Source organism: Phalacrocorax aristotelis, chromosome 5 (genome assembly GCF_949628215.1).
Source record: "Phalacrocorax aristotelis chromosome 5, bGulAri2.1, whole genome shotgun sequence".
NCBI lineage: Eukaryota > Metazoa > Chordata > Aves > Suliformes > Phalacrocoracidae > Phalacrocorax > Phalacrocorax aristotelis.
The window spans coordinates 53,631,502-54,114,225 of record NC_134280.1 but is presented as its reverse complement, the minus strand read 5'-3'; the positions used below and the strand labels follow the sequence as shown (position 1 = coordinate 54,114,225).

Here is a 482,724-nt window from a genome sequence, read left to right as displayed (position 1 = left end):
TGACTACTGCTGGAGTTCATCAGTGTGAGGGGTGCACACGCCATCATACTCTGAATTCAGCCCATTTTTAAATGATTTACTTATTTTTTTAACCCTTTCCTGTTTTTCCTTACCGAAGCTGTATGTGACCCCCCCTTGTTGAGGACCTGGCTGTGCTGGGGCAGCCCCCCCTGCACCTCACTTAGCCTGGGGGGGGGGTTGACTGGTGTGTGCAAACCACAGCCCCACAGTTCCTTTGGTGGGGTCAGCACTGGGGGGGCCCCCTGCCCTGCGAGGGCATGCAAAGGCCCCCACCCCCAGCTGTGGGCCCTCAGACCCTGACCCAGAGCTTGAAGCTGTGGCTACGGCAGGGAAACGCTTCCTGGTACCTCTTGCCCAAGCCCGGCAATGATTTACAGGGCAAAAGCACAGCAGTGCTGGGAAACCACAGCTCACCATAAAAGAAGGGGGAAAAAAGAAACAACAGACAAAATAAACCCTCCCACCAGACAAAATAACCCGCATTTCCACATAAATGCTTCAGCGGCGGTGCTGTCGCACACACCCTCTGGGTGGTTTGCAGGGGGGCACCCCATCCCCTTGGCCCAGGAGCAGGTTAAAACCATGGGATCAGAGCACGTGCCCTGCTTGGTGTCCTCAATCCTGTGCTGCTCAGGGAGGGCGGGACAGACCAGGTCTGGTCCCAGGTGCAGGTGGCACAAGGACTGGGGTGCTGGAGAGCACAGATATGGAGCAGGGATGTGGGAGGCATATGGGGCTCCTAAAGGCCCAGGGGACCAGTTGGACACATTTGTCCCTCTCAGACCCCCCCTCCCTGCCATGTCACCTCCCTGGACTGCTGCACCCCCATGCTGGACCCTATGGGGTGGTGGACGAGGGCATCGCTCCCCAGCCCTGTGAGCTCCACAAAGATGCTCTGTCATGGGGTGGGGGGGGGGTGGGGAGCTGAGAGAATAAGGCTCAGGGTGAATAAGGCTCAGGGTTTATCCTCATCGTCTTCCCCCAGCCCCTGCAGCGCTCATCTCTGCCCCCCATCACGGCCGCCAAACACTCCTGGCTGTAAAAGTAACATTGATTACCTCCAGCTCCGTGATCGCTTAATCAGAACAGGATTATTTTACGCGCCCGCATCAGTGGCCGCTGACTCAATACGATTTTCCCCCCCTTTGAAAAGAAAAATAGCTTTTCCCTTTCCTTATGAAAGCCAACAATACCCGGAGTGAGGCAGCTGGATCCTCCAGGATTTATGGGCTTTTCTCTCGCTTTCATGAAAGCAGGTGCCTTTGGGACCTCCATTGTCCCAGCCTCAACTAATAATAGGACTTTCTGCAATGAAAGATCCCTGCTCCAAGCTCCTAAATACCTCGGCCAGAGAAGCTGCTGCCAGCTGAGGTGTGCCGAGCCCATCCCGGGAGGAAAGCTCTCACCCCAGGGAGAGTTTAGACAGGGTGCTCTTTATTAAAGTAAATCATTCCAGCTCTTGGGTATCACCCAAGAGGACCCAGCGGGTTTCCAGCCTGCCACAGGGAGGGACGTGTCCTGCAGCCCCCCGGACTCTGCTCTCCTGGAGGGCCTGGGGTGCGGGAAGGTGTGCGGCTGCCCACCCGCCCGCCGCCCCCCGCGCCCTGCCCCACCCAGCCTGGCCGGCCCTCCTCGCCCCGGCACAAAGCACACTGCCCCTATTCTTTCGGCCTTTGTAGCCATATGGCAAATCCATGTAGACACAGCCAACATCCATTTATTCAGGCACATAATGTCCCGCAACAGGGAACAATTGGAACTTTGTTTGCTTCTATTATTGATGCGAATGGGCGACAGAGAGAGAGAGAGAGAGAAAAAAAATCATTTAACTATAAGAGATATCCAGCTAATTATGAACCATATGTGCCTATAGTTTCAAAGCAATCCAATGAAGTTCATTTTAAATCTAGACTACTTTATTAGTACGGAAGACAGATGTCTCAACAGTACATGCATCAGAGGAAACCATGTAAAGAAGTTCTTGAAATATTTAACTAGGACTCATTCATTGTCAGAGGGGCTTTAAAGTGCCGTTTATCATGAGAATGCATAGGCAGAAGTTGAGGGAGGCTGCCTGTTGTTACCGCCAACCCACTTACCCCTTAGCAGTTTATCCCAAATTCCACTTTGGATTTGAGGACAGGAATATTTTTGGAAAGCATTCAAAATATCGGAGGTCTTGAAGGGCTGAGCTTGCCACTCATTACGGCTACAAAAAGCCAGGTCGTTATTTGAGCCACCTTAATCCCAGGCTGAAGGCAGCTACGCAATTAGAGGAATGATCCACCCAAATCACCCCTGTTCCCTCTCCCGAGAAGCAGAGCCATGCATTTGGAGGATGGCTACTGCAGTCCCTCCCATGACCCGGGAGAGACCAAGACAGGAGTACTAATGTTGCTGGACCTCCAGAGATTTGTTTCATACGAGCATCTCTTGATACAAATCCTGCAGTGGGTACCTGAAGGGAAAGGGCACTGCTGGAAGACTGGAAGGGAAGCTTGTTGGGAAAAAGCCTTTCCGTTTTGTTTTTTTTTTTAGGAACTGCAATTATCAGCGAACAATCTTAGCAAAAAGCTTAGCACTATCTTTATGAGTGCGGCAATATCTACCAGTAATTAAGCCACTTCAGTTAGATGAATGCAACATACGGTTGACACTTGAAATCATTCTCCTTCCTAGCTGCAACTTTTCTTTCCAGGGCAAAACTTGTTCTGTTATCTCTTAAAATAAACAAAAAGCTGCTTTCCAATTCTTGAGCAAATATTTGTCGCTAACAAGCGGGAGCTGTAGGTAACAGGATGGGGAAAACCCCCATCATTTTTAAAGAATAATTTTCTACATTTGGGTACAGAAATAAAATAGATTCACTAAATGCCCAATTCACTTGCAATGAGATGCAATTGCTTGGTAGGGTGGCTACACAAGGAGATCTGAGCAAAGGATGCATGTGGAGAGATGGAAATTGAATTGACCATGTTTAAGCAGAGAAACAGATAGGAAAAGAAAGAGTGCATGCATATATACAAACACGCACATATGTATACATGAAATAACTAGTCAGGGAGTATAAAATAATTGATCAGGGAGCTAGATGGGTTTTTTAGCCACCTTGTCATCCATTGCTGCAGAATAAACTCTCAATGGTTTTCCAGTGCCCTCCCCTCCACTAGCCTGTACCCTCTCAGAAATGTTCTTCTTGACAAGCATTTTTGGAACAAAGCAGGCCAAAACACAAACCAAAAGTCTTTTCATAAGGTGAAAGGATGGGATTATATCTGTTATTCTGACTCACAGAGAAAGGAGGAGAATCAAGTATCTCCTCTCCTGTCACACAGTATCTAAGTACTGAAGACCACACAATATCTTTTGGTGTCAGTGGTGAAATTCCCAACAAAAAGAACTCAATGTTTTTGTTTGTTTTTTTTTTAAACCAAGGGGGATTTTTAGCCATATATTTCCAATAAACTTTTGTTGGGACAGATTTGGAGGGGAAAAGGGAGAAAGAAAGATGATAAACAGTTAGATGAGCTATACAGACCATAAAAGCCCTGAAGCAGGTCCTGCTATGAGATAAAAAAATAGCTCAAACTCTTTTAAACACAGGACAAATTTAATTTTGGAGCCACTTTCCCCAATCTACATGGCCAAGTCTCTGCTCCAGGAAAATCAGTGGCCAGTGGTCATTGTGCAGCATCACATCTGCATACATGGTGTCATGGGGTCCCAATCTGTAGGATGGAGATGGGGAGGCAGGGAGACAGAACAGGAGGCAGGGATGGTGGGGCAGCACTAGAAAACACCTAGGATGGGGATAACAGGGCTCAAGTGGAGCAGAAGCACAGCTGAGGCTGGGGTACACTGGAAGAGGCTGGGCAGAGGGCACCAAACTCTGCCTGTGTGTGTAAGGGGAGGGAGAGAAGGGAACAGGCCACAACGTTTATATTCTGCATTCATTTGTATGAATATTCTGCCCATTCCTTCAGAGGCTGCCTGGCCCCAACACACCTCTGCTGCCAGCAAACACCCATGAAACTCATCTGGTAACGTGTCGTCCCTCCCCTCAACTCACATACAGATGGGTGCTAACAATAATCTGCTAATATTTTTATCCCTGTGGCTTAGGTCAGTGTGGGATCTAAAATGCCCCAGCCCTTCTGAGGAGTCACTAGGCTTCACATCACCCCGGGGTTACTCACTCTCCCCTACCAGATTCGCTTTAGCATACTCGATGCTCTTTCTTGCACGTGCACTACACTTGCATCACATACTGAATGAGGACTGGGAAGGAAACACTCAAGTTTCAGAGGTGCCTGAGCTGTCTGTATGATTTCAGCCCAGATCCTTTGCTCGTGGTGCATTTTCACAGGCATGCACACCATTTCTTCCCCCAGTACAGGCGCTACCCACTTCACGCAGCACTTTCCCTTGCAGGATGAATCTGGGCTGTACAAAGGGGAAATTGCTGGGTAAACCCCTGCCAGTGAACCTGAGAAAGTAAAGCAAGGGACTGCAGGATGCTTTCATGCTTAATTCAATGCCAATGGTTGGTTGCAGTTTTTTATTCTTTGCAGAACAGTTGGCTCCTCCCAACCTGTTCCTGCAAGGGGGGCTCTGCAGTCCTGGGCAAGGTGCTTGAAGTTTTCATGAGCAGCCACTAATTATGCCCACCTCTGTTGGGCATCTGATAGGAGCCACTGGTGTCTGACTTGCACTGAGCATCCACAGCTGCAGCTGGGGTCACCGAGAACCAGGCTCTGCACACATTTTTGGCCAGACAAAGCCCAGAACTGGGAAGGGGTCAGCTATGGGGTACCTTAGACCAGCACTCCAAGTTAATTATTAGCTCCCATCTCTTTTTATGTTGGCTGCTCATCATTAAACAGGGATAATAACACTCACCATTTATATTTTAATCCATTAATGTTTGGAAAGCACTTGGATACTACTGTAAGCAGCACCTTATAAATCCAGCGGGGAAATTAATAACGTCTTTGAGCAGGGTTTGAATAGTGCGCAGTTAATAAGACATAGCACTGTCCATTGAACAGGGAGAAAAACAAAATTGAGCAACTGCTCATTAAGCAAGCACTGTTCACTCTGTGCACTCAATGTGATCATTTAATTAAAAGATTTTATCATCATGCACAGACACAAGGGGGCAGAGCCAAGGCCCCGTCTTCCCTCATCCTCACCCGCTCCACATCAAACACACCGGAGTATTTCTTGGATGTAAGCTGTAACAGGAACCTAAAAAACATTAAATACTGATTTTCAAGACCCTGCACTAACATAAATCACCACCTGAGCTTTGACAAGTCTTTTCACCTCGCCACACCTTTATTCCCCTGCCTGCCACCCCTCGGTCCCACCCTCACCCTGCTGCCTCTCCAGGAGGGGGGAGACAGGGCGATTTCCCAAACTCCTGCAGGCACAGCACCTTGACCCCAGACCATGGTCTCCACCACCCTTGCCATCGCAGCAAGCCTAGGAAATCACCACTGTGCCTGCCTACAAGGTGGGGGGGAGGGAGTAGAGTTTTACAGAGCTGGAAGGTGCTTTGATGGGGGCCATTTTTCGAGTGACATTGGATTAGAAGGACAATAGCACCTAGCTCCGCTCCCTGTGAGGGCTGGTGACAATACACATGGAAACCATCCACCTTAAAAACAAACAAATGAAACCAAAACCACCCTCCCCCAAGAATACAGCACCACCATCCCATCTGATTTTACATTAAAATACTGAAGAAAAGTCACTGTTTGGGTCACATTAAGCAGACTGAGACATACTGGGACCTGAAGTCTACAGCAGTTTGCTCTGGAAAACAATGGGCACGAATTTGGTTGTTTTTATATATTCAAGGGTAATTGGTTTAGCAAAACCTGCTTTTCCTGGGACTTTCATTCAAGAAGTTTTAAACATGGCTCTAGTTAACATAGCTTCAGTTTTGCTACGGCTGTACAACATCCCATCTGCTGGCTGGTGGTCCCAAAAGCTTTGGATTTTTTTTTTTTTTCTAATTTTCTTAAGGTTTTGCCCTTACCCAGAAGAGTAAGCACCTGCCACCTGGCTCTCCATTGTTCTGCACATCTTTAGGCCAAACCTGTTTCTTCATCCTGCTAGACATAGGAGTCCACACGGATACCCCTCCAGGGAAGGAAGCCTGCCTTTCGTGCCAAGACCAAATATTTTGGAGCTGTTATGAGCAGGCTTTTCTGCCCAGGGAGCTGCTGGAGAGGGTGTGGTGTACCTGAAACGCACCTCTGCACTTTCAGACTCTCATCCCTCCTCTCCATCAGCCACCATGCAGGACTGCTGTCCCACACCATGTGAGCCCAGGGAGCACAGCAGGTCACTGGGTGTTACAGGGCAGCACTGGGGAACACGCGTGTTTAATCTGCACTACCTCCCTGACACAAAGTTCACCCCCTGCCAAACTGCACATTCCCCCTCCGGCACCCAGGGGCACAGCAAGTGAGGCAGCAAGGCATGGCCAGGGGAGATGAGGGAACCCCTTCTCCCTGTCAGCACAACTCCTGAGCCGGGGTGCTCCTCTGAGAAATGGCCAGGCACAGCCTTTCTACAGTGCAAATAAAATAAAAGCAGCAGTTTACGTTTGCTACTGGGCGTGCGGCACAGGACAGCACAGCTCCAAGCAGCAGCAACCACCACCTCTGCAGGGGGATACAGCAGGAGATTTGGAGATAATTTCCATAATAATCACTATTACCAAACACCCATAAAACACAGTGTGCAAAAACACCTTATCAGATGGAATTAGCTGCAAATTAAAAGATGTGCTTGTTGGTTTTAGTTTTGTGCCTGCTCACAGGATTTCAAGGACTTAGTGTAAAAATTCTCTTTAACCATATTAAATAAAAAAACCTCCTACTTTTATTTGAGAGCTATTAACAAGCAGAAAGAAAATGCAGAATTTATGTTTGATCTGTGTTCACTGAACATTTCTGTCAAAGGAAGGACAACAGCAGGGATGAAAGAATAGGAAGAGAATAAAACTTTCCCAATTATCATATTTCCCTTAAATTCAGCTATACAGAACCAGGATAATTACAGACCGAGGAGAAATATTGCAAAACATCAGCGCAGAAAGGATTTTTTTCTTGACCCTGCGGACTATAATGAGAGATAAAGAGATTGACCATTTTGGGAGGAGGATGCCTTCATTTCTTGATGTGACTGTAGATTATTTCGGCTTCAGGAGACAAGAATGTCCCTTTAACATCTGACCTGGCCTTTATTTAAGAGCAGCACTTCACGGTTCAGGAAAGACAGACAATTTTCTAATTCCCAGCTCTGCTGGAGGCTGAGGCAGCAACTTCCAGACAGGACACCTGCTAACACTAGAGAAATGGCATTATTATGTCTACAAGTTTACAAATCTGAGGATCAAAAAGCCTTTGCTTCTGCTGCTACTCCACAGGCCAAGGACGACAACTTCTTCAAAACAGAGTTTCACAGAGGTTTTTCTTCCCCCCTCCAAGAAATGGTTTCTTTTCACTTTCAGCAGATCGGTTTCCACGTGAAAAAGTCAATAGTCAAAGAGTTTCCTAAGTTTCATTGGTGTGTAGCAGAAAGGGGATTAGACCTGGGGCCTTTTTACTGGCAAGCTTTTAAGCAAATAAATGTTCTTGAATTCTTCAAGAAACAAATCTAACTGAAACAAAAATCCAGAATATATGGGATTTGCCCCTCCCTAACCCAAATAAAAAAAAAAAAAGATAAATAATTACTAATGTTTTAAGGGATACTAGGGTTAAATCTTTGTCTACTATAATTTTGCTTTTATTTTTGCTATTTATCCCAAAGAGAATGGCTGTTTCCACATTAGATCATATTCACAAAAAGCTATTAAGACCTAATATCCACTGTAATGCAATTGTTCATTTTTAACAGGTAAATTCAATCCAGAGCTGTGATTCCCCAGCAGTGAGAGGGGCAAAAAACAGATGGCATGCACACCCCACCTCTCCCCACCCAGTTCAGAGTCCTACCTGGTAGGCAAAGGCATCACTTAATTCCTTCCCACCCACAAGTCCCAAAGCTAAAGCCTCTAGTTTCTCTCTTAGGGCACAACCAAATCACAATGGATGATGAATTTTTTTTAATGGATGCTTTTCTTCAGCTCTAAAAATTAAAATAGACACATAATTCAAACACAAAAGTTTAAAAATATGTGTGTGCATATAGATATACATACACACACATATAAAAATATATATTAAAAAACCCTTTGGACTACCTGACAGCCAGCCATTGCTCCAGAGCTGCTCCCCCAGCTGGCAGACACAGATCCAGGTGTCTGTGCCAGCAATTTGCCATCATGCATAACACCTGGACCAGCACTTGCAGGCTGGCTTTAATTAAGCCGGAAAACTAAGGAGAACTCAGGCAAAGCAGTTGGCTAATATACTCCTAAGTCAGCAAGAAAATATGCATCTTGCTCTAACAAAACAACCCATACGGGAAAAATATAGATTTGTGACTGAACACCAAACGATAAGCTGTCTGATAAGTTTGTCTCTCTCCACTGTTAAATCCTTTTAAAGACTTTTCTAACATTAATACGCTTTTTCCACTTCCCTTCCATCACGGGAGCAGGCTTGTAGCATTTTTAAGAGGCCCGTCTACCTCTGTAAGCCCAGTCTGGAACTCTCTCCTGCCAAGCTGCTACTGCTCTGTGAAGGTGCCACCTGTTTTCACTATGAGCCATCCTACATCTCTGCCTCTGCGTGCCCCCAGCCTTGGTCTACCTGAAAAGCTCGGGGGTGCCTAAACCATATCCAGCCCCACCTGCAACTGGGGCAGATCCCCTGGCCTTTCTTACTGCCGAGGGATTTGCTGTAGAACACAATTCCAAACCGAGTGCCACACAAAATGCAGAAGTGCTTTAAAAATATGCCTGAGGGTGAAGGACCTGGGGGCTTTGCTTGCTGTGTTAGCAGCACAGCAGTTGGAATGGTTACCTGTCTGATGTGCCTCAAATAACCCTCCTAGCTGAAAATCCAGGAGCCAAACCCATACCTCCTACCCAGGGGTAAAACCATCCTGCTGCTGAGTGAAGAGGAGGAGCACAGCCTCCTTTCCTTCTCCCTAAGTTACAAAGCCTTGAGTGGGAGGCTTAAATACCCATGAGAAGGGGCAGCCCCAGCCCATAGCTCTGCCCTGAGTTACCTCTGTGCAGCTGAGCTACAGCAGCCCATTGCTAGTGTGCAGCGAGACACATTAACTTGCACCCCAATAAAAAAGGAGGCAGGAAGGAGCCTGGGTTTTATCCCCTGCAATTGCTGCAAGCACTGTCTAACTGTCTTCAAAGAAAGGAAACCTCCCACTTTTGCCCTTTTTGCACTTTTTTCCTTGTTGAGAGCAAACGTTGAGGTGTGACCACATTTAAGGCATTTCAAAGGCCACGTTTGGGGACAAGCTCATCCCACTAAAACTGAGTGAGACCCTGCAGACCCCCGAGAAGGAGGGCACACTGCTCTTCCCGACTCATTTCGGTGGCTGTCCCTTCTGCACCACTCGTTTGGAGGTGGCCAGGTCCCCCTGGAGGGGTTTTCACGCCATGGTGCCGGCAGCTGCCCACGGCTGCCCTGCTGTACGCCCTGGTGCCATCCCCACCCTCAGACACCCAGACCTACAGTGGCACCCGCTCCCCTCTTCCCATCAACAGCAACACTTGCCTTTTTGAAAGGAAGTTTTAAGAGAGAAAACACTTATTTTCACACCAAATCCAGCTTTATGACCCTACTGATGGCAAGATGCTAGCTAAGGGAAGCTTCCATTGCCCTAAGAAGATTTATCTTCCCTGGATTCAGGGAAAATCTACCCCAAGTCTCTTGTCCCAGCTCAGGAAAGAGAAGAGTTTGCCTTTTTCCTGGGAGGGAAGCGGTGGGCAAAGTGGGGAAGGAGGAGAGCTTTAAAGGGAGGGAGCGAGGAGGCCGAGCTCATGCACGGATTTTAATCTGATCACTTCCCTGTCAAACTAATCCCTGCCTGACTCAGATCGGACTTTTAGAAACGTGCCTGGAAACCAAAAAGCAAACCCCATTTGAATGAAGCACACACTCCACAGCCCCCATCTGCAAAGGGCCGCAATTAAATGCCAAAAAAAAAAAAAAAAAAAAGGGGGGGGTAGAGAGAGAAAATTAGCATTTTCCGCGGCCATCTGGCATGAGGAGCAGGCGATGGGGAACAAAAGGAGATTTAGGCAAAGGGGAGAGGCGAGTGTGCCATGGCATTGACCTGCAAATGAGCCTTTGTGAGCGAATTAAAGCTTCCCGGACCCCCCGGGACACCCCAAAACAGGCACCATTACAAACCATCCGGACAAAAACCCACTCATCAAAATTGTCTGCTTTTGGCGGGGGGGGGGGGGGGGGGGAGACACACCATTTAAATCTGCACCTTCCCTGCCCCCACCTCCTGTAATAGGCGGTTAATAGGGTCTTGGCGGAGCGGGGGGAGGAGCGGGGGACTCCGCTGCACCCCCGGCCCAACACCCCGCTCTGACGGTATAACGGGGGGGACACCTTAGAAACGTGTCTCGTCCATAAAACCCTACCAAAACGTTATTTATAGCCCTAAACAATAGGGAAGGAAAAAATAAAAGGAGGGGGCATTTGGTGATATATTAGCTTCCAGATGCTGTTTATTTAATTCCGGGGGGAGGGGGGGGCAGGGGGGGAAGGATTGTTTGAAAATATATTTCTAAAGCAAATATTAATCACTCTTTTCCCTGGGGACGGTAGAGAGGAAAGGGATAATCAGGGATGCCATGGCTCGAAAAGAAATGGAGAACCGTGAGGGTTAGAGCTTTTGTCTCCTACCCCCGCCTTCCCCCATGACTCTTGCCTTTAAACTGGGAAACCCTGAGTATTTTGAAGTGAAAGCAAAGATTTTGGCCTGGGGTAGATACATGAAAAGGGAAGGGGGGAGGCCATCTCCCCCCATCCCCTCTCCAGAAAGGGAATAGGGACTAAAGTCGGGGGCCAGCTGGGGGAAACTTGTAAATGAAACGTGTTTCTTTTATGGTCCTCCCCCCCGGGGGACAGCCCCATTATAACCCACCAGCTAGATAGACTCAGCTGCCGCCCCCCCGGCCTGCGGCAGGTACGCGGGGGAGGGCCGGGGGGCTGCAGCCGGCCGGAGCCCTCCGCCCGGGCCGGGGCTGCACGACCCCCCCCGCCTCGGCAAAGCTGCGCTTTGCAAAGCCGAGCGGAGAGCCTTGCTCGGCGAGAGGGGGATATGCATGTGCGTGCACGGATGTGTGCGTGTTAGCGCCTGCCTTCGTGCATGCATGCGTGCGTGTCCGTGTGGGCATGTAAGTGCACGCGTGTGCCCCCGCGCCTTGCAGCAGGTGAGGGCTCCCCCGCCCCGCCGTGCCCCGCGGGCTGGGGGGGGGCCGCCGCTCGCAGCCCCCCAGGTGCCGCTCCCCCGGGGTTTGTTTGCAGTCAATATTCATGTGTTTCTGTCACCGGGGCGGCTCTTTTCACAGTGATCAGCCGGGCAGAAGGCTGAATGACAGGAGACTCGTGGCTCGGCTGCTTTCGGGGAGGGGGGAGGGATGGATTCAAGCCGCCCAACCCAAGCTGCCTTTGCTTTTTTGGGGGGGGGGCTCTCGGCCCCTGGGGGAGGGGTTGCCCTGCTGGGGGCAGGCACCCTGCCTTAGGTGGGGACCAGGGAGCGGTGCTGGACACCAGGCACCACGCACCTCCCCCTGCGAGCAAACAGCTGGGGCTTTGGGGGGACCCCCACCCTAAATGCACACACATACGTGGATCTTCTGGGCTGCAAGGGCTGTGGGCCTGGTCGGTCACCCCCCATACCCTGTGGCGTGGTTGACCCATGGGTGCCCAGCGATGGGGCCCTCCACCGTGGCCGCTGTGGGGTGGCTGGAGGCTGGCGGGGGCCTGCAGACACACAGTGCAGAGGGGAGCCCCAGGATGGCCACAAGTCGGGCTGGCCCATGCAGGTAGGGTGACACAAGGGCTAGTGGGTGGGCTACCAAAACCTTTTGGGTTTTTCTGGGCACTGAGCACCAGAAGATCAGCAGCAGCCTGCAACTCGCACCCCTGTTGCTCAGGGCACTTCAGTGCCATGGGGTGGCAATGCTCCTCTGGGGTGCACGGCTCTCCTCCCTATTTCCAGGCTGTGCCGGCATCAGGGGCAAGGGAAGAAACGGCTCCCAGCTTGGCGTGGCAGGGGCTGCCCGCCACAGCGGTGTGCATGAGCCCTGCGATGGAGGAACCGTGTTTTGTTCCTTCCCACTTGCCCAGGCGCCTTCTGCTCGCCTCACAGTGCTGCCCTGTGTGTGTGTTTTGTTTGGTTTTGTTTTTTTAAGTCCACAAACTTGTGATTTTCTGTGCAACTAGCGGGGGGCGAATCAGTATGAGGGAGCACCCTTCTCATTGAAACCGGAGGTGAATAAATTATGAACAGGCGAAAATTGGAACAATGTCTCCGAGCGAGTGTTTTCTAGAGAGTTACTATTCCAGGCTTTGAAATCAATTGATACATAATTAGATTCCTCAAGAGAGGACAAACAAGGGCTGCCATTCACCCCCTCCTTCTCCCACATGCATCCCAAAGAGAGACTGGAGGCTTTAGCAGAAACCAGACAGCCAGCATTCTCCAGCACTAAAAACATATTCTGGCTTTGGGTGTTCATTTAACAAACAGATCCTTGAACCTTGCTTCTGTTTTCAGTTTATTTCGACCATGTTTCTTTGTGTTCAGTTCATTAAAACATGTCTCTTTTGAGATCTATTTTTACATTTCAAGAATCCAGTATTGTACTTTTGTGGTGGCAGATGGCCCTAGACATCCAAGCATAAGCTCTTTCCTGCTTTTTTCCCCTCCTTTCTTAGGTTCTTTCTGCGCTGCACTTGAAACTGTTAGCAGCAACCATTCCTTTTTGCAATGTCTGGGCCTGGCGTGCGCTTCAGGACTGGGTTACAAGTCCCCACTGTACCCTCAAGGTGTATTTTAAGCGGAGCGGATGCTACTTGCTGTAAGATGAGAGTGCCCCACAGCTGGATAGATCCTGGCTATGCGGGTGGCATGCTAACTAACTTTGCATCTTCACCTCATGTTTATCTTGTATTAATGTTCTGTCCCCCCCCCAATGACTTTATGCACTATTAAGGTTGAGTTTCATTCTTGAGGGAGAGAAAAGCTAGGAACAATAGCAAGGGCACACAATAGGATGCCTGAAAATAAAGATTTGGGTTTATGAGAGTGCTCTGAAGGAATGGGAAAAGCATATAGTGATTAGAAAAGACATTTTAAGGGTTATTGAACAAAACAGCGGCACCCCGGCCAAGTGGGCCACCTAATTGAAGGCATTGACTTAGCTCCTCCGTCTACCCTCATGACTGATGTACTAGCAACAACCACTTCAAAACCTGGTATCAAACATGGATTGGAGTGCTGCAGCCATTAGCATAATTTATGTCAGGTAAGAATGGGATTAAAAAACCCCCACATGTACCAGCAACGAGAAAAAAAACCAAAAAGCTGCCTGAACTGCCACAGACCCATTTCTTAGGTAAGGTGCCAGTACTAGAGCCTACAATAAGTCAGGTGTCCTAAAGACATTACAAACACAATGACAAATTCCTACACCATATTAAATAGCGGGATCTTTAGGAGGCGGTAAGGTAAAGCTGACATAGGTGTTTGTAAACTTAAGCAGATGTAAACCTGTGTCCTCTGTAGTAAAAAGAAAAAAAAGGCTGAGAAGTTTTCCAACAAATATGTTTAGTTGGATAATAACCAAAGCAGAAGTGCTCAAATATATACAAGAGGAGACTATTTTGTTTATGTTTGGTGCATAGGTGGTATATATTTATATCTGCATGAGTATATTTCGGTATCTGATTTTGTGTGGTTTGATGTTTTGCCTGGGTTAAGCAACAGGCTACAGGACCAGCCTATTTCAGGTTTGCCTTGTGTCAGCCTGCAGAGTCCCAGGTTTCTGGGAGAGCACAGGAGGGGAAGCAGGAACACGAGCTCCTTCCTTTCCTCTCCATGTGGCTTCCCTCAAACTTCTTTTGATGGAAGAAGTGAGAAGTGGCAGAAGAAATCTCTGTGTTAAAAGCTATTTTCCCCTCACAAAACACTTTGGATTTCTGCAGGTCAGAAACCATTCTTTTTACCTCCTTCAGCTGCCCCCTCACTCTACCCTCCAAGCTCAGGAGAAGTGTGCAGGCAGAGACCATTTGGGAATGGAATGGTCCACAGACCTGGAGGGGACCTTGGCAGTTGAGAGTCTGAGGTCAGAGAAAGGCAGTAAGAAGACAAATAGTGAGTAGGAAGCACTCACGGGGCAGGGAGTGTTCTGGGCTTGTCAGGAGAGGGGAAAAAAAAACCCTCTGCAGAGCCAAGCTTGATTACCCTTAATCCTTCTCAAAAATATCTAGGCCCTTCAAACATTTGTTTTCCTTCCTCATCATCTTTGTTATTGCTTGTCTTGATGATTTGCTTAAAGCGTACTAGACAACCCTAGATCTTTTACTGGTAGAAGCATCAAAATAGAGGATAGGTAGTATATATCCACTACAAACCCTCCCACAGTTAGCACAGTCCTCCAGAGAGACCTGCCAGATAATGGCTTTTGAGAGGAGCTTAGAGACATCTGGAGTGGTCATTTTCCCCATTGTACATAGAAAATAAAGATTAGCCAGGGCATGAGGATGTGCTAGGAATATAATAAAGGGCAACGGACAGACTAATGTCACATCGCTCATGTGTGTTGCTGACTTCAGGTCTACTGCTGCAAAATGGTTTGTGCGGACTCCCCAGAGTCAGTGGGTTTCTCGTAGGTGGAGGAGTTCCCCATCAAGCATGAGTCTGTGAGCCTGGGGTCTCAGATCACAGGCTCTTTGTGGTGTTTTTGTTTTTTTTTTTTTTTTTTGTCTACAAAGCAGCTGGTCCTTTCTGACTGCTAGATACAGAAATCATTTTTTTCGATGCCTTGGTCTTTTAACGAGTCTTTTCTTTGTATGGCCTGGGTTTCTTTTTAAATTTTGTTCATTTTCGTGCAAAAGATGTATTCAAACCAGCCCTGCATCAAGGACCACTAGAGTTTGGGACTGAGGACTGTTGTTATCACCGTTTGGGCCCTGTCCCCCATTGGAGTGTGACAGCTCCAGCACCTGTAGAGGTGATGGTCACCACATTTCAAGCATCAACAGTGTATTGGAGATGGCATTCCCAGAACCAACGTCTGCTTAAAAAGGAAAGTGGCTATTTGTGGATTCTTTTAGTACGGTTAAAGGGATGCTCTGACAGACAAAGGACAGCCTTACAATTCCTAGCGTGACATTACAGCCCCGCAGCAGGAACTGCCCAAATCACGTAAAATGATGGGGGACCACATTCGTGCAGAGTACAGCCGGGGTGGGGAAAAGCCCAAACGTGGCGGTTTCGGAAACACAGTCATTTTGCAAAGGCACCCAACTCCCGCCGGCAGCGGGGCCGCAACAGCACCGCGTCGTGTGCGCTCCCTCTGCTGGCCCCGCCGCGGCGGCGCCACCCTCCCTCCGCGCCCCTCCGCGCCCCTCCGCGCCCCCGAGCGGAGGGAAAGGATGAATGACCCTCCCAAAGGGCCCCCCACCGCTCTGCTGGCCGGTGGAGCGGCTTAGGGCAAACACCGCAATAAATAAAATTTAAAAAAAAAAAAAAAATTTAAAAAAAAGCACACAGCAAATTTCTTCTGGGGAGCGATTAAAATCCCCAGCGCGGCCCTCAGCCTTGCTGGGGTGCTGCCGTGGGTGGGAGCATGGCACACAGAGGTGGGAGAGGACGGGCGGCTCTGAGTGTCCCCTGCACCTAAGCATTCTAGATAAAAAGTAGTAGTAAAAAAAAAAGTGGTAAAAAGTTTGAGCCATTTTCCAAAATCTACATTGCAATTGACTCACACAAATGCACCACCACCCCCCCACCAGGCTGCTGAGCATCCACATTGAAAAGGGGAGCAGAGGAAAAAAACATGTTACGCTCACACCACACCTTGCTGTAATCTCACCCCCCCACCTTGGGTGAGTAAGCCCAAAGGGACCGAGGGGAAGACAAGTGGAGGCACTGCAGTACATTTTCCCACATGCTGCCATATTTCTGGGTGGAGAGAGGTGTGTGGAGCCCTGCTTTCGCTCCTGTTGTGGAGGCCTTAACACTGAGCAAGAAATGAAGCTGCAACTCCAGACTAGCTAAGGTGGGCTATGGAGACAACCTGAGCTGCCTCTGGTTACAAGGGAAGCAAGAGAGTAAGAGATGAAAAGGGGCAACAAAAAAGCCAGTCTATTTTGGGAGTAAGACACATGTCCAAAGCCACCCACCAGGAATTAAAGTCACTTGCTCAACTCCAGTCAGCTACAACTCCAGTGTCAGTGCTGAGCTTAACACAGCTGATTTTAATAACACCTACAGGATGCTAATGATACTGGAGTGGGAAAATTTAAGTGTTCACACTTCTGTTCTCATGGGCACTGGACTCTTCAACTAAGATGTTTGGCACTGGAACAGTTCGTATCTAATATTACCTTTTCAATGCAGCACTTCAGAATTACCCTGTCTTTGACATAAAGGGGGCAAAGGGCATCAGCTTGAGAACTACCAGTGCAGATCCTCAGGCGCACTTTCAAAACCTTCACAGTTTTACCTGTCTTCTCAGACTAAAGGCAGCAATCAAAAACCCTTCTGACTCACTTGACATTTTAAGAAATTTATCCACACAACAGGGCTAGAAGTTTTGGTTTCTTACAATTTCATTTGTATTTACTGAAATATGTTCTTGTATTTCATGCAGAAATAAGCAGAGAAATTTTTGCCCTTGCTACCATCCCACTTCCCACCCGCTCCACCCATCCCAAACCCCTCCAAACCCAGACTCCAATCTGGTGCTGCAATTTGAATAGAAATCACAGAGCAGTAAGTGTTTTAATTGGCCACAGAGTACATGATACGTTTGAATCTCTAGCGATAACACAGAGAACATAACAAAAAAAAAAAAAAAATCAAAGTTACTCATTAAGATGAGTATGTACAGTTTTAATTTTATTGCACAAAGAAAACACCTGAAGTGATTTTAAAATAAGGATAATGCTTTTTCACAATAGCCAGATTAGTGATGGTAAAATTACAGCATTTAAATGTTGATTTTTGGATAGATTTTAAATACTGTGTCATGTTAGATAATGTTTCATTAATAAGAACTGATGTACATGTAATTTGGCCAAAGAGAGGTGGCAGAGTTGTTCTAGGAGCAAAGTCTACCATTGTACAAAACCAAATGCATTATTTTTGAGAGGAGCATCTAGTAACAGGAAGAGGTAACAAAACAGAGAATCCCAGGCAGAAAAATGGGGAAAAAAGGGATAGGAGGAAGGCTCAAACAGGGGAGATAAAGCTCAAATTGTAACAAAAGCTCCTTCAATAAACATATTAAAGATCTAAAAAATTAATCAGACAACTAGTGAGGCCAACACTAGGAATGTAAGGAAAAAAGTTTTAAAGTAGGGAAGAACTGAGGGGTGGGATTGTGCCAGTATTTGGAAAATTTGGGTGTCTAATGAGGGGGAATCACAACTGGTCCTAATTTTCAGCTGGCTGGTGCTTCATTCTTGCCAAAATCCATCTTCAAGAGGGTTCAAGCTAGGTTCACTGAAACACAGGGACCTAACATTACTGAATGCATATAGAAAACTAGCCTTAACTTGGTTTTGTGCTGTTGAATATGGAAAGGGAGGAAAAATAAGCAAATGGAATTGCAGTGAATGGGGCTGTGGAAGAGGCAGCAGCCCCAGGGGAGCAGGGAGCCCTGAGCTGGAGAAGGAGCACACAAGTTATAAATGGATAGATTGGGGATCAAGTCATAGCATTGTGAAGAAGATGCTCTAAAAATTGGCCCAGTCGGATCTGCCTTGGCTCTTTTCTAGAAGACAGCCACCCTCTGCCGAGCAACTGCTGAGACCCTAACGTGTGAAATATTTCTCCATCAGTAGCAGCTGGCAGCATTCGTATCTCAGCCAAATAGCATATTGCATGATGCCCCTATATAGTATACCTGGTTAAAACCTAGATGTATATCCGTGGATAACGTCAGAGATTATGGTGTCTTTTTTCCACAGCTCAGTACGTCTTCTGCTCTTGATCTTTGCCTCATAAACCAGCATGGAGTAGGTTTCTCAGCTAGGGGCAAACGTACTTAGCTAACAACTCCAAAATACACCATCAGAAAAAGGAGCTGATGAGGTGCTTTGTAGACTCTACAGAGGCAAATCCAGAAAGATTAAAACAATAACACCACCCCCCCAGACAGATGTCCCTCCATCCTCCTTGGGAATAGCTTAGTAGTGCTACTACTCATCTAGAACATGGTCTTTTCCAAGCATCCCTGCAGAGGGAATTAGGTAAGCAGGGTCAGCAAAGGATCAACAGGGAGAAGGGGACCTTTATTCACAGGGCTATGCCTCCTTCTCAGATTTCTGGCCATCTCACACCTGTGAGCATCCTGGATCTAGCAAAGGGCACAGAAGCACTCAGAGGCTGCAAGCTGAAGTCAGTTATGTGCCAGGTGCATACAAATCAGGTTTTGCTGGCTTTCAGGGTGCTTTGCAATCCGATTGCACTTCCTAGCTCCCCCCTCGCCTCCCCAGTAGAGAGCTAAGAAGCTACTTTTTGTAACAAAAGATCTAAGACTTTCTCATGCCTCTATGGCTTCAGAAGCTGTGACTTTCAGAGAACAAGTCAACAGATGATCACTGGTCACAAGTAATGGCAATGCTGCCATTTTAAGCAGCTATGTTTTCCATGTTCACAGCCTAAATACCATTCATTTCAAGCCATAGTGTAATACCTAGTAGTGAATTGGTGTGGCAGGCTGTCTTCCTGGGAGATATCGACCTTTATCTTACAATTTGTGTAAGCAGAAGATGCTAGGCCTGGCTCAGCTCCCACTGCATCCTTTTACAGTATTTTCTCCAACTCCAGCAGCAGGTACATCAGGCCTGGGCAAACAGTGCATTTGTGCAATCTCAGTGAATCCTCATTGTGACAAGAGTAGAAATTGCCTTTTTGTTTTACCTGTGAGCTGTTTTGCAGACAGCACATTATCTAACAGGAGCCACCAACATGTTCATGACCTTTAAGGCAAGATAAAGCTGGAAGTGCCACCCTATACTCTCAAAATAAGTCCAGAGGAAACTACCATCTGGATAGTCCTTGTATTTGGCATTTTCTTAGTATGCTCAGCAAAGGGCTATACATTTTGCCTTTTGTATAACATTTTGAAGAAATACAAATCATTCTCCTGATAAACCTGCATTTTCCCTTGTACAACTGGTTTTGAAGGAATCCTACGCTTATCAGTTGATTACTCACAACTTCTTGAGAACCCAAGAGAGTGTAAGTCCATAAAACAATTTCTTGTGCTCTTTTTTTCTGATGACAAGAGTTTAGAGGAGGGAGGACCAGACACATGTATTTTAAGTTACAGTTCAGTAAGCAGATAATTCTTCTAGACATGTGAAAGGGCATTACCCAACACAGAAATGAGAAAATCTTATGGAGACATTATTCTCCAGTGAGAAACTGTAGGGTTTTGCATGATTTTGTTTCCTAAATATAAGCCATTGTCTACTGCAGACACAGTGGATGATGGACAAAAGTCTGACACCTCCTGGCAATTCCTGTTTTGCTGTAGAGAGGTTTTTGCCGGCTGAAGCCTGATCCATCGGCTGCTGGATTTTACACTGCATTAAATGTTCTCTTTTGCAGAGCTGTTACTTACACAAGATTCACTGGCACAGTGAAACTGTTGCCCTAAAATTCAGATTAAAAACAGTTCCCAGGAATCATGTCTTCAACTAATTTCACTGCTAGAACGATCTTGTATAGCTCTCCCCTACAAAACACAGAGCCAAATTCATGTCGATGTAAACTGTCCAAATGCATGCTGCATTTCCAGTGGGTTTATCTCACTGTACACGTGATGTGCATCTGCTCACTTCATAAAACTCCTTTTCATTCCTGGAATCATGAAGCAAACTCCATCCTTTCCTGGAATACCTGTATTGGTAGGCTTATCCAACAACTTTAAATAAATACCTTCATTTTGGTTACTAGGCGACTTACTCCTCAACAACAGAGTAAACCCCATCCTTTTTCCAGTTGTTTTTCTTATTTGAGTATATGGGTTACCTTGTCGTAATTTGTTGGTTATGACAGCTAGCTACAACCAGAGCAAAACTGTCATTTTCATTTTTTGGGTATATTAATTAAAGCCAAGCTTTTGACCAGTGTTTTAGACAGAACAAGGACTTAACAGCCTCTGCAGGCCAAGGGCAGGAGGATGCAGGGCACAGGCAGTGGGAGGAGGACTGCTGCTGCTGCGGTAGGGACCCAAACTCCTCCTGCAGGTAAAATGTCTCCCAAACTTTATCTGAAATGGCACTGGTAAACATAGCTACATTAAATACAAAAATCTAAGTTAAAACAATGTGAAGGCTTCTAAATTCAGAACAGGTTTTTTCCTTACTGTATAACTTACAGGTTTGGCTGCACGCTTCCTAAAGCAATTGAAGACACCAGCTCTGCACAACTCACTTTCTGCTCATTTGCCTCTTTGCCTGGATTGTACACCTACAGTGCCATGACCCATATTTCTGCTTTGACCCTTAAAGAGTTATTTTTAAGTGAATGCCCTGCCTTGGCCCTGTTTCCACACCAGCCAGTGGCTGTTTCCGGACACGTTGTAATCAAGGCCCCACTTACGCTGTGACAAGTTGGTCTCAATGCTGTACCAGGCTTCCTGGATTTCTTTTGCTCTGGCAGAAAAAAATGTCTGCAAGAAGATTTCTGCAAGCTCAAGGTGAAAAGAAAGAATAAAATAGTTTACAATCTCTGTCTGTGGTTTTGATACAAAATTCAGTGACTTACTCTGCCTACTCTCCTCCAGTTTCCTGGAGAACTGCACAGTTTTGCTGTATCAGCGCCCAGGTGTGCAGCAGGAAGAGGTCCAGGAGGTTGAGCAGGGACTGTTGGGGCATGCAGCACACAGCGAGGTGTTACGAGCACATTAGTTGGGTAATCCTGGTATTATGATTGGCCTCAGAATCATTAATGTTGGTATTATCGTGGGCTCACAGTACCGCTGGGAGATGCTATGTATGAGCACTTGGAATGGCATGTTGTGGAGACCACTCAACACCCAATGAGCAAAAAAATCCCAATGGATGCACCAGACTATTTACAAATGACACATTTTAGCTTCTGTGCTTTTCCTCTACCTTATAATTCTGTGTTATACAGTGTTGACACCAAAAGTACTGTAGTCCAACAGCAGAAGCACACATAGTCATGAAGAATTATTTACTAGTTATCAAAGATTTCCTCCCCTTGCCTCCCTTTTCCCCCATTTGCTGCTTATTTTCTTACCCAGCCTGGCTTGCATCTTGCAAACGGTGTCTCATTTGGAGGGACAGCCGCTCAGAGTGAATCCAGACATGTTTGCCCAGTCACACGGATGTCAGACTTTACAAGAGCATCCATAGTAATGCAAGAATATAGTAATTAAATATAATAACGATTAAAAGCCCAAACCAAACCTCCCTCGATGTGAGGGGAGCTGTATCAAGTCCAAGAGCACTTCCCAGTGCCAACAGTCTGCATGAGATGATGTGTAATTAAAGAGTAAGAGGATGCTGGTTGCAGCTGTGGAGGTGACAAGGCTGATGTAGTTCAGGCTGTTGGAGTTTTCTTTCCACAAACGTAATGTCGTGGTTTAGCGGCAGCTCAGCCCCACACAGCCGCTCGCTCACTCCCCCACCGGTAGATGGGGGAGAGAATCAGAAGGGTAACGCTCGTGGGGTGGGATAAGAACAGTTTAATAATTAAAATTAAAAGAAACAACAGTAGAAATGCAATGTAAAGGAGAACAACGAGAGGCGCAAAGCCCCGGGGGAGGGGGAAGGGAGGGGAGAGGGGGAACGAACCGCCGAAACAAACTGCACGCGCCGCAGCCGCCCGCCGACCCGACGCCGCGCCGCCCCCGCGCTGCCACTGCCCCCCCGCCCCGGTCACGGTGTCACGTGGTATGGAATGAACCTGCCATTGGCCAGTCGGGGTCAGTCGCCCCCACCATGGCCCTGCCCCTCCCAGCCCCCCCCCGGCCACGCGGCAGAGCGCGGGAAGCTGGAAAGGCAGCTGACCCCCCACGGTGAGGAGAATTAACCCCTTCTCAGCCAAAACCAGCACACCTAAACACAGGGCTTGGAAGAAACTATCAAATTTTGGAGCATTCTCTCAGCATCTGCAGAAACATCCTTTAGTAACTGCCACAAAGATGTCACCCGCAGCTCCCCTCTTACAGGTTAGTGTTGCACACGGGTTGTGATAGTATCTGTCAGAGCTTTGTAGGACCTAAGCATGTCAGCTGGCACACTGCTAGCATTGGCTAGAGAGAGATGAAAGATGGTGGGAACTGGAGAATGGACCCCAGCCTGGAGTGTAGCTGGAAATGGTGCTAGTTGCATTGCTGTGCAATTTTGCATACTATAGATGCTGTTCTGCTGCAGATGCTGGCTGCAGTAAAACACAAACAAATTGTACGTTACAAATGTTGCTAGATTTTAAAGTTTCCCGGAGAGGTAATGGAATTTTGCAACTCTGGAAAGAATATTGTTGGGACTTGTTGAAGTGCTTAATATGAACTGTATCATGCAAGCCATTAAAATGAAGATATTTGGCATTCACAGTCATACATATGGGCCTTTCAAAACCATTCTTCTGGTTTGGCAGCTCCTACAGTCCTTGAATGATGCACAACCTCCTTTTATATGTTCCTGTAAGATACTTCTGAAAAGTTGGCATTTTTTTAAAAACTTGTGGAGAAGAAATCTGATGAAGAAACACAGATCTGGTCTAAGGGAAATGTGGGGAACCCACTTCATTTGCATTATTACTTTTGCAAATCCTAGTCGATATCTGTGCTTTGTGTTTGGTTTTTCATTTGGTTGCTTCTAGATGTGAAAATCTGGAAGCACACTTGTTCGAAGCAGCCCTAAGGCAGGCTTTGCAAACAAAATGTCAGCACTGACCAAGGCCGGGGACACTTTCTGTGCTGATAAGCAGCAACTCTGAGTGCCAAACTGATCCATCTCCCACTCTGACAGTGCCATTGTGTAACCTGACTGTTCAGAGAGGCTTTAAGGCTAAGCAGAGGATAAAACCCTACAATTGACCATGTCCAATGACTGCCTCCATCATGTGACATTTCCTCCACCTACATAAAGGCCTAATTGACACTTTGGACCTTGCAGATGTTTTGCAATTCATTTGGTTCCCACAAAGATACCAGAAGGTAAGTCTTGCGAACTGGCAATACTATTTTCCTCTGAACAAGTTCTTATCTTTAAAATTTATTTAGATGCAACTTGCATCATGTCTCATGGCCCCACTTGTTTTGTTTTGCTTTTTCCTCTAAACAGACTGTACCATAATTTTTTTAAAGTATAAAAATATTCAGCTGTTCCTGAAAAAACTGAGTACATTTGACTTCTTAACAAGTGAGCTGCTTCACACGTGAACAGCAGTATATTCTTCTGCCCTCTGCTCATGGTACTCTGCTTTATGCTTCCTAATTTAATTTGCCTTTCTGACTCTTCAGTGATCCTTTCCAAAGAGAAAGCTCTTTGCTAAGAAGCCATTTCCTGTGCTCTCAACAGAAGCAGATGTTAGGAACCACTGGTTGCTTTCATCTGGGTCTTGGAGGTCTGGACAAAGGCATAGCAGCATGGTCAAGTGCGGCCCTCATACAGTACAGAGATGTCTTAGTAAAAACATAGCAAAATGATCACATCTTCATGAACTGAGCAAAGCTTTATCCTCTGGCTTGCTCTTTCTCTCTGTAAAATGTGAAAGATGTTAATTCCCTCCTGATTCAGTTAAATTTTTTCCTATAAGCAGCCTTTGCTTTCACAGATGGAGACCTCTTGCACTTAGCCTTACAGTCACAACACTTTTAGGCCCTATTTGCTACTAATCAGCTGCCCTGAAGTGACAGGGCAGTAAAGGCGGGATGTTGCTAGATGCAGCATCTGCTTGGTTTACCTTCCTCACTCTGGATTTATCACAGGCGAGAAAATGGCTGCTCCTTCTTTCCACAAAGGAAATAAAGTTAGCTCCTTTGGACAAACTGTTCTAAGCTGAGCTGTGGTAACTGAGGTCCTCTGGTCACTGGCCGCAGATACCCTGGGCAGCTGGCATGCTAGAGATACTGCAGTTTCTCCTACTTTTTTACCTGCGCCTCCATTTCCTCTGCCCCCACAACACACATGAAGAATATCTAAAGATCCCAAAGCCTTACCACTGAATTGTGCAAAACCCACAGTCACCAAGGCAAATCTGGGTGATTCTGCTGCAACATGGCACTAAGGCAATTTTATCACTTTCAAACAAGCTTTTAAAATACCAAGGTACAACATCAGAAGGCTGACTAAACATGGAAGGTACAGCATGGAATGAATGGCTAAAACCCATAATTTTTCTGGGTCAGTTAGTGTATTTACCCTAGTCTTCACTCACCAGACAAGTCTTATTGTAATCTTTGCTAAGGCAGAATCGTTTCACAGAATCACAGAATCACAGGTTGGAAGGGACCTCAGGGATCATCTAGTCCAACCTTTCTGGGAAGAGCACAGTCTAGACAAGATGGCCCAGCACCCTGTCCAGCCGAATCTTCAAAGTGTCAACGTGGCCGAGTCAACCACTTCCCTGGGGAGATCATTCCAATGGTTGACTGTCCTCACTGTGAAAAATTTTCTTCTCATGTCCAATTGGAATCTCCCCAAGAGCAACTTGTGTCCATTCCCCCTTGTCCTCTCCATGGGACTCCATGTAAAAAGGGAGTCTCAGTCTTCTTTGTAGCTGCCCCTTAAGTACTGGTACATGGTGATGAGATCCCCTCTGAGCCTCCTTTTCTCACGGCTGAACAAACCCAGTTCTCCCAGCCTATCCTCATATGGCAGCTTCCCAGTCCTTTGATCATCTTGGTGGCCCTTCTCTGGACCCCTTCCAGCCTGTCCACATCCTGTTTTGTAGAGCAGGGACCAGAACTGTACACAGCGCTCCAGGTGTGGCCTGACACGCGCTGAGTAGAGCAGGATAATGACTTCTTTCTCTCTGCTGGCGATGCCCTTTTTGATGCAACCCAGCATCCTGTTGGCCTTCCCGGCCGCAGCAGCACACTGTTAGCTCATGTTGAGCTTCCTGTCCACCAGGACCCCCAAAATTTATAAAGAAATACCTCACCTGGTACTATTCTCAGACCAAGAGTACCTTTTGCAGGAAGGGACTGCCTGCTTTGGTTCACTTTCAGTTGTTCTCATGTTCTGAAGCTGGAGAGATGCTGAGGGACCTCAGGGCTGCAGCACCCCATCTCTGAGGTTGGAAGAGGGGAGGTGGAGAGAGCTGCAAGATGGGGAGAAGGGTTGGCACAACTGAGACCCAGTTTCCAATCTATATGGTATCAACGTATGGACCTTTCTTGCACACTCACAAATACCACAATCCCAGGTACTTTGCCTGTACCTCCCCAGCTGGCCCTGCTGTGTTGGCCAGGATGAAGGGCTTTGCACCTATGAAGATAAGGCAGAGACCCTGGTGGAGCAAACTGATGATAACTTTCAGTAGTTAGACAGAAAACTAGGAACTCTGTCCAAAGCTATAACAAAGCGAGGGTACATCCAGCTCCTCCTCCTCACCATTGAAAGCTGCCAAGCAAAACCCGGCTAAGCAAGCCTTGCTCACAATCAGCTTTATCTCCTCTTGCAGACCACTCTAGAGTGGTCTATACTTTTATGATCACATGCCTTCTCAAGCATGTGATGAAGTAAATACACTTAGTGCCATGGCACACCTAATGAACAGGTCAGGGCGAAACATGGTGCAAACCAAAATTGAATTTCATGAGAATATTCAAGAACAGTCTTCTGGCTCAGGGTTACATCTCATTGTCATTTTGTGCCACTAGCTCTGAGGTCTACAAAACAAAAGTTGTTTCATGCTGGGAAAACCCTAAAGTTTGTTTTCTTTTTTCCTCATAGTAGGTTTGAAACATTTTAGGCAAATCTTTTTAAAAATTGCCTTTAGGTCATATATATATTTTAAAATTTTTTCTTTGAAAGTAAAATCTCCAGGAAGTTATAAATGAGTGAAAATAATGAATCAGATTTGACATTGTAACAAACTTTCCACAATATCACCATAGATATATACGTTATTATTATTTGATACATAGATACAGGACCTCTTTTAACTGTTACTGCTGGTTTTCTAATACTTGACCTTAACCTGAGATACAATGCAGTATTTTAAAGTTACTCCTACCTTGACTGAGGGAAGCACTGAGACCTGCAGTTCAGCATGTTTGTGCTTAGACATGACTGGTATTTCCTTAATTGTGTGTTTTTAATACTTATTTAAACCTCATGCTTGAGGTTTTAATTTTTAAACACATATTTTCAAGTCCATTGAATGAACAGTCTACTCCATGCAGATATAAGATGAAGCTTGGGGGATTTTGGCTAGCTGCGACAACTACAGATATCTGAGGAAGGTAATGCTACTAATATTATTGTTCTGCAACAGAGTAAAGGAGTTGGTGGGGCATATGTCTTTCACTGATGGAGAAAACATCTATCTACTACTTCTTTTTGCTGATGAAACCATCTGACTTACATTGCTAAAACTGAATTTTAGAGTACTAGAAGTAGTCCCTTGCTTGCTCATGGTTATAGTCCAGACCTTGGCTCTTTAAATAAATGGAGAATATAGGCACTCAAAAATAAGTAACTTGAGAAGAAACCCCTTAGAAATCCAAAAGGAAGGTGAAACCCATTATTTTTTCCAAATAGCTCCCAGCAAGGAAAAATCCAGAGACCTCCAGTCAATGAGCAGACCTACTTCTTCAACGGTGACTTATCTATAGAGGCTTTAAGATGTTTTTTTTTTTGGTTTGAATTATAACATGTGAGCACCTAAAAAAACTGAAGCAGACAAATAAATAAAGTCACCTCAGTGCTTCACAGATACCCTGGCTTTTGCAAAGGCTTGGCCAACCACAACCTAAATAATTCAAACCATCGTTGTCAGGCAGCAGCGCCGTCCTCCTCAATAGGCACTTGCCTTATCACTCTACAGCAGATGCTTCAGCCAACCATTGGATATTGAAAACGTAAATAATGAAACAAAATTTGGAGACAATGGTTTCTGGGCTGGGGACAAAATACTGATGGATATTGTCAGTCTCAGAGTAACCAAGCAGCAAAAGCTCAAGTGACAACAATAGGGAGGAGAAGAATAGGGACAAGTGAGGAGCCCTGAATCTCAATAAGGCCTGGAGCTGCACATGCTGCTGTTACCCTAGAAACTAACCTCTCCCCTGACGAGGTTTGCCGGGGCATTGTCCGGGGGACACAAGATGTGTCATACACCAGATGGTCGTGTGCTGTATAACTCAGTTATCTGAGCGGCGGAGTGGAGGAATGCACGCTGCAGAGTGCTCCGGAGGGCCGCCCAGGGCACCATCTGTTCTTTCAGACCCAAGGCACTGCTTTGGCTTTGGCTTTTTTTTTCTTCTTCCAAGAAAGGAGGGGAAAACAAAATTAAAATGATTCACCATTCAGCGGGGGGGTGGGGGGTGGGGGGGGAGCTTAATACAGTTACCATATCTAGCTTTCATTTAGCTAATTTTATCCCTGGGTTTTATGTCAGGTGAATTGCTTTTTTACGCCTGGGAGAGCAGCAATTATTTCTCTCTCAGGAGTCTATCATTTATAAATAAAACCCCTTTGAGACCTCATCGGTCATTTACCATCTGAAAACCCCCAAATGCTTTTAGCCATATGTTCTCCAAAGTCTCCTCGCTCCTCCCTGAAGCTCCCTGCAAAGGTTTCAGCAATGTGGGGGAAAGAGCATTTTTCTTTTCCAGGAATTGTTCTCCCCTTCAGCCGGGGAAGGGGGGAAGGAGGACAACAAAAAGTCAGAGTCGAAGTGGTGGTCTGAAGGACTGGCGTAGGAAGGAAATGTTAATCACAGGCAGTGCAATGCCAAGGACCAGTGACTAACGTGCCTGAGAGGCGCAGGCACAAGGAAACATCCCGGGGGCCCATCCCAAGTGCCACCAGAGGCAGCCAAAAGCCTTGCTGCCTTCCGCCAGCTTTGGATCAAGGCCTGAATCGACTAGTGGGAGTGGGAGACCCAGATGGAAATTAAGGTTCAGGACACTTCAGGGTACTTCAAAGGTGTATTAAGGCTTAGCACTTGGGTGCAAGAGGTCAAAACAGGGTAGTACAAGAGATGCTCAATTTGCAAGAAACAGACTGAAATGTGTGTGCCTGGGGCAGTACTTTTTGCTTAATGACAGGTCCTGTCTTCTGGTGCACCTTTCTGCTCCCTTGCTTCTGGTTTCTGTCCTGTGGCTGCTGAGGATCCCCCGCCTTGCAGCACAGGAGAGAAAATAAATGGGAAATGAAATGCTTACTTGATTGCCGACTGAAATAACAGAGAAACATTTGCAACCATTTAAGAAAACGTGTTATTTAAAATCCACTCTATAAGGGCTGCAAGCAAGCATATGTCGTACTGGCTGTGAGTCCGCAGCTCCTGCAGCACAGGCAGAGGAGGGCTTCAGCAGGGTAAGCACATCTTCTGTCATTCAGATTTTAAAAGACAAACTATGATTTAAAAGATGTTGTGGCTTGCAGAAATCTCCCTTGTGCAGTTGTGATCAGTCCTCCTGTGGGTAACTCTTACCTGATGGCTCCCAAAAGTGATCTGAAGGGCATGTATCCCTCTGCCCATCAAACCCACATCCAGTGTTTCAATTAACACTTAGACGGAAATCCCTAGGGAAATCAAGGAAAAGGGACAGAATCAAAGCAGATGATTTACATGCAGAATACGGGCCAAGGATGCAAAAGCAGTAAAATCTGAATCACATTTACATTTAGGTTCCATTTATAGACAGCTTAGTTAATAACGCCATTAGTGAATCATTAAGACTAACAAATTATGAGGCAATGCAGTTGCAGATGATAGCATCTCACAAGCTGCTAGTAATCCTAATGCGATTATCATTCTTACAGCACTGGTAGTGCTTGTAACAACTCTGTCTAACATATTAACCTTTACAAATTAATGATCAATATACTCCTGAGGATATAACATACAGCAGAACAGAAATTTGCATTTATTTTCCTCCTTGGCTTCTTATTTTTCTTTATAAGATTGCCAGCACAGAAAGCAGCAGCAATGCATTTCAGCACAGCTGGCTTTAAAGATTGTGTGAAATGTAAAGACTCCAGGGGCTTGAAGCGTGATGCTCCCAGGCTTGGGAAATTATGGTAAGAAAATCTCTAAAGATTTGTCTGCTCACCCCCACCAGGGATTTGCCCCTCTCTGAATCCAGAGAGCTTGCTGAAGGCTGCCTAACCCACTTTCTGCACCTGGCTGAGTTATTGACCAGCAAGTTGACGGGGTCGTGGAAGCTTTATTTCCTTTGTTCCATGGGTGTCTGCCATGGAGAGCCAAGCTTGGATTAACAGAGCCTAAATCCCTGGGCAGCTCGCCAGAGCAATGCTAGCTCTGAAGCAAACGCAGCTCCAAGATGGTTTCAAGACCGGCTTCATAGATCTGTTCTTCTTAGGCGCAAATCCACAGGCAGAGAGCATAATGCCTCATGTCAGACCCCCGGGAAGCCTCTCCCCACAGGCAGCGGTTCCCAGCCCATGTGGGAGCGATGTGAACTTGGACAATGCCATCTCTTTCAGGCCAGCCCTTCCTCAGCAGCGCTCCCTCGCCAGTGATGTAGACGTCTTTTCACCGGACACCACACTGTATTACAATAACGCGCATGGACATGTTTCATAATACGCCTATCCAACACCTGCATTTTCTTTGTTGTGGTGCCAAGCATTTTGTCGTATTCACTTTTAGGTCGCTGTCATTGGGCGAAATATAAGAAAAACGCTATTTTTGCAGGATCTTTCAATAGCTGATCCAAAGGCAAGGTGCACCAAGCCTTGCAGGAGCCACCAACTCCCAAGAACGTGTCTCCTGCAAGTCTCCTCCTCATGCCAGGAGTTAGAGGTTGTCTTCTGTATCACAGTGTGGAGTCACATCTCTTCCAGACCTCTCGGTTTGGGTGGGGAGACAGGACTTTTAGCCTAGTTCCTGTGGAAACAAGGTTAATGCACTCATGCTGTGTTTGTTTTGCCTTCTCCTAATAACTTTTGAACCCATCGACCTTGTTCAACTAAACTTGACAGAAGGGTAGAGGTCTACAAAATAATTAAGTTCTTATAAGTTGAGTAAAAATAGGCACTGAAGTAGAAGAGAGAGGGCCCTGGTATCAAGATCCTTGCTGAGGAAAGGCTGAGCGTGTATGCACATCTCATTGGGCACCAGGGGAATGACACAGAAAACAAACCGACTCTACATTGCAACTGCAAAAAACCCCCCAAAATTTCATCTGAAATTTACACCCCTTAGATATCAAAGCCAGCCCATGGACAAGACAGAAAAAAGCCAGTGTTCACAGAATTACTTGCTATTTTCAATTTGAACTTAAAAACTTTTGGTTATTGCATGGGAGTGAATCCTTCTTGGGACGTAGCTAAATGTCACCTCCACATCGCACCGATGTAAGAACCCGCTGCCTTTCATGCACCTTCATCACAGCTGCCACTGCTGTGGCAGCCCAGGATGTAAAACGTTACACAAGCTGTTCTAAATGACGTTGGAGGGCATTTAAAAAGCCTTTGCACTATATGCACAAACATTGCGTTGCGTGTGTTCGAGTGTGGTAGGTAAGGAAATTCATATTGGTGAAGTGGAAAGGAATGACTCTAATTGTTTTTGCATGCAAGAGTGTTATAAACTGATGATTTGAAAACAGCAGTCGGAAACAGAAATTTGTGAATTCACATGGCTCTGTGACCATGAGGAAAGCAATGCCGCACACGCAGCTGAGCCCAGCTTCCACTAAAAGGCCACGGAAAGGTGTCTTTACTGCACATTTTGAACTTGCAAAGGCTTACCTTTGCAAGTAAGCAAAGCAAGTCCATGCATTGACCTGCACGGACTAAGTAGTGCATAGATGAAGCACACAGTATGTTTTCACAGGAGTAGGACATAAATGGAAGTTGCATCAGACCTTTAATCTTTTCCTTTTCTTCTCAAAGCCCCTCCTTTTCCCAAGCCACCATCCCATCAGTAAAATGAGAACAGTAATACCCATCTCAGCAGGGTACATGAGGATTAGCTTAAAACTGTTTTTATCTTTTCTCCTTTAAACTCCCAGAAAAAAAAAATCTTATTGTATTTTACTTTTTTATATTTCAAAAAGCAATTTGTTTCTTGCCCAGACCTTTTCAGCTCAGTGCCCTGGAATATTTCTACCTTCCTCAGAAGTGATGGGTGATAAATCAGCCCAGAGGTGTCTGCTAGCAACAACAGCCCTTAACTTGCTGCATTTAAATGGGTATTTAATCTGCTGACATTCAAAGATTTCTGCCTCAGCTAATCTCGCATAGCGCTGCCCCATTGCATTATTTGAAATGAACCTGCTTTAAAATACAAGAGTGAAAGTGAGTGATGGCCAGACTCCTAATCTTATTTTGTAAAGTACTATGCCAAAAGGGATCTAAAACCCAACATCCTCTAATTGTCAGTTTGGCAGCAGGCACTTCCAACTCTGAAACTCCGTGAGCTCAGAATAATAAAGGCTTTGCATATAACAGGGCTTGAGGGTGGCTTTTACCTCCCGAGTAATTATTTCTATGAGAGTGGTACCTCAGGTCTCCAGAGTGCAGGTCCCTTTGTGCTAGGTACTGAGCAAACATACAGAAAGGGGCCGTCCCTGTCCTGAAGAATTTGTGGTCTAAATATGCAAATGGGCTGAGCGGAGGACAGAGGGCAACAGATGTGGCCCGACAGGTGAAATGACGCTCCCTGAGGTCACACTGTAGATTACTGCTGATGCCAGACATAGTGCTTCTGTCTCTTGAATCCCAACACAGCCCCCTAACCAGGAGCCCATGCTTTTGCTCATCTTCCAAACCTCCTCCCTTGCACACACGCTCTCCCTCCCCACATTAATCTTTCTTTTTGCAAACTTGCACAGTTGTCTGCCTCTGTTGTGGACTGAGACAGGGTGAGCTTCCAGGCACCCCATCTTTCTCCTCCTGTCCTATTCACTGGCTTCCTTCCTTCTGTATCTGGCATAGCACCCAGACCCTGGGAGGCTGGGGAAGCTGAGCCAACTCACATTTTTTTAAGATGACTTTTTTTTAGCTGACCTTTATTTTTTTAGGCAGGGATGGAGGTCCAGACCTAGCTTACATGAGTCTTGAAATGCAAACTGCTATTGTGCTGCTCTAACAGACTCCTTTCTGCAGCCTCAGATGCTTTTACTTTAACACAGTTTACAAAAACGGGCTAGAAAATTATAAAGCCAAGGATTTGCCTACCTTACAGTTTCCTTTGCTCCCCTTCAAACTATTTCCAAACTTTTCCTACCCACTTAAAAAAACCCACTCTGGACAGTTTGGATGAACAGCAGACACCAGCAGATAAGGTTTCAGCAGAACACGTACTCACTGCATGCTGGTTCCTTCAGGCTGGTCCAGTGTTGAACTGTTCAGTTCATCTTCCTGCTGCTGACGTTCCACAATGCTCTGTGAAAGAAAAATGATGAGGTACCTACTTCCAGGAGAAGTCGTTGAGGTATGAAGCCCCAGCAGGTGAGAAAAATCCAGTCCAGTCCTCCGAGCAGAGAGGTCAGACCTATCTCCGGTGAGCACTTGGGGATGGCTAGCTCCAGGCAGCTGCACAGCAAATTTGGATGGCTCATTTTACGACATCCATCTTCAGCTGGGAAAATGGATATTCTTCTTTTTCTTAGGGCAAGGTGGATTATCAGATTTGAAGTAGCAGGTCTCAGAGCTGTTGCTCTTTCTGAAAGGATCAGCTGGACCCAGGTGAGGAATCACCGACCTCACAACAACTTGCCACCAGCCTTGAGAATCTGTAAAACCCGGTTATTCCCAGTATCCTGGTAACAGTGATTTTTGGATGGATGTAGACCAACTGATACATCAAGAAGGAGAAATTATCTTTCGCATGAAATGTTTGCTATGCCAAACTGTTATCACCAAGATTAGCTGCCAAACAGAAAATGTAGGTATGGTCTTGGGAATAAACAGGTAGGACTGGATGCTTTTTCTGGTTAACGCAATGCCCCTAGAAATGCATAGACCTGGCTCTTTCAGCAAGGGCTACAGGACGTGCATTTTCCCCCAAGGCCACCCCAGCCGATTAAGTCCTGCTTTCTTTTATTTTCTAGTAAAGAATCAGCAGAAGGTTTCCAGTCCTGCATTGCAAATAAAGCATCGGCATACTGTACAGTGGGCTAAGAGAAAAAAGCAAAGCCAACAGCTTTCCTGTGTGTATCAAGTGTCTGGATTTTAGAATAACCAAAAGACATGGCACTCTTGTCCTGTATTTTATTAGGAAATTAACAGGCTGATTGATAACCTGAAATTACATAGTGAATCTCATTTTAAAAAATGTTCAAAATCATGACAATAATTTTGATTTCTATAAAACATAATGCCCAGATACAATTCCTGTTTATGCCTGTAGATTTCTACACCCTTAACATTTTTCTACTGTACGTCAGTGAGGCTGGATAATTCTAACACAATCTGTAAAGTTAAATACAGCATACTTTTCTCTGCAGTCCAAGTGAAAGAGATGAAATGTTGAAAAGAAAGCCCAGAATATAAGCAGCATTATGAGAAGGTTCCCTGCAATCTCAGTTCATTACACATCAGTATTTCAGACTGCTCAAAGATATTAAAGACTGGTGACATTAACTGCTGTGCAAAGTTATGAGGCTTTAGGGCACTGGTTTTCCAGGAGAGGGAGAGAGACCACCGTGGGGTGCAGGCTCTGCAGTGAGGGGAAGAGGATGCACTGGATGTGCATGATGCTCAAAGTGCAAGAGCTGATAAATCTGACTACATCTCCCTCTTTTGCCAGTGGTATGGGCTACCACCACCACCACCACATTGGACTAAATAGCTTTTCCTGACACGCTGTCATCTTTAAAGATGTTCCACATTCAAAGCAGGGCTATTGTGGTACAGGTGCTGACTATCTGAAAGGGTTGAGTTTCAACCTTATTAATCAAAGCCCAAATCCTTCTCATGTTGTGTATGTGAAAAATCACACCGAGCCAAACAGTGCTGGCTTTATTGCAACTGTCATGTGGGGTAATGTGGTTCAATGCTGTGGGTTGTAGCTGAGGCCCTCGGTCCTCTGAATGAGACCTGGCACTTTTCAATACCAAATGACTCTTGTTGGGAGTTGAATTTCTCAATACATTATTCAGGAAACTATTCAAATTGTCATATATGCTGTCTGGATGAGAGATGCTTTCCTGAACTGGGGCCTCGATTTCTGTGAGGATTATGAATGCTCAGTAAGTGGCCAGCTCAAGCACTCGACCAGCAAGTCCAGTCACTTCAGCCTCTTGTACTATTCTTGGTGCCTGTAAGTTAAAACCCAGTAGATTTAAGAAGTAGTGGGCCTTCTTTTTAAAAAGCTATTTCAGGACAAGTACGTTCAGACCACTGTATTTTCTATTGATACATAAAGTCTTTGGCAACAATTTTCTAGAAAGCAGAATAATTTTTTTCTATGTAATAGTTTATTGTCTCCCCATGAAAAACTGATATCTTAAAAAAAATCTATAGCACTTTCCACTATAAATAGTATTGTTCCAGATTAAGGATTAGTTCCTCCCTGAAGAAAAACAGATTTTAAAAACCTGGTCATTATCTGATAACTGTTTATGTAGCAACATTAAAATAAAACAGAAAATGAAAATCATTCCGTATGTGGTTTGTCATTCTCTAGAATGTTAGTGTATGTTTATACAATAAAACCAACATAAGTTATCCTGGTTTGTTTTAAAAACCTTAGTAGTAGAAATATATTGCTATCTGCAGATTCACAAACAGAATGCACTTTTTCCATCTAAGTTCAAGTATTATTAGAATATTATTATTACTATTATTATTATTGAAGGAGCTCCAAACCCTTGCCATTTTGCCTGTCTTTGCATCATTTTGGTCTTTTGGAGAAATAACGAGTTGTGATATTTTGTTCATGAACGAAATCAATGTGGAGCTTCACTAAGTTTTGCCTGGGACAAGGCAGCCTGGCAATCCTTTGGCTATTAACGAGTGGCTTTAGAAGAGCGTATTTGAGACTAGTGGTATAGATACAGTAGTTGCATGTTTTCTTGGACGGCTGATGAACTTAATTCCTTCCTGGTTCTCAATATTCAGTCCCATTCAAAGGAGGAAGGTGGGAAGAACCCAACCAGGACTTATACCACATCAGGATATATCATCTTCGTTTCCTCTTGGTACTGTCAGTTGCTCATATGTCGGCAGGGTGTTATTAGGGAGGAAAAGATCTGAATTGACATTGCTGCCTCTTTGAGATGACCTGTTGTTCCCTTGATCCCCCTGCTGACGGGAAACCAGATGATGTAGCATATCTGTAATGAGGTTCAGTTTCTGGTCCATTTGTGTAACCTATGAAGGCAAAGGGAAGGTTTGTTTAGTAGTGGCACATGAGAAAATTGCAACAAACTATGTGATACAAGTGTAAAATTAAAATTACAGTTTTCTTCATTAGGATCACCACAACCTCTATGAAGACACCACAGACTCACAGTCTATCAAAGAGAGCATTAGAAACTTAATGCAATAGGTCAGTTGGATGAGGACAGGCCTGATAATACCTCTGGTATGTGCTCTGATGCTCATTTTATACCTGGATGAACATATGACAAATGGGCTTTAATGATACGTGCTGGGATAGAGAACTAAGTCCCAAAACTGAGCTTCCGTGGTTTTTTGTTATTATTATGTCCATATTTTTTTTTAAAACATGCTAAACTACTAACACACTTATATGCCTTAATAATATCAATATGCTGTAGTAAGTATCTGCTGTACTTGCAGTGATCTAATCAACTCTAAACTAGAACTGCCTGATGCTCATTGTTACATTTGGGCCCAATTACCAGCTCAGGCCACAAAATGCCCCACAGATATTTCTGCTGATGCAAGTGTATAGCAGCTGGGGTCTGTGGCAAGGGCTGGGAGTGGGATATGATTCAGTTTTATGTTCTCACCCCCCCAATGATGCAGTGTTCACTAGGATTGCCATTTGAATGACATGATTCACAGCAAGCCAGAAACTCTTCTCGGGTGAAAGCTAATTTTTCAACTGAGGGGGCTGCAGGGGAAAGTTCAGCCTGGATCCATAATGCAAAATTTTCTGCCTTTAGACAAAAGCCCCTTAAATTATTTAATTATTTTTTTCCCCTCTTTCTGCTCTTTCTTCTAATCTTTAAGAGAAATATAATGAAAAACCAGGATAGTCAATAGAGACTAGATTATGGATCTGTCCAAAATTTAGAATCTATTTCGTGTACAGTTGTGGTGATCAGAGAAAAATCAAGAGCGAAACATTTCTCGGAACACCACAGATTCAGTCTCTGGTTTCTTGCATTTTCCAGTCAAGAAGTAATCTGTACCACCCCTTTTATCTGGCACGGGAATCCTCCTCTCTGTGCTGCCTCCAATGTACAGACATCCAGAGGCAAAGATGGGCACTTCCAGCTCTGAAGTCATGCCCGCTCTCTGCCCTTTGGCATGGCAAGCATTGAAATTGGGCAATAAGAGTCTTTCTTATGGCCTCCTACTCCCTTCTACAAGCCTAAAGAGAAAGCCACGATTTTGCCATTGTAGTCTCTGACCCATTGATCCACAGGGATCCTAAAATTCTAAGTAAATTCTAGGCAAAAAGATATCATAGGTTTTAAAAAAGAAAAAGAAAATAAGCAGAAAAAAATGTGATAGGAATAAATTGCTGCCTAAAATATCTGCTAGAAAGTAGTGAAAGGCACATAAAACTGCCAGAGAGAGCATGAGTGGGAGCAATTTATATGTGCCTGGCTATTGTCCAAGTATCACACAGGATAGTAAAAGACAGTAAGGCTGAGCAGAACATCAACAAACCTGAAGGATTTCAGCAGAGACTAAAATGTTTTTCCACTGTAGAGAAAATGCTGGGCTTTTTTCAAACACTTTGTACAATTGGTAGGGAAGCAGATACAGTGATTTTAAAATATGAAGTGCCAGAGATTTATACTTTGCAGCTGGTTTTGAAAACATTAGGCAAAGCACCCTAGATGGTACACGAAATGCTAGTAATTCTGGATGGAAATGGCTGTTGAAAGATGAGATTCTTCAAATGAGGAAGCTGAAGGACACATAAGTTCAAGATTTCTAGAAGAAAATACAGATGGAAAATCGAGCAGATCATCAGGTTTTCATTTCATCACTATTTGTTCACTCCCTTAAAAAAAGACACACTTTGCCCAAATGGTGCCCATCACAGATGGCAAACTCATGATGCTCCAAGTGTGACGGTACAAATCAGTGCTAGTGAAGCCTGCAAAAACACCTCATTCCTCCATCCCCCACTGCCCACATATCTCTTGCTTTGTGAGACAGCTGCACTGGAAGGACTATAGTGGAAGACTTGCAGACAAACAGCTATCTTCAGACTCCAGAGGACCACTTTTCCCCTAACAAGAAATGCCTTTTTGCTAATTATTCTAAACCAACTAGGGGGTTTTAATAGATATATTTCTTAATTTGTGATTCCAGGCAGGGATTACCAGAGGAAACACAGACTGAAGATATATCTGGAAAATGTGCATTTATGAAACTTTTGCAGTGATGAGCTATTGAACATGACAGTAGATTGGACTGAGATCTGGATAGTCCTTCAAGAGCTGTCCTTCTTAGTGATGAAGTACTGGAGAGAAGTGAGATGTGAATATTCTTGCTGGGAAATAAATTCCCAGAGATAATTGCCTAATTTTTTCTAGGGAACAAGGTTTGGCTGCTGCAGCTGTGCAGTGCAGGAGGCCCACAGAAGCAGAGGCAGAAGCTAATTACTATTGAGCTGAGCCATATGAGATAAAAAGGAAAGACCTTCGTCTTCCTCATTCCTGCTTCTAGGGGTAGGGCTGTAAAGCCACAAAGCTTTTGTGGAGGGAGGTCCAGATAGCTGGTTGTGTTTAATTGTTGTTTAATCAGTTTTGCTTTCCAATAAAGCAAGCCATTTCCCAGGGAGTTCTGTGCCCATGAAGGGCTTACTCCAAGACATGCTGAAGTTGTTGGTAGCTTTTGGCAACCACAGACTTCCAGTGACTTCAGCAGGCTCTGGATCAATCTTGGACTGAATTGCCAATCCCAAATAGTAACATATTCTTTGGATATTACAAGACAAGGAGCAGTCGGGATTTCTGTACATTGCTCTGCTCATGCTTCTTGGGGCTGGATCAGAAAAGATGGTGTTTGCAAATGAGATGGCAATGGGACAAAGGACCCCCATCCTCGGTTCTGCCAAAGGGGTTGTCTACTTCAAGTATTAGAAATTTTAAAGAGAGAATTAAAAGCCACCAGAAGACAATTTCTACTGCCTTCACAGGCCTCTGATGTACAAGAATAAGAGGCTTGCTGGTGAACAGCCTTGCTTATTAGCATGCCCAATCTGCCCGTCGTCATCCAAACACACATCCTGAAATACATCATTCACTTGTTCGCTGCAGAGACAATTATGCCCACTAGGAAAATGCCATTGTGTGCAATAGCCTTTTTGTTAAACTAGCTTTATGCACTTAGCATGGAGAAGTGTATAATCTCCCCTGAATCATACTTTCAAACACACTTACTTGATTAGAAATTAGTGATGATGCCAGAATGAATAAAAGTAAAGCAAACAGAGAAACTGCTGATGTTGCTATAATCTTAACTGCTTTGGGCAACTCTGATCCCTTTACTTGAAACAGCAAACAGTGTTAATTACATAGAAAAATAACTCAGACTGATTTGTTTCTTTTAGGAAAAACTAAGTAAGCTCTTTCTAGCTGATTTATGTTTCATTAGAAGCATGATGTTTAGATGATCAAATTCTTTATATGCAAATAATTTCCTTTGTGTTTTATAGTTGTTGGGGAGAGGAAGCAGGTTTGAAACTCTTCAGAAATTACACACCACAGTTATTCCTAAGTCTTACTGAAATATTGTATGAGACCAAGATTTTTTCATCCTCCAAGATAATTTTTTTAAAACCAGATCCAAGGATCATAGATTGAGCACAGATGGAGAGAAGCAGATTTAAACAAGTTTTGAACCTAGTTCTTAGAAATTAATTTAAAAAATCCCATCCATGCAGCGCACTGAGAGAAAAAAAACCAAACCCAAATAGTTCTTCACAAAGGGTGAAAGATTAGAACACAAATCTTACATGGCACATCATGAAGAAATGTAGCTATGTTACAGAACAGATTTTTGCTCTCCCTAAAAAGTCAGAGGCACATGACTGATCTGACACCCAACAAAATAGACTAGCAGCAATGACATAGTTCTTATGAACCACAAGGTCCTCTTAGGTCACGCTTTCAGAAGCAGTAGTGCTCTACAACTGGATATAAAGTGACACGCCAAGTTTTATAAAGGTATCAAAGGCATTCCAGGAGGTGCTAGTGAACAAGACAGAGACTGTTCTTGTGATGAGAGGAGACAACAGAATAATGAGCAATTAATCTATTAAAATTCTCCAGATCTTCACATTATATTTGCCCTGTAATGCCCTGTAATTTTAAGCACTTACAACAAATTCATGGTACGATTCAGAACATAAAAGGTAACAATGAATGTCTTTCCTTGGGTTTTTTTTTTTTTTCCTTAAGAAGCCTGAGTGGCTTCAGGGACATCTGGAGGAGAGTCTCCTTCGTGCACCCTTGTAATGGAAAACTAAAGAGCAGCACTCTGGAGTCCTACTCCCAAAACTAATTGTAGGGATTTACCAGGAAGGGGCTAGGACAGGTGGAATTACAGAGCTGAGGGGAATGGTATTTTCAGCCATGAATATTCAGGATTGTGGGGAAGCTGAAGGACAAAATTAGGAGCTTGGCATAATTTAGGCCACAAAGACTGCAAATTACTAGTAAGTTACACCAAACACTGCTCCATGATCCGGAGAGATCAAGGTTGATTAACAGTGTCGATAAAAGCTGTCTCATCTGCGCTTCATTGTCATTCACAGAGATGTCAAAAGTAAATATTATTAAGGGTAAAAATAATAGTCCCTTTGGACAGAATGGTGGCTTATAACTACCTATGTTCTTAATATGGTTGACTGATTAAACAAATAATTTGTGCTTAATGAAGTGATTTTATATCAGCACTGCACTCACTCAGTGGGCTCAGGGGGACTGTGCTTGTTCTTAACACAGAAAGCTGAGCGTGAAACTGCTAAAGGAGAAGAGGAAAACCAGAACTTGGCTGAACAAAAATGTGATAAAGGAAAATTTCAGCCACTTTTCCAACCTTTGACTCCCAAGTCTGCTATCCTGACTTGCCTTGCGTAGCATTCATTCCTGAAGGTGCAGCTTTTTAACTGAAAGGGAACCAACTCCTTAAGGCACTTTTTCCAAATAACTGAAGACCACTGGGAAGATCTTAATGTATTTATCACTCCTGGTGGCCTCTTAATAAGGAGGACCCTAATGCTCTATAGTGTAGCAAACTTCTAGGGAAAGAAAAGTATGCTTTCTTCATCTGTGCATCCTTGTAAGCAGTGTTGTATAGAAATGCTAACATGTTTGCTATTCAATACTCTACTCAGTAATGAGCTAGCTTTATGTTTCAGAAAAAAAAACACACAAAATTGTCCTTTACATTAACAAAATAATCTTCAGGCACACTAATGACTCAGCTGAAGAAAATATAAGAGGCGAAAAATATTCCAGCACTTATGATACCTGTTAGTGGCAACAAAATGAAGGAAGGTATCAGTATCAAGCTTAAGAAAACTGTGAGAGTGTTCTGCAAGTGAAAGTGTGGTTACAAGTCATGTTTTTTTTTGGTGGGATCCATCCTACTTAAGTACTGTTCTTGAACATATTTGAGGAAGCTCCAGAGAGGAGCTTCCCTCACTCCTTTTCTTGCTAAGTCCCTGCACATTTTGGTATCTCAACATTTCTAAAAGTTGTGCTTTAGCTTTGAGGGCCCTGTGGACTGGAACAAATACAATGTTAGGGGTGGTTCTAAATAAGCTCAGGGATAGGTATGGGAATCTTCACAGTGGATTTGTTTTGAGCATTTCTCTGTAACTACAATAGTGGCAGGAGAGGTCAATAATTTCAGCATTATTAAAGAAAGTTTCTTTCTTCAGGTACATGATTCTTCAAAAATCATGGAAAGAGTCTTCCTCCCATTTACAGTACCCAAGATCCCAGATTCTTGTGAATCCCCTTATCAGAGCTTCTGGTTTCAATTTGTTTATTTTGTTGCCAGAGATTAAGCAGCAGTCTTGCTGGAGGTTACATACCCGTCGCTGAGGTGTTTATAGGAGAATATAATCTGCACGAAGGAAGATTTGTTCTCCAGAGTGTCTGTACTTTCTCTTGACAGTTGGCCAAAGAAGGGAGTATGTGTGCAGTGTCTGGGGGAAGGATAGAGGAAGTGAAGCCAGTGGCGAAACACTCTCTTCTAATATAAGATTACTCATCGCTAGAAAAATAAAAAGGCTGAACTTCTGGAGGAACAAAATTAACAGGTTTTGAGGGTTGCATGTGACAAGTCACTTTGTAGTCAATGAAAATATTATATGAACACTGTAACCACTGCCTTAACTGGAAAATAAAACTGATAATTTTGAGAGAAAATGCATCTTTGGAAAGAAAGGTACTTGCTACACACTGTGTCCTAAAATCAGCTCTCTTGCGTAAAGCTATCAGTGCCAATCTCTTCTTTGCGTTGAGGTACTAAAAATTGTGCTGTTTTTTTCAGTAAACTGAGCCTGAAGTTGATCATATTTTACTCTGTATTTCTTATTAGTGAAATATTTCTCCTACACTTCTCAAAAGTGTAAAAACCCTTATTTTTTGTAGTAGTAACCATTAAATGGCTGCTGAAAATTTACCATTAATCAGGGTCTGCCACTTGCGCTTTCAACAGAGGGTGATGACCTGGGACTAGGAAGAAACTTCTGAGTCATTGAGTCAGGGTCAGAGCTCAGAAACAACCAGGATTTATAAGCCAGTCACTGGCTCCAATCCTCCAGAACGTACCTTGATATCAGTACACTACTATTAAAAAAGGCTTGACTTGGCATAGTAAATTCCTAATGCACCGTATAGGAACTCAGTTTTGTCACATATTTTTCTTAATTATGTTGGGATGTAAACCAAACTGGTAACACCAGCACCTTGTAGCATTTTAAAGTGGTTTTTGTTTGTTTGAAGAATTTTGGCCTGATTGTGCAGCACAAGCTCTACTTCCTATATTTCCTATTTCCCGTATTTCCTATAGTTCAAGCTATAGAAAATGGGAGAAATGACAAGATTCAACTGCTGCTCCACCTGGACACTCACAAGTCTACGGGGCCGGATGGGATCTACCTGAGAGTACTGAGGAAGCTGGCAGATGAGCTCGCCAAGCCACTCTCCATCATCTACCAGCAGCCCTGGTTAACAGGGGAGGTCCCAGATGACTGGAGGCTTGTCGATGTGATGCCCGCCTACAAGAAGGGCCGGAAGGAGGGTCTGGGGAACTACAGGCCTGTCAGCCTGACCTCGGTACCGGGGAAGGTTATGGAGCAGTTAATCTTGAGTGAGCTCACCAAGCATGTGCAGGAAAAGTAGGGGATCAGGCCCAGTCAGCATGGCTTCATGAAAGGCAGGTCCTGCCTGACCAACCTGATCTCCTTCTATGACAGGGTGACCTGCCTGATGGATGAGGGAAAGGCTGTGGATGTTGTCTACCTGGACTTTAGTAAAGCCTTTGACACTGTTTCCCACAGTATTCTCCTAGAGAAGCTGGCAGCTCATGGCTTGGACAGGTGTACTCCTTGCTGGGTAAAAAACTGGCTGGATGGCTGAGCCCAGAGAGTGGTGGTGTACAGAGTTAAATCCAGTTGGCAGCTGGTCATGAGCTGGGCCAGTCTTGTTTAATATCTTTATCAATGATCTAGACAAGGAATTGAGTGCACCCTCAGTGAGTTTGCAGATGACAGCAACTTGGGCAGGAGTGTCGATCTGCTCAAGGGTAGGAAGGGTCTGCAGAGGGATCTGGACAAGCTGGATCGATGGGCTGAGGCCGATTGTATGAGGTTTAACAAGGCCAAGTGCTGGGTCTTGCACTTGGGTCACAACAACCCCATGCAACGCTACAGGCTTGGGGAGGAGTGGCTGGAGAGCTGCACAGCGGAGAAGGACCTGGTGCTGCTGGTCGGCAGCTGACTGAACATGAGCCAGCAGTGTGCCCAGGTGGCCAAGAAGGCCAACAGCATCCTGGCTTGTATCAGGAATAGTGTGGCCAGCAGGAGCAGGGAAGTAATTGTGCCCCTGTACTGGTGAGGCCACACCTTGAATATTGTGTTCAGTTTTGGGCCCCTCACTACAAGAAGGACATTGAGGTGCTGGAGCGTGTCCAGAGAAGGGCAACGAAGCTGGTGAAGGGTCTAGAGAACAAGTCTTATAAGGAGCGGCTGAGGGAGCTGGGGTTGTTTATCCTGGAGAAGAGGAGGCTGAGGGGAGACCTTATCGCTCTCTACAACTACCTGAAAGGACGTTGCAATGAGGTGGGTGTTGGTCTCTTCTCCCAGGTCACTAGTGATAGGACAAGATGAAATGGCTTCAAGCTGCATCAGAGGAGGTTTAGATTGGATATTAGGAAAAAATTCTTTACTGAAAGAGTGGTCAGGCATTGGAACAGGCTGCCCAGAGAGATGGTAGAGTCGCCATCCCTGGAGGTATTTAAAAGACATGTAGACATGGCACTTCAGGGCATGGTTTAGGAGACATGGTAGTGTTGCGTTGATGGTTGGACTTGATGATCTAGAGGTATTTTCCAACCTTAATGATTCTATGATTCTATAATTCTTTCTTTCCATTAGAATTGGGAAAGCAATTTTGATAAGCAAGTGACTATACTGTAGAGAATTGTTTTTCCTTTACAAATGTCCTTTTCCCCAAAGAAAAACCTCTTTTCTAAAAGCTTCCTCAAAGTTTCTGGAAGTATGACATCTCTGGTTAACCATTCACTCAGCTCCATTTCTTTCATGTGGATTTTCATGATTCTTATATGACTGTAGATTACAACCATAATGTCATTTTTCAGATTAGACGTTTCCCTTGAATGAATTCTAGTTGAAACTGACAATAGTAAGAGGCATGCTCTAACAGGTCAAAAACCAAAAACTGATATGAAAAAGCCACTTCAGTAATATGTGATTAAATAAATAATGTAATATAAAATACAACACAGTATATGGGCAGCATGTTTTTTATAACTGCCTCTTTTATGATACTGTCATTTTTCCCCAAATGAAAATGAAGATGCAGCCTTCAGGAATAGCAGTAGCTGAAGATGTTAACACAATAAAACAGAAACCCTCACAGCTATCTTTGACTATTTCCAGCCACTTATACAATACTTATGTACATAATCCTTATGCAAATAAATGCTGCAGATCAGCACCAGGCAAAACTTCAGGTACAAAAGGAACTGTTAAATATGACCTACAAAGAAACAAGACGGAACAACAGATTCTGTGCTTATATAAGAGAGCAATTGCTTTAAGATCTTAAAAATTATGAGAAATAAATAGAAAATCAAAAGTTACAAACGCACAAGTTGGTTTGGTTTTTACTTGTCAGCTTCATAAAACTATCTGGCTACAACTTGCTGCTTGACTAAAGGAAGCAAGGTAAGATGAATATATACCTCTCCTTCTAACAAGGAGGTTGGCAGGACACTGGCAAAAGGAAGAATTAAGTTACATGAGAGTGAAATACACTGGACTGTCCATGGACTGTTGTAGAGTACAAGACCTCAAAGGTGGAAGGCTTTTGGGACAGTGCTCATTTTAGAAGGCAAACGGATTCAGAAAGGCTTGATGGTAAAAGATTTGGAAAGGGATGTCTTAAAATACTGTTAGGCAAGACAGAAATGAGGACCATGATGGAAGTGGCTGGGGGAGGTGGCAAGAAGTAGAGACTGGATACAGCTGCTACTTGAGAAGAGAGCACCAACGGTTCAGCGCTTTTGTTGCTGCTATTAACAACTTCTTGCAAAAATATTTGGCTTCTTTAAAACACCCAAACTGTTGGAAATCAGCTCTTCCTGAGAATCTTTCTTTAGCTGTAGGTGTAGATTTGGGCCACAAAGCTCCTCTGCTTGCTCATCATTCCTCAAGCTCCCAGGCCAGTCCTGCTGGCCTCACAGTACTGAGTGTATGCCCAGATGTGCGCAACACTCGCAGATCTATCTGGCATCCAGAGGGCTATAGCTGAGCAATTAAAATTTGTGGTTGACTCTTGTTGTAGATAAATGAGACAAGACTTAAAACACATGGAAATTTTCAAGTTAGGACAGTGTCCAAAATCTACAATCTTTGGCCCAGCACTGCCTCAGGATACAGCATTTTTTTCTCTTAAATATTACAAAGGTCAGATATTTATTTTTTTAACCCTTTCCTCTAAACTAACAGAGTATCAACAGATGAACAAGAGAGCTTGGAATGTTTTTCTCTCCTTGCATGAAGCCAGGAAAGTGACGTTTAGGGCCCTGTCTCTAAATATGACTTTTATCAGAAGCTACTAAAGAAGATAAAATCCCCCTATCCTATTAACTGAATACACTGTATTTTTCAAGAATTTGCTTATCTTCATTTACTGCAGCCCCACCCTCAGGAAATAATCTCTCTTTGACTAGACACAACTGTCTTCCATTTTCTTTTAAAAATAAGACACAAATTGGCAAGGAGAGAGGGATTCTTTCCTTACAAGTGAATCAATGATACCAGAAGTATGAGACGTTTATGTATCCACAAAAGTCACTGGACATCCATCTAGTACCATCATCATAAACAGTTTCTCAGATTATGCTTAAATTGAAATCCAGCCTTATGGAGGATGTCAAACAGTCTTGAGATAACAAGAAATATACGGGAAATATTGATCAAAGAAAACAGGAAAAAAAGCCCCTTATCTTTATGCAATAGTTTGGATATAGTTATACGATAAAAAGCAGTCATTACTGCATCTTGTATCCAAAGCACTCACTGAACCTTTGTGTACCTATACAGTAGAATACTGCAGTAGGTATGTACTGTTATTGCTAGCACAAAGTGAGAAAATCTGAGGCAGTAAAGTTTGGCCCACCTTCAGATACTCTAAACATCTTTAACGTCAACTTGGAAGGAGGAACGCTAACAAAACCTTAAAAATCTTTTCCACTGTCCTGGGAAGATCTTCAGATCTCAAGGAAAACTTCAAAGCAATTTTCTGGTTTTTTAATGAGACAGAAGGTTGGAAAACTGGTTGCATGCTCATTCTCAATCACATTCTTGTTCAGCAAAACATTCCTAGGGTCCTTCTGGTTGAGCACCCCAGTACCTATCTGCAGAGGAAAGGAAGACTCTGTTTAGCTAACAGGCACTTATAATTCAGATGCTTCAGTTCCACAGATGTGAAGAAAACTCCCTGTGGTACTTGCCTCTGGAGGACTCTTTCTGCTGGTTTAATCATGGCAGTACAGCCTCTGAATATCACTCCATATTTTTGTTGTCAGAAGTTTGGCTATCAGACAACAGCTTTCTCCTAGCTGTAGATTCCCATTTCCAGTCTGGAACAGTGGCATATTTACAACACTTTAGGGTTAAAAAAAAAAAGTAAAAGACCCAACTAGCATAAAAATATGTCCCAAACTCTTCTCCACAACAAAATAACCCCCAACCCAACCTCCCCCCCACCACCCTCACCAATTAAAGAAAATAAAAGTGACTAATCTTGACCTCTCTCCAAAGGGGAATGTTTTGCTTCTTGAATCCTTGGCTCTGGCTCTAGTATGATACTGGGACTATGACTAATAACCTCTTGCTGGAGTACTGCTGATAATTTCACCATTGAGTAGCTGTTCTTATTCTGGATCATCACAGTATGCACTTAAGTTGCCAAGATTTTATTTTTAAAAAAAACAAAGAATAAGATATACACTCATAATCCCCAGTGTTAGAAATACATTTTTCAACTTTAACTGTTAGGTTTTGCCTGACAATTTTTCCTCCTTCCTCCAAACTGTTATTTTTCAGATGCCTGCTATGAAATGGTTCCCTTTTTCCTTTCTTTCTCTCAAACACTTTTCCTAATTCAAAACAGATTTGAGACTGCTGCTCTTTTTAAAGCAAATATGCCATGTATCGCTTTGAGTTAGGTCAGCATCGCTTATGTTATGTTTCACACTTCACCCAAATGAGGCATCCATACTGCTTTTCAAAGGGAATAAAGCCAGACTAGGTGCACTGGGTTTTCTGGTTGTAATAGAAAGTGCGACATATCCACAGGTTATGGATCTGATCTTATGGCATGGCATGGCACGAGTGGGGAAGGGCACCACTATCTCCTTTTTGCTTAAAGTGTTAAAAAACAAGATTACTTCAACTGTTTTTTCAAAAAAAGGTTTTTGGCCAGTTCCTTTCTCAGTATCCATAATCTACTCATTATTTATGATTGGATAGTTACTAGATAGGCAAAAAAGGACATAAACTCTTTTGTACCTAAAACGACCTAAAAAAAAGAATAATCGTATGATGACTTCTGCAGCAATCAAAAATGGAAGGCGAAAAGGAGTGGGGGAGAGAAAGGGAGAGAAGCAATTATAACAACAGTGAGTTTTGAGATTCCCTGAGGGCTGCTGGTAATTAAACCAACGGCAACATGAATCTCTGTTTGATGTGGTCATGAATTTGTTTTCAAAAGAAAAATCTTTAAAATGATGCTTTCAAGAGAAATTTTTAGAGAACAAGCTCAGCATGAATAATTAGACCAGAAATACTTTGATAAATATTATTATGGAGAAGTCATTTATGGGCCATGGCATGTGAAGGTTAGAAATCCTGGTGATAAATAAGGTAGCAAGTTTGCACCCATTCTGAACACACAAAACCAGGGCTGTATTCTTGTATGCTTGCGTCTGCTCCTCAGAAAGGAGGCAGCCTCTTGTTTTGCCATTGCATTAGGCTTTACAAAGACACAGATGCAAGACAGAAAATTTCAGTGGGAAAGCGCAGTGGAACGAAAGAAAACCACACACAATTCCAAAGGCACTTTTCATTCCCAGGGGCTGCACAGAGATCAGAGGTGAAATTTATTGGTGATAAAAAGCCTGCGAGCCCACTCTACTCCCCCAGCCTTTTTCAACTGCCATTCACTTCTGCTGAAATCACATCCTCAGAAATACCTCCCTCAGAATACTCTAAAAATAAAAATGCCTTAATTTTGTAGAAATGTAAGCACCCAGCAAAAACACTGAAATCCACAGAAGATGCAGATGCTTTGCACCCTCTAAAATCAAGCATCTTGGACAGCCCAAAACTGCATTTCATTCATTTACTGACTGCTTCAGAAAGTAGAGGCAGATACAATCAATCACAAGCCAACAAAAAACCAACGAGTGAACTAGAACGTAATATATTTACCAGTGAAAACCCATGTTTAAAAGGAAAAGAAACTGCTTGTTGGCTGTCATGGTATTATTCATAAAGGCAAACTAGTAGATCTTATGGATACCAGGAGCAAAACGACAACAAAGGCAACCAACTGCTAATGAAGAAGGGTTTTCAGTCAAATTTCATGGGTCATACAAAGTCATTACCATGCCTGCAGGAGTTCAGCAGCTCTGCCAGTTGAATCTGGGGGGGAATGAAGTGATTATTTTGTTATGCATTTTGTAGTTTTAGACATTTTTCTTTAAATTCCGAGTTCTGAAGCCAACAAGCCATGCGACAATACCAGCTTCAATTTCTAGAGTTAGCTTCTAACCAACATTATTGCAGATGAAACCTTGAAAGCAGGTCTTCTGTGTGCACCAAGGTCTCAGAAACTAGATTTTAAGGAATGATATCGGTTTCCTTTTTTTATTTTTTCCCCTTAAATACAACCTTATGTCTTTAAGCCAATTTCCTAACACTTTGGGGGCTTGACTCATTTTGAAAACTAAGAGACAGATCATTTGGCTGCTGCCGGTAACAAGTTCTGCATGGGTTAACTTTCCAAATTGGTTCCACTGCAGGTTTCCCTCTGGTTTTGAGTCAGTTAAAATATTAAGGCTCTTCCCCATAACATTTTAAGCTACAGTGACTTCAAGAGTAAACAAATGCTTCTGATAAAATAACATGTTTGGAAAATTAATGGATGACAAAGATAACAAAAATTCCTTAATGCTTTTCTTTGTCAATAACTTCTTCTAGGAATATAGCCAGGCTGGGCATTTATTCGGACTGGTAAACTGTGACTCCAAAAGTGGATCTACTGGCAGTGTAAGGAACTATTCGGTGGTGGAAGCATCTGCTCAGTGGTGGAAGCAAAAGGCTTACAGTCTTTCCTAGCTGATTAATCATCATGACAGGCTTGAAGACTAAATGATCTGCCCAGCTCCAGATTTTAGGTGCCCATCCACCTCTTGCTATTCTTCTGGTTCATAGGCAGTAGCCTGGATTGTTCATTCTTAAGATAATGATGATCATTACTGCTCAATACAAAAAGGATTTGGGCTTTGTAATTTTATCCTATGACAGAGGAGGCTTCTACACAAGATAACACAGTACATATAGTCTAGACATGATGGAATACTGGAAGATCCTTCAGGCAGAGGTGGTGACAGTCTTGCACATATAGCTTTTTGATGTTTCCCTTCTCCACTCCCACCTCCTACCAGAAATGTTATCAACTGTACAAAGAAGGAGCATGAATATGTAGCTGGATCTCTCCCCTCAAGCCCCTGCCATTAAGGGCTGCACTAGCCCCTGTTAAAGCAAGAACAAAATTTAGGTTCTCTGTGATGGGAGGCAGCACCTGCTTCACAGCACACAGTAACACTCCACAGCATTTACAGACGGGAACAAAGAGTAGCAATATGATGAAAGCACAGGAGAACTTCATGGTGGCAGAAAGAAGTGACCCAATCCTAAGACAGAGTGCTACAGGATCTTCAGTGTTTGCAGGTGATGAGAGACATCACTTTCATTGTCATCTAAAGGATGGTTCTCCACAGAGGGACCAAGTTTGTCCTGGGCATCAGTCAGGAAGGACTTCATTGACAGTGGCACTCTGGGAAGGGAACACCAGAGAATCATCTGAAGCAAGCTGCAGCCTGCTTCTCCTGGAGGTTGATCATTTGTGTTCACAGAAGCAAGGCTGTGCTTTACTTGGAAGACCTGAGCATCACTACACAAACTGGTTTAGCTGCAGGCATTTCTGATTTTCCCTTTACATATTTTCCTTGAAACAGTGAAAGAGGTAACTATGGAGTTATTTGTTTTCTTTCTTCTGCTAATCTCTCTTCCTAAGTAGTATCTTCCCTTCCCCCCCCCCCCCCCCCGCCCCCTCAACAGAGAGAGTAATCTGCTACTCAGTGGTGAAATTCAGTCACCTCTAATCACACAAACTTTGAAAAAAGTTTGTCAGATAGCACCTACTAAGGACTTTACAGATTAAAATGCTAACATCATTCTGAATTAATTAAGACATTTTCATCCATTTTCATGGATGGCTTTATGTGATTCAGCTAACAATTTTAGCTCTGACACATCTGCTCTGAAATGTGAAAGGAGTTTAATTCAGTCTCAAGCATCAGAGTTCCTTTCAGGAATAAGGTGCTCCTTTTTACTTTATAGTACCTGCATTATTGATTTATATATTCAAGTGACAGTCTTTTCAAATTAAGAAACGGTCTTCTCAAATTATATCTAAGTTTTAAGATAGATGCTGAGCAACAGCGGGAATAATAAAAAGGATAAAAATACCAAGTGCTTCTGTTTTCATTTTCGACCTCCAAGCCTCAGAATGCTTTGTGATACCCAGTATTCGCGGCTGGGGAAATGGAAACAACAGAAGGCGAAATGACTCACCTTAAGTCCTGCATAAAATGACAGCTGAGTCAGGAACAGCACCGACATCACCTGAAAACCCCACAAAAACCACACCAACGCATCTTTCTAGATGGGACATGGCCTGTTGTGGCAACACAAGTGCCTGACACTGCCTTTTAAAAGCTGATCTACAGAGAAGGCAGAGGAGGTCTGGTTACATTTATTTCTGTCTGGCTCAGACAGTACTCGCAGTGTACATGTGCAAGTGACACGACCCTGTGTGACCAGCTCTGATATGCATTATTTATATAACAGTTCTACTGACTGAAAAACTAATAAATCCACAGCCTGCAGATGATGTGCAGACATAGAGACATATAATCACAAATATCACTTCATCTTGATTCTTTGTCTTTTTTTTCCCCTCTGCTGCAGCACAACCTAGTGCATCTAGTACAAGAGCAAAATAAGCCCCCGGCTAAAGAAGCAGCTTGTTTAAATCACAGCATTTCTCCACATACAACTGACACACAGAAATAAGTGTCATTTTCCAGGGAAACATTTCTATATGAATATTTCACATAGGTCAAACTTTGTCAAACCTGTTTGCAATAGCGTTGCAAGGTGCTCTACACTTCCCTTACTCTCTGAGTGCCCTCCACTCCCAGTGAACTTTTCAAGGAGGAAGATCCATGCATTTGGGAAGAAGTGTATGTGAAACACACAGTCTATAACTTTCCGTAACAGTGATTGCAAAGTACAGAGGTCAAAACGAGGTTTCTCTCCTTACACGTTGTAACTATGGTCTATTTGTAATTCCACAGTTAATTTAGGGCTTGTATACCCATGCTGGACAAAGAAGCTTGCCGTGTGTAGAAAATGACATGAACTTGATCTTTGCAGACGGTCCCAGAGCCTAAAAATTCTTTTGTTAGTACAGTGAACACCTGTACTAATTATACACTTCACTCACTTGGGGGTCATTACTCATGGCAAAGGTTTTAAATCAGCCACCCCAGGAGACAGACATCATTGTATTTCTAGACCAGTCATTCTGATACTGCAAAACTAGGCAACCCTGGAAATACACTCACACTCTGATGTCTCTAAAGGTGAAAGACTGTAATACCCCATTGCTGGGCACAAGAAGACAGTCCAGAACATTTGAATGAACAGAGAAAATTAAGAGCGTTATCAGATACGGTTGTTGAAATCTGAAATTTAGCATTATTTTTAGATTTAAGCATACGTTCTTCTGACTTTCATGTAAATGGAATTTTTTTCCATCTCTGATTGTATATCAATACCTGATCCAGCAAAACTCTTAAGCCTATGAGAAATGTCAAATAATTTCATTGTATTCACTCGGTAATTCATAGGTGCTATTTATATACCTAAAATTATGCTGGCCCTCAAATGCCCAGGTCAGCATTTATTATTTGCCATTGATGACTTCAACTCCACAGTTGAAGTCATCTGCAGCTCTTCCCAGACAGTTCCTGCTTACACTTCAGTGCTGGTATGTCCCTTAGCTCAGTATGCAAAACTCAAAGAATCAATGGTATATCTAACTGGTCAGAGGGGGCAAAGGTACCTGCATTTCCCATTCCTCTTCTCCTAATCTGTCAGACTGCACATAAAACCCATCGGCAGATTTCTCACTGAGAAACCACAGAGCAGAAACTTATTTAGGTAGGTGCTTCCTTCAATGAAATACACTTCAAGGTTTCATGCTGTCCTCAATATAAAAGTAACACCATTTCTACCAAAGGAAAGGAGCACTGATGACATGGGCAGGGTTCTCCACCCAGCTGTTTACAGCCACTCTGCACTGCAGCACCATGCAGCTGGGTAAGTAAAAGGGGAGCAGGGGTAGAATTTGTTCAGAAACATCAAAGAAGACGAGCAAGGGCAGAAAAATAATGAAGGAAGGGGAGAGAAGGGATCTTTGAAGTGTTCAGGATTTTCACGACTACCTCCTATGTGAACTCCTAAAAGGTTTTTGAGGATGCAAATGACCAAACACACAAATTCTTCATAAGGTGCCTAGGGACTCTAACATTCAAGCTAAAGGCAATTAATTGTTTAATTTTTCTATCAAATTATTTCCAAACTCTTTAGCCTGTACTTCATCTTGTAGTTTACAAGCACACAGTATAAATTTTTTATGGACAAGTAGATGCAACTTTTTCTACCATTTGTGTGACCCTTTTCAGTTAGATTCATTAGGCAACATTAGGAAAAAAAACAAACCCTTGAGCTCTGTGTACCCCACGAACCTTCCTCTCTCCCTCCACTGTGACTCAGGAACAGGACATGTTTTGCAACGATGTCTCCTAAATATACAATAGGCCCGATTCGCTTCTTTTTCACCCCAGAGTAAATGAGGAGTAAACTTATTGTTGTCAATGGGATTAAGGTAATATAAATGGCCTGAAAACACAGATCACTGTTAGCACTCAGAAAAGTACACTCCAAAGGGTTGGCCACTTGCACACAACATATCCCCTATAGTAATAGTATATAGTAAATAGCACATATCACTGCAAAGAACTCATATGACTAAATGGTGCATTGTTAAAAGCAGATCTTTTTTCAGTGCACGAACAGAGACAGAGTATTCTTTTACTTTTTTAAAAACTAAGCCTGTCATACAAATGCTAGCCATGTCTTTATTCTTCTTTATTTTAAATTTCCTAAAACTTCACAATGTCATAGAAAACATACTATAAAAGAAAAAGGGTGGGGGGAACCAAACAGAAAACACCAAACTTGGTAGGGTGTATTCAGAGAAACTATAGCTTTGGAAAAGAAACTGCAAGTTTTTTAGCACACGCTGTAAAAGTAGTGATAACCAAAAGGTTATCTGAAGTGTAATTTAAAGAAATGTGTTTGCATTGTTTTCAGATAAAACAATCCTGAGGCCATGTGCAAAAGTCCCAAACTGCAGGACAGTAATGAGTTTGTGAATCAGGACTGTAAATTCCCTGTGCTGCGAATGTGGGAGCCATCAGGAGCACACATGATTGAGTCAGCAGTTACCAAGACACATACATACAGTACAGGCCACTCAAGTCTCCAAACTGCCATCTATCATTTCCTGAGAGAACAGTTTCTTGGCAAGCCTCCTTTAAAAACATTTTTTTTCCAAAACAACCAACCATTCCAGCAGGCTATGAATACCACTATAATTTGGCCTATTTTTCATATCAAGTAGACTATGGGCCCCGGTTTTCAGTTAATTAAAGAAACCTTCTTTTCAGGTTTCCAAACATTGTTTGCAGCCGGGTAGATCCCACAACGAGCCAGCTCTGAAACATGCCAGTCGCAGACCAAACCATATGGAGATGGAGAAAAAAAACCAACAAATAAAACCACGGTTTGAAGTTGCAAAGCCCAGCTTACATAACGCCAAATTCGGACGCCCTGCCAAACTGTTAACTTTTGTCTCTAATGAAAATAGCTGTCTTGGGCTCGACTGTATTTCATACTCCCAAATGTGTAATGGCTCAGAACCGTCTGTCAGAATCTGAACTCCATCTGTTGTTATTATTATTATTGTTGTTATTATTACTACTACACACTAATACCATTTAGGGCCTTCATCCGAGATCAGAGCCCTGATGGGCTACAAGTTGTCTGCATGCACAGAGAGAAACAGCCCTTGCCTTGAAAAATGCATGATCTAAATAGATGAGATTAAAAAAAAGGGGTGGGACAAAGATTGTATTTTCATTCCTGCTTTATACATATGGAACTCAGATACGGAGGGATTAAATGTCTTGCCTGTGCTCACACAAAAAATATCTGGGGCAAAAGCTATGAATTGATCCAAAGTGTCAAATCAACTTCGCCTTCCTTCATTAACCCTATGCTTACTAACTACAAGACTGTACTCAAATCTGTATCTCAAAGCTGAGATGTGTTCAGCCTTTGGGCATACAGGGCCTAAGCACAGAAGAGGAACAACATGCCTCTAAACTCTTGCAAGAATATATAAGTTTGCAAAGCAGCAATAGTCACTTGTGGCTTTGCTTCTTGAAGCTTTAGAAAAATCAAACTTAGAAAATAAAGTTCCATATTTTTGTTTCCTCTTTGGTGAAGGAAGTCTGGATTCTGCTATTTCTCTGCAGAGTCCTCTGTGCAAGCAGCCACAGAAACAACAAACTGTGCCATGCTTCAGGAAAAAAGTAAATAATCACTTAATGGGTTTCTCTAAACATCTGACCTGCAGTTCACACATTCTTACTAAAAAAAGAAAAGGAAAAAAAGAGTAGTTATACATGCTTTAGTAAAGAACCATTATATTACTTTGTCTTCAGAAGACACTTGTCTTCTGAAAAAAAACAAGTAGTTTTCTACTTCAGAAGTAGTTTCCTTCTGAAAATCAAGCAGTCTTATTTATTTTTTAAATTGTTATTTAGAATCATAGAATATCTGAAGCTGGAAGGGACCCATAAGGATCATCGAGTCCAACTCCCTGCTCCTCACAGGACTACCCAAAACTAGACCATATGACTAAAAGCATCATCCAGATGTGCCTTGAACTTTGACAGGCTTGGTGCCACGATCACTCCCCTGAGAAGCCTGTTCCAGGGATTGACCACCCTCTCAGTGAAGAACCTTTTCCTATTGACCAACTTGAACTTCCCCTGATGCAGCTTCATACCATTTCCTTGTGTCCTATAGCTGGTCACCAGAGAGAGGAGATCAGCACCTCCCCCTCCGCTGTCCCCCTCTACCCTAAGAATGTATGATTTTAGAGGCTCTTACTTTGCCCAAATAAAAAGTCAAGGTTTTGTTTTGTTGTTGGTTGGTTTGGTTGGCTTTTAAGAGAAAGAATAAATGTATCTGAAATTAGGACAATTTCCACACAAATTTCAAGTCTTCATTCCAAAGTACAGATGTAGGAGAGCATCTCAAAACACAAGATTTAAAAATAATCACAATAATATCAGCAAAATTACATGTCTCTTCCTAACTTTCTTCTTGGAATGGCTGAAGCTTTTCAACTGAAACATTCCCAAACATTTTAGTCTGAGATGTCCAAAGTGGAAAACTTCAGGTCAGATAAAGTTGCATACAACTAAACCAAAACCTTAGAGTGAGAAATGTCTTATAATGTCTTGGTAAGGCTCTGAAACATTCCCAATGCCCAAGAACAAGCAGGTGAGTACACATAATAAACCCCAAAATACGTTTACATGGGATACAAACTGTGCTTCGTCTCTTGGTTTCAAAACTGCACTTTTGATTACTTTTACAGAAAAGAGGACTGTCATTACTTGCCTTGGTGAGTAAATAGAGTTTCTGCTGTATGGGAAATTATGGCATATCACAATTTTTTAACCTCTCAAAATATTGAGATATTTCAATGAGTGGAAATTGCAAATTATTTTAATTTGGAAACACATGAATGGCTTTAGCTTCATAATGAATGTTGATAGTACTGAAACATTTAATTAAAAGAGGAGAAACCCTATCACTATCCCAAAGTGCCTAAAAGGAACAAAAAGACAACAAAACAGACTAAGCGCAGCACTTCAATGTCCTTGGATTAAAATGCTGATCACATTGAAAAAGTCTAAACTAATGATTCCAAGAATGTCTGACTGAAAATGTTATCCAAGTAGCCTTGTTCACATGTGACAACACAGGTTTCCAATGGGACTTCCACTATTTTTCTCCAAAAGGCTAATTTTTGCCAGTTCTATCTAAAATAAGGCATTTAGGACTTCTTACTTTTTGAATAACGTCCCCTCTCCCTGACAAAACCCGAGCATTTCTTGGTCTTTACTTGCCATTAGCTTGCCCTCCTGAGATGTTGACACAAGTGCCTGCTCAATGGGGAAGCGCTTTGGAGCGGGCCTCTGAAGAAATGCCGGTCATAGGGGCTATCAGTTTTAAAATCATTTACAAAACTGCAGAATTTCCTGTTTCTGTAAGTGGCTCTCACTGGCTCTTTCCAGCAGAAATCCTCAGAGAGGCAAACTGTTTTCCCCTGTACAGAACTGCAACTGCTAATGCTGCAAAGTAACAGGACTGCCAAAACCTATGTATAGTCCTTGGACGGTTGAAGTACACCTCTCTATCTCCAGAGCTTTGCCCAAGGTGAGCAGGTAGCAAGTCCTGCCTGGGAGACTACCAAAGCGGACTGTGTTTTGGGATCACTGTGTGAAAATACAATAGGATGGGTGTCCTTTAAAGCCAGTGAGACCTTTGCCATTGATTTTAAAAGGAGAAGAAGCTCAGTTGAGAATAACTATTTTTTATCAACAACATAGTTACTTTAGGATTAGCCCCAGGAGCATTCAGGCGAGGGCTGGCCCTGGAGGTGCTTCAATCTGAACACTCAATTAGTGTCAATGCTAGTCTACTTTTTCAAGTTTTGATAAAAATGTCCCTCCAAGACTTTAGTTGTGGAAATGGATGGAAAAATATAAATCCATCCAATTACTAGAGGTGAAAATTTTCCATTAAACTATGGTGTTGTTCAGTTTCAGTGATACAAGAAACCATCTTGATCCTATAGCCCAATTTGTTAAGCCAGTCTTGTACACATTGATCTGATTACCAGGCAAAATAGAGGGGAAAGAAAATAGTAAGAGCTGGTCATGTGGTTTTATGAGACACAGGTCAAAAATCTTAGCCCTGATTGTCTCTTGAGGACTGTATCAAACTTGAGTTTACCAAGAATATCCCCGCTCAAGAAGAAATGCAGCAAGATCTTTAAGCTGCACAGGCTAACACAGCTCCGTGATGCAACCAGCAATACCAATGGAGACTCACAATCACACCTGATGGGACTAACATACTACCAGAAACACGGTGTAGAGGGAATTTAACATAGAAAAGGAAGATGCTGAGGATTGCTGTGTGGAAAATCCATCACACAGGGCAGCTCTGGAAAACATGGGGGGCATCACTGTTTGAAGGAAACTTGCTTGGGGACTCCAGCACGTTGTCCACTTCCCAGGAATGCTTGCACCTTGCTTTCTGTTCAAGTTAATAAGGATAACACTTATTTCCTGAAAATCAGGGTGTGCCTGCTGACTGTCTGAAACGCTTTCTTAATGAAACCTTTTCCTCTGCTTCCAATAGGACTCTCGTACCAGGCCGCCAACTCAGCTGCTGGAGACCCTTCTCCATCATCCATAGGGATCTTCCTCTTTGGCTATAGAGTTTTCTACATAATTTTTAAAATCCTGTTCTCTAGACAGGCTCTCTACTCTCTGTAATTATGACATTGTTTCTGATATAAATGGCTCTCCTTGCCACCAACCTCCACCCTGCCTTTCGCCCAAAATAAAAAATCCTGGTTGAAAACCAAAACAAATAGTAGATTTTTATCACATAGAATTTGTTAATAATACTTTCCCTGAAATAGTTCCCAGGCCTTTTTTAATGCTCAAATAAAGGCCCAAACATTTACAGCCAGCACTCTAAGCCAACTAATAATTTATTTGAGCCATACTGAAAAGCTCAAGAGGGATTTTGAATGAAAAATCTAGTGAATAAACTGATAGCCAAATACTGCCTTGGAGTCCTGCCACTGTAATACACTGGATGCATGGAGCTCTGCTGGTGACCAAGGCATACACTGACAAAGTCAATCAGATGATAGTTAAGTCTTGTCAATCTACAGCAGAAAGATAATGTCTTCAAGTAAACCGTGAGCCTTAATATTTCCTAACTTCAGTAGCACACAGATGACTGCATGTTAAACTCCTACTGCTTTAAATTTTTTTTTTTAAAGAAAGATATTTAATCACTTGACAATAAGATAAGAAAGGCAAAACTCTGCTTTCAGAACTTCATGGGAAACTTACTACATGGAGAATTCCCAAAGATTTTACTGAGTGTTAAAGAATATGCGTGTACAGACCAGGATTAAATCTCATAGTATTAGATCAGAAAAGATAGATCTTTTTAACACCACTTCCGAACTTTAAAATTGTTCTGAGGTAGCTAAAACAAGATGAATTTCAGGGCTCAGGTTGCCATCTTGCCAAATGTAAAATAAAATACATGTCAAGAAGTAAAGAATTTTAGGGCATGTAAAGAAACAATCTTCTCAACTTAGTAGCTTGCTTAAATTTTCTTTAAATTCACTATTTTGCAGCATCATGAACTTAAGACCATGAAAAAGGTAATTCTGTAACTGAAAAGATATTTTTCTTCCTCTTTTTGTTTTGTCTCAGATTTTTCACCCGATTTTGTAGCTGAAAGAAAATGAATTCATATAAGAGCAGCAACATGAAAAAATAGTCTTTACAATTTACAGCACAGTAGTTTGTTTCCCATATTGCAATGGATTGGAGTTTCGAGCACCCTGTGGCTTTGGCTGGATCGAGAGGACTGGTTTAGCCCTGATTTGAACCTGCTGTTTACAACATGATGTAAGCCCTTCCCGTACGGCAGACTTAGTGAGGACTGTGTGAAAAAAACCTCACTGCTAACCAAAACCAGGAAAAAGTAAAACATTTTGCATGTGTATATTTCTTTTTACAATTAGTTTTGAGTGCAAAATGAAAGAATTTATATTCTGAGAAAATGCACATTTTACTCTGACGAACTAGTTGTGCTGCTTTTCCCTTGCTTTTTGGCTTGCATGTAACATACAAAAGATGTGAGAAATTTCAGATGCAGCCTGTGAAGAGAGACTGGATGTACAAACCGTTGTGGTCTTTGCAGCTTTACCGAACAGGGCTCCTGGTGCCTTTCAAACAGTCTGACCCATTAACCACCTCAGGGATATTCTGTGCATGTGTGTATGCACATGAGTGTATTTAATTGATTGTTTCACCTTCTGAACTACTCAGAGATCTGGAAATTACTTACAATGAGCAAACAAACCATTGGAATAATCTCTGGGACTTATCTCAACCTCTGGAGACTCCAATATTGAGCTAAATACAGCAGGAAGCCTGGATTTGTATTTCAGCACTTCTGTTTCTGACTACAGCCCAGAACCAGAGATTAAAATTAACACGAAAAACAATTTATAGCTAGAAATAATTCAAAGATAATTTAGCAAGGCTAAATTATATAGCATTTCATGTGTCCCAACTGTCCCTTTGCTGTGTATGCTTAAGCCCTAACCAAGTCTTATGGATGCAAACAGCTATGTGCACTGAAAATATTCCTCACCCACTTCAGTGGTATTTCTCAGGGTGCAGAGGGATAAGCGCAAAGGTGATGCCTGGGTTCTAGACCACACTCCACCTGAGAGCTGCAAAACAACCCAAAGAAGAAAGGTGCTGTCGTAATTAGAAGTGTACAGCGTGGGCTCATGAGATTTGGGTTAGTAGGATCTTGAGTGGGTTGTTTTAGAGAGAGATCTCTGAAGTATGTAAAGAATGTAACTACCGGTCCCATGGTTTCGCTTCAATTTTTCATCCTCAACTGTGCACGCTTTTCTCTGTTGCCACAGTTCCCAAAGTGTAACATACTTCTTTGACTCATAATGACACTGTCACGGACGTAAATGCATCTCGTCTGCTGACTGTTCACACTAGGCCAGTAGATGCCTACCAGCTACAGAGGTGAGAGGAGAACATGTTTAAAACTGCAAAGGTGCAGTTGAGCCTCCCAAATAGAAATGAACTGGAAGCAAACTTCTGAACTTTGGGAAAGTTTAAATCTGTCTTTTCTCAACTCGCAGCACTCTGACTCAATACTCATCTCAATGGCTCACCGCAGTTTGGGGAGACAGGGAATAATATTTTTATTATTCCCATTCTACAGATGGTCGAACTGAAGCACTGCAAGGTTTATTGACTTACTCAGAGTTGCACAGCATGCTTGAATGGAAGCAGAACCCCAGCTGGCCTGATTCCCACTCCTGGGCTTTTAGCTGTTACACTGCATTTGCTCCTTTTAACATCTGATTATTTTACTGCTCTAATCAGCTCCCCATTTTATACTCAACTTATTTCTTTAAGTTACATTTAACCCTTCTGTCATGATACCCAGACAAAACTATAGACACTTTTTTCCAGCAATGCACAGGCAGAAATTTAGTTACTTTTGTTTAAATGCAAACATGCATAAGGTCAGTGAGAGGATCCAGCCACTGAGAAATGAATTCTCTCTTCATTTTCATGCTCACAACACAAATTAAATTAAGAGCAGAAATTATTAGTATCTTCCCTGTATTTACTTCAAAATTAATAAAATATCAAAATTTAAATGCTTGTTACTGCATATTTTTGTTAGCATATCACCTCTCCTAGTACCAATGACCAAACAACTAACATAGCACAGTAATGTTTTCCCTGTATGTCTCTCTTGCTTAAGCAAATATGAAATAGCTGCATCTTGGCTGAGGCTGTTATATAACAGCAGGAACACTGGTGAGGCATCTTCCAAAAGTGAGTTATTTCTCTGGCCAGGGAGCTTTCTTCCCCCCCTCTCCCCCCCTTCTCTTTCTTTCTGTGCGCGCTCATGAACCTGACCCAACTTGTTTCCAGAAGAGACTGCGGTTGTTGTTGCCAGACAATGCCTGCAATCATTTTTCTCCAGCCATACATCCAAACTGGGGGGAGGGCGAGGGGGAAGGAAGAGAGAAAAGCTCTTTTGTTTGGAAGTGTGAAGAGCTCTGTCGAAACACTTCTCTTCAGGGTAGTTTAAAGTTGCAGAACTGATAAGAAAACAACAACATAATGATTTCCTTCTGCTTGCTGTGCCTACCCTCTGAGCACTCTCCTCTGCTCCTGGTGCCCATCAGGAATGAGATAACTCTTGAAGAAAAGACCCTCAGCAGAGATTAATACATTCACTACACACATTGTTTTTTAGGTTTTCTAATGCTTGACAAAAATCTTGTTCCTATAATTCTCCCCCACATCGGCACCAGGTACTTCCCAGAAGGGCTTCTGTCTCCATATTAAATTGATGGAGTGTCCCAAAGTATTGACAAGCTCTGCTGACCAGGCTGTTGTGTTCAAAACTGATGGACTGTGCGGCTTCCAGAGGGGAGGCCCAGTGCTTATTTGGAGGCTCTTTTCCATCCAGAGTCATAAACTTATGAGCTGGGGAAACTGCTGCTGGCCAGAAACCAGCCCAGAGAAGTTTTAATTGAATGGCTTAGCAATAAGACCATGGGAGCTGCTGGAGCATCTGAGAGTCAGAGTTAGCTTGCTGTTGATTCAACTTGGTTTACAAAATTGAAGGAAAAGCATCATGCATAAGCAAAAAGGGAGTAGGTTGCAAAAGTGGTAGGTAAGAAGTGATGGAGCATCCAACAGGCAAAAGTTCTTGACTGTAAGGAGACCAGGAAAGCAAGCCAAATGGTTCTTTCCACACTACTTAATTAAATAATTAATATTCCTGCCAAAAAGTTGCCAACCACCTTCAAGCTGAAGAATAACGTGTTCACACTGGATCAGCCTAGGAACGTAGCAGTTCCTGTCTATTCCTGTTTACTAATGTGGGTTTTTTTTGTTAATTGAATAAAAAAAGTGCCTTTGCTTTTGAAAGAATTTTCTAGCATGTGAATACTGTAATACTGTAAATCAGTCGGCTTAATCTTTTTATGAAAGATGAACAAAATAGACCCGTTTTTGTTCAAGTTTGTTCTAGAAAAAAGCTGGACCTAATCCTTTCGTAACAAGCCCTGAATTTGTTCATACAGTACTTTAGCCATTTCTCAGAGAAAAAAAAATGTACCTAAACTCTAAGGTACCCAAACTGCTAATCTGGATCCTGCTATGCTAGGCTAATTTGTTAGACCAGATTTCTTTTCTCTTTAAGAACATACAAGAAGAAACAAATGGGAATGAACAATCAGAAATAAAAATACAGTTACCTTGGGGAAAGGGTATTTTCTGGTTTAAATGGATGTGCAGCCACTAATAAGCATAAGCTGTTTATGCAATGACCATCATCATTTTACTAAGCCTCTGCCAGGTTGCACTATCGGACTGTTTAAAATGAAAATTCACTGCATATGTGTTAGTCTATCTCTCTGGTCCAGGTGAATAACGTCCTTCAGAAAGGCAGGATGTCTTGTTTCCTAAAGGCTGTGGAAACCTTTTCACCTTCGGAGTGCTTGTCTGAACCCAATGCTAGTATTTACCCAAGTATTCTTCCCTTACAAGCCTTAACACATATAGGAGTTTGGAGTCTCGGTGCAGTTGTCCCTGGCTCAGGTGTCAGCAGTGGAGCTTATGTTCAGCTGAACCGTGGACATGTAGTTCTGGATTAATGGATTCCGCTAAAATACATGGGAGAGGCTTGAATTGACTGGAGTTTATCTCCAGTGCAGTCCAACCTGCCTGTATTAACTCCGAAAAGAGAAGGAAAATGTTTAGACTTTCCCTCCTCTCTACCTCAAGGACAGAGTTTTGCCTTTCTACATAGGTAAAAACAGGTATGAGGTAGTCTTCAGCTTTCCTCATGAGGTAGGGAGGAAAATGTGCCTAGAGGACACCTCTCCCATCAATCCTAATCAAATTAATCAGTTACTTCTATGGATTAACAATTTAAGTTAAAATAGGCAGGCTGAGATAGGGGCTCATGTAGACGAAAGTATCTACCACATCCTGAAGAAACTTGATATATTCTTCCTTTACAAAGTATGTCTCAATAGTCTGGGGAGATCTGGAAGCTCACATGTTCCTTTTGAAAAGGTTTTACTTTCATTTTCTTCAAAAATACTAACAATTTTAATGTGCTTTTTTTTCCCCAACTCAGAAAAAAAACCACCCAAAACCCCCCAAAATTTTCATGGCCTTAAGGAATAGCCACAAACAAGTTTGGGGGCTTTTTTTTTTTGATATCTGATGCACACAGACTTTCCTCCACAAACACAGACGGTAATGATAACATGAACCTTTGGCACTGATGGAGGCAGAGGAATGCGTAAGGCTGTACTGCTGCTGATACCGGCTTTCTCCTCACAACTTCTGTAAAGGACATGGGAGAGGAATAATGTCCCCATCCCTTAACGCTGATTCAACGAGCAGGTCAGACAGTATGCAGCTGACAAACATTTCTGGAGGGCAGGGAAGACTGCTTTTGTTTCCACACACAGCCCGGTGTCCTGGCTTCAGACCAGACCTCCCTTCTGTGACATCTCTTGGGCCAGCAGACTTCTCTCCTACCTAGATGTGATTCAGAGGCCAGCAGAGCTCAACTAGAGATCAATATTTTTTTATTCTTAAGTTTTCTGGGGCAAATGGTACAGCAGCTTCATATATTGAGCTCTGCAGATGTGTCAGCACACTGCTGTTTTTGCACAACATGCAATGATAAATCACTGATCCCAAACTAGCTTCTGTCCTTCACAGAAGTTTCCTGCTCTGAAAGCCCTCCTGTGCCTGATAGGTTCATCAGCTGCCGAAGAGATTGTGAATAAACTGTTCTTTATTTATGACATGCTGTTCACTCCTCTGGACATGTGTTCTGCTTAATTTTACAGCTGTAGAAATCCTTCAGTAAACAGATTCCTGTTAATCACAGCATAGGACAGAGCGTTGAAAACGCTGTTACTCCAGGAGCAGAGGAGGGACTGTTACAGGAGCCGAGTCCTGAGGCTTATATGCTATACACTACCCCAAACAATGCTCATGTATTTCACACCAAATACTACCTTTGACATACATACATGTCATGAACAAGCCACTTTGTAAACCAGCACTTGGAGAGTGTAAATTTTTGCATTAACTAAATACAACAGCGGGAAGTAACACCGTAAGTTCCCTGCTCACATAGCTAACGGCTAGACTTTATGAAGGGAGTTATTCAGATATGAAGGGAGTTATTCAGATAAGTAATAGCCTCCAGTTAATCTTTTCCTGAAACCATACAGAAGGCAATAACCTTGTACAAGCCTGAGCCAGCTGTCCCTTCCACTTACATCTTCAACTTGCCTGACAGTAAATTTATTTTTCCTTTTATCAGAGAACCCTTAACTGATTGTTTTATAGGGTCTGATCCAGCTTCCAATGAAATCAATGGCAACTGAATTGTGTCCTTAAAATACTTAGAGAAGAAAATGAAAATTATCTGAAACCATTATGTAGGCAGAAAACGTCGCAGTGGGTATGGGTATATACACTAAGCAAGGTAACAGGCACATACAACAGTGTATGTCATTTCTAAAAGACACAGAGGCAAGTTCAGAAATTGTTCTGGTTCTACATGATAGCTCAAACCAAAGGTAGATTTACTTTCATCTTAGTTAAAAGACGCAGAGGAAAATCCCTTCTCAATCATAAGTGGATAATTACAAGATGCTTACAGTGACAAACATTTTCCATTTCAAATCCTTTCTTAAAAATTAATTTCACTAGTATGAAGTCTATGTGTCAATGACTAACCTAGGCCTCTTTTGAACTTCATTTCCTATTAATGCAATGACCCCCAGTCTTCCTCAGGAGTTAGCAGGTCTGTTCCCAACAACAGTAAACCTGGAGCAGTTTAAGAAGCCACAGAAAAAGTGCTGTGCAGAAATGTGGTGTACGCTGGAGGAGTCCTTTACAGACTTATACCACATGTATGACCAATAACAACCATTATGATAATTTTTATTACGCATTTATTATCATAGGTCCAGGAAAACTAATCTGATCAGGACTTCAGGTGTGCTAGACTCCATAGTAAAAAAAGAAAGAGAACAAGGGGAAGGACAGTTCCTGCTTTATGTGTCTCCTAGTCCAAGTGTCATGCAGTGACAGCAAATAGGTGGGGGACAACAAGGACATAATAGGCAACACGATAGGCAGTTTATACTGGCGTGAGTTTTACAGAAGGGTCTGAAAAAGCAGAATACCTTTAAGGTATTTACGGAGACCGGCTCCGAGCAGATACATATACACACACATATATAGATATCTCTATGTAAGACAAAGTACAAATGGGCTTCTCTAATGATCTAGGAAGTCGGGGACGCAAGCTGGTGTAAGAGATGAACCGAAGGCAAGGTGACAGACAGGAAGGAGACAGATCATGAAAGGTCTTGAAAATGAATATAAGTGCCAGATGCTTAGTATTGATGGTGAAAGAGTTTGAAGGATGCACAGAGGAGGACGAAATATCAAAGGTTTGGACTTGGAAACTTGTAAACAGCAACAGATACTTTCATGAATTAAGACAAGGTGAATTTGTTTCTTTTAACATCAGATAAAATAATGTTGCAATAACTGAATTTTCAATGGCAACAGCCTAAACAATTCTTAATATTAATTAACAACAATAATATGGTGCAACCCAACTGGAAAAAAAATGTTATAGAATTTAGGCTGGATTTTTGTCTGGGAACAATTACTATTTCCACTGAGTAAATGGTGTTACAGTAGCTTGCACTAGGTAAATACCTATGTCCTCATAATTCAACAAAATCAAAACATTTTTAAAAATGTATCAAGTTTTTGAAGAAGTTACTTTCTCTTACATGGAATGGGATAAGTTGAGTATGTTTTTAACATCACTGAAGAAAAGTCACATGAGTTTCTAAGCTGTTACGCAGTTTTGCAGTATTAAGTTCTGTACTATAAAAATATACTCTTTAAAGATAACGAATTCTGGCATCCCATGTCCATAACTCATCTTACGAATGTTTACAGTTACAGCTGTTATTTACTTTTCTTCTGGTTTGTTTTTGTGAGGTTTTTTTTTTCCTTACAGTGAAGCTGATTTATGTTAGCACTGACAATAAGAAGTGGGAAGAAAAATAAAATTTTCATCATCTTTAGTTTATCCAGTTTGTGATGGCTATTACAAAGACGGATAAAGCATGAAAGAGTCACCCATGGATTCTTCACAGGGAATTGGATTTTAATAGGAAATGGCATAGGTACTCTCTGGCAACTTGGAAGCTCAGTTGAAAAAGATTTCACCACCTTCATCATGGTTTGTGCTTTGTGTCAGGTGAAGTACAGACTTTGGAGTCATCCGTACTTATGTCTCAGAACAGCATATTCCCTAAGACAGACTGGATTTAATGCATGACAGTGAATTAGTATTAACCTTTAAAGGCACATTTTAGCAAATATTTGTGTCAGCATACAAGTATATGTTTTAAGAAATATCTCTTTTACATTAAAAAATTACAAAATGTATAATCGCCATACTTAGAAACCCCCAATAATCAAAACTATTTACTTGAGAAAGCTGCGCGGATGAAATAGGCATTAAAAAACCCAAACATGATGCTTTCGAAATGCAGAACAAACTTATCCATCCAAACTTTACAAACTAGCAAATAAGTTAGGAAGACTCACACATCCCATAAAGTCTTCCTTTTCATTTCTAAAAGACACTTTCAACAGTATGTTCAACAGTATGTTCAACTACTCAAAAGCTTAACAAAAACTTCCACAGAGATCTTGCATATCTTCATTTCAGATGTATTAATAAGTATTACGTATGTTAAACTTGGATTAACAAATCTACACTTCCAAATGTTACACAGTCCATGCATTTGGGTAATTATTTTGTCTTCACACTGCTGAGGACACTGAAGGATTCATCATCAAATAAAAGTGTCATAGCGTCTGCTTGGTACAGTATGAATTTGCTCTGGATATAAGACAACTCAGCACCTCTGCAGCAATGCTATATGAGTGGTCTAGATTACTGGCAAAGGTTTATAAAGAAAAGTGAATGATTTCCCAAGACAAATTGGAGAATAAGCTATTTCTCAATGATTCAACTTTCAAGAGTGTAAAGGTGTGTCATGAGTAAACGCAATTTAAACTTTAAAAAGTGAATATTATCACATATAATAAAAGCTATGCAACTTCTTGCTGGGTGGAACTTTTTTAACATGGAGATTACCTTGAAGTAACCTCTGTTGCTTTTACAAGATCACATTTCCAGCCACGTCAGCTACTATTGCTGTCATGGAAAATTATCACTAGAATAGTAGATGATGCCCTGAAACTCTGCATGACTATTTACATGGTAAGACCACCAGTGGGAAACACACCATAGTTTGACTAGGCTATACTAATTTTACATGCCTTGTATAACAATAGTTGGCCATTCATATGGACAATTTGCATAATTATATACTTTGTTAACTGAGAAATCCAACCTACAGACAGTTTGTGTTTCTATCCCTTTTTCACCTAAAAGAAATTGACTGTGATACAGCCTTCAAATTCCTACTGTAAAATTAGGACTTAGCACTGTAAAATCTCACATATTTTTACACCAGAGACTCTAAACCAAACTCCGGGGCTGAGCAACACAGGAATTTCTTGATGTTAGGGCTATAGAGTCAAACTTTACTCATAGCTCTTAACTACATCATATCCCTCTGTTTCCCAAATTCTGAGAGAGTTTGAACCCAACTATTGGCATATCATCAATTAATATTTTTAAAATAGCTTTTATTAAAATAATTTAAGATCTTTCCTTGACTTCCGTGAATTCTGAGTCAGACCCATAATCCATCAATCTCTGGTCTTCCCTCTAATCACAAAATTACCTGCAGGAGTATATTTTTGCAATACAGGCCTCTGTTTAGCAGAACACTGGCACGGCTCCACAAAGCTGACTTCAGAGACGACACAAATTCTTACCTCTTTCCATCCTCTTATGTTAAAAAGAGAAACAATTGCTGAGTTCATGGCCCTCAGATTAAGAGCTATGAGATGCACAAACTAAAAAGATACTTGTTTTTGGTATTGTAGGCTCCTTGAATGTTAGGCTATGAGAAAGACTGGGGAGTGGGAGAGGGGAGGGGACACAAAAACCTCCAATGGCCTGAAAGACATAAAGAAATAAAATTTTACGAGTGGGCTCTGAAAGTTAGTGTCTACTCATTGCTGAAAAGTCTTAAGGTTATGTAATCAAAGGGATTTTTAAAAAATGGGTTCCCTTTTCATGCTTCGTTTTACTTTTGGAATCTGCAGAAAGCTGGATTTGGCAATCGATCAATCAATTAAGTTTCTGTTGTCAAATAGCCCATGTCAGTACCGAATCATCTTTAAGTAACAAAACCACTACAAAACCCATCACATTAGATGTCACAAACCAAAAGCCAAAGCAAACCCTTGGAGAAAACTGACTTTCCTTCAGTCATGTTTTGTGCTAGGCTTCTCCTCCTTGCTTGGAAGTTCAGTTAAGCCTTATAAACATACCAGGGCAGAAATAGCTGCCATTAATTATGGGACAATGGGGATCTACATCATTAATTCTTTTATTGGCAAAAACATACCAAATGCTTTTCTATACCTCATATGCATATATAGCAACAGTCAATTACACTACAAATGACAGGCACTATACTTATTTTGGAGAATTTATTTCCTGCTTAGCTGTCTCTCAAGATTCCTGCTTTGGGGCTGAAGAAACAGTGTTCTGTTAACTTTACATTACTTGACAAGTTACTTTTCATTTCACCTATTTCTTCCTGGAGGTACAGCTACAGGCTCACAAAATTGCCTAAGCTTGGAGAGATAAAAATCAAAATAAAAACCGAAACAAACAACCCCCAACCCCCAATCTTTGCCTCATCCTGAAATATCTCAGTTTGATAATAATGCAAATAAAGGGAGATACATCTCTCCCATGAATAAATTTTTTTCTTTCCTCTCCCTGCAAATCTTTGCAGTAGTGGCAAGTTTTATTAAACTGCATCTTGCAAGATTCAGCAGCTAAAGTGACTTGGGCATCACTGGAGCCCAAGGTTTCTAAGTCTTTTGTCAAACAGTTAATAAGCGTGCTTTCCTCTAGGCAAGAAAGAACAGATACAAAATCCTCTTCCTTCTGCTTCTGAAGAAATGACAGATCCAAGCTAGGAAATGAGCTCACTTCTGCACCGGCATGATCTACCTCACTCCAGACACTAGTCCCCTTTGTGACTGCAACACCTGAAGTCTAAGAGTTGCATTTCAACCACAGTAGTCATTCCAGTTGTCATAAAATTCAGGGCACTGACTCATTCAAGCAACCGATGGCAGTTCCATGTGGCAACATATGGCCCTTAGTTTTGGAAAGGAAACTTTAACATTATAACCCTCACGAGGGAAATCAGTCTGGCAGTTGAGAGTACCATTTCCCATCATTATGGGGTTAAGGACATACTAAGTGGGTCTCATGATCTATAGAAATCTCATTAAGTGGATGTAGACATAAACATACTGGTAATGAAATACTCTTGGTGGAAATGTAACAGCTCCAAGCTACCCTATGTTTCTTCACTGATTATGATCTTGGAAAGCAACACCTGCTTGTCAAGGAAGCCTCTTCCAAGAATAGTAGAATAAAAACATAGAAATAATTTAGTAATTCAATGGCTTGATTAACACAAGCATCATCACCCGTCATTGCCTCATCCAGTATGTCAGACAGAAGCTCAAACAAGGTAGTTCTATGGCTAAATTAGACTCCCCATGAGCTATTTAAGTCCTCTGGATGACATAATTTCCAACAAATAACAGGGAATTACTAAAAAGAAGCCAAGAACAATTTGGCTTGAAGCAGGGTATATTTAAAAATTTCCAGTGCAAAGAATTAATCAAATTCATAAGATTTAAGAATATTTCACCCTGACAGAGCTAAATCCTGGAGCAGCAGCACATGCTTGCTTCTTGCATTCCCTGCCCAGATGGAGGATCCCCTTTCTCCAGGAGAGTCCTGGGTGGTGGAGAAAGATGGCATAGCTGATTATATCATTATAGAGAAGTGCTGTGTGGAAGAAGCATGACCAAAATCTAATGACGACTAGTGGAGCAAAAAGCTCCTTAGCTGATGCTGCAGCTGAGGTTAGATGACAACTGCCTGAAGCCTGCTCCATGGCCCAAGCTCTAGGGCACAGACCACCTATGCAGACCTGCTTTTCCACACTTCTAGCCAGATTAGATGAAGTACCAGCCCCAAAGGAGAAGTGATAATGCTGGTCAAAAATCACAAAATGTGTTACAGAAGTTATTTAAAAGCACCAGTGTACCCACTTCCTAGAGGACACATGGATACAATAAGAGCTGGGTAGAAATCATCTTCCCTGTCCGTTCAAAACATAAAATATTTTTTATTTTCCCCTTTCCACTGGGGACAACCTCAAAACCTTGCAAATCTGTGAGCATAAAGCCACAGAGACAATCTCAACTCTTCCTCCCTGGGACAGCAGAGTCTAGTGGTGCGGAAGTTATCGGGAAGGGAGGAAAGCTAGGCCCACATCAGTGCTCTGTGCAATTGAAACCAAGAACCAGCCTGGGTACAAAGCACCCCAGGTGATGGCCCCAGTCATCATGACGTTACCAAGTCCCACAACCTCCTCTTCATGGAAAACATTTGCTGGAGCAGAGATTTTGACCACAGCCTCCTCCAGTGCATTTGAACACTACTGGCTCCTCTAGAAGAGGTGAGAGGAGGAGGTTGCTCACTTTCTGGTTTTCCAGGAATTCCAACCTGGGCCCCTGAATCATCTTCCCATTAAGCTTTGTTGAAACTGGCATGCTCTTGGTTTTTTTTTTCTCCCTATTTTCAGTTTTTACTAATTTGACACTCTCTAAGGAAGAAAAACCAACAGCATGTTGCTGGAAAATTTTTAAACAGCTCTTGTTACAAAGCATGGGGGTGCCAAACCCAGGAGCAGAACCTAGGGAGTCTAGCGAACGGTCACAGCTCTAATCACTCAGCTGCGTGCTTTCATACTACTAATTTGTCATAGAAAAACAGATGGTGATGGTGGTGAGCTGGGCCAGATTCTTACACCTCTTTAACATTTATGACTTGTATTGCAACAGCATCTTTGGGACTTCAGGAAGCCTGGGGCCCTGTTATGTTAGGCACTGTACAGAGAGTAGGATACAGTCTCTGCTCTTAAGAGCTTCCTGAGAGACTAAATAGACATGACAGATAAAGGAGGGAGGAAAAGCCGAGAAGTGATTTGCCCAAGGTCACATAGGAAGAGCTTGCAGAGCTAGGAGTAAGTCTCAGATTGCAGGTCAGTATATTTCCACTTGTCCAAACCCCCTCTGCAAACAAACACCTGTGACCATTAAATCACTTGCTGTGCCTCCAGGAACTTTTAACACAACTCACTGCTCCATAACTACCCTGCGTATTTTTTCCTACAAAGACAGTAGGAGAATTTCACCATCATGGCAAAGATAGGTGTCGTTGTTGCTGTACTCCCCAAGGTCACAATCGATCCCAGAAGACAGGGTGTACAGTAGCAAAGTGCTGTGCAAAGGGGGATTTTCACATCAGAGCGGCCTTATGCAGAAAGTTACATTAAAATACACTGACACCATTGACTCTAGAAAATACCTGCCTCCAGTAGACCCCAAATACTGTAACAACTCAGCTGGCCAAAGGCTGAGGCTCCCTTTGCCCTCCAGTGTTTTGCTTTTGTACCAGGTTCACTGGAGAGGCCAAGTGCACTTTAACCGCTTTTTGTATCATGTGTTCATAAAAATACTCAGCAGACACAGGAGCATATGCATAAAGTTTCCATTTTTTAAAGGTTAAAAGAACAGTCTTACAATGAAGGCATAATTTTTCATGTGTAATAACTGAAATGTAATCTGATGGGAGGCCACAACTACTGAATTGCAAGGATGTCCATTGCATGCCATGATACATACATTCTACTCAGGCTGAGAAAAAACATTATTTTTCACAAGAATTTTAGCAGAGGCCAATTAACAACTGCTTTCCAAGAACCTCATGAGAATTTACATATATTCTAATAAGCACAAATGTAGTTCAAATGTTTCACTGTAGGCTCGCTCTGTTTCATGCTGTTCACTGCTGTGGGCAGGACAGTCAGATTTCCCTTCTGATCAGTTCACCCTCTCTCATGTCTCATGATAAAGAGGGACCTAAGGCAATGTGGCACCAAAGGCCTGGACTCGTCCTACCCAGAAGTGCTTTATGTCAGAAATGGAATTGATTTAGATTCCCAGTGTGGCCGATGCAACACACTCTGGAGGTCCCTACTGCTAGAGGACTATAGGTGTTAGGAGGGTAAACTTGTATGGAATGAGTCCAGGCTGTATGACTGTATAGCTTTGCCTAAAATAATGCAGAAAAATATATCAGATTAGAATCTGAATCTAGGCCACCTGAGTCCAAGGGCTTCTAGCCACAGACCTACCTTTGTTAGCCAAGAACAATAACTGAATAAAGCATAACCACAAAACAAGTCACGGTGTGTACTCCCTCTTACCCTTCAGACTGGGCATTGTCATTTGCTGCAGAACAAAAGGTAAGGGGAGAGAGTTTTCTAAGTTTGGCAACCTGCAGCTGTGTCTGCATCAGCAAGTGAGGCAGTGCAGGTGAGCGAGATCTCTGCAGCAGATGAGCTGGTGTGGCACAGCTGTTGTCACCACCACACGCCTCTGGAGGTGGGTTTGCTCCGGACTCACCCTAGTCTGGACCCAGGGAGGGAATGCCCCTCAGGGGTGGGAGTGCACTAAGTGTATTCCCGAAGCATATGTACAGTTTGATTTAATTCATAACTCACGTTTTGAGACTGCTCTCAACAAAACCAAAACCGTAATAAATGGGGATTGTCAGATGATTGCTTCAAAAGTGCATTCCTGCTCTGAGCTAAAGCACCAAGGCAACCAGTGAGGCCTACACTGCAGTATTACAGCTGATTTTTTAAAACCAAACAATATCAAGTAGTTTTGCATTCAGAATGACATTAGGTTTTGCTAAAAATAAAAAGCAAACAAAATCCACACTCTTAATATCCTTAGGAGTGTTTTCATCGCTCATTTAATTGACTTTCCCCCCAGAGGTTTTGCAATCCCACTGCACTAAATTGTGAAGCAGGAAAGAGGATCTTCACTATAATAAAGTCTGACAAGTTACATTTTCCCAAATTGAGCAAGCAGAACAAATTTAAACAAGATTTAGAACAAGTGTATTAACCCAGAATATGATAAGCAAACAAAAAAGCAAGCACTTTAAAAGAAAACCTTGATAATCATTATTGGAGTAAACAGTGATAGGTACTGGTAGCAGCTCTCACTGGGAAGTTTGTGTCTCTTGAACTGCCCATCCTAACATCCCACTGAGCATGGCAAAAGCAACAGCAAGAGTTTACAGAGGAATCTTTGGCTTTCTCAGTTAACAGCATTTTTTTCTTCTACTCTTTGCTAGCTAGTGTTGCAATCCTTGCAGCATGTTAGGCTATCACTAGACATTCCTGAAGCAGAAGGATCAAAAAGGACTGTTTTTGGCGCTTGGCTAGAAGGCAGCAATTCCCTTCTCTTTGCATGAGGACACTGCCACATGTGTAGTGCAACTACTGCCCTTTCAGGCCGGGTATTCACCCTGTGCTCCACTTGGGATGCACTTTTAAAGCGCCTAGATTACTCTAGTAACACAGAAAATGACTGGTTGTGCATTGAACAGTATTTCAAGGACTGAAACATTAAAGATACAGATTTTTATCTATAAATTGCTATACAGCTAAGAGAAAAAGGGGAGGAACTACCATATTCCATAATTGCCTGCAGCCCTAAAGGCAGATGGGATCTGAATCCTAGCAAGAAATGTTGAGCAGATTGAGGGTGCTGGCTTTGGGGAGCGGTTTCTTGCTGGCATGGGAGCTGGGTGTTGATTCAGTGCTGGCAAAAGCTTTCCTCTGCATCCACAGAAGTTAAATCCTCTATCACCTCTCAGTGACTACATAAAGATGGCAGAAGACTTTTTTCCCTAGCTGATGACAAGGAAGCCTGTGAGGCTTTTTGAGGATCAGAGGGAAAAAACCACAACCTGATAATGCCTTCTGTTTCTCTAAGGTAATCCTCAGCTTCACGTGATCTTGTTTGGGGAATGAACAAGATACCATGGTGAGCTGGCAGGGAGTTGTACAGAGCTCCTCTGAGTGGGAGCAGGGAGAGGATGGGTGGGCAGGATGTCAGATGGGAGGTACCAGTCCATGTCCGAGTGACTCTACTTCCATCCTGTGCCACTGAAACAAGGCAGCCGCCAGTACGGATTTTATATTTTCGGATTTTATATTTTCAGGTTTTATGACCTGCATTTTAAATTTAAGGAGGCAACAAAGAAATAACGAACAACCATTCTTCGTGATAAAGCATGGCAAGTCTCTCCAACAGCAGTCACCTTGTGCTGCCTTAGAGAATACCTGGGGGACTAGCTGATGTTTACATTATAGCACATAAAAAGTGACCGGAGGGTTGTATTTGTTATATGCACACATACCACTCCAGGAGCTGTGCTTGTGTCCACTGCTGTTGGGACGCAGGGAAATTACTTTCTGAAGTGTATGGTTATACTCAATAACCAGAAAGACAAACTCGTGCAGGGGCAGAGCTGGACCCAAGAGAAGGATCAGGTGGCAAAATGCTGCCTAAAGGAGCAAATAAGCCAACAGAAGATGAGATTAGTTTTAGTTTCTTCTACTACGGTACAACTTTTTCACCATATGTCTTTGGATGAGGTAAGAGAGATTAACTGTATCTCAGGTACAAAATATCAGTAAATTTTCAGACGAAAAGTTAATAATCAGATTTTTATAATTAAAAATTGATGCTAAAAGGGAAAGCTATTAGCAATCTGTCAAATTCAGCTCTGTGCACACAGCCTTTGTGTAAATCTTTTGCTTTGGTTTGTGGGCTGAGGGTTAGGTGTCCCTCGGTTTCAGTTCGAGGTTTTGACCCACAAACCACGTGGGAGTTGCATTTTCCTCATGTTGCCATGTGAAACCAGAAATAAGCTCCAGTCTGAGTGCAAAAGAGCCCAGTTTTGCTGAGCAGTCTGGAGAACAGTCGCAAAATTTTCCACACACCTGGACTGAGCTTTGAGTCTGTAACAAAGCTGAAAGCTGGCCAAGTTTCTCCTGGCTTTGTTACCAGGCTTTTTGCACAGATCTATTATTCACTGCATTAATTTTTTTCTTCTTCTTTTAAAACTGAACCATTGGGGGGAAAAAAGGGTGGGGGGAGGGCGAGGAGAGAATGTAAAAGAAACAGGATCGTGTGTTTGCCTGCGGCAGGGAGATGCAACACTGCAGCACTTGGTACCACTGCACGCACCAGCAGCTATAAAGAGGCTGATAGCTTCGAATGTAGGACAGTTCGGGGGAAGGAGAAAAAAAAAAAGAAAAAAGATAGAAGACGGCATGAGCGCTGTTTGTCTTGGCTGGTTAGCACATAATCCCCACCTGCATTTGATTCTGCTCAGTCTCTGGACTCCTCCCTCACTTTGGAGCCATGGCAATACAGGAAGGCAGGAGGGGAAGGGAGACAGAACACTTTGTACTAGCAGCCAGACCACTGTTTAACTTCTTCAGCCAAAAAACAAATATGAATATGGAAAGATTTTATCGTGAGATACATCAACATACTGAAGCGGTTCTGAAAGTCCTTCTACAGTTGCTCATTCAAGGTTTTCAACCTGCAGACTTTTCTTATGATTAATCCCAGTGTTTTGTAGTAATAGTACTAAGTATTTACCAAGTGAGGTGAACCATCAGTTCTGCCATATAGAGCTCTATCTGCTGGGATTATTTTCTGGTCTTCGTAATTTGCACTCATATCCAGTCCTTGTTGCTTTTTCAGTTTCACTATGGTTTGAAAATGAAACCCAGAATGTAATCTCTGTGTTTACCAGCCGTGAAGCCTGGGTGCAGTGTACTAGAAATACAGCAGCCTTGAGCTTTTGAAAATGCACAGGGTAAGCAAAAAATCTGTTGCAAACTATACTTTCGTATGCATGGTGAAAATTAAATCATTCCTTTATTTACTTTAAAAAATTCTTTTATGTCAGCCTGCTTTTGCAGATATTCTCCCTTTTAGCAGCACAACTGCTGTGCACAGGCCTTAAGTATACTGAATCTGGTGATATCTCCCCAAATGATGCCATGAAGAGCAGACAGAACAACAGGCGTCTTCCTCCCTCATGCCATAAGAGATCTCGAAATTAAAAGTTCATTTTTCTAATGGAGATGCCTCACATAAAGAGACATCAGAGCAGTTAGAGTCAAAACTTGCAGGACACCTGATGGTGCTGTGACAAGCACTTCTTGTGAACAGTCTCAGAAACTGGAGACAGCTAGGTAACAATAGTGTGTCTCTGCATCCACAGGCATCACATCACTGAAATATCCTGATCTCTTCTACAACCTTGGGGATGGTAAACTAGTATCAACTTTTCACCTCACATACAGAAAAAACAGAGTTATTAAAAAGTTGAGTAAAACCGAATTAGAAATGTGAAAACCACTATTTTAATGAGTCCTGAGATTTTGTACAGAAGCCCGTCACTGTAAAAACATGGCACCTAAAAGCAATTGCTTAAAAACTGTTGAAAGTGAATGTCCAAATAGAGATTCTAGCACCACTTTACAGCTATCCCACACATTACATATAGATTATGGATTTTTTCATTCATTTATTTTGAATTGAAGGAGGGAATGGGACTCTTTAGTGGAAACTGCAATGTTAAATTACAAATATTTGAAAATGGAGAAACAGAAAATTAAGGTAAGTGCTCAGTGAAAACAAACAGCTAAAAAGGAAGAAGGGTAAAGACCAATTCAACAGGCCTTCCTCCTTCCCATCTCCTCCCCCTCACAGGCACAGGGGAGTGTGCAAATGGAGGAGTTAGGAACCACAAACAAACAGTCCTGACCCCTGAGTCACTCCTGAGTCTCGCAGAGAGAAACGTTCCCAAATATCGCTATACGTACTACATTGTTGTCCATAATGTACCAACGCTGATAGGGTGACTTCCCAGATAAATACCATGGTGGGACTTTTTTCATGCCATTTCAGTCCTCTCCAGCAAATGATCTTTCTGTAGGTATCGACACAGATGTGTGTTTTGGAGCTAGTCATATTGATGCTTTTTATAGCCAGCAGACAGAAATGGGCCACTAGGTTGTAGTCCATGCAACTTATTTCAGATGTCTATTTTCGGATGAGATGCATCATGCTCTAGATATGCCTTTTTCCCTCCCCTGACCACAGAGTCTAGACTTAAAGATCAGAGGTCAACACTTAGAATAAAATACTGAGAGATTCAAGATGAATCACCCTCCCTCTGGGTTGAAACCTTTGCCTCGCTGCAGGGAATGAGGTTCTGCCACTGACTCTGATGAAACCAGAAGCTCACTTATCATTCCTCTGTCTCCGTTTCAGCCGCACTGCCTTACCATGCCACACCAGAGTCAACAGACCAAGAGTCAACAACCTTTTGAGGCTGTGGGCATAGCCTTTTCCAGTTTAGAAGCTAAGCATGTTGTCTAAAACTCAGCAGGAACAGGGATAAGCTACTAGCAATAATTTGCCTCAGCTAAGGCAGTGGCTCCTACAGACCTGGAACTCAAAGAGATGTGAGAATAGGAAGTCAGTGCCTAGGTTCCCAACAGCAATAATCCAAAACTTTACAACACCTCAGCTGGAACTGCACAGCCAGGAAGCTTGCAGTGCTCATCCTTTTCCTTCCCCAGTACAGGAACATTCACCAACACAACTTTAGACTATCTAGAGGAGTCTGGCTTTTGGTAGTTCTTTAACTGGAGCATCTTAAACCCAGCAGGGGAAGGTACAAATGTACACTTCCAAAGCAGAGCCATTTTTGTCACAGCCTTCCAAATACTGTGAAGACATACTCAATTTTCTCAAATCAAAAATATCTTTTCTTATTCTCACCAAATTTCATTACCAAAGCTTAAGTGGATGAGGTTGAACATAAGACATTTTTGAAGACTGGTGTCTAAGGGAAAAAACCTGAAGGGAGTCAGAAGAAGAAAAAATAGTTTTCTAATAAAAAAGTTTGATGCACTATTCACGAAAGAGGAGCTATGGGATCACAATAACAGGCCATTTTCAAACAAAATCTTATTGCCTTTCACTGTGTTAATTATGCTTCAAATTGCCCTAGATGGTGCCAGAAGCAGTCTTAGAAGAAGAATAAATGATGATAATAACACCAGTTTGATTTTGTGGAGCCTCCATAACTGGGTGGCACCTATATAAAAGCATCTAAAGTGCCAGAAGCCAATTTGCGGTTTGGTTTTGGATTCATTTACAATTTGGTTTGGCTTTCAAACAGATCTAAGTATGATTGGTGTAGGGTAGGAGAACACAGAGCCCTCTTATTTCTGTGGGGTGGGCAAGGTTTATATTTCACCATCACTGATTTGTGGTTAGCCTCTTCTTTTGACTATTAAATTTAATCAAGATTATAGAACTGTTGGTTGCTCAAAGCACTGCTAGAGTTAATGGTGCTTTGCATATGTATACAGCTAGGCTTGTGCAGATGTGACCGCAGAATTTGGGCCCAGAATTTGGGGTAGCCTTTAGGTACATAGAGAACACAATATGGTGACATCTGCTAAAATACAAGATGGGTAGCTTAAGTAAGTGCTGACTGTCTTAACAAGGTGACCCAGGAGAAGTCATCCAAAATACCATTTTAAGTCTTCCACAACACAGAAGTTTCAGGGCACAGCTTTCTATCAAGGACTTGCAGGTAATGAAATCAGGGGAAAGTACTGACTGCTATATGAGCATTTAAGCCATATGCATTTATAAGAGGCTTAAAAAAGGAAAACTAAAACTAGAATGGCATAACAGACAGAGTTTAGTGTTTTTGACAATGTTTAAAATATTAATAAGATCCTTATGGTTTATGAAATCCCGTATGACTGGAGTATGAAAAGTGACATGATAACAACATGCCTGGTTCTAGGGTTTCTTTATGCTGGAAGCCATACATGTAGGGGCGCATACCAAGTTTCTAAAAATGTAACTAGGTCAGGTTACACAATTCTCAGAAGAGAAGAGGAGGTGGTTATTGTTTATTGTATTTAGACCTACTTTGATTGTCTTTGTGCTGCATCTTCCATCTTGCTACTTAAATGGAGAAAATGGGGACTCCAATAAGTCTGTCCAGTCTAAGTGTAGGGGTAAGAGCTTGGCGTGACCTTGAACCGTGATACTTTTTTTTTCATTTTAAAATATATGTGTAGATATATGTGAGTGCATCATTTATGTTTTAACACATGACTTACTGAACATTCGTGGTCTCAAGCTTCCCAGATACCCTTTTTCTCAATATCTTAAGGATGATCACAGAATTTTAGAAGAAACCATATTTCAAAGAAGGATCACAGACATTATTAAGGGAGAGAAAATCTATCCTGTGACAGGAAAATAGAAGAAGTTGGCTTGTTCAGCCTCATAAAGCAAAGGCAGAGAAAAGATACCATGGCCCTATATGACTATGTCCGTAGAGCACAAGATCAAATTGCAATAAACTGGTCACGAATAAATGTAGCTAAAACTAGAAAAAGGTTTTTAGCTGTCTGAAGACTGAAATTCTGTAAGCTGCTTCCACGTGAGGCTTATAGTGATAGGATGCCTAAATGGCTTTCAGATGGATTTTGAGGGGATTAGGGAAGGGACTGATAAAAAATCCCTAGAAAATACATTTCTGATGCACATCGTAGGTGTCCAGTGTATTGCTACATAGAAGGGAGCTTGAAAGGGGAACGCCTCTCTGTTTGTAGTGTATACGAAATTAACTTTAATCTTTCATACCTTGTGGTCGTAAGGAAGAATTATTCACCCTCCTGTCCTTATTTCTGATATTTTCCTCCCTCCACTGAATGACTAGAGACTGGCACTAAGAAATGCAGGCACACTCATGCTTCATAGTATTACATCCCCTTCAGTGTCTGGTTGGCATGTCCCATCAGCACTCACGAAAAAGCATAGATTTTTCCTTCAGGTCATGCTGGCAGGTACTCTACTGGGTTTCTCTCTTTCCTCAGAAGCAAAGGTTATTAGTCAGCTTTTTTTGTCACCTGGGAGTCGTACTTCGCATATAATTTCATTTTGCGATGCCCTTGATCTTTTCTGTTACGTTCCCATGGCACATTATAGCATGGCTTTTGACCTTCTACTATAAATCTGTATTTTTACAGGCTGATAAAAAATATTTTGTGTGGTATGATTACAGGAACAGAAGGTCTGTGCACTCCTGAACTGGGCATCTCTCTCATGACTGCAACTGTGGGAGATTAACCTCAAAGGCAGAAGCTAGTTCTTTCCAGCCTTCCAGTTCCTGAATACCATGACAAACTATTATACAAGACCTTCATATCCATGAACACAGGGATTGGAAAAAAATCAACAGACAAGTCTTTTTGGCTTGGGTGGCATTCAATAATTGCATTTGAGAGAACAGCTGAAAACAGGTTTAGCATGGATTCATCTGAATTAAGTAGAACATCCAGTTCCTTCCTCACTTTGGCCCCTCTGAGGGCAATTTTCATCCCAGACATTTCAAAGGCCTCAGCTTTGAAATACACGTAAAGGGAGATAAAACAGAGAGCTATCTGGCAGGCAAGAAATAAAATAAGTGGAACAGTGATAGGAAGAAAAAGGGAATAGAAGCATGCCTTGGGAAGAGAAGACAATGAGGTTGGAACTGCAACACCCTGAGGCACGGAAAGGCCAGGAGGACCTCTACTACAAAAATACACCTTCTGGATCTTCAAAGAACCAGAGAAGCTGCAGCTAGTTTGTAGTCAGAGATATGCTTTGAAAAAGGTATGTTTCATTTTAGTGTTAGAAGAAAACAACAGAGAGATTTTCCTACTGAGACATGAAAAATCACCCCAAGCAAAGATCAGAACTCAGGACCTTTTTCTCTCTGTCCCATATTTACTCCTCTAGAGGACACTGTTGTATAAGACCAGATGCACCGTAAATGCTAAAAAACACCTTTTCTTTTTTTTCTTTTAAGAGACAAGACCCATGAGTGTCTCGTGTTCGAGGAAGGTATCACTCCTGAATGATTTCTGCACCGCACATATGTTTCTTGGGAATGAGAACTTGCTGAAGCTCTGGGTAAGCAATACAAGGGCTTAGCTCTCTGTAACAGCACGCTGTCATTGCCATCACTAAACTTTCCATGGAGCTGCCATATATACAATGGTGCCTTCTCCTTCAAAGCACCACCTCGCCATCCTGGTCTTTAGTTGACGGGGATTGGGTTGGGTGCAGTAGTCAGTGCTTCCTCTGTGCTCTTCTTTCTAACTTGAAAACCAGCACAATGACCACATAATTGCACCATGGAAAGAAACGTTTAGAATTGTTAATGGGGAAATAAAAAGGAAAGAAAATGCCTGTAGCTTCCTCAGGTATTAGGGTGGAAATACGATAGATGCTAACTTGGGTACAGCTCTTTAATGACTGAATAAATAGCAGCAACGGGGCAGTTCCAAAGTTTATCAGATGACTGTATTCATTTGCTCTAAATATCATATTTAGTGATTTGTGCTGATTCTTCAGTTTGTGGGATTAGTTACAGTTCATTGTAAGTTCTAACTGTATTTCCATGTATTGTGTTAAGACCTGATTCAAGACTAGCTTTACTTGATAAAAACCAGATGTTCTTAAAAGAGACTCTCTCCTTCACAGTACAAAACATTATTCTTAGCAATTGTATGTACCTTACAAAATTAATAAGCACAGCATCTCCCTGCATGACATATGACATTATTATATTTTTCCCTGTTGAGGGACTTTTAAGCCGTTGGGGTCACGACCTCTGTGCCTTATGAGAAATGGAGAAGCACATGGTTCTAATTCTATCTTCAACCCTGCCCTCCTGCTGACATCTATGTTTACAATACGGTTCATCTGTTGACCCTTCACTCACTTCTAAAATATTAGCTAACATTTTTTGGTCCCAATCACAATGGTGCATGGTGATTAGCTTTTAAGACCAGTTGTTTTCTTTATTGCCTTTTGACATGCACATCTTATCCAAAAACCCTTGACTGTTTTTCTAATTTGAAGACAGCAACAGCCACAAAACCAAGTTTGCCTGGACACTTCTGCTCTCGTTATGACACAGGGCATTTCAGATCTTTAAATGCATGATATCGCCCCACTCTCAGAGGAGACAGGAAATGTCCTGCAGTGGTTAGAGATATCCCCAAGGAGCCGCCCAGCTCAAACCCTGCTCTTGGCTGCCCTTCAGTCCTGAGCTGAGGCAGATCGGGGTGAGCTCAGCTTGACGCGTGCCCTGGGGAACACAGTCTGCCCCCCAAATCCCCCCCAACAAGGCTCCCTGGAGAGAGTGGCTGGATCCTGCTACAGGCGAGTCAGGAAGAAAATCCTTCCAGAGAAACTAGCCTTTTCCCTGGTCTGTGTTGGGTGCTGACAGAACACACGTTCACTTTTCAGCATGAAGTAAAAGAAAGTGCAACCAGATAAGGCTGACTTTTTGAAAAGGGGGCCCTAAAAAATAAGAGAACTGTTTATTCTCCACTCTCTTTTCCCTTACATCAGAAGGAAAGTGAAGGAAAAAGGAAAGGGGGGGGGGGAGAGAAATAATATAATTTTATTTTCTTTTTGAAAAGGGGAAAATTTTAACAGTAAAAAGAACAAGTACTTTCCTTTTAAATTAAATAACAAAGAAAATTTAGAAAGATACCTTTAGCACTTTAATATCTTCAAGTTTTTTTTAATTTTAAATTATATTTTAAAAATTTAATTATTTACATCAAGAACGTATAATGTGCTCTGGTAACATGACTGTGAAGAGCATAGAGCACTTCCACTTATATAAAGCGAAATTATTTACTTTGTTATTTTCACCATACTGTATTAAATGATACCATATTAAATGAGCTCATATAAACGTATGCCTTAGCTTAAACTGCATATTAGGGCATTACATTCATCATTTGCTTCGTTCAAAATATTTTCATAATTCTGAAGCTTAGCACCCTCAGTTTCCCTATAATCCACCTTCCCGCTAGGTATTTTCAATGTGTTTATCGATGTATGTGGCTTCCCATAAAAATTCTGTGAATAATTTCTAGGCCTGAAATGTACAAAGCTTATTACACTAATAAGAGACCTTCAGAAGTGTTAATGCCTATTTTTAGGGAGTGAGAGCAGGGTGTCTTTTCAGTGGTTGTTATGGGAAGACATTTCAATGAAAACTGGGCAGATTCAGGATTACCCTGTTTCTTGGAGGCAGGGATATGGATATTGCAGCTGTAAATCAGGCTCTAAAAACACCTGGCTCCTGCAGGTTTCAGACATCACATATATGTCATCTAAAACCTTGAGAATGGCTGAATAACGAGGTGGGGGAAGGACAGAGTGAAAAAAGCTTCAGACAGCTGCAGGCTAGAGCCATTGCTTTGTACTGTGGAGAGAACCAGCAGAGAAAACTGAAGAAAGATGCTATCTTCACCTTAATGAGCACAGTACACTTAGACACCATGGAGACATTGTTGTGTACAGCTATAATCTCATGATAACTGCAGAGAGATTTCCTATTTTATATATTCAGTTAATCCCATACATCCCTGGGTTGTAATTTGGCTACATATACATACAAACATCTATATGTGTATTTGTTTAATAGCAACCGATGTAATCTCTAACTATCTTGTAAGGGTCCAATCCATAAATAATCCTGTTGCAGTGTTGAAGTCATTGCTGTTCACAGTGAGTTGATATTAGCTGGAGAACCAGACCCTAAAATTGTCTTACTTTGTCACTCCTATAATTCCTTTAACCTTCCCCAACACCGCTCCTGCTTCTTGATGGCTCCAATTGCCAGAACAGCAGATATTAGCCAAAGACTTGGCAACCCTGTGTCTCAGGAGCTGATGCCAATGGCGGTTGGGGGCGCAGCACTGGCGTTCAGCATATCTGGCTTTTTTCCTTTGAGCAATGAAGACATCATACTGTTTCTGCGCTCCCATCCCCATAACCTCTGATCCTGGATGTGGAGTCTCTGGGCATGAAACATGGAGCCTCTCACTGCTGCATAAAATCAATCAAAGCCAATGCCACCAGGGAGGCTGTTACTTGCCATGTTGGCAATTCACTAATTGCTTCCATTATCACTCTGGCAAGGAAGGCAGATGGATGTAGCACTCCTGAGTCAGCTGCAAACTGTGATCAGTTTCCACATATAACTATTTCCAAAAACTTCTAACATAACCCATCTTGTCTTGCTTGCATCTTTGGCTTATGCAGAATTTAAACTGCATCATTAGCATGTTGGATCTGTGCCAGTTAGACAGGCATGACAAAGCCACATTTTTCCCTTCAATAGTTGGGTGCAACTCAGTTTTTTAATAGAAAAAAACAATCCATAAATTCACCAGCTCAAAATTATACTGTAATTAATTAATCTGTCACTGTAGGAGGTTGGATTTCCTGCTTTCGTTTCCACCGGTACCTAGCAAAGCAACTATGGAACTTGAAGATTTCTTAATGCCTGCCTGCTCACAATTCCTATAATCTCCTGATAACGAAGAGCAGATAGATTTGTGGCATAATACTGTCAATAATGGTCAAATAATTAAAACATGGCCATACAAGTATTCTTTACATGTGTAAAGAAAAGGATCAGTAGCAGTAAGGCATAGCAATCACACAGCACTTCGCATCAAAGCTTTTTGTACTGTACCTTTTCCATGACTTATGGCTCACCGTGGAACTACTCATGTTTTATCAATAAGGAAAAAGACAGAAATTTTTCCAACATGACAATGAATGACTTAGTACAAGAAAGAAATTCTAGTATGTCTCAGCTCTCAGTCCTCTGCTCTTTGCCTTCCGTTCTGTCACTCCAGTCCCACAGCCATAGCTTAATGGACGTTTTAGTCTTCATGCAATTGTTTACGGTGCTGAAGCTATTTCCTAGAGTAGTTCATGGGAACATACAGCTTTAAGCTATGAAAAACAGGTAGGAAAACCACACCAACAGCTACTTCTACTAAGGCCTACCTTTATGCCACAAAATGTCTTTGACTGGTCTGGTTCTGATACAAATCTGTATTTTTGGTATGTGGAAGAAGAACAAGTTCTTACCCTTCTCATAACAACATGAGCATGAAAGTCATCACATAGGACCCTGCAAAATGACGAAGCGCTTTCGTGGATGGCTAAGATACAGAAGGAGAGGCTGATGTACATGAACACGAACACTTCTCTTCCGTGAACAAGGCTACCACAATTAGCACAGTTTGCAAAATGTCAAAGAGAAATGCCTGCATAAACTGAATAAAAACATTACACAATATAAATTCCGATATAAAATAAACTCCTTCTCATATGTAAAGATTTGCTACTCTTGAAATACCATTAAGAAAATCCTATGTTTTTGCTTTAGAAGAATGCACTTGCCTATATCCACCAACCCTTCAGAAGATGGAGTCTTTCTAGCTCTGTAGTCATGTGAACCAACTCCTAGAAAAAAAGATGCTCATACAGAATATGTCTCCACCCAAACCTTTACTTCCCTGATGCTGAAGTGCACCACTAAGCATCATGTATCACTGCTGATCCACAAGTTAATTTCTGTTTCATTGTAACACATATATTTATGTTATTAGGAAACATGATTAGTAAAGCACATGAGAAGCCACATTTTGCTCACTGTTTATGTCAGCCTCATGGTTTCAGGGCTTCTGTGGACCAAGTATACTGGGAAGACACTGTAAATGGTAGAGCTGTAGCAAGCAAAGCGATCTGCAAGAACATGGTCTGCAGTCGCATTGGCTAAGGCCCAGTATATCCAGAAATAAAAACTCAGGTGGGGCTGTTTCATCTTATGTCTTTATGCTGGTTGCATTTCCTTGTTGTCTGCCTCTGGTGTACAAATCAAAACTAACTTACAGTCACTCACACAGATTTATTTGCATGTAGTATACCCCCAATTACATCTGATTTGAATTTGACACGGCATGCTTCAAGCCTGAGGCTTAATTCATTAAACCAGTCCTTTTTGATTTCAGGTTGGTAAACCCAAACCAGACCTGCAGGGGCTTCTTTGAATAAGCCCTCAAAACAGAGTCCGTCCAAGGAGAGTTGAAGGAAGTCAGGTGCAAGGGCAGGTTGCTGGGTGCTACAGGGAGTCCTGCCAGCAGGGAGGGGAGATGGGCTGGAGCAGGGACCTCGGGGCTGGAGTGGGGAAGGAGTTTCAATGTCAGCAACACAGCAGCAGGCTCTGGCTGGGAAGAGTGCACTTGTCTTCTGTACTTGTAAAGGCATTACTCAAGAGTTCAGTGTCAGTTACTGCAGTAAGGCATACATTAATCCCTGCTGAAGATCTGATCTTGTAACTCCATGTTAAGCCAGTATATAAGGGGTTAAGACCCATCCTTCTGTTTTTCATGCACTTTTGACAGCTTCTTATTGCTATAAACCTTCTCTCTGTTCCCACCGCCAGTGAAGAAGAGGATGTGCAGGACTCCTAAAAGCTGCTGACCTACTTAATTGCTTTTTGGCTGTGGCTGAAAAGCCTGAGGTACTGAGCTGAGGTCAACACAAGTAATGGAGGTGCAGCCGCATTGCTACAATACATGCAAGAGCATTTAAATGTATGTGACTCTACAAATCAATCAAACTCGATTATTTCTCATTCCTCTGACACATGTGGCATCATCACTATCTGTTTAGCTCTTCTGATCTGTTGCAGCTCACTGTTCCTCCTCTCCATGCCTGGTCTCCAACTGATCTTTTGCCTGGGACAAAAGTTTTTGTCAAAACTTAGTGAGAAGAGGGCTGGGCCTTGAGGTACTACCATAACTCAATTATTATGGTTACTATTAATAATAACAAGAGCAACAAGAATAGGCATATATGTCACATTAATATTAGAAGCGCTGTGTTGACAGCTTCACTTATGCAGAGGTAAACACTGATGTTTAAAACCATAAAAAGCAGGGGAACATTAAGGGTATGCTGTCTTAAAAGGAGCTTGCTTGAACTGTTACAGCACTGTGGAAGACATAACAAGAAACGCTCCAGATACTACATACACAGAGATTTATGCACACGTATACTTTATCCATTTTTGCGTGATGGATTTCCACGCAAACCTTTTGCTGAAATTCAGAAAACCATCACGTTTTCCATTCACTCAAATAAAACAGTTACAAAACATTAACTCTATCAAAGGTGATTTGAGCAGAGAAAGGAACTCAACACAGTGAAAAAGTACTTTCAAATTCTAACTGTAGCAGATGTTGTTTTGGTCATTTCTAGCTGGCTGTGAAGTTAAAGCCTCAGAACTGTGGTTTTATATGTGGTTCAAGTGTTGGCTGCATTTATGCTGGGGGAAAAAAAGAAGGACGCTTGCATGCAGGACCTGGCATGCATTGTTTAAAAAAAACCAAAACAAAATCCCAAACTGTGGCTGTCTTCAATTATTTTCCATTACAGCATTGTCTGCATATAATTGCTCCGTGTTTTCCATTAAGGAGTGCCAAATGAATGAGTATGTTAGGATGTTCAAATTCCACTGGTAATGCTGTCCTATATCAGTAAATAACATGAAACACAATCTCCCTTGACCTGTATGATGTTTTCATACAAGTAATCTATGTTTTTCAAGTGTCCAACATTATTTACCATATCTTCCATAAACAGCTGGGGACTCAGGGAAAATCCAGGCAATAGGAAGTTAGACAGAGATTTCAAAGAGATCTCAACTGGGGCTAAACGGTCAAATGCTTTGTAAATGGGCTGTTGCCAGAACATGCAGACAGGGTTTTGTGATTTGTCTTTTTTTGTCTTGTTTTTAAAATCTAAGAGAGCTACACATCACATAGGTCTTTTCTGTGCATGAAAGTAAAGGAATTCCACAGGTTTGCACAGATTTGAAGATCAGGCCCCTCATGCCATTTTGGTTGCTTCCCAAAATGATGCAGGGTAATTTCTATGATGGAAGAATCCAGGAGACATATTGTCATTTGTCAGCTGTTAATGTCCTCTTGCACAGAGCTGAGCCTGGACTCAGCTCAGCTACAGAAAAGGTTTGCTTTTTAATATCAATACTTATTAACACCTATAACCAGAAAATATAGTACACAGCCCAGAGTAATTACATTGTAAAGCATAAGTTAATACACCTGACCTATAATAACACATGCGTGACTACTTCTGCCAAAGGGGTCTCAATAAGCAAATTGTTTAGGTTTGGCAGCTCATAAATAAGTTGTAATTACACACTACAAACGGCATAATTACACCTTAACTGCAACATAGCAATACCCTTCCTTTATTACTCTGACCAAGCTATTGAGATATATACATCTAAACAAAATAAACTATGATCTTCACATTATAAAGATTGCCTTCCTTTTTCCTCATCTGTGCACTACCCCCCTCAGCAATGTTAGCTGTAAACTCGAGACTGCACACTCCTGGGTATAGCCAGCTGTGCTGTGAGATGGGAAATTTGAGCGTATGCACACTCTAAAATGATACTCAAATGACAGCAGAGAAAATGAAACAAAGCATCTCATGTAAAAGAAGACACAGTCATACTATTTTACATTAATGAGGGAATGATGCCTAAATGCAGACTGATACTCCATCATACAAACATCTGCAGAAAAAGTTTTCAGAAGGTGAAAAAGTTATTATTTGCTATGGAAAAACACTCAACTGATATCTGAGCTATTCTTAATTGAACTTGACAGAAGACGTGTGCACTGACACTACTAGGACATTCAGAAACTGAAGCTGGATCAGCTTCCTAATGGAGCAAGAGAGAAATATATCAACGGTTAAAGAGGCTGAATTTTCACTGCAATGGTTATCTTTCTTTTAAAAAAAACTTGATGTGATGGGGAGCAACAGCAATTACAGCACACATTGAACAGAATACAGTTGAAGCACAGCCACTAATTTCTACTTATTTTGAGGGGAAAAATTAAACATACAAAATATACACAGTTTTTAACCTAGTGGTATGATGGTAGCTGAATATTTGGTTAAAAAAAGTAATTGGTTATTTGTTCAGACTGCTTCCAAAAAAAAAGTGCTTACTCTGAAAGCAATAAGCCATTGTGTTAACAGAGCTGACCTATTCTTCTACAGGTACAACAGCTTTCTGTGTGCTATGGGCTTTCAGCTTCTTCAGGCAGGATAGCTGCCTTCTGTGCCTTTAAGTAACTCCTAATACAATGGGGTTGTGATGCTGACTGGATCCTAGAGAAAAGAGAAACAACCCCTCCTGCCCCCTCCCAAAGGAAAAGGAAAAGAAAAATAAAGACTATATATCTGAATCTATTTGATTACAAGGATCTGCTTGAAAAACACACTGTCCTGCAAAATGGAACCAAGTCCTATTCTCATGCCCATTTCACACACAGCTTGTATCTAGTTAGCAGCTAAAAACACATTCCTTAAATATTTTCCTTTCCAGAAAGACACCTCCAGTGCTAACTTTCTCTAGCCCATACCATGGCAAAGTCGCCTTTCCCAGAGCTTTTTAATTCTACCTCAAACACCTTATTCTGTGAGCAGTCTCACAGACTACAGAGGAAAACTGCTTGTACTGCTCAGCATGTTGGGATGCATGCAAGGATACAGTTTTAGACAGCCAACTTTGAAACAGGCCAGCTGGCTGCATTTGTTTGATGGGAATCATTAGAATGTTTCCTCAGATGCGCATGCATAAAACCAGAACCCTTCCTATGGAAGGAAACAGTGAGGGGTGGTACATGGTCTCAGTTGGGTGGGGACCAGAAAACCCCTTTCAGCTCTTTGGGAATATGTCACTGTCTGCAAGTGCTTTCTAGCATTGGGCCTTTGGTGGTAGATGCTAATCCTTGTGCAACCTTGCCATCATTTCTTTTGAGTAAGGGGTAAGGGTAAAATCCTCGTTTAACTGAAGTTAAAGGAATTCTTTCGTCAACTTAATTGACTTACATTTTGATCTCCCAGTCTGTGCTTTGCAGTTTTTCACAACATGGGAGTAACAGAAATCAAAGGCGTGGAAGTGTGACCGGCACATTTTGCAAAACAGCATGTGGAAATAAGTCTGATCGAAATGCAGAAGCTGGTTCCATGTGCAGTGTTCCCTGCCACACCTGAGCCCAAACCTACGCTTCAGAATAGGGGATAGGAAAGCAAGAAATAAGGAACTCTGTAATCCATAGTGACCTACAGAAGAACAAGAATAAAAGCCCCAAGTTTCTCATGGTAGGTGAGAAATGAGGCAAGCGAAACACATGCTTCCTTTTACCTCTAACTGTACCAGTGCCTTTCCATGTCTTTTCTACATGTAGGAATGGCACGTGCAACTGTCAAGTAATCATTTTCTACAGCGTGCCTTTTCAACAGCTGTTAGGACATCTGGATAGAAATCCATCTGGTGCTTAGCATAGCAAACGTCACCATAAACTTTCAGAGTCCCCTTCCTTTTGCACAGTTATATGAACATGAAACAGCAGCAGAGCTCTGAAGTAAGTTCTGCTTCCAGGACAGGAGGCGGGGAGCTGTGAAAAGAGGGCAGCTTTCAACATGGAGCTTCAGATACTAACAGCAAAAGTCCTGATTCCCTACAGAGTCTCAGGGACAAGCTTTTGACTAGGTACTCCTTCCACCCCAGGCCCTCCCCAAAGGCAGCAGCACCTCCAAAGAACTGTAGAGAGTTTGATTTCATCTCATCCCATCCTTTCCTGGGTATTTTTCCATTAGGGTTTTGCCTACAGTCTGCAGGATTAGGGAAGGGCCAGATCTGAGTCTGTCAAGTTGTGGTTCTGTTTTCAATGGTTATACATATTGTGCTCTGTGTTGAATTAAAACTACAATAAAAGTCCTCTCACTTGTTACTGTATTTGTGTAATGTTCAAATTAGATGGGAACAGTTATTTGAGAGAAACTAATCCAACACATATCCAAAATCACATCAGGTTTTAATATAGAAGCTATCTGCTAACATATTACATGGCTGAGTAGGGAGATTCAGCCAAATCTGTATTACTCAATGTCAAAGACCAGCAAAACTGGCCCATCTGACTATCATCTCCCCCACTGCCTGGGACGACAACAGGAGTTCATATAAATGCACAGTGTGAAAATCTAGGCAGGATGATAGCTTAACATGATTTTGCACTTCGGATGATCAGTTGTCTGCCTTCACGTTCACAGTGGAAGTCCTGGCACCCAAGAGGTAAAATATTAGGAGGTGGCTGGGCTACACAAGAGATACAGATGCGTGTTACAAGAAGCAGAAACATCTGAAATCTGGAAGGAGGATCCCAGTTCAGGTTCCAGAGCAGTGTCATATTAATGGATATGGGACTGAGTTGTGAAAGAGCCATGGTTAGAAGATATGCAGAAGAGTTTATAGGCTTCTTGAAATATTTTGGCCCTTCATTTTCTGTATATGTGTAGCCTGGCCTATATAATTTGGGTAGGGTCCAGAGTCCCAGGTAGCCAGTTGCTACAAGGGATGCTGATAACACAGGATCTGTTAATGAGGTTCTGAGTTCAGCTACATTAAACAACTTACTATTTTAAGCCAAAAAACGATTTGCTACTTTTTTCAAGAGCAATATGGATTGCCTTGTGTACACACGCTGGATTTGCACTGCACATGCAGAAGTCATGTATGTGGTTTTAAAAATTATCCCTCATATTTACATAATATCGATTACAACAGTTTTTTATGTTTAAATTGGTACTAAATCATCTTTCATTAACAAGCTGTTCACTCCTAGCAGTAAAGATCAGAAATACTAATTACAATCTTAAGTTAACGATGACATGGGAAAAGTCCATAAAGCTTAAAATTGGAACTGAACTGCAAAAAATTAGGAACATATATGAACTGGAGCTTTTGTTCAACCATTCAGAAAATAGACAAAGAATGGAGGGTGTTTGCATTGGCAGTTATGAGTTAAGGACTTCTGGGGACTGGTACGCTTGTAAAGTCGGATCAGAACTTCAATACATTACCAACATATATATATATTTTTTTTTTCAGTTTAAACAGTAACATCTCCAACCTGAACAAGCCTTTTGGCAGATCAACACTGGCATGGTTTTGTTTTCAGAAAGAGACAATTAAAACAAGCGCTGCCCAGGACTACATTCTGCCCTGAAGCTCCGACTGAATTAATTTCTCATGTTATGTGGTTTATCAGGATCTTACCCATGCAATAGGTTGCTAAATTAACAGCTCAAACAGAACAGATTGCATTAAAATGTTGTGGGTCAAGGGAAAATTAACTTCAAAGTATTACACTCCTGAGCCCAAATCCTACACTTACGTTACTGTGGATTTACGCCAGTGTAAATGGGAGTAGAATTTGGCCCCTGACCTTCTCCAAGCAGGTCATTGTAGTTGAAATAGTAACTGATCTTAGAAAAACATTTTTGCTGCGAGGTATTTATTTCTGTGTAAGGTTTATGGAACATCATATTCTTTGCCCTTTAAGACTGATACTGACATATGTAAACACCACTGGGCTTGGTGTGCCATAGCTTAATCCAGCCTCTCTAAATCTGGCTAAAACAATGGAAATATCTTCTGAAACCATTGTGGGTTATATCCAATATAGTTAAAAACATCTGACTGCAACCGCAAATATGCTGGTATTTGGTTGTGCTATAAAAACATTTTTATGTCAAATACAACTGGGACTAATACAGTAAACTACAAGTACAGTTAACCCTTGGAATGAACCACATTTAGATGCTTGAAGGTTAAGGTAGTCTGCACTGGTTGCATTTTCTCATGAAGAGCATAAAATGAATGTAGGGTATAAAACCTAATTACTAGTACTAATAGAGTAATTGATATTTTTATAGCACCTTCCACACTGTACTATAAAAACACCAGCAATGTTACAAACTCCTGTAGCTACTAGCCATGGACCGGATAATGTCCTGGGTGCTTGAAGAAAATCCCCAGGAGTGTCCTCATGCTGCTTCTGTTAAGAGAATAAATTTGTGCCCCCTTTCCCCTCCACACCTACAAGTACTCACGTGCACACACAGCTATGGCCCATCAACCCTCACCAAAACAGGGTGCTGCCAGAGGGCTAACCAACGCTTAGAAAAGCACAAATGAGGAGAGGAAGGGAAAGCAGAACTAGGTGGAGTTGCAAGGGGAGTGTTTAGCTGGCAGAGAGGTAATACACAAAAAGGCAGGTAGGACACCAGGGTCTCTTGGTTACATCTAAACAGAAAATTCAATTTTTACAGAAGTTACTGAGAAACTTTGCCAAGAAAAATGTTTTCCAAGTAAGAGGTGTTCCAGCATGAGACAAGGGATAGTGCTGAGCGTACTGCAGGATCTCAGTTTGCTGCTTGGCCGTTCAAGGCCCCTGGCAGCACCGTACTGGGCACTGGCTCAGTAAGAGCATCTCTTGTGACAGTTCAGCCCACCGTCATCTGTTCAATACACAAATGATGGAAATGTATGTGGTGCACAAATACTTTAATGTATAGTTTTAGACTGGTATCTAAACTGGTATCTAAAAGTTAAACTCACATAAATGCATAATCTTCAATAACACGTTAAGTAAGACATGCTCAGGAGCCCATGTACCATTACTTAAATGGACTCAAGCACTGCAAATCCCGCATCTCATCAAAAGCCCTTTTTGACAGAGGTTGCTGAAAAGTCTTGTTATGGTGATATAAGAAGATACTACCCCTGCCCCCTCTAGGTGAAGTTGCTGGTTCTTACGACAAAGTAGGTAGAAGGGAGCACTGTGCCACTCTAGGGACACTTCCCAGCCAGTACAAGCATCGTGGCTCAAAGCCCTGATTTGTCTCCAGTACAGATACTCAAAACACTTGATAAAGCTGGGCTTGCGCCCTTGTGCCACGGCAATGCTTTGGAAATACACATTTGTTCTGTATTATATTAGTAAGATATTTATTATGTTAAAATGTGTGTTTCATTCTTTGTGCCATTCCTAATTCTTCTCTGTACAGCATTTAGGGAGGTGAATGGATGCTTTCGTTGACAGGGGCTCCTCATCTCTTCCCTGAGTGGTAACAGCTAATTCAGAGCAAGCCTTGTATATAGTAAGAATGGTTCTCTCTGCATACATTGCTTTGTATTTATTTACACAGAATTTCATCTGCCAGTCACTCAGTATCATGCAACTCTACACAATTAGTTTTAATTGCCGTTAGCTGGAATAATCTTGGATGACTAGCAAACCTGTCAGCTCACTGTTGTGCAGATCATTTATGAATACATTGAACAGCTCAAGCTCTAGGCCAGATCCCTGTGGGAATACAGCACTACCTCTCTAACCATTTACTTACAGCCATTGCTTCCCCTCTTTCAGATCTGTGGGTGATCCATGAGACCATTCTGAGATGATTTAAGAGTTCTTTAGCAGGGATCTTGTCAAACCCCTCTGGCAATCCATACACAGCAATTCGAACAGGTCACTCTTGTCCATGTGAGTGGTGGCTCCTATATGTGCTCTTACACTACTCCCTGGCTGGGAAGTCATTAAAATATTGTTTCCTACTGTAATATAAATGTCGGTTTTACACTTTTAAAATAAATAAACAGGGCTGCTATGGACTTCAGCAGTATTCATTTTACAGTTATGTGCAGAAACAGTGCAAATAAGATAACCTTCTCCAGCTGCCTGCAAATCCAAACCTGCCCACGTTTTCTTGACCTTCACTACGAAGTCATAAGTAACTTATTTCAATTAACTTACAAATATTAGTGCCATCTGTTTTTGTATCAGGAAGCAGCCAGTGGTCTTTATTTGCACATTCACTACAAACTTCTTCATCCTCATAGTCTAACCACTTGCATAACTTTAATAGGATCGTATATACGGCTGAAGACACTGAATAGCCCGATATCAGTTCATCAAAGCAGGTACATTAGCAGGTTCCTCACTTAACTGCTCTCCCCATCCAGCCACACACTGAATCTCCCTGACCTTCTCACATGTCTTTGCCTGTGAAGAACATGAATGACACCTGAACCTAGTCCTGATCCTACTCCATTAAAGTCAAAGGCAGTTTTTCCAGCAATGCTAACGAACTACAAATGTGGTACTACGAAAGTTGTCAGTTGCTCAGCTAAAGCCCTCAGCACCTTCCAGAGTCAAGCCAACATCTCCGTAACAGTTACACAATGAACCTGGATGCTACCAACTCACATTGCCATGCCTGAAAATATCACTAGGAAACACAGTTAACTGTTACTGAGTTTAACTCAACCACTCAGCCTTTTCCTTCCATAACAACTTTGTAATCAGATGGCGAGTACTGAGCTCCTGTCTTAGATCAATGGTCAATATCTACCACAGCAAGAAGAAAATGACATCCCTTAATGCACTTCATCATTAGGCATCCTTTGTAAATGAGCTGTCAGCATTGTTAAATGCTGACATTTGAATTGCAGATTGGTTGATCCTTATTTTCCAGGTGGATAAAGCTGAACACATCCAAATGTCAAAGGTTCTATTATCAATCCACATCATGGTTTATCAATAACTTCAACTGCATTTTGTTAGTCAAGAATATGAGTCTCTGTTTTAATACCCAATACAGAAGAACTAAAGTTATCCTCTACAGAATGAACAACAAAGTTTTAGTAGCTTATCACAGTGATGTGTTTACTTACTTCATGTTTTGATTTGAGTATTTAAACTCCTATTTATACGTTCCAGTATAGAAAAGCTTTGTGAACTAGGTAAGAAAGCATAACATGTATTTTACTTTTTGATATCAATGAAATAGAGAAGCAGGCTTAATTGTGTAACTCCTCTGATCTTCATAATTGAAACCATCCCATTTGTACTGTATCTCATATGTAACTGATGAACACAAATGAGTGGGGGATTAATTTATTTGATTTTCAGAGCTAAAACAGCAGCTGGTCAGCAGGCTCAGTCCAGTCCTCTCTAGTAAAAGTAGTTCAGGAGCAGTGAGGTTTAGATCTTTTATCAGAAGAGGTTTGCGAGGAAATGCAAATTATTATTCAGAACCAGACAGCTGGAGGGCAGGAAAAGTGGGAAGCAACCATGAAGCATTAATATGTACTTGCTATGCTAATTAGTCTGCCAGTAAGAAAAGAGTGGGATATGTTGTGTCTATTACCCTCTACCTACTTATGTTTTAGTAGGGTATTTATATACAGCCCACTATACCTATATATATTTTAACTTGTTTCTTTTAAGCAAGGATCAAATTATACCCAAATAAAAATCCTGCCAAATTCTGCTGAGAAGTCCATCCCCTTCCTGCTTCTCTTCCTTCCCTCGAATGGATACTGCCAGCACACTAGTACTGAGCAACAGCTGAAAGACGGACAAAGAAAGCATAAAACAGTCTTAATGTAACAGCAGTCAAGCACTCTGATACAAGAGTGAGTGCCCCAAATAAATATCCTCCTGGCTTCCATAGAAGAAATTAGAAGGATGAGTTAGCACAGCTGAGCTCATGTATATGGAGGACAACACCTCGTATCTCTGTAGGAAAGAGCATAGCAAATGCTTCCTTCTGCATCTATATGATTGCCAACTGTCTTAGATGTGTGTGGGCACCTTTGTTTTTTCCCCAGGTGGAGGGTAGGAAGCCCACAGCCTTCTGCTGGGCCTGGAGAGAACTTAAAAACGGACTGTGATTTTCCAAACTGAAGGTAACTTGTCTTGTATTATCTCCAGGCTGCCGTCTTGGAGAACACGTACAGAAAATAAACTGCACAGTGGAGGAATACTTTTCATGCCTTCCATACTGGAGCACACAAAGACTCCAAAGATTTTATTAATTCAGTTCATCCGCACTCTCAAACCTTTAGGCAGTAGGGAGTAAGCTATTTATCTTTTGGTTTCTTGTAAGGAATTCACACTAGACTTGCTGCTAAATCATTTTCCCTGTACTACTAGTACAGGAAATTAACTATAAATGAACTATGAAAACAAATCATTCTGCTACAATTTTCCACTGATATTACTTCACAGTTTTAGTACATTTAGGTAAAGCAATATAGATTCAAAAAAAGAGTTACAACTTATTTATATACTGATCCTTAAATTATGCTCTTTCCTCTTTTAACAGGCCCTACTTATAAGATATTTCTTTCTTGTTCTGCAGTGCAATACTGAGGTTGGAAGCATTCTTATGACTATGGTATCATAGTGTGGTTTCATAGTTAATGCCAAAGACGATTTCATTAGAGACTACTATTTACTGAAATCTGTGGGGGAGGAGATAAAAGTCAGTTCCTTGTATTCTTTACTATAAAGCAAACAGCTCCTGACTGTTTATATAAACGGTGATATTGAGATATTCTGCATTTTTTTAGCAGTCAGTTTTTTCATAATTTCCTCCCTGCACAAACACTACTGCATTTCTTTAGAAAGTTTAAATACCAAGGATTTATGCCTTCATTAAAGTCTATGTTTTTCACCTGTTTGAAGAAATAAGAGATGGCATACTCTAAATATGGAATATGCAATTTTTAAGCAACACATAGGAGTAATTGTGGAGAAGTTCTGCAGTTCTGGAGGGGTGGATGGACTCCACATTGTTTGAAACTTTCTTGATAAAGTCTTACGCCAACAGACAGTCTATTTAACGTAGAATATCTGCTGAGAGATATTTATTGAAATTTAGTGTTAAACTGTGAGTATGCTACAAGTTGGGATTTTTTAATGCATATTTACAGGACAAAGAAATCAGAAATGACAATGCTCTGATCTGAACACAACCGAATATAAATTCTGCCCCACTGAAATGCAGTCATTTCAGGAAATATAGAGTATTTAGGTTACACATTTGTGTATCCGCATCTGGGCTGCATGCTCTGAAGCGCTAAGTGCTAGCTGGAGCGAAAGCAGTGGGCAGCACAGTGAGTGCCCTTGAGTTGGTGGCAAGGCTAAGTGTCCCCTGCTGCAGAAAACAGGCAATAAACAACTTGTTCTCCACACTTTACAGTAGATGAGTAGATGAGAGTAGATGAGTAGATGAGGGGTGGTGGCTACAGTTGTGCCCATACATTTTAATGTAGTTTACCATTTAAATAGCTAGTGTCAAATTCTACAGTGAGAATTTGGACTTAAAGTCTTTACAGGGGTGAGTGGGAGCAAAATGTGCTCCTGGTTTTTTCTAGCAGTATGGTGGTAGCTGTTAGAACTGGTGGAGAAACCAATTTTTTTAATACGAAAAAAAAGTAATTTTGCAAATTGAAACCTGCAATTCAAAAAGCAGTTTTCTGTGAGAAATCCCGAGGCAGATATTTTTGTGTGAAATGTCAGCTCCACTGAACTCACTGGAAAACCCTCACTTCCCTCACTTTGTGCACCATTTCACCTTGTGTCAGAATTTCTTTCAAATTAACGTTTCCCTGCAGAAAATGTTTAAACTAACTTTCTCCCCCCAAGTAGGAACTGCTTTTTTGCCCGAAGCATTTTGGTCAGACCTACAAAGGAGCTGTAGACAGAAGCCATGAACAGATGTACTCTTCAGGACCCTGCTGTGAGCTGGAAGAGGTTACTACTCTCAGCTGCTCAGCGCCATTCCCTGCTCCCCTCATTAGGGATCACCCCCACTGATGTGCTCATTGAACAGTTTGTATGAACACTTCCTACAAGGCCCAGCTTCAGGCTGAGCCAGTTGTCTTGGTGCAGACCAACAACGAGCAAAACAAATGGAGTTGATTTTGCATAAAACAAACGAGGGAGCTCCTACACAACATGCTGTGTGAGTCGATGGAGAAGGCAGCAGCCTGTGACAGGGGAAGAACAGTGAGTAGGTATAGGCAGTAACTTCCGGTAAAATGGCTGGATTTGGAGAAGCCTGCCCACGGCTTATGTAACGCATGTAAAGTTAGCTTGACTTCAGGAGGAACGTGGCTGCGAGACATTCAACTAAAAGAGCATTTGTCCCAAAAGGGATACTACAGACATTAAAAGTTACTAATGAATACTAGAAAGCAGCTACCCAACCTGTAGTTCAACAAGAATCAGAAGTAAACTGATGGTGTAAATTACCACTGAAAGACATATTCTTGTAGATTCCTGAACATCAGCATCCTCCAACTACTTTGCAACTCTTGGGTGTATTTTGGCCCATGAAATCTGCCCGATGTAAACCCTGTGCTGGAACCCAACTGCCCTCACCAGACGAGCAAACAAGCAAACCTCCACAGCCGTGCATTCCTTTCAGGAATCCAGAAACTTTCATAGGGGTTCTCACATCTTCCTGACCACAACAAATGGTTAGTCAGTTACCTTTGTTAAGCAAAGCAATTTTCATTGCTTTCATTCAAACAGCCTTAAAACAGAATTCTTGCCTGCTTTATTTTGTCAGATGTAAAGAAAACTGAGAAACTGTATCCATTGTTCCTTAAAAGAGCTTATTAGTGAAACAAAGACCTTTTTTTCCAGTGAGAGCTGTTTTTGCAGTTACTTCATGACATTTATTTGGATTCGGTCCCAGGGGAAAAAGGCCAAATTCAGTTTCAGCATTTGCCTACTACAGCATAAACACAGTCATTAGTTAACAGATCTTTTTTGTCGGTCTTTATGTAGCCTCCAACATCAAAGCACGTGATATTCGTGAAATAATCAAAGCAACATATGTACACTGAAGCACTGTATGTACATTATTTTTCAGTAGCCTAGCAATCCTCAGAAATTTGAAGAGGTTCTCCTAGGCCTTGAGCCAAAGCCCTTGGAAGTTGATGGAAATTTTCTTTTTTTTCCTTTGACTTCAATGGATGCTGAGTCTGGCCCTCAGATAATCACTGCCATGTTAATGGCAAACTACTTTCCATTTTTGTATTAATTTCCTGCTTGAGGAAGACACAGGGCCAAAAGCACTGGAGAATGAAATAATTTGCCCTGTTTCTACACAGGGCAGAGAAAGCCTGGGTAAACGGCAGTCAAATCTCCCCCTTAGGGCTTCACTGATTCGTCCTAACCAGGAGATAGGAGAGCAAGTGGACACTTCCTTTGCCACAGCTCTTCCCATTACTAAGGACACCATTAGCAGTACAAATAACTCAAACCATCATGGTGATTTTTGTGCTGTGTCCTCTAGAATTGGCAACAAGGCCAATTTCTTTTCTCCTCTAACACTAAGCTGCCGGTGGTCATTTTTCCTCTAGGTGCAAGTTCTTAGGGAGATCCTAGCTATCTCATACGTGACTTTGCCTCCTATTTTTCTACATCCTGCCATGGTACTGGCACTGCCTGTACTTTCAGCTCCTGTGTAACATCACAGCCCCTTTCCAGGTCCTTCGAAGGAGAGGAAAAAAAAACCCAAAACAACCAAAACCAATAAAGTAATGCATTTGCCAATCCCTTCTAACACAAATGAGTGACATTTGACAAGAGTCAGGTAGGGGAATAACCCTTCCCTGCTGTTAGCATCAGAGGGTGCATCTGTCCCTCTGCTCTTGCTCTGCATCTGCTCTTGGGCACTGCTGAGAAGGCCTGGCTTTTGAACAGCGCAGAAGTATATCTGTATAACCTGGGTGTATTTCCCTTTAATGAGATTCTGAACTAACAAATTCCTTTTCAACTATTTAGCAGAAAACCAAACAAACAAGAAGGTTTGTTAAAGCTGCTGAAAGGAGGACCTTGAAAGAACAGTTTTTACAGAAATTAACTGTGTTGATTAGGTTCTGCTTTAATAACCATTAACTAGACTTGAGTCCAAGAAAATTGCTAAGACAGCAGAAAAATTGCAGATGTGAAAATTAGAGGATAATGGGTCGCAGAAGGATTTAGGAGGGACATTTGCAAAGGCACCGGTATGACTGACCTCTTTTAATACCACTGCGGTACATGAAGAGAGGTGATTTTTATACTGGTCGGAGTCTAGTTCGGAAGACTGAACGCACATTCAATCAGAAAAAACCTACATGCTAGCACTGAGAGGTCGTAAGTGATAGCAGCCTTTAGGCTTCAGATTTGAGATGTTACATTCAGTTTTGCAATACTAGAAAAGAAAGCCAATGCCTTCGGTTTAAAAAAACCTCACCAAAACCTCAAACGCACAGATGGGGAGCCACACACACACACACACTTTAACGTGGAAAAGGAAGGTGGACTGGTAAAGATTTTATTTTGAACTGCTGGCCAGTCACTTCAGCTGTTTGAGAAGGAACCTTACTTTTGCCCTCTCACTGTGTCTGCCCTGTCTGCTTCAACACTGCAACAGGGGCTGCTCCCTCCTTGTGTGTGCACATCAGTCCAATGCAACCAAGCACAGATCTTGGTTGTAGCCCCTCCTGCACTGCAGTGTTACAACTAATAAGTGAGGTGATGATTAAGCAAGCTGAGGAAAACAAGGTTAATATTTAATAAGGCTCTCAAATTCACTGTCTGAAATGATTGTGAATACATGGCCTGATTGGATTAAATGAAATCTATTTTAATGAAAAAAATTTGCAATGCTTACTAGCAAAGAGGCACAGTAGACAAGATTTGCTGAAATTGAAAGAGGTGGCAGAGTTGGCTTGGGAGGGACATGTATCCTTACGGAGAGTTAAACCTAAAACTAAACCCCCGTAAGGACCAATGATAAGTAGTTTATTGTTAGCTGAGTGAAAACAGAGTTCTGAAAAAGAGAGAGAGAGCGGGAGAGTGAGCGCATGGGCAAAGGACTGCAACAAGGTTTGAATTTTACAAGGAGCAACTGATGGAATATAAAGACTGTATTCAAAAATATATAAAATCCATGAAGGTCAAATGCCAAATCATAACGAATTTTAAAACAAAATAACTTTGAGACGTACTTGAATGTTGAAAAGAAAATGAATTTAGTGGAACTATTAAAGACAAGATCCAAATCCCAACGAAGTTGGTGGAAAGACAATCACCGACTCCTACAGAGTTGGACAGGGACCAAAAAGAACAACAAAGAAATTTCCAATGACTGAAAAAGAATCAAGAAAATCTCAGTGGTTTCTTCACATCTGTGTTTGATAACAAAGAACACTGGCGACGTTCATGGACGTTCATGAAGGATGTGTTTGTGGGTACTAATCAGGACAAAGTAAAGTAATCTGTGAAGTAACCATGTCAGGAACAAAATAAAGACAGATAATAAGTAGCAATGGATTACACCCAGAGATGAAGCACAGCTTTTTGTGAGTGCACACTGTAATATTTGTCCTGCTCTGTTGAGAAAAGTCCTAGAATTAGATACTATATAGTGTTTCTGAGCACACTGTGCACCTAATAATTAAATGTCAGTAGCTAAAAATCAAATAGAAGGCTAATATTTTTAAATACTTTGTGTTTTTAAAAGATTAATATATAATTTGGCAGGAAATTAGTAAATTATATCATAATTTTTAGCTATTACTTTCAGAAATACTTCCTTCACAAAAAACAAGCCATGACGTGATTTGTGATGAAAAAGAAAGGACTTGGACTGAAGGTCTGGACTCCCACTTGTTTCTGGTGACTTTTTTTAAACAATGATAAAAAAAAGTCATATCAACAACATGCAAGCTAAAACATTTCCAACTATGAAATACCATGTGTGATATAGACATATCACTAGCACAGTCGTTAGATTTAAATATGTCATTATCAGGAGGAGCTTAGGCATGTCTCAACAAAATTCTCTGTATCTTTGTGTATGAACATGCCCACTGGCAATCCATGGTTCTTTGTCTCAACACACCTTTAGGAATTGCAGTGAATTGAAGAAGTATAATTTCCTAGGCTATCACCTTAATCATCCATTCCTGCATGCTGCGCTGTTCCTTTGTTCCTGCAGGACACTGCCACAGCTGAAAGCAAAAGTCTGGACTGGCAAATACTGTGGGTTAACTGCAAACTGCTAAATACACTTTGCCTTGTACTTTGCTGTTAATCGTCCTTTACCTGCTATGTCTGTTCCAGCTGAACTTGGGAAGACAGGACAGACCTCAGTAAAGCATGCATATGCAGTGTAGAGGGAGAAATAAAGTGGTACTTGCAAAGTCAGATGCTGACACTCTTTAAGAGAAAACCATCAGGATGTTACTCCTTTGGGTAAAACAGAAAAGAACAGACCATTCAGAGACATAAACGTGCAGTGCTACTCCACTTGCCCAAACTGCCTGCAATTCTTCCATCAGTCAGTCCCTGTGAAACTGTTATAATCTCATGACCCAGCTGTGAACTGTTCCCTTCAAAAGCAATTCCTCTGGGCATTGGGCTTCTGATTATCCAAGAGAGCCAGATGCAAACAGAAGACCTGCACCACATATTTTAGGTGCTATTGAAATGCAAATACATATAAGGTATACTACTTCTCCTGGAGACACATATTTCAAGTCACTTCATCTGCAATGCAAATTTATTATGAGAAAATGTTGTGCTCTAAAGTCACAAAGTGGTAGCTTACTCTTAAAGGTCTACAGACATTATCCTGACTTCTGCCTTCCAAGAACCAGGAAGACTTTAGACCTCTGTGGTTTCATAGGCAGGATTGCAAAAATGCCCTGCGGTACAAGCTCCTACAGTTCAGTTTGAGCTGTTTTAGATGTCCAAAAAGATGTAGCCTCTGGCTCTCCACTGTTTCCTCTGGGAGACGAGTTCTACTGTCAGAGCATTTCTCCCTGTACTGTAACACATAGCCCCTACTGATATTTAATGATATAAACCACAACAGATGGCTGGCAGAGCACTGTGCTAAACTAATAGCAACTCTTCTAGACATTTAGAAGCTTGAAAAATCTTGGAAGAATTCTTGAGTATGGATTGTAACTAACATAAAAGGTTATTATACTATAGATATTTTTGTCCTACTTGAAATCTAGGACCTGTCACTGCTACCAAAAGAACAAGAAAGATTTTATTTATGAACTGAAAGGGAGTCAAAGAAAAAGTTTTCTTTGTGCATGTAGTAACATTTAGGCCTGCTTTCACAAAAAACCATTTTGTACATGCTGCTTATTCAAGGAAAGGCGAAGCAGCGGGTGATGGTGTTTCATGGTGTTACATGTCCTGACTGCAAATTCCTGAGGGAACATCCCAGTCTGGGATCCCAACAGGGAGAACCAGCCCAGTGTCCACTCCCAACTAGATTTGGCAGGTGTCAGGTACAGGTTTGGAGCTGGATACCTGAATGAATGAAGAGGTACATCACTAAATCTGGCTTTGAGACAAAAGCCTCCAACATATTTGCTCTATCAAGGTAAGGTGAAGTTCAGTATCTCTAAAATCCCTCTCCTGAACCCTAACACTAACCTCTGAAAGATATTTAAATGCTCCACTCCCACTGACTTCAACAGCATTTAGGTACCTAAATACCTCTCAGTACCTGCCTGATAACAAGAGCTACTTGCTTGAATAATTTAAAATCTGAATCAAGAGCCATTTTTGCCTCTTTGTCCTCCCAGTCCTTCCAAAACTCAGACATTTTACTTTTAGACCAGAGCTACCAAAAACCAAGTACAGCATTTTAAAATCCTTTCCCTTTTGCTCCTCACGTTTCACTGGCTGTGAAAGAGGACAGTGATGTATTATGTGCTTTGGCTAACGATGCTCCAGCCTGCACTGCTGCGGCACTGCACAGCTCAGCCAATAACCTGTCACTGTGCCGCCCTGGCTCAATCCGTTTTATGAAATGCTACTGTATTTTCTTATATGGAAAAAAAAAATGCCCCCCAGCTGCGCCCCGATCCCCAGCAGCGATGCTGGGCAAACTAATAACGCCAAAGCTCAAGCTACAGGAGCGTGAGGCTGAGTTTTTGTAATAACTTGCATAGTATAATGGGGTCTGGAGACTTGCTGATTTCTGAGAAAGAGTGCATTAAATAGACTTTTACAGCTTGAAGGGCGGAGGGGACGACAATGACTTCTGTGAGATTTTAATGAACAGACATTAAGGCTCAGACTATAAATAAGTCACTTGGAGGACTGCTATGCACACACACTTGTGTAACATTCCTGTTGATTTTATTTCCTGTGATTATGGCCCCTGGGTGGAATGACAGCTCACAGTTACAGGGCAGGGGCTGTCTTGGCCAAGCACCCCCTCCAAGGTGGGAAATCCTCCACGCAGGCTTAGTGTGAAGAAAGGGATGGGCTGAACTCGAGCAAATAGAAGTTTAAAAAATAAACAATATTTCAGTACTTTCAAAACTTCACAGCGTTTATAAAAAGGAATATGAAATGCTTGTCTACGTATAGGTCACTTACGTAGGGCTGCATTTACTTTGTAAATCTGCCACCTGTCTTTTTTCCCCCACTCCTCTCCATTCAAGCCAGGTGCCTTTCATTTTTCCTTTATATACTTAAAAGTACTGGTTTGGTGTCCAACACAGTTTTCTGGCACTCCATCCTACCTTAAACTTTTGGTAGGGCAAGCTGGAAGGATTTGCAGGTCAAGAGTGAGAAAGTTCCTTTCTATTAAAATCCCCTTTTAAATTCAAAATTTCAGAAAAAGTAGCAAAACTTGTTATATGAGGATTTTGTTCCCACCAGATGCTGGAGGGCCACTGGGTCTGGGCCTTCTCCTTGGAGCCTTTCCTGTCCCAAGCCACCAGCTGGGCTAGAACATTCATGAGATGAGTGGGTAAAGCTGGTGTATCTTCATACTTTCACTCCTTTTTAGTGTTTGCTGAACCAGAAAATCCAGGTCATGGAGAAATACCCAAATCAAATAGCAAACTGCATTGGCAAGGGAATCCAGAAATGACTGTGCCAGGGGAAAAAGGTGCAGCTTTATCATATTTATCAGTTGGTTTTATGATTTTTCTTGTTTCTGGGGACACCAAGGTGTGGAAAAAACAGGGAGGCAGAGATTTGAAAGAAAAACAGTGATACAGTTACTACTTTATATTAAGTACTTTTCATAGTGCTTTTCCAAAATATGCCAAAATTTTTAAGCTCAAAGATACATTTTTGGTAGTTGAATTAAACAGGGATTTTGCCAGTGATGTCTGATCGACTAGGGCCTGACCATGGCTTTGTCATGCATTATTAAAGTCCAAGTTTCTAAAGCATGATTCTTTGCACGACAGAAAATCTACATAGCCTGACATAGTTTCCTTGTATTGCCATTCTATTGCTTTTTGCCACTGACTTCTTAATCTTACCTGTTTATCTAAAAATTTTTAGAGAACACATAGTATCTCTGAATATTCCTAGAACTCTGACTGCCAGATCTTCAGAGAAGTCTAAAACCAGCCTGGACTAGATGAGAGTTACACACCAGCTGGGAAGTTTCTTTTTGGCTTGCTATTGCCAAATGTAGGTGCAGTGCTACAAAATATTTAGCCTCTTTCATTTTTATGTTCTCAGTAAACATTAACAGATGTCAGCACCCATCTACACTTAATCTAAAAATAAAACTCATTCACACACTACAAAAACACTCTTCACTATTACCATAATGTAACCCAGCCTTGCCTTCAAAAGCTCTGATCTGCTGATGAATGTAGTGGCATGGTTTTAAGGCTAGCTTAAAAAAATGAACACCAGTGAGTATTTAGGGGGTTTTTTTTGGTAGCTCTTTCCACTTGCTGATCCAGAAGTGCTTTAAAAAGCAAAGAAAGTGTCATCATCTTGGTTGAACAGACAGGTAAACTGAAAAAAAGGGAGGTTATTCTCTTAGAGACTACCCCACAAATACAACCTCATGGACGACACCCAGTCTTATGCCCTCCCTGGTTCAAGCAAGCCTCAGGGTGGTAAGGTGAATCTCAGCTGCCTGCTACCAAAACAAACATTTGCCTAGGACTTTGTGCCTGTGCATCTTCTATGCATATCTATACTGACTATTTACAATCCCAAGTTAATGATGGGACCAACTCCCCCGTTCCTGCAGATTTCAGTAGAACCTGAAGACCCTTCAAGACACACTTGGCAGGCTGCACAGGAGGGCTTTTCTTTTAGAAGAGAAAACAAGGATGCTAAAAGTACAGAATATTGTGCCTTTTTTCTATTTTAAACACGAAAGTGAACTGAGTCAAGGTAGGATATCAGTGAATAAAAAACCCCCTTTCTTCAGTAACATGCAAGAATCACTCAGGTAAATAAAATATCTTTCAGAACTAAAGATTATTCTGGTCAGAGAAGTTGTGAGCTGAAGGATCCTCCCTGGAGCAAACTCAGCACCATTAACTGCAGCTAGATTTAACAGACACACAACCTCTCCTTGCAGTTGGTAGGGCTAGCCTTTGTTTCTTGAGTGGTCGCTTTGATGTTACTAACTGTGCACTATATTTAAGAATTCAAAATAAAATCGTAGGCAGTTGGCTCGTTGGTGAGCTGTTATTCATAAGCAAATGTGGAGGTCACTGTGAGGACATGCTGGGTGTGGCTGAGGTTAACACACCAAAACAACCGTTCTGATTTCTAATTTGAGCAACACAGCAATTACTTCTCCCTGACCTACCTGGAAACCAAACAGAAGAGTTCACCCCCTCCTTTTATTGACCACACAAGTTTAGTCACACATTTTACTTATGCTATCATCACCACATAATTGCTTACAAATCTTCAAAATTAATCTGACAGACGTATGGATATGGCAACAAAAATACATTAAAGAGTTGCTGTCTTCATCCAAACCAAACTAAACGTAACCTCATTTTAGGGTCTTCATTTTTCCTTAATGTTAATGCAAAATTCCTTTTCAAATCATTAGACTTTTACTCAATTGACTGCAATATCCTACGAGTGGAGGATGAGCAGGAACAGCACAGGAAGCAGGTGACCCTACACTCAGAACATGATCTAGGGGCTGATGACTGTATGCTGCAGATAGGTAGGATGCCAAAGAAACTACAGGCTTTACAATTCACTTATTCCAGAGCCCTGAAAAATCTCATTTGCTAAGAAAATGTAAGAGTGTGAACACTACGGACTAGTATGGAGGACAAAGAGGTCAGAAATTAAAGAACCAAAGCATACCCTTGGGTGAGACGAGCACAACAACCCCTGCCTGTTCACTGGGTCTTGCTCATTCATTTTGCGGCCTTCTGGTTCAGTCAACCCATACTACCTCTGGTTTTTACTCCTGCTGTGATGATAAATACTGAGCCCATTATTGTGGATGGTTTTATGAATGCACTGCCCACATATATATGTCAGCTGTCAGGCACAGGTAGTTTTTGGCCCATTTTGCAACACTTGCTGCTAAATGCAGAAAAGGTGTTGGTTTAACTCAGTTTCTAGCATACCCATTGCCTGTCTACTCCTGAAGTAAACAATGCTGAATATCAAGGTATACAACTCTGATGTCCTAACCCAGGAGCTTCAAAAGGACCCAGAGATATTGAAGGACCTCTTTTCAAGATACTCTTCCCTCAGAAAGCAGGCTGACATGGTTTCTAGCATTCCTACTTACTAGTCACTTCAAGTTCAAGCCCTTGCTACAAGCAACATCACTCCAGAAAGCAAGCAGCAGATTGACCTGATGTGCCACACGGGTTCTGTGATATTGCTACTGGGGCAAATATGATCCCTTCAAACTCCAGTTATCAGTTTGCTAGGGCCCACCTGAACAAGCAGAGCTTTCTCTTCTGCAACCTGCCCAGGCTTGCCCAACATGGACGTGTGCCAGAGGCTTTCTGTCCAGTGCTAGGGGAGTTTGAATTTTGTGGAGGCCAGTGCTTCATTTTGAACTTAGAGGTTGCACTTCCTATGCAAAACGGAGATACCCATCACAGCCCATGAGGTGGTGCTCAGGCCCCTATCCTTCCTACACACTCCCACTTTCAGTGGCCATTAAGAAGCTAAGCCCCTTAGACTTGTTTGGAAATCCAAGCCATAATGCACAGAAGAGACATTTACTGCCTTTTTGTTTCTGACCCAACATATTTTCTGCCATTGTATGACTTGCTTCCAGCCTAACAGGACCTATGTTAACATCCCATCCACTCTAGAGCTCACACACTATATGTGAATGGATAGTGTCCAAAGACCTCTGCATAAAATGCACTCTCCCCAGTGCATCTTACTGGTAAAAATAGTTAAATGTTTTACCATCTGACCAATTGCTGATGTGTGTATTTGATTTTCCTGGCATTAAGCGAATTTAAACATTCTGGGCACAGAACCAACGCTCTGGTAATTTTCTTATACTTTGGCTTTCCCAAGGGCAAAGGCAGAAGAACACAGAAACCATTCCGTAGGCAGAGTCACTCTGGATTCAATTCAGCAGGTTCAAGTGGTATTAATGCAACCAAAAATCCACAAAATCTTTTCATATAGGTCTTGCAATACATGATTTTCTTTTCTGTAATGTTATTTTCATCCTGTATCGGACAAAAAATCACTGCAAATCTGAAATACTGAAAATATTTTCAGAGAATGTGATTAAACAGAAAAAAGGCAAACAGAAAATAAAATCCCCCTGAAGATGAATAATACAGCATTCCTCACGCCATGAGGTGAAAGCCCAGTTTACCTAGGCATGTAGAACTGAAGCTTTACAAACTAAGGGAATGCCTCCATCTTTTAATGCCTGTCTTATAAACATCCTTTTCTAATACTGTCAAAACACAAAACAGACCCCAATCTTTAAATTAACTTGTCAGCATTTGTGAGATGTTAAGCTAAAGAGAAAAATACAGAAGCTGTATGTGGCGACATATGCAGATTTTGCATATTCTTGATGTTCTCTTTTGCTATGTTGACAACCTTAGTCCTTCATTCCCATGAAGACCACAAGAGAGATGCACCTGTAGCAACTCAGAGCCTGGAAATCAAGCCTTTAAAAATCAACTTCAATTAGCATGCCTCTGTGTCACCTGATGCACCTCTGAGGCAAAAAAAGTGGATATGAAAGCGTGTTTGTTTTCCTTTGCCATGCCTTGCAATAAGAAATTTCATTCAATATTTATCTAAGGATTTCAGTAGTAAGTAGAGAGTTTGTGGCAGTTCAGTGAATGTTTTCACAGCGCTGTTGTTACTGCAGTTGTAAAGTTTCACTTATGATTGAGTGTTCAGGGCTGGTAAAACCCTGTGTCTCTTTACTGCTCACAGATGTGTCAGAAAAAAATTTACTAAATGCCTGGTTTTTATTACTGCTCCACTGATCCTTTTTCTGTGGACATTCCAAAATGCAAGTTAAATCCGATGGTGAATGTATCTTCCAGATATTCACATTAAAGGACGTAATTCATGTAACATAAAACATACTACCATAACAAAGCTGTAAGATTTAAAAACAGATTTTTTGGAAGCAAGATTTAATTTCATCTCTCACAAATGTTCTCAATTCAATTCTTGAAATAAATATATAAGGTTTAGATATATACCTACTTTATAAAAATATATGCAGATAAACGTAGCTATCTGCAGAATGTACCCACAGGTTCTGCCAGTTAGATGTAGATGTAACTACCTGACTCTGAGGGAGGGTTTTATAAATTCCTACATAGACGTTAAAGTCTACTTTGGCATTTTATTAATTTACTTCACTGACTTTATATTTATATAATTTACGGAGCAACTCCTGATATTTCACAGTATGACAGCCGAATCCCAGAACTCATCATACATCCAGTGTAAATAGTCCTTTCGTTGGACAAGGCTGCCAGGAATTTTCTGCAAGTCAAAGGTCAAACACACACTGACTGTTCAAGGCCCTATTTGATAAACATTAATGATCGATGAATACTGCAGATTTCCTCTTTTAGGCCAATAACACACCTTTTTAAATAATAAGTTTTAGAAGGATGTCAGGAGCCTGCTGTCCCCTCCCAGATAATATCAGAGTCTATTCCACGAGTGACAAATGGCTATCTTCATGGCTCACGTGTTGGGATTTGTAATCCCATTACCACTTCTGTGGCCAATTGCACAGAAGTGCACTGGAAAAAGATTAAGCAGGGAAAAATAACCCACTTTTTGATAATCAGAGAGAAAAAATTTGATGATCAGAGGACTGGGAAGCCTGCCATACGAGGATAGGCTGGGAGAACTGGGTTTGTTCAGCCGTGAGAAAAGGAGGCTCAGAGGGGATCTCATCACCACGTACCAGTACTTAAGGGGCAGCTACAAAGAAGACGGAGACTCCTTTTTTACAAGGGGTCACATGGAGAGGACAAGGGGGAATGGACACAAGGTGCTCTTGGGGAGATTCCGACTGGACATGAGAAGAAAATTTTTCACAGTGAGGACAGTCAACCATTGGAATGATCTCCCCAGGGAAGTGGTTGACTCGGCCACGTTGGGCACCTTCAAGATTCATCTGGACAGGGTGCTGGGCCATCTTGTCTAGACTGTGCTCTTCCCAGAAAGGTTGGACTAGATGATCCCTGAGGTCCCTTCCAACCTGTGATTCTGCGAGATTACTGGCATCCTGCAAGACCAATTCATTTAGTGTACTGTATTTGCCTGTAACAAAGATACTGGTAGAAAAATACAGCAGCCCAATAAAACTCTACAGGTTCTTGATCTTTTATGTAATTGAGTTGATGTAAATTTGCACAAAAACCTGTAACATGCTTCGTCTAATAAAGTACAGATTAAGACTGAAACTAAAAATCTTCCATACCATCATCCAGACTGGATGTTAGATGTACCACAGAGCAATACTACAATCAACATCTTGATTTAATAATTTTACTCTGCTTTTGTGAACATAAAATCAGTTATTTACGTTACCAAAACAGATTTTCCTGTGCTATATGACTAATAAACACTGATGCTCAAGCACCTGCAAAAGAAACGCTGCTGCTTTGTAGTGCCTGCCATGAACATTTCACCTTCATCATCTGAAATTATCTTAAATTCTTCTCATTAAAGTATATGTTACTGAGGCAAGGGACCTACTTTAGTACATTAAACACATGTTATAACATCCACTCTCTTTAATCTTCCTGCTTTTTCTCTCTGAAAAGTATGCTGTCGTGTATGAATATACTGTTCCTTTATGCAACTTTTGCCACAAAGCCGACCACATATTCCACGCAAGCTTTTGCCTTTGTTGTGGTTCACTGTCTTGTAAAATTATCTTTTCAGCTGCATTGGAATTGGTTGTCATCCATCATGCTGCAGACCCAGATAATAAATTTAATGAAAACAAAGCTTAATTTCATAGATTCTGTTCAATGGAAACAAATCTCTTTTATGCCTGTGCTGTTGCTAACCAGATGACAATGCTGATACTGAACATCTACTGATGTGCCAGAGAGGGAGAGAAGTAGCATCTCCTTCCATCTCTCAGGAAAATGATCCATGTAGGTATTACAGAAAGAAATTAATGTTAACCATACTGAGGTAAACGCCATTTGTACACTGGTAGCGTGAGGTAGAGCTGTCTTATCAGATTGAGTCTCTGTGACCGAGTATCTGCCTCTTTCGCTCAGGGAGCACTTACTGTCCTTTAACCAAAACAGCTGTGAAATAGATCAACTATTACGAGATGAGATACACCATATATAAAAAAAAAAATGCTGCAGCAGGTCAGTATTAACTAGTTTTGACACCAATTACATGTGGCATACACCATCTGGCTTCCTCAAAAAAAAAGCAGATGACAAGGAAGAGGCTGGGAGGCTCCACCGCCTTTCATGACTGAGTGCGATCAGAGGAAAGCAAGCTCGAGCAGCAGAGATTTGCTGCAGGTAATGGTATCAGGGTATAAAAAATGGCAGCTGTCAGAGGGATCCTGAACTTGTTTCAAAAGGCACAGTAACAGAAGGACCTTTGCTAATTAAATATTCTCTAAAGCAAAGGAAAAGTACAGGACAAACAATAAATCACACAGTTCCTTAGAAGTTGTTGCACTTTGAAAAAAAACCCGGTGATTTTTATGTGAGGAAAAATATTTCAAAGTGAGTATTCTGTGTGAAGCCATACGCAGAAAGTGTTTCTGTGTCGTGTAAACTTGATAGAGTTGTTCTGTTCTCTGCGCTGCACCTCTGGGACCCAGTCTGGCACCGTTTGACCTCCAAGGAGCTTTAATGAAAAGCACATCAAGCCCAAGCAAGGGACTTTTTTATGTTAGCACTGCACATCACTAAAGAAACCAATACTTTTCAAGTGGTGTTGCACCTCCTGTGGTAAAAGCAGCTTGTACTCAAGACAGCAGCATAAGGGTTTGAAAATGCAGCCACTAACTCTTGCAGCTCTCTCGCTTGCACAGAAATGCCCATGAGTCCACTCACAAGAATTCCTATTGGGAAAAAGACTATCAATGCATTTATCAAAGTATACCTCAGTACAAAAAACAAAGTGCCACAGTGTTTGTTGCACATGCATACAAACTCCTTTTTGAATGAGTAAAATAGACATTGTCAAAATATTATTTCTGAGATTGGCAAGACATTACATGACGCCCACCTGCAGCAGCAGAGCTGTCCCATGGCTAATGCCGTTCAGATGCTCAACTGCCCCCATCCTTCCAGATGGACCAGGCTCTTTAGCTGAAATGCATTCCCTGTAACACACCTGACCAACATCACAGAAATCTCTATGCACAGAACTTTATAGGGTCTTAATCCAGTAGGGAACCTGATGGGATGGGAGCATGAAGATGTGTCTTCCAAGCTACAGTTAGATAATGCAGTAGCTCACCTGCACGCACCGGTTGACCTCCAGAGACATTTTAAACAGCACTTAAGCAGCAGGCAGTGTTGCCTGGTCATCACAAGCTTAGACCGATTCCTCAAACGAAACTTAAGCATTTTAGTCAAAATGTACTTTTACAAATATAAAATATACATTGCAAAAATGTATTTTTACAAAAATATTTTTTCTGATAAAGTACCACACTAAAATCTTCTTGCACAAAATTCTCAAATAGCTGTTGAAAACAAAGGTAAAAATAATTTGAAATTATGAAACATGTAATGAGATTTCTCCCAAGCATAATTACATACATATTTATAATCAGTGTTCAGTTCCCCTCAGAGCAGAATACAGCTCACTGAAATTTACTGGCTCTCTAGGTGCTACTGTCCTGAACGTAACACTGACCAACTTGCTACTTGTGATCCTACTTCTGATCTTAGAAGCAAGGTCATGATCCTACAGCCTTAAAGTTAATTGGCAGTTTTTCCACACACTTTGATGTGAAATGAACTGGGGCTCAAGGCAATCCTGGATATACTTAAGTTCCTTTAAATCAAAGTGACTGCAGGAAGGGAAGACGGCGGAAGCACTGCTCTTAGGATCCACCCTGTAAAAATGGAAATTTTCCCTTCCTAAAGCAACTCCCATTCCGTGCATATCTGGAGCCTTTGCCAGCAGTTAGTAAATTAGTTATACTTTCTCTCCAATTTTTCTCTCTTGACTGTAAAACATCTACAAAAGTTCAGAGGTTGTGCTATGAAAACGTACATGTAATAATATTCATTGGAAAATGTTCAGTGTCGTAGCTCCTTCTCGGTATTTATTTAACAAACTATTCTTGATGGACAAGTAGTTACTCCATTTAGAAAAAAACCCAACACATTATCCAGAGAACAGCTGGGAGAAATGCCAGATTATGTACAAGAACACAGATGAGTGCTTTCATTGGAAAACAATGGAAAGAGATGTCATATTTGGCTTAGGAAGAAGTAACAGCTATTGATATAATCACATTAAACACATAATTTCCCACTTCATATCAGTAATTATTATTTTAGTCTTTCGAGGCTTTCTGGATTGTATCTTTTTGAAGAAGCTGCTGAAAGAATCTAATATTTTCAGTAAAATAGCAATTTCATTCTAAAATAATGAATTTTGGGCTTCAAATGGATTTTTTTTTGCCATAACCTCTGTAAAGTTACACTGATTGCATGTAACTAATGACTTAATTCCACAATAGTGCGATGAATTTGATACAGTTGTTGTGTCTCTGAGCAACTGGCATTTAATTCAGAGACCAGGGGGCAATAAGAATGAAGTGAGACAGGAAAACAGAAACAAAAATACCAAATGCTCAAAATGCTAAATGTCAAAACATGGGGAAGCCCTCTGGAGAATATGAAATTTTGGCTGGTTATGTGTCAATTAACACATTTTAAAGAAATATTATGACACAAAGTCTTTCCTGGACTGTGTGCGCTTCCCTGCAATGTCAACACCCTCTCCCATTCCAGCTCCTTCCCTGTTGTCTCAGCCAGCCTGGGTTCCCATACTCTGAGCGCATCCCGTTTCAACCCGCCTTTTGGGGATGCTTGCCAAGTAACACTTCATGCCTTACACTGCTTCTCAGACCTCTGCACAAGTCAGCCAGCAGATTCAAATCACTAAACAGTGGGAGCATGGAAATGATTTATTTAGATTTTTGGCCTCTCCCAATTTGCTATTTATTATCAGCTACACTGACAGTAGAGCAAAGAGGGTTATCAGCCATGACCTGAATGCTGTTGAGCCATCTGCACAGAACATTTCGGTTCTTTGAAAGAAGCAATAAGCAGAAGGAAGGAAATATCCCATCACCCATTACATAGATAGGGATTTGATGCACCCATATAAAAGGGACTAGATCTGCAGGTAGACTAGTGCCTTGCCAAACCTAGTGTCAGAACCTCCAACCTTTACATAGGTGGCCTGAGATTTGAGTTTGGTATTTAGGCTCCCTATGCAATGCGTGGTGAGAGACAGGTGACTCAGACTGGGGATGCTACAGGCCACGTTTTGAGCTGTTCTAACCAGCCAAATGTAGCAGCGGTGAGAGGAGTGCGTGCCACATCCCACCCCTCTGCGGCTGTAGGCATCTAGCAGGCTGCTGGGAAACATCCAACTAATCTCAAGGTTGACTGCCCAAGGCACACTGGGAGTTGTCAACATTTGGCTCTGAATTTATTTACTGTGAAAAATATCGTGGGGAAGGAGCTCCCATGCAAGTTTTGTGAGCTTTACTGATGCCTAAAACTCATGCCTGTTCCTCCTTGCACACACAAGAGGCAGCAACTTGCTTATTTTTGTAACCAATTTCTTTCTAAACAGCCTCACAGTTATTTTCACTATGAGGGATCCTTTCTTCGACTAAGATGCGATAAGACTTTTTCATTGCAGAAAACAAGAGAGAAATCACACACGGACCTACCTTGCAGATGTCTCAAAAGCACTTCTAGCTCTAATCATACCCTGTTTCCACTAATCTGTACTGCCATGTGAGATTTATCAGTGACTTCCTAAATACTATACAACAGTGCTGACTGCTGGAAAGGAGTAAAGGGCTGGAAGGAAATCTCATGAGTCCCACATAAATGAATGGGACACATGGGACTCTGTTGCTTTTCAGCAGTCAACACTGTAATATGTAACTTATTGGCACATCAAGTGAGCTTCTGAAGTTATTTAGCCCTGATTTCACTGCAGTGATCTGATCTTTGGGAATCTGAAGTTTTGTCCTGGCAAATTGTCTAGTCCTTATCCCCAGAGATAAGGAAGTTAAAAATTTCTAGCCATATGTGGATTTTAGGACATGTGGTTAGAGTCCTCTGCTTTCACACACTAAGCAGGATTTATACATACAGAGACAAAAGGCCATGGCAGTCGTGATTCAACTCTTCTTGTAAAAGCTGGAAGCTCCTTAAAAACAGTAAAGTCGCAGTTGTTTTTAAAGTTAGGGGAAAAAAAGAAACCTAACTACAAATAAGGACCTTTGTTCAACAAGTTACTTAAGCGGAATATAAATCTGAAGCAATAGTACTTCCAAGTGAAGTGGACAGTAATCATTTATGCTTACACATGGCATGTACTTAAGTACCTTGCTGAATTAAAGCCAAGTGTGCAACATTAAATTTGGGAACAGTCTTTTTCAAACAAAATGTTTTTACAATTAACAAATAACCTCAAAATGTGCTACAGCTTAAACTAGTGCTTCCAGAGAATGCAACCTGCTACAGTGAAGGTCGGCAGGGTCAGGTGGGTTAAAGCAGTGTTATTAAACCAGTCTGTAAGTGTTCACTTGTAGCTTGGTGGGACTCATAAGCAAATACCAAGCAATTCTGTATTATCCTGATATCTACTCTCTATCTGTTATAAGCTTTATCATTCACATGCATTTTATTTTTTCATGTTTCAGGGAAGAATTTGAAGGAGAGGATCTCTCCCTTACATTAAGGGTTAAATACAGCTATTGCTGTTCAGTTCACGGTGCTTTTCAGAGCCATCTCTAGAAACATACTGCCCTTTTCTCTTGCTTGCTTGTAGCCCTAATGACATTAAAGAGACACAGGAAGGTAGAGTGAAAACAATCTTTGAAATGGCTGACTGATTTTAAAGCGCCTTTGTTGCAAGTGGATTTTAACATCAAAATAAATACTGAGGAAAGAGCCTGGCAATTTTACTGAGATGGATTGTTGTAAAGGTACCCACAACGGTAGCGCACAGCAAGTTTGCCTTTACCTCTTTTATCTCCTGGCTTCCCCTTTGCTTTTTAATTCCACTTCAGCTCACCCTCCTGTGAAGATGCTATCTGGCTGGTTACAAGCAGGCACAGGGACCAGGAGTCCACCTGCGTATGGTTGGCTGCGCTTACTACAGAGATGTGCTGCCTGACATAGTCCAAGACAGTGACAGATTTGAGGCACTTACAGCATAGATATTTGTTTATTTATTTTTACTACAGCTGATGTTTCAAAATCATCTACAAAAAACAAAGTAACCCTTAGGTAGACATGTATACGTATGCATGCACACACACACTTTCAGCACAGAACTATTTTTCATTTCACTAAAACTTCCTATTTTTCAGCTTTCCTGGAACTATAGCCCTATTTACCCTGTGCAGTGAATTGCTTGCTCACCTGTCAGTCTGACCTTGGTGCCGGGAAAGGTCATGGAGCAGATCATCTTGAATGCCATTACATAGCATGTGCAGGACACCCAGGGGATTGGGCTTATGGGCATGGGTTTATGAAAGGGAGGTCCTGCCTCACTAACCTGGTCTCCTTCTGTGATAAGATGACCCGCTCAGTGGATGAGGGGAAGGCTGTGGACGTTGTCTACTTAGACTTTAGTAAGGCCTTTGACACTGTCTCCCACAGCATTCTCCTGGAGAAGCTGGCTGCTCACGGCTTGGACAAGTGCACTCTGTGCTGGGTTAAAAACTGGCTGGACGGCCGAGCCCAGAGAGTGGTGGTGGATGGAGTCAAATCCCGTCGGTGGCCAGTCACGAGTGGTGTTCCCCAGGGCTCAGTATTGGGGCCAGTTCTGTTAAATATCTTCATTGATGATCTGGATGAGGGGATTGAGTGCACCCTCAGTAAATTTGCAGATGACACCAAACTGGGTGGAAGTGACGATCTGCTGGAGGGTAGGAAAGGTCTGCAGAGGGATCTGGGCAGACTGGATCGATGGGCCAAGGCCAATTGTATGAGATTCAACAAGGCCAAGTGCCGGGTCCTGCACTTGGGTCACAACAACCCCATGCAACGCTACAGGCTTGGGGAGGAGTGGCTGGAGAGCTGCCTGGCAGAGAAGGACCTGGGGGTGCTGGTCGACAGCTGACTGAACATGAGCCAGCAGTGTGCCCAGGTGGCCAAGAAGGCCAATGGCATCCTGGCTTGTATCAGGAATAGTGCGGCCAGCAGGAGCAGGGAGGCGATTGTGCCCCTGTACTCGGCACTGGTGAGGCCACACCTCGAGTACTGTGTTCAGTTTTGGGCCCCTCACTACAAGAAGGACATCGAGGTGCTGGAGCGTGTCCAGAGAAGGGCAATGATGCTGGTGAAGGGTCTAGAGAACAAGTCTTATGAGGAGCGGCTGAAGGAGCTGGGGTTGTTTATCCTGGAGAAGAGGAGGCTGAGGGGAGACCTTATCGCTCTCCACAACTACCTGAAAGGAGGTTGTAGCGAGGCAGGGGTCGGTCTCTTCCCCCTAGTAAAAAGCAATAGGATGAGAGGAAATGGCCTCAAGCTGCGCCAGGGGAAGTTTAGGTTGGATGTTAGGAAAAACTTCTTCACCGAAAGGGTTGTGTCAAGCATTGGATCAGGCTGCCCAGGGTGGTGTTGGAGTCTCCATCACTAGAGGTATTTAAAAGAAGGGTAGATGTGGTGCTTGAGGATATGGTTTAGTGGTAGTCTTGGCAGTGATAGGTTAGCGGTTGGACTCGATGATCGTAAGGGTCTTTTCCAGCCTTAACAATTCTGTGATTCTATGATAAATAATACTGGCTCACCAATACTATTTTTTTGGTAGAAGCAAATACTAAAGGCTTGAGAAGACTGACAAGAAAACTCACTTTCTACAGTCATAAAACCAAATCCTCAAGAGGGCATTACATTTCCTCCTTCAGTTAGCATTTGACATGCCCAATCATAAAAGGTTTTATAATCATCAAAAAACCGTATATGTAGAATTGTAAAATGGGTCAGACATTTACTCAGGTAATAAGAATGGTTGTAAATGAATACATTCGCAGTTATGTAGTCTATCCCATGCTTCCTGTTAGATGATAACTCTTCAGTAATTCTGCCAAAGTACAACTCTTGGGCCCAGTTTTGTTCATCTGAATATCTGCCTCAAAGTCTTTAGGAAATCTCAGAAAAATTAATTGCCTTTTCTAAGAGCAATGCTGACGAAAAATTAATTTAAGTTAAAAAAAAAAAAACAAACAACAGAAAAGACTTTTTAGGAAAGCTCTGGCCCTCCATCTTCTGAAGCAGAATCCTCACTTTTGATAAGGCAACGTTTAGGACAAAGGATGTGCTTTCTTGTTAATCATGTGAAAACCACACTATTTCTGTCTGAAAAATGGCAGGTTTTACCTTCCTGGTACAGAGGTGCCATCATCAAATATCCCTTAGCAGTCTGTTAGCCCATGCCCCCAAGCAGCAAAAACCCATGACTTTTTCACTTTGCCCAATATTCAGGTCTGGTGTGGGTTATGCCAAGACTGATATCACCACAAGTGAGTGCAGGAGACTAACCCATCATTGCCAGTTAATCCTGTTTGACCCAAGACAACACAGAAAAAAACTCTGATTCAAATTCAACCAAGAGAAAAAAATACATATAAGGATGCAGTAGGATGCAGCTGGAAAAAAGTTATGGCAGAGATGAGCCTGGGTACAGTGGGGAAATGAGATGATAAACATGCGTGAAGACTGGAGAGAATAAAGGAAATCAACTTCCAGGCCTCAGGGCTTCAGAAGAAAAAAAATCTGGGAAAAAAAAAAATTGAGGAGTACACAGTAGAAGACATCAAATCTGGCAGAAAGCAGAAAGAAAATCTGCACCCATCAAAACTTTGCTGCCTGCCGTAGCCTTGAATGGAAATCACAGTCACTGAGGCTTGTCAGTCCCTGATGGCTGCAAGCAACAGCAAACACTTGCGTTGTGTGTCTGACACCGGGGCTGGTCTGTGCAGTAGATAATAAACTACTACGGTTTATTAAAGCGCTTTATTCATGTTGGCAATAGAAGTTTCTGTGATTGGTAGAAGAGTCTCCAGCCTAGTTGACAAGACACCACATAACCGTACAGTTGCATTTAATAAACCTTCTCCTTCGTTCTGTTAAATTTCTGAAAAGTAACAATTCCACTGCATGCCTGTGTTTTATTTTTTGTTCCACAAGCTTTCTCCCTCTCACTACCACCCAGGATGGACAACATTCAGGGAATTAAATAGCAGGGACTAACAAAGAACATGTTACTTGTCAGATCCTGCTTTATCCACTACAAAAATTGTAAGTGCAACTTTAATTGTTTTGGTTTTTTTTTTCCTTTACCCTATTTAAGGATATGCATAGCCATATTATCTTGCAAATGTATTGATTCTGTAAATGAGATGGTCCAGTTCTTAAACACAACCTTTACTGCAGGAATGTTCCTCATTCCCTGTATTCCCTGTAGCTTACATCTGCTGCCCTTGTATTCCAAGAGAGGTATGTCACAGAAATATCTAAGAATGTTATTGTATTCTCATTACTGAAGATATTAAATTGCATTTAATGTATTAGAGATCAAGAGCATTTCCACAACATGAGAGAACTCAGTAGCTCTTTTCCCAAATCCTACTGTGTCACGCAGGCAGAATGATAATCCACCTATTCAAGCAAAACAATTTTGTTATACACTCATAGGCTGTAAGAGTTTCCTTAGGAAAAACAGAGAACCCCAAACCTAGGTACTTCTGGATATCAACTGCAATCCCCCTTGCAAAATTAAGACGAAAACATTTCTTCTATAGGCACTATTTCCTTGAAAAGTCTATTGAGGTTCTGGGCAACATCATAGCAAAAAGTGACATAATAGCAGGTTTGTGGTGCCTGCATATGATACACTGTGGCACATGCACCCAAAGGAAGAATTTGGACCTAAACACAGTATAGTCTGGGTATTCCCATACATCTCTCTCAAAAGCAGGAACGCCTCACAAATGCTTTCCATCCCACTTGTGATCATGTGCATTGTACCCCTCCTGTTGGCCACCATTTATCATTAACCTTGTGACTCTGTACCAACTGCTTACGAGAGACAATAAAATACCGATATAATAATAAAAAAGCAGCTTATGTGTTTTGACTTATTTTTATTTATTTATGCTGTCACAAGCTGGAAGAAATTAATAAAAGCCTGAACTATGTGTCTGTCCAGATCTCAACTAGACCTGCGCAGACAGCCCGCAGGCTGTCTTCTAGAAATTGTTATATTACAGTATGTAGCACAATATCGTCAAAACTTCAATAGCTCAAGGGCTAGGATTATGTGATGCTACTGCCTCAGAACAGACAAAACTGTAGCTTGACCTAGACAAACCAAAGCGTGGGGGACCTACCAGAATTAGTCAGAAAAAAAAGGAAAACCAAAAACCTTCTGCTAGAGGTTGAAGAAACAAATCTCTTGAGTTCCACAATTGTGTAGTTTTTCTCAGGATTTTTGCCCAACAAGAGAACATGAATAAGAAATAGATGAAGCACAAACTATATACAAGTCAAGGCAGGGCAGAGCTTCTTTAATTCCTGGGGATCTGAGAGAAAGGTAGAAAGAAGGGATCAAGAATGATACTACAAGACACTAACACTAAAATGTAAATTCTGCTCTACGCAGATGAAAAGCTTTTCTTTGCTTTGTTTTTTTTTTTTTTTTTTAATTTGGAAAAGATATATCTTTCAAACATATCAGAAACACCGTTCTGATGACAAATTATATTTTTAATTGTATTATAATTATTGTGTATGTGAATTCAGGGCTGCTTCTCTGATAACATTTTATATGTTTTATTGAGACAAGTTATATCATCCCAGAAACTGAATTACTTGCCTCTTCCCCTCTCAGGAATTGTCCTAGCAAGTCACTTGCAACACAAGATCAATATAATTCATTTCCCAGGGCTGTTCTGACTAGCGTAGTTTTGTAATTGGTATAGACATTAGCAACCAGAGATGTAGGTAGATACATTATTGCTGAATAAACATCACTTAAGTGCAAATTCAAACAGGATGAATACTAGAATATGTATATTAGGAGTAAGAGTGTGTGTGTGCGCGCGCGTGTGTGTGTAAGAAACTGCTGACACAGCACTGTGGAAAGCACTGCTAGAGTGCTTTCAGCTGTTGCCAGCAATGTCATCATAAATCAGAAGGATTCTCAGGAGGAACTCTGTGGTTAACCTGTGTGGGGATACTGAACAACGGCCCATTGTTACCAGAAGAGGACTACTTGGCACCGCTTGGCATCATCTCGCACACTTAGATAATTAGACTTCATACCTATTTCATATTTCTTGCTTAGTTTAAGCAGAGAACAAAAAAATTATTAGTATTTCATAACAATCAAAACAAAATAGGGACCAGTCAGTACCAGGAAAAACACAACACTCTCCCCTGATGGCTAGCACTTCTCTAACCCATTTATCTAACAACAGTCATTCAAACACCTTTGGATCAGATGTACTTTTAGGAAACCAGGAATTGAGAGAAAAAGACAAGAAATTATTACTTTTGGAAAGTTTTTTTTGCAAGACCTACTATCTCTGGGTATCCTTGCAAAAATCCAGGTCAGAATGGACCAGCTTGTAATATGAGCAAAAGCAAGAGGTTGCCAGGACCAACTCACAAAGCCACCTGGCAATGGCAGCTCAGCACTGCACACTGAAGCAGCCTTGGGTTCACCCCACCTACTCTGCAGAAGCTGTCTTGAAGATAAAGTCTTTCTCAGCTGCCTCGAAAGGGATGTTAGTGCTACGGTTCCACGTGTCTAAACTTACATGAAATTACTTCTGGCCTTAACCTCATGGTTTTACCAAAATCAAGGCCCCAGAAATACTCCAAAAATACTGGGGCTTTCATGAGTTTGTTAAATAAACCATCATTAATTTGGTGATGTTTTCTGCGTACCAACTGATAACAGAAGAGATGTATCATGCTCAGGAACAGTGAAACATCAAGTTTTCTAGCATTTTAAAGACACATACTGTAAATGGCAAAGTTTAGACAACTGTGCCGACCGAGTTAACTTGTGGATGTTCAAGGATGAGCTTACACACATAAAGACAATTTGCAAACTTCTCCAAACCATGTGGAAAGATGGCCAAAATCAGATTCCTAGCATTTTATTTCCTTCTTGATGGAATTTATTCTGCAAATTACTGCAAAGAAAGAATCAAATTGCATGCAACCGGAAATTTACTGAAAGGCTACAATGTGCCAATGGATAAATGAGCAAACAAAGCAGGAGATGCATTTCCTCACTAATTTGATGAAATCAGGAAAATGAGATAACAAAAACACAAAGCTTCACTACTGCATCTCTCCTAATGCAGCTATAAGTTGTTATTTGAATGTAATGTTTCTAAGAGCATGTTTCTTTTCTTCCTGTCTTTTATTCTGCCTGAGGCAAAGCTTCTGCACCCTGGAGTAACATATGAATATGATTTAGTAATCGGAGAGTGACACCTTCAGTTTCAGGAAGATGGGATCAAGGTGAATCCTCTTTTGCAGTAATAACTATTTAAAAGACTTAATACTCAGACTCAAGGTGCATCAGTGTGTTTGCTCCCAGAACAATAGTGCATCAAGACAGTTTGCATGAGATACCATTCCTCATGTGTATGCATCTGAACAACCAAAGCACACAGGACTCACTGGGAAGGAAATGAAGATGTGGGTAGGCCTCACCTCTTCTGATCCCCTGACAGCCAAGGTACTTTATAAGGATCATCAGATTTGCAGGAAATTTCTTCCTGTTTAGGATTTTCTGAAGTTTTGTTTTGTTCAAGGGGGGTTATTTTGCCCCCTGAAGTTTTTAAGAATTTTGCCTGCTCACCACTGCCTTGAGACAAGGCACTGCTGGGATCTTAAAGGCCCTGAACTGATTTCATTGTTGAAAGAGCCATTCATCCTGCAGCCTTCATGTACCTTGCCTAGTTACCTTCTGACCGAATACAGATCTCTCTTTATACAGGAAACTTGAGACTCCCTGGCACTGTTCCAGAGGCCAAACAAAAAAAGGTTGTAAACTTTAACCAATCTGCCTCCCTACAACTAGCTACAGAGACTAATTTTCTGAAACCAAATCCTCTTGTCTGGAAACAGAGCGCAATTTTGGAAGGGCTTTAGGTCTACAGACTACCATGAACCAAAACCAAGCTATCCTCCTCTTGCCTCTGGTAAACAAGGAAAATGTCAGAAAGTCTTTGACAGAAGCAGTCAAATCTGAACACTTAGGGAAAGCATCACCACCAGCAGTCATAGGGAACGGACAAACCTCAGCTGAACAGAAAGATGAGGAAAAAAAGGGTGCAACATACTGTCCCCCATTGTGGGGAAAAGCCCTCAGAGTGGAGAAAAAAAAAAAATCACTGAGGAAAATACGGAAACTTCTGATCACAGCAATCTCTCTCAATAATGTGTTTTAGAGTAGTTGATTATCGATGCATAGGAAATACAGATGGCCAAATAACGCATGCACAAGAAGTTCTCATTTGTAATACTCTAATACTACACAGATGGATCTCTAGCAAAAATATGCAAATAAAAACTCATTAGTCAATTCCCCCTCACCTGCTTTTTTTTCTTCATATTCAGGCTTGAGCAGTTTCCTGTACCTATATAGGAAAAGCAAAGCATGCTAGCAGGAGATACTCTTCCTCAGCCTCATCCCTAATAGCATTTACCCATTTCATACAATGAATAGAAAACAGGAACAGAAAGGTCCCTCTTAGTTACTTCCCAGCTGAAACTGGGTCTCCTGTTTGTACTTGAATGGAGCTTGATAGGGCTATCCATGCTTATCCATTTCATGCTATTGTGATAAGGTTAATTACACCATTATCCCAAATTACAGACAGTATGAGAACCTGTTGAACTCCACTCTTCCTGTTTGCATAGAGATTAGCAAGGGTGGGTTTAGCTCTTCTGATGCTCAGTGTCCTCAGTGTCAAAACCAGCTGTGTCTCCAACTGTGCGCAAGCAAGATGGCATTATATTCATTTCCAGGAGAGTTAGGGGCTGATTTTTCAAGTGATGCTGAGCACCCACAGTGCCTGCCACCACTTCTGAAAACCATGCTACTGGGAGATGAAACGGGGAGCAACAGAACTAGATCCTCCTATCTTGACTTTACTTCCTTTTGCAGCACAAACAATGGAAATCAACACAGAATAAACTGCATCCATCAGACAGTTCTTCGAGAGTAAGTCAGTGCAGCTGACTACTATTACAGCACATACATGGCTTTTCAGGTGTTTCATGAAAGGTTATCACTTATTTCTAGCTGTCTTGAGTAACCTAGTCACTGTAAGGATACTAGCAGAGGACCAAAATCATGGTAGAAAAATTCATTAACAAACCACCCGAACAGTCTTGCCAAAAAAATCTCCCCCACAATCATGTTTATTTTTCCTTTTTTTCCCCCGTAACCTTTTTTGTTCTTAAACATCTATAGCTGTTAAAGAAGTATTATAAATGTAAAAGCAAAAAGTGTGTTTGTTGTTGTGTTTTTCTTTTTAAAAAATTCTTATATATCCCACGGAGCTTTTTGATTCTATGCCCAGCTACGTACATAACAAAATATAAGACAAAATTATAGGTACATAGTGTGCCAAGAAAATCAACCCAGTGTGGCTTGTGCAGGCTTTTTGAAAGAAAGCATGCATACTGTGTCACCATTATGATTTAAAATAGCTGGGCCTCCAAAGCCATAACACTACTGTACTATAGTACAAGGTGCCTGCAGATGCCTGTAGCAGCAAGCCAACCCATTAGCTTCAGGACTGCGATGAAAGCATGACTTTGATTTCTGTTCAATGTGCGTATCTCACAGCTTCATTTTGGTACAACACAAACCTATGATGAAATGAAAGAAAGTTTAGGAGGAAGGTAGAAATAACCTGAGTCTTTTACAATAATCCTCATTATTATTTATTATGGAGTGCAAACTCCTCAGTTTCAATGGAGAGGGGGATTTTCTATGGTAAAGCAGAAGAAAATAGGGTTTTGCATTGTAAAAGGACTTCTGCTTCTTTTGGGTTTAAACCAGAGGTCAGAAAAGCTTGCAATTCTCTGAGCTTAAGGCCTGTGAGAGGTAATCAGGAGTCTGTATGTAGTGCACACACATTGTCCTGCCAGAGAGCGCCCACTTAAACGCTTCCAACATTGCCTTCTACCTTCTGCATTGCTGAGAATCAGGACAATACCCAAGGAGCGTTTGGATGCGCTCTGACACTTTACCAGACAATTTTTTTGGAACTGGAAAGGAATTTTTATTTGTTGTCACTGTTTGGGTTTTTGTTGTTGGTGGTTTTTTTTAGTTTAGTTTTTTTTTTTTTTTTTACAATGCCCTCCAGCTGCTCTGGGATCTAGGTTAGAAGCAAGGTTCAAGCTGCTACAAGTTCACAGATGTCACAGGATTTAATACAAGTCAAGTACTCACTAGCACAGTGAGGAGACAAGCTTTGGCCCCACCTACCTCAGCCTCATGCAAGGGAGACAGACCTATTCAGCAGAGGATGATATAGGAATGATAGAGGAAGGAGGGAAGATCCCTATTCCATGAGCTATTGCCTGATAATTGCCAGCTGAGCTTAGCTAATAAAATTTCATCCTTAATTAAACCTCTAATTAAACCAGTCTCTGCCCTTACCTTCATTCCACCTTCAATTTGTGTTAGCTTTCTTAGATAATTGAAAAAAGATATCTAGCTGTCTCTTATACTGATGCATACCATATTCTTCCAAAGGCTTCCTGGATGTATTGCTGACTAAAATATTGGTACTGTTCCTATGCTTTTCCACCTGTGGCCTAAAAAGAAAGCATATCTGAATGTAACCAGTATGTACCCTACTCTGCAGACATCAATTTACTCTGAAGAAATACTTATATGTCAGTTAAGGAAGTCACCTGACTTACTCAAAATAGTCACTTTTATTGTGAATTAATAATAGACTTGTAAGAGTTTTAGCACCCGAAAGAATCTCAGTTTAAAGTTACCATGCCTGCCTTTTCCAAGGTTAGCAATAACCTCCTCCAGAAGAAACAGTGATCAATATATCACACAAAAATTTTGAAAAGTATTACATATGAAGCAATTGCATTCATCTGGACTTCCATTTAACCCAATTCACCTGTAATAATTCATCTCGGTAATTAGTTTCCTCCTCTTATTTTTTTTACTTACTACAATCATACTACAAAAATGTGTGAATCCACATTTTTCTATGACAATTTCTGAAGTTCTTCACTGTTTTTAGAGTACTAATAGCTATCTACTACTTATTTATCTAGCATACAAAATACCTATGTTTTGATTTGTTACTGCTGTATTTACATTGTTTTGTTTTATGTTTAAAAGGCTAGGCATCTATAATGCACAAATCTTCTGGGCTAAAATATTGTTTTACCGTTTGGCACTGATAATACCCAAATTCTAGCACCACTGGAAAACAGAAGAGTCCCATCTAAATATATGGCAAGGCTGGAGCTCAGAAAGCTTACAGGCTAGATGAGCACCCTGGGCTTCACTCAGGAGCAGAAGCTAAGAGGGTTGAAGATGCCTATTCAAGGTTACAATACAGGTCAAGGCTGTGGAGAAATAGAGGGCAGCTGGAGAGAAAAAGGAACTTAAATTATTATCAAGTGGGGGTTGGACTAATTCCTTTACAATATAATGTTTCTGCACTACAAAGAGCCCATAGAGCCCAAAGACTTCAACTCCCCGAGTGCATCACTCTGTCTCTGAAAACAGAACAATTAATTTTTCTCTAAGTTTTTCTTCTGCACTTACCAGTTACAAATTAGCATAAGCCTCTCTCAGGAAGGCTGTGAGGAGTGTACAGATAAGGAACTTCAGTGCAGAAAAATTAAGGTCAATTGTTTTTAGGGCTTTGTTTCACAATAAAATTCACACCTCTCTAACCACGTAGCTCTGAATAAAACCATAAATATAGCAGTCATGGATGTATCTAATGAATTTGCTTGTGTCTTAATTTAATTAGACCTTCAGATATGCCATACAATAAAAACAAAGTTGTAAAGGCTGCTGCTTTCCTCCTCTTGTCTCACAGCCTTTCCACCAGCAGTAGAAAGAAAAGATGCCATCCTGTAGTCATCAAAATCAGTGAAGCATTTGTAAACAATTGCTATGCATGTGCACTGTGCTTTTTCAGGTTTATACTACCGCAGCCATCTCAGGAATGTGTGCTCACTGATAACAAACACCAAAGGGACAAGAGAGAAAAAGTAAATTATTTGCTTGGACTTAGCACCAACTAATATATATTAAGCTGGGCTCTCTGGCTTTACAACAAATAACATAACCAAAAAATCCACTCCAAACCAACAACAAAGTAGTTCTCATTCTGTTTCAGGTCTGATATGATGATCCATAACTGATTTTTCACTAAAGTTGTGCAGCCAGTGCACAGAAAACAAAATGAAGGTGACCTTGTTTGCAGGACACTCACTGCCTTTTTGGTTCCCAAGTGGAGCACCGTTAACTGATCGTACTCCTCCTCCCCTTTCTCTGTGCAAAGGAAATTACTTTCTACTGCCTTTTTTTTCTAACTGCCATGAGATTCAGAAATTCCTTTGCACAGAGATTTAGAGGGCTCAGATTCAAAACCAGATTTGTCAACCACTATCTTGGAGCAGCCTATGAACGACCCATTCATTCTGAGCATCGTGTCAAGTTGGCTACAATCAAAAGTGTGCTGCAAAGATAGCTGAACCAGTTCTGCCCGTGCTTAAACCAGAAACAGCTGGACCTTTGCAAAGTATCACGCCCAAGCTGAAAAGCCATGAATGGATGCAGTGCCTCCGAAAAGCTGCTAGATGAATCTATTGGCCCCAGGCCAGCGTGCCTGCAATGCATTGTGTTAGATGGAAGAGTATGGGGTTAGTGCTATAGCAGAAACTGCTGCTCCTTTGCTTCAGTGAACAGGAACTGTGTTCCTCCCCAGCCACTTCTGCTACCAAAATTCTGCTGAGAGTTTTTAGCAGCATCTCTGTGGGACTGATTATTTGACCTCAAAGCTTGGCCAGAACTCCCTTATGTAGCATGAGGCAAACACAGAGGTAGAGGACTTGTGATTATGGCTCAGCCAGTCTCTTTTTGAGAAGCAGCAAAAATTATCCTTGCCTGTTTCCTTTCTAAGGTGTTCTCCTGTAAAACTCCTCTGGTTGAAACTCTCTAGAAACTTGGGTATAGCAGAATAAAGGCTTCCTTCAGTACCCTGACGACCACAGCATGCAACCACTGACACCGGTGCGCAACCGGAAAGTCTCTAGAAAACTTCAGCTATGATGAAGCAAGGACCCCATCTCCATTCAAGCTGACATTTTGAATATGTTTGGCTTTGGGGTTGTTTTTTTTTGACTGCCTCATTTGGCATGTTTATCATACATGATAATCAAGCCAAGTCAGATGCCTTTGTTGCTAATGTTAACTAGAGTGGCACAACTGATATTCCCCTATCCAACTACCCTGGGACAGATAAGCTATGACAACCAGAGACAAAGAATCGTCAAAGAATCTGCACAAAGCTCGAGTGAACAGGAGGAAAAATGCACACAAATGGTGGCTCCATCATGAAATGATAAAACAGAATAAGGACAGCCCAGAGAGGGCAAAGAGCCAACCCACACTTGGAATGGTAGACATGTACAAACACAGACTTATATGTAGATGTAACTTCTATTGTCAACACATTTTTTTTAAATAGGGATAATTTTAGACTATTTATAAGGCTGTAAACATTTTCAGTTTGGAAACAATGTATTTATTCACTCTTTTTCTGTGGCTGGACAAAGGGCAGTATTTATTAGGTGTAGGGTCTGACAAAGCCTTTAGTGCTGTTAATCACACCAGCTTCCTTGATATATTAAGGCTATTAGGACATAACTAGATAAAGATGCACATGTTACTAAGTGAAACACCTTCTATCTGTCTAATGGAAACCAAGTGTTGATTTAAGTGGAGTCATCTGTTTAAAACAGAGAGAGAAAGAAATTGAAATAAACCCAAGATTAACAGATGTCGGAGAAGGGTCAATGGCGAGCAATGTTGGATCCAAGACTTTTAAAATAGAAACGTACATGAATATTTGAACTCATTTGAATATTTCTCTCTGCTTGACTGTGCAAATATAGCATTTAATACCATTCATTTAGATTTAAATAATACATGCATAATCATCTATACGTAAGACAGTTTCTGTGCCATGTAGGCATGTTCAGTCCTCTCCACCCCTAGGTTCCCGGGCTGCAAAATGATGTTGGGAGATTAATTTCTAGACGATTTAAAATCTACTGTCTAAAATAGTCCCAGTACATTTATATTGGCTGGGTTGGTGTGGTTTATGTGTTTATATATGCTGTTCTCAAGTACTGTATGGTTTTATATTAATGGGCTATGATTATGTTGAACACTGCACTGGCCAATATAACTATTCAAAACTAGAGGGGCTTTTAAACACAATAACAAAAAGGAATGTTGATTTGTGGTTAAGTCCCAGACACAGCTTAAGCTAAATTCCTGGCTGTGCCACAGATGCCACTGTGATACCTCGGGCAAGTCACTTCCTGCACCTTAGCTGCAAAAGAGGGAAATAAAATTTTCTTTTTCCTTTCCTTTCTCTATTTTTGTGTGTTTAGTCTGTCAGAGCAGGAGCCCTCATGCTATGATGAACCTAATGAAGCTACCACAAAGAAGGCCCATCCTAAAGGGAGGCAGCAAATCAGAGTATGACACCACGGCATACAAGGGCAATCACACTCTGCCGGGTTGGGCTGCTGGCTGATTGCTGGAGATACCAAGTGTAGCATCAGTTACCTGGGGATAGAAAGAGAACCTGTGGCACAGGTTCACAGCCCTGTGCTAACTGCTGAAACAGTGGGATACTTTAAAGACGTGTAAAAAGTTGTCATAATCATATTTGTTCTGGATTTTTATAGAAGTAATGCAAATCTTTATTTTCTTATTGAAAGATGAATTGTGATTTTTTCACAACCCCAGCAGGTAGGATACAGGAACAGAGAAGGACTTGAGGAAACTACATTTGCCACCTTGGTTTCCTGAGCTCTAGGAGGGGTAGGTATACTTTGAACCAGGTGTTCATATTCTACTTTTTATTGCCTGCCTACTTTTCTTCTTTTCCCTTTGACTCCCATAGCTCTAAGCAGGAGTCAGACAGCAAAGGCTCCGTCTCCTATTTCTCCTCCTGCAATCTAAGCAGCACAGGACCATTTCTGTTTTGCAATTTTTATTTGGGGGTGGTGGTGGGGGGAAGGGGGAGCAGATAGGGTGACAGAAGGTATGGACTTTGCATAAGAAAGGGAGGATACCTTCCTTTATTCTGAACCTTTTCCAAGAGCTGAACAGATTCCAACCTGAAAAGACTGCAGCCTGAATAGAGTCCTTTCAACTCCATGCACTTTTCCTCCCTGATACTCAACTGCAAATGAAAATAAAATATTTTAATTCCAGCGAGATCACTCTAAAAACAGATCTTTGACAAGCAACAATTTCAACTTTGATGCGTCTAACTTCAATGGAGGTTCATCCTAGTGTATCAAAACCAACATTTGCCATTTATGTTAGAACGCTTTTTGGTCGCTCATCTGCAACACACACACACAAAATAAAATGCAGAGGTGATCTTATGGTCATTTCTTTTCCTTTAACCTGTAAGACAGACAGATAGAAGTCTTCTTTGTAGCACTCTGAACACATGTTGTTCACTTACATCCCTTTTCTCTGATCCGCTCTACAGGGTATTTAGCCCATACAACTGCTCCACATTCTCTCGGCACATTCACCATGCATTTCCATTCCACATCAAATGTAAACAGTCTATGCACAAGAATGATGGAGGCTATGTTTCAAATCTTGCTTGGGTTTACCTTTGAATGCCAGACAAAACAGGCTTTATGAGGTTTAGTAAAAGATGGAGTTATCTCAATTTGCAGACCTTACATCCACTTGCATACCTCCCATTATAAACACAACAGCTGATCCCCAAACCAGCAACCAGTCTGAAGATTATTTAAAAGATCATCAGCTGGTGATGCATTACGTCATTCCTTCATTTCCCCCCCCCCAATTCCTAGATTTTATAGGATACATTGCATGTTACCTGAAATTCTTCTGGGATTTCTGCTCTTAATTATCACGGAGGCAGCTATGCAGATCAGAAGCATGCAGCTGTGGCCAGTGTTAAGAATTCAAAAGTCATTAATCAGATCCCAAACAGGGAAGAAATAAATAAGATTAAAAATATATATATATAACACTTTGTATTTGTAAAGGTTTACACTCTGCCTTCAGCACCATGCAAACTATTGTCTGCACCCAGAAGTGTTAGAAATCTGGGGTAAAATCTATAGCAATTCACTTAAGCAGGAAGTCTTTTCTTTATGAATATTTCACTTTTGCTGTTTTAATAAAATATGTAGAGGAGTATCACAGATGACTGCATGTGACTGAATGACCAGAGCTTAATTAGACATTGCTTTTGAACACTAGCACAGCAACTGTGTGCTAACTTGAACTACCTTCCATCACTATTCTTTAGAATACAGTAATATTTCGTTTTGCTTAACTCTCTCACAGGATTGAGAGAGCATATACTCTCAATTCCTGCAAATAAGCTAATGAGTTGCAGCACCCTCACCGTCTGTGGCTATTTATGTTCAGAAGATAGGTTTTTGTGTGCTGTTTTTTTTTTTTTTTTTATGTTATCGCATTTCCTGTGATCCAAGAGCTGACACTACAGAAACAGACCAGAAAACATCATGATTGCTTGTAACACTGCTCGCTCGGTAGGCCAGGTCTGTAACTATATCGAAGCTACTGCGCCTAGATAATAGCCTACAGGTTACAGATAGTACTTAACACAGAGTATATCAAGCAATTTCAATATTAATGCAAAAACTGATTGTTTTTTATTTGTGCTGCAGTAGGATTTAATCATCTTCAAACAGATAAAATTAGTGCTAGCAAATGGATGAAAGTGAAGGCTATTCCAAAGACCTTCAAGGCACAGTGCTGCAAAAACTCACATGAATGCCCTCTAGACAGGCACAGTGGTCTGCTTGCACAGCCTTCATAAACAGATCAGGTCTTAAACAATGTACAGCAACCTTCAGCTGCATGGGGCTGTGCGGGTGACAAATCCAGTGGCAAGTAGCTGTGTATAACAACCTACTATAAAAAGGGCTATATCAAACAAGACTAAAGTTTATCCCACTCCATTATCTTGTCTCTGGTGCAAGGCTTGTAACAGAGCCTTAACAAAAAGAGTGTAAGAAAGTACATATACATAAAATCATGCTTTTCCTCTTTTTACCAACTCATCACTGACTGCTGTTTAAAGTACTTGCTGAACTGGAGGGTACATACAGACATCCCATTTAATAATCCTCAGCTGAACCCTTCTCCATGACTTTGCCTAAACTGTCTCTCAGTTTGTTTCTATTCTGGATACCAAAGCTTCTGACAGCAGTGAATCCTACATGTAATTATTTTTTGTTTTCATTTTCAACATGTATGTCTGATAATTTTATGTCACTGCAGCTAGGGAGATGGAAAGCAGAGGTTACTGGGAATGGAAATCTGCAGTTTTTCTTTGTTTACCCACTGAAATATTATCGGATTGGTGAGAGAAAAGCTATTAAAATTTTAAGGCTGCCTAACAATCTAGATGGATGAAAGATGTGCTTAGTTGTAGTCCAATTTATAGAAAATGGGCATCCTCCATCACAAAGTTCAGGACCAAAATTGCTTCCTTATGCTTATACTTCAGCATCTGGAAAAAGACTAAGGATTGAATTAATAGGGGTACTTAATCTTCCACATGCCTTTTAATATTCATCCACATGCCCCAGATTACTACTTCTGCATTATTGCAAATTCTGTATACAAAATGAATAACCGCTTGGTGGTGGTTGTTTTGATTTTTATTGATTTTGCATATATTTTAACATTTCCATAAAACCCACAATTTTTTGTTCTGTTCCTAGATATCAGGAAGGCAAATCCTCACACACCTATTGCAGGAGCTGCAAATATTTAAAACCTGAACTGCCTCCCATATGTTCAGCCTGCAAAGTGCTAAATATTTCCACACCAGACACTTTCTGAAGCCGTCTCTTCCAGCTGATGACTCATGGCTCTAACCATGATTTCCAGCGCTGACCAGAAATTCAGAAGATGGTTGGCTGTCAGTTTTTTATCATCAATTTTCAGCATCATTATTCAGTTAAAAATAAAGCCAAAATGTCCCTATCCATTACACACTGATGTGCAAGGCCATCGTCGGTCAAGGCCTTTTTTGAAGTTTGCACTAATTGCTGTTACAGCTGGAAGGAGAGTAACTGCTCCCACAGGCTACAGAACACCATAAAAAACAGACAAAAAAACCCACCAAGGTTTAATCCTGTGTTAGATAAGGCAGATATTTCACATAAAATTGGAAGACTGGCCACACACAAAGAATTCTTTTAGGTGAACAAGCTGTCAGCATGAAACTTGGTATTTGTGAACCCAGGCAGAGGTAGATGAGATAATACTTTTCCAAGTAAAATGTTAAACTACCTAATATATGCTCTTAGGATTGTAAATATGGAGCATCCAATAATGACAGACATATATACATATTTATACCTCCATTTATGACAGAAATGTTGTCATGTAAGTAACACGTGTTACTGAGCAAAACTGTGTCACATTAATCAAAATAAAAAATCATCTCAAAGGCATAAACTTTGATAAAGCTTAATGCTTCTGTCTAGCTTGATGAAGGAAGGCTGAAATATTGGCTCATCGAGGCTACCATATGTTTTGATTAAAAGGCCTGCTTCGCAGCCTGCCAGGTCAAAGGAAAGAATCCAATACCTTTTACAGGCTCTGGAGCATGTCCTAAATCTTTCTGTGTTGGATGGGCTGGGAGTTCATTATTAGAAATGGCATTATTACAATTTACCTTATGATACAATGAAACATCAAATTTATTAATGTTACAGAGAAATTCCTCTGCAATATATAACTTAGGTTCATACATTTTTGAGCAAATCAACAAGAGAAATAAGTTAGATATGAAACCTTTTGCAATGGGGAACTATTAGTTGATCAGAAAGCAGGAGCAGGAAAGAGCAAGAGTAAAATTAGTAGCTGGACCTAGACTTATCAATGGTCATTCTGTTCAGCTGCACCATGTTTAACAGGGTTCCAGCCAAACTGGTTTCTTATACATGTATGGATAGAATCAACACTCTGGTGAAACAGTTACAGAAAATTATTTAGGCAGAACAAAATGTCACGCCACATATATAAATGTTGCAACATACAGGTTTCCACCACTTTTTAAATGTCACCTCAAATAAAGTCTTTACATGTACTTCTCTTTAATGGTTTCATACTCGGCACTCGCAGTGAAAAATGTATCAAATATATACTATATCCTTATGGTTTTACTGAACATGGGATCTGTACATTTAACAATCAAAGACATTGTAGGTGGAAGACAGAAAACCAAATCACCATAACCAGAACCCAAAAGAACTGTGCAAAGAAGAGAACTTCCTTTCAGTTTTGGTTTCCAAGAGCAGTTCAGATTTCCAGTAGGCAACTCAAGCAGCAGAGTAGCATCTGTCTCAGGGTTGATGTTTTCACAGTGATATCATGGTGATAGATTTGTTTTCAATTGATTCAAAAAGTGGTGCAATCTGCTTATAAAGTAAATCTGAAAAAGTGAAATGATTCTCTTTTCAGTGCTGTGCTGCATGATTGAAGCTCTGCATGCTGCTTTCTGGGTTGGTACTAGTCAGAATACAGGGGTTCACTTTTTCAGCTGTGAGCATGCAAAATGTGCGTATGCTTGGAATGAATATTGTCTTGCAGGACTGTTGGATTCACATTAGTAGGTGTCACATGTCTCACTACCACATACCTTCTCTAATAACTGAAATCTCCATTTAACCTCTACAACTTAAAATTTATCAGTAGATAGCACTATTCCTAATGTTCCATATAATTGAAAAAAACTATTATGTTAGTAGTGACCTTGGCAGTACTGATATTAATACTTCCTGTCAAGTACAGCAATGGTTCTGAGTACATGGAAGGGACGCCCAGAAAATTGCTTTGGATTGCTATAACTATTCCTTAAAGGCAAATTTTGAAGTGTGCAAATCATTGCAGACAGTTATTTTTGTAACAACTTAACAGAGAATGGAGCGTAATGTCTACTGCTCAGAATGGTTTTATAATTTTTTTGTAAATCTGGGCTCTGTTATTCTGCTCTGGGAGGTCCACAGGCAGGACCTATTGACATTTGGGGGAGTTTGGTATGTAGGCACAACAGACTGGCAAGAGCCCAGGGACTGCCAATTTTAGCCCTTGCTGTATATTCTAGATTATTTTGTGCAGTGCCCATGTTTAAGACTGAATTGTCTTAGGGCAGCCAAGCAACAAGCCCAGCTAATTACCCGAAAAGTGCAAGTTGCGCCTGTTATATATAAACTAATGGTCGGCAAAAGGTTGACAAAGAACAGATTAATTTGTTCTAAAAAGTTAGCATTACAGTAATTTATAGCCAAGCTACAATTAAAGCAGTGAAAAGAAAAGAGGAGATGTAGCATACAGAAGTTCCTGAGCGCACTGTGGGCTTGTTCCTGGACGGACCTGCTGGGCACACCCAGAATTAAACCACTGGCACGCAGTGTGCTCTGCGTGAGGATTAACAGCGCTGCGTACACACAGCTGTGCCTATCTGGAAAAACTGTTTTTGATTTTGATTTTGGTAGCAAGCCAGCAGTGGCCAGGTTCCTTGAGGGTAGGCTGAACAGTCATTCACAGATGTTTCAGGATAAAAAGAAAAAGGCTGGTCACCGCAAATAAATTGATTTGCTGCTGTAATCCCGCTCAGTAACATTCTCTCTGGGACCAGATCGGTGCATCTACATGCACACACTTGGACCAATGCTACCGAGGGGGTTTCATGAGCTCAGTCTAGGCACTGCACCACTGCAGCTACATGCCTTCTAGACCAAAGCTGGCTGGTGTCCCGACAGATCAGGGTGTGGGCACGGTGGGTGCCTGCAACTGCCTGCACTCAGCCATGGCAATACACTTTGAGAAGAACGTAGCATTTGCTACCCTCAGCTTTCTAAGCAACAGAGAACAATGGCAAAGTCAAAATGCACCGCGATTACATGTTGGATTGCGATTTCTTTTCACGAAGGCCTATCAGGTTATGCAGTTTCTAGATACGTTTACGAAACTGCCTTTTCAGTTGCTTGCCAAAATAAAAAAATTCTAGGGGAAGGAATCTGCAGGAGGGTTCCTGCAAGTGTGATTCATCCTCCTGGCTTTTGCATATTAGGAAACAGTCTTTAGTTACATTATCACAAACTGTATATATTACAAGGTCAAAATTTCACTTGGCGCACAAGATGAACAGCCTTTACTGACAGTGCCCCCCCCTTGCCAAATAAACGTGTTCCTAAATTTAAAAGAAGAAAACATGATTTTTTTTTTTGCTGATTTCAATCCTTTGAAATTCAGGTTTGTGTCATAAAGTATTCCTGTCAATATACTGCTGTTTGGCTCTAAGCATTTTATTTTAAAATGTCCCTTTCGGGTGCTGTGCCCCCCATACTGCCAGGCACACAAGTGCCTCTAGAGTATGTATGCTTGTGGCACAAGCACAAAAGCTTTGTGAGAGTGACATGATGTCCCAGAAACACAATTAAATACTCTTGAAGACAGAATTAGCTTTATTTGTAAAAGCTTCTTGAGTTAAAATCCACCTCCACAAAAGCCTATTGGAATATACATAAAATTGGATTCTGCCTCTGTGACATGCAAGTAGCAGATCCTGTGCTGACACCAGACACCCATAAGCAGAAGCACCCACAAATTTAAAAAATGAAGGTTCAGGGTTTCTCCTCTGACTTTCTGCTTTAACACAGACTTTCTGACAACTGTATACCAGCCTTCTGCTGCAACGAGCATACTAACTATCACTGAGAAAGATCTATTAGAAGAACTCAGCTTATTCCTGTGGCATGGGAAATACCATGTGATTTCTTGCTGTAGCAGGAGCGTCCAAATAATTTCAGAAGGTTATGGCTCATTTTAAAATACTTAAAGGAGATTTTTCAGATGCACGAAAGGTGGTTAGGTGCTACCACTAGCCTGTGCCCCTGAAAATCTCTCCTTGAGAAGTCCAGGATTCAAAACTAATTCACAAACCAAATGGGATGTAACTGTTTAAAATATGTAGTCACCTTAAAAACAAGCTGATATAAATATCCTTTATATAGTGCTCAGCTCAGGAAGGATTTAACTGTATGTTGAAAGCATACCATGTACCATGTACTTTATGGGAAAGAGAAGGCCAATTTAGAAGAGTAAGAAAACCAAAAAACTTGCTTTGGCCACCATCTGCAGCTGCAGCACAAATGTGATCTCAGCATTGCCAGTGTGTTCTCATGTATAACACTGTTTGCCGAGTCCAACTGAAATCCTCTATTATTAGCCTTTCAGCTACTTTCAGATAAAATTCCTGCAGATAGGACTAGCTGTATAGGGTAGATAACATACAACTCTGAAACCACAGATGACCTCATGCAACTGCAAAGAAAGAAGGGTCTGTTGCTTTAAACAAGGCCAAAATTTAACCCGGCTATACTAAAATTAAACAGGGAGTGTTTTACAGTCCCATTACAAGACATAAAACGACAGTCACTATAAATTCACGGTGCACTTATTTGTAAGGATGTAAAAAGAGCAATTAATAATTCCAAAACAGCTTATCTCTGCACCAGTACAACACCAAAGCTTTCCCAGGCTTGTTGGAAATTTTACAAATAGCACTGAGAAGCTATTTTAGCTGTCATTTGAGAATTATTTGTCCAAACTAAAGTCATTGCCCTTTGTCACAAGTCACAAGACATTTTTTTAGTGTTCCACGCTTTTAGTTGACATTACAGAGAGAAAATAAATAAATGTAATCCAAACTTTCTGGAAAGGCCTTCCATGTGTAAGAACACTTACCAGCCACAGATCAGAGTGAGCACTGCACAGTGATTCTTAGAATTACAGAATCATAGAACCATTTAGGTTGGAAAAGACCTTTAAGACCATTAAGTCCAACCGTTAACCTATTACTGCCAAGTTTATCACTAAACCATGTTCCTAAGCACCACATCTACAAGTCTTTTAAATACCTCCAGGGATGGTGACTCAACCACTTCCCTGGGCAGCCTGTTCCAATGCTTGACACAACCCTTTCGGTGAAGAAGTTTTTCCTAATATCCAACCTAAACTTCCCCTGGCACAATTTGAGGCCATTTCCTCTCGTCCTATTGCTTTTTAATTGGGAGAAGAGACCAACACCCACCTCACTACAACTTCTTTTCAGGTAGTTGTAGAGAGTGATAAGGTCTCCCCTCAGCCTCCTCTTCTCCAGGATAAACAATCCCAGCTCCCTCAACCTCTTCTCATAAGACTTGTTCTCTAGACCCTTCACAAGCTTTGTTGCCCTTCTCTGGACACGCTCCAGCACCTCAATGTCCTACTTGTAGTGAGCGGCCCAAAACTGAACACAGTACTCGAGGTGCGGCCTCACCAGTGCCGAGTACAGGGGCACGATCACCTCCCTGCTCCTGCTGGCCACACTATTCCTGATACAAGCCAGGATGCCATTGGCCTTCTTGGCCACCTGGGCACACTGCTGGCTCATGTTCAGTCAGCTGTCGACCAGCACCCCCAGGTCCTTCTCTGCCAGGCAGCTCTCCAGCCACTCCTCCCCAAGCCTGTAGCGTTGCATGGGGTTGTTGTGACCCAAGTGCAGGACCCGGCCCTTGGCCTTGTTAAACCTCATACAGTTGGCCTCAGCCCATCGATCCAGTCTGTCCAGGTCCCTCTATACAGCCTTTCCACCCTCCAGCAGATCGACACTCTTGCCCAAGTTGCTGTCATCTGCAAACTGATGGAGGGTGCACTCGATCACCTAATCTAGATCATTGATAAAGATATTTAACAGAACTGGTCCCAACACTGAGCCCTGGGCAACCCAGCTTGTGATCGACCACCAACTGGAGTTAACTCCATTCACCACAACTCTCTGGGCTCAGTCATCCAGCCAGTTTTTAACCCAGTGAAGAGTATGCCCGTCCAAGCCACGAGCAGCCAGTTTCTCCAGAAGAACGCTGTGGGAAACCGTGTCAAAGGCTTTACCAAATTCTAGGCAGACAATATCCACAGTCTTTCCCTCATCCCCTAAGCAGGTCACCTCATTACAGAAGGAGATCAGGTTAGTCAAGCAGGACCTGCCTTTCATAAATCCATGCTGACCGGGCCTGATCACCTGGTTGTCCTGCATGATGGCACTCAAGGTGATCTGCTCAATAACCTTCCTCTGCAGGGGAGGTCAGACTGACAGGCCTGTTGTTCCCCAGATCCTCCTTCAGGCCCTTCTTGTAGAGGGGTGTCACATTTGCCACCTTGCAGTCAACTGGGACCTCCCTGATTAGCCAGGACTGCTGACAAATGATGGAAAATGGCTCGGTGAGCACTTCCACCAGCTCCCTCAGTACCTTTGGGTGGATCCCATCTGGCCCCATAAACCTGTGTGTGTCTAAGTGGTGTAGCAGGTCACTATTTTCACTTGGATTATGGGGGCTTCACTCTGCTCCCTGTCGCTGTCTTCCAGCTCAGGGGGCTGAGTACCTGGAGAACAAGTGGTCCTACTATTAAAGACTAAGGCAAAAAAGGAATTAAATACCTCAGCCTTCTCCTCATCTTTTGTCACTTTGTTTCCCCCCTGCATGCAATAAACGATGGAGATTCTCCTTAGCCCTCTTTTTGTTGCTAATGTATTTATAGAAATATTTTAAATTGTCTTTCACAGCAGTAGCCAGATTCAGTTCTAGTTGGGCTTTGGCCCTTCTAATTTCCTCCCTGCATAATCTCACGACATCCTTGTAGTCCTCCTGGGTTGCCTGCCCCTTCTTCCAAAGGCCATCAACTCTACTATTTTTCCTAAATTCCAGCCAAAGCTCTCTGTTTAGCCAGGCCAGTCTTCTTCCCCGCCAGCTCTTCTTTTGGCACATGGGGATGGCCTGCTCCTGCAACTTTAAGATTTCCTTCTTGAAGAATGTCCAGCCTTCCTGGACCCCTATGCCCTTCAGGACTACCTCCCAAGGGACTCTGTCAACCAGTCTCCTAAACAAGCCAAAGTCTGCCCTCCTGAAGTCCAAGGTGGCAGTTCTGCTGGCCCCCTCCTTATTTCTCCAAGAATCAAAAAAATCTATCATTTTGTGATCTCTGTGCCCAAGAGAGCCTCCAGCCATCACATCACCCACAAGTCCTTCTCTGTTCACAAACAACAGGTCCAGCAGGACGCCTTCCCTAGTTGGCTCACTCACAGCTGTGTCAGGAAGTTATCTTCAACAGACTCCAAGAACCTCCTAGACTGTGTCCTCTCCGCTGTATTGTATTTCCAGAAGACATCTGCTAAATTGAAGCTCCCCATGAAAGCAAAGGCTAGCAGTTGTGAGACTTCTCCCAGCTGCTTATAGAATATTTTGTCTGCCTCTTCATCCTGGTTGGGTGGTCTGTAACAGACTCCCACCACAACACCTGCTTTGTTGGCCTTCTCCCTGATTTTTACCCATAAACATTCAACCCTACTGTCACCATCATTAAGCTGTAGATAATCAAAACATTCCCTAATGTACAGGGCTACCCCATCACCCCTCCTTCCTTGCCTATCCCTTCTGAAGAGTTTATAGCCATCCATTACAGCACTCCAGTTGTGCGTGTCATCCCACCACGTTTCTGTGACAGTAACTATATAATAGTTTTCCTGCTGTACAATGGCTTCTAGCTCCTCCTGTTTGTTGCCCATGCCGTTTGCATTGGCATAGATGCGCTTCAGTTGGGTTATTGATCCCACCACCTTTCTGGGGAGAGAAACCCTAATTCCTACGTGATCATTCTCAGGTGCTTCCGTGGTTTCTAACACATCTATAACCCTTGCGTCCTTGCTGTCACATGGATCACCATCCCATACCTCCACTGAGGCAGCAGACTGAAGGACTTTGCTAGCACTCTGTCCCTGAAACATTGGTGTGCCGCCCCTAGGCTTACCTCTAGCGAGCCTGGTTTTATCCCTTTCCCCATTCAAATCTAATTTAAAGCTCTTTCAATGAGCCCTGTAACTCCTGTGCAAAGATCCTTTTCCCACTTTGAGACAGGTGTACCCTGTCTGTCACCAGCAGTGCAAAATGTACTGTACCTTCCTATCTTCTACTTCACCCTTTTTGTGTGTCACCCTATATACCAAAAGACACCTGTTTCCTTTAAAATGCCATTTATTTCCAATAGATTGAAGTACAGTTCTGAGTACTATTATTCAAGTTTATCTTAAATATTTAAGTAGAAATGTGTAAGGAATGGATATGTCACAAGTGAATCAATACAGATCAGGGTCCTCAGTCTGCATCCTTTGGGATGTGCTGCTCACACCTCATTTGGTTTGCAGAATATTTGCTGGATATTTCTTCAGAACAAATCCCTCATGAGGTTATCACATACTTCCAATTGTGGAAGAAACATTCTGAAAGCTCTTTTCCTCAAGAAAAATTTTCACTCCTTAATACTGAATGAACAGTTGATACACAAGTGAAATAAACCTAAGGTAAAGAAATTCTTTTACCCCCACACCAAATCACCGTAACAGATCAGTAAAGCATCCAAACCATTTCTTTTAACTCTCCCTTTCTTTCCTTAATACCAACATAGGCAAACCTATATTTTTTAACAATGACATAGCCTCTACCTGTCATCTAATTTTTCAAGCACAGCCAGCATTGAAATAAAGGGTTACAAAGCACTTAACTGTTAATTTGAGATTATAGTACAAGTCTGATTTTTTCTGGCTTCATGTCACTTGAAAGGAGAAACTCCATTTGTCATAAGGAATGAAAACCAGGACAGAACAAGGTTTGCTATCGCACTCTCTAAGGAATTGTAGGTGGAGTTATATAAACAACAGAGGAACGATCAAAGGGAAATCTTAGGGACCGTAATATACTGAGGTATTAAAGGAACAGAGCCTTTTATCTATTGTGGAGGAAGGAAGTAGAGCATTGAGACATGTGTAATATATACAATTAAAAATAAAAAACCCAAGCAAGTCCCAAAACAGACTGAAATAAATTAAAGTCTGTTTTTTTCTTGTTCTGTTACAATGACAAGAAAGAACCAAAAATGCAATCTGCCACAAAAATCATGCTCCATCACCTGGAAAAGCTAAGCATTCAACTCTATTTTAAGCTGAATTTTTCCCCACATCCTATGAAACAAGCACTGTTCGATCACAGACCATGTCCTCATTCACTGCCAGCCTAACTGAGGCTTACCTTGTCCTCTACTCTGTTCAGCCTGGCACCAATCGTGTTATTCCCTCGATCTTTGCTTTTTTCTGTAGAACAAGAAACATTTTCAAATTAATATATGGTGGTATAACAAAATAGCAGCAAGCCACAACAGGGTGTGTTTAACTAGCCCACCAACGCAGTGTAACTGAACACCTTTGCCAGGCTGGTAGCTCTGTACCTTAAAAGCAGCTTTTTGTTTCTTTTTATAGCATTAGCCCACGCCATGGCTTTTAATAGCCCTTAAGTTTTAGGCACTTTCAACCTTAGTTTTATGCTTTAACCTGGGAGAACAAAACTGTGCCAAATTTAGTTAATGTTTTGATTGCCATTTAAAAACAAGCTGCCACCATGCAAAAGAATCTACAGCCAACCTGAGCAATGCATTTGGTAACATTTTATCTTCTTTTTCCCCTATAAACTATATAGAAACATGAGTCTGAAAATTACATTAACAGAGAGTTTTCATTAGCCAGACTTGTCGGAAACAAACTTAGTACTTTGTGCTCCTCTTCCAGCCTCTTTTCAAAGCTATCAAAGCTCTGTGTGAATATTCCTGATTTCATAGGAACTCTGTAATCAGAGCACACCATTTTGTAGAAAATATGGTGAATTTCAGAGACATTAGAGCCAACATTTTGAAAACTTCAGTGAAAGTTAGTGCTTTATATATGTAAATAAGAGCAACTGTGTTTTAAAAGTGTTGGTGACTAGATATCATTGTGGATGTCTAAACATCAGACCACAACTGGTTGGCACTGTTTAAAAGTTTGGCAACAAAACAGAAAGTATTTTAACAAGTTTTTTCCATTAATTGTATCTTCATCAGATTAACTTTAGACAGCTCCTTCATGTTAACTTACCTGAGACAGAGATAAAAAGAGATGGCTTCCCTATGGATTGGTCCAACCTATAAAACAAAAAGAATAATTTTTAGTTTTTATCAGCCTGAACAAGCACCTTCACTTTCTCTAGCTGGAGCAGGGAGACCTCTTTACAAACAAGCAAGGTGAAGTTAAAATCCTTCTGGTTTGTACTGTAAGTGAAGCAGTTGCTTTGGGCTAAGAATACCTTGAAATTAAAAAAATAATAACAAAATGGGATTAGACTTAGATTGGTCTTTAGCTTCTTTAACCACTGTAAAGTTTTACCATGCGCATCGCTTTTCCACGTGAACAGCACTGCCTCCTCTTTTCCTTGTTCTTCTGTGGCTTACTTGTTGCATCCATCTGTTGCCTCTTAGTTTACTCTTAAGTGAAATTCTAGCAGAGTAGGCAACAATATTTCATTCTGTATGTATGATACAGCTCCTAACATATAGGGATTACAGTGTATTGTCAAAGCTAGCAGGGACTGAGGCAATACATGTAAGTATAATGAAAATTATAAGTCCCAATCATCAGATTTTTAAGTTTTTTGCTTTTCCTTCCTGTGTAAAGAGAAAACTTTACTTGAATGCCATTTTATATTTATATATTTTATATTTTGCACAGTCCTACCAATATGGCACCTGTAACCCTGACTGTTTTTGATCCCCCACCCCCATCACTGACTTGTTTACAAACATCCCTCTGATGGTGTTTATGGATACAGACACTGAACTCTGTTGACATACCTGCGCTGTAACTCCTTGATTCGCACCATCAGGTTGAGGTGACCCTGCGAATACTGCTCAATAACATCTCGGACATCATAGGGCTTTCTAGCTTGCTGTAAAATAAAAGACAAAAAACATGCTTTTAAGCCACATGATGTAGGAATGGTCTCTGGTAATGTAGATTTTTTTCAAGAGCAAACAGTAAATTCTTTAAACCCCTTTTAACACTGTGTAAACATTTGAGATACGTTGATTGTTGCCATGGTCATACTTTTTTTGTGTAATGATTATGACAGTTCTGATTTCATCCACCTTTTTTGTTACTGCAAGTCTACTTGCCTTTCAAAACATTATCTACTGAGCTTGAGGCCAAAAGAACTTGGAGCCAAAAAAGTATATCTGGCTCTTTGCTCAGAAGTTTGTGGCGACTCTAGTTTCTTCTGGAAATAAGGTTCATACTCCTCAGCCAGCAAACAGTAAAGAGGTCCTTCACATGCTCAGTCAGCAGCAAGTTCAGCTCTTACCACGGGAAGGTTAAAGTCCTGGCTGAAGTTGCATGACTGACTTCCTCTTCCAGAAACACTGTCTGGGCTTTCAAATCTACTGGGAAATACTGGGAAAATATTGGTGCAAGGAATGACCAGGGAGAAAGCCCTGTGTCTGTAATTTGCACTTCATGCAGTGGCAAGCCTTAATCTGACCTATTAGTAATAAAAACACATTTGTGTATTATTAAAGACTGTAATTTTAACCAATAAACACCAAGGCTAACTGGAAAGCAAGTGAACGAACTTGTGAAATTGCAGTGACAAATTAAAAATATCTTAATCCTACATCTAGAAACTGGAGCCCAATCAGTGCCAGAGCTACATATGAGAAGCAGCAATGAAGCTCCAACACAACAGAGAAGAGGAAAGAGGAGAGAGAAGAGTAGGGTGTAAAGTTTATACATTAGACTGAACAGTAACACCTGAACTTATGATTTGGTAGAAAACTTTTTCTTAAAGGTGCCAATCAAATCAGTCAAACAATACAGTAACAATAAATGACATGCCAGCAGTCAAGGGAGGTGATTCTGTCCCTCTACTCCACTCTGATGACACCCCACCTGGAGTGCTGCGTCCAGCTCTGCAGTCCTCAGCACAGGAGTGACATGGACCTGTTGGAGCAGGTCCAGAGGAGGGTCACAAAAAAAGTCAGAGGGCTGGAGCACCTCTCCTATGAGGATGGGCTGAGAGAGTTGGGGTTGTTCAGCTTGGAGAAGAGAAGGCTCTGGGGAGACCTTACAGCAGCCTTCCAGTACTAAAAGGAGGCTTATAAGAAAGATGGGGATAGACTTTTTAGTAGGGCCTGTTGTGATAGGACAGGGGGCAACAGTTTTAAACTAAAAGAGGGTAGATTTAGACTATATATAAGGAAGAAATTTTTTGCAGTGAGGGTGGTGAAACACTGGAACAGGTTGCCCAGAGAGGAGGTAGATGCCCCACCTCTGGAAACGGTCAAGGTCAGGTTGGATGGGGCTCTGAGCAACCTGATCTAGTTGACGATGTCCCTGCTCGCTGTGGGGGCGGGGGGCGGGCAGATGGACTAGCTAACCTTTATAGATCTCTTCTACCTCAAACTATTCTATTGGTCTGTGTTTCTGATTCATTCATTATGCTCTCTATAGATACTCAGCAGATAATTTTCAAGGTTTGGTAAAAACCTCGGTAAGACTGAGTTACAATTTTTCCTTTCTTGCGCCTTTTGAGAAGAAGGAAAAGAGTTTACAGTGGTAGCTTCTAACATAGCAGAATTTGTATCTCATTTGAGGTCTCAGAAATATTTTGTCATCTGTACTTCAAAAGCAGGAGCTGTCTCTGCACTGCTTAAACCTTACTTCACATGCAGTAGGTTTTCCTCAATTCCATGCCACAAATGCCTTCTTTTTTAAGCCAAAGGAAAGTGGGATACAATATAAAAATCCAGGCTGTGGCACCTTCATACAGTCCCCTGCACCTGCCTGGGAGGTGGCTCCCACATTTCAGGAATCATTACTTCAATAATCACTACTTTCATAATATCACTTCATCAAACAAATTATATTTCAGTCTGCCATATTCCTCAAAGTCAACTGCAAACCTTGGGTGAAATGTGAGATACTCTCTAGTGGAAGGCTAAGCAGGAATGGGAATTGCTTTAATCCAACCAAAAAGCACAAAGGATTCCCAAGAACCCTGACTGCTTACACACATATAAATCATAACTAACGTCCATAAAGAAAGAAATATTATTCAATTATGGCATAAGCCCATAAGTCTTTCCATGGACTAATACTGTAAACATGATGATATAAAAAGGAATGCTTGGATTATTTTTGTACTATAAATAAGCAAGAGAGAAATCTGCAAGATCAGCTTGAAAACTCCAGGTTCAGAAAAGCTGTTCAGTAAGAATAAAGATGCAGAGCTTTCTTCTGCCATCCTCATACTCTGATGCAGGTGTCTGGCAGTAGAAAGAATAGGTATGCCCCTGCTCGTTTTTCATTTACTGGGCTGCTTCTTTCTCTTTAAAATGAGAACTGAAAACCTGGAGTAAATAGAATTTATGAATGAAGCACAATTTCTGAGTAGGACAGGGTATTTAACAGTCAGTACTGATTATTCTGTAATTGCTTCATATTGAAAGCTGATCTTTCAGGAGAAAATACTCTTGATGTTGATGTTAGTTTTGTAAAAGGAAAAAAACCGGCAGCAGGCAATGGAGGAGTACTGATGAAACAAAAGTAGAAGCTAGCCCTGCAGCTTTCCTTAACTTCTTCTCTTCTTTACTTTCATTCCTCTGCTAATTAAAGAGTACTCATGGCAAAAATATTCTTAAATGAATTAGAATTTCCCCCATCATATAAGAAATTTTGCAAAAGGCACAAAAGCGAATGCCAAATATTAAATGTGCACCCCTGGCCATTGCTGTTCCCTAGTAACTGCATGTGCAGGAAGGTAGAGCTGGGAAAGGGAGAGCAGAATCTGTGCAAGGGGAATTTCTGGAAAAGGTAGTCAAATAACAGACAAATAAAATGGGTAGAACATCCTTTGAAGCACAGGGCACTCTGAACTACGTTGTTTCATACAGCCCAGTATGGAGATTAGAAAAGATTACACACACAATTTATGATTCATACCATGACAAATGAATTACATAAGATGACAAATTATAAGACTATAAATGCAAGATTTTCCAGTGAAATTGTAACAAACCAGGCAACAGTCACTCACGTCATCAGTGGAACTCCAACCTGTATTTTTAATTTATGCTATGTATGGAATATTTGCCATGGTGAAAAACATAACACAAATTAAAAACATGTTTTAAAAGGAAACTGATTTACTCAACAGGAAGAATTTCAATGGAAAGAGAAAAAAAATATTTCAAAATGACAATGGGAAATCGGATCAAATCCCTGGTCTCTGGATCTGTGATGGATATCACAGTTGTATCCATGTGCGTAAGTCTTAAGACATTTAGAAACTTTCCTAATTGGAAGACAAAGGTTATTTACTTATGAATCCCGCTAATGGAATAACTGAGTAGGCTGATTTTCTTTCTGAAATTCAGTTGTAAGGTTAGACTGTGCTGAAGACATCTGATTTATAACTAATATATGAAATTCATTTTTGGTAGGTAGAGTGAACAAAGCCTACAAAACTATTAATTTCTAAGTCCTGTTTTTCCTATAATCTACAGACTCTTTCCTTAACCATCAGCCATTCACCTTAACTGATGCACAGGACTTGTGCTGACTACTAGCAGAATGCAATCTTTCTTACACAGTTTCAAACAGTCCTACAGACTTTACAAGAGCATAAACACATCCATTAAAAAGGTATTAATTCTTTATAATATTATGCTGGGTTCTTACATGGACATCATCATATGGGCTGTATTCAAACCTGGAATTTAAAAATAAAGCATAAACTTCTCTTCTTCTTTTAAACAGGAAATGACGCCCAAGCGCAATGCTTCACAAAGAATTGCCTTTCATGTCCTTTGAAATTTCTTTGTATCCCTGTTTAGCTTCTCTTTATTTATTTTATTGAACTTTTTTTAAACAGTAAGTCTCTGCTTTCTAACTGACTTTTGTCTTTGTGGTGCCATCACCCCCTGCTATTAATTGAGCTCTTAAAAAAACAAAAAATCTATCTACACAAATTTAGGCATACAGGTGTATCCTGCAAACAGCTGGTATAGTTTAAGAACCATGTTGGGTTCATGCTGGGACCTATTTTGCAAAATTTTCCTCTTCCTCTCCTTCCTCCTATGCTTCCCCTCCCCTGAAGCTTCGGAGACATCTCTAAAATACTCCTTTAAGTGCTGGCCTTGCAATTACTTATGTTCCAGCTAATTTTAAGCATGAATAGTCCCATGGACTTCAGCTGGGCTTTTTCAATAGTTATAGAAAAAAGGTCTGACCTTTCTTTTAGGAAGATACATTTCACATAAACGCAAGAAGCTTAGAAGGCAAATATCTACCAGAAAACAGCTATGTGGACCTCTTAAATGCTGAAAGATAATTTTTTAAAATGTGTCTTCTGCTTTACCCTAATTTCAGATACTGCATTGGACTGGTTATTAGAAACTGTATAGTCATTACTTGGCACATGTGCATATAATAGAACAAAGCAGATTTACAACATACTTTTGAGGAAAGAGTAATAACAGTGGTTATCTCTTGATTACAGGAGAGATTTCCAAAAGCACCTTGTGGCTTGAATTTCAAGGTGACTTTGTGCATTAATTTACTTAGGTGCTTTTGAAAACTGTATCTTTGGTGCTCTCCAAATTTTTAAACTCGATCATAACCTTGTATTCAGAAATTGTGGAGAAGTATCAGATATCCCCTGTATGTTCCTATTGGGAGATTCTGCTTCTGACAGGAACAGCAGCGTGTCACTTGTACGCAGGAGTGACTTGAGATACTTTTCACTTCAGCTTACCTGATATTTTTACTTCTTTAGTAACAGCTAATATTGATAGCTCAGGAAGAAGAAAGCCTACTAAAGAAGGATGAGAGACAACCTTGTTGAGGGATTTTGTAGATGGCCAGGATGAGGTCTTTTGCAGATGTGAAAGTGAGAGTACAACTGAGAAGCCAGATTAGCAACTGGGATACTGAGTACAAACAAGTTCTAAGTATGAACTGAATAGTCCCATTCTATTCAGTCAAATGCTTTTTCAGCTTCTATCAAGTCATCTGCCGCAGGGGAGTTTAGTTTATTTGCCAGGTGGATAATGTTGCACACAGCGTTCAGGCATTTTCAAAATCTGTTTTTGACAAATACCACTTGGGAAGTAGATATATAATGTGTAGATTTCTTGTTTCTAAGCAGTTTAGTTAATACCATGGCAAATATTTTATGATCTAAATTTATGAGAGCAATGATTCAGTAATTACTACGGAGCAAAGGATCACAATCAGGTTTTAGAATGAAAATAAATCAAAGTTTAATGTAACTGGTCACATTTAGGCAGTTTTTCACAGAACAGCAGTGGACACGTCACTGGAATGGGCCATATTCCTTGCCAAGTTACAAGTGCTGACCAGAAAGTGTTAAGAAGCTTCTCAACAAAATGACTATAAAAATTTTTTTCAAGTAGTCCAGACATTGTGCTTTTCTTAATTTTAGTCTAATAAAAAGACATGTGAAATGTGCTAGCAGAAACTTTCTGAAAGAGTGCTCCCTCCGTGACCCCAGACACGGGAGATTTCAGCCTATATGGTGACAGTCTGAATACAAATCTCTGAAAAGCTCAGGCAACCTTAGCCATAAATTAGCTCATGAATTTTAGTAAAAATAAAAATTTTCAAAGAAGGAAACTGCTAAAGAATTCAAGCAGTTCTACTTCTCAATAAGGAATTCAGAATCACAGTTTTGAAGCAGCAGCAAGCATTGCCTTACAGAAATGATGCTCTCTTGTACTGTTAGTCAACATCAGCATCTTTTTGATCCTAAACTTTTGCACCCTTCAAATATTTGAAGGAAAAAGGACACGCACACACCCCCCCCCCCCCCTTTTTGGGGATAGATTAACAGCAGGAAAGCTTTTTAGACTACTGTAAGCAGTAGTGCCACAGTCATATATATGAAAATGGATGTGGGCAGTTAAGCCCCTCTTGTTTCTTTGTGTTTTCAGTTGTGAAGCCTGTTCTCCAGGGATTGTCCCTTATTCATTAATTTTAAGTAATATATTTCTTCATATATATATATATGTTCATCTGGTTTAAATCAAGCTGAAGGCTGTTGACACGTGGGTGTTTACTGGTCTAATGAAATTGATTTAGAAATCACATTCTTAGAAAGTCTGCAGTCAGAATTTTTTATTCAGACCAGGCAACAAGCTTAATTAGCTACCGTTAAATGCTTACGATATGGCAATATCACAGCAAGTGAAGTGGCAGACAGGAAACGTATGCCACTGAGGGCTGGAGGAATAAAGAGCACTGACATCTCACAAACTTGGAAGGAGGTCTCTTACCTATGCAGAGGGGTGAAGGGAAAAGGAAGGAGAAACCTTCTAATATGCTAACAAATTTCCACCCCAGTTTCTTACCGGGACTTCATTATCATTGAGACAGCAACAAGGCTGAGGTATTATTTTAATCTCTAATCCTACTGACTCAGCATGACAGTAACATACAGCTCAGATTTAATGGAGACATATGAGAATGTTCGCACTGTGAGAAAGAGGCAGCGATAACAGAGGGTTAAGGGTCAAGTCCATTAGCAGAAAATAACATTTTAATTCAGACTGCATTTCAGGAGTTTAGCCTATTTCCCCTGTGTCCAGCTGACTAACCTGCCACTAAACAACCACCCTATTGAAGAAGGGAGAGAATAGTGGGTGTAGCTCGCCACTACCGAAATGAATTGATAGTTTCTCTTAAGTTTCTAAAAGAAGCAATGAATCAAGAGAATAAAAGCGTTTATTTAGAAAAGGAGCTTTCTATTCACAACTCACCTGAAACTTTTTCTTGGCCACAAAATACTGCATCCTACGAATCACCTTAATTGCAGCACGGTGGTGTTCTCGAAGCCTGTGGGAAAAAGGAGGAAGGTGAGTGGGGGGGGAAAAGGGCATCTCCATCCAGACAATAAAAACAACAGCCTGCAGTAAATGCTTCACTAACATGTGAATGTGTAATGCAAGCAGTTGAGATTCAGCCTGGGAGCACAAGACACTATTATGTTGACCTTCCCCACCTTCCAAGGAGGCTATAAAAATGCAGGATTTTATCTGACCTATGCTAGGTTTGCATACATTTGACAGCAAAAAGTGGTGTCCACATAAACTCCTCCTATGTCTAAGCAAACCTCCTCCCATCTTTCCCAATTTCTTCTGTGAAGAAACCTGAGCTATCAAGTTCTTGCATATTCAGCCATACAAAGCTTTTCTACACGGTCACTCTAGAATTCCAGCTTCTGTTTTTTTGATTAGGTTTCTGTTGGGTTTTTGGTTGGCATGGGGTTTTTTGGTGTGTGTCCGCCCCCCCCCCCCCCCCCCCAAGTCTTGTACAATATGTTTCTTCACTGACATGAATTTGTGTTTCAAAATTTCTTAAAAAAAAAAAAACCACTTCGAAGATTTTTGAGTCGACTGCTAAACAGTCCAAACGATCTTGTGGTAGCTGAATGCAACATCTACATACACATGTATCCCAAAACCAAACTGTAAGTGTATATAAAGACAAAATAATCTGGAAGGTCTTTAAACAAACACATCTCCCTTTTCAAGTACATACATATGAACTGAAAACAGAATTAAAAACAGTAATTTGCTCTTTGTACTTTAAAATACCAGATTTTCATAGTATCTGACATCAGTTTTGAAACAATTCATTAAGAGCAACAGATAGTTTACATTTTTCAAAGTTTGCAAAAACGATGGATTTTTCTTCTTAACATTAAAATATCAAATAAAACATTTAAACTATGCTGACGATTTATTCTGCTTGCTCATTCTATTACTTTTATCAAGATGCCCTTGTATGACATTATTGCACAATCTTCCTTCCCTTTATATATGCAGGAACATCTAGTTTGGCTAACTCTCATCCCAAACAGACTTCTAGTGATGGCTTTGGGGAAGCAGCAGTAAAAGCGGAGCTAGATATTCTAGATGTTTTATCTTTACAAAATTATTATTAGCAATGATGATAGACAGGCATATTGACATGTGACTAGGCAGTCACATGGGATGGAAAAATCATATTTAAGTTCTGCACAGGTTTGGGTCTTTGGTACGATATAGCATGGTATCACCCAAGCCTCTCCAGTTGAATATAACCTGGAATTTTAGTAAGTATTCACATATTTCCTCAGGACAAATTTCTCCCTGCAAACAGAAGGTCTGCATGTACAAATGGTGGATGTCTGTCCTCTGAACAGCATATCAAGTGTAGCTGGGGCATCCCCTTTCTGAAAACACACACTTTCTAGTGGGAAAATAGCTTTCTGCAAAGCCAAAACCATTTTCTACTCATAGACACTGCCTCTCAGGTGTTTTCCTTTTGTTACAGAAATTGTTCAGATTTAGCAATGACGTCAAGAAAAGATTGCTTTCTCCAGATACCATATAAAATACAGTTGCTTTTCAAACTAATAACGTACAGCTTTTCACCACAGGTCTATAGATTGCTGAGACTGTAAGTGCATTTAGATAAAGTGACTGTGCCTCAATAATTATGCACTGATCTGTGAATCTGCAGATGGAACTGTATAGGAAGGCCCTTCCCTCTTAATACCTTACTGAGGTGCCTCAGTGAGATTCTCTCTAGGACCCTGCTCTCGCAGATCTAACTGCAAGATCATGGTTCACATTATAAAAATGGAAATTTGCTCCTCCTAACCGGGATGGCTGCCTGCTTGGATCGGGTCCCAGTGAACGGAGATAGCCTGATGCTAGTTCATGGTATTCCCGTTCTGTGAGCCCTTGCTGCATCATTCTGCTGCTAGGGACAAGGACAACTTCCCCAAAACCCAAAGGAAATAAAGTGTTTGGGGGTTTTAAGTTCTGCTTCACAGAGACAGGAGCCAAAAAGATAAACACTGCTTAATTTGCTATTAAGTATCAAAGGTGTGAAAGCGTAACTGTCATGCAGCTGTACATCCGCTACATAAACGCACACAAAAACATCTTATGACAAATAGAAATAAATTTCAATTGCAATAAAACTGCTTGTAGTATTTTGGTTTATGCCTCATTTCCTCTGGGGTGTTCTTCACAGTCAATTATTTCTGAGTAAAGTATTTTTCTTTGGGACAGACAAACACTAGTAAAGTACACCAAATCCCTCATTCTCTATCTAGATGACAAGTCTCATCTATAAGCAAGACAGCCGGATAATAAAAATTATATTAGCCATATAGTGAAATAACAAAACTATACGGCCAAAATGGTTTTCCAATGCAGCTATTTTACATTAATCATTGTTCAGTGCTAACATGAACTTCCATGCCAGGAGGGAAAGTTAATATTCTCATTTTATTCCCTCCCATTTCCAGCTCCAGTAGGAAACCTTACAGTAAACTTCTTTCTGCTTGTACTGTAAAATCTAATTCTGCACAACATGCTGTCCTGATTCCCTAAGATTAAATGCTTCTCTGATGAGGGAAGGGAATAAAGGATTTAATTAGTAGCCAAGGTTATGATTCACGGTTGTTTGATCTCTCTCACAAACTGGTAACAAATACTTTAGTAAATTCAGGGTTTAACCATTAACTGGCGATATTTGTTTGTTCAGCCACTTGTGACATCTCTGAGTTCTGGTTACAGAATGTCTGTCTGCAGCCTCTGGGGACATACAGCATGCTTAGAAGCCAGACAGCCACTCAATATAACATTACTGTCCTCAGAGCAAGAGCTTCATGAACACTTTTGTTTTTTTTAAGGAGTGTGGTGGGAAATGACATCATCTGAGAGTGCTTAGAGACAGCAGCAACGTACCTCCCCTGTGCATACATCCCCCCAGCAAGCGGGAGATGCCCTTTGGAGAAGTACTGCTGCGCGAAGCAAGTCTCCGATGGCAGAGTTGCCCTCCCTCAGCCCCTACAGACAGAGTTTTCAGGGACTGCTGGGATACTCCGGAGAGTCCGCCTGCTTCAGTGTAGCTGTGGGAGCTAAGCTTTCTTGTGACTGAAATCCCTCTTTTTTTTTTTTTTACACATTTGGTTTTGCCTAACTTTAGAATAAAGCTTGTTTGATAAGTGCATTAGCAACAGGGTCAGCAGACAAAATTTTTGCCTTTTTGTTAACGAAGACGTTTTCCTCTCCTGAGCATTTATCAGGTTTTACAGTCTCACCCTCACCATACCCATTAGTCTCACGATAACCAACATCCAAAGGGACTTGCAAATCACAGTTTGAATGATACCAATAACCATCAGCATATTACCTTCAAAAATAAACTGAAGTAGTTTGCATGCCCATAAAATCAAGCTCAGGATTACTGCTTCCAATACTAGACAATATCTCAGCCTGTGCCTTTCTGAAGAAAAATTGCCAATAGCTTTCACTGGCTACCAGTAATTTTCTTTCTCAATATAAACATGACATCGAGATCACCTTGAACACAGCACATACTATGTGACATTTCCTGTGGACTTAAACACATAAACTTCAGTCTCGAAGCCACCAATGAAGCTGTAACATTGTCAGAAAGACAGATGCCAGAAAGATGAAGAAGGATGTAACAACTCATCAACAACAGAAAACCATCAATAGATTCATACAAACCTACACTATTTGTAGGTACAAACTAGGTTTGCTTTATTTGTGCACTGATAAAGTAACCTGTTGTGGATGCAGGTGCTCCTCAAAGTATAAGAAATGAGGATAAAAAAAACCCCGGCAATAAAATACAATGGATTGCGCACCCGCATTACAAAAGAAAGCCTGAAAGAATAAAATGACTAGAAATCATCAGTTTTTTCTGCCTCCTTTTGTTGTTAGGATACTTAACATACAATAGGTCATTTGGAGGAAACCTGGTCTCTTCATTAGTCCATCAGAAACCTGGACTGGAATTTCATGTAATTTGGAAAGCAAGCATGCTGAAGAACTTCAGGTAATTTTATAGATGTTAGCATTTGGTTGGAAAGTTGTTATACATTTATAAATGCCGCAAACTATTGTAATGGAGCCATTTGTACATTTGACTGCAATATTATTCATTTTTCACAATACAGCCAGCCAAAACCTCAGTAGGTTTCCCAAGGTATGGCTCATTCCCCAGTCCCACACTCACCCACAGCCACAGTGAATGTCATCGGCTTCAGCCAGCACCCACCTGCCTCCTTCCTGCAAGGGGACCTGCAGGGCCACCCCAGAGGAACACTTTCTGGGATCAAGGCTAAGATTTTTGGTTACAAAAAACAGATGGCTTTACAAAAAAGGAAGCAAGCAGATGCATGGTTTGGTTGTTTTATGTTGCAAGAAAAGCTTTTTTTTTTAAATGACATTTTACAAGATCAATCACTATTCTGAAATACACAGTTCTTTCATTAAAGAAAAAGAAAGGAAAAACGATGACTAATTAGAAATGTTTTATGTCTTTACAAAGCTGCTGAATTTTCTATCAAACACTTAGTAATGTCATTAGAAGTTTGTTACCCTTTTCATCTCAGGAAGGTGTTCTACATATTGGTTTAGCGTTAACAGAAATATTAAAGCAACAAGACAGAGGAAAGGTGGTGCTAATTTCCTATTTATAACACTTGCCTTTTTGTTCATTTGTAGAACATTTTATTATCTGGACCATAATGTCTGGCACAGACCTCCCAACGTACACAGACTCTGATGTTATCAGAGTTAAAAGGTCAACACTGTCTATTCAGAATGGGTTTAGCAAGAACGAAAACTCAGTAGAAGAGAGCCACAGAGTTCTAATATCTGTTACAGAATGCCCATTTCTCAGTAAACCTAACACTGATTTGAAGTCAAACTCAGTTTTCAAACGTATTTAAATCCTCTGCAGTGGTCTTAAATTTCTGACTTAGGACAGAACTAAAGTATTAAGAAAGAATGCTGAAGTTGGTTGGCCTGAAGTTTTTGGCACTAATCATTATTTAGACTTGAACTTTATCTTTAACACATCAGATTTTAATAATATGTTGTGCATGTGAACTGAAATATTTTTTCCATTCAGGCACTGACAAGTGTTCCTTGCCACAGAATCTGGTGGATGAGATTCAGAGTAACTACATTAAGACATTTCATTAGTGCATTTCTGTCTAATGAAACCTTTCATCGTTAGTCCTCCAGGGGCTTTTGGTATAGAATTTGCTGTGGCTCAAGGTTATTCTTGTCTTTTCACACGTTCTGTCATTCCCTGCCCATTACAATTGATGGGAGTCTCTCAGTACCGGGCAACATTTTACACGTGATAAGTTGGAAAGGATTAGGTTTCATTGCTGTGTAGTCTGTAACAGGAAATGCTTGATCATCGCACTGAGGAACAAAATCAGAATCACTGAGTATTTCAAATAATCTAGGCTACCCAGCTTTTCCTTTCATTTGTTGCTAGAGCTTGGCAACTGTTTTTTGCCATCTTTATGATGTTTATTGGGGGCTCTCAAAATATACCCTCACCCGTAAATGATTCACAAAACCGTCTTAAGGACAAACCAGCAAAAGCTGCCCAGAAGTGTCAGACAAGTATGATGACGTTTGAAGAGCAAAGCAGTTACAAAACCAAAGTTTTATTAAATAGGCTTCAGCCAAGCTTAGTGTTTACATAAATGCTCCCATAACATTTTCAATGTATGAATGTGTTTATTTTTAATGGCCCAACATTCTTTACTAGACTTTGCCCTCTGGACTTCCCATCCATTCGTGAATGTAAAATTAGAAACTACTGACAAGACAAATGAAATTAATTAAGCTGCCTCCGCAGTCCTCATCGCCAGGGTCTTCACAGGTTTAAATGCAAGAGGAATACAGAAATAATAGACATATGCAGAACAAGGAGAATCACAAATAGCAGGTAAGCTAGATTTTTAAAACTTCTTTGGTCTTAGCAGTCAAAGGCACTCTAGTAATTATCGGCAAACAAGTAATCTGGTTGCATAAGATCTATGTCTACTGAACTCTTATTCATGCTTGCAAATTGGTCATGAACAGGTAAGATTTCACCAAAAGCATTTGTTCATCTAAGCACTGAATAATTCAATGTCAGCAGCAAATAATTTCTATGATGACATTTTATTAATAATTTCTATGGAATAGTACGTTTCAAGTGTTTAAGTTTAAATATACAAGCTGCTTTGACTTAAATGCATGTGTCTCAGGCATTTCTGTTCCCTACCTAGGGGAATGCAGGGGCTGACTTCCCACAGGAGTATTAGTTATTATAAATTTAAAAATCGCTCTGCAAGAATACTCTGTAAAAGTAACACCAAATTCACTCTTTTGGTGAACCCTTCAGCCAGTAAACATCTTGGTTATTATTTTCTGAATGTGAACATAGCCCCAGGGGAATTAGCTTAAGCTGAATTAACATTTGTAAGCTCCTCCCCCCACTATGTACTCTCCCAACTATTTGTGGTTGGTCTTTTTTAAATTTAATTTAATTTAAAATATGTGATTTTAAATCACAGCCATCTTTTAATGGATTGTATTTTATTTTACAGCAGCTTTCATGTCTCCTTTCTCAAAAGTCATGGGCTTAACTGAGAAATCCTTTCATGCAGTTATAGCAATCCTCTTTTCTCTACAGATAGTCTGGTTTAGCTCAGTTTGTGGATTTTTAATAGACATGCAAAAAAGAACAAGTTTAAAAAATAACATTGCTTTTGGAGGATTTTGATGGTTTAATATCTTCAGTTACTAATAAAAATAGCCTACTATTATAGGAAATGTTTTAAAAAGAAAAAAATGTGTAGGTTTTTCATAGTCATGCCATCGGATCATGGCATATAAATGGAGGAAGCTGTCGGAAATATGCAGCCTCCCCATGGGACAGGCACCTCAGCAACCCCAACTTGGAGCATGATGCAATCTCCCCAGCTCTCAGCTGCATCTCAGCAGAGATGTAACACTGGCATACAGCTGGAGAAGGGCACACGCAATGGCTTCAGCACAGCACTGGGGATTTTCTCCTGCTTTGGGAGGCTTTGCGCAGCTGGTGGGAAACCTGATCAGCTGCATTTGTCAGGTCATGAAGAATGCAGAACTCTGCACCAGTTGCCTGGGAGAGGTGTCCAAGGGGCAGTGGGGAAGCAGGAGGTGGGGGTTTGTATGGAAAGGGGGAAAAACAAGCTCAAGTGACTTGACTTGTTTCAGGCATTACTAGCAATTTGAGACTCAACGACTCCCAGAATTAGCTGGAAAATACAGCTAATCAGTCTAGCCTTTTAAAATATACTCATATCAAGGCAATCTGAAATGAATATTTAAATGCACGCCTGAGAAGGGAAAGAACCATTGCTCTCCCCACCTGGAGTTAACATCGGGAAAAATAATATCTGCCATGCGGATCAGCAAGAGATGGCACAAAGCACGAGTTTTTGGAAACCTTTTTTCTGATAGGGAAGAATACAAGTCTCACAAGGGGCTTGGCTTCATAACTCACCCAAAGTACAAACTCTCTAATACCTATACTGCTGCACAATGATTGTATCGCTGTAACTCAGGGTGGATCATTTTACAACTGAATTTTCAAAAACAGGTTTCTGCAAAGCTTTCATGTGATACTGGGAGACTTGACAGAGGATGAAAAAAGATAAACGCACCATTAAGAGAAAAGTTTTCAAGCACCCTGACCCTCTGCTCGATCCCTGGTTGTCCCTCTATTCCCCAGCATATCCTGACAAACAAAACAAAAACTGGTGTCCAGCTAAAGAGAATAGAATCCAGAATAGCTAGACAGCACAGGATTTTGGAGTGCAATGCTCAAATTGATTCAACTTCGCTTGAGGGAAATGGTCCAACTCGCAGGACATCTAGAACCAAGACAAATTGCTGTAGCTAGAATAAAGATCATGCATACAGTTTCAGAACTAATGGTACGCTGGAGCAAGCAGATGTAGCATCAGAGATTTCCTTTGCGGTCTGCCCACAATGAGGCTAGCTAAGAACATAACCCCTTACTATAAAAGTTTGTGCTGAAATCAGGCAAAAGCATGAGATTTCTTGTACACCCTAAATTGCCTTTGCTGTATATTTTCACAATTCTGTTTTTACTTACGACTGTTACCTGGGTATGAAGAGCTGCACAAAGGACGCGGGGGAAAAAAAAAGAAGACAAAATAATTTTTGGAAGGGACTGAAATGCCCTGTAGATAAAGCAGGACAAATATAAAAACCAGTTCCCGTTTTGTCAGAATTGGCTGTTCCCCCCCAGATCTGGTGATACCATTATCAAATAACAATTGATATTGATACCCATATCAAATCACAGTGAACTACTATTCAGCTCTTCACTGTCTGCATCTGGTTGAGTCAGAAGGCAATTGCTTTTTTGGACGGTTTCAAGGCCAAGCAATTTGAAAGTAACTAGACGCAAATGAGATCACAGATAAGCTAATAATAATGTATGCCATTGTCTTACAGACATAGTCTGACATGTTAAACTCCTTTTCTAAAGAAGCTGAAGACAGAACACAACAGAACTGTAGTTCAGTGCACACAGAAAGACATGGATATTACTATTTTGCAGCATCTGGTTAAGAGCAATCTTTTCAGATTAAAAAAACATTTTTTTTGCAGAGCTTGTCAATCACGGGTCTGAATTATACAAGGATATGCAGGGCTACAATCAGTGATATTAGGAAGAAATAACCATATTGCTCATGGTTACTTGCTTCTCTATTGTTGGCCTATTAAACTTACAGTAACCTCGGATATTAAACCGTCTGTTGTTACACTACTTCATTATGCTCAACGAGCTGTTAACACTTCACTGTAGCTCTTTGCTGTATTTGTCATAGGGAGTTACGAGGCCGAGGCAAACTCAAGGCTGAGTTTGGTTTCTCTATTTGGCTTAAATTGCACTGTCCAGACTACACACCAGATACAACCTGTACACAAAAATATCTAATGCCAAGTATGAGATGTAAAAGCATAAAAATTATGATCAACTCAAGAATTCTCAATTATTTGTTTCCACTCCCCATAATACTTTAACATGGTAATCTAATATACACTGTATCCTACATGTTAATTAAGACTCATCACATACTACTACTACTAACATCCCATTTAACCTTTTGTTTTGAGACAAAAGAGATAAGCTTTTATTAGGTCAACTACTGTTGCAGTTCATAGGGGATGCATGGAACGTCAAAACAAAATTGCATTGCTACTTCTTTAATCTCACACAATTACTTTAGTCAGAACCACCTTCAGTGTTTTCCCTCATAACTGTTTTTAAATCATGGTGAATAGAGAAAAAAAGTTGTTTTTTTTCTTTGTAAAGTCAATCATAGGCAAGAGGTTAGATTTACTCATACACCCTCATAAGTTCAGGCTATTCTACCAACGCAAAGTAGGTAAATCAAGAGAGTATCTCAGACGTTCAACACAAATGAAGGTCATTACACAGCTCTGACTGACAAAATAAAGCAGCTCTCCCATTGCAGAGACAGGAATTACAGCAGGAAAAAATATCTGAAAGGAAAAGGCCACTGACCTGAATAGCAATATTTGCATTACCAAAATCAGTGATAACACTATCTCAGAAATCCTAACATTTTCCATGCTGTTTTCTACTAGAGATGACTGGCAAATTCTCCTGCCATTTAATAATGAAAAAGATGGAAGTCACTGCTGTGAAGCTGTTTCTAAGCAATATATTCTGAAATCATACCATATCAAAAAATACCCCATCATTGCCACAGAAATCAACTGAAAAACATGAGGCCCAATTCTGCACTGATTTACACCAGGAGACACTAGAAGGGACTGGAAGCTGATGGACCATTAGGTCACCGTGGCTCCTGGCCTGCCATCTCTGTAGGGGCTCTGGATGTAACTTATGTAGAATGATATAAGTGCATGCTCACAGCTGCACTTTTTAGTGGGTGTATCCTCCAAAAATAAAGTGAGGGAAGACTATAAACATAAGGGTGTTGCTACAGTTCATGTAAGCTGCAATGAAAAGCATGGCAAACCTTGAACAGATAGCATTAGGACAAGGAAACTTCACTTCCCATGCCAATGCCATCACTTCAAAAAAAAAAAAAAAAAGGCAGTTACAAATGTAGTTCAAAACTGCAATTTTTGCAACTGGAAGCATTCTCAAGGATTTGTTATTTTACAATGGTGGAGAAACACATGGGATTTCAACTTGTGGAGAACAGCCTTTTCCTATAAATCACAGAGCGTAATCTGAAACCTGGAAACAGCACAGGGGCTCACATTCATGGATTTAAAACAGATGAAGAGCAAGCATGCTCTTAACCCTTTCCCCATAATTTCTTCCCAGTACAAAATGAAAATGAATATGCAAGCACTGAACAGAAATTAACTTGGTAAAAATCAAGATGAATACAATTCTGTAAACACTTTAAACTTCAGCTCTTCAACTGACTTCCCTAAGGACGCAAGCACAGAATTGTCCTAAAGCAAAGCACTGTAAAACAGTTCGAGCATAATCCACTATTCGGACTGTTCTTTCATCAACTTCTATTTAAGCAGTTTATCTTGTTGAGATTGGGATCTCTCTTATAGAGCAAGAGCTGGCAAACACAGGCCTATGGTTTTGAATATCAGGCTATATTTCACTGAGAATGAAGTAACTAGCAGCCTCTCGTCTCACTGTAAGGCTATAAACTCCTTAATCAGGCAATAGGAGAACTAATACTAACACATTAGCTGTAATTTCTCTTCAGAAATATGTAAGAGCATTAAGATGATATAAAGAGTGTTTATTTATTGTCTTTTAAGATCCCCAGCCATTTCCCTATCATTTCAGCCTTTCTTATGGCTCACTGGACAGAAAAACCCCAAACCCAGCATACTGTTCAAACTTGAACCCTAAGGTCCAGCTTTTTTTTTTTTTTTTTTTAAATAAAAAACCACAGTGTAAAAGAATGGATTGGAATATCAGCATTGCAAAGAAGCATTAGTCTATACCTTGTCAGGGTCAGAGTTCCAGTACTTCCAGAAATTCACTCACATATGTGACACAATGCTATGATTAACACCAGAAACGGGCTCAGATTGAAATAAAGTATGGTAGTACGTCATGTTAAATCTCTACACCAACATAATATTTTAGAGCAAATCCTAAACCAACCAACCCTGAAGAGTTGAATGGAGATGAGGAGAGATAATTTTAAGCTTACTGCGACATCACTCATCTGCACACACGGTATTTGCCCATGGTAATCCAACCTCTGTCCCATTATTGGCTGCAGTTCAGTGAAGTGGTACTTTTGTCCATGTCTCCTGATGAAAAGCTAGGGTGGTTCTATACTTCAGTGAAAAGCTTGCAGTTCATAGGAAAAATCTATCTAAAGTGGCAATGATGGGCAGCTGAATATTTTTCAAGTGAAGAAGTAGTTACCTGAGAACATTAGAAAAGTGCATCATGAAAATGAATTCAGTCTTAGCTACTGGGCATGTTGTGGGAGCATCCAAAAATGCAGTCATGGCTAAAATTTTGTGCTACATTTTTGTCAGAGAGACAATCTAAAAAAATCTGAGTCCTTCTTTTAAATGGCTTGCTAAAACTGTTTTATGTAATTGTACTTGCAAAGAAAGATTTGGGAGAAACAGAGAGCGTAAGAAAGAATTTCTATTATTGGGACAATTATCTCTTATGGCCAACATTTGATATGTCAAATTGTGTGTTAGCAAATCTCAATAAGCAGAACAGTTGCCACAACTTTTTTTTGGAAATCGTTTCAAACCAAAGAGTGACTTTTTCACAAACTCATACTTTGTTGAAACTTTAAGATTAGGCCCTCAGCTGCTTCACCTTCATCCTGTTATTGCTACAAGTTTTTAAAGCCACAGTTCAATTTCAAATACAGTCTCCCTTGCTTCACTTCAGTCCTGCAGATGCTCAGATCCAGATCTCATCTTTGTCTCTTATGAACCCAAGATGATATTTGTATACAGACACTTATAGATGTCCCCATTAGGATTTCCAAAGGTGTCTATCAGCCCATCTAATTAGGTTGGAACACGTAGTTCTGAAAAATCTCATGAGGTACCTAAATAATTGTGGCAATCTGACCTATTCCATACATAACCAGATGTGCAAATTGTATGTGTATGAAGGAAGGGGCATTTCGCAGCTTGAAAGCCACTGAAAATATGGACTGTATCACATTTACTGAATTATGCATTCCAAATGGCTAGCTAGATAACCCTTCTTTAAAGCACATCCTATGCAAAAGTTCCTGCCTAAAGGTACCAAGTTGCTTTGAAGCCCCCTATCTCACCAAAGCGGGTGTAGGACTTGGTGTGCCTGAGTAGCTTTATTGAAGCTAAGGGGAGAACATGTGCTTGAACTTACACGCTTGCTTAGCATTTCAAGAAATCAGTAGAAACTTGAAAAATTTGTACATATAAGAAAACTCTTAAGATAGCAAATATAGGTTACATATTGAGGAGAATTCTAGATACACACTCACTAACTAGGTTTATATCTTTTGTGTGGAAAACCTGACCTCAAATATCTGATTTCTCCTGTTCTATCTAATAGTTAAAGAATATGCTGTGGTATTACTATTTCAAAAAGACAGGAGAAATTTTATGAGCTGATATGCTGGAGACAGAAACTGGCTGGGACTAACTACTCTGGTATGTGAACTCTGTTTGTTTCTGTGGCTTCAAAGCACAAGCACAGCTCAACAACACATTTTTTTGGCCTAGAATTATTCTCTAGTAAGTTAGATATGGAAAACTGCATATGTTTTAATGACTCTCTCACTCTCAGTTCAGAAGCTGCTAACAAGCCTGCTGTACCTTTCAACTTCAGTCCTGATACACAGAAGAAAATATTTTGCTTAATATTCCTATGTCATTGTCTCAATATATGATCATGTTCATAGAATGATTTACAGTCAAGTACTTTGTTATAAATATCATCCCACTTCATAACTTTACAGTTTTGTAACACACGTTTTTGCAAAGCAACATTTCTTTGATAAGCGTTGAGCATCAGCTCAACTACACTCAGCATAGCGGACAGGAATCTCTTGATCCTGGCCAGTTTTAGGTGGGCTCTTTTTATTCTAGAAATCTTTTTTCAGTGTTATCGACAGAGTCAAGGAATCCAATACTCAAAGAACTAATACAATGCATTTCTCTTGGCAGTACCATTACAGAGAGTGTTAAATGGAAATGAAAACTAAACTACCAATGTCCAGAAGAGTGACTACAGTCCAGGACAGTCATCTGAAGGAACATACTAGTAGTGGAATTAAGGGGGGCTCGGCATTGCCACCATCTGTGTTATACCTGTCCGAGGATCAGGGGATTCCCACTTTAACATTGTACATCATACCACAAAACACATGGCAAATGTTACCTAGGGAAGTGGAGAGATACCTTGCTTGGCTGTGATACTGTGATAATTTACTTTTTCTGGGGTGTGAGATAAGACAAATAAAACATGTGCATATATATACATATATATACAAACACACAACTCGCAAATGTCTTACCTGCAAAAGGGTAGAATCAGAAGCAATTAGCCAAACCCTCAGCTGGTTCAAATCAGAGCTTCACTGATTAGTTAGATAAGCAATCCTGAAAGTCTTATTTAAAAAACCACTGCATCAGGCTCTCACCAACTTTTTTCCCCTCTGTGCCACTGTGGGCCTAGCTGCCTTCCTCCACATTAGCTCTTGAGCGCTTTCCTCTTCTGAGCTTCCTAGACTTTCCAATTACCTTTTTCTCCCCTTTACCTTTATGTTTTTTGCATCTGTCCTGTGGTTCCTCCTCTCTGTTGTATCAGTCGTAACTTACTTATCTCCATTTTCACAGCCCTTCATAGCCTACTGTGACTCTGGCTATTAAATCTCATATCTTCACTCTGTGTGCCATCGCTCAGTAATCATGCAGGCACGTTTCCACATTTTGTTCCTTGCCACCCTTGTACCAAACAATGCTGCAGTATAACTTTTTTTTTAATGTCTCCTTACTCTTTGGCTGCATGGCATCTCTTCAAAATGCAACACAGCTCAGAAAATACACCCCTCATATTTTGAGGCCCACAAACACTAAATAGAAACACAGCAAAATTAGGCTTTCAATGTATTTATTAGCTTTGCAAGTGTACTTTCTCCATTAGGGATGGCCTAAAACCAAGCAAATTCTTGTTCATTCAAACTTCTATGAGATCCCAGATCAGGGGGTTTTTTGAGGAAAAGGGGGCTGACCAAACCACACTAGCACTTCCTAGTAAACACTTTACAGATACACTGGTAGTATAAGACCATAAATTATTTCCAGCTTTGAATGGTTATTTCATTAAAATATCCATTTATATAAGCTAACATACATAGTAATAAATGTACATGAAAGCATTCATTTAATACAAGGCAAGTAAGTTAAAGCAAGCTGCAGCCAAGAACTGGAGAGAAAAGGAGTAAATTTTGATTTTTGAAAAAAGTATTTTAAGGTGATGAGAACTCAAAATCATAGTTAACAGGATGACTTTCAATAGGCATCAGCAGTGATTCCTCATTGACAATCTTCTGAGAAGGTGGGGAAAATCAATAGTACTTTTCTACCAGCTACTTCTAGATCTGTATATGCCTCTGTGTCCATGAGTTCTGCACAGGCCAACAGCAGAGAGGAGAGCAGGCTAAGCATACGCAGGAACATTGAAACAAAATTCTTCTCATTTGTATTCTAGCGCATCACAGAGCTTCTACCAGCACTGAAGGTGCTAATGTACGATGCCACCCTCAAATGAAGAGCGGAGAGTTGACTGCATGGTTTATATTATTCAGGTCTTTAATTTCAGTCTTTATTATTACAACTCTGCTCACTTTGGGGATTGAAAAAAACAATTAGGAATTTTGAAATGATGCTGAAGAGCATGGGAGTAGGCATGGCCTTACCGAGTCCACCTGAGCAGCTCCCTGTACAGGTTTAATACCACTTTCCTCCCTGGCATATATGGAAAGAAAACGCAAGCCAAATGTATTCTGTCCGTGGATGGTGCTGTTTCAGCTAAGCCAGGCTTTGAGGCTGTATTTGCTCTTCCCCCTCATATGCCCTTTTTATTCATATTCTTTTCCTCTCCTTACAGTTTATGAAAGCATACTCTCACTGGATTAACCTACTGAGACCTTAACTAGAGCCTGAGCAACACCACAGGTATTTGTGCAAATAGGTAATCACGAAGATCTAGGCTTTTCCACATTCAAAAGCAGAGGTGCATGGGAAATTCTCTCCCTTTCTCTTCCTCTACATATTTTTATTACTCAACTTTTGCAAGGCTTTTAAAATACAGAAGAGAGAACAAACATTAGAAGAAAATTAAAGTTGCCTTTTCTCCCAGCACTTCTGAGTTTATGAATTTTCCTGGAGATTTGCTGATGAACAATTCATGCTCATCAGCAAATCTGAATTCCACTTAAAAATCCTATTAAATGTCTTATACTAAGCAACTACTTCATCACCATTATGCCACATCATTAATGCTGTTTTAAATATGAACTGACATCCTGGTCAGAATGCAAAGGAAAACAAGCTGATAAATTGCTTAAAATTCAACCAAAACCAGACAAATTGCAAACAAGTTTGGGTAATGGAGTAGGTGACTACAGGCGCAGGCTCCACCCTGGAGTGCTGTAACGGTAAGCTGTTAAAAATCAACATTTGTTTGCTGGCTTACGCAAAAAGGCAGAGCCAGGCACAGCCAGCTCCTCGTGGGCAGAAAATGCTGGATGACAGTGTGCATGACACGGTGACTCCATTGTGCGTTTCAAAGGTCAGGGACTTGGTGATGACTTTTTCCAAGCCAGGCCTGATGTCTGTTGGCAAGCAGCTCTGTGGACCTGTGACTGCTGCTTGTCCTGTGGGCAATTTACCCCTGTAGCAATGCCAGTGTGAGACCTATGAAAAGTTACAACTCTTAAGAATAGCAGGACCTAACGCACAAGGCAAACATGGTTTTCGCAAGTAACTGAGAATTTCAGCCTCTAGCACTTCTTAGTATCAGTGGATTTTTTTTAAACTTACGAAATAAATTCCTAAAGATGCAGACACACAACTAACTACAAAACACTTAGGCAAATACTATTGATTACCCATCTGTCGCAGAGTTGTGTTATACCTTTAAAAGTCTGGTCTTTAACTCAAACAGAAATAATTTCACTTAATCTCAAGACCAAACCAGAAACAAATGGTTTGGTCTTTGGAAGAGTCTTGGAATTTTCACATTTAAAAAGGTTTAAGTATCTTTTCTTCATACTATTTTTTCTGTTTGTAAGCCAAGACCTAAAGCAGCAATGATGAAATGCCACAATAAAGAACATTTTCACAGAATTTCCAGTCTGAATTGGAAGGAGGAAAAACCAATCAAAACAAAAGATCAGCTCAAACCCGTTTCCCACACGACTTTCACTACCCAGTTTGAAAACTCATGAGATTTGGATGAGTCTGACAGGCTCCACATGAGGCAATCTTTACTCAAATGTCCAAATGTTTATCCACTGCTAATTTTATTGAGAAGACTAAGACGACACTGCTTTCTAGAACAGATTATCAAATTGGTATTGTTTGTGCTGTAACCAGATGGCCTCTGCCTGGGTTTCAATGGAAGTGTAAATATACCTAAGTACACTTTCCTCCCTATTTTCTAAGTTTAAATATTATTCTCTTGAACATTATTTACATGTGTTGTCTGTGTGTACATGTACATAAGCCAACTAAATTAGGACAACAACAAACAAATTTTTTATATTTTTATAATTAGGTGACTAAATTGAATTTGTGCTGGGTTTTTTTCATGTAGTTCCTTTTTTCTCCAGCGGTGTGGAATGCCCTGAAATGTTTTATCCTACATAGCAGCCTGTACTGACACCTCTAGCTGCTGCTTTCCAAGGACACAACAGCAAGCTGTTAGGGCAATTACTTCGTTGCAGTCAGGCCTAAAATAAAGGCCACATAAAATGTTTTTTCATATTAGAATGTTTTCCTGGATCTGGGTGGAAGCAAATCCTGTTATGATGTATATTACTGAAGAACAACTGAGGGTCCTTAAGCAATACTTGCTGCTTAAGATTCACGTTCAGATAAAATTAAAGTGCTAATGGGCTAAAGACATTTCTTTATAGTACAAAGAGCTGTCCCAAAGCTTGTTTTTATTCTAATATTTGAGCTTATTAGAGCAAAGCAAAGCACCGTAAAAGTTCACCTTAATTTACAATAATGGGCATTTCTTAAATAATTATAGCTGCATCACAAATTAAACTATGTCCAAACTATATGTGGACAGTCCTTTACCATACTGACTTCTTAAAAAATAGGTATATCTAATAAGGCTAAAAAACCCTGTCTAGTTTTCAAAAGATAGTTTTTAATTATTTTGAATTTCGTAACTTCTAGATAAAAAATGGAATCTCACTTCCTTTCACATTAAACTGTACATCACAAAATTATTTATCAGTAACATTATCACAATCCTCACAGTTTTAACAGAAAAATAGCTTTATTTTCTTCCCCTGTGTGCCCACATAAATATATATCTATTTGCTTGATTATTGTTGGAGTGCTTCTACTGAGCTACAGGCTCAGTTCACTTCTTTTTCAGGTAAGGAGAATATTAAAACAGTTGGTTTGAAGGAAAAAAGGAGTGCAATACAAAATGGAGGAAATGTTGTATCCTGTAGAAGATGTCAGGCCCTTTCAAGTTTGTTGATTCTTGCAAGGATTTTATATACAGGACCAATGTGTAAGCTTTAAGGTGCTTTTCCACTTAAAAACAAAGCATATATACATATAATTCAAAGGCCCAAAAGACAGAAGTCCAGACAGAATCCTGTTCAGTCAGCGGCAATTCAGAGAATTTAAGTGCGACAGCTAAAATAACTGGTATGAATACACTGGATTAAAAAATCTGCCCTATTATGTATTACTCATATATGTTGCTGAGTTACTAAGACAGCCTTAACTAAAAACATGTGGATTATATAATAACATATAGTTAGTTAGTTTTTGTAACGTACTCTCACCTAAGTAGATAGTTGGCAATGAGGACTGAGCGAGAACTTTTGACCTGAAAGCACATAGGTTTTTTCCTGAATTCAACAAGAACATACTCTCTTTTCTCAAGACTTCAAACAATTTACAATGGTAATGAATTTTTTATAAAACAAACGTGCTTAGAGGAGATTGAAAGGTACTCGGAAGCTCAGGAAGGGTATCCAGCACGGTGGTATCAATCTTTAAACAGGAAAAATGACAACATAAATGCTGGCATTGCCAGTCGTCAAAGAAGTGTTCAGGATGTTTCAAATGTATGATCACCTGTTAGTGAAAAAGAACCAAGGGATGGTCAAGAAGAACATTTATGCTTTGTTTTTATCACACATCCTGAATTTAAGTGTTCAACTATGCATTCACACCAGTTATTAAACAGAACATAAATGGCAGAGGTCATAATACAAGAGGATGTGCTCTAAAATTTCTCATCTTTATCTGTTTGTGGAGAGCTGTTCTTTCACAAAGGTTAACGCAGATCTGTGACGGGGTAAAATCTTGGCCTGCTGAAGTCAATAAAAGTTTTGCGATTGACATCAGTGGGTTGGAATTCTTTCTATTATCTTTAGATACCTGGATAGCTGCCTGAATATCTGCTGAGGTTGTCTCTAAGAAGTCAAAGTACAGTTTCTTAGAAATACTCAGATCTGCTGGTGAGCGTAATTTAATCACATTAAAAAACACTTATAAATTAAGGATTCATTAGAAGTTGCTGTGCCTGACTTATTTGGTAGATTTATTATGGGGTTCTCTCATTTGAGAAAACATAATCAAATACTTTCTTCCTTCACATAACCACCTTTTTCCAGACCCCTGTCAAAATGTGGTATATTAAGCAACATGTCCAAGGTTACACAGGAAGCTTGTGGCAAAGCCAAAAATTCTGAGTCCCATGAAATTATTTGAACACCTCCCTTTTTTTTTTTTTCTTTTTTTTTTTTTTTTTATAAATACCGATCAAGAATAAGAACACGAGGAAGAAAAGAGAGAGGTATATACTGGTGAACTAACATTTTTCTTGTCCAACATTTCTTACAAGCACAATGCATTAAAGTGCAAAGAAAACATCGTAAGCGCGCACATGCACAAATATAAAACAGGTAATTCCCCAATTTATGACCAGATACATATCAATATTCAGCCATAACATAATCAGACATCTCTGCTTATAAAGGCACAAAGAACATGGAGTGGTCTGCACAGGAAGAAAGCCCAGGTTTATGCAAAAGCCGAGCGCACCACTGCGCCTGCTCTCAAACCTGCCTGTACCAGAGATTTCCTAAGTCCCCAGCTCTCCTACCTTTTTCTGTGGCTATAAAATGGCAACATTTGTGTGACCATTTATAGCACAGTGACAAAACAAGAATGCAAAATCTGTATTGGAACAAAAAAGAGAGTTTATATAGATTTCTCTATAGCTGTTAATTTTCTCTCCTATTAACACCTCTATTCACGTTTCACTTCCATTGCTCACCTTTTGTGTTTAATGTAGCTTTCTTAACTAAGCTTTGCAGTTATACAGATTTCCCTTTAAATTTGCTGTTCCATGCAAGAAATCAATACATTTTCTAAAAATGTCTGTTTTTATAAAAACAGGGTCATTGGCAGGAACACAGCCTCCCTATGCTCTCTGATGTTAAAAATAAATGAATGGTATAGTCTAAGTTCATTAGTCCAAAACAGAATTGACTGATGTATAGGTGACATTAAACACTGTGTGGCCACACGCTCTTGCTATGTTGATGTTAATGCAGACTTAACAGTACCTGCCTGGCTCAAGGGTATGTGTCCTGAAGAATATTTTCATTCTTTTAGTGTTTCATTTTATCTCCAATCACTTCAAGTGACTTGTATTCAGCTGAGCTAATACAAGACTAGTAACTTGACAAAGCATTTCAGAAATATAGCAGGAAACATCCAGCCTTGCTACAAGACTGTTCAATGCTTAGCAGGACACAGAGCCCCTCCACCTCCCTTCACACCCCTAAAATCTCCTTTCCCCAGACTGTGCAATACACTTGCTTAAGGGGCATAAGGCTTCACAACAGCAACAAAACACACAATAGTATTTAATCTCTGACATTAAGCTCAACCAAGTATTTTCAGGGATTCAAGAAAAATCTTGGCTGAGGAAAAAAAAAAATTGGTCGGTAGACCGAGGATCATAAAATTAAAAACTTTTGTAAATGACCATACTGTCAGCATGTTGGAAACAGACATATATGGGGCTCCAAACTATGTGATTTATTCTCTCTTAAGAAAAAAAAAAATTAAAAAAACCCCAGAAGCATTTCCGGCATTTAAAGCATTAGGGCAAACTCAATGTTTTCTTTCAACTACTTCTTCATGGGAAATTACAAATCAATTGTCTTGAGGAGCTGGGACTTGAACTGATAAAATGACCCAAAAATAGACATGAAGAGACTGGTCATAAAATGTCATGAGAGCTGACCAACGTTAAAGATGGGAAAACTATCTTTTAGCTATGCACAGGGTACTGGCTGAGGAAAAGCAGGATTAAAGCTGGGGGGTTGGATACAGGTGACTTCCCCACTTTCTCCATTAAAACATGGCTCCCAGTATGAAGAGCAAGATGTTAATACTTGTTCCGTACAATGTTGCATATGTATGTTGAATTTTTAAATTCAACTCATTTGGACTGCTTTGTACCCAAATATCAAGTCATTCAAATTTTCCAAGGAGTTTGCACACACAAAAACTTCATGCGTTTATATGAGAAAGAGTCTCCCCAGGAGTCAGAAACAAACAATATTCTGATTTAACTAAAAAGATCTTGCGGTTACAATTCCATGTTGCATGAATATACGAACGCTTCCACTGAGCGCCCACTGGGCAATACCTCATGGAGGTAAAGCACCCTAGTAAGATTTTGCAAGGATGAGGCCTAAGGTTTTTTGCCCTCTTGTAAAAAGGAAACAGCTCGCCGAAAGATTGTTTCTGGAAAAAACAGATTAAACAGGGGACTAGCATGTTAATTTTGCAGAACTTGATGTTAACCAAAAGACTGTTGACTGTGCTGAGGTACAAATATTCAGCGTGATAATACTTATATGGTGAAGTTAATACTTACAAATATAGTGATAAAATACAAAATACACAAAGCCCATGCAAGAAGACCCTCCAGATAAAGAAGCCATGTGAGACGGCATGTTTCTACCTGAGGCGATTTGTCACCTACTTTCAAATTTAAGATTCCACTGATACACCTTCTACCCCAAGTACTGAGGTCTTTTAATGTCCAAAGCACTTCAAGCCAAAATTTACAGCTTCTTGGGAAATGCTGGTGGGAGTAAAAACTTCATAGTGGAAACGTTAATACAGCGAAGGGAAATACCCTTGGCCATTTTAAATTCAGATCAAACCTTTGTTTCAAGCTCATTTTCAAAGTGTATAATGTCACTAGCAATTTTCTATTATGATACCATGCCATTAAGTTTAAAGTGGTTTACCAGATTTATGTAAATTGACGTATTGAAAAAATATTAATAAGAACCCACTGTTCTTGCAACGAGTAATAATCCTGTTTTTTCAGCTTTCCCTTCAGTTTATAGCTGTCACTGGTAGGAAGGTAGGATTCAAGCAAGAGAAAGAGAGATTTTACTTTTGTCCTGCTTAATTTGCCAAGCAATTCCGTTTCTTGTGAATTTTGTAACATACTACAGCCTTTAGTGAACGGCAATCATTGGAAGTATTAGGAAACAGAAGCTAAGGATTAACCTTGCATTAAAACTACTGTTGACCTTGTAAGAGTGATTATTTATTAGTCTGTGAAAATCATGACATAACCTCACAGCTCATATAACCATTCAGGTGTATTATAAAAGTAAATAAATACCATCCTTCTCCCACCACCAACAGTATTACACTTGAAATCACTTGCACTTAAATCACTTGAAGTTTTAATATCAATGTTTAACAGGTCAACACAAATACAGCATTCAGATGATCGCTAAGATTAAAAAGAAAGTTAATCAGTAAATTTAATAATTGTTGCGTGATTTAAAAACTGTCCACAAAAATGAAAGACTCAAGCCTGCTTTGTATTTAAGATGTGTAAGGAATTTTGCTTAGAATATATAGAGTTAAAAAGCAACTACTTGGTCGTACTCAGTTGTTTGTGCAGCACCAAATTTAAATCCAAGAGAGATTATGAGAAAATTTGCTGCAGGCTGTCAGACCTCATTAAGTTAATGGAACTGGTAAATTGGCACATTTCCAGCACATTGTAGAAAGAAAAGCGCTTTCAGCTCAAGAGTGAAGGAGATCTAGTTTCAGTTTGGCAGCTAAAGGAGATTATTAGCTATAAATAATGGCTGCACTGAGATGACTTATAAGGGACTGCTTGACCAAAATGAGGGCAAAGAGACAAAAAACATCAACATTTTGAAATGAATGATACAGTCTCTTTGTTGGAAGGAATCTAGAACAGCTTTGTAGACATTTTCCTTTTAAAGCCTTACTATTTACAAAATGATCTGAAAGTCTTCATAACAAGCTTAGCTACCACTAAACTCATTAATGGAGAGAAAATGCTTCTCTTTGTTGGGTCTTTGAATCTCTTTAAAAGATGTTATGAAACCAATGGTTCAGTGTGAGGTGGTGATGTGCTGTGATATACTCGCTAATATAGAAGTACTATGTTATTTTGGTCTGAACTACTGTGGAGTGTTTTCAGAGCCAGGACAGCAGAAGGGTATCAGTACCCAGGCATGGCAGGGAGCAGAAATCAGTAGACTCAGATGATGCTAGTTTCCCGAGTGACCAGAAAAGACAAAAAAATGTGACAGACGAAATTTCTCTTCAGACAATGAGAGGTGCCTGTTAAGATATTTTTCTTACCTCAGATTTCAAAATGGTAAATACACTTTGAACTAAAGAAAATCAGATTATCCTATGAATTCATACCAAAAAACCAAAAATTGTATATGCAAAAATTAACAGTAGAACATGCGTCTGGTTGCAAACACTTCAAAATTCTTGGGCTTACTTAGATACTGAGATCTGCAAAGCTCGAGTCGATATTTCAAACATCTCTATGGCCAGGAACTGGATCTACTTATTTATTTATAGTTAGGTGTACCTCTGCTTTGAAGTCGACTGGGTATTCTTCCATCCTTCAGTGGTGAAGTTTTTGAAAGAGGTGTTGGTTAACAGCAATAAAGAAAGCACAAGCCCTATTTCTTCTGCATAAAATGAGAACCGGAATTCTACTGTTCACTTAATTCATTCTTTGTCCTCTTATTGCTTCTCAGGAAGGCATTTTAAGGAAAAATTAGACCAGTTTCTATGTGTATTTTGGGCTCAGCTTCTCTGTCAATCAGTTGGTGCAGGGGTGTGTATGCTCCCGTAAGCTAGTAGGTAAGAGCACCTGTCACCTTGCAAACTGGATTAACATCATATAGATCCCCTGTCAGCATTGCACAGGAGGGACTTTTATTTCTGGGAAACTCAGTCCAAATGGAAGCCAACTACCTTCACTTATGATATGACCAGTTTCCCCAGGCACCCAGTCACAGTGGGTAGAGGAGGCACTTCAATATCTGTACGTGTCTGCTTTTACTTTAGATTTACTGGTGAGTGATTGGTGAACTCTGCCAAAAAAAAGTAAACTTCAGGTTCCCTCCTTATGAATGAAAGCTTTATTATGCTCTAAAAATTTCTGCACAGAAAAGGCTGCCTCCAACAAACAACCAGCTAAGCTACACGTGAAAAAAAAATAATACTACATTAATGCAGTAACACACACCTCTTTCACTAGGGATCTAGGAGAGGAATATACCACACTATAGGAACACCAGTCAGGTTCTGATGCTGTGGTGCCAATTTGAAGAGTTAGGCATACTAAAAAGAAAAAAAAAGTAATCCACTGCATCTCTTACACACAGGGTGGAAAATCTGCATCTAACACTATTACTCCCACTGCCCCACCAACCCCAACCTGAAACCACTTTTTATTTTTAATACTCTGCAAGAATAGCTTACCTCCTGTAGACAATAAAATGCAGTGTGTGAATGTTTCTGGAGGAATACTCACCAGGAAAATTTAGTACTCAGCTAGTCTAAAACATGATACCAATTTACCTACATTAAGAACAGCATTCCTCCATAAAGTTTTCTCTACCCTTTAGGAAAGGATACATTAAGATCATAGCTAAATAGTTTACCCAAGTGTTCCGTTTGAATAGAAAACAAAATTGATTGTTTCTTTTCTAAGCACCCTGCATGACAGAAGCCAGAGAGAAGGCATATGGAGTTGACAGCTATCATCATGAAGACTAAAGACCACACGTTCAAAAAAGCTACTCTAGCTTTGAAATAGTTTTAACCTTTCCCCACGCCTTACACACAATGAAGTGAAGACAGACTGACCACAGTTTCAATTTTGTGTTAAATATCCATTTAATACTTAAATAACTAAGAAATAGAACCCCAAGCAAATATAAACAGTTTCTCCTACTCATCTCAACAAATAATGCAAGAAAACAATTTTTAACCTTGCAACTTTTCATGTACTTAGGTAGACTTAATTCTCTCCCATTGCAAGATTATACACATTATGTACTACAGATTTATAACAAAATATCTCATTAATATATCCAAGTAATGCAGACAGGATCCTAGTCAGCAAACACACCCCCAGAGACTTGAAGCCCTAAGTACTTTCAGATATTCTTCTCTGAACATCTAAAGTAAATGAAGTAAAACATATATCTGTATGCTGGACTGCATCAAAAGCAGCGTGACCAGCAGGTCGAGGGAGGTGATTCTCCTCCTCTTCTCTGCTCTGCTGAGACCCCACCTGGAATGCTGCATCCAGCTCTAGGGCCCCCAACATAAGAAGGACATACACCTGTTGAAGTAGATCCACAGGAGGACAACAAAGATGATCAGAAGACTGGAGCATCTCCCACGTGAAGACAGGCTGAGATGGGTGGGGTTGTTCAGCCTGGAGAAGAGAAGGCTCTGGGATGACCTTATTGTGGCCTTCCAGTACCTGAAAGGGGCCTACCAGAAAGCTGGAGAGGGACTTTTTACAAGGGCATGTAGTGATAGGACAAGGGGTAATGGCTTTAAACTGAAAGAGGGTAGACTTAGATTAGATATTAGGAAGAAATTCTTCCCTATGAGGGTGGTGAGGCACTGGAACAGGTTGCCCAGAGAGGCTGTGGATTCCCCCTCCCTGGAAGTGTTCAAGGCCAGGTTGGACGGGGCTTTGAGCAACCTGATCTAGTGGAAGGTGTCCCTGCCAATGGCAGGGGGGTTGGAAGTAGGTGATCTTTAAGGTCCCTTCCAACCCAAACCATTCTATGATTCTGTATTTGACAAGGTTCTCCAAACCTAGCAGCATTTGAGATTTTGCAGTCTAGTCAACCTTACAACTGAACTTTTTTGGACACTTACAGATTAGACATTAAATGTAGGCAAATCTTCTAACCAGCTGAACATTATAAACCTTGATAGGAGTGAGGACTGTTCATGTTTCTCATTATAAAGTTACATCACTGTTTTATATGGATACCATAAGCCAGAAAAAGTAAACAGATGCCTGAAGGCAGGAGTGTCCTAATGAAGATAAAGAGTAAAAATGGGTATTGAGTCACCTCAAGGAGAGAGGGATGGACATGATGCCGTCCCATCCGCAGGTGGGGCAAGAGCCCAATGCCCAGGCACAAGGAATGAAAGGCAGGGACACAGGACGATAAAGGAAAGAGCAGAGAAAGAAAACTGAGAGCTGCTTGAGCCAAGGCAAAACAATTCAGAAAGATATTTAAGCACATGAATAGACTTACTTGATAGAGACTTGGTTATATAGTTTATTTCTTTGAGGAAACAAGTTAAAACAGCCTGCATAAAATGTCCTATTTTGCGTGCAAAATATTCCAGAAAAAACAATATTCAGAGACCTGTAATATTGCTGCTTTGATAGGCACTGGGGTTTTTTTTTGTAGCTGAAAGTCTCATTTTACTGAATTTTATTGACTTTGTAGGTCAAACTATAACTTTGTATACAGCAGCTTTACACACTCCATTGTATCAACTGCCTTCCTACTTGGACATATTAATGGGGTATTTTTGGACCACTTGTCTACTGTAATTACATTGTTTTCCATAGAGGTTTCACCCACTTCCAACTGTTAATCATGAAGTTTCCTGTCCTTAATGTATTCCTAACAAAACAGAATCCAAAACTAATTGCTTGCTAGTCATCATCTGTCTTTTGGGTGCCTATCAAGACAGATACCCCTAAGATATAGTCACTAAAGTACACATTCTTGTTCATTATGACACTGACAAATAAACAAACAAGATTCTTCTGGTAAACTTAGTAAAAGAAAAAAGTCTTCTTCAGTCACAGATTGCTAATCAATATACAGATCAGCAATAGGAAAACAATAGGACATTACAGCAATCACACAACCTGGTGACTCAGAAATACTCATCTGGCTGTGTAAAATATGAGTGAGTGGTACCTGAACACCAGCTTCCATGAAATATCTCAGTGGTTCAAGGCTAATAGAATTTATCAATGTAAATAAGCTGAAATAGTTCATTCAGCTCTTCCTCAAACACGGAAATGTTCTAAAAATCTTACACCTGCTAAAAATTTCCCAGACGAAAAAAGCATCAATTTTGCACACCCTAAATTTTAATCTGAAGTTATTCCAGTCACTTCCATACAACCACTTCTTGGTGACATTTAGTTTAATTTTCTGCCTTCATATAGCCAAAGATAGCTACTCATAAATAGTATGGAGTGAAAAATACTTTATAAATAATATATATACATATAAGTAGCCTCAGTTTGAAAGATTCAAACTATTTACAAAAAGGAATACAACTGAAAAAATAAATTACAGCCGAACGTGTGCTTTCAAAGTACTGCTTGTATTGCCTTGCAGAAGTCTGGAGTTGTGCAGGGGAGTTTTTATAAAAACTATAAATGAGGAACTATAAATTCCAGGAATGAATTATTAAGAGTATGTACTTAGAGACACTTGAAATTAAACTGAGAATAGAAAATCATACCACATACATCTTATCCTAGCCATTTCTTTAACAAAAAATAAATATATCTGGCACTGATTGAAGACCAATGTCTGCATACACAGATCTAGGACATAGAGCATACAGATATTCTACCCTCCACACATAGTCAGGTATGTTTGAAGCAATGTATCACTTATGCTCAAAGTAAGATAGGATGGAACAAATAGGCCTACATTCCTTCACAGAACTTAATTTTCACCATTGAAATTAATTTTTTAGAACTATTCAGGATTAAAGAGAGGTCAATAAACCAATTACTTTGGGCAATGGTGCAAAGTAAGTACTAGTAAAGTAATTAACGCCCTTTTCATTGTTTCCACATCATGGAGTGTTAATAAATTGGGCTTTTGTCACTATCCAGTATTTTCTTTACAACAAATTTCTTCATTCCAATCCATCTTTTTATGGCTCCCTGTTAATACTTTAAAATACCAGACTAATTAGATTTGCATTTCGACTGTTAAGTCACAAGCTCCATTTTCATCTCTGTTCAGACCCTCTATTTTCTGATATTCCTAATGAGGCAATACTTTTATTTGAATGGTGTGATCCCGTAAAGAATTTCTAGTGGCTTATTAGTTATGTGAAGAGCATCTTTCAGGAGTTCCCACGTATATCGCTTAAGCACAGCGCAGCCGCACACACATAGCGATGAACGCTAGCACACCATTAAATCCAAGACCTCCTATAACCTAGAGCTCATCTTTTTACGGGATCAGACTATTTGTAACTGCATCACTTTAATTACTCCCCTCCCTCATATGATATTTTGATTAATTTAATGCATTTGAAATGTGTTTGTTTGACCACGGCACTATTTCAACATCTTATTTACCTCCAGAAAAGGTGAAGAGAAAAAGCAGGACTGGGCAGCGTCATGACCTATGAAGACTGCTGGGCAGAAGAGAGTGTCTTCCTGGTATTTCAACTGAGTTCTGTATCTTCCAGGGGAACCATCAATAAATACAGAACTCAGTGAGGAGGCCAGTGTCACAGACAGCAATCCACCCAAGTATTTTATGGAGCCACCCACGTAAAAAAAGACTCATTTTCTGTAAAACACAACTTATCTCTTTCCTGTCAGGAACAGGAAAATGGGAAAGACAGTAATTTCTCTTCTGCAACATGGACTGATGTGAATTTTTACTCTGAAAGGAACAGAAGTAAATACCTTAGGCATCTGCCTTTGAAAAGGAAATTGCAACAGTAGGAGGAGCCCTTTTGCTGAAAACACTGTAAACTGAAAAACTTTTAAGGAGTTTTTATTCCTGGGGAGGGAGGGAATCAGAAGAATGCTAGACTCTCCTATCTAGCTGCTACTACTGAGATTTACAGAGAGAAAACCAAGGTCACACCAATAGCAAGGCTTGGACCTTGTCATATATATGGATGAATGAGGAACCTCGCACCAAGCAGGAAGCCAACCAAACTACAGAACAGCTGGGCTTCCTCTAGTCCTTGAAGAAAACTCAAGGATCTCTGCAATCCAGGCCTGCTGTATGGTAAAATACTCCACATGGCAGCATCGTAAGTTAAATCAATGGTCAGTATCACTGTACCCCAAATGCTTCTCATGCCTCAGAAACATGTTTGGAATTAGCCCTCCATGATCGGATGCCGAGATCCTACATGTTGACATAAATGCTGTGATGAGTTAATATATAGGCAGCACTGAGATCTGAGCACATATGTCAAACGTTCCTGAAGCGAACAAGGATTATGCCTGTATCTTAAATGTAACTTTGGCCTGTGTGCATTTCTGGTCCTTCTCCTGTTTCTGAGTGGCTTGTAGTGAAGAGAAGGAAGGAATAAGAGCCAAGCATGCCAAATGCAGCCTACATCACCACCTCTCCTTCGCTCAGTGGTGAATGAAGTCATTAGCTTGAAAATCTGGAGCTGGAAGAGTCTTTGAAACCACTTTCAGCCTCCAGAATTCCACCTGGGAGATAATTTGCCAAGGTGCTAAGTGGAGACAGAGCCAAAGTTCCTGGTTCAGCCAACCCAGCTGCATGGCAAGAGCCTCCTGCCAAGAACATGGAGGTACAGAATTGCAAAGTCAGATATAAGACTGTGCAATTCCCACAGTCATACACCCAATTTAAATCCCTGCACTGATGTATGTAAAAGGCCTTGAAGATGAAAAGTACTATGCACAATAAGCCCTAAGTAAAATTATTAAAACCAACACTTCATGAAAAGAGATTAATTATGCTATTACTGTTTGCACATGTGAGTTTTCCATAAAAATAGAAATCTGGGCCCCAGTTCAACCAAGCATTTTAACATATGTCTAACTTAGAAGTACATGAGTAGTCCCATTTAAGTTACTGAGACTACTCCTGCTCAGAAGTTAGGCATGTGCTTCACTACTTGGGACCTTGGGATTCGAGACACAGGCTCAAAGAGGCAGGTACCTAACACCTCTTTAAGCATCTTGATCTCAAACAGTGATGTGCTTTCTAACCTCAGAGGAACATAACTACCTAGACACCAAAGTTTCTGCCCATAAATGACACCTACACGCCTAAAAGTCTGCCATATGGAATGTGCCAGTATGTCCTGATATTGACCCACAGGTAGGCATCTACAGATTCTCAGGCAGACCACTCCAAAGGTGGCTGGTGTTAAGGACATAACTACTGGATGAAACCTTGCCCAGACCTTCATTTTGAAAAGGTAGTATCAACTCCTCGGGAAGAGCAAAATCAGATTTCCCTCTTCCTTTTCCCAACTTTGCTCAGTACAAATGAAATTGAATGGAGATGACTCCAGTTCTACAACTGCCCATAAAACTTTTAGCAACTGTATTGAGTTTAAAGGATGTAGAGCTACCTTTAAGGGATAGGGTTAAATACCATTAAAATTCAGGAGAGAAATTAAAACAATGGTGAAAAAATTGTTAAAGTCTTCAAATAAAAGGTGCTAGTATATCTGATTCTGAGTCAATACTGACTGCCCTTTAGGGAAACTGAAGGAAACACAAAATTCTCTAGACAATATTTTTCAGTAGTTCCCATCGCAGATACTGTTCTTGCAGTTCCTTTATCATATATACATTTTACTGACTTGAAAGCACAGTTAATAGTATCTGCACTTACCTCACTTGTTTAGACTGAGGATGAAATATAAGAGCAACAAGAACTTTATGGTCTATCCTACAGTTTATATTTCTGAAGATATTTATTACTTTTATGCTCTTCATTTTTTAAAGGGTTGCTTGGGCTCCTCTTAAACTGTTTTCTTTAAAAGTTAAATTCAAGGTGGAAAACAAAGCAAAAAGCGCTCAAGCCTTTTCATATTTTTACTCTGAACAATGCACAATAACTGCACTTTCCTGTAGCCACAATAATTGCAGAGAGACCATGAGGAGGTTCTTTTCATTGATTTATATGCAATTGCCATCCTGAGAAAGAGACCCTCCAACTGAATTTTCCTTCCTGGAATGGCTTATGGGTTATGCACTGGCACATGGATTCATTAAAAGATAATCAAAAGAAATTTCTCATAAAAACAAACCCCTCTCTTCCTTGTTTTAGTGATACATGTTATTTCATGACACAGAAAATCTGTCAGACACTTATTAGTTCTTCTAGTGAAGTATACACTCTACTCCAAGAGATCAAATACTTTCTATATTTTCAGATCAATATAGCAGGAATTTTTTCAATGTCCAAATAACCTGCAAATTAAACCTACACAAATATTGACATTTGGCAGCCACAGCTCTCTTTACAGCTTGAGGAATATCTGTTTTGCTTTGCAAGCGTCCTTCAAGTGACGCTTGCAAAAAGCCCCCAAAAGCCTTCAAGAAATAGTAATGGGAGAAAGAAGTCAGTTCTGGCAGACAGAGAATATCATTTTAGGTAAAGAAACTTTGCACCTGGTACCCTCTTTGTAAAAGAAAAAAGTAATTTATCTGAAAATAAGCCCCACTTTGAAAGAAAAATCTGGATAAAGTGAATACTAGAGAGAAAGTAAATCACTTATCTTTTTGGAATAAGAACAATAGGGCTTTTTAATTACAGATATTTTATATAGAAGTAATTCAAATGCTATGTAATGAAAACAAGAATGAAGTACAGAAACTAGCAGAGAACTTGTGAATGCTGCATTTAACAGCCACATAAAATACCTTTATTACTTGACATCCTCTTGTGTAAAAGCCATTGATAAGTTTTTCTCCCTACATTTAATAATATCCACTTGCTATTTTCCTCTGATTTGACATTCTCTTACACACACACACACGTGTAGATACACTCCTTATAGCCAGCTCTGTGAGAACTCTCCATCTGGTCTGCAAACTGTAGAATTTCCTTTCCCATCTATCTCAGAAATATAGTCCCATGACCCACGGGTCACCATCTGCTCAGTTACACTGGCACAATGCCTAGTATGCTTGAGGTAATGCCACCATCCTTTCCTCCAATTGTAAACTCCCAACAAGGCAGACATCTACCAGAGTGTTTGCACACAATGAGGCAGCTCCCAGTGAGATTATAGTTAAGACACCACAGAAATTCCCTTCATCTACAGTAGCCTAGGATGTGGGAATGACCAAAGACACATGCGGTCTCTCTTGATCAAAGGTCATTCTAAGGAACAAAGCAGTCAGTGCTGATGTGTCCAAGATAGCATAATATAACACACACACATAATTGTGTCCAGCATGTGTGGTTCCCCCCCAGTTCCTCTCTTAATGATCTTTGCTTCACTCAGTATTCATTTGCGTACAATCTCCTATTCTCAGGATGCCCTAGAGCAGAACAAATTATACCAAACATAAGTGAAATCAAACAAAGTTTTCATTGAGTACCATTCATAACATTTACAAACAAGCCTCTTGTGTTAAGTTTCTTAGAAATAATTGGCAGGTTCAGTTTTATACAACCAGATTTTAGATTTTCTTTTCTTTTTTTTTTTTTAGGTGTACCTATGCAATACAGTAACAAAAAATCTCACGTGACTTCTTTATTAAGAATAAAGGTAGTAGAAAATTGAGACAAATTTTATATCCTAAAAAACAGCAGATAGGAATAAATATAAAATTTAACCAAATCAGACAGTGTGTGTGAAGATACTTTTCACCTTTTTTTGCAAGCTTTATTAAATATAGAAAAAGAAACCTATGAGGGATTACTGCAGGTTGATGTACTGACTCACTAAAAGACCTCAAAAAATTAGAATACAGTGTTCTGTACTTGAGATAAACACTATATTTCTCCTTTTGCACCAGCTTCAGCTTTTAGTTTCAAAAAAAGCCTTTGCTTTTCTATATGCACTGGGCTTGGGCTACAGAGGTATGTCTGTTGATGAACAGAGAAGTCATCTGCAATTCACCTCTCTATTGTACTTCCTTTTTCTGTCCCACTACTCAGAAACACTCCGTGCAATTTTTGTTATGCACTTATCTGTGGCTCGCTAGCTAGCAAGTGTTTTGAAAGAGCAATAAGTCAAAAGCCCACTGGCAGAACAAAAAACTGAAACAGGCCTTTTTCTAAAACATTTGCATTTGTAGCATGTGCTTTTTCCTAAGCCATCATTTCAGCTTCATTACTCAACTACGTAACACTTTGTTCAGGTAACATTACACTGGCAGAGAAATTTCAGTAACATTATGCTTATTAACCCTCAAGAATACCAGAGCTAAAAATAAAATCCAAACAGTGTGAGAATCCAGGCAGGGTTACGACAGCATTTCTCAAGGGATCAAAATGTCATTACGGTTACTCCTTAGAGGGAATTTTCTTCTCAGCCCTTAAATCTTGCAAGAGGAGAGGTCAGACCTTTAACCGGCTGTGCATGCATGTGCACACATGCCAACATAGGTGTTTTCATCAGTATAGCTAAGCACATTGATAGGGATGATGCAAAGCTTCAAGGACTGTAGCCTGAATTCAACCCATACAACTAAAGTGGGTTTGGGTGAAAAATAATACACGCCAAGGAGGCTGCCAGCAACTCACTCCCTTTCTAACTGTAGGAAAAGGATCTTGTCATCAAAATAACACAGAAACTCAGGTCCTTCTTGGAGCATTCCTTGACAGCACTAAAAGCGTCAGTGATTTAACCCAACGCCCATCTATGTTTTTCATGGGAGAACACTGTTTTCTTTCCGTGATTTCAGCATTGCAAGCCACTTAAACTGCACTGTCGGACGAGGCTGCTGGGACTCGTGGCATGTTGGCCTCCAGGAGGTAGATTCCAGCTTGTGGGGACAGGGGATGAAGGTGCCCACAATGACCTGTTTCTAAGAAAGCACAGTAGCTAAACAGATTGACTATTTTTGCTAATCCAACTAAATATGCACTTACTTTGGTGCATTAATACCTTTGAAATGGTCTAAATCCAGAAGAAGCAGATTATTAGAGACAGAGGGAGAGCTGGAGTTGTTAGTGGGGAGAATGTCTGTGTCATTTCCACATACACACGTATGAGAATCATCAAACACCAAGGAATGAGGAACAGCTTGCTTAGCTGGAAAACAGCTGTAAGAGAAATCACTTGACTCCTAGAACCTTTTCCTTGTTACATATTTGGAGTTAACTGTTGATCTTGCTAGTTAAGATCCATATTCTTTCTTAACCTCTACTAGTGTTTCCTCCTGTGACTGGACCTCATTTTCTTTTCATTATGCGGATTTGCTAAATTGCCTAAGTTTTAAATTAAGGGGCATTTATGGCAAGTGACTGGCTATAATCTACCTAATTATTTCCTGCATTGTTACTTAATATTCAACATCCAGGCAGGAAAAACGGTCTGAGTAGATATAACCAAGAACTTCACATGGGCTATAAAACATTGTTGGAGAAGCTTCTGTGTCTTTCAGATAAAAGCGTACTGTAAGCATATTAACATTAAGCAAGTATTTGCAGCAATTACTGTAGGAAAATAACTTTGAAAAAATCAAATTGCATGGAAAGGTAATGACAAACCCTCTGAGCAGAATTTGGAAGGAACCAGACATTTACTTCAGAGCGTGACATGGATCCACATTCTCACATATGTGCTGGTTCCACTCCACCCTCCCTGCCCCAGGGGACAGCATGACTTGTCCTTGCTACGCATTTATGTGAAACAAGTTTGTTACAGAATTAACTGGTTAAAAGAAGGGTGACCATAGACAGGAGAAAGATGGCTGAGAGAAGAAATTTATTTTTTCCTGGCTCAGTGTGTTTATTTTTTTGCCTTGCTTAGACCATTCCAGTCATGTCATTGGAACATAAATGTAATCCACAAGTATGAGACTAGACTGAATGCTGATTAATATAAGTGTCTTAGATCCACAGCTTCGTGTATGAGCTAAGCTTGGGTCAGAAATGCCAAGTTAAATAGTGGCACAACTCCTAAGAAATGACTTGTGACTTGGACAATCCATAAGGAATCAATAGCAAATTAAAACCAGTCGGTAGCAGTGAACTGAATAAATGAATCATTCTTCCCAAAACAAACCTAATAGTAAAGTTCATTTGTCTATCAGGAAATTAGTGCTGTATTTTTGAAAGGTGCTAAATTACTTTTTAAAGATACCATAAAGCTGATATCGAAAACCAGAACAGTTAAAAGACACCTTTCCAAATTGCTTCACTTTTACTTAATAGGTGAAAGTACCATGTTTATGCTTAGTATTTAATGCTTTAAAAATGGGTAGAAAATTCTTTTGTTTCACTTTTGAAATGTTTACACAGCACAGCTTTCCCAAGAAGCGTTTCTGGAAAAGTTTCCAAAGGATTTGGGAAAGATTATAAAATAATGTAATTGTGGATTAGCTCTGAAGCAGTAACTGAACCCAGAACACCGCCGGAAAATGGGCAAAAAGAGATTCCTTATGCAGTGTTAGCAGAAAATCTAGTTTGATAAGAATCAGAGCTAACAATTTTGAAATTTTTCCAGGAATTCAAGGTATTGCGACTAAATATGAAATTGTTGTTTGGATTTAAAGGAGGACAATATTGGGCTATTCCACAGCAAAATAACATTTAACTCATTTTAAACGCATGCGTATTCAAAACATTGATAGAAGGCAAAAAAAAGGGAAGACTTGGATTCAAGGCTTTTAAAAGCAAAGTTGTTCTAATAAACTGCACCTTAATTGAGATTAATTGTATCCTCCCTTTGCAAAAAATTCTGAACGATACAACTAAAATCATATTTAGCAATTAAACAACTCTGTTTTGCTGACAGTGAGGTCACCAGGAGTTTTTCAATGAGCTTTGAATCAGTTCCTAACTCCTGATTATATTTCAAGTATGGTAATGGATTGAGCAAAATATTTTCTTAGTCTGTCGAAAGACCAGTTCATGTAAAACTGGCCAAGAACTTCTTTTCTTTTGGCTGTTTGAGTATTTCCTCATATCCTTTCACGTTATGACACCTAGAGAGCAACCTCTTAGCTGAGGTAGCTCTACCACAATTTACAAGAACTGTTAGAGCTGGGCAGATCCGTGCAACCAAAGATCCAGCCCCAGTGCTGAACCCACAGTATAAAAATGCAATGCTATTCAGCAATAAGCACCATGAAATATACTGCAAAGTATACAATTATGCAACTGCTGGCTTTTTCCTCCAACACCGCAGTCTATTTCTTCTTACTACTGTGGGGAAAATTCTAAATATGTTTACACGAAAGAATTTACTCAGTAGAAAACAGGGATTTTCCAATGTATTTTTTTTCTCCCAATACTCCATTGAAAACTTTCTAAAAATAATCTTTTTCTCCAATTAACATGTGTTATAGGAGCAGCAGAAAGATCATAAATTATTGTAGCTGTAGGCTTTTCAGTGTAATTTATTACTGAAAAGTCACGAGCACCGCTTTGGAAATGCCAGCCTGTGAATCTGTAAACCTAGGAAATTATGAACTAAGCTGGTCTCTTTTCCCTGAGGTCAATTAGAAATGACACCAGCAGACTTTTCGGTGACCTGGGGAGATTTATAGTTTACCATGTTAGACCTAAGGTTCAGCCAGAAGATTAAGATCAGCACAGCACCTGGAAGACTGTCATCAGTTAAGACAGGCTGGACCAATGGCTCCAGGCTAAAATGTGCACAGGAAAAGAGGTCATGTCACGTAGTCTTTGTTTTTACCAGGGCTAAGGCACATGTGGAAGGTACCCATTTGAGAAAGAACTGGGCTAACAAAGGTCTAATAGACGGGCATTGGACTGTCCTGTAACAGGAACAAAGGCAGCAAGTTGTCAAGGCACTCCGACTCCTCTCATTACTAAAAGTTGCCTCCAAAGATATTTGCTACTTGATGAGGCCTCATGTGATTTGCAAATCTTGTTCTTCGTTGCTTTTTCTTTGTTGCTTTTACAAGTGCAACCATTAGCTGCAGAATGCCTCACGTCATAAAACCTCATGACTTAGGATAAAAATTTGATCACTTCACTCTGCTGTGAGAATCTTATAAGAAAACAAAAAAGGCTGTGTCTTTTAGCCACTCATAAATATTTTATAATTTGGTAAGAACAATTGCCTACAAGGTTAAAGTTCAGGTCTGTAGTAGTCAACAAGATCCTTGCAAGACAATAAAAGGGAAAGCTACCCTTTGTTTTATAACAACTTTAGAAACAACTTCATGGAGGCGGTGGAAGCTTACAGACTTTCCATTGTATTCAAGTCATCTGTGCAAGTTGCCCTTACTATAGCTTTGATAAATGATGTTTGCAGCAGAAACGCTGTTTAGTGTTTGTGAGCATCGTGAGTATTTAGATCCATGTCAGGTACTCAACAGGGATGTACAGAATAGTGTGCAGCTTAGAAAACAAATGTCATTTTCTCAAGTGACCGCCATTCAGGCTTAAAGAAATATTTGCTTAATTTCTTCTACTGTATGTAGGCTCAGATAGGAGGACAATTATAGAAGAGGAGAGCAGCTCATAATGTTTGGGTTCTCTGTGTCTCGCTGTCTTTAAAATGGGGATAGAATGAGATACCTGACTCACAGTGCTGCGAGGCTTAATTAATGCTCAGAAAGCTATTTACAAGCTGGATAACTGAAAACACTGGACAAGTAATTACTAAATTTTGTTACTTTTGCGAAGTCGGTACAACAGGTAAATTCTTTGTCTCTAAATGCCTGATAACAATCCTGGGTTACCCGACAGATACAAGCAGAGAGCATAGGGCTTCTCTTGCTGTTAATTTGCATCAGTTGTGAACATCACAAGTCTCTACTTCCCATCTTTACAATGATCTGTTCAATATGGACTTACACTACACTTAGGATATTACTTTTTCCTCAAAACTCGATGTTCCTCACCGGGTATTAAATCTCTCCACAGTAACCACAGTCAGTATAAAACTTAAATGGTTTTAAACATTTCAAGCTGTCACATCTATGTCCTCCATGAGATTGGAGAAGGAATGAAGTCAAAAAGCTCTTCTCCTGAGGCAACTTTTCCCAAGTGATGTAGTCCAGAAACTAGCTTGTTGGCATTTGTTATTATAATCAACTTTCCATAGCTTTTACCAAGGCATAATCCTTAGTTTATGTTTAACCAATGCAGATAGATTTTCAAGTCATACAACATAAAACAAGTGCGCAGGGTGTTATGCATCATCAAGAACACAGTGGATAATGTTCAGTCATCCACTTCTTTTCTACTCCAATTCCATCCCCTTGGATGCTCTCAACTCTTATTTGAATGACCCCAGTGTTTTAGTCTTAATAACCTTCACAGCAGCCCATTCCAAACATTTATTACTCCTGGGTTAAAAAGTATTGCTCAGATACATCTGTTCTTAATTTGCTTTTGTAAAAGTTGGTTTGGGCTTGGGTGTTTGTTTTTTTTTTTTTTTTTAAATCCACTATTTTCAATGGAAGAAACATACCTAAAAGCTCTACTTAGGGAAAAAATTACACAGGGCGATGCATGTAAAAGGGTGTGGCGAGCATGCCTTTTGTCAGAAAGCCTAATTAATGGGCACTGGCTGATATTAAGAGCTTGTGGGCTTTCTTGCCAGAGGAATGCCTGTCATTTCTACAGACGTCCTTCACTCATAAGTTGAAATATATAAACACAAAGGAAAAGGTTCATGCTGGGAATCCTACTGTTGCTCTTATTTAGGTATGTGATGAACAAGATATCTTGGGCAGATTCAGCTCTTTTCCCTTGCATGCATACCACAGTCAGCATGTGGCAGGCAGGTCTGGTGCTGCACAGATACCAGGATAGGTAGGGATCCTGCCGCTCCAACTGCTGTGGGCTTGGGCAGCTATTCAGACCATAAGCAATGCTGGGGAATCTGATGAAAAGTGAATTCTCTGAAGCTGTATTAATAAAGCTATCCTGTACTGTGATAGCCCAGAGTGTGATTTATATATTGCCAGCTTTGCTCCTACTTGCTCACCCTGGTTCAATGCACAAGCTGTGCTCATTGCTACACTGGGGACTGGACAAGCCTCTCATCAGCTTGAGAGGCCTGTGAAGGTGGGACATCTGCAATTAGGTTTTTTTCCGTCATAGGCACGGCTGCCTCAAAGATAACCTGTGGGCACTGTCACACATTGACAAATGCTGCAAGTTAACCGAGTTTCTCCTAGCATGGGCTGCATGGGATAAGCTTTAATATGGGGAGGGGGTGAAAACCAAACAAATTCAAATACCAAGTTCCTGCTAAGCTACCAAGCAAAACCAAAAAGAGTCCCACAGACACATTTTCTATTCCATTTCACATATCATGATTAGTAACGGCTTCTGCTTTCCTCTGAGTCATTCTTTGAAAGAGCACTTTTTAATGCTTCATGGAGCAAAAAGGACTCTCTGCCCACTGAGAGGGAACTTTATGAAAGTTCACATCAATCGACAGCAGCAGCAGCAAAGCAAACCATGCTCCATCTTGCTTCAGTGCCCTTCTGGCACTGCTCTGATTGCAGCGCAGACAGTAAACAGTAGTGTGTTTGTGTGCAAATAGCATTCTCCTGAATGATGTCTGCACCTGTGTAAACTGACATCAGTATCTTTTTTTAAAATTCAGTTTATTTAAGGAGTTCACAAGAGACACCTGTTCCATGTACAGGCACAAATGACATTCAATGAGCTGGAAAAAAAGTATGCTGGGGGCAGGGGGGAGGGCAAAAGCGACTTGCAGGGCTCTATATGCAGGCATGTTTGTATCTCCTGGTTCTACAGCAGACAGCTGCTGTTGCTTCAATTTCTTGTCTTCCTGGTCTAAGCTGGTATTTGCAAAATAAAATACAACTACACTGAGTTTTAAATACTGGCATGTTAAAGTGAATACCTAGATAAATACTGGGGTGAAATGGAAAAGAAAGGCTGGAGCAGGCAGAAAACAGCCTGGCCCTGGCCATCATATCTGAGAACAGCAGCTCCCCCCACTCCTGGCTCCCAAACATCATAAAATAAAGCCTCAGCCTGACGGCTTATACAGGAGCTGCTATGGCAGGTGTTCCTGCTTCACTCTCAGTGTTCTTTTCTATGTCCTTTCACAGCTGGCACACTACCTGGTTTTGTGGTTTTGGTGTGGGTTGTTTTTGGTTTGTTTTTTTTTTTGAGAAAGGGCACAGTAGGCTCTGAAGGTTTGGTCTCTAGAGCAGTTGTGCTGTTCTGTGAGGACACCACTCCCATTCGGGACACCTGCCTCGATATAATAAGCAGGAAAAGACTATTTCTACTCTGGAGGGAAAGGAGAGGCAGAAGCTGCTCACACCCCATCTGATTGAAGGCATTTTTAAATACTGGATGTTGACATTTGCAATTGCTAGCCACCTGGTTGGGTCTCGTTTACTGAACTGATAGCTTTAAAAGTGTTAGAAATGTCTTTTTCAAACTCACTGTTCTAAGTTTTTCAAACGCAGTATACTGAAAATGACTGAAAGGAGGGATAATTACCTCTGGCATGTTGGGTGCAGAGGAGAAAATTTCCACATTCATTAACAAGTGGCAGACCCTCTGTGGATACTCTCTGTCCACTATTCCCCACCCTGCCCAGAGGGAGCAGTAGGCATTAAGCCCATGCCCCCAGTATGCAATACTTTTTAATAGAGGGTCAATGAGACAAGATGATTTACAGAAACGGAATCCATTAGTAGCCAAAACTGGGGAAGAAATCTATCTGGAAAGACAAGGATTTGATGTAAAGAAAGGTATTTTGAGGAAAGTCAGGCAGCAAGGACAAAGACTTCCCAATGACAGTGGTGGGGAGTGAGGAATTAATCCCCACCTCCTCTTATCTCTGTGGGATAAGAGGCAGGGCCCACCGCTGCAGGAGTACGGTGAACATGCAGTGGAGAAACCGGAAGGGTCAGACAGGTACTCACAGAAGCACTCTGGCAGGAAAATTAGGTAAAACGGATACAGCAAGGTGGACCGAAACAACAGAATGTGTTTAAAAGGAGGAAATCAGTGACTTTGAAATGCATCACAATTTTGGAAATGAGTAACATCCACCAAGTAGCAGAGGTTGAGCTACTGCATACAGCCTTTGTAATATACCTGTCAAAACAGTCAAATTTGAAGGAAAAAAAGAATTTGTGCCTTCAGACAAAAGCAGCATTCCCACCAAAAGAACAGCCTGGTCATTTCAGTGAAATAAAGATCAGGTTTGTACCATATCAGGGCTATGTGTCCTCAAAACACCAAAACTTTTTGCCTCCTTCCTCTACCAACAAATAGCACTTCTCACGTCAACACTTCAGACTTTTCAAAAACTAATGTAGAGTGCCCTCCCTGAAGTAGGGCAAATGCAACGAAAGATAACCAAAAGCTTATTTTAAAGGCTATTAAATGTACCCGTTTTTATCAGAAAAGCACACAAACCTCATACCTCATTCACTATCTACTATGTCCCTTCTTTACCGACAAAAAGCATTTTCCTAAGCAAAACATCACTAATGTTTAAACACTGAATTTTACTCCAACAGAATTTGAATGTTTTCATTTTACAAGTAATTTTGGCCATAGTACTGGATTAACACCTCACATCCTCTTGATGTTTCAGTGCCATTCCAGTGTCACAACTTAGTCCTGAGCACTTCCTTTAAACCTCAGTGCTGTCTCAGTCCCAATAAGCCAGTCCTGTCTCTCCATGACAGTTATGATGAGAGGCAGACACACAACTACTACTTAATCACTAGGAAGACCATGTCATAAAAATAGTGATACAGAATCAACAGAGGTTTAATAGTGAAGATCTCAACTAACTTCACAGTATATAGAGGTGCTAAAAGGAAATGCTTGAGAAATGAAGTCTGTAGTATACTTTTTCACAGAATCCCAGAATAGCTAAAGTTGGACGGGACCTGTGGAGATTTTCTAGTCCAACCCCGCTGCTCAAAGTAGGGGCAACTGGAGCAGGTTGCTCAGGGTTGTGCCTAGTCAGGTTTTGAGTATCTCCAAGAAGGGAGACTCCACAACCAGCCTGGGCAACCTCTGCCAGTGTTTGAACATCCCCACAAGAGAAAGTGCTTTTTCTTGTGTTTTCATAGAATTTCCTGTCCTTCTTGACAATTATTTATGGCCATAAAAATACAAAAAAAATACAGTAGAGTGGGGCAACTGTTCCCTGTGAAAAATAACACCTTGTAATTTGTCTATAGGTCTGCACCCTGCCATCATTTAACCGCAACACTATTGTGCTTCCTAAGTGAGAGCCCAGGACCAACAATCCATTCATATCTTGTACGTTAGCAACAAGTTTATAGCACGAAAAAAGACAAAAGCAGATTAATTGCTTTTTAATCTAGGCCTACATTCACAATGACACAGCGCTCTGCACAGATTCAGCATGCTGTAGATGCTCATGGAAATTGAGGACAAAGTTCCTTTCTTTTGTCTTGTGCCAGAGTCAAGGCTTTGACATTTTTGCAGTGATTAGATTTTATTTAGATTTTTTGTTTTTAAACATGCAGAGTTGCTGAAGTCAAGTCCAGTTCTACGGAAAGAGCCCATCTCCCTCTTGAGGATATATTCATTCTTTGAGATGACAGTCTGGAGAACACCATGCGTCTTAAAGCTCTTGTCTCAGAGTTTCACATACAAACCCTTTTGTGCCCTGTCAATTTTAACACAGTTTATTGGGAAGCTCAATCTAACCCAGATGTTTGCTGACAGAAATCTTACAGGTGACGACAAGATTCCATTAACTCAATGTGCATGATGTTAGTTAATGTGAGTTTCTGAGAAAGCTTATTCTATGTTCCTGGCCCTGTGTCCTAATCTACTGCTGTGCAAAGCCTTTTTACTGAAGCAAAAGACAAAAACAATGTTTACATGAGTTAGAGATTTACTTACCCATATATTTCTTCTTAAAGTGTGAAATAGACATGTTATGTGATGGTTTGTGAAATAAATTGCTAGTCTGACAGCCAGATTAAAAATAAGAGTAATTGCATGCTTATAGATGCAGAATTAGACAGCCGGATAGGATTTACAAAACCACTTAAGCAAGCCGGGTTCCTAAGTTTTCTCTGGTATTTCCCAGATGCAATCAGCTTTACAGTGACTCTGCGTGATGGTTTGGTCTTCCATTTTGTTTTCTGACTATAATACTCAGGCTAAACAAGGTAGTGAGCTGCCAGTATGAAAATCCATGACCTGGGGCTGGATCAGCCTCCCAGTATCTGCTCTGCTCAAAGGTTTGCGCTGCGAGAAGCACGCAGCGCTTCTGAAAACAAAAGCCTCCTTTCTTAACTGTCTTAACTCAGCTTGATAAATCAAAAATGGATATCGTTAAACTTTCTGAACTATTATGGGCTATTTTTGTCCGATGTGAGGAACATATGCCTAATTCCAAAACCAAAACAGTTCCTTCTCTTTAGGGCACATCATCTCGCTCACTGTATGTTCCTATTCCTCCTCCTTCCTCACCCTCTGAAATTTCCTTATCACTGCAATGAGATACGGCAACTTATATATTAGGATCGAGTAATGACACTTTCATTGCTCATGGCACAAGGCCAGACAGCTCCTAAGGCAAGTCATTATTAGACTGCAATACACACCAAGTCAAATTTCACTGTTGAAATGGATGACGGAAAGGAACACAGTAAAATGAAAGCAGAGGCACTAATTTAAAACTGTCATTTAAAGCAGCTAGGAATCCTGCAGTGCACAAGAGAACATGCTTCTCACTGTATCTTGAAGCCCTTAAACATATGGAAGGCAGAGCAGAAGGGATATTGAGGAACTACCCTTACCTCCTTAAAAATATAAGGTATCTATCAACTACACATGCACATCTCTTCACATGGAAGTGGAGCACACGAAATACATCACCTTAAAGAGTTTTGATTCACAGAGTACCGATTCTCAAAAGAAAACAACAACACCCCCCCCCCCCCAAACGAAACAAACAAACCCCAACAAAAAAAAAAAAAGCAGGAAATTCAGATTCTGATGAAGGTAAATCTGATATTTAAAACAATCACTAGAGCACACCTGGCTAATGGTTTAGGTTTAATTGTCACTGACAATTTCCTTGATTTAACATTACTTCATTGTCATTTATTTTAGATTTCATTCTATTATCCCAAGGGTGCAATGTAAGTCTCATTTCTTGACCATTATTCTTTTGCGTAAAGACAGTTGTTCTTCAATATTCACAATCTCAGAGAAATGGATTATCTCACAACTCTTTCTTCCACAATCCCATAAATTACATGGCAGTTATATGGAAAAAAATGCTTCAGATGCATGGAAAAGTTCAAACAAATAATTTGCTATCACACCAAGCTGTTTTACCTCTAGTCACTGCAAATTCAGTAAGTCAAGGTTGAGGGAAAACTCTTAGAAGAAGAAATCCTAATTTTTTAAGCCTCAGTTTTGATAGTGATTTGACAGATGAAACCTGGCAACTTGCACTCATTTTCTGAACTTCCTCCAAGCTATCTTTAGTGAGAAGTTTTTAATGAAACAAACACTACAATATTCCTAGTGAACTGTGGCTTCAGAATTAGATCTTGAGGGAAGAAAAAAATAAAGAATCAAGTGTTGTGAAAATTGTCAATAAAATCATAAGAACTGGAAGGCCTGAGCAGAAGCTGGGATTTAATTTTCTGCCCCAGACAGACAATAGAAATTAAAGGCTGTGAAACCTGTATGTGTGTTAACAGAGCTGGTCAATGATAACAGAAGGCTCCAGTATTGTTTGTTGTGAGACTACTGTTTCCTGAATTTAAACTTTCTATGTGCAGTGTAAAGACACCTTAAGAGTACAAACACGGGGTGGGAGAAAAAAGAAAAGCAAGCAACAAATGATGCATGACTGTGAAGCAATACACAGGATGCATCTCCAGCCTCCAGTGATCTTTAACTTTTGGTAGGAATTCTTCCCCTTCTTCTAATTCCCTTATTCCAAGGAACGCCAAGAAGGTAAAGAAGAGAAGCAGAAATTTGAGGAATGTTAAGAAGTGATTTCAGACTCAGGTTTTTACCTTAAGCCAAATAAGACATTAGTTTTCAATGATGAGAGAATTTGAGCCATTTAAATAGAAAAAAAACTGCCTTACTTTCTTCTTAAAAGGCTGAGCAAAGTTTTCAGCAGACAACAATTTCAAAGTTTCTAAACATGTGCAGGTGGCTTTTTGGATCTAACTGTTGAGAATATAAACATGCAACATGTGAGAATTTACTTGGTAAGGAAGACTTCACGTATCAATTAACAATTTTGCACCTCTTAAGCAGTAAACATAGTGGTCATTTCACAATTCATAACTCACTATGGCTGCCCCATTTAAATTAAATATATCCCCAAATCCTGCCTCAGGAAATAAGCTGTGAGTTCAGTTAGTTTCTGAACAGCTTAAGTATATCATTAGTACGAAAATGATCCCTTTTTATGAGGTGCCGTTATTTCATAGGATATACTTAATGTTTAGGAATGTGTACATCATATACTGAAATTATGTACAACATATAATGAAACACATACAAAAGTGCAGGAGCACTAGGAGCACCACTGCAGTTAAGACTCTGACAGACTCTCCTTTGTAAACTTGTATTTTAATAATACAGAATTCCAAGATGAGATCTGAAAAAAACAAAACCCCAAACCAAACCCAAAACATTTGGAGGATACAGGCTACAATTTGTGCTTACTTCATACAGAAGCAAAGAAATGCAAACAAAATTTCTGTCCTTACTCTGTGGTACATTTTCTTGTTTGAGGGCCAAAAAAAGGGGCTTTGCAGATTACAAGGTTTCCAGTTTCTGGATTTGAAAGAAAAAATATATTTTTATTTAGTATATTTCCTCCCCTCCCTCTTTTTTTTTTTCCCCGGTGAAACTCCGCAAATTTAGCATCTACCATAAATAAAAGACTGTTTGTTGCTGTGCTTCCTTGAGAAAATACCTTGTAGGTAAGTCTGGCTATAATTCCCTATAATACGAAAAGCAAATGTTTCTGCTTTTCATTAGATTAGCAGAGATAAGCAATTGAATCAACAAAAAGAATGTTTATGAATATACTTAAATTATAACATTGGTGGTGTGTGTGCATGAGTGTAAAAAATAACACAGCACACATACACTTGAAAATCAAATAGTTTGAATAACTATGATTAATTCTACTAATTTCTAAATGCATATTTTTATGACGAAAAGCAGGATGCTAAGTACATAATCTAAGGTGGTGAAGGTCAAAGAATGTTTAGAAGCTGTCTGCGTGCCTACAGGTATAGATATTTCTCATTTCATGGGATCATTGAACACACACCTTTGTTACTTCCAAAGGCATGGCTCAAGCCACCTTAACCAATATAGAAGTTGCATCTTCTAGTGCCCAGACAAAAGTTAATTCAGAAAATAACCAACTACCTTGGAATAATGATAGATAATCTCCTGGGAAAAGATCGGTGAAAAATAACTGTAAAGCAGATTTTTATGCAATTACTTTAATAAATGCATTTGCTCCAGAAACGCGTAACATGAAAAAAACCTTGCACCTCTGATGTCAAAACCAAGACTATTTATCCCTTAGTACATTGGAGAAATTGTTCATGCCCACATAAAGATTGCCCCCATGGTGTTTCCAAGGTCAGGAATTTGCATGGAATTTGCATCGAACTCAACAATGCCTGTGGAAAGAAGAGACTACTTTCTCCCTATTTTATGATAAAGCTCAATACTCAAAATATTTTTTTCAAGTTATATTTTCAAGTACAGATCACCTCTAAGAGCCAAAGAGATTTTACACTGTCTTGTTCCAGATAACGCTTCTGTTAATTTTATAGAAAACTGTTTATGTACCACTGATGTGGGCATTTGTCTAATGAACTCCAAGGCTTCACTTCATCCTTCGGTAAGAAGTTAGGTGGCAGAATCACGTTCCACCTAGTCATATCTTTTTCAAGAACCAGTTTTTCTGTCCTTTACTCAGCCAGAAATCAGCCATCAAGGACAAAGGCCCTCAATTAAGAAACCTCTTAAAGTCCAACTGTGTATACAAAAGCAAGTGCATGCTTAAAATTTTGCTGAATCAGCTGAGTGAAGCAGGCTACACTGCATCTACAGAGGGAGAACATTCCTAAAAGCAAGCCCTATATTGTTCATTTTCTCCAGATTTTTACTAAAATATATCTACCCATATGAACTATGAAGTGAAATACTTAACATACTTTCTAATTGAAAATAGGATACAGGAGTGATCTACAAGTCTCTTAAAATTTGGGGAAGGAGAGGAGTCTAGCCTTGTACATTGTAAACCATTCGATCACTTTCAGAAAAAGAGTATTTTTCAAAATTAGCCATAGGTTATCACTTTTCCTCAGTAACAATCCTAATTTTAATAATTCATTCATTCTTACAAAATGTTCTACACAGAATCTTCAAATTTCAAAACATAAAGTCCCACTTGTCTTGCCTATTTATAAGGTAAATTTCAGAGACTTGAAATGGAAAGTGCTAGGTAAATAATCATATACCATCTAGAAAAGTATTTGAAGTGTTATAGTAAACCATGTTATACTTGAATGTAAAGTTGCTTACAAGACTCAGAAGGTTTCCAGAATCTAATACTGGAAGTTAGTGTTTTGTTCCAACTGTTTCTCTTTTGATTATAATACTTACACAGCACTCACCAGTAGGCAAAAACAAACTCTGTGTTTAATGTTCTCCGCAGCTTTTGAAGGAGGGAAAAGCATGTTTCTCACATTATAAATGGATCAAAAGAGCCTACATTAAACCAGTTCTAGCTAACTGAAATGGAGATGGCATTACCTCCAGGCAGGTCAGGCAGGCTCCCTGCGTTACAGGTGGGGAAGGAGCAGCCACACTCCCCAGCTAATCTAGTGGAACAGTCCGAATGTCTGCTGGACAGAATGAGCATGTTTTCCTATGGTCCACAAAGAGAAATGGTCTTGCTCCCGGCTCAGTGTTAACAGTAAAAGCAGAAAGTAATTGCTGGGCCATTGATTTAACAAGGGAAAGCCTTAGACTTTCTAATGTCCAAAAATATTATTGCATGACAAATTTTGCCAAAATTCAAACACTCTAAGAAACTGGAGAGCCCAACAGGTAATTATCTTTCTCAAGCTCTTAATATTAAAGATATTCTTACAAGTTACATCATTGGTGACTTTCAGCCCTTAAATGCATGCTCATGCTGTATTTCACAAGAAGGGGACCAGACTCTGTGCCAGAATACAAAGCAAAGAACTCTAAAAAATCAATTGTGGACAAGCTGAAAACATAGCCAAAAATGCCAGGGGAAAAAACAAAGAACAAATCAAAGCATGCCTTAGGTACTAATAAGTCAACAATGCCTCAAAGGTATCATATCAAAAATATGATACCACCCTACAAATGTAAAAACAGGTCTAATATTTCACTTTCACAGTGAAAACTAATGCAACAGGTTGTATGCTATACAGTTTCAAGACAAATTTGTTTTCCATTTTCTGGCTACTGGACAAAGCTATTTCTATGTCCAAATGTAAAATCCAATAGTCTATCACAAAATTTTTTCCTACTCTTTTTCGTTGTGGTCTACAAAACGCCCTGGAAGAGCCCCAAAAGCAATGTTTGCTCTTACTGCTCTATGTCTTTACGTTGTGCACTCTGCAATTATTTAGATGGTTTAAAAAAGGAGAGGGAGAACAACTGTGAAACGCATTGTGCAACCGCAGATGACTTCATGTTAACCCCTGTTACTGGGTTCCACCCTCGGGTCAAATGCCTATGAGTCAGTGTCTAGCACAGATGAATGATGTCATCCTCACACCACCTCTTTAGCAAGAAAATGTGGTGGAGCCTTTCATTGTCTGATCGTAAGAGACCCTGGGTTACTAAATGAAGTTCCCAAGATAAAAAAGAATGAGCCTAAACTTAAAAAGACAGGAAATGAATACATCACCTCAACACGTTTGAAATATGTTCTAAGAAAAAGACGGTGATGGATCATATACAGCAAAAATGACCAACAGGAAGCATGTGTTAAAAGTCAAAAGAAGATTTTCATACTCCACCCCTCAAGAGTGAACATACAAGGGCCAGAAGTATCTCACCTATCCGTTCTAACGCAGGCAAACAGCCTAAAATAAAATAAAATGGATGCAATCTCTCTTTCAGGCACCTGAGCGATGATCAGATATGCAAGGAACAACTTGAATGCACCCAAATACAGTACACCTGTGTGGATTTAAGGAGATAGTTCCATATTGTTTTAATACTCTGCAATGTGCAAATAATTGGTTTGATTGCAGCACAGTTCTTAGTTCAAAAAAAATCTTTGAGAAGAGAATCTTCAAATGCAGAATTACTGCATCTGAAACCGTCAACTAATTAAGCACTTTTTAAAATCCAGGAAAGTACAGAAATGGGAAGGAAGTGAAAGGGGTAAGGATACAATAAAATGTACTCCTGGATGAAGAATGCATAAATTGACTCAGAAAATAATTAAGGTGTTGTTAGGTGGAACTCGATGCAACTTTAAACACGTTCCACAGTGCCTTCCTGGCTATGAAAGATCTGCAAGAAGGGCATCCTAATCTCAACTCCAAAAGTGGAGTTTCATAAGGGAAAGAGGAAGATGCACCAAGTAAAGCCATGAAGGGGAGCCTTTGCATCATGACTTCATAAAGCCTGACCGAGACTTCAGAAGTATGGATTTAACAAAGTTATTAAGCAGATCCAAGGTGATCCATGGAAAGAAATAGCAGCATCTACTGCTTTCTGTAAAGTTGTGGTAGTAGGACAGGAGTTTCAGTTTTTTCCTAAATATAAAAATCTGTACTTTTAAATCATGTGACAGTTTGTATAGGTACTGACAGACTGGTGTCTCCCTGAGGCTCTAGCAATCATTAATGCAACATTGCTTAGGGATACTGTTAGGACACTTGTCTTCTTTCACTCTATGCTCTGCTTTCTGAAAACAAACAATCATTAAACCAGACCAACATTCAAACAAACTGTCTTTCAGAGGAATTCCAGTAGGAGTGAAATATGTATAATTAGGAATATAAAGTACCAAATTCCATTTCTGTTTGACAATGTTGGCAGCTAATAAATTCAAATATATACATACATAAAGGTCTGATCTTATTTACATTTTCTTTTCTTTTTTGTCCAACTACCATTTTTTGGAATATAGAAAACAATCCTCTTTTGAGTTAGATTCCACTGTTACAATGCGCTTTCTTGGTAGTCCCCCCTCTCACCCTACACCCACAGATCACGATACAAAGCAGCTCAAAAATCAATCTACGCTTGAGCAAACACAAGCCTGTTGTCTTTTTTCATTCTTGTCTCTATTCATACTAGGTTTTTTTCCCTCAAAAACCCAATCGTTTCCTTCAAAGCAGAAAATCCATGCAATTTGCCTGGATTTGCAGCTTTGCCTTCCTATTTATTCTTGTATTTATGCTAGACCCTATTTTTCATATTCCTTGAGCTCACTGTGCTCAATAAGCCTTGGTAGCAACCAAAATTATAGGCCTTGATAGCTCCAGAACCTCTCGTGTATCTTCTCCAAACAGAAAGCTTCTTCCAGTCCATAAGGATAATTTCCTTCCTTCTCTCTGCAGAGTCTTTTAAAACATGAGCTGTACTAATAAACAGAAAAAGGCCATTTAGAACCTTTACTTTAAAAATGAGTTGGACACAGCTCAACCTCTCCACAGTACAGAGAGCTTGGCATGTGCGCTGTATGTAAAGAAAAAGATAACTATTGTCGTTACTGCACCACATTATTGTAATTTTAAAGTGACTAGTACTAGATGAAAAATGTTGAGTTTACATAATGCAAATCATTAGTCTAAATCACTCAGACCATTTAATTTTTATGTCTATTCTTTACACAGCATGAAGAATCATCTTTCCTCCCTCCAGTGGTGTACCTCTGGGCAAAGATGAGTTCAACACTGTACTAAGTCCATGGGCTATTTAAAGACATAATTGTGCGCTCATGCCTAATTTTAATATAATGCCAGGTGATCTGAGTATGCAAAAATTCATTACTAATTAAATGACACTATCATCAATAATATTTCTTTTGTTTATATATCAGCTTACACAAGTGTGTTAACAAATCAAAATGTAGTAGTTCCAGATTTGGCTTAAAAAGATTATTAATAATTTATTATGCTTAGGCAAATGAACACCACTTTAGTTAAGAGGAAAAGATCTCTATTTCCAGAACTAAATGCCAAGATCTGAGGTAGCAGAGTTTTGGGTGTAGGTTTCTGCATCATCCCTGTGGTAATTTTATCTTTCTCCCCAACTCTATGGGTAGATCACACATCCACATCTTGAAAATCAGTTTTGCTAAATTATAATCATTGACATGGCAGCTGGGGAAGGAAGGGTTTCAGGCTCACTTCTTTATTCTTAAATTGAAGAAGCATAAACATAGTAAGATAAATCTATGCTCTGCTCATTCAGCATTTAAGTATTTCCATAACCTGCAAGCCCTTCAATGTACAGCTCAATTTAAAAACCTTAAAATAGCTTAATAACAATAATATAAAGTTGCTATACCAAACTTCTGGCTTCCAGGACCAAACAGGTCACATTTGAGAGGAGCAGATGCTCTAGTTATTTTGAAGTCTAGTAAATTTTATTATCTTGGATGATTTTGGTATTGGTAAGAAATCTGGTGCACCTGGTGCTCTTACCCTTGGCAACAGTATGAAACTGAAAGAGGGCTTCTGCAGCCTGGCTCAAAAAGAAGGAGGGTTTAGCCTATGATGTCTCATATCTTAGTACACCTCTCAGATGAATTGCAGAATACAGCTAGCAGTTCTAGGGCTCAGATTTTTTTACTGTAAACTTCAGGTGACAGTCAGGCTGAAAAGTTCCACTTGCTTTTTTCTGCACCTTGGTATAGAACTGAACTTCTCAAGCACTAAAAATGTTAATGGGCACTTTCAACTTAATAGGAAGCCAGAAACTGTAATGCTGGTTTAGAGGCAGACAGGGATGTATAAATAAGACTATTGTTTCTACCGAGTAAAGCTTAAATATTGTTATACGGTAGTTAAAGTAGAGTATAATAGTCTATTGTTTCTATGAATAGGTTCTCCCAAGCACCAATCAACACCTTAACATTAATCACTGGGATATCTTCTCCAAGATCAAACAAACACTTCTTGAGAGTTCAAACTTTGACTTCAGAAAAGTTTCGGTGTAATAACAGATTAGATTTAAATATCAGCAATTATATCCTTATTCAATGAATCTTATTTTAGTGATTAACTGTTACATAAAGCTATTTGAAAAGGTTTAGGAAGACTGTAATTAAATGTACATAAAAGAAAAAATTCCAGCAACCAGAAGTCTATGCTAGCCAAAGTACCTTTGGTTCTGCTCTTAACATCTGGCATATGGAACCGCAATCCCATTGCTACAACATAAGATTTTTAGAACTGCTCTGATTAACAGTATCAGCAGCTAACAATGTTATTTTATCAATATACCAAGTTATTTCATTTTACTCTATTTGTAAATATGTTTTAATTTTCTCTTGTTGTTAGCAACGAACAGGCTCTTACTTTTAGAAAGCGGAATGTTATTCTGGATCAAACTAGTCCACAGGGTAGCCAGGGCCAGATGTTTCAAAGAAATAAATCTGATTTCCAGGCAGTTTTGACCAGACTTTTCACAAGAGCTCATATACTCCAAGGCTCCACAGTTGTCTGCAAATTGGTATTCCTTAAAGCATGAGCATTTATGCTCCTGGGATTTTTTAAAATATTGATTCTGTAATTCCAAGTTCTTTTCATTGATATACTTTTCCAATTCAGCTCAATACTCAGATGCTACAGTCTTCTATTCTTCTGAAAGTACAAGTCAACCTCTTCTACAGAATGCAAAATTTGATAATACTTCAAATAAGCATGTAATTTACAGTTTCTGTAACGTCCACTCGAAAATTCTCTACTTAATTTTTCTTACTTATTTATGTTGCAAATGTTGCACTTCGATTTTTCCCTAAAGGGAACGTTGGTGTAATACTGCTTCCATCCACAACTTTTTCTGTAGACCTGAGTGGGATGACACGAAGGTCAATGCCAAGTACTTCCAAAGAGTTATTTTTATAAGTAATATTTTTGTTCTTTTGTCTTTTCATTATTCTGCACTGAGGATCTTTTTTTACATTCAGTGCAATGCAAAATTAGTAGCAAAGAATACCTCTGTATTAGTAAGGGTTGCATCAATTTGCAGAGGTAGAATACCTACTCCCAAACTAGTCCATTCTTCCTATTACTTTTGTTCATCTCCACCAGACAAAACTATGTGGTTTTTAACACGTAAAGGGATATTTCCTATTAATGCTGGCTTCAGTACTGTCCTTGAGGCTACGAGCAGCTGACATATATTAAGAGAGCAGCCCAGCTCTGCCCCCCACTGTGTTAAAAGCACCTCACCTCATATAAAAGATACCAACTGCCCCGGCTGGTCATCAGCGCACTTTGAAGAATACAGGTCGCAGCGGGACAGAACACAAAAGGCTGCGTTGCAAACAGCCCTGCTTAGCTCCCGGGCGTAAGCAAGGGGCTAACCCAAAGACAGCACCAGCACAACTTTCTCCTCTCAAGCCAACTTTTGCAAAAGTCACAGAGTGCATGCTTTAGCGCTCTAATCTTGCGTGAAAAGGGGAGGATATAATTAATTATTCCCTAACGTCTTTCCAAGGACGTACTTCAAACACATGCAAAACAGTGAAGATAGTTGTAAATCCCATTTTATTACAGTAAAATCCAGATACCTCGATTTCACTGAGATCTCTTCTTGAAAAGTTTCTCTACCTCAGTAACCCTTGGGTAACAGCCCCCCACAACTTCACGTATTTTTTTCTGTGCCCCAGGGTACCTGGAGGTCAATTGTACAAAAAATGACTTAGCCTTCTTTCAGAAATATCTTTACCTGAATTAACAGTAGCAAAATTCCTTTAATATTTAGTCCATCCACCTGTAGCGGAATGTTAAAAATTGTTTGCAGTTCCTCCCACTTTGCAACAGAAATGAAATAATTTGAGAAATTCTTGAAGACCACAATGATACCAAGGTTTAAGCCAGGGAAGAACAAACTTTCTATTAGAAAACAGTTCATATAGTTCTCCGTTTCTGCAATATGTCCTGTATGCTTAGGAATGAACATTTTTATGCAACTGAAAGACAAGCTTATTTAATGTTTTTGTGCTACTACCCAAATTAGCAACCAAATCCTTATCTTGCAGTGGTTCAGCAGACTCCACAGAGTGGGCTGACTAGGACTGAAGCCTGCCCAGTTAGTTTTCTTTCCAAAGGGCGGTTTTGGGATTCAGCTTTTTTGAGTTTATCAACCTGACCACATATACTGTAGGCATGAAAAATAAGCAGCATTTTCAGATCTGCTCCACATAGTATACTGATCAAAATGTAAAGACAAAAAAAGAGAGGGTGAGTTGCAAAGTGAAAATGAAGGTGAGTTGCTTAGAAAACAAATGACATAAACAAGCATAAAATAGTGCAGGCAAACAAGACAAGACACAAAGCTGATAACAATCAACAATAATTCTGTTTTGTTGACAGTGGTTTTCATTGATGAAAACAAGATACAGTGATGGCCTGGAACCAACAGGAGGTAAGCTCTGTTAGATAAATCTCGAAGACAAGGTGCTGCTACGGTAAGGAAAAATAAGGTGTGGAAATGGAGTATTCTGTAAAAGAAAGGAACCTGTTAAGAACACACCATCTCACTTCTGGTTTAAGCAGCTTCTGCATTTGATTTTGGCTAATAGAAGGAACAGCTCAACAGGACACAACTATTTCTTTAGAAGTTGCTTTAAACTTTTAAAGCTCTCTAAATTTTAAAAAAGAAAACAACAAAAAAAGTCCTGTCCTTCCCACATTCACAGTTCACAAGACAGCCTACAGTCCCGACTCCATCAGTTTCTTGCTAATCTTTCTTCTGTGCCTTAGAAAATTGTGCGAGGTGATAGCAGCCTTCCAGCTAAAAGTTGGCCAGTATCCTTTTGGGAACCCACCAAACAAGACATGGCAAACTCCCTCCTTCACGGGAAAGACTATAATATTGACATGAAAATCCAGTAGTTTCCTATCATGAAATGTCTTGGTTTTCTTCTTCTGAAGGATGGAGAAGGAAATGAGTGCTGTGGGTCAGAAAAATACTGTACAAAAGTAAAGAACTATCCAATCTAAAAGGCCCTCATGTAGGATGGGAGACCCATCCCATATAGAATACTACGTTTTCAGACAGGAAAACCCTTAATCTTATCACAATTTCACATGAAGTTTCGCTTTTGCTGAGAGTGCATTTTCCACTGATGGAAATTTAGCTGGAAGTTTCCAACAGGATCATTTTTAGGATGTATGCCAGCACAATTTGATTTCCATGATGTCATTTGGGTTGATTAATTCAAATGTGTCAAACAAAACTGAAAGTGAATCCAATCTTCAGGAAGAAGTATCAGTGGGCTCCTGTAGCCAAGCCAAACCAATGTTTATAACAAAACAAAACCACCATACGCCTCATGTAGTTGAGAAAGTGAAAAAGGGCACTTGGAGCTCTGAAGCTTTCTCACTGGCTTCTTCATATCCTTACACATACATTACACTGCCCTGCTGAGAACTTAGTACACTGTTTTTCTTTTTTGAGCCCTCATTCCCAAACCTTAGAAACTTTTTTCTTATCTACTACCTGTTATCCACATAAAATCGAGCATAAAAAAATTTAACAGAGCTGTTCCCTCTGAGTCTGGTCTGAGGATCCTTGGTTTTTTACCAGTATCTCTGTATGGAAATATCTGCCTCAGCCAGCCACTAAACCCAGCAAGATTTTAAGTAAAGAACCTCATTGAAAAGACATCATATCATCCAGCTCCCATGATAGCAATGAGGTCTTTATGTTTGTTTCAATCCCTCCTCAACAGCTGAGAAGAAATATTTTGCTCTGAAAGTTCACAGAAACTAATGTGTTGCTGCTAGAGAAGTTCAAAACTGCATGACAGTGAATCCATCGAGACACACCTTGCATGCAAACTTGCTTGACACTTTGTGCTGTGAACAAACACGATTTGAGGTAATCGGCTACTTTCCTCACCAGGCTTCTCTAGATTGTAAGGAACAAGCTATTAGAGACACATACCTCTAGATCACTGAATGAGTTTCTATTTTTAGAATGGCCAAGTGAACAGACTTATCTCAAGAAAGATAAAAGAAACAATGCCAATAGTTTTGGGATAAATTCAGATCAAGCTGGCCACAGGCAGGTAAAGCAGCAACGATTTAGTTGTTGTTTCATTGTCTGAACTTAAAGAAAATGGTGGTTTCTGAGTTCCAGCCATGCACTGGATGCTAAAGGCATGGCTGGGGCGATACATCAAGCAGTTGTACAGATGGCAGCCTCTCACAGGAAGGATCATTTTTGTACTACCAAATCACCATTACAAGTATTTTATAACTACTAACTTCATTTATCCATGCATATGAAGATATTCCGAACATTGAGAACACTTGCTGATTGAAATAGGACCTGCTGCTGAAGCAAGGAAGCTAACAGATTAAAATCTTACAGAAAGAACTTGTTGACCAAAGGAATGATTTAAGGTGATACCTTTAAGTTGAAATACCAGACACAGCATTTAGCATTGCCTCTGTTGAAAACCACCTCTGACATTTATAAGGCTTGTAAACTGTCAAAATTTCACTTAATGCTTCACCCAATAATGAGACATGAAATAGCATAGTGCCTTTTCCTACAAATCAGACCAGGAGCTTAAACAACATGGAATTTAGATGTAAGCACAGAGGCATGTAGTGCTATTTTAGGCACTTGTGTAGCATGCAAGACACCTGCATGGGGTTGGCAGATACGACATCAGACCCACACTCTTCTGGAGAGATAGTTGTAGGTCAGGCAGTATCACTAGGTGTTGACACTTGAATCCTTCCCAGTACAGTCACCTCTACAAAGCCACCGAGACTGCTATTAAATTCTCTAAAGTGTAAATCCTAATTTAAGTTTTGCTTTTAAAATCTGAAGAGATTTCCATGAGAATGATTGGCTGCTGCTCATAGAAAGCTTGCCGCACCTATTTGTTGGTTTAAATGAGATACCTGCTTTGAAAATGTTTTGCTAGTGCCTGAAAGGTTAATCCCTGCATTTGAAGGGCAGCTTGCTAGAATTCTATATTCCTTGCTGTTTTCTGTAGGGACATTGTTAAATATAGTTCTTAAAGTACTGAGTCTTGAGTTTATAAAAATAGTGGGCTTGCCACTTGCCTAAATTGGGAGGCATTAGTGTTGTGTGCAAATGGATTGTCATACAGTCCTCTCTTTATGAAGCAGCGGGGGGAAAAGGGGGGAAAAGGGGGGAGACGGGCTGAAGCAGAGAATGCATTGAAATGAGCCTCACCCAGAAGGAAGCTGAAAGATACTGGCAGCAGTGGGAGTAAGGGGCTTCCTTCATTTTGGAGGAATTAAAGTAGCAGGGTATGAAAAATAGGCAACAAAGTTTATTCTTAAGGGAAAACAGCACACATGCTTTATTCACAAAGCATACATGCTTTATGCACGATGCCAAGTCACTCATTAGCATCAGTATATTCACATGAAAGGGTCAAAGCCCACACATTTTACTGTGACTGAACGCTTCTCGGTTTCTCCTCTTTGGGAAATGATTACAGGACACCGGCTGCCAAGAAAGGGGGTCTCTTGAAACAGTGGGTAAACAGACGCTCCAGGTAAGGAATGACCATATCAGAGGGCGGTCGGAGCTATCCTGAGGGAAGGTAGGGAGGTTTAAGAGAAAGGGTGTAGCAGCACTGAAAAATACGAAGGGTGCCTGCTGACAGCATATGTCGTATATAGGCCTGCCCTTTCCTTACACAAGCTATTGGCAGGTTATCTGCTTACCTTTCATCTTGCAAAGTCCTAGCTGAGGTTTGTTTGAGGTGCCCTCCCTTTTGCCTAGTTAAGAAACCAAGCAGCTTTTCTGAGGTGCTCTGTAACCCTTCTCCTCCCTGATGGCTTATTTCACACAGCATATGAATTTCCCTCCATTCCAGGGGCTTTGTTGAGGTGTGACTAGACTATCCAAGATCTCCAATCAGAAAAGAAGGTTTGGGTTTAAAACTGTGAAGGTAAGAGGCTGTGTCAGCTTGTAGGCTTGCTGCAGGCTTCTACAACTTTAAACCACATCAGAATGGTTGCATAAGCCTGTCAAAACATCATTTGTCAACCTTACCTAAACTTTCTGCTACTGTCTGGTCATGGATTTTTTTTTCCCTCAGGTTAGTTTCGCCCTTTTTCTGTGAGCACTGTTTTGAAGGCATAAACAGTTATATCAATTTTACATCCGCAGTTATTCTTGGGTTGAAACAGTTTCATAGCAAACAATTCTTGTCAGAAATACTACTCCAGAAATAGAGCCACACAACAGAGAGACAGATATCTAAGTAACATCACTTACATCTACTGGAATGCCAATTTCTGGGAGGAAAAAAAAAGTTCTCTTAATAACAACAAATTCTAAGTGCTCTTAAATGTGTTGGGTTTTTCCCATTTTGCATGAATAAACTGAAACTTGGAAAATTGCTTTTCTGATATTTGACAGCATTTCTCACTGAATGCACCTTAAATAGGAGACAGATACGGAGAGAAAGGACTGTATGACGGTCTGTTTCTTCACAGCACTAATCACACTTGACATGTTTGTTTAGAGATCTATACTTCAGAGCTTGGATATACACATTTTTAAAAGCCTTAAGAATAATCATTTATCCGTGGCACCACAGCTATATGTGTGAAGTTGCAGTCTGACCTGGTAAGATATGGATATATTTTGTTCCTCTGTATTTGTTCCAAGCGAGGCTACTCTTTGCTAGAATGCTTCGAATGAGGACATACCCTTTCATATCCTTTTAGTTACACAAGCAGGAGTTTCTATTTCCCTGTTTATCCTCAATGAAAGGGTGAGCAGTCAAGTCAAGCATTGGGCAATGCAGCAGATGTGCACAAAGCACCCATCTGACAATGGCCAGGGTTCCCACTGAGACTTTTGAGTAAAGAATAATTGTACTTTCTTTTGGCAGGAACCAAGGGTACAAAATCACATTTACGTGTGCAAGCCTTTGCCCTCTCAACATGTGTTCTCAGCTGCATTAGAGTAGCTGCTGAAGGTCAATTTGATTTTCCTAAAAGCAAAGACTGATGGTAGGAATGTGGCTGGTAGTAACATTTTAAAAGACAATATTTCCTCTCCCTCCAACTACAGTTAGGTTTTCTTAATTAGGAAAAAATCTTTTAGAAATATTACTCAATAATAAACAAGCTCAGTTTTTTCCAAACCCAGAAAGAAGAAAAAAAAAAAAAAAAAGTGATATTGCACAGAATTACATCTTTTATGCTATCACTTTCAAAAAATCTCTCAAATTGACATAAAAAAATCAGTATTTAGTTTCAGGCTATTTAGTTTTCATATTATGACTCCTCCTGTGAGTTTTTTTCAATGTTATTTCCCTTTCTGCATCTCAATTCTTTCTAAGCATAAAGGACTCTCAATCTAATCTTCCATCTGTTATGTTGTCTGCCCTCTTTTTCCTTCCATTTCTCCCTCCCTTGATCTAGCTTTTTTTGTCTCATCTCCTTTTCCCAACCCCTGAACTCTCTACCACCCCTTTCCATTTGGACCTCCAGTTCTTGGAGTATGTAGCTTTTTTCCATCCATTAGCAGCTCAACAAATTTTACCCGAATCTCACCTCTTGAAATGGAACTGAAGTACATTTTGATTTCCAACATTTTGGATAAGAATTAAGCTGTAAAACAAGAACTGAAAAAATCCAAACCCCATTCTGCAGACAACCATACACGCAACACTCTGGAAATAACAATTCCTAACACATTTATGACACAGCAAAGAGTTCATCCTTCAAGGTAAATGTGTGCGCTAGTTCCAAATCTCTGTAGCTACAGATTCGAAAGCAGTACTCAGTCAGAAACAAATTGAAATTTGTGTGACTAAGTTCTCCAACACCTAGTGTAAGAGACTAGTTCACTTACCTTAAAATTAATAGCAAGAAATAACCTGCTTTTCATACCTTTATAAAGACACAGAATTTCTGACTTCCAACTGTACGCTTAATTATCATGCTGTTTTCATTTTTTACAGATATAATTTTGAGAAGACAGTAGCACATATCCATCAGACTCCCAACTTTTTAACTTGGCAAGACCTAATCACATATAATATTATCAGAACAGAAACCCGTAGAGTGCTAGTAGGTTCATACAACCCATCAAACCCAAGAGAAATAAAATAGATATCTTTCTTCAAAAGTAGATGAGAAAACCAATCTAGGTGAAACACCTTGACTATCCGGCTTCTCTGCCCTCCCTGCAAACTTCTTAAAATGTCAAAAACTACATATTTGAGACCAATATACCAATTTTCTGTCCTTTCAGTGAGGAATGCCCAGCCTTTTAATAATAGAATTTTGCCTCAGCTCATTAGTAAATTGATGGTACTTTGTCTAGCTTAACTTTCTCTTGCACAAGACCTTTCCCTTGTTCTCTAAGTAACATGCTACCCCATAACACCTTCACCTACTTCTCTCCTGTGTTGTTAACGCCCAAAAAGCACCTGCACAAATGCAACCAATGCTCAGTGAAACATGCAGCACCACCACTTCACTTCAAATTACTTCTAACAGAAACTGCAACGATTTTAAGCTCAGCTGAAAGGGGTGTGACTTGCAGGGGCATTTAAACGATTAGGCGAGTGTTTGGAGTAAAACACCAAACAAAGCAAGTTTTGTGGAACCTTGCTTTGTTTTTTAAATTTTATTTTAAGAGCTCTCTCTGGCTCTAGACACGATCATACCAGTATTTGTCAGGACAGCTGTTCTGAAGTCAAGGTGCATTGACTGCGCATGTCCACTACTCCCAGATCACTCAGTGCCGGCCATCCTATGAGAGTGGCAGTTTAAGGGTTAAGCAGCAGAAGGCACAGACCTCCACCACCTCGACTACTGAGCCCTGAAACAGAGCTGCCCACATGGACCGAAGCCTGGCAGCAGTGCTGCCTGCCCAGCACTGACCACCATCACAGGCATGTGATTGTTTCCCACCAGAAGGCGGGAGATCCCCCTTCTTCCCCCCTCCCCCCGCAATCATTCTCCAAGCTCTTTCTAGGTACAAAGGCTGTAAACAGTACCTTGCTGGGCTGTCAGGGCTGGAACCAGCCCATTGAAACTGCTCTCCCAGTGTCAGACCTCATGGATCACAAAACTAACTAAATGTTCCCCCAAACTATCTGCTGCCAAATCCGTAATTTGCCAAGTGCAAATTACTTGGCATTTACAAGTCCAGGTACTGTATTTTGGTTTCATCTGGAAAAGCAGGGGCAGAAACAATAGGCAGACAAACATGTTACTAAATGATCAGTCACATAATTGGGAGCTCTGGGGAAAAAACAAACCAGCCAAACCCCAACTGCACAGAATAATGTGTCCTCATGAACAGTCCAGAAGAGCTGACCCAGATTCATATGGGTAAACGTATCCTCGCATCTGTAAGATGCTTTCAGAGGGAGAGAGACATGAACTCAGAGACAGGAAGAGAGCAGTAACCATCAAAACTCTCAGCTACTGAAATGCTTCTGGTGATTTCTGTGCTTTGACAAAAATTGCCAAGCAGGGTGTTATGAAGCTGGTACATTTATAAATTCAGGCAATGAATGAAAAAGCTCAAATGCGAGTTAGATACACCATGTATTTAAGAAAAAAACAACTCACAAAGACAGGGAAACCAAAGCTGATGGAAGCTGAACTGAAGTTGAATTAAGAGTGAACTCAAAGCTTCACAGCATGGGATGGTTTATTAGCAGCCTGAAGACAAAGGCCACAATGCAGTTTTACTCCCTTAGAGAGAGAAGCCCTATTATGAAGCCTTTCAACTCCCCAAGAATTGCCTTTTAACTCTCCCTCCACAGTAGGACAAACAGGGGAAAGAAATTAGTCTTGGATGATGTTAGCTGTTCTGTGGCTTGTAGTGCTAGTCCCACTGGAGCTCTCCTGACTGCTGTCAGATTTATCCTCTTGACATTCAAAATGGATTAACCTAAGGTATCTTTTTATAAATTAAAAAAAAAACACCAAAACAAACCAAAACCAAACCCATAGCATTTTCTCCCTCTGCCTCCAAAAATACGGGGATTAGTTAGATGGCCAAGTGATATCTCCTGGATTTAGTAGTAATCTGTCCTTGACTGAAGTGCTACTATTAAAGGAAATGCTATATGCTAACACAGAATCTGCCCAAACAAGTACGTCATGCTGTCACCTACCTACAGTGTAAAAACATAGAAATAGCAAAAAACTCCTTGTGCTTTCAGAAATCTCTAAGTCATTGGGCCTGAAACACTATCTGTAGCAAAATGCATTCAATACATCAGTATACCCCACTCAGCTTAAATTAGCGCGTTCTTACCAAGAAGAGAGAAAGCTATTACTTTTCAAACAATTTAAGAACTAAGACAAATTACTCAACCTCATTCTGGCTATCTCGTGCTGCTTACTGAAGAGAATTTTCTTTGGATGTGCTAAATTCTGTCTTCCTGAAAACATCTCATCCTTAGGTCTTTTGCTGTAATGACTAACATACAGCTAAGTCATATGGCCTGTGGTCTTAAATTATTTTGTTACTGTAGGATTGTTTGGAGAAAAAAAAAAAAAAGCAACGTGCTCAAGCATCAGTTCAGCGCAAAAGTAATAAATATATATAACTTTGCTCCTGTAAGAAATGGATATGCCTTAAAAAGTGGTGTAATTTGGGAATGAATTTGCTTCATCTAGGCAGGTAGAGCTCAAAGCAGAACTTGGCCCACACCATATGGAAAGATACATTTACTGTTGTGGAAAATAAAGCTGTGTGTTAGAGGAAAAAGAAAATCTGCATGACCTATGGTGGACTCAGCTGCAGCATAATGATCATGTAAAGAACTTGAATCTGCTCTCACAAGACAAATTTCATGATCTTGAGTCGCTGGTCCCGGGCTGTAATGCCCCACATGCAGTGCCACATTGCTTTAGGAGTATTTGCCATAAATGCCTCTAATAGTATAACACATTTTTCACCTGTAGGGCACCAACTGAACATCTCAAAACAATTAGCTTTTTTGCATTGTCACAATAGATTCTCATGCAGCTGACATGCTGAAAAAATAATCTGACACCATGAAACGCCTTCAGAGGCAGGGCTATCTGATCTACTTTCCAACTTTTATCACGCTCCTGTTTTTATAGCACGCCCAGCACCATAGCATCTGCAAATAACAACTCTGAAAATGGTCAATGTGAATTTTTCCATGAGATCAGCAACGATTGGATTCATGTAACTAAACCACTGCACAATGCCCTAAATACCTAAGGTATCAAGATAGGTTCTAGCAAGACATAGTATCTTTCTTATTCAAAAGAGGAGCATAAATATTCAAGCGCTGAGTAAATATAGAGCGGATCTGTAGTTTAATAAGAAATGCCCAGTATTTCAAATGTCCAAAGTTGAGGTATCTGTTGCAAGAGACATCTTGAACTGCTAAACTTTCAGCTAGAATAAGGTGGTCTAGTCCGTGGGTCTTGTCAGTAGTCTTAGAAGAGGGATTGATGAAGAACACAAATTGACACAGCACAGAAAGATGTGAATAAGGGGAGAATAGAGAAAAGAAAACTGGCACTGGCAAGCGTTGTTTCACATTTAAACAGTATTGTGTTAAAGAAAGAGCTAATATGAACTTGTCATCACAACTGTTCATATGAAAAAGAGTATAAGCAAAAAGTAAAAAAAATTACGCAGTCAGTGTAAATAAAAGCTTATTATGCTTTTTACGCAAATGCATGTCCATCCCTATATACATCCATACACAGGGAGGACAGGCAGTCAAACGGGTCTGTTGCTTAGTCAACATTTCTTTAAAGATAGAGATGCTACTTTCTGAACCTCCAAAGCCCATGTTGCAACTGTATTGAACCAGTGAGGGTTTAGGTGAAGAATACACACCAGCAAGGACTCCTTCAGGATTATGGCATGATAAGATGAATGGGTTAAACAAGTCCTATGCAGTAGTCCATGGGAGTACTTAGGGCTCCACAGCTGGCAGGACACGAAATTTGTTTTCCAACAGCATCTCCGCTCAGTGTCTGATTTGTTGTCCCTGACAAAACATCTGGTCACACAGTTGTGTTCCAGCAACACCACAAATAAAGAGCATCAGTTTTGCTAATTTGAATACTGTTTATGCTAACCTCAAAATTTACATTAACAATTACTGTTCGAGTCTGACACTCATAGTTCACAACAGCATTTATGCATTACTTTGATGAAACATTTTTCACAGGCATCCTTCCTGTTATTTCAAAGCACACAGTATAATCTCTTTAACAGTCTCTGCTAAACAGCTAAGCATGTACTTCATGTTTTGATCAGGATTCTTTATGCAGAAGTATAGCAAAACACTGAAAAGTGTGCTATTCATTTGGTCATGTACAAAACCACCCTCCAAATCATCTGTATGAGAAGTGGAGAGTTTTTAAACTGGATTTAACTTCTTAAAATGTGGGGTCTTCCATTTTTATGACTTACTATAATTGCTTCTCTCTTCAAACTGGTGATTTTGTCTAGTAATGTAGCAGTGGAACCGATCAGTTAAATGAAGCATGAACTGCAGCCTGCAGAGAGCTGGATTAAAAACTGCTGAGTTTTCAACATGATCCTTAGTCAGAAAGGGTTTCTTTTAGAGGAAAGAAAATGTAAAACATCGGGGGCAGGGAGAAAAGAGGTAGGGATGGGATAGCTCTTTTAAAAATAGCAATGCAATTTAATTTTTATATAACACATAAACCCACAGCACCACTATTCATAAACATTTACTTCCATTAATAATTATTAAAGACTACAGTCATGGCTTAACTCTGGCTTTTTGTATGTTCATACTGCAACTTGTCACACAGGGCTGCCCACAAGACTTATGGAAGAATAATCATTTAACCGCAGTAGTGGCCTGAGCCTCTTTTCTCCCATTCTAGCTGTAGTCTTCATATACATTCACAGACAACCCCAAGACACTAAACTCACAACGCGTATTTTAGTTTTGCATTGCCCAGGAATGAACCACCTTAAAGGATCAGGAGACATCTGTAAACTGTGCCTTTTGTGCAGATGAATAAAGTCCATTTCTCGAATAGCTGGCAGAGTGAAAAGAATGAGACAAGCAATGAAATGAAGAAAAAAAGAGAGAGGAAACATCACGTTGCTTGCCCGCAAGTGCTGCCAAATGGACATACTTGGAGAGCAACCCATTTCCCCAGTTAATGTTGAGGCCGTTTTCACTACTCCTGAGCTCCTTTTTCTTTTTGTTAATCCTGTGCCTTGCAAGGTTCATTAACCCTGTTTACACAGATAGGTTGGGTCAGTCTGACACGCTAACAAAATGAATGTATATCTGCACATACACACATATACTTCAGTTTCTTTTTAACAAGCTTTCCAAACTAAAAAAAAATCCTGGAATGTATGCAAGATTTTTCCTCACTTCATTAAAAAAAAAAATATAGCAAATGCAGCACTTACTTTTACAGAGAGAACTAAGCAAGAAGTATGAACCCACAAGAAACTTTTCACTGATACTTGGTCGCTGCCTTCTCCACAGTTTTAGAGAAAGAGCATGTTACTCCAACAGAACGGCAGCTCAGATGGACCAGGACACTACCTCATCCAAAGGGGCCCCGGAGCACAGTACTAAATCCAAAGACCAGTCCAACCCCAAAGCAAACAGTGAACTGCAATTTGCTGGTTTACCTGGGGCAGAAAAGGGATGCTGCAACAATTTTCAAGTCGAATGCCTCTAAACCAGTACCGGTAACTGGGCTAATGCAAAAAAATATTTTTAACATCTCTAACTTAACATGAGTGAGTGAAAGCCTGAGATTACCTCAGACAAAATGCTGACAGGGGTCTTAGAGATTTTTCCCTCATGGGATATACTAAATCACATGTAATCCTGTTTATTTTAAGGGCAGTTGGTATGTGCCTTCCATAGAGCCTGGAAGAGCTCTGTGGCCATTTTGTGAGAACAGTGCACAAACAGAAAGGGATACAGCCTAAATCTAAACAGACTTTAAATTGCAGTTCTTAACAATTCTGGCTTGAGAGAGGATGAAAGCTCAGAGGTCTGCCCTTCAGGAAGCAGCATGACAGAAAGAAGGGATACAAAGCAGTTCCCTAGGCCGAGAAGCATCTTCCCCTAGAAGGGAGAAAGGTAGCACTGCTTTTTCACTTCAAAACCAGAGCATTTTTTCTTTCATTTTCCTGACAGAATTGCCCTCTTTTTTTCACAGAGACTGGAAGCAACCTGCTTGACACATCTATCAGCATGTCTGCCACACTCTATGAGCCTCTCTGGCAACACCCAAAACCCAACCTGCTGTAGGACTGTTGTGATCAATATGCATTTAACAGAGGTATAAACAAGAAACTTCTAACATAAGCTTGTTGGTTTTGTTAACCCAAATTCCAGTTTTATGAGATTTGCATGCTCCTTCATGTGGGGAAATAAACTTAGCGTGATTTTAAACAATCCAAAGGCTGTTGAACAAGAGATGGATATCAGAGGTACCACGGCCCAATGTGGACACACTCAGTGTCCCATGAAAAGCAGCATGTGCTTTTGTGGCAGTCCCTTCCCACTGCTGATTCAATAGTTCATGGTTATACAGTAATATATAGAAGAACTGTGCCTGAACATTAGCACACAAAAACACAGCAACAATCTTACTGTTTATTCATCAAGTCTCCTACGCCGAATTAGCTCAGCCCAGTAAGGAGTCTGTTGATAGTCTGTAAGAAGGTTATTTGGAGAATCTACAGAATCTACAGAAATCCCATTTATGACTTTGCAATAATACTGTCTGTATGTCCTGATCTTGCCAAAGTTCACTTGAGTTTATGGGAGGAAAACTGCAGTCAAATTCTTCTTAGCCAGCTCCATTATGGTAAAGAGAGAAGACAGGAAACTGATAGGCAAATCAGGTACAATTCTGCTCCACATTAGCCTTGTTTTAATTAAGTCAGCTATGAACTCATGGCAGGATAATTTTTTAACGTTGGTGTTTAGGAGAAAGGCTTACATTGAAGGCTAGCTTGGCTGTCTTTAGTTAAAAATGTGATTCATGTGAGTGGGAGAAAACAACGCATCAAAATCTACATTTTTGTGTGCACACAGAAAATAGGAGATTTGTATGCCAGAGAAAGAAACCAAAAAATAGAGCATATATCTTTTGTTTACTTTCACTGTAAGGAAAATTCCTATAGGAAGTGATAGCTTCTCCCAACAGCACCATCACTATTAATACAATACTAGGTCCATACTGAGTATGCATGTGCCATACGCATTTGGTGCTTTTTAAAACATCTCTCCATCATCTGAATCATGCACGTTTGTTTCAGTGTTCTGAATTAACAATAGTATACCATGCTGTATATTTACATTTGTGAATACAAAAATAACTCTGACCCAGATTTTTTTTTATAAACCTTAACATAATCTGAACTTCTTACCAATTACTATAGCGCACCTTTCATTCTTTACAGAAAATATCTTTATAGAGAAATCCAAAACATTTTGTAATTGAGGCTTACTAATTTCTAATAAGAACAGATAACCTGATGGCTTCTCAAAACACGTCTTTTCAATTCTGAATCTTCTTATGCAATCCCTTTTCAAGACAATGACACACCTCTTCAAATAGCCAAGCTGAATACAGTGTCCTATGAGCTGTGCAGATTTCCACTTGTAACTTATGTAAATGAATCGGATAAATGCATTTAGATACAGTTTGTAGTTAAGTAGATGTAACTGCTGAGTTTCACTGGCATGAAACTCCTGCTTGTAATGAATGTACATGTACATAATTGATACAAGGGAAAAATCCCCTCATTATAAAAAACAAGTTTTCACTGTAAGGCAAACAGTATAATTTACAATATTATTCTGTCACTGATGAAACTCAGAATTTCTTGTCTTAATTTTTAAATACAACCAGATGCAGAACTGATATGCAGAAAAACCTTAAAGCAATAATCATCTCTTTCAAACCACTTTCTTAGTAAAGATACCGTAGAGCTGTTCAGACTAGTCTCTTTGTCTGAGTTGTTGTATTGAAAATTGCTATTTTGCTGTACATTTTTCTTGTTTTGTGTCATATTACCTGTAAAAGACAAAAACCCAAACCAAAACAAACCATAAATAGCCCTTAACTAACCTGCAACTTCCAAGACCAGCTGGGACCTAAATGTTTTTTTCAAAACAATACTTTTGAGAAAAATATTTAGATTGTCCTTTAATAACACAGGAAACTAAGCCATGTTTTCAGAAATGACTTAAGAACTTGCTAGATTAAAGGACTGTCTACACATGGAATTATTTAGTAATAACTGCTCAAGAACAGCTATTCCTGAATAACTCCATGTGTAGACACACTTATTCCAGAATAAGGTTGCCTTATTTGTGTTTAATTTAGCCCATCAAAGTGTGTTAAGCTAAACAGAAACAAGAGTGTCAGCACATGGAGTTATTCAAGAATTGCTGTTCCTAAATAATTCCACGTGTAGACAAGTGCTTGCAAAAACTGAAGATCAGCTCAGTTATCCCCAAACACATTATCTTTGGTTTCACAATTAACACAAGGCACTTTCTGGTATATGTACTCCTTCTTATTCTGTTGCTTTCATTATTTCAGTTAAAGAAAAAAATTTTTTTGTAAATTCAATGTTCATTATTAAATGTGAGCTCAACAAATACAATTATATAGTCACTCAAATACAATTCTTCTAGAGATTAAGTAAGCACTTTGGCATATTTTGTTTTCTGAACAAACAAATCTTTATGGATGGCATTTATTCTTGCAAACTAACCGTGCACAAAAAAGCCAGCTCTTTATGAGGTATTAGGGACAACAGAAAGTAATTGGGATTTGGTTTTCTGAGATGGAACTAATATAGCCAACTGCTGAATTAATACTTGGATAGACGTTCTGGTTTTTTTTCAGGTAATAAAATAAAGAATTTGTTCATCTCGTTAGAGAGACCAGGCAATCAATCACAGCACATGCTAAAAATCACATTTTCAGCAAGGCACAAATCTGTCAAAGAATGTAATTATTACTGAAAAATTTTCACAAATACCTATAATTATTGGACTTAATACAGGCCTGTCTGGAGTATGGTGTTAGTGACCTCTAGGCTTTTACCTCTGGAGACCAAAGTTCAAATCCAAAGTGGTAAGAAGTGAAAATGGATTTTGATAGTCCTACAGCACCCAGTACACCAAATCACAAGACCACAACCCAGCTGGGTGTTACTGGAAGCCTATGGTGAGAAAAGACCCCTTGCTGGAATATCAGATGTAAGCAGATGCACTTCAGTGCATCCCTGAAACTGTTGCAAGCTGTGCTTGACTCTAACCATCATTTTTAATGACATTGTCCATGACCATGTGAAGATGTGAACTACAAAATTATATCTTTTATATTCACCTATAGTGCCCTATGCAATAAAACCAGTATGATAGCGCTAGTGCTTTCTCTAACTGGATTGTTTTGTATTAGCTAAAACAAAAAAAAGTTTTGCAACTTTATTCTAATTTTGTGTAAAAGCATGTGCTTGCAGCTGAGAATGAACGTGTGCTCATGATTTGCCATAAATGTTCTTTAATAAGAGAGAATTTCAGAAGGGAACAAACAATTAACAGAAGAAAAAACTCTAATATTGTCATTTTTACAATAATTTTATCTGAAAATTAAATTAACTACTTTTTTTTTTTCCTGAGAAGGTTTACTACAGATACACTTTACTTCAGGTACTGCAGTGAAAAAGTGCTAGAAAAGTATATGCCTGGAATGTTATTATATATAATCTCTTATTGCTGAGACACGCACTCAGAAGCTGAAAAGCTCATAGTACTAGTCCTTTTTCCTTTAGAGTTATTGACCAGACTTTAACTAAATGTTCACTCACAGCTTTTGTGCAACAGCCCTGGAAACCTGAGTTCACAGAGGGGACCGCTCATTCTGTAAGCATTTTGTTTTCTCCCACTCATGAATTGTGAGACCCCTTCTTTATTTGCTTCACACTGTCCAACCCTTATGGTGAATACAGAATGATTAATTACTTCAAAGTCCTTTCCATGAGTGACTATAAATACTTCAGAAATATCAATACATTTAGCTTCAAAACACTCCTGGCAGCTGACTGGTATGACAACACTCTCACTTTGCAGATCAAAACTAGAAAGGCAGCGTGATTATGGCCAAAACCATCAACTAACTTTACATGTGTAAAAGCTGGATTTTTCAAAAGGAAGGTGCCTCTCAGTTCCCATGATCTGATTGACCTGAGGACAACAGCAGATGCCCGAGATAATTCTACTGCAGTCAGCACCAGGACTCACCGAACATCTATGCTGAGCCCCTTGCACGTCTTTACAGCGTCTTTTTCAGTATCACCTTACAGTATACCTGGTCGTGAAACTGAAGAATCAATTTCAGTTAGCATCACATGACAGTTGACAGAGTCAAGTACGGCTTCCATTGATTTCAGCTGCAACTATTAATGTCAACCTTTCTCAGATTCAGATCTTTAGATCTCACATTCCACCTCCAGAAAATGGGAGTGTTTTATATTTAAAAGAGTTCAGATCACAAAAGAATTCAATAACAGAGACGAGATAAAAAACAGTAAATGCTGCCCTGGGGAACCGGAATATCAGTGTTTAACTTTTTACCCTAGCATTATCCTAATACCAAAAAAATGAGTGTAAAAATGTTATAAAAGCCATATGTGCAATATTTTGTTATGAAATCTGAAAACAGTGTTGGTTGTTCCAAAAGGTTAACTATGCTTACACAAGAAGATATCGGGGAAAATGTGATGGCATTATAAGCACTAGTTTAGGAGTCACATGAAGAAAGTGACAAATAACAAGTGCAGAACTAATTTTTTTCTAGTTAGCATTGTGACTTAATATATGCTTTCTAAAAGCTGAGCAAACAGAAGTTAAAGGGCTATCTGGGGGATTTCCACAAAATGCAACCCTGTATTTACTTATTCAATCTAGGTATTCATTTAAAATAGACTTCTGCAATGCAAAGCGCCATTAATGCAATTTCAAAATGCTGTTAGATCCAAGCTGAGTTTATAACACCTGATATACCAGATCTTTAACTTGGTCATTATTGTCACTGAATCCAAAAAGGATGCAGCTTAACAGTTTACAAGGCTTTTTAAAATTAAAACCTAAGGACAATCTTTTGCACTTTAATGACACCTATTCACTACCAGAGATGTTTAACATGGTTTTCAGTAGTACTGCCACTTCTGTGTTTTAAAAAGTACATTTATAGCTCTCCACTTCTGAGATCTGGGCCTGGATTTTACATTTATGATTTGTTGGGGTTTATTTCCAGTCCAGAGAGCTTACTCTGAAAGGATGCCTATAAAAACAGAGATGAATTTAGATTATCTGCCTTGTAATTATAAATCAGAACTACCTCCTCAACTTAGGCTTTGAGTAAATTCCAAGAGATAATATCTGAATAAACTGCCAAGATTTTCTTATGCTGTACTCAGAAAAAAGTCAGTGTTAGGAAATTTTGACTATAAACTTTCATAGGCCGTTGTGGCACAGCAGTGCCCAAACCAAAGGACGCTTTGCTAAACCTGAGAAAAAAAAAAAAAAAAAAAAAAAGAAAAACAAGGCTCCCTATTTTGGTATCTTGAGCGAAGCTAGGATTAGAAATAAAACCTCAAAAAAAAAAAATGACACAAAAAAAAGAATTTTCTGTATTTCATCACAGAATCACAGAATGGTAGGGGTCGGAAGGGACCTCTGGAGATCATCTTGTCCAACCCCCTGCTTGAGCAGGGACACCTAGAACAGGGGGCACAGGCACAGCAAAACTGCTTATCATTTATATATAAAATCAGAGCCCTCTGCATTACCTCTTCTGTCAGACATGCTTTGGGGTTTTTTTGCATATAAAACATGCCATAAATTCTTACTTAATCTGCTAGAGTATGTCTATAATTCACCAGTAAATCAAACAAAAACTAATGTAAGAGTCAATTTAAAGTGTTACTGTTTTATTTCACTATTTTCCCCTCTAAGTATAACAACCACTGGATTTAGAGGCAGTTAGCTGAAGTATCACTCGAGTTCCACGGCCAAAGCTAAAGGCATTATCTTTGGAGTCAATGAAGTCTGCAGCTGCTGGAATCTGGAATGGAATGCGTCTTTTCATTAGGCTGGTGCCAAATTAGAAATGCCTGCTCATCCAAATGAACCATGAATGCAGTACTTTAGAAATATCTGCTCTTCACATGTAACTCAGCATGCCAGAGAATGCGACAAGCCTAGTAACACTCCATCTTTGGCACTCGCGAGGGAATGAAAAATGTCACTGCCAGTGTCCGTGACCGAGCACTCACACTGCTGCCCTGTCCTAGAGGTACAAAAGCAGACTGAAACTCGGCCTCCATTTTCAGCTCCACGCAGCTCCTCAAAACAGAATATTATATTGTTAGATTACTTACACAGAGAGAAGATCATAAAGCCCCAGATAACTAAAAGCAGAGCTAGAAACCACAGTAAGAACCAACAGGCTGTTACCCTCCCTAATTAAAGAGCATGGAAATAGGTACAGTACAAACAAATCTCCCTCAGCTAACACACTGGTGCTTGTTTGCTGCCGTATCAGCCTAAGACTCTATCTGCTCTTTCTTTTTCTCTGAGCATGTTAGCCCAAATTCACAGGTTGCAGAAGGATTCAAGGTACCTGATTATGCCCCTCCCCCCCACCCAATAGACTAGAACTTGTTGCCCTGCTAGGATTTTGTACTAGCTGAAATTTCTCAAGCAGTGAAGGATTCAGTAAGTCCAGGTAAGTTTACATAGGCACACACAGAAACTGGCAGCAACTTCCTGAAAAAATAATAGAGGGGGAAATAAAATTAATCAAACTCTTTTGACTGTCTCTCAGCCACTGTTCAACATATATTATCCATTAACATTTTACAGTGTTCAATTTTTAAAGCATCTAAGCACAGTGATTTCAAAGACCGCTCCGGGGAGACCATTCCGTAGGTAGAGTGCCCTTATGAAAAAGGCTTTCTGAATGCCTAAATTAACAAAATATCCTTTAATTTTTATCATGTACATCTCAGTGGATCAAAACTTGGAGTTTGTATGCTCTGGACCCTAGCCATATAACTACAATAAATTAAAAATAAAAGGGTTTTTTAACCCAAACTTGCTTGTACGCAATTCTGCTGATATTTTACTGATTACATCTAGATTTATTATTAAGTATTAGTCACAGAGTACGGTTAAATTTCTCTGACACTTGCACATACAAAATGCGCTCATTAGCTGATGCAAGAAACTATAAGGGCCAGAGCATGCAAACACTTATTATACAGAGACACGGTGTTTATTATCACAAGCAGTCCCACTGAATGTCACAATTCACAATATTCATTAAAAAAGAATGCTACAGTAGTGAACATTAAAGCCACTTTGACAATGCTCATTTGCAACAAGTCATTAGAGAAAGTCTGGTCTTTGAACAACCAAGTCTTTAGTCATCTTTTGTTATTGCATATACATGACAGCTTATACTATGAAACAAATCTTAAAATTTATTCAGTTATTCCCAGAATGACTGAGAATTGATTGTACATGGTATATCACACTGCTTAGGGGGAAAAATGTAGCAAAATAAGGGCACGGAACCTGCCAGCACTTTCAATAGATACCTAAAAAAAAGTCTACTATTTCCCATAACTATGGTTGACAGAACTAAGGCATAGTGCGACCTTCTCTCAAGAAACAACAGAAATCCAGCCTTGAGAGTTGTTCACGTGTTTCACGCCACAGCCAGCTTCAAAGAGCCAATCTATTGATGCTACTTTTCCAATATCTTAACTGTTTATTGTAATGAGAAATTTAAGGAGAATTCAGTGTGCTTCTTTCTTTTATTTTATACACACAGAGATAAATGTATTAAGCAAACAGTGAATCAAAATAAAAAGCTTATGCTCCCGATGCCACCATGGAAGGAAGCACACTAACAGATGCACGTAAAGTACCAACTGAGCAGTTGCTGTTTGGCAAACATCCATTAGTTTGGCAGACTGATGATAGCTAACAGTAAACGCTGCTATCTCCTACCTCTCATACAGAGCTTTCAATCAGTAGATCAAAAACACTTTCCAAAAAAGATGCATTACTTCCACTTATTCAGACAACTGGAAGTTGCCCACCACGATGTCTTAATGGCAATAACACACAAAACCAATATGACAACCGACAAAATCTTATCCTAACTGGAACCAACAAAAATACTGGATATTGCCAAAGACAGAATATGCAAGGCATGCAACCATTGAATGTGGAAGTGATTTGTTGGAGCCACTGCATTAAGAGTCAGTGCACCAGCACTCTACAGTGCCAGAGACGAGGCACTCTCATCATGTCCTCTGTCACCATCAGGAGCTCCACAGACAGTTTAGGAAAGAAATATTCTTTCCATCTAGGAAATGAAGTATTTTGTAGAACATACATTAAAAAAAATACTGGTCCTGTTATTCCTATAGTGCCCTGATGAGCACTGAAGCATGGGAAGCTGTCCACAGCATGCAGAAGGTGCCTCCCTGTGGTACCATAATACGGAGGGACCTCTCCTGGTGAGTCATGACCCATTTTGGCCATGCAGTGAAACCCCAAAATTACCCAGAGAGGCACGCACGACATTTCTGTTCTTAATACAAAGCCAGACACTTCAGAATGTGCCACAGGTTATCTACAGCATAGGACTAAAATAAGGAAAAACAATTACAAATGTAATTAAGGCATTTTCAATTCCACTCTTCATGACCCTTCAGATTTTGCTAGTTAATTATCATACAATTATATCATAATAATACTTATTATATTTTATAACTATCATTACCAATAAAAGACCACATATTGCTAGTTAAATTTTAAGAGTTTAAGAAATTGACTATTTGAGTTCGGTATGCGATTGAGCAGGTGACAAATCTGAGCTTTTTTTTATTGCTCCAAAATCAACCAGAATTCAGGAGATATTAGTTCATTTATGTCCGATAAGTTTTACCCTTAGGCATAAACTTATTATAACAGACATCATTCCAATCAGCTATGAGCTATAAAGACATTACAGAAATGAAGTTACAGGCTATACAAATACATAACAGCTCCACTAGGCATAAAGATTAGATCCACATGCGACTTCACTAAATGTTTCAAACGTTACATCACTAATTATGTGAAACTGTCACTTCTGGTAAACCACAGATGTAACATGAAAAATATTCAGCTTGGTCTCATGTAGATCTTATCTCAATGTGCAGGTTCCAAAAAAAACTGAAGCAACCCTTTTGATCTCTGTACTGTATTAGCTGTTAGCCTAAGAGAGAGCTTGCTGAGCTGAGGAATTTTTGCAAGATTTGCTTCAAATCTCCACATGATACAAGCAAGAGGTTGCACTTAAAATATGAAATGCTAACTTTCATTTTAATCACATATTGTAGCATTTATGTAAATCATCAAGGTTAGCTTATGGTTTTGATATTAGATACAACGTCCTCTAGAGAAGTCCTTGTCTCTCTCATTCCTCTGGATTTTGTGTAAACCAAAGCAAAGTTCAGTTCAACAGCTTGCTGTATTGTAACTAGCTCAAAATTAAACTTTGGAGAAAGTTTTCAAAATTCAGCAGCCACAAAAGCACTACAACAAAACATTGCATTGGAAAAACCTGCAGGTATAGGTAATACTGAATTAGCTCCACCTCCCTGAAATAACAAAGGTCAAAACTTCACATAGGTTAGTATTTCATTCGTCTGTGTGCCATTGCCACTGGCCTCCAAGGTTTCATTTGCAGTGCACATGCATGAGGTTTCAGTGGACAACAAGATTTCACTTGGACACAGCAGGTCCCAAAGCAGACATGAATCCAGCATGCTGAGTGTGGCTGCTGGGTTGGGAAAGGGACAGTCCAAGAAATAAAAAGTCTCCCAATAAGGGTGCAGGAAAGGGAGCCAACGTTCAGCAGGAGAAACAAGCAGAGCTGGGAGAGAGAAAAGGAAAGGGGAAGCAAACATCAAACTGAATGAAACTACAGGAAGACAAACCAAAATCCTCAAGTTTTACGTCCAGCAATTAAGCAGCCATTTCTAACAACTACAAAGCCTCTACTCTTTGCAGCGCTGCCTTTTTGATGATTCAGAGTAGTTTACACAGACAGTACTTGGTATCAAGCTTTTACTACTCCTTCGGGTACAATATATTTCCTGTGCAGGCCCCTTGGCAGCTGGGGCTACAAGTGATGCCATGAGAGCTGTTTGCAATCTCTCCCTGTCGCAGCACGTGGCTTCCTGCCGGCCGAGATAAGAGCTCTCACTGGCCCTGACTCCTTCTGCTTAGTGGGCGTGAACACATCTGAAGCACCGATGAAAGTGGCTTAGCAGAGGGAAAGCTTGCTGCTGGCGGTCATATAATGCCAACATCCCACAGCAACAAGCAAGATCCAGAAATGCACTTTTTTCGCTCTGTTACCTTCCTCCATCCTACCAATTTTATTTTAACATACAACTGACTACTGCACAAATGTTCGCAAATCTCTACAGCAGCTGCTATCATCATGCCAGCCCACTCTCTGAGACAGAACACCATATCCTATGGGTCACTTATTTGACTCTAATATGGCGCCAGAGCAGCTTCATCCAGAAGGCTGCTGTACCTGAACCTTCCTGAAGGAAGGATGATGGGGGGAAAACTCTTTGCTTTTTTGCATCTGATACCTACAGAGTGAAAATTCAATCTTCATTGCAGCCAGCAGACATTTTCCCATGAGTTCAGCAGTGCCAGAGCAGTGTCAACATGTTTTCATCTCCTTGGCCACTGGCTATAAACATGTACAGGGTAAGAACAGTAAAGAGAGCCCATAAAGCAGGGTGCTAGTATTTTCTTCTAGACCGGAGAATAAAGCAAAACACATTCAACTCTTATTCTATTTGGGGTCTTCAATCCTTTTGTAAAACAAAGTAAAACAGAATAGCGCTGAGGCGTTGGTCAGGCAGTGCAGAAATTCTCCTGAGAACAGTAATCTGTAGCAGAAACAACCATGCACAGTTTTGCAAGGCTGAGCTGAGTTTTGTTAGGAGTTTAATAACTGCGCTATGTCCTCTGCAGTAATGAGAGGAGTAAACACAAGGAAAGAACAATCTCTAAAGAAGGAGGAATAAAAAGGTGCACCGCAGCAGGCAAAGCAGCAAAGAAATCAGAAAAAAAGAAGATTTATGAAGTTTCCCCTCTTCCTCTTTTGCTGCAATATATATTAATCAGGGCTCCTGTCTCTTTTTGGGACCTTGATGAAGATGAGGTGAAACCAAATATGTTTAACGATGTCTGAAATGAGGCATGAAATCGAACCATTGTTTGATTGTGTGTTGCCTTTGCTTTCATAAGCATGTCAGTTCTTTAAGCCTGGGTGGTACACCAGCATTCACTGAGAGACTGCTGAAGGGAAAGATACTGTGCCTTCGTTTTCCTTCCTAAAGCTTAAACCGACCAACTTCTTTATATACACCATCTAAACCTGTTGTATAGATGACAAAATATAATATTTAGAAGACATAGCTAAGAACAAAGATATATCATAGTTTCATAACCTGATAAGAAAAATGGAGAAGAGAAAGAATATAAAGAAAGAAAGGTTATCTAGGAATAAACTCAACCATTAAGTGATCTAGAATAGAAAAATTCTAAATGGATTGGAAAATTTTGGAATTAAGGTATTTAAAAAAATGAGTTTTGATGCCTTTAAAGTAGTCTTTTGGTACAAAAGCTTAAATCTGGGGGACTTACGCTCAGACAACTAAGTTTATATCCATTTGCCACATAGTTAACCAGATTTCTAAAAGATACTAATATGATAGACCTGGAGCTACTCTGTAGTCATTTGTTTCTAGTTTATGTCAACCTCAGTGCTGGGATCAATAGGAGGAATCAGAAATGGCTCTGGATTTTGTATACTTTGCACTGAAAAAGAAAGCAGTACTTGCCATTTTAAAAAGAGCTGTGGGGTGAGGGAGGTGAGGGCAGAGCAAGGCGTTCACAGGACAGGAGCAGACTTTTAGCTTTCTGCTGCAGTGGCTGGAGTTAAGCCTGCAATCCTTTGAGGGGACAGTAAACCTTATATAAGAAGGATGCATACGTTTAAAAGGAGTAAAAAAATTTCCTTTAAACATTTTTCCCCTTCTTTGTTACTTTGATTTAAGAAATGCTAATCCCACCGCAGGTTACCAACAAGACAGCTCATCTTGATTTCTACTTCCATTTTAACCTTTTGGGGAAGCACAGGTGATACACAGAGTACAGTGTCCCTGAATCTCATCACACACACACTGGAGGGAAGAACCACCTGCATTTCAATGATTTCAGCAACTGCAACACAGAATTCCTCCACCAACAGACTCAAGAGCTGCGCAAGTGCCAGTGTGGTTCCTGCTGTTCAAATTCCTGTTGGAGGGCACCAGAATCTTTCTTCTAGTCAGATTTTTTTTCTCCCTTTTCCAACCTCAATTCATTAATTGCTAGTTGATACCAATTTGTGCTTTTACTAGCAGTTCACTCCGCAAGCCCATTTACTTTTGGCTGCTTTTTCTAGCTATTATTAACAGAACACAGCTACTGGTCGCTTTTCTCCATATATTCTTCAGGTCTGAGTCCCAACACCTACAAGCGCAGCTCTCCTATTTCTGGCTGACAAACAGGCAAGAGGTGCATACAGTTCAGTTCACTGTATAAACCACATGGGACTGATTACTGCCCTGTTAGAAAAACAGCCCGAAAAAATAAATGTGGTAGAGTTTTGGACAAAAATAGCAGCAGCAATGTCAGCTGTCTGAGAATGTTTTCAGACTAGCTTTCTATCCCTTCTTAGCCACAGAGTACCCCGATGCAAGAAATGCATGTCACATTCACCCTGGCTTTTTTTTAATGTATATATTTACATTAACTGAGTACATATAGATGTACATACACACACATTTTAATATGAATCTTTCCTGTTAGAAACCCTGCATATTTTTGCATGCCAGTGTAGCAACTTTTCCCATGGATCACAGCAGTTAAATTTGTAGAACTCAAGTACTGCATGTTTGCATGCAAATGGAAGAAAAACAGAGAAACACAGCAGGAATTGGCATCTTCCATACGAATGATGTGCTGTGTGTATTAACAAATGAACAGCACACTCCCAAGAGAGTTAAAGTGCATGGACCAGAAGTTCACCTCCTTGCCAATTTATTTCAAATATTTCACTAGTTGTTCTTACTGCAAAGAGCACACAAATACATTTGATATCCAATAAAATCTCTTCAGTTTTTAAACAGTTTGCATTCTATTTTTAGACAAAAAATACCCACTAGAAAAATAAACACACATTAAGAATTAATTCTTCCATGTTCTGTGGCAGCATCACACGCATGCGCCTTTGATTAGGTGATGTAAGTGAAGTTAAATGTATCAAAAGGCTATATTATGGTTGTAATTAATTCATAACAATGGATCGAATAGTTATGCAAAGCAATGGCAGTCACAAATGAATGTAATAAAGCAATTCCAAAAGTAACTTCCATGCATAGTTTATGAAGGTCCTAGAACTCTTTTAAACGTATTTCTTTGATTATAAACAGCTGACGTACAACAGCATGTTCAATTTTTCCAGCTATACTTCCAAAAACCCATTATATTCATAGCATAAGGTGAACTAAGTCATACTATAAATGCAGGCTTTGTGCATGATTTTATCAAATCATAGCCCAGCTGATTTTATTATTCCAAAATATATCAATGCATATAAAGCTCAATATCAAAAAGGTTATCATAAAATTTCCCAAGCAAGTTCAGTTAGACCAGCTTTCCTTAAATGCCTGCTAGATTTTAGCAAGATTTTGTGAGTCAGTGGCATGTAAAATATACGCAAAACTACCAGTGCTATGCCTCCACTTTGCTCACTCTTCTCTCTTCAGAAGAGGACTAATCCCTAAAGGACCAGTCCTCAGTAAAAGCACAACTGAAACAGACCCACTGCAACTCAGCAGTGCCTTGAAAACATCCTCTAAGGTGTCAGAATACATACGTTTGCCATTGAAGCCAAAAGATTATAAGGTCCTATTTGCAATATGATTTGAAAGTCAATATAATGTTAAACTCCACGTAAACTAAACCTTTCAAATGCAAGATATGTTCTCTTAGCAAAGTAACAACATTTTTAAAAAAGCATGTGTGGCTGAGAAGGGGGAGGAGAGAAAGACCGCATTTTCTTGCAGATTTTGATCCTTAAAATAAAGCAACGTAACATCAGTGACTTCTGCATCTTGTCCAAACCTAGGTAAGGATTTAAGAACATTTTGGTTTCTGTTTATGCTGATGAAGACTTTCTTCCAGGAGTAGTTTCTGTGAAATCAGTGTGACTACCAGGCAGCACAGGGCACTACTGCAGTGTGAGTATGGACCTCAAAATGTGACCTTACATCTCTGTTTCCTTTGAAAGTGATATAGCTAACCCACACTTCAACAGAATATCAGGTTAACACTTCAAGGGGCTCATAGGACTGTACGGGGCAGATCCTCAGCTAGTGAACAGATTCAAGCGCTGAGTGAAAGAGTGTCCTTTTGTTCTGTGAAAACATATATGATTTCAGAAATTGTTCCCATCCCAGAAGACGGAAGAAGGATAAAAAAAATCAAAAGAGGATTTTCAAATAAAAATGTAACAATGCTCCAGTTTTGGTCAATCAAAGCACTTTAAAAGTTGGTTTTCAAATTCCAAGACAGGTTAGCTTGTACTTCATTACAAAGGGTTGCCTGAACATGAAAGATCTTTTTATTTAAAAAGAAATGTCAACAGGGACATTTTAACTATCTCAGATCTTTTTTTCTCAGGTTTTTTTTTGAGTTGAGCCATAGATCAAAACAGACTGTGTTGTAAAAGCTTTTTTGAAGATGAGCCAGATTTCTTTTTTGACAGGTCTCCCCTCTCAAAAATTCACAAGAAATTGCTGACTAGTTCTAATGATTGAACTTTCCTGTGAAAATTTTCCCAAATCTATACCTGATGACAATCTTCACCAAGAGTCATCCATAAGCAAGCCAAAAGCCTCCAAGTAACTTAAACAACATCCTGTGACCAGTGGGGTATTATCACCATTGCCAGGAACAAGAGAGATGTTCTTTCCTGGAAAGTCCTGGCCAAGTTTCTAAAGAGACCTTCATACTGAGAAGTCTTGACCTCAGGCTAAGTCAATGGGATTATCATCTTCGGGGCGTTTTCAACATGGAACGTGTGTTTCAAAATTATTTAGGTAGTTTTTCAAATAATACATCCCCAAGTTTCAAAGCTTCTGAAGAAGAACATATATTCAGATGCTAATGGACAACATCTCTAGGTTTTCTCACTACTGAGCAAGCTGAAGGCGCAAGATGAGCACTGAGTTGAGAGCAGTCCTCATGGAACAAACACAAGGATGGACGGGTGATGACAAGTCGGTATTACAGCTTGTAAAAGGATGAGAGCAGTAGTGCTGTGCCTAAGCTAATATCCCATCTGACGCTGTTATGAATCACAGAATCACAGGTTGGAAGGGACCTCAGGGATCATCTAGTCCAACCTTTCTAGGAAAAGCACTGTCTAGACAAGATGGCCCAGCATCCTGTCCAGCCGAATCTTCAAAGTGCCCAACATGGCTGAGTCAACCACTTCCCTGGGGAGATCATTCCAATGGTTGACTGTTCTCACTGTGAAAAATTTCCCTCTGGTGTCCAATCGGAATCTCCCCAAGAGCAACTTGTGTCCATTCCCCCTTGTCCTCTCCATGTGACCCCTTGTAAAAAGGGAGTCTCCGTCTTCTTTGTAACTACCCCTTAAGTACTGGTACATGGTGATGAGATCCCCTCTGAGCCTCCTTTTCTCAAGGCTGAACCCAGTTCTCCCAGCCTATCTTCACATGGCCGGCTTCCCAGTCCTTTGATCATCTCGGTGGCCCTTCTCTGGACCCCTTCCAGCCTGTCCACATCGTTTTTGTATAGCGGGGACCAGAACTGTACACAGCGCTCCAGGTGTGGCCTGACAAGCGCTGAGTAGAGCGGGATGATGACTTCCTTCTCTCTGCTGGCGATGCCCTTTTTGATGCAACCCAGCATCCTGTTGGCCTTCCTGGCCGCAGCAGCACACTGTTCGCTCATGTTGAGCTTCCTGTCCACCAGGAGGCCCAGGTCCCTTTCCACAGAGCTGCTCTCCAGCCAGGTGGATCCCAGTCTGTGCTGCGCTCCCAGATTATGTTTTCCCAGGTGCATGACCTTACACTTGTCCTTGTTGAACTTCATAAGGTTCTTGCTGGCCCACTCTTCCAGCCTATCCAGATCTCCCTGCAGAGCAGCTCTCCCTTCTGGAGTGTCTGCTTCCCCACTCAACTTGGTGTCATCCGCAAACTTCATCAGGCTACACTTGATCTTGTTATCCAGATCACTTGTGAATATGTTGAAAGAATGTCTCTATGAAGAATGTAGGGACATCAGAGAAGCTTGAAAGAAACAGCCTAACATTCAGCAGGGCCTATACTCACAATAAGCTAATAAACCTCACTAGAAATAATGTCACTATATAGCCAAATAACTGTATAGTATCACCTACTCTGAGTTAACCAGAATCTTTTAGCTCATGTTACCCCAGATATTAGGGATACAATTCAACAGTTAACAGTTGTACTGGTGCACCCTACAAAATACTTGCAGCAGGAAGGACACAGAGATGAACAATGCTTGACCATGCATGAACTCACCAGACTTGTTCAGTATTATCTACTGACTGAGACAGGGAATTACAGAAGGGAAAGCCATATGCTTGAGGCAGGGGTATATATTCATCCACAAAAATTCAGTTGCGTCTTTACCTTTGCAACACTGAGCACAACACTGCAATACCAGTTTTGGTTTACAGCCTTAATAGCACATGTACAATTTGAGACACCTGGGACCTACTACAGACCTCCACTGGAAGACAGCAGGACTTGCAGATGTTCAACATCTGCAGTAAGGAAGTATAATTTGGGGGAAGTTTTAAGTGGACTTTAAAGGATCTTGCATTTTAAGTCTGGATTCGTTATTGATACACTTTATTTTTTAAAGAACTCTTCCTGCTAGGGTGACAATATTAATGCAGATAAAGCTGATAATAGGTGGACGGTACTCAGTGATGAGGCCTGCAAAACAGAACAAAAGTACGTGCTCTAGATTCAATATACACTGAATATTGATGATAAATATCATTAAGCAGCTGTCCTATTAATTAAGTCCTGATTCTCAAAAGCACTGAAATCTGTGCATCAGTCAAGCTTCTAATCATCAATGCTCAGCCCTAAAGGAGCTTTTGCACTCAACCCCAGCCCTTCTACCTCCCCCTACATAGCCACTGAAACTACAACAGCCTCTGTATATCACAAAGACCTCTAGCCCTTTCAGCTCCAACTCATGAGCCCAACGACTTCCCTGACACTGTGCCTCACCAGACAGCACCATTCTATAGATTTACATCCATTTTCAAAAGACAACTGGGAAGAAAATAATGGTCACTGACACCAGGTTACTGTTAGGCAGAATATCTTTTCTCAGACAAGCCATCTGAGCAAGAAACAAAGCTTTTGAGATAGAAAGCCACCATCTCTGTTGCAGTAGAGAACAGCCTGCTTGCAGATTTTCCGCTAAAATCCACTAAGCGTTTGTCAAATATACTGCCTCTGGATATTTCATCTTGTCCAACTTGCCTGTTTCTCTTTTTGCTTGCTTATTTTTTTTTCCCTTTTACTGCTTCATGATACAGGTTTTAGCTGCACAGTTTCTTTGAAAATTGCAGGGAAGGGAGGAACTGGGTAAAGTATAACCTTTAACAACGCATTTAGTGCTTTAATAATCCCCAACAAGTTACGTCAGGACAGTATATTTTTTTAGCAGAGCATCTGCTGCAGAGGCACATGTTTAGAGATGGGCCCTGTGCCTGAATGAAACTCGGAATAGAACAAGTCACCATTCACCATAGAGATGATCTACACAGTTGTGTTCCTGGCTGGCATCCACAGGGTTCTCCTATAAACATTTTTGACATGCTGTTGTACGTCAAGCTAAACTCCAAGGGTGACAGAAAAAGATTGTGGTCTGGAATTCTTGATTTGCATGTGCTGAAGCAGAAAGGCAGATATTTTTTGACCTAACCAAATTGTCCTAAAAAAGATATGCCATGATTAATGCTGTCTTTCACTGACTTCTTTCAGCTATTTGGCTGAAATGACTTTTGCTTCACCAAAGAAGCAAAATGATGTTTAAAGGGACACTCGCTTGAGTAAAAAATATCTTATACTTTTTCCCCCAAAATCAACTTCCTTAAAAAAAACAAACCACACACACCACAGTGTTTCTTACACCACCACCATCCTGAAAAAAACCCAACCCAAATGAACCTGAAATACTGAAAAAAAGTTTAAAAAGTCTTACTGGAATCAAGATGGGTTTAAGAATATTACTGCATTTAGCAATGATTTAAAAGCTGCAGTTCAAATATCTACTCTAGAGATATATGCTACTGCTGCCAAACCGATTACCGAAACCTACTTGAAGAGGAATTATGCTAAATATTTTATTACTCTATAAAGCATAGATATGCAAAATTCTAGACTCTAGACTAGGAAAAACTGTAATAGACCAATTCTGAAAAACGACATGATAGAGTGAAAGACAGCACCTTCTGGTCTGATGCATTAGCTGAGGCACGGTGTTGATGTTCCCCTGTATTGATAAAGCCTTTTGCAATAGTGTAAAGTTGTATTTCAACAGAGAAGTATGAGAGTGGCATATTACTGACATCTGTTTGATATACTCTCTATATGAAAATTGATAGAGAAACTCAATCTCTGGGCTCAGCTTACAGATTTTGATTACTTTTCAGAAAGATTTTTAAGTGTAAAATTTTATAAAACGAAGTGAATGATGAAAGCAAAAAGGAAAAAAAAAATCAATCATGTTAAACACTGTAGCCCTAGGGCACTGTTGCCTGCTCTTGCTATAAGTAAATACACAACTTGGTTTCTGTTGCAGATGATCTGTGATGTCCCTTCTATGCTTTATTATGAGGGCTGATAAATGACTCGCTAGAAACATGGTGAAAGCTTTTGGAATTCATTGTGCTATGGAAAACAAATTAGAAACTTAACTTGTTGCATGAGGGATTACCCTTCACAGCATGGCCTTTACAATGTGAAACTAATTATTGCAGGGAAGATTTATGGTGTTTACAGTCAAGAATTCAGGGTCAGTTTGACCAAATTCACGTAACTTTAGACCTCAGGCTTCTCCGACTCTAAATAGAATGATGACTTCAACAAATTTAAAGATAAAAATAATACTTTTTTTCTATTGAACTGCTTAGCAAGAAGCTGGGAAATAGGGGCCAAAACATCTAGGTTTAAGTATTTACTTTGAAAGTTTTTTCTTTCTGAATAGGCAGATTATGCAGTGTGTCAGAAAAATGTGTTTTAATTTCTGTAGTTAATTTCACAGGAATCCACCAGAGTGTTAAGCCCTGGAACCCTCCAAGTGTTTTCATACAATCATTCAATGATCAAACATCATGCTACAGTTTGGAAATACAGCTGGCTGCATAACGAAGAGGCCAAGCTGTTTCTTAAGCAGATTGTTAAAAGTGGCTTAAATTTTAGAACAATTGAAAAAGCAAACATTTAATACACAATAGCTAACAGGGAAATTGGTTTATCCTCAATTATAAAGTGAAACAATCGCTTAACAGGATAGCAAGTGATTTGTCTGTCAAGAAATTATTTCGAGTAGATAAATATTTATTTTTAAGCATAGGACGTACTGCATTATATTTTGTTCTTAAGATACATAAAATATTTTCTATCCAATTTACTGTCCCCTGAAAATTATTTATTGTTTTGCTAATGGCAGAACTCCTAGCTTGTGAGCACAACTTGAATGTACTTGTAACAAGTGTGTTGTACTTAAGAGCGTCCTGTAACATACCACTGTACCTGACCTACTACATATTTTTCCCAGCTCCCCATACATTCAGAAAAGCATTTAAGCTTGCACTTAATTTAAACGGTACAGTAACTCCTTCTACACGATTAAGAACCTCTTTAAGCTTCGCTTGACTAGGGCTGCTATATCTGAACCTGCAGATGCTGGCTACATCCAGTGGAATATCTACAGCTTCTGTGAACACACATGGGAATTAAGCAACTGTATGAATAATACTAATAGCAATAGTTAACTGTGGTTTCAGTTATGCTTCCAGCCATGTTAAGAACTTGACAATTGCTGGTGAAAGCACATAACCTCCGAAGTAAAATGCAGGTAAGCCTACCAAAATCAGCATCACCATTTTCAGATACAATGCCTAACCTCACCACTGTTGATACAAAGATCATAGAACCATAGAATGGTTTGGGTTGGAAGGGACCTTAAAGATCATCTTCCAACCCCCCTGCCATGGGCAGGGACACCTTCCACTAGATCAGGTCACTCAAAGACCCGTCCAACCTGGCCTTGAACACTTCCAGGAAGGGGACATCCATAACTTCTCTGGGCAACCTATTCCAGTGCCTCACCACCCTCATAGGGAAGAATGTCTTCCCTGTTTATGAAAGACTGAATTCAGTCAAACCACTCTGGCTTATCTCTATCGAGAAGAAATGCAGGAAAGTGAATCTTTCAGACTTAAGAGCTTATGTATAGCTAATCCAATTTAATTAATCGTGTGTCTAATAACATTTCCCTTTTAAAATACCATTTACAATGTTTTTCTTGGAAAACACCAGCTCATAGATTTAGCAATGGCCTGAGCATGACCTGAACTTTTCCTGCAGCCTTACCAGGAAGTGATACCCACTAAGTAAAGAATTTGGAAGAAAGCTGGTCAAAACCAAGAATGATATACTGACTCCAAAACCAACACACAGAGGAGTGTTACAATGGGGCCATACTCTTATATTCCTTTAACACATGAAAAGGACCTTCTGCTGATTCTACAACTTAACAAAATTACACGCTTATAGTAATAATTACTACTGTGATAGGTTTTATTTATCATAACTTATATCCATACAATGGCAGGCTATCTGGAACATTTTGTGGTGCATCAAAATAAGGTTCTAGTTATTTCTTATTTATCACCAGCAATGACACAGGAGCAAAGAAACAACTCTGGACTTTCGGATTCCTGGATGAGTTTGCAATATTGACAATATACATATTCATTTCGAAATCAAGCCATTTGACAGGTAGTGAAGTGATGCCCTTTTTATTCTTTTTCATTATACAATGACTTTAAATCAGCCACTTTCAACAAAAAAAAAAAGACCCATATACATTATCTGTTATCCATATTAGCAGCTGGTGAGAAACAGAGAGATCAAGACAAACTTTTTTTTACACAGGGGTAAAAGATGGGAAGGATCCCACCCCTTCCCAAGCCAGTTCCTCCACCTCTATCAGCAGTAGTCCTCCTGTATGTCTGCAGGGGCGGGCAGGCTCCAGCAGGCAAGAGAACGTTGTGCCAGTGACAAGCAATGGGAGCACTGGGTCTAGAATTTAGTGGTATAGGAACAACACAGCAGGTGACATCAACAGCAACTGACTTTCATGAGAAGCATGGGGCAGAGAGACAGAAGAACTCCAAGGATCCGAGGCAGACCAGAGGTCCCAGGGTGATTTGATGAGGAATGAGAGAATAAATAACTTTGTGGTAGGAGGGATGAAAGGAAAGGGTACAGTTCAGGGCTTGTAGATACTTTAGAACAAGACACAGGAGGACAGGGGTGCTACAGCGGAAGGATGTCTAGATTAAGGAGGGAGGCCTACCACAACAGAGTTGGTGGAAATGCAGTGGCATGGAGCCCCGTGCATGTAGCTACTGCTCAAACAAAAGCATGGCCTCTCCCCCAACACATATTTTGTGTCCTGCTTTTGACGTTAGAGAATATGGTAGCCTGATCCAGAGGTATCCTAGGTCTCTAAACTAATAACTGCATCTTGACCATGAAACCTTCAATGGCCCCATAAACTGAAAGTTGAAAGAATTGTTATTATTTTCCCTGTTACTTGTGTTGAACTTCATGTTGATGCGTATAAGATTTAGTTACTATTAGAAACATCCTTATTTATATCGTTTTAACATGGCTATTGTAATGAATTGAAATAATTTATTTTTATACACAAAAGCTATCACCATTTCTTAAGAGAACCTATCAGCTACGTTGCAGGTGGATTCTAGTGCATATTAAAAATAATCTCAAATTTGGCATAATTTTAGAATAGCTTTCAAAGTTTGGTTCAAGAAGCTCATAAATGATGTATTCAAGTCCAACATATAATTTAACCAGACAGTACTCCACAGTCCTGAAATAGAAACACTTATTGTACTTTAAATGCTTTCATAAGGGAATAGTGTTATCAAATTATTCATGTTATTCTCCAGAATACTCAGAGCTAAAATAGAACCGCATTTTAAATGAAACCACAGACACAAGAGTAATCCATTCAAGCCATCTGTTATAGAAAAAAAAAAATCTAATTAAAATTGCAAAGCATGTAAGAAAAAGAATCTGCAACTGATTTTTTTCTGCTGTACATATTCCTTTGAAGGAACACTATTTTTAGCTTACCAATTGAAACAAATATTTCATATTTGAATCCCCCTAGAATGGACACACTTCTGAGTGAGGTGTTTCAACACACATTCTGAGCAGACTGCAAGTTCAATAGATTCAAGACCCTCTCCCAGTATACTGAGAAATACTTCTCAGTTACTCAGTCTCAGAAACAGACAGCACAAGAATTAATACTGTAACAGTTTCTGATTTTAAAAAAAGCCATGAATCAAAGATTTGGCTCATTCAGTTTTTATCTAATTATTTGTAGAACTTATTAATCAACACAAACTTAGTATTTCAAAGATCTAACTCCTATTTAAAATGAAGAACCCTTCCTAGGTACATATATAATTGAAATTATACTTGCAAATATAATGTCAGTAAACCTGACAAGCCATATACTGGCTACTCCTACTTTGCATGGCATCACACATTTGAGTTATGAATCATCAAAGTCAGGCTGATGAACAAGCATCGTGCTATTCATCTGAGAACCAGACACGTCGTAGCAAATTTCCTATTTGAATGGAAGGAACAATGCTGGCAGAGGTCCCAGAACTGCTCACACCACAGAAGGAACAATGTGACAACAGCACGGCAGGTTTAGGGTAAATATTTCAGAAGTGTGTCTTTTAGCAAGAAAGGACTGATATACACCTTGGGGATAAAAATATTCCCAGTAGCGTCTAGTTGGCATCTCTTTTATACAAAATAAAAAACACAGCGCAGAGGGCAATTTCTGTTCATTTGAATGCAAATTTATGACTATTAGGATCAAAATAAATTGTAATTAAATTTATGGTCTTTCCCTGGGAAAATCTGAAGAAAATTGTGTCATTTATTATTCTGAAAATCTTATGTACACATTCTGCTCCAGGATTTTTAATGTGCGTCTAGTGCCAATGAGCAGGAAGGAAAATCACCTTGATAGGACATGGGTGAACAGTTCACCATCACCATTTCCACCATTTCATAGGTTGATATGAAATCACCTATCATATGTTGATATATCACCACATCATATATTGATACATGATTTAGCAGTTTTTACTTAACGGGTACGAGACACTAAAACGCAGAGGAACCTTGCAACAAGCCCCACAGCACTCCATTCAAGTCTGCTTTGCAGTTACCATCATGAACTTGTGTCCCCAAGTAAATAACAAATAAACCCCTAGATAAAACAATGGATAAAAGGATATTTACAAGATTCAGGTACAGTAAAACACGCTATTGTCAAAACTGTAAATGCTTCTGTGTGTATGGAGCGAACATTGCTTAATGTAAGCCCCCTCTCTGTCAAACTGGTAATGAACATGAGGTTGTACTACTCAACTGTACATCAAGAACAGCTAGCTGCAAAGTAAAAACACCACAAACTAGATCTAGTTACAATCTGGAAGAGGTATACTGGACATACAATACAGATTTTTTTTTTTTCCGTTTATGTATAAAATAAAGGCCCTGTACTGCTAGCTTAGGCTCACAATGGTTTTAAAATTCACTAACATCTCTGTCAGCATTTTGGAGGAATTACATGAAAAGTACAGCCTAAGAAGACGCTGTCCTAAACAGTGAAGTTGCACTTGAAACAAAGTCATACATCTCCAGTGTGTTTCTTCACTTCCCTCTACAATATTTAAAGTCAACATTCATTCAATGTTAGGCAATATAAAAAATATACTAGAGAGAGAGAGAGCTGGTGAACAGCTCTGACAAAGGCACAGGTATTTTGGTAACAAAGATGCTTTACAACTAAGTTCTAAAAGCAATATTTATTAATAATTTTGTAATTACCAAAATTTAGTCTCCAAATATTTATTTTAGTACATATTATTTTAAGGTCTTTAAGAAGAAAACAAAAAAAAAAGAAAAAAGGCAAAATTTTAACATAAGCTTTTGCTATCAAGTGACGTTCAAGGACAATTAGTTGATAAGACACTGAACACTATCTACACACTGCTCTCTGTTGTTCAGATAAATAAAATACTGTGGAGTGATTTTTGCGTTTTGGACTATTTCGTGCACCACAGCTCCAGGTGCCTCTTTTTTGGCTGTCCCTACATCCAGTTTTAGGCTTCTGGACTTCCTCTACAAATGTAAAAATGCTGTTTCTTTGTGCACAGGAAGACTGAACTCAATTAATAAACACGTATGTGGGTATAAGGCGTACATAATGCACTTGATGTTACAGTTTGAAACTAGAGAGAAAAATACATGCTATTATAAGTCAGGGTGCAAGGAATACATAAATAAAAGAACAGCATGCATTCTGTTAAAAAAAGATGAGCGGCAAGAACAGGTAACATAAACCCACCCTTACTATTAACCCACTACTATAAATTCAATAGCAGTCATCCTTGATCATATGGATATTGTTTGCATTATTTAATATATACAGTTTGATTCAACTGTCACCTTTAAAGAAATGTATAGAGTCCAAGCATTTAGGCACTTTATGCAGCATGATGGTATTGTGAACATGCCAAAACTAGCATTTGTAACTAAACGTGGGTGAAACTCTTCATTGCCACTACATTTAATTGGTTATACGGCTAGCACTTCTTGGTGAGCACTGGAACTATTGTCTCTTATCTGCCCTTTCCCTCCCAAACTGCTCCAGTTCCTTCATGTGACAGTAAGATGTGAAATATCGGTTGAAGTTCAAACTTTTTCTAAGCTAGATATTTCTTCTTTTAGTTACTTGTTTTCCTACAGGTGGGTTTTTTTTTTTTAACTAAATGATTAAACATTTAATGGGAATTCCACTACCGGCCTACAAGTGTGCACAATACACAGTGAGAAGGCAGTAGTTTGACAGGAAAGCTAGCAATCCAGATTTTTACCTAAATTTACTCAGCTGTTGACTGTAAGAGAGCTATGCCTATTACACTGAGGATAAGCTTAATCTGTGTCCAGAACAGTAGCAGTACTCCAAAAATGAAGCTAGCTAAGAGCTCTGACTTCACCACCAAGTGAAATCAAGTACTTATTAGCCCAAGCAGCGCACTCGAAATAGAGAAGTTGACAGAGCACATCCCTGTAAGTCAGGAGCCAATGTAACTGTTGACAAATCTTTTTTGCTCTTTCACCAACCAGCACCACTTGTCCACAGATCGCAGCTTAAGGAATTCTTGGTCCCTTCCGTCGCCTCACCTAGACACCGCTCAAACACACCTGGTAGGTCAATGGGGACACGCACAAACTCAAACCAACGCGCAAACTGGTTGTTATTTTTGTACACCTCAGCTATTGACACCCAAAATGTCACAGAAACAACGTGATCTATAGCCACAGCAGAAAAGCTGTTTGCGATGTTCATGAAAATACATATTAGCTATGGACATAAGTGGAGTACAGCACTGGGCAAACAAAATGTCATTAACCTTCTGGATCATATTGTTGAAGCAGGAGCTAGAGTAATAAGCCATTCACTGCTTTAATCTACCTTATGTTCCAAAAATAACACATTTTACAACTGATCATTTTAAAGTTATAAGTGTGTGTTGCAAGCACAGTATTACTGGTTCTGCTGAACTGCGCCTATACGCATAGGGCCAAATTAATTTTTTTTGTCCCATTGATTTAAATCTGGATTATTTCCCCAGTTTTGAATGAATTGGCCTGGATTTTGTCAGCATCATATAATGTGGGCTTAGTTTCTCCTAATTTAGCCATCACATGTTTTCTGATAATTTTCTAATTATCATCTGAAAGTAAAGTTTAAACAATGCTTTGGATTGACCCACTGACAGCTGGATAATACACAATAATGAAGAGACACACAAATGACGGGGTAACCTTTGCAGCGCTGTAGATGGCACTAAACTACTCTGCCACAACTGTATTTCGACGGGACACATCTTCCTGACCCTTAAGTTTTCATATGATCAAAAATCCTATGATATATCACATACTTCAGAGAGCCACCACAAACAGAGCTTTGAGAAAGGTTCACATACAGGGAACAACTGCAATTCCATTGCCATGGTGCCATCCTGCACGGTCTCTGCAGACCCTCTGGGTTGGCCCTTCTTTTGCTAGTAATAGAATGTATTCTCAGTGTAAGAAACACTGGGAATCTCAAGTATTTTCTCACATCATGTGCTGACCACCTTGATTTATTTAGTATGAATTGACCGAGTATGTATTAAAGAGAACGTATAGCAAGAAACCCTGTGCTTGTACTATGCCTGAGTAAACAGGTTTGGAATGTGACTTGGACGGTAACCACTTATATCAAAGTGATCACTTAATTTTGCAAACTTAAAACCCTTCAGCAACAAAATGATAACACAAGCCCAAAATATTTAGGAGACATTTGGCTCTGGATGCACTTGTAATCTTTTCTTCATTAACATGAACCATGGTGGGAAAGGAGTCTCTTAATTTCTTCAAATTTCTCCACTCTGAAGTCTTTGGCCACACCAAAACACATAATTGTATGACATCCCAGTCACATAACCACGGCAACCAACTGCCATGACCTAAAAGCAGGGCTGGACATTTATGGAAGACAGCCCTTTATACAGCAATTAAGCAGTTTTACAGTAATTAAAGATATAAGATCTATTCAATACATAGGACGTTAGTAACTTTTGCCTGCCTTTGTTTTGTATAAAGTCCTAACATTATTTGCACTGACAGGAAACAAAGGCACAAGAGAACAAGGAACAAGAGAGCAAACATGGACCTTATCACCAGGATTATCTAAGTGAGAATTTATTTCTTTAAACTATCTCCAGTTCCAGAGTAATCTGGAATAAGAATGGAGATTTAGTGCGCAGAGTGAAGTATCTGTAGAATGAAGGCATATATGAATTTCGTAACTGGAAAGGGGTAGGATCAGAAGTCAGTTCGAGTTTAGTGAATAAGCATACTGCTGATTTATGCCAGATTTAAACTATTATTATCAGCCTCCTAAGAACACTACTGCTATACTCCATGAATAAAGCAGTTCTAGAATAGCTTAGTATGCAAAAAAAAAAAACCCCTCTATGGTTCCAACTGCAATTATTAAACTTTTAATACTAAACCAGCTGGACTCAGTGTAGTCAATGCACAGGGAAGGAAGGACAATGGGATAACGAATGCCTTAATGAGAAGTATGCGTTGTTGAACTCCAGATTACCAGCCAGTTAGGCAAACGTAATGACCCCTGATGGAACCAGTAGGTGAAGTGCTGCACTATACAAAGTAATTTGCCATTGCCTAAAACGGGGTTTTGAGTATGCCAGTAACCGAAAGTTCTACAATAAAAACTAGAAACTTTCTAACAGATGATTTACTGGTTAAACAAATAAACAAGTTATATATGAAAAGTAATACTGCAATTGCCCATTCACAGATTTTTTTTTAAAATTTCAATTGTTTTTTAAAAAATATTTATACCAAAAATATTCCTTTTACATTTTCTGAAATACTGCCATATTTTTAAAACCATAAAGGCAAACCAAAGTATCCAGCAATAGCCTATCACAGAATGACAAGTCAGCTGCTCCAGATGCAAGCAGCTCTCCATCTCTCAGCAGCAGCAAGTATCTCTGTCCCCAGGTGAACATTTAGAGCATTTTATTTTTAGAGAATTAAAGGAAAGACGAGATACAGACAAACACATAATTCTTCCTCTCAAGAGGATAGACATTTAAAACAAGGGCATAAGGACAGTGTATATGTTCTGCTGAGGATACCTGAAGAGGTGGGGCATGGGAAGATATATATTCATACCCACTTTTAAAGTACTAAATATTATGCCTTCCACTGGAGTTGGCTGCCTAGAGAAAACAACCAATAAAATAATAAAAATAATATAATAATAAAGTTTTGTCCTTACCCTTGTCCTCTCCACGGGGAGGGAGGGATGAAGGGACTGACTTATCTGTAACACCCCCTCATACACTTCACAATCCCTGTATACACTTAAATAGACTGACACTTGAAAAACTCTGTATTTAGAAGTCTGATGATTGAAACGATCACAAGTTAATTAAATGCAATGACTGAGAATGGAAGGAGAGACTAACACCTTTGAACTAATACTGGAAGTGTGTAAGCACTGTTTCTTTAGTAATTGTGCAAATCCACAAGTAGAAAAAGCAGCTGAGCAACAGGGCTGGTGATAAAGGTCAACCCTGACTTACCTAGTGTGAATAAGGATTTATCATTTCTGATTCAGGGGTAGACGTGTTCTGACCGTATCTTTTACTCCCTTATTAAAAACATGAGCATACGCTTAGCTAAATGTCTGCCACGCACCTTCATATATACTGAAGCTAGTACTTAGACAAGGTTTGGATTACACCGTAATAAACTGGGAGACAGATTTTTGTCTGTTTACAAATTCAGTATGATTTCATCAAAGGCTTTTTGTATTTCAACATCCATGTCAATTGTTACCATTAACATGGCTTTGAGCATTTATTCTGTACTAGGAATTCAGGAATGACTGGAAAGCTGGGGCAGAGCAGGCTCAGTGCACTGATGGCTCCACCTCAGAACAGCAATAGGATTGCTACTGACAGTGCCACTACCTTGGAGAAGTTCTTTGGCCAAAAGCTAAAAGATTCCAGCCTGGAAATTCCATGCATAAGCACAGGGACAAGAGGTATATGAAAGATTTAGATGAGGAATGTCCTTTTAAGGCAAGAAGGTCATGGCACCATTGCAAGACAACTGTCAGGCCAAAGGAGGCTTGAAAAGCTTGTTTGGCTTAAAAAACCTTCTTACACCCAAGACTGTTGAGGGGTTGTTCTGAAGAGCTCAATGGTTTTCAGACACATAATTCATGAAGATTTTATCCTGGTTTTTGTTAAGAATGTAGTGTGGGCCTATACATCCTAAACTTGCATTTCCCTGCTTTACTGACAAGTCACCTCTGAAAGATGTAAGTAGAAATCAGAGTTCTGAACAGCCAGGGGGAACCTCGGAAGGATATGCACAACTGATGGGGATGCTTGCAGCACTAGTTTCTCAAGGCACAGACTGCTGGATTGTTCCTGTGCCCTGGAAAAGTGTTTGCTCTTAGGAGTTTACTTGAGATTAAAATACAATAGAATAGACTGTTTCAGTTGGAAGGGACCTACAACGATCATCTAGTCCAACAGCCTGACCAATTCAGGGCTGACCAAAAGTTAAAGCGTATTATTGAAGGCATTGTCCAAATGCCTCTTAAACACTGCCAGTCTTGGGGCATCAACCACCTCCTTAGGAAACCTGTTCCAGTGTTTGACCACCCTCTCTGTAAAGAAATGCTTCCTAATGTCCAGGCTGAATCTCCTCTGGTGCAGCTTTGAACCATTCCCATGCATGCTATTGCTGGAGACAGGGAAGAGAGGCTCAGCACCTCCCTCTCCATGTCCCCTCTTCAGAAAGCTGTAAGAGAGCAATGAGGTTGCCCCTCAGACTCCTTTTCTCCAAGCTAGACAAGTCCAAAGTCCTCAGTCGCTCCTCACAGGACACTTCTTCCAGCCTTTTCACCAGTTTTGTTGCCCTCCTCTGGATGCATTCAAGCACCTTTATATCCTTCTTAAGTTGTGGGGCCCAGAACTGCACATGGTACTCAAGATGAGGCTGCACCAACACTGAATACAGCAGGATAATCACCTCTCTTGACTGGCTGGTTATGATGTGCTCGATGCACGCCAGGACGCGGTTTGGCCTCTGGGCTCCCAGGGCACACTGCTGACTCGTAACGAGCCTGCTGTCAACCAGCACCCCCAGATCACTTTCCGCAGGGCTGCTCTCCAGCCACTCCTCTCCCAGTTTATACTTGTGCCTGGCGTTACTCCTTCCCAGGTGCAGAGTCTGGCATTTTGACTTGTTGAATTTCATCCCACTAATCATAGCCCAGTGCTCCAATCTATCTAAATCCCTCTGCAAGGCCTCCTGTCCCTCAAGAGAGTCAACAGCATCTCCCAGTTTGGTATCATCAGCAAACTTGATAATGGTGCATTCAACTCCTCCACCCAGATCACTGATAAACATACTGAACAGAGCTGGCCCTACAATTGAGCCCTGAGGAACAGTGCTGGTGACCAGTCGCCAGCCAGGTGTAGCCCCATTCATTACAACCCTCTGAGGCCTGCCCTTCAGCCAGCTCGTCATCCAGCGCACCATGAACCCGCTCACCCCACAGTTGAACAACTTGTCCAGAAAGATGCTGAGAGGGACAGTATCATCAAAAGCCTTACCAAAATCCAGAAAAGCTACATCCACTGCCTTCCCTTCATCAGCTAGGTGGGTGACCTTATCATAGAAGGATATCAAATTAGTTAAACAGGACTTCCCTTTTGTGAACCCATGCTGACTGTGCCCGATGATTGCATTATTCTTTAAATGCCTTTCAATGGTACACAGTACAATCTTCTCCATAATTTTTCCAGGAACTGAGGCTATTCTAACAGGTCTGTAGCTTCCTAGGTCTTCCCTCACACCCTTCTTGTAAACTGGAATAACACCTGCCAGCTTCCAGTCAGCAGGAACCTCCCCAGACTCCCAGCACCTTTGGTAGGTGATCGAGAGGGTTCCTGCCTTAACACCCACTAGCTCCTTCAGTACTCTGTGACGAACCCCATCAGGCCCCAGGGACCTGTGAACATTCAGCTGATACAGCTGGTCCCTTATAACTTTGGTGTCAACAAACGCAGTCACTGTTCCCGCACTCATGGTTGTCCGACTCAGGGGATGGTGCAGGGTGCAGCCCAAGGTCTATCTGTATTCCTAAAGGCTGAGGCAAAAAAAAAAAAAAAGCATTGAATGCCTCTGCTTTTCCTTCATCCCTGTTAGTCAGGTGACCATCTTCAACAAGTATCAGCCCAATGTTTTCTTTAGACCTCCTCTTGCTATTAACATACTTTAAAAAGCCTTTCTTGTTACCTGAAACAACACTGGCCAGTTTCAACTCTAATTGAGCTTTGGCCTTTTGTGTCTTCTCCCTGCATATATGAACCACAGCTCTGTAACGTTCCTGCAAAGCCTGAGCTTGCTTCCAGAGAGACCCAGAGCTAAGTGCCATTACCCAGACCCAGGAGTTAGGGAGCTATTAACATGATCAATTCAGACTAGTATTTTCCAGGAAGCAAAACCAGGTTGTGACAACAGTCCTCCAACTTTTTCTACTATCCCAAACAGAACAAAACCTAGAAGTCATTTGATATTTTTTCCAAAATACAATACTCAAAAAATAATTGAGCATTTCTGACTACATCATTATAAAATGAAGAAAGGACACTGCTGACAAAGATTTTGTTCTTTGAAAGAAAACAGTAAGAGGATCTGACACCATTGCATTACCTAACTGTTGCCAGCTGAATTTAAACAAATGGTTGGACCAAAAGTGTCAAGCCTATACATCCTCTAAACCTGGGGGAAGAGAGTAAGATTTGGATCTGAATTCTGCAGCACGAGCCCATCTCTAACTGAATTTAATTAGATTTAAGAAGGAGAAGATAATAAATACATAACTTAGACTCCTGTGTTGACAGCAGTCTGTGTGCCAAGTTCTTGCAAAGGGCAAATTTCTATGGTCATGTTCTAAGGCTATAAAAATAAGGGTTTATAATAAAAGTATTTAGAGATGCTAAATACAGCAGTGCTTTCAGAGGCTACTATAATAAATGCCACTTGAAAAGACAAGGTCTACAGTCCATTCAGTGAACGGACTGTATTTAATTCCAATGCTGATTCAACCTTCCTCTTTCCAAAGAAACAACAGAGCATTGCTACCAACTCTAGCATCTCAGATGTAGTACATTCCAGCAATTCTGCAATGTTGTTCTACTTATCAATCAGCTGCAAGAAGCTTTCTGAACTTACTTTTTTCCATCTAAAGATAATGTACATAAAGCATGCATATAAATCAGTTCTTGCAAAGTCAAATAGCTAAATCAAGCACAATGGTTCTACAAGAAGTCCTGGATAAACACATAACAAAAGGTTCAGCGAAAGACATTTCAGAATATGGAGTGTAAACTTTTTATAAGTTTAATTTTGGAAAATAAAGCTTTTCATTTTGTAATGAGACACATTGTATGTAACAGACCAGAGAGCCAAAGGTAATAAAAATGAGGCACTACAACTGTGAAGGTTATCCACAGCTGCCAGGAAGCTTCTAATTAAAATGAGCCATTTCAACCAGTGATCAGAGGGGACACAGTAGGGACACACTACCACATTGGCCTTCCTCTCCAGGGCTCTTATCAGACTCTAATTCTCTCTTCCTGACTCCACAATAATCACCTCTCCCTCCTCTACTGGCAAAACACAATGCAGGGTCTGTATTAGGCATAGTGGTATATATTTTAAAAAGACCTTCCACAGCCAAAGTAAGCCAGAGATGTGGTTTCAAGAGTATTCAAACTTTGGAGTTCTAGAAAGCAGCTATGAAATAGGACTGCAGACGCCTTTATCTACTCACAGTCATACCACAGAGTGCAAAAGGGTGCCTCCAAAAGCTGAGCTGCCAGGCCAGTGCCAGCCATACGTCATGCAACTTGCACAGGCAAATGAGACTTGTTCATGGGGGCTGAAACAAGCATTGTGAATCCTGTCCTTGTGTCTACCACTTTAGATCTGTGGCTTAGAGATCTGTCAGACCTCACAGAATCATTTCCTGTTTCACATTCTCCTGCAGCTGGGGGTTGAACTTCATGCAATTTGGGAAACGCACTTCGGTCTCTTTCTCTGCATATCCCTGTATCCTAGATACAGCTAGGTGGCAAGGCTGATGGTTCAAGGATATCTGCTGGATTTCCACTGAGTTGACAGCAATATCAACAATTGTCTGTTTTACCATTCTTTCCACACTTCTTCTGTACCTACAGATCAGAGATGCTGCAGAGTCTATATAGATCTCCTGAACCGGGAATAGGCCAGTCAGTTTTATGGTTCTTTCTAAGTTACCAGGGTACTGTAAAAGGGCTGAAATCCCTTTTAACATCTGGAGCAAAACTAAACAGTCCACTGTGTGATTCAAAAACAAAACCAACCAAGCAAACAAACAAAAACAAACAAACAAAAAACCCAAAACAAACCCCCCATAAACCCCCCCAGCACCCCACAAACCACCCTGGCCTACAGCTTCATACATCTTCTGTATTTCTGTCATTGTGTACACCGTTAGCTTTAAACCAAATATATAGCATAGACTATGCAGCTGAGCTGTAAATGCTGTTATAAACATGGGGTTGAATTTAATCACAAACTTTTACATAGTTACAATGGAAAAACACCAGGTTGATGAACACTCAACTGGTATTTTGGTTTTGTGGTTGGTTTGGGTTTCTTTTTCCCCCTGGTGAAAAAATTTATGCAGTAGCGTTGTTTCTTTAATAGCACAGTTATTAGACTTACAGGTATCTGAATGGTGTAAACTGCCAAGGACAGCAATGGGAATTACTTCGCTTAAGTTCCTGGAGATTTGTCTCACAGTAATGGTCTGAATTTAAACAAAGTTAAATTTAGTTTACCGAGCAACAGAAAATTTCCTAACGGTAAAATCTATTAGACTGTGAAACAGTCTCTTAGGGAATGCGTTATCACTTAAGTCAGATAAAAAGGGACAGTCTAACACCAGAGGAAAATACAGTACAACACAATCCTGCATTGACAAGAGTATTGGCCAAGATGATCTAAATGGTTTTCTTTCATTTCTGTGAAGTGTGAATTGTTCATAATGTGATTGCCATGGAATATGTTAAAATAAAGTATTCAGGACCCCACACACACATTGGCTACCATTCGTTCCCTTTCAGCTTTGCACAGCCTTCTTCCTACCAAATATAACAGTACCTATTAACCAGTCCAAAAGGAACAGAGCCTCTCTGCAAGGCTGCAACGTCACCCTTTCAAAGCCTGCGCACCCTGGAGTCACTACATCCTACCGAGTACGCACACTTTGAACTTTTCAACAATTCTTAACACCTACTGTGTCTCTGCTTGGTCTCTTGTAGTAGGATTAACACAAGTATGTGTGACAGGAAAAGCGGCTTTGATTTGCTTGTCTTCAATTCAACGGTCAGTGCACTATTTCTGAACTGCTCAGGCTACAAACTAGCAGTGCACTAGTTCAGAATAACCATCAGAAGTTAATTATTTCGCAAGCATCACAGACATTTTTTGGTTGATTTCAAGTCAGCATTTGATAAACCCGCATTTTTATCTTTTCAAAACAACAACAAAAAAGACAAAACTCAAACCTCTTTTCAACTTCGCAATAAAAACATTCCTAATCTCTACTAAACCAGGTACATACTGTTCATCAATCTCCATGCAGAAGTGTTTACCATGGTTATGAGACACTTACAGCAACAAATCCTTTATTCCATTCTGCTTGCAGAACTGGCAAAATGCTAGTTCAAAGGAGTAAAGTCTCAGTTCAGAAAAATATTCAAGAATGTGCTTAATTCTAAGCATATCAACAACCCCATTAACTTTAATTAGTTTTAAGGAGATTGCTTGCTCTGTAAGGATGAGATTTGTAACGTGCTTAACCTTAAGCATATACCCATACGCCCTACAAAATGTATATACTACTTTAGAAATTTACCCAGAAAGCACGATGGCAGTAAATACTAGCAAAAAGTACGTAAAGATGCCACAGAGAAAACCTTTTCATAGAAATAAGACTTTCAAAATAAAGTCTATTCCTACTTTACTTGAGGATACGGCTTTAAAAAGCTCTTGCAGATGTAGAAAAAGTTTGCAGAAGACACAGGTGACTCAACAATTCTTTCATACTCAAAGGAAAGAGAGAAACAGTAAAACAGTTCAGGTACAGTTCTCTGCCTGAGGCCACAAAATATAATTCTACTACAAAACAAATGGTAAACATCAAACATTGTTCGTCAAAGCGCACAGTAAAATAGCCCAGAACAGTGTTTGGCTTTGCTGTCAGCTCCTTCTCAGGGTTTTGCTTTGATAATCTGTACAATATTTTTCACTAGCAGAACATTAAAGGATAGCAAAACTGGATAGTCTCCTTAAAAATAGCCAAGGGCGTCAGTCACAGTTTCCTATCCTGATGCTTTCATTCTACAGCTTTTAAGGAAAATTTCAAATTTTTCTTAAAAGCTTACTCTAATGTTTGTTAAATTAAGATTTTTAAATAAAAGATCATTAAAAAGTTCATTTTCATCATTATCTTGTCTTTTGCACATGTTCCAAATTGAAGGTTATATGAAATTTCTTCAATTAGAGTTTAATTTTACATCTTCATTCTCAAGTGCTAGAAAGCTCTGCACTGCTTAGCAACTGGACTGAACACTCTGGGCACGGTCAGTACTGCAATGCAGACTTTTCACATAACTTTGTGTTTAGCAGGCATATATTGTTTAGCAGGTATATATTATTTAGCAATTCTCTCCTAAAAGAAGCTTCTTTTTTTTTTTTTTTTTAATTTAAATCCATTATCAGCTTAGAATACTATTTAGGTATCATGAGAACATATGAAACTATGGCTGCTGTAAATTGCAAATAAGTTATGGCAAACCAGTACCAGCAGAGTTACTAAGAATAAAACTTGTACTTTATTTCTTAGCTCATATATGTTCCTAATTTAGCATGAAGTGGTTACTTTATTGATGCCTCGCTGAATGAGGCATCCATTTGTCGACCTGACGTACTCTCTAGAGAGGTGGCTGCTTACTCGGGGCTCGTATCAAGAATGTCACTGAGAGACTAGCAAGTCTTGTACAGTCCACTGACTATTATCTGCTGCTGCTACTTCATGTGGGTACAAGTGTTACAGCTAGGAAGAGTCTGAGGAGTATCAAGGAGGATTACAGAGCCCTGGGAGTGGTGGTATAGGACTCTGGAGCACAGGTAGCATTTTCATCAATCCTCCTGGTCAAAGGGAAGGTGTTTGAAAGAGCCAGTCACATCTGGCAAGTCAACAGATGGTTACAGGACTAGTGCCACAGCCAGGGGTTCAGGTACTTAGACCATGGGACTCACTTTGGGAAGTCTGGTCTACTGGGAGCTGATGGCTTCCATGTGTCAGAGAAGGGAAAGAGCATCTTTGGTCATAGGCTTGCCAAGGTGGTGAAGTGGGCTTTAAACTAAAGATGATGGGGGAGGGGAACCTCAACCCATCCCACTCCTACCAGTCTGATGCCAGTGCCTGCGATAGATGCCCAGAGCCTGGAGGATCACAGGTCAGCAGGAGAGTGCCTGAAGGAATTCCAGCCACTCTAGCCAGCTTCATTGGGGGCCCAACTTAAATGTCTCTATGCAAAGGCACATAGCATGGGGAATAAACAAGAGGAGTTATAGCCCTGCAGGTGTGCGCACATCTCTAATCTTATTGGCATCACAGAGATGTGGTGGGATGGGTCTTATGACTGGAGTGTTGGAACGGAAGGATGTAGGATCTTTAGGAAGGACAGGCAGGGGAGACGAGGAGGGGGTGTTGCCGTCTGTGTCAATGACCAAATGGAATGCATGGAGCTCTGCCTGGGGATGGATGAGGAGCCAACTGAGAGCTTGTGGACCAGGATTAAAGGAAGGAGAAGGACAGGTGACATTATAGTGGGGGTCTGCTACAGACCACCCAACCAGGAGGACCGAGTGGATGAGACCCTCTACAGACAGAGAGGAGAAGCCTCACATTCACAAGCCCTGGTCCTCATGGGGGACTACAACCACCCCAATATCTGTTGGAGGGACAACACAGCATAAGCAATCTGGGAGGTTCCTGGAATGTGTTGATAACTTCCCTCTCCAAATGATAGAGGAGCCAATGACGAGAGATGTTATGCTGGACCTTGTTCTCACCAACAAGGAAGGGCTAGTGGGGAATGTGAAGCTCAAGAGCATCCTCGGCTGCAGTGACCATGAAATAGTGGGGTTCAAGATCCTTAGGGCACCAAGGAGGGCACACAGCAAGCTCACTACCCTAGACTTCAAGAGAGCAGACTTTGGCCTCTTCAGGGATCTGCTTGGCAGAGTACCACGGAATAAAGCCCTGGAGGGAAGAGGGACCCAAGAAAGCTGGTTAATATTCAAGGATCACTTCCTCCAGACTCAGGAGCAATGCATCCCAACAAAGAGGAAGTCAGGCAAAAAGATCAGGAGGCCCACATGGATGAACAAGGAGCTCCTGAACAAACACAAAAAGGATGCCTACAGAGCATCCAGAAGCAAGGACACGTAGCTTAAGAGAAATACAGAGAAACTGAGCTGCCAGGGATCAGGTTAGGAAAGCTAAAGCCCTGGTAGAATTAAATCTGACCAGGGACATCAAGGGCAACAAGAAAAGCTTCTATAGGTATGTCAGTGATAAAAGGAAGACTAGAGAAAATGTGGTCTCTCTCCATAAGGAAATGGAAGACCTGGTTACCTGGGATATGGAGAAGGCTGAGGTACTCAATGACTTTTTTGCCTCAGTCTTCACCAGCAAGTGCTCAAGCCACACTGCCCATGTTGCAGAAGGCAAAGGCAAGGCCTGGGAGAATTAAGAACTACCTTCTGTAGGAGAAGATCAGGTTCGAGACTTGAAGGTGCACAAGTCCATGGGATCTGATGAGATGTATCCATGCATCCTGGTGGATGAAATTACTAAGCCACTGTATTTGAGAAGTTGTGGCAGTCTGGTGAAGTTTCCACTGACTAGAAAAGGGGAAGCATAACTCTTCTTTTTAAAAAGGGAAAAAAGGAAGTCGTAGGGAACTACAGGCCAGTCAGTCTCACCTCTGTGCCCAGCAACATCATGGAGCAGATGTGGAGTCTCCTTCCCTGGAGACATTCAAAACCTGCCTGGATGCATTCCTGTGCACCCTGTTCTAGGTGTACCTGCTCAAGCAGCGGGGTGGACAGGATGATCTCCAGAGGCCCCTTCCAACCCCTACCATTCTGTGATCCTGTAATCCTCCTGGAAACTACACTAAGGCACACAGAAAACAGAGAGGTGATTGATGATAGCCAACATGGCTTCACTAAGGGCAAATCATACCTGACAGATTTGGTGGCCTTCTATGAAGGGGTTACAGTGTTGGTGGAATAGGAAAGAGCAACTGACGCAATCTACCTGGACTCGTGCAGTTTTTGACACTGTCCAACATGAAATCCTTGTCTCTAAATTGGGGAAACATGGATTTGATGGTTGTACCACTCAGTGGATAAGGAATTGGCTGGATGGTTTCATTCAAATAGTTACAGTCAACAGCTCAACGTCCAAGTAGAGACCAGTGACAAGTCATGTTTCTCCAGGGTCAGTACTGGGACCAGCACTGTTTAACATCTGTCAGCAACATGGAAGTGGAACTGAGTGCACCCTCAGCAAGTTTGCCAATGACACCAAGCTGTGTGGTGCAGCCAACATGCTAGAGGGAAGGGATTCCATCCACAGGAACCTTGGCAGGCTGGAGAGGTGGGCCCATAAGAACCTCACGAAGTTCAACCAAGCCAAGTGCAAGGTCCTGCACATGGGTCAGGACAATCCCAAGCACAAATACAGGCTGGGCAGATAATGGATTGAGAGCAGCCCTGTGGAGCAGGATTTGGGGGTGTTGGTTGATGAGAAGCTCAACATGACCCAGCACTGTGTGCTTGTAGTCCAGAAGGCCAACCATATGCTAGGCTGCATCAAAAGCAGCGTGACCAGCAGGTCGAGGGAGGTGATTCTCCTCCCCTTCTCTGCTCTGCTGAGACCCCACCTGGAATGCTGCATGCAGCTCCAGGGCCCCCAACATAAGAAGGACATACACCTGTTGAAGTAGATCCACAGGAGGACAACAAAGATGATCAGAGGACTGGAGCATCTCCCACATGAAGACAGGCTGAGATGGGTGGGGTTGTTCAGCCTGGAGAAGAGAAGGCTCTGGGATGACCTTATTGCGGCCTTCCAGTACCTGAAAGGGGCCTACCAGAGGGACTTTTACAAGGGCATGTAGTGATAGGACAAGGGGTAATGGCTTTAAACTGAAAGAGGGTAGACTTAGATTAGATATTAGGAAGAAATTCTTCCCTATGAGGGTGGTGAGGCACTGGAACAGGTTGCCCAGAGAGGCTGTGGACTCCCCCGCCCTGGAAGTGTTCAAGGCCAGGTTGGACGGGGCTTTGAGCAACCTGATCTAGTGGAAGGTGTCCCTGCCAATGGCAGGGGGGTTGGAAGTAGGTGATCTTTAAGGTCCCTACAACCCCAACCATTCTACGATTCTATGAAGAGAGACAGATCTTTGAATTGCCTTTTTCTGATGCTTCTATGCACTCCAAAGCATGTCTCTTCCCTACATGGAATTATACCACGACAAGTACTGATTCAGAAAACTATATGTGTTAGAAGTTTTTTAATTCCCTAAGGAGTGTATATGAAGCTTTTTAACCTTGGTCTGTATCTTTATATCCAGCTTTCTGCAGGCTGGTTTCTAAGAAACACATCCATCATGCTTACTTGTACTTCTACCCCACTAATCAGGCCCCCCTCCCTTCTTGCAGCACCATTCATTATCTCATGACAGCTGCTGGGTTGTTTTGTGGTATGTTCAACTTCAATTCCAACTTCAGTACTAAAGTAATTCAGAGAACATTGCTTTTAGATCAGTTTAAAACCATAATCACAAGCACACAGATCCCGTTTAGATTAGCACCATTTCTACTGTAGCAGTGTCCAAGACTCTCAGACAAGCTCTAGGTTTTGATTATGCCATCCGCACACTGCACAAAGCAGCTACTAAAGACAGCGTGGCACATAAGGCTACAGTTTGGGACAAATCCTGGAAACAAAACAATGCTGAAAACTGTGGATAAAATCTAAGGCTGCTCAAATTTCTGGCAAAACCCCTGCTGACTTCCATGAAGCCAGGAACTACCCACCTCCTAACTCACAACAAAGGAATGCTATCACTGAATATGAGTTTAAATGTTGCCTGCACTGCCGGAGCCATTTTTGTGCAGCACACAAAACACACATCACTGCTTTGCAGCACCGAGTTACCAACTCCCATGGCTGCCTGATCTGCCAAGGCCACTGACACTGTTGAACTAAACCCAAGGTAAACAAGTGTCAGCCAAACTTTTCTTTTCTCCTTCCCTTCCCTGAGTGCTCTATTCAAAACACTGAAGCAAGGAGAGCAGGAGGAGGCAGAGATTATGTTTCAAATGCAGTTGTTCCCAAACCATTCTCCAGCTGCCATTTGTCATCTTCTTAGAGCCACAATACAGGTTGTCACTACTTGAAGCCACTTACTGCCAACTCAGAAGAGTTCAAGGACCGGAATGCACAGGTTACACTACGGAGATATGGAAAAGCTGAGTGTGGGAAGCTGGTACCAACCACCTGCACCATGCACTCAGAACTGCCTGAGCACCTTCTAATTAAATTACATTAATGAACCAAAATAAGAAAAGCTGAGGAGAGGAGGGAGAAAAAAAGACAACAGTCAAAAACATAACCACCAGTAGCAAAGCAATAAAAATGAATTATAAATTATTTTCACACTTTTTTAGAATGAATTGGTAAGAAAAGTACTTTAAAAGCTCTTCAAGCCATTTTTTTAAAAAGGCAGTCTGTGTTAAATACAATATTTCTCAATGGAATGCCTTCTACCAGATTTCACTCTAGCACGTAATGCTGATCATCTAATTCCTGGTCCAAGAATGCTGACTTCCCATCAACATTTACCACCAGGATAATAATCTTTAAGAACTGCAGAAATAATTGTTTAATAAAGAACGGTCAATGAATCAGGCATGACTTCATTGCTGAATTATGCAGCTTCCCTGACAGTTGTCTATACTTTCACAGAACCTTAAAGATTAGAAGGTTTAACAACAGAGTTTGGAAGTGTCATTGGTAATAAAAGACACATCTGGGAAATTAAAAAGTTTTCAAGATATTCCTTTAGTTTGCTTCTAATCCCAGACAAAGCAATGGAAAAGGCAGCAACATTTCCCTCTGAAAATAAAATTAAGAGAGTCTTACATTTTTTTTACCAAACTCCCAAACTGGAGTTGCACTATTTATAGTAAAATTGCTCTCAAGGCCACAACGTGTTCAAGAAATGCAATGAAAACTGACAGCAGTGTAGATCTGCACTTTGTAAAAGAGGCTCTGTGGTTACATCTTTAATAATTCTAGTGAAAGAAGAAAAAAATAAGAAGGAAGTAATTTGGTGAAAACGTCGATATACAATTCCACATAGGTCTGATTTCCCACACAATGTTCCTATTGTTGAGCTAGTGCTTCAGCCAGAGTTGATGGCACAAGGTACAGCTACACATGCACACAAAAACATAAACACACCAATTAATTATCGTGAATTATTTAGAAACCATCATCAGTGTTAGCGGTGCCAATATACAAATGCCCTACCTGAAATGCAACTTGCAAAGTGACTTTGCTTTCATCATGGCTCCATATTAAAGAGTAAATAACATTACTTCAGGAAAGATTTTAAAAAGAAATGGGCGATAATTTATTAACTGCTTTGCACTACTGTTTTTCTCTTTTGTGAGCTTTGTTTTGGCTGGTTTGCAATGGTAGGGAGTAAGGGGAAAGCAGCTGAACATAAACTGTTTGATTTGAAAGTTTGCATCTGTAAACTTCTGAGACAGCCTGAGGGAGGAGGTGATAATTCAGTATCTTATATTAGCAGGCAGCATAGAGATCAAAGAGAAGGAAGACTTCAGTGAAACTATGACTGTTTGGCTGTGTGAGGTACTAGTAAAAATAAGGTATTTTTGATGCCTAAGGAAGACTGAACTGCAGCCCTGTACGCACACCTTCCAGTTTTCATGCTCTTTTGGGCTTTGGTGCAGCCACACTACGGTAAGAGCCTCCTGCTGACACACGCATCTTTGATAAAAGTTTGGGCTAGATGCGAAGGCTTGACACTGCTGCATTTGTGCAGTCTTTTAATTGAAAATACAGTTTTGTGTACAATTAAAAGGTGGCACTTTTTTTCTAGCATAGAAAGAGAGAAGCTAGGAAGTGATGGAAAGCTAAGCTCCCTGTGGTACAGGTAGAGACCATCTCACTGCGTGGCACAGAGATGGGTTCCTATGCACCACCTTGGCGCGTGGACTGAGGTCCCAGTACTGAACACTGACTTTTTCTAAAACGTCAGAGCAGACTGTTTCACAAAATCTGTGTTGCATTTGTGTGGGTTTTGCTGATGTTCCTTAATTATACCAGACTGCAAGCCTCAGGCTGTGATTTTGTAAGTCTCTTGGAAGACTCTGGAGGCTGGCTGACCTGCACACAAACACACTACTTTCTGTAAACCTGAGACAACTGCATGTCTAGTACTGCACATGTTGATCCAAATGCTACTTAAAACTTTGTTCTGCAATTGTTTCAAGGCACGCAGTTGCCAAAGAGTGGCTAGACTACTTGACCTCAGCTTTCCATCTACATCCTATCACTAGGGCAAAACAGCAAGTGATCTGACCCAAAGATAGATGTTTCTTGAGGTCAGAGGAACCTTTTCAGGTAGAATACACAGGGTTTGGGATGCCCATTCAATTTCATACATGCATTATGCTGCTCCTTTATATTCACAAAGTATCCAAAGGGATTAGGGTCTGATTACCTTGAGGCTCTCTCTTCTTTTTTCACACCTCACACCACTACACAACGGTACTGTTAGGACAGGCCAATTTTTGAATGATCCAGGGGTGTCACACAGATGTGGAAATGGCTTTTGACTTAATTCATATATCCAACTTGTTACAGGCATGAGCCCGGGGCGGGGGGGGGAAGCTTATCCAGAAGCTACAAATCACTTGATGCTCCAAAAAGCACTTATGATAGCATTTAAATCCTACCCGAGCCAATAGCTGCCTAACATCCACTTTGAGCAAGCATGTCAAAGCATTTTGCTGAATGATGGATTTGGAAAACAATGTAAGACCCATTGAATTTCACCGACGTGACCTCAGTAAGTGAAAAATAAAGCACGAAAAAATTTCCTCCCCCACAAGTAAGTGGAAGTATGACAGAGGTAGGAGGAGTGAAATAATCGTATACTTATGCCAATTATGGCCTAGGAGCTAAAATGATGACTCCACTAAAAATAGCTATGAAAAAGTGATACCACATTACATTGATATGTTGGGAAAAATTATGCAAAAAGGGGTTTCCATCCTATATCAAGATATCCAACGTTGTTACTGACTGTTAAACCACTGGTGATTCAGAATACAACACCACCTCAAAGCTCCATGCAAATCAAGAAAGAACTAACTCATCTGTAAAGAATAATTTACTAATTAATGTGCTGATACAGGTTCTTTTTAAAAAAAAATCTTATATTCTTCCCCAGATTTTTCAGTATGTATGCTGAAGCACAATTGCATGTTTCAGATCAGTAAGGCTTTTTTCTGCCCCTTTTTTGTTTGTTTCAAAGATGCTGATTAATCTAAATAGCTACCTATCCGAATTTTTAATTGTGAACGTTTTCAAACTGGTGTCAGCCTTACATCTACATTCCTATTTAATACTTTCTATATAAAGCACAGAAAAACACATCACGCAGAGGAGAATAGCCTGTGTTGTATATATGCAGATGACAAACAAAATTCCATGGAAAAACACACACTGTAAACATCAATGCCTTCCCATTGAGGACAGCTGCTGTAACACAATCCAGGGTGCCTGCTGCCAGGATTTTCCACATGAGTGCATCTTCTTTTAACCGCTGCTCAAACACTGGCTGAAAGAGGAGCTGCTAGACTGAACATGTGTCTGCGCTCGGACGACAAACACACGGCACAGCAGTGGAATGCAGAGCAAACCTTGGGATTTGGGCGGGAAACGAGCTACCTGCTGCCTACCTTCTGGTCGAGTTCACAAACGCTTTTGCTCTGGTTTTCAGAAATGCATTTTATACTTCCCGATGAGAACTAAGTGTGCATGCTTGTGAGCATGCACGCAGTTGCAGAGTCTTCAAGTAGGAATTGTCAATAAATGAGTCACATTTTATGACAACAGTGTGAAATATACATCTCCTATTGCTTGCATTGGCAGCTGAGTAGAAAGGAAGAATAACCCTACTGGACACATATTAATTTTCCTAGATTAAATAAAATGGATATTGGCAGAAAACTTCAGAGATATGAAATGCTAGGGGGAGGAGGTGAGAATAGGTCACTGCAGGGAATCTGTTCATAATATTAACAAAACGCAAAGCAAGTCATACATTAGATAGAAAATGGAATCAGTTTCCCTGCACAAAAGGCACCTCAGCTGCCAAAAGTACAAGAGCAATTAAGGAGCACAAATCAGCTTAAAAGCAGAGAGGAATAAATGGTGTAGAAAAGGGGAAGTGCTCACTTGAATTAATGAGTTTGCAAACTAAACACACACATTTATACATACACACACCCACAGCCTTCCACACCATCAGGGTAAAGCGTCCTCACTGGGCATACACCAGGCTGAGGGGTCTGCTCAGTGCCGGGCTCGGATGCCCTGTAGTTTCCCCCAGCTCAAAGGGCCAAGGTGCTGGGTTTTTTTCATTGACTTCTGCTGCATACTTCCTGCTACACTGTTGCAAAAATTGAAGCCTTTTACCCAGATATCCTAGGCAATAAAAAACCACTGTTGATTCTTGACATATTTCTCATAGATCAAGCTCACAAACACTCTATATTTAAAATTCTAGATATGTACCAGCCAAAGTAGACACAAAACCATAGTAAAAGTTGTTTTAACTAGTGAAATAATAAATGTTTCCTTTTTCTCTGTGCCTCAGTTTCTTCACTACCGTTTAGTCTATTTTGTGCATAGATGAGGATCCTCCAGGACGCCAGAACCCTCCTCCCTCTCCAAAGCCATCAACTGATCTGCTTCCCTCTTTCTGGGTGATGAAAGGAAACAGAGACATAGGATGTGTGTGTGTGTGAGAAAGATGATACATGGATCAAGAGAAAAAAATTCAAGAAAAAAATTGAACGATGGAAACTTCAAGGATTTATGGGAAACCTTCAATTTTTTAAATGTATTTCTACCTTTACAGAAGGGTTTGAAACTGTGTGTAGCGCAAGTGTTAAGAAAACAAAAGGTTAAAAAGAGAAGCCAATACTTCCTTAAGTCTTGTGATTCAGCAAGGCCCAACTCACGATTTATGACCTTTTCGAGGCTGGCAATGCTATGATTACTCAACCTGGCTCATAGCTAGCAGACACAGTCCAAACAAGAAAACTAAAGAATCTCAGTTCTAATCCCTGATCTTTTACAGGGAGTCAGCTGGATCTGATTCAGCAACACATGCATGCACATGCTGCCTGTTAAACAGAACGTTACCTCCATTGAAGCTATTAAGACTCAGAAAGCACTCAAAGTGCATGCTTATCCAATTACCTAAATCAGGGTCTACATGTTCACAAGACAGCTATTCCCAAAAGGTGTGTATTCTTCCTTTGGCTTAATTACCAACTCAGCTGAGTGTGTTTGGTGTTCTGTGGGAAGCACAGGATGGTCAATACCAGAATTACTGCCCAATAAAATACATGCTACAATACTAAGTTGTAGCAATAAACAAAATTATGAGTGCAGCTACTAGGGCAGAAGCAGCAGAAAGCACCAGCCTGACAGCTCTCTGCAACCTTAGAACAACCCTTTTAGTTCCACCATACCTTGTCTAAGAAAATGTTTCCCAAAACTTCCAGCTCTAGACTGTCTTCTGGTTATTGACTAACTCTGCCAAGTCTAGTGGCTTCAGTCTTGGAATGATTTAGTCCTGTCACCTCTCAGCTTCAACAAGTGGGGAAAAAAACCCACGAAAACAAACTGTTCACAAACTTAACAGAAGCTGAAGGAATCTCAAACATTGATCTTAAGATTGTTTCGGCTATAAATGGCACCATGATGTAGGTAGAACTAAGAAATACATGACCTGCAAGATCTGTTTTAGAAATCTTGATGAAATTTTATTAAAGGAAACTAAATGGAACTAGAATGTTAAAAAATTAAAAATCTGAATTCAGGAGATGGAAGAGCCTCAAACAATTAAACAGAAAAGTACTAAGAAGCAAGTATGTGTAACAGGACCACATTCATTCTTCTTTGAAGCCCCACCATTTAGAGACCAAATTCCTTTTGCATGTCACATAAAAATGTGAACCCCTGCCTATAAAGTTAAAGGGATCATGGCATCCTTTACTCTGAGGAAGACCAGTGAAGTCTGCATCCTTGTAAATTAATATCCACAATATCAACCAGAGACGAGAAAGTGGTTGGCAGGGACATGAGCACCAAGGGTCAGACATGGCTATGCACAATCGGACATTTAATGAATTTCTGCAGACAGCTGCTTAAATAACTGTCAAGCTGTCCTACCAGCCCTTCAAAAGCACTGAGGCATTTCCCCTTCTTTAAGGAGGGAAAAAAAAAAATCCCACTCTGAAAGATAAGAAAAGCAAAACTCATAAGCTGCAATAGTCACAATTACATATAATAGCTTATGACTACATGGATTAAGCTTTAATTATTACACTGTTGCTATTTGTCTACTATTGGATGTGTGGAGAAACCAGTTCTAACCTGTCAGATATGATGGACTCATGTTTTCTAATGTTTAAAGAGTTATAGTTTGCCCTTGCCTTTTGCCAACAGTGTATTTCCACAATTAAAGGAAGTTATTTTATACTGTTTTAAACAAAGGTTGAAAAAATTTGCCGTAGGAACAAACTTCCTGAACTTCATTATCCAAAGCCTTAAAATGACTGGCAAGCTTCACTTTTGAGTCATATAAGTTAATTGATGACACCATAATCATGAGGAGTAATGCTAGTCTAGTCAGGTATTCTTTCTTCCTGGTAAATACAATTCAGGATACCCTGAGGGATTCTGCTAAGCACAGATGTAGAGAAAAGCACACAGAAAAAGAGGACAGGAACACATTTTTCAACATGTCTTTTCCCCTTATTCAACTGTCGAAGAGAACAAACACATTGTTGAACAGGGATTATAAATGAGCCTCTGCCCAAAGTTAAAACTGAACTTCTGAAAATATTCATGCTGCCATTTTGAATTTCATTCTTCAGGTATTGACAACTTTTAGCCTATGGCAAATACTTATGAGAGAAAAAGATATTTTTAAAAATCATTTAAATCTACAAGAGAGATTATGAAATTACTTGCTTTGTCTTTCCAGTGAAAAGGAGGGACAAAAGGACAAAGGAATCCAGCCACCAACCTATCTGCAGATTTGCCAGCTCCCATGACAAGCTGATGAACAAACTTTTATTTCCATTTGATAAAAAACTGTAGTTTAACAATCTTATAGGAAGACCCATAAGAACATGTTCACCTACTTTTAATTAACCAAGACTAATTAGCACGCTCTGTAGCTTACTTCCCTGCCCATAATGCAGCAGCACTTTCCCTCTCATGAATGCATCAAAATGGGGTTAAAATGCAACAGCTTAGAGGAACAAGTACTGGAGAAAAGTCAACGATGGAGTCCTACACAATCCTTATGAGATGTAATTTCAAGAAAAAGAAAATTCTTCAAGCTCCATCGTAGAATATGAATATTTTTGGCATGTACACCTCTTGCTTGTTTTGTCCTTTCATGGAGATAAGTAAAACATACTGCTGCCAGAAAAATTAATTACTTTGACTGATACTCTAAGCCTTATATTGTCAAAGAACTGCTGCAGCATCTTTCTCCCCATCTGTCCCAAACTGAGCTGTTATATCTACTCTTCCCTCTATAACCTGGAGCAGAATATACACAATTTCACACTGGGAGCAGATAAATGCTGGAATTGAAAATACCTAGTTCCCTGTTAGTGTAAGCTCACTAGTTTGGCTTTGAGTGAGAGCGAAATATTCATTCCCTGAATCAAAACATCCATCAAAGCATCGTATGAAATCAATCTGAACCTCCTTGTCAAGAACAACATGAAAATTATGGAGGGTACCTGAGTTGTCCCCAGGTGTCAATCATTTAAGAGCTGTAAAGATTCTGGCTTACTACAGGAAGTGTAAACATAGTTGAGAAAACAGCCTATCGCTGCAATCTGCCCTAACAGTTTAATTGCCTCTGTGGTGTACACACATATAGTTACAGCAGGGCTTCACTTCATTAAATTACAGGCATTTCCCAACTTTCAAGCTTAGATATCATCTCATCCTCTTTCTAATAGAAGAAAGAGTTGTACACACAGGAGAATTTACAAAACTTGGTTTCTTGCGGATCCCTGTGTGGATTATGCCTCATCTGACAGTAACACAATGCAGGCTAAAACCTTTCACTTCAGTGGAGGAACCACCTGTGAGGTCTCCCTCTTTCTCTCCTACACAAATGCTTATCTAATGAAACTGAATATCATTTAGACTTAACTCGTATGAAATTAAGGTAAGTCTGGACATGTTCAAAAGCTATCTGGGGATTGGTGACTGGTGACATGCAGACAACAGGATCACACTGGCCTTGCATCCTTGAAGAAAAAAAAAATAATTATGCAGCAGTGATGCACGCCTGTGTATTTTTTTTTCTTGTTAATCTTACCTGGCTAAGGACGTTAAAATAAGGGAACTTGTAAAGGAGAAATCACCTGAATCTTTTTTTTCTTTCATGATAGCTAAGTATGCCATACATGATGAAACTAATACTCAGCCCCCAAAAAGTATATACCAAAATCTTGTCAGCCATGGAAAAGAAACCATTAAAAAATGCAACTTCCCAAGTACCATAGTTTTCCAAGTAAAAGCCCACATTCTTCCATAATGACCTCAAGTGAGACACACTAGGAGATGGCAACATAAACTTTGGGATTATCACCCATCTGAGTCACTTACAACCCGTTTACGTCTAGTTGAAGGCTCAGTGGTTCCAGCACTATTTATAACATTTTGTCTCATCTTGCAAGGGTTTTTCCTCCTTGTATCAATAGTTGCCAGAAACCAGAAAGATTTCTGACATGCTAAAGTGACAGAATGCTATAGGTAGCCTTGTTCAGCAGCAGAATATTGAAGCAACCAACGATCAGGTCTGTCAGCTTTAAAATATGTGATCTCTCTGAATAGGGAACAGATTCTAAATTTAGTTAGATAACATGCAAAGCTGCTAACTAATTTTCCTCCTTGCATTCTCCTCCGAGACTTATTCTCACCATCAACCTAGGTTTGAAACTTCTATGTTTGAGACCTGTGCTGCAAGACTTGTTTGTGATGTGGCATGACAGACTAGGATTAAAATTACTTTATTTTAAAACTATAGTTCTGGAACTCTGCTCTTACAACCCCAACTACAAGGCAAAGCAAGCAGATTCACTGTCATGTTGAGGGTAGTTGGATCTTTCAATCAAAAAACAGAAAAGGACCATGACCCAGGTGAAACACTATTCACTATCTGCGAACTTTAAATTTTAATGCTTCCCAACAAGCACCGAACACAATTGTACTGAGTCTTCACTAATTGTATTGAACGTCACCCAGCTGGCCTTTCCAGGAATGCAATGAGCAGGAACACGAAAGAGGGAAATGAGGCTTCTCCTATCTCCTGTCCAAAACAAATTCAGAGAGGTCTCCTACTCAATCCCTTTCAAAGAATCAACAATATTTAAACCAAGTCCACTTTCCAACTAAAATCCAGACTTTTTAATAGATATGTTTAGATTTCCTTTTATTCCCCAGCCCTGAGGCAATATTAACCCTTGGGTGAGATGCCTGTAAGTGACAAGTGTGGAAAGTTCTGCAGTCATCTTGTCTAAAACTTATCATATAAACCTTTTTTTTAAAACTTTAAGAACAAAACAGTTTCTCATATAAACACAGACCTTTTTTTCTTAAAAAAAAAAAGATATCAAATAAATCTTTCCTAAAATTATGGCAACCATTCTACTTGGAGCATCAGTGAATCCTGCCGAAATGCAAGACTGCACCCATGCTACCCTAGAACGCTAATTTTGTCATCCAGTTGACTATTAACCCATGGTTGAGTAACTCAAAAGTAGGCATAATTTCATATATAACATGACTGCCCCCTTGTGTCAAACTAGATCCCCTTTCTTTAGCAGGGGGATTTCCCACATCATCTCTAACTTATTTCTCTTTTCTTAGTATGAAAAAAAAAATTGTAGTAGTTTCTTGAGTATGAAACTAGACCTCTGCAGTTCTTGAAACTATGACAAAACAAAATTTCCAAAGTGACACAAACCTAAATCATTGACAGGTTGAAGAGGGGGAAAAAAAAAAAAGAAAAAGGAGAAAGCTGTTTTCCTCTTAAAGGCTGTTTTCTTTCAATTATAAAATTAATTCTACTAAATCATATAGCAAGACTATTAGCTAAATTCACCAAGTTAGACGTGCAGTGTAATTCAGTACTAGCTCTGAATACAGAAGCCTACGTCAACATGCGCAACATACAATACTACAAGGGGAAAACTCACAAACGGTATCAGAGGTCCAAGTGAGCGTGTAGGTGTATACAGGATATATGCTTACATTTAAAATTATTTGCTCAGAAAAAACACTACCTTTGCTGAACACGTTCAGTTTGTAAGTTCTTAGGGATTCATAACGGCTGTACTACTTTTCTAATGGGAATTTGGTCTTGTGCATAACTTACATATATTAACACACTGTGCGTGTGTTTGAAAACATAGAAGTTATTTAAAATGTGTTACAAAATGAATAAGGGGCCAAGACAGGTATGTGGGGTTTATGCAGGCATCAGTAACACATGTGGCACCTGTGAAGTGCTAAGCAAGGCTCTGGACTCAGGCACGGTAGGAGAGCACTGCCATCAAGGAAATGGACAGATTTTATGCTTCTTTTGCCCTTTGGTTTTTGGTTCTTTTGTGGGTTTGGTTTTGTTTTTTTTTTTGTTTGTTTGTTTGTTTTTACAGCCAAGAGGGTTAATGTCAGTGGGAGCCTGTTGATGCTAAGAACCAAGGGAAGAACTGGATGCCTTCCTTTATAACTACGGTAAAGGATAAATAAATAAATAAATAAATAAATAAATAGGTCAATAAATAAATAAATAGATAATTAAGAGGGTCCCTCTGGCCAAGGAAGACAACCTTTGAAAAGCAGAATAAAATTGAGTCAGAAGACTGAACTAGAACTTTTGCCCATTTCACCCATCTATCAGTCTTTGGCAAAGCTAAAACAAAAGCACTGTCATATGAATTGTTATCCAAACTACCAGACTGCTTGCCCCTTGGCCTTCATCACTGTCTTCAGCTCACGGATCTCCCCTTCAGTTTTCCCTTGGTGCTCTCTAAAGTTTGTGGAACCATGAGGGACTCACCTTTCTTCTAGGGAAGCAGCCGTCGCTCTGTCCTACTGGCACATGCCCTGTGTGAGCACACACATCAGTTAGGAGTGATGGTAGGCAAGAAGAATATTTTCCTATCTGCAGAACTCTGATGTCTTCTCTACACAGAAGTCTGAAGGCAGGATGAAACACTGCCGTGAGGAGGTATGGTGGGCCAAGGTGTTCCACTGAATCTTGGAAAAGGGAAACACCGAGGGGGAAAGTGAAGAATTGAAAGTAAGCAGATATGAACTGAGTTAAACCAATGGAAACAAGCAGCATATTCTAAAATATTGGTATTCTTCACACCAGATCTCACAGTTCTGTATCAGGAAACTGGAAGCTTTTGAGTAGAAACATCGGAGGAAAAAATGACAAAGTCCATTTCCTGTAAGTTGCTTCTTCTGAACATACGCCCATATCCAAACAGTTCCTAGAGGAGTACCAAGTACCAAGGTGTCTAGAATGCAGCACCACAAATTTAATATCTGAAAAATATGAAGCTATCGAGCCAACTTTAATAATCTGAGTCTCTGAAATACACCAATGCCAACAGAATTAAAGGCATCACATTCCAAGCATAAATGTGTCCAATGGTATCACCAAGATCAGGCAACTTTTCTCCCATATCCTCAGCTCATTTCCTCCTTCTGTCACTGCTGACATGACTATCCTTCCTGTTCACTGAAGCTTACATCCTTCAATTACTCTCTTTCTTCCTTTCTCCTTCTCCCACAACCCATCTGCTTCACCAGAGCATCTCCAAGACTTGTCCCCTTCCTTTCCAACCCTCCCCCCCAAAAAAAATTCATTTAGGCATTTGTAATGCTCTAGCCTTTCAATGAGCTGACCAGAGGAAGCACAGATGGGACATGGGTAAGTCAGTAATTAAGGTACAGCTTTCCAACTTATTTTGCTTTCCTACTATCTAAACTCTATCTTTCTCTTTTTTCAGTTTCTCTGCTAGATCTGTCACTCCTGCCACATGCACTTTGAATGCTTTCTCCATCCCATGTAACTCTGTAGAGCTATCGATCTCATTTCTCTACTGCATGTTTTAGATGTTCTGCATTCTACACAAATGCCCTGCTTAATTTGAGAGGAACTGAACTCAAAAGCTTGCTATTTAGATGTGAATATTCCCAGACTTCAGATTCTTGGCTTATTTTCATCCTTTCCTCCTTTTCTCTCTTTTTTTTTTTTCCTTTTCCAGTTCTTTCTGACACAGGACACCTCATGTGCATAAAAATGTCATTAACAAGTGATAGGCTCCTGCCATCCAAATATTTATAATAATTTATTCTTTTCTCAGGGGATCTGCAAACCTACAGCTCCATTAGGTATGATTTAAATTGAACTGCTTTTTAAGAAGTTCCTACCTTTAAACTGTACTTCCCTCAGGAAAAGAGAGAGTTCCTAGATGAACCGTGCCTCAAGTATTCCATTGGTGGTAATGCTGCAAGGCCTATAGTATACATTATTTGCCAGTTCATAATCTACAGTAAAAGAGCAAAAGCCTTCAGACAAAAAGACAGAAACAATTAAGAGCTCTAATAATCTGATCCTGCTGTTTGCAGCACACAGTGTTTTAAAATTATTAATGTGTTTCAATATGGAAGTGTTTTACCATAATTTAGCAAACCTGAGACCTACATTAAGATGTAATAATGATGAATGGATGAGACACAGCACACACACTTACAGAAAACCTCAGAGTACTGCAGAGTAAAGGAAGTCCCCCTGAAGACCTGGCAGGTGCCACCATGTGGGTGGCCTGGAGAAAAAAAAAACAAACCCCAATATATAAAAGATCAAGATTCTAGAGTGTAGCAAAGGGTGTGGATAAGAATGCATTCCAAATTAGTGTCTGAAAATTTTACATAGACAGGACTGGATTAGGTTTCTAAAATAAAAAGCAGATGGACTGAGAACACTTACTAAATTCACTAGAGAACAAATACACTGTGGTTGCATCCCTCCATTATTTATTATCCCAGCAGACATTTTAGGACTCAAACACAGCTATTTCTTGTATAGTACTTTTCCATGCACACGGTTCTCAGCCCAAGCTCCATATACACCAGCAAGCACACCGCAAATCCTCTAGGACAAAGCACATAGGCAAATCCCTTCTAAATAAAGACACTTCTCACAAAGCCTAAACATTTTGAGGTACTGAGTAATTAAACGACAGGAAGAATAATGACTGGCATTTCAACTGTTTAGTGTAGTTATCACAGCGAGGACATGGACGAAGTTTTGTAACATCTGTTTAATCATGCATCTGACTTCTTATTTCCCCTGCACTTCCTATTCTATGGAAAAGGTAATAACAAGTACCATTAAATGTTGCAGTTTGAAAAATAGTCAAGAGTAAGGGGTAGAAAGAGAAGAAAAAGGAATAATTAATGTTAGTGCTGCTGAACCAGAATTTCTCAAGATCAGAGTGTGATTTTTTTCTAAAAAAAGATGAGTACAGGAGAGCTCATGATAATCCCAGTTTCCCAAATTTTCCTCAATACTGTGCTAAGATAGAGTAGTGCTTTCAGACAGAGCTTTCTGTCTCAGTCCCTTTTCAGGAGGAACAGGTACAGCATAATATCTCCAGATTGGACTCATTTTTGTTTGTATGCATGCAGACAACCACAGCAGAGTTCTAAATCCAGAGCGGGGTTTCTGGACACCAATACAAGGAAAGCACACACATGTAGCAGCTCAGCATCCTAGGCTTTAGGTAGGATGGGAGAAGAAAAGGATGCATTTCACCTCTGCAACCTCCCTATGCTCCCAACACAAAGCTCTTGAGCACTTCACATTCAACAATGGAGGGAATTTGACCCCTGACTTGCAGACCTAGGTGAATAACGAATGCTTCATACAAAGCTTGTTTTTTCAATTTTTCAACCCCAGCTGTGGTCAGCTAAGCACTGCTGCCAGCTCATGTCGCTAACAAAAGGAAAACTGACATCCCGCACTGCTCTGGTGCTATCCTGCATATCCTACCATCTGTGGGACAGCCCAAGAAAACCTTCCATTTTGTGTTAAAATCAACTTTAAAATAATGGATTGTGAGGATTTTCAAACCATTCACCACTTCCTAACGCCTATGAAGACCACCATACCAAACCTACAACTTGAGAAGAGTTATGCTCAGTTTGAGCACTTCTGGATCCCGCTCTTAACTACAGAATATTTTTTAAACAAGCAAGGTAGGGCTCAGCAGCCATTGAACAGAGGCTAACTTGCACGGAGAAAGCCCGTATGGCAAACGTGAGTATAAACTGGTTGCCCTGGAACTCAGTTAGTACTTTTCTTTACACAATATTAAGGAATGTTGTGATGTTTTGGGGTACCCTCACCAAATAAAAATGAGGAAATAATTTTTAAATACTAGACTTATTTCTATAATGAAATAATACCCTTTAAAAAAGCTGTTTGGTCACAATTTTTTGTAAAAAAAAATCAGATCACATACATATGGGGTCAAATTTTCAGCAGCACCAGTATGACTTTGGTGTCTATGATATGTTCTCAAATTCTAGCCAGTATCTAAATAGGTATTGTCAGATGTAGATGAACAAGTAATTTCCAAACATAAGAGATCTCAGGTCTCTGTTCACTGCCCTTCATATTCCTGTACGTAAACTAAACTTTTCTAGTGACCGCAAAACATTTTTGACATCCCCTGGTGTTTACCATTCAAACACAGCCTGTATTACAGATCTAGCCTGCCTGAAAGTGTCATCCCTCAAAAAGTCACTGCACCTACAAAATGCAGCACAACCTCTCATAAACCAAGGACTGCATAACAAATGTCATGGTTTTGCTGTGCTCTGCTCACTTCATTGGCTCTCTGCAGGACATCGTGTCACACTGAACATCCCCTGCCTTTATTTTCAATGCTCAAATTCATACGGGCCCAAAATTCCTGAAAGATCAAGCCCCTGGGATCCCCACCACCCCCACTAATTCCCCTTTTCAGGAACAGTGACATTTATGTACCAATGACACGTGGCTGCACAGGAGATGGGACTTGGTTGTGGGGCAGGCTGCTGACAAAAAGGACACGAAGACAGACCAAACACAATAACAGTTACCACTTTCAGAACCATTTCCCTTTTGACAATATATTTATGCATTTTATATGTGGAAAAGAAGGGAAAAAACTGAACATAAACACACCAGTTTTCCTTGGGAAAGACAGACATAGAGGAGTAACTGGACATAGCAACAACTAGCTTCTGTATTTACTTTTATCCCAAGAGGCACTCAGTAACCACAGAAATGGGTGTGATACAGGAACCTGGGAAAAACACAGACCAAAACACAACCATGAGCAACAGGTCAGGTGATAAGCTTAAGTTGGCTAACAGGCAGACAACTACTCTAAAGTATTTAAAGTATTTTGTCTGCAACACAAAGAAAATGCTTTAGCTTTTCCCAGTTTAACTTCCTGCAGTGAGTAAAACAAAACATACAGTTCTACAAATGGAAATGTTGGAAAGTCCGAGACACTAAGTGAAATCACAACTATTTTCAGTCCTTGCAGTCACATGAGGAAAGTAAAATTCAGTCAACAGCTCCATGACCTCCCACGGGCTCTCTGTCCCGGGCAAGCAACCAAGGTCAGGCACACTGCACTTCATGAATCCAGCATCCGAGCTGATGCATACAACTCCCTGCTTTACAGCTCTGCCTTGGATTTGGCAAAAGTTTCAAACAAAACCTTCCATCACAGTAAGCTTTGCTACATCAGTAGGGTGTTAAGCATACTCCACCATGTTCTTAACATCAGAGAAACATCATCAAGAGTCATCAGAAACAGCAGCTGCAGAAGAAACTCTTTAACGTGTCAATGCTGTAAAAGGATTTTCAGAGAAATACAGCAAGAGGAAAATAACTAAATTAATTCCGAACTGGGACCTGGTTATACTGGGAGCAGCATTTACTTGTGAAAAAACCTGCAACTGCAATATTTAGCTTTGTAAACGCTGTGGAATGAAGCTAATAGGAAAAAATAAACTTTTATTGATAATGAGTGCAAGCAATTTTCAGATCACTTTTACCCACAGAATACAATTTCCTGAACAGTTACAGTATTACAGCAGGTAAACTAGCTCATTTACACCTTTTGGAATTGTTTCCCTGTGTGTAAATACTGTTACAAAAAGGTATTTTCCTTCAGCCTTGCTGTCCTGTTGCACTATTCAACATATTTAAACCAGCTGTTGTTTTCCATTTTTCCAACGTAATGCACTTTACTACAAAAGATGCTCTCAGAAGACCTTATTAGAAATTAAACGTTATCCAAGTATTAAAATACAAAGGTCCCTTGGGTCACACATGCTATTAGTTTTTAATACCATAATGATCCGCGCCTGAATTTGATAGTTGAGCCTGGAATGAGATTATTATGTCAAAAATACATTAGACGACTATTTGCTTGTTACACTGTGTTGGTTTCCAGCTCTGTCCGCCCCAAATACAGACACGGATATCTGTAACTGCAGTCACATCCACAGCCGTCATTTCACTAATGAAAAAAAAAATGTTTACAAACACTAACATTTTGACCAATATTAGCACTATAACTTTGCTAAAAATGCTCATTTACTAGTTTTTACCTGCAAATGGAATAAATCTGAGTGGACAACTATGTCTCTTGGTTGGCACATACCAATCTTTACAGGCATTCCTTCAACCTTGTACTGATACCAGATTGACTGCTGCTGGCGAACCGTGATGCCAAATCCAGTTATGCTTGCTATACTGATTTAGCATAGTACATGCAGTATGTGTGGGCATAATACTCCTTGTAGATTCTGAAGTATGCTAATTTAACTGCTATTTAAAAGTACTAAATTTTACAGCTCCATAATGAACATTTTGTTACCACATTAGTAGAAAACTATTATTTTTCATATACATAATAAACCATTAAACAAAATTTCTATCCCATTTATTGGATAAAATAGCTCCCAACAAAAGAAGTGGACACATTATAAACTACTCAAGTTTTGAACTTCTTTTGGTGTATTCACCACATGTAAACAAAAAGTAAAGCCATCCTCCATCCTAATAACAGAAAAATAATTTTTATTTATGCTTTGAATTTTAATTCTGGAGTTAACTCAAGGTGATAATAAATTGGATTTTTTAAAATGCCAGATAAAAGTGGGACATTTTTATTGTGTCCTGCCCACCCCCACCCCCCAAAAAAATTTTTCTTCGCACTTATTATTCTGCATGGTGCCCAAAGCAAACACTGATAAAAGTTAGTAAGTGGGGAGTTGCTTGTTATTTTTACAGCATAGGAGCTCTGTACTTCTGAGTCACTAAGCAGCTGGAGTCTGGTTTAATTACTTAACATCAATCAAGATGTAAAACAGCACTTGGAAACCAAGGAATGCAACCTTCATCTGCAACACAAAAGAAATAGCTACGCTATCTTAGCTTCTGCCTAGACGGTTTGTACACCAGGAAAAGTCAACACATTACTTTTATACTGTGTCAGTAACATAAAATAGCCAAATAGTAATTTTATGCTGGACTTAAATACATCAGTGACAATTTGTAGTACGGGAGAAAAGATCATGAGAATATTATTTCATAAACACTTGTAACCTCTAACACAGAGCATATTTGTCCAGTACTATCTTCTGGCAAACAGCAGCACCACTATGTGATAGCACTTCCCTCTCCAATAAATAAAAAGAAAGTTAAAATAAAATAAAAGGAGAGATAAAATTCCTGCCTGAGTTCTTCACATGTTCACTCTCTAAGCTTGTGAAATACAATTCTTTTACTGTGTTTTTTGCTGACATTAGGAACACAGTACAGCAATGCTGCATTCAACTTGCTGGAGCGCTACTGCCTGCCTTCTACAAGATCAAAGGAGATGACCTAATTATCCCTTCTGGTCTTCAGATCTATAGATGTAAACTACACACTCTATCTAATCTATGAAAAAAGCAACCACCCACCATAGTACACAAGAACTTCTGCCTGAAGATAAAAGAAACACGTAACCACATGGGACAGATGTTAGCCACATTACTTATTGCACTGTCTGAAGCAGCTCAGTTGCTACATTGTTGAGGGTGAAATAGATGCCGTGAAGATCTGCCCAAGCCTTCGGCACATCTCAGGTAGTCCATCTATAAAAAACAAAGCTTATAGATAACTGCCTATATCATGGAAGACACAATCAGTCAACTTTAGCCAACTCTGTAGCAGGCGTCGGATGCAGAACCCAAACAGTTCGTCTGCTGGGATCCTGCACAGAACACCACCAGTCCCCAACTCAAAGAGCTTCCAATCTAGGTGTAGGATGACAGATTAAATACGTACAGACAGATAGATGCAACAGCACCTGGAAACAAGGTTTCGCATTTGTCTCAGCATAGCAGTTGGTGCAGTACTCTTCAGGTGCAGGGAAGATTTTACAGTGATTTTTGAATCAGGGCAGCTGCACATGAAAATGCACAACACTGGTACTATTAGCTTGTTGCTACAGTGGAAATACCATAGCTTTTTTGGCCATGCTTCTAGCTGATAACAATACCCATAAGACAGAAATAAAGTTCTTATAAAGTATGACAAACATACTAAAGTACCCGTTTGCCTCTCAAGAGACAAGGTTGCTTGTGTCCTTCTACTACAACCAGCTGGCTCTTGAGCTGCAGACCCCCTCTGCAGCCCCCTAAAACCGGGACTACCTAGCAAACTAATAACATCTTAACTTAAATCAGAGATGCTTTGAGTCCTTTTCTGATGACTATACTGTGTTGATCATTGCTTACTCAAGGGATTAGCCATATTTAGGACGGGACTGCCACAGCTCTTTTCCCCTTCCATGCAAGCTGCAACAAAACACCAGAACGGGACGATGTCACTGAAATCATTACAGTGTCTCATTTAACTGCCATTCTGGAGTTTCCTTCTGAAAAAGGAACTTTCCTGATTGCTTGTTAAACCAGCTTTAGGGACACTTCATATCCTCAGGGAGCTCAAAGCAGCTGAAGAGATGATAAAAGTCAGATTCCTGATACGTCCAGAGTTCTAGGGTCTATTTCTATGACAAAGTTTATGGTCAATTTATAATGAAAGCACAGGATACAATAATGCTTTTCCATACTAAAGGGAATTACTCAAGGAAACATTCCACCCTTTTTTAGCAAACTATTAAATCAGCAGAGATCATAAGCAGCAAAGCTAAGGGAGTTTGACAACATACTGAAATGTGCCAAATGAAAAAGATGCTGCCCAGCGTACAGCAAGTACTGAAGACTTTCCTGTTGCAAGTTAAGTAAATGACCGGAATAACAGCGCATAACAGTAACCAGTGATGGTTGAATATTAAGCCCTGGTCTTAACTCGAGCATATTTTCACATACAGTTGCTATCACTGCTGTTCTTCTAACATGTCCTGTCATTAATGATAAAATAAACCCTACGCAAATCATGGTTTAAATACTGCTAGCAGTGTTTCAGAGAAAAATCTTGTGACAGCAGAACTCAGCCAGTACATCTGGCCACTCAAGCGTAAAAAAGAAATATTTGCTGAGACTTCAGAGGGTCATTTTGGTATAGAAGAGCAAGATAAAAGCAGGAATCTTTTCATATACGAGTGAGCAAATCAAAGCAAATAGGGACTCCACTCGCTGGTAATCCAACAGAAAAGAGACAGTTATAAAACACATTCAGCACTGTTTGTTCTAGGCAATGTGGTTATATCTCATGCCAACAGATCATATGCTGGTAATTAGAACATAGGACACTTAATAAAAATGTTAAAGAAAAAAGAAAGAAAATATTATTTCCAAGAAAAGCCAGTGGTAACTGTAGCACCATGGACACTGCACTCGGTGTTTACCAGTAGACTTTATTTCAATTACATTTCAAAGTGTTCAAAAGCATTCATTTCAATCATTCAGAAAGATCCATCTGTTATCATTTCCTCTTAATCTGCAAGCTATTAAAAAGCAATAAATTTATTTGCTTAATTATTCCATTTATCATGCTGTTTAACAAAGCAAGGTTTATTTTTAAAAATGTCTGCACCATTGGAGACTGCCATTTACTCCTAATACAATCAATGCCTCTCCACTACACCTGAGATGCTGACAGAGATAGAGAAGATAAAGCTGATGTCACAACACAGATTTTTTTCAGGAGGGAGATACAGTTAACAAAAAAAAGAAAGTGTTTTTTGTTTTTAACCTAATGATTTATTTTAGTGTAAGCCTACTGTATTAAATCTATGATCACAGCAGTATGCCATTGCAAGAAAGCCTCCACTGAAAAAATTATTTTATATTTATACTGACAAAACCAATTCTTAACTACTGAAGTGTGTTTTCATCACCCCAATGAAGAGGTACATGAAATGTGGGGAAGAGTCATTAAAATAACAACAATTATTATTTTGGCCATAAAGACAATAACAGGATCACAAATGCACATTGTTAGCGCCTGCCTTCAGCAAGAAATACATTCCCTGAAGTCAGCTGGATCCACAGTAATTCTTTCAAGAAAAGTGAGAAAGATGTAAATTAAGAAATACCATATTCACAGTATAAAGATCAAGGATTTTGTCAGCAATTTGCATAGTTAGAGAGTATATTGGTTTACATAGTCTTATAACAGCGAGTACTTGTTTGGTATGATACTCAAGGTGATAGGACTAGATATGATTTGTTTAAGGAGTCTCCCCAGTTTCTTTAAACTTTGTGAAAATCGAGCTACTTTTTATAGACAGAGAGTTTAAATACAGTATCGGATTACAACCTTGGACTTCAAGAGGGCCAACTTTTGCCTCTTCAAAGACCTGCTAGGAGGAATCTCATGGGCTCCAAGACAGGGGGGGTCCAAGAGAGCTAGAGAGTATTCAAGGACCACTTCCTCCGTGCTCAAGATCGGTGCATCCCCAGGAAGAAGTCGTCAGGCAGAGGAGCCAGGAGACCTGCATGGATAAGCAAAGAGCTTCTAGAAAAATGCAAATGCAAAAGGGAGGTTCACAGTACGTGGAAAAAGGGACCTGCCACTTGGGAGGAGTACAGGAATGTTGTCAGGGTATGCGGAGATGCGACAAGGAAGGCCAAGGCCCACTTGGAATTAAATCTGGCAGTGCATGGCAAAGATAAGAAGGGCTTCTTTAAATACATCAGCAATAAAAGGAAGACTGGGGATGCAGTGGGCCCACTGCTGAACAGGGAAGGGGCCCTGGTGACGCAGGATGCAGAGAAGGCAGAGTTACTGAATGCCTTCTTTGCCTCGGTCTTCATGCTAAGGCTGGCCCTCAGGCATCTCAGCCCCCAGAGAAGAGAGGACAAATCAGGAAAAGGGAAGGCTTACCATCAGTTGAGAAGGATTGGGTCAGGGACCACCCATGCAAACTAGATCCTCGCAAATCTATGGGCCCTGGTGGGATGCACCTGTGAATGCTGAGGTAGCTGGCAGATGTTCTTGATGAGCCACTCTCCACCATCTTTGAAAGGTCGTGGAGGACAGGAGAGGTGCCCAAGGACTGGAGGACAGCAAACGTCACGCCAATCTTCAAAAAGGGCAAGGAGGAGGACCTGGGGAACTATAGGCCTCTCAGCCTCACCTCCGTCCCTGGAAAGGTGATGGAGCAGTTCATCCTAGAGGTCATCTCTAAGCAGGTAGAGGACAAGAAGGTTATCAGAAATAGTCAACATGGATTCACCAAGGGAGGATCATGCCTGACCAACCTGATAGCCTTCTATGATGGTGTGACTGGCTGGGTCAATGAAGGGAGAGCAGTGGATGTTGTCTATCTTGACTGCAGTCAGGTATTCGACACTGTCTCCCATAGCTTCTTCACAGGCAAGCTAAGGAAGTGTGGGTTGCATGAGTGGACAGTGAGGTGGACAGAGAACTGGCTCAACAACAGAACTCAAAGTCGTGATCAGCGGGGCAGAGTCTGGATGGAGGCCTGTCACCAGTGGTGTTCCCCAGGGGTCTGTGCTGGGTCCAGTCCTGTTCAACATATTCATCAATGACCTGGGTGATGGGACAGAGTGTAACCTCAGCAAGTTTGCTGATGATACCAAGCTGGGAGGAGTGCCTGATACACCAGAAGGCTGTGCTGCCATCCAGCGAGGCCTGGACAGGCTGGAGAGCTGGGCTGAGGGGAACCTGATGAAATGCAACAAGAGCAAGTGCAAGGTCCTGCACCTGGGGAGGAACAACCCCACGCACCAGTACAGGCTGGGGGCTGAATTATGGGCAAGTGGCTCTGTTGAGAAGGACCTGGGAGTGCTGGGGGGCAGCAAGCTGACCCTGAGCCAGTAACATGCCCTTGTGGCCAAGAAGGCCAACAGTATCCTGGGCTGTATTAAAAGGAGTGTGGCCAGCAGGTCGAGATAGGTTATCCTTCCCCTCTACTCTGCCCTGGTGAGACCACATGTGGAGGTACTGTGTCCAGTTTCAGGCCCCCCAGTTTAAGAAGGACAGGGAACTGCTTGAGCAAATCCAGCAGAGAGCTACCAAGATGATCAGGGGGCTGGAGCATCTCCCTTATGAGGAAAGGCTGAGAGATCTGGGTTTGTTCAGCCTGGACAAGAGAAGACTGAGGGGACAGCAATAATTATAAATATCTAAAGGGTGGGTGTCAGGACGATGGGACTAGGCTCTTTTCAATAGTGCCCAACGACAGGACAAGGGGCAATGGGCACAAGTTGGAACACAGGAAGTTCCGCCTCAATATGAGGAAAAACTTCTTTCCTGTGAGGGTGCCAGAGCAGTGGCACAGGCTGCCCAGGGAGGCTGTGGAGTCTCCTTCCCTGGAGACATTCAAAACCCGCCTGGATGCGTTCCTGTGCCCCCTGCTCTGGGTGTCCCTGCTCAAGCAGGGGGGTTGGGCAAGATGATCTCCAGAGGTCCCTTCCAACTCCTAGCATTCATTCTGTGATTCTGTGATCCAGAGATGAACTTTGATTTATGTTTCAATTTCTGCAGTAAATTTACATTATTTTTAGAGGTATTATTTCCCTAGAAAATTACTCTTATTAAGAAGCAGAAAGAAATATAAAACATCAGAACTGATTAAAGAAACCACTGACTAATGAGCTACTGAACCCTGAGAATGGGAAGCTACAGAAACAACAGACATTAACTTAGTTTTGATTCAGTAGCATTTCTGAAAGATTCACGGAGAATGCAGAGCTCTTTAAACTTCTTTAAAGAGGAGAGAAATATTTATATAAAGATATATTAGATTGAGAGTTCTTCCGTTTTTTTCTTCTCTCCCTTTTTCAGCTCAATTCCACCCACTTCTTCTCCCTCTACCCCCATTTGTATGCTTAGAAGCTCAGTTAATTTATTTTGCTACTTCAGCTACTGCCACATGCGAAGTTAAAAAAGGTGCTGAAATTAAACAATCGGATGAAAACAGGGAAAGAACCTCTTGGTAGCTGAGGCTCAACTAGGAGTAGCATCGATCTTCCACTGCTTTAAAATGCAAATAGAACAAAAGACCCAACGAAGTGAAACAGGGAGCAGGATACAATAGGGGAACACACTGATTAGAGAGAAAGAAAACAGTGAGAAGTCCAAAGGAGAGGTGTGGTATTGCTACAGTGTAGTTTCCTATTTCACTTTTACAACAGAACCGACTACAACAATCATTAAACAAACAACATACCCTGTGTACTGCATTCTTCAAACTGTTACAAGTTCATTTTATAGGCAAGATCCATAACGGCTAATTACACAGATTGCTCTGCTTGAATCTGCATCTTCTGCTTACAAGACTTCTCACATAGAAGGAAAAGTGCAGTCACTCTTCCATGAACTGCTATCTTATTCTATATTTCTGCATGCACCTGCTGCAAATCTGTTTTTTTTCTATGACATTTTAATCACTTTCCTGTTTGAACATCAGGTCTCAAAGTGCTTCTATATTATTTTTGTTTCCTCAAAGTGGTAGTGACAGATGATTAACTGGTACAGTAGTCTTTCCACATGAAAGATTTCCCATTTCTAATTCCACAGAAATAGGGCTACATTCAGTACAATACTTATTTCAAAACAGATTTAAAATAGAGCCAGAAGTAGGTCCTGCAAAAAACCACACTTGCATTTTTCTTATTAGACACAAAACCAGTCCTGTTAAATTCAGTGAGAATATCCACCTACATTTACAAAAAGAGAATAATTTTTGCATAAACAAGCAGGGCACTGAAATTCAATTTAAAGGGGACTTTAGGCCTAGAAGCCTAAAGCCCTCTGTCATAAGGGCTGAAAGATGGCATTTTCTTTCCATGACCTAATACAAGTGAGGAAACAAACTTAGCCTCGTTCTCATTTTAAGCCACAACGTTGCCAAGCGTTCGCCTGTTAGAAACACAGTAGGTACCCCACACTTCTATAAAAAGGAAATATTTTTCATAGAGTCAGCTAAAAGTCACTTTCCAGTTCCATACCTTCAATTAACTATGTAATATTTACTCATGTATTTATGACTTTCAAAAATTAATGTTTATTATGGAGTCACCTTTCTGTGGTTTACAGATAAGCTAATTCATATGTTGCAATAAATATACAATTGACCAGGAAATAGTTCTATGAATCCCAAATCCAAGCATCCTTAGGTAAGTATTTTATATTATGCTTCCACTTCTGAAACTGTCTTCATGCTTCTGTTCCTCTGATAGAGTATGAGTTGCTTTTAAGACCTGAAACTAGAGATATTTGCGCTATTTTTTTCATAGCTGCTGCTGTATTTTTGTTAAGTACTTGGGTTTAGACTTGCATATGGTTGCTTATTTCCTTATCAACAAATCTGGAGCAATCACACTGTATGTATGGTTGCTTTAAGGAAATAAATGCTTCACAGCTGGGGACGTCAGAACAAAATAATTCATCCTAGATTCTCTCAGGCAGAGAGTAACTTCCAAGCCTGAATTAAAAACACTCACAGACACAGATCTGAAATGATTAACCACTTTTATTATTCAGAAAAGTAGTATGTGGCTCTGCACACAGAGATATACCTACTGCACAGTTCTAAATTTGATCCTTAATTCTATGCCCACATGTCTAACATGAAGGTCCTACTAACATGTGCAACCAGCTCATAAATATTTGTTTCCTAGGACTTTGAAATGAAGGATGAAAAAGAAGCCTTTGTCTAAATAATTCATGGGTATTAACTGGTCTTCAGCATCCAGCAACAAGGGTACCCAGTGAAACGCAGCACAGCAGCTTGCTTTTCAACCACCTCAAATGCCAGCAGAATGCACAACCCAACAGGAAAACAAGCATTAGAATATTTTTCATTTCAAAATATTTGGGAGTATCTGTTACCTGAATGCCATTATTCCGACTGACATTACAAAACACAGGGTTTTCACTAACTTTTTGCCAAACCCTTATATCAATAGGCTGATCTGGCATTGTTTCAGGCCTTTTAACAAACTGCATACAAACTAAATGCACTTCTAAGTGAACAGTCCTCAGGTTCTACAACATTTGGGTACCCATGCTTTAAAGAGACACATTTCAATTAATATTTTATCCAGGTTTGCATTTAATCCAATTTATCCAGTTTTGAATCTAAAGCCAAAGTCTTGAAAGAAATTACTTTCATTTTCTTCCACCCTAGCAAAAAGCCAAGTCAAGCAATATATGGGGACACATTTTGTACCATCCCATCACTCATGACCTAGAGCAATCTAGGGAGAATTCAACAAAGGTTACAAGCAAAAATTAAGGGCATAACAGAGAAATATAGAAGTTACTAAAAGACTACAGTATTAATTTGGTAAGGTTCTTCAGCTGATACACATTACCTATATCTTAAGGTCTCCCACAGAGGAAAAAAAAGAAAATCTCAGCTGTTACATGAGTTGGACTTAAAAGAGATGGAGCAACTTATTATTTGAAATGTATCAATGAAGGTGACAACGAGAAATAACTAGAGCATTCCCGAATCCAAAAAGGATAACAAAAAACCCTAGCACCAAAGTTTTTTTCTTTTAAAGTCTGCAATGTTGTGGTAAATTAAAGTTTAAAAAAAGCTACGTAAAGGAAACTTCTAGATCTGGTTTTGCCGCTCCGTTGTTCTTGTCTAAGACTTGAGGAAATTTATTACTTCCTCCTCCTGCTTGTACCACTAAGAATGCTGCCAGAATACAAGTCTCCTAAATCCTATGCCTAGAAATATACATACATTTAGATGATTGAGCTGAAAATGCAAGTCCTTTTGTCTGAGGGCAGGGAAGACTCCCCACAAACCTACTTTGTTTTTTAAAAAATACCCTTCTAAAGTGGCTATAAAAAGTACACTCGTGCTTCTCTGCTATTTATACTGTATTGGAAGAAGGCCTTAAAATTGCCAGCAGGCGTTTCTGCATGTTTTGTACCTCAGAAATACAAGTATGCCAAGAATTTTCATCTGTGGTTTCACTACAGAAACCCTCAGATTTCTAGGAATAGGAGGGGGAAAATTTGTCTCATTCCTCTGCTAAAGGACATACTGTCACACACCTACTATGGTAAATAATAAGCATTTGTCAGGAGTTTGAATTAACAATGACAGATTTTTTTTAAAGGCATTTGAATAAAAAACTTTTGCAATTCTCAATTTTTTAGAATAATCTGAGAAACTGGAAATAACATTTTAGCATAAAAGACACATGGAAAATCTTATTTTAAAAGGAAAAAAACCCCAACAAAATAAAGAATACAGGCCTATTTCAGATTATTTTTATATACCACAAAGCAGTAAAAGATCAAAACAGATCTTTTCTTCCAATGCAGGTCCTCATTTGACCATTAGAGAAGGTGCTGCTGAAATGCAAAGGCTGCTATTTCATATAGGTATTTTAAAATTTGCACTTTACAGCTATTTCCCTGGAAAATGGTGGTGGAAGTAATATAATTCTCAATGGGCAAGTACTCCCACACGTTGTCTCCATGTGAAAATCTTGAGCCTATCAACCACCAGCTGCCCAGAGACATTAACTAAAAACTAAAGCCTTGTGTCGCAGCCAAACGAACTTTTCTTTAGGTCAACATGAAGATTTACTGGCACTCAGAACAGTATACACCAACTTCAAGGTAAAAAGAGTTTGATGCAGATATCTGAGATAGCCCTATCAGCTCCATATTTCAGCTCCTCCCACCTGAATTGGCTTCTCTTGTCTAAGTCAACTAATGCACAATTCAATAGCCTTGACTTACTGTGAGATGTGAGTTATTGGGGTCAACAGTGTCTCACCCTCCAGGTCAAGCTCGTCGGCAAAGCTGTTGGTCCTGATGAAGGGTCCTGTGTTCACATCTAAAAACATCGGGCTTTTTTTCACTGTGAGGAAACATGTAGATAACAGTTAAAGCAAGAAAGGTCTACCACTCATTTGGATCTCTGAAACATTGTACATTTTAACAGAATATTGAAAACAGAAGTTACTACAGAAGAATTGCTTATACTGCAGAGTTCATAAAAAGTAAAACTTTAACTCTTCATCTACCCGAAGAATTTCAACTTCTGCTGAATACTTAAAGCTATTTTTTTTTGGTTTGGTTTGGTTTTCTTGTTTTGTTTTTGTGGGTTTTTTTTGTTCATACTCTTCATACACTAGATCATGGAGTATCTATATCACAGGCAGATTCATGCATTATAAAACTTATTGTAAAATACTCAGCCATACCCTGGACCACTGCTCCACAGCAACAGTGCATGGGTGCAATTCAATTACAAAATCAGTTCCTTTTTGTATCATCTCTACTTCATGTTTTAGTTTATAATACCAATTACTGGGGTGTAATTACTGTGACTAAGATCAAGAAACCAGGCCTGGATCAACAAAAGAGTGTAGGCATTTTCACGGTGAGTAGTCAGCTCCTGTCATGCACCGTCTTAGCTGGTCTACTGGTTCCTAATCCCTCTCACACTTAGGCACAAGGATGCCTCATCTTTGAGCCCAGACAAAAGATAGGCAGCAAGATGTTCAGTTCATCCAAGGTGAGGTCGTTAGTGGGAAGGCCATTTCACAAAACTTCTGGTATTAAAAGCTTTTAGTGGCAAAGTTATTTGTATACCAACACCTTTGTACATCCAAGAAATTAGGCAAAGCATTACAGATTTCATTTTTAAACTCTGGCTTCTAAATTCTGCTAGACTCTAACATTAAGAACCCTAAGTGCTTTTTGCAGCATGGTCCTGACATTCATTAGAGAAGCCAAAAAAATTGGATATCAGTAAAACCACTATTGTATGACTGTAAATTAATTTCATAGGGAATAAAAACAACAAGTAAAATTCTGTAGAAATCATAGGCAGATTGTGACAACTCCATAGAAATCTTTATCTGTACAACTGGCTGGATCATTCAGTGATATAACTATAATGTTGTAATTTATGAAGTATCTACGGTATTAAATAGTTTATAACAATAAATAATGCCCTGCCAAAATGCAACATGAAAGCTAAAAGAATACAGCAGAAATAGCTAACTTAAATGTAGCTGAATTTAGTGAGAAATAAATTCATTCTCATGTGAGTGTATCAGGAAACAATTTAATTTTTTTAAATACAACCATCATACTCAACTAAGTAGATATCCTCATATGGCATAAATAGATTTGAACTTTTACAAATAATCAGAAGAGAAGATGTTATTATATCATCAGGTACATGGCCATTCAAAATCACAATGGGAATGTCTGCTCTCCAGAAATTTTAATAGGAGAGGAAGACATCTGATATCACGGGGGGGGGGGGGGGGAAGAGACAAGTCCTAGGAGATAAAATTATTAAAAGCAGAAGCCACTTACAATGCTTAAAAATGTAAATTCTATAGTAAATTTTAGTAAATGTTACCTTTCTATTTTTTATTTTACTGTCACGTTATTTAATCACTTTGCTGTAGCCATCATCCAAGATAATGGCTGTGAAACAAGCAAAATAATTCCAGATTGAGATATGCAGCAAAATGTCTTTAAAACAGACTCATTTTGGCTTTCACTAAATTAACTGTTTTCATTTCTACAACATACAAATGAAACTTTCCAAGTTTCTAGGAAAAGAGGACTCTCAGCCTTTTTAGTTTTCCTGATGACAAGTGGTAGAACTGCTGAACCTAAAACCATGTAAAAGTGCTGAACGCTCACTAAACTGCATTTATGAGAGACACAAAACACACAGTAAACAAGTGGATTTGCAGAAGTGCCTGTTCTTGGATATTCACAGTTACTGCTTTTCAGTTTCACGGGAGGGGAGAGAAGTGACACAATGAAGAAGGAGCAAGAAGTCAAGACTGACCCTCAGCCTATTTAAAAAAGTGCTGTTATCTGAGAATACAGAGAAGAGCTGCTTAATGTGAGGCCAACATGGTATCTCCCTCCCTCTTTTTATTTTAAAATGTTCTAAGATGATCATAACCAAGATCAGTCTGTTCTGGTGACTGGTGCAGCCCTCTGCTCCTTATGCTCTCATTCTTAAATGTATGTTGCTACTTCCAGCATGAAGGAGGAACCACTCCAAAACACTGCCATGCAACCTCCTTGCACAGAAGAGAGAAGGGACCAAGAAAAGAACATGGCATTAATAAGAGCTTCCCTGACACAAAGTGCCTTGAAACAAGGCTCAACAGAGCACTAGGGAGCATATGCTGCCACAGCGTATTTTTTTATTTATAAAAATAAATGTATAGCCATTAGCCTTTGGAGGAGTCTTTCTCACAAAGTGTTAAAAAAAAAGTATGTGAAAAAAAAGACACTAGATTTCTAAATAAGTAGGCTAAAGAAAAAAAAAAGGAAGCTTTAAAAACCCATTTTCAATGGATAATAATGAGAGAAAAGAAACAGGAAACAGGTGTAGCAAGGGATATTTACTGTAATTCAGGGGTCCCCAAGTTTTATATTCTCTATTTTTGATGGGTAGCAGCAGCAATTATAGTAACAGGCATGACTATCCAACTGATAATGCTAAGTACTACTTTGAAATGGCAGAAAATGCACTCCCCATGATATGAAAACGCCTGCTTTAAAACAGGTTGGACGGGGCTCTGAGCAACCTGCTCTAGTTGAAGACGTCCCTGCTCACTACAGGGGGGTTGGACAAACTGATCTTTAAAGGTCCCTTCCAACCCAAACCATTCTATAATTCTATGAACTTTCAATTGAGGATTATAAACACAATAACAAGCAATTACTGATAGGTTTTCTATATTACTAACACAACTTTATATACACTATGACATGCATGCAGATGCTTTTCTGGTAGTGGAGTATTTGGCTAGTAAGAGAAAGTATTTTACACTTCGTCTGTTGCAAGCACAAGCAAAAACTGAAAATACTTTAAAGCATTTTTCATGGAAAATCTGAGTTTTAATTAATTAATTTAGAAAATACCTCTCTTCTGCAGAAAATGTCCTTTTTTTTTTTTATTTAAACATTTGCAATTCACAACCTGGACAACTTCCCAAACTCAGAATTCTACTGACATGCCTAGGTTTTCTTTAAAAAACAACACTATAATATTCTGTGCCTCAGCAGGCAACTCCAGACAGAGCATTGAAAAGATTTAGTAATTAACAAAGGTTATGGAGCAATGAAATATTATGAGCTTTACCTGGAGAGGAAGGAGCACTGGAAGACTGCTGGTCTGCAGAAAAGGATGGCCAGGAGCGGTGACAATCTGAGTCAGAGTAAAGATGCACATAAAAGAGAGAGGGGTGGGGGGGAGGAAAAAAAAAAGAAAAAAGCTCCAGACATGCAGCTGAGGAGATGAAGACACACCTAAAATACAGTGTGTTGTACCTGACATCTCTAGAAACAAACTAACAAATACTGTGGAAAAGAGTTTGTATGAAACGTCTCTAGTGTGCATTACATGTTAGCAGAATATTAAATCACCACTAGGGGAGGCATCGTTGTCTCTTCAAACCCATTCTTCACAACATTGTCACCTGCTGCAAGATATTCCTCCCTACATGCCAGCCCCATTTTGAGGAAAGTAATCTATATGTTTGCCCCTTCCTTCCTGCCTTAGGGTTTCCTCAAGTGTTTCCCTTTCCGAAGTGTACAACCTCATACGGGTCAGACCCCTCTTGCTCTGGTTCATACTGTTCACAGTGTAGCTAGCTCCTGGTCAGATTTCAGTGCTGTCAGGTGGACAGAATGGCACTGCCAGCCACATCTGAAACCACCTGACACATCCCAGAAAAAGCATTTGAAGCTGCCCACTTCAACCATTTAAGCCAAGTGCCTGCCTCAAGCTGAATTTCTTGGGGAAAGGTTTCAGGCAAGCAACAGGAGTCAATGATGAGAAAAAGACTCAGCAAAACTTAACATTTATGCTATGTTTAGTTCTTTTGAACAGTGTTATCCTCTTAATAACTATTTCATTAAGAAATGTCTGTAGACTTGCACACTGGGATAGAGTGATATTTCTCAGAAGTGTTGTCTTATTTTTACGCAAAGTGGAAAACTCTTAAAATATAAATGTATTAGAGTTAAAAAATCTAAACCCGATTTTGCAAGTGTTCTGTCAGTGCTAGGCATGCTCCAGCCATGGCTCTTGAGTCTTTGTTGAACTGATGATGCCAGGAGAAAGGAGGAGGGGAGAATCTCTGATTGCACAAGTTGGGGGATCTGGGAGTGTGAAGACTTGAATGTAAGTGGGCAGCCCAAAGAGAGAACCAAGATTTACTGATTGTGAGAAAGCAGCATATGGTACGTGACTAGAGGCTTTCTGAGGACCAAATTAAAGTTGAACGAGCATCCTTTATTCTTGTACTTCCTAATTTCTTGTTTCTGAGCTTTTGACTTGGCAGCTTCAGTTTTCTGTGTAGGTAATCTTATTCAGAGTAAGTACAAATACACTCTCTCTTCTATTTCTTTGAGTCACTCTGAGGAGAATAGTGTTAGGTAATCTCTCAGGTCCACTGAGCTCATGCTGCCTGGCTACGAAATAGAAACTGAACCTATGGTGGCTGGCAAAGCTCCCCTGATATTTCTCCAAGATGAAGAAATTTCTTATTAATGTAAAACAGGTGACTTTATGGCTGTTGCTGCTCTCCTGAGCTTGTTCCACCATGCTTACCCCCAACAGAGATGCACCACTTGGAATACAGGTGAAAAGTCGCAACCAGAAAATGGACAAATCGATGATTGGTCAGGGGAGTCAAGGAGATTCAGTTTGCTTTCTGCTATTTTACACCTTAATTTACCTGTGTTTCACATGGTTTAAGAAGAGAAACTGAACCTTGTATTTTCACACAATTTCATCCAAGCCTCAGCATCCTTGCATTCGATCACTGAAAAGAAGCCTCTGTTATGTTTAGTGGATGCAGAGCAGGCAACTTACAGGTGGCTCACAGCACTCTCACTAAATCACAGAGGTTTTTTGCCGAGACCTAGCTCTAATCCTGGAGTCTTTGGGGAACACTCAATTGTTAAGAAAGTGCCTAAGCAAGCACATTAGAAACATTACAGGACTACATGGCTGCTTAAGTGATCACAGAATCCAGACAAAGAATAAAATAAATTATTTCATTTATGGGTCCCCATCTGTTCACAAATATCTACAGAGCCTTTTTACAGGAACAGATGCATGTCCTTCAGAATGCACACTGTTAGAAGTCGAATCTGGAAATTTTTCTTCTATCCCAATCTATTAGTTTAGAAATTAATTTTCAGCTACATGCTCATATAATGACTGGATGAATTATACTTTATTTACACGTAGATTATCTTTTTCTATTGGTTATACATACACATGAGCACTTTTTCCCAGTTATTAAAAAAACCCAGAGATCATCTACTTATATAAATGAGTGTTCACTTTTCTCTTTACAATGAAACTGTGGGTGCAATTGTATGATGACAAGTGTGAGAATGTACATTTTTGCCCGTCTAGATCTCCTTGGCTGAAAACTATATGGCACTAGACACACATGAAAAGCACCGCAAACATTACATTGTCATAAGCTGGCATGCCATAGACAGAATTATTTTCCTCAACTTACCAAGCAATTTTAACATTCCTGTTTGTCCTGTATACTTGTAACAGTTTAGAGAGAGCAGAACACAGATAAAAAAAGAAAAAAGATAAGTGTCAGAAGAAATTAGAGAAAATCCTTTTATTGAAAGCTATAGAGCTGATTTTTGAAGTGGCAGTAGTGGGCTGCCTGCAAATCATATTGTCTTTTAATCAGCTTAGAAATTTAGTCATAAAAGGTGGCACTTCACAAATCTAAGCATATGTACCGTTCATTGATTGGACAGTTTTGAAGAAAGGTATCTGTACTCAATGCCCGAGACACAGACCAAACATAGTACTTGTCCACCTTTTAACAGCTATGTCATTTCTACCACCAGATGCAATCTGCAATCATTCCTTAACAGAGGCCGACAAAGACTGGAAAACCATGGATGTTACAGAACAAGACAAGGCAGAAGTACCAAAAAAGTACATGGAAGGTGAGACTTTCTGCTTGAATTAAAATATGCCTGGTGCCAGCCCACATTGCTATCTTGTTTAAAAGGTCATTAAATTTAATCAGGTGAGCCAAATTTTTGAGGAGGAAAAACCTAAGTACTTAAGGTATCTACAATCAATAAAACACACCTTAAAAATCAAACCTCATTCTTGCTGCCAAAATTTGAGCAATACACATTAAAAACTTCTAATAAAAGTACATTTGTAGAAAGCCACATTGTTATTTTGGAAGTTCATTACAGCTAAAGCAACTGTAACTAAGCTATTAATTATAAGGTGACTATCAAAGTCCTTTCTTCTTTTTCCTCATACTGTACCATTTTGTACACCGACAGTTAATACAGATGGATCCACATTTTTCTTAAGTACTTCTGCTTTCAAAAGTTGATTCACAGCCTACTCCACTGAGCAGATGGCAGGAGCACATGATGGTTTCATGTAGCAGACTATGTTCTGTACAGCCAAGATGTGTCAATCCTTTTTGGTTGAGGCACAAGCACAACAGTAACACATCTTGGGTAAATTTCGTGTGGAAAAGCTGACAGCTAATCCCTGTAGTCTCAATCAATTGCAGAATTGGGGAATGTAGGCACCAGCCTCAGAGACAGTAGCTCTTCTGGCAGGCAGAAACAACAAATAATCTCAGTTTGTCTGTAGTGGGGCATGCTTGTTAAAGGAATGGTTGAATCTCATCCAGACAAGCCAGCAACCAAAGTCAAAAAGCAAAGTATTCTTGCTTTAGAATGACAAGAGCTTGCCCTCTTCTCATCCTCTCTCCTACAGATATTAAGAGAACCTGTGTGTAAATCACTAACAGAAGCCATTATAGTTACTGGCATTTTATAATGGAATTTCTTACCAGAATTTTCATATGCTTCAAAACTGAAATCAGGTTTCCTGTCCTCAGTCACGTGGTCATAAGTGATGTGTGGAACAGTTAACATCCTATCTGGAGAAGAAGGCCCATTGTCCTTGTCTAACTTAAATTTCTTCTTTTTAACCTAGAAATGCACATACATTAATTACCCAAACCCAGCCATGCTTAGTTGTCTCTTCAGTAATGTCTTCAATAATAATGCAGTCCCCAATGAGCTATAACCAGCCAAAAGAGTGCCTAACCAATTACATTTTCATGATGCTCCATGTGCGTTTCTCAGCAAGATTGCCCCCCTTCCTGCCAAAACTGGCTCATCACTAGAATTCTGCACATTGTCATTAGCAAACCTCTTGCCTGCAGTAAAAAAAATCTGCTAGCTCTGTGACAGTTTATATAAATCAAACTATTCTAGATTATCTTTACCATTGTATGGATGCAATAAATCATAGCTTCAGCAAAAAGCAAATAAATATATTGCTGCTGAACTCAGATGAACCTGGGATACTAGGGAAAATTTTTGCACAAAAATCTCTCCTTCCAACTTGAGACTACTGTGAAATGCCCTTACAACAGAGATGAAGTATTATATAACCTAAAGATTCTGCCAAAGTTTCTTTGGTTGCTGTTTTTTTTAAACAAAAGAATCCTTGACTTTCGGAATCAGTTGATATGAAAATACTTCTGTATGTAGGGACAAGATGTCTTCACTATAGGAGCTTAGAAAGCCAAAAAAATCAATAGCCAAGAGAAGCAGCAGTTTTGTTGTTGGTTTGGTTTTTTCTGGTAACTAAACAATTAAAAGTTACTGCTTTGGAAATAGTAATTTTCTTTTTCCTTTGCTTATAGTTTTCCAAACAACAACAGTAAGTTACTGATTGACGTGCCTGAGTTAGGTCATTATTGCTCTTTTCCAAACCCATAGATCCATTAAAAAAGTCAAACTTGGGAACTGAGCAAATTAAGTTATAATTTAAAATGTTTGTATACTCAAAATCTCAAAACTGAAATGAAAATAAAACTTTAAAACCAAGTAATAATCTGTAAAACAAACACAACAAATATCCTCTAGATAGTAAACAAATTCAATCTAATTTAAAAATTTTAAGTTACTACAATAGGAAATGCTAGTTACTGGTACCATCACTGATTTCTTTGGTTTTGGACTGGGTGACAGCAAATGATAATTTCTGGCAGGTTTTCGAATGTATATTTTCCATGTCGAAGAGTCTGGGTTTTCTGCTGCATAACATCTCCATGCAGTCTAAAACAAAAGTTTTAAGCAACAGAACAATTAATGCCATTGGATTTGTAGCACTCTGTACTACAAAGTAACTTCCAAGTAACATGTTAGTCATTCTTTATTTAATAGTATTCCTGAATTTCCCCACTGGAAACAAACTCAGCATTGCTTAGAATCCTTATGTAGTAAACAGAAACCACATAGTTTTAACTGGGCAAGCCAGAAAGGAAGATCAGTCTTTTCAAGTCCAACTTTTGTTTGCATTAGCAACAAACAAATCATTAAAAAAAAATATTCTAGACTGGACTCAAAGATTGGGGTTGATTTTCTTTCTCTGCCCCAGTCTCGCTCTCTGGCTTTGAGCATCTTGTTTCAGGCTCCAATTCAGAAAACAAAAATCATACTTTCCTGCCTCACGAGAGTACTGACAGAACAAAAAAAAAAGCAATTGTGATGTGGTCAGTAGGTCTATGTTCATACAAGGAAATAAGAGAGCATGAGGGAACAGGACCAATGGTTAACCAGGAGCCAAAACCCAAAACCAGTCCTCCCTCCTGCCAACCACCAATGACTGAAGAACTATGTTCTAAGACAAAAAGAAGGAAAAGCAGGGCCAGGAAATAATACCAGAAACAAAACACCACTGCATTCTCTCTTAAATGTGTAAATATATCAGAGTTGATTAATAATTAGTCTCCAAATTAAAAAGGCAGATCCTCACTTAAGCACTACATGAAAAAAGGACACACATATACATATGCAGAATCTAAATGGGAAAGGTCAGAAAACACTAGATGAAAGCAGGAAAGCAAGGCAGAATAACAAAGGAAAACAGACAGCACTTGGAAAGTAAAGGATCAGACAATCACCATATAATTCCCACCATGGTTAATAAGATGCTGGAAGAAACAACTGGCCTCTAGAAAAAAACCAAGAGGGAATACAGGAAAAAAGTATCGCTCATTTCAGCTGTTGTCTTGTCTCCTACTTATCTCATAAACTTCTTGGTTTACGAATAATGTTTTTATAAGTTAACTGTAGAACACTTACTAAATTGGGCATTCAGAAGTCCAAGACTATTAGTAAATCGTAATTACCACTATCAAGAACAGGTAGTCAGCAACTCAATGTCTATCCTCCACTCCTCCTTAACATTTCAGATGGAGCCAAGTACAACATTCTGGACATGAGATCTCAGGCTTCCCAATAATTTCAGATTGATTTCCCAAAAGAATCAGTGGGAACACTAAAAATCCATTCTTTGCAAAACCATACCTTTTTCTGACCGTGCAGTCCAAACGAAACACACTGAGTCTGAAGATTTTGGGCTAATCTCTGGCTATAACCAGAGCTCTAAATTTAAACCTTTTTCACATTAACTCTGGGACTGTTTAGCTTCAAGCATAAATTTTACAGTTTGCTACTGTTTCCATAAAGAGCCTGACCTGGAAATCCACATTCACTCATGAAGGTGGAGAAATAAGTCATATGAGAATGCAAAAATGATACTGCTTAGGTGTAAATTTAGATTTCTTTTGAACTGGATCCCTGTGCTTCTAAAGCTACATGCAGATACTGAGTGAGTGAGGGAGGAAAAGCTGGAAAAACCTAGAATGAAACAATATTAATACTTCTCCAGGGTGAAATGCTGGCTTCACTGAAGTAAAGGCTAAAATCTCATTGACCTTACTGACACTGAACTGCAACTGTATTTTTAACAGAGAGGATCAAAATTTTTCTGCCTGTGTGTTATCCTACACGAAAAGACTGATTTTGCAGAATCCTAGTGGTTCCCAGACACCTATCCTGGAGCTGAAGAGGTCAGACAAGATTTTCCTATTTAACATTCTGACTTAATTCTCCTAAATTGGAGATTTTTAAGAATTTATTTGTTCCAAGGAAAATGCAGCATATCTGACATTATTCTTTACAAGCATCAATATATTTTTTAGAAGTAAAGTTTTACATGAAGCCTCCTCTCTGTTTTTCACTACTGCAAGCATAGTATTTCATAGTATTTTCCCCAGGTAAATTGTTAAGTAATTCCAGGATAGCCTTCAGTGTTGATTTTAACCAGCTGAATAAAACAGTTTGCACTGATTTGGGAGTGAACTCTTCTGCTAATTAGTTTATATTAAAGGTGGGATTTCCAAAACTGTTTAAAAGACTTGCATCGCTAACTTCTATACAATTTTTAATGGGAATCGGGCATGGAAAAACTGCCAACAGTTTTGGGAAAAAAGTATAAACGGAAAGGAATTATAGCATGCAAAATGCAGGAACTCAGTACCTGTATGAGAGAGGCAGCAGCTGGAATTTGGCGGTTGAAATGCTTCTGTCTTTGTTTCTGTTGTACCTTTAGGGCAAAGCCTGAACCAAGAATTCCCTGTGGGAGGAAAGAAAAACGCATCTAATTTTTTTATGGGGGGGGGGGGACGGAGGGGGGGGGGACGACATAAGCTTGCTAAATTATGTTGTATTAATAAATTTCTATTCAGCATCATAAAACACAACTAATTATTTAGAGGAAATGAGTTAATACTGTTAAGTTGTTAGACTCAGTTAGTATTACTTGTTGAAACAAACTATGAAGGCTATCATACCCTGATGCAAAACCTGTTTAAGTCAGCTGGACTCAAATGCTAAAGTGTGAGCAGAAATTATATTTCATACCCTCTAAAGCCTCATAAATACTTGTGCAGGGAGATGACAGAATAGGGAAAAATATCAACCTGGTGTACCTCATTTTTATGAGAAATAAAGCTTTGGCATGGCATGATTCAGGTCACAAGAAAGACCTTTTAACCACAGTACAGTAATTTCTATTTCCACATGTTAACCCATGCTGGGAAGGGAGGACAAAAAAGAGGAAAAGGAATATTACAAAATGGTCAGGACTTCAGTGAGTTCAACACAAGGCCATCTAATCCACTCTCAGAACAAGGGACATGGACTAATGGCACTAGATGGTGCACAACACGAAATAGCCTCCGAATGTAATATAACTATTAAGTCCAAAATTAAGTATAAAGCGAGTAATTTATATAGCCATTTGCATAGCTATAGACATATTTAACAGAGCTTTTAGTAACACAGATAAAAATGAGATCTTCTCTAAATCTGTTTACATGACTACACCTACTCAACAAAAGCATAATTCATTTTCTACGTATGGTAGTTAAGGTGTCAGAGCAGCTAGTGATCTTGGCTCAACCTCTAAGAACTATATTAATCATCAAGAGTTTTGAAAGGAATGGGCAAGGCCCTTCCTATTATGTTCATTTAGTAAAGATCAAAGAGTTAATGATGCTCAGGGATCACTTATTTGGGAAATGAAGGATAGTTGCTAGATCCAGAACCCACACCAGCTGTGTTTAGCCACAACAATAGCTTTTAACTGTGATCTCAGCCAGCTCCCCTTATTTAATACGGCAACAAGGCAGTGTGCAATAGTTATACCTATGAACTATCTACTGCTACGGCTTCAAACCCTACTCGAAAGAACAATTTAATTCAGTAATAAAATCATACTGATAAAGGGCTATTTGTTGTTTTACTTCTACAAATGACTAGGGAAATCTGACAGGAAAACATAAAAGCATTCCTGTGAAGGTAGGCCTGCTACAGAATTATTTATAAAACATCTTTGCTGGCATACAAGTCTGAGGAAAAAATGAACAACTCTTCAGTCAAAATGGTAGGTTTTGGCATTTTTCTTACATATCATTTCATTTACCAGATCCCTCTTCTAAACAAGGAATAAATGTGAAAGAGATTAGAATGAGGAGAGGGGAAGAATATGCTTTAAAGGCAAACTGATGCTGGAGAGTCCAAAAATCTGCATTTACCCACCTCTGCAAAAGGTTGCATACCTTTAAAGTAAGTGACTAATTTTAAAAAGCCACTGGAGTTTTATTAGTCACTATTTCATGTTGTGAAGAATTTTTGTGACAGCACTGGTATAAAAGTATTCTTCTTCTTCATCCTGTACTTATCCCCACCACTTCCCTGCCACAGCTACACTAACACCTGCTAACACAACTGTTTACATCACTGAACTGAAAAACGTGCTGAAAAAGAAACATTTTAACAGCACATTTCAGGTTGCACAAATATTTTAACAGCAAAATTCAGGAGTATCGCTAAAGCTGTGGAAAGAAATACCCTTAATTACCCTTGGCTTTTCAAACCACAGTACAGGTTTTGCTGATTTTGAATTACCCTTGGTACTCAAGTGCCTTGCTTCATGTTAGAAAGTACTGGGGAACCTGTTTTCAGTGCAGTGCCATAACACCTTTAAAAGCTCAGCCCCAGGTCACTTTTGAAAATGGGACTTTGGCCATGGACAGATGCTAATTTGGCAAAGAGCTGCATCAGCATCCCTGGCTGCTTTTTGTTGTCTTTCTGCTAGTGACACCTTTTCGGCAGCTTTGCTAGAAGGACACGTACGAGAACTCTACAATTCATCCTGGACCTAAGGAGTTGAGTAGACTATTAGTGAATGCCTTAAAAAGCCAAAACATCACTACGTCACTGAGTCCAGAACTAATCAGCATGAAAAATAATTTCCTTTATAAATCTGAGATGGGCAGAAAAAGTATTTTGAATTAAACATCTTTCTCAAATACATACCAAATCTTGTGTTGCAAACAATAAAAACTGCATATTTACTTTTTTTAGCTACTTATAGAAGTCCTTTTTCTTCTACAAGCTACGTATATTTTACCTACAATATAAAAGTTCAATACAAAGCTTAGGCCAAGGCCAGTTGTATGACGTTTAACAAGGCCAAGTGCCGGGTCCTGCACTTGGGTCACAACCCCGTGCAACGCTACAGGCTTGGGGAAGAGTGGCTGGAAAGCTGCACAGCGGAGAAGGACCTGGGGGTGTTGTGTTGGTTGACAGCCGGCTGAACATGAGCCAGCAGTGTGGCCAGTAGGAGTAGGGAAGTGATCACGTCCCTGTACTCGGCACAGGTGAGGCTGCACCTTGAATACTGTGTTCAGTTTTGGGCCCCTCAAGACATTGAGGTGCTGGAGCGTGTCCAGAAGGGCAGCGAAGCTGGTGAAGGGTGTAGAGAGCAAGTCTGATGAGGAGCGGCTGAGGGAGCTGGGGTTGTTTAGTCTGGAGAAGAAGATGCTGAGGGGAGACCTTATCACTCTCTACAACTACCTGAGAGGAAGCCTGTAGCGAGGTGGGTGTTGGTCTCTTCTCCCGGGTCACTAGCGATAGGATGAGATGAAATGGCCTCAAGCTGCATCGGGGAGGTTTAGATTGGATATTAGGAAAAATTTCTTTACTGAAAGAGTTGTCAAGCATTGGAACAGGCTGCCCAGAGAGATGGTAGAGTCGCCATCCCTGGAGGTATTTAAAAGACATGTAGACATGGCACTTCAGGGCATGGTTTAGGAGACATGGTAGTGTTGGGTTGACAGTTGGACTTGATGAAGGATCATCTTAATGATTCTATGATTCTATTCTATAACATCAGGTTAAATGAAAGAAATGAAAGAAATGAAATGAATCAATAACAAAAGTTTCCTCGAACAAATAACAAGTCAACATCAAATTGCCAGCAACAGCACAAGATAACCTACCGCAGGTAGTGCAAAAAATGAAATTGCGAATACTGAAAAACAAGATGCAATGGTCTTTCCTATCCAGGTCTGAGGCACTTTATCCCCATAGCCAATAGTTGTAACAGTCACCTGTAAAGAGAAATACATACAGCATTACAGCAAGTATAAACATGGCAGTTTTGGATTACTGTTTTTTCTTCCTTTTTTATTTAAGAAACATTAGTTGCATTCCTAACTCTCCCAATGACAGCCTGTGTGACATTAATGAAGTTAAGTCCACTCTCCAGGTTTGCTTCCCCATCTATAATAGATGGAAAAAGGTATAGGAAAATGAATTACAATAAAATACGTGTTTAAAATCTTGTAAAGTAAAACCATTAAATTAAGTCTTCATTGCTGAGGCAACTTTACAGCATATGAAATTACTGGGACATGGGTTGCCTGCCCACGTCATACACTTCCCTTAGCAGGAGGCTGCCAACAGTTCTGAATTGCTGACTTTATGGGCAGGAGTATTACTGAGAGTATTACAGGGCTGTTGCACAGACAGAGCATATATATACACTGTAACCATGGGCTATGACTAGGGTCAGACATGAAGTATTCTAGAAAATAATTTTGGTGTAAATAGCAAGAGAAGCTAAAAACTATCCTTGCAGTAAAGATCCCCCAAACATCATCTAACGAATCACTAATTCATATAATACATTGAGAGGAAGAACGCATAATTTAATGCACACATGCAGGAAACGTCTGTTGAGTTTGGGTTTCAAAACACTGAAGTAAAGGTTACCACCATAGAGATGTAGCATAACAAGGCTTAATAAGTCATTATTTGCATGACCTCAAGGAAAGAATGTATTTGTTTGAAGCAGGAGGATACATTTTGCACCTGAGAACAATTTAAATTCACCTATGTCACAATCTATTTCTGAATTTGGAAATTTGAGAAAATTTTATCTGTGACTTTGAAGAAGGCTAACCAAATCAGAGCATGTGAAACCACATGAAGCTCCCAAGCAGTTGAAGCACACCTCAGTTGCTGGTTGTTCAGATTCTCTGTTGACAGTAGATTTTCCTCAGCTGCCAGGACACAGAGGATGCTAGCCCCAGACAATAATATACACAGGCCATCCACACCTTGTCCTGCAGTTGCTCCTAGCTCATCTGTCTGCTGTAATGCATACTACCCAGCAACTGCAGAAATGCAGGCAATGCCCAGGGCAGCAGCTCTAAGGAAGAAGAGAAAGGAAGGGCAGATTTTTAGAGGCAAGATGTTTGTTAAGGTGATGAAGGGATGGAGAACCTGGGTTTCGGGAAATAAAAGGTCATGACAAATGCTTCAGGAAAAGTGTGGCTGTCAGCTGCTTTAATAATTGTCCATTCCTACTGAAAGATGAAGCACCAGAAGGAAATCCTGTGGATTTACGTTCTGTCCTGAGCTGTACCTCAGGATCACACGAAGCAAGCCATCCATACTCAAATTGTCCATCTTCTGAGCAATACCATTACGTGTCTGTCAAACACACGACAAAGGCACAGCTCTAGCTTCTTGAGATGGTGATGTTAAAAATTTATTGCAAGTTGCTGATACTCAAAACATTCAAGTATTAGCATTGAATTTTTAATACAAGTTTTTAAAATGTGGCTTATTTCCGAAACTGTTTCATATCCTACAAAAGTACTTTAAGAATTAGTAAGGTGAGTTAAGTACCCAAGTACCTTTGTTTGTATTCCTGCAATTGTTGTTGAAATACCACCTGAATTCAGGGCCTGATGAGGAACTGAAGGAATAACTTATCTCCTTACCTACATAAGAGGGCCAGTTAAAAAAAAAAAAAAAAAATCTTAAATTCTTATTACAATTCCCTGTTCAAAAAATATGGTATTAAAAGGGAAATATAACTATGGGAAAAGTGATGGCCTCTGACACCTTCTTTCATAAAAGATTATGAAAGAAGATAGTGGTTTATGCCTCAGTTTTTAAAAAGATTTACAAGTCCTTTTCACTGAAAAGTTTTATCAACTATTGTGTTACAATCTTAACATCATGTTGAAATATATGCAGTCACTAGAAAGGTGAAAAGAAATAGGTGCTTTTGAGCTAACTGAAGTATAACTGAAGAAAAATTCATGTAGAACTAAGTAATATTTATCTTCCCCTTCCCACCACCACCCCACCTATCCCTTCTGAATTGGTCTGTATGAAGCATCAGTGACACGAGAAAAGTATTTTCTGTGAAGTTTTTTTAGGAGCTTTTTAAAAAAAACACTTTGGAAATTAGGTTGCAAATCAAAGTGTCTGTTTAGCGTTCTTCTCTGCCCTCATAACTGTAATCCATCTACAAATGCATTGTATTCCAAAATTACATTTTCTTTTTTCCCCAAGACATACGCTGTTGAAATCTTACATAGCAAGTTTCTGCCCTAAATGAATTTTTACAGCCAAATTATAACCCCCAAGAGTACAGTACTCATTTTACAATTGTAAAATAGGATCTTATAATGGAAATACTGACTCAACTTCTACTCAAGCATAGTAAATATGTTGGCATAATGAAATTAAATTGATACAAGAGCTCACACATTAAATTTTCATTGAAAAGCAGCAAGTAAAATTAATTGTTTTAATTAGGAACAAAATAATATTCATCCATTGACTATTTCAGAACTTTGATCTGATAGACATCACCACAGGCTTTGGTATTAAGACTAATCTTGTTCCTATTAAATATGCACCAATAGTCTGAAGGAAGAAACAGGAAGCAAAAATCCACACAGCAAGAAGGAAGAGTAACGTTCGTCAGCACTGAATAGGGAAGGGACTTTATTCAAGACTATCAAGCTAAAGTGAGCACAGCAAACTAATCTTGTGAGTAACAATGCTCTGTTGATGAGATCCTTGCTGTGTGCCTTGCAAAAATTTGGATGCTTAAACAGCTACAAAATAAAAGAACCCATGATTCAGAGATATTATAAAAAGACAGACATCACAGGACTGAGGGAGCAAACACAAGCCAAAAGATTAAAAAAGCCAAGCATTAAAGCAAATAAGGGAAAGTCGCCTCATAGAAAATACCTTAACTACTTTCTTTCTAAATTTGCAGCACTGCAACTTCAAAATCTATTGCACCAGGTATTGTTTTGCATACCAAATACCACTCAGAATTTTCTGACCCAGTCGTAATACCATCCTGATTAAACCAAGTAATACAGAACAACATCCAGCAATACACCCAAAACACTGACTGGCTCCTGACTTCTTTGCAACTGAAGTATAGTAGATTGCAAAATGGTCTGAATGCTCTCCTGTACACCCAAGTGTCATAAACACATTAGAAGCCTTTCTACTGCTTGACGTCTTATTAAGCCAGCTGCATTCATGCAAGTTGAATATAAAGTAGAATCTTCCAAGTTCCTAAAACCCATGCAGCACACGTGCAAACACATTAGATGCTCCTGTTTTTATTTTACTGTGAATTATGCAGCCTGTATAAATCTAGAAAAACCCGTAGTGATCTTTTGATATTTTGAATTTTTTTTCTAAATGTCAATATTTTTCTTCCCTGTGCATATAAGGCCATTAGTGATAAGAACAGATTCACGCAAGAGAAATTCCACTTTCTGCTCCCAATCGCCTCTGTGTACCTATACACACTGCAGCACTCTGAGAAGGTTCAAGTTACATCCTTCAGATGAACAAGATAAGAGACTATGTTCTGCAGGACAGAAATGTTTTGAAACACTGGAATTAAAATTGCAATCCAAAGCTGAAGAAAGGACTTCCTGGTCATGACTATTACAAACATTTAAAGGGGGTGTTTGGATTCTTTTTCTTCTTAACATTTCAAAGTTTTTTTCATAGGGTTATGATTGCAGTCTTGCACCATCATTCTTGATGTAGTTGAAGTACATAACTGAGATGGAACCACATCTGAAGGACACTGAAACACTTCTAATAACTTAGGATATGAAATGAAATGGAACTACACACCCAATTTGAAAATGCAGCATACAGAATATATTAACTTCAGTGTCATATGTCTCAAATAATAGATCCCCCGTGTTGCCTAGCCATTGCTTTCGGAACTTAGTTTAATAACTCTACGTGTCACTTTCAGCCATCAATCCATTCTGACTAAATTACTGGCCACTTTAAACCTCCTAATCAAATGGTGGCCCAAATCTCCACTTGTGAGATCTCAGAGACAGAACTAGAAGAGTCTTAAGAAGAACAAGGGGTGAAAGTTAAGTTGGTGCATTGAGCTCACCTAAGTTTACTAAGTACGTTCTGTGCAATGAAAAAAGAGACTATGGCAGCTCTAACCAAGTCAGTAAGAATACAAGGGTTGAAGGGATTTTCTGTTTGCTATTCCTAGTTTCTGGCTAATTCAAGTCACCCACATAGGTCATCTCATTCACCATCTCTTGAAAATGCAACTCCATTTGAAAATGAATTGGCTTTTCCCTCACTATTCCTGTTGGACATTATTCCAGAACCTCATGCTTTTGATGGTACCAGACATTCTTGTAGGGTCCTGTTTCCATTTCTGAAAGACAGGTTCCATCATTGTTTTTCTGTTCCACTGTTTCATGGTCTGAGTTTATCCCCGTCCCCTCTTCTGTTGCCTCACTCCTGCAGAACGCACACTGGCAAGACAGCACGCTCCAAAAGGCTGCTGAATCCCTTTCTCAGTGTGTTTAGCCTCACAAATAAAAGCTGTTTTCACTTGCTCTCGTAAAATAGTCTATTCATCCGCTGGATCATCCTGGCAGTAGTTCTCAAGGATGACAAGAAAAAGGATATAAACTTGCATAAAAATAGGGAGAATTGTTCATTATTAGCGAAGGTATAGGCAAAGTGTTGGAGTTAATTTAAGGTTTCCCCTACCCCCACCCATCAAAATACAAAAGGTAACTAAATCAGGAAAACACAGTCCAGCAAAAAGACTTAAAACCTCCTAGGAGGACAGTTATTTAATCTTTTTTTGTTCCATTTGAACATTACTATGATCATTTTTATCTGGAGTGAACAGATAATTTTAGACCTGAACTCAGTAGTAAACATATACATAGACACAAGCAATAAAACTCATAGGAGATCCAGCAGCTTTGTATCCTAGCCTGATAATTAATCCATCGTCAGTTGTTTAGCTTTTAAAATAAATACAGCGATACCCACTTTCTTTGGGAGGCTGCGGTACGCCAGCCCTCTCTCTTATGGATGAGGTGAATGGGAAACGGTGGGAGGTCTGCTGGCCACCACCAGCCACACTGCTGGCAAAGTCAACAGCCAGCTCTTCCCATTGGACCTCATCTCACCAGTGTTGAACTTGAGCATGTATAGGTCTTAATCTATAGTAGATGAGTTTCTCTTATCTAGACCTTGCTCAACAGACCACTTCTGTACAAAAAAAATGTCAGAAAACGCAGCCAGTTGAAGTAGCACCCTCTATATCTCAGTGTGATATTGAAGGAAGTGCTGGGAAAGTTATCAACATATGCAGATAGTTTGACTACAATTTCTGAACTGTTCATGGAAATTCTGCAGCTATTTATTTTTCCATTCAATATTCGTACTATACTACACCTCACAAAATACAGTAATTATACTGAAAAGAAACAGCATTATCTAGGTACAAGAAGGGGAAAAAAGAATGCTTAAGCATAGACAATGTAAAGAAATATCTTAGGAGGGATGTTTTAGAACATCTTCCTACGAGGATAATTCTAGCCATATGACAGAGGAAAATCAGAGCGAAGCTAGTTTCAGCCTCCTACAGACCCATTTCAACAGGAGCACAATTTGTGCTAATTATCAAAATTTAAATGAAAGGTAAAGTCCTTAATTATAATTATTTTTTCTAGATCCTGACATAGAAAATTATTTGTATTTTGAAATACTTTTGTTGTATCAAATGGGAAAAAAACACTGAAAATTTCTGGAAAAAGAGTAAAAAATTAAGTGTCACCTCTGTCTAACACTGAAGTCAGTGTACAGTTCTCAACAGCTTTTTTTAATTTAGAAGGGGGGGAAAGGGTTCTGAATAACACAAGGTCCTTCTTATGTAGCAATTTTTCAATATATATGATCAACTATTTTTATAAAGTAAATGAGATCTGTTCTAATTTAGCAAAATTTCTATGCATGGGCAGTTTCAAGTGGTATTTCCTGCAACTTTTCAGCAAGGCTTGCCCACAATTTTGATTTTCAATTTACATTAAGCACAAACTGATAGGCTTTGCTAAATAGGAACATGGTTTTATGTATACTTAGAAGTTAGCAAACTTTTATTTTGTTGAATTCGGTCCTTTGTGGGAAAGCGTATCTCAGTGAATTAAAGGGAAAAAACTCTTAAGTAAAGCTGGTACTTGCAGACAATTGCCCAGTCCAGTTCAAACCAATTCAAAGCAATGGGCACAGTGTAATATCCATGCATGGCTACATTCAATAGTTGCTTGTGGCAAATAGTGTTCATGATCTAAGAGACCGTTAGCACAATCCACACTATGGTTTTCCTGAAGGACGTTTGTTCAGATGTGAAGGTTGGAAATTGCGTATCATTCTGAGGATATGAAAAGGAGACCTCCGCTCAGTCTACCTGAGGCATGATTGAATTTAATGCTCAAGGAAAGCTGGGGCGGGGGGGGGGGCGGGGGGGCCAGGGACCAAAACACAATACAACCAATGAAAAACCAACCAACTAAAAAAAAACCAACCCAAAAAAACCCAAAACACCACAAAAACCAAAACACAAAAAAACCCAACCCAGAGACAATGAACCAATAACATTCCCTGCACATGGTCATCTTTGACAGATTTGGTGAGAACATTTAGCATCTTTTTTTTTTTTTCTTTTAATTCTTGTTTTTATTCTCGAGCATTTATACTAGGTCTTTAAGACTGTTAGTCTGGACATGAAGGACAACATAAGCAGACTAATCATGTTACTAGTATTTACTTGCAAATATTAAACTTGTCTTTTGAAAGACATACAGATATTCAGCCATTGGAAGAATTATTTATACAATGTGCACTGCATTCAAAATCAGCAATAACACAGACAAATCTTTGCCACAAGGTGACCTTAGGTTTCTTCAAGAAGGCCATAATCTGGAATGGCAAATAGCTACAGCCCAGAGTTCTCAAGGAAATTCAAATAATGCCCAGGAGACCAATTTAAATATGGAAGTGGAAAAGCAATATAGATTTATAAATAACAACAATGACAATGAAGAACATGTAATTAAAAGTTATGCACCCTATGGCTATGTCTATAGTCAAAGCACAATAACATAAAAGTACCCAGTTCCAGATGGAGTTTAGTTGTGGTAACACAGACCTTTTACATAGCTTACTTTATGCTATGCTACGTATTCTATTGCCACTACCCAAAGAACTTGTTTAGCAGTGTAGACATATGCTGAGATAACAAAAAAGTGCAATGTTATGGAGTGAGAAAGGGGGTGTGAAAACATTATCAAGTATTTTTCTTTTAGAAGTATTCTCTACTACATAAGGTGAGTGCACTTTCAGAGAAGTAAGATCAGCTATGTTGTCAGGCAGATCATGTATCTATGACAGTGTTTGAGACAGGAGCTGTGAATTATCCTCTTCTGCATACCCAGGTCAAAACAGACTGCGAAAGCTTTTCAGTGACAAGAATTTGTGGTGTACAGCGAATTTGAAAATTCTGGCTAAAACATAATTGAAACTTTTGAGATGTAACACTTCAAGAAGGTTTTTGTATGAGTTTGAGACCTCCATTAGGAAGCATCCTGATACTTAATGCCTTCCCAGTTACTGTCCTTTACGGGACTTTTCAGGGCTTTTTCCTAGCAGCAAGCATGAAGAATATTACAGTATCAAAACACCAGAAATGGATGGACCTGAATTTAGCATTTTGCTAAATCCTTTCAGCTGTTAGCAGAAGTATACCATCTGTGTTTAGAGCAGAACAAGGACACTAAATTCTATTTTTAATATTAAAGAAATCACATTATGGGTTCATTGAATGCCGTTTCACAATTCAAGTGGCAAGCTGCAACATAATAGAAGTTATAACAGATAAAGAATATTATTTAATCAGTAAGTGTAATTATGATAAGTTTATCGTAATTAGGAAGACAGAATAACTGGCATGCCTATTAACTGAGTAATAACTCCCTGAAAGGAGAATATTTCAATATCCTGACAGATCATATTGCTCTGTAGAAGGTTTTCCTGTATTTTCAGTAAGCCAATCTGGTCTGTCACATACTCAATTTTTAATGCCAACATGTGACAGCATGTGTTTTTAAATGCAGCTACATCTGCCACTGTTAATTACCAAGTCATCTGACTGCTGTACCAGAAAATAAAAATGCCAGGATGACACAAAAACATTGAAAAAGCTATTTGCAAGGAAGCCACTTCCTTGTGCTACAGAGCAAGTTTTCTGATCCTAAGAGAGGCTGTATTTAACCATGGCAGACAGCAAGAGGAAAGAATTCCACAGCAGATGTTAGTAGCAACCTAAACAAAAACTTGCTGAATTCAAAAAAGACTACCTATGCATTTCAGCGCCAGTAGACCTGCAATAGACTTGCTCATCAGTAGATCTTTCCTTCCTGAAACAGCAAGTGGTACTGTTTGTAGAAAAGACTATAAACATACACATGCAGAGCTTTAAAAAAACATATCCCTTAAAAAAAAGTACGCTTTATTAGTGAAACAGAGGTGTTAGTCCTATCGTTCTTGTATAGGGACTTACTAGTAGTCCCATTTTTAATGAAAAAAAAAAGAAACAATGCTTTTTGATTTAAAACAGCAAAGAGAAGACTCTCGAAGACCAACACATTTTGAAAAGGCAAGCACAGAATCACTAGTGATGCCTATGCATTTTACAGATCTGTAGCACTTAATGACGACAGTTTGTTTTATTAAGCTACATACAATTAAAGCAAATAAAAACAAGTCATTACTTGAATGCTAAGAATGAAGAAAAACTGCTTCCAGAAAGTACTTTTCTTTGAACCATAATAGTAAAAGGAAAGGGAAACAATTACAGATGGGAAATCCCAGAACACATCAGCCAACCTAATATTTGCATATCATGCAAGAAAAGAAAAATGCTTTTGCTGAGCCACTCTCCACCATCTTTGAAAGGTTGTGCAGGACAGGAGAGGTGCCCGAGGACTGGAGGACAGCAAATGTCACTCCAATCTTCAAAAAGGGCAAGGAGGAGGACCTGGGGAACTATAGGCCTCTCAGCCTCACTTCCGTCCCCGGAAAGGTGATGGAGCAGTTCATCCTAGAGGTCATCTCCAGGCAGGTAGAGGACAAGAAGGTTATCAGAAATAGTCAACATGGATTCACCAAGGGAGGATCATGCCTGACCAACCTGATAGCCTTCTATGATGGTGTGACTGGCTGGGTCGATGAAGGGAGACCAGCGGATGTTGTCTATCTTGACTTCAATAAGGCATTCGACACTGTCTACAATAGCCTCGTCACAGGCAAGCTAAGGAAGTGTGGGTTGCATGAGTGGACAGTGAGGTGGACAGAGAACTGGCTCAACAACAGAACTCAAAGTCGTGATCAGCGGGGCAGAGTCTGGATGGAGGCCTGTCACCAGTGGTGTTCCCCAGGGGTCTGTGCTGGGTCCAGTCCTGTTCAACATATTCATCAATGACCTGGGTGATGGGACAGAGCGTAACCTCAGCAAGTTTGCTGATGATACCAAGCTGGGAGGAGTGCCTGATACACCAGAAGGCTGTGCTGCCATCCAGCGAGGCCTGGACAGGCTGGAGAGCTGGGCTGAGGGGAACCTGATGAAATGCAACAAGACCATGTGCAAGGTCCTGCACCTGGGGAGGAACAACCCCACGCACCAGTACAGGCTGGGGCTGAATTATGGGCAAGTGGCTCTGTTGAGAAGGACCTGGGAGTGCTGGGGGGCAGCAAGCTGACCCTGAGCCAGTAACACGCCCTTGTGGCCAAGAAGACCCCCAGTTTAAGAAGGACAGGGAACTGCTTGAGCAAGTCCAGCTGAGAGCTACCAAGGTGATCAGGGGGCTGGAGCATCTCCCTTATGAGGAAAGGCTGAGACACTTAGGTTTGTTCAGTCTGGACAAGAGAAGACTGAGGGGACATCTTAGCAATAATTATAAATATCTAAAGGGTGGGTGTCAGGACGATGGGACCAGGCTCTTTTCAATAGTGCCCAAGAAAAGGACAAGGGGCAACAGGCACAAGTTGGAACACAGGAAGTTCCGCCTCAATATGAGGAAAAACTTCTTTCCTGTGCGGGTGCCAGAGCAGTGGCACAGGCTGCCCAGGGAGGCTGTGGAGTCTCCTTCCCTGGAGACATTCAAAATCCGCCTGGAGGCATTCCTGTGTCCCCTGCTCTGGGTGTGCCTGCTCAAGCAGGGGGGTTGGACAAGATGATCTCCAGAGGTCCCTTCCAACCCCTACCATTCTGTGATTCTATGAATTGTTACTAGCAGAAGCAACAGAAGTAAAATATTTACTAGAATATAGTCCCAGACTAGAACTGCTAAACTAGTGAGGTCACATAGTTAATGAAAATAGAGAGGCAACTGTCACTAGCAACACCAAGAAAGCAGAACTTTATTAGCAAAAGTGAAGATACATCTACAATGAAGTGTGGCAGCACCTTAGAGGAACCTGAGAAATCTCTGAGCTAGGTGATACGTCAACATACCACAGATGAATGCCACATAAGGATACTAAGTGGGTTCTAAAGCAATATAATCACTTTAAAGCAGTCTTTTGCTTGGATTTCTTAAGTATCTCAGATGGTCCTTGTTCTGGAGTTAGTCCATTTTGAATAAATCAGGAATTACTGCCACAGGCTGACTTGTTAACTACAAATACCTGTGTAAAAAGGAAAAAAAAAAAAAGGACCCCTCCCCCAAAACACACATACAAAACCCCCCAAAACACTAGCCCTGATTTAGCAAGACACCTTAGAAAGTTGAGCCCCACCATGAGAAAGGTAGCAAGAAGTAATCACTTTAACAGAAAGGAAGACAGGATAAAGAAATAAGAATTGATGTTTCTACATCTTGTATGTATAATTTTATCACTTTGGATCACATAAGACTATAAACACCAAATAAAACTACTGATCGTCTATAGTATTTTCTTAGTTTCATAGGAATACAAAACCAGAGAGTGTATTGAAACAATAAGAGACCATTTCAAAGTGCTGTTCTTACTACATGCTTGCTTGAACTGTACCCCACATTTGAAGGTGTTAACTACTTCTAGTACATATGAAATTGCTATACTTACTACTCCCCACCACAGAGCGTCTGCATAGCTGCCAAACTCTGTTTCTCCAGAATCATTTACAGCATCTTTTTCAGCCAGGTACACAAAATAAGAAGAAAAAATCAGGCCCAGAAATCCAATGTAGAGTGTAGTTATCAGTTCCTGCAAAGAGAATTAAAACAGTGGCATTATGATATTATTGAGACACTTAAATTACCTGTCACCGGTTTTTTGTAAAACATAATTGGAAGAGAAGAATGTAATTTCAGCAATTAGCAAACATTGACACTGACTGTTGGCTGTGCAAATTAATAGAAATCCACTGAGCTCAACAGTGAAAGAATTTACACCATAGCTGATGACTTGGTCCAGCACACACATTTGGGCCCCCCAGTTTAAGGACAGGGAACTGCTTGAGCAAGTCCAGCTGAGAGCTACCAAGGTGATCAGGGGGCTGGAGCATCTCCCTTATGAGGAGAGGCTGAGACACTTGGGTTTGTTCAGCCTGGACAAGAGAAGACTGAGGGGGGGATTTCATCGATATCTATAAATATCTAAAGGGTGGGTGTCAGGACGATGGGACCAGGCTCTTTTCAATAGTGCCCAACGACGGGACAAGGGGCAACGTGCACAAGTTAGAACACAGGAAGTTCCAGCTAAACATGAGAAGAATCTTCTTTCCTGTGCGGGTGCCAGAGCAGTGGCACAGGCTGCCCAGGGAGGCTGTGGAGTCTCCTTCCCTGGAGACATTCAAAATCCGCCTGGACGCGTTCCTGTGTCCCCTGCTCTGGGTGTCCCTGCTCAAGCAGGGGGGTTGGACAAGATGATCTCCAGAGGTCCCTTCCAACCCCTACCATTCTGTGATTCTGTGTGATTCTGTGACTCATTAACCTTTTGGCCACCAAAAAGTAGTTGGGTAATTTTATCAGACAGTGCCACATTAAAAACAGCTTCAGAATTTAGATACACTTTTAGAAATACTAAGACTACTCTTCAAAATTCTCATTTTCTATGGTTAAGTCCAACTACAAGTCCAAAACTTGCCAAAATAGAGGTGAATATCTTTAAACTTTTAGGATCTTTTTGTCCCTTGAATAAGGCAGAACAGCCATACTTGTTCTGCCTTGTTCAAAGAAACGACTGCCTGCCTCCACACTAAATATATTTAACATCATCAGCATGTCTTTATACATGCTGTTTTGAATATAAGGATTTTTGCATCAATTGTTATGCCATTCCTAAGAGTTCTCAAACTTACTTGTCTGTGTATGAACACTACTGATCCCAGCAGCCTCCATGTACCACCCTGACGGTCAACATGCAGCATTCGTAAAATCTGCAGAAAACGGATGCCCCTGGAACACAATTTTTAAATTAATGAAGACACTAAATATAGAAGAGAAGAAATAGAGGCAGAGAGGGGAAGCCTGTCTCTTCCATAGGACTGTTTTAAGAGAGAGAGACAAAGTATTTTATGTTAGACTTAGCAGGCTGTCTCTTTTCATTCCATTCACCCATCTTTCATCTTGTTTGTTATGAAGGCAGCATAGGGAGATTGCACAAGAGAAGACCAGAACTCTGTATACCTGGCCAGTTAGGGTAACTCAAAGACTGAGGAATTTTGGACACAAACTGTGAATGCTCTAGAAATCATTCATCAACTCATATTTGATCTTCTCGCCAGGATGGGAAACAACATACAGAAACAGCTAACTGAAGATCTGAATTCCTCACCTTTGAGGAATTTCATAGGCAATTTGAACTAGACAGTCCAATATTACTTTAAGATTTTTTTTTTTTTGAGAGTTACTGCAATCCTAGAGCATCATGGCAGCTAGTGCACAGAGCACCGTACACTGCTGTGTACCCTCTTATTCAAGAAAACCAAGTGGTGTGACCTTCCTGAGCACAAGTTGGATTCATTCTATCAGAAATTCATAATGACTAACCCCAGGCGTTTTATGAAGAAGCAGCTCGGAGGCATCAGAGACAGGAAGCATGAAAGAGCTGCTGTAAAACTGAGCCAAGAAACTAAAACAGGATATGGGTAGACCCACCTAGTTGGGGAAAGGGGACAGGGGTATGTGCATTTCTATTCCCACTAGACAGAAATGCATTATGATCAGACAACACATGCAATATTTTTTTTCCCCTGTGCTTAATGGATCACTGTTTCACACCCACACATGATTGGTGATCTGCTCTGTTACATGACTCTGAACAGTGGCTCATTTTCTCCTGTAAGAATTGAAATAGGAGGTAAAAAATTTAAAACAAAACAAAACAAACCCACCTTACTCAGACAGCATTATTTTCTTGTATTGCATATAATTACCTGATAGCTGAGGTTGCAAAGACTTGACCTTTAGAGCCCACACAAAGAACTATCATGGAAGCAACAACTACAATTAAATCTGAAAAATAAAAGTCAGTTGAAAAAAATAAGTTAGCAGCATCTTGTAATGCTTCTGCAAGACTGTCACTAGAACCAATACCAATATTACTTTAACAATCTGAACAGTCATCCCAGTTTAAGTTTTCTGTTTATATATCAGGAGATCTCTGTTGTAACACATAAAGAAAATATAACTGTGTGATACGACAGAAAGGTTTTACTGGGATGGGTCCAGGGTGGCCACATTCTAAATGAATGATGAGTGATACGAGTTACTGCAAAGCAGCCTCAGCAGGCTGGAATCCTTATTAGCTATAACCCATGAGGAATTTCAGCAGTTTCCACCTATTATCTCTTCTGCGTATCTTACTTTCTCTGCTGTTTTAGACAGTATTTTATTCATTGACAGAAGTTTTCGGATTTATTTCATACATAATTGTCTTACTGTTATTTCATCTGTCTAGGTCTAAAAGGGAGAGAAAAATTGGAGTCTGATTTAGTTTAAGTCAGTCGTTACCTTAAGACTGTACTCTAAATCTCTGTGCCTCAAGCCTAGTCAATTTTGGAATGAAACTATTTTGGAGAATGAAACAGTTCTTGATACATATCTGGGAAAGTGGAATTTTGTGTTGCTTTCCAAGCTGAAATAAATTGAATGATGTTTCAGAACACCAAGTGTTCTAGGTGTCAAGAGAAATGACTTGTGGACAGAGTGCAAAGAGGCTGTCAAAGCCATTTTATAGTTGCAGTCACACCTGAGATACAGTTGTTATCTATATAGATATATATGCACAGAGAAGCTAAACTAAACTATTTCATGATTGTAAAAATACCCGGATACAAAATTTTGTAATTTATATTCAGCAAAATTGCAGATAGTTTATGAAAAACTATATCCTCTACTCAACAACAAATAACGTTTCCGAGTAGTGGAAAAAACTACGTCACAGAACAAGAATTGCTTTGTTTCTATAACAATACTCCTCTTCCAAAATCTGCTTTAATCAATTTATATTCTAAGTTCTTCAGGGCAAAAGCCTTTACATAGTTCTCTTAATATTAGCTAACAGAATACAGATTGATTTTGGATTATTACTTTTCTTTCAGTGAAATTGTTAATTGCATGACAAGCATTCTAAATAAAATAATGGCTTGTGACATATATGGAATATACGGATGTAATTTCTAAGAACACTGAAGTCACGTTAGGAAGCTGACTGTAGTGAGTATCAAGGGAAGTCAGGTGCTCAGTTCCAAGTGCATCACTGAAAACCATTTTAATCCAATAGATACACAAGGTAACTACAGTGCATCTATCATGCTCCATCATGCAGTACACAGATCAATTAGAGTGCAAAATAAAATCATAATAAATTACTCAGGGAAAAAAAAATACAGTTATAGCTATTGTATAGTGTTGGGGATCCTGAGGTCGCAGGAGACAGGACTATGGCCAAGACTTATTTCTGGCAAAGTTTCAGATCACTTGTGAAAAGAAAACACTCTGCTCTTCTGTAAAAACAAACTCAGCTACATTAGTTCTCAAATGACAGCACCATGGATTCCTGAAAGGAAACTCAGATATACGTTAACACTAACGACAAGAGCTCTTGCTCTAACTTGGCTTCAACTACTGCAGAATTTCCACTTCTCAGAACTTTGAAGGACAAGTTTTATTCACTGTTTATGTCAACTTTGCAAGCTGTGCATACTCACCAATGATTGAAATAGGCTTCCTAGCAAAACGAAGCCTTCCCCATATTCCAACATATTTACTGCGGCATCCTGCTGACCATAATCGAACCACATATTCTGTTCCAAAGAATACCACTAATACAATTTCCTAAAAGAAACAGACAGGGAACTAGGTTAATTATCTACTATATGTCTTTAATCTTTTTTTTCAGAATGTATTAGGAAATATTAAAATAAAATGTAAAATTTGGAAGGTGAAAAAAAAAGTCAACCATATCAAAATGATCTAAAGTAACATAGAAAAACCTGTAAAAGTAAAGAAAGAGAAGTTTAAAAGCAAGTTTAAATGCTTTAATTACATGCAGTTTGGCTTTTCTACACGTACTAAAACTGAAAACCATTCCATGCAATTCACTTGGCCTAATTCAAACAAAAGGTTTCCTGACTGAGCCAAAGAAAACAAGCAGAGCCTTTATTCAGAAGATGAGTATTTTGCTAGTGTATTTCATTTCGGGAAGAGGTGTTTTTCACATTCCACTTACCATATCAGCTTAACCTCCCACTTATTTATACTTTTTCAGTCTTCCTTTAATCTCACATGTATTGAAGAAAGATTTCTAGTACACATTACCAATATGTCAGTCTCCAGGTGCAATGAAAACACAGTGAGATCTCAAGCATGCTTTTCCCATCTTCTTGTCAGCATTTAGAGACTTCAGCAGAAACAGAGGTCTACTCCTGAAGCACTACTGGTATCAAGCTATGCGTTAACCACAGACCTACACTACGGTATGAATTTGGAAATGCCTACAAAGTGATAGATGTCAAAGACATCTGACATTCTTGTTGATTAGACAGAGGTACAATTATGTTGTATTTGGAACTTAGTCAATGTACAGATAAACCTTGCTTTTTTACAGACTGGTTGAGCACAGCATATCCAGCGTAGTTTCCTTGAGTACCAGGGAGCTGCCCTACTTCCTTATTGGCCAACTAGATTAATAACTGGACACATTCTCTATCCAACAGCGAATATACTCATTGGAATGGTAACAGGGGCTTGTAATTGAAAACACACAGCACATGGCATACAGAAAGCGTAAAGCAAAGAAACCAATCATGAGGTATCACAGTTACAGAGGATAATGCAGATTAAGAGAATGAGCTGCTTATTTCATGGAGTGATTTAATACAAAGAGCAACTGCAAAGACGACAATGTGCTGCTGAACATTTGATCCAGCCTCCTCACGTTTCTGCAGGGTTCACTGCTGTTTTTCATAACGGATTGGCAAACAGGACTCAAGATGGTACCTATGACTATTTTCTAAATTAACTGAAATAACCAGGACACAACCCTAGTCCAGTCGAGATAAATAGGAGTCCTATTATCAGCTTCAAAAATGCATGGGACATTGCCCTGAATACCCAGTAAAATAATAGGTCTGTATACAGCAAAAAGAGGGGAAAAAAATGTTATGCATCAGTTGACTTCACTATAATGGTTTTGCGGCTCTAAAAAGCCAGTCTCCTGATGGCATAACAGACTGTTGATCTCAGGGCACTACAGTGCTGAAGTTCGACTCCATGATACTTCTAGAAAAGCTAGGAGAGCATTAACCAGGACCCTTTCCCTTAGTTTTGACAACCTCATAACCTGTGTAAGAAGTCAGATGCAGCAGAACAGCTATCATAATTGCCATAGCCACTTGTATTCCAGTTAGAGTTTCAAAATACAATTAAACTGTCCAGATTGTTGGTTATAATAAATATGGAGCTCAGACCCTTCAACCCAGCCAAGAATCTCTCGTACAGCTTCATTCTAAAAGGATGCACTAGAATCCTTCAGCTTTTTTTAATTAGAGTATTAAGTATTTTTCAATAAAATAAAGTAATAATGAACATCATAAATCTAAAGAAACAGCACCTGTAGCAGACACTTTAAGGAAAGCCTGCGTCTTCACAGAATCACAGAATGGTAGGAGTTGGAAGGGACCTCTGGAGATCATCTTGTCCAACCCCCCTGCTTGAGCAGGCACACCCAGAGCGGGGGCACAGGAACGTGTCCAGGTGGGGTTTTGAATGTCTCCAGGGAAGGAGACTCCACAGCCTCCCTGGGCAGCCTGTGCCACTGCTCTGGCACCCGCACAGGAAAGAAGTTTTTCTCATATTGAGGCGGAACTTCCTGTGTTCCAACTTGTGCCCGTTGCCCCTTGTCCTTTTCTTGGGCACTATTGAAAAGAGCCTGGTCCCATCGTCCTGACACCCACCCTTTAGATATTTATAGGTATTGATGAAACCCCCCCTCAGACTTCTCTTCTCCAGGCTGAACAAACCTAAGTGTCTCAGCCTTTCCTCATAAGGGAGATGCTCCAGCCCCCGATCATCTTGGTAGCTCTCAGCTGGACTTGCTCAAGCAGTTCCCTGTCCTTCTTAAACTGGGGGGCCCAAAAATGGACACTGTTCTTATGACAGAAGCTTCAAATGCAATGAAACTCTCCATTTGTCCAATTTCACCTAATGCCATTTACGAATCTACAGTGAATGGCAAAATTATGAGCTCTGCTTTACATGAGGTACTGTTGAATTGTCACAGCAAAATAAAGCACCAGAGGCCACATTTTCCAATCAGGTGATTGTATTTATTTCACAGATATGGTCAGTAAACTCTAACATCCAAGTACTCTTCTGTATGCAGAAGGCTAGTATATCTCTTTTCAACACTACCACGGAGGAAACTCCTTTAACAAAAGGCAATAGCGACCATACAGGGAACAAAAACTGTCCTCCATTCAAAATAACTGATTTGAGGAAGGGACGTACAGTCTCATCATATGTGATAGCACAGATAATACTGTTCAGATATCCCAAATTACCAAAAGCAAAAGAACCACAAAAAAATTATCTTGGTGGGGAAAAAAAAAAGAGAAAAGTTAATGTTTTAGCACAATGAAACCACAAACCACACTCTGACCAGGCACCATGGCCTTGTCAGGATCACAGTTTCAGTTTCATAGCAAGAAGGTAGAAAGTGAAAGCCTGGATTGTGCTTTAAAGAAGCGTGTATTCTCTGCGTAGGAAATTTGCATCGGAGTTGTGTGCGTATGTTTTTTAAAGGCCCTCCATGGTTCATTGGATAACAGGCACACCGGCAAGTATGCAAATGGGGGCTGTCCTAAAGACAATGTGACAGACACGCAGTCAATGGTTACTGTCATCCAGCTCTTTGCATGACATGCAGACAAGCTTAGAGAACATTGATTGTCCTATAGACTCCGGTGACTGGAGGGAACGACCAGTCGGCTTACACCAAGACACATTTTTCACTCCTGACGTTTTGATAAAGGCTTATTGACCTAAATGAGACCCAAGTTATTCAGGGAACATCGGGGGTGAAAGTGCACAAGCTGTTCTTCATGGTCATACACAAAAACTCCAGGTATCCATTAGCAACTGGCAAATTCCCCCTCCCCTGCCCGTGGCTGTGTGACAGACAAAAGTGTTTTTAATATCTTGCACTGCATAAGTCTAATAAGTAGTCTCCTGGGGGTGGGGGAGGCTGACGAATTTCTGCCGGCACACACTTCTTTTAGTGGCCAGAAACTTGCACACAACAAGAAAAAAATACACTAGAAATTTACGCCTTCCTGAGCTACTGAAATACTGCCTATATTTTCCCAATTAACAGCTTAACATGAAACTTTACATTAACTAGAAGGATGCCAACCTGATCCTTAGTTCATTTATGTTGCTGGTAATTAGGGCTAATTCCATTTAAAAGGAGTTACCCTGGCAGAGAGCAGCAATGCCTCACACCTGAGAATTTCAGCAAATCTGAGTGGCACTACAGATTAATTTGGTCCACTGTTCCTTCAATACTTTCTCCTAATTGCCTGCTTAACACTTACCTACTAAGTGCACTGTATAAAAGTTTGTGCTTCTCACAATGAATAGCTAGACTGAAAAATGGCTTTGAGAAGCTGACAAAAACAAATGGAAGGATAAAGTCTTGAGCAGACAGGATGTAAAGAATGAGTGAAATCAGAAACAAAGCAACGTTCAGCATGAGGGGAAAATTAAAATACAGAGAAAATAACTGTCTGCAACACACTAGTTGGAGCAGGGAATAAAACTCAGTGGAGGAGTTTTCATGGTTAAAATTACAGACACACAAGAACTGCACTGTGCAAGGACCCACTCAACCCTATGTAACTTAATTGTGATCACCTTTCTACAAGGTGAAAACAGAAATACAACACTGACATAAAAAACTCATACTGACATGGTAAAAGGAGCCTTCTGAGATGTGAAGTCATGTACGTTCATACTGTGGGCATATAGGAGCCCTCTGGCCTAAGAGGAGAGACTTTTATTTTCCTTTTAATTATTGATTTGTACATGGTACCCTCACTTCTGCCATCCCTCCTGCTCAGCCCAGGCATATACTTCATTGCTTTTCAACCACATAATACCAACACAGCCAAGTACCAGATTAACTCTGGATTAAAAGGTAGGGGAGATGAACATGAGATACACACGTAGATCACTTTTCTTGAAGAACTCTATCAATGCTGGTAACTGTCCAGCTGCGAGCACCTTCTCATAGGTAAATTCACAATACTTTCAACTAAAGGAACAGGCAGACAAGATTAGCGTAACAAGCCTTGGGCGTTTCTACTGTGGTACAGTGCTTGATGAAACTACAATAAATCTCCAGGTAGCCATTTAGCAGATGACAGGGAATGAAAAAATTCTCAAAGGCCAGTAAAGGAGCTTGAGTTCTCACTGGTGCATTGGTGCAGGAGTGGGGTCAGCACGTGGGATCCATTTCAGAAGTCTCAAGACAGATTTTTTCAGTACATCTCTGTACTTACTTTCATGGTTTTGACATGGAAACAGAAGTTCCTTTGAGTTGATCAGGTACTACATGAACAGTTTTGGGAATTGCTTCAAGTAGAATGAAAGAACCATCAAAATATAAAAATTATCCTCAGCCCAAGACAGATATGTCATAACTTCATCACCTGGCTAAAGCACAGCTCTCATCAGCTGGTGAAGGAACTTAGGCAGGATCCACAAAAACACAATCCCCTGACAAACATACCCATACTATCTGTCATTACAGCTCATATCTCCACAGTTCCCATGGATTAATCACACTTTCATAAGCCTACACAGGGAACACACAGAGAAGGGCTCAAAGAAATAGCTGTGATGAAGAGCCCCTGTATTAGGTTTGACTGGACCTGCTATGGCTAAGGACACTATTGTCTTGATAAATTTTGGGATGCCATTAGGCAAAAGAATAAGAAAGTCCCTTCCATCAGGGGACAACAGGGAAAAGTTACATATGAAAATGGCTGTGACTGAATTGAAGGAGGAACCAGACTTCTTTAGCTGTGTGACTGGAGAGTCAGGGCTATGAAAACAAATACACACAAGTATATTAGCAAAATGAATATCTGGTTTATTTGGCTACTAAATGCATCTTGAAAAGCCCTTCCTTTACTACTCCACCCCCACTGGATCGGAAGAGCTACAGTCCAACGTTGGGAGGCATCGAACATCCACACCGTGAGATAAGGTGCAGCAGCAACTCCAAAAGGAAGGACTTAGCTGAAGAAGATGTTTTTAAGCAATTAGGCAGATTAATAGCTTGGAAGAAACACAGAGAAACGAACAAAAAAAACAAACCCACCACAACAAAACCCTGACATAGAACGGATCATGACACTATAACAACAGTTATTTAACAGATAAAGAAATTGTCTCCAGAAAAAGCATCTGCATAGAGAATATATTGCCGGAGGCTCTGTCTGTAGATATCAAAACTTTAGCTGGTCATGGAGCATCACAGAAGTTCATGCAGCCATTTGATGTGGGAGGATTAGATGAGGTCATCTGAAACCTGTTATGAACAAGAATGCCTTTACTCTGAGTTTAGACTTTTTTCAGTGAACTCCATAAACATAAAAGAGGTGAAATAGATGTTTTAGGAGCAAGGAGACAAAGCATATCACTATGTTATTCTGATTGGCTACTGAAGACAAAAAAAAAAAACACCACAAACAACAAAAAAAAAACCCACAACACAATGACGACATACGGCCTACTCCATCTGCCATGGAGGTGGCTGCCCTAAGGGAAAAGGGAAACAACAAGCACAGGAAAACTAGTGGCACTGATGAGGAGGATGACTTTAAACTTCATAAGCACACACTTGTACTGTAAGTATTTCCTCCCACCCCAAGATTTTACTGGGAAAACACCTCCTACCCATCTCTACCGTATCACAAGCTCTATTGTGTTATCCTCATTGGAGGGATCAACCACATTATTCCCACAATTCTTTCAAGTCTGGCTTCTTTCAGATTCTAGCCTCAAGGATGATAAAGTTCCCATCAATTCCTTTAAACAAGGAAATAAGCTCTCCCGTAGTTTATATAGGGACTGCATGCCAACCAGCATTACCTCAGCTGTAAGATTCCTGTGGCATTACTTGCACTGATACTTATTTATAAGACAAGGCAATGGAGGAGCTCTGCTACAGAGATAGTGCGTCAACAGTAAAGTGGAACAGTAACCTCAAAATCTCAGACAACAGTAGTGGAGCAAGGACACTGCCAAAAGTTTTGTTCAGAAGTCATGACAAGGAGGTCTCTGAAGGAGCCAAGCAAGGGGACAATAGATCTGCTGATGCTAATGCAAAGTGACAAATGGGGCACTTTCCGTCAGCCAAGGACTGTGGAGCTGGATTGGGCAACAGAGAAACAGGCTCAGCATCTTCATAAGCAGGGATGCAGCATATCCTCTACAGCCCCCAAAAGGTCAAAAAAAGCAGGAATGTGTCTCACGTAGAGCAATAGGTTGCATTTACGCTCAGAGAAGGGTAGCTTGCAACAACCGAACCACTGCAGGCTACACATTTATTCAGGGAGAGCTAGAGTCCACTTCACAGCACACTGTTCACCTGACACATCAGGGCTTGCAAAATGCTTCAGACAGCACTTGTGTATAGCCCGAGCAGGGTATGCAAATTAACAGCAGCAAAGGCAACTGTTTCTTCTAATCTCACGCAGTTTGTATAGAGAGGCCCCTCTTTGTTCCGCTGAGAAAGGCAGGATTTTTTTCCTGAAAGCTGTACTGTGTTTTCTAAGATACACAGCACAGCAAAATCAGATGGCCTAGGCAAACAGACACCAAGGTCAATAAAGTAAAAAAATCCCAACTTAATGAAGTACAGATCAAAAATAAAAAGATGAATGGTTTTTCATATATATAAACACTTACTGAGCAACAGCAAGTGCCAAAAGTGCTATTTAGGATTGGGGATTTTCCTCTCCCTACTTAATCTCCTCACTTCCAAAGGCCTTGTAAATTGCATCTTTTCAAGTGAAAAACAATAATGATAAGTTTTTTTTAAAAAAATGTTTAAAGCCAGAACACTTGGTGTTCCTTCCTTTCAAGAAGACTAGTAGTATTCACTAAAATTCTTTATCTAGCATATTTGGCACCAAATGATTAACAGGCAACAGAAAACAAACCCCATAATATCAGTATCCCATTTTTATCTTCAGAGGCCCATAATTAATCCTAAGAAGTTACTGGACATCCTTAAAGTCCCTAATTAATGTTTTGAATTAAGATAAAATAATATTGGTGTAAGTGTTCTTTTTCTGAAAAAAAGGGATGCTTACTAGGAGACAGAACAGTTGATGGTGCTGAAGCTTTTCTATTTTCCCTTAATCAGTGCCAAGAGCACAGAACAATAGCACTGGGACCAATAAAGAATAATGCAGGCCTGCGATTTTAGGTAGAGATATTCCAAAGGCTCCAACCAACTAAATCCTATTGAATTTCAATAGGAGTCAAGCACCTAACTCCCTTAGGTGCATTTAAAAAGCCTTTAATTGATTTCCTTAGCTCTGTTCTCAATAGAGGCTTCAGCCAAACCCAAACACATGCAGTTGAAATTTTTCCACCGATTACAAAAGACCACAGATGTCAGTGGCATAACACTGCACGTGACGGCATGGTCTCAGCGCACGGCCGCGTTAGAACAACTTTCCACACCGTCACCCCTGCACAAGTCTCTTCATAACGCAGTCATCTTTAGCTTTTTAACTTAGCTGCTGCTGATATCCACCAGGAATTTACAGAAGTAAATTCATCTGGGCTTGCACATTTAGTTTACGATACTCATTTTAGTGTGGAGTTCTCCCCCATTACAAAGTATGCCCAAGAACTAGACTTTAAAGCCAAAGTATTTGACAAGAGAAAGGAAGCGTCAACATGCTAACACTGGCGTAAAAATGATTTAAAACCCCCCACTCTTTTCTGTTTATTTCATGAACCTCTTATTCAAGGCTTCATAAGAGTCTCTAGACAGAATTCATACAGGACCCTCTCCTTCAAAGTGAAAAATGCTCTGGCTTCTACCCAGTTCAGCATATGCTTAATTTTATATCTCACTGAATTCAGAAGAGCTATTCACCTACTTAACACTAAGTACACATACACACGGTTCACAGAGATGCATACGCCTTCATTAACACATACAATATGCTAATATGAGTAGAAAGGAACTGTTACAGACTATTAAAAAAAAAATCAGTCTATTATCCTGTCAAGTATCTTGTTGCATGCTTTTTATTAAATAACCTTCCTCACTCATTTTAAAAAAACAACTACTTCATATCCACCGTGCCCTACACAGAGCAGTTCGTAAGTCTTCCCTTTGCTCCGCAACCAACACTGAATTTCTTGGCAGACTTCATGAAGAGACTGTATGCCTGTTTTTTTCCAGCTATAAATGACAGAGCAATAAAAGCCGTTGTGCCTTCCAAACTATGTTTCTCTTATACCCTTAGACAATCACTGTTACAACACTATTCCTTTCTGAGAGAAATAAATATTGCACAGTATCTCTTACCTGAAAGCAGAGCCACCAAAAGGAAGAATCTGGCCCTTATCAGCTCAGCTTAACCTGCAATAGCTTCACTCTGTATACTTGAAAGGGAATGTAATGGTAGAGGGCAGTCTTAAGATGTAATGGCCAAGCTCTGGTCACCTCCTGTACAGTTTGGTAACATCAACACTTGAAATCTAGTGGTTTCAGACATCCTAATGAACTTTATTTGAGACACAATGTGTTAGGAGCTAGGAAGCAACAATACATTTTAAGATAGAAATTAAAAAGATTAGCCATGAAAAAATATTTTTGTTCCACTGGTTTTGAAAAGTGGAAAATAACTTTAAGCTGTCTGTGAATATTAATTTTTCCTCCTTACGCATCTCTTTTCGTTCTATTAGAAAAGGGCAGAAGAAAAGAGGAGAAAGACTGGTAAGTTTTCAAATATCTTTTACATTAAATCAATGTTTCCTCTTGAAAAGGAAATTTTTCAAGAGAGTCATATTTTACAAAAACTCCAGCCAGGTTTCATTTTACATTTAAAGTTTAGTGAATTTTTTTTTTCCTTTTTTTAAATGTATAGAGTTTTTAAGCACAAGATCTACATCTGCAGATTTAAGGCATGAAAGGGAATACTTTTTATTATAAAGTAGAAAATTTAGGAACTACATTTTTCCTTCTAGAGACCTGCAAAACAAGGTCTGTAAGAAAACAGGCTTTAATAAAATTAATTTTCCTTTTTTGTCATTTTTGTCTGCCTGTACAGTCCCCAGCTGACCAAGGACATCTACATTCCCACCCTGCAGTAAACCTGACTGCCAAAGCTCTGCTAGTTCTTCGAGTGTCTCACTTCCAAAGTTGACAGCGCTGCATGTGCATCTGCTCAGCGTTACCCATGGCCCAGACATTCTGACCTATGAAGATTTCTGAACTGACAGGCACTATCCAGCGTCCAAAAAAAAACACAAAAACCACGCCTGCAAGGTGTAGCAATGCCCTTCTTCATTCCCTGGGTAGGCAGGAGTCGGGAAGACTGAAAAAGATAGGGGAGATCAGAGCTTGACTTGCTATTCAGCTACAGGTTTCTCATATGGCTTTGCACAAACCACATGCAGTCTTTAACTCCATTCCAAATCCAAGAAACCCACCACTCTCACCACCCTCTCCCACTCATATGCTCCAAGATAATGAGATAGTAGCACCGTGGATGGAAGGATAGCTGGATATATTCTGCTATACAGCGATATACATCACTGCATGGATATGCACAGCGACATCATGAGGCCCCCGCATGTAAATCCCATGAGCTGTATCAACAACTTGCTCCTGCAAAAGCAGGTACAGAGTACGCTGAAGAAGAACTCTTTCTGACAAAGTTTAACTTCTTACCTCGCTTGTGCAGACAAGACATTCCCCCCCAGCCCTGCCCTCCCTCCAAGAAGGGAGTTACGAAATGGTACTGTGTGCTAGCCTTGCTTCAGAATTCTCAGCTCCACCCTTCCAGCTCCTCTACGTGGTTTTCAGCTTTATAGGACCCTCTCTGGGATATGATGTGTTCCACAAGTAAGACATTTCCAGAAGAGTCAGAGGTCAGCAAAAGCAGGACATTACTCCTACATATACTCATGACACCCTCTTTTTTTAGAAGCCCTGGTTTCTAGAAGTAGCATGTTTTCAAAATTCATCCTCAAAAGTACGATTTCTGGCCTGAGCAATGGCCGTGCTCTTCAACAACAGTTTAACAAGAAACAAATTTCAAATGGACTAATGCTAGTTTCAGCCACCTCCAGATAACAAAGGGAAAAATAAAATTTTCATTTTTCCCAGACTGGCAGGACAGCATTGCAGGATAGAGCTGTCAAGTTCTGAAACAAAATCCTGTGTGGTTAGAAGCGGGGCATTCCTTCCACACCCCTGGGCCATGGCCACTCAGTTACTGGTATCAGGCTCAGTGTTGATAAGAGTTCAGGTGCCATATTTCTGTTTGACATTCCCATAAATACAACCTGCTTTGCTTCAACATACTTGAGCCCTCTTCCCAGGCCTGCTCCAGGGAATACGCATCATGCTCGTCCACACAGCTGCAAAAACAGTCACAGGCTAAACCTGTAGTCCAGGCACTTAATACACCTCACAGGAAAACACACGTGCTAGTTTAAGCTAATAAAAAACTTCTCAGATGCCATATGTACACAGTCCGTTCAGTCAGCATTTTACAGTTGCCTCTAAAATTTGTGAAGGAAGAGAGGTGAATTATTTGACACGCAAAATAAACCTAACTGAAGGCAACAAAGTCAGCATTTTCAGCTAAGTGGCAAATACATGTCACATACTGAAGGCAAGTAGCTTCCTCCTCATGCCAATTTCCTGCGCTCGTTCCAATCAGCAAGCATTAAACAGTTGTGGCTATCATTCAGCGCATCAGGATTATAGCATACCAAAATGGGAAGTTAATTTATACCAACCAAAGCACATGATTAACTCTCCCTAGAGCTTTGATAATGTTCCAAACGGACCAAACTAAACTTACATTTGCAAAATGAAGATATAAGCCAGATCTCTCTGAAGTTGCATACCCCATTAACCAAGCTACCGTTATGTGCAAAGACTTATATTTTTACTTGGACTCATGTTTCTATCAGTTTTGGGTCCAACATAAATAAGTGGTGCAACAGAGGGAGCTCTTTGCAGAAACGAGAACTCCAGCTCTGTGAAACTCCCTTCACTATCACCTTTCCCCTGCTCCCTTTACAAATAAAGGACAAGTGCACTATTCATTGCTGGAAGGAAGAAAAAAAAAATCTTTAAAAAGCCATGGCCTTCTCAGTGGCAGCTGGTCTGAGCTTCAAGACATCAAATACCTCAGGAAACTAATAGGCATTATATGGAATGAATTTAACAAAAAAAAACCCCAAACTGATATTTGGCAGAATACAGCAACACTGCACTCCAAAACTCTTTGGAAAAGGAAAGACCTTATAAAAGCAATGCCTAGGACATGTCAAGAATAAACTACAGGCTCTGCAACAGTACATAGGCTAGCAGGCAGCTGATGTAGCAAGCAAAAGCCACCCAACCAGAAGAATCCCCTCTGTGGAGCAGTACTTGAAGGGGGGGGGGGGTGGGGGGGGAAATCACAACTTAAGGCAACAGTCACAAAGAGCATGGTCTAGAGACAGATGAGCCTTTTCTGTGCTGAAACACTGAACAATGTCGGACAGATTTAGAGTCCACTTTAAAATATACTTTATTAAAACAACCAAAGCACTGGTTGTGCATTTTAAACGCATTAACATCAGAACATCCAACTGGCAGCAGTGGAGCAGGACTTCATATTCTTGCATTACTATTGCACTCATTTTTCTAAAGCTTGAGGCGTATCTGCTCTTTTTGTGAGCTATATTTCCAGGTGATTCATGGTACGATTTTTTTTTTTAGGAACAGCTAAGTTTTCTAGGACCTTCTCTTTAATTTGAGATTTATTGTTACTTAATTACAGAAATTAAACTAAAACACATCTTTGGAAATGCCCAATTTCCATACTTTTTTTTTCCCCAATACCTTATGTGCTAAACCAAATAGCAGCCTTACTCCACAGCTAGACAAATTCTGTTAGTAATTATAAAAACTTTTGTTTTCCTTTTCTTTTTAATGTCAAAAGATCACCCTGTTTTTAGTCTTCCCTTTACACCTTCTGTGCAGTTGTCAATATTCACTGTTTCAAAAAGTTGTTTTTAGTACGTCTGTCCTGCTAAAGCCTCTCAAGATCCCACTGTGTTAGATGGGATATTAACAAAATCTCTAAGTCTAGTCTGGAGACCAAAGGTCTTACTGCCAAAACAGAGAGCTAAGATTACCCACTGGAAACAAAGATGCTCATCCCACCCAAAAAGGTGCTTGATCAGCAATGGAGAAATTAGTAAGAAACAACGCTTGTACCAGTCGTCTTAACAGAAACGAAGCAAGAGTTTACATTAAAGGAAGGTAGTCCTTGCTTTAAAGCTACTCAGCCTTAGTATTTACTAATCCAATATGCAAGCCCCCACTCTATGTCACAAACTATTGAAATGTGATATTTTTCACATCCTGTCATTACTGAGAGGTGATAATGTTCTTTCCACTGTAAAATGTTCTTTTAAAGCAATATTTTCTCAGTATGCAAAATAAATAATTACCAGGCTAAGTTCTTTTCTAGGACTAAGGGGGAGGAAAAAGGGAGTCCTGATGCACAACAACCACATCCTGACTCATGAATAGTGAATGTAAAGAGTTTGGGTTACATCCTTTTTTTAATGGTTTCACAAAAGAAATAATATCTCAAGTGGCCAAGACCTCTAGAAACGATCAAATGTCAAAGGTTTTAGCCAATCTTACAGATCTTACAGGAAGAAGGGGCTGCTTAAACTGCAGTTCAGTTTGTATAGTTTTCCAGTTTTCTTAAAGCATCAGTAAAAGTGGCTAAAATATGGAAACGAGGGTCAGCAGCCTCTCCCCCTCTGCCAAAGGGAGCAAGGCAGCAAAACCAAACTTACCCATTTGGTGAGTTCCTTCTTGGTGGATGAAACAAGTGAGTCTGCCATGCTTCGGTCTGAGTCCTCTTTCCATCTCTGCTAAAAATGGCTTTAACGACAACCTCATGTTTTCCCTTCCCGAATACATAACATGCTGCACATTTAACTTTGTACAGAAGTGTCAATTGCTAGTAGTGTTCAGGGTGTAATTAATAACAATTACATTACACTAGAAAAGCACATAAAGGACTGCTTTGTGTACAATGTGTATTTCCTCATTAGCTGGATGGTCAAAAGGAAACCTACTACACATGAAAGTACAGTACAGCTGTGTCCCATAACTGGGTATTTGAATATTTATAAGCTATCGCACTTGGGATAGCAAAGCTGATGACATGAATGAATGTTTTAATAAGTCAATCAATAGAGCTTTCCTCATTAGAAATCTGCCCCTAGCATGTTACATCAGAGAATTCTGTTATCGTGAACTATATTACTTGTCCCAAATGGCATACTGTTAAAGCCAGAAACATTGTGCCTATTTAAGCAGCATGCTTTACGGTACTCAAAAAGCAGTAGAAGCTCTCTGGTAATACTAACTGCGGTTTCACACCTTTTGAGTAATAGTAATGAATATTTCATGCTATGAAGACATGAAATGTGTTCATCTCGGGTGATAAATCACCCTGAAAAATGCTATGAAAGCCCTCTTTTTAAACACTTTGTGAATTATTTGCAGACTGTGGGAATTCTCTCTTCCATGAATTTGATCAGTTTTTATGGTTAAAAAGATAGCAAACAATGGTGATTGTAGAAATAGCAATTAGCTCTCAGTGCCACACCGAGTAGTTACCACCACATGACTCCTAGTATTGCTATGAGAAATCATGTTTGACTATTTCAATCTTAAGCACAGTGTTAAACATGGATACATTTTTTTTTAATACGGAGAACAGGGTAAACAAGCTTTGAGGAGGGGAGAAAAAAATCTATTGCAAACTGGAGGTATTTGTATACTAACTGGCCACTACACTGATGTTTTCTATGGAAATTCCAGCCACATTAATTTTGGCAGCAATTAAAGACTACTTTTGGAATCCTTAACAACATTCAAGGAGTTCCTTTTAACTTTACTTCATGTTCTGTAGTTCTTTCTACTCTTTAAAGCCAGGAAAGCAGGGTTGGTTTTTTGTGTTTGTTTTTTTTTTATTTTATTTTATTTTATTTTATTTTATTTTTGTTTTTTAACCTTCAACTTGTTTTACTGTGAAAATAAATACAAAGATAAGTCAGTCAGAATTCAGGCTCAAAGGAACCCCACTGAAGTATTTATTCCTCTTTGAGAGCCAAGAAGCTCCTCTTTTACTCAGGTTGTACCTCTTACTGCTGCTCAGTACATTATGCAACTCTGCCTGTCAGCCAACACGATCACAGGACTCAATGATAAAAGAAGCTATTAGAGTTTTGGCAGGAATAATACTTCTGACATTTTGTTTCAACTGGATCACAGGATTAGACTCCAGCTCGGGGCTTTAACACTAAGCTGCCCATGCTACATCACACAGGGCTGATTTCTGACACCTCTTCCACGGTACATCACTTTCTTCTTGAATATTCCCATCCAAGTCAGTGGGATGACCCTAGAAAAAAGCTGCAATCCATAACAAACAAGCACAGCTGAACCTATCTGTTGAAAAGGGACAATTACACCCTTACACTACATATATCTAAGTACTGAGCCACATAATCAGCAGTTTACGCTTCTCAAAAGGAAACCACAAACAAAAGCCAGCATGTATCCAGGCATCAGAAACGTAATTGTACCATATTCCAAATACCAGCTAAACTGTTAAAAACCTCTGTGACCACATGTGAGGTATTTCAAGCATGTTCATAACTACAAAACTATTATACAAACAACATTAGTATTAATGCTGATTAACTAAGTCAGTATTAACTGCCTGACTAGTACGTGACTTCATGGAAAATGAAAACTGCAAGTACTTGAATAAGGTAAACATGCATGGCTTTTTGTATAATTAATAAGAGAAATAGGCACATACAAAGGGAAATTCATCTGAAGTGTCCTAGACACCTTAAGATGTAATGAGCTATGCTCTCAGGAGTACCTATCCTTACTTATATACTACCTAACCTATCTTTTAGACAGCTAAAAGCTAGACGAAAAGGAAAAAAAAAAACAATCAGAGTCAGCCTAGAAGAACTGCTTTGAATTATCCAATAAAGTATTCTCAGCTTGGAGCAATGGTATAAACAGCAGAGGAAATTTACTATTGGTTCTCACTTGAAAGAGAGGTTTATGAGGGCTTTCTATTTTTGGGCTGGTCTCTCTAGAGAGGCCCATGTGATTACCTTGTCTGCCTCCAGTTTCCCTCTCAAAACTCCCAAGTCTACTACTTGATCTGGACAGATCAGGAGGTTGGGAATGTCAGAGGAGGCTTAAACTTCCTGAAAGCGTTGGAGAAATAAGAGGCCCAGCAGAAAAAAAAATACCCTCTCTACACCCTGAGAGAAAAGATTTTATGTTAATAATCACACTCATTGGGATTCTCTAATTTTTATCAACATCCAGCTTCAGGAAGACTTATTGCAAGTTTCAACCGACACCATTCAGCTTCATAAAAACAAACAAATAAAAAAAACAACCTCAGATGGTAAACAACCATCCACCTCAAGGCCCCCTAGCATCATACGTTTTCCTATAATATCATTTTTCTATGATTAAGTAGAATTTTTCCTATGTTTACAAAAAGAAGTTATTAAACACAAATCACTTTCAGAGAGAATTTTTTTAAAACTGTGAAACCAAGAGGTTTATTTTTCAGTTTCAAGGACAGTTCACTTGCCATGAAAATCAGTATGAAGTTAAGAGTGAAACAGGAAAGATTTCTTCCATGTCCTCTCTACCACCACCCACCCACATACTTCCCATTGTTACATGACTGTTTCCAGGTAGGAAAGGGAAGCATTTTGGGGAAAAAAACTGACACCTAGTTTCAATAGTTTAACTCCACAGAGATGTAACTCTTGATTCATCAGAGCATGAGCTCAGAAAAGAAAGCAAAACAATGAAACTTTGTTCAATAAGGAATATGTATTCATCATGTAGTCACTTCTTGAATCAACTCAGATTGATTAAACATCTTTCATTAACTGATTTCAGCTCATCTGGTTTATTAATATTTATATAACCCACCTGGGGCCCTCGAACATCTGCTGCACTTGTCTGACTTGTTTTAGGAAGCTCAGGCCCCTTTGTTTATTATAAGCATTTCTCAGATTTCTGTTAGGACCATTAGATTCCCCTGAATGTTCTTTAAAACCCTTAAAAGCTCTTGTTCTCCATATAATCATTTATTGCTGTTGTCCAACAGAGCTGAACACACTTCTCTCATTCAACCACACATGCTCAGAAATCATGGATAGGACTTCTCAAAGATTGACAGTTCTGCTGGTCTTCCATAAAGGGAGACGTACGGTTCAGGCTTATGCTGGTCCATGCATTTTCATTTTCTAGTTCATGATGGTCACAACAACCCACTGAGTTCAAATATTTACAAGGAGTAGGTGTCAGTTAGTGGGTGGGGGGTGGCGGAAGATCAAGCCTTTATTTGTGCTCCATACATTTAAAATCTTGTTCTTGTGCCTCTTACAAGACACTTGTCTGCATGCATTATACTTACAGAAAAGCTATTGTCCACTACATTAATTTATTGGCATATGAAAAAAAAAACCAAAATGATGTCCTCATGTGCAAATGGAAAAAAGTTTCCATTCTTCAATTTCCTTCAAGTTGCTGAATGTTACACAGGGTAGCATGAGCTGATAAATGTTATGGTAAACAGAAAAAAAACAGCACACCCAACCACCATATCTTCAGTATAGTCTCTGCATATTGGATACAGAATTTGTTCTGAAAAATCAATTAGGAATTTTCCTGAATTGTACACAAAAATATGATCTGTAATTGATTTCATTGATGTTAAATAGCTCAAGACTTTTACACATATTCACCAGTTATTTTGAAGTTTATTTGTAGCCATATGAGCTGTTCAGAATATTTCTTTTGAAAATAGCTACGAGTTAATTGACTCAAGATTTTGGGGGTGGGGAGTGAACTTTCTAGAGTACAAGCTATAGTATGTTAACACAGTATCTCGCACTATATTGAGCTCCACTAAGATGAAAGGCTTAGAAGGTTCACTGTATAATAAAAAGAGCTTATGTAAGCAAAAGAAATAAATATTTACAAAAAGAAAACTGCCTTTAAATTCCTAAAACCCACCCCACACTGAAGAATCACCATCGTATTAGACAGAAACATCACTATGGGGAAGAGCGGGGGGTGGGGTATGAACACAAGCAATAGCCTTCCTTAAAAGAATATTTATCTCAAAGTAGTTAGATAATCTTTGACTTTGAAAACTGCTGAAGCAGTCAGTTCTATCTCATGTTCAGCATCGTACTATTAACCTAAGTCAAAAGTTTCTGTGGTTACTATCAGATGAAATGAGCTAATTTCCCCTGAGAATTGGCTACACTGACCAGATGTCTTTAGCCAGCTACTCCCCCGATGGAGCAGGAGCAGCACATGCAATGCCTTCTCTGTTACTATGGAGATGGGTTTTCCCATCCACTATGCAGCCGGGCTTATAGTAGCTACCAGCTGTTGTCTCGACTTGTACTCCATCAGGAGAGACTGAGGAAAGAAAGTGGGAGACGCAGGGCTGAGCTTCTCCCAGCCCTGGACCTCATAAACTTTAACCACAGCATCCAACCCTCAATCTTCTTAGCCGCCACTTGGGCTCATTGCTATTGTTTAAAGCTGCCTTACGCTGCGTCCTCCGCTGGTTTTACAGACTCATAATAGGTCAGTGGCAGCACACAACTGCATGGTATAACATGTTCGACTGCTAGGTTGGAAACTTAAGGCTTCCCCAACTCACGCTTCTACCCAACATTCCCATCTAAATGGTTTTATGAGCTTAAATCTAAATCTCCAGCAGTAACCCATTTCAGGTTCCTGACATTATTTTTGCTCCATACTTTCAAAGAAAATCTTTGTGGATTAATGACTCCCTATCCTTCCTGCAAGGCTGGTTAATGCCTTCAATTCCCATTGCTTTTTAACTCCTGTGGAACTTTAATCCGTCTCTGACCACGCTGATGAGCTGCAGAGAAACAACACTGGTTAGGATTTTCATTCTTGCTTTTTCTTTTTGAATGCAGCCAAGTTCAAATGTCTAATTATAACATTGCAGAGTTAATGATCAATTTAACAAAGGCTTTAGAGTATCTTTGAAGTCATAACAACAAGCCAAAGGGGGGTTTAAAACGTTAACAGGGAGCCTACGTAGAGAGCTTTCTTAGGATTATCTCTCTCACTTAACAACAAAGTTGAATCATTTCAGAATATTTCCAGCAACCCCATGGCTCGATCTGGTTGCCACATAGCACAGAGCTCTAGTTAGTGTTTATTTTATAGCTCTGAGCAGCACCAATCATTACCTTATTAATTCAAGTATGTTTAATTCAATGTCCTTCAACTACTCAGTCATGCCTATTTGTAACTTTTAAGCAACTACAGAAAGCTACAGCTTGTCACCACATTTATACCTAACAGGCTCTAATCACTAAGGTTAGGTATACAATGTAAGTAGGGTATATATTAAAACAGCTACAAGTGATGTTCACTTAAATGTATGATATGCAACCTCTGCTCCTTTTGCTTAAGGCAAACTTTCTTCCACTTATCACACAGGCTGAATTTGCCTTCAGATGTATGTAGCTCCTGCTGATGTCAGAGAGCTATAAATACACATCAGAGAACACACTCTGACCTGTTTACTTTTTAATCTGACATATGTAGCGACTCATATTTTGCATATATTACACACCATTACAATGCTGAATCAGCACATCCAGAAATAACAATAAGGGCATGCTCAGCCTGGAGCAGCACACAGAGAAAGCAGTCAGGCTCCCCTCGCCTTCCTTTTACAGCCATCCTGCCAGTCAGCATCACTGGACATGGTTTGCAGAGGCTTTTTTGTGTCCCCCCACAGTATCAGACAAGGATGAAGGCAAAAGGCTTTAACCTGTTGATAAAAAGTTAAGCACAGAGTTTGGACAGCAAAGGAGTTATACATGAGGGGGCAGCCATCGCTGGTCCTCCAAAGCGGGGGTGGAGTGTGTGTGGAATATGAAGACCTCAGGCTGCCTGCAAGGTCTCCGCCAACATTTTCCTTTGCACTGTACTTGAAGAACAGGGCTGGACATTTTTACCACTTAAAATTACAGGTGAGGAAAACTTCCATAGCAAGAGCAGAGATAGTCTCTAGAGCTGGGCACTGGAAGAGGAACATTTCACAGGTTTGACCAATCAATATAACAGCCACCCTGTGGCTTGTGCAGAGTGACAGAACTGTAAATGAAGAACTTCTAGGCACCTAGGGCTCATATATGGGGCACTATCAACAAAGTTGGGGGGTTGGGGGGGAGGGTGGGGGGGTTTTGTTTGGTTTTTTGTTGGTGGTGGTTTTTTGTGGTTTCTTTTTTTTAATTTATGTATCTTTTTTCCCAGTGCTGCAGTTATAGACCACAATAATTGTATGGTGGCATGTAGGATAACTAAAAGCTGGATAAACTACATCAGTGGGAAAAAAAAAAAAAAAAAAAAAATCAGTGTTTCCTCTCTAAACCAGCCAGTGCAATCAGATTTCCTTTTAGATCTCCCGGGAGATTACATCTTACTGCTTTCTTCATTTAAACATGACTTCCTAGACCTTATCTATGTTGCAATTTCCACTTCACGGGGAGTTTGTTCATTACATTCAGGTACTTACCCTTACAGCCCTGCCACAGCAAAGGATTACAGATACTTGAGTCTAAAGATCACTTAAGCTCTGATAAAATGTAAAGAAATAAAGAAGCGAGAGCAGCCAGCCTGCATCATGCTGAAAAAGGCTTTCAATGAATACCCAAGTACAACACTGCTGCAACAAGTCCACGGAGCTGGCTTCCCATTTGGGAACTCTGAAACCCTGAAGAATGCTAGCCTTTCCAGAGATGACCAATGCACTTATATTCCACAGAAGTAAATGAATGATTTTTTTGTTGTTGTTGTTCTATTTTTAAAGCAATTTTTCTAGAAAAATCACATAATGAAATGGTATTTGGACATTATATCACAACCATCCCTACCATTTTCAAGTGCACAACACAAACATGGTACTGCAACAGCAGTACAGAACTGTGTATTTTAAATAAAATACAACATCATCCAACAAAAGAGAATGAGGTATCAAATTTGTTTGCTTTTCCATGTTTCAAAAAACATAAGGACTTTGTTTAAATCAGAAAAACAAGCAAAGTCATTAGCTCTCCTGAGGACGTATAGGGCCTTGAAATCGGGGTGCATCACAAGGCACAACGTTTTTAGTTGATACAGCTACCTAACAACTGTAAATATCCATTATATCCTGAGACAAAGTCTTCACAAGTGTTTCAGTGGTTTAGTAACCCCTATCATATCTTCCAAAGCGATGTAAGCACTAGAAGCAAAATTTGCCCACCTGTAAAGAAAACTGGATTCTTTAAGCATAAACTGTGCCAGAGAGATGGTGGTGACAGGACTTCTGTCAACTGACACTTCTTCACCTACGTCAAAAAGATTTTACCCATCCTTTTTAGAGATTTTATTAGCTTATATTTCATTTCAGAAATTTAATTAGCCCTGCATTCATCCCACCTCACTTTCTGCTCTTAGCTGGAATACCCATGGCTCCGTCCATAAATCTGTGCAGGAGATGGGCGTCTCCAGAAACATGCTGAGACCCTAACTTTGACATCTCAAGCCTCAGGTTAGATGGCATGTGTTCATACTTGAGCCGCAAGCAGAAGCAGCACTCAGGTTCCTGAAAGCTATCAAGTACAAACAAAAAAACCCACCCAAACCAAAAAAGAGCTTTGCCATGCCACAATGAGGTAAATGCACTGATTTTCTGCCAGATCCAACAGCAGAGATAAAACACATGAGTGCATGCCAGCTCTTCAGTAGGCCATAAAACTCTCATTCCATTGTATTAAGTTAATCTAAGACCCAAAAAAATTTAAGCCAGTGATTCATACTTTAAAAAACTGCAGCAGCAAAGGAGCCGCTGCCGATGACTGTCTCCCACCTCTTATGGGAATAACTCACACCCAGGGGGACAGGCAGGTGAAATTTTGCATTCATTGATACTAAATTCAACAGAAACCATCTTATAGATGCTGGCTCAAAGGATTCTTTTTCCAAAAGAACCGCCGCAGTGCAACACAACATACTACAGTTCTTCCATCATTTACGCAGCTCAGATTTTGAACACCTACAAAATTCAGCGAGAGAGATTCTTCATTTTTAGGCATTATGTTTTGTGGTACAACATATACTGAAAAAGCTGCCGCTGTTAGCTTGTCACTTTTTGTGCCAATTTATCATGTGGTTTGTATCTAGCTTTAAGTTTTTGGCACAAGAAATCTCCTTAACATATTTATATGATGGCAAAGGCCTCTCCTGGTTTAAAATCAACAGTTAATGTCTTCCTCTGTCAAAAAGGGAAGCTGTTTTGAATCCTAATCACTGCAGACCCAACAAGTGCAAAAGAAGTGGCAAGCAACATGGCAGTATCTCACAAATACTAAGAGAACAACCTGCAGTACAAGGCTCTTGTAGCTGCAGACTTTAATATTTCCCTTTAGAATGCTGCAATGTACAGGTGCTTGAGACAGTATAAATGCTATCAAAAGCCGAAATCTATCCAAACAGGAATAAGTAGCGAGGTTCTATATACATACGAAAGGTTAGAGAACATCATTGTTTCTCTTAACCTTTTCCTTAAATTAATGGTTTGGTTATGTAATGAAATCATGTATTTATTGCCAAATGTGTGTTTAAATGCACTTACTAAAAGACAGGCACATTGCACTACTATAACTCTTGATTAATCATACCAATTTTTAAAGCAGCCAGGTATGCAACTTTTAGAATCCACCTGTTTTGACTCATCTAATGCCATGCACTATAGCAAGGCAGAAATAAAATGCGTTATTTAAAGCTTTCTGTAACAGTACATTTGTCAATGATACTTGATCAAAGCATTTGCTTTGACCGTGCCATATTTGTTTAACTACTACTACTGCTTATTTTAGCCCATACTAAAGAGTTTTGAAGAACATAACCTGGGCAGATGCCAGAAGAATGTAGCTTTTAAACATAACCTTATATTCAAAGAGCAAAACTAAGCTCTAACAACATAAGCAAGCAAAATTCTGTCATGTACACAAACGTTTCCTGTGTGTTTTTTTCTTTTTCAAAAGATTTAGTGGCAAAACCAGGATTTAAGTAGTTTTCCTTATAAATATTCCAGAAAACAGTAGAGAAATTCATGCATGGATGTTGCTATTGCCAGAGCTATTTGAACAAATTTAGGAGTTTTACCTTAGTATTTTGATAACCAGAAAATGAAGCATTTCACACAGAGTAGATTTCACTGACTTCCATGTGGCTTGTTTTTGTTGAGGTCAAGTCTTTTGAGGGGGGATTGGTTGGTTGGTTTTTAATCTGCTGTATTTATCTGTTTACCAGGATCACATTCTCACACTTCAGGTTTTTTTCTGATTTTATTACGTAACTAGTAATTAATTGCCATCATTTTTCATTTGACAATGATCATTGATTCTGACATATTGCTTAGACTAAATATAATCTCTTTCTACAGTCAAGGTTCTCAATTGCTCTTAACTGTTCTTTCTAAACTGTAGGGTACACAAACAACTGCAGAATAAGACTCGTGATTTAACAAAACATATTCATAAATAAACAGACTGTTCTGTGCTCATATACTTAAAGCAAAGGGCAAAGATTAACATTTACGGCAAATCACTAGAGGTTATAGGACAGCCTTTTTACACATTTGTTGTGTAGAAAGACGTAATGTATTTCTGTACTCTGAACTGGCAGTTGTGCTACTCTGAATCAGACTGTAGTGATACTTCTCTGAACCCCTCAGCTCCACAAAAGGTCACAACTCAACTTGAAGTGCACTGAAAAATATAACATGTAGGTACCAAATCTGAATCTAAAATCCCACCTGTGTGTGAAGAGGAAATAAGCTTTATTAGATACAAAGGTTTTATTTGTAATTTAAAATGGTGAGCTACAGATGCTTAACAGCGCTGCAGGCATTGGCATTCTGGGCTTACAAATGTATTTTCAGGTCTGGTCCATATATATATTCACGGTGCAGCTGGCAGGGAAGATCAAAGCACAATGCAGCTGAAAATACCACTTTTCATCTGACTTCAAGGTTTGTCATGTTTCACTGGGTTTCCCTTGCTAATAATAAATCTCTGCCTGTCAGTTGCATTAATTACACCAGATGAACACAGATTTCAACAGTGCAGGACCACTGAATGTTTTAAAACTTGGAAAAGTGCTCCAAATTTCAAATGGTGACAAACACACAGGGGACTTTCAGGGACATTTCCCAACCTGCAGCAGTTGGTACCTGTTTAGGCTCCTGAGGGCAACCTCTTTAAACAGCGTCTACATCAAGACTGCTCTTAGCCCCAACCCCAACAGCAGCACTACAGGAAAGGAAATAGAAACAAATACGACCTACCATTCTTGAAAGCAGTAGCTGTTCTAGACCACGCCACTAGCAGTGCATCTCTCCTTTGCACACATATTAAAATGATGTTTTGTATAATTCCACTTCACACAGAAGGGGACTCCTAGCAATTCAGGAGTGAAAAGCAAGCTCACAAATATTTTTATTTCTTCTAGACAAAAACAAATCTCCTCAAACCAGACTGCAAAGAGCAAAGGCCTTTGCAAACACAGTAAATGCCTTCAGCTACTTGAAATACGTTTATTTTACTTCAAAGATTTTTAGACTGGATTACCTTAAAGCAAAAAGCACAAGCAAAATAGTTTGGTCTTTTTCTTTTCTTTCCCAACCTCTTAAAACAGGCCAGTTGGTCTAGACCTACATATCACAAGCTAGCATAAATAAGTGCATCTTTCATAAAATTTATTCCACAAACAGGAGCTAGACCACTGGGCAAATGCAGCAGCTATATTTTAAATATTTTGGCATCCTTTTTCACCCCTGTTTCCGTTTCCCTACACCTTCTTTTTGATCTGGCCCCACTCTAGGAGTCAGTCACCTTCCCTTGGGGGTAGCTGTACTGGCACAGCTCAGCTCAGCCAGATGTTTTGAGGGAAGTTTCATTCCCTCACTGCTACTTGCCCAAGAGACAGAAGAGGTACTGCTCCAGGCTGAGCTTCCCCCTCAATGGCTCTAGTCAAGCTTTCCAACTTGTGAATTAATGCCTAAAATAAGAAGCCAATTCACAGAAGAAAACAGAGGGATGGGTTATGAGAAAAGATACCCTATCTGATGGTTCAGACCTGTCATTAGTGCTACCAGGTACTTTGCTACCTGCAAAACAGAGCACAGATCTGGGGAAGAGCGTCCTTCAGTCCAGCACACCTACTGCTTTTATTCTGCAGTACTTAAGTCTCCATATTATACGTGGGCCCAAAGCACAAATGGGCCCTCATTTACAGCCAACTCCCAGGCACCACAACGTGCATATGAAATAGCAGCAGCAATCACAGAAGCATGTTCTTGGAAGCTCACAGGAAGCCCAGAGTGGAAATTTGTGAATTTTTCTCTTGCTCAAGGACAGGCTTGCCTGATTTCCTCCAGGATCCTCCCCAGCTAGAAAAGCACAGAATACCTACAGGCACATTCCCAGAAAAGCCTGACAGCCATAAAGGTATGTGAGGAGGTGGAACGCAGGTTGCAAATTTTAATAGCAATTAGTACATTAAATACTATAGATTTTGCTTTCAAGAACTGACTTTTTCAGGGAGGTTGAGAACCCAGTTGCAGACTCTAACGTTTGTTCTTAGCCTTTCCAGCAATCACACCTTATCATTCCATGGAAACATTAGCCTTCATTTTGTAAAATGTTAAAGGAGACTGAAGAACCACTTATTTAGAATTGGCCTAGGAAATAAAAAGCTATATATTCATCTCAGACATGCTTAAGCATAATCCCACAACTTTCTGCTTTATTATGAAGTTTTTGGCTTTTGAGGTGAAGGCAATGAATCTAGTAGTCTAATACAGTTCAATGAGTGATACAGCTGAAAAAATTTTTTCTCTTGGGAAAAGGCTTGTCTGGTGACATTGGCAGCACTGGTGACTGACCCCTAGGGAAGTGGGACAGTCATACGCAGATGGGAAATAGCTGGGAAGGAACTACATGGAAGCACTGAAACATTAGACCCTACCTAGTGGCTGAAAACTCAAGTGCGAGGACCAGATGCTAAAGTCTGAATGTGTTAGCATCATTGTTAGGGAATTGATACTAAGTGACAGATAGATTATATTACATAAAGTTCAATTTCTGGCTGCCCACAATGGCTCCTAATTCAAACAAAGGTCTGACAAGCTACTGACAATAAATAAATCAAAGTAAAAAGCACATTGCTTTGAAACTTTAGCCTTATGGCTGGGAACATTAGAGTAAGCTCATTTGTTAAAAGGACTACTCGATTTTGACCTAATACTACTTTACCAAAGCAACTGAAAATTATTGATTTCTTATGTTATGAATTAGGATAAATAAAAAACAAAGAGATTATAAATAAAAAGCTGCCTTTGCTCTGTACATCACTGCTGATAATCTGGTCGGTCAGATGCCATTGTTTTCCCTCCTGGTCCCACGGCACATGAAAGTTATCTTGCTGGGAAGTAAAACAAAATGAAAAGAGAGAAACAAAAATATTTTCCAAGATTTTTACTGTTTGCTTTCAGCCTTACATCCAAGACTAAGAATAAACAAGAAAAACAGTAGCAGTTTTAAAGAGTCACAGAATGGTTTGGGTCAGAAGGGACCTTTAAAGGTCAGCTCTACCAGCCCCCCTGCCATGAGCAGGGACATCTTCAACTAGATCAGGTTGCTCACAGACCCGTCTAGCCTGGCCTTGACTGACACCAGGGATGGGACATCAACAACAGGTTGCTCTCTGGGCAACCTGTTCGAGTGTTTCACCACCCTTATCATAAAAATATTTCTTCTTTATACCTAGTCTGAATCTACCCTCTTTCAGTTTAAAACCGTTACCCCTTGTCTTATCACTACAGAGGGCCAACCATATCCTCGGCTGCATCAAAAGCAGTGTGGCCAGCAGGTTGAGGGAGGTGATTCTGCCGCTCTACTCCACTCTGGTGAGACCCCATCTGGAGTGCTGCATCCAGCTCTGGGGCCCCCAGCACAGGAAAGACATGGACCTGTTGGAGTGGGTCCAGAGGAGGGCAACAAAAGTGATCGAGGGTTGGAGCACCTCTCCTATGAGGACAGGCTGAGAGAGTTGGGGTTGTTCAGCCTGGAGAAGAGAAGGCTCCAGCTGAGACCTTATTGCAGCCCTTCAATACTTAACGGACACTTGTAAGAAAGATGGGGATGTATTTTTTAGTCGATCCTGTAGTGATAGGAGGGGGGTAATGGTTTTAAGCTGAAAAAGGGTAGATTTAGACTAGATATAAGGAAGAAATTTTTTACTCCCCACACTAGTTCAAGTTTGATTTTTGTTTTAAAATGTTTGCAATTCTTTTGCTCTCGAAGCCTCTTGGGATAGAGGCTGGGATTAATATTAATGTAAAAGTAATTACAAGACATTTTAATTTTAAAAAGCTGGCATGAAAGCAAAGTGATTCTGTGCATGAAAGCCTAGATGCACATTCAGAAAGGCAAAGCAAGTGACTCACAAGTCTAAAAGGGCAGAAGCCACCCCCCAGATTTTCATCAACATTGGCTTTCTGTGTGTTTGAATTCTCCATGCCTTACAGACTGCTTCAGTTGGAAACCATTTTTAAGTTCAAGCTAGGGAAGGAATGACAGAAGATGAGTGACATCTGCAATTTGTTAAGGAATTATAATACTCAAGAAGTCCCTGTTCCAAGAGGTGACAGAAAAACAGAAATGACAAGAATTCTTATCATGCTCTTCATCCCTCATCCACGCCACTTCGCATTTTTTTCCTCCAATTCTTACACCTTCGCACAAAAGGTTCACTGACAGTCTCCATCACCTTGCTCCAACTCTCTAGAGCAACTAGTTTTTGTAAGTGAAAAAGCTCTAGCTCAACATCTCCTTTAAATATTAAGAAAAAAGGAATACCTATTAGCAACTTTGTCAGTGCCACACCAAATTTAAGAGACAGCTGTTTCTAGGAACAGACAACTCAGAATGAGAAAGATGAGATGCTTTTCCTGCTTGTCTCCTTGTTCTTTCCATAACAAATGGTCATCTAACACTATTCATGATGCTGTCCTGCAGTTTTATACAACTGTAAACTCAAGGAGGCATAGCGGTAGAATCTCCCATTTCTCATCTGCTGTTTTCCAGATGATCACCCTACCAGGTGCAAGTAGAAATAATCTATACATTTTCAGGAAATCTACAGGAACCATAGCACTGAGGAGTCTTATATTAAAAAGACATTTAAATCTAGGCCCCTATTACATGTCTGTACTTAATGGAGATCTAGAATGCCAGAGGATATTTGTATGAATTAGTATTGATTCCCTCTCCCTAGCAAAGGGTACAAGCAACACTGCAGTGAGAAGGGGCAAAACCAAAACACCTTACCCTATGCATTTACAAACACTAGTCTCTTCTTTCCAAATGAAAGCTAATCGCACACACAAACTCAGAATAAATTAGCAACTTAGATACAGATCACAGAGCTCATTACATATCTATGAAGATAGGATTTGGTTTTAAAGAGAGAAACATCCCTGCACATAAGCTAGAAAAACAAATGAAGCTGCCTGGGACGTGAAACCTAACAGTCCCTTGTGTCCAAACACTTAGAAACCAGAGTTCAGATGCTTTCCAAAAGCGGAATCAACTCCTGAAATAGCTTTTTCTTAACGGCTTCACTAGCAGTTCAGAACCACTGTTTGTTGACCTTGAGAAAGTAAAGATCGACAGGCTGCCTGTTTGTTTTGGGATTTGTTGTTTGGCAGAACAGCCACAGTGCACATTTTTGTGCGACTTGATGCATGGCTGAGCCTCTCACCTCTGACTCTCATTGGCCATTAACCTGACATAATCAATTAAGAAAAGGAAAGGAAATTTCATGTTATCACTATACCACTTGAAAGCATTTTTTCTAACATTTTAACACAGAGTTTCCTAGTTTTGTTGCCAAAATATAAAAATATGTCTTTGTTTACAAACAGTATTCATTTTGATTACTGCTGCAACCCTTGTTCTGCTTTCAGCACCTACAAGATACCAGATCTATTCCCTCCACCTTACCCACTGTATCACAAATGTATTTGTAAGTCCATACTAGTGGAAAGTTTGACTTCAATACAGTCAGTATATTGCCCCTGGTTTTCCTGCATTTTTTTCCTTGCAGATGAGATAGCAACTCACTAAGCTTCCAGTTCACAATTGGGAGTAAAGGAAGAATTTTTTCTTTACATCCTTTTTAAGTCTGTTTTCTTCAAAAAGGCACATGACTCATGGTGGTTAAATGTTTAACTGTTTCACTAATGAGCTAAATCCTAACATGCAAGTATGAAAAGACATGTCATTAATGTATGAAAAATCCCACTCATATCCAAGGAGCTTTTTTTATTTTTTATATATATATGTACACACACATGCTAGGAATCTATAAGGTAAGTTGCTATCTCGGGACTAGTCTACACACACATTTAGTACAGGTATTCTGTGTAGAGATATATGGGGGTTGGGGCTTGGTTGCGAGTTGTTTTTTTAATCGAAATAGTTGCAGTAATTCAAACCCAAATGTGCCTGTTATTGTATTAATAATAATGATGACATAACAGTACAGTTATACCCTATGGGACTAGCCTATACTGACGCGTGCAACCACGTGCTTATGACCACTTCAATGACAGTAAGAGATTGAAGATATTACCACACCCAACTCCTCATTATTGCACCTCTCCTCTTGGAGATTACCACCCACAAAGCTGAACAAAGGTAACCTGTTGTGGAAGTGCTCTTAGACCTTTTAGATCTAACCAAATTAGTTTTAACCATCTTTGATGGTAAACAAAGTTTTCCGGGGCAGCTAGGCACCGCAGCAGACTATGAAAGCAAATGCAGTACAATCCAATTCTGGGCAGAGTAAAATCCATTGAGGGGTAGCAGCGAAGAGCCAGCAGATGACTGTTTCTTAAGCTTTTCCAAAGAGACATGCTTCTGCAACCCCACCTACACAACTGTCTGTTCTAGCTGAGTTTGAACAAAACAGCTTTTGTTTGTAGAGACAGCCTAGCTGCCAATTCAAGTTCAATAACTGGCTCTGGACTACAGTAGGCATGCTTAGACCTGTAGGATAAAACTAATTTCACTCAAGTTGGTCTCAATCAGCTGTCAGGCTGATATCCTGCTGTCCTGCAGCAAAACAGATAAAGTAAACATCAAATGCTACTTAATTCATTATTGAGTCAAATCAATACAAGACAGGCACCAAGTTAAGTATGTAAAATAAGGGCCAAAATCTCAGCTTTCATATAAAAAAAGCTTTCAAAATTCTAAATTAAGAAATGAGACATTAAGTATATTTTTCTTTTCAGTGTTATGATTACTGAAGCCCATCACTGAACCTGAAACACGTGGAGCAGGCCAAAGCTGGGACTTCTGTAAGTTATTTTCTTCCTCTGATTCAGTGCCTGGCTGCACAAGAGGCTACTCACACTTCCTTCCACTCACATTTTCACCACGTCATCTGTTTAGGTGTCAAGGTCTATGAGGGTAGGAACTATCTTATATAGGACGCGGGCCCATGCTCTACTAGGTGTTATACATCTTACAGGCAGGGCCCTTTGAATGGACTCTAATGTAAACAACAACAATAATACAGTTTCTCAGAGGACAGCACACAAGGCTGCCTGTAAATTGTGTTGCAGATAAAGTTTCCATCACACTCTTAACTACCAAAAGCTAACAAATCTTACTGTACAGTTCCACAAACACTTTAACCCAGCACTGCTGCCAAAAGAAGCACTCTCTTTTGGCCGAAAAAAAAAAGGTTAGTCTGAACCCATCTGGGTTATCCCATGGGGCACTTTACAACATAGCTGCACAAATGCTTGTGTTGGCTGAAGGAATGGAACAGCAGGACCATTTCTTCAGGTTATGCAGGCTGAAACCCATTCTTGAAAGTGCAGCCTAGGTTCTCTGAAGGATTTATCCCACAAAGCCAAGTTAGGGTGGAAAAGCTATGGGGTTACCCAGTTTTACTTGCAAAACTGCTAATACTCACCTCCCAAGAATGCTGCAAGGTTAAGTACGTTCATGTTTGAGAAGCATTACAGAAGTAAGATTAGTAAATATTTAATTTTCTCTCCTCCCCTTTCCCCTGCCCTGGCCACTAAGAATAACTTGTTCTGAGTTTCTTATACAAATCAATGACTTGGCACAGCTCCTAGAAGGTAGCTGTCTATTTCCCTGCCTGTAGGCCAGATGGAGGTCAGTCATCACACGCACATATTCTGATTTAAAATTGTTCTGCACCATCACAGCCAAAAGAGCATCTAGATACATTCTACCCACCCTGCAAGGAACCATGTCAGATTACCTCTACAGCAGACCTCCTTTTTCACCTTGATCTGTGGAACAGCTGCAGAGGGATAAAGGACAAATAAATCAACTCCTTTTGCATGCATTCCACATGTAAACACATCCTGTCAAGTGAACAGAAACAACAATGAAAAGGAGTGTTTCTGAAAGATACCTTAATAAGGATGTTAACAGCATGCTGGAGGAAAAAAAAGCTCAGCCTCAGCGTCATTAGCAAAAAGGAAACCATCAAAGTGAGGCAGTACATAGCTTGCTTTCACAGCCTGGGTGTGGAAACAAGTATTTTGGTTATTTTGTGAGTTCTTCTAAGTCCTGCTGTTTCTGAAAGCTAGTAACAATTCTTGACTCCCCATCATCTTAAAAATATGCTTACGTTCAATGGGTTAGGTGGAAATACCTGATGTAAACAATACACTAAGGGACAGGCTCCTGAAATCAATGAACAATTGGGACAGCTGAGCAGTGCAGAAGTTACAGGACGTCTGTCCCAATGTTTGGCCCTAGAGGTAACTCTGAGAAACCTACAGAACTTACTCTGTTGCACAGCCTCTGATGCTGTCACTACCAGGACACATGGGCACCCATCCCTGTTTGCAGCCAAGGCATGGGGCATGCCAGGAACACAGAATAGAAAATACAGCACGTGGCAGCTCTCTGAGCTATCAAGACTTCTCCAGCAGCTCAGTACAAACACCAAGTTCTAAGCTCTACAACAAAATGAATTTATTTTATAAGCTGAGATAAAGTGTAAATGCCCATGCTATGTCTTACTAGCCACTGAGTCAACAGCTCTAAAAGTCTTTCACAAGACCTTTCTGATTACTGAGGTAAAATAGGACTGGGCCCCATATTACAACAGGAACAATCCTAGAAACCCTTTGTGCAAGACAAGTCTAACAGAGCTGATGCGTCTGTCATGCTGACATTTTTCATACTGCCAAAATAAATGTAGAGTAGATAAAAATTTAAAACATTAAATGTGAAATAAATACAGCTCATAGTTACATAAATCAAACTCTCATGCTTCCCAGGTTGTCCCTAAGTACAAGTAGACACTATTCAAGAAACCTTTCCCATTATGCCCCAACCTTGTTAATACTTATGCACATAGCAAGCTCTGCTGAAGTCATAATGACTGCTCATATACACAAAGTTAAACATATTGCGCAAGTGTAAGTCTCATGCCATAAAAAACTTAACTTATAAATGTAGAACCCAATTTGGTTGCCTATACCCATATACATAAAAAGCCCAGCATACAGAGTCTTGACTTACCCCCTGCAAAACCATGGAATAAACTCTCAGTAGAGTGGAGTTGCCAGAGGCTCTACTCAATACAGACGAAATCCAGTTAGGAGTATTTTTTCTAATCATTGCTAAAAACAGAAATATATTCTATATATAGAAATATATATATGTAAAGAAGCATATGCATAAATATATACGAAGAAATAACAGGGTGATCTCTATACCTTCTTGTTCCTTCTCTGTGCACAAAGTCAGGTATTTGTCACTTTTTCACAGCATGGCAAGTTTCTGACAGGATATTCATTTACCCATTTCCCTTCCAAGAGCAGTTAGCGCTCAATGCTGAGATGCGTTTTCTTGCCATCAAACACAGAAGTCAAGAAATGAAATAATGAAGTTTTTAGAAACTGAACTCATAGAAGCTTACTTTAGAAACTGCCAAGAAAAAGAAAGCCACCAAGAAGTCCAGTTGCTTTTGTTTCTATCCAGTTAATTGAACCCACCTAATGCAACATCACAAAATAAAATTCTTAATGCATTTGATATAAAGCTTATTTTCTCTCTACTAACTCCTGGAACCTCCCTTCTTCTAAGACATTGGCACTCACTGCTCTTCTGCACTACAATTACACCACACCTGCAGAGTTTATTCCAGTTTTGCGTACCAAGGGCCACTTAAAGCCATTCAAGGGTCACCAGCTAGTGACAGCTGGCAAACTCAAACCTGGCTCAGTAGTCTATCATACATAATCAATTGCAAATAGAACTTCAACAGACTCATCCCCTTATTTCCTAGCTAATTCCCACTGGAAAAACAAGTCAGCAAGCTTCCACTTCGAATCATGAAGCTAGTTTTGCCCCGTCCCTCCTTCCCAACTTCTCCCTTTCTCCTCTCTTTGCGTCAGTTCACTGCACCGTTTCAGTTTTTCAGCTTGATATCCGTTATGTTATGTCAGCTGTTACATTACGCTTAAAACAATAGACTCCAGCTGGCTGAGGTCAGATGTGAAAACAAGGACCTAACAAAGCCATAGACCCTCCAGTTATACTGAAATTGAGATACACACTGAATGTAGCACTTAATGACAAACTACTTTCCAGACATTTGGGCAAAGCATAAAGGAAACACCTGTCACTGCAAACATTACACACTAATCCAGATAAACCCTAAATTTAAAAATCTTTCTTTTCACTGCTTGGCTCTACTATGCACCAGTATTTCACAGTTTTAAATTTTTTTTCCAAGATGGAATTTGTATTATTCTGCTTGTTTACTAAAATATTAAAGAGTGAAAAACATGTAATCTGAAAGAAAATGTTTCCTATGATTCTTTTAGAGTTTACCAAGAAATTGCTCTGAGTTTGACGTGGATTTACGCTCCAGAAAAGTTTAGTTAAACTTTAACTCTTAAGTAGAAAGCTTGAAAATGTGAACAATAGACGTAACAGTGACTGAAACGTACTTTTTTCAGTGATGGTATTTTCTTAGACACACCTTTGAACAGAATATATTGGAATGCAGCTAAACTAAAAAATAAACAAAACACCGGTATACTGTGTGACTTATGAGAGCAAATAGAAGCTCTTGAGAACAGGTGAACTGCTAATAACTCTGGAGCACACATCACCCTGTTTTTCAAAACGCTGCATACAATATAAAAGTAATATTTTCTGAAAACTGTCATGCTACTGCAGTTCATATAAAACAAGCTGGGAAGCTTGCTCAGCGCAAGAGAACAACTTGACTCTGTGCTCATTGCAGTCTTTGGCCAACATCCCCATGCTGCCAGCAGGGGAGATCACCATGTCCGATCATGTAGGCCACCAAAGCACCAGCAGACGGCACCAATCTATCAGCAGTGGTTGGTGCTGGCCTGTAATCTGTCACCAGCTCCACCGTGAGCTTAAAGAAGGTCGCTCTACCCAGAGCTTGTCTTAGTCTTCAGAGTTTGAGCCAATAAATGCTTGGTGTTTCATAGCCATTTCATCCCAATGTACTGTGGAGGTAAGTGCTAAATTCCAATTCCTCTACTCACAGTGACATAGTTGCAGGCTTAATTTTAAATTACGGTGTTCAAATATGCCACCACAGAACTCCAGGTACAGAAATCCAAAAAGAGGGATTTTTTTTTCATAGTCCTTAGAAAAGGCAGAAATTGAAGTAACCAATTTTCTGTATCCAAGCTTATCTTCATCAAATCCACACTCCAGTGTAGCCGACTAAGAATTCAAACCCAAAACTCTTGAGCCTGCTAGAAGAAATATAAGCAATACATGTAAAAAGAGTTTTCTATAAAAACCACTGCTTACTCATATTATACATATCTAAAAGTCATTTTTGGTGGTAACTTTAGCGAATTTTAGCGAAATAAACTTTTTCTTTTTCCTGCACTGAAAAGGAAACATCTAAGACAATAGCAAGAGCAGACGTGTAAGGATATAACCTACCAGAAATCTTTCGGTGTGTTAACATGTTTAGTACTTTTTCTTTCTCCTCCATGCAAAAGCTTGTCCAATTCATTTCACTCAAAGCTTTAATTGTTCTCACTTCTTTCTAAAAGCCATCCACATAACGAGAAATCAGGTAGGCCAAACAGGATGAATTTTGTGTCTACAACGACAAAGTGCCCAGAGTTGTCTCTGGCAGCAGCATTTACACAACCCTTTTCCTCCATCCCTTTTTCCCAGAATTATTTTTGTTGATTACTCGTACAAAATTCCCCGAGCCCACGATAAAAACTATCTCTTTATTAACAGTTCACTTCTTCCAAAAGATATTTTTATCTACTTCAGGACACCATCCACGGTCTGAATCCAGCCACCCCAGGTGGGACACACCGTGGTCCAATGCTGCCCTCTGCAGATTTTAAAGGGAAACCATAGCTTCCTCCTTCCTTTCACAGCACACATGAAAACAAAAAGCAGCTAATCTTTCCCTTCCTAGTCTTAGCGTACTTTCCTTCCCGATCACCTCTTCATTCGTTCCTGGCATTGCTCTTCAGCTCAGACTTCATCTATACCAAACAATAACAACTAGCTTGTCTTCTGGGTTTTTTTAAAGCCCATTTCATTAAACTGGTTCAGCTGTCCCTAACAGACAATCTTATTTCCACTTTAGAAGCACCTGATTTGGCTCCCTCAGACCTGCTTAGAATGGAGATAAAGCAGAATTTAAGCTGGACTAAAAGCATGTTCATACAACCTTCTGAACCAAATTAATTAAATGCCTTTAACATCACATTTACATTAAGCACATAATTCTCCTATACAGACCAGGGCAGTTGACAAGGGATTGCTTTGTGAACAGCTGGAACAAGTTAAGATGTTATTACCAGCAGCAGTGCAAACCAACACAGCTGATTTTGCAATGAAGCAGATTAGAAACACGTTATCTGCCAGCATAGCTCACCTGCAAACATAAGAACCACAGACTGAAGTGCAGTGAGAAACACCTGGGTTCAGATTCAGAGGAAGCTCCTTGTTCCAGCTGCTAACTATACTGTCACCTAATTAAAAGAGTGGGCCTTTGAATTACTCACATTTGGCCTTTTTACTATAAACTAAAATGTGGAGAAGCTGACTTTAAATGAAAGCTGGGATGCTCAACTTCAGCTATCAATGGAGTGACAGAAAGGAAATGATGCAGTGAGGATTCCCTGGACTGGTCTGTCTGCAGGTCTAGCAAAGGAAAAGGATTAAAGAGCACAAGTCCACCACACACGTCTTCTCCATCAGCTGACCTCACTCTGGGTCACACAGAATTACAGAATGGTAGGAGTTGAAAGGGACCTCTGGAGATCATCTTATCCAACCCCCCTGCTTGAGCAGGCACACCCAGAGCAGGGGGCGCAGGAACACATCCAGGCGGATTTTGAATGTCTCCAGGGAAGGAGACTCCACAGCCACCCTGGGCAGCCTGTGCCACTGCTCTGGCACCCTCACAGAAAAGAAGTTTTTCCTCATATTGAGGCGGAGCTTCCTGTGTTCCAACTTATGCCCGTTGCCCCTTGTCGTGTCATTGGGCACTATTGAAAAGAGCCTAGTCCTATCGTCCTGACACCCACCCTTTTAGATATTTGTAGGTATTGATGAAATCCCCCCTCAGTCTTCTCTTGTCCAGGCTGAACAAACCCAGATCTCTCAGCCTTTCCTCATAAGGGAGATGCTCCAGCCCCCTGATCATCTTGGTAGCTCTCTGCTGGATTTGCTCAAGCAGTTCCCTGTCCTTCTTAAACTGGGCGTCCTGAAACTGGACACAGTACCTCCACATGTGGTCTCACCAGGGCAGAGTAGAGGGGGAGGATAACTTCTCTCGACCTGCTGGCCACACTCCTTTTAATGCAGCCCAGGATACTGTTGGCCTTCTTGGCCACAAGGGCATGTTACTGGCTCAGGGTCAGCTTGCTGCCCCCCAGCACTCCCAGATCCTTCTCAACAGAGCCACTTGCCCATAATTCAGCCCCAGCCTGTACTGGTGCATGGGGTTGTTCCTCCCCACGTGCAGGACCTTGCACTTGCTCTTGTTGCATTTCATCAGGTTCCCCTCAGCCCAGCTCTCCAGCCTGTCCAGGCTTCGCTGGATGGCAGCACAGCCTTCTGGTGTATCAGGCACTCCTCCCAGCTTGGTACCATCAGCGAATTTGCTCTATCCCATCACCCAGGTCATTGATGAATATGTTGAACAGGACTGGACCCAGCATGGACCCCTGATGGGGCCACCACTAGTGACAGGCCTCCATCCAGACTCTGCTCCATTGATCACAACTCTCCGAGTTCTGTTGTGGGATGTTGCTGAGCTGCAAAGACAATTTTTTCCACTTTCTCAGCTACAGTTATTCTTTAGAGAGTCTGTAGAGCAGATCAGTCATAGATCTGTTACCAGTCATCCTTTACAGACATTAATCCCATTTCACATCCCAGACTGGGATCCACCTGGCTGGAGGGCAGCTCTGCGGAAAGGGACCTGGGAGTCCTGGTGGACAGAAAGGTCAACATGAGCAAACAGTGTCCTGCTGCGGCCAAGAAGGACAATAGGATGCTGGGTTGCATCAAAAAGGGCAGCATCAGCAGAGAGAAAGAAGTCATTATCCCGCTCTACTCAGCGCTTGTCAGGCCACACCTGGAGCGCTGTGTACAGTTCTGGTCCCCGCTATACAAAAAGGACGTGCACAGGCTGGAAGGGGTCCAGAGAAGGGCCAACAAGATGATCAAAGGGAACTGAGAAGCCGGCCATGTGAGGATAGGCTGGGAGAACTGGGTTTGTTCAGCCTTGAGAAAAGGAGGCTCAGAGGGGATCTCATCACCGTGTACCAATACTTAAGGGGTAGTTACAAAGAAGACGGAGACTCCCTTTTTACAAGGGGTCACATGGAGAGGACAAGGGGGAATGGTCAGAAGTTGCTCTTGGGGAGATTCCGATTGGACATGAGAGGGAAATTTTTCACAGTGAGGACAGTCAACCATTAGAATAATCTCCCCAGGGAAAAGGTTGACTCGGCCACGTTGGACACCTTCAAGAGTCGTCTGGACAGGGTGCTGGGCCATCTTGTCTAGACGGTGCTCTTCCTAGAAACATTGGAGTAGATGATCCCTGAGGTCCCTTCCAACCTGTGATTCTGTGAATATTTCAAAAGGATGAAAATGCACCAACGTCCAGATCATAAGTCTCTGGCTTGGCCTTCTTAACCAAGGAAGATAATCAGGGGAAAAAAAAGTGCTGGAACCAGTTTGAACTATTTGAACCAATTGTTCTCTGTGAAGACCATCTTCAGAATCAAAAGCTTCAGGTATTTTTTCCTCTTTCTTTCTCACAAGACCCACAAAACACCCGAGAAAACAAAGCCCAAGGCTTATACTTAAAAAAAAATATATTAAAAAAAGAAATAAAATCTAGATTTCTCATAGACTCAGTCTCTATGACACTTTCTCTTATTGTAGGAATAATTTCAATACCAATAACAAATGTTAACCACCCAATGCCATTACCTTTTCTCTTAATTGGTAGTGTTTTAAATGTTTAAACACTGTTTAATCTCTTCGGTAAGAAGTATGGTAGAGTAGAAAAGGAACTCAGAAAACAGAAAGCTAGAAAGAGCTTACACTTTCATCATAAAAACATACCCTTCCTTTTTTTTTTGTTGGAATCAATATTGAAATGAGATTCCTACCAGAAAATAGCTTTTTCAGGCACACTAAATATCCCTTGGTTCAGCAGAATATTTAATCCCCTTGGATCAAGCACTTGGATTTTCTTAGATCATGCTGAGATAACAGCATTCTGCTGTGTTCTGGCACCATAAAATCCTTGCTTATGAAAATAAAAGAAAAATATGGCCTCTCTGGGAACATACATCTCTGAATTACATTTTTCCATACTTTAAATATTGTAGTCTCAATATCAATTTTTACACAGATATACCACATTCTCTTTATGAGTCATGGCAAAAGCTCTCCCGCACCACTATTTTAAATGATCCAAGTGTACATATACCCCTTCAGAATGATGATCCTTTCACAGTCTTGGCTCAGACTCCAGCTCACTCTGGGCAAGTGCCAATGAGTAACTGGAGTCAAACCCCCTCCAACAGCACCATCTAGTGAAAAAAAAAATAAATTAACACATGCAAATTTAAACACTTTTCACTGCATTCTGGAAACTAACAAAAGACCAATTCTCTCCTAATCTCCCATTACAACTGCATTTAGGTATAGCTTTCATCAAGGCTCTTTGCCTTGTGAAGTGTGGTGACAAGTAGAGAAAGATTCAACAGCTAATTGTAAGCTTTTTGTCTAAAACTGGAACACCACTTGGAACACAACACATATAAACTTTCCCTTGTTTATTTTTCCAACGTCAAGCTTTCATTTTTCCTATTGTTATGAAAAATGAAAGCATTTTTAAATGCTTTAAAATTATTGATATAGCTATTATTTCCTCCTCTGGTAGTGAGACGTGATTTTATAAGACAAGCAGCTCCAGAATAAAAAGGAAATAATATATACATATAATCTCAACAATCTGCTTGGCTCTTATTTTCATATAACTGCCATATCTTGTATGGCTACATTACTGAAGCATGTTCAATGAAATGAAATGAAGCTTGCTCATGAAAAAGGACACACGCAGCTTCCATATATAACTTTAATGTGACTAGTCTCCCTAGTTTCAAAAAGACTACCTGCTGAAGTTGTGTAGGTGCTTAGCTCTTTCACAGGATCGGAGCAAAATATTTTGCCTATGCAGAGGAAATAAAGCAGTATAGCTCTGAACCGTGAGTTTTCAAGGGTCTTGTCTGAATAGTTTTTCAGTCAGTAGGAAAAGATTCTGTTCTTTTCCCAAAGTGCATCTTCAATGTCACGCAATTCACACGTGGGCTGTAGGACTAGTTCTGTAACGAAGTAGTTTGCAGATAACACACACCCCCGCTTTTACAGTTATTCCATCTCATTTTCAAGATGAATCACAGTTAGAGTGCCCATGCAGTAAGCTCATCTAATCAGACTTGCTCCACGGGGCTGTTCAGCTCAGCATACCCACATACTAACTCTGAGCACTCATTTCCAGACATTCAGCATGTTATAGTCATATCTTGCATTTCCAAACCTATGGCTGCCTGGTTGAAGCCTCCCCCACACTCCCAAAGTACAGTAAGTCCAAAAATCTCAAGCAGGCAAAATTTTAAAGCATGACCCTGCACTTTTGATACCACTAACTATCTGATCCTTATAGCTGATGCACTACAAAGCATAATTCATTTAGAGACAATTCTACCCTACGTAGGAAATTATGTCTAAATAAAAGGCAATCTGCTCTTGACAAAGTTTCAGTAATTTTCCCCCTGGAACGCAGATCGGGAAAGGTGGACTGAGTTTCATAATCTAAAAGAAAGAGTTAAAGGTCTCTAAGTGTTACTTTAATTATTTTAATCTCACAAAGCACGCACTTGGGCAGTAGAAGTCAAGTTTCATGGAATGGCTTGAGGTCTCAAACCACAGATTCGACGTGGCTGAAGGTTCCCTCCTTTTCACAGTCCCAGTTAAGCCCAAGCAGAAAACCTTCCCCAAGATGCCCATACTCCTCCTGGGAGTTTGTTGCTACACTGCTGTTCCTCTGAGGTCTCTCTCACTCAGTATTTGTCAGTCAACTTGTTTGCCCTTCTTTGCTCACCTACAATGACAATGTTACCCACTTTCATTGTCTGGCTCCAAATTAAAACTATTATTGTGGTATAACTAAAAGTCCCTCTACAAACTCAAAAGAGAAATTAAGCCCTACTGCAAAGCAGTAGAAAGAGTGCTTTCCTAAGCTTTAATAAGGTCTCCTTACATTATCATTTGGCTTGAAAGCTTGCACTGTTTCTTCCTGGTTTGTTTTTTTTTAATCCCTGTATGCTATTACATTTTCTTTTACTTCTTTGTATTTTACACTTTCTCTTCAACCAGTCATCTGTGATTAACTGCCCCCCTTAAAAATTCAGTTACATCTAATTTTGACAGCTGGTAATGATATATTAGAGTGAAAGTAAAATCTTAAAATAAGAACAGAACAGGAAATTTTACTGGGTAGACACTAACAGGAACCAGATTTATATTTGTGTTGCAAGGTGCACAACTCCTTTGAAATTCCCACCAAAACCAGATAGAGCAGAGAGCACATTGGCCCATCTACTGCTGTGGACCAACGGATCACCATAATCCTCTTACGATTCTTGAAAATTTCCACAGTTAATCATTTAAGAAAACAATATCAGAATATGCCAATACTGAACAAACAAACAACAGCTGAATTGCCAAGCAACCACGACAGTAGAATTGTAATGTTAATTAACCATAGTTTTTCATGATACAGAACAGAAACACTGATTCACACTGCTTAGTAAGCAAGATAACACAGAATATTATGACAACCCAATACATACTAGGTATTACATACATTGTGTGTAATTCTCAACGGATTGCATATATATTACCCTGAATATATTATACACATACAGACAATACATGCTGTATCAGTATGAACACACAAAATTAGTTCCATGATTTCATGGTGGGGAAAAAAAGGAAACATCCCTGGTTATGTTGTCACTAGAAGTTGTTTCAGTGAAACAACACACATGTAAAATATTATGATATATTGCAAAGATGAGTGAGATACTATCACAAGTGAAATTCATCCAGGAATTGCCAGAAGCATCCATAACTGCTAGTTACGGATAAAAGAAAATTAAATCTGTACAAAAAAGACAACCTCAAAGCACAAAACAGAAAAGATACTGGAGGCAGAAATACACGTAGAGACTCTCTCAGCTGGCAACTAATTATAATGTTATACATAGGAGTTCAAATACCTTACAAGTTAGTTAAAAATAATGTACCAGGCATGAAGATACCTTAAAATAGAAACAGTGTGACACTAAATTTAACATACTATATTCTTATTCTTACAGTATTCATATTAGGTATAAAACCTTAGCATACTGAATAGATAAATTGACAAAATTTATTATAATTAATGGGAGTTTTAAGTTAACTTTTTCATGTTAATAATGCTAACGTACATAACAAATATCACAGGTGCACTGCTAGAAGAACTGTTTTGAACAAACATTTAAATTGCTATTTAGCATTTTCTCTATACAGTGACAATGCTTTCACAAATAAAATAATGGTCATTTATTTACAAATGCAGAGAAATCAATGATTTAGCAGGGGGTACCCCACCACTGAGGTACAATAAATTTATAAATTCTTTTATACCATGCCTCTCCAACTTCAAATTTAAGGTTCTTCAGTGAAATCTAAACTGGCTGGACAGTAATACTCTTGGAACATCTCTTGATACAGATATGTTGCAGCACCAGTGTACTATAGACAAAAGGTAATTATGTTTTCTCTACTGAAGGGAAAGGTCTAAGATGGGTAGAGCAAGTTGTCTTAACACTAAAGTCAATGAATATACATGAGTTTTCCAGTTGTGAAAGAAAGCTGGATCTGACATCAACTGAAAGAAAGGACTTCCATTTACTTTTTTTTGCCCCCTTTACTGTCAGGTGTCTGGTCTTCAGTATGGCTGCAAAATGGATTAACCTGAACAGTACAAGGGATTCAAGCTTAATTGGAACAGCCATGTGTGTTGGACAACATAGATGCCCTCAGTGTAGGCCATATAGGGTAAGACTTGGTTTTTGTTCTACCGTGACTTTTGGTGTTTCTGTGGCTTTAGAGAACCAGTAGGGAAAAGCAGAAAAGTCTCTTGTCAATTAAACCATAAGGAAGATTCTCCTTGATATGGTATTAGCTCAGGAGATCAGAATTTGCACAGCAAGAACAAACATGCATCACACTAACATCCACATACGTACCATCCAAAATAACGTCCCTGTAGCAAGAGCTGCATACTGTTCAATTGTAGAAAGCACGCTGAATATAAGGCATATCAGCACAATAAGGAAGCTGAAAATAAAGTAAAAAAAAAAAATTAAAAAAAAGTAATACAGTCTAGTAAGAACCTAGAGGACAGATAATTATGCCATTACAAATTATCCGGACACACCTAAATGTCATTGGTATTGGATTATCTTAAAACACAGCTGGTAAATTTTGAGTCATCCTGCTTTGTTTTGGGTAGTTTATTTCTCTTCAGACACTGAGGTTTTGGGTTGGACGTTGTCAAATGAAACTATACAATAACATTAGCTTTAGCCTATCTCGCAGACTTGCTGTTTTCCTAGCCCCTGAGGAAAACAGCGTTCTTTGATCTTTCCCATTGTATGGGCTACTATAGCTGAATCACCACCACCCAACCCCCACAATATGTTTCAGATATTTGCCTTTTTGCTGTTCGAAGTTCTAATAAACTGCAAAGAGAAATCCCAACTAAACCAGAGCTTAACAGGCTCTGCCCACAGTTCTTTCATAACCAACCCCAAAAGGCCCCAGATAAATAAAATCTGACATTTAGCATCTGAAATGCAATCTAGGACTGATTCCAATTTTACATAAAACAAAATTTCAAAGCAACTATCAGAGAGAGTGGAAATATAAAGGTTTGCCCCCCAGTCCTCCTGCCTTAGTGAGTCCTTAGGGAGGGGATACTGGTTCCCTAAGTAAGATTCGGGACAGACAGGGAGTTGCAGCAAACTCAGCCCAACTGCCTGTAGCCCCCAGAAAGCCTCTTCCCTCAGCTGGGGATCAAGGCCGCCCAGCTGTTGTGGTTCAGCTCAGCAGGCAGCTAAACACCACACAGCCTTTTGCTCACTCTCCCACAGCAGAATAGGGACAAGACTCAGAAATTGAGGTAAAACTCACGGGTTGAGATAAAGACAATTTAACAGGGCAGAAAATGAAGGGAAAATAATAATAAGGATAAAAGAATATACGAAACAAGTGATGCACAATGCAACTGCCCACCACCCACTGACCAATGCCCAGCTAGTTCCCAAGCAGTGGCTGCACCCCCACCAGCAGCCAACACACACACACCCCCCTCCCCAGTTTTTTTGTTCAGCATGACATCATACAGTATGGAATATCCCTTTGGCCAGTTTGGGTCAGCTGTACTGGCTGCGACCCCTCCCAGCTCCTCGGGGGCCTCCAACCTCCTCGCTGGCAGGGCAGTATAAGAAGCTGAGAAGTCCTTGACTTGTTGCTGAACGCTGCTTACACTAAAACATCAGTGTGTTATCAACATTATTCTCATCCTAAATCCAAAACACAACACTATCCCAGCTACTAGGAAGAAAATTTATCCTACCCCAGCCAAAACCAGGACACCAGCTCTGCAGCCCCTGCCTTCAAACCCCTTCCCTGAGCAGCCTCAGTTGTGCCCACCACCCCACAAGACTGCTGCTTGCCTTAAAGGAACAAAACGCACTTGGGAAGCAAAACATTTAAGACCCAGACTGGATGCTTATCCACTACACACTAGGCATAGGCATCTTCCAGTTCCCAAATAACTGTGTGTTTCTTTTTAAATCATGACATGAACAATGAACAAGACTTAAAACATTCACTTATTAAACAGAGTTAGTTGTTTGGGATAGTTCACAATTCTGTTGAGACAAGCAACACCAATCCTTTGCACTTGACAGAAACCTGCTACAAAATCCAGTAACTAAATCATCCCCCCTTTACAGGTCTCTCAAACAGTTAATCAGGGTTTTTTCCTCTAAAAAACCGTAATAAAAAAAGACTTGACATAAATAACATAATAATTGACGTAATAAATGAACTCAAGAGAAGAATATTAACACAGGACATCAGTGGGTGTAGGTTGGCACGGCTCATCTGAAGTCACCCAGAGCCTGTATCTTTTTTCACATAAGTGGGAACTGCACCGGGTGAATCTTTTGAAAGGCCAAGAACTCAAGAAGACAAAAATCTGTCCAGGTTGGCATTATAAGCTAGACTGCCCAATGATCACTTCAAAATACAGCACATTTAAGTCCAATACCTGCGTAGACAAATTATATTGTAAACATATTACAGAATCATGGAGAGTAAGTTTGTAGGTAATTAGGTATAAAAAGCAAATTCGTAAGTAATAATGAATTGAAGTTAATAGGACAGAGACTATCACATACCAACACAAACACACATATATGAATACACTTTTACCTAAATATGTGGGTGTTTCTGATTTATCTCTAAAATCATCTCATTTTACCTTGTATCTCTGACTTTGGCCTTCTTAAATAGAAGTAAGGTGTGAAGACAAAGCAGGGGAACACAAAGATGATCCAGTCATTTGAAACATAATGTACATGTTGCCCAAATGTCCGGCCCTTCTATCTGCAATACTCCCACCACTGCTTAGGACCAATACACATGACAACATGAACATAAATGGGTTCAGTTACACAGAGGTAGCTAAGGGTCTCTGGATAAAAAGCCCAAAATACATAGAAGTACCAGTTCAAACCAAACAACAAGTACGGGATGGTGTAAACTGTCTGAATACACCTTGAGCAGTAACAACTAACACTGTATCCCTTAATAGTCAGAGGCTTGTTAGAAGTGTAACTCGGCCAATACATGAAACCACGAGAGGGCACCAAAGCAAAGACTATCCTATTTCTGTATTTTTCCACGACTAAAGAGAGCCTAATAAGGATTAAAGGTGAAAGTTTGTGTGCCTAAGTGACAGGAAGATAAAATTAGGGTAAATCATTTGCCACATCTCTTTGCTTGTTACTCTTAGAGAAATTGAAGGCTGATATAAGAACTGCATCAACTATCAGTCACCGCGCTACCTACTTTTATGGGTTTCATGTACATGGATCCATTTCAGTCTTACTAAATTTCTTTTTTTTTTCACCCCCAGAAAAACTCTTGAAATTTATTGTTGTGTTCTTTCCAGCCTGAAGCATGAGACACCTTCATACCCCCAAATAGGCATTATCCCAGGCGAAACAAAGATGTTTGATCAGATATTGCTGCTTCTCATCTGTTCCTTTGGCGTTAGAGAGAAGATGCCCACAAGCCCCAGTAGAACAGCCATGCCAGAGCCATGTCAGTTAGCACCACAGCTAAGCTACTAACCCTGTCACACTGGCACCACTGTTTTGCTTCTGAGGCTAGATCAATTCTGCCTAAGGAACAGAGGATGCAAAATTAAGAGAAAATACACAGTCCTCCTCTGACATCAGCCTACTGTTCATTTCCTTCCAACACTTGGCTCTTACCCTGTTTTTGTTTCGATACTAGTTGCTTCGTCCTCCACTTGTGAAGCGTAAGAAGGGAGTGAGGCACCAGGAAAACTGACAACAGAAATATTTTGCCACTATTTTTTCCTTTTTTTTTTGACAGCTACCTCCCCTCTCTTCAGCCAGAACCAGAGCACAGGTTCTCAGTTACTGTCTACTTTCACTTGTTGGCAGCAGACAAGTCCACAGTAGTTAGTTACGAACAGTTGCAAGGACAGACTGCCTCAAACTTGAATTTGCTCTATGTGAAAATCATCCTAGGGAAATTTAACTGTCAAGCCACAGAAAACTTCTGCTACTCATGTCAGTGCTGTGATTATTTTTGCCCAAGTATTTAGAATGTAACTGAACTTGTGTGAATTTCCACAGGGAAGGAAAAAAAAAAAAAAAATCAAAGGTACAATCCATACAACACAAGATAAAATTTCAAAGCCCTCAAACTGATGTATTTTTTCAAAGCAAATGTCACACTCCCAAAATTACCTTATTACTCTTACTATCACTTCGCTGTGATCACTATTACTACATCTTCCCAAAAAAGTACTCACCTCAATACAGATGCTAAGCACATAAACTGTTGATCCAACCAGTTAGTATCAGATAAACTAATGGGCAACTGAAACCAACCTTACAATAAAAAGCATTAGACAAATTACTGGTAGACAGATGTATCAGCCCTACCCTAATCAACCATATAATTCCAGATAGCTAAGTTAAGAGAGCTTTGTTTCAGACAACCTAAGCCTCACCTGCATGTCAAAGCTCTGTTGTTAGTGGAGAGACACTGGACACCTTCAAGGAGTCATTTATGTCCCATGTGAAACAAGTTACTGTGCAAAACGTTTAGTTATTTTAACTGTTGAGCAGGTAAAGGCTCTAAACATGGACATTTAAACTAGGCAAACAATGTGGGCTATCCAGTGTACATGCTAATCCCAAAACACTTACTAAAATTCACAGAACAGTCATTTACTCTCACTGGGTTGTAACCAAGTTGCTTTATTATAACATAACAAGTAGAAAAGCATGTTACTTGGCCAGCCTTGCTTCTCTGTCTCACAGTAAAAAATTAAAAATACCTTAGCTCCCATACAACATCATTCAGGGACTTAAAGACCTAAGACAGATGAATGGTTTAATCAGTAGCATCAGCCTGTCTGGAACACCCTGCTAAGCAGAGTCCTGTGCTGATTTCACCAGTTGTATATACGGTAGCAGAACATTCACTACTGTATCTGCCCTAACGACTCCAGTATAGTACCTTTTTGCTCTAAATAAAAGACAGACAGCAGAACACTGGAATTTCTTTAACTCTAGCAGTCAGAAAAGTCTTAACCTCTTGGAAACCACCAATCTTTTATCTCCTGAACCCTGTTGCTTGTTTACCCTCTGCACAAACATGACCATCTTCAAGAAAGGAAGCTGAGTGACGAGCAGTTCAGGCTTTCATGATCTGATCTAACTCTCAGACTGTGGGGCCAAGCAAGTATTACAGATGAGGCGATAGTGTGTGAAATGTTTCATATTGCCTGTCCCAGGTTACAAAGTAGCATTTCCCTACATGTAGATAAATCACAGATACTGCATCAGTAGATGCACCCAAAAATATTTCACTTTGTGGTTAACTCACATCTAACAGTGCTACTTTTCTTTTAACATCAAGTGCCAGACCATCTCTGTACTTCCCGAAACCATGAAACCACTGCTAAAGCAGCATGGACACTAACACTTACAAAGCAGCAGTTTTCTTTCATGGACTCTTGTTTTCTGTAGACTATTACCAGGCGACCTGTTTCGAACCTAGTTTAAAGTCCTCTCGATGAGCCCGACCAACTCATTTGCAAGAATCCTTTTCCCTTTTTGAGACAGGTGAATTCCATCTGCCACCAGCAGGCCCAGGGCCATGTAAACCTCCCCATGATCAAAAAAACACCAAAATTCCACCAATGGCACCAGCCTCTGAGCCACGTGTTAATCAGATGAGCTTTCCTGTTACTTTCAGTATTGTCCTTCCCTGCCACTGACAGGATCGAGGAAAACACTACCTGTGCTCCCAGTCCTTCAACCAGTCACCCCAGTGCCCTGAAGTCCCTTTTGGTTGTTCTTGGGCTTTTCTCCACAACCTCATCGCTGCCCACCCGCACAACTAATAGCAGGTAGTAATCAGAGGGCCATACCAGACCAGGGAGTAGGAAGGCTCTGCAGAGGGACCCGGACAGGCTGGATTGATGGGCTGAGGTCAGCTGTATGAAGTTTAACAAGTCCAAGTGCTGGGTCCTGCACTTGGGTCACAACAACCCCGTGCAACGCTACAGGCTTGGGGAAGAGTGGCTGGAAAGCTGCACGGTGGCAAAGGACCTGGGGGTGTTGTGTTGGCTGACAGCCAGCTGAACATGAGCCAGCAGTGTGCCCAGGTGGCCAAGAAGGCCAACAGCATCCTGGCTTGTATCAGGAATAGTGAGTAGGGAAGTGATCGCGCCCCTGTACTCGGCACTGGTGAGTGTGAATACTGTGTTCAGTTTTGGGCCTCTCACTACAAGAAAGGCATTGAGTTGCTGGAGCGTGTCCAGAAAAGGGCAACGAAGCTGGTGAAGGGTCTGGAGAGCAAGTCTAATGAGGAGCGGCTGAGGGAGCTGGGGTTGTTTAGTCTGGAGAAGAGGAGGCTGAGGGGAGACCTTATCACTCTCTACAACTACCTGAAAGGAAGCCTGTAGCGAGGTGGGTGTTGGTCTCTTCTCCCAGGTCAGTAGCAATAGAACGAGATGAAATGGCTTCAAGCTGCATCAGGGGACGTTTAGGTTGGACATCAGGATAAATTTCTTTGCTGAAAGAGTGGTCAGGCATTGGAACAGGCTGCCCAGAGAGGTTGCCATCCCTGGAAGTATTTAACAGACGTGTAGACATGGCACTTCAGGGCATGGTTTAGGAGACATGGTAGCGTTCGGTTGACAGTTGGACTTGATCCTAGAGGTCTTTTCCAACCTTAACGATTCTATGATTCTCTCAGCCAGCCAGCGCTGTTTTATTGGAAGCCAGTTTCTGTGGTTTTCTTTTCAATTCAGTTTTTACGTGAACTGCATACCTGGTGGAGCCATACCCAGAAGTGGAGCTATCTCAGCGCAGGTGAAACAACATCAGCCTGCAGCCCTCCAGTAACAACCCTTCAAGCTCATGTACATCCAGGCCCATATATAGACTTGGGATGTGTGTTTATGCTATACTACCCATCAAAGAGAAAAGCACATACATAGACACGTGTGTATACAGAGTTACATGAGACAGTGCACGCACAGATGTGTTATACATGGGCAAATATATAAGAAATAATAAAATTCTACTTACTCCATGAAGTCAGCCAGACAGTTTAGATACTTTTTTTTGTCTCAAACAGGTTTGAAAGGTCAGAGCATTTCCAGGAAAGAATCACATAGCTGACAGGTAAATATGCCCAGCTAGTATATGTGCTATATTTAGCAACACATAGGAAATATATAGGGAATATATTAAGAGCTAAAGCTGTATTTAATGGTTTCTGACTATTCTAAGATATATTTTGACTTTCAGAACAGATCCAGACTTAAAACTGACCGCAGCGGCAGCTGCAGAAACTTGACAGATTACAGGTAGCTATCAGAACTTCGCAGCCTCCAGTCCTGAGCTGCTGCTTTTTTTCCTGTATTTTACTACGATTTTAGAACATTAGCATGTCTTTTTTGTGGCTTGAAACAACGTGTGGAATGATCAAAGGAACAATTAACCACTTACTGAGAGATAACAATGCTCATTTAGTAAATGTCACAGGTAGGAGAACTGATAAAGGTTTATAAAATATGTCCAGTGATACGACCAGGAACATTTAAAAAAAAAGTGCATGAGACAAGCTGGAAGTACTTACTCACCAGATTAATATAGTCTCATGCACACACAGCTGTCATCATCAAAACCAGTATTAAAATGTGGGTAGATTTTATTCCTTCTTGCAGTGTTTCTTACATACTTTCAGTGGGAGTCTTTCCATGAACCTGGGAAAGGTTGGCATTAGGCCCTAAATTAAGCTGAAATCTCAAAAACATTTAATAGATGAGAAGGGAGGTGCAAAGTTCAGCTCAATTTATATAAACCCAACTTGAGTTCTAATCCTCCAGGAAGACAGCCAGTTTCTCCTAGTTCAATGTCACATAAGAGCTGGCTTAAGTCTGCTATTTACTTTCAAAGAACTTTTATTCATTACAGCTATCAATCTTGAAGGTATCCAACTATTGGTGCCCTTGCATTCAGGGAATAGTATTTTAGCTTATAACTGCTGGATCTGTGCTTTTTTTTTTTGTTTTTGTCATGAGGTCAATGGCTAGTTATAGTTCATCCTCTCTGTCTACTGGAGAAAATGACTGAAAAAAAAAAGAAATATTCTGTAAATAAAAAGATGTCTTTTGGGTCCTTCTATGTCTTTGGTAACATTCTGCCTAAGCCTCCTTCTTGAACCTCTGCACCTTACTTTTGGGCAACTGGATTGTCTGTCTTTGAGTGTGCAGCTTTGTTCAGTCACATGCATCCTCAGCCACCAACTGTGAAACTTCCTCACCAACCCTGTAACTGCGGGGGATTGGTTTGTTTTTTTGTTCTGTAGGGATTTGTTTATTTTTTACAGAGTAAATCATAGAATGTCCTGAGTTGGAAGGGACCCACAAGGATCATCAAGTCCAACTCCTGTCCCTGCACAGGACAACCCCAAATTCACACCATGTGCCTGAGGGCATTGTCCAAGTGCTCCTTGAATAACGTCAGGCTTGGTGCCGTGATGCCTCCCTGGGGAGCCTGTTCCAGTGCTCCACCACCCTCTGGGGGAAGAACCTTTTCCCAATATCCAACCTAAACCTCCCCTGCCACATCTTCTGCCATTCCCTTGGGTCCTGTCGTTGGTGACCAGAGAGGAGAGATCAGTGCCTGCCCCTCCTCCTCCCCTTGTGAGGAAGCTACAGACTGCAATGCAGTCTGCCCTCAGCTTCCTCTTCTCCAGGATGACAAACCAAGTGACTTGAGCCGCTCCTCATATGGTGTCTCCCCTAAACCCTTCACCAACTTTGTGGCCCTCCTCTGGACCCTCTCTAGTAGCTTTATATCCTTAATGTACTGTGGTGCCTTTGGGGTACTGCGTACTTTGCACACAGTACTCAAGGTGAGGCCGCACCACTACAGTCACCTCCCTCGACCGGCTGCAGTACAGTGCTTGATGCACCCCAAGGCAGGGTCGGCCCTCTTGGCTGCCAGGATAACTTTTGAAAAAGTAACTTTTTTTGCCATTTAGCTTTTAACTGTGATAAGTTTCATAGGTAAACAAACTAATACAAAGTTTAACCTCCTCTAAGCATACAGCTTTAGAAGAACTGGAAGGATGACATTGAGAATGAACAACAGAAGTGTGCAGATTAAATATGGGCAGATTCTTATCTTGATCATCATAGTTTGCAACCTATAATGCTGTAGCATATCCAGTTCATGTTAGTTCATTAAAGCATATGACAGCATCATTATTTCATCTTTCATCTCCATGGCTTACATATACTGACATTTACTTTTCAGATTGTGAACACAAAGGTCAATGGTATCATTAAAGGACATTTTCACGCAGCTTTCCAGGCAACAAAAAGAGTTATTACAATGAGGATTTAGATTGACAACTTCAGGTGAAACACGCTGAAGACAGGGGATCACTCTCTTGCTTTGTCATATATTCTGTCCCAGAGAAGTCATTCCTTAATTGTCATCAGGAAAATCCTGATGAAGAACCTGAACAGGATTATATTACTACAAGACAACATAAATCCCTAACCACCTCACACAGTACTGCACAGTCATTTTCATGGTGCAACTAGGTAAACATTCGTACTAATCCATATCAAGTCATTTCTCACGGCAGCTGGGCACCAGGTCTTTCTTATTTTTTTCATTCAAGGCATTTGGGGTTTGCTTGAGGGCAAAAATTCTAACAAAAGGTAAAGTTAGAAGGGGAATAAGTAGAACTTGTCAAATGGAGGACAGCTGACGAGAGAGGAAAGGACTCTAGATCATAAAAAGCATCACCAGGAATACAGGATGGCAATTTTTTTATGGGATCATCACCAAGTTATAGTGTCAAGTACAAATACCGACCACTTTTTAGAAGTGAGAAATTCAGATAGAGCTGTTTTTTTTAAAAAGAAACAGAATTTCACCATGCAGAGAAAACTTTCATTCTTACTGAAATTTACACACATAAATATCCTGTATAGGTAGGTCTTACACTGAAAAGACACTAATTCTGTCATGACTATAAACTACAGGAGCCCAGTGCCAGTCTACTAATAGAGGACTAAATGAGCATTCAATTATGCAATTGGTGGACATCAGAGGTCCTCCATCACCTCCTCCATTAAAAAAAAAGCATTTGTTTTTAAGCGGATGGTCTGGTGAAGGTACATGATTACAATGAAGGAGCCCTGTACTTCAGTTCATTATTGCCCATACCTTCAGCCAATTTGAAATTTTTATTAGCACAATATCTTTCTTCCAGAGTATGGCTGTGAACTTTCTAATTCTTTAATGAAAATTGCATAACTGCATTAGCTGTGCTGCCTAACAAGTTCAGCTAACTTGCTTAGGAGAGAACTGTTTAAATTCCAAAAGTATATAAATCTTAACTTGGGTCCAGATCCATTAAATAGGACAAAGTATGTAGTGAGGAGTTAGAAGATACCAGCAACCTACATAAACCATAGCTGAAGATAAGTAAGTTTTAAAAAAATACCGAAACAAAACCACCCAAACCAAAAAAAACCCAACCAACCCCAAACCCAACTCTCACCACGCAGGCCTTTTACATGGTTTTCCTCTAAGGATTTGTCTTATCTTTTCCTGTTTTGTTTTTGAGATAGGGGAAGGAAGGAAGGAGGGGTACAGCCCCTTCCCATCTTCCAGCCTCTCTGTGGCATGAGGATGCCCAGCAGCAGGGGAAGCATGCCTGCATTCATGCAGAGAAGCATGATTCGCCCCAGGAACTGGCTACAACAGTTTCCTGTACAACGCATGCTTCCTCTATGTTATGTCCTACACAGGTCAAGCTAGCAGACAGATCACTATTCTCAGTTGTCACTTGCTATCAAAAAACCTTCAACAGACAAAATGTGAATGCTCTGTTTGTGTTGGCTTAGGTCTATCAGATGGAGCTTCCTGTTAATATGTATTTGTTCTAACTGTAAGGCAAAGTATAGTTGGCGCTTCCTGAAGGAAACAATGGCATAATTTTTAACCAGCTCCTTGACTGCTTGTCAAAGAAATGTCTTCTAGCTCCTGTGTGAGAAAGCAGTTCTATTGTACAAGAAAAATCATGTACAACACAGAGTAGTCTAATACTAAGAAAAACAGGTCAGCTATACAGCTAAATAAGCAAGGCTTCTATCACACTTACATGGCTCTTCTGGGAGATTAGTGTCTGTAAAAGTAATTTAAATTATGGGCAGTGTACCAAAGCACAAAGCACACAATGAATCAAAACTCATTTAGGATACAGCACCACAATTATTACAGGAAAGGCCTTTAAGGTATTGGCAAAGGGTATGATTGCTGTAGAAATGCAAACCAGACGTCAAGATGCTTCAAGAGGAAAGGTTAACTCTCACAAAAAGCAATGTTATTGCATCCAGCAATGAGGTATTGGTTCCTTTGAGGATAGGCACGGCTGAACAGGAAGATGATGATAGGTACTATGTAAGAAACTGGAAAAAAGTATATTCTACATTTGAAACAAGTGCATGACCCAAGAGATGTGAACCACTGGACTACAAGAGTCATCGTGGCTCCTCGGATGCTTCATAATGAGCTTCCGATGTGCCTGATCATCAACATGAAACCCCAATGCAGCAACATGACAGCTACGGAAGGAGTAAGTGCACATGTACAATGGGGAAAGGATGTCACCCAATACTACAAAATAGGAAGAATTTTTGTAGTTCTTTTCACATGCACCTCAGGCTTCGCAAGAGAAAACGTGTTGTTAGTGCTCTTACAATATAATCACTGTACTTGTCTAGTCTTCAAGTAAAACAATGGAAGATTTTCCTATTCTTGTGGTTTGATGAAACACTACAAAACAGGAGAGAAAACATAATTTTCAAAGCTTATTTTGCTTGGAATAGCTTCTCCTCACTTTCTCTCACTCTAAAATACCATTAGGAAACCAGTACAGTCCTGTGTGCTGTCCTCATCCTCTCAGTTCCACATTCAGGTTTGCTGAAGTCCTGTAGCACCCCATCATTCAAAGCAAAACCCATCAACCAGCAGCATGTTCCAAAAGATATCCAACCACCGTGTACTCATTGCCTGCAGCTCTAACACACTGCCCATCTCAAGGCGAGCATCAATGCCAAATTCAGCCTATGTTTGCTTTAAGCACGCATGGAAGCGTAAGCAGAGCTCAACCACAGCTTTTCAGCTGCCCAGGCCAGGCCAGGCCACTTGGTGGAGGCGGCACCAGCAAGAGAACAGGTAGCATCCCTCAAAGGTTTTGAGGCTAAATCACCCTTACACTGTGCTGCAGTCAGGGTGGGGGTGGGCGTCTGCCTTATTTTACACAAAAGGCAGATTTAGGCAAAAACTAACATGAGTTGCAAACAGGGGCTTAGGACAATACATCAGTTGCACACCACCACTGAAAGCAAATGGTTTGTTCTTATGGCAATAGAGGACTTTCCTTTTTATGGGCCAATTCTGGATAAGTTTTCATGGGGGGGGGGGGAAGATCATTTCTAGAACATACCTCTCCCCTGAGTGCCACAATACCAGTAAAATCTGTTTTCTAGATGGAGTTTTACGCAGTCAGTCTGAAGGCTCACTATATCACTATTCCACTTTCTTGTAACAGCAGATTCAAGGCAGCAGAGTTTAAAAAATTTAGTATCAAAATATTAAAAGAAAAACACTAAAAGCTCTCCGAGACTTTGTAAAACTCAGCTTCTGAAAAATTGCCGAGCCTAGACTATTGCTCTGCTTTGCTGTTATCAAACCTAAATGAAATAGATCTTTCTAAATAAAATACTGCACTTTTTTTTAACAAACTTGAAATTACTTTCCTTAAATACAAATTATTTCTTTAAACAAGCAACAATATTTCCTCCTAATGGCTTCTCTTGTTTGGGCTGGCCAGACACCACTTTGATAGCTTCATCTGACAGAGCATTTTCAAGAGCTGTATGGATTGTCCCTCTTTTTTTCCCCCCTATTTACTTTCATCACAGCAGTACTGCTACAGACCACTTTCCCTTCCCAATTAAAGATCAAAGGACACTGTATTATGCCTCTTAAAGCATATGCATCCTATAATACTGCAGAAAAACTAGATTTGGTTAGCTTCTCAGCTCACAGTATTGCTTGCTTAGTAACCAGCTTCTGGATATTGCACATAGCCAACGAAGAATGCTGTCCTACCCCAAAGAAGTAAAACAAGGCAAAAGAAAGGAAACATTGCCTCCACACCTAAGGAGAGGGGCACTATCCCACAGTGTTGTACAGCTGATTTACTAGTGCACATGGACTTGTACATTAATTTTATTGCAGTACAAGTCAGGACTTCTGCTTCTATATGTTCTATAAAGAAACACCCACATTGCTAACTCGCTAAAAACCCTCCACGACAGGAAAACAATATTGGTATTTCTGACAGCATCCTTTATCTTTAGTTGTGAATAGAGCGAAACATTGACAGGGACTAAAAAGCCACAGGTAGCTAAACATACAAATGGGGAAGAAGCAATCATACCTTGAGCTACTGACCTGGACAGATGCTTAATCTGATTTATTCCATATATCACAAAAGTGATACCAGGCCTGAGCAACTCTGATCTACCCCCTCACCTGATTCCCCAAATGCTTTTTTGCACCCCTTTCTCCTGAAACAACTGTCTGAAAGGCACTTTCATCAGTGCTGGCAAGTAAGATGAAGACCGTGAGACAGATCTGAAGCCGGGATAAGCACTCTCACCACCGTTTCCATTATGGTCCTCTGCTTTAATTAACTAAAGGTACAGTTGACAGATGTTTTCACAGAAATCAGTATTGCTGCCTTCTTTTAAGCCTTTCCACATTCAAATCTCTGCTGCACTTTTCTAGGAGTATTGGAGGGAGAAACATGGCACCTTTAATGCACCACAGCTTAGAAACAAAGAGGAGAAACTACATGACAGGTTAACATTCCTAAGGTGAAAGCAAGGGAATTCAGCAGACAGACATATTTCCCCTTCCAGAGAAGAGAAAGTGTTTGCTGAAGGAAAGATGTAATGCTTGGAAGCTATGGCAACTTGACTTTCTTCGTTTGCTTTAGGGATGAGGGAAATTTCAAGTGCCCCTGGAGGAAAAGAATGAAAGTGTCTAGAGAGGGACAGGCAGTTTTTATATTTACAGCGACAGAATCTTTCTGCAAATACGAAAATCTCTATAAATATGTGCAATGAAATACATAAATGCTCAATACTGCCTTTCCTCAAAAAACCCTAAAGAGTTTAAATTTGCAAAATGCAATCCATGTTATGCTTAAAGAGCTCTAGCTTTGTGCCTTTATCACACAACAGACAGCTTTCCAGGTTGAAAATTATGAGGATAATTATTTCCATAATTCCAGCAGTCAAGCTAGCTCTTTGCAGAAATTCCAATTGTCTATCACTGGGCTAAAATTCTGCTGTATCTTTTGCACTTGCATTAAAACCATTCAAGACTTTGATCTATAAATTGATTTCACCCTTTCAGAAATACATCTTGCAAATCTATACAACATCCTCACAGACACTGGCATATTTGTTAATACCATACACTTTGAGTGGTAATACAAGAATCAGTGATAACACAATCACCCACAGATGAAACTGGAGCAAAACAAGTTGGGCCATACCAAAGAAAAAGGTATTTTCCTGAAAGCGCAAAAACGGCATGACCTGGGTCAACTGTTTCTGTTAACTGCCATCACTAACCATTTGTAATCCAAGAGCAGGTTGGCAGTGTCAGCATATGAGAAAAATCTAAAGTTCAGTGCAAAACTGTAAGACCTTAATACTTCAGTACATCAGTAGCATTTCTTCAATAGCAATCATCTATTTGCCAATCTACGGCAGTAGCTGTGGTGTTGTGCCCATAGCAAGCTGGCTACATGAGTGAACGCAGATTCACAGAGACAAGTAGCATCTTTGAAAATGAACTGATAAAGGTGGAAGAAAGTTCGGCAAACTCTCAAGCATTAATGGAAGACTCACTTGACTTTGAGCTTATCTGTCTTTTCCAGCCATACCTGCCAGCCAATACATTGAACAGAAAAAAAAAATTGATGAAATGCTAATAACTTACTAAAGGAAAGTAATAAAATTAACAAAAAGAATCCCCTGCCCCAAAGAAAAAGAAAATTGTTCACTAAAATTATAATCAGTTCTGAGGCCTGCATCCAAGTGACATTACAAGGTGATTTAGTGGCCAAAATACTTATGTTTCAAAATGGAACTTGTACACTCAACTACCAACGAACTTCCTTGTAAGAGAACTTAAGAAGAATTAATTAAAGGTGTGAGATGTTTAAAACACTGAACCTTACAGGAAGGGCTCCTATTCAGGAATACAGTGGCTTTACATAACATAACAAAAAAATCAGCTATTAACTAGACACACAACCTTGCTGTGCTCACAGAAACAGCCTCACTGCTGAAGCTGCCAGACATGCACTTTATTTTTCCTCTTCCACAAGCTTTTCTGTAGTTGGCATTTTAAAAGACTTGCTGACTATAATGATGAGACAGTTTGGCTTATAAAATGCATATTTTATATTATAAACATTAGTATATTTGTTTACACTGTTTTCTCCAACCAGTGTAAGAAACCCACTGTTTTCTTGCAGAAGAAAAATATGTCAGCCTGTGTATACCTAATGCCATTGCCAATTTTAGCCGCTCAAACATTATGGTTCCACTCTAAAAACCATGAGGCATCTGAACATCTTTGGGAGTTGTCTTTTGAAGATACAGAAGAAAGAAACTTTATTTTATAGCAAAATCTCAAATTCTCAGTCAGGTAACTTCAGGAGCAAGCATTTATCAAAATTCATTAATAAAAAAAAAAAAGAAATGAGAGATGGTAACATTTTGTGGCCCATCTTCAGATGGGCCACAGCCTTAGTAGGGGAAAGCTAGCATGGTCCCTTTAAAGTCAGGCGTACAACAGCAACTTATCCCCACAAGAAGCTGGCAAATACTTTGCTCTAAATATTGTAAATTAGTCCTCAGATTCAGAATTCCAATTGATAAATTTTATGTATTTTCTTAAGATTCCCAACTTTGGCTGCTAGCCCTGCAACCTCCACTATAGCAGAAAAAATCAGTGCACTCATGCAGACCAGCTGCTTGGGCTATCCATCATACTAGCTGTGACAATCAAAAGATCAGAGCAAGAAAAGCCTTAGATGGAAAATCCCTCTGAACTTTGTTATGCTATTCTGTCTCCTTGAGCTTAAAAAGAACTGTTCCTAAGCTGTATCATTTTAAGGTTACAATTTGCACTATCCTTTCATATGTAGTTAAGTCTCATCTGAATTCAGCTGGACATTGAGGACATTAAATACTTGCTGAATTTGGGCTTCACTCAGGGCAGATTCCAGCTCAGAAGTATATCTTAATTGGAAACAGCCGAGTAGCTTAGCTATGAAATTTAGTTTAGGACCATTAAGGTCTTCCAATATTTCTCATAATTCTGACGTATCATCGCAAGACAGTATGAGGAGGCAAGGGTGCAGCACCTGGGAGACAGCACGCTGCGTAGTCTACTATTCTAATGTTAACACGTACATAAACCAATTTCTATTACAGCTCTTAGTAAGACTTTCAAACTATACATAGCAAGTGTTTGCTAACAGCATGCAATACATTTCTGAAAACAGAGTGATACAAGTAACAAAGCGGCAAAAGATTTTAATTCTTTGGTGCATTGACTTGAATAATAAATGAAATTCCAGTTAATTGATAACATCGCAAGACCTGACATTATGCATAACAGTTTGAATATGAACTTGTTTCAATTGCATGGAGGAAAGCATGCGGTACGTCTGCAACATTAAGACGGCAAAAATAATAAGTCACTCAAATTTAGGACTGAAAAGAATTCTACCTCATTTAAGCTTTATAAATACCAGAAGTATTAAGGCATTAAACCGTAGTGCGTATTATTTCAGTTCCTGCATATTTCTTTTTAAAGCGCAAATATTTCTAAGTATGTACTTAGTTTTATATGTGGTCCTCTGCAATGAATAATAAACATAAATTTGTAATAAAGCTAACTACAGGGGTGGAAGCCTTTATGAGAGGTAGACCTTGAAGAGCTCTCTCCAGGAAGTCACTGTTTCATGGCTAAACTACCAGGAAACAGAAAACGATGATTTTCTGTCAAAGTTCAGGGCCCTTGAGATTAAGCTGCCATTTCATGTGTACATTTATAAAGTGTCAGTAAAACGTATTGATATGATCTGCCAACATATTAGGAACATCCATTTGAGTAACATATGACCTCATGGCAAAATTATGCCTTAAGATACTATTCTTGGCCCTAAACTACTAGACATTTTAAACAAGTATTAACAACATTGCAGCAGCATCCAAAGCCCTAAGAAAACTGCAGGGTCAAGTTCACCCACCTATGTGACACGGCAGTAGATGCATATCCTTCCATGTGCATAACTGGCTGCCAGTCACAATATTCAACAAGATGCTCTCTGACAGCCATTTGCTTCATGGTATCTATTAAGTCAACCTGTTTAGTTTCCAGTCAGGGGAATTAATTGTTTAGAACTACATCCTTAGATTCTGGTGGCAAAGCACAGAGCGGAAAAAAGCAGACATGAAAGCTGAAGAGAGAAGCACGGTACCATAGAATCACCCGTCAAGAACACTGAGCTTTTTGCTTTGCTTTTTAACAGAGATTTGCATGGTCATAATGAAAGCTATTAAAAGCAGTCTAATATTTTGAAAACACTTCTGGAAGGTCATCATAATTAAACCATTACACCTCACATGCATCAAGTAATCCATAAAATTCTTCCATGTATGGATCAGATTTCCATGTACATTCATCATCCAGGAGCTCAGCCATGATTCTTTTGAATAGATTTTCAACTTAAAGCACTGATCCCTTTTGGACATGTAGTTCCAGCTACAGATCCTAATCGCTTTTGATGATTCAATCTCTAGTGAATTTAGTAAACTATAAAGTTAGTCAAGTAGAAGAACATGCTAATTGATAAATTTTACAATACCTAAAAGAGGTAAAAATTATGATATTCAGGACATACTAGTCACCCTGCAAGTCACAAGACAAAGAAAAGAAAATTATAAAGGACAAAAATAGTTGACTTTCCTTTTCAAACTACAGCTTTAATGAAGTATTTACCTCTTATTTCCAAATTATTTTAGTAACAAGCTCGCCCAGATTGAAGTGCAACTTTATTTTTAATGGAATTTTTTCAGAACAAGCTAAGAAAATCCTATAGTGTTCAGAATTCCAGGCCAGACTATGAAGACTTTAAAAAAAAAAAAAAGCTTAAGTAGTACCATGCTTCATTTCCTTGATGTCCCCAGGACCAAATGGAGACAGAGTGGTTACTCTTTCTGTTTATCAATGTCAAAACCCAACGTTCAATAATTCATACTGTTTTTAAAGATGCAAAGCACTTCAAAAGCTGCAGAAGGCTGAGAAACACCAGTAATGCCAAACAGCATTAGAAGAAACGTCAGCAGTACAACGTAAGCCTGAAGGACACGGTTTGATTACGGACATTATTGAAATGGCACCTGTGCCATTGGAGAATACTTTTCTATGCAGTTTCACCTTCGTCAGTACAAACAAAAGCATTGTTCTACTTGGAAAGTCTTTGGCAGCAGATTTGGGAAAATAAAGTATCTCTAATGCGTACAGCACATAACATTTGTTTCATAATCTGATGGAGCAGAATTAATTTCTTGACCAGCCAACAGGATATGCTTTTAATTAAAAGAAAAAAAAAAGTGGAAGGGAGCTTTCTTAGTCTATGTACTCATTTTTTTCTTCTCCAAGCAATTGCCTGAGCAGGTCCTACTCTAGGCAGTCCGCATGTGACTACCACATGAAACAACACTGAATGCCAGAAAGTGGACACCAGTGCAAGCCTCTGGCTTTTACATTTCTTAGATTTTGTTTGTATTTTTCTTAATATTTTAGATAAATACAGTAGATGGTGACACAGATTTTTACTGTCTGCTGCTCAGAGGGCCACAACCATTAAAAGTGTAAGTAAATAAATAAATACCAAGTTCCCATGCTCAAGTGTCTTCCCCATAAATTACTCACTTTTAGAAAAAAGAATTATTACAACTGGTCTCAAAAGAAAGAATCTAAGGAGAACTAGTTCATAAACTTCATGTTTCCAGATTTCCTTTTATATACTGTTTCCCATTACTCATCAAACCAACCAAAAGAAAACTACTCTGTGATATACTAACAAAATCTGTTACTGTGAATTTTTACTTGGGAAGGAGGGGGCAATTTCATATCATCCAACTCTGACACAGATTTATGTTAGAACAGTATTTTATAATAAAAATATATTCTTTCCAGTAGAATTCTGGCTCCAGGCCTTCATTTGAGCTCAGAAAAAGCTAGTATTGCAGATAAAGAAATAAGTGGGGCACACCAGCAAACAAAATATTTATGTTTGAGCAGTGAAGTCATGAACTCCCTCAGCAAGAGACCTCAACAAAAAACCTCGATTATTCTGAGCTGAGAAGCTTCTTTATCTGAAACAACAATCCCTGAACTTTCAAAAGTGATCCATGAAGTTTTTGTGCCCTGCTCAAGTTGGCACAGAGACATGTGTCTCATTCACCTCAGCCACTTAAGCATAAGTTAAACTAATATTATCACTTCCACAGTACAGAAAATTTCCAGAAACAGGCTCCTTTTTAACTGATAAAAATAATCTGTTCGAAAGATTTCTTATTCCAAGGCTGACTCCTTTACATAAAGGTAAAATGTCAGATAAGTTGTTGCTGTTCCCTATTATGATTAAGAGATAGGAGCACAGGAACAGTCTGGGGATGGAAAGCGTCAGAGTTGGGGGAAAAAAAGGTTCAGTGAAGAAACAGACGAAGTCTGTCTCTAGTAATGCAGGCATGGGAGAACGGAGGATCCTGAGGGAAAACTCCAGCAGATGGCCCCAAAGCAGCAGCAAGGTTTCTCAGAACAACTCGTGGACAACAAGTGCTATTTCCAGTAGTTTTCTGTAGGCACTGCAAAGGCAAGCTGAAGTCCCAACTCCAGTTTGGCCTGCTGGTACTGATGCATTTGAGAAGGCACCCCCGTTTTATTAAAATGAGTGGAAGCTTCATTTTACTTATTTTTTAAGAATATACATTAATACATAAAACTAAACGTGGTCAAAAGCTGTGATCACTTAAATGGACATTTATTTTTTCAACTTAAGTTTTCTATGCACATTGTTTCTATTTTTTAATCCTTCCCTCTTTCTTGCTGAGGCAATAAAATACAAACCATTAACTGTAAGAAAAAAGTCTTTTCCACTCCCTTTTTTCCATGAAAATTGAAATTTTACATTTCAGAGAAAAATGAGAATTATCTACAGTAAGCTTTGAGAGAAACACTTTTATAGTGAAATGTTTTTCAAGGGATATCCTGATACTGCCCTTCATAAGCCGTTAAATATTATTTAAATGTGACAAAACCGCATGGTTACAGCACCGCACAGCTTTTCAAAAGCTTCTTCCACTGTGATTAAAACACTTCAAATCATTGTAGAAAGCATCTTAGGCAGATATTTTCCACTAACAATGAGTCATGAAATATGTGCTGTACCCTCTTTCTTACACATCATTACTTACTCACTTCCGAGGTTGGTTGTGTCAAAGCCCTGTTAAGAAACTCAGGAATGGTTTCTCCTACAAGAACATTTAAAAGGCTCAAAAGCAATGCATTCTGGTTAAAAATTGCTGCATTCTGAAATGGGACTTTCAGGTCTCATGAAAATGTCTTCCTTAGATGTATTCTTTCAGAAAATTTGTTTCATAGCTGAAAACAAAAGTGGCGTTCCTCTGTGCTCAGGAAGGCATACCTGGCCCCAACGCAGCTGTGCTGATTAATGAACCTGCTGTCCAAGAAAATAAAAAGATTAAAAATAAAGAAGTTTCCAATTTTTCAGGGTTTTTTAATGTGACAATGGGTCAAAGAGCAGCAGATGCTAGCCTACTGTCTGGTTCATCACCTATATATCCTTTAAGTAAACATGTCTGTCACAGGGTAAACAACAACACTGTATAGAGGCACTTGCAGCACTGTACTGCCTAAACCTTTTAAAAGTCTCTTAAAACCTTTTAAAAGTCTTGGAAAGCTCTTTGTTGTTTTTTTTTTTTGGGGGGTGGTGGTGGTGGTGGTGGTGGGGTGGGGTGGGATATATTTTTGCTTTGTTTTGATATGTTTACTCAGCCTGGTACTTTATAGCCGCCACCACTTCTTTTATTTTTGCTGCACCATGAGAACGCTTGGAAGGTAATTTTGTTTTCACCATTAACAATCAGCCTGTAGTTCATTAAAAGTGGAAAAACCTATCCATTAAGACCCATTCACAGCTCACCTCTTTCTCTGTAGTAAACACACAGAGAGTAATTGTTAGAGAACCTCAGAGCTACCGTAGCAATTAACATAACGTGAGGGTGGCCATCTTCTCCATACTTTGCAATATACACTGTGACAAGATGGGTCTAATTCTAGGTGAATTAATTTACATTAAGGGATATCCCACTCCATGGCCTTCCCTACTTAGTATTTTAAAGAAATCCAGTACTATCTAGTTCTCTTACTCTACTTTTCCTAAAATTCCACTACTTTCTGATTTGCCAGCTATCAACTAGTCATGCATTAAAATCTGATACTTCAAAAATATGTTACAAACCAAGAAAATAAAGTCCAGCATAACTTCTATCCCAATATACTTCCTGATCTCATGTAGTTCTCTTGCTCTTACAGACTGACCTTTACTGAAAGCACACTGCGTACTGTATATTGCAAATTTGCCGGCACAGAGCACATTCTTTGGTCAGGTTAACACTAATTAAAAAAAAAATTTAAAAAGAAAGGATGCTAGCTACTTCCTAAGTACATGCAAACTTCCACTGCAGTTACCTATGTAGCAATTACTGTCTTCAGTCACTAGCAAAGAAAAATGAACAGCAGAGAGATTAAATGGCTTGTACAAGGTCATATAGCAAGTCTAATGCATAGCTGAAGATAGAACCCCAAGGACCTGGCTTCTAACAGCGAGTTTCACACAGTTAGATTTCCACACACTGTCTGGGCCAGCCCTTTGCACCAAAGAAACCAGGAAGCAGGGGGAGAGAACAGCCTCCCATCTTTGCCTGGTGGTGCTTACATTCAAGTTTGCATTCCCCAGCCATTCACGAATTCCAGTGCAGGTACCACCAAGCCTGAGCACAGACACTGCAGATGTTTCTTGCCAGCTCAGCACGCCCACCAGCTTGCTGGCCATCTACCCTGGTGCCCGATGCTGAGCACTCTGCTGGTCAGTAATGTCAAGGGGAGAAAAGCCTGAAGAACTGGGACGACCCTCAAGAAAGACCCAGTCCTTATGCATCCCTAGTACTCCCTCATCCTTGCCTTCTAGGGAAGGGCTCCTGGCAACCCCTGCATTCCCCCTCAGCAAAGGGGAGAGCGCCTGCCTCGGGGCTGGGGGTATGGAAGATATGGGGACATAAGGACTGAAGATGCTTTGGTCACACCAAAGATTCACACCTTCATTTTTAACACCCATCTCTGTATTTTCCTTTCCTACAATAAACACCACTGACACTCCCCACAGCGTAGCATTGATTATAGGCCTTGGTTTTCCCATCAGAAACTGCTTTGTCAGGACAGCTAGAAAGAAACTTGACAAACTACACAGGTGTTTAACTAGTAAGAAATTTGCATCTTTTGGAGAAGGCTTACAGAAAGTAGCTCATAATCATGGGGAGAAAGTATTTGCTTGATAATTTCACTCGAAGGAAAGCAGAAAGCACAAGTTGATAAGAGTCCCTAAGCTGGCCTTCTGATATTGAGAAAATGATACAGAGTGGATAAGCTGACGGCCTTAAAAAACAAAGTCAAGTAGGTTATATCTGAGACAGGGAGAGACCACTGGTAATGCTAACAGAACAGTGAAAGGGCAAAGTTATCCGATAAAAAAAAAGGGGGGGGGCAAGTGCTTTTTGGCAGCATCATGCATGTTTACAAGCAGAGCAAGGCTGCATTTGTCAAAGACAAAACAAAGTAGGAACTCAAATACAAGAAGATATTAACTTATCTAAGTTTTATGTGCCAAAAGGGAGACAGAACACCATATCTTCCCTTGCATCTTATACTAGAAAATGCTCAAGGTATAGATGTATGCAAAGATTTAAGAATCCATATTGAAGATAAAAACCCCATGTTACAAGCTTGAGCATTAGAGAAGAATTAGTGTTTCCAATCAATATTTGGAAATAGGATGGCACAGCACTGTAGCCAGATGGGTTTTGCTTACTAAATATTTTGAGATTTAGCTAACAAAGGGTTGAAACACACCATTCTCTGAAGAAGCCTTTTCCATTCCATTAACCTCCCAAATACCAAGGGTGAATTAATTTTGCACACACACACTGTGCAAGTCCATTGTTTGATTCAGAATCTTGTGTAAGCAGAGATCTCTACTTACACAGAGATCTGTAATCTGCTGCAGCAGGCACAGCAACAGATCCCTTTTCACCACTCAGTCTCTGCAGCAAGACAAGTCCTTGTATAAGCATTCTGTACTGAGATAAATTAATTTCTACCTATTATAAGGTAGTCAACACCTGTTGGGGTTTTCATTCTCGTTTTTAAACCTGCGTGACCATACAAAGGTCATGATAGACAAATCTTCCTGTGTTTCTTTCTGGCCTTGTTAACACTGTAACAGGTTGTGGAACCACCAATGAGGAAATAAGCATTTGAGCAGTAGTCAAGCCCATCAGAGAGACAGAGCACCAAGACCTTCAAAGCTGTATCAGATACAGAAGAAATCGAAGTTGGGTGTGAAATATGAAAGGTGCTTAAGTAAATGTCAGGAAGATCTAGGTTTTCTGATTTTTATTTTTTTTTGTGGAAGGGGAAAAAAGAAGGAGAGAAGCTAAAGCAGTGACTTCACTTCAGGTATTTTACCTGACTCAGCAATAAAGCCACCTCTAATCCAAAGCCAAAGTAAGACAAATACAGATTTACCTGTATTTGTGCACATCATACAGAGAAAAGGAGATAGTGGCTGACTTAACAATCATTTCAGTGTAAGATAATACAGCATTCTAAGTTGTTACAACATCACGCAGTACCAATACAGAATAATTAGCCACTGTCTTGTCTTTACTCCGAATGAAGTTTAAGACCTACGTTCAATGTGTGTTTTAGGATACAAGGAAAGCAGGATTAAAGACTTTAGCCATACCGTTTGTTCCATCAAAGATTAAGCTTTGTAGGAATTACTCTATCCCTCTAAAATCATAGTTCAAACTACTTTTCAGTTAACTTATCTCAGTTCCATGAACCACTGTTTATGGATCAGTGTCCCAAGTCAAAATTTATCTTTCCTCAGCTACACACCTCTAGTCCTAGAAGGTGAAAGACAGCTGGTTGCTGAAACTGCACAGAGCCTGAAAAGGAAACCACAGCATAACCCATACACAGGCACACACTTACACTTTATATCGCATTTCCTTTAGAAGGTGAGGGATTATTTTCCTCTCTGAAATCACAGAACGTTCTTAAAATTTTATCTCTTGTGCTCTATCGTCACATCACCTTGAACACACTTGATATCACCCATCTTAGAAGCTAGACAGAGTCAGGCCTAGTTACTGCTTAGATGGGAGACAGCTTGCAAATACGAGGTGCCGTAGGCTCGCAAAGCTTGGCTGGAGTTGACACTTGGATGCAACGTCAAGGGCAGCCAGAAGAGCTTCTACTGGTACATAAGTAGTAGAAGAATAAACAAGGGAAATACAGGCTTATTATTGCTGAATGGAGTGGGTGATTTAGTGGCAGTAGAAACAGATACAGCTAAGGCACTCAATGCCCTCTCTGCCTCAGTCTCCACCAGCAAGGTCTCCCTGACCTCTCTGCTTAGATGCAAGGTTCAAGGAGGAGATGATCCTGATTTCCTCCTGGCAGTTTAAGTTAGGGATGATGAGAGAACTCATCCTACACAAGACCATGGGACCAGACAGGTTGTGTCTGTCAGTGCTGAGAGACATGGACTGTGTCACTGTGATTTATCACTCTGAGGATAATGGAGGTGGGGTAGAGTGTCCTCTGACAACTGGAGAAAGGTAGATGTTGCACCCATCTTCAAAAGAGCCAAAAAGGAATACAGCAGACACTTTTTTCTATGCAACAGCTAGAGCTGAAAAAGTCACAGCCTACACCACTATTTTCGGTAGCTGTAGCTAAGCTGCCACAAACTGCAAGCACTCTCATTCAACTCTACTGGAAGTTCACCCTCAAAAGCTATATCCACCGAGCCACAGACAAGGGCAAGAAGCCAACAATGCAGCAATCAGGAAAAAGGAAATCCCTTGCATCACAAGATTCATCTGCCTGAAACCATCTGGAAATTGACTCTTCAGGAGATAAAGTTCACAGCTTACTTTCTAAAGAAATCCAGGCAAAAAAGATTCACAAGTTTCCTGGGCTTTGACCCAGAATAGACTTGAACATCCTTCTCTGGTTTCATATAGTTCAGAGGAAGATTTAAGAGAAAGGTAAAAATTTTCCATGCTAAGACAGCCAGCCCCTTCCTCACCCTTCTCTAACCAATCCCACTTAATCTACTTATTTCCAAAAGGATGAAATCCTGTTGTTTCATATCTCTGGGTTGATATGGTTAACAACAGAATTCCATGAGCCCAAAATTCAAGGAGAAAGGTGCAACAGGTACTCCCGTCAAATCAGAGGTTGGAGGAATACTATGAGTAACTTATCAAGCAGCACACAAATCAGGAAGACTGTCCGCCTGGACTAAGCCTGCTGGTGTTTTGCAACTTCTAACCTTTGTTAGCATGAAGGACGCAGAGGATTCATGGTCCAAGACTGACGATGCTGGTAGAGTCTCACAAAATCCTGACAATCTTTTCCCATAGGTTTTGGGAGTTGGAAAAGTGAGGTTTTTTCCCCACCAGCAGAGCACCAGCCATGGGTGCTTTTATCTCAGTCCACAAGCCCAACACAAACATAGCAGGAAGTGATAATCGTGACTCCCCTGTTCTTCCTCTGTGAAACAGTATGTCAGCCCTCACAGGGACCAGAAAAGAAAAAATATGCATTAATTTTGTCAGAAATAGCTTGATATTTTTCTTAAGAAAGGCATCATTTGTTGATGGCAACCCATCACAATAGCTGCTGCACCGAAGTTTAAGGTGGGAAAAAAAGGCAAAGGAAAAAAAATTACACTTAAAAATTAAATCTCACTTCAGACCAAAGGAAAAAAAATCAGTCAACATAACGTGCTTTAACTGGCAGGCCTAGAAAAGTGCCCTGAGGGTAAACAGGACAGACTTGTCAGGTAGCATGCAGGGGTTAAAAAAATTGCATCAAGAATTTCCTAGCTACCAGTTACTCTTCCACAGATGATCAGCCTGGTATACTGTTAGGTCACAAATGTTCAAACACACTCTCCTTTTGCAGCAGAAGGTACCAAAAGGTCTTAAACCATAAGATTCCAGGGACTGCCTCTCACGTTTTGCAGTGCCCCACCATACACTGTGACCAAACCCTACCCAAGAGATTTGGGGCATTTTATTTTCTCCCTCCCGCATTTTCTGGTCATCTAAACTTGCTTTTTACCTCTTTCTCTCCTGCTCTGTCTCCGTTGCAAAGGGAACAAACAAGCATCGCAAAGCAGCCAACTGAAAATATTTTTAATGGCCCACTTTCGGTAATTTTAAAAATAAAGAGAGAAGCAGAAATTTTCAGAAAGGGAATGTTCAACGGGGGGATGTTTGGAGGTTTGTAGTGTGTTTGGGATTTTAGTTAGCTCTCTAACAACATTTTTTTAGAGTTAGGAAGTCTTCAAGCCAGGTTAAAAAAATGCAGTTATAGCCCAACGAGGTGCCCTCAAGTGTTCAGTATTTGGTATCTCTGGAAACAATATCCAGTATATCTGTGGAATTAATGGAACTTTCGGGCAATCAAAAAAATTCATTTAGTTTTGCCTCTTTCACATGCTGTTGTTTATTCAATTCAGTTTCTCAGGGTAAACTAACTTCGCTGCACTTTTGATTCTAGGCAAAACAGATAACCAAACGTCCAACTGAATTCGTCAGTTCAAAGTGAGTTCTGCTTTTACACAACTAATCAGCTCTAAAGACACTCCACAGCAGAGAAGAATGGTCTGAAGTACACACAGATACACCATAGTCACAAACTGAAAGAGACAGCAACCATGGATTACTCCACTGAATATTGGCAGCTGTAGCAGACTCTCAGGTTTGCAGATGCAAATGGCAAAGAGCTATGGGCACGCCATACTTATAGAGGGAGAAGGGGAAAAAACCCTCCAAGCCCACAGAGCAATGTAATGCAAGTATATGTCCATTCGCAGAATGGACACATTCGCGAATTCGCAGAATTCGCCACACGTATTTGTTCCTCTGAGGTACATTGATGGCACTCAATAACAATCCAGTTTAGATGAGCACACACCAGATGAACAACCCGTCCTATAATCATGTGCTATTGTTCACACACAAGAGTTTTTCCTAATGCCATTTGAATACACAACATGGAAACTCTTGACGCAAACGGCCTTTGTTTCTTCTGCAAAAGATTTGTAACATTAACTCATTAACCATAAATATTTAAAGTGGAGCTCATAACATTGTTTCCCCTCGACCACTACGCTGCTGTTATTAAGGTACTGCTTTCAAACTTAGGTTTTATCTGAATGGCTTTTTACCAGCAGTTCCCAAATAAGGCAAGGAAGCAAGTCCAGCACGTTCAAGGTCACTGTTTGCATGTCAGATTGCACTGATGGTTATAACTGTTGCAGTTTCCCACCTTGAGAGGTCAGGAAACTAAAGGTCTTCTGGGTAATCAAATGCATATGTAGAAACAATAAAATACACTCATGAAAAGATAAGTGCCAAGCTTATTAATACAGTCTGCTTTGCCAGAAATGGCAGCTAGCTCCAAGTGTTCTTAGACACCTTTTGCCCATTTTTTTTTTCCTAAGTACTACAGAGGTGCAAACAACCAATGCCCTGGAAGCCACCACATCAAAAAACAGAAAAAAGGACATCTGAAACATTCAGTGTGTGACTTATCTGCATGCCTTGCATTTCCTTATTCCTGGAATATTGTGTTTAACACAAGATGGATAATGGAGGCTCCTTTTGTCATTTCTGCATAAGGCTTGTTAAACAACAGGTGTTATGAACAGGTTCTTCTGAACAACAGATACAGCAAACTAAGCAGAAGAAAGCAGAATCTTTTTGAAGGCAAGTTTATCAATTTCTTATGCAGCTGCTTTTCCAATACACCATCTCATTACCACTTTCCTTTAAAAAAGCCTTATAAACTATTGACAAATTATTTGCAACCACAGAGGACAATAAGGAAGCACAGAGAGTCCACTGAACTAGACATCCTACAAGCACACCCAGAATTGAAAGATACCGTCTCCTCTGAGGAACTCGGGAGTCTCAGAAAAGAAACAAAACTGCAAAAAAAGAGACAGATAGGGGACTGAAAAGCAACACCACAGTACTTGCTAGGGACTGGTGGGATTTCTACATGTCATCACGTCCTCTTCTAGGCATCACAGGACAGAAGGCCTAACAAGATACTTGAACAATAAGGTAGCCTTGGGAACAATACATTTAACATCCCACTTCTTTCAAAAACTATGAGGAATTGATTATCTGTGATATCTCCTCAAAAAAATGTTCTAATTCAAAAAAAAACACACACAACAAAAAAACCTAGGGGAAAAAAAAAAATCTTTCTATAGTTTTCAGTCTTTCTTGAGGATCGATCATTGGGGATTTTTCTTGTTGTTGCTGTTGTTCATTAGCTGAAAGATACAAGAGTTTAACCTGAATACACACTCAAAGTAATTCAAAGAGAGGAGCAGAAGCGCCTACAATTTACTTAAGGATGATTTTCACTTTATTAATGCTGTTGAACAATTTTCCTTTGAATTTTCAATCACTAGCATGCATTTATTTTGAGGTTAAATTGAAAGTGCAGAAGAAAAATGTTTCTCATTCCAAATTAGGTTTTAATTAATCATTAAGAACTAATTAATTTCTCATTTGCCTGGTTAGAGGAATCTTAAGATGTTATAATTTCAGTCATCTAATGAAACAGTTTGGAGAGTTTCAAGTTTTTTTGATTTTTGTTGTTTGGGTTTGTTTTTTTTCAATCCTCCTTTTACAAGAGTCACTTGTTTCATTAATATAGGGAAAAGTTTACAATTGCTTGAACTGAGCATACTGTTCTTGGAAGTCTGACCACGAGACACAGGCTGCTAGCATTTCTACTTGCTTTCCCTTTTTCCTCCCAAAGTATCCTCCCCCAAAAGAAAAAGGGACACTGAAAATAGAGAACAAAATGTAGACAAAACATAATTTAGTTTTGCTGGCCCTGGTTTTATGTTACTTTAAAGAAATAAAACCAAAAACGCTTTCAGTTTTCACAATCAGCAACACTATCTTTACAAGGGACTCAATAGGGTGTTCTAGTTCTAAGTACCTGAAGAATACAAAACCATAGCTATTCAGCCTAGATTATTTCAATATAAGTTCTCTTCCTCCCTCCAACTTTGTCACCTCAGCTACCGTAGGCCCTGAAACCAGATTTAAATGCATTTCCCATCACCCCAAACAAATGGGAAAAGTAAATTAAACCTGAAGATTACGTAATGACCCGTAACTTTCAACATCTGAACTGTCAAGATTTTAATCAACGACATTAATGATCTGAGTACCAGTGCAGCCTGGCAAGAAAAATCAGTATGTGGTATTATCAGAACATTCTAAATATTTAGCATATACACTAGAAGAGTCATTAATAATTCTAACATGTAGGTACTTCCCTGTATTATCTGTAACGCTGAGCAGTGAATACAGAGGTGAGGGGTTTTTAGGGGTTTGCCTTGTTTTGGTTTGGTTTTTTCTGCAGTATTTCGGGTTTGTTTATTTTTAAGTTATTCAGGATCGGGTTTTTCCAAACTCCTAAGTGCACACAACCCTTTAACTGCCAGCAGAACTGTGTTATCTAAGCAGCAATGAAAATAGCACCCACAGTTCATAAAAATCTATTAAAAATCTGTCCATTACATTGTATTATTTATACTCTAGATACAAAAGTACATCTTCTTGTATCAAATTAAATTACTTCAAGTTCACTTGTCACTGCCTGAAGCTTTGCTGATCCAAAAGCATACCAGAAACTGAACCATTGGCCAGCCCAGTTCCCTGGTCCCTGTTTGCATCAGCACCGCAAAGGATACAGCCTAGAGAATGACAGATTTCTGGATCTGATCTTTGCTTCAGTTGATACGTTCTAAAGTGAAATATTAGGAAAAAAAAAGCTCTGAATTAGTAGTAGAATGTAGATATATAAAGTTCCAAAACTATTTTTAGTTTGACCCACATCGTTTTCTTCTGTTTCTGGGCACTTTCTTTCAATCAAAGCAAAGGATTGGTTCACACAGGGACTAAAACACTGTTTACACCCAGGAGGAACTAACTGATGATAGTACTAGCAGTGGTTAAGAGGTTCATACAATGATAGGTGATTCAGGCTGAGGCTCTGCAGCTGCAATATAGCATTGCACGAATATAGCAGTCCACGAACGAGAACTACGGTTCTCATTCAAATAGCTCAAGAATTTGAATAAAGATGCCTTTGGATTTTAAGGTGCAGTGACACAGACATCAAAGTATTTTTAGCTTAGGATGCTATCAAATGTGTGCAACGGGAGAGAAGGGAAGGTGATGATCAACCTTACTAAGAGTTTCACTGCAATTAGTTGAAAGTTGCATGCATATGCAAATCCATTTGCCAAGTAGCACAGAATTTTACAGCACTAAATTCAAGTCGAGTTAAGGAAACTCTATACCAGCCAGCACAAAGTTAACCATATGCCTACCCATGCTGGCTTCTAAGTACACAATATAGTCACCCTACAGCAGTACATGCACAATACCCAATCACCACCAAGTAAATCAACAGTCACTGTATTATAGGAACACAGATGTGTTAAAGAGATCTGAGAGAATGTATAAGGAAAAATTAATAATGGGTTCTGGGCTTCTTTAAGTTTAACCTTGGCAGAATAGTTTTCTTGAGGGACAGGTTAGTTTGATTTTTGGGGCTTCTTATTTACTGAAACTTTAGACTTACCAGAGAGATGGTTCCTGCCAGCTGCCTGAAAACCACATAGTAAAAGTGGATTCGCAAAAGCCTTTGTCACACACCTGAAATCACAGCTTTAAAAGTCTTGAGAGATAGAGGATTATAAAAGAATGCAGGACAGCAGACTACAGGTGTGGTAGCTCCATTCAGCAAGCACCAAGGAGGCATTCTAAGCTATTACACCCCACCTCAGCCTCTTGCCATACACTGGAACGGACTTTCTATGCTGTTGAAACACATATTAGGACCGGAAAGAATGGGGATAAACAAATACCCCCCAGTGTGTTACTGCACTTATCTGGCCAGCAATTTTTGGGAGAGCTTGAAGTGCTTGCTCTTCAAACAAGGATATCCAGACTTAACCTTCCTGTTGGGTTAGCTTTGCCACCACACTGAAAACTTACCTGCTTAACTTCACTGTTTCAGCTGGTATGACACAGAACTCTGCCCCTTCTTCACTCTGCATTTCTTCTTGGCTTTCTATCTGTCTTGTTTTTCCTAAGATACGTATTATACAATCATAAAGCAAATGTGCCTTTGGCAGGCCCATGCGGAAGACCCAGAGGTCAAGAAGATGGAAAACAAATAAGAGTGCATCTCCTCCGATAATGAAGTACGTTTGAGTACTCTCTGTATGAACACTTGTATAGTGGCCTATGATTACTTTTTCTTTTTTTAAATACTCAACATTTCAAATATTGTATCACAGTGAAATCGGCAAGAGTCCCACCTACAGGGAAGAATTAAAACTGAAATACAAGTCACCACAAAAGGAAAAAAAAAAAAATACATATATTTAAAAAATTATCACTGAAAGCAAAACAGATTGTCATGCATAACTCCTTGGCAGAACTCAAACTGAGTTATTCTGTAGCCTGGAACCCCAGTCCCCTGTCTGGGCTGCAGGGCTCCACATTCCCCAGGAAGCAGGATTCAGCTCACTGGGCTGGCTCCTGGCAAAGTCCCTTTCATAAACATCTGCCACTAATATCTTCTGGTTGCTTACAGCACCTTCATTCCACAGACTGCACTCTGCTTTGAACAGGATGGGCCCCAGCCTTAGACAAGATAGCTGTGTCTGAGGTTAGCAAAAAAGGAGCAATTATTGTGGAGGCTGTGCCATGCTACACATCATCAGGAGACTCCAGCATAATCCCTGTTATTTATTTTTTGCATTGCCCTAGCACTTAACAACCTCTACCATGAAGCAGTGTGGTTTAGTGGTAAACACTGCACACACATACATACATATATATACAAAAAAAAAAAAGCAATCTGACAATGCAGTAGTTTAAAATATCAGCTGTGCTCAAAACAGATTACAGAACATCTAATATCAGCACAGGTCTGAGAAGGTAAAGACTTGGTGCCTTTCAAAAGGTGCCTACGTTCAGCCAATTAATCTTCAAAATATACACTCAGAGATTCATAGCTACGTGTACCATACCTTCTGCAGAGCTCATATTCCTTGAAATCCCAGCAAGCCTCCTGGCTAACAAGATTGGGTATGTAGATGCATTTGTATTATGTATTGGGTTAGGGAAAGATTTTCCAATCTATAAACAGTGCATGCATTAAGCATTAAAGTTTGCTCTTCAGAGTTTATTTCGACACCAGAGCTTACAAGCAGTTCAGAAAGCATTTGGTTGTCAAGCTGTCAACACTACAGAATTGCTGTACTGCTTATTTTGTGGTAAATACATAGCAGAGATCTGGCATCTTTATTAAAAAGCCACTCCTGTTTCATGAGTAACAGGAACTGCTTGCTCCAAACGTAAATGCAAATCCACTCCCTGGCTAGAATTGTGAATGCTTAGAAAGATTTTGCTTGAAATGTAAACATTTGCTATTTCATGGCAGAAAAATAAAAGGTAACAAATACAAGGAAACAAAAAAGAAAAAAAAAAATCAAGATGACAAGGAAAAAATACACACCACCTATCTGTTTAAGCAAAGGCAGCAGTCTAGTAATGCTGCCAGGGTACTCTGAACTAACAGACTTGAACTGGTGACCACTGGAAAACTGTCTGTATCCACCTCCTGCTTCTGTTTAATCACACACAAGTAGCCAGCCAGCAATAGATTGCCTACGTATTACACTCCAGTAGCAGTGTTCTCCATAAGCTAACTAAAGAGACATCGATAGTTCAGCATTTCATAAGCCAAGGCCGTTTCAACTGTGAAATTCCTCATGCAGGAGGGAAAAAAAAAACCTAACACTAAAATCCTGGCAACTGGCAGTCACAAGGAAAAGCAGCTTCCTTCCACTTTAAGCATGGACAGAGTTTAACACAGTAGGTAAACAACTGCTGTAGCTTCTCATTGCTGCTTTTTCTAATCTAACACACAACCGCTCTCCCCGGAGTCTAAAGAACATGAGACACTTATACGCACACAAAAAGGAGAAACAAAAATGCTGAAGGAAAAAGAATTTCAAATGAAGACAGATATACACACAAAGAAAGGAAATAGAGAAATGATGTTTGTTTCCTACTTCAAATACCAGCTATTGAAACAGCACGTTAACAGGCACATACGTTTGTAGGAGAGGTAATGGCATCTATTCTCTACATGTAGACGTGTGGCATCAAAACAAAGATGCCCTTGTTATCAACTCTCTTAGGTGGCAACAGGACTGTTCTACACATTATTGTCTTCTCCTTCCCCAATTTGTCCAAGTCATTTGACAGTACAGTTGCAAAAAAATTGCCCATCAAAACAAGCAGCTTCCTTGTCCATCTTAACTGAAAGGATGAATCATTAAATGCAAACAGCCACACTCACACTCCCAGAATTGGTTATTTCTGATCAAGTCTCATTTAAAGACCTTCAAAGCTGCTACAGAGAGTGAGTGAATGCAGCTCTCATTTCAAGTCAGTGAAGGACCATATCTTCCCTAACCATGTGTGAAAATCCCACCTACATACCATACTGATTACTCTGGAACACAGCTGCTATTTCAGGGGTAGAGCTGAGACCAGAGAAGTGGCTTCTATTGCAGCTACTCCTGATTAACTAACTGCTGTCAATCTATTCTTTTGTAACTGCCAGAAAGTACACATTTTTTTCATATCATCTTATTGTTTGAAAGTGGCAGTTCTAGAGTAATTTTCAAACTAAAATCCAAGGGGTTTCTTTATTACTATTTTGTTTAAAAGTAGCTTAGATGCACTTTTAATTGCACTTAAAATGCTGCTTGGCATTTCAAAAACCTGCACATCTACCAGTTTCTACTGATCCAGTTGTAGACCCAGGTGGAATTTGATGCCTGCTTAAATTCAGCAAACTGACTTCAAAAATAATATAAAGACATCTCTCACAAGCACCACCATCTACAAATATTGATGCTACTGTTCAAAGCAACTTTTTCTCTGGCCCAGTTCTCTAAAGGCGGCAAGAATTTTGGTTTTAAGCATGTGGCATGAATATTTGACCATTCAGTGAACATTTACTTTGAAGTTTCTATTTTTACATAAATGCATAAGCATTAATGCAATGTTTAAAAATGCAGTCTGAAAAGACTGGGTAATACAGAACTTAATTTCAGCAGCAATGCAAAGTAATTACAATATAGCAACATCTGTTTTTTTTCCCCTAGTTAAATGTATTTAGCTAGGAAAGAAGTTCAAAAAACCAAATGTCTAAGATTCAACAACTTAACTTTGCACTATGCACCTCCAGTCAATCTTTCAAGACTCCAATTACCTGTTGAATTCAATTGTTCAACCTAGGTTCTTCCTGAAAACAAATTATTTCCATTTAATTTAGTTTTACATTCAGCAGAACATTGCTTACCAGACACATCTCTAACTCACAGCATAAAACAGAGTTGCTAATACCAGATGACGTTAAACAAATGACAACTCTCCATTGCCCAGCAATTAAAATTGATAAGAAGCCTGTGTTCTCCAGGACTTTGTTTCAAGTCTAACAGTAAGCTTTGGAATTGCCAGCCACTGAAGGTTTTTATGACTTTGCTTTTTACAAATGCACCGCCTAAGAGGAGATAAGCGCTTTTGTGTACTTGGCTGGTGTTTGCCTGCGATCAAGACTGTTAACTGGGGGTTTATTGCTGTGAAAGATGCCAACAGCACCCCAAGGACTTACTGGGACATTCCAGCACTTGTCAGAGAGGTGCCAATTTCCCCCTAAAATCAAACACCGCTGTGATTTCACAGAGCTACAGCAGTGCTGATAACAGCTTTAGACTAGGATGCCAGGGGAGAGTGCAGTCAGGTTGTGCTATTCACTACAGCTAGAACAACCAGCCTACAACTTCTCCTTAACTCATAGGTCAGGGAGGAAGGATGAACTCTTATCTATTGGTACATTTGTTGGTCAGTCCCTGATGCCACTGCATTAACACATACCCTGAGGTACTGAAAGCAAAGTGCTCTAAGGTACTAGTGCAAAGTCAGGGCAGGGAAAACTCAGAAGTACAGACTGGCTACCTATATGTATTAATGCTTTACCTGAGAGACATGACTATTCCCGCAGTAAAGACATACAAGGTGTGAAGATCCCTGCCCTAGAAGAGTATGCTATAGCAGCAGTGTCTATCTCGTTAGGTGTAGTCACTACCTCTGTCAGGCTCAGTGCCAAATTTGGTCCAAGCACCAGCTGGAACTGTGAGTGCCTACCTGTGCTTACAAGCCCTGCCTCTCAGAGGCTTTGCTAGCACAGGTGCAACCCTACGCTGTTGCAACTGTCTAGCTTTTGGGCCAGAACCAACTCACGCCCCACCAGTTGGCACAAGTGCAGGGTTTGCATGTATGTTCCCTTTAGCTTCATGCTTAACAAAGCTTTATACAGCCTGATCTAGAAGTCACAGCTCCATTACAATCCACATTTAGGTCTAGGAGAGCAGCAGACACATCTTTTAAAACCATCCGGACTAGTATCAAATTTCTTACAGATATGAAGTGGAGAGAAATCTCACTGTTTCATTCAGGTCCACGGAATGTTGACAGAGCTAGTCTCCTCCTCTCCTCTTTTGTAAACAAAGTGGTATGAAGCAGCCAGTAAAATTGACTTGAAGGAGTTGTGAGGAAGAAGCAAATTTACAGGCAGTCCTTTTTCCTTAGCGTCTAGGCTATTTTTCTCTCTTTCATTCCATATATTCAAACTTTTTTCACCTCATTAATATAAAAAAAAGGTAATGTTTACACTTTGTGAATGAAAGCATACATTGTCTGCCTTTCCCATGGCTATTTATCTTCCTCGCCTTGCAATAGCAACACTTTCCCCACAAGCATCCTGTACAAAACCACTTCATTCTTCTCCACATTTATCATAAGATAAATGGAAGAACAGGGAAAAGTGAAGAAACTACTTTCACCACCATGGCCTCTCCTCACTATATAGGAAAACCACTTATTCAAAACAGTCCTCAATTACTACTACCTTTTAAAAGGCAGGCACTATAATACTAGTTTTATTTTACAAGGTAAGTGCTAATCTCAATGGTGCAGCGAAATTTTATTCTGGTTAATCATTTGCTGCCTACAGGGCACTTTACTCCAGCTGATCTTATTTATGCCTTTAGTTCTTCTCCTATACTCACACAATTTTCCTATGGCTGTGGTATTCCACTGCCACTGGTGGCTAAAATTCAGCAGAATACATTGTGTCTTCTGCACACCTCATGGCTTGAGCATTTGGGAGGGGAGGAAGGGTGGGGAGCAGGCAAAAAGAGACACTATGTAAAAATGACAAAGAAGTGTGTTTAACAAACAGATGTGGTGTTCAAGAGAGATACAGAGAAACTACAATTCCAGTGAAAACACAGAGCACTTCATTTTAACAATGAGACAAAAGCATCACCAGATTGCATTTGTTAAGGGGGTGGAGGAAACTGAAGATACACATGGCTGTTATTTTCCTAACATCACCAGACCACTTTTCTTCTTTCCTTCTGAAACTGCATTTGTCCTGAAGCCAGGTGGAACCAGTACACCTCACAGCTAGTGGCACTTGATGGATTGCATTAAACTGCCTATTACTGAGTTTTGGATCATTAAGTAAACAGTTTTGAATGAAGCTGTATCAATCCTTTTTTTTTTTTTCCTCTAAACAGGTGGCAGTTGAAACATGAGGAGCTCATAAAAACAGCCCTTTTAACAGAGGGGATATAATTGATAAAAAAAAACAGAAGGCATGATTAAATAATTGTTTAAATATTTAAGATCAGTTGAACTACCACCAAACAGGGTAAAACCTGAGTTCCCATTTGTAGAAAAAAGGATGGTGGCCTCGGTCTCCATTAGAATGATTTTTGCAAAGTGCTTGGTAACACTCAGAGTTATGGACACATACGTGCACACCTAGGTGCACATATAAACATACAGTCCTGAACATCACGCTGCTTACTGCACATCAGAGATTTACCTGACAAAGGACGAGAACAAAAATCTGTTATTATTTCTTCATTCAGCTGCGGTAACAGACTTCTTTTTCCTATATTAATTACCTGGATGACATTTTTGCCTTCGCTTCCCTAAGTCTTCACTGATAATTTTATCAATTCAAGATAGGCAAGCACTAGTTAAAAACATCTACAAACTTTCAGTGTGGGGAGGAAGAATTACAAAGTTTAAATCCAATTAATATTCTTACTTATATTTTTTAAATCAGAACAAAAAAATTACTTAGAAAATACTTAGAACACACATTTATGGATTCCCACCCCCGCAAATTTTACACAGAAAGGAAAAGAGGTTACTAAGCAGTGATCAGCTCTTTGAAATACATAAATTACATGTATAATACATCCACTGTAGATATACAGGCACCCCACCATAAGCTGAATAACACTGCAGCTTTGTCATATTGGGCAAGTGAGCCCACGTGGTGTTCCCTCTACTCAGGACACAACTATATCTGATGAAAGGTTTATCTTTCCTTTCAACTCCCTACCAAATACAGAATCCAGTGCAAACAAATTCTTGTGGGAAAGTGGGACGGAGAGCGGACACAGTGGAATTTCAGCATCTCAGAGGTCTTCAGCTGACGGTCGATAACGTTATTACCCAGTGTTAGTCTCAATATACACTTTCAACTTGCAGCTTCCACATACTGAGTCCTACCTGTAAGCAAAACTCAGAGTGCTTCGGACCAAAGATAACAGCAGAATCACTTGATGAAGTACCACACAAGCTCTAAACATAGGTGCAACACACACAGGCCTTGACAAAGGTAAGGACACTGCTCCAGCTCACAAAAAAGCAGACATTAAGATAATAAGTTATGTTGAATCCTGGTGAATTTTGACAACAGAAGGATATTTCATTTCTGCAGTCTTGTGAAAGATGTTAATATAATGCATTAACTCAGACCCTGCTGAAAGATTATTACGTTCTTTGATCTCTTTCAGCTTCACACAAATGACCCTGAGGATTATTGAGAAGGCTTGAGTTTATCTACCATGGAGCATCACACAAGCACATGGCACCACATAGCTGTGATGACCCAGCAGTACCTGGTTAAAGCAGCTCCTGCATATTGTTACATCTTGGCTGGAGAAGGACCAGCCACTAGCGAGTCAACGGTGATGTCAATTAACCCTAGCAACCGAGCAAGAGACAGGGGTGAGAGAGACAGACATGGTGGGGGCGAGAGAAAGACCAGGGAAGGTGGGGCCAGAGAGACAGACAGACTCTGGAGAATGACAGAAACGAAGCAAATTATTTCTGGCAACTCTGTCCAAGATCCAGGCATCTAATATCTGCTATCAAGGATAATAAACTAGGCCGTTCTCAAAAGCTGGGGAATTATTTGAGATAGAAAAAAACCAAAGTGGAAAACAGTAGTGAACAATGTAGACCCAACTTCATGCATGCTACCAGGTGGAGGAGAGCTTTAACAATCAAGATGCTTTCTAAACTTCCCTGTAGTGAGACCAAGGTATAGATTCACTTCTCACAAGACACCGAAAGCACACAAGGTCTTTGCTTCAGCAACAAGGCTGTCACTGCTAAGGATTATGATGCCAAAAGAGTGAACAGAAAGGAGAAATTTCCTCTGAAACCCTGATACAACTGTCACTTTTCTTGGCTACGTGAGAAGAGCCACCCACCCACCACAACCTGCTAGATCTCCATCAGCCACTCACTGTTAAATCAGCCTGTAAATTCAGACATGTTGGATTCAACTATCAGTCTATGATATGTAATATTTCATCCCAAAGATCTTTGCCACTTTCAACAGCAAGACCAAATGACCTGGGCGGGAAAGGAGCAGTCCTTGTTACCACAGCAGCAACGCATTGAAAAATCTTAAAATTTGACTCCCATCTTGCTGTAAGCACATGGGAAGGATCAACAGAGGAAGCATCTAAACAGCAGATATCCTTTGCGTATCCATACAGCTAGAGCCCCGGGAGTCAAAGGAATCTGGCCATCACAGGTAGTGCAAAGGCCAGAAGATTTCCTCGAGAGATGCTGCCAACAGCAGAGAAGGCAGCAGGTTTAACAAACCTGTTCTCAAAAAACTCATAGCAGGTTTTGGATTGGACAAACATGAAAGGAGCAAAGGTACTTCAGGGAAAGAAAGAGAAAGGCTGGGAACAGAAAGAGCACCAAGCCTCCACCTTACACACACAAATACAGGAGACCTCAAGTGCCACACGGTTAAGAAATTGCACAGCTACAAGGATCTGTGCATATTCCTTTCACAGTGTGAATGTAGAATCCCAGACACCTGTCCCACAGCAGGATCAATGACAAGTAGATGAACCCTGATAAATACTCATCTAGCCAGTGCTTAAAGCCTTCCAGGGGGGAGATTCTATGGCCTTTCCAGGCAACGCAGTTCACTGCTCCACTATTCCTCCCATGAGAAAGGAGAAAATCAGAATATGCTTTAAAGACCATTACTTATCTAATTCAGCTGAACATGAAGAACAGATCTTTTCCCTCCTACCTAGGGCAGTCTTTTTTTGAAGACTTCAAGTCACCCACCTTCCATTCTCCCACTGTTCTTTATGCTAAGCTGTCTTTGCTCAGATCATAATATCATGTTTTCTAGTCCTTGGGTGGCTCTTATTCTCCCCAGACGGGTTTTTTTTTCAGTTGGTCTACACCTTTGCTGAAATTTGTACCCACAATTGAAAACTGTACCCACAATTTCATTTCTTGTCCACACAGTACCAATTTCATCAACAGTCAAACCATGCTCATAAGCAAACAAGGGAAGTACCAAGAATCTGATAAAATATATATATATGGCAACATCTGGTTTTCCTCTAGCCACAAACCCTTTTACTCCATCACAGTCTGAAACTAAATTGACAGATTATTGGGTTGTGTCCAATCCATGTTGACTGCTAACGTATGTTGTATGAACTAACCGACTGATTTCCTCCAAGTGCTTAGAAATAGTTTGATTGCTTGCTCGGTAGTTTCCAGCAGAATACCTCAAAAGAAGAATCGCATGGCACTTCGCACGCATTATTTCAATAATGACAAACACAGACCACATGCAGGTTTCCTGAAATGAACGCTGTTTGTTTGGAGAGAAAGGCGTTTGATATAAAACTTTCATCAGAAAAAGACCACCTCAGCAGAGGCTAATGGTTAGTATCAAAACCTGCCTGAATGTTACCTACACTATTTTATAGAAGAAATATAACCTAGTGTCCCTTTACTCTTACAGATACTAGGCACTGAAGATTTCTAGAGATGATGGTCTTCTCATAGTACATCATATTTTTGCACAGTCTGCTCAATTTCTCAGTCTCACTTTACAGTGAGACTTGATGAATATATAATGTTTTATATTAAAGCCACACAAAAAAAACCCTGCCACAGAAGCCATCAAGAGGTAACCTCAGTGTTCGACAATCAGAGCGCAACAAGCAATTCACATGCCCAAGAAGGGCTAGCTTTAACACAGTTCAGCTACAGTCTTGCATTTGCTGCAAAACCTGCAGAATCTGAAAGCCTTGTTTTCTCCCTCATTCTTATAGCATTTTTTCTCATATTTATGGTTCAAACACATAGTTGTTCAAACAAGATCATGTCATAATAGTAAATAAAAGCTATGAAGAGCTGACTTGAATGAACAGAAGTACGAAGGCATACAACTAACACAACCGTGTAAGACTTAGATGCCTGTGCCTGTCATACTTCACATACTGTTGAAACAGGGAGCTCAGACCGTTTAGCACTAGGATGCTGGATCACCTGTTGACAAGGAAAACATCAAGTGAGCAGGTTCTTTTTGTGTGCAGTGCTGAGATAATCCATTACCAACGCTTTCTGAGTCACAGATAAGATAACAGCATGCAATCACACGAAGTTTACTCACACTACGGATAAAGCAATACACATTATTTATTTACTCACCCTCAGGTTTTACCATATTTTGGTGTCTTCTAAGACAGGAGCAAAAAAAACAAACCAAATAACCCCAACTAGATCTACTTAGGTAGAATATTAGGAAAAAATTGAGAACTATTTGCTGAAGTTTGTAAAGGACAGATAAAGCCCTTGTTCTACAGAATACAAACACCACTGATTCTTAATGTGATGAGCACAGGGCGTTCTCTTTTTTTGAAGCCACAGGATGGAAGATCTTTCCCCTTGTCTCTGTCCCCTATCTCCATTGGCCTGTACAGATAACTGGGCAGAAGCATTTGAAGGGTGTAAGAATGATATCAGCAAGCAGCAACTATTTCCTGCATCCATTCTCCTTTGCTCTACTTGTCAACATCCCTACTGGAGATGAGGCACCTTCAGCTCTTAGTTGGACTGTGGTGCCCTCAGGGGTTATTGTGAAAAAGAAGAGTCTAGCCAATTCCAGGCTATTTTCGGATAACAGTTTCACTGGGAAGGGGATAGCTGCTGCAGGAACAAACATATTCTTTGAAGGTAATTCCTTACTTTGCAGAAGGAAGATACTTTCACTACAAAGACTGCAGCCATTGTTGTACCAGAGATGAGCAAGGGTTCTGTAATCTTTGCCACCAGTACCATGCCTCTGCTATTAAACCTGGCATCTTTGGAGAGAAACCAGGGAAGTAACCTGACGGATGACTTACATTCTGTTCTCAAGCTGTGACTCAATCTTCTTCCCTATCCAACCCATATAAAATTATGTCATATTAACATTACAATGAAAAAATATTGTTAAAAATTGAAAAAAGTTGAAGATACCCCCAAGACTTCAGGGAGTACTTTTGCAGAGGAGACTATTGACTTGGGAGGTGGGATCTGTGGAGAAAACGCTCACACCAGCACGTCCAACAAGGGAGTAAGTCAGGCCAAGCAGTGTGGTGACAAAGGTTCCTTAGTTGTCTCCCAAGAGGTGAAACAAAAGAGTAAACACCTCAAGTGTATGTACATGAATGCACGCAGTATAGGTAACAAACAGGAGGAACTGGAGCTCCATGCCCACTCAGAAGGGTACGACATCATAGGAGTAACTGAAACATGGTGGGACACCTCAAACGACTGGGGGATCGCAATGGACAGTTACAAGCTCTTTCGTAAAGACAGGCAAGGTAGAAGAGGTGGAGGAGTTGCACTCTACATCAAGGAACACCTTGAATGTATTGAAGTCAACTATGGTGATTGCGACTGCTCTATTGAATGCCTCTGGGTTAAAGTCAAAGAGGCCATATCCAAGCAGGACCTCACAGTGGGCATCTGCTATCAACCCCCTAAGCATGATGACGAAGCTGACAAAGCAATATTTGGGGCACTAAAGCAAGCTTCTGGCCAACAGAACCTGGTCCTGATGGGTGACTTCAACTACCCAGACATCTGCTGGAAGAACAAAACAGCAGCTCGCATGTCATCCACCAAGTTCCTGGAATGTAGAGAGGACTGTTTCCTGATAAAAATGTTAGATGTGCCAACCAGGAATGAGGCACTGCTGGACTTGATATTCACAAACCGAGAAAACCTGCTTTGTAATATCCCGGTTAGTGATAGCCTTGGCTGCAGTGATCACAATATCGTGGAGTTCGGGATCCTGCTGAGTGTGCTGAAGGTCAGCTCTAAGACAAGGATTCTTGATTTTAGAAGAGCAAACTTGAGTTCACTCAGGGCTCAATTGGGAGGGATTCGATGGGAGGCTTCCATGGAATACAAAGAAGCTAGTGAGAGCTGGGAATTCTTCAAGAACTCTCTATTGGAAGCACAAAGCCAATTTATCCCCTACAAAGGAAAAGGAAGTAAGCGGAGCAAGAGGTCCCCATGGCTCAACCACGACCTCCTGGGTCTACTCAAATCCAAAAGGGAAGCATACCAGAGATGGAGAAGTGGAGGATTATCTCCCGAGAGCTACAAGGGCATTGCCAGAGAGTGCAGAGACGCAGTCAGAAAAGCGAAAGCCCGATTTGGATTGAAACTGGCTGTAGACATAAAAAACAAGAAAGGTTCTTCAGACATGTCAACCACAAGCAGAAAAAGAAGGAAAACATAGGCCCACTGTTAAACAGAATAGGAGAGTCAGTGACCAATGATGCTGAAAAGGCAGAGGTCCTCAACACCTTCTTCACCTCAGACTTTACCAGCACTGGAGGGTCCCAGGCTTTGGGAACAAAATTGCCAATTGAACCAAACACCGACTCACCGTCAGTGAAGGAAGAGTTAGTATATGAACTACTACATGAGCTTGACCCCCATAAATCAATGGGCCCTGACGCCATCCACCCGAGGGTGTTGAGAGAGCTGGCTGACATCATCGCAAGGCCGTTCTCCATAATCTTTGAGAAGTCCTGGAGAACAGAGGATGTCCCAGAGGACTGGAGAAAGGCAAATGTTACCCCTATCTACAAGAAGGGCTCAAGGGAGGATCTGGGTAACTATAGGCCCATCAGCCTTACTTCAATTCCTGGGAAAGTTATGGAATGAATCCTCCTGGGGCAAATGAAGCACGTGATTGGGAAAAGACAACATGGCTTCACTAAAGGCAGATCGTGCTTGACAAACCTCGTGGCCTTCTATGACAAAGTGACTTGCCTGGTTGACATGGGGTGGGCGGTGGACATTGTCTACCTGGACTTCTCCAAGGCCTTTAATATGGTCCCCCACAGACTCCTCCTGGAGAAATTAATATGTTATGGCCTAGACAAGTGGTCTGTGCAGTGGGTGGGGAACTGGCTGACAGGCTGTACCCAAAGGGTGGTGGTAAATAGCTCCTTTTCCAAGTGGCAACCTGTCACAAGTGGAGTTCCCCAGGGATCGATATTGGGCCCAATGTTATTCAACATCTTTATAAGTGATCTGGATAACGGCATCAAGTATAGCCTGATGAATTTTGCTGATGACACCAAGTTGAGTGGGGAAGCAGACACTCCAGAAGGGAGAGCTGCTCTGCAGGGAGATCTGGATAGGCTGGAAGAGTGGGCCAGCAAGAACCTTATGAAGTTCAACAAGGACAAGTGTAAGATCATGCACCTGGGAACACATAATCCAGGAGTACAGCACAGACTGGGGTCCACCTGGCTGGAGGGCAGCTCTGTGGATAGGGACCTGGGGGTCCTGGTGGACATGAAGCTCAACGTGAGCAAACAGTGTCCTGCTGCGGCCAAGAAGGCCAACAGGATGCTGGGTTGCATCAAAAAGGGCAGCATCAGCAGAGAGAAAGAAGTCATTATCCCGCTCTACTCAGCGCTTGTCAGGCCACACCTGGAGTACCGTGTACAGTTCTGGTCCCCGCTATACAAAAACGATGTGGACAGGCTGGAAGGGGTCCAGAGAAGGGCCACCAAGATGATCAAAGGACTGGGAAGCCTGCCATACGAGGATAGGCTGGGAGAACTGGGTTCATTCAGCCTTGAGAAAAGGAGGCTCAGAGGGGATCTCATCACCGTGTACCAGTACTTAAGGGGTAGCTACAAAGAAGATGGAGACTCCCTTTTTACAAGGGGTCACATGGAGAGGACAAGGGGGAATGGACACAAGTTGCTCTTGGGGAGATTCCAATCGGACAGGAGAGGGAAATTTTTCACAGTGAGGACAGTCAACCATTGGAATAATCTCCCCAGGGAAAAGGTTGACTCGGCCACGTTGGACACCTTCAAGGGTCGTCTGGACAGGGTGCTGGGCCATCTTGTTTAGACTCTGTTCTTCCTAGAAACATTGGAGTAGATGATCCCTGAGGTCCCTTCCAACCTGTGATTCTGTGTGACTTCTGAGCACTGGAGTCATACATATCTAAGCTAGCGTAATCTTCTTATGCCAGTTCAAGACTGCTGCCTGGCAGTGAGCATCTTATTGCAAAAGTGTGACCACTCTCTGGTCTAAACAGAGGGGCAAGTCTGTGGTCTTGACACATGCAAGTAAGGAAGGAGGGAGGGAGGATCATTTATATTTAGAAATCTACAACAAAACTACTGGTGAGATGGTGAAAAACAAGGGTATATGATGTGTAATTTAACATACTATAGGCAAGAGACAACAGCCGTATGGACAATGTAAAAGATTGTGCAGAATTAGCACCATAAGACACTTAGCCTTTCAGAAAGACACCTTATTTCAAATAAAAGAATTTTAACTGAGTTCTACACAACCTGTGAATAAGGTCTGCCAAGTAATTTTAATTGCCCTCATTTTGGAGATATGCATACAAGTTTTTGCCTTTACTAGTTGGTCCTTACACTTTATTTTTACTAGTTTCTCCCACTGGAAAGCAAATATCTATTCACACAGTGAGGTTAAACACATGATGATAATTTCTTGCAGAATCAAAACAGACATTGCTGCAGTAAATGTACTATACTCTCCCATTATTGCAAAAGAAAACGTACGCTCTATTTATTTCAGGGTGTGTTAGAGCAAAGCTAATAGATGATAAACAAGAGTACAACCTGTCAGGATAAATGAAGATAAAGATTTTCTACTATTTCAATATATTAGTTCACTAAGAATGGCATATTTCTCATTTGAAGTAAGCAGTTGTCCAGTCGTATAACAAAGCACGCACCTTTTAAATAACCCCAGCAGAAAAAGGCATGCAAAAGAAAAGGGATTTTATAAGTTAGGAGTAAAGCCTTTCCATTTGCTATTACAAATATGACAAAATTATATTGTCAAATGACATGTCACAAGTCCGCTGGCATCAGTAAGACATACGAGATTTATGTTCCTATTGAAAATTTTTAATATTAAATTAAAAGATCAGGGTCAATATTTGCAGAAGCAGAAGAAACTTAAAAGGATGAAGAAACCCTATCCTAGCTTTATTTTTGCCTTTGGTTAACAATTTACATAAAATATTAAAATACCACATTGATTGTGTAGAACATATGAGAAAAACTACAAAGACCTACTCTAGGCACATTTCTAGGAACCCATAAAGGCCACTTAATAATTTGCAGTATAATTTCCTATTTTCAGTGGTTTATAGCTTTCAAAAGGATAAAATTCCAAGGCTGCAGTTTTTATGTAAAGAATACATCAAACATTAAGTCCCACACGCAGACATACTCTTTTCTTAAATTCAAAACTATTGAATCAGTTTTGAGAACATGTGTGTTTATTAACTTACACCACTGGCAGTTCTGACAGTAAAGTAGTTTAGAGTAAGAACTCGCTTTTGTCATAGTGTTTGTCCTAAGCTTTAAGAAATCATTGGCTCCCCCTGTGCCTGCCTATTTTTTATTGTAATTTTTCCAGGTTCTAAGTTTTCTGTTGTAAAGTGTGGGTGTTAAGGGAAGAAACTGCCATTTAAGAAACATGGAACAGTACTTTTTGTTTTTTGCAGAACGTTTGCTGTTGTTATTAGTCTTGGGGTGTTTTGTTGTTTTTTTTAAGAAAAAAACAAAAACAAGTACTTACACTATACCTACGCACTTATCTAGGCCCTGCTTTGTACTCTATGCAATTTCTTACTTTACTATTCTGTATGATGAAGTAGGGAAAAGAGGAAGATTAATATCCATGCGTCCTCAAAAACTGATCATGCCAAGCACCTCTCTAATCCTACTGGTGTGCACAAAGGTGTGCCTCCAGGTCGCCAAAGAAAACTACTTAATTTAGAGCAGCTTTAGAATCTCCTATTTAAAAAAAAAGGCTGTCTAAAAACATACAGTAAAATTAGTATTAAGTTTGACTACTCAAGCATCGAACATGCCTCTGATACTAAAAAACAAAAACAAAAAAATCTTTCTGGTAGGAGGTAAAATACAGTAGCTACTACCATAGTAGAAGCTTGCAAATACACGTGCTCTCCCATTATTACTACTGGTATTATAATGGTTCTCACAGGCTATTATGCCACATGAAGCATGACTGTATGAGGAGAACTAGTACCTTACCTAAAAACTCACTAATCTACACATTCTTCTTCTGTAACTCAGCCTACCCATCAGGCTTATTTGCAACTGGCAACCTTCCAACCCATTTGAAACTTGTGTTGGACCTCTTGGTGTCGGGCAGAAAACTCCTTGCCACCAACAAGACGCTATTTTCCATCTGGAACTGAACGAGCAAGTGTCTGCAGCTTTTGTGTTCCGCCACTAATGCATATTAAACAATCTATTAACACACAAAATTAATGAGGTACTGCCAATTTTAAAGTCAGCAAAGCCCTGTGCCTGTGCATAGTTCCCTACAACATACGCTGGTACCGTTGTTTGTAATACATCCAGCACTCAGGCATTTGGAGCTCAGCCTAATTAGTTCACTGCAATTGAATCTCAACTTTAGCCTTGATTCAGCTGCAATGAAAGTTTTGAAAGAGGCCTGTCTACACAGCCTTGCACGTTTTTTCCCTGGCACTTGAAGAGCCAAGGCAAGGAAGTGTGCCAGAATTGCCCAACCAACCATTTGACAGACATACAGAAATGTCAATTCTGCACTTACTGGTTTTCTTATGATTGCTCATGTGCAACTTTTAAAGGTAGACTAATTCTTTTCCTGGAGGAAAGCAAACACCAGAGAAGGACTTGAAATGTTTTATTGGAAGGATGACAGGAAAAGAAAGAAGGCCTACCCCCAGGAAAGCCTGTCCAAATTTAATACATTTACAACTTTTATGTGTGCATTCCAGAGTTATTTCTCCACTGCAGCAACCTGCCTACACTAAGCATTAGTGTTCAGAAGTTTAGAGCCTACTGCTTCCATCAGTTACTTGAAAACCCAAATATCAGTACAATTAGAAGGTCTTTTTTGCCCTCACAGAACTCCCTCGCCTCACACAGCTCCTCTGTCTGCCTGCAGACCACAAGTCAAGATGACAGTCAACGAGTTGGTTTTTCTCAGGTAGCCAACCACATCAAGCTATTAATTTCCAAACAGAAACTGAATTTTTTAAATTATTGCTAGAGTTACCATGTGCCTTCAAAAGGCATTTTAATTAGAAGATAGCCAGCTTTTCACCTTCCTTCCCCTTCAACACTCAAAATACATTTCCACAATCATTCTCATGCAGCAATCACTTTATGTGACTGAACCCCTATCTTTGCATCATTTGTCAACATGATTTCCAGGCAGTAACTACTGGTGGTTGACACTGAGAGGATCTGGTTTCCAATACTGCTTTTCTTTCTGATGACAATCAATTATTAGGTAAATTTGGATTTTTTAAATTATTATTTTTAGTCAATTATGCAGTTACTAGTACCTGCATTTCTTATCCTGAGAACTTCTACTGTCCCATTGGGAGGGAGAAATGGGGACCCCTCCTGACCTGTAACTACACTGTTATTCCTGAGGTCTTCTCAGCAGAGACTTGGATTGGTCTCAGTCACAGGACAGCCAGACAGTCCTCTGCAAAAATGAAAGTCCTGTCAAGTTACAGATTGGGAAACATGGCACAAGGCAAGAGTGGAAAGCTGTATAGTGGCCAACCCAAACACTATCTCAATCATACAAGTCCCAAAGAAGCACCTTTATGCAATATTGTAGCTAAGGGGCTGTAGGGCTGTAGTATAGCATGCTGCTGGGAAGGAGGGAGCAGCAAAACCTTTAAGTCACTTCTCCATCTCACCTGTATCCAAAATCTGCCAAGACTCAAAACTTCAATATATGGCTGATCAGCAAACAGGGCTGACCCTGCAGCAGCAACTCGTAAACATTAGCACACTGTCTTGCATGTATGACCAACTACGATAACGGGACAGGCAAAAGGTCTTCTCTCGTCTCTGGGAATATGTGAAGTTGGCTTTCCAATCCCTTTTTGTCTCAGATAAAAGTTTACCAGGCATACTAATAGATAAACAGTGCTAGGTTACAAAGACGTCCACTCTGCTGTAAATCAAAATGCTAGACTATGGAGTAGGGCTGGGGGTGGGGTGAAGAGAAGGGAAGGGAAGGGAAAAAAAAAAGCACGCTACTATTTTGCCCCTCTTTCACTCAGTTTACTCAGTCTGAAAGAAAACTTAGTCATGCGTGCGTATATGCACACACTAATGTGTGGCCAGGAGTGCGGCCAGCAGGTTGAGAGAGGTTATCCTCCCCCTCTACTCTGCCCTAGTGAGACCACATGTGGAGTACTGTGTCCAGTTTTGGGCCCCCCAGTTTAAGAAGGACAGGAACTGCTTGAGCAAATCCAGCAGAGAGCTACCAAGATGATCAGGGGGCTGGAGCATCTCCCTTATGAGGAAAGGCTGAGACACTTGGGTTTGTTCAGCCTGGAGAAGAGAAGACTGAGGGGGGATTTCATCAATACCTACAAATATCTAAAGGGTGGGTGTCAGGATGATGGGACCAGGCTCTTTTCAGTAGTGCCCAACAACAGGACAAGGGGCAACGGGCATAAGTTGGAACACAGGAAGTTCCGCCTCAATATGAGGAAAAACAACTTTCCTGTGAGGTTGGCAGAGCAGTGGCACAGGCTGCCCAGGGAGGCTGTGGAGTCTCCTTCCCTGGAGACATTCAAAACCCTGCCTGGACACGTTCCTGTGCCCCCTGCTCTGGGTGTGCCTGCTCAAGCAGGGGGGTTGGACAAGATGATCTCCAGAGGTCCCTTCCAACCCCTACCATTCTGTGATTCTGACTCTGTAATTATTTTATGGATCTCTCTCCCTCCTCAGCAGTTTACACACTGAGTATGAACCACTAGGTTTGGAAGTACAGTTGCAGTAAATTTGGAAACCTGACAAAAATGAGATTTTAAGTGTGAGGGAGTTAAGCTTCTTCCTCACAGTATTGTAAGTAAACAGCACTATGTAAACACTTCCTTGCCTTTAATAATTGATTACTGTTAAATCCTGATACACACACAACTGGAATATTCTATCTACCCTTGCTTCTTATCTTTGCCTGCGTACACATACAGCCACACTTCTGAGAGTTTGCCTGTTTCTAGAGACCAGTCTCCCAAATCGCAACCACCAGCCAGTCCAAGCTTATGTAAACACCTTGGGATTCGAACAAACTCAATGACAATCATTGCTGATTAAAACAAACGAATACAAAGGCAAAGTAAATTGAACCAGGTACACACGCATGCAAAGATAAGATAGAAAGTGATTATCTTGCAGGGCAACAAAGGAGAGCTGCCATACCGGAACAGACCAATGGTCCACTGATTTCCGAATTGTCCCCTCTGGTAACGGCCAACACTTCAAAGGACATAGGGAGTCAACATGCAGTGTAAGTTGCCAGAAGTCATTATTTACCATACTGAGACAAGCAAAATCACCAGAAAACTCATAACTTAAGTTTCTTCAGGCACGTTTTAAGATGTTTTACTTTAAACTACTTAAAGAGGGCAAGAAGCAGCTCTTCCTTCTCATGCACTTAAACCTAAAATAATTTTTTAAAGTATCTGAAGATTTCACTTATTCTTTACAGTCATTTCAACACTGGGACAGAGTCTCAGGATTTCAGCAGGCCACTATGAGGACAGAATTTAAGCTTCTTTTGTCCCTCCCCTCTTCACATAGCCTGAAAACTTCATTCGTTAAGGCCACAGAACATTTCACCTCTCAAAGCCACTACCCCAAGGTGCACTACTATGATAAGTGTGATAAGATGCCCTAGCTCTGAAGGTCGCTGAGAACAGTGGCACTCAGTCATTTCCTCACCTCTGACAGCCAAGGGAGGTTTGAGGGCTCTGGCAGGACATTACCATACATGCAGCCATGCCACAGGGCATGCTCTTGCTTGCAAAATACAAGTTTCCAAGCAACCACCAATTGTGCTTGCAGAAGCCACACATGTAAATCTTCAGCTACGGAGCATGATTTACTTGCAGCGGTAGAATTAAGTGTACATATACTATATACTTCATATATTTAAATGAAATTTAATACAACATCAGATCAAGTCATGTAGCTGAAATGAAAGTTTCTATCATCTCCACTAGCTTTTCAGGCAGGTTTTTTTGAGTGGTAAATTAACAGCTGATTCCTCATTCTTTCTCCCCATAAAGACTACTTCCACAGCCTACAAAAATCTAGTATAAATGAAGAACAAGAATTAATTTCTTACTCTGCTCACTTGAGATGTTTCTGCTCCTTGGCCTGAGCAAACAAGACAAATCTCAGAAAAAGACCTGTGCAGAGTTCAATTGATTTAATCAGCAACTGTGCTATCCAATTAGCAGATAGAAGATTAAAAATATCAAGTGAGAAAGAATATACATTTTGCATCTTGGAGAACAGGTATTTCAGCTGCCTTTCAAAAGGAATAACAATTCAGAAGTAAACAGGTCATTGGCCTGATCTAGTACAGCAACCTTCTGTTGCATACAAGATAACAAGACTCCATCCTTTAGATCGAGGTGTACACGAGAGGCTTTGCTGCACACCAAAACATGCAGCAATCTAAACAATAAGAAAAAACATACTAACATAGAACCTGCAGATTAAAGCTTGGTGTTCAACTTCCATTTTCTAAACATTACAACATAAAACTGAGCAAAAATCAGATCTGAATGTCAGTTCTTAGCTATTAGTATTCTAGATACCCCTGACTTAACATTCCTGAGCAGGAAAAGGGTGTGACAGGCAATCAGTAGATGTAGCTCTTATCACTTGATAAACAGCATTTCAACAACCAGCCAGAGATACAGGTCCAGAACAAGTTACACTGACTATTCCAAGAGTCGTTTGTAAATTTAATCATTTCAGTGTATAATGAAGAACACAGCCACACACTCCACACAACAAAGAACAGTGCAATAGATAGAAAATAAAGAAGCCCTCAGTGCTCATCGCTCCCATCTTTGGGCTAGATCTTGACCAGGACCCTCTACTCAGCTTTGGTCTTTATGCCCTGATCTAACTCCACTCTTGTTCCCTTTCCTTCCCCTCTGAACCTCTGATAGCAACTGAGACCTCCCAGGCAGGTGAAAGCCCCCAGAATAAAGCACAAGGTAGCCAGCAGAGGGAGTCACAAAGAGGCAACAGGTAAATAACATCAGTCTCTTAAGCTCATTTTGGCAGGAGACACAACCATCAGGGTCCCTGCACATCACGACACAAAACCCAGCTTAGGCCTCCATGAATGTCCGTTTGTATGCTAACAACAAAATAATCAAGTTACTTCCTCCAGTGGGAGAGAAGTGCACACCTGACAGTGGGGTGGGGTGTCTTGTAACTCTGGGTCCTTTTTAGCTCTGCAGCACATCACCTGTAACCAACTGCTCCCAAAAAGCTAGCAAGCAGCGTGCAAACAAACTGTCTGCCTTGGCATTGGATTTTAGTTACAAATTTCTGCTTTGTAGCAACTATTAATCTACCAATGCTCAGCATCTGGCGGGCACGGGCTGTACTCAAAAAGAACATTCCTTGGTGCAGCAGAAAGCAAGCATCCCAGGAAGTTGCTCTGGCATCTTGGAAAGTGGGAGAGTTGGAGGGGTACAGACCAAAGATCAGTAACCTAAAACATTATTTAATGGGTACAAAAAGTGCAGGTTTATCTACCACATAAATAAGGAGAGGCTGGGATGGCTGAGGACAGTACAGACTCAATTCTCTCTGATGAGGGAAAAGCAGAGTGAGGCTGCCTAAAAGTACACTCATAGTAACTGCAGATTGCTTTGCAAGAAACATGAGGGTGTTAGTACCCTCTTCTGTCTCTTCAGATTCCTAAGAGAACAAATTTGCACAATGCTTAGTAAGAGGCTTGAGGATACTTACTGCCACTGTCATTCACCATTGCATCAGAAGAGCTCTTCTGGAAAGAGGGGAAACGCTGGGGCTAATGCCATGTATTGAGCGGAGAGACGGGCAGTGACTCCCCATACATATTACAATCTTTTCTAAAGTAGAATTACAAAATCTTAATACTTGCACAGATAGGATTAATCCAGACTGCTAATACTTGCAAAAAAAAAGAAAAAAAAGAGGTAAAATTCAGGCTAGACTTTTAGGTAGATAAAGGACCTAGGAGGTTATTTTGAGGGTTTTCCTAGGCCCACTGTTAAGGCTTAGAGAAGATTAGTTAAGATATTGAACACAATTTACTGTCCCTTCTATACATAATTTGAGACACTGAAAGAGGTCAGAAATCATAAAAGATGGCTGCCTAAAACTCTTTTTTTTTTTTGGGGGGGTTGGGAGAAACTGTTCCTGAAAGCGGTTTACGTTGTTCAACTACAACTATTAGACACTTCATAGTTATGGCCATTAGATGTTTTGTCATCTAATAGCATTATCATAACACTAAAGAGAACAGAGTCCACAATTATCTCAGCAGCTGCACACAGTCATCTCCCAATTAAGTACATTCAGATGGCAGCTGTTTTCCTTCCACTAAAATAAAGTTGGTACCACTTAACTGACTACCTAAAGATTCCACAGTCCTCAAATGTGGAATATAAACACACAATCCCGAATTGACTTAAAATAATAGTTACTTAGAAATAGAATTTAAAATCTGAACACAAAATTCTATCATAAAACCTGATTTTTATCAAAGTCTTTTGTCTTAGGATTTTGACCACAAAATGCCTTTACCTCTAGTTGTTGTAATAGGCATGTATATATGCAGTCTATGTATATACACATGTGTTTGTGCACACATAAAATAAACAGACACCATGACTCTGCCTGACCTTATAACCTACGTTTAACATATGCAAATTGCTCAAGAGTCATGCAGGCCTTCCACAACATCTCAGTTAAGAAGCACTGATTTCTCAACGGAGGAGCTTCTTGAGATCCTTGCACACCGCAGACCAACCACACGTTGGCTCAGGGTGGATGCCGCACTTCACAGCAGTTATACCCAAAGCAATTTTCAACTTTCCTGCAGCTAAGCAGCTTTAACATCCTCCAAACACCATCATCCTCCTTCCTGCCTAAAAATAACAGCGATGGCATTCGTACCTGATAGCACAAGGAGTTAGAGCAAGGGGCAACAAAAGAGACAAGAAAAAAGAGCATCACCTGTCTCTCAGCCTCCTCCAACAGGGCTGACACACTGATAACACACCTATTCAGCCAGAAACAGATGCTGCACAGTGAGCTGGAAAATCAGGAGTCACTGCATTAAAGATTACTAAAGAATGGATGACACGGTTACCTACTTCATTTCCACACTCAGAAAGAACAATTTATTTCAACTCCCAGGGTAACTTTCTGATGAAAATCACCCGAAGCCAGCTCCTGCTCTATTTGATAGATATACCTAAGAGCTCCTGAAGTGAAACACAGCGTTTACGTTCAAAGTAAGATAAACTTTCCCCCACAGTTTGACTCTGCTTGTTTGTTTTGCTTCACACCTGTGAAGAAACACCACCTCAGAGGCCTCTGTGTGCGAGACGCTCAAGCCTTGAGCTCCGGGCTCCTCTGGAAAGCTCCGCCACTGAGGGGACGTCCGGGGCTGCCGCGCTCCCGCCTCCGCGGCGCGGACGAGCCCCGCGAGGGACGGCGGGGAGGGACGGCCCGGCTGCGGCCACCTCACGTTCCGGGGACGGCGAGCAGGCGTGAGGGGCAGCCCTGAGAGCCCCTCGCATCGATGGCCGTGCCGGGAGGTGGTTTTCCGGCTCCGGGCCGCCGCGGCTGACAGGACATGCCGCGGTAACGGGATCCCGCCGCGGAGCAGGTGGGCCGGGGGGCGGCGCGGGTACTCACACGGTGAAGTGGTACACGAAGCACTTCCAGCCCGTGGGGCGCTCCAGGAAGTTGTAGACCCTGCCCTGGATGCTGCTGCGGCTCAGCAGGGGCTTGCGGAGGCTGTAGATAGAGACGCGGGGGTCGAGGCTGACGGGGGGCCGCGGGCAGTCGGTGTTCACCACCACCGCCGCCTCATTCCTCAGGCGCGGCGGCCGCGGCCGCTCCGGCTCCGGGCTGCAGCCCGCCGGCGGCTGCCCGCCCTGGGCGGCGGAGAGTGGGGCGTAGTGGGCGTTGGGGGTGCTCTCGGCCAGCTCCAGCGCCGAGGGCTTCTTGCCGGGCGTCATGCTGCCTCTCCTAGGCAGCGACAGCCGGCCCAAGCTCCGGCTTTTCTGCTCGCCCGGGGGGGAGCTGGAGGACATGGCTGGGGCAGCTCGGGGAGGCTCGGCGGTGCTGGGGCTGCGCTGCCCCAGGGAGCTGCGGGCCGGTGCCGGGCGCCCTCTCCCGCCGCCGCCTCTGGCCCTGCCCCCTCGGGGGTGGCTCCTGGCCGGGAAAGGTGAGGGGAAGCGGGGGCGGTCCCGGCCCGGTGTCCCGGTGCCGCCCGCCGGGAGGCGCTGCGCGGCGGTGCCGGGGCATCCTCACAGCTCACCCCGAGCTGCCCCGAAGCCGCGGGGGACATGGGCCGGGCAGCGAGCCCCGGCCGGATCCTGGACCCCCCTCCGTGTCAGGCCACTCTCCTCGTTTCTGACCTTGGCCTGTTCCGCCTGTCCTCTTGTCACCGGCATGGCAGCATGGAGGTGGCCTCTTAGCTTTGTGAGGCCCAGGGTGCAGCAGTGGGTGGTGGGGTAGGGACCTATGGAGTAGGGACCAGGGAGAAGCCTGCCAGCTCCCCAGAAGCCTAGCAGGCTTTCCCGCCTTCTCCGCCCAGTCGGCATCTGTGGGCACAAAGTGCTCCAGTAGGTGCTGCCCAGCCCTGTGGCTTGTTGGTGGCTTGGGCTCCTGGGTTGCAGCGCCTTCCCTCAGAGTTAGGGCCACCAGAGCCTTCAGGGCCTGCTGCTCCATCCCTTCTTGCAGCATTTCAGTGTCTGGGAGTAGCAGAGCTCTTTCAGGCTTGGGATCCTTCGGGAGACTCTTTTTAATACAAGTAACAAGAATAAAGGCCTGACCAACAAGCTTTGCAGTCCCCAGTGTCACTGTAACATAAAGGAGCAAATAGCTGTGTAATTGGGCAAATTGTAGAACACAATAAACACAGTTCTGCAGACTTACAGCCTCTACAAATTGGGTGTCTCACCAACACCAAAAACGTTTTGTCTTTGTGGAAGAGGATGTGTGCGTGTGTGTGTGTTTGGCCTTTAATAACAGATTATTTTGAGGGCTTGGATAACTTTCTGGAATAATGCAGTAAGTTATGACTTACTTAACTGTGGTGTGAATCGATTTGTCATGGTAATGAGAGTCTTTTTTGCACCAATTAGTTAACAGTTTCTATTCCTGGAGTGAAAGAGGAGAGTGCTCTTTGATCTGGAGTGCTGGGGGGTTTTGCTTCTAGCCCAAAATAGAACAGAACTAGTAAGAGCTATGTTGAGTTCATGGTTGATACTGGTACTGGGACAAGAACGTTGTGGAAAGATAAGGTGCTAAATAAAGTTAAACAAAAACAACCCTGCTAATTGCAGTTCCATTCAAATGTCAGGCTGCACGTATGGTAAGGGAACTGGGCAAGATCCTTCACTAGTGTAAACAAGCATGACTGTAGGTTCTTGTAAAGTACTAATTTACACCCGTGAAGGATCTGGCTCCTTCTTAGGACTACAAAACCAGATGTGTTAAGAAGAGAATTTGCAAAACTTGTTTCTAAACCAACAATGTACTAACCAGGCTTTTCCCCCCTCCACCGGAGCAAGAACAAACTAGCTTAATAAAAACAGCATTTCAAAGGAAACTTTTCCTACATCTGGTCAAAATAGAGCCAGGTTTCTCTATTTTGAGAAATTGTTCTTGCAATAAGCCTGCAAGGAAAACAACTAATGGAAGAAAAATGTCATTGCTACCCTTGAGGGCTAGCCTGATAAAGTGTTGGTATTAAAGTTAACAAATGTGTTTCTTAATGTAAGTGTTCCACTTTGTTTTAAAGACCAATATATTGTCTGAGTTATACAGGACCTTATCCTAGAACCAGCTGCAAAACAATTTAGAGTTCAGCAAAACAAGAAGCTGTATGTTCATATATTCATTATGTTGTTCTTCAAAACCTGTTTTCACTATCTTTAAACAAATCATGGCATTATGTTGTTATTTATCCATTAACAAAACAGAGAGTAGAAACACCAACATATCTGAACTTAAGAAAATGAAATTTCTTGTATTACGTACACAATTTCCTTCCAAAGTATATACCTAAATAGCCAAGCAGGGAAGAAAATTATCATGAAGTAAATTTGATCCAGTGTTCAATGAGAAACTGTTCCAAGCAACCAAAGTTTGTTTCAATAATTTTCTCACTGCAAAACAAGAGAAGTCTTAAATATATTCCATACCCCAATATATTGAACTGTTTTTCACATCAGAAATATTTCCAAAATGTTTTGGTTTGGACCTCTAATGTTGGCTAAATCTTTAAAAGAATCCTCAAAAATAAAGGAATTTTAGAATATATAAAATTAGTATTTAGGCACTATCTAAACATCTCTTCCCTGGAGTAAAGGAATTAATCAAAATCCACTTTTTGGCATGTGTTACTGATAGATGATATTTATTTTATATAGTAAAAATAATTTTGTTAGATGATTCCCAGCTAGTTCATGTTACTAAATGCTAAAACATCTGTCTGGCACAGGTGAAGGCAAGAGCATACTTAAATAAAAGTGTCAAATAGATGGCTACTTAGTGATGAGAATCCAGGGAATAATTCCCTTTAGTATATACTAACTTACCAAAACTGTATTATAATTTGTAACATTTTTGAGATGAATACTTTAATGTGGTAATGGCAATTCCTATTTTTCCCCTTCATAAGTAGCCATGTCTTGATATTATTCATGTTCATTTTGCAAAAGAACAGAATTATTTAAGTGGAAGAATATTTTAAAAAATCCAGAGAGTGCAGTGTATACATGGAACAGCTAAAAATGGGAAAGGAAGGCAGGTGAGTGTTAAAATATGTTTATGGAGCCAGGCAGCTAGGCTTTCATAGTGAAGAGAGTAGGAAAATACATTGGATAAACAGGATATGGGTTTTAAATATGAAGGTGGACGATTACATTGAATTGTTTCTTAGAACAGTAATAATTTAGTCTACGTTGAGTATTTACAGGACTGTAGCAAAATTAATAACAACTGTGATATTTGTTATTTCACAGTTTGCAAGTACTGTTTTAAATCTTTGAGGATTTTTATTCTAGAAATGAGGCGTCGTAAGTCGCTGAAGTATGATGATAATACACCAATGAAGCTGATGGTAAAACTCCCAGTTCTAGTACTTTAATTGGCGGAGGACTTGTAAAGCATTTCTGAAAATCCCACCATTGGGCTGTTCTAGATCAGAAATGTCTGGAGCAGCCTGGGGCTGTGCTTCTGTTATCCTGTACCAAATTATGACCAATATCATACATGCATTGTCAGCTATGCTTATTATATGCTATATTTTCACTTTGTGCCTGCCATCATATCACCAACCATACTTGTAGATCAGTGCTGAATATTTACAAGCTGTAATTGCTGCAGCCAGTTATAAAGAGACACCTTGATCTTTTATGTGATTACTTCCCTGTGGAAGCTAAGACTCAAACAAACACTAAGTATCTGAGTGTTCTCTGTCTTCTGAAAGCCTTTAACACTTGAGTTGCCATTGCAGGTTGCAGCAGTTCTCCACTGGCATGGAAATCATCTTGTTTGCTGTTAGATTACTTTGGGGGATGGTTTTTGTTTGTTTTGCTTTTTAAATGCCACTTCCCATTGCCCAGCTGTAGGAGGGGACACGTTAAAGAACTTTTTTCAAGAAGAGGAAAGAGAGAGTTGTTTTGTCTTAATTTTTTTATTCTTTTTCTTGAATTAGAGCAACTATTTTTTTGCGTTCCATTTCCTGGAGAATCCACAGTTTAATCAAGTCAGTAGATAGTTTTAAAAGCACAGGCAGTGATGAAGGTAAATGCGACTCAGTACTGAACTGAGAATTAAGTCATAGATTGTTTATATACTTTCATATAGCAATAACTGTATGACAGTAACTTCTGAAATATTCTCTATCAATTAGAAATTCTGTTCACAGAGGTGTGTCACTACTTTAAAAATATTCCTATTAAAAGCTGCAAAACAACTAAGTACCTAGACCTCAGACAGAAAGAAAAGCTTGAAAACAGAACAATAATATGTTGCACAAATAAACCTCAGCCTTATGATTTAAAGCAGAGGCAAGGAAAGTGGAAAGAGGTGAGAGTTTTGCTTCATTTTTTAAATCCTTGGAAGACTAGAGCTTAGCCATTTCAGTGGGAAGACGGGGGGATATATGTAAGTTTTCATTCATTCATTAAGTTGCAATTAAGAACAGCTCTCAGTACCTGTACACATTTTTCATTGGACACTTTGGTAATCTTATTTACCATTCTTTTTAACTGATCACAATCTATTAATGTACAACTGGTATGCTTTTATGCCAGCGTAACTTGAGGTTTTAAATTTAAGCAAAACCTTTGTTACAGGTTCTTGAATACATTCATGCTTCTTGCATACAAATCCAGCAGGTTTTCCCTGATGACATTGGCATTGTTAGTCAAGCAACTCAGGTAGCACACCAGTAGAAACTCCAGATATGCAGAGTGTAAATCACCTGACACTGCAGTATGTCCCAGAAGCCTGACCATTAAGATAAAATTCCTATAATGTGCAGTAATAACTTTGTCCTTCTCCACTAGTGCCTGTGGTCCCTTAGCTGTACGGCTAGGGAGAACCCTCAGGTTAGTTCAGCTCACTTTTTCCTTCAAGCGAATTTATTTCAGCTTCCTTGATCAGGAAGATCCACAGTTACTGTGTCATTGCTCTACCTGCAAATTAGGCATCTATACTATTGCTTTCTAGGCTTTCTCGGAGTCAACAAAAGCAGCAGCACCATCAAGAAGTACCAGGGTAAGAATGTCTAGGAAAGGTGAGACCTTTGCCATTCATTCAAAAAGCACCACAGTACAGTGCTGGTAATTAGGGCAAATGCTACATAGAAAGACACAGGAGATGTTTATCCTTAAGAATTACCAAGATTACAGGAGCCTAGTTGATGGGCAATGTATGTCCTGGACCATACACTCAATAAATTGTTTCCTGAAAAGTGGATAATATAGCCTCGTCTATTCTGAAATGCTGCCTTCAGTGGCAAATTAGCTAACCACAGACAGAACAGGACTTGGAAAGAAGAAACCCATGTTCCTCCTCTTGAAACAAATTAATAAAGCAGGAGCAACCTAACAAGTTAGCAGCTGATCATTCATAAGTCAGAGATCACATTAATGAATGACTTCCTAAAAAGACTAATCGCTGTCAAAAAAGACACACATTTAAAAGGTGTTCATGCAGTTTGCTCTTCTATCAGTCTCTTTCAAGACAAATGGAGCAGACAGAAAACAGCAGATAACTTTCTATTCAGAAAGTTTAAACTGGCTTTTAATTCTTCCCACTCTTTGTTGTTGGTTATTTTTAACTGTGGATGCAGTAAGTTGAGGAATCTGGTCAGTAGAGAGAAGTAACCTTGCAGGAGATAGTAGCACACACCAGATATCTGCAGTTTGGAGGCTACCCAGTCTAGCAGCTGACAATCCTGATTAACATTATCTGTTTGAATGTTATCTGACTGCATTGTTATGTGTACATTTATAATATCTCTTTACATTGGCATTGTTTCATAGGTTTTTAAAGCATATTGGTGCTGTTCTGGGAAAGAATGTTATTGTCTGTCAATGTTCAGGTTTTAAGTCCTGAAGCAAAGTTTCAAGAAAGGCTCTGAGACTTAGAGCATACAAACCACTTTTTTGTTTGTTTTCATGTGTTCAAAGTTATGCATATGTTTAAACACTTAACTTAAATTTGAACCTCGCGAGGTAAAAAAAAAAAAACAAACAAGAAAAATATATTTGCTATTTGTCCATAGGATCAGTCCTGCTATTTACAGTATTTCTATTCTTTGTCTTCAACAAAAAAAGTGTCCAAAAAATTAAAAGTAAAAACCCTTCCAAGTAAGACTGAGTAAATGTATAGCAAATGTATATCTGCAACAATACCTGGTAGACTTTTTCTCATTAATGAACATAAATTTATATGAAAGGCCAGTACCAGTCAGCTGGAATTTTGGTTTATGTCAATAAAGATGAAATTTTTTTCTACAGTGTTAGTCCTGTTGTTGCTGGTTGACCAAAAGCTTCCAGGTATAAGTGATCCTGAAGAATTCAGGTCTTAAATGTTTACTTGTTTAGGAACAGGACTTCAGAGCAGAGCCCCTGCCAGGCTCACTGTCAGTAAGAAAGAAAAAGTGGAGCTAGAAATGTAGTTGAACTGCTTTGGTGCATCACGTCTTGCAAACATTGCTCTCAACGCTTTTTTTTCCTGCTCCCAACATATTTGCAAATTTTGAATAAAGTGTCAGTAGGAAAAATAAAAATCTAAAACATGTGAATGCCCAATAAAACTAAGAGGGGATACCTCTAGGAGATCTCAGTTATGATTTCTGACAGCCAGACACACTTGTGCACACATGCATGTGTATTCTCTCCAGTCTGTTTCAGCAGTTGCCTGTGGTGTCCCATCTCCCCCAGTTCCTTGACATGGTTAATCATTCTGCAGTTTTCAAAATTGAGAAAGGATTCTTCTGAGAAGCACTCCAAAAGAGAAAATCAAAGAGGCTGACAACACACTGCAACATTCATTTTCATCATTAAGGCAGACATGGTATATTTCAATCTCAGAAGCATGTGAGACTCAACAGGCATTTGATTACTCACATAATGCCATACAGGATACAGTATGCATATTCTTACGCATGCAAAGGTATCTGAGGGCAGAGTGACTAATGGCATTCTTCAAAAGAAGAAATCGTTACATCATCTTCTTGCATCAAAAGAAAATTCTCCTCCTTGCATTAGTCACAAACCCTCTTTGTTAGACTAAAATCAGTATCAAATAACACTGCTCAACAAGCTCCAGATAAATTAACTGAACTTCTGAAATCCCCTCAAAATTTTTGCTCCATAGTTATTTAATGGAGGTGACTGTGCTAAATAAAAGGATGTTCTGGTATTTCGGGAAGGGTTTCACTCTTAGCAGCTGAGAAAGAAATCACTAGTTATCACTAAATCTCTTCCTGGTCAAGCAACACTTCCTGCCTGTGACCACGTTAATCTGTAACATATAATATCCTACTTCACATGTATGGAATGACATGGGATGGATAATCATTCTTCTTCAGCAGGACCCACTTGTCAACCCACTTTTGATGTCAGGAGTCATCAGTCTGCCAGTTAAGAGTGACCATGGTTGAATGTCTCTTAATTGCAGGTAGTTCACTAGAAAACTTCAGTGGGAGGTTATACACGTGCAATGCAAAGAATATAATGCTAACTCTGTGGCAGAAGTGAAGATTTTTTCAAACAATAATTAATCAAAGAGCTTTCTAGTGCCCCAAACAAGAAAAACAACAAAGAGTAATAGAAAAGGCACTAGCAATGTCTCCACACCTGCCACCCCACCTTTTCTCAGCAAGTAACCTCTCAGTGTAAACAAAATGGAAACTATAAAACTCAGCGGATAGACCACAGGAGACCGTGCAACAATCAGCTCTGCCAAACTGGAATTTCAGGTTGCTTTCGTCTCACAAAAATCAGAGTTTTCATTTTGCTAGTAAAGCTAAACAATGCAACCTAATTTAAGGTCTTGCAAAAATTCTTTTCACCTGTTCCATAATTGTGATTTAATGCCAAATTCTAGTCCCATCCCTGATCTTTTGCTAATTGGGCTAATTGCAATTCTTGTCTTTGTGTCCTCATCTTCAGTGTCTCAGAAGTACAGTCACTTTCATTAGCAGGATTTCATGTTTTACAGTAGCTATACTAAAGCTAAAGCTTGCTGAATTTGTGCTCTGCAGACCCCCAAAACTTTGTATGTGAAGAGCACCGCAACTTCTTCTGTAGTATTGCAGAAGTATAAAAGGGAGCATTAGAGCGCCCCTGTCATCTCCCTGATTGATTGCTAATTACAAATCCAGTGATCCAAGCGGTAGCATAACTACTTTTTAAAAAGCACTTGCATGCACGGTGAGGCACAAACATTTGTTAATTGGGCTATTAAACTGCTGTTAAAATGTGAAGTAAATTGAGGTCTCTGCTAAAGTACCATTCAGTGAGAAACTAAGCTTATGGAATGCAGACTATCTGAACCACATCCAAATCCTGTTCTCAGAAATTCTGAAAGGAGAATAACTGTATTTGCTTTGTACTTCTCAAAAGAGCAACACACAACCTTACTGCTAAATTACAATTGAAAGCGGATGTGCTACACTTATTCAGCGAAGCGGAAACAACTCTCCAAACTCATATCCTACCAGGAGAAAAGTAGTTGCTTTTTCTTGACAAAATCTATTAGATAATTAGTTAATTCATATTTCCTATTATTTCAGAGTTCATTATAAACAAATGACAATTCGTTTGACCTGCAAAGCTTTTTTGTTTTTCTTTAAAGACACCTAACACTTCAAAATAACCTTTGCAAAGGTTTTTGTATATTCTATTCCTGGAGGTCCCTCTAGTGGCTAAAGTATCACGTTTTTCTGGCCAGCTTAATAGACTACAGGTGATTTATCTCCTTTTTTTGTAGATGTTTCTCATAATAGGCATAAATACTTTCTTAACATGGATAATTCCACCTTCTAAATAAACTGAAAGTGAAATAAAAGGATTTGTCACATTAAGAAAAAGGAAAAATAATTGGCACTTTAAGAATAAGGAAGCTATTTCATACAGTTAGAAAATTATCTGCTTGCAAGCATGCTCAACTTTGCCATTCAACCACAGTCACAATTGGTTTTGTTTTTTTCTGTTAAAGGACTATTTTAAGACAAGTAGAGGTACTACCTTATCATCAGAATGTCCTCTGACACAGTAAGTATTTTACTTGAGAATTCTGTTGTTCAGGTACGACAATTGAATAATCTCATGTGTAAACTTCTTTTCAGGGTACATAGCTTTTTAAAGAGAAGTTAAGATACTCTCTGAGAAGTCAGCTTGCATTTAAAACTCAGTTTTTTAGAACCCACCAACTGTGGTTCTAAACTATAGGATAAGGAAAGACAAAGTCTGTAGTAGACAGCCATTTGTTGCTACTTTTCAAAACTGGAAATACCTATGTGACTAACAGGGAAATCTCCATGTGAGCTGTAGGCTAGAATTTATCATGCTAGTTAAAATGCCTTGACAGGTGACTAGAAGTATAGACATACTAAAAATACAGTTGTACAGAGATGACATCTTAAGCAACACTGCTTCTCACTACTCTCCCAATTCCTTTAATTCTGCTGTAATAAGAGTGAGGGCTGTTAATCTCAAGACCCCAGAAGCATCTACAAAGACTGAAAACTAAGTATCATCTGCTTGCTGTTATTTCCTCCCCACACCTGCTACAGGAACACTGTCCCTGAAGGGTACTTCCCTAGACCTGCCCCTCACTGCTCAGAGGAGCTTCTAGCTCCTTTTTCTTTTTTCCTCTTTCACCAGAGAAGCTCTGCTTACTCTACCACTGTTCCCACTTTCAACTCCAGACAGTTAATATTAATTGGCCACAGACATGGATGCCTGTTTCTAGTGCACAGCTAGCTTGTCACAGCCTAACTGGTCCTCAATGGGACAAGCTGTGCTATTACGATCACATAAATGGCAACAACAGAATTGTTCATTGAAGTGTGACATTTTAAGTTAGGGAAGAAATAGGACAAAGTAGCTTATAGAAATCATCCTATTTTTGAATATAGGAGACCTGATACTCTAAAGGGAGGGTGATTTGGTGACTTCTTTTGATGCATCAAAACCCAAAATACATCTCATTTACTTATCTGCTATAAAGGTCACTAGAGATAGAACGAGAGGAAACGGCTTCAAGTTGCGTCAGGGGAGGTTTAGATTGGATATTAGGGAAAATTTCTTTACTGAGAGAGTGGTCAGGCATTGGAACAGGCTGCCCAGGGAGGTGGTAGAGTTGCCATCCCTGGAGGTATTTAAAAGACATGTAGACGTGGCACTTCAGGGCATGGTTTAGGAGACATGGTAGTGTTGAGTTGATGGTTGGACTTGATGATCCTTAGAGTTCTTTTCCAACCTCTATGATTCTATTCTGTAATGTGGTAATTTGATCCACCTGGGGATCTGACCCTAGCATCTTTCAGTACTGACTTACACGGTCTTTGCAGGGCCTTTTGAATATAAAGGCCCCTCCCTCCAGTTTTCAAATGCTGTTGTAGATTATGCTTCACAGCAGATGAATCTCTTTACACTACTTATAAAGCAATGGTCTCTCCTGCACTAGTAGTTTAGGACTCCCAAAATGCTGGTGACAGGGCAGAGAACAGGAGAGCATTTTCTAAGAAAAAGGCTGATGTCTTAGCCCATGTTTCCCATTGAAAACATGTCTGTGATTTAAATTCTGTTAATAATCTAGGCAAATACTTGAAAGAGAATAGCATAATATTTGTCATTTACCATTATAAGCAATGATACATGAAAATTAAATGCTATAAACTCAGTAGTTTGACAGGTAGCTGGCAATGCAAAAGGAAAAAAAGAAATCAAAGAAAAATAGGCTGGACTTTAACTTGATATGTTACCTAGACTTGCATAATAAATAATAAGAAAATACCAAAGAGAGCACCAAATTCCTGTAAGCATATTGAATTTAAGAAAGTATTTTCAGTCCTCCATCAGAGAGGAAAGTTCCAGTCTCTAACCTCAGACTTGAATGACCAGAGTTCAGCTCCCAGTTCTCCCACAGACTTCCTGTGTGACCTCTGGCATGTCATTGTTCTTATTTGTGCCTCAGGTTCTTAATTTGTAAATGGGATAATAGCACTGTCCTCCTTTGTAGCTGTGATGATAAATGTGGTTGCATGTTAAGCACACGGATTTGCTAGGAAAGAGGAGAAACAGGATTAGTTGGTATAAAGGTAGGGATGCTTTGGAACACCATACAAAGTTCTGGTGTGCAAACAGAACTAACAACATTGGGAATTTACATCAAGACATTACGTTTTGAATGGAAACATAAACCTGAACGGATGCTTTAGCTGCTGATGATACCATACAGAGATTCTTCCTCTACCTTGCATTTCCAGTTGCCATGAAACTTCACTGTGGGAACAAACACAGAAATGGACATAAGATGGCTTATCAGCCACATAGGAATAGAATTAGGTGTCACTGATAACACTGATCTTTTCAGTTACAGGCCAACCATCGTACAAAGCAAAAACACAGCCCATCACATCAATGGCTGGGATTAATATCCAAAGCGGGAGAAATGGGAATCAGTTGAGGATGCAGCAACTCAAACATTATGTTATAAGACACAGTTCAACTCAATGAACATTCAAATGAAAGTTCCACCTTATAAGACAAAGGAATGTAAGTAATAAGTCATTGCACATACACGAGCAGCACGAGCAAGACGGGGGAAGAGCTGAATAAACAGTGTCATGAATTTGCAGTATAGCAGGTGCATTCAGCAGCTTACAAAATTTTTAATCTCAAGCATCTGTAAGATAGTAATCAATTATGACTCTTCATACTCAAGCAGATTGATATGAAGGCTGGAAAGCTACCAGGGAGGGAGAGGACAGGTGTGATGACTGGTCAGAGTGGCCAGCAAGCCTTATTAGAACTCTCCAGAAAAAGTACTGAATCTGCCTAGGAAACAGGTTAATAATAAACACATGTGATTTAAGCGAAGGGAGAACATGCAAAACGAGGTTTGCCTGACAACATACTGCAGTTTAAATAGTACTTAGAAAGATAAAAACATACAGGATTTCAACAGAGAAGATACTTGCAGAAGAATACTTCAGGAGGGACTGAGATGGTCTTACTCAGAGTCTAGTACACGAAGAGCTTAGCCTCAGACCCAGTGCTGCTCCTTACTTGTAGATTAAGCTAAGCACACCACTCGGTTCTGCATTAGAGGAGAACTTCTGCTTGGGCTATGATTTTCACAGTCTCAGCAACTAGTGCTTTCTGACAAAACCGTTTGCCAATTCTGGACAAGAAATAGCCAGTGCCTTCAACACCATACATTACAAACTAGTTCAGCTTTCAAAGAACATTTCTTGATTAAGGTCCTGCTTAATTTTAGGTTTTTATACTTCAAGCAACTGTCATTCTTGTAACAGAGATCAAAGATAAAGGACTTTTTATGACTGTCTGTAATGGAATTTAATGCATTTGTATTCCTAGAAATAAAAGCATTAACAGAAACATAGACAGTTAAAAAGTAGTGACATATGGACATATACAGGAAATTTTAAAGCAATACAGAATAATTACACTGGTCATCATGAGAGAAACAAAATCTGCTGTTCTCTTGAAGAGACAGAATTTGGATATCTGACTGTTTTATGTAATTTTATATTCTAATCAAAGGGATGTGTGAGAGAAACATTTTCCAAAGGCTTTAGAAACAAAGCACAAAGGAATCCAGATTGCAGAAGAAAGGCAAATTTAAAGCTTGTGAAAGTAGCCAAATCTCTGTTGAGGACACTGAATATGTATGGCATACATCAACTTATGCCGAAAAACCCAAGGCCCCAGAACAAACATATAGGAATCATACCACTTATTTTGATAGTGAAGGCCAAAAATGTTTGAAGAAACACACGACTATAATAATGAAAAAATTAAAAAGCTTGGGCATATCTTTGGCTTCTTCAAAGTAGCTTTGATTCACAACAGTCAACTGAGCTGCAACAATTTATACCAAATGAGGTCTGTTATATATCAAGAAAGCCCCACAGGCAAGTTACCCAAAGGAAGCGTGATGATGCAACATTTGTATTCTAAATACAGAATAAATCCCTTAAATGAATTCACTTTTAAGGTTGACATGCTGTGCACCAAAATTTGAAGTTATCGGTGAAGACAAAGAGACAGTGTTTGTTTGGAAACCTAAATCATTATCAGAGCACTTAGACTGCACACATGTGCTTTAGGAAATTTCTGTAGCTGGGGAAAGCACATGACTCTCCTCAAAGGGAATGAAGGATTAGTTGCTGATGCAGTTACTCAACATCCAAGTTATTGCAATAATTTGATAAGTTAATTTAGAAAATACATTCACAGCTAAAGTCCATTCCTGCTCTTTGTCCGTTTCTGGTAACTCTATGCTCCACTACTGCTGCAGAGAAATGCTTATTTGCATCTCCACCTGTTTCACAGGGCTTATTTTCATCCCAGAGAAGAGCTATCAGTATCATTACACACTAGCAATGTTTACTTTTATTGTTATAGGGACCAGTGTGCCAAGTAATCTGGTAACATCTTCCTCTCCCCGGATAGGAAAAGGGAGCATCAGCAAATAGCATTGGTAACAATAGCCACCTCAGTGCAACTTCAGCCCTGCAGGTGGGTGGTCATGCCTGTTGCAAAGGACAGCCAGCAGGTAGGATCACTAACTGAACTACATATGTTAAGCGATGCTTGTGATTCAACCAATAGATCATTACTTACTCCACATTTTCTTTTCCCTTCATCATCTGTGAGTAATCAGCAGCTATATAAAACAGTCATTGCTGGTCTTTCTTCCTTTTGAACAATAAATTATAAGTAAAACTTCCAGATTTTCTGTATCATTAATTTCACAAGCTATTTGCTGCTGTCCTTTGTCTATGTTGTAGATTGCTTTCCATAGTGTTTTTTTCTGTTCAGTACTTTGGTTTTCTTATATAAATAGTATCCAACTTACTGTATTTTTCCTGTTCTGCAATTAGACGTCAGCAACGTTCCACTATTGCACTCTCCATTATTTAGACAACCTTTTAGCTTGCACTAGGCATAACCCTTTGAATCTTCGTAGACTCTTGTACCTAGCTGATCCTTGGCTACTTTTTTGGCCTGATACTGGCAGACTGCAGAACTATTACAGTCAGCCAGATGTCTACTATACAGCTGTTCCTGAGACAGCACAGTAGAGAGATGGACCCATGACTTCTAGTCTCCTGCAATGTAGGTTTCTACTCTATGGGATTCTTCTACCAGCCCCAGGGGTTTAGGACACGAGCATGCGCTAACCTAACAGTACACTGTGCTACTCAGTTTTCCTCTTTCATGTGTTTGCTGTTCCTTCCTCATCCTCAGCCCTTGAAGACAATTCCCAACAGTATCTTGGGGCACAGATGATATCTTCAGCTCTGTTTAATATTTGCTTTTCTAAACTTTTCAAGTAATTTTTATTTTACAAGATTGCATTCAAAACAGCAGATTATTTGAATGTTAGGTGACAGAGTTAAGGTAGAAAAAGCCCTCTTTATTTGAAGGTTTCTGATAAAAGGCAGTCAGCTGCCTGTAAACACTCTACATTCAGACACGATCACAGGGAACACAGCCAGAAATGCTGACAAGCCAGAGTTTGACTGATTTTATTCTTCATTAACTCTTCATTGTCTGGGAAAGCATCTTCTCCTAGTGAGTTAAAAAAAATAAAATCAATAAATAATAATGGTGTAAGTCATCCTTGCCTTTGCTAAATTCTTTGAACTTCATGTAATTCTTTTTATGCTAACATGTCTCAAGGGAACTGCCCATGTAAATAAAATTAGGTACACACATTCTCAAAGCACTAGGTCTATTACCTTGAAAATAGGCTTTTTAAGACCTTCATAGAAGTAAACTGAATGTCTACTAAATTAGTATCACCCCAGATGAGCATGTAGCCTGCTACATATGTTTTTGTTTCATCAATATTATAGCCATAGCCAATGTGGAATAGGACACAGCATATTGACAGTAATAGTAGACGTTACACATTTCTATAGCTACATTTTAACTTTGTGCTTCTGTAGCCAATAATAATTCCATTGAGTTCTAGTTTTTAGCTGTATTCATGAGACTTGTGGCAATTAAGAAAGTGGCTTTTTAATCTTTTCTAGACTTCCATTCTGTAATTAGCTAGAAGCTACATCTTCATCTACATGGGTTTTATTCTTTTTTTAAACAAATTTAAATAGCACTGTTATAGCCTCAATATATAGCTCCACAGTCTTGTAAAAGTTTTACCCCAGCTATGTTATGATTCAACTTTATAGCAGAAATATTAATAGGAATTCTCTCAAATTTCAAACATAGGCACCTCTGACAAGGTAGTAACTACTGAAGTGCTATTCTCATGCCTTGCCTCCTGCATAGCCCCACACTACAAAGAGATGGCTCATGCATCTAGCATCAACTGCGAAAGCTTTTAACTTCCTAGATTAAAAAGCTTACTTGTCAGTGTGGCCAATTTAAGCTTCTATTTGCTTGCCTGAGGAAACCTGTGACCCCACCATAAAGTGTGCTGTGTAAGCATATTTCTAGTTTTATTTAGCTACTGAGGGCATTTTATTGGATCTTGATCATATGGATTACTTGGAGTAATTGGGACTTTTTAAAATCTCTTTTTGTGACAGACAAAAATTCATCGCCCCTTTTATCTTTAACACATTAAGGATTCCATTGTCTAGATAAAAGCCTTGCCTGTGTGGCAAGTGTAACAGTAAGGCATGCCACTGAAGTTGTGCTACATTAAAGCACTACAAAGCTTGTCCCCATGTAGCATTATGTATTTGAGATCTGTAGCTACTATGATAAAACAGGACCTTGCACTTCCAGAACCAATGGCATCTCTTTACTGAAACTGTGCACCTATCCATCTCTCTGTAGAGTTCCATCTTAGAAAGTGGATTGATATAGTGGGTTTTTTGTTTGTTTTGTTTTTTGTCTCATGACAGCACCTTCGCTCTACAGGTATTGACACCCCCCGCCCAACCCCCAAGCTTCCAACATTGTATTATATACTATAGAAATAGGGGGGGGGGGGGAAGCATCTCTTGTAATAGCAAATTTGCTCTGTAATTGCTCTTTTGAGGACCAAATTATGTTGGGTGAGGCAGAAGCCAGTTCAGCACAACTCAGAAGATTTGGCTGTTGAAGATGGAGAGGTATTTCTAGAGTAGTCAGGAGGCATATAACGCTTAATGATTTTGTTGGCTGTTTGACCGTAAATTTAAACATGCCTTGATAAAATACAAACAAAAACAATCACTGTCTAAGAGAGGAAATCTTGTGTTGCATATAGCTTCCTTACAGCCATCTGATAAGAGTAAAATTAATCTATGATTTACAAATCAGTTCGGTCAGTTATGGAGCAAACCTTTAGAGATGACACGGAATTTTTATAAATATTCTTGTTCATTTCTTCACCTCCAAGTTTCACCTCAATAAAAAGCAGAGGTTGCAAGCAGGGAGAAAACTGACCAGAGCAATGCTTTGAATGTGTATAAACATCAAGTGAAGGGAAGCATCCATTACTCTATTTGTCTCCTACAGCGTGTTAACCTGTCAAGCACAGAATTTACCACATTTGAAGATTTACCTCCAGCTTATAACTGGTTATTTCCATGAGTACACCTGCCAGCAGAACTGTTATGGACATGGGGAAATCATATGCAGATGGGGAAGCAACAGAGGCTTTTAGTACACAGTGAATTTGACAGACTTGTAATCCCTGTGCCAGCACATGCCTCTTGTCCATCTGCAGGCAGAGATCACAGAATCACAGAATGGTAGGGGTTGGAAGGGACTTCTGGAGATCATCTTGTCCAAGATGCTCTTGAGTATCCCAAACATGTAACAATAAGTGAGGTCCCTCTTTTTCCTATACAGTGAAGCAGTCCTTAACAACCTTAGGTCACCATTTTAATCTAAATGCCTTGTTCACACACTTTCTCCTGTGCCTTGCAGTTTTATAATCTCCCTGTTCATTTGGATCTGATCTGAACCCATCTGATAAGTAACCTGAGGAAGAGTGCCAAAGAGCAAATTGGCTATGATTTGATGCAACTGTGGGTTAAAAATCAATACTATCCAGAGGCAAAAAGAAAGCGCAGGCTTCCTTGTAGGGGGCGATAGGCATATATCTAAAATCTAGGGATGGCAGGGCTTGCAATAGGCAATAGAACCATGTTTCTGGGAAAAAAAAAAAAAAAAGATTTAAAAAACACATCACAATGCATTCAGTGGGTCTGATTTTGAAATGTGCAGCACGGCCCAGTGAACTCAGGTGCTTAAGCCCAAGGCTTCCTGAAATTCACAACCACATCCAAATGCAACTTCAGTTTTGTACTTAATGGAAAAGATAGGGAGAGATTCATGTCTTATCAAGGGAGAACTTAGAACAGTCGATGAAAATTTTGCCACTACAGTTCTTTGCACAATGCACTAAGTTCAGAATTGTGTCTGCAGTTTTGTTATATTTAAGGAACTAAACAGACTAAATTATTTTCCTCAGTTCTCTCAAAGTACACCTTGTATATGGTTTATGCAAATGAGATTCTTGGTTTTGAATATACTTCCCCTTCGAGCTTACAAAATTTGCCTAAAGCACTGAACAAGGCCTTAGAAACAGGAGATGATGAAAGCAGTCCCACAAGGAAACACAGTGAAGGTTTCCCCCCCCCCCCCCCCCGTAAAAATTGCTCTTTTCTGTAAAGAAATGCATGGCTACAGGCATGAAATTGGAAGAAAAAACCCTATACACATGACAAACTTGAAAAGAGGTAAAGATTATTTTAGCATAGCTTGTACAGTGGAACTTGTAAAGATTGGTACTTAGCTTAATGCTAGGGGCTAACTTTGTGAAGTCAGCATTTGGCATCAAGAGAAACATTTGTGAATTTTTGCAGATTCTACAAGTATGATATATTAATGAAAAAACTAGCTGATCTGAGCAAAACCACACTAGACTGTTTCAAGCATTTCCAGTTCCCAAGTGGTGGTCCTTTTTATTTTCTAATACTTCTGCTTTCAGTAGTATTCATTGTATTCTTTGCTTTTAATAGTACTCAGTTGCCAGTGTCCGCATATGATCCAGCTTCAACTAAAATTTTCAGGTATGGTTTTGTCTACCTTCTCTGAACGTTGCCCTTCCTGAAGCACTTGTTTTGAATTGGAACTATTCCCATGTTCTTGTATTTTCCTTCAGCATGAACTATGGCTGTGGTTTTGCAATACATTATTTTCAGGAATGTGTGTGTCATACTCTATACCACATTAGTGAACTGATTTTGAATGACCTGGCAAAATGAGTCCACTTCTTTTTAAGTGAACTTAGTCTGATTCACTGTGAGGCCACACAAAGAGTTGTGTTGGCACAGCTTCAAAGTGGCATGCCATGCTGTGGGAACAGAGCAGTGAAGGTCCAGGAGTATTTGAAGCTAGTGTCAGCCTCCCCCACCCCTCATATAAGCACAGCCAATTCCTTTATTTTAACCAAGCAGTGTTGTTGTGTGTTTTCTCTCATCTGTTCTGTCTGCTTCTTCCATTGTTTACTTCCCTGATGTCTACATTTCCCTTTTATCACCTCTCCACCCTTTCAGGTTTTCTCCCCAGAATAAATCCACTTCTATGAAATTCACTGGCGGACATCTTTAGGCAAATTTCTGCAAACTCACTGAAAGTACATCATTCAAATTGCCTCTGGTGCTCTTTATTGTGTTAAGCAGATGAAGACAGAAACAAAAAAAAACCCAAGTACCTATATTTGCATTAGCATTTTGCACATTCATTTGTTAAAGGCTTGGTGCTAACCCTATCCAAACCAAAGCACAATCCACTCTCCTACAAACTAATGGGCAGACTCCTGCAAATACTTGATTTGCCTGGCATCCTTGTGTCTGGGCAATTTCAGGAAGGATCAGGATCCAGAGGCATACCCCAGAAATGTTAAAACAAAGCCTACACTGGTTCAGTAACAAGGCTCTCTTCCCATGCATCTTTTTATAGCTTGCCGTTGTTGATGGGGTTTTTAAAATAATTTTTACCTCCTCTGACCTTTTGTCCTGATTATTGACAATGCACAGATACAGTAAAGAGGAATTACGTGAAATAACATTCTATAACAACTGCTGTTGTAGAAAGGAAACTGACAACTGATGTTTTTGAAAGCTCCTGGTGGGCCAATTTACATAAATATATCTGGAAACCTAACCCAAACTTATATTTTACTAGGCCATTTCTAGCTTCACTTCTTTGCATGACTTTGTTTCAAGTTCCTCTATTAATGTTTGCCCCTGTCTGGCCCTGTGTCTGCAAACTCATAACATCTCCAGTTAGTGAGCACATTCCCAAGGTCGCTGTCAACCTCAACTAGCCTTTCTCTCTCTGTCCTAGGCAAAGTATGAAGAAACCTTCCCATAGGTTATTTGCTGTGTACTTGTTATCCCTCCAGCTCTCATCTTTGGCTGTTATTGACTTTTCTTAGCCCTTCTGTCTGAATGTGAGAGAAGTCTAGTGTGCTACCAAGTTGCACTTGTCATGACAGCCACATTTCTTTTGTTCCCATTTTCTATTTGTGCAATTCTCAAAGATTTATTTGCTACAGGCGTGACAAAGCCCTGTGCAAGACAGCTGGCCATGATTTCTGCTGGTGTATTTCACCATCCCTAGGTCTTTATGCTTTGTTTAGCAATTCCTTGGCAATCATGGCAGGCGATTCTGCTTTGTCATTAGGCTGTGGTGCAGAAACGTTTCATGCATCGTTACCAGAATTTGAGTGTGCTAATTCCTGACAAACATTCTCCAAAGCTGCAACATAAATATAAGCAAGATGATGTGTGTAACTGCACATATATATACATCAGTCTGTCACACAGATACATACACATTTGTTTTCCCTAGCAATACTTCTTTTTCCCTCGCATCATATATTTATACACCCATGGCAGGTTTAGACATTTTTCCCTTCCTAGATTCTAGTTAAAGCCTTCTCATACCTCCCCTTCTCCATTGCATTTACCCTTGATTAAAATACTGGTTTTCTTTCTTCACACTTAAACGTACACACCAGATAAAATCCATCCAATTAATCTTTGGAGCACATACTGAAATTGAATATTAATTTTGCAGTCTTTGCTCTGCCCTTCACTTCTCTGGTTTTCTTTATTCTGATCTCCTGCATCTGCTTTGCTCTTCATATTTATTATGTTTTAATTCAAAGAAGGAATGAAAACATGGCTACTATTGGAAGCAAATAATTCCATTACACTGTTGCTGGCACCAGCCCAAGTAAAGTCACTGATGCAATTTTCCTTGAGTGAGTACTTGCACTGAAGCCAGTAGCAGCATTTCCATTAGTAAAGTTACATAAGTATATGTGTATCTTGAGGATCAGAGCTGCAGATGCACATCCAGCTCTTAGGGTTGTACTGTCATGCATGTTAAGGTCAAGTTCTTTTGGTCACAATATAGAGACTCCATCACAGTTGAGGACTGTGGCCTGGTTGCTTTACTTGCCCCCTAACCAGTGGTATAAGGGTTTCATTCTTTCCAAGGAAGTATTTTCCCTGAGTGTGGTTACTATTTGTATTCCTGGGCAGCCTTGTTACCATGCTTCCCTTGAGCCCATTACTTGCTGTCCTAGCCATAAATACAAAGAACTCTACTTTCCTGCCACCCTTTTGCACTGGTAGGCTCTTACATTCTCCTTTTCCCCTCCTGAAGTCTTCTCTGCTTTACATTTCTTAATTTGCTCAAGTTTTCCTTCTCTTTTAGTGCAAGGTCTTTGTCTGTTCTTGTTGTTGCTCCTGCTCAAACCTTCTCCAGCTTGTCGGTAATTCCCTTGAAACCTGGCACCCAATCCCAAACAGAATATTGCAGCTAAAGCTGTTCTGACAAACAGCTGGGTGACTTCACACAGGCTATCCTGTTTACACTGTCCTATACAGCATTTCGCTCTTGCAAGAACAGCACAGCATTGCTCACTTACGTTTGCCCTGCCAGTAACCCCTAGATCCTTTCCAACAGGACTGCAATTTGGCCAATGGCATCCTGTTGTGTGTTGGAAGCTGATTGTTCCTTCTCAAGCAAAGTTCATTGTATTTGCCTCTGTTGCAGTTTTCTCCTTGCATCATTACTGTGAGCCCTCTCTTTTTCTGACCAATAGTTAAGGCTCGCTTTTCGTTAGGATTGCTAGCTCACCCTGAACCAGTAAGGGCACAGTAATTGGTGTAGTTTTCTTACGCTCCACATGAAAGCTTCCTTTAAAGTCTATAAACCAATGGATTTGCTCCATCTGCCACTGAAGCTAAGGGGGGCTTTGTGACTGATTGAACATCAACATTACTGGGCCTACTGTATTACTATACTTGATCATTTCACGGACATGTTCAAATTTACTCCTTGAGTGGGTGGAAGAACCTGATAGTGATTAAAAGTTAGGGTGTGTCCCAGCCTTCTGATGAGCATACTGGTATGAAGGAGAATTCTTACTACTGCTAAGTCCTGAGTGCTAATGACTACCATACACCTACTCTCTTAATCGAACCATTACCCTTGAAGACAACAACTGAGGTCAAGCCATCCCTTGCCTGGGCCCATATACATAAGATATGTTTGAAAGGCTCAAATTTTACCTCTGTTCCTTCCATGGACACAGAATAACCCTGTATAAAATCTAAATGAAGAATGAAAAGGACCCACATTCTTGTCACCCATCTGGAGGTGAACTATCTGTCATCTGTTATCACACAAGGAAGAAGAGCTGCACTTTCACAGTGGGCTAAGTGGCAGCGACAATAGCTGGAAAGAGCCTGTGGAACACTGGGGGAAATGGCAAGAGAAGTTGTAGGGGAAAAAGAGGCTGGGGAGAGAAGGCATGGCAGAGGAGGGGTGAGGAGAGGTGAGCAGGGACAGGAGGAGGGAGAATAGTCCAGCAAGCGCTGTACATAGGTGTCAAAATATTTCTCTGTGGTTCAGATTTAATCTTTTTTTTTCTGGATAAAGCCTTCAAGAAAGAGTCTTTGCAGGGATCCCCCTTGTAGAGTTTCCCTACAGCCATCACAACTGTCCCCCTGAAGTTATACCTGCCTGCCAATTTCCTACATCCCAGAAATCTAGAATGCCCAAATAAGAAATCAGGACCATCCAAAATGAAGGACTAAACAGCATTAGGACCTGCAAACCCCAGTGTCAGAAGCACTGGTTGAACAATGGTACAATTCTAACAGCTCCCGCTTGCAAGGTTAAAGAAATAATGATTCATGACAGTGGCTGACACCTGGAATGATTTAATCAGGCCATCCCTGATGTAAATGACATTGACTCACATTTCCAGATGTAGGTGGAACTGGCAATTGTCTTTTCCTCATAATTGTCTTAACTTGCTTTGCTAGTTAGAAATAGTTTTCTAGGTTATATTTCAAATCTGGTAATCATTAGAGGTACATTCTTTCCATAGATGTTTGTATTTATAGTTGATGGGAACATCTAGGACAGAATTTGACCTACAAACTTAGATATGTAGCAGCAGCCTAGATAGAAATATCTGTACTTAAGTCTGAACCAGAACTAAAGTAAGATTGCTCAATATATACATATGTACACAAAATTTAAAACGTGAATGCACAGATTGGGGCAGGCAAGATTCTTCCGGCTTTTTTTCCCCACCCACCCCTGAAGTATTTCTGATTGCTTGCCTTTAAGTAAGGTTTTAATCAAATTTAATACAATGACATTCTCACAGATAATGGAGGGGAAAATACTTTAAATATTAGGATAACAAAAAGTTGGAATTTTCTAGAAAGTTTAACAGCAATTAGTATATGGAAAGGGCCAAAAATTATGAAGTACTGGTCATTCCCCACTGGCTTTTCATCCAGCTGTGTTTATAGCCTTTACTTCTTCTTTGCTTTCCTTCCTAACTTTCTTCTCATCCAAAAAGCGTTTAGACCATACTCCTCTTTCTGTCTATCTGCCTATTCTTTCCTAAGGCATGGACTTATTCCAGACCCTTGCAATTAAACAATACTCTGTGATGTTATGGTGATGCAAGCTGGCCATAGTTAAGCTGACTGCAGTGGAATGTCATGACTTTGACCATAAAGATTTGACCCAATTACTGTGACCTGACACACTTGCAATCTGGCACAGCCTGAAATCTCAAAGCAATAGCCCCTGAAACCACGAGAGACTTACATGAAAGCTGGAACTAAGCAGAACGAGACTGAATTAAACCCAGGAGAAAGGCACTCCAAAAAACCTGTAATTATATTATATAGTTTGTTAATACATGCTTACTTTGCTTGTTAGGGGATATTGGGTGAGATGTCCACATGCCTTTTAAGATGAGATGTTCTTAAAAACATCATGGGCTGCATTAAAAGGAGTGTGGCCAGCAGATCGAGAGAGGTTATCCTCCCCCTCTACTCTGCCCTAGTGAGACCACATTTGAGGTACTGTGTCCAGTTCTGGGCCCCCCAGTTTAAGAAGGACAGGAACTGCTTGAGCAAATCCAGCAGAGAGCTACCAAGATGATCAGGGGGCTGGAGCATCTCCCTTATGAGGAGAGGCTGAGACACTTGGGTTTGTTTAGCCTGGACAAGAGAAGACTGAGGGGGGATTTCACAAATACCTACAAATATCTAAAGGGTGGGTGTCAGGACGATGGGACCAGGCTCTTTTCAATAGTTCCCAACGACAGGACAAGGGGCAATGGGCACAAGTTGGAACACAGGAAGTTCCGCCTCAATATGAAGAAAAACTTCTTTCCTGTGAGGGTGCCAGAGCAGTGGCACAGGCTGCCCAGGGAGGCTGTGGAGTCACCTTCCCCGGAGACATTCAAAACCCACCTGGAGGCGTTCCTGTGCCCCCTGCTCTGGGTATCCCTGCTCAAGCAGGGGGGTTGGACAAGATGATCTCCAGAGGTCCCTTCCAACCTCTACAATTCTGTGATTCTGTGAAGTCTTAACAATTCAGGAGAAAGTGACAGCTGACTATATCCTCTTCTGAATATATATTCAAATACTAGGGGCATAATGCAGCCTATGCGCTGACTGAGCAGTATGTAGTGAAGCTCCACTGCAGTGCCAAGTGGTGGTAAGGCAATGTGCAGTTCTTGAACAGACCCATGCAGTGTTCTGGGATCCTGCCCATAACAGTGAGGGGTTACACTGCAGTAGCCAAGACGGCTATAGAGGAAGATAAGGAAACATTTAATGGGGTCAGCCTTTGTGCTTAAGAACCACACCTGCAAATCTTATGCAGCAGGGTTTTTCCTGGTGATTTTGCAACATTCATAATATAAGGAAGGTTTTGTGTTGTTCCACTTGTATTGTGGAAATGCAGAGCAGCCGTTTAAATCTTCTTCCCCTCCCCTTTAAATACCAAAGCAACATTTCCTTGCTCTGTTAGCGCTGTTGGGCAGAACACTGCACTGTCAAACATTTGCACCTGTACATTACTGCAATCATACTAGAAGGCACAGTATTTATTCCTTGGAAGTTAAACAACATGTAGAAGATAAAGGAAGAAAAACTGTCCAAGTGTCAAATCTCACTAAAAACACCACCCACCCCCTACCCAAAAAATAAAAAAGGCAAGCTACTCTTGGCATTGATGATGGTCTTTGTCTGTAAAAGCTCCTGAAAGCTGCATGCAGAAACTTAGGAAATATCACTCCATAATTGTCCAGGATCTCATCCAGTGTAGATTCTTAGGTCCATATAAAGTTATACTATATTCCTGCATGGATACCATTCAGAATCCTGCATAATTTCTGGACTTGTTTTGCCATCCTGTCAGTACCACTTTTCTGCTCTTGATGCTGGAAGGCTTTCTGGCTTGGAATATCAACACAAGAACAGCTGTACCTAACAAATTCCATTTAGCTCTCTATCCCATCAAGACAGTGGCCTGCAGGGATGCTGAAGAAGTGGTATAAGAAGAGGGAAGATGAAAGTAATACTTCCCCAAAATAAGCTCTCAGTCTCTAATGTCATGGTTCAGAGACTGCCTGATTAAAAAAAAAAAAGGAAAAAAGTAGTGCCCTGTGCAGTGCCAGTTAACAGTTGCCTTTTTCACTTTTCAGTCTTAGAAAAGCTTGTGAACAAAGCTTCTATTTCTACATCTTACCTATTTTTGTCTCCTTCACTCTTGTTCACTACCATTGAAAACCAGAATTTCTAAACTGCAAATCAAATAACATGCTATTTCTGGAAGAAATTAATTATCTAACTACAAGAATATTCCTTATAAATCTCAGCAGCTCAGTGTCTTTATTCCAAAAGACAAGGCACAAGTAACCACATGATCAAATTTTGCAAGCTAGGATCTAGAACTAGACTTAAAAGTAACCACTTGGGACCTATCTATGAGGCCATATTAACCATCAGATTACTTCATAAATTGGTATCTATTCCAAGTTCATTGCTTGTGTGTAGACATAAATAAATGTGTTCTGTCTAGGACAGTGATGAATGGTGACTAAATGTACTCTGGAGATTCAATCCTGAATACTTTTCTCTAATCAAATCCTTTTTTCTGTCAGCAAGTTCCAGGAAGTGATTTCGGTACTTTATAATAGTCAAAATGGGTTATTATGACTCCATATTAACTACTTCTTTTCCCAGACTACTGTCTTCTATGCTTTTAGGAGATAGAGCTGCATCTCCAGTGGAAAAGCGGACTCAAACAAAAAAGGTGGGTTGTGCTGTGACTGCCATTATTGATAATCCAAAATAAATTCTTTTAGGTAGGACTTAGCCAGACTAGTCTGATATCCTAGTGTTCAGAATAAACATTTAATTTTCTCCAGAAGTGACTAGCATGCAGGCAGGGAGAAGAATGAGCATCTTTAAAGCAGTGATCTCCGACAGAAGTTTGGGGGGAGGATAGAGAGGTATAATAGCTGTAGGGGAAACAAATCATGAGAGGGTCTATAACCACTTTTCAGAGGCAATTCCAAACGTTTTCATAGAAAACATAAGAAGAAAATACAGAGGCAGCAGTGGTGAAGCAGCCAGGATACAGACTCCCAAGAAACTTCCCAGCCCAAGGGAACAGCTGGAGGGCTTGCTCCCTCTACTGGAGCATCCTAATAGACCCACATGACCCACTTTTAAGTCCACAGCAAATCTCTTGGACTAGGAAATAAAGATTAATGTAGGCTTAATTACTATTATGGCTTACTATCACAAGGATTTTTTAAGAGGACTGAATACATTCTTGAATATGCAGATGAAGGCAGAGGGGAGAGAGCTACTTCATTGCTTTTGTTTTGGAAAAAAAACAAAAGGCATACAAGTTGAAATCTGTTTTCTTTCAAATCATAATTATATCAGTTCAGTCAAACTGGAACATAGGAAAAGCAAGCAGACCTTTTCAGTAACTCGTGTAATGCAGAAAAACAACTCTTGTTATATGACCTTTGCTCTAGGATGGATTACTCACCATCATTCCTGTAGCCACGTATAGAGAAAAACACCTGCCTTTTTGAACTGTATGTTCTTGTCAAGTACAGCCTGGTCTTAAATACTTTGGCTTATGAATAAATTAGCCTATTCCTACAGCAAACAGAGAGTAAGCCTCTCCTAAATATATCTTCTGATTAATTCAATGTCATCAGTTAGTTATTTAGTGTTCATGTTGGTTGTTATAAGTCGTAGTAGCATGATGCATAACGACATCAAGAAACCGTGACTCACTCACTGACACAGCTCTACTCTTGCTTCCAATAGTTTGTGGCTGAGGCTTCTCTTTCTGTCTTGTAGGATTAGGGTCACCTTTGGGCTCTGAGACACACCACGTGACTTTGGACAGATTGCAGGATCTTGCACCTTGCAACTCAGCTTTCCATCTGCTGAACAGGAGTTGAGAGAGCCTTCCTCCTTTATGTCTTTTTATAAATTAAGTTACATAGCTTTGGTGTGAAATCTGCCTCCTCCTGTATATAATGTCCAACATTCGGTACAAACATCTCCAATTTACCTGAACCTTATAAGCATAATAGTAAAAGAGTAAAGTATTTGACTAAAAACTCAGCTAGATGTAAATTAATGGATTTTGTGGCCTCTCCAGTTTAAATAGCTTCTCATTTTCCAGTCTTCTGTCCACTGGCGATCACCTTGAAAATTCAATGGAGGAAATGGATACCAAGCTCTGCAGCAGCGACAGAGAAGAAGCTTTCATAAGAGAACTACCATACTGCATAGGAGAAATAGACTTCACAGCTTCTGGGAAGAAACGTGGAAAGGTACAGCACTGAGGAGTTTTAACCCTTGAACACTATTGCTGTTGTTCAGCTGTTACTTCTTAACATTAAATGTAGAGACTGTGAGAGTCAGTGTGCCACGGTGTGAGACACCACATTTTCATTAAAGTAGGGACCATACCTTCCTGAACATGAATGTGATTTAAAATAAGGCCTATTAATATACAGAAATCAATCACTTGGCTTGCACTGACAGGCTACAAGTAGTTGATCTATTTTTCCTTAAAAAAAAAAATCATGTGCCTAGCTTCCCCCATTTTGCATCATTTCCCCATTCTAACCTCTTTCTGCCAAAAAGTAATCACTATGAATGTCAACATTTTAAGCATACTTTTGAGCCGTTTCAAGACTCGCCTTGAAGTTCTCTCTCTCTGTTCTGCTAATACGCAGAGATGGATGTATATGGACAGACCCACCTCCTCATTAGTCATACATTAGTTCTAGAGGAGAAGGAATTCCTAGGATCAGAAATCATAAGATTTTGTTTCACCCTAAAGTCTTAAGCACAAAGCCAAAATATATACAGAACAGGAAGAAGGAATGGATTCATGTAACATATCCTTGAAAAACAGACCTGAAATCAGGCAAATATTTCAGCTAGTGCAGAAACAAGAAACGCCTAAGAAATTTGTTGGCTTTGCTAGACTGCCATGGAACTGATGGCAGTTCAAGAGGAATAGCAGCATTAAAGGAGAGAGCAATATGTCAGTCTACAACACAGAATTAAGCCAAGGAACTGACCCAACTAGTGAGATGGCAATTATACAGAAGTCTGGTAAATTCATCCTAGTTTTTAGTTGTGTCAGGTCTTGCTCAAATAAATTTTTCTTAAATAACCTAGTTGATGATAAATTTCCCTCTGTATTCACCATCAATAATATCTCTACTGTATCCTACCGTCCCATTGTTATTCAGTGTTTTTTTGTTGTTTGTTGAAGTTTATTAAGGTCCTGAGTACCATTCATCCTGGAACTATATTTGAAGTTATGCGCAACAAATGGAAGCTACCTGCTCCCAATTTGGTTGTCTCCTTAGAAGGGGAAGAGGAAAATTTCCAGATGAAGCCTTGGCTACGGGACACCTTAAAAAAAGGACTTATAAAGGCAGCTCAAAGCACAGGTTAGTGCTTTAGGTTTTAAAGAAGAAATTTATATTCCTACTGGATTCTGACACCTAGCATGCAGTGATCCTTTAATCTCAATGTGCCTGTTCACATGATTATTTTTGGAAGTTCAAGGCTTTGCTGAATGCAACCTACAACCTATATTTAAATAGCTTTGAAAAATCAAAGTTATATTAGAAATAGCAAAAATAAGTTTGAAGTAACCAATTTACTCTAGGCAACCAATCCTGAAGTGTAAAATTACCTGATGTTATTCCCTCAGAGATGTCACTAGAAAGATAGCATGAGATGGGACTAAACACGTTGTTCCTCTTTGGTGCCATAGCAAAATAATTCCTAAGAAAGCATAGCAATTTGACTTCAACAAGAGTGAATTTATGTCAAAAATAAGAATTCTTGTTTTCTCCATTCTCACTTTTTAGCTACCAGTCAAAATCATGTTACAATAGTTTTTATTTTTTGAAGATTGTTTTCTTCAAATCTAAGAGCTGCATAGAATTTGTTAGTAAAACAGCCTACAATTAAACTCAAGTTTAAACAAAGACCTTGGTAATGTATATCACAAAATATGTCAGCTCACTTCCTCCCTGGCTGTTCACATGAATGACAAGCATTAAAAACAAAACCAAACAAATTAATGTCTGGGAAATTGCATGGAAGTGGCTTTCATTTAAGATGATATTTTTTTCACTGTGGCTTTATGAAAATACCTGCAAAATGAAGGGAAAATATCCATAAGCATTTCACAGCAAGCTTTTGGTTAGCCTCGCTGGTTCAGACAAGATTGTAACAGTTTTGCTTTTTGTAATTGAACAGCCCAGTATCAAAGCTCTTTTTGATACTTTTGTCCCACACAGACATTCTCTACCTCCAGCTGCCTTCTATACTTAAAATTGGATGGCATCAAGATCTCCAGTTCCTTTATGTTACGTTTTTGAAAAAGGTTGGTTAGCTGTTTACCTAGGGTTCGCCAAATTCTTTGTCACCGTAACAATAGTGCTGTAAATCCTACTCTCCTAAGAATTTACTCTCCAACATACACAAGAACATGAGAAAGAACACCAGATTAGGCAGGTTATGCCCAATCTCTTCTGCTACGGGGGGATTGCATGGGACAGTTTAGTCCTCAGTTCAAGCCAACAACTTCCTCCACCCCATCCTTTTGCTCTTCCTTGTGCCACAATCAGACCTGCTTGGTTCAGTGATGTTCCTGCTCATATTTAGACAGTAAGTGACTCTAGATTGGACACAGCATTCTTGATGGGTGTGTTGACATCAGAGTAAAGATGGCAACCTTGCATCACATGATATTTGAAGCACGTTTGCTTGGGCATATAATTTATTCCTGTCTTCCTTATTGAAGTCTCACGTACTTTGTATGTATTTTAATTCTAAAATTTACAGTCCATCAAGACCTGTCTACAGTTTATCTATCTAAAAAAAAAAAGCTTAAATCTAGTACTGCAAGCAAAGTTACTTTACACAAAAACATGTTCAATTATAAAGAAATTATCTAACTATTTTTAAAAAATAATTTCAGGTGCCTGGATTCTTACCAGTGCATTACGTGTAGGAATAACAAGATACCTAGTGCAAGCAGTCCAAGATCGTGCACTGGCTAGTACTTCATCCAAAGTAAGAGTGATTGCCATAGGAATAACTTCACTCAGAAAAATTCAGCACAGAGAAATTCTGGACAACACAAAGGTATTTTTTGCTTATTCTACTCGTAAGACAGGATTGTTCAGAAGTAAGCTGCACCTTTACAAAACTGGAATTAGTAGGCAGAACAACGTTGATCTAACTTAAAAACAAAAGTGGGGTTTCAGGTGTGTTTTGGGGGTAAACCGAAATAAAGAGCAGGAAAAATTTTTAGACCCTAATGGTTCTGTGCCCTGTGCACTCAGTATACTTGGCAGCAATTCTGCAAATATCCAGCAGGTGACAGCATTAGACATTAGCTCAGCAGCCAGAGTCAGGATGAACACCAGGAAAAATCATGCATCATAAGGTACCTTTCATATTTTTTCTCTTGTCCACTTACTGCAGAAGCACTTACTCCAAGCTATTTCATAAATACTGTAAAAAGTACCTTTTCTAGTATAGAACACAAGACATAAATATTTCAAGACCAAGTTTTCGTAAGTAGCCCTTGAATTGGTGTCCAATATGCAAAAACTTGCTCAACACACCTGGCGAAAAATGCTAGCCATGCAGAATTTTGTCTAGTTATTGGGAGTTCTAGGGAATTCACAATTCAGGTCAAAGCAATCAAAGTTGGGGTGGGGGGGAACCAACCAAAAAAACCCTCACCCAACAAAACAGTTGTTGAAAATATCAAGACAAGATGATGCTGAATTGACCTGGAGGTGGAAAAAAAAGTTATGGCGTGACCTTATTGTCACTGGAGATACAGTTTGCCCTAAGTAGAATATTATATCAATACAGTAGGTGTGTAATGACAATGAATGACAGTTCCTCAGTGCTATATTACTTCCCTGCAGAATCTAAGAAACAATGACAAACACAGACCTCTGAACTTGCACCTAGTTCTTCTCTCAGATAGGCTAGCAAGTACCAGCTAGCAGCTGGGAGACTGCCAGACCATATCAGCAATGTGTTGTCATTGGGCTTCCCCTTTTTCTATCCTTTTTGCTGAGGACAGCTACCTGTGTGCTCTACTGGGTGGGATTCTTTAGCTGGAAGACTTCAGCCTATTTGTGTGGCTTAACTGGTCCAAAAGGACCTCAGAGGAAAGAATTCGGTTAATTGCGTTTGTGAATTTTGCTCAGGAGGGTTGCTTTGGCAAATGCAGACTAACTAGATCACCTCCTTCCCAGGCTAAGTGATCAAAATGCATCTGGATCTTTCCCAACCAGCGGCTAGAAAACAAGTGCACTGGTCTTTTTATTGCATTAGATTTTCCCCTGTTAACTAAAGCCTGAATTCCTTCTCAAGGAATATTTCAAGTGTATAGTGTTCCTGACCTTATGACTTCTGGCACTCCTTCCACCCAAAGACATTCTGGATTTTAGTCAGTAACTTTAAGACAAAGGAACTACAGACAGGGATGTTGATCTAAACCTAGTTCTCTTTATACTTGGCACTAACACAAGCAGCTTGTTGTATAAAATAGAACTAACAATCCACACTAGCAAGGAGAAAAACAAGCCCTGAAATCAGCAGATCCCTCCCCTTTCTTCTGCGTTAATGGTATGCTTTAAACATCATTGAAAGATCACTTCCACATTTTCAGAGAATAAATAGGAAAATCCCCAAGGGCCTTTTTCAATTGATTGTCATGCCTCCAGCTCCTAATCAAAGGCCAGATCTTTGGCAAGTAGGCTTGATGTTGCATGGCAGCAGAATATAGGCACGCCCTCTGTCAAAACAAAATCTGAAGGTAAATTAATTGTCAGGAAGTTTTCCCCAACAAATGAGAGACACAGAGAAAGAGGGAAAATAAATCTGTGGCACTTGCACTTGCTGTTTGTAGAGGACATGCACATTTACCACTTTTTTTTTCCTGGAACAGCCTCTGATGTTCCTACTCTTCGCAGAGCTGCTGACAGGGAAAGAAGCCATTGGAACACACCTGATGATAGCCTTCTTCACCTTGCTTTGAAGGAGATTTCTCTTCTCTAGTTTGGCTGTATGCAGCTTCATTTCAGAAAGCCACTTAGAGGCATGCTATGCAGCGTGTTCAACTCTTCTACCTGCAGTGTGAAGGAGCTTGTCCTCTGGGTTACTTAATGTTTCTATGCATTAGTAGTGCTGCTATGAGCTCCTGGTGATATGTTCACTGCCTCTCCAACATCACCCTTGGCCTTGGCTGAGGAGAAGAACCCAGATAACTCCTGGGTTGGACTTCCCCCAGGATTCAACGGGGCACCTGTTGTTCTAGCACTGCCAAAAAATGAGATGAAGAAAGGCTCTAAATAAGATCTGGCTCTTAAAAACCAGAACATAAACCTCTCTGCTATACCTTAATGACAACTAGTTTACTTGCATAGTTACACTGCTATGTCTAGACAGGCTTTAACACTTGTCTGTGTCAACAAATTAGTGGGAGAAAGATGCAATACACAGACACAATAGCCAAGGTGACAGTCTGAGTTTTGTTCATCAATTCAAAGATTGCAGGAGTTGGAAAAGAGGCATGATAGAAGGAAATGCAGATTTTAAACAATTGCTTTAATCTGGCTTACTTGCAACAGGACAGCGATTATGAAGATGAAAAAGAAGAATAAACAGGCATTTATAGCCTGGCTTGCAGCTAGGAATGATATGTCAAAGTGGATGGGCAACAGTGGGAAGGAAAGATTTATTAAGGAAGTAAGGGGAACTTGAAAAAGTGTGTGTATGGAAGACCATATGTAGGACAATCCTTAGAACAAAAGACTAAAACGGGTTCTATTTTACCCAGAGAGTGATTTTATGCAAAAAAAAAATCATTGATAAATAATTTCAAGATATAACAGCCCTCACCCAAAATAAAAGATAATAAGATTGCACTTTCTAAAGTCTGCCTGTCACTCACTCTTTTAGAATGTAATTTCCAAACTAAGAATAACCATTAGACCTCATATAACGCTGTCAATTAAATAAAGCTGCATTTAAATTGATATGGACATATAGCAGGCTAACTTATCTACTAGGCTAAACATGGACAAAACGCTACTGAAATGAATAGGTTTGCCCAGCTGAGACATCAGCCCTCTGAGACATGACAGCTCCGACTGCAATTATTGGGTCTCGGCCCCTTTTCATTTGTCCAACAAACATTTCCAAAACCTCTGAATGCCTACGTTCCAGAGATGATGACTAATGTCACTATTTTGCAGAGCCCAAGAGAGAAACTTCAGGGACTTCAGCTTTCAGTCCTGTCAAATCTGCCACCTTCAGAAGGAGCACATTCTCCTTCTCTACCCTTTTCAAAGAGTCTATTCAAGTGTCTCAAAGGTGGTGTGCTACGTCATGGCGCAGACAACACAAAAATGGAGATGAAGCACATAAAAACATGGACTGTGTTTTGTAGAGAACACTAACATCTCTCCTCCTCTTTCTAGAATGAGAGTCTTGTACACTACCAATCAGATGATAATATCCAAGGCCCACTGTATTCCCTGGACCCCAACCATTCCCATTTTATTTTGGTGGATCACATAACACCAGATGAGCCAGATGGAACCACTAAGCTACGCCTCACCTTAGAAAAGCATATTTCAGAACAGCGTACTGGATATGGTGGTAAGTAGACTATATAAGCATGCGAGCTTGAATGATACTAATATTACAGTGATAACTGTGGGCCCCATGCCTCATCAAAGGCAGGTCCAGTTCTCAAATTGGACAATCATCTCCATAGGCAAGATCAAGTAAACACATTTGTCATTATGTAAGAGACAGGACTAAGGTAACTTCTGAAGTTGAGAAAGCTACTCTTTGAACCAAAATTCCTGACTTTTATTGCATCTCCTTAAACATAGCTCAAAGCTGATCTTCAAAGCATAGCTCAATTTGCCTTAAAACACAGCAAATGGAAAATAAATCCAGCTTTAAGTGCCTTAATCAGTGGCTCTAAGAGATGGATGTTCATTGTTGTATACTTTTATCCCCACTCACACACAGGGTCTTGAATTTTTCCCACACTGGAAGAAAAGACTTGCTCCAAAGCCCTCTGAAATATTTTAAGCCATATTTATTTCAGGATAAAATCTTATCCTGGGTTAACAACGTAGCGTCTAATGGCCATCTAAATCTATGTGACCTTTGTTTATAATGAGAACTGAGTATTGGGCAGGCCTTCTACTACTATTTGTGGAAACAGTTCAGTTGTAGTGCTAATACAATTACTTTTACCTTTCCTTTGTTTCTGTAATACCTGCAGCACTAGCACAGCTGAAACAGAAGGGACAGCTCACTAATTTGCACTTGTATGCATCAATAGAATATTCAATTACATAGCCCATAGTATGGTTGCAGAGATGTACCTGAGAGCATGAACGCACCTGAAGAATGTTTATTTGGTGACTCAGATAGGAAAAACCACAGGTGGACTGTAATGGTAGGCTGAGGTTGCAGTGCTGAGAATTAGAAAGCAGCCTCTTTCTGCTTGCAAACCAAATCTGATTGAAAAATGTCAGTGGAACAATTTTCTGTCAAAAAATGTTGACTCATTTGACAAATATTTCACTGGAACATACTGAATTCAGTGATATCTTCTATAAACAAAACCAATGTTGTTCATTTAAGCTCATTTATATTCAAGCTGAGCAAAGCTATGTGACTTTATTAAAGTGAAAAACACTTTAATAAGGTCATGCAGAACTTCCCTATTTTAAAAAGTGCCTAGAAGTCACTCGCAGGATATTTTCTATATGCTGAATATTCTTTGCAACTAAGGACACACCACCTCCCCAGCATAAAGTCAGAATCTCCCCGCCTCTCCTTCAACTAAGTTTTATCTAAATCTATTGTAAATAAAGGATATCTGAAGCCACAAACATATCTTGAGTCACCTGTAGTCACAGAGGTCACTCTTCAAACTAGAGCATCACCTTATGGAGGTACAGCCATTGCTATACCATTATGGCAATGCCATTAGTTATGCCATTCACTAAACCAATGAAGTTACTTCCCAGTCATGTCCTGGCTAGAGCTCAGTTCTACCTTATCTCTGTAGTCATCCCACAACAGATCCAATCCGTACTAAGTAGCGATCTGTACGACGCTCTGGGAGACCTACAAAGGGAAACATCAAAAAATTGTTTCAACCAAATGCCTTTTATCTTCCAGCTGAAAGAGGGATTTATCTCATGATGCTACTGTTTTGACTGAGCTCTTTTAGGCCAATCTATAGTCACCTTTGGATTACAGAGTTCAGCATTTGCAGTATAAACCGTCTAGAAATAAGTGGGCCCTGTGGGAGGATGGCTAGGGACAAGGGACAGGGATGCCTACAGCATTTCTTTGCCTGCTGCCATGACGTGTTAAATATTTCATGAGCATTTCTTTTGAATGTATATGATTGTTATTAATAATCACCACATTAGACTGTGCTGAATGACATTTTAAGCTTATTTATGCAGAGTAATAAAGAGTAGATGGTTCTTATCAACTCATATCTGACTCATCTTACCCTAGCTGGTCTACAAAGTCAGCCTCTTCATATTCTTAAATCCTCCTTTTATCAGGCTTTTCTTCTGAATTCCACTACACCTTCCTGCACATGTTAGGCACAGGTGTAACACTTGGGACAAACTGACAGCTTTTCACTTCTAACTCTATCTTAATATAAACAATGGCAGCTGCCTCTCTGAAAACCTGACAATCTTGTCTTGCACTCTAATGCAGCTCCATTACTCCACTATCTGATCACCCTGCAGTAAATAAATAACTTAAAAAGTCAACAGTGCTATGACATACAAAAGTGCCAATATCCATATTTTGCAGCCGAGGTGTATTGAGGTGAGAACAGACTGGGCTGCTTGCCAGGCATCATGCAGGACATATGAGGCAAAGGTGCCTTCATCCTGAATCTTAGACTAGGACCCTATCTGTTAGGTCACAATGTTATTCTCTTCCTCTGCCACTTGCTTCTGCAATTGCCTGCCTTCTGCAGGCTCATGTTCTGGTAGGTGCTAAAACAGCACATAACAGAAGTGTTCTCAAGGGGTCAGTAAAAACACAGTGGTTTTGTGAAAGCTGTTAAGTTTTTTAAAATTAAACCATTTATTTCACAGGAACGGGTAGCATTGAGATCCCTGTGCTTTGCTTACTGGTAAATGGAGGACCAGGCACACTTGAGGTAAGAAACTGTTTGCAACTTCAGAAAAATTAATTAACTGATGCTAAGTAATTAATGGAAAATTTGGCTGGATGACACACACTTGCACTGGCACTTTACATAAAGTCAAAATTAATATCTATACACCATTTAGAACTGAATTCTGTTAATACTAAATTTGCCAATATTTGTTTGGGAGAATTATTTCCTTTTGAATAGGCAGCAGCTGATCATTAAAGTTTCCATTGCCAGCTCGTACGTGGGAAGGAGGAATCCAAAACCAAAACAAACCCACAGAAGCCAGCTCCAAATCCAGTGAAACAGAAATACTATGCTCAAGATCACATACCAAAAAAGATTAATCATTCAGTGCTGTCCAGCAACCATGAGACAACTGCCTCTGTCACAGAGCTCAGAGGCAGTACAAGACCAGATTTGCTAGATATGCCATTTAAAACTATAGTGTCCAAGTTTCACTGAGCAAAAATACATTGTAGGATAGAAGACTGGAGAGCTGTCTGCTAACAGTCACATATCTTCTTCAGCAAAGGCTCGGTTTTGATTTTTTCCTGAATAGTTCTACTACTTAAAGAACCTGTTAATTAGGAGATACTCTTTGATTTCTATTTTACTTCTACTGGTATTTTATTTTGCTACTTTGTAGCAGCCTGTATGTGCACGTGGCATTTTTTATAACACTCTCAGATGAAAAGGAATACTCCACAGTACCTTTAGAGAGACATTTAACCATAATTTAAAGTTTCCAAGTTATGAGACTCTGCCACACCTGGCAACCTCTTCCAGAATAATGACTCATTTCTGGTGACGTTTTCTAGTTTCAATCTCCAGTCCCTGTATTTTGTCATATTTTTGTCAGCTGGACTAAGGCACACACTGGTATTAGAAATCTCGCTGTTTAAACTAAGATTATGTCACCTCTTAAGTTTTTCTTCTAGAAGCTAAATATAGCATTTTCTATATCTTGGGTGTTGAAAAATCACATATCACAGCCTATCAACCCTCTTTTCAAAGTTTTAGAGAACAAAGTGACTTGGAAATCAAAGGTGACTGGCTGGATCTGCCCTAAATTTACATGTGCTGGGAATGGACTTTTTTAGAATATCAATTTCTTAAGTACAAACTGGATAACACAAACCAAGGACTACAACAGTTGTTAAAAAAAACCCAACCCTTAATTAAAAAAAAAAACCCTACACAACAAGCAAATGGTTAGATTTTTAGAATCTTGTTAGCTTCTTGCATAACTCCAGAGTACAAAATAGAGAGGCAGCAAATAGTAATTGTTGCAGTTATGATGCCATAGCCTCTGCTTTCCTCTCTCAACCACCTGCCTGACTCATTCTAATTGCACAACTAGTAGAATTATCAGCATTTAACTCTTGTAGTTGCTATGCTTCAGTGGTTTTTTTTTCCTTTGGCCCAACGTTGTACTCCCACAGGCAAACTCCTGATTTTCAGAACATATCGCCAGGTTTAGCAGCCAGAAAAGCCTGCTGAGAACTTCTGTATAGTGCCCCTCTTGCACTTGACTATGCTGAAACACAAACCGTAGGGTTGAGAGGGGAAGTCAGGGACAAAGAAGTTTTGTGCATTTTTTGTCCAAATCAGGTTGCTTAGTTACTGAGCAGACGTGTCGTGAAAAAAACTATAGTCAGGGGCCTACACATGGACAACCTGCTACAGAATCAGAAAAATCCTAATAGTTGAGAGGAGTCCAGACTTACTCCATAGTGAATCTGGTTTAGGTACACATTTATTCTTAGCCTGCAAGAAATCCTTCTTTTGAATAACACTTTCGTCCAATAAGTGAATTCTAAAAATGTACTTTTTAAACTACAGAGAATTTGCAGCAGTTTGGAAAATTCTGCTCCATGGCTTATCTTACCAGGGTCTGGAGGTACAGCTGACATCTTAGCTACATTCATGAATGACCCACAGCTCATCACACCAGAGGCTGTTGAAAGGCAATTTAAGGAGAAATTCCCTGCAGAAAGCTTCTTGTGGAAGGACATTCTCCAATGGACAGCAACAGTGAGCTCACGTTTGATAATTACATGCATCACATTCACAAGTTCTCTCCTGCCATTTCTAGCTTTGATAGTCCATTCAGTACAGGTTTGACAAGAAGCTGCCCAGAAGTTTTGGGTACCCCAGTGCTCTGGCACTGGTGTCACAGAATAGCTCTCTAACATGAAAACCAATGTCGGTTGATCACACAACCTACTTTGTCCTAGCAATTAAGCTGAACACTTAGGGCTTTGTACTTCCTCAAGTAACAACCAGCACCCAGGAACCCCACAGTCCTTCTAGAGTACATGAAGCATTATTTATATTCCACAGCTGTGGAGCTTGTGCAGCTGTAACAGAAGAGACCTAATTCATGATCTACAGCTGTTAAATTGCAACCTAATTGTGGATAAGCATGAATAAATTAAAAAGAATGAAGGGTGTTTAGAAATGATCCTATCTATTGTCATTTATGTGTGTTCTTAAAAAAAAAAGAAAGACAAAACAGATTCACAGATTTTCCTTACTCTCTGTCTTGAGGCACACTTGCTGGACTTAATCCACTATGCGTAAGTATTTAAGAAACAAAAAAAACACTTTGAGGTTGTCTTTATGTGAAGATTGAAAAGCACTGCGTGCCTCTGAGATAAATCAAGTCCACTCGACCTGACCCGCTACTTATTCTTCGCAGTCCCTGCTGTAATCCTTAGCTTTAAAAGTTCCACACATTAATTCCATTAGGGAGAACTTTGTGAGGTCACTAACACAAGGGGATGGAAGGGCATCTAGAAGCAATATTGCCAGATGCTCAGTCTTGGTGCAGCTGCACTGTGAGAAAGAAAACTCAATAAACAGAAAAGCAGAAGGAAAGAGAAGAGTACTGTATATATCAATATTTGATTACTTTTACTCAAAGAAGATTTAGAGACTATGCTTTTAAATGAACAACGCTGAGAGCAAAGCTTAAATGTCAAAGCATGAAAAGGTAAAACTAGTGGTACACTGGCCGCAGCATGACTATGAGTCAGATAAGAATGTGAGTTAAGGAGGGATCTTTTAATTAAAGTACTACCCTGGTTCTCAGGATATCCAAGTTCTGTTCCTGCTATCCTGCTAGGTGATTTTAGAAAAGTCAGTAGCTCCCTCCTTGCCTTAGGACTTATTTATTTATGGGAAACTAATAATGTTTGTCTTCTTGCCAAACCTCAGCTTTACGATTTGAATGTAAGTTTTTGGGAAATACTGTATGGGTGATCTCCACTGGGCTCTTAGGCATTAATACACAGCAGTTGGACAATGCATAACATTATTTTTATTTCAACTACCAATAGATTCAGAACATTATTTCACACCAACATCTTCTAACTCTGCACAACTTTGAGCAAGATGGTTCGGAAGAACTAGACACAGTCATTTTAAAAGCCTTAGTAAAAGGTAAGAACAATAAACATAGCCCAGTGTAATACTTGTCTTATTTGACTTCTTCTGTGCCATAAATGTATTTCATTCTATTCCAGAGCAAGTTCAGTTGGCTGTTGGATCAGATTTCGTTTCTGATGCAGAGTTCTCTTTGCTTATTGACAAATTAACCGTGACAGTTACCGTAGCTCTTCTAACTTTGCTTTAAACTAGTGTTTGCTTTTTAATCTCATGCTATGGTGTAGTACTATTTTAATCCCTCTTTTATTTTACTACTTGCTTCTTTTAGTAGTAGAGGTTATAGAAGAACTGAAATATACTGGAGCAATTATTCCAATTACAAGCCATTAAAAAAAACAAAACAAAACAAAAAACCACAAGTAGACCTGAACTGCCTTAGTTCCAGAAAGAATCCCTTTGTCCTATAAGAAATCTTCACTGCATCTTTGAAAGAAGACATCAGTTGCTCTGACAACCATTTTAGTTTGTGTTAATTGCTTGTGTTAGCCTAAATTTAGCAGGGGGCGGGGGAGGGGAAGATATTGGATTCCTAATGTGCTAGTTGAAACAAGGCAAAAACAATAGCCCACTTTCTGCAGGCCAGGGTCCCTCTTAAAATCCTACAGACATTTAAACTTAATGTTTTAATAGAGAATTCAGCTAGCAAAAGTCAATATTTTTTAATATTAGTATTTCTTAAGTTAGGAAAAAAAATGCTGCGAGGGGTTCCTGGTTAAGCAACCCACAGATCTGTGATAGCTGAAGGAAAGCTTGTATTGCTAATTGCATTACCAATACTATATTAAATTAAACATTAAAAGTGTAAAGTACTGAGTTTATTTGCATTTCCTATTTTTGCCAGCCTGTAAAAGCCACAGTCAGGAGGCTCAGGAATATCTGGATGAACTGAAGCTAGCAGTGGCCTGGAATAGAGTGGACATAGCTAAAAGTGAAATATTCAATGGTGACGTGGAGTGGAAGGTACCAGGTTTTATTGCCTTAGAGGACAATTGGTGTATAATCCAATGTGTACTTCAGTTTTTAACACTACCTGCATTCTCTACTAAGAGACTGGGCAGTGGTAGTATGCATCCTTAGGCTGTTCCTCTTTCTGGTGCCCTATATGATAGTGGCTAAAGATAGAGGAATGATTCAGTGGTCACGGTCTCTTTCTTGAGCTCTTTGGGGCAAGAATCTTCCCCCGCTTCTGTACAGACCTTTAAAGCAAACAAACCTGAGCTTACAAAGTAAAGAAAGCATGCAGATATTACTGTTAGAAGATGGTAGGAAGTATGTCACTGTTTCCAACTCCTGTATACGTACCCAGTGCAGTGGGTACCTAACATCACCACAACTCCTAGAGCATGCTATTTGTGTTGATGTTTTAAGATTAATACTTATATAGACATTTTGTCACAGAGAAATGAAGAGAGTTCTACCTCTCTCTCTCATTGTATCCACTGTTGACCTGGTAGAAGACAAAATGTGCATGTCATCATGTTAAATCTTACCTCCCTCCTCATTCATCCATGATTACCCCCAAAAACTTCTTTCTTTTTTCCCTTCAATCAATCTAGTCCTGTGACCTGGAGGAAGTGATGATGGATGCTCTGGTCAACGACAAACCAGAATTCGTAAAATTATTTATTGACAATGGGGCTAACATATCTGAATTCCTGACATATAGTCGTCTGCAGAGACTCTACTGTTCCATTTCTCAGAAATGTCTCCTCTATGAACTTCTTCTGAGGAAACATGAAGAAAGCAAGCTGACCTTGGCAGGGCTCACTGGTCAACAGCATAATGAGCAGAAGGAGATCTGCCCACTCTTCACTCTCAATGAGGTCTCTAGAGTTCTCAAGGATTTTCTCCATGACGCATGCAAAGGTTTCTATCAAGAACTTAGTCATGGAGGCAAGAAGAAATCTGTGAGTTTCAACTTTCCATCACAGTACTGCTCCCCTCCAATTTAGAAGTTGAAAAATTTTAACTAGGTCTAGTCTTCGGGGGTGGGGCAGGAAAGGGAAGATGAGAGAAACAGTTACTTCAGTTTCTCATTCCTTTTTTCAGCTCATTATTACACCTAAGATGGTTTGATCTTTTTAATTTCAAAATTAAGAAGAAAAAGAAAGGAATTTCTAAGATAGACAGGTTATGATTCCTTTTTCTCCCCCTCTGCGTGTGGGGTTTTATGCAAGGTTTTAATGTACCTTTAACTAATGGGCAAGGACAAGGGGGAATGGACACAAGTTGCTCTTGGGGAGATTCCCATCGGACAGGAGAGGGAAATTTTTCACGGTGAGGACAGTCAACCATTGGAATAATCTCCCCAGGGAAGTGGTTGACTCGGCCACATTGGACACTTCGAAGATTCGGCTGGACAGGGTGCTGGGCCATCTTGTCTAGACGGTGCTTTTCCTAGAAAGGTTGGACTAGATGATCCCTGAGGTCCCTTCCAACCTGTGATTCTGTGTGATAATGCTAAGTTACGGCCTCTGTTTCAGGATCTGCAGACGCCCCTGTATCTCACACTCTTCTAGCACAACTTCCACAGACCATTCCTCATTCTAGAACCTTGCACATGGACAACAGTTTGTTGATCTTATTAGCCTCACATGCGTAAGAACAGATTCAATTAAATATATATGGGGAATATGAAGAGACAGATTTACGTTTACTAAGGAGTAATTAGACATAAAAATAGCAGTCTGCATTTCTCATACAGAACTTCAAGCAGAAATACTTGAAAGACAATATTTTCTAGGAGAAAGACAAGCAAGCAACAGCCATTTTCAATCCCAGGTCTGAAAATGGTAATCTTTGTATGTAAAACTATTCCTAGATTTATACTGTGCAGGAGGAGACTGGATATTCAATAATGCCTAGTACATGATATTTGCCTTTAGATCATTGTAGTCTTGTTATTGAGTGACATAACACACCGCAAGAAATAAGAACGATTGTGTGAAGTGGCCCTGGCAAGAGCCCTGGCCAAAACATGACAAGGATAAATTGTGACGGGTACCACTGTGGAATGTCTACAGTGCACTGTCCACAATTGTGCAATAGATACATCATCACTTTTGCATTTTGACAGTGTATTTAACATTGAAACTCGTAAGTACCAAAGTTCTTGCAAAAGCATTGGAAATAAGTTTGCACTCATTATTTCAAAGCAGAGAGGTATAGAGAAATTTCATTAAGACCAGAGTTTTAGGTATACTAAACAATTAAACCTTTTGATATTTGCCAAGTTCTTAAAACTGTTTAAACTAAAGTTAAACTAAAAAAATTTCTCACTCAAGAGCTTCAATCACTTTTGCTTTGATAAAGCCTACCTAAACTAATTAGTAGTGTGAAAAGCTAAGTTTTAATCTAGTCAGGACTTCTTTGTTCAGAGAACATACAATTTGGGGTAATACCTCTGAAGTCATTAAGCAGACTCCAGACATAAAAATTTTACAGAAATAAAAAACTGCCCCCTTTGTGGGATTTGCAGTAAGTGAGCTAAAGTCAAGGTCTGCAAATAAGGCCCAATTCATATACCAGATCACAGTGCCTACTAAGCTTTTTTCCTTTAGTAGCTTCTTCCCACAGCTGCCACCAGTGGCTCAATCCCATTATCACTGGCAACAGAAAGAGCATCACTGTACTGGGATACCAGTGTCACTGCTGCTAAATTGTGCATCTAATTTCAGGTTAGGAACTAGTGGTTACAAAGACTGATGAGACTTTTGGGATATCATTGTCTCCTGCAAGGTTTTCAATGTAATTAATTTGATTAAATAGCTCACTACAAACTGAAGAAAAAAACAATACCCCAACACCCCTGAAAATAGCCATTATAATAAATTTGAACAGAATCCCATAGTTTAAGTGATTTTAAAAAGATATCATCACAAAAACTTGTTTTACTGAAAAAAAAGCCACTCTGGCTGCTTCTAATTAACACGATAGATACAAAGACAGTTTTAAAATGTACTTAAAACTCAGAGCTTGACCTACGTTGCCATACTTCCTCTGGAGAGTTTTTTTTTATCAAATGCTAAAGGAATAAGCAGTGTTCTACTTAAAATACTCCCTGCATGAGGGAGAGGTATATCAAAGGAAAGACTAAAAAGAGGGTAGTGACGTACTCTATTCTTGTCCTGTACAGGGCCTTGGCGAGATTTATTTCTGTTGAAATAAAATGCCTTTTGTTCCCTTTTTCTGAAACCACGTCCTCTGTGGCAGTTGAGCGGAATCCAGTATAACTGAGGGCAAGCTCAGATTAGTTAATCACAAGTTTGTCTTGTATGATATTACACACCAGCGGTGAAACCCTGGCCTGAATAAAGTCAATGGGAGCTTTACCATTGATTTCAATGGAGTCACGGTTTCATCCAGAAGGTTCTCACACATATTGAGTTATACTGGGGACACAAGGGTCCTTTGATTCAGTACAGAATGAACTAATTACCTCTCAGTCCTACCAAGAAGAAAAAGAAAAATCAAAAGAATATGAAGTATCTGGCAAGGCCAAGAGCAGCCTAGATCATGTCATTTGCATGGAATGAGATTGCAAAGCAAGTTTTAATTTCTACAAACCATATTTCAGGATAAAATGAATACAAAGCAACTACCTGGGCCCTTGGATATGAACCAGAAAAGCGAAAATCCTTGGAGGGATTTGTTTGTATGGGCAGTACTTCAAAACCGGCACAAGATGGCAAACTATTTCTGGGCTATGGTAAGCTTTGAGCTGTAGCTGCTTCGGGTGACACACTGGTGTATTTCAAGTATATGAGATGTTTTTTGCTCAACCTCGCAGCTCAGATGACAGATAGGTTTGTTTCTAAAATGCAAGGTGTGGCATTTATAGGGCCTTTCATCTCTGTGTGGCTCATGCCAGCAGGGGCCAGAGAGCTTGACAGAGAGGGTGGGCAGAACAGCAGTAGGTGTAAATCAGCACAGCCTGAAACTGCTGATTAACTTCAGCTGCAGAGTTGGCCCTCCCCTCCCTTGCCACCAATGACTCACCACTCTCAGTCTCAGGTTTTGTTCCTTCTATAATAAGTCAATTGTTTGGGTTCTAGCACAATCGAGAGAGAAGACAGTGCTATCGAGCGTCTTTAGCTTACGTGCTGTATGCGTAGGGAACAACAGCATCACGCTCTCAAAGGCTGAGCTTCAAGCTGGCATAATTGGCTTCTGTTTTACAATCTCCACAACCAAAGCCCTGTCTCGTGCATCTGCAGTGCAATGCCATGGCTTCCCTCTCCACCAAGAGCCAGACACAGCTATCAGGCCCCATCCCTGAGCTTCCAAATGGCTGCATCTGGCAGGGGGGAGTCATGGGGAGGGACAAACTGCAGCACAGCTCTTCAGCCAGTGAGTGTGTGTCCGTGTGCATGCAGACACATCTGCACCTTGCAGGGCCTTGTGTTTGTGGAGCCCTATTACCAGAAGGCACATTTCTCTGCTGGGTGCCACTGTTGTGCCTCTGCCAGCTGTGCTCCTCCTTTCCTCAGCATAGCCTCATTTGAGGTATCTTGGCACTGTGAGACTGTTTTGCTCTATTTCCATAATGCATTCTTCTTCTTTCAGTCTTTGACTCCTACCCCAAACGACGCTACTCTAAAGTCAACCAAACCTAGAAATGTCCAGCCTTATAAGGCACAAGAACTACCAATATGTGGTTTTCATTTCTCAAATATCACCAGAACTGTCATTTTGATCAATATTTGGACTTTCAAGTCTATATTTAAGGGAAGATTCTTCAAAGGGGAGACATGCTTGATTTTTTTTGTTCTGTTTTTTTGGTTAGACATGTTCGTTAGTGAAGTCCCCCCAGTTCAGAAATGCCCTCCAGTGTACAGTAACAGCAGCCCCCCTTTCAATTATACAGGGTCAGGAGGGTGTAGCTTCAGCTCTGGCAGCCTGCAAGATTCTTAAAGAGATGTCCCGCCTGGAGACAGAGACTGAAGTAGCGTATATAATGAAAGAGGCCAAGTATGAGCAGCTCGCTGTTGGTAAGTAACAGAACCTTTTTAACAGCATCAAAAATGTAAGAAGTAACTTCTACTGCAAGGCAAGCAAGTGAAAAAAGTGCTGTTTCCCTTGTGAAAAGTCAACTGTCATGAATAACTTAACAGCCTTGCAGCACAGGCAGTCCCAAACATTCAAATACCACAGAAACAGGACTTAAAAACCAATCATTTTGGAAAAATCAGTGTTCCAAGACTGGCCCCTGGGATGCTGCTCCTGCTGCATGTTTGTATTTTAAGTCTCTGGCCTTAGCACAAGGTGTGTTACAGTGATGGGAGAGACAGAATAAGCAAAGTACTTCCAGGCTCACAGCAGCCTAGTTTTCCTGCAATATCAAGCTTGCTCTCTAAGGGCCACTAGAGCAACAAGTTTTAAAGTTTGTCTTTGCTGCTAAAAATAATTTGAGATTACCTCACCCAGAAGAGAGCTAGCTGCACTGCAAAACTGCAGTGAGGCTCAGACTGGTTTCACAGCAGACAAGCTGTCCCTCCCTCCAGCAATAAGCATTCAGGCATCTGCAATGCCAGAATGCGAAGCCCTCTCCCCTTTGCCTGGTTTAAAAACAGATGTCTGCACACAAGCTTCTCCGCTGATCTGACTTCAATCTAATTCATACCTGAAAGCAGAACTGCTATGAACAGAGGGCTTTAAAGAATGCCACACATGGAAACGCAGAGTCTTTTTCTCTCCCCTTAGAGCTTGTACATCAAGCAGCTGATGGCTCATGCAGGCTTTGCTACATTATTTATACACAGATCACATTCTCACCTCTTCTCACAGGGCCAATATTATTTACAAAACATAAAAGTCAGGTTCCCATATAATCACAGGGCCCCAGTAATTTAGTCATGGAACTACAGGGCCTAATCCAATACACAGAAATCTGCTCCTTGGCTTTGGTAAGTATTAGATCAGATCCTCAATTTCTGGCCTGGATAACCCTGTCAATATTAAGTAGAGCAAACATTCTTTAAGAATGATAAATACAACATATCAACCACAAAAGATGCCTGTATATCAGCTTATTTTAAGTGAACTTGATCCTTTCCCCAGCCCTCACAGTGTAACAAGGTGTAGGCTGGCCTGGGAAAGGTAGTGACATAATCAAGTGAATCAGCAGAATGAAACACACACGAGAAGTCAGATCTTGTCCAATGAGAAAACCTTGACTTTTTTGACTGCTTATCCTAGTTTCTGAGTTCCAGGACCGGCTTCTCTGGAAGCAAAATTACACCACAACACTCTACCAAGTCTAATATTATTTTATGTCAAATAGCTATGTCTTAAAACCAAGGATTTGTTGGTTACGAGCCAAAGCTGAGCCGCTCCCTTTGTTTAGTCTATCCCAGAGAGTGGGGGCCTCCTGGCAACTCATCCTTCAAAGTGTAAGAGCATCACCCAAGAGATACAGTTATGCTTCACTTTGCTTAAACCTCCACATGAGGCAGCTACAGATGAGGGACTATAACAAATACTGACATGTTTCCAAGAAGTTTTTTATACAGTCTGTAGAAGAACCAAGAAAGAAGAATTTCTCCTTAGATCAAACAATTGGGAAAAACCCAACCCAAACTGTTACAGGCCCCAACCTGAGAAGGGAGCATGCAGATAGAAAGAGGTGAGAGGGAGTTACTGAGATATTTACTCCATATCTTTCTGCAAATAGTGGGAATTTTAAGACTACAGTGATTTTTTTTCACCAAGGCAAATCTATTTCATTGGCCGTCTGCCCCAACACATGTACACACATGCATAAAGCCATAGCAAGTTATTCTTGTGTCCAGCATCGTTCCTCTCTCCGTCCCACCTCTTAGCTCTCTCAGGCTGTTTTCAACTACTTCAGCCTTGCAGAAATCTCTGGTGCAGCAAGGAACACCTGGCAGTGATCAGGCTTTGCTGCCATTGTGCTGCACCCTACACACATGACTTTCTTGCCTTACATTCATCTTTTAATTTTTTTTCTTTTAAATTACAAGATCCATTTGTCTACATTTCCTTCATTTGGCAGAACTGTTTAGTGAATGCTACCACAACAGCGAGGAGAGAGCATTTGCTCTGTTGGTGAGGAAAAATCAGTACTGGAGCAAAACCACCTGCCTTAAGCTGGCTACAGAAGCAGATGCAAAGTCTTTCTTTGCTCATGATGGTGTCCAGGTGAGTTTTACAGACCTCTCCCTCACCACCTCTACCTCTAGGACCTTTAAGCATGATGTTGGACACAGAGGAAGATAGCACAGCAAGTGAACAACCCAATGAAATGTATTCCCCTAAGAGACATTCTTTGGAGAGGGGACTCTTCCCTCTCCCTAGCGCCATACGAAGAGGATGCTATACTGCACCCTTGACAAAGAAACACAGTTCCCTTTTTGCCCTCCCTTCCATCCAGCTAGCCTGCAGACCAGTGCACTCAAAAGAAGGTTTAGCCCTTATTCTATCCTGTGCTTTTTCTTCCTTCCTTGCTTGCAGAGAAGCATCAGGAAAGCACTTTAAATCTGCCTGAGGCATAATGAAGCTTCTCCAAGATGTGAGGTAACTCATTCAGATTCCAGGACGAGCTCACTGATAAAAGTTAAATCAAATTACTATTCCGCTTTGCCCTTACAACCTGAGTTCTCTCCACATACACAAAGCTAAATTAAGAGTGACGGTGCTTTTAGCTCCCAGTGCCTAACTTGCACTTTCTTACTACTATACAGGTGTTGCTTAATTCTGTCTTGCTGTTCTTTCCACTGTCCTCTTCATAACTCTTTGCATACTCAACAACATCCGCAGAAAGATGCACAGAGCACCTCTTGGCGCTGAAGGTGAGCCTGCTCTTTAGGTTTCCAGAGCACTTGCTGTTTTAGGAGCCACAGAACACACATGCAGTTTATCTGCAAGTATGTTTTTTGTGATGTTAAAGCCATCTCGTTTTCTTGACTTTCAGGCCTTCCTGACAAAAATATGGTGGGGAGACATATCTACAAGTACACAGATCCTGAAGTTAATCTGTGGATTCTGGTGCCCTTTCCTAATCTACACAAATTTAATAGCATTCAGGTACAAACAGATCTATCTGGGTACAAGAGATAAGGAATTAAAAATAATCCATGAAAATATCCAGACTCAAAATTTTTCACCTAAGTGATAAAAATAGTAATATCACCTCAGAGTGTCAACAGAAGGACTGCACCACTATTAACCCGACCAGTTTTCTATGGGACTAAGTGATTTGTGTGTCCTGTGCTAGTGCCTATTCTAATACTTAAAAGATCAATACCATGGTTTCACGCAGATCACTTATATTTTGCACAGTCCACAGAAAAGCCTGCTGGAATACTGTCAGCTCCAGATTCTACACAGTAATGCATAGAATATCTACAGGTGTAGCAACATATATTTCTAGATTTGGAGATGCCTGGTTCAAACCTAAGTATCTTATCTAGAAAAATGCCCATCATAAAGCAGTATTATCAGCCACAAGCCTTGTATCTTATCAAGGGAAACAGCCATCACAAAGCAGTATATCAGCCACAAGCTTTGAAAACCATAAGTCAAGCTTAAAAACACAGGACTGATGTGAAATCAATTAAGATTTTAAAATTCAATATCTTATGAGATCTCTTTGTTAGTCTTCTGCAGGTATAGCTCTGGAGTTCATATTTTCAGCTTTTTTTCAAAGTGAAAATGGCTAGAATCTTAGGTTTTCTTTAAAAACAAAACAAAAAAACCCCACCACCAAAACCCAACACCCCCCACCAAAAAAGCAGCCAAGATGCTTAGCCAGTCCTAAGAATCCAGGAAGTGAAACTTTAAGAAAACCTCCTAATACTGTGAGAATCATATAAAAATCATCAGAATTGGCATTATGGGATGACAAGCTATTGAAATATATGCTTCTTAACTGGTAAACTACTTAAAAAGCAAGAGGTAAACTTGTTTGGCCCTGCTGACTTAAGACTTTCCTTCTGCCAGTATCACTAAAGGTGACCTTCTTGTCATAGTGGCTGCCAGATTCACAAATTCAAGTAATTTAATGTGAAATTTTGGCAAAGTTTTCATGGAAAGGTTGAAATTAGGATTCATAATTAAAGTAAACCTTTCCTAAATTGTTCTGTTGAGGACATTTTTTGCCTCCTTTCTCTGGAAATGCAAGAGTTGACACCATGTTCCCTCTGTATTTCCTGTCTTAATTGCTACTAAGAGTAACCAGGAACAGAGCATTGGGGTATTGTCTTCTAGGACTGAGGGGTTTGTTTCTGCTCAAAACCTAAGTAACTTGAGGAAACTGAGCGTCATGCTTCATTTTTGTGAAGCATGCCAATTACCACTTCTCTGAATCGTTTGGGGGACTTCAGCCTTCTCCTTAGAATTAAGCAGAATTTGCAGAGCTAAGGCTCATGTATTGTTTGACAGCTTCTCAGTGGAGCAAGTTCAAGATAAATACATGCTAGCAGTTCTGTATGACTGCCAATTGCATAGTGAAAAATTGCTAGCCATCGTCTTTCAACTAATAAGTTTATTTCCTTACAGTGAGGAAAAGCAATCAAAGAATGAGCCAGAGCCATTTAGAGAGCTGGACAGTTTAGATACAGAGAGGACTCTGTTTTTTTCCAAGGAAGAAGACAGGTAAGTTTAAACTCATTAGTTAATATAACTTTCATGACAACAAAGAACAGGACGCTTCTTGTGGGTTAGTGACCAGCTAACGATCTAAGGAGCAGCTGAAGGACTGAGGAAATCATTACTCCTCAGAAAGTGCTGTGCTCTCTGATTACTGCTGTTGTTGCTCTCTAAAAGGAATATAGAAAATAAACAGATATATATCACTGTTTCAAGGGGACACAACTTTACTGGTTCTGAGCAGGTAATTTCTACAGAACAAGGTATCTGTTTAATACGTGGGAAATGAGAAAGCATTTCCTGAGATTCCCTTCAGCTCATGATGGCTGATACACATTGGATTTAGGAACTAAGCCCTTACCAGATTACCAAGCTGAGCAGAAAGAAGGTTCTCAGCAAAACCTCACATTATTTGAGTGCATCACTACATACTTTCCTACAAAGGCAGCAACAGAAGTACTTGCCAATGTCAGTACCTGGCAAATTTGTATTGTCAGCTTCCCACCATGCCAGTGCTCTTCATTTGTATTTTAAAAAGATGGGCCCTGAGGAACCTGAATTACAACAACAAACTTTTGAGTTAGAGGGAGCATTACACAAATGGGTAACTGAGAACAAATATTTTGTTAGTTGCTCGCGGTCCTTCATAGATCTGTGATTCAGAACTTCTGAATCCTATCCTATACCTCTGCCACACACATATCATCAAAACCTGGGAGGCCACAAGTCAGGATAGAAAGACTTTTGATTAGCACAAAGTCCTCTTAATGGCTAAATAGCCACTTGTATTAAGCACGTGCTTTTCAGTAATTTAAAGAGAACTTCAGAAATATGTGAACAATGGTAGCGAGGAAGCATCATCTGCACTATGAAGTGCTGGACCAAGTCAGAGTTATTAGGTTCTATTTTTACCTCTGGCATTTAACTGCTGGTACATTAGAGAAGATCATTAGTTTTTCCCCTCTCCCTCCTTAACCTATAAAATAGGTGTAAAAGCATCTGCCTCTTGGGAGCTATTTGTAAGAAATGTCATAAAGCACTTACACATCCTGAGTGAAGCGTGGTTTGGTCATTACGTTGTGCATTCCAATGGCCATTAACTTAGCAATTTATTTTAACAAAGAGGGTCTCTCCTGGATCTATTTCAGCATCTTACAGTAAAGCTGCAATTATCCGTTTATCATATTAGCCTTTTACCATGGGACTGTCTTATGTTGTCATAAATTGAGAGGTAGTACAGAATCAGCGACACAGAAAAGGCTGGCTGTGAGGAGAAACTTTTCCTTGTAACAAATGTATTTAATAATTAGCAAGAATGTCAGGGGAAATTAAAAACCAGTGAAGAGTCATTGTTTATTTTTTGCAATGTGAAATTGAAAACATACCCTACTGAAAACAAGGGAAAACATACCTAGAGATCACACCTCTCAGAGTTAGAATCACAAAATTAAAGATCTGGTAACATCCCTAGCTTACACAGGAGAGCAGTTTACATGCAAAGAAAGTCTCACATTAAGATCAGATTGCTATCAGATACAGGGAACTTGCATTTTCTGCACAGGATAATTTATATTTCCAATAGATAGCACTTCATGTTCCAAAACACAGCCAAAACAACTGTAGATGTAGATGTCAAATTTCCCTTCCGTTACCAAAATATTTGCGTAATTCCACAATAGTCAAAGATTATCTTAATAAATAATTTTTGAGGTCAACTTGTTTTGCTAAAAGGCTTCTATATACTTTTTCTGCAATTTACTGTAATCATAAAGGGCAAGATGCCAGTGCTTACAGTCATGTAAAGGGCTGAAGTATTCTTTCAGTAGTTCTCTCAGACTTCAGCAAGGGTAGTCAGGAAACACATGCTTAGTATGATCCAGCATTTTTGAGACTGGGTCAAAAAGAGGAATTGTTTAACAAGTCTCTAAAAGAATTGTTTAAAGTCACAGCAACAACAAGAACTTCTGCATGCAAACACTGCAAGAAATTTTTAGAGCCAAAATAATTAAGAACTGCCTCACAAGCTACATTGGCCATTTGGGTTTTTTTCCTATTATTTAGGATGATAAAGAGCAATTAGCCCACCTCCCCCTCTCCTCGTGTATTTGCACAGTTTATACTACATGTAGGAACACGATGAAGTTACAAATAAAATTAACACATCAAATTGGAAATTACAAGAATACGCATTTAAGTTTGATGCGATTTTGTTTTTCAAAACCTTCTTTTTGACTTGAAATAGTTCTTCTGCAATGGTAACGTGATTGGTCTGATTTCTACAGCCTTCCTCCTTCCCACCCCCTTCCCCCCGTCCCCAGCATCTGTCTGTTACTATCTTACAAGAGGCTTTATATAGAAAAATACTGAGCGTATTCCAATGAACTAATTTTAGGAAATAGTCACCAAGCCTATATTCTTTTTGTTTTGCAGAGGAAATGGTAAATCGGAAAAGCAGAACCCTTCTGAAAACACAGCGTGGGCGACGTTCATGCTTACCCGGTGGAGAAAATTCTGGAGTGCCCCTGTAACTGTATTTATGGGGAATGTTATAATGTACTTTGCTTTTCTGTTTCTGTTTACTTATGTCCTTTTACTGGACTTTAAACCACCTCCACCTGAGGGTCCATCTGCTAAAGAAATTATACTTTACTTCTGGGTTTTTACCCTGGTCTTGGAAGAAATCCGACAGGTCAGTAACTTACAACATCTTAGTAATAAACACAATAAAACTTAAGGCAATATTTTTAATAGATTTACAATCTGTATAACTGTACTAGCTTGAAGATTTCAAGTGTCAGGTGCAGTTTTGCACAGATGAGCAATACAGAACTTACCTCATCCAAAACACTCCACCTCTCTCTCCCAGAGCAAGCTCTTCCTCCACCACATAAACCCGCAGCAGCACCTCTGTTTTTCCATCCTACTCCAGCCATAGCCAAATCAAGAGGGCTGCTAAGATTCAGGTGTCCTTCAGTTAGCAAAGCATCTCTCTGATTTCACTCCCCAGAACTAGGTCCTCACACCACAAATAATGTAAGTTGGCAGTTACATTCTACACCTGGAAACACAGCAGACAACTCTACATACTTTTAAGAGATTCTTCCCCACTGGGGACTGTTTAAAAAAAAAAAGGTAAATTAATTCATGTGATTTGTGTTTTTGCTGAAACACTCTCAACTCAAAACATTAGCAGGTCTTTGTTTTGGTTTGCTATTCTTAAAACAAAACCAAAACCAAACCAACCCAAAACCAAACAAAACCCCCTTCTCTATTAACCTCCCAGTTACTGTTTTTGGAATGTCCTCAGCTCAACACCAAAATAATGTGTGAACAATGCTGCTAGTGTGTTGCCAACTGTGGGTGCATAAAGCTGTCCTCTTTAGACACAAAAAGCAGTTATAAGCATTTACTCTGGAAGAACAAATAGGTGTTCATTATTTAAGCAATAGGCATAGTGAAGGGGATCCCGGTTTATTACAATTTATTTCAAATGTTGCAGCAAGGCCATAATGACAGGAAGACATGGAAAATATTTGGAGCAAAGAACATTTCATTATAAACCTGCAAAACATGAAGAGTGCCAGGCTAAAACCCAGTTAAGAAACCTACCTCTTTGCTTACATAATCAAATGTGCGCTCGCTGACAATTCCCATATACAAATGCCAAATCTGTTCATGCTGTTTACATAGCAACATCTAGAAACTGAACTTTGACTGGAAGTTGTTGTATTGTTTAACAGCCCAAATGCTGACAAAATCTTAAATCAGTCCTCAAAAATTCTTAAGGCTAATATTACAAGAACAAAAAGAATTTATTTTTGTTCTTTTTCATCCAGCTTTTGTGTTTTAAGACAGTACACCAAGCTTATGTTTTCATGCTTTTTTCCCTATTACACTAGGAATTTGGTTTTGGTCTTTGCAATGAAAGAGAATAAGGAAACATGTATTATGTTAAAACTCACAATGAAGTAGTGAAACTGGAAACAGATCAATACCAATGATTATTTATCTTTTTCAGAGTTTCTACACAGATGAAGACACAAATTTAATTAAAAAAATTAAACTGTATGTGGAGGATAACTGGAATAAATGTGATATGGTGACCATCTTCCTCTTCATAATTGGGGTAACCTGCAGGTATATATCTGTTATGTGTGATGTGGTCAGCATCAGTAGCAAGGGCTATGTATGTCAACTGACAGGAGAGTCATGTGTGTATAAGGACAGGCTGTGATATTTACTGTTAGAAGCTTTGCAACATGTTTCTGCAATAAAAGCCTCTAAAATTCTGTGGAATCATAGAAGTTGCTCCGGAGACCACAAAAAGACATATTGGTATATTCAAACACATGTACAGAAAAGCTCTGCTTCCCCCCCCCCCCCCGCCCAGTTTCTGGCAATCACTTTTATACAATGTATAAATTTTTTAAAAATAAATCTCATTGAAGCCAAGACAGAGAATACAGCATCCCTCCATCTTGTGGCTCTTTCTCATCAATGCACAGACATTATGTTATATTCCTCTTACAGGCTTATGCAGCCACAGCACTGAAGCACTTGCCTTTTCCTAACTAGACTATGCCCGGAAACTGAGTGTAATGTTTGAGAAAATGCTTCTCAGGAGTACTTGCTGAGACCTGATATTTCATTTCATGTATTCTGCAGGATGCTGAACTCGACTTTTCAAACTGGCCGTACGATACTTGCCATTGATTTTATGGTGTTTACACTTAGACTTATACATATTTTTGCAATTCACAAACAACTTGGACCAAAGATCATAATTGTGGAAAGGATGGTAAGTGTGCATTCTCTCTGAGATAAATACTTGTGCTTTCTAAAAAATGGAGAGCAGGAAATCTTTTTACAAAGGAAATCAGTTTATACTCCATCTTTATTTTTATATTTTTAAGGCTTGTCATTTTGTATGTATTCCCTTGTTTATCATGAGTAGTAGATGCAATAAGTTTTAAATAGATCCTTTCAAAGAACTCCACAGTGTAATAAGTTGGTCCCGATTTACTAATCCGTGTACCTTACCTAATCATTTATCCTCAGATCTGGCAAATGAAGAGTATATTGTCTTTGACTTACTGCTATTCCTCCTACTTCATGAACTGTGTGTATTCAGAGCAAAGACCTCAGGCAGACAACAGGCCACTTACAGAAGGCAGGGTGTTTACTGAATGACTCTGCTCCACTTGGGGAAAAAGATCGTGTTATTCGCAAAAAGTGTGAAAAAAAACCGTTGAAAAGGATTGTTGTAAGTTTCCCACAAGAGTTACTCTTACTTGTACTCTGTAGCTCCAAGTTGTAATGAAAACATGTTAGTACTTTGTGAGCATATGTTGAAAGATGTTGATAAAAGATTTTTAGATATTACCACTCTCCTGCAGGAAATGAGACATTAGGACTACAGTTACTGTGCTTGGGTATGTGCTGGTATGTTGAAGTAGCTTTTTATTTAGGCATGTTAATCCTCTAGGCCAATTAGCTCATGGTAACTGATTAATAGGAGTTCATCTAATTGTAAGTGGTATTATATAATCTACAAATATTTGATCTGTGACTCACAGCAGAGCTCAGTAAAAGCCCTACAGCCTAAACAAGCCTGTATAATGAATAAACACAACTACCAAGCTATTTGGATTTGTCTACAAATGCAATAACTGGAACCCTAACATGACATTTGCTTGGAGTAGCAAAAGGGTAAATGGCAAATAAATATTTTTTTTAACATTATCTAGCTTACAGCATTAGCAGACTTTTACTGCAAGCAAACAAGTCAGATCTATGGCTCGTAACCGTTCCTTGCTGCATAGCTAAATGGGCCTTGAACAAATATGGTGATATGTCTATTATGTTGGCCTGTGAAGTCATGAGATAATACACAGATTAAGAAGATGCAAATAAGAATATGAACAGCAGCCTAGACAAAACCAAAAAATGGGACCTTTCATCTTTCCCCCATCCAAGCAAACAAAGTGCCTTAGCTTTGGTAGTTCAATGTTGAACCTTACGTTAAATGAAAGAACAGTGAAAATTAGTTCAGTAAATGATACCTTCTTGAAAGGTTCATCAAGTGGGTTCAAGCAAGATCATTTCCCTTACTTAAACAGAGAAACAATCTAGGATTGTCTCTTATTGTCTTCTTCCTTTTAACCTTGATAAAGAATTGCTGAAACAACTCTGGTAGCTGCTTAAAATGGCAGTTCAATGCCAGAACAACGCCCATTCACAGCGAAACTGCAGATTGGAAAAAAATATTTCCAGACTTGCCACCGCTCTCTCTCAACCATGACACAATTACAGTTCTGCAGCATTGCTAAACTTCAAATCATCCAGAAAACAGAACAGAGTGGTGAAAGTCAGGGAGATATCAGCTATGTCTTGTCTGGCTTAGATACCATGTTTCTTAATAGAACTCCAAGTAACATCCTGGAGGTCTGAAATGCCTATGCTTTTGGGTAACTGCACAATCCAATAATCTAATTGAAATAAATCTACAGTCCCTAATGAACTCTCAGATTAGATGGGAAGAGGATGAAATGTTCCTCTTCCACCAGGGAAAAATTATTGCACTTGAAATACATATTAGGTTTGTTTTGTTGCTGGTTTTTTGGGTGTTTTTTTTTTTTTTAAGTGTTTTAGGATTCAATTACTTCTGCTTCTGTAGAGGAAACACAGTGTTTAAACACAGGAATTCCTGAAAACAATCCCTCAGATGCCATTACTTACCTTGAAAACCAAAGACAGAAGCTACCTGATATTCTTGCAGCCTTCAATGTCTGCTCTATCAGTGGTTCAGTATTCATCAATGAGCACTGTTACCAGGCTTCACTGCTGCAGCAGAATCACTTGTAATTCACAGTAAGGCAGCCAATGGTACCATGAGATCTCACAGGAAATCTGTGTTTAAAAGGTACAATGAGATTCGCTTAACAGATAAAATGCGTTTCATTTTAAAATGTTAGATAATTGAAAAGCAATGTTTTAATTTAAAACATGCCTGTATCAAAATAAGCTATCAAAGAAAAATTCTGACCTGAGGCCAAGAACAGTATGATAACAGCAAGGTCAAGAGAGGAATTCTGTGCATGGAGGTGTATCCTATTCCACCTCCTTTAACTAAACAAGCTTGTGAAGAAACAGAATTACCTGAGCCGTTTTCATACAGAAAGACTACTGTTCTCTGACTATGCTATTACAGTCACCTCTCCTCCTCTTCTCCCCTCCCCCTCTCTTTTTTAGATGAAGGATGTTTTCTTCTTTCTGTTTTTCTTGAGTGTGTGGCTCATTGCCTATGGTGTGACAACTCAAGCTCTGCTTCATCCCAATGACAGCCGAGTGGAATGGATATTCAGAAGGGTGCTTTATCGTCCCTATCTTCAGATATTTGGCCAGATTCCACTGGATGAAATAGACAGTGAGGAAATTTCTTTCCCCCTTAACTTGGCCCTTTTTGAATGCACACTTCTGATTAGAGCATGGAATTCCTTCCCAGTATTGTCTTTTTTTTTTTTAATCTTTGTCCCGCAGGCCACATCTTTCACATTGTTATGATATAAATGGTGTATTTGCAAAGAGATAACGTGCATTGTGGAATTACATTAGAGCGAAAGGGTTGACCCTATTTAGACAAGCTGTCTGAAATATTCATACAAGGATTTGCAGTTTTAAAGGCTGGCATACCTTCTTTCACTTCAATCCATTTCTGTTCAGTTCAACCTAGACCCAGATAACCCTGTGTAAATTCAAATAATAGCATCTCCATACATTTTGGCAGTAGTTTAACATTACAGCACTAAAGCAGTACAGCTCTGCCCATAAGCAAACACATTTTAGAATAAATATTCCTCTAGAGCATTTATTGACTCTGGAGGTAAAGCTGCCCAAATCATATAAAGCTGGTAATTGCATATGTGCAACATTTCAAACGAGACAACATAAAAATAATCAGAAGACATGGAAATACTTGCACATAAAAGGCAACATTTCTGGTAGGTAAGCAGGTAAAATACAGAATAGGTCATCTCCCAAAGAAGTCTGAAGTAATGCCACAGCATTTAGCCAGAATAACAGTGTTCAATGTCAGTGGCAATATTGTAGTAGGATTCAAACTTGAGGTAATATAGATGGAACCAAAAAAGTCCCATAGACAGAAGCAAACCAGTAACCATTCTTTCATGTTCAGTCTGCTTAATAAGAAAAAGCATATGCCTTAGAAAAGCCAAAAATGTCTGAATGAGACGAGAGCAGGGGTGTGATTCACCTCACTTAACTTTAAATACCTACAGTGTAAGCATGCACAGCACAGCCAGTCACTTTTATTTCCATTAAAGTAACTGAAGATAAACAAATATTTTCTGGAATAGGATTCATCTCATTTGGAAATAGGTCAGAGGTAGCATTCCCTAGAAGTGCGTGTTTCTCTCCATTGAGACTCCAAAGGGTATCTTCATCTGGGTAAATAACTGGTTAAAAGACAGAGAAAAAAAGAATTTATTACACAGGCAACTTCCAGAAGGGAATAATTTGTGCTGGGGCCCTCTGGGGCTTATTCTCTTTAACTTCTTTATGAAACATACAGAAAAAAAGAGATAGGTAATGAGAGGGACAAAATCTGCTGACAAAACTATATAACTGAGTAGTAAAGAGTAAAGCTGGCACCTAAGAGTTGCAGAGGACCCTCAGAGTGCTAAGTTATTAAGTGAAATTCAGGGTAGATAAATATAAGGTAATGCACTTGGTGAAAGCAGTCCCAGCTGTGGTGAAATTTAATATAACTGTGTTCTGTAAGTAATATGTTCATGGGGTTATTGTGGCAGTGGGGAAAAAATTATTAGTGAAAAAATGGAGAATAAAAAAGTAAATTTGATTATGCTACTCTAAATTTGTGGATTTAATTTATAGCTGGAGACAGGATACAGGGCTAGACCTCTAGTCTGATGCAGTAGAACCATTCTTACTAACCTCAACTGCAAGCTTAGATGTACAAAGTAATTTACGTTTAGAATGAGGAGCCCCATTCCCAGCTTTTACTGAGTTTTCTGCTCTAACATGCGTACCAGCACAAGGGCTGTGAAGGAACAAGTACGTGGGGGAATGCAACTGCTAAATACTCAAAGGTGGTTTGACTTTGGGAACTCAAAAGTAGTCTAAACAGGATACAGCCTTGTCAATACAACCCCCCTTTGCTGAACATTACTAAAAAGCCAGCTGTGACAGCCACCTTGCCACTGAATGAGCAGCCAAGTTCTGAAGGTCTGCATTGCTCTAGGGCTGCAAACCTCTTGTGCATTAAAGCAATGTCTCTTCATGTACACAGATGATTACATTTTCACAAAATTAAAGACATTGGATATTAGTTCACATAAATGATTTTTCATCTGCAAGAATTACCTCAGTAGCTCAAGTGGTCAAAAAAACGTCCTTTTAGGGTTAAGAGAGTCTCGTATTTATGGTCCTGCTAGTAGTCAACAAGGGCAGTACAAAAATACTACCACAATATTTGGTTTAAGTTTTAATGCTTTTAAAATATTCAGAACAAAATTATGCTGCTGTTTATATGCAGCCAAGATTAAATCTCATTTTAGTAATTGATATCATCATTGTCCTTGATTTGTATCTTAACTGTAAAGGTACTAAATATATGCATCCATCCTTCTTAGAAAAAGACATGTTTAGAGACATTAATTCAGTTTTTATTTGCATTAAATTAGCTATGAAATACATTACTTCAAGGCTCAGCAACAACTTGTAATTCTTGCCTTCTTTGTTGAGTCAGAGATTTTGCCCACCAAAATGCAAAGCTTTTGTCTCCACTCTAACAAATACATGGGGCAGCAGGATCTGTCAAAACTATTCTTTTATTTCTCCATCTTTGCAGCATCACGAGTGTATCCCAGGAACTGTACGCTTAATCCACTGCAGATTCTGCAGGGGAACTCACCATCATGTCCTAATAGCTATGCCAATTGGCTTGTCATACTTCTGTTGGTCATCTTCCTACTAGTCACAAATGTTCTCCTTATGAATCTCCTGATTGCTATGTTCAGGTAAGAGCAATTTCAGTAAGTATCAAGACAGAGGCGCAAAGGTTTAACTGAGTGCCCACATTTACTACATTGCTTATGGCTATTCATTTTGGAATACAGTACTAATTTTCCTAATGAATATTATTTGGGGGTTGAGGGGTAGACTTCTGTGACCGCATCGGTCTTAAATTCTCATCATCCTTACTCTAGCCACATTAAAGAAATGAAGAAACCTCTCTTACTGCTAAAAATTCAATTAAACATGCATAGAAGGGTCTGGATCCCTGGCTGTGCTGCAGCACAGGTCTGCAGGTGCAACACAGCTGTAAACTTGGCAAATTTAACAGCGGATAATCTGTACATAGGGGAAATGCTTGATGTTGACATGGCTAATAATGATTCATTTGGCTGAAGAACTGATGTGGCATGTTTGCTGATCTTGCCTAAGTGAAGTGGAATTACCTTTCTTTAAAAAAAAACAACCCTAATGTATTTTTTAACATTTGAAGACTGCTACTGTAATTATTTTAATATCTAAGAATTTGCACAAACTTTAGATTAAACTAACACTAGCTGAGCTTCCTGTTCCTTTTTTAAAGTAAATATGGGACTAAATTTTGTAATAATAAGCTTTACCTTGTTGCAGTAAAAGCAGTTGTATACTTTTCCCCCCCCTCCCCCAATTACAGTTACACTTTTCAAGTTGTTCAGGGCAATGCAGACATCATCTGGAAGATTCAGCGCTACAACCTGATTGTTGAATATCATGGCCGGCCTGCCTTAGCACCACCATTTATCATTATTAATCACATAGCTCTGGTTCTCAGAAGAATCTTCAACAAAATGGAACACAAAAAAGAACATCTGGGTGAGTTGTTAACAAACATCTCGCAACTGGAGACCCTGACACTCTCCTAGGACACGCTGCATAGGCAAAACAGAAGAGCAGTTAAGATTTCCTTAAGCCAAGAGTCTCAGTTTATTTTTAACAAAGAGTACAAATGAAAAAATAAGGCTTATAATATACCCTCTGCTACAGTTTCCCACAATGCATTTCTTTATACACCATAGTTATTATAACAAAGGTGTCGATATAAAACTAGTTAAAGGGATTTGATTTCTGCAGAGATAACAATAGGTAGGTTTAATGAATTGTATTTCATTAGCTCCTGAATTTTAGTAATTATTAAGCACAGGCAATCCTAAAAACATCTACCAAGTCTAAAAATCTACTAGGATCAGTGGAATTTCCCAACACAGAAACACAGAGAGAGCACGAGCACACTTAGAGAAATGGTGGTTCCTTAAAAGTTATAATTAAAAAGGCAGATGAAGTTCAACTAATTACAGAAGGCATTTGGGGACTGTCTGTGGTGATGGCAAACTTGGCCCATCTAATTTGATAGTGTCTGATAATAAAGCCCATTTACTCCTCTGCAGGAGTGCAGGCTGATAATGGGCTTTGGAGCCGAACTGTTGTCAGACTGGACCAATTCAGAAACCTTCGACTAAGCTCCCTTTCAGACAAACTCCTCCCGGCTATCAAAGTGTACTGCTGAGAAGTCTTAAAAAAAAATTTTAAAAATTTCTTTTTTTCCCCTAGGAAAGCAAGTACCTGACTGCTCAGGTTATAGATTCTGTAGTGTTTGGAGCATGCAGCAAGTGTGTCCTTTTACCAGTCTTTAGGAGGATACAAAACTAGTATGTTACATTTAAAATACACCTGGGAAATTGAGGTCTGTTGTTGGCTGGGACACTTGACAACAACAGGCTTTATACTTCAAGATGGAAGGATTTATTCACAGTTTCTCATTCCTATTTGTAAGCTTCTTTATTAGAACAATTAAAAGTGCATCTGAAAATAAAGCTTTGCTCATTAAATACTTGGGGGCTGAAATGTCAGAAGTCTAGAGAGAAGAGAAGAAAATGTCAGAAGTCCAGTAAGGTTGTAAATGAGTTTAAATGGAACTACATTCCAATGGTTCATGCTGTTCTTTAGAAAACTCAGGAGTCATATCCAACTGCAAAAAGACCTGATGCCTTCCATCACAATAAAAAAAAAAGTAGAAAAATACTTATTTTACATTGCATTTTTATAACATGACCCTCCTGCAATGGCAAAGGATCTACAGTGGCAAGACTTCATTTTTCTTTAGCGTTGCAGCCTTCCATTACTAGTATAAGAGAAAAGGGAGTAACATATAATTCTTAATTTTTTTTCCTACAGAAAGAGATCTTCCAGTTGGCCTAGATCAAAAAATCATAACATGGGAGCTGGTGCAAAAAGAAAATTATCTTGTAAACCTTGAACAAGAAAGAAAAGAAAGCAGTGAAGAAAGGCTGAAAGCCACATCTAATAAGTATGTTATTCTGACCCACAATAAGTGTACCTTGCAAGTCTTCAGCTTTGAATGAGATAAACATTCAGGCGCTTGTAAAGCTTATATAGAGAGTCCAGCTAGAATGCAGTTAGGAAATATACAGTCCATGAAAAAAAGTGAGAAGCCAGCATCACTACAATATTAGAAGAGTTTTTGGCGCTCATGAAGTATGTACAAGTACAGATCTGTAAGCTCCAGCCAAATCTGCAGTCAAGCTCAATCAAAATCATATCCATGAAACAATGGTGGAAGAATAGTTCCTTTGCTACACTGCAGCACGTGTACTTACATCCCCTGTAAGAAGACAACACACACTTTTGAATTAGACTTCTGAATGGAAGTTTAAGACATCTTGGATTACCCCCAGCCCACAGATGCAGAACAAGTATTTATAGCTTTATGGCATGAGACTACAGTTTTCCACAAGAAATTAATGATATTGGTTCTAAAATGGTATTTAACTGAGTCTGCATTTAAATACTTCTTTAAAATATCTCCCCACTACGAATATCAGTTAAATTGGTTTAGTATCCTAAAGAAAAATTCCTAAATTTTTATTCAGAGGTTTACTCACTTAAGTGAGACACAGAGTAGTAATACATGGAGAACAGAAACATCTAAGGCAATTTTGAAAGCCAGACAGCAAAGCATTCTTTAAAGAAGCTTTTAACACCTGTTTCAGCCATTTGCTCTTATAATAAAACTGACTTCAAATAGACGCACAATGGGTGTGAAAGAATGTTTCATGGAAACATTCTTGCACTGTCTGTTTTCTTTCTGTGCTGTTTTTCAAAACAAGCCTCCATCTGTCTAACTCATAAAATAGCTGGAGACCAAAACAGTGTGCTGGAGTATGTTCTTAGAAAATACTCTCCTCCCTCTAATCTACACAGACTCTTAATTCCTAAAATTTAGGATTGTTTTGTTGGTTTAAACTTAATTGTCATAAGCAGATCACTGACAAACCCTAGGAAAGAGAGTTCAGTCGTTAAGATCAAGCAATAAATGTGTGTAATTGCTTCCAAACAAAAGGCACAATTATATTCTTCCTAGCTTCAAAGCTAGAAAGCTTTAAAGATGGTACATTGTAGATGAAGTTACTGCTCGGGGGGGAAAGTAAGAATCAGTCTGGCTTCACAGTATTTCAGGTATGGCAGAGCTAGAAAAAGACTGGAAAAGGTTCCAATGAACACCACTAAACCTGTGGCTTTTCATCTTCACTCTTAGGTGGTAGCAGCGTGTATTTCACATCTTGAAACCCTCAGAAAGTGATTCTTTAAACTTTGCATTGAACCAATCCCAAAACACATTAGACCTATCCAGCAGCAGCTTTTTCACATAGACCTGAATGGAACGTAACATGTTGGTGGGAAACTTTGAAATAGTAGTTAGGACGAAGCAGACAGGGATTTGAAGAGCCTATGGGAAATGAGATGCTAAGAATAAAGAACAGATGAAGGATGCAGAAAGTATGAGGACAATGCAATGATTTGGAGGCACTACATGAAAGTCCCTTTGGACTGCATGGAAAAAGGGATTGGAATGTCAAGCCAGTTTCCAAAAATGAAGCTTTGTATAAATTTTAAGTGGCTTATCAGTTCTCATGCCAGGATCAGTTTACATTTGGTACAGGTGGGACATAAGTGGCTGGAGAGACAGAGCTGGACCTAAGGCTCCTTTCTGCTGCCCTTGATTTCCACCACAGCTGGGGCTAAGCAGTCCTCACCACAAGCTGAACAGCTGCCATAATCCGTGTGAGTTTAGGAGTTCCTGGGCAACAGGTGCACGAGAGTCCCAGAAACGCTGCTCTCTCTGTTCAATAAATACTTGCAGGAACACCACAAAAGGACAAAACTTTTAGGGGGCTCTGGGATGTCTCAGCAGCACAGAACTGCCAGCGAGGGGCCATGGCTCTAGTAAGTTATGTGGGTTTTGTGGTTTATGAGTTCTTCTGAGGCCTTTCCTTCTTGCTCAGTGTGTCTACTTTGTTTCCACAGAGTGGAAAATTTGTCTAAATATTTTAGTGGATTTAAAGAACAAGAAAAGCGGTTTAAAGTTATGGAAGCCCAAGTAAGTAACAGTTTTACAGGCATTTATATGAGCTTTAGGATTTCACCTGGTTTCTCTCATTTAATGGTGGTTTGGCAGACACTATTTAAGCATAAAGGGAAGGAGAAATGCATCTGTATTACGGTTTCAGTTCCCTTATCATTTTCTCTCTGGTGATAGACATGTATAAAGAAGCATTTCTGACCTCTGCTAGAAAGGAGAAAACGGAATACAGCATTTCTTGCTCTCTTTGCTAGCCTACTTGAGAAGTCTTTATTTCCCCCAAGATGCTTCTAAAAGCAAACGTTTAATCTTCCCCCCTCCATTTTCCCCCTTCTCCCAACATTTTCTTTCTTTAAAACTGTCAACTTTGAAAATACCCATATGCTGTCTGATCTGACCTAGACTAACCTTCTCGGACATCAGTTTTTCTAATTTTCTTAGATACCAACGTCTCAAAGGGAATTGTCTAACATACAAATGTGAAACATGAATAATAGATGGAAACCCTATTTTGAGCTTTTGATGAAAAACCCTTGAAATATAAACTTTTTAAACAGTCTGAAAACGCACAGCATTACCACGTGCTACGTAGCACAACTGTTATTGTTTCCTTTGTCCCTAGAACTCTGCAGCGTAATTTTGACCTCGCTGAAAGTTCCTTATCTTAATACTCCCATTGCACTTTCCCTCCCCTTTCTTATCCATTTTATGGCTTCCTGAAAAAAGTAATGCTATTCAATGAACAATGTTGACACCAAATACAGGTCCAACAGGAACACACAAGAAATGCTTCAATACATTTGTGCCAGCTTGAGATAATGCAATACCCTAAAAATGGTAGGTATTTCACACAAATCTTCCTCCAAGACAGTTCAACTATTTATTTTTTTAAAAAGTTTTTTTAAAAAATGTTGTATCGCTGATGCTGCTTCCATCTGCTGCCTGGGTTCTCTTTCTCACAAATTTAAGAATGGATAAAGTACTACAAAAATTAACTGATATAGGTATCACTACCTATTTTGTAGATTGGCTACTGTACAGCTGTTATCTCCTCAATGGCAGAGGCGTTAACTAAAACCAACATCTTGTGCAACCAACCAGCTCCAAACTACGCACGTAAGTATTGAAAACAGTCATGGAAAAGCTAATTAATACAGCTTAACATCTTAGTTAAAAAAATGCAAGGACAAAAAGAAAAAATTGGAAAAGAACCACATAAGGAGGTAGCTAAAGGTAATGGGAATACAAACAAGGAACAGAATATTCAGACTTCAGAATGAAAAAGTTACCTTTTGCAAAATACATTTAAAAGCTCTGGGGAAAGGACTGTCAGTGTGAGCTGGAATGATCCCACCCTACTTTAAACAGGTAAGTAAGTATCTATTTGCCACAGGGTTTCCTGAAAGAATTGTGTTGGGGGTTTCTTGAGTCAGTGAGATAGCGCTACCAAAGTATTACCAAAACATTTAATATGGATAACAATAATCATTAAAAATGAAAATTGAGCAAGCCTCCTACTTTGTTTTAATCAACACAGCTCATTTGCCTTCAGAGCTGCAACTATTTCTGTCAGTTAAGAATCCTGCCCTGTATCCCAGGGCTCCACTCTTTGGACTTCAAAACATTAGAGGCAGAAACAGACTGTTTCTCAGCCACTGCAGGATATCCAACACAATAAAGATTTTGGATATTCTTCTTAATAATCTATTTCAATATCTACCTATCACTATCTACTAAACAAAAAGCACTCCAAAAAACACAAACTGAACATATATACACTACATGGGAAAAACAAGTAGCTGGAAACTCAGCAAAGTCGTGACATGACAAGACCTCGCGTCACTGGGACTCGAACTAACCTCACACTTGAATTAATTCTGTTAGAAGCTTATAAAGCATGTATGTAAATTGCTTCATTATCAACATTCTATTAAGAAAAAACATCCTATAGCATGTTCCCCCGGCATTTTAATACTGTAACTGCATACAAATCAGAAACTGAAATAGCTGAAAAATAAAGAAGCAACCTGGTTTTATCATTTACTGAGCAATTACAAAGTAACAGAACCTACACTATCTTTTAATTGTGGATTATTTTCAACATTGTAATGTTTCTTAATTAATTACCATTATGAGCCCCTTGTCTTAAGGCTTTTAAACAAGTATATGGCTTTTGCTATCCTATTAGGTGTGATGAATGTCAACACAGAAGTGCCTTGGCCAGAAAGAAGTGAAAGAGAAGAGTGTGCACATCAGTCCGAGACTGACATCATGTACATTGATAATTAAATTTTATTCTCATTTCTTCAGATTAAACCTTTTGTCCTACTGAACTACTGTAGAAGTAAAATCGTAATCTTGTGAAGGCCTAAGGCCCAGCTCTCAAAGCTTTTTATGGCAAGCACTGCTAATGTTTGACACTACTGAGGATTTCTTGGTCTTCCTCCTTCGATGTCTCGGCTTTCTTCCCTTCTGCTCCTATATCCCTTGGTCCTCTCTCCACAATTCTATTCCACAAATCGCACTAAGAACTTTCTCCACCAGGATTACTCTACCACCTTATTTTCTAAATACGATCACCTTCCAAATACCACACCCTCAGTCCATCATCATCATTGCTAGTTTCCACATTTCTCTGTTGAAGGGAGTCTCCCTTTGGAAGGGTGATCATTTACACACTAAAACCCAAGCCACTTCCTTGGCCAAGAAAGCAAGCTTGTATTTCTGAGTTGCTCAGAAAGGAAATCAATAAATAGTTTCCACAGGAAAGGGCCTGGGATACTGAACTATCACAATGTGTAGTTCCTAGACTTCTTACAACCTCAAATGATTTCACTCAGCGTCTTCTCTTCCCACGCTGGCTTCCGCGAGGTATTCCTGTGTTGCTATTCCTTATTAAGGGCCCCTCACTTATCCCCAGAAACTGGAATCTCATCGCAGTCACTTTCCAAACACAAAGCAGGTGACCCTCCTGCAGCCAGACTCCCCAGCCACTGCCGCTCACTTTTTTGTTTCAGTGCCAGACCATACCTGCTGTCAGCTTGCTGCTGTCACAGGAGACTGCCTTTATCTATCACACCACATGGAACAGCGCATCTGTACCTAGGAGGTTTTCTGATTTCATTTTACTTTTCCCTCTCAAACATCAGGGGAAAAAGAAAAAAACAAACATCACTTACAGACTTTAAAGCAAGAATATGTAGCAAGAATTTTCCTACAAACTAGGAGTTTGGACTGTTTGTCATTTTTTAAATTACTTAAACTGGCATGTATGTTTTTAGCACACAACAGCTAGCTGGCTTTGTTAGAATTTTGTATGAAAAGATACACCAATAAAATGAATATGACTACTGTCCTTGAAAGGAAAATTTCTTCAGAAAAATATAAACAGCATCAGAAGGGGGAAGCATTGGGTTGTGGTCTTTCCTACACCAATAAGCTTCACCGCGTCTATGTAACAGAAATGTAGGTTGCGCAAAAGCTTTCTCTGTTACCAGAGGCAGAAAAAAAATTCAGATCTGATAAAAATACCTTTCCGACATGAGTCTTTTATTAATAGATATTAACCTTGTTATGATATCTTCATAAAATAGGCATTTGTCCAGTTTATTCAGCTGTGCCCCAGACCTCAGTGACCCCATTAACAGTGGTGGAGTTTTGGTACTGTCCTACTCGTTACCCTAGGCAAGCAGAAGTTATAAAACCAGTAAGTTTGTACTGAGCTACATTTTTTTCAGGAAATAACGCACATCTTACAACCAGCAGGCCCTGCTCTTGGCAGCAGCTTCCATTCTGAAACAGCTACTATTTTAACTGTGACCAGCATATTAATTATCCACTGGAAACCAAAATCTATCCATTTGGAATTGTTATTACGTCCCACACACATGCCCTGGAACAACTGATGTATTTAGCAATGACCCGTTAATGAATGTGCATCAAACCGTGTACTCAGGAGAAAA

General features: G+C 40.1%; 2 protein-coding genes across 3 annotated transcripts; one reads left to right on the top strand and one right to left on the bottom strand.

Moving 5' to 3' along the window:
- Positions 1-33,591: 33,591 nt before the first annotated feature.
- KCNQ1 (potassium voltage-gated channel subfamily Q member 1) lies at positions 33,592-414,506 on the bottom strand. 2 transcript variants are annotated; one of them, XM_075094586.1, is made up of 17 exons: positions 414,023-414,506; positions 359,185-359,275; positions 316,474-316,600; positions 314,698-314,776; positions 313,621-313,717; positions 312,384-312,524; positions 301,103-301,213; positions 297,796-297,891; positions 295,404-295,526; positions 294,248-294,389; positions 290,518-290,583; positions 287,127-287,247; positions 153,182-153,257; positions 146,204-146,298; positions 145,452-145,498; positions 144,574-144,635; positions 33,592-35,708 (listed from the first exon to the last, which is right to left on the bottom strand). In XM_075094586.1, the coding sequence occupies exons 1-17, from the start codon at positions 414,421-414,423 to the stop codon at positions 35,508-35,510; spliced, it is 2,076 nt and encodes a 691-aa protein (XP_074950687.1). In that variant the 5' UTR covers positions 414,424-414,506; the 3' UTR covers positions 33,592-35,507. The 2 variants fall into 2 exon arrangements, with proteins under 2 accessions (XP_074950687.1, XP_074950688.1); XM_075094587.1 differs by lacking the exon at positions 290,518-290,583 and having other exon boundaries at positions 414,023-414,491.
- Positions 414,507-441,139: 26,633 nt separating this feature from the next.
- On the top strand, positions 441,140-482,407 carry TRPM5 (transient receptor potential cation channel subfamily M member 5). The gene is made up of 24 exons (XM_075094592.1): positions 441,140-441,286; positions 442,243-442,423; positions 443,968-444,134; positions 447,497-447,677; positions 450,173-450,237; positions 452,077-452,268; positions 453,576-453,678; positions 454,526-454,644; positions 455,241-455,591; positions 458,261-458,392; positions 459,551-459,674; positions 461,699-461,844; positions 462,617-462,729; positions 464,203-464,298; positions 466,723-466,981; positions 468,311-468,429; positions 468,958-469,090; positions 471,544-471,718; positions 474,182-474,350; positions 475,019-475,197; positions 476,557-476,689; positions 478,708-478,780; positions 479,788-479,878; positions 480,951-482,407. The coding sequence occupies exons 1-24, from the start codon at positions 441,170-441,172 to the stop codon at positions 481,049-481,051; spliced, it is 3,519 nt and encodes a 1,172-aa protein (XP_074950693.1). The 5' UTR covers positions 441,140-441,169; the 3' UTR covers positions 481,052-482,407.
- Positions 482,408-482,724: the final 317 nt, after the last annotated feature.

Excerpts from the sequence above, each read along its gene's own strand:
- KCNQ1 (XM_075094586.1), bottom strand. The coding sequence starts at position 414,423 with ATGTCCTCCAGCTCCCCCCCGGGCGAGCAGAAAAGCCGGAGCTTGGGC. Across the intron at positions 316,601-359,184 it reads CAGGGACGTTATTTTGGATG|GAAATTGTATTAGTGGTATT; the intron begins GTACGTATGTGG and ends TGTTTCTTTTAG. Across the intron at positions 146,299-153,181 it reads TGGCCAAGAAAAAGTTTCAG|CAAGCTAGAAAGCCCTATGA; the intron begins GTGAGTTGTGAA and ends TTTATTTTACAG.
- TRPM5 (XM_075094592.1), top strand. The coding sequence starts at position 441,170 with ATGGAGGAAATGGATACCAAGCTCTGCAGCAGCGACAGAGAAGAAGCT. Across the intron at positions 441,287-442,242 it reads CTGGGAAGAAACGTGGAAAG|TTTATTAAGGTCCTGAGTAC; the intron begins GTACAGCACTGA and ends TGTTTGTTGAAG. Across the intron at positions 458,393-459,550 it reads CAAACTATTTCTGGGCTATG|GGTCAGGAGGGTGTAGCTTC; the intron begins GTAAGCTTTGAG and ends TCAATTATACAG.